This window comes from Typopeltis vanoorti, chromosome 23 (genome assembly GCF_054136105.1).
Source record: "Typopeltis vanoorti isolate ZY-2024b chromosome 23, IOZ_Tvanoo_1.0, whole genome shotgun sequence".
In the NCBI taxonomy this organism is placed as follows: Eukaryota; Metazoa; Arthropoda; class Arachnida; order Uropygi; family Thelyphonidae; genus Typopeltis; species Typopeltis vanoorti.
This window is the reverse complement of record NC_143571.1, coordinates 88,674,459-89,251,174: the sequence shown is the minus strand read 5'-3', so window position 1 is coordinate 89,251,174 and position 576,716 is coordinate 88,674,459. Positions and strand designations below refer to the sequence as shown.

The 576,716-nt window shown below is 35.8% G+C and overlaps 1 protein-coding gene and 1 pseudogene across 1 annotated transcript; both read right to left on the bottom strand.

The window, feature by feature from the left end:
* Positions 1–122,253: 122,253 nt before the first annotated feature.
* LOC150094046 (uncharacterized) lies at positions 122,254–552,956 on the bottom strand. The gene is made up of 5 exons (XM_090412574.1): positions 552,568–552,956; positions 360,347–360,715; positions 277,662–277,973; positions 124,217–124,321; positions 122,254–122,925 (listed from the first exon to the last, which is right to left on the bottom strand). The coding sequence occupies exons 1-5, from the start codon at positions 552,629–552,631 to the stop codon at positions 122,840–122,842; spliced, it is 936 nt and encodes a 311-aa protein (XP_090268700.1). The 5' UTR covers positions 552,632–552,956; the 3' UTR covers positions 122,254–122,839.
* LOC150094047 (large ribosomal subunit protein eL21 pseudogene) lies at positions 322,773–323,253 on the bottom strand (annotated as a pseudogene).
* Positions 552,957–576,716: the final 23,760 nt, after the last annotated feature.

The window sequence follows — 576,716 nt, the reverse complement described above, 5'->3', positions numbered from 1 at the left end:
CCGACTTCACTAGACGTCACAATGTGAAGTTCCTCTTTTCATCTTCACTAACACAGAAGCGCCTCTCGATTTGTTTCATTGTTTACGTTATTTCTCGTATAAGAAACGACCAACTGACCAATATTCCTATGCTAGTTATGCTGATGAAACTTTCTCAATTTCTTCTACTCATGTGAAACTGCGCAGCATACTAACATGTCCATCCTCAACTCTTTTACAACCAGTGCCCTAAACACAGATTTCCAAAACTGTTTTGTGAAGCTTATTCTTCAATGGTTTAGAATACAACTAATTACCTTCAATGTTGCCAAAACATAATCCTGCGTTCGTTCTTGCGAAAATAAATTTAATTTTTCTTCCATTACTTTTGATAATAATCTGATCACTAAACATAATAAAATCGTACTTCTTGGACTGACAGTTGTCACACACACACACACACACACACACACACACACACACACACACACACACACACACACACACACACACACACACACACACACACACACACACACACACACACACACACACACACACACACACACACACTTCCCCGATACTTCCCCAACCTCTAAAATGGTCATATTTGGAATCGGTACTAATGTCAACCCTACACGCATTCTTCAAATAGACCCACCTTTAGAATGCTGCCCTCTTGATCGCGATGGTGCACCAAAAGATTCCTGAAATACTTGATGGTGTACAGAAGAGCACAGTTCAGTTAATAGCTGATCCCTGTCTCTTATAGATGTACTTCGACCGATATCTTATAGATGGTCTGTTGTTACCATATATCTTTTCTGAAGGTACTTTCATTGTCGTTGTGATAGTAAAATAGTATTCCTCATTTCTTCACTCGCTTTCCGTTTTATGCTATAACAAGAGAATCGATTGCCAAATTTCGTAACTCCATATCCTCTTCCTCTTTCTTTCCATCTGCCTTTATTCCCAGAATTTGTTCATGTTCTTCCATCAGCAACACTTTCCAGCTATTGAAAAAAAAAATATACAGAACATCTTTCTCTCAAATCCATTTCCACATGATGCAGGTTTTGTAACTTCTCATCTATAGGATTAATATAAAAGAGATCCATATTCTTACAACATCTTTCTTACAGAAATCAGACTGATGGGACGATAACTTTGAGGTAGCTGTGGATCTTTGCCAGGTTTATGAATAGGGACCACGTCTTCCAACTTCCATGCTGTGGGAAAGTATTTAAATCTGAGCATAGTATTTATTATTGTGGTAAGATGAACGATGGCCTTTCTGGGCAACAGTTTAATAACTTTATTAAATGCCGTCTGGGCCAGGAGCTTTTTTCTTCCTTAAATTCTGTATGATAACATAAATTTCAGCTGGGGAAGTAGGTGTAAGCTGGCTGGTGCAGGTATCAGACAGTTTTAATGCGTACCTGATATGGTGGTGAATTTTGTAAACATGACTGACGCTATAGTTTATGTAGCGATTTTATACAATAAAAAATATCTGGATGAGAGAAAGGTGTTCAAGTTTTTTATCTTGGTTCTATTATAATAAGGTATACAGCATCTTTCAGCTACTTGTTTTGTCTTAAGCTTTTAACGAACTATTGAGGTTCTTTTACTGTGGACTTCACAACAGCGACCTTCTTGAGGATAAGGTGGTTGGCCCTATGCCTCCCGGTGTGTCTTATGTCTGTAGATGCGTGTGTTCATGGGACTAGTTTGCCTGTTCTGGGGGACGAAAAACCCGAGTTTCCGGTGAAACCCTACCTACTTCCGTATAAGACCGGCTAATTCACCTTTCGTCGAAAGAGACCAGATAAAGGTTCCTTACACGTCGACGGGAATCGAGCCCAGGTCTTTCCGACCAAGGGACTTTGTCTATATCGACTGAGCTACGGAGGCTCTTTAGCTACTTGTATATGAGATACATATAACTTCTTCATTATTTCAACTTTGGTATCTCTCCCTGGTCTGGTTACCACTCATCAGTGGTAGCCAGACCCGGGTAGGCCTTTCCAATTATGCATAGCATTATACACGTCCGAAAGGGTATGGGATACTTATGGGATATCATATATATATATAAAAAAAATCAGCTAAAGCCTTTTTATTCCCGTATACGCGGAGTAGGCGAGGCCATTTAGCCCTATCTAACTTTTGAAGACTGAGTGGGCAGTTCACTCTCCACTGATACCACTCAGAGATAGATGGCCCAAGGCTATCACTAATTAAGAGGTACACAGTGAAGAGACACGGCTCAAATGTGCCGCCATCTCGTGGTCCCTAACCCTAACACAATATATTTAATGTCTGAAATAATGTGGGTTCTACGATCGATTTTCTTGAGTTTACGGGACGAAAAACCCGAGTTTCCGGGAGGAAAAACCCGCTTGCCTATTCCAGAGATCGACTAACTCGGGAACCGGTCGAAAAAAGGCTTAGAAAAATTTCCTCTAGTCGCCGACTAGATTCGAAACCAAGTCTTCCTTCGTGCGGCCAAGCGCCGTGGAATGCAAACGCCACATTCACTGAGCTACACTGGCTCTATCATATATATATTTCGTTTTTAAAAAAAAAAAATTGAAAATTGTCCCTTTTTCTATTGGAGCTATTTCTGTGGATTTGCAGGTGGATTTCATCCATATTCAGTGAAGTAAGTTTACTTCTTCAAATAATCTCCGCTCTGGAAGATATGCACACTCCTCTTCTTTCCTCGCTGTAGAATTAAAGGTAGATTTAAAGGGAATTCGTATATCATATATCACTATTTAAAATGGTGTATTGATTAATAAAATTTCAAACCATGTAAGTGTTTTGGAAATAAATGTTTTGTTTGATAACCGACTTCGTTCGGATATGGTACGAATCTTCATTTGGAATTTTGTTTTGTTTCTCACAAAACAAACAAGCAGGCAGACAATATATGCAAGATCATGTAGGTGGGATATACCGCACTAAAATGAGATTAGGAAAGTTACTTTTCTTATTAATAACATTGACTTAAGAACCAGAATAATTTAATATTCATCATTTCATCACAGAATTGCAGAAAATCAGTAAATATGCAGTTCAGTTCATCATTTATACGATGACGAACTAAACATTTGATTTTTCCGAATGCTGCAAGTTTTAAATAAAGACAACGGTATTCCACGAAAGGTAATGATTTTCTATTTGTGGATTCCACACTTTTCTGCGTTTGAAGAAGTGTTAACAGTAATTTAGCCGAATCAAAATCCCTTGAAAGTTTCTAGGTTTGGAAACAAAAGTTTCAGCCTTCGATGAAAGGAATCGATTGAGCATTTTATTCTTCGTACTCAGGAGAGTGTAATAACTGAATATTTTCAACACGGTGAAGAATTAAAAGGTATTGACAACTTTCCAGACTTTTGATGAACTTTGACAACCTATTAGCTTCCGAAACTTATTCGATTATCCCATTAATTGAGTTTTAACGTTGCGTAACTGTTCTGATGAGTCGAGTGTCACTGTTTTCAGCGAAAGCCGGAAGGCAGTTAACCTAGCGAAACGGTAAGAAATGATAGGGAACGATGACTGTTTGCTAACTCTGTTTCTCTTTTACTAATTCTTCAGTTTCCCCCAGTAAGTAGAAATGATCATTGGTGTGGATTCAACACAAAGTTTTATTCTTTTCAAATGAAAAATATATGGCATATTCCTATCTAATTTTGTCGTCTTGTACCTCTTGTTATATTTGTCCCTATTTAGTGGCATCTGCTCACCTGAAAATATCTGAAAATCCTGGACATAAAATTTTGTTTCCATACTTTACTGATCATCATAATTCATTTAAGCAGTTTTATATATCATATGACTGACCTGCAAATGAGTGCGTTTACTTGCTATGCAAGACATATGATGATTTGCAACTTTATTAGTAAACTGAGTCTGGAATTTACTCGGGAGCGACGATCATTATTATATATTCATCCATCCATTTTTCGTGATCCAGCACCGGTCTAGTCCCCTGATTAGGAATTTTAGGCATTTAATGCAGTAGGCATGCCACGTTTTTGCTGCATCTCCTCGGCAAGTATTTATGCCTGTATATCTATGTGTTCACCTGCCGGTTTGCCTGATTGCTGGAAGAAAACCCCGAGATATGAGAGATTATGAGCCGGATAACTCATCTTTAGAAGAAAAAGCCGTGATAGAGGTTCTTCACGTCCTAGAATGGAATCGAACTCAGTAATCTAACTGATCTACAGAGGCTCGATCATATTATAAAACAAGAAAAGTGCCGTTGAAGATGTTATCGTTTCTGAATATTCTGTGTCGGTGTACCAGAGTGTAGGTTTTATTCGGTTGCAGTAATATAAAGATATTTGTCAGCAAGCCTATCATCAGAGAATTATCAATAACGTGTCTCCAGATATACAGGGTGTTCGGGATAAATTTGACAGTTTCGTAAGGAAAAAGAAAATCTTCTTTGTATCTATTAAATTTAATGAATTGACAAAAAAACATTACAGGCAGAGTTAATTACAATACTATCAACAAGATTTACTCAAAATAACCACCATTAGTATCGATCACAGCTTCAATTCTGCTTCGGAACCTCGAACAAGCTGATGCTACAGTCTCCCTGGGAAGGGCCGCAAAAACTGTTTTAATTTTATCCATTAACTGGGCTTTTGTATTACTGGAAGTGCGATTGGTGTCTTTTTCAACTGCGCCCCATACAAAATAATCCATGGGGTTAAGGTCTGGGGAGTTTGGAGGCCAAACATTTGGACTGGTGAAGTCGTAGAAATTTTCAGACAACCATTTTTGACTTTTCCCAGAGGTGTGGCAAGGGGCCGAATCCTGCTGCCATACATACGGCCTACCATTGGCTACCCTTGTTATCCAGGGCTTGACTACAGTTAGCAACTCCACGAACAAAGCCCGAATTCCAATGCCAGGGTTCTTCAACACCTATTCCTGCAGATTTGCGAGGAATTCTGCTGTACGAACGCAATCCGATCGTCTGCTAGGGATCTTTCTTCTTGCTACATCCTCGTAGTCACCATTGCAAGTCTCTAGTTCATGCCTGATTGTTTTTACTGTATTCAGGGAGCATTGGGCAGCAGTCATAATATCCTTATTTTGATGGCGGGCACGAATCATCATGATACAAGTTATTCTCTTCCATGATTCAGGTGGGTTCCAGCTATCCATCCTTTCTGACATCTTGTATATGAATGAAGAAGGGTCCAACCTTTTAAATGAAGAGAAGTGTGTGTTAATACATGTAACTTACGGAAAAATATAATTAATTATAAATATGTCAAATTTATCCCGAACACCCTGTATATGTTCGGTAGAATATCTTGAGACCCTGTGGAAACTTTCTGGTGACTCCAATGGCCCGCCAAATTTTTCAGGGCTACAATGAATGGAGCTTCTTAAAAGAACACTTGATGGTCTCTTGATCACGTCGCAACCGACATCTTCAACGGGGTTTTGTGCATTTCTTGCATAGGTATGAGTTATGTGGGTCATTTTAGAAGTTTGAAATTTTTATTACTTTATCCCGTGGGAAAAAGTTTCAGCGCAAGGAGATAGTTTGCTAACGTAAAAATCCTTTGAATTTTAAATACGAAACTGTGATTACTGGGAGAACGTTTAGCGAACTCTTTCTTAACAAGATTGAGATGCATGAAAAACATCAAAACATTCGATTGCAGTAAAAACCGCTCGGCAAATAAGAGGAACAAAAAAAACGCATCTGGATATTTGGAATTACGACGGCAGAGATTTTATTGAAATTTCACACCCCGATATTTGTGACGATAAAAGATCAACGCTTTTATCTCGTGCTTTTTACGGTTTTCATAGACGTGCTTCTAGTAAGTTTCCTATGTTTAGAGAACACGTGCCCAGTGCCTGATTTCTCGTGTAAAGACAATGGGGGGAATGGGTGGGCGGTAGGGATCGCATGAAACGGACTCTTGCCAAGCCTCCATCATTGCTTTCGTCTTGTGTTTTTGGTATGGGGGGGGGGGGGGTTCAGTGTACCGTTGAAGGTTTCTTGTGCTGTTTACCGCTGTCGAAAAGTTTAATGGCATCGTGTACCTTTCGCTCGGTCAGGTTTAGAGCGGGCTGCGTTGTAAAAAAAGTTTTGTTGTGTTTCGGAAGCTGTCATATATTTAAATGTCCAAACATAAAACCGTCCACGTGACCTGAGGCTTTGAAAGCTTGCAGTGGGGGATTTTATGGTGGTTAGAGTTACACAAATAAAACTCCATGTACCATTCCTTGTTTCTGAGATGGCATGGAGGCTGACCACACTTTTTGACAGATATTTGACTTCAAAAATATGCACGTCCTGATAAATTTTTATCCCGATAATGGTACAAAAAAAGTATGTTTCTTACGCTGTTTTCCAGTATTTATTTACTATCAAGGAAAAGAAGAAAGGGCATTGAAACCAGTTCTTTAAATACAACGTTATTATGGCAAATAGTAGTTTTATTTTATTTCACTTTTTTTCATTTTCTTTAATTAAGTTTCGCTCGCTGGCAAATTTCTTTGCCAATCCTCCGCAGACTGCCCATTTTTGAATTCTAACACGAAATATGAAAGAAAAAAAATAACCTTCTCTCTTTTTTCCACGGCATCCTTCATTCTTTCGGCTTGATACTTCTCTATCTGATAAAAAGATAAGTTGAAAAGAAAATAGGGTACAGAGTCTATTTATCCACAAAGCCGAAAGCTCAATAGAAGTAGGTCGCTCCATTTCAGGCTATTACAAAGAGCAGCCCTTTCTTTATAGACACACAGCGCTTCTTAGCTCTGTTAGAGACTCTCCCATTCATTCTAAACTTGAACAAATTTTCCATATTTATACATTCCTTCAATGGAGAATCCTCCCTTTATTCATATTTCCGTTCAATAATCGACCATAATAGAGACAAAAAAAATTCCGGATGCCTTTATCCTCCGTAAGGCTAAGGCAGATACGGCGAAAGAGTAAGCACTGAGAACAGCCTAGCATTTGGGAGAGAGGTAAGGGGGGGGGGATGGTATCTATTTAAAACTGTGTAAGAAGACGCTGCAAAATTACGATGGCTTAATTTAAATGGCCGGAAAAATACAGAAGAACAACAGGAAAAGTTTCATTATCATTCAGTATCGATGAAATTTTTCATCAAAAATTTTAAGGGAGCTTAATGAAGGCGATGAACGTTTAGAACAAAATGTAGAATACGTGATTGTCAGGTTATTTAAAACATTAAGCTTCGGTAGAGCAATGCACGTAGGTCCAAAGGCATTCTGCAGCGGTTTCCTCTCTCTTTATCCAAGCCCTATGAAGTTTGTATTTCATAATTCTCTCATATCTACATGAAAACGAACAGGACCTCCATTCTACCTGAAAAAGGAGTCGCGTGGAAATTTTCCATTAATAATAGCTGCAGCCATTCTTCCAGCAGTTTATATATGTATGTTAAAATTTTGTGAAGGACGGTTGTTTGACAAAGAAGGGAGATTGTAGTTTGTATCTTCCAAAGGACATTCATTTTTAGCGAGTTTCTTATAGCTTTCACTGCTACAGGTGAGGGCTCATCTCTCTCTCTCTCTCTCTCTCTCTCTCTCTCTCTCTCTCGATGCAAATATATTTTGCATGTTCACGTTTACAGCGAGATGAAAAGTGGTTTAATCCCTGGAAACAAAGTTACCGAGTGCTTCATCACGTTCAAATCCACTGATTATGTCTGAACAGAAGACTCCCAGTTTCCTTTCACTTGCTGGCAGCTGACAGATGCTGTCATATCATATATGACAGGAAAATTCAGTTCAAAACACTAAGTCTGTGTGGTGTAAAGGAAACAGAGAACAATGCATTGGTCGTACCAAGTTATAAGTCAGCAGTTATTAACGAATGCACGATAGGATAGTTTGACATTGAATAGAGTGCACGTTATTTCCTCTGATATTCACTATTTGTGTGGATTATATTAAGACGGAATGTGGCATATATTTAATAATAAAATTGGATATATTAAACTTTTCTTAAATTTATGTAGATGGTATATCCTTTTAAATGAATTGGCTACAAGTCTGCAAGAGCTACAATGAATTCTTTATGAGTACTTTCTTTAACAAATTACTATGAAACTCAGCCATAAAAAGATAAAAAGTATGAAAATAGAAATCTTACGCGCACTCTCAACAACAGAAGTTGCAATTTTTAACGCAGATAGAAAATTTATTACAGAAATGAAAACAGAAGGAGTTAAGGCAAGAGTGGTGGTTGGAAATCAGATGAATAAATGCATATACTGTATATTAAGAGAGAAATCACCCAAAGCACAAACCTAGAAGTGCACAAGACGATGTTCAAACCATAACTCATCAAAAGACTGGAGAACACGAATACCACAGATGAAATAGAGATAATGGACTTCATCAATAATTGACGCATACTAAAATGAAGATATCAGAAATATAACTGGATATCATTAATATTCAAGTGCATAAGAAGAACTAAGCTGATATGATATGATATGACTAAATAGGTGATGACAGATCAGTAAAACAGCTGTTTGAGACAAAAGCGATTTGAAGATAATTCAGAGGACGACCAATATATAGATAAGCTGATTAATGTGAGCGTCCACCAATTTGAAAAAAAAAATGTTAATCAGAATACAATCATGTAATCGTACTTGTATTAAACCGTCAGAATGTAGTTTGGCCAAACATGCATATCAGACATGATGAAATTCCTCACTGATGATGTAAAAATCATTGCAAATATTACAAGAGATTTCCTTTTTAGCTCAGCTAGCAGTTTAAATATATATAAATCGCTACAACTGCTTGCAAAAGTTGTATAACTCATTTGAAAAATGAATTTTAAAATAATATAAGATTCGAATTCTTTTTCTTATATACACCCTCTGTCCAAAAAAGAAACCGAACTTTTCGAAAATAGAAGAAACTAGTAGTACCAATTGTTGCAAACCTTCATTAGTGTTGTGTCAACTGTTTATGACATTTGCTTCATTAGAAGCCGAGTTATAATGCCAAGAGTGGCAGTGTGTTTTGACGAATGGTCGGAAAAATGAGTTTCAAACTCATTTTCCGACTTCAGAATCGACAACCGATTTTGCGATTAAGTTTGTATTAAACTTGGTAAACATTTTACCAAAACGCATTAAATGATTCAAAAAGCTTTCAAAAAATGATTCAAAAGGTGATGAATGCTTCTCCCGTGCACAAGTTTACGAGTGGTTTAAGCGATTTCAAAGTGGTCATGAGACGCTTGAGGACGACGAAAAACCTGGCAGTCCAAAACGTGGACTGAGCGAAGTTAATATCCAAAAAGTGCGTGATTTCATCAAAGAAAACCCAAAAGATGAATTGGGAATTCCAAAATCAACTGTGCACAACATTTTAACCTAGAATTTGGGCCTTCGTAAATTGAAATCGCGATTTGTGCCCCACAAGTGGATTGACGACCAAAAAAAAAAATGTATCGAATTGAACACTGCAAAGACCTCATTAAATCCGCTCGTGAGGACTAAAACTTCCTTGAAACGATCATTACTGGTGACGAAACGTGGTGGTTTGAGTATGATCCCGAAACAAAGCTCCAGAATGCTGAGTGGAGACCACCAGAAGAGGGGCATCCGATAAAAAGTCTCTTAGAGAAGTCAAAAGTAAAGACAATGCTGGTGTGTTTCTACGATTCAAAGGGAATTATCCACAAAGAATTCGTTCTGCCTGGCCAAACGGTGAATGGTGAGTTTTGTCTTGAAGTTTTGAATCGATTGATAGCGAGAATTCGTCACGTACGGCATGAATATCGTGACGACCGACTGTTCGTCAAAACAACTGTTACTCTTGGCACTATAACTCGGCTTCTAATGAAACAAAATAATTAATGTCATAAACAGTTGACACAACACTAATGAAGGTTTACGCTTTCCATAATAAAAAGATACAACAGGTGTCGCCATTAGTTTCTTCTATTTTCGAAACGTTCGGTTTCTTTTTGGACAGAGGGTGTAGTTACAGGATATTTCAGAGTCAGCCAAAAATTATAATATGCAAGCATAATATTATTATTGGATGAATTAATATGCTTTAAAAACATTCCTTTGCCTCTTTTATACATCTTTTAATGATTTTATTACGAAATTTTTTATTATAATAATAAAGAACTGTCAAACAACCAAGACCATCAATAATATATTACATTTGTTACACAAAACGCAGTGCTATATTTTCAGTAATATAATCCATTTGCAGTTTAAGCATTTAAATACTACTATAAAATTATTATACGTTTTGGAACTAATAAATACGTTAAAGAAAAATATCCGCTTAAAGAACTTGATTCCAGAATATACAGATAGATTTGGGTGTTGGTACAGAGTTTCAGAACAATATTTTAATTCTTATCACGTCAGCTTATAAGCAGGATATATATACACGGTTTTGTTTATAGACGTATACAGTAAAGTAAGTAATGCATGCATTCATTGGATTGGCTCTGTTCGAGAAATGCTCTCAACAGTTTCCTTGATGTGGAAATACTATCAATGTATAAAACATACGACATTATTCAAAATCGCATACATGCTGTAGTGGCCTGACAGTCGTAGCCAAGGCAAAATAAAGATATCGCAATTTAAGCGAAATCTAAACATTAGAATAAAAAGATAGCCAAATCTCCTTCCATTCTTTTGATGGTTGCTTGCGTATTAAGAAGCATATGCATGACGTAACCATTAGTCACCAGATTCAGCTACAAAGGAAGAGCAAGAGTACATCTCATTAATGTGAGATTAACTGCAATATGTTTAGCCGTATTACGTTGCACGAACGGCAGGAAATGAACCGTAGTCAGACCCGTAGGATTATAAAGGGATGATGAATATTTATTAACAAAGATATCTTTGAAATGAAAATGTTTGGAAGCAGATGGTTGGATCGAACGAAGCAAGAACAGATGGAAGAAAAGAAGCACAATAACAAAAGAAGCATTATACAAGTTAAAATTTACATGCAAACGCAAATTTCTCTAGAACACTAAGCTTTTAAGATATTTCTCCATTTTGAGTTCCGCAGTTAAAAAAGTAAAAATAAAAAAGCCTTTATAACGGTGAATGCTGAAACTCTCTTCTCATTTAGAAGGGAAACACAATCTTTTAATCTGATGATTCTTTATGAATGATTGTGGCCAAACAAGAAAATTTTAAGTAAAAATATTTCTATAATATTCAGAAACTTTTACGTTAAGTTGGTTGTTCAACGTGGCCAATTCAATTCACTTCATTTCGATTCTTTATAACACATCAAATATACCAATTTGATGTAATTTAGAAGTAACTCGTGAGGCAGTTGGAAACTAATTTCATGATTGTTATTAAATCAACCGATGAAGTAACCATACGCTTATCAAACGTTACGATAAAATGTATGCCCTCGGTTCAAAGAAGGCTCACTCTAAATTTAATATGCGAGATTAAATTATGGATCAAGAATTTGGACTGCCTAATTAAAAACATACTTCGCCTCGGTAGCTCAATGTTCCGTGAACAAATGTTTCGCATCATTCTGTATAGACACACATGCGCAGAGACTATCACTGTACCGTAATAAGCAAGAAACGTGCCGGCGATATTACCAGGTTAGCACATCTCTAAGGGTAACAGCCACTTATGCAGAGAGCCAAAACTGTCAAGAATAATTCATAGAATAATTTGACACTGAATTCCAACATATTCAATGGCTGGCACAATACTCTAACCTGGATCTTATCGAACCCTATATCATACGATTAAAGTTTTCGATATGATATTTTCAACAATATGAATATCTTTCGATACTGCCGGCAACCACTTCCTTATACTGCAGTGGTCTCCAAACTTTTTTGGTCGGGTACCCCCAAGACAGAAAAAATAAATAGCGCGTACCCCCCCAATTGATTGAGCAAAAATATTGTAATAAGTATTATAAAGAGGAAATACGCCTTGTATCATCAAATAATAATTAAAAACGTTAGATATTTTTACACATCATTTTTATTATTAACAGCTTACAAACATATTTATTACAATATTTAATGTGAACAATGGCCTTGCATTTCTTTCATAATTTCTTGAAATTCTGGTTTGATGGCTTCTGATACTGCGATACAAAGGTCTGGTTCCAAGTTTAATTTATTTCGATATTTGGTTTTAATACCTGTCATTGCAGAAAATGATACCTCACATAAATACGTAGAACCAAACGGTAGGAGTGCATCATTTTCTCATGACACAATACACATGTAGGACGAGGTTCATTGTTGACTATAGTTGATGTAAATCTCCATTTCAAGTAGTCTTCTTGATAATTTCGAACTTTCTTGGGCAAGGTTTTGTTAAGTTTCGGATTAATGTTTTTATCACTTAATTTGACTGATAACAAACTTGTTTGAATAGAAGAATCAATCCTATCTTTTCCTTGTTGTTCGTCTGATGTAGAAGTACTATCATAATTATCTTCAATTCGCTATTTCTTTGGAGGAAATGTTCTTAACCATTTATCCATTTTGTGAGGGTTAATTTGTATAATTTAAATATAATTCATTTACTATTGATAATATCAAACACTTATAAAAATATAAGCAATTTTTATAATATTAATTCACTATTTCTAGTGTAAACGTAAAAGTAAGCACAAAAAGGCGTTGGAATTGCACAGAAACAATATATACTAAAAATCGTTAAACTCACTACTAATAGTCAAATAATTAATACAACTGTGGGGTCATCTGTAGATAGTAGGATAACTAAGAAATTTTCTTTCTCTAGTTGGGCTTGTCAACACTAGGATGCTCTACAAACAATGGCAATGATAAGACGTAAGAGATTTACTCCCTAGTTTTAAAAAACATGACAGCTTTGCTATGGCCGATTATGTGTGCAAAGTCGCCCAATGTGCGCTGCTCGCAAATTTAAGTTTACAGGATCTTTATAACGTCTTTGTCTATATTAGATATATGTTTAATTGATGAAAGAAAGTAATATTCTTTATCTTTAATTAATTACTTAATTTTTTTCCTATCAATATAAAACTTTTTTTGACGTACCCCCACGTATCGACTCGCGTACCCCCTGGGGTACGCGTACCACACTTTGGAGACCACTGCATAGAATCAGAGATCATCAAGAGATGGCGCTACTTATTACCAACAATTATTCTGCTGGTCACGCATCACAATCTTTATTTTTGAGACAGTGTCCAGTTGATCAACATTTTACTTTAACGTTGTCTTGAGTCTGTTTCCCTCCCCCAGTACAGTAGTGTATAATGACAATAATTATGAATTTTAAACATACAAATATTATTTATTTCATATTCTATTCTACACGTTTCATGTGTTCAATTTCGATAGTTTCAACATTTTATTATGAATACTATTGTAGACTTACTAGCTCAGTTTTTGGCAAAAAACCCAACTTGGCTGATGGATGATGTCTCATTCTCAGTAATCTGTTTCCATCTTATCATCTTCTTATCCACGTAGGTGGCGCAATCATCGCTTTCTCATTCGGAACGAGTAGCCCATCGCGCTCTTGTCGTTGCTTTATTGTACCGAGGGATATCAAGTCATTTCAACTGCACGCACCATTACGCAATATCCAGCAGCAGAACTGACTTGTGAATGATTGCCTCGATTTCGTCTGGAGTTGTTTCTGGCTCAAGTAGGGATTAAGACTGTAAACAATGAAAGTGCCTATCTGTTTATAGCAACCCATTACTGCTTAATTGCATCGCTAATTGAACTTTTAATAAGTTAATTAAACTTTTACATAATGTACAATTATTTACTGGAATGTGATGTTGTTAGTAATGGAATTCCCTTATTTCACAGAATGGCTGAAAGGCATATTTGTTTCGGCTTCATTAAAAATTATTTTAATGTCAAGAACGGCATCTGCTTTGGGGATGCTGCATCTACTATAGTACTCTGCTGCTCTACGATAACATGAAAAGATTGAATTCTAGATTTAAATGAAAAATTAAGAAATGAACGTGAGTGGCTGCACTTGTGCATTTCAGACACTTACAAGGGTATAAACTAACCAAGTCCATCACTGGAATGAAGCTGTCTGAAAAGATAAGTTCAGGCAGCTTCATTTTCATACAAATTCATAGCTCCACCAGAATGGAAAAAACATCGTCACTTGAAGAATATTTATTTTAATAAACAAGAGATGTCCTCCATGAGCGATTTATTATACTGTAGGTCTCACCAAACTGATCTAATTTATTCACCTGTAGATTCTCTTTTCTCCACTCACTTTCTTAATAAATTTTCTCTCTTCATAAGCTTTCAATATATTTTTCTCTGATCTCATCTCTCTCTTTCTCTTCATTCTCTGCTACCTTTAACAGATCCGTGAATTATTGTCTCGCTCCTACTCTGATTACCTCTTTTAATGCTCCCACTTCGATTCAGTTTTATCTTCCCTGGTCTGTGTGACATTCTAATCTCGAGTCCCATCTCTATTATTTGTTGTCCGTGAAACATTCTGTTGCCGTCCTCAGTTAATCTACTGCAATTTCTTATTTTGCTTTCCGCTTTTTTCGTATAACTCGCGCTACCCACTCGCCTCTTGTCCGTTTCAATCGTGTTTTCCACCAGTTGATTATTCTGTCAATTAAGTGTAAGACCTTCGTTCCATTCCGAACATGAATCGAAGCAGGATTTACCTATTAGCTTGCCTTTTGTGTTGTCGATACAGAACGACACCAAGCGATCTTAAGGCAGCTTAACATTGGCTTTGGTGTCAAACTAACGCTAATCATTGTCTAGAAACGAGACTTTGCTACATCCTTTAATCTTTCCAAGGTGTCAGCAAATTTCATATGTGCGCTAAAGAATGCTCAAGGGAGAAGATTGCTTTGATGAATGTGACAAACGCGAGTGGTGCCTATCAGGATGATCGGGATAAAACACAGAGATTGATGGGAAACTGTTCTAATGAAAGAAATAGCGTGTGCATATGTGTGTGTGTGGTGCGCGTGTTGAGAGGTTCGTATGCGAGAGAGAGTTTTGAATTTTGGGTATCTATTTCGATAAGGTTTGTTTTTATCGAGGAAAATATTGTAAAAGAAGCAAAGGATAGATAGGAACCTAATTATTTATTCATACACACACACACACACACACACACACACATCTCACTGCCTTTCTAAACATATATTGTATAATATCAGTTTAGTTACATAATTAATATAATTATATCTTCTTCTTCTTCTTCAACCTTCTGTTCTGTCGACTGCTTGACAAAGGTCTCCCCCATGATTTTCCAGATCAGTCGGTTTTCTGCTTCTCCCATCCATCTCACTCCTGCAATTTGTTCCAGTTCATCTCTCCACCTTCTTCTCGGTCTTCCTCTTTGTCTTGCTCCATCCATTGGTCTCCACTCTGTTGTTTTTCTAGTCCATCTCCCGTCATTGCATCTGGCAATATGGCCAGCCCATCTCCACTTAGCCTGTTTAATGTATTTTACAATATCCATGACACCTGTTTGAGATCTTATCCAGATATTTCTCTTCCTATCTCTTAATGTTATTTTTAGCATACTTCTTTCCATGCGATGGTGTGTTGTTCTCAGCTTTTTGTTTAGGGCTTCTGTTAAAGTCCATGTTTCTCCTCCATATGTAGGACAGGAAGTATGCACTGGTCGAAAGGTTTCCTTTTTAGAGCCATAGGGATGTCACTTCTGAATATGTCTCTCATTTTCTCATAAGCCATCCATCCAAGGTGAATTCTTCTTTCATTCTCTTTTCTTTGGAGCTCCTGAAAGGATAACAATTGGCCCAAATATACATATGAAATAACTTGTTCTATTTCATGGTTTTCAACTTTGATAGTTTTTTGGTTTATGTATTTATTCGTCATTATTTTTGTTTTTTCTCTATTTATTTTTAATCCAATTTCTCTGAAGGCTTCATTTAGCTGATTTAGTCTTTCTTCCAGATCTTTAAGATTATCTGCTATCAGGACAATATCATCTGCAAATGTCAGATGATGCAGCCTTTCTCCATTTAAGTTTATTCCTTTTGTTTCCCAATCAAGGCTTCCAAAGACTTCCTCTAGTGCAGTTGTAAATAATTTGGGAGATATGGTGTTGCCTTGCCGGATGCCTTTTTGTATTGGGAACTTTTCACTGTTTTTATATAATTTAATTGCAGAAGTTGCATTATTGTAAATATGTTTTAGAGTTTCAATATATGGTTTCTCAGTTCCCTGGGTTTCGAGTGATTTTAGTGTTGCAGATGTTTTAACTGAATCAAATGCTTTTTCATAGTCTATATAGGCCAGTCATAAGGGTTTATTGTATTCAAGTGATTTTTCAATGAGCTATCTTAATGTGTGAAGATGGTCCAAAATATTGTAATTCTTCCTAAATCCAATTTGTTCACAGGATTGCATTCCCTCTAGTTTAGATTTTATTCTATTAGTTATAATTTTTGTGAAAACTTTATATATGGTGGGGAGTAGGCTCATAGGTCTGTAGTTTTTAATTTCTTCCTTATTGCCCTTTTTAAAAATTAATATTAGAAGTGAATTGTTCCAATTTTTCGGAATTTTTCTCTGTTTTAGGCATTTATTGAAGAGTTTACTCAACAGTTTGATGACAAGGCTTCCTCCGAGTTTTAAGAAGTCTACCATAATTCCATCTTCTCCTGGGACCTTTCTATTCTTCATTTCCCGCAGTGCCATTTCTACTTCACCTTATAAGATTTCAGGGGAATCATGTTCTTCCTCACTCGAGTAATCCATAGGTGATTATTGGATATCCCGGTCTTTGTCTTCATAGAGTTCAGTATAAAATTCCTGAATTCTTTTGATTATTGCATCTCTATTTTTTATCAGTTCACCATTTTTCCTCTTACAGCAGTTATTTCCTTTGTTCCAACTGATAATGTTCGTCTTAGGATCTTCATATTACTATTGTTTTCTATTGTTTCTTTAATTTTCCTAGTATTATACGATCTAAGTTCATGCTTCATCCTTTTACGTATAGTTTTACAAAATTCCGTATATTCTATTTTATTGGTATCATTCAAATCTCTTTTCATATATCTTCTTTTCTTCATCAGATCTAAGATTTCCTGTCTTAGTTTTTCCTCTCCTTGGTGCCTTTTTACACCTCCTGTTTCTAGTGCACAATTCAAGATAGGTTTTGTTAATATTTCATTAGCATCATCGATGATAGTAGCAATGTTTAACTTTTTTTAGTTCATTTTTGAGTGATCTCTATAACATCTTTTATTGTGGTTGAGGTTTTGTAGATTCTTTAAATTGGAATTTTTCTTATGAGCTTATTCCGTTCCCATTTTTTGTTGATCCATCCTTTTTCCCTTACTAGTCTGTGGTCACTTCCTGTGTTAATTATATTAAGCACTTCGGTATTATTTATTATATATCTTCTGTTGGAGAGGATGAAGTCTATTTCACAGTAGCTTTGTCCATTTGGGCTTCTCCAAGTCCATTTTAGGTTGATTTTCTTCTTGAAAAAGCTGTTCATTATAAAGAGGTTATTTTTTTCTGCAAATTCAATAAGTCTTTCTCCTCTTTCATTCCTCTGTGCAAATCCAAATTTACCGATGGAGTTCAGATGGTCATCTCTGCTTCCAATTTTGGCATTACAATCACTCCTTATATTATGTAGAATTCTTTAGAATTATTGAATGTGGATTCTAATGTTTCATATAAATCTTCTATCTCTTCATCTGGATGGTCCATAGTTGGGGAATATACTTGTATAATTTTCAGTTGGTATCTTTTATTTATGAAGAGACTTAGTTCAGCTATTCTTGATGTTATTTTATTTACAAACAGGCCGTTGTCCTTGATTGTTTTCTTTATTAGGAATCCTACACCACCATTTGAGTTTCTGTCACATTCACAGTAGTATAGTTGATGTCCATCTTTTAATCGCATGAGAGTTTCTTCTTTCCTTCTTATCTCTGAAAAGCCTACAACATCCCATTTTATATGTTCCAATTCCTTCATCAGTTCTTCCAGTCTATCATCATCCCGTAGAGATCTGCAGTTATATGTTCCTACTAATATCCTTCTATCATTGTGCACTGTAGGTGGACTCATTGTAGCTAGTGGAGACAGTAGCATATTTTTCGACCTAGACCCTCTGCCTAAGTCCAGAACGACGCGTCTCTTTTTATGATGGGCGATGGACGAGCCAGTATGTAATTTTCCTATTTTATTCATTCATTCATGGAGAGATATTTGACCTTATAGCACCACGCTGGCCAGACGGGTTGGTGCCTCACAATAGCGCATAAGATGAAATGACACAGCAAAATAGGAAAGATTCACCCCTAGCCCTCGAATACGCTAATAGCATTAGGGATAAGGAGCAAGAAGAGAAAAAAGAAGCAAGGAAGGAAGGAAGAGGAGGGACCAGTCTACAGATAATATAACAGATGTATATTACATGAAGTAAGGCATGGTCCAGCATCAGGTACCTCGGGTTTGCCATGCTCGTACTCTCTAAAGTGAGCCCTCGAGAAAATTATATAGTTTAGTGTAATTATACAAATTTAAAAAGCAATCAGTACTAGCCTTGGACAGCTGTCTGACTCCTTTTTAGCAAACATCTATATGAAAATCTTTGAGAAAATAAGCCATGAAAGAATACCTATTCAAGCCTAAATTATGGAAAACGTATATTAAAGGTATATTAATGATTTCTTAGATTGGCGCTTTCGATTTTTAGACCACAACAACAACAACTAGTATTCCAATGTTCATGCGAACTAGAGTCAAATGATTCGCTTCTTTTCATTCATTTATCCATGCCACTGGTGACTATTACAAATACCGTAAATTTTTACCTATTACCGTAAATTATGTGAATACTGAAAAAGTGACTTTACCCTCACGGCCTATGGCGAGGTCAAGTTATCCATACAATTCCAGTCCCTGACAAAAACCTTTCTTCAAAATGAAACGTTTTGTGGACTACTTTTCAGCTATTTTACTCAACTTACCTCTGACAATGGGAAGGTCAAATGGTTTTATCTCCTCCATATATTGTCTTTATTACAGTTCAGTTCGCCAGACCTCTTCATTTATACAAAACAAAAACAATCTTCATCCCCCTTTAATTCTTTTTTATGTTTGATTCTCTCATCCCCTCCAACACAGACACGAAAGATCTCAAGGCGTGTAAAACAACAGTGCTGTGTATTGGCAAAAGGATAAAAAGAAAATCAGAATCTGTTCCCGTGTTTTTTCGTTTTTGAATAGTGGAAGGTTTCTGGGGAAGGCAGTGAAGGAGTCTGTTTCAGGGAATAGAGGTAGATGGAGTGAAAGAGGAGGAAGTCAATTTGGGTCAATAAGTTTGAAAGTGGTGATGGGAAATGGATGTTGACTAGCAGATTCTCCTGTTCTTACATTTTAGGAGAAAGTAGAGGAAGGTAGGAATAGTTGGCCCGTTTATCACGGCATTATCCATGAAAGTATTTGTAAAATGCTATCAGGCAGAATGGATTAATCATTAATCGGATTGTCTTCTTTTCAATAGAATCAAGCAGTCCTAAAGATAATTGAGAGCTTTACCGTAAATATGTGAGCAATATTCGATCGGTGGGTGAATTTGGAATTTATGCAGCGTTAGCAGGGAAGATCAGAAGTAGATACTGTAGATAATTTCATTGCAGAAAATGTAACTTTAGATAAATTATCAGAATTTGGATAGCGATTGAGACAGCAAATGAATAAGACATGGTTTGATAAAGAAACTTTTAGACTGGTTTCTCTACCATGGATTACCAATTTGATTAATGCAGGAAGTCCCACCATTACAGCAGAAAGAACTGACGTTCAAAGTGTAGTTTGGAGACCTAAGTGGAAGATAGGTATAAACCTCGCTAGAAGAATTTAAGTTAAGAATAATTAGCCTGGTATAGATGACACCATGTGGCTTCTCACATCATTTATATTGCTGTTTAGGCTGAGGATGTTGGTAAAGTGGGCATGCATAGTTATTGGTTGTAATATTTATTAATAAGTTCGTGTTTTTGTATTTCGTTTCTTTTTAATTATTGGTTAGATTTTTTAATGTTTTTGGAACAATTTTTATAAGAAAATGATCTGCAGTAAAACTGTGTTTCATTAAGCTTTAGATCTGGAATATCACATATCATAAGAAGATAGATCATAAGAGTGATATTTTCTCTCACCGACCAGTGAGTGGAATAGTTTGCCTGTTTTGGTTTTGAGTGCATTTAGTGTAAATGAGTTTAAGAGAAGTTATCGGAACTGGTTTGTTATGTATAGCCTTCCTCGATGAGCCCCTTGACTATCTGAAGATCTTTAATAATAATAATAATTATTATTATTTTTTTAAAATAATTTTTTATTACATTGCATACATTTGTTACAGTTATTACAGTTATTACATACATTTGATTACATATCATACAACATTACTTACATTTGTTTACATATGATACTTACATTGCATACATTTGTTTAAGTGCGATATCTACATTGCATGCATTTCATTACATGTGATACTTACTTTTTTTCTTTTTTTTATCTTGGATTGAGATATAATTTCTCAGCTTTCATCCTCGAAGCTTATTTGTAAGTTTATCTGAGGATGACACCAGTTGGTTATTCTTTATTGGTTTGTTTGCTGTGTTGGGAAGCTACGAAACCTATGATTGAGATATTGTGTTTCATTAAGTTTTGGGTGCGTGTTTCTTGTTCATAGTATGTCCTTAGAGCTCTTTTCAGGCTATTGTAGTTTGTAAGGTTTCTTTATTCAAAAGGTAATCTGTTTATCATGTCTGGGATGTAGAAGTATTGTGTGGCCTTTCCGAAGTGATTATTGTATTTATATGTGATATAACTAGTCGTCTGTGGTCTTGTTATACGGCAGGCATTTCTGACTGTCCTGTAGTTGTCATCGAAATAATGTTTTAGCAAAGCTGCATAGTGACAAATGTTTTGCTGTCAGTATTTTGTGTTCTGACATTGCAGTGTATATAAAGTCATTATTATCTCTTTGTTCTCAAAATAATAATAATAATAATAATAATAGTAATAATAATAAGAAGAAGAAGAAGAATTTTTTTGATATGATAATATTTTTATTTACAATAAAATATTTACATATACAATAAACATCTTGAGTGACATTGCAAATTATAATTTTACAGAATTCAGCACAAAGTGCTACATTTTCTACATTGGATTTCAATTAAAATTTCTAAAAATACTTTTTGCCTCTATATTATGTATTTACAACACATATTCTTCTAATATTAACAATAAAGATTATACAGAATTTTTGAATATAGAATATACATAATAATAATAATAATAATAATAATAATAATAATAATAATAATAATAATAATAATAATAATAATAATAATAATAATAATAATAATAATAATAATAATAAAATGTATTTATTTATTTATTTATTTTATTTATTTTTTTTATGTCTCAGATAAATTGCATACATAGGTGCTGTAATAATTATATATATATATATATATATATATATATATATATATATATATATATATATATATATATATATACAGGGTGTTCGGGATAAATTTGACATATTTATAATTAATTATATTTTTCCGTAAGTTACATGTATTAACACACACTTCTCTTCATTTAAAAGTTTGGACCCTTCTTCATTCATATACAAGATGTCAGAAAGGATGGATAGCTGGAACCCACCTGAATCATGGAAGAGAATAACTTGTATCATGATGATTCGTGCCCGCCATCAAAATAAGGATATTACGACTGCTGCCCAATGCTCCCTGAATACAGTAAAAACAATCAGGCATGAACTAGAGACTTGCAATGGTGACTACGAGGATGTAGCAAGAAGAAAGATCCCTAGCAGACGATCTGATTGCGTTCGTACAGCAGAATTCCTCGCAAATCTGCAGGAACAGGTGTTGAAGAACCCTGGCATTAGAATTCGGGCTTTGTTCGTGGAGTTGCTAACTGTAGTCAAGCCCTGGATAACAAGGGTAGCCAATGGTAGGCCGTATGTATGGCAGCAGGATTCGGCCCCTTGCCACACCTCTGGGAAAAGTCAAAAATGGTTGTCTGAAAATTTCTACGACTTCACCAGTCCAAATGTTTGGCCTCCAAACTCCCCAGACCTTAACCCCATGGATTATTTTGTATGGGGCGCAGTTGAAAAAGACACCAATCGCACTTTCAGTAATGCAAAAGCCCAGTTAATGGATAAAATTAAAACAGTTTTTGCGGCCCTTCCCAGGGAGACTGTAGCATCAGCTTGTTCGAGGTTCCGAAGCAGAATTGAAGCTGTGATCGATGCTAATGGTGGTTATTTTGAGTAAATCTTGTTGATAGTATTGTAATTAACTCTGCCTGTAATGTTTTTTTGTCAATTCATTAAATTTAATAGATACAAAGAAGATTTTCTTTTTCCTTACGAAACTGTCAAATTTATCCCGAACACCCTGTATATATATATAATATTTATAACACATTACAATTGTGAATAACAGATACTTGCAAGTTAATAATTTTCTTCCTCGAAGCTTAGCAGAGCTTATCTGAGGAAGTTAATAGAACTGATGGTGGTGGTTTCATGGTTATGTTCCTATACTGGTCACAGGCCAGGTGTTGATTTTACTGTTTGTTGATACGTGCTTGGAAGACTTCGACTGCTATTATAGTTTAACTTCTTTTTTTGTGTGTGCAAATAGGGTTGGATTTAGACGTGGTGTGTTTGTTCTTTGTGTTGTCGTAGTGATGGTTTTTGAGAGGGGGTTTGGGTGTGTGTGCATGTGTATGAGAGAGAGAAACAGGAATTGCTCTAATTTTCATTCTCGCTATAATATTTATATAGCGCCTGTTTCAGCTCTCTGTATGTTCCTAGGTTTCTGTTGTCGAACGGCAATTTGTTTATCATGTCAGGTACGTAGAAGTTTCGGGTGGCTTTGCCGTGTTGATTGTTGTATTTATATGTTATGTAGTTTGTTGACTGTGGTCTTGTTATTTGATATATTGTTCTGGTTACTCTGTAGGTTGGACTGAAGTAGTGTTTTAAGATGACTGTGTAGTGGTATGTGTTTCACCTTAAATATTTTGTGTTGTATCCATGCTGCCAGCATAAGTGTGGGTTGTTCGCAGAATATCAGTTTTACCATTTTATCTTGCAACCATTGTAGCCTGCTAAGTTTGTAGTCTGTGCAGAACGCGTATGATGTGATTGCATATCTTAAAATGTTTTCACATAATTCTTTATAGATTAGTATTTTTATGTGGGTTGAAGCAATGTATTTTAATCTGTATAGTTTTCTTGCTATTATCCTAAGCTTGGTATGTAGGTAGTTTGTATGGCTATTCCAACTTTGATCAGCATCGAAGTGAAGTCCGAGATAGCGTGTTATTTTCATCTGTGTGATGGTTGTGATTTTAGGTTCTGCGCTTTCTGTATAGGAGGATGAATGTTGGATAGTGAGATTTTTAGTTTCTATGGGCAAGGTTTGGGGTTTTTTGAATACCATTAGCTTTGTTTTTCAAGGGTTTATATATATATGCCGTTTTCGGTAAACCAGTTAGTGATTTGATTGATGTGGTGTTGCATATTTGTGTAAGCGAGATTTGCATTGTTGTGAATGGATACTATGGCCGTGTCGTCTGCGTACTGGAAGATTTTACTTTTTAGGGGGAGTTGGCTTATGTCGTGTGTGTATATGTTAAATAGAATGGGAGATAGGACAGCTCCTTGCGGTACTCCACAGGTTACATGTACCTCTTTGCTGTATGCTGATCCTATACGTGTGATGTGCTTTCTGTTTTTCGTGTATGCTTTAAACCACTGGAGTAGATGACCTCCAATTCGGATATGGGTTAGTGTCATTAACACTAACCCGGTCCTTTGTTAGGGTTAATTTGTTGAATTGCCAGTGATAGTTCTTCTTTTGTTACTGTGGGGAACCACATCGACTTGGTTGCTCGTGGACCTAGTGGAAAATGTTCGTTTGTGTGAGGAAAGGTTGTTTCTTGTAGTTTTTGGATAGAGTTCACGAAGTGCTGATTAAAATTCTTCGCCAACTGTTTGAGGGATTCGGGGTCGCAGGCAAAGCTGTGTTTTATTGTTTCTGAGGCAGTGGTTCTGTGTATATTGTCCAGCATTGCATTAATCAGGTGCCCAGTTTCCTTTATGTCATTCTGAGCTGTCGTTAATTTGTTGCTGTAATAGTTTCTTTTTGCTGTTCTAATCTATGTTGTTAGGAGATTCCGTTTTCTTTTGTATTCAGCTTTCAAAGCGATATTGTTTGGCGAATTCTTAAGTTGTTTCCATAGGGCATCTTTTCTTTGTATGCCTGTTAGTATGTTGTCTGTTATCCATGGATTTTGTTTCGTTTGGGGGCGTATTTTTATTTTTGTTAATGCTTTGTTATATATTTTGTTAAATGCAAGTTTAAGATTATTATATACAGCTTCAACAGAGTCTAAAGATGCTATCTGCATCCAGTCTGTTTTTCTGATTTCATCGTTTACTATTGTTTCGTTTAGAATGCTATAATACTGTTTTGTAGTCTCAGTGATTTTTATTGGTTCTGGTTCAGTGTGTAACTGTAATGCTATGAAATAATGATCTGCCAGTTTGCATGTTATGACGGCTGCTGTGTAGCTGTTTGGAGGGGCCCCCTTATATTTATATGATCAATGCAGGATGAGGTTGTTGTGTTTCCGACTATCTCTTCTCGTGTATACGACTGTATGGATGGGGTTATGTTATATGCCGATAATAATAATAATAATTTTTTTGTTTTTACATTTTTTTTTTATATTTTATTATTTCTCAAACAATTACATGAATATACTAATATTTAGGCAACAATGCATCTTTTTCTTGCAAAATGGTTCAGTAAGAATTATAATTACTCTTAATATCATTATTATTTGCAGAATTTCTCATTGACACAAGAGTAAAAAGTGTGTATTATTACCATTAATAATAATCATAGTAATCGTGTTTATTATTAATGACTCACAAGTTAAACAATATTACTTATGTTGCAGTTTACCTAATAATAATTTTTAAATTTAAATTGTAAATTAAATATATAATTTTAAACTTAAATATATAACTGAAGTATTACTATCACATTTTCTGTTTACTACTAGAATTCATTACAGAATGTTAAGTGAATAATGTTAGATAAATACTACTACTGGGATGTCACTTAACTGCACCCTCGAAGCTTTGTAATTAGTTTATCTGAGGGTGATACTGATTATATATACATATATTTGTTATTGATTTGGTTGCTGTGTTGAAAGTAGGCAGATCTTTGGGAGGTCAAATGAATGATCTGAAAGGTCGGATCAAAGTAAAATTGCCGATATATTCTGTCTTATTGCATCTGTCTTGATGGTTCACGTTCTTTTTTTTATTGTGGGCTTCTTTTTGAACTATTTAGGAGGCTTTTTTCTTCACAGTGGCAGCCTTTCTATGTCTTCTGTGCTTTTAATTTGTATCGGCTTTGAAGTTTGTGACTTCTTTATGAATATCTTGGCATCTCTGGTCCACAAAAATTGGTAATTTTTTTCCATTTTTGCTTTTCTTGTTTGGTACAACAGATTCTGGTTGAATGGTGTTAAATATTCGGATAGGAAGATTGGTGTATTGTCTTGCTGTGCGTTCAAGTCCTTGGCAACTGGTTTTTTCTGCCTGCTGGCTTTTATGAGATTGTCTCTTGTGGACTTGCTCTTAAGACGAATTATGACTGGTGCAGGTCGTGGGAAGCCTTGGTTTTTGCTCTTCCTAGGAATCCGATTTACGGTCTGAATGTCGTTAAGCTGTAGGGGGATATCAATTACATGGCCTAATTTTAAAACCACGTCTCTGAGGTTTTCTGTAGGTGCAGTTTCAGGAAGACTGTTTACGACAAGATCTTTTTTATGTTGTTGCTGATTTAAACGTTCGTATTGTAGTTTTAGAGAATAAAGTTCTTGACGGAGTTCGGATGTCTCTTTCATCAAATTGTGTTGCCTGTCTTTTAGTGCGTTAATGCTCATTTTAATGTCTTTTACCGTTTGCAACACTTCTATAACTGCTAAATTATTATGTTTTACTAAATCTTCATATTCGCTAGATTTTTTTGTTATTTGTTCGTTCTGTTTCTTAAAGAGTTCTTGCACAAGATCTACTAAGCTGGCCTTTATAGTCACTAGACCGTTTTCTATTAGTATACTTAAAGAATTTAAATTATAGAACTCACCTGCGTTTTTTTGTCTGTTCAATTCGTCATCTGATTTTGCCTCCGGTATAATCGGCTGCATCGTAGGTGGCTGCCTTACGTGCGTTTCTTTGTTCCTCATGCAGATTACACACTTCCATTCCTCACGTGTTACATCGGGTTCATACTTATGTTGCCCGGTTGTTTCTGAAAAGCCGGCACATTTTAAGTGTAGAATCCTACTGCATTTCGTACAAGTTATATTATTTCCGTTGGACGATAACTCCTCCAGGCATTTGATACACTTCATGACTCACCTTTCTTCCCTTAGGCAGTTATAGCGTGATTATAAAGATGGCGACGTCCTTTGTTCTTTGGTGGTTGTTGACCACGGTCCTCTCTGTTCCCTTTTCAACACTTCAAAATTTGGTTTATTCTTAGCCGATCTCGTTGAATTTTATATCACTGTCTTCGGCGTGATAAGTAGGGTTACTTGGGAGAACTTTCAACTTAAAACAGGAGTTGGAACCACTTTAAAACTATAAAAAACTGGAGCAGCGATATCACCGTGCGACCGTTCGTATTCCTACACAGCGCCCTCTTAATAATAATAATAATAATAATCCATCCCCCATCTTAATGGTGAAAAGGAAGAAGAGATCCACACCGGATCAGTGGACGCCCGGGTGATCAAAAACTGCGTCAGATGTTGGGGATCCTGCGCATCAGGCGACAAGTGGGCTACAGGACCCAGCTTTCCTTGCTGGGCAATCAGGGCAGGAAGATGAAAAGCGACTGGAAGAAACTAAACGTAAAAAATGGACTGTAGAAGAAAACAGGGGAAATTATGAAATGTTTTTACACATCAACACCAGAAAAACGAGGTTTAAGAAAGCGTATGCATTTAATTTGGAAACAAAAATTCTCAGAATCTGCAATAAGAGAACAAAGACTTATGGACCAAAAGAATTTTATTTTCCGTAACAAAATATTTACTGAACTTGAGCTGCAAGAGTTATGTAATAAACCAACAACTTCAGTAACAGAAAATCATCAGGAGGTAGCTACATCAAACTTTGGAATCAACTCAGCAAACATCATGCTAACGACGTACCTCAGAATGTTTTGACAGAAGGGCAGTGTAAAATGAAGTCAGGAATATTGGAACATATGAACTCAATAAATGACCGTGTAAGACTACTACCATTAAAAGTTTTACAGCAATCTAAGCTAAAACAGCTCCTCTTAGAAGCATTTGAGTCTAAGAGGAACTGTTTTAGCTTAGATTGTTATCTTGGACGTAATTGAAACCATCACAACCACAGTATAAAGGAAACAAATCAGCTCCTATATACAGCACAGCCTATATCATTTAAGTGAAGTTTGGTTGCAAACCGAAAGTGCAAAAGCCGAGGATGAAACAATCTGCACCATGGAAGATCCGGTCAGAACGAAATGTCAACAGGCTTCGAGCTGATCTAAGCAACTTAAAGAGATTTAAAGAAGCACGGTTGAAAAATAATAACATCAAAAACAAACTGATTAACACATATAATTTGGCTAACAAAACAATTGCTGAAGTTACTGAAGAGCTAAAACAAAGAATTACAGCGACTGCACAGAAAATGATATGAAGCAAGAATAAACCAATATGTACAAAATATGCAATTTCGACAGAACCAACGTCAGTTCTTTCAGTCTCTCCAGAGAAATACAAATGCAAACCATCGTTCACCCGGAAAAGATTCTGGAAGTCAATCTGGGATAATCCTATTGAACGCAATAAAGATACTTCATGGATTAAGGAAATAGAATCAAAAACGAAACAAAACAAATGCAAAATGTCATTATTACTAAAGAAATAGTCAGTGCTCAAGCTAGAAAATTAAAAACCTGGAGAGTACACCTGGCAAAGACGAACTACATGGATTTTGGTTAAAACATCTAACCAGTCTACATGATCGAATGGAAGAACAATTTAATTATTTGTTGCAGTCAGGCACAGTGGAAGACTGGATGATATCTGGGCGCACTTTTCTCTTCATGAAAGATAAATAAGGGTGCAGACCCAAGTAACTATCGTCCAATAACATGCCTACCAACTATGCTTTAGCTGTTCACTCCAATCATAGAAAATTCCATAAGCCACTACTTATCAGATAATCAGATTTATCCGATTGAACAAAAAGGCAGTTTTCAAAAATCTAGAGGAACAAAAGACCAGATCCTTATTAATAAAATGATTCTCAGAAACTCAAAAAGAAGAAAAACTAATTTACACATGGCATGGATAGACTACAAGAAAAATTCGATTCCCACCCACACTCCTGGATCCTAAAATCACTAAACATATTAGGAATTAGCACAAACATGTGTTTGTTTCTGGCTACTGCTAAGAAATCATGGAAAACAACATTAATATTGAATAATGAACGATTTGGAGATATCTGCATTAAACGTGGAATTTTTCAAGGTGATTCCTTGTCACCTTGCTCTTCAAAATTTCTTTGATACCTTTGTCTATGATTCTGAAGAAAACAAAACTTGGATATGAAATTCCTAAATGTAATATTAAAATTTCCCATCTGTTGTATATGGATGACTTGAAGCTATATGGAAAATCGGCCCATCAAATAGATTCTTTATTGAACACAGTTCATATTTTAAGTCTGGACATCAAAATGGAATTTTGGTTAGATAAATGCGCAATTTTATCTATTAAACGAGGAAAAATTAATGACACTAGCGATTTTAATTTTGATCAAGAGAAATATATAAAAGCAATTTCAGCTGATGAACACTATAAATACCTTGGAATATTAGAAGCCAATGATATTTCCACTCGAAAGTTAAACAACAGGCACCATCAGAATACATTAAAAGAGTTAGAAATAATCTGAAAACAAAACTAAATGGATTAAACGCAATTAGAGCAATGAATTCTTGGTCTATACCAGTGATCCGGTACACAGCTGGCATAACAAATTGGAAAAAAGAAGACCTGGACAAACTGGACCGCAAAACTAGAAAACTAATGACTATGAATCATGCATTACATCCACGAAGTGATGTTAACCGGTTGTACCTACCGAGGAGAATAGGTGGACAGGGTCTGCTGCAAGTGAGACAGACTGTGGAAGAAGAAGAAATTAGTTTAACAAGTTACATCGACAATAGCTCTGAGCCAATGATTCAAGCAATCACACAAGAGGACCATCTAAAAGCAAATCCGATTACAAAAAGGAACAATAAAATAACCGATATGTACGCTGGAAAAATAAACCCTTGCATGGGCAATTTCTTCGAGATGCTGAAGACAAAATTGACGTGATCAAGATGTGGCAATGACTACAATACGGATACATTAAAAAAGAAACAGAAGGATTTATTCTAACAGCTGAAGAACAGGCATTATAAACTAATTCAATCAAAGCAAAAATTTTGAACATCCATAATAACAGCAAATGCAGATTATGAGATCAGAAAGATGAGACTGTAGAACATCTAACCCGTGCCTGCAGCAAAATAGCTCAAACTGACTACAAATACTGCAATGATCAAGTGGGCAAAATAATTCATTGGCATGTTGCAAAAAATATGGCTTTCCTACTTCTGATAACTGGTGGCAGCATAAAATAGAGACTGTAATGGAAAACGAAACAGCAAAAATTCTCTGGGACTTTCGAATACAAACTGATCGGCATTTGGAACACAACAGACCTGACTTCACAATTATCCAACATCCACAGGTTTGGATTATTAATATCGCAGTACTCAGTGAAAACAACATTAACAACAAAGAACTGGAAAAAATTACTAAATATAGAGTATTGGCAATCGAAGTTGGCCGACTGTGGCTTAAACTCAACAAAGTCATCCCAATAGTTTTCGGTGCACTTGGTGCAACTTCATAGAAGCTGTCAAACTATTTACAGCAATTAAACATAAGCGAATTGACCCCATATGACTTACAAAAAACAGCATTACGTGAAACAGTTCATATTTTACGACGCTACCTGGCAAACTATTCTTTGATTCTTGGGTAGAATCTGAATTGTTCTGAATCACCAGTCAAATTTTTGTTTATATGATATCTGGTTTTAACTGTGTATCAATTATGCGAATAATAATAATAATAATAATAATAATAATAATAATAATAATAATAATAATAATAATAATAATAATAAATTATTTATGTTGGTTATTAATTTTAAATTGTCATTTTGATCTATTAATGTAACTCCCGTACCTCATTTGTTCTTAGTTGCGAATCCTTCTGCTAGATGAAGTGGTATTGGTCGCAAATGCCCTTTACACATAGAGTTAGCAGGATAATTACAAACATCCATCCCCCTCTCGAGATTCGAAGCCTCTTGCCTGGAAAGCTGATACGCTAACCACTCAGCCATCCAGGATGGCTATGTATTATGGATAAACTTTATCCATGGTACTGTTGATGACAGCACATTCGATTCTTCTATCACTAATTCAGGATGCTTGAACACTGTAAGGCTCAAATGACCATCTTTCAATAGGAAGATGACAGCATAGTTAACACTGATGCTTCGAATCCAACAAACACAGTCTTCTGTTCTTCCTCGCAAAAACAACTTGGTTAATTTCTTTTTACCTTTGGTAATACTCAACTGTAATGTGACGATAAATTTGTAAAGTCAGGAAGAACATTTCCTTTAGGGTTGGAATTTCCCTCTTTCCTGACAGAAATATATCACATCATTTTGCACCCTCATTGTCCATAAAGGGAAAATGAAATACGGTATCCTCTTTCGCTCACTATATAACTCTAACTATATATATATATAACTACATACAAATCCTTCAAAACTTTGAATTCTGCTTTCACATTTGAATGGTTCCCTCTAATAAAATAAGGTGCTTAGATTAATACCTCTCTCTCTCTCTCTCTCTCTCTCTCTCTCCCTCTCTCTCTCTCTCTCTCTCTCTCTCTCTCACACACACACACATACACACACACACACAACAACAATAACAACAACTTTCTCACAAATGGTCTCTGTGTGTGTGTGTGTGAGTGTGTGTGTGTCTCCATTGAGCTAAGAATATAAAGTTATAAAATATCATAATCGTCATCGGTTTCCTGATAAGAACAGCGAAGGGTGTTCAAGCTATTATAAAAACTTTACATGATTAAGTTTACATTATTATTAATCTCCTATTAAAAACTTTCTCCAAATCAGTCTATTACTTGTGAGAACTTCAATACTGTCGTATTTAACATTTCGTGCTTCTAATGCACTTTTAACTGAATCAATCGACCTAAATCTTGGTCTTCCTCTGGATCTCCTTCTTGCCATTTCGGCATCATACACCTGTTTTGCTAACCTTACTTTACCCACTCTATTTAAGTGGCCATACCACCTTAGATTAACTCTGCCGGCACATTTTTGACTGCTAATATCAAGTTCCTTCCTAATGTCTTTATTTTTAAAGACATTAAGATGGAATTCTGCCATTGATGCCATTTGTTCACTTCCCATAATTTTTCTCAGAATCCCCACATCTGTGATCTCTATTGTTTGATCAAGTTCTTTACTTCTAACCCAACTCTCAGAACCATAACTTAAAACTGGTTTCAACACTGTTTTCTATACCTACAGTTTAGTGTTTTGCGTAAAATCTCTTTTATTTCGCCATGTGCATTTATTCAGTTGCTCCCAGTCATATCAGCTTTGCTTATTCTGTGGTTCTATTTGCATATTTAATTTGCATCTTTAGTAAAATTGTGCCTAAATAACTTTTTTCTCCATTACATCAAAATTAAAACCTTATTCAATATGTGGTTTCTTATTATCTATAGTTTTTTATGCAAGTAACTCCAAATTTAATTTCTATTGTGATCTGTTTATCCAACTAGAGACAGAACTATGTACCATGCTGAGCAGTTTTAATCTCAGGAATTTATTTCATTTATTAATTTAATTGTAGTGTTATTCAGGCCTTTCATGATACTGACACTCTCTCTCTCTCTCTCTCTCTCTCTCTGTATTGCTTTTTATGCCATATTTATGAAATTTAGAATTCACTTATTCATTTAAAAAATGCTACATTGTCTAAATTTTCAAGGGTTCTTTCTTTTACCCTGCTCTTCTGATAAATTTAACTAGATAAATAATTTTTCTCAGAATATCTCCACACTCGACTTAGAATATTTTAAAATCTTTTTATATAACTAATTTATTTTGAGAAACGAAATGCGCGATAATCATTTATGCCGTAATAACTAGTTCAGCACCTTCAATTAAATATTCATTATTACGTTATTTTATGTAAAAAAAAAAAAAACGAGTAGGAATGAAGTCCTAAAAATGACTGGCTAGATGGGCGAAGCAAGACTGCTTTTTCATATTCCCCGTTATCTGAAGAGGACAGTGTAATGATAGGGTGTTATTCAGCTATGAGCTCTGATCATGGCAGGAGGGTAACAGCAATAGCCTAGCCTCAGTTAAAACTTCATTGGCTACAGCATTGCCATCCATTACCCTCCCTGGATACCCATTTAGTGGATACCAATTTTGCATGAGCTACATAGGGGATGATAGGTAAGTAAAGCCCTGTATAGAAATAAGAACGATCCATAGACCACTCAATAGTGGCCGAAAGATCGTCCAACTCAGCGTTGGTTTCACTCGGTGATGCCCCCACCCCCTCCACCGAGCGGAACCGCTCATATTCCGGGGTAAAGCATCCACAGACAGGACACCTCACGGGCCACGCCGGATAACACTCTCCAGAAACTCAAAATGCTCTCTCAGGGAACACCCACCTCCCGAAATCTAAGCCCCCCCCCCTCTCACTGGAGCAAAATTCCGGAAGAAACCTGAGATAGCGAAACTCTGCATCCATTTAGGATGCAGAGTTTCGCTCTTACGACACGCATGGATTTGCGGTGGCGATGTTTAAGTAAAGCCAACTCTAAAAATTAGGACGATCCCTAGACCACTCCATAGTGGCCGAAAGACCGCTCAACTCAGCGTTGGCTCCACTCAGTGACGGGCTCCCCCATCGCCGAGCAGAACCGCTCGTATTCCATGGAAAGGCAACCACCGACAAAGCCCCTCACCGGGCCGTGCCGGAGAACACCCTCCCCAGAGACTCAAATTGCTCCTTCAAGGCAAAAACCTTAAGGAAGCGAAACTCAAACTCTCGAAACTCAGAGTCCATTTAGTCGCCTCTTACGACATACTTGGATTTGCATTGGTGCTATTCTTATCCCGGCCACCCACGCGGGAAAATTAGGAATGAACGAATAGCAACGAAAAACATTTCTGGCTAGATGGGTGAAGCAAAATTGCTTTTCATATTTCCCTTTGTCTGTAATGAAAGAACTTTGAATGGAGTGTTTGTGAGCTATATGCTCGCCCATTGAGGGCAGTGAAATTAGCTTTGTTCAGCTGAACTTAAGATAGACTTTGTTCTTTTATATTTGTAACTTTCCGCTTCATTATATTCCGATGTTTCCTTGATTAACGTTAGAATGAATGCTTGTCTTGGTAAAGAACTTCTCAGCTAGATTTAGGAGAAAGGAAGAGACATAAGGGATATTAACTTCTCTATGGATCTGGATGTTTCTTATAAACCAAGGGGCATTCAGAATCATCCTCAGGCACGTATTCTGTAAATCTCTAAAGTTCCAGAATGTTTATATTCGCGGTGTGGCTCCATGCGGGGGGGGATGCGTGAATGAGGACCGGTCGAATTACCATCTTGTAAATTGTTAATTTTGTTTGCATGTCCAGTTTACTTTGTCTGTTGATCATAGGGTAGAGCTGTGCTAAGACTTTGGATGTCTTCGAGGTAATGTAACTTATATGCTTGCTGAATAAGAGTTTACTATCAATAATCACTCCAAGATATTTAACTTCAGTCTCCATTGGAATCTTTACTCCCAATGGAGTAAATATTCCAATGGTATGGATCCTCCTAGTAAACAGTATGGCTGAGCTTTTCTGGGGATTAACTTGGATCCTCCAGTCTGTCATCCACTTTTGTAAAATGTGTATGTTGGTTTGAAGTCTTCTAGTTGCTAGTTTTAGGCTGAGAGATCTTGCCATCAGTGCAGTATCATCTGCATATAATGCAGTGAATGTTGTTCTTGGGTTCAGTGGGGTCTCCGCTATGTGGATTGAGAACAGGAGAGGGGCCAGAAGAGATCCCTGAGGCACGCCTACCGAGATCCTGCGTCTGGTCGAAACCGCTTCGCGTACCCTGACCTGCATATATCTGTCTTTCAGGTAAGAGTGTATTATTTTTATTAACTTTTTTAAATAACGAAACCTGTGGTGCGTTCATAATTAGAAGAAACACACGTATAAACCGCAGTGAAAATTATTTTATTGTAAATATTTCATCCTAAGTATCTTAGGATATCATCAGTACAGTATTTAAACAAAATTAGGAATAACATACAGTTAGGGCGCATGAGTACAATAGAATCTCATGAAAACGTGCATAACGTGTTAAAGTAGTACAAAAAAAAAACATTAATTATTTAACACAATTTTGTATGATAATTTCCCATACTTTAGGAATAGTAAGAACGTCGTTGCGGTTTAGGTTTGGTCTGTGTAGTAGGGCTTCAGAACTTTCTTTGTATAAACGTTCATGTTTAAATAAAGATCTATGTAAAAGTTTAGCCTTTTCCCAATGGATCCTATGGTTTGGATTTTCAATTCCGTGTTGAGAGAGGCCAGATTTCTGCGGTTTAAGAAGACGAATGTGGTCTTGATGTTCCGAGATGCGTTTCTGAACAGACCTACCTGTCTGTCCAAAGTAAGATAATTTGCATGAGCATGGAATATCATAAACACCAGGTAACATCAAGGGTGAGAGCTTGTCCTTAGGAGAAGGTAACAAGTTGTAAATTTGGTTGATAGGTTTGTAAGTAGTGGCAAAATTGTATTTCTTCATAATTTTAGAAAGACGTTCTGAGATGCCTTTAACGTAAGGTATGGGAATCCTATGCACTTCTTCCTGTCTGGTTTGATGTATGCAGAAGTGACTAATGATTTTTTGAGTTGTTTTGGGATTATATGCATTTAGGATGGCTGTATTTTTGATAACTTCTAATTCCTGGTTTAAAGATTCTTCAGAGGAGCAGAAATTGTGTGCTCTGGAAACTAGCGATTTAATAATGCCAGATTTCTGAGATGGATGATGAGCAGAAGAATTGTGAATGTAGCGACCTGAGAATGTAGACTTGCGAAAGACGGAAGTGGCGATGGAACCGTCTTCTTTTCTTTTGATGTGTAAATCCAAAAAAGAGATACCCTGTGGAGATTCTTTTTCTAACGTAAAATTGATGCGATGATGAAGAAGGTTAATTTTATCTAGAAAAAGTTGTAATTCAGGTTCGGGATGATTCCAGACTGCAAATACGTCATCGAAATATCTTAGCCAAATTTTTGGTTTGGGTTCAAAAGTGAATATTTTTTGCTCAAGGTGTTCTAGAAACAAATTTGCTAGGTTTGGTGATAAAGGAGATCCCATTGCTGTTCCTTCCTCTTCCTTGTAAATTTGACCTTTCCAGGTGAAGTAACCTGATGCAATAACAAACTTGAACAATTCAACTATATCAGACGGAAATTTTTCCCGAACCTGAATTACAACTGTTTCTAGATAAAATTAACCTTCATCATCGCATCAACTTTACGTTAGAAAAAGAATCTCCATAGGATATCTCTTTTTTGGATTTACACATCCAAAGAAAAGAAGACGGTTCCATCGCCACGTCCATCTTTCGTAAGCCTACATTCTCAGGTCGCTGCATTCACAATTCTTCTGCTCATCATCCATCTCAGAAATCTGGCATTATTAAATCACTAGTTTCCAGAGCACACAAATTCTGCTCCTCTGAAGAATCTTTAAACCAGGAATTAGAAGTTATCAAAAATACAGCCATCCTAAATGGATATAATCCCAAAACAACTCAAAAAATCATCAGTCACTTCTGCATACATCAAACCAGACCGGAAGAAGTGCATAGGATTCCCATACCTTACGTTAAAGGCATCTCAGAATGTCTTTCTAAAATTATGAAGAAATACAATTTTGCCACTACTTACAAACCTATCAACCAAATTTACAACTTATTACCTTCTCCTAAGGACAAATTCTCACCCTTGATGTTACCTGGTGTTTATGAGATTCCATGCTCATGCAAATTATCTTACTTTGGACAGACAGGTAGGTCTGTTCAGAAACGCATCTCGGAACATCAAGACCACATTCGTCTTCTTAAACCGCAGAAATCTGGCCTCTCTCAACACGGAATTGAAAATCCAAACCATAGGATCTATTGGGAAAAGGCTAAACTTTTACATAGATCTTTATTTAAACATGAACGTTTATACAAAGAAAGTTCTGAAGCCCTACTACACAGACCAAACCTAAACCGCAACGACGTTCTTACTATTCTTAAAGTATGGGAAATTATCATACAAAATTGTGTTAAATAATTAACGTGTTTTTTTTTTGTACTACTTTAGCACGTCATGCACGTTTTCATGAGATTCTATTGTAATCATGCGCCCTAACTGTATGTTATTCCTAATTTTGTTTAAATACTGTACTGATGATATCCTAAGATACTTAGGATGAAATATTTACAATTAAATAATTTTCACTGTGGTTTATACGTGTGTTTCTTCTAATTTTATTAACTTGATTGGCAAGTTAAATTTTAGGAGTTTGTAGAGAAGGCCTTGATGCCATACTTTGTCAAACGCCTTCTCTGCGTCGATGAAGATGGCAGCTGTATTGAGTTTCCAGTAATGATTTCTACCAGCCGGTGCACTTGTTCAGCTGTACTATGGGCCTTACGGAAGCCGCACTGTTCATTAGGCCAAATTCCTAACTAATCTGTTTCTGCTTGGAATCATGAGAGGATCACTTTCTCTGTCACCTTTCCGAGGCTGGACAACAGGCTTATGGGTCTGTAGCGTTATGGAAGGCGAAGAATTTTTCCTGGCTTCTTCAATGGCATGATGGTGGCTGTTTTCCTTGTGGTGGAATCTAAAGATGGCATTTGTAATGTTGACGAGATGGACTATGGCCTTTCTTGCGAGTAGTTTTACTATTCTGTTAGTTATGCCATCCGGTCCTGGAGCTTTTTTACTGTTTAGATGGAAGATGATGTTTATCATTTCTGCGATTTGTAGGAGTGATATGTTCGGAGTTAACAGTGTTTTGTCTTAATGTTGTCCTTTGACGATGAATCTTGTACATAAGGTTGCTATTTAGATTTGTATAAGATGGATTGCATTGAGGTTCAAGATTATCTACTGGTGCTTCAGCTTTCTCTTCATCTTTGTGAACTGTTCCTTTTTTGGTTTGTATAGGGGGCATGAGTTGCTTTTTGGTGCGGATCGCTCTTAAAAATTTCCATACAGAATGATCTTCAGTATTGATGTTATCCAATTTGGTTTCCCATTGATGGGTTCTGTGTTTTTAAAGAGCTTCCCGGAGCTGCGTGTTTAGATTGTTCAATACTGTTTAGGCTTGTGGGGCTCTAGTATTGTTGTATCTCTTTCAGTAGGAATGACGCAAGATGCAAGACGTTGCTGACTATACGGGTGAAGCGAAATGCTTTTATAATCCCTGCTATCTGATAAGTTTGCTGTGTGAGGAAACGTTTATTAGCTAAGTGCTCTGCCTGAGTGGGTGCAATTTAAAGATCTTCATTTGGAAGTAAGATGGCCGTGGGTCTCCTATATTTGGAGAAGTCTCTTTCATCATAATTTTCTGCTTGTTGCACTAATTCATTTGGATGTGAAGAGGATGCTGAGAAGAACTTTACTGCTGAAGACTGCAGGAAAGAGTAGATGTAGAGGATATTTGTATCCCAGTGAGTTGGACATTTTTGATATTCCATGGAACGTTTACGATCATGCGGATGCATTTTTTTTTGCACTCTATATAGGTTGAGGATATTTGTACTTGAGGTGTGGCTCCAGGCTGGGGACGCATAAGTAATAATGGGTCAAATCATCAACTGATAAAGGAGCAGTTTTATTTTGGTATCCAGCTTGCTATTCCTATTGATGAGAGGGTAAAGCTGTGCAATGACTCTTGATGCTTTTGTACATGAGGCTTTTATATGTGGACTGAAGGTTAGTTTTCTGTCCAGCAGTACACCCAGATATTTGGCTTCTGCTTTCCAGGAAATCTTGATATTAAATAGGAAGATGTCATCTTTGGGAGATATTGAGTTGTTAGTGAAGAGCATGGCGATACTCTTCTGAGGATTTACTTGTAATCTCCATTCCTAGAACCAGTGCTCTAATCTCTGCAGGTTTTCTTGCAGTTTGTTGGTGACAAGGTGCCGTTTAATAGATCTGGTTAGTATAGCTGTGTCGTCTGCGTATAGGGAAATGATGGATGACATTGGATTGTGCGAAATGTCCGCCATGTAAATCGTGAAAAATTATCGGTGCCAGTAGGGACCCTTGAGGCACTCCTGCCAAGATGCGTCGCTGGGTAGGTAATATATCATTTAGTTTGACTTGCATTCGTCTGTCACTAAGAAATGACTTTATAATTTGGACTAGATCTAATGGAATGCCAGCTAAAATCAACTTGTATAGTAGTCCAAAGTGCCATAATTTGTCGAACGCCTTTTCTAAGTCAAGAAAAACTGCTCCGGTGTATTGGTGCAAATTGTAACTTGTGGTAATGAATTCGATTAGTCTATGAATTTGTTGGGTGGTACTGTGAAACTGGCGAAAACCAAACTGTTCTGAAGGAAGGATGTTTAATTTTTTTACTGAAAGTTGAATTCTGGAAAGAATAGCTTTTTCTGCTATTTTGCCAAAATTAGAAATCAGACTTATGGGACGATAACTTTGAGGCTGCTGAGGATCCTTGCCAGGTTTGTATATAGGAACCACGTCTGCCAACTTCCGTGCAGAGAGAACGTACTTAAACCTGACATAACATTTATTATTGGTGTAAGATATACGATGGCCTTTCGGGGTAGCAGTTTAATAATTTTGTTGGATATGCCGTCAGGCCCTGGAGCTTTTTTATTCTTTAAGTTCTTTATAATGTCATAAATGTCAGTTATAATGTTATATGTCAGCTGGGGAAGTAGGTGTGAGTTGGCTGGTACAGGTATCAGGCCTTTTTAACACGTGTCTGACGTGGCGGTGGACTTTGTAAATATGATTGAAATTTAGATTATTGTATGAAGGGCTACACTGTTTTTCTAAATTTTAGCTATAGTTTCGGTTTTTTCTGCATCTGTATAAACAATGTTCAGGTCAGATTTGAGAGGGGGGAAGAGATTTGTTTTTGTTTTTGATGTTTCTCAGGAACTTCCAGACGATTTGATCACCAGGTGATATGAAGGCTAATTTGTCTTCCCATAGTTTGTTTCTGTGGACTTTAAGTGCATCTCTCACTGCACTGTTCATTTTGTTGAGATATTTTTTGTCTTGGGGTGCTTTGGTGTTGTGGTATCTTTTTCGTGCTTTATGTTTTCCCTGATTAAGTTCATTATGTCATCTAGTAGTCGTTTAGGCTTGAAAGCAATTGAATTTGAGGTGATAGATGCTATGGCTGTGTTGATTTGATCAGTAAGTTTATTGACTGCAGAATCACTTTCTTCCGTGAAATTAATGTAGTTTGGAAGCATTTTGGATAGTTTTTCCCAGGGAATGAAGGTATGAGGCGAAGGGGGAAGTCCCCTCTGATAACCCAGTTGGAGCAGAATAGGATTGTGGTCTGATGATAATTCATTCAATGATCCCAGGATGTACTGCAGATTGACATTCTGAAGGACAGCTATATCCAAGACGTCGGATGAGCCAGTGGGACTGTGGTGAGTTGACACTGAGGGGCCAGCCACAGCTGCGCAATTTGAGCTTGTGTAGTTAAAGAGGATGCGGCCATTCCTATTTATAGACCTACTGCTCCAGGCGTGATGTTTTGCGTTTAAATCTCCGGCGATAATAACCGGTAGTTTAACGCCGAGGATAGCATCCATATCTGTAGTCAGTAATGTTTTTGATGGTGGGTTATAAGCAGCACAGATTTTTATGTTTCCGACAGAATTTGTGATGACATTGATACCTGTGACTTCGAGATTAGTGGTTGTAGGAATGGCTACAGCATGATGGTTGATGTGATTTTTGATGAAGATGGCTGTACCACCACCTCTGTAATCCAGCCTATCATTCCTGTAAAGTTGATATCCTTTGAATTTAGGATTGTCAGCAGGTCTCAGGTGAGTTTCATTAATTCATAATATATCCGGATTATATCTGTCATTGAATTCCTGCCCTTCTAGTATTTTATTTTTACGGCTGTTGGCATTCCATGCAATAATCATTATAGAATCTGGGGTAAATGTTTTCCTATGCATTGGAGAGTGCAGATAAAATGGACTGTGTTTACTGCAAGAGGCTTTTTTGTAGTGCTTAGTGATGGATTTGCGTTACTGAAATCCTGAAACATATTTACAAGAGAAGAAGTGATGATGGCTGTTATATTTGAATGTCGATTTGGCATATTCTGGTCATGGAACATGTTTGAGTAGGAATGAAGCTTGTTATATTCCCTATTGTATGTGATATATTTAAAAAACAAAAGGTGTATTAATATTTATAAAAATTTAACAAAGTTCTATTTTCTCATTTAATTAAATATTCGCTTATTGCAAACATTTTTACTTAAACATATTTCTGTTTGCGTTGATTTAATATTGAAGAATATTGTAAATGTTTTAATATCTGTGTTTAGCAGCATACTTCAAGTTAGATATTATAATTTTTTGAATCGATATAAACATCAATGATGGAATTAACTGGAAAACGTCAAGCAAGTGGGTATGGAGCGTAAATCATTACAACATTTTATAACGTTATCCCAACTAAATAAAACTTGACTGAATTTAACTTCAGCGCTGCTCCTGCTGAAAATAATTAAAATAACCTGGATAGAATTGAATTTATTTTTCTAGGAAATTTGAAAAAAAACGAAGAATTTTTCTCGATGGATCTCTTGTATAAAACTAAGTACGATTTTGAAACGTAAAAACAGTCATTACTTAGTAATGTTAGTTCAATGGTTTTGTCCTCAGTTTATAACTAAAATAAAAATCAGGCGCATTGGTGATGAAAAATATGCTTTGCAAAACAAAGACAGAGAATTATATAAAATACGGCCATTAATCAGGAAATAGTAATACTTGTTAATACTTGAAGTAATTTAGAGAAAGAAATCACTTCTACACCAGAAAAAATGGTATAACATTATAACACTAATCAAAGTTTAATAATGAATAACTTCATGACATATCAGATTGAAATAATCTAAGAAGTTCTTAAATGAACTGGGAGATGGACTGAGTCCTTGACTCTTTATCCCGTCATCTGAATGAAGAAAATCTCTGTGGATGGGGTGTTATTGAGCTAAAAGCTCTAGTCATGGCTAGGTAACGGCAATAGCCGAGCCTCAGTTAAAACTTCATTGGCTGCAGCATTGCCATTTGTTACCCTGGAAGTCCTAAAAAGGACCAAATCCTCGCCTAATCTAAGACTCCTTATAGTCCTTATAAGGACTGGCTTAAAGGGGCGAAGCAAGAATGATTTTCATCTTCCGCGTTATATCTGTAGAGGACAGTGTAGGGATAAGGTGTTATTGAGCTGTATAAAGCTCTGATCATGGCAGGAGAGTAACAGCAATAGCCGAGCCTCAGTTAGAACTTCATTGGCTACAGCAAGGGTTCCCAACCGTTTTGTTTCCTAGAGCACATTCTAAAATACCGATAGGGCGACGGGCACCATCTATTTTTTAAAGCAATTTTTTGAATTCGTTTGTTAATAATACATACAAAGTTTACATTATATATATATATATATATATATATATATATATATATATATATATATATATATATATATATATATATATATATATATATATATATATATATATATATATATATATATATATATATATATATATATATAAGTTAGTGTGATCTTTGGCATTGCATTTCATTGGCCAGTGCTTCATAATTAGGAGAAATGATGATATTCCAGTTCTTAAACTGGAATGAACAACTTCGAATGCGCGTCTACTTTACATTGTATGCGTTTAATACTCGTCATTAACGCATGCGTCATATAGCATGGCATGAATTGTTGCGTGATTATTTCAAACTATACGGCACTCGGTTGAACAGCGGCGAACACACACAAATTGGTCAACGGGCGCCATGATGCCCGCGGGCATACAGTTGGGAACCCCTGGGCTACAGCATTGCCATCCATTACCCTCCCACGGTTTCTGCTTCATTCCTCCAACGTTACGTTAATTTAAGACGTCCTTATATCTTTATAAGGACTGGCTTAAAGGGGTGAAGCAAGAATGCTTTTCATCTTTACCCATTATCTGTAGAGGACAGTGTAAGGATAAGGTGTTATTGAGCGATTAAAGCTCTGATCATGGCAGGAGGGTAATAACAGCAATATCCGAGTCTCAGTTAGAACTTCATTGGCTACAGCATTGCCATCCATTACCCTCCCAGGGTAATTCCTTAAAAATCCAGAACAGTGATCTTATCCTTATAAGGACTGGCTTAAAGGGGCGAAGCAAGAATGCTTTTCATCTTCCCCGTTATCTGTAGAGGACAGTGTAGGGATAAGGTGTTATTGAGCTATTAAGGCTCTGATCATGGCAGGAGGGTAACAGCAATAGCCGAGCCAAGACGCAAATAGCAATTATATTTAATACTTATGTAATATATAATACGGTGTTTATTTTAGTAAACTTTTTACCCGTATTTTAAGTTTTTAATTTGATTTTTATTTTTATTAGCCTCTAGATTTTATAACTTTCTTCTTTCTTTTTGAACATCTAAGTTTCTTTTATGCAAATGCCACCTTCTTCCACTCTTATATGTTATGAACTCTTCTAGCCCAATCCAGGATTTTCATCTCGTCTCTTTCAATCAGTTGCCCTCTTGAACTCCGGTTAAATTATTCCTTCCACGTCTTGTTCAAACGATTTCAGTCCGTGAATATTGTAACTTCGTCAGTTAGATCTTTGCAGTTAATATACTTCCTGACTATGTCTTCTTGGTATGTTATGTTATATCCTATAGGATTAAATGTTTTACTCGGAATTGATTTTATTTTCAAAGATTTGCAACATTTATTCATCATGACTACTATGCTATGAGTTTCTGCTCCGTATCAAACAATAAATCATCTAATGATGGTGTTGTATATTTCTATTTTAATTATGTTTGAGAAAATTTTGAGTTAAATAAATAAATGATGTAGTGAATGAAGCTCTCTTTGATGCTCGTACTTTGGTACTCATTTTGTTAACTGTAGCAATTAATGTTCCAAAATATTTAAGTAAGTATCACTTTTAAATTTCTGACGCTTCAGAGTTTGATATTCTTATTCAGGGTTTCTCTTGTAGTAACCTATCACCTTATAGTAGACATGAACCTAATTTTATCCCCCCCCACACACACACTTTGGGCGATGGAATTCTCTTTAATAGAAACTGATAGGACTATTTCTGTGCGATTCAACATTTTTATTGAGTTGTACTTTGATGTTATAGACATTCTGAAGCCGATATCTGACTAAACGGGCTTATGGAATACAAAGGATTATACCACTGCAGATGTTCGGGTAGGATCTTTTCCTGAAACCTTAAATATTATAATGATTTATTTAAGTAAGCAAGGATTGTTGGAATTATGAGAATTTCTTCACTCACTGTTCCAAGTAATCTTCTTTTAATCTCTGCGTTTAGGCAAGATTTTGCAAATAAGAGATAGCAATTAATTACTTCAAAAATATTTTTTATTTGAGGTCTGTAGGTTAATAAACGGGAACTTCTGCTATTAAACATTGGTTATAGTAATATATTCCATTAATATGCATACCATCATAACGTTTATATTATGATGTTACGCATTATTGTGGAGTGGGACTCATTTGTGGTTTTGAAAACTGCAGTTATACGTTGCATTGCTATTAAGTAAACAATAAAAAAAAGGTAAAAAAGGTACTCAGAAATTATTCTCATTTTTCATTCTAATACAGTAGTAAAATAAATTTCTTTAAAATATTCCCTCAGATTTCGAACTGCGTTTAAATTCCTAATCAGATAAATGATCTTTTACATTAATAAAACGAGAATTACCTGTGCATATAGGAAATCCTAATAGTTTCGATATCTGGGGAGAACAGTTCTTTGATTTCATATTAGTTGAAACCTTTTAATTTCTTAAGTAGTCTGGGTTTCCTGACCACGGTCGATTTTCGTATTAAAATATTATCAATATCTCGTGGGAGGGATTTCCACAACAATTACGATGATAAAGGGTACTCCATAAATAAAAGTACATGGACCTTTCAGAAATTTTATTCCTTATATAGTTTGTGCAGCAAACCATTAGCAAACTAGTACTGTTACTATAATTACCATTTCGTTAATTTTAGAAAATTATTGAAAAAGTAATGTGCTGTCAGATTCTACATAATGTTTGTCATCGATAAAAGCAGATCTGTTTCGTATATACTCTATTAGCTGTATACTTTCAACGAGAAGTAACATCACGGCTGTCATGGCTAGAGAAACAAACAGGAGAAAATTATTAGAACTCCACTCCTCTTTTGAAACAGTGCATTACAAAATATTATAAGTATTTCATAATCTTCTCAATTTCCGGGAAGCTGGCTAAATTCTTCAAAGACGTAAGCTACATGATAAAAGAGTCGGTTCATTTTTGATAGACAAGTCTAAATTCGTATGACTAATAATAATATGAATGAAGAATACGAATAAACAGACACTGACCACGGTTTCCAAGCCGTTTATTATATTTACGATCCTTCGCATATCTGTAATTAGTTCCGTTTATTGATATTTCATTACCTGGAATTAAAAAAAAAATGTTTTGAAAGTAAATCTAAGAACGTGTGTCAGATATTCATCCCAGGAAAAAGTTTCTTCTTAACACTGGCCAACCGTTTGAAGGCACATCAATCTATATTCCAAAGCAATGCCCTTGAAATGGCTGTGCTTCTAAATTGAAAAATTATGCACTTTTATGTCTAAACGTTCGATATATTAAGCCATTAAGGACAGTCCGACTGAGACAATCATCGATAATATAATTCTCATTACATTGGTGAATGCCACACCTATCGGCTTATTTGTACAATGTAGGAAAGTCAAAATGTCACACACACACACACACTTTTGACTTTATTACGATATTTTTATCCGTGAAAAATCTAAATTATTCACTTTAATGGTTTATTTCGTTTTAATTCTTAACCTTATGTTGGCCATTTAATTTTGTATTCAATGGAAAAAATAGTGGAAAGGGATGATACAGAATCTCATATAGGAAGGAAACTGGATTTTCTAGCATTTTTGTTTTGAAATGCAAAACTGAAAGGCTTTATCTTGGCAAAGGTAAGTAGAATTTTAGTGAAGAAAGATTAAAAAAAATGATACATGGAATAAATGCAAAAGTGGCGTCCAAAATCCAAACTTTTTAAATGTTGTCTGTGGGTATTAACAGACGTATTTTGCCTAAAAGTTTCGCAGCGCTGCTTAAGGACAGGGTATTTGTCTTAATTCTGATGAGAGGAAATAAACTCCGTAGACCTGTGACATCAGTAGAATCATTTTGAAACTTCCAAGGGACAGCATTCGCCTCACGTGGAAGCGAATGCTGTCCCTTGGAAGATATAATGCAGCAATAATGTACATATTCTTCCTGAACATTTAAATATTGGCTTCAATTAAACTTTTTTTTTCCTAAATTTTCGAAGAAATTACAAGTCTCCGATTGCATATTTCTTTAATTAAGTCATCAAGAATGCCCGCATAAAATCTAATTAAAGAGATTTATTATGCAAATTTGTTTTGTTGGTCACAAGAGCAAACTCATTTCACCTCAGTCCGGTGTGTGAATTGCTTGAAGTTCCCATCTGGCCAAACCTGTTCGTACTTACCGAACAACAACAAGGGGGGTAGGGGGGAAATTATGGGGGAGAAAGATAAAACGTATAAAACTGAGTTGTTCTCGGAGTGCATCGCCTTTGCAGTTCTCATTTGTTGGCCTAAATTACCCCGGTTGGGCTCCATGCCAAAATGAACAACACATTGTCCTCATCGAAATGCAAATTACTTTTTACACTTGATTATATTTAGTCGCTCATTCACGTGCATCTGGAGCGAACTAAAGGGCACGACGATGCCGCCTGAAAGACTGTAGAAAAGAAAGTACACGAAGAGGACAGTGGGGAGAGCGTTAAAGACAATTTTCACTTCCCCCACCTTCCTTTTTTTTTTTTTAAGTTTTAAAAATGGACCTAATGGCAGTCTTAATGAGCGCACGTGCGACGGGACAACACAATGACATTGACGTTGCCAGTGTGCAAGGAGTAAACATTTGCCTTCGCAAGCGTGGCCGACAGAGCCTGCCTTAACCGCACAGTCGTTAATAACGTCGTGTTCTAGTTAGACCTCCGTGACCCCACCCATTCACTTAATGCGAACGGGGGGTAGGAGAAGGGGAGAAGAGCAGTCTCCTCCGATTAGAAAGGTGGTATTGAAGAAAAGAAAACACAAATCGTCTCTAGCCTCCTCATTATTTTATGCAACTTTGATGCAATGGAGAGTAATTGATTGCCTGCCACAAGGGCTGTTATTTATCTCGAGCTCTTGGCAACGAGAATAGGCACGTGGGACCTGCCACCAGTCAGCAACGGTTTCTTTAAGTGATAAACAGAGCGAAAAAGTCAAACTAACTTTCTATCTTCTTTGTTGAATATTTTAAAGTTGGCTTTTCACGACAGGGACAATTTTCTTTTTGTGGTGTTCTTTCTTTTCCCTTTCCCACCCTTCTTCGTCTGCCCCAAATTGTAAACAACCAAAGTCGATTCGTTGTCACGCTTTGCTGGGCCTTTGACAGCATCACTGAATTCACCAGAGAGTGAACTTTATTTTAAGCAGTGCGACGTTACCTAGAACTTGTCTCTCCAGATAATTCCCTTCCTGTAACAGTCCGCATTTTCGACTTAATTCTTTCTGGCTGCTATATAAAACCAAAGTAGGTTTTTTAAGTCCCCCCCCCCTTCTCCATTGGCGTGTCTTAACTGATTCCCCTCACCTGTTTGTTTACTGACTCTTTAGACAGCAGTAATCGCATTAGTCCAGTGGACAGAAGACAACCCTTTTTTTCCTTAAGTAAACTAAGAAAATACCCTGAAAAATACTTTGAGTGCATGATTCTCAAAGCTAAAGAAACCGATGTTTGGACAAGTTAAAATATCTTTTTTAAGATCCCTAAACCCAAAGGAAGTGAGCGAAAAATTTTAATCAGGTCTGAATTACATTGTGTTTGCCCTGACGACAGAGCATTTCTAAGAATACTCGTATCCGTAAGAAATACGGAAGAAAATGGTCAGTTTCAGCGATCCGTTCTCTCTATGTACCGAACAACTTCTCTCTAACTCTTCTATGTTCATTAACAAAACTGTTTACTCTTCATAACAGTTAATTGATTAATGAATTAATGAATTAATGATGCATAATAATATGCATCAGAAACAACAAAAACTTCAGTTTACCGAAAATTTTGTGAAGTTCTTGTTTCAAGACCTTGTTTCTGCTGTCTGGAAAAAAAAAAACACTCTTCGTCTGTTCTTGGTGTTCCAAGAATGCTCCATCTTTTCAATAGATACTGTTCTGAATTGCCCATACTCATAATGTTCGAAAATTACTTCGCTTTAACTTTGATTGTATTCGAATATCGATGAATTGTTTTACAATTTTCTTCGAAGTATTTCAATTCTAATCCCAGTACTACTCAAATTCTCAGCGGCAGAAAAAATCTTTAAGATTTTACCATCTATAAATATTCCATAAAGAAGTTACTATAGCATATTTTTATTTTAATAAAAAAAATAAATTCCTTTATAACCAATATAGTCGTACACTTCTTACTAACTTCTGTATATTTTTACATAAATATATATATATATATATATATATATATATATATATATATATATATATATATATATATATATATATATATATATATATATATATATATATATATATATATATATATATATATATATATATATATATATATATATATAATTTATTCAAAATTTACAACTGCAACATCAGAAACGAACATTGTAGGTGTGCTGTTATATTTTATGGCCCAGTGTGAGATGACGGTGTTTATTGGAGGCACGATGTAACCTGAGTGAACGACGTTATTTTGTCTCCATAAGACCATTTTCGGAATATCATTAACGTTGACTACATAGCACAAGTATTTGGCATCGAAATTTGAAAACGAGCTTTCAGATTAAGCTGACTTTCAGCGATTTTGATCATTTATTACTTAGAAAAAAAGTGAAATGCAGAGATGGATTTGAATTTCATGACTCTTTTGACAGAGTGTAAGAATGTGTAAAATAATAATCACTAAACGGTACAACGTACCGTTTAGAAATTTGTGACAGATGTTACGTTTCAGATCAATTCAAAGGGAAATAGCAATGAACAATTAAATAATTTTATGGCGAAAAAAATCACCTTACAAATTCAGGTAAATATCAGAGAGAGAAACTTTAATTTTTAGGATTCAATGCTTAAAAATACGAAAAATCATAAAAAAGACTTGAAAAATACTCTCCTCTTTTGTGCACTGATAATGTCAGAGAGAGAGAGAGAGAGAAAGAAAGAAAGAAATATTAGTTACTAGATGTTTGATTTCCACGCATTCATTTGAAAAACGGACGCATTCCTTACAACAAAACTAAACTCGTTCATCGAAGTACAACAATGCCACTAAAACGTGCAAACAGTCCACCCCTTTCGCTAGTTTCGTCTTATAAAAGTGCGTTTTCCATTAGACAGACGCGATCGAAAAGAAGAAATGAGTACATTGCCATCCTTCTGCTGTGATTGATAGAAGGGATGAGGAAGTGAGCGTATGAATGAAACATTATCCCAATAGTGCGATCCCGTGTTATTTGCCATGCCATCCACGCTAAGAAAGCAACAATGAAAGGACGCTATTGGCTAAAAGGAACACGGATGTCATAAATGGGTATCCTCATCTTGATTAGCTACCCTTTTAGTGTCACACCAATGGCAACCATTAAGTGCCGCGCGCGCTTCGGATGTCTCCGAAAGTTGGAGGTATTTCCGCGAATTTTTCGTTTACTCCGTCTAGCGATTCGCGATTACGAATACACACGTCAACGATAATGCCGTTACCGTGGCAACCATTTATTTTATCAAATCCTAATTATTAATGTAAGCTTCTAAGTGGGTTGGAAGATTATTGACGTTTTTATTTTTTTGTTTTGAGTAACTACCGCTGTCTTCCCTAATTGTGTAATGTCGCCAATTGCCTAAAGATATTCTTATCTACCTCTTATTTATAAAAGAATGCCGAAAATCTCAACCGCCGAAAGAACTAGAGTAGGAAAAATAGGAAAAGAATAGGAAGTGCATTTTTTGATGATAACTAAATAACACAGAGTGCACTTATGTTGATTTATTGATCTACATTTTATAAAATAAATAAAAGTATACCGTACATATAATTGAGAATAGAAATTTCTTAAAAATTTTATTTCATAATGTTATTATTCAGTAAAATATACAGAAATATCAACACACCAACAGCTATGTAATATATGTTCATGATATTAATCTAATAGGAATGGGAAGATTCTTGGAGGATAAGTGGTAGAATTGATCCAATACCCTTGGAGGGTAATGGATGGCAATGCCGTAGCTAATGAAGTTCTAACTGATGCTCTCCTATTGCTGTTACCCTCCTGCCATGATCAGAGTTTTAATAGCTCAATAACACCTTATCCCATACACTGTCCTCTACAGATAACGAGGAAGATGAAAAGCATTCTTGCTTCGCCCCTTTAAGCCAGTCCTTATTATAAGGATAAGGAAGATCTAGATTTCTTCTTGGAGGAAGGTCTAGATTTGGTTACGACGGTGATTTTATTTAGATCCCGAAAAAGTACTTCTTAGGACTTTCAGTGTAACAAATGGCAATGCTGTAGCCAATGAAGTTTTAACTGAGGCTCGGCTATTGCCGTTACCCAGCCATGACTAGTGCTTTTTAGCTCAATAACATCTCAACCACACAGATTTTCTTCATTCAGATGACGGGATAAAGATTCAAGGACTCAGTCCATCGCCCAGTTCTTTTAAGAACTAAGATTCTTGGAGGGTAACGGATGGCAATGCTGAACCAATGAAGTTTAACTGAGGTTCGGCCGTTGCTGTTACCCCCTTGGATAATGAGTTTCGAGAGTTTGCTCTCTTGAGGTTTTTGCCTCAAGGGAGCAATTTGAGTCTCCGGGGAGAGTGTTCTCCGGCACGGTCCGGTGAGGGGCTTTGTCGGTGAATTATTTTCTTCGGAATTTGAGCGGTTCTGCCCGGTGGTGGGTTTCACTGAGTAGAACCAACGCGGAGATTTGGACGGTCTTTCGCCCACTATGGAGTGGCCTAGAGATCGTCCGATTTTTTGAGATTTTAACCCTTTAAACAGAGGGTCGGCTATTGCATTTACCCTCCTGCCATGATCGGAGCTTTAATAGCTCAATAACACCTTATCCCTACACTGTCCTCTACAGATAACGGGGAATATGAAAAGCATTCTTGCTTCACCCCTTTAAGCCAGTCCTTATAAGGACTAAGGAAGATTATAAAATAAAAACAATCAATCGACCGTGAGATGCGGTGATTGATTAATACCCTTGTAGGGTAATGGATGGCAATGCTGTACCAATGAAGTTTAACTGAGGTTCGGCTGTTGCTGTTACCCCCTTGGGCGATGAGATTCGAGAGTTTTTGAGTTCGCTCTCTTAGGGTTTTTGCCTTAAGGGAGCAATTTGAGTCTCCGGGGTCAGTGTTCTCCGGCACGGCCCGCTGAGGGGCTTTGTCGGTGAATGCTTTTCTTCAGAATATGAGCAGTTCTGCTCGGTGGTGGTCTGACCAACGCTGAGATGGATCTTTCGACCACTATTAAGTGGTCTAGGGATTGTCCGAATTTTTAGAGATTGACTTTACTTACGTATCACCAATGAAGTTCTAATTGAGGCTCGGCTATTGCTGTTACCCTCCTGTCATGATCAGAGCTTTAATAGCTCAATAACACCTTATCCCTACACCGTCCTCTACAGATAACGGGGAAGATGAAAAGCATTCTTGCTTCGCCCCTTTAAGCCAGTCCTTATAAGGATGAAAATCGAGCCAATGGCATATGCCATTGCCCAGTGATGCAAAGTAAAAGTGTACGTTTTGTCATTTGTTTAGAGTGAACAAGTCCTTATAAGTCCTTATAAGGACTGGCTTAAAGAGGCGAAGCAATATTGCTTTTCATATTCCCCGTTGTCTGTAGAAGACAGTGTAAGGAAAATGTGTTATTTTGAGCTATTAAAGCTCTGATCATGGCAGGAGGGTAACAGCAATAGCCGAGCCTCAGTTAGAACTTCACTGGCTACAGCATTGCCATGCGTTACCCTCCAAGGATACCAATTTTAGTCGCCTCGTACGACATGCATTAGCTACATTGGTGCTATTCTTATCCCGGCAACCACACGGGGTGAGTGGTTTTCCTTTACTGTATTTATTATTATTATTACATTTCTGTGTATCATGTAAAGTAGTTTTCTTGTATGTTTATGTTGCATATGAAAGAAAAGTAAGTGGTTTTTCGAATTTTGTTTTATGATTTGTAATTTAATTATAATGATTTAGTAATTTTTAATAATTTAAAAATGATTTCCAGAAACGACTCAGGCGCACGTCGCTGACTACAGACGCAGATTGAACATCAAACTTCAAACCAGAATGAGTAGTTTTCACTGTGGTTCTCCTCCACTCACTGCAGTTTTTTGAATTTCTAAAACTTCGGACTGTTTGCAGTGTTTCAATCTGCGTTTTTTTCCCGATGCTTTTAACTTCGATATTTTTTTTTTTTTCTGGCTTATCTTTTCTATGAAATATTTCTATCATTACAATGAAATAAAATATTTATTAAACCTTCTTTTTTCACAGGAATCGTTACACGTAGCTTCACAGAAACTTAGTTAATGCTCTGATATGGAGATTAATCCTATTTGCATATTCTGCACTGTCTGTCACTTATGTGGGTACTCTGGCTGGTTTCTCTGCCTTAAGAGATAAAATATCTGAGTTTTTGGGAGAAAAATTCTTGCCTCATGACTTCCTTAACTGAACTTCATTTGAAGTTTCTTAGAAAGGTTCTTTGCATACTAGAAGGAGTTAAATCAAGTTGTTACCGACCTCTTTAACTAAGTGTTATGTTTAATTAATGTATAATATAAGCGTCAAACGACATTCTGAAATTCGTTTGCGCTTTGACTACACCGTATCAGCTTTGCACAGCATTTAGTGCTAATTATTATTAGGTAAAAAAAAGAAAAAAAAAACAGAACACAGAACAATTTAGCCACCTCTCTTAATAATAATGAGATGATTTTCCGTAGCGAAATAATACATCTTAAACTTTTATTCATTATTTTTCTCCAGTATAATGTTTCTCCTAGCATCTGTTACTGCAAACGATTTCGGACTAGATAAAGAAAAAAAAAAGAAATAAAAGAAAGAAAGCGAATGAAAGTTTGAAAAATGGCGTTTGATATGCAGAAAACCACTTTATCGTATCCAACTTCATTCACTCATTTTTTTTTTAACTTCGATCGGAAGAATGTAAAAAACTTCGGCATTACTCCTCCACATATCAATGCTCATCTCAAAGGCGATTGTCTTTAAAATACAAAATCCGTGTTGGTAGATTTACAGAAATATAAATTTGCAGTTCATCAGAATTCTAATGATTTTCTGACTCATTCAATCCTCCATCTCATTACGCCATACAAATTCAGCCTTTTGTTTTGTTTTTTACTTTGGCAAATGGATAATGATTTTCTTGCTTTGGGCTTCCTATCTAAGCATTTTCTTTCCTTCGTGTAGATTTTTTTTTCATATATGAAAAGAGAGTGAGAGGTGTTTAAAGTAGAAGTAGCGAGAACAAATCGAATGATGGATCAATATTGGTCTGATGTTTCCGTGTGCAGACAGAAGCAGACTTAGAAAAGTGAAAATCTGTATATAAATACTAACCCGAAGAAACTGCACTTTAACAGACACTTCGCACTGAAATTGTTCCTAAAGGAAAATCGATCTTTTCAGATGCTGTCTTCATTCTTTGTTTACGCCGCTCCCCTTGCGTTTGAATCGCAGTTGTTGACAGAGAAAAACGTACAGCCAGTCAGACAGACAACATTCACTTGTTAAGTCTTAGGTACTAGAAATAGCTCTTGGGCGAGAGAAGATAAATGCTGCCTGAAGAAAAATAATTATTTTTCAGATAGACAAAAACGTTGTTTGTTGGCAAATGTAAAAGCTAGTCAAAAACATTCATTGACTTCCCCCCCCCCTTGGGGGACATCAATGAATGCTTTTTTTCGGTGCCTTTTTTTGTATGTTTCAGTGGGCATAACGTTCTGCATAATTCGGATCTTTAAATCAAAGCCGGTAACAACCGACTTTACGCAGCTAGTGAAAAAGAATATTAGGATAACCAAATAAAAACTTGTTTTTCGTTGACTGTTCACTTCGATGGCAGTGTTGTCTGTTTATTGTTAAAGCTGAACGACAAAACATGCCGAAGTTTGTATTTTTGTGGCGCTTATTAACTGGTTGCTAGGCAACGTTATCCAGGGTCGGATCTCGAATGCATATTTTCATTGAGTGCATGCTTATATTAATAATGTTGATATTAATAATGTCTAAGGAAAACGTGTCAAAATTAAAACAATGCAGAGACCGATATAGTTTTCTTTAATTTATCCTTTCTTACCGTAATATAGATTACAGTAAAACCATAACACTTCCATACATTAAAGGGTTATCAGAAAAAAATAATAGATCCTATATCATTATATCTTAATACTACTTTTAAACCACTTTTAAAATTAAAAAACTCAATTCCTCTAAGGATCCTCTTTTTCCCCCATTGGCACACCCTGGAGCTTATTGCATCTATTGCAGCTGTAACGTACCTTATAGTGCGGAAACTGGACGTACAATCCTTATCCGTAAAAAAGAACACAAACGACACATTAAATATAATAATTTTGGTGAAGCAGGCCTCTCAGATCACGCTCTTAACACCTTACATTGAATTAATTGGAAAAGTACTTGTTCTTTGCATCATACAAAAAACTTGGTATGAACGGAGTTTAAAGAAGCCTGTGAAATTTTGATTAACCACCCTAATCATAATAATAATGGGTGCTTAAAAATCCCAAGAATTTGGATGGCTGAATGTGTGCCACTTAGTTTGCAGCAATGCCTGATTTTAATTTTTTATTGGCTACTATCCATACCAGTTGCAATTTATATGTATACTTATATAAGTAATTTTATTCTCTGTTTATTTATTTATCTATTTCTATTATTTTCTCTATGAACCTGTTACTCTCCAGCTTAATTTAACTTTGTAATCTAACATATAATAATAACAGGACTCTAGCTTTGATGTAGCAAAGGTTTTTTTTTTTTTTTTTTTTTTTTTTTTTTTAAGCACCAGAGGTCAAGCAAATAGTTTTAACGGTTGATCAGAGCATGCCTTGTAGATTGTAGTGCAGCTTGTTTCTTTGTATATATGTTACCGCTAAAGCTCGAAAGCCGTTAATGTGCACATTACCTAGCTAATCTGCAGATTAACTGATTTGCTCCGTTAACGTGCGGAATCAAGAGTTTTCCGCATTTTACCTAGGTAATGTGCACATTAACGGCTTCCGTATCATTCAAGTTCAAAAGTTTGTTTCTCTCATTTCCTTTTCCTACTCCCCCCCCCCTCCCTCCACTTTTAGTTTGGTTTCGCCAGTGTCATATGTTTAGCAAATTCATTTCCTTAATTGTAATAATATTTTAAACCGTTTGATTCTTTGTATTATAGTTTTTTAATTGATTGATGATTGATTCTATCAACTAATTTGTTGATTGTTTGATTGTATTAACTTGATTCTTTAGATATCGAAAAATAAATAGATAACATTATGTTAATTTAAGCGTACAGAAACGTTGCTGTTGTTCCAGCAGAGATCTTATTTTCACTTTAACGAGTGCCTAGTAGGTAATGTGCAGATTACCTAGGTAATTTGAGAAAAGAAACAAGTTACGCATTAACGGATCACCCTAGTTAATCTGCACAATACCTAGATAATCTGTAGAATAACTGATTTCTGCACTTTAGCGGTAACATATATACGTATTCTTCAGAATACGCCCTTAATGTGAAGGTCGAAAAGTAAAATATTTTGGTTTTTGGTTTATATTAAACTAAAGTTTTACTCTAACACGGTAGTTGTTTCCATAATTTTCGTAACGTATTCTTTAATTTATGTTATACTTTATATTCTGTAATTAAAGGGTTCCCGGTGATTTTTTTTCTCTTTTTTTTTTTTATTTTTCTTTCCATTTTAATTTTACATTTTTTAAAGCTTGTCTTGTCGCATATGCAACTCATCTCCCATCTTATTTAGTCAGTTCGATTTGTCGTGTTAAGACTGATTTTTTATACATTTCTTAAGATTTTTATCCTCAGGCATCTTAGCAATTGAACTAAGAATTAGTCTTTCGCTTATTTGATATTAAACAAAATCGAAAGTGGGGATATTCGCTTAATTTCGCTCAGATTTTTTTCTTTTAAATATATCATGATAGTCTTTATTAAGACGAAATATCAAACAAACAAAAAAAACTTTCCGAAAGAATGGATGCTCTTCTTTTATTTATTTATTATTTTTTGGACATTTTCTGACAGCGGGAGGAGTTACACATCCAGAACGATGCCACATGACATTACGAAGCCATCAAAGTGCTCGCTTTCTTAAAAAAAAAAATCTCAGTTTTTCCGATTTAAAAAAAAGCAACGCCTTAGGGAAGATTTTAAATAATGTCACACTTTGAGACCTTTGTAAATTCTCCCCTCGATAAAGACTCTTGCTGTTTTTCTCAATAAATAAATAAATAAAAATACGGAAACACAAGAAGGTTTCCAGATAAAATTATTTCCACTTCTATACATTTCATATTTACAATATTATAATCTGAAGTTTAATTAAATTAAGGGGATATTAGATCCCACATTGTTTTAAAACCGAATAAGAAACTTAAAGATTGGAATCAGAGAGTTTCATGCCGAATATAGTATAAAAACCTATAAAAGTATCGGCGAATACTAGCGTGAGCTGAATGCAAGTAGTCCTAGAACGTAGTACAAACACGGGCAACTCGTTGCAAAGGTGGGGAAAGTTCTGATCGGATTCTTTGGTATTTACCATAATGTAAAAACACATTTCCTAGGAAATGTATGCTGTTATTATATTATGGAAGGGAGGTCACTACTCAGACCGGTTTCAGCCTTTATTGAGGCTTCATCAGTGAGTAGCTAGACCAAATTATTGTGATCAGAACTTTCCCCACCTTTGCAACGAGTTGCCCGTGTTTGTACTACGTTCTAGGACTACTTGCATTCAGCTCATGCTAGTATTCGCCGATACTTTTATAGTTTTTTATACTATATTCGGCATGAAACTCTCTGATTCCAATCTTTTAGTTTCTTATTCGGTTTTAAAACAATGTGGGATCTAATATCCCCTTAATTTAATTAATGTTTATAACGCCGAAATGAAGCCTGTTGGCTCTTTATATTTAAATAATCTGAAGTGACAAAGCAAATGAGTAACTGGATTAGTACATTCAGAAGCAGTTTTTACTTCATCATACATAAAAATATTAAAACATTTTTGAATCCTTTTAAGAGACTTTTAGGATCTTTGAAATATTTAAAGTGCGTGTTTCGAATATAAGATTTTATGTGATATTTTAAAAAAGTTCTGATCTCTTTGGAAAGAAGTCGCTGTTCTAATCATAACCTCATCGTATAAAGGGAATGTATAATAGTTTCTCGAATCCCCCCACAAGAGTGATGCTATTTAAGGATTGTGTTTATGTTTGTAAAAGATAACAAAACATCTCAAAAACATTAAAAAAAAGGTCTAAAAATCACCGCGCAAACATTTGTTTTGCCTGCCATTTTACCCAATTTTAAGTTAGTGTTTAGTACCCACCCTGACTGATCAAGTAATTCATATATCAACTCTCTAACATGCTGTAGATTGGCTTGAATTTCATGGTGTTTGGTCTTTCAAGTAGGCTTTCCATATTATATCAAAATTAATTAACGAATAAAAAAAGACGTAGAAATAGAAAATTCTTAGTCCTCCCATAATATAGATTTGAGGCCACTTGTGGGATAAAAACTAACCAATATTAATTATTTTTCATATATATGCACTTCCCCCCCCTCTCTCTCTCTCTCTCTCTCTCTCACACACACACACACGCACACACACACAAATAATTATCACAATAATCCATTAACATTTTAGTCTTCCTTATACGCTTTCTAAACCGCTGTATTTGTCGGTGTTTCCGATTAAGGAATTAACAGTAATAACAGCAGAAAAGAATGTACTTTTAGGGTTTGCTTTAAAACTGAAGCCGTTTTGTTACAACTGCCCGGAATTTTGTATTATGTTTAAAATGAATGAATGTTTCGTGGTCAGATTGAAAGAGAGATAGAAAAAGAGATTCAAATATAGAGATGTTGGGTTTTATGTAAAAAAAAGCGTGACAGGTCGAGGAAAGGAACCGAAATGAAGAAATTCTTTAAAAAATCATCATAGTTTATTCAGAAGGATTTCCCCGAGCAACCAGAGAAATTATTTTTGGTATGCCGAGCCTCGTTTGAGTCATCTTATAAATAACTATTACCGTTTTGTTAATATAGATTGTTACACGATGTGAGAGTTTCCTTGGATATTTTAGTAATTCACTCTTTTTCTCTCACGCGTTGTCTTAGCCATAAAATATTATTGTTTGTATTGTAGAGGACCTTAATTGGTACCCCTAACTAGAGGACATCAACATCTATAACTTTTAATGAAGATAGATGGACATAAGAAACTGACAAAAGCATAGAAAAATTGCATGAGTACCAATTATGAAAATAGACGGGTAATTATATCAGTTTGATAACAAATGAACTCATCATGAATTCATTAAAATGCATTTTTAAAGATCATAGAAAACTATTACCAATTGAATTATAGGTTTGAATTAAAGTTTATAATTTAGGATCCATGAAAGTGTCAATTCCTACGCTATCTCTACTATTTCCATAATTGCAAAAATCTCTTACCTGACATCTGAATTGTGCATTAAAGAAAATCAGTACTCCGTAAAGTACTGATTCTCTTTAATGCAATTCTACTGCGGCTTGTTTTTAAATCAATTTAAAAGCATTATTTTCTTTTAGGAATTATTGAGATCGCCTTTGATACGGAAATCAAAACTCATTAAGAAATAAATTGACTGTTTGTTCAATTACATATTAGCAATTAACTCTCATTTACTGCGGAATAAAAGCAGAAATAGAAAAAGAAAACAATACATTTTACGCAGAGCAACATAAAAGAGAAGGCAGTTCACTTTAGTACCGCTCTCGAGATCTAAAATTTCATTATTTCAGACGTCTTAGTTTTCTCTCTTGCCCATAACAATAACATAATTTTATTATCTTCTGCAATGTATAATGTCTCAAAGTTCTTTTTTTCTTTATCTGCACCGTTCGCGTAGATTATCTGCCGCTAGGTGGCGTTGAACACTTAATTATTTCTATTTCATTAAATCAACTGCGCAGATTACAGTACTACTCCAGCTAGACTTTGAAAAGAAAAAAGAGAGAGAGAGAAAGGAAAGAAATAAAATAACAGGAGACATTCATTAACAGAAAAACTGAGTTATGCAATTTAAACATTCGTTTGCTGAAAGAAAATAAGAGAAATAAAACAGATGCGAATTTAAGGGAAAAAAAAACGTAATTATAATTATCCCTAATATACTTCTGTCCATAGAGTTCGTTAGTTCGGTTCAATTATTAGGAATTCGCCGTCAAATAACAAATATGGGGAGTCATAATGAACTGCTAACATTTCCTCACAGATCACTGATTCTTAGCGAAACCTCGGGTCCCTGCACCATTAAAACAGAACAGCTCGTTCCCGGGCATTCTTATCCCCCCCCCCCACCTCTCCCGAGTCTTTCTTTCAGTGCGCAGAACACTCCTCATTAAGGAACAAAATAGCTGTTTCCTTTTTCAGACTCGGGCACAAGTTAAAAGATCAGGTGGGCTTTTGATGTATATTGGAGCTCATTAAAGAGCCACTCTTCCATAACAATGGCCTCAATCGTAAGGATTTTGGTGGGCTACGTATAATAGGCAGACTTTTCTTTTCTAACTAGATTTCTTTCCCTAAAGAGGATGATGGGTGTTTCAAAAGGCTCTTGAAAAAAGCTGAAACTCTGTTATCTTTCTCTTCACATAATTTAGCTATCGGGGAACGTTAAGACAATCTCCAATAGCATCCCTCTCATATGCTGATATGTAATTACGATCGGAACTCAAATAGAATTTTCGGAAACAGAAAACATACACAGAAATGCTCCATAAAAAAACTTTTGATGTCGTAAAAAGTTGATTAAAATGCGGCAAGACAAATAGCTGCTCTGTTCGCTTCCCAAATAAATAAACAATTAATTATAATAAATAAAATAAGAGAAATGAAAGGATTCTTTTCCAACATGCTTCCTGAAATGGAGATTAATGTAATTTGTTAAAAATGAGCTCATGAAATTTTGACGGGTTTTTATATAATAGGAATTTCTATATATTTATTTCTGTTCGATGAGAAATAACAAAAAACAATGGACATACAGGATTTGTACCAGAATTTATACATACTATGTATAAATTCTGAGAAAACTCCCATGTTACTCCTCTTAAAAATCATTATTTTGCCTGCTTTCGTTTAGGAGTGCCCTTTTTTAATATCATTGGCTTTTTACTCAGGAATTCTTAGGGCATTGCAGATGTGTTTTAGAGACAAATATATGTAGCATAATAGAAGAAAATTCGCACATACCTTATCTTGGATGTTGTCGTCTGTCTTCTTTCTGCGGTGTGCATACTTCCGTTGTTATGGTGTTGAAAGGGGAATGGGAGGGGGCTTAGGCAATGTGGGAGAATTAATTTGAAAAAACCTGTTTTTTTTTTAAGGGTGGGCGGAGCGCTTTTTTTGTAGGGTGAAAAAAAGATGAAAAAGGGGGCTGAAGATAGAAACTGTTTTTTTAGAGGAAGGGGGCGAGTTTATCGGAAAAGGGGACCGGGGAGAAGTTTGACGGGGTGCGAGCCGTTTCGACCGTGTGGATCGTCGTCTGAACTCATGGAGGAAGTGGATGCTATGTCATGCCGTCTTGGTGTTTCTGCCTTTGAAGTGTTTGTGTTATCGCCTATTGGTCTGAGTTGTGACCTAATTTTTATGTTGTGGAGCTTCCGACACTCAGAGATTATGTAGGGTTGATGGACGTTGATTGAGTTCTCGTCACATTTTGTGGCTATCGTACGATAGCCATAATCTCCTACGATAAATAATTGTAGATAAGTAAAATAATCTACGATATCCGCTAAATAATCTACGATACCTTACATAATCTCCGAGTGTTGGAAGCTCCACAACATAAAAATTAGGTCACAAGTCAGACATAGGCGATAACACAAACACTTCAAAGGCAGAAGCACCAAGCCGACACAACATAGCATCCACTTCCTCCATGAGTTTAGACGACGACCCACACGGTTGAAACGGCTCGCACCCCATCAACTCTAAAAAACAGTTTCTATTTTTAGACCCCTTTTTCATCTTTTTCCCACCCTACAAAAAAGCGCTGCCCACCCTTAAAAATAATATGTGTATATATTATATAAAAAAATTGTTTTTCAAATTAATTCTCCCACATTGCCTAAGCCCCCACCACTCCCCTTTCACCACCATAATAGCAGAAGTATGCACACCGCAGTAAGAAGACAGGCAACAACATCGAAGAAAAAGGTATGTGCGAATTTTCTTCTATTATGCTACATATATTTGTCTCTAAAACACATCTGCAATGCCCTAAGAATTCCTGAGTAAAAAGTCAATGACATTAAAAAAAGGGCACTCCTAAACAAAAGCAGGCAAAATAGGCTTAAAGATAATAGTTCTTTATATATTTTTACGAATAAAATGAGAAACTGTTAATATAACCCAGGTCGGATGTATGGAAAACAGCTCGTTCTGCACTTAATACTGATTCCTCTGTAGAACTATTCTGTCTGTGTGTCTTGAAGGAATGTGTCAGTACCGCTTGTACATAGCCAAGGTGTAGTTGTCACCTATTTTGACAGAAGGAAGTAGAAATGTTATTCTTATAAAAATACAGCATCACTTTTGGTAGTTTTCTGAGGACGTACGCAGCTGATTGTGTTGGTTTTTGTCTGTATATTATTGAGATATTACAAGTGACCTTAAAAATACTCGATACAGTAACAAAAAATAAGTTTTAAAAGAGGTTAGTTATTTAGTAACAAAAAATGACAAAACTTATTTAGTTGCGAACATTTTTATGTTATTGAGCGAGACAGTTTTGTACATTTGATATTAAAGTTATCGAAACATATCCGGGTATTTGTTCTGTTTTTGTTATAAATTATGAATTGCATTAACTTATTATTGTTTTAGGCACATACAAAAGGGAAGCCAAAAGTGTTGGTGATTTTCGTTGCAGTAGATAACTTTGACAGAAGCAACTAACTTTATGAGGTCAGTAGAATATGCCTGTTAGTGGAATGTTTTTCCTGGCCAATCTTCTTGTTTTGCATTGGAAACTCCCCTCCCCCCAAGTTTGATAAAGGAAAGACCAAGGCGGAGAGAATACTTGCCATCTTCGTATGTTCCTGTTAAAATCAAATATTGTGTAGGCCATCATGCAGTATTATAGCATTTTATAATATATACATAGAAGGAATATTAATATACTCTTCTGGGCAGACAAGAACAAGATACAGGCAATACACAGCCAAGAACAAACGCAGTCTGCTAGTAAGCGATACGACATTCGCTGTTACGTCATACAAGGGATGGAATCTCTTCTAAGACTACTGCAAAAGATTGCGCTGAAATCACCGCAAGGCTTCGTTGTTCTCTTTCAAAAACGAAGTCTTGCGGTGATTTCAGCGATCTCAGTATCTTACACAGCGTGACGGCTAATAACTCCTGTGTATGGGACAAAATATCCGAAAGAATTTTATGAGAGAAGGAAAACAAAAATTTTCCAAATGGCACCCTAAGCTCAGCATATCACTGCTTCTAAGACATAGCTTTATCTTCATTAATAACCTTTCAAGTTTGACAAATCCACTTGACAGGTGCTCCTTGATTTCTGTGGTGAAATGTGTGTATAATTTTTGCGTGTTTCTCTTAATTTCAGCAACTAGTTTTTTTGTCCTTCTCTGCGTGAGTTGGTGCTTTTGATTTTGTATCAGAATAGAGGATAAGCTAGTTGGTCAACTATCCAAAGAGTTATTCCTGTTTTTGGTACAAATTTAATTTTAAATATTACTAGCAAATTTTTATTTCCTTCGTCAAAGAGAAGAAGAACCTTAATTTTATTTTAAACTAGGGAAATCTGAAGAAAACGCAGCAGCATCTGATATGTGCGGCTTTACTTGTTTAAGACTTTTGACAGGCTGTCTGCATTCATTTTTCGTCAAGTGTCGGTTACTGTTTCGATGATGCTGACAGAGCAAAAATGACCAACGAAAAGATTGGCAAATATATTAGACAACACTTAGAACACTAAACATAAAGCAAAGCACGAAAATCTGGAAAAATCCTGAAACACTATTCCAGAAAAAAATGCACCATTAATCTTGGTTCGCTGTTCAAATTATGGATCAGAATGGAAGTTGATTTCTTTATTTTGTGCAGAAATATCCGAACAAGACGGAAGCCAAATTCAATGAAAAATTATTTGTGGGTTGGCAAGTTAGGGGAAATAAGGGAGGTGAGGAGTTTGGGAAACAAGTTGAAAACAAGTCGGGTATTTAAAAGTGATTACAAGTTTCCTCTGAATCTTGGATGTAGGAAATTAAGAACAACTTACTTATTTAGGAAGTCTCAATACTGTCTGAGAGTGTAGAAATGCAAAATAATTAAATTTAATTAATTGAAGTCAAAAATTAATTTTAGAACTCATTAAGGATGTTGTTCGTAATAGCATGAAAACGTTTTCATAAAGAAATTTCTAGATTTGAAAAGGAAGAACAGAACAAGTGGATCTCCATCACATTGGCTGGAGATCCACTTGTCAAGTTCGATATGCAGTTTTACTATGATATTATTATTGATATCATAGTAATAACATAATATGATATATTATGATATTATTGGTAGGCTCACCTAAAGCAGATGGAGAGCCTGTGTAGCTCAGTATAAGTGGCGAGTACCATCCACGATGCGAGGCCGCCCGAAGAATGAGCTTCGTAAGTTCAATTCTAGTCGCCGACTTCAGGAACTTTGAATAAGCCTTTTTTCGACCGTTTCCTGTGTTAGTCGATCTCTGGCATGGGAAAGTGGGTGTTTTCTCCCGGAAACTAAGGTTTTTCGTTCCGCAGATTCGAGAAAATAGGCAGTAGAACCTATTTTCATACAATAAACGTAGTGTTGTGATTAGGGACTACGAGATGGCGGCACTTGGAAGCTGTCTCTCTCTCCACTGGATGCCAGGTATAATTAGTGATAGTCTTGGGCCAGCCATCTCTGATTGGCTACCGGTGGAGACTGAACTGCTCCCCCCTCCAGTCTTCAAAAGTTTAGATGGGGTTAAAAGAGTCTCACTTACTCCCTATAATGGAATAAAAGATGTTAGCTAAATCTGTTTTTCTGAAACAGATAATAAAAAAGGGGATACCAATAGCTGTATTTTATTATTATTATATATATTATTATTATATTATTATATAAATTATATAATATATAAATATATAAATATTATATTATATAAATAATTATATAAATTAAAATAAATTATAATAAAAATTATAAAAATAATATTATATTATTATATGTTATTATTATATACCGGTGATTTAAAAATAACGTCAAGTGTTCAGAGTCCTCTAGCGAGTAATCTATTGGACCAAACACGCCAATATTCGGTAGACGTACAGAGTGGAACATGGGGATTCGATTTAATGAAAAACAAATAGTACCAAAAGTCGCCAACAGGGGAAATTTTGGCGCTGTTTACCAAGTAAAATGCATTAATTTGCATTATCGCGTTTCTTGTGAGCGATCATGCAATAAAAGGAAGGTCTGTGAGATTTCTTATCATTCGTAGACGAACTGCTTTCCGATTCCTCTTAACTTACGTGAGCGTGCTTTGTTACTCAAACTCTATTATCAGCGGAACAACAATGCCAGCGCTTGTCTTCTTGATTTTCGGCATATGAAAAATTTACGAAAAGGATCGATTAGCGTAACAAACTTACGAAAACTGATTCGGCGTTTTGAAACTACTGGAAGTCTAGCAGTGCAGGTAGGCAGGGAACGCAAACCAATCAATCACCAACAAGTTTAACAAGTGGCAACTGTTATTGTGGAACAGGAGATGACGAATGTGCAGGGTACCAGCAGTGAACGAACAATATCCCAGCAAACGCATATCGCATACACAGTGGTGTGGAAAATCCTACATCAGATGTTGAAGTTTTACCCCTATAAAATCTGACATGTTCAAGAATTGCGCCCTGGTGATGCGACCACACGAATTGACTAATCTTTGAGATTCGTAATGCGCATGGAAGTGGATGATGCATGGCCATGGCAGATTTTATGGAGTGACGAAGCGCACTTTTATTTGAACGGCGATAGTAACACACACAACTGTCGCATTTGGGCTGCAACTAATCCTCACGTGTGTCTGCAGATGCCTATCCACTCGCCCGAAGTCACAGTGTGGTGTGGATTTACGGCATCTTTTATCATCGGTCCATACTTTTACGAGGAAAATCGCCAAAATGGTCCAGTGACATGTTCCGTCAATGCTAACAGGTATGCCAGTATGCTACAGAACTTTGTGATTCCACAACTGCAGCAAAGAGGATGTCTCGATTCGACCACCTTCATGCAAGATGGTGCACCACCCCACATCGGACTTCAGGTACAGCGTGTTTTGCGACAACATTTCTCTGACAGAAGAGTCATTAATCGTGCATTTTCCACACCATGGCCACCAATATCGTCTGATCTCAATCCTTGTGAGTTTTGGCTGTGGGGATTTCTTAAAAGCATTGTGTATCAAGGACATGCACCCAATATTCCAACTTTGAAAGATCGAATAACGTTACACCTGAGACAAATCAATTCCGATATGTTGCGAGCCACAGTGGAAAATGTCGTGCATTGTATGCAGTTCCTGGAAAATCAGAATGGTGGTCATATTGAACCTCATTTGCAATTAACAATAAACGTCAAAATTGATGTGTGGTGTCTCTCATTTGCCATTTAGTCATTCATTAGTCGCACCTACTAAAATTAATTTGGCAGCGCCAAAATTTCCCCTGTTGGTGACTTTTGGTACTGTTTTTTTTTTCGTTAAATCGAATCCCCATGTTCCACCGTGTACGTCTACCGAATATTGGTGTGTTTCGTCCAACACATTACTCGCTAGAGGGCTCTGAACACTTGACGTTATTTTATAATCAGCCGGTATATTATTATATCTTCATTATTTACAACCATATGCTCTTCATTCTTTCTTTTGTTTTCTCTCAACTAAAATAATGTTCATTTAACATAGTTTGCAACATTCTTCAGAAATAAAAAGACAAGCGCCTACATAGCTGAGTGGAAGTGGTGTTTACACTCCTCAGCGATAAAATGCCCCAAGAAAGAGAGTTCGATTCTAGTCGAAGATTCTAGCCATTTTTTCAACCGGTTCCCAAGTTGGTCGATCTTTGGCACGGGCAAGAGGGTTTTTTCGTCCCGGAAACTCAAGAAAATCCGCTGTTGAACCCACACTATTTTCAGATATTAAAAATATTGTGTTAGGGTTAGATATCAAGAGATGGCGGTGCTTGTTAGCCATCTCTTCAATGGGTGCCGCTTAATTAGTGATAGCCTTGGACCAGCTATCTCTGATTGGCTACCAATGAAGATTGAACTACCCACTCAGTCTCCAAAAGTTAGATAGGGAAAAGACGGCCTCGCCTGCTCGCTATACCGGAATAAGATGGTGTTAGCTGATTTTGATTTAAGAAATAAAAAAGGCTAATGAATGCATTCAATTTGGTTTGCTGTTTGCTAATTATTCTCTTAAAAAGAGATGTGGAGTTGTCATTGGTCGCTACCCTTCTAGCCAGTTATTCGAATTTCATCATCAGTATCATAATCAGTGGTTGTAACAAGTACTTAAGCGTCAATAACCTTCCAAGTATCTATGGATTTCGTTACCATAACTCCAGGATGAGGTGGTTATCTCTGTTTCTAAAGGCATCCTTTTGTCCGTAAATGCTTGTGTTCTACTGACAAGTTTGTCTGGTTGCGGAAGAAAAGTCCGAGAATCCGGGAAGAAAATCCGTTTTCAGTCCACATCTGAGAATGGCTAACTCACCTTTAGCCGAAAACTTCAGATATAGGTTCTTTGTCTCCTACACGGGATTCGAACCCATCAAACAGCTCTATACGAATTGAGACAACATTTAATAGCCAGCTAGTAAATGTTGTCTTATACTTCATGACTTCTAAGATGATATTTGTTTATCCCTGTTTGCTTTGAGGTCTTTTTTGTGTGTCGTCATTTCTACATTTTTTCAGATGGATTGGAAAAAAATGATTTGTAAAAGAACTGTAGACCATATTTTCGAAAATTATGAGACAACTATTGTATTAGAGTAAAAAACTTTAGTTTAATATAAACCAAAATACACACTCGACGTTTCGACCTTCGTATCAATCCACGGTAGTTGTCTCCATAATTTTCCAAAATGTTTCTAATCACCATGTAAGCATGAAAGAAAGGAACTGTAGACCACATAAAAATGAATAACAGCATGGGTTCATTAATTGATAATGTCTTTATTCCCATTTCATATTAGGACAAAATTTGAGAAGGAAGTAGAAGGAAGAAGGTTATAAAGGCATTTCCCCAAAAAAAGTTTGACAAAAAAAGTGAACGTAGCAACTCATGTTTTTGCAGATCTATGCTGTGTTCCTTTGTGCATTTCTTAAAGCAGAAATGTGGATAAAATGAGAGAGAGAGAGAGAGAGAGAGAATTAAGTCTGAAGGAAAAATCAAATTGGAACGCAGTGCTTCCTCTGGAATTTCATCGCATACTTGGAGGTTGGCGCTGGCAATTAATTATCCCTCTTTCAAATAACGGACTACACAAGCGTTCCTAATTAACATTCCTGTTCAACGTTCATGGATTCTTCTCCGGAAAGAAGGCGCAGATGACATACTGGACTTGGCTGCAATAAGAGTCGGAAATTATCTGCAATTATTGCCAGGGACTTGCCGAGACCTTCGACACCAAAATGCACAGTAACGATTCATTCATGGAGCACAAAAATTTTAATTTGCTATTCACTTGAATCTGAATTTACGGCAGTGGTTTGGTTGGAATTGATTTCGTTTACGCTCACTTAAGGTAAAGAATAGCTGAAACTTGTAGTGGGAAAACAGCTCTGTTATATGCGCAGAGAAAAACGAAAAGCAAGAGTTCGATTTCTTACTGCAAAGTTTAGGTTATCCTGAATCTGTAACCCGAAACTTTATTTAACTGTTTAATTTGTGGTTTGTATTCTCATATTGTTAATTTTCATATTACGCCAATAGTAAAAAAGTAGAACAGAATTGGTCAGAGGCAACTAAGTTCACTTCAATATGTCTTACCTATTCTGCATCCAGTTTGCTGGTTTGCGAGGTGCATTCGAGTGTCTAATATAAAATGTGAGAATGGTCAATACACTTAAAAACATAAGGATTACTCTGGGACTTCAGACTGATTTTGAATCCCACTCAGTTTATGCAAGTAATATTTGTAAAAACGGTTAATTTATTAGAAAGTCATTGATCATATTCGTCTGCACCACTATCATCGCGACCAGTGGCAATCAACGAATGGAAACATGAAGTTTTAAAGCTTGAGTTTTAAAGATAGATGAAGATATATTCTCGAAGAGTTTTCTTTATTCTCGGTCTCAGTGTTTTAAGAGTCCATGCAGATCTCGTTTGTAATCTTTTTCACATTTAGTTCTTAAATCGTAGGTCCGGTACGTACTCCGTACTCATGATTTGATTCTTTATGTGGTTCCCACCCACGAAAGGTTATTACTAGACCGTTGGTGGGTTGAGAATTATTTTCCCATTTTTTATCAGTTTTATATATATTTTTATCATTTTATTTTTCATTTTTACATAGTCCGGAGACCCTGTTCTAGAGATCAACGTGGAATCTCTTCAAGCCACTTCAGGATTCCAATAAGCGGGGAGGTAGTCTCACACCGGGCGATGAAATTCATCTTCACCTAAAACATTCCTGCCATGTTCTTTTTATGTGAATCCTACCCACTATTATTATTATTATTATTATTATTATTATTATTATTATTATTATTATTATTATTATTATTATTGAACTGAAAAAGCAGATTGAAAAAAACAGTAGTCAAGGATTTAAATACATCGCAAGACAATACGCCAATCTTTCTATCTGAGTATTTAACACCTTTCAATCAGAATCTTTTGTACCAAGCAAGAAAAGAAAAAAACAGAAAAAAGTATACATTTTTATGGATCAAAGACGGCAAAATATTCTTGAGAAAGTCACAGACTTCAAAGTCTATACAAATAAAAAGCTCGGAAGATATAGACAGATTGCCAGAGTGAAACAAAAGACTCCAACTTAGTTCAATAAGAAGATCTCAACACAACAAAAATGAATGTGAACCATCAGATTACTGATGTATTCTGGTGTAATTACACCAGAATACATCAGTAACTGTACTTTCGAATCGCTTGATGCATGGAAACAAAACACAGTACAAGCGAGAGGTCTCTCAATCTTGCATATTAACATCAGAAGCATCCGAAAACATTGGCTTATTGTTACAGGCTTATCTGAGGAATTACACTGATATTATTGATATATTAATTCGAACAGAAGTATCCATAACTAATGACGAAGCGACTGCTTTCCAAATTCCAGGCTTCCAACAACATAGATCATGCCGCCAAACAAAAAGAGGGGGTGGAATATTAATATTTATCAACCAAAAATTAATAGCAAAAGAAAAGGCCTATCAGTTTGAGCATGCTGAAACCCTCTGCCTCGAAATCATTAATACCACGAATACACAGCATCCCATAATACTAAATGCTATTTATAGGCCACCAAACCTAAACATGATAAAATTCTTGCACGAACTCAATTGCTGGCTTTGAAGCCAAGAAATATGTTCAACCGAACACCTAATGATAATTGGCGACATAAACATAAATATTGCAAATGAAAACCAGAACAACACTGTACAATACCTAGACACGCTATCCATGTATAATCTAATACGACAATAACATCATGTACTAGAGAAGAAATATTCGGAAATACTATCACTGCCTCCTGTCTAGATCATATAAACGTCCGAGCACCACCAAATAGTTACACTGCATCAGTCATAAAGTGCAAAGTAACATTACTAACTTCCAAATTTTTCCACGTTGTCTTTGTTTAGAGTACTAGAAAGCCACTCCAATTCTATACTTCACTGTTTTCTGTTAGTGATTTCCTAAATTTAGAAACATTTCACATTCTTACACAGTTAGCGACTGAAATTAAGATGCTGCAACAGAAACTTAACAGAAAGTTACAATAAAGAAATATGGGATTCGTAAGTGTAGAAAATAGTAAGATGATCTTTTAGAAATGGATTTATGGGATTTGGTAACTTGATATATATTTCATAGATCGAAAAGTTTTCATTTTCTCTTATTTGTTTTTATCTATTGCTTCCAGTGAACTCACTACAATAAATTTATAATTCAGTTATACTGACTGGTCAATCGATCACAACATCATCCCGCATCCTGTATCGACGATGACCTGTTTGGTTTGAAGGACGAATTCCTCTGTAGAACGCGAATAATCTTTTTTTTTTTTCTTTTTTTTTTCATCTAGAGGTAAGGTAGCCGGTCTCGTCCTGACGTAGCACTATTTAGCATCTCGCGACACAAGCAAACCGGGCAGAAAACCAGAACAATTTATAAGACATTTCACACTATCTAACATAAACTTTGCTTTCGCCGTAATTCCAAAACAACCACAACCCAGCAACAGCAACATTATCATTACCTTAACCCCTTTTCCATTTAAAATACATTTTGTTTCTCTGATTTTTAACTATTCTTTGTTCCTTCCTTCCATGTATGAATTTTCAGCTAAATTCATAATTTCTGGGTGCCACCGAACAACATTTGTTTACAAACTCGGAGAATTTTTTTTTATCTCTTTCTTAATTCATCTAAATATTTTCTTTAGGTATTATCATTTTTCTTTTGTTTTAGGAACCTTTGAATTAACGGCGATTAACTGAATGAAGATGTTTCAGTCAGAACTGAATAAAACCAAAGAGAGACAGAAATAAATGATGACAGCGGAAGTATTTTGCTAAAAGTTGGTCGTTGTACCTCCAGCCCTTATAACAATTCTTCCTCATATGAATCGGAATACCATACCATAGCAAAGTACATTTGTTGTGTCATGATACTCTGGGTCATATGAGGTGATAAACAACCGTACTAATCACAGGTTTAATTTGCAAACTATACGACTACAGGATCATTATTAGCATAATTATTTCATCATCCTTTAATGCTTATAAACATAACATCATCAACGCACTTCTCAGTTATGATTATAACGTCAGTCCCTTGTTTCTCGCGTAGTATTCACATTACATTTATATGCTCACAGCAACAACAAATTATTTATTATTATTATTATTATTATTATTATTATTATTATTATTATTATTATTATTATTATTATGAAATTATGAAATTATTATGAAATTCATTGTTAAAAAAACTAGAATAACATGTTTTAAAATTGGGCCATGCAATTGATATCCCCCCTACAGCTTAACGACATTCAGACAGCAATTGGATTCCTAGGAAGAGCAAAAAACAAGTCTTGCCACGACCGGCACCAGTCTTAGTTCGTCTTACAAGCAGGTCCACAAGAGACAATCTCATAAAAGCCAGCAGACAGAAAAAACCAGTTGCCAAGGGCATGAATGCATTGAAAGACAATACATCAATTTTCCTATCCGAATATTTAACACCATTCAACCAGAATCTGTTGCACCAAACAAGAAAAGCAAAAACAGAAACAAATTACCAATTTTTGTGGATCAGAGATGCCAAGATATTCCAGAGGAAGTCAAAAACTTCAAAGCCGATACAAATCAAAAGCTCAGAAGACATAGAAAGGCTGCTACAATAAAACAAAAGTCTCCCAATTAGTTCAAAAAGAAGACTACAACAAAAATGAATGTGAACCATTAAGACAGATGCAATTACACCAGAATATATCGGAAATTTCATTTTGATCAGACCTTTCAGATCATTCATTTGACCTCTCAAACATCTTGCTTCCAACACAGCAATCAATCAAAAAAAATATCTCACTGGTGTCATCCTCAGATAAGCTTATTAAAGAGCTTCCAGGATGCAAGCGGAACCCCGTGTGGTGACCAGGGTTAAAGAATAGTCCCAATGTAGCCCATGCATGTCGTAAAAGGCGACTAAAATGGGTACCCAGTACCCGGGGGTATAGCCGGGTTCCTTCTTGTAAGGTTGGGCGCAGGGCTAACAACCCTGTCCTGTAAAAACTCATTTGTTAAGAAAGTCAAAAGGAAAATTAGCCAGACGTACTTCGCGGAACAACTTGGACAACAGAAAAAGGATTATGAATATTGGTTTGGAAGCTGGAATGTCTTGAGCCTGAACAGACCAGGAACATTGAAGAGAGTGTGTGAGGAACTACAGAGATATAGAGTGCAGATAACAGCATTGCAGGAGGTGAGATGGAAAGGAAGTGGCATATTTGATACCAGAACACATACTATTTTTTACAGTGGAGGAGATCAAAAAGCCTTTGGCACCGCATTTTTGGTTAATAAAAAATGGAAACACTTGGTTCTTGATTTTAGACCAGTTAATGAACGACTTTGTGTACTGAGAATAAAGTTTAAGATATTCAATATTTCACTTATATGTGCACACGCACCAACTGAGGACTCTTGTGAAGAAGACAAGATGAATTTCTATGAATTATTGGAGAAGATACATGATCAGGCACCGAAACATGATGTAAAAATGGTTCTAGGAGACATGAATGCCAAAATAGGAAAGGAAGAGACCTTCCGACCAACAATTGGAAGAGATAGCGCACACGAAGAAAGTAATGAAAATGGCATGAGACTAATTGATTTTGCAAGTAGCAAAAATATGATCATATGTACAACCTGTTTTCCACATAAAAAAGTACATAAAGTTACCTGGAGATCGGCAGATGGAAAAACGGAAAATCAGATAGATCATGTGATAATTGATAGACGACATGCGACAGATATCATTGATGTAAGAAGTTTTAGAGGAGCGGATTGTGATACGGATCATTACTTGTTAAGAATTAAATATAAACAACGGATAAAAATTAATAAAGTAGGTAGAGGAAAGAGAACACCAAGATATGACATCCAAAAATTAAAAGATGGAAAAATCAGACAAAAATATATTGACAGATTGGGAGAAGAAATAAATGAGGATGAACATATAAATAATATGACTATAGATAAAAAATGGGAATGGACCAAGAATAAAATTTCTAAAGTGGCTGAAGAAGTCCTGGGATTCAGAAACAAAGATAAAAGAAATGAATGGTATGATTTGGAATGTAGAAAATGTGTTGAAGACAGAAATACAGCTCGTCTAAAGATGCTTGGACGAAAAACTCGAGCAAATGAGAATGAATATAGAGAAAAACGAAAACAAGCCAAAAAGATTTGTAGAAGAAAGAAACGTGAGTGGGAAAAGTCAAGGCTAAATGAAATTGAGATTTTGAAGAATACAGGACAAATTAAGAAAATGTATAATAAGATAAAGGAAATTAAAGGCGGATTTCAACCCAGAACAACTTTCTGCAGAGACCATGAGGGAAACTTGCTCAGTGGAAAGGAGGACATTTTGAGAAGGTGGGCAGAATATTTTGAAGATCTCCTTCAGGACAAAACAAGCTTGGAAAATGACGTTCCAGAAGAAGACGAGTTTAACGAACCCCTGGCAAGTATGGGAAAAGCTGAGACAGAGGAAGCACCAGAATTAAACGAGGTGGAATTAGCCCTAAAGAGAATGAAAAATAATAAAGCACCTGGTGAAGATGGAATACCAGTTGAGCTATTAAAATATGGTGGGCAGTCACTATTAATCAAAATACATAAGTGCTTGTCAGAGGTATGGGAAACTGAATCTATGCCTACTGAATGGTACACTGCTATTATCGTTCCTATACATAAGAAAAATGACAAGTCTATGTGCCAAAATTATAGAGGAATATCACTGTTAGCAGTAATTTACAAAATATTTGCAAGGGTACTGGCAACTAGATTGGAACCCTTTATAGAAAAAACGCTGGGCGACTACCAATGTGGTTTTAGGTATGATAGATCAACAACAGACCAGATTTTTACAGTACGAACTATAATGGAGAAATGCTACGAGTTCAATATCAATCTGCACCATTTGTTTGTGGACTTTAAACAAGCCTATGATAACATCAATAGAGATAAGCTATTTAAAGTCATGAAGGAATTCCAAATTCCACCTAAACTGATAAGATTAGTTAAAATGACACTCAGAAATACCATGGGTAGAGTGCAAATACAGGGCGAACTCACACCTGAGTTCAGGATTACCAAAGGATTATGACAAGGAGATCAACTATCAACAATGCTTTTCAACCTATGTCTTGAAAGGGTAATACGAAATGTAATTATAAACAGAGGTGGAACTATTATGAATAGAAGTCTACAGCTTTTGGCTTTTGCGGATGATGTAGACTGTATTGCAAGGACTGAGAGAAGCCTTAGAGAAGGTTATAGACAAATGAGAGAGGAGGCAAGGAAAATGGGACTACAAACAAACGAAACTAAAACAAAATACTTAATTGTTGCCAGAGATAAACAAAAATTGGGAAACAGCCAAAGTTTCACAGTAGATGAAGAAACCTTTGAACGAGTCCAGCATTTCAAATATTTGGGTTCAGTAATAACAGAAAGTAATGATATGTCAGTTGAAATTACCTATAGAATAGCTGCTGCAAATAGAACTTATTATAGTATTCAACCACTATTAAAATCGAATTTGATTTCGATAAAAAGTAAAATCCAGCTATATAAAGTAATCCTCAAACCTGTGCTTTTGTACGGCTGCGAAACATGGACAATGATCCAGAGAGATCAAAACCAATTACAAATATGGGAACGAAAAGTATTAAGAAAGATCTTTGGCCCAATTAATGAGAATGGACTTTGGAGAGTGAGGAATAACAAAGAAATAATGGAGAAATTCAATGAAGTGGATATTATTACTGAAATAAAGGTGAGAAGACTGAGATGGCTAGGACATGTTCAGCGAATGGGAGATAATAGAGCCGTAAAAAAGGTCTTCATGTCTGGACCAGGTGGATCTAGGTCCAGAGGACGACCAAAAAGGAGATGGCTTGATGATGTGGAGGATGATTTAAAGAAAATGAGAGTAAAGAACTGGAGGAGCAAGACGCAGAATCGTGAAGAATGGAAAGCTATCCTGAGACAGGCCCAGGTCCTAAATGGACTGTAATGCCAAGGAGTAGTAGTAGATGCAAGCGGAGACATCTCAACCGAGATCAACAGAAAGAAAAAAAACATTTATTACATTAAAGTGCTGTAGTTACAGCGCTAAAATTATTAAAAGCAAAAATTGTAAAATATAACATATTGCTATACTATAAATGCTGTTAAAAATGTAATCTTATTCAATTGCAAACCATAAATTATCATCTGTAGTAACTGTTATTAACACATTATACAAAAAAAAGGAAAATTTGCATGAAATTCATTGTTAATAAAACAAAAACTAGAACAACATGTTTTGTAAATGCATAATATGGAATCATAATTTTAATAATAAAAATCATTGAATTAAAAAATATGTTATTATTATTATGCTCATTAGTTTACTGCCGTTCTTATTATGATAGGTTTGTGGATCAGCGACTTTTTAATTAAGTAGAAAAAATTACACTCTACATATTCGTATCAAAGTCGTGTACAGAGTATAGTCGAAAAGCTGTTTTAACATGCAACTACTATAATCTATGGCTACAGATCCCCAGGGCTGTCTGTGAAGTGATGACCTAAAATAATGAGCGACTAATAATGTCTAGTCATCATCTTCTTCTTTCTTTTCGTAACAGGACAAATTCTTGGGCGTAACAGGCTCAATATGAACCTAATACTGCTCATTCTAGAGCGGATATCCTGTCTGCCTAGTCTGCTATGGTTGTAAATTGCGTACTTCTGATGCGTTTGACTATTTTGCAGGATGAAAAACTCGAGTTTCGGGAGAAAAACCCTTCCAGCTCCATATGAGAATGGATAAAAGTTCTTTACATCCTAATGTTGGATTCGAGCCCAGGGCCTTCTAACCAGATGTAACTATTGATGTAACCAGAGCATCGTGTATAACGAATAAGTTACGGAGGCAGTTTAATAATCTCTAAAAGTTGTCGATGTACCTTCATCGTGTATAACAATTCTCCCTCAGAAGGCTAGAGTACCATACCATAATAATGTCAAATTCTGGTTGCCATTGCTGTAGCACAGTACGTACTCTGGTTCATATGAGGGAACAAACAACTTTACTATTTACAGCTTTAATTTGCACTCTATAGAGTTACAGAATCATGAAAAGTCAACAAGAAAACTTATGTTCCCAATAAGGTGTAAAGAATACTGTTCTTACTCAAACAGAACTAAGCAAATTATAAAAAAAAATAAGAAGAGTTCAGATGAATTAGAACAGCAACCCCCTCCAAAAAAACCAATAACCCAAACGCACGATGGCTCTTCAGACAATAGCGAATAACAAGGCAATAAGACTTTAGGATATATAAAACAAATTTCAGCACTAAGCTTGAGTCTTGACTAAGACCCAAGTAATTATATAAGATTTTTCGCCACTACAAGGTGTCAGGCTACGTAGGTCACGGGATTTCTAGACATGTAGTGCTGCGCTATGGTAAAAGGGCTTTTGCAAATTATGTATATGTAATATATTCCCGATGAGGACCTTCATATGAAAAGTCGAAACTTAGAACGTAGAGGGTGATTTATTTGATTTGATTTATTTAAATCAAAACGATATTTTATCCAGAAAGGAGAAAGCGAGAAGTCACTTTTATCACATTGAGAGAGAGAGAGAGAGAGAGAGGACTGCTATCTTCATTGCCATAATTCTATTATCATTTTTATCGCATTTATCTATTAGTCTTATAATTCTGTGGATAAATTTGTTTTTATTGACTGTTTCAAAATTCTCGCGTTACTTATACGTCGTTGCATTACTCGTCAGGGTGAATGGTACTTGAGATAAGCAATGCTTGTCGTTTGTACAAATTTTCAGAATTTTTGTTTTTATAGTTTCCATTGTGCCAAACGAAGCAGCTGTTTCATTAAGGCCTTGTTGCTGCTTCACGACAGCCACGAACCCATCTTATATTATCTGAAAAGCTTTTTAGCGTTAACCAGAAATTTTTATAGAGAAAGAATCGCGATCATTAATATGTAATTCAACTCTTCCGAAAGTAAGAAAACTCGAGTTCTAAACCACGAAAAGTTGTTATTAAGATGTCTGCGTATTGTAAGTTTTAAAATCTCGGTGCGCGTTTCTATCGACATTTTTATTAGCGTTTTCAGTCCCTCCTTCTGCTGCGTTAAACTTCGATGTCGTTAATCTTAATTTTCCACAAATGTAATGCGCTAATGAACAGACATGACTTGCAAGAGATTCACTGTTAATAGAATGGACACTGCAGTCACAAACACACAGAGAGAGAGAGAGAGAAAGAGGGAGAGGCGGAAAACGCAACCGGATATTAAAGGTCGTTCTTTGTAAATGAATTAATGGCCGTTAAGGACATTAATTAAAATATTAAAGAAGTCATTTTACAACTATGAATGAGTTTGTGTAATTAAGAAATTAATCTATTCAGACGACTTTGAATAGCAATACCCTAATTAGTTCCATCATGAATTCATCAGTCTTGCAGCGTGTTTGCAACCTTTGTACACAGAAAATATCACGACTGTCTTAAACCATTCTGAACAATTAAAAAGGGCTCGAACTTCCAAGAATGCAAACTAATTAATTAGTTCCAAATAAATTGCTTACCAAAAGATTTTCCACTCAAACATCAAACGTCGTTGAGGAATTAATAACAGATTTGTTTTTTGTTTTTTTCAGTTTTCTTGAAGAGGGCGCTGAGGTAGCTTTGAAATATCACGTGAATAACGCATTTCCACTTTGTTATTACTCTAAATAAATTGATTTGGAAAGATTTTTTTTTTCTTTTATGAGATTTGTTTGATTATTATTTTTAATTTTTAATTTTAGATCTGGTAGTAAAATCACGTATCGAGCTTGTATGAGACGTCAAGAATCATATTATTATACTGTTTGAATGCCTTATTAAATGAACTCCCTGAGGGGAGTTGTTTTTTAAAGCGATGAATTCACCCATCGATGTAATTAAGACTGTTTTTTTTTCTGTTTGTTCTTAAAACTCTTCTGTCTTGTAACAGGATCTGTCGATAAAAATACACGAATGCTGACTTGGAATATATTTGGATTTTAAGGGGGTGTTTTTGTCTTGGAGAAATTTCGAGAGAAACTTCTGCGTGGTGTTTGCATATCAAATGTAATCAAGTGTCACATTCAGGAAAGCTTGAGATTATTTATTCAAACCAAGAAGGTCAAATTTAAATTTTAGAAGTACAGTAGTTCCCACTTATCCGTGGGTTCGCTATCTGCGGTCAACCCCGGTCCGAAAATATTAATTGGAAAATTCCAGAAATAAACTATTTAAAATTATATCCCAAAGAGAATATTAGATCCAACATTATTTCAAAGCCAGATGTTTGTAGAAACTATGAAAATTTCGTAAGTTGACCTGAGAGCTTGCGAGAATACAGTCCTCGGAATCCCCTAGTTGCCTTAGCTTACACTACTTACTGGACTTAAGTAGTTAAGGCAACTCGGAGTTTCTGAGGACTGTATTCTCGATTCAACTTTAAAATAATTTTGGATCCAAAATCCACTTTGCCAATGTAGTTTTACGTCGCCGAAAGGAAGCCGTATGACTCTTTCTTTTAGTAATAGACAGTAATAAGTAGTCCAACACTAGGCTCGTTGCAAAGGTGGAGAATCCTACACACGCTTTGCAGCCTCTCATAAATCAGGAATTGCGCGCCGATCTGTGTGGTTCTCGGTTATTAGATCAGCATTGTGGTTCCGCAGTGCTTGTGTTCAAGTAGCCTTATTTTACTTAATAATGGCCCCAAAGCGAGTGAATAGTAAAGCTGGCAATTCGGGCATACCAAAGAGAAGCTGTAAAGTGCTTCCTTTTAAGTGAAAAAGGCGAAAATTCTCGACTTCATACACTAAGAAATAAATAAATAATAAAAAAAGTATGATGAGGTTGCTAAGATTCTATCCACATTCAGATAACTTTTATTACAGTACTGTATGTCGTTATAATTATTCTATTTTATTATTAGTTATTGTTGTTAATATCTTACTGTGTCTAATTTATAAATTAAACTTTATCATAGGTATAAAAAAAATATGTATGTATAAAAAAAAACAGAGTATATATAAGGCTCAGATATCCGCGGGATGTCTTGGAATGTATCCCCCGCGGGGAAAAAAAGGGGGGGGGGACTATTGGGTGCATAATTGTATTGTTTTTAACCACAGTTCTTAATTACATTAGAATTCATTAATAACATTTATTAGTATTAAAATTGGTATTAAAATTACGAAAACGAAATTAATTTTTAGATATTAGCTTTAATTCCCAAAATAACGGTAATACTAAAAGTCATATAAAAATACAAAATAACGGTAATACTTTATATATATATATATATATATATATATATATATATATATATATGACATTTTAATTAGTAAAAAAGAGAAAGATAAATCCTTCCAGAAAGATTTTGAAAGACACGAGACGTGCTATGCTAAGATAATTTCGTGTTTTTTTTTTTTTTTAATTTTGATTTTAAAGTGCATAGAATGCCATTTGAATAATTTGTATGGATGAAAAGTATGAATACTTGACCTTTACTTGCCTTGTTACAAAAATGATATCTCTATTATTTGTAGCGATAGAAGCCCAACGAGGATTTCAGGCGGCTTCCATATGCCAGTTGCTGAAACAAAAGGATCTCGCCATGCAGCGCTGTGGAAGATTTTCTTGTTTTTCTACCTCGGAGTGAGGATCTATTTAATGCTTACCTCCTTGATTACAAATGAGCACCAACAGCTCGGATTCTGGTCGTCCCCCCCCCTTTCTCCCACCTACCTTGACTTCCGGTTAGTGGTGAAAGCTGTTACATCAGAAAGTGAAAAGCGTTGTAAGACACAACCTCAAGGAACAGTCGGGGTGCACAGATGAATCGAAAGCAGCATTGCTGATCGCAGAAACACTCCCATTTCTATGGCAACCGCGTTCGTAGAGTTACGGAATCAATGCGTGTGTGTCAGTGCAAATTGTGACGGCGGCCTGGGTGATGACTTCTTGGAATCACTTAGTGTTGCTGACCTCCTTCAAGATCGATGAAAGACCAGACGACCTCCGTCTCTCGCATCCCCCATGAGCATCCTAATGAAGCGGAAAATTCCTTTTCAAGAGTGCGTGATTAGAAAAACGACACTTTTAGAGGAGTAACAAGTCGACATGGGTGCCGTCCGTGTGCACGCACCCCAAGAAAGTAAATGTCTCCAGTACTGCAATGATCTGCAGGTAGTGCGATCGCTAACTAACATAAACTTCGGGAATACATGAATAACTATTCTTCTTTGCCAAATAACTGCTCACTAGTTTCTTTTTCGGACAATTCTTCATAATTTGAATAAAGAAGACATAATAAAGTGGTTTTGCAATGTTTTAGACGGTATAAACTAATAACGTCTCTTGGGGAACCTCCATCCATCACAACTAATTCTATTCAACATGTTAGTGTTTTTATCTAGTAAATTTGCGATGTATTTAAATTTTTCCATAACTTTTTTCATTTATTACATTTATTTAACACAGCATGCATCAATGCTTCCATCCCTCCCTCTCTTCCTCCACACACATTCAGATGAATTAAAAATTGCAAGTTCTTAATAATTTATTGTTCGTTAATAGCACCCGGCAGTTCAGATATCCCCATTTCTAGAAGTTAATGTACACGAGGTTGTTATTTTATATTACAATAGTATGATATATTTAATATATTATATCAATTATATTAATATTATATCATAATGTTAATTACATATATTATATTTATTAATATAATTAATGTTTTATTATAATAAAATTATACTTTTATTATACACCTCTTTTGTATGAAGAAATGATTATTCATTTTTTATAAAATATTTATAATACCTTTTTACAAAGAAAACCACGATCACTCATCTACATTCTAGACATAATAATCAAGCTAATTAAAGTACTATTTGTTACAACATTATTCATATGATACACAATTTGATTTTTATTACAATTAAAAAACTTGTTTTATTATACAAAAGTGGAAGATGTATTTTTCAGCTGTTATCAAATCTCATAGTTTTATTTCGACTAAACTGCGACCTCACAGACCGTGCACCCCACGTGACGACGTTCAGTGATGATCGCCGATGATGCAATAATGTGACCATGCGGTCGTGACATTGTAGTGAGATTGTGAAACACGAGGAATATTCTGTCAAGAAGGTGTGTGTATGTGGAACTAGAACACAGGTGATTATGACAAGCTTAGGAAGAAGCTTAAATCTGTGCCATGGCATAAAACACTGCAGGGTGAGGATGTTAGTAGTGCATCGGAGATAGTTAAGAGTCATCTAGACGAAGCAGTATTAAATCGTATACAATACCTAAGGTAAGGAAGGTTAATCAGCTATGAGATATATGGATGAGTAATATCATTAAGCATGAGCTGCAGAAGAATAAAATGCTGTGGAGGATATATAAAGAGAAATGTGACTAGTATGGAAAGGAAGGCAAAATCAGATTATGAGAAGAATCTAGCTGAGCAGGCCAAAGGAAATCACAAAGAATTCTTTCATTATGTGGCAAGTAAGAGGAAGAATGACCATGGAAGGGTAACCTTAATGAGTGATGATGGTCACGAGGATAATATAGTTGTAACTCAACTATTTTATCAGTAACTCAACTGATAAAATAGTTGAATTACTGAGTGACCACTTTGCAATGGTATATTATCCTAGCAAAGTTACTACTTTAACCTATGTGACAGACACTGACGTGGGAACAGAGGTGGATGAATTGGAGGTTTTTAGGCTATTGCAGAATCTTAATGTAAATACAGTTGTGGGATTAGATAGGATATCATCTCGGCTTTTGTGACAATGTGCAAGGTAATTGACAATGCCTCTGACTAGGCTCTTTAATTTAAATCTCAGCTCTGTAGAGTTCCAAGGGAGTGGAAAGAGGGCAATGCAATTCCCTTGTATAAGGGAGGTTCTAAGACTGCAATAGAAAATTATAGACCAATCGGTATCTCAGGCGTGATGGTGAAAGTACTAGTAAATTGGTCAAGAAAAGAATTGAAGAATGGATAGATAAAAAATATGATACTATATGAGGGTTAACATGGCTTTGTGAAGGATCGGTCATGCCTCAATAATTTACTAACTTATTATAATAGAGTAACAGCTGAGTTGGATAAAGGAAATGGTTACACGACGATTTTGCAAAGGCATTTGACAGAATACTACATGCAACTCTGTTACGCAAATTAGAACAAATGGGGACACTGATTAAGTGGATAAGAGTGTGGGTGCTGGATAGATATCAAAGAGTGGTATATGGCGGGGCGGAATCGAAGCGAAAACAGGTGACTAGTGATTTTCCATAACATTCAGTGCTGGGACCATTGCTGTTTAATTTGTACATAAATGATATAGGGAATAACCTGAAAGGAAATATTCAGCTGTTTGCTGATGATGCGAAATTAAGAGTAATAGTTAATCAAGGCGATGTGGAGAGCTTGCAGGATGATTTAAATAGGCTGTCTGTATGGGCAAAAGATAATAGGTGTCGGTTTAATGTCAAGAAATTTAAAGTTATGCATTTTGGAATAAATACATTACAAGCCGTTTATCACATTGATGGCACTGTACTTCAGGAAATAGATGAAACTAGAGATTTAGGGGTAGACAGAGAGGAGGCATAGGGCTAACCACCTTATCTTTGAGCTATGGTTGCGGTTGTGAAGTCCAAGAATACTTGGGAAGTTTGTGGGCGCTTAAGTGCATGTTAGGAGCACTGATATGATAGGATAGGTAGAAGAGAGTTAAAGTTTAGAGGACATATTGATAAGGTAGCCCATAAGATTACTTGGATATTGAAGAACACATTAACAAGTAGAGATAAGGAAGTTGTTCATCATCATCATCATCATCATCATTCTTTCAAGGATTTAGGCCTAGAGTGGCCTGTTCCGGCCTTAGAAGTCATCGTTGAATCTCTTTAGAGGATGTCCTAGTTTTCTTTTTTCTAATGGTTCTTAATTTAAAACCTGTTTTGCTAATCTTTCTGTTTTCATTCTTTCAATGTGCTCCGTTCATTTATGTTTATGTGTTTTTATTTTTTTCTGTTACTGAATCCTGGTTTAATTCTTTCATAATTTCTTCATTTCTTTTGTGATCGAACAGAGTATACTTTGCAGTTTTTCTCATAAAATTTATTTCAGTTGTTATTAATCTTTGTATTTTTTGTTTTATTGTACACGTTCAGTCTACTTTGCTTTTTTTTTTGTTTTCTTTTTTCTAATGGTTCTTAATTTAAAACCTGTTTTGCTAATCTTTCTGTTTTCATTCTTTCAATGTGCTCTGTTCATTTATGTTTATGTGTTTTTATTTTTTTCTGTTACTGAATCCTGGTTTAATTCTTTCATAATTTCTTCATTTCTTTTGTGATCGAACAGAGTATACTTTGCAGTTTTTCTCATAAAATTTATTTCAGTTGTTATTAATCTTTGTATTTTTTGTTTTATTGTACACGTTCAGTCTACTTTGCTTTTAACTAGGTCATGTTTAAATATAGAGTTAATTACACCTGTTATTTTTACATATTTCATAATTTTTTTGGTTTATATCTTTTTCATTTTCATATGTAATCATACATCTTAGGTAGGTAAATAAATTCAGCTGTTCTAAAATCTTGTTATCTATTAATATTTTAGTTCTTACTGGATATTCTCCTTTAAAGGCCATCGTTTTTGATTTTTCTATTGATATTGTCATTCCATAATCTTTGGCTATCTCGTTTAAATTTAAACTGTCTTTCTGTAAGTTATCTTCAGAATTTGTAATTATTATTTGTAATTATTATTCATCAGCAAAACGGAGAGTGTTTAAGTTCACAGTAGGAGACAATTTAATACCTTGATGGAAATATTTATTCTATTTTATTATTATTTAATTTAAATAAATAATAATAAAATGGACATCCTTGTCGGACTCTTTGGTTTATTTCTCTCGGATATGATATTTCTTAATTTAATCTATTTGTATGTGATTATTTTCATATATACTTATGAAAGCTTTTAGAATATTATTTGATATTTGTCTTTCTTTTAATATGTTAAATAAAATCTTTATTTTAACTTTATGAAATGCTTTTTCAAATTCAATAAATTTAATATGTGCTTCTAAATTGTATTCTTTTCTTTTCTCTATTATTAATTTTCAGGGTTATCTCTACTACCTTTTTTTAAAGATAGGGATCACAATTGCTTTTTTCCATTCTATTGGTGGGTTACTTGTTGACTAGATTTTATTTTAAAAAAAAGTTTTTCTTTAAACCTTATTCCTGCAAAATTATATAGTTCTGAACCTAGCTTATCTTCTCCAGGTGATTTTCTGTTTCTTGTTTCTTTCAGGCTAATTTCTAATTCTTCATTAGTTATTTCCTTTTTATTTTTAATAAATTTTTGCCAGTTAAATTTTTTTTAAATATAAAACTATTTTATATTTTAGAATATTTAAAATATTTTTCTTTTCACAATTATGTATAGAAATTTAGAAATTCCACTAATTTCAATTCGGCGCCTAATTTTACTCCTTCTTTAGTAACTATACTGAAATGTTTCAAAATTGTATGCACAGTGGATCTTATTTTATAAAAATCAAGAAAGTTGTTATTCATTTTTATAAGGCCTTGATATGCCCACATCTGGATTACTGTGCTGAAATCTGGTCCCTGGGTTTCTTAGGAATGAGGAAGGAGTGGAGAGTATTCAGAGGCGAGTGTTCAGACACCAAAACAAGGGGTAATCCCTGGAACTTGAATAAAGGTGTGGTTAGTAGACGTGGGAGGTTTTTTCTTGGAGAGTGGAATGGGTTGCCAGAGTCAGTTGTGGGTGCTTTGTCTTTTAATGGGTTCAAGAAGAGGTATGATAGATTGTGTGGATAGATTGAGTCTCCCGCGATGAATCTTCTGACTCCATGGAGGTGCCTATATTATAATAATAAAATGTGGTTTATCCACTTTCCAATTAAACTTTAAAATCTTTCTTTCAGTGAGATCTCTTGCAGGAAAACGAAAGAATAAACTGTGTTTATATACTCGTAACTCTTACTCTAACGGAATGAAACACAAGCTAAAAATTGGTACGGTGGTTAATATAACTGCTCTCTACCTAACCACCTGCGGATTCGAGTCCCCCCCCCCCTCCTGGTTACTGAAAGACCAGTGCTCTGCTTTTTGGATACATGAAGTAGCTTGAAAAATTTATATTTTTGGTTTCTCGCGCAGGGCTTACGGATTCTGTAAAATATGGAAATATATAATTATGCGCAATTAATAGAAACTAGAAAAACACTGAACCCACCCATGATGCATATATTCGCTTCCTATTGGTCTATTTTGATAAAGTATCGCTGGCCTGACAGCTGTTTCGAACTGGTTGGTTCTCCTCAAAAACCAGGCAGAAATCTTAAGAGAGTATCGCTTGCCCACGCGTCCATATGGACGCTTGAGCAAGCGATTATGTCTTCTATAAAGTCCGACTAGGGCAACTCGTAAATGCCGGCGAGTGTATTCCCGTAAGCTCTCTGGTCAAATTTTGTACGAAACTTCCATAGTTTCTGCATTCGGCTTTGAAATAATGCTGAATTTAATATCCACTTAATTTATATAATTACATATTTCATGTTTGTCTTTATCAATTTCTACCAGAACTAGCGGCACCGGATGCTTGTTTCCCCTGTGCATTCTTGATACTTTTATGGGTTCAAAGCATTGTTTTATAAAATCTGCTGTCGTTTCTTAGGTAGTTATGGGTTCCACAGTTCCTCTTATTACGACCTTTAAACTTTTGTTACTTTTAAGGGCAAATGTATGATAAGGAATTAATAAATCGTCTAATAGTTATGTTAATACTCGGTAGTCACTGATTCCAGTTGAATGCGGACAATCTCCCGTCATTTATTATTATTTTTTCATTAGTACAGGCCAATCCTGGCCATTTCTCCTTAGATCTGAGGACAACTGGAGGAATACGCTCTGTGCTTGTGTTAACAGATGCGTCCATTGATGCAACAGATTCATTGGTATCAATGACTTTACTTCTTTTTTTTCTATTCACTACTTGAAAATTTTCAGAATTCGAATGTGGTCCTGTAAGGTGGACCGTGGCTGATCGAAATCAATGTCATAAAAGAAGCTGTGGAAAGGATGGAAAGAAGAGTTACAAAAATTACATACGGATTATGAGATTTAGATGATGAGGACAGATTGAGAGTATGTGGATTGCGGACTCTGCTTAATAGGAGAAAGAGGGATGATATGATAGAGGTCTATAAACTTTCGCATGGATGTCATAGGATATCGTTTGATGAAATATTTCGTTATATGGAGGGTGGGGAGAGAAGACGGGAAGTTAAGTTTGTTCGCAGTCAAGGTAAGATCTGGGTTTTTCTCTCACAGAGCAGTGAGTGAAATAGTTTGCGTCTAGTGGAAGTGAGTGCATCTAGTGTAAATGAATTTAAGGGAGGTTATGACAACGTATTTGGGTGATTTATAGCCTTCTTCGATGAGTCTTTGACTCATAGAGGGAAGCTATAAATAATAATAATTAATGGCGACTTAATGAATTTAATTCTGCCTGGGAATCTTGTTTCGAACTCCAATCCCATCTTTCTGAACAGTGTCAGGATAATAAACAACATATAAACAAAATGATAAGATCTTCCATTGTTTCCCGCATTTGAATTTAGATAAAATAAAAGAAGATGAATGACAGGAAAGGAATACTTACAGCAATAGACTTTCCTTCCATTCTTCGACATCATTATATCAGAACCCAAGTTCAATCGACAATTATCACGAACCAGAAACCCTGAAATCGCGGCTTCCAAATACTTCAATTTATGGAGAAAAGCCGGATTGCAAATCAAAATAAAAAATCAGATCTCGACCGAATATGCTTTATATAACATCCCATTTCATTTTCTTTTATTTTTTGGATAGATGGGTGAAGCAAGAATGCTTTTCACATTCCCCGTTATTTGTAGAAGAAAATGTATAGATAGGGTAATATAGTGCTATAAGTTCTGATCATGGCAGGAGGGTAACATCAATAGTCGAGCCTCAGTTAGAACTTCATTGGCTACAGCATTGCCATCCATTACCCTCGCTGGGTACCCATTTTAGTCGCCTTGTACGACATCCATGGGCTACATGGGATTTTTAAATAAAGCCACTTCTAAAAATTAAGACGATCCCCCGGACCACTCCCTACGAGTAGCCGAAAGACTGTCCAACTCAGAATTGGTTCCACTCAGTGACGGGTACCCCCACCACTGAACAGAACCGCTCATATTCCAGGGAAAAGCATCCACCGACAAGGCCACGCCGGAGAACATCCTCCCAGAGACTCAAAATGCTTTCTCAGGGCAAACCCCCGAATTCTAAGCCCCCCCCCCCCTCACCGGGAGCAAAATTCCGGAAGAAACCTGAGAGAGTGAAACTCTCGAAACTCTGCGTCCATTTTAGTCGTCTCGTACATGCATGGGCTACAGTGGGACTATTCTAACCCCGGCTACCACATGGGGTTATATATCATTTTAAAGAATTATAGTAAAACTTATACAATATTATAATAAAACGCAGAAAGGTGTATAATTATCACTAGAAATTTAAAGTCGTAGATATTTAATAAAGATTAAAACTAACTCATTTATTTTAATTCTCATTTTATGAAAAAAATAATAAATACAATTAAATAATATCAATCGTAAAATGCAACTAAATATCTAACATTTAATTTATAAAACAAAATCTCTACCATGCTGTAATGTTTCCAACAATAATATGTTCGTTTGCTGAAATTATTAACTGATTATGAGATCGCAAGCTTGAATACTGCCTCATGAGTCAATGACGCAATGGTAGTTATATACCCCCCCCCCCGCCTTCTACCTGTAACATGTCTTGCTTTAATCCATATAAACTCTGAGACACGCTCGTTTCCTTTCATGGTTTACGGTTCACTGAGATATACAAGCGACGGGCAGCGACAGACGTATGTAAATACGAGGGTTTAACAGGAGGGTAAATATTTATAGGGCACGCGAGGAATTTATTTCCTGTTTACTCAAAACAACACGAAGCGGATGCTAATAGGAAGTTGACTTTCCGCTTCGTTTGTGACTACACATCCCATGTGTGTGTTTAGATATTTAGTCAGGTCCGGCTGCAATAATCTCTTCAAACACATCACTCAGAAACAGATTTACCTCCGTACGGCATGAACTGCGATCAGAATAATAACACGGAAAATAACAAAAAAATGGAAGTGTGCAACGAAAAAGAGGCAGATCGTTTCGGAGTTTTATTTCGTTTTATTTTTTCGGCTTTAGTGTGCATTGAAAATTTTATGAAATTAGCAACAGTTGCGAATGCAGTTCTGTCAAATTTATAAACAGTGTGTTAGATGCTGTTTGATTTTCTGAGAAAGTGGGAGTTTGGGAAATATTTTGATCCGTTTGCTACCTTCTTTAGGGTACAATTTAGTCTGTAAGTGTGGAGAAAGACTGTCGGAACGTAAATTTTGGAGCTTCGTACCACCAACGACTGAGTCTACAAGTAGAATTCATTTGTAGGAAAGGAACCGAACTAAACTGAAAAATCCACAGATTAAGTTTGTATTATTTGAATTGTGAGATGCATGGTACGATAAATAATATTTCAATGCAAAGCTCTTTATAAATACATAACGACTTATAAAGCACCGCTATATTTTCTCTAGGGCTTCTGTCACTCTTTCTACCATTGTAAGTGATACTTATTGATATTCGGATTAGACAGAGATGAAAGCCTCGAAAAACAGAATTAGCCTTGGAAGAAATTCCTGTTTCAGTATTTAGCAGTTTTGTTTTTTTTTTTGGCTAAATGGGTGAAGCAAGAATTCTTTTCCTATTCCCCGTATCTGTAGAATAAAATTAATATAGTGCTATAAGCTCTGATCATGGCAGGAGAGTAACAGCAATAGTCGAGCCTCAGTTAAAACTTCATTGGCTACAGCATTGCCATTCATTACCCTCCCTGGGTACCATTTTAGTCGCCTGGTACGATATGCATGGGCTACAGTGAGGCTATTCTTATCCCGGTCATCACACGGTGTCGAATTTGGCAGGTTTTTTTTTTTTTTTTTGGTAGATGGCAGAAGCAAGAATGCTTTTCATATTCCCCGTTATCTGTAGAATAAAATTAATATACAGCTATAAGCTCTGATCATGGCAGGAGGATAACAGAAATTTCCGAGCCTCAGTTAAAACTTTATTGGCTACAGCATTGCCATCCATTACCCTTCCTGGGTACCCATTTTAGTCTCCTCGTACGACATGCATCGGCTGCAGTGGGGAGCTAATCCGAGCCACCACGCGGGGTATTCAGCAATGTGGACATATTTAAGAATAAAATCTGAAAACATTAAAATAGATGAATGGAAGATTGCATAATAGTTTAATATTACAAATTAACTAAAAACGGAAACGAAACTTTTAGTGTATATATATATATATATTTGACTTGTTTGTCTGTTTGCTTACTTGGGAAATGGAGTAAAACCAGGTTTAAAATTACTTGGTATTTTTAACATATATATATATATATATATACTAAAAGTTTCGTTTTATGTTATATATTTATGTTATATATAATTATGTTATATATATATATATATATATACTAAAAGTTTCGTTTTAGTATATATATATATATATATATATATATATATATAACATAATTTAATTAGATTATATTATATATAAACATAAGGGAAATACCGGGATGATATTTCGATATAGTTTTAAAAGAAAAGCCTAATATATCGAACCGAGAACAGAACATTATTGGAGGCAGTTTCAAGGAGGGTGTATTGAATGCGAGTTATCACTAATCACTGGCATTGTTTTTATAAACTTGAAGGTTACTTAAACGATTTTTCGTTTTATTAGAAGAATGCGATTAGTCTTGCAGCTAGTTTTCTGTCCACATTGCTAGCGAGTGATGAAATGTATCAGTAGTCACTTGAAGAGAAAGTCCAGTGTTTCTCAAACTTCAGATATCCGCGTACCCCTTCTTAAATTTTCATTATTACCAAGTGTCCACTAATTAATTAATTAAAAAATAAATTCATTCTTTAATTTAAATTAATTAATTAATTTAAATATTAATTAAAATTAAATATCTATTTTATTTGAATTTATATGTTCATGTAAACAGAAAATATGATTTATTTTTAAATTTTGGTTCTCTAGAGATGTCAGACGACACACTCATCGATTTAATTTGATCCAGATGCAATATCAACGTTTTGTTGTTGCTTACAGCTACTTGTATTTACTATATTGCTCTCTTTTGGGGGTTTTATAAATCCAATCTTTAATCAATGATCCATACGTAAGAATTTGAAAGCTAAAAAAATACTGTATTTATTCGAATATAACTGTAACTTTTTTCCCAAAATTAAAGCTTAAAATCGTGTTGCGAAATACGTGCGAGAATTTTCGGAAACTAAAATTTTCAGAAAGAACTGAAAATGGTGCGACTTACCAAGAAGCTCCTACTCGCTATCACTACTTTTGGCATCGAGAACAGTTTCTTTGTGTGCATCGTCAAACTCATCTACCCAAATAGCGTCATCTTCTTTCCCATTATTTCAAGCAAAAATTACCAGTAATTTACAAGACTTGAGATACGTAGAGCAGCGAACTACATATGATTGGTGCGGTATTAACAAAAGATTGCGCGAACCAAAGACAAATTAGCATTTCAACAGTTGAGTTGAAATACTAATTCCCTTCAACCGAATTCCATAATATCTGAAACACATTCACTAAGAAATATATAGTGTAGCCCAGGCAAAACCAACATATGGTTTTGCTTGGTCTACACAGCAGTTTCTGTTGGAGAGAGAGAGGATGTGATTCATTAGTTAGTGCCGTTTTATCCCGGTTGTCTCTAATTGCACTGTTTGTTGAAAAATATAATGACTCCTTTAATTATGCATAGCCGAAAATTGCCACGTACCCCCTAACGACTTTTCGCGTACCCCTGGGGGTACGCGTGCCATACTTTGAGAAACACTGTTCTAGTCTAAGGGGTGCTTCTGTGTCGTTCTTGGAAATGAAACGAAGAAAGCAACATTATATTCCATTCTTCCTTGGCTTACTGCTTGAATTAAGTATTTCTGGTATTCACTGTTACGATTAGAAAGCTTTGTTTTTGTGTGTATTTTGATATTGGGAATGAAGATGATGAAACCAAGAAGTTTGTTTTGGGAAACTCAAAAATGTTAAAACGACTTGTTAGAAGAACAGTAAATATTTTAGATCAATCAATTTTCGTGCACTTACCGCATTACATGAATTTCGAGCGACTATTGGAACTTACACCGGTCTTGAAAGGCGTCAAGATCTTTGAGCTTTCTGATAAGTTCAAGATCTTTGAACTTATCAGAAATGTAATAAATTCAGAGATAGATTATTTCACTGTCATTTAGTCACTTCAAGAGCTCACCTTCTTCTGCTTAGGAATAGTTTACGCATATAAAAAAGAAAGCTGTGTTACTTCGATTTATCTCCATAAAAGTTTACATCTTCCGCTTGATACCAGCCTTGAAAAAAAAACCGAAATGCTTCCGATCTAAATGACATTAAAAAGTCCCGCTGAAGAATTCATCATGCAAGGAGAGGATCATTAGATATTTAAACTGTACTAATTTCGTATAAACCTTCGTAAACCGTTCCGTAGCGAATTCGGCATTGAACTTAGGGCGACTTCCGCCGTTTCCGTATGGAAATCATTAAAAGTGCAGCATTTTTCATTCGGAAGAAAAAATTGAAGAATTAGAGTCGAATATTATTCTACTTTTCGTATCCGCTCCACTTTCCGCTGATCGTCCCGACCGCGTGCGAGAGGTGTAAATCGTCTTCAGCCACTGCTTCTAAAGAGCTCCTTCACGCTGCATTGGCAAGTAAGTGATGCAGAACTCCCAGTTTATCATATTGCTATTCGCCTCACACACAGACACATCGGTCGATGGTAGACTCATTATCAGAGTCCGTTTTCTTGCGAGCTAAATTTCTTATGTCCTTGTCGCTGGAGAAATCTCTGGGTTGGAGGAGTTTGGTGAGGTATTTGGACGCGAGTTGGTGAAGTAGACGCCGCTATAATGGCATCGGTGTAAGAGCTAAGGATGCGTATTCAGGTATGAAACTTGAAGAACATATTTCGGCGATGGTTAAGAGCACGATAAATGCTCCAGTACCGATTAAGGAGAGGCAAAATTACTCTCTCATGTGCGAACATGCCATCGCACATTCAAACGAGAATACTGCACTGCCATCTAGCGGGTTCCTTCAAATTTAATACAACACGGTTAACGTCAATGTGGTTTCAACTGTTATGATAATGAAAAATTGTGTAGAGTTCAGAATGCTGATAGCCGTTAGGTTGACATTTGCTTATCGATCGCTATCGTGTCGCTAGCAGGGAAATATTCACTGAGTTGTGGAGAGTAATTCAATGGCATTTGTTGCCCCTCTGCATTACATGGATTCGTCACGTTGTAGCATATTCAATGAATCGTATGGCATCATCCTACACAGGCGTTAAAAATGCGATGAATAAATATTAGTTATTTGTCCAAGAGCGCGATTAAACTTTACTTAGCAGGGCAAATATTTACAGTTAAAATATATGCATATCTGGTACGAAATGGGTATACCAGGGAAAGCAATAAAATTACGAGATACTTTTATTTCGGTTCACTCAGTTGGTAGTTGGAATAAGCCTATATCTGTTGATTGGTTGAGTTCAAATTGATTTCGCGTCACAGATGTTTTGCACGGTTTATAAATGCATAAAAGTTTATTTTGTGTTATAAAATAATAATATAAATTATTTTTTAAATTTAATTTATTATTTAATATTTTAACTGACTTAAACTATCATTTGATTTTTGAAACCATGTATTACACCCTTTAAAATTTTATTATAATGAAAAATAAATTTGAGAAGGAGGAACGTAGTAGTTTCTATATTGAATGGTAGTTTCTGCATTGAAGTTCTTGACTTAAGGGGAGTCTTAAGACTTGGAATTTTCCCATGTTAACAGATTAATTATTACCAATACCTGCTTCTAGAAACATACTGAAAAGACCTATACGTGTACATCAAACATTGATAGGTGAACGCACCCGATTGATTACAACCTGGCTCTTCAAAGGTGTAAGACAAACATCTCTGATGCGCCCACTTGTCCTGGACAAGATTGTGGTACAGATCATCAGCTAGTAAGAGCCAAAGTAAGACTGATACCTTCCAAGACAGGCACATCCAACTAGACTGGATGTTATAATAATTCCTAGTGGGTTCACAAAAGAAGCTTCAACTAGGTTTGATGATCTTTTGAAGACTCGTGTGAACTCACCTGAAATGCTCTGAGTAGGAGTCAAAGTCATAATGGAGGATACAGCTAAGTACTATCTAGGCCCAATTAGAAGTCCCAGAAACCAATGGATGTCGATTTCATTATGGGATCTAATCGAAAGAAGAGACACAGGGGCTGAAGACTGAAGAATATAAGACATTACATAGAAAAGTCAGAAGACTCATCAGGGAGGACAACCAGGAACATTTTTATGCTAATAAATGTGAAGGGATAAAGTTATAGATGAGGAGGCACAATTATAAAAGGACGACAATTATAGTGAGGCTCCTGGTGCAGATGGAATTCCAGCAGAGCTAACTAAGGGCACAGGGGATGGAAGGATAGGAATGTTTTATAGATTGATTACAAGGATATGGATGACAGGATCATCGCCTAGAGCCTGGAAGAAGTCGGTTTAAATATCAATTCATATTAATATTTCTGTTGTACTCTAAATAAATCTTCTACAAACAAGAAACCGTATTAAACTCAATTTCGACTTACAGGTCTGAATATAGGCTTGTATGTAAAACTGTTAATCTATAATATATATCTTCCACGTGAAATATATCTTTCACATAATATATATATCTTTCAGTAAAAAATCATATTAAAATTATGATATCAGAAAGATTGGCTTCATTACTGGATACTGTGTAGAGATAATATAATGTGGAAAGGATACAAACAGAATGGGAATGGAAAGAGATGAGCAATACAGGTGTGAGATTCCAGGAAGGCAGATTATGATTACGACCAAGATTCAGGGGAGTAATGTAGTTAGTAACGCCTTAAAAATCCGAAATCTGCAATTGCATATTATTAAAGACTGCACAAAAAACATATTAAGACATTATTTTTGAAAATAATAGTATTTTTTGGAAAAATGTAAACATCAATAACCTTCGGAGTTTTAGTTAAATTGACAAATACCAAATTCCCAGGAAGTGGAGCAATAAATGCTATAAAACCTGCTGCAATTTCAAGAAGAAACTACTGCGAAGACAATCACAGAGAAAAAAAAATCTCTTATTGAAAATAATTATCATATCTCGTTACTTTTATTGACGGATCGCACGTATTAGAGCTGCATATTGTATTTATGCTAATTAATCTTAATTATGATTACTTTTAATTCAGTATTTTAATAAGAGAAAACAAAACTAGATGAAAGAGAGGAAAAAACTACAAACAAATTCAACAGAAATACTCAGGCTCTGATGAGATGCACGTGAAAAAAATCAACGTTTAATTCCTGGATAATTTGCTGCAGAAGTTCTATAGAAGTCGTATATTTAAAAATTCTGTTCTCCTTTAAGAGATCATTCGTTCGTGAATGTCTACAGATAATCAATGAATTCCAGTTTTTTAGTTTTTACTTCTGTTCATCTTTTAGAATACTTGAAAAGTTTCCCTTTAAGATGGAATACAGGATGGAAGTTTACTTAATGAAGCGTTAGACCACCCTTTTCCTGCTCATCCTTGTTCTTATCTTAAAAATACTAAAGCTTGGCGATTTTTATAAACCGAGAATAAAGATTGGAGCTGTTTCATGGCACGTTTATTATTTGCACTACTCAGGTAGAGAGAGAGAGAGTACACAAATTACAGCTAGAGATAGAGTAGAGCTTAAGAATGAGAACGGTGATCACCACAGTAAGAAAAAAATAAATGAATACCAGCCAAGATTAAAAAGATGAAAAGAAAAAAAGGAAGTAATAAGGACTTGTAAAAACAGCAGACACAAATGATGTCAACATGCTGATTGTGCTCAGAGAAATTCCTGAGTAAACATTTTTTCCTTTGGTTGCTGTTTGGATAAAAGGTGTCTTCCAAAAAATAAAAGCGTTCGACTGTTTGTTGCAGATACTCAAGGCGGGGAATATCTGCGTTCCACAGATGCAATGGGAATACAAAGCCAAGGTTCTAATTTATGTGGTAATGAAATGAAGTTTAAATGATTGCATTTCTCAAAAATTTAAGAAATCTTCTTTTTAACGAAAAAATTAGAATGTTATAAAATATCACGCAAAACTTGCAATTAATATTAGCTAGGGATGTTCATTAGCACTTTTATTGTAGCAAAAATATCCACCACAGTCTGTGCTTTAAGAAGCGCTTGCAATTTCGTAAAAAAATAGGTGCATCTAGGTTTGCGGGTATTTTTTGTGTAGTTTTGTGTATTTGTATTTACCGTGTGTTACGCCTGAATATCAAGATTTTAAGTAAACATTTGTGTGAAATTTTAAGTAATGTGAAATAAGTTATTCTTTAAATTCAAAAATTTGTTAATTAGTTTTCAGTCCTGAGTAGATGACAGCTCGTAACTTTACTATTTTTTAATTAAATACAGACCGAAAGAATTCTATTGTTATGTTTCAAGAAAGAAACATAACAATGTGAAAGAAAGATGCAGAAGAGATTGTTTAGTTAATGAATGTCCACTTTAATAAAAGCTATCAAACCTAGTCTATGCAACATTGCGCTCTCTGCTTCCTCTTCAGGTGTATAACGAGAAGGCCTTAGAGCTGTTGCGCAAACTGAATAAGAAAAAAAATTAGCTTCCTAATGGCATTGGGAAGCTTTTACCAGGTTACTTATACAACTTGTATACAACATACAACAAATAGTATACAACATACAACTATTTGCTGATGATTCAAAGATAAACAGGATAATCAGGAGTGCAAACGGCATGAAGTACTTAGGACTTGAGCATTTGAAAATGTCTAAGTTCAATATCAGTAAATGGAAATTCATTCACTTTGGTGCAGTGAGATATCCAATATCTCACTGCACCAAATCCATCAATAATATCACTTCATCAATGATATTATTGATGGAATTATGCCAGAAGTAAGTGATCAGGCCCACGATCTTGGAATGTTGGTGATAGGAAGTCGAAGTTCAATGACTATGTAATAAATATTGCAAATAATACTCAGAGGATAACTGCGGTGTTGAATCAAACATTGACATGAGGCTAGGGAAATCATTTTTCCTCTTTACAAGGCCTTAATAAGACCTCACTTGGACTATTGTGCGCAGGTCTGATCTACACATTTTCGTATTGATACTGATACAGTGGAGAGACTGTTAAAATGATATCAAGATTGTGGAATACAGATTATGAAGATAGACTGAGACTTCATTACATTCAGACACTAGCAAACAGGTGAAAGAGGAATGATATGACACCACTGAACATTTGATGCAGGATACTAGAAGGCGGAATTTTTCATTTTATGGAGGATGGAGAAAGGCCTTGAGGGCATCCGTGGAAGTTGAGAATGAATCCTGTGAAGAAGGGAGGAGAGGATTTCTCTCATAGAGTGGTCTGTGATTGGAATAGACTGTCATTGGATGTTACGTGTGCAATTATGAATTAATTCAAGAAAAGTATGACAGTTAGTGCGGGTAGTACATGGCCTCTCTCTCTCTCTCTCTCTTAATGAGTCCCTGACTCCCTGGAGGTCTCTATTAATAAAAGAGACCTCCAGGTCTCTCTTAAGACTCTCCAAAAAAGCTGCGGGTTCAAATCCCGCCGTGGGCATGGATGTTTGTGATTGTCTGCGGAAATACCAATGGTGATCGGCGGTAGATGGCGTTGGTGTAGTTGCAGTTCGTTGTAGTTGGTGGATTGAGTGATTGGTGGAATCAGAGAGTTGTAGAGTAGATGCCCTCCCTAGATGAGTCTTTGGACTCCGTGCAGGTGTCACATAATAATAATAATAATAAGAAGAAGAAGAAGAAGAAGAAGAAGAAGAAGAAGAATAGTTAATAGAAGACCTCCGATAAAAATTTAATAATAATATTATTAATATATGAATGATCTCTGTGCACTTTAATTAAAAACACTAAACAATCTGCTATGCGAACGATCCTGATTAATTTCAATCAATCATTAACAAGACAACGAATTCGCTTTTTATTTTTGTTCAGTACCAAGAGTTCTGTTTTGTTTTGACTGTACCCCAAGTGATTACAGATAACAAGTCGAATGTGGTCACTGAAGCTGAACAAATACAATTTCACATATAAGAGAAGGCCAGCATCCTAAAAGAAGTGATGATTGCAGTTTATCAGCCAGACAATTCAACTTCCAAATGCTGGAAGCGTCGCTTATGAGATCAGAGCACATACATTATTCGAAGGATCTCGCATATGAGCTCTTGCCGAAAAATGTTTAACAGGACAGTTCCAGTGTCTTGTCGAGAAGATTCAAGTTATGTTTTCCCAGGCTTTATTTGGAAACCAGAATACAAATAGCCTATCATTGTATCATCTGTTAAATGTTTGATTACATTTTATGGACATTGACATCGATATGAAGCCCCCTCACTTATTGTAGAACAAAATACCTATTATGGTTGAACTAAGATAATATTAGTTTGTTTAAAAACCAAACTGCCATACATCGTCATGGAATGGTAAGTTTAATGTTAGATGGTTTCGTTTTTGACCCGTTTGTTGTGGCTCAAGGGAGGGTTACTTATTTGTAGGGTCATTTTTAAAGCGCGTTTACATTCTGTGATGACAGTGAAGAGCAATGTAATGTTAGTTAGGTCAGTAATGTTAAGTCATTTGAGGGTGTTTTAGGTTTGGAATCCCCCCTCCCCCAAGCACCTTTCTTCTAAGAAGTGGCAGCTTAAAAATTCCTTCACAGTAAAAACTACTAACCGATCAAAGGAAGTTCTCTTCCATTTTCGTGAACAACATTCCTCCTCTAATGTGTTCCAAGATCTATAGCCTAAAGAAACTCAAAAAGGATGTCTACGTAATATTTTTCAACTTCCACTTCACACAATGCACAAATGTCTCCCAGAAAATGTGTGCACCGTCTCCTCAGTGTGTGTATGTGCGTGCGCGTTCAATATATCAATAATATATGAGTGCAGCGTCTCGTGTGTGCGTACGATTAATGATATATGCATAAGTAATAATCATAAGCAAGACACTCCAGCCACACCAGAGGATGAGCATCATGTAGTGTTTCATTAAATGCCAGCATAGCTGGTGGAAGTTGCCAAAGCTACAGACGTAGAAGAACAGGACAGGACAGCAGTCTATCATAGTCAGTTGTGGAACTCTGGCAATGGTTTCAGTGGTGCACTGCGCACTGTAGTCCGTAGATATCTTCAGCGAGGAAGGTGCTTACAAATACGTGCATACTGACTCATTCTTCACAGCACTTGGAAGGTTTTTTGTATGTGTAACTTTTCTCAATCTAGCAAGTAGTTCTTTGAGAAACCAGTTCGAAAATTGTTCATGACGATTTGATTGACCTCAAAGACCTGTCAGAAACGTCATTATTAAATGTCAGACGTCACTTCCTTTCGTAGTTGAATAGTTTGAATTTCCGACGCTCTGTCTTCCTCTTTCCTTTTCACGTTCTGCAGTTGGAGACCGAATTTCGTGTGAAAAATCCTATCAAAAGTTTCTGCTGACTAATCAGATCGTCATGGAGAAATAATATTTGCCGCATACAGCGGCGGAGTATTCTTATCTTCCAACTGAAGGAATGAGGTCATTCGCTGCCTAGTGAACCTCTGAAATCGGCAGCAATTTATGTTGTTATTGCCTGCGATTATGTTCCACGTGTGTTTCCGATGATCGCTGAAAGAACGCTGGCCTGTTACCAAGTACATAATTTCCTGGTCTGCGTGGGGGTTGCGAGGGGGTTGACAAAGCGTGTGGTCCGTCGGCAGTAAATTACGCTAACTGCCGGATGTCTTTGCGCTTTTTGGTTGTTAGCATACGGACGACAATCCTCGCGTGGCGTACTGTCACTAGCGGCGTTTGTCTACGGTAGTCGGAAGCTTCGCTTGCTGACTTACATTGCCGGTGGGACCACGAGCAAGGAGGTGATTACACACGCAAGAAGCAGCCGTTTTGGAAACGAACCTGAAATTGTTTTCAGTAGAAAAGTATAGAGGAGGAGCCGGTCTATGAGAATGCCTAAGGGTGCACTGAATACTAGGTTAGCGATGACCTCCGTTCCCTCCCCATTACACACGCCTCCTAGACAGGTTAGAAACAACTGTGCATACCAAAGCCATCTTCGGCATGCATTTCAATTGATACGAAATAATTTGCATTAAAAATGCTTTTATAGTTATTTTGTATATGTTCTCATCCCTTCTTTAAACGCCAAGATATGTTAATCCTCGCTCCTCTCAGCTTTAGACCATCATTGGCGAACAAATTTAACGACAGATGAACTTTGATGCATTACTTTATACAACTATTTCTTATAAAATTCTGCACCTAATCTTAATTCTGAGTCATCCTTGGCGGAGGCGAAGATCGGGAAAGTACATTTTTACAATTTTTTTAACATATTTGTGTTATTAATGTATTTTACTTATTTTTCAATAGCAGAACTTATTACAAATTGTAATCTATACATATTGTCGTGAAGATTCAAGTTTTCATGTTTTCTCAGGCGTTTCGGCTTTATTTCATTTTCATGGTTTATCTGAATGACCTTGGATAATCAATCACGCATTGAAATTAATTTCCTTAAGCTGAATTCAAATTTATTCTAAAATAATTCATGATTTCTGTTGCAGCTTGCAGCTATGGTGACGTATGACAAGCGGACTGTCCGTGCATCTTTCATTCTGAAGAGGATGGAATAGAGAGGTCAGCGATCCAAAACATTCCCTGAATTAGTTAGCAATAAAGTATTCGTTTCTACACCTTCTATTTGTTTATAGACGTAATTGCCTCAGCTAAAATAATATCGTTTATGATATTAATCATAAATTATAAATTTATAATCATAGCCATCACGGAGAAGGTGCTTACTGGACAGGAGTTTGAGTGTGTAATCAACAGATGCACCATAAAAAGCGATGACATGCAAGTCTGACTAATTGCTCAATTATAATCTAACTGAAGGTTTTGTGTCGAAGTTTTAAAATCCAGAGTACGCCTTTTTTTATTAAAGCAAAGTCTTTGCTTAGATGTTTGAGTTCACATGTCAAGTATTTAACTAGTTTATATATTTAGTATCCGGCAATGCAACAAGCATTGCATTGGAGGCAGTATTTAAGCTTAACTGTGCATGTGGTTATTAATTTTATTTTTTTATTTATTTGTTTTTGTTTTTACCATAAATCAAGCTACATCTGGATCTACGTTAATAGCATTATAATGCGCTTCTGTTCGAAAAATTAAAAACCTGGGTGAAACATAATTTAAATTTCGGACTTTGGTTTTATAACTAAAGACAAATGCCTTCGCATCCAAGGTGGGACTTTTCAATTGACAACGAGTTTGTCACTCTCACCCCGCTTTTCTTTACTTCCATGCAAGAAAAACTCACCTCAGAAGATGAAAAATAGCTGATTGTTAAATAGCATAAAGAAGACAAGCTTGTTATCCCTCTCAAGTCTTTGAACCTAAAATTAAATGAAAGATAAGAAAAATAAGCCTCAACTTTTGGCTTTATTAAATAGATGTAAAGTTTTATATTAGGTTTTTTCTTATGGTTTTATTTTCGTATTTATACATTTACGTTTATAGAAACTGATAGTGGTCGTATTTATCAATAATGGTTAAATTTTACTTTTCAAGTCGACTCTCTTTAATATTCCAACAGCTTTTCCTTAGCTGCTTTAATTAATACTATGCTATGATTAAAAAAAATTAAAGTTTTTTTTTTCTGCATTGATAATATTGGTTTTTAGAGGAATGGCATGCGTAAGTAGCACAGGAGCGCCTCTCCAACTAATATCTGCCTCCTCTTATGGCAGTCTTTTGGTTGTCTTATCGATGCTCGTCACGATGTGAGCAAAGGGGATTTTGAAGGCTCAATGAAGAAATCAAAACCTGTATTAAGATTTGAGTTTCATTCCTGGAAAGTTCCCTTGTCTTATGGGTTCTATATAACCTCGTCTTCTATCAGATGTTTAGACTGATATTTTACTATGTGGTTAGATTATCTGATCAAATTTTTATTGTTTGCACAAGATATGTTTTTCGATTTCTCTGTTGGCAAGTTATCTACGATAGCCCACATATTAGGCTCGAATTACTTGTAAAGATTGCCTTGCAGAGAACACGCAGAAAAGCAAATATTTCGCATAAAGACAGAAACTAACAACCTATTGTTCAACAAAAGCCAAAGAAACTTCCAGGAGACATCGAATGTTTACTCTCTCCCTCTCAGACTTTACTTACATTATCGCGAACACTCATAATTCAATCAGAAGCTACCACAAGAAGAAGAAGAAGACAATATTAGGCCAGGAGCTTCGAATAATGAAAAACGCAAACTCTACAAAAGGCAATATCGCTAAAGGAAAAAAAAAATCCTTAAAAGCTGAAATATAATCGAGACGTAGCAATATTTCAGGCAGATAACAGAAATGCCTCTAAAGATATTATGACCACTTTCCTATTAGTTCTTAGCCCTTCGTTCTTGCTGCCTGAACTGTCGCCGCCGTGTATTGCTAGGCCTTTGAAAGTTGAAGGAAGTATGCTGTGCATCAGGATTGGTTCCTGTAAGTTCACGAGAGGTCGAGTGGAAGATTCAGACTCTAAATATCTCTTGTTCCACTTAATCCCACATATGATATATAGAATTAAAATCTACAGTAACGCCTGGCGGTCTTGTTCAAATAACTTCCATTAATATTGACAAAATTGGCGCTCCGTTGCCTTGTTAGAACACACTTGTGCGATCAGGGAAGACATTCACTACACAGGGATGTACCTGATCACCACTATGGATAAGTAACTGTAGCATTCCTAGTACTTCTTGTGAATATCAAGACTGCAAGATATTCAACGAAGACATCTTCTGTATAATAATGCTGCTGTTTCCGGCCTGTTTTGTTGGACTGATACCTAGGTGATTTCAAACTCCAGTCGCCTAATCCTCCACCTACCCCACATGGCATAACTGGAAAAGAGCTTCATCACAAAAAAATTGTAACTTTTTTACCAGTTATCATAAGTCCGATGACGTCATTTTTCGTCTATCGACTTGCAGAAGGCAAAACAAAGTGTTTATCATGAGCAACAATTAGGAATAGGCTACCACCATTGGATCGGAGACTGCTGTTCTGTCCAGCATACATCCATCAATGCTCAGTTTTCTACTTTCTACCACCCTTCATTCTATAAGCCAAAATCGTGATCTTTTTCGATGTGCTACAGATCACTTCCTCTACTCATGTAGATCAGCAAATGAACTTTATGCTAGCGACCTCCAGTGTCCTGTATGCTGGCTTTCATCGTGATATCAGTGCCACCAAAAGAGGTAAAATTGCTATTGTAAAATAAAATGTAGCATAATTGCCAGACTTTATGGCGGAGTGGTTAACGTTTTAACTGACAAGCCATCGGATCGAATCCCGCCGTGGACATGGATGTTTGTGATTGTCTTTAGGTAATGGATGAATTTCATTTTTGGTTGAGAGCCCACCATCCTGATTCTTGGATGCTTGAAGTGGCTTGAATGAAGATTCATGTGTAATCACTAGAGCAAGGTTGAATGGATTATGTAAAAATAAATATTACAAAAAATAAATAAAATAATTTATATATATATATATATATATATATATATATATATATATATATATATATATATATATATATATATATATATATATATATATATATATATATATATATATATATATATATATATATATATATACCAAGAAATTTTATAACCTTGGTTTTTAATCCTATTTCCCAAGTAAGTCAAGTTTGCGCCTGAACATAGTTTACGTCTGAGGCAACTCGTGGTAAAGGTGGAGTGAGCTCTGATCACTTTCCTTAGTATTTCCCCTAATGCAGAGCACATCCCCTTGCGGAGATGTATGATGCTATGCATTAAAGGCAAGGGCCACTATTCAGACCGGTTTCGACCTTTATTAAGGTCTCGTTGGTGAGAGACAGACCCAAAAATGCCGAGGTTGAAGTAATGCAGAGCTTATAAATTTTGGCTAAATAAGTTGCCAAAAGGTGCTTTGACCTTATTAAATAAAAGTCTCAGGATTACCACGAGTTACCTCAGACCTGAACTATGTTCAGGCGCAAACTTGACTTACTTGTCTGTTTGCTTACATGGAAAAAAGGATTAAAAACTAAGTTTATAAAATTGTTTGGCATCTTTAACATATAGTTTATCCAAGATAAAAAACTTTACACATCTTTCTTTCATCTTGAGACTTTTATTTAATAAGGTCAAAGTACCTTGTAGCAACTTGTTTAGGTAAAATTTATAAGCTTTCATCATCATCACGAACCATGGGCTCATTGCCCGTTGATGTCTGATGCCTGTTTCACTATCTACTTCCACCTTTCTTTGTCCAGTGCACAGCTTCGCAGTTTTTGCACACCCCTTCCACACCAGTCTTTCATATCGTCTATCCATTCTCTGTATGGTCTACCTCTTCTGTTTAAACCATCCAAAATACCGAACATAAATGTCTTTATCTTCCGGTCCTCACTCATTCTACAGATGTGTCCAAATAATATAATCTTCTGCATTAGATTCTGTTTTGGTTGTATCTTCTGATAGGGCTCTTCATTGGTGATTTTCTGTACCCATCCTATTCTTAGAATCTTCCTGTAACAAGTTCTTTCAAATGCCAAAATTATTTTTCTTGATTTCTTATTTATTACCCATGTTTCAGATCCATACAGTACACCGCTAAATATGCATGTTTCCAGTATTCTTAGTTTTGTTTGCAGACTGATCATTTTACTTTTCCAGATGTTATCCATGGCCTTCAGATTTGTTCTTCTCTTTGCAATTCTGATCTTTATTTCTTTTTTATAGTCCAAGTCATATGTCAGTTTACTTCCCAAATATGTGAATTGTTCTACATTTTCTATATCAGTTCCATCCACTTGTATCTTTTGTTTCATGTTCTTCTCACCAAATACCATTGTCTTTGTTTTTTCCAAGTTCATAACAAGTCCAAATTTCTTCTCTTCTTCATTTAACAGTTTCAGTGTTTTTGTAGTTCTCTTTCATCTTCTTCAATAATAACAATGTCATCTGCAAATCTCAGATTGTTAATTCTCATTCCGTGTACAGATATTCCTTTGGCATCTTCCTTCAATTTGTTCATTGCTCTTTCTAAATGTGCGATGAAAATGCTTGGTGATATTGGGTCCCCCTGTCTAGTAACTCTGCTTGTTTTAAACCATTTCCCCAAATCATCACCTATTCTAACTGCTGCAACTGCATTCTGTTAAACATCTTTTAATATAGCTATTGGTTTTTTTATCAACTCCATAGGATTCCAGAACTGTTAATGCCACTTTCTGGTCAATACTGTCAAATGCTTTCTGAAAATCAACAAAGCAAGTATACATGTTTTTGTTTTTTCTCGTAGCTTTCTCTCCTATTAACCTCATTGTCAAAATCTGTTGAATTGTAGTTCTATCCTTCCTAAATCCTGCGCTCGTCTGCAAGGTATGCTTCCAATAGTGTTCTCAATCTTTCTGTCAATATGATCATCATCACTTTACCAAGATGACCTATCAAGACAATTGTTCTATAATGTTTACATTCTAGCTTATTTCCTTTCTTGTATAATGTTACTAATATTGATTTCATCCACTCCTCTTGATCCATACATTTCCCTTCTTTCCATATTACATAGTTGGTGCGTTTCTGTAACCATCCTTTCACCACCATATTTAATCATTTCTCCAGTAATGTTATCGTTTCCAGGACTCTTATTGTGTTTTAGTCGTCCTATTGCTTTTTCTACCTCTCCTCGTAAATGTCCATATCATACTCATTACCTGGTGATGATATCTGCTTCAATTCTTCAGTCAGTTTCCCAACGCTATCTGAATCTAGTTTTTCTTCATATAACTCACCACAGTATCTTGTCCACCGCTGTACAATTTTTTCTTTATTCATCAATACTTTGCCTTCTTCATCTTTAATTGTGGTCTGTTTTGGTTGCCACTTTCTATTAATGGTTCTAATAGTTTTGTATGGTACTGCTCTATATTGTTGCACTGGGCTTCTAACCATTTCATCTTATCCATTCTGATTGCATTTTTCACCTCATTACACTTTCTTCTATTTGTTCTGATGTATCCCTTCTTATCTTTAACATTCTTTTCTCCTGTACTAACTTCAGTGTTTCTTATGTAATCCATTTCTTCTTGATCTTGGCAACTTGCTTAGGTAAAATTTATAAACTCTGCATTACTTCAAACTTGGCATTTTTGTGTCTGGCTGCCACTGACGAGACCACAATAAAGATCGAAACCGGTCTGGGTAGTGGCCCTTGGCTTTAATGCATAGCATCATACATCTCCGCAAGGGGATCTGCTCTTCATTAGGGGAAATACTAAGGAAAGTGATCAGAGTTCACTCCACCTTTATCACGAGTTGCCTCAGACCTGAACTATGTTCAGTCACAAACTTGACTTACTTGTCTGTTTGCTTACTTGGGAAAAAGGATTAAAAACCAAGTTTATAAAACTTTGCTTGGTATATTTAACATATGTTATACCCAAGGTAAAAAACTTTCTACATATATATATATATATATATATATATATATAAATCGAAAGCTAATATATGATATATTGTATACGATACAAATGATATATAAATATTCTAGACCATATTCTATATTTACAATAGTAATTGTGACGTTTATATTGAAAGTTCGGGGAAGGTCGAAAAAGTGCCGGAATATTTCCACCCATCAATGAAAATTATTTAAAGGATAATTCTTCCTTTACGACAATTTTTAAAGTCGAAAAGAATAACACTTTTGCTTACATCGTATCTTTCTTTATTACATCAGCTCTATCTACACACTACAAGCTGACAAACTTCTACCACGTCAGTGTGTGTGCGTGTGTGTGTGTGTGTGTGTGTGTGTGTGTGTGTGTGTGTGTGTGTGTGTGTGTGTGTGTGTGTGTGTGTGTGTGTGTGTGTGTGTGTGTGTGTGTGTGTGTGTGTGTGTGTGTGTGTGTGTGTGTGTGTGTGTGTGTGTGTGTGGAAATTGGGAAAAGAAGAATGAATAAACTACTGATATGTTTTAGGAACAACTGTAAGTTGTTGTGTTTAGGATATGATGGGAAATCATGATGGATGATTATTATCGTTTATTTTAATAATTTGACTGTCAAGGTTTAAACTTTTCGTTTCTTCAGTGATAGTGGAACCAAGCATTTTAGACAGATATAGACAATTACTCCTTAGATCGAACGGATAAAATAAATGTATAGGACATCAGCAACCTAAAAGTAGACAACCTCTTCATGGCCTGGAAAATGATCGCTAAGTTCAAAGAAAGAGAACGAAATAATACTGCAAAAATCAATCTCGATTCAAATATGAAAAATGTTTTTGGAAGCGGTCCAAATGCGACAGATCCCTCCTGATGTTCTGTGGACATCACGAAGAATGATGAATTACTTTTGAATGGATTTCTGTGTGTGATTTAATTTCATTTTAGTACAAAGTGACTAATTAACTTAAGAAACTAAGAAATCCGGATTCAGACGTATGCTAATTGTGGTTTATCTTCTTTCAGTTCCTTCAGAGAAGCGAAAAGCAATAATATCAGCTTGAATTATCAAAATGTTCACTTCTGAAGATATGGATTCAGCAATTAAAATGTATGTTGCCGTACTAGATCCATGGAGCGCATTTTTCATAAATATTTTTCTCTATTACTTAGTTTTTCGTACACAAGATTCCAGTTAATTGGCCACTTCGGGAATAGCATAATTTAGCCCAGTTAAGCGGCAGTTCCAATTAAACGAAGTTGCACATCAAGAGTTAAAAATGTGTATGTGCATAAGAAAAAATTCAAGTTTTTCATTTACTGGGCGTGAAAATTACTAACTTATAGATAAACAATTGGCTTTATTTAAAGTAAAATATTTTCCATAAAATACTTTCATTAACAGTTAATGATGTTGGAATTGATAGAGCGTGGCCGTTTTTTTTTTTTTCATTTTTCAGTTGACTACAGATAAAATCACACAGATATTTAGTGCGTATACAGCATTGCATTTCTGCATGAAATAGCCGTAATCCGGTAATAAATTTTCTAGCGTCCTGGGCACGCACCCTTTCAAGTTCAGGAATGTCATCCTCATCACTTTTGTGTTCTTCTAATGTTTCCAGACGTTTTGCCGCAATTTCATCTTAAAACTCTTCTTTTGTATTATAGTGTTTAAGATTATCGTCGATGGATGCAAACTCTGCATAGTTTCTGATGTGGTTCATGTCTAATGCGATGTCATTTTCACTTCTGATAGCATATCCATTATTGAATGTTTAACACCAGAACGAGCAAAACAGTTTTGAATGGTTTTGTTGTTTGTTCCTCACCAACTATCGGCCATAAACGTCTGTGAACGATTACTTTTTGCACTGACCTCCTAACCAACTCTCAAGAGCCAGTAAAATAAATTTCGTTGTGATTCTATGTCCCAACTCATTAGTCAATCCTTAAAAAAATTCAGATGTCATCGAAGAATTTTTGTTCGCCTGACAGCGAACTAGTAAACTCGTCGCTATTCTGATTCCTTTAAAGCAGTGTTTCTCAACGTTTGTTTGGATCATGCCTCACCTCAACGCCTCAGAGAATTTGATGCCCCCCTCTAGCATAATAGTCAGCCAAGTTGTGAAAAAGTATAATATAAATATGTACTATAAATACAAAGGGAACATAAGTAAAACTGTTTTTAATTTGACTTTCTTCAATGAATATAAATTTTATGTTGCACTTTTTATATTATAAAACATAAATCGAATTGAATTCGGGAAAATAAAATCCAAGTTAATGCGATCCTTGAGCTTGATGTCTGCTACAAAGAGTTTTTATTTGAGGTACTAATTTAGTCATTTTCAATCTCAAATCCCCATGGTTTGCGATATCCAGGTGATTTGTTTTTCAGTAGCAAGTCGTTTACAGCACTAAACCCACATTCAACTAAATATGACGATGTGGAAGGCAACAGTATTTTTTTTTTTTTTTTTTTTTGCAAAACAACTTGAATTTCGATATTTCGTTTCTCTCTCGTCAGAAAGCCATGCATTGTTCCTTTTATGTTAAATAAATTTCCAATAGACTCATCATTTTACTTTTCTGAGAGTTCGTCTTGATACTGTATTTATGTTGACTGCTGTACTAGTGATGTCAGGTTTTTTTCTCGGAAAGTCAGGGTTGCAACATCGACAATTTATCGCCGACAGTGGTGAGTTCTTTGAGTATATCGGCGATGAGGTGACGAATGCAACATCATTTTATAATTGTTCCCCAAAATATTCAAATTACCCCCCTGTGAGGCGTACACACCACGTTGGGAAACACTGCTTTAAAGCGCTGATGCCTTCCTTGGCCTTATTTAAAATAACTAACTGTTTTGTTTACTAGATCCGGAATTATCTGTTACGATCTAATGCTGTCATTGATCCAGTGTAGTGTTTATAACACAGGAAACCATCCAATGTGGCACGATAAAATAGATCTGTTTCGTTAGCATTGCACATGCCATCGGTACTAAATTCTTGAAGCAAGATTACGAAATTTTCCTACTCTCCATGTGGTAGAGGTTACCATTTGATCCAATTAAAAGGCATTGTATTCCAAATAAACGAAACAAATTCTTGTTATATTCTCATTTCGTTTTTGTTCTTCCGGACTTGCCCTAATAAAATGGCTGCCCCAATTAACCGGGGGACCAATTAATCAGAATCTACTGTATTCTGAATAATAAAGATTTCATTAAACGCACATGCATTTTCGTTTAAAAATTAAAAAAAATGAAGGACACGAGAGTTTCTGTAATTTTGCTAATATAATAATAACAAATGGTGTTATCCATTCGTTGCGGGAAATGAGAAGGCAGTCGCTCATTACACTTCCATGTTCTTGAGTCAGTTGAAATCAAGACACTGTTTTAACTATATGTTCAGTGGGAATCGATGGTTGTATCCTCCAAATGCAGTTCCAGCACTGGTTTTGAAATTCGAAGGACCCACAAACTGAATTCTATGCATCATTATCATTGAAGAAGATAACGTTGAGCAGTTCGTATCTTAAGATCTTCGAATTGTACCTCATAATTAAAAAAAGAGCCGCTCTTACAGAGAATACCTTTCTAACTTTTCTTTCTGCATTTGTGAAGATAGCATTCGAATCATACTAATTTAAGAATGCATCCACTTGATCATTCTAAATGTTGAACTAAGAAACTGTTAGTGATAAACTAACATCTGATTTCCTGTATCTGAAGGTTGAATTAGCGAAATCAGAAAGAACAGCAAACTTCAGTAAAAAAATTCGTGTAGCCAGTTATCATTTGTTGAGTGAAGAGTGAGGGCTGATTTGAATTGTCAGACCAAATTTACATTATATTGATTGAAAGGAGAACTTGACATATCAAGTCAGATGCTATTTGTGTACTGATTTGAAAAGATAATAATAGAAATGGAACAAGCTTTACATATTCAGGAGAGCGGATCAGTACAACAAGAAACTCCTTCTTGTCAACTGAAGCTCACTGTCCAATCTGGAAAGTAGATATAGTATGATGAAAGAAGTTCTTAAAGTTATCTCGTTAAAACCATGGAACACTGTTTACAAAGGCTGTTATTTCATTTCAGTCTTCTTTTATATTTTTCTCTATCACTTCATTACAGAAATTCCATCAGAAATATAAATGAATTAAAATGTAAATGCATTTTCTGTTTTTATAATGTTGTTTGAGAAATTTGGTTTTGTTCATCGGTGTTTCGGAAACTGTCTATTTCGGTACATGATAATACGAACGATTAACATGACGTCATATAATTTTTAAATGTGCTTAGCTTGACTTTTACATTAGGGAAAATAAACGGTTAACAGCAACATGAGAGAAGCGATTATATTTATTAATCACTGAAGGGCTGCTTTAGAAATTCAACAACTTATTTGCATCCATTAACCAAAATGATTGAAAAATGTTTCAATAACGGTATTTTATCGTGCAAGTCTTTCAGAAAGGTGACAATTTTCCAAGTGTGGGGGGGGGGGAGTAGGAGTCACATTTTTATCGTAGCAAAGATTGACTGTTATAAGTGGAACTGTTACGATAGGCAGTTGCTGATTTTTCGTTCTTTTAATACAACTAAACACTCTCAGAATCGTGTCATATACTCGTAGTGTATGCATTACCATCTTGGTACATGCACGTGCCATAGTAAACTACAGTATACTTAGTGTATTGAGAATATGTTAAATGAAGTTTACTAAAAGTCACACTGTGGAAAAGCATTCCAATGGTTTGGGAACCAAATATCTTTAATGGGATGTCCATTGGCAATGGACATCCCATTAAAGAAGGCTTTCAAGGAGAAAACTCAATTTGCTCTAGAGTTATACTTGACGAGAACTTTTATCTTCTTCCTAGAGCAAGAACATTTTTGGTCTTATAAGAAATTTACTAACTGAGACATCCAAATTAAATCATCGACACTGAATCCAAATGAATTTACACCATGCCAGCAGCAATCTCTCTGTTTTTAGGATGACCCTCTTCCCAGCATGAACAAATGCGCTTCCTAATTATATATAGAGTTCATGTGCTTCCAATGGTGTTAAATGCTCCCTGTCCTTCTAATAAAAAATGCAATTGTCAGTTTTTTTTTGCCCAAGTATAGAAGAAATGATCGTCTATCTGATAAAACAAACAGTGTATTCTGATAGCTTAGAAATTCCTGGCATTGGTATGTTAACTTTTCGCAGCTTCTCATGCATATCTGATTGTTTAGCAACGTATAATTCCTAAATTCAAACTTTTTTTTCAGCACATAATATGTTCTTAGTGCACTTTTACAACTGACAATGATCTTACATCTGTGCAATACCCATGACATGTAGATATTGTCTCACACTACTCCCCAATGTGTATGACAATATTTTCACTTATGTATCATCATGAAACTAATGCTGTAGATTTGCCATCTCGTGGTTGTTTAAAGTAAATATTTGTTTAAAGAAACACTGTAGCAAACTCTCGCTTTATCAAACGACTTCTCGAAATGATGAATTATTCGTGAGATGTGATGTTACCATACTTGTTTTGAAATTCCTTCGAACATATATTTTCAAGGAGATAACAACTAAACCAATGTCCGCGAAGTTAACCGAGTGGCTATAAGCTTAGTAGTCATATGCTTGGAAAAGGTGTGTCCTGGGTTCGATTCCTGTCGTTCACGTGAGGAGCTTAGGATCTTTCTCAGACATAACCAAGTTAGCCGGTCTTGAACATGGATTGCAGAGTTTTTCTCTCCAGATTATCTGAGGTTTTTTCATTCCTCAAGCAGGCAAACCGGCCTCGAGAACTCAACTCTTCTACAGACATAGGATACACCGGAAGGCATAGGGCTAACTACCTTATCCTTGTGTACAGTTGCGGTTAAATGAATAGAAAACCATCGATATCGCAAGTTAAAAGAGGGAAAAAGGAAGAAGAAGAACAACTAAACCAGTCCGTCCAACGTTATTTTTATTATCTTTGTCCTAGATCAAATTATATGCAACTCTTATAATTAATTTGTTCATCTTAATATTTTTAAACGATTTAGAAATACGAATACTCACTACAGCCACGTATTAGATGTATCTGCCTACTTCGATTGCTTTAGTGTTTAATTATGGCTATTATCTAGCTGTTTCTTTAATATTTGTATAACTTGCAGTGCCTCTTATTTCAATATATTACAAATATGCAGAGAAACACTTAAAAAAGAAATGCCTGTATCAAATCTCTCCAGGTCTGCTCGCCAAAAGAACATGACGCACATTAGGGTAAATATTTGTGTCCCTTCACATCACTACACCTGCAGGAAAATATAATGAGAAAAGCACAGAAACTTTAAGACCGTAGGAACAGCGATAAATGAGGCTTGTGATACAGCCAGGCAGCTACAATTCCCAGACCACTCAAGCAATGTTTTGCAAACTGACTTTCGCAACAAGATTAAACACAAAAACTTCTGAGAATTTCTCTTAAGAATAATGACCACGTAATCTCGCAAACTGGACGTAAAAATTTAATTTGCGCGCGCGTTCCTTCCGTTGAATCAAAGAAATGCAAAAATCAGAAACACAATGTAAACAGTTCTGCCGAAATAGAAAACACATCAGCAAATAACATAGAAGCTATTTCATAAATAATGCATTAAGTTATGAATAAATATTGTGGCGTGGCTAACTACTAAACTGCAGTGAGAAAGAAATAAAGAAAGAAAGAATGAATGAATATTTCTGTGTGAATCTCACTGTTCGTATTATCTTCACTGAAGCCTTCGTACCGCCTCCAGCCTCACAGCTTAGAAAAGCTTACTGAAGATTTTTACTCTATTTTTAGAAGAGAGCCTTAAGTGAATGTTCTAGAATAAACATTTGAAATATTTGAATAATAGCTGTTAAAAATAGTTATTTTGAATGCTTTATATAAACTGCACATCTATAAATGCAATCAGCACTGTTGTCACTTGTAAACCTTAGAAAGTTTAGCCTTTAGATATAAACAAACAGTCCGCAGAATTTCATCGGATCATCTACTCAGAATTTACTTTGTTCATTATCCGTAAAGATGTTTATAATTGAGGCATATTACAGGAGCTGAAAAATGTTGATTACCAGCATTGAATGAGCTTTTAAATATCTGAAATGGAAAAGAGACATCTATTTCGGTATAAACTGACAACAAAGTTTCAATATTTACGCTATCAGCACCTAAAACTAATTTAATTTAGGAAGGGGTGTTCTTCAGGAGTTAGCTTCATTTAACATGTGGAATCTCGGAATAATGTAATTTTCTAATATGATACACTGTCTTCATAATATTATCATCAAGGTGAAGAAGGTTGTCTCGAGTCAATCTTTATCTGGAGGGGCAGACTCAGCTTTCCATGATATCATGAACTACGAAGATGGGTTTCCCTAATGTCATCTCCTTTGAGGATAAATCACTCCTTAGCATGTACTTTCCTTGTATCATCTTCATCTCGGTGACAACCTGAAACGTTCACCTCCATTTCAGAATTATGCATCATCATAATAAGAGTGTTTAACGCAAGTTATAATTTTTGGTGCTGATATCTGGATTCTGTGAAGACTAGTCTAGTTGTCGGATATCTGTTTCTTAAAACCATGTCGCAAACTGTGCTAGAACTCTCATGTTAATAAAAAAGTGCGATTGTTCTGTAAACTGACCACTATTCATTGTTCCAGTTAATAAAAAGTGGGATATTCCGAAACGTTTCATAATAGTCGAATTATGGAAACCAATTCCTTATTCTTAGCAGATTCATTACAAGATATGTACTTCGCGGCTTCTCATTACCGCTTACAGAATAGTAACGTTTCCATTCTATATACTTACATTTTTTATGTATTTACATATTTTTATATATTGTGTATGTTTATTTTAGGATTAAAGATCTTTATTTATTATTTTACTGCATAATCTGAACTTCTGTAACCTGTTTGAACTTCCCTTTGTCTTTTCCATATGGTACTTCTGTGTCTTTCTTCGGAACAACTTTTATTCCCTTGTGGTTAACGTTCAAGAATCTTTCTTTCGCTAATTTGTTAGCTGTAAGCCCATACATGTTTTCGAGTGATAATGGTATATACAGTTGATTTTGGGTAAGACTATATTTTATCAAAGTCGCAAACGGATTGGTGTCTATTAAGATATCCTAATAATATCTTCTCCGGTGTCATTAACAGTATACTGATATCCATTCGAATCTACGGACAAGTCTCTTTGCCTTATATAGCAGTGTGAAGAGAGAGAGAGAGAGAGAGAGAGAGAGAGAGAGAGAGAGAGAGAGAGAGAGAGAAACACATATTTCCTGCAAAAACAGGGGACATATTGTTCCATTAATTGTTTATCATAATATATATACTTCAAAACGGTAAGTTGGTAAATTATTGTTATGTATAGTAACCTGAGAAAAAAAAAGACAAATGAGGCTCAGGAAAAACGTATGACTTGAAAATGTAACTGCAAGGAGAGAAACAGTCATTTAATATTGTTTTCTAAAATATCAAATAAACTTCAAAGTGATGTGTGTAGTTAATAGTTAAAAAGGTAAGTTTTATTCTTCGCATTTCGTCAATTTATTTATTAAGAATTATATCCGCAGATATTCAGAAACATTGCGTACCCATCTCAAAACACAAGTTTTGAAAGTTCATGTGTTGTTTTATATAACCACATAACCACACCGCCAAGAATTTCCTGATGAATATTATGAAGTTAAAAGTTTATTTTTCACTTGGTTAGAGTATAATAAATTTAGTTTATAGTTTAATCCTTTATCCAAGTGTGAGCAAACAAAGTTTGCGCCTGAGAGTATCTTCAGGACTGGGGTAAGGTGGTACAATCCAGGGCACTCGTTGCAAAGGTGGAGCAAGATACCAACACTTCTATCTCAGTATCTCCCATAATGCAAAACGCATCTCCTTGCGGATATGTCTAATATTATGCATTAAGGGAAGGGCCACAACCCAGACTAGTTTCGACCTTTATTGAGGTCTCTTCAATGGGAGCCAGGCCCAAGTGGAGATACCAGGCAGAAGCATTATCAGGTCATCTCTACCTATAGGAGTTGCCAAATGGTGTGCCACCCTTTTTTAATAAATTACTCTGGATTTAGAGAAAGATGTTGAAAGTTTATTTTTCACTTGGTTAGAGTATAATAAATTTAGTTTAATCCTTTATCCAAGTGTGAGCAAACAAAGTTGATGACAAAGAGATGACCTGCTAATGCTTCTGCCTGGTATCTCCACTTGGGCCTGGCTGCCACTGAAGAGACCTCAATAAAGGTCGAAACTAGTCTGGGTTGTGGCCCTTCCCTTAATGCATAATATTAGACATATCCGCAAGGAGATGCGTTTTGCATTATGGGAGATACTGAAATAGAAGTGTTGGTAGCTTTCTCCACCTTTGCAACGAGTGCCCTGATGTTGTACCACCTTACCCCAGTCCTGAAGATACTTTCAGGCGCAAACTTTGCTTGCTCACACTTGGATAAAGGATTAAACTAAATTTATTATGAAGTTAATTGCATTCAGCTATATTTCAAGATATGATAATCAATGGAATGGATGTTACTTCCTTTTTTAATCCTCACTATTTCAAAAATATTTTTTATTTCGTTACTTTCAAAATAGCACTGTGCATTCTTCGTTCTTGGTCACGTGAATTTAAGGGTTGTGCATCAAAACTAGATTTGAAATCTTGGTGGACTAAAATTTAGATAATGTGTAAACTTTGCTCTGGAGACTAAGCATGGTATTTTTTAATACACTTCGGGCCTCCAGTAAGCATGGTTTCAGAAGACGAAACCTTATACCATTCAAATAGCATGCAAACATTGAAATCCACAGTAACATTTGAATGCACATCCTTTTAAGGTGGAAAAACCAGAAAAGCTATCCCTTCAGCCAACTTCGGTTTATGTAAAACGAAAAAAAAAGTATAAAAAAATTATTTCTAAGTAAAAATAAAAACAAAACTCGCGAAATTTAGCACTCTCTCGACTCTATGGTGATGAATGCTATAATATTTGACGATAAATGTCTTAAGAGTTTGAGCTGCTGTCAATTACATTTTCAGGTCCGTATGTCATTTAGGCAGTGCACATCTGATCCAGTCAAAGAGCTTTATTGTTTGAAAAATAATTCTCCAGTTATTCCATTCTGAAATTATCTTGAGTATTTTACTTTTTCCTGCTTTATTATTGTTTCGGTTCGTTTGCTATATTTATCGTCTTTGTCATCCAGATCAGTTTACCAAAATTAACGTCGGCGTCATCATTCTTCAGAAACTTCCCATTTTCCCCAGATCGTTTAAAAAATTTCTGAATGCTACAGTTTATTTCTTAATTATTCGTTTTTCTCACTTCTACTTCGAATAAAGTGAGAAAAACGAATTTTGCTGACTCTCTCTTTATCCCCCCCCCCTCTCTCTCTCTCTTATTAATCCAAAAGAAAGATACCTCAATCAGTCAAATGATTAATTATTTAACAAGTTACTGTAACCTTACATACTAACAAACCTCCTTAATTCTCATAATCAATGTTTTTCTAATATTGTCACGATCTACCAGAGCAATGACGCGAGAAAAAAAAAGTTAAACACAGCCACATTTTCCAAGTTAAATTATTTTATTGCAAAACAATTACGTAGTGAAATGATATATGCAAGATCTGCTACTTTTTCCTCTTATAAGAGAAACAATCATACCCCTGGTGTGACTCGAACCCGCAGCTTCGTTGGCAGAAGACGCAGATTGGCTAACCACTCGGCTGACCATGCCGTCGGAATAAAATTATTTGACGAATTATAATTAATACCACAGAATTCGGTTATTAATTTTTAAGAGAAATTTAGAACTGCCAAAATAACTGGTTCAAGGACGAACACGATAATTATTATCATTGAAGCCCGGCTCTTAATTGCACAAAACATTACCCTGCTTTCAGGATGCATTCCACTACAACATACTGTATATCCTCTCTTTATTCTGTAGAAGTGCTTAATTTTAATCCCGCACAGGTACTTTTCGCATCGTACTCACTTTATTAATGATTATAGTGAATGAAAATTATCATTTTAATGCAAATGAAAGACTTTCTGCTGTTTTTGTATATTTCCTTATCCGTATAATTTATTAATCCTTAAATTATAATCCTCTAATAAGTTTAGTTATTTATAATAACTGAATTGTAAAACACCAACTCTAGTAAAATATGATAATATTTCACTGAAATGTAAAATTAAAATGTAAATTTACTAATTCATAGTATACGCCTCGATCTCGATGTCTACATAACTTTATTTAAAGTATCAACCATAATTCTTGTTCTTTTGTAGTTTCAGAGAATAATTTAACTAACAGAATTGCAAGAGCCATTAAATACAACCGAGCTCTAACAATAATTTGTGCAAGAAAAAATAAACTTGTGCGTATAATTGAATAAACGATTTAATCTCCAATGAATTCTTTGAGTAACTCCTTTAGTTGAAGTGGATTACGTTATCATTTTCTATCTGCATTTTTACTAACTTACAAAACGAGATGTTTTTTCAAAAATATCTCAGACTGGATCGTTTCACATATTACATAACATTTTGTAATAAAGTAACGATGAGAATTGAAATGTTGATATGTTCGTAGGTATACACCCTCTGTCCAAAAAGAAACCGAACTTTTCGAAAATAGAAGAAACTAGTGGCGCCACCTGTTGTATCTTTCTGTTGTCGAAAGCGGCAACCTTCGTTAGTGTTGTCAACTGTTTTTACATTTGTTTCATTAGAAGCCGAGTTATAATTCCAGCAGTGACAGTGTGTTTTGACGAACGGTCGGAAAATGAGTTTCAAACAAAGAGCTGCGATGGACTTTTGTGTTAAACTTAGTAAACGTTTTACCGAAACGCATCAAATGTTTCAAAATGCATACGGTGATAAATGCTTATCCCATACTCAAGTTTACGAGTGGTTTAAGCGATTTTAAAGTGGTCATGAGACACTTGAGGACGACAAAAAAGCCAGGCCGTCCCAAAACTGGACTGAGCGAAGTTAACATTAAAAAAAACGTGCATGATTTCATCAAAGAAAACCCGAAATTGTCCGTGATATTGATTGAATATGAATTGGGGATTACAAAATCAACTGTGCACAACATTTTGACCAAGAGTTTCGGCCTTCCTAAATTGAATTCGCGATTTGTTCCCCACAAGTTGACCGACGTTAAAAAAAATTATCGAATTGAACACTGCAAGGACCTCATTAAAACCTCTCGTAAGGAGACTTACTTGGAACGATCGTTACTGGTGACGAAACGTGGTGGTTTGAGTATGAGCCCGAAAGAAAGCGCCAGAGTGCTGAGTGGAGACCACCAGAAGAGGGGCATCGGAAAAAAAGTCGCTTGGAGAAGTCAGAAGTAAAGACAATGCTGGTGTATTTCTACGATTTAAAGGGAATTATCCACAAAGAATTCGTTCCGCCTGGCGAAACGGTCAATGGTGAGTTTTATCTCGAAGTTTTGAAGCGATTGATAGCGAGAATTCGTCGCGTACGGCATGAATATCGTGACGACCGATCGTTCATCAAAACACTGCCACTCTTGGCACTATAGCTCGGCTTCTAATGAAAAGAATGTCATAAACAGTTGACAAAACAGTAATGAAGGTTGCCGCTTTCACAACAAAACGATCAACAGGTGGCGCCATTAGTTTCTTCTATTTTCGAAACGTTCGGTTTCTTTCTTGATAGTGGGTGTATAAAAATCCATAATTCATATCTTTGTTAGCAATGTTATTTTCCATTGGTTTCTTAATACTGTCGACAACGACGTTTATTTTTCTACTTTTTGCATTCCTAGTTTCCCAATTTAAATAGTAATTATAAATTCGTAGCAAAATATAAAGATCAAGTATTAGATTGAATATGAGAACACCCTCGGAGGAATCTAATAATATAGAGCGGGAGAAATGTTTATTTTCGCCTATCTACCTTCTTAGATCTCTCTCTCACTCTCTGTCTCTCTTTTTTCTTTCTCGTTCTTTCCTCTCTCTCTCTCTCTCTCTCTCTCTTTCTCTCTTTTCTTTCTCGTTCTTTCCTTTCTCTCTCTCTCTCTCTCTTTCTCATTTTCTCTTTCTGTGTCACCGTCTTTGCGTGTCTCTCTCTCTCTTCCCCCATCTCTCTTTCTTCTTCTTCTTTCTCGCTATTTTATCTCTCCCATTGTCTCTCTGTATGTCTGTCTCTTCCCTTCTCTATTCTCTCTGTCTCTTCCCTTCTCTATTCTCTCTGTCTCTCCCCATCTCCTTCTCACAGACATTTTCCTTTCTCTCTCTCTCTCTCTCTCTCTCTCTCTCACACACACACATTCTCTCTATAAAATTGCTCTCCGAAATTGTCAGAATCTATTTAAAATAAAGAGCCAATAGGCTTCATTTCGGCGATGTAAACATTATTTAAATTAAGGGGATATTAAATCCCACATTGTTTCAAAACCGAATAGAAACTCAAAGATCGGAATCAAAGAGTTTCATGCCGAATATAGTATAAAAAACTATAAAAGCATCGGCGACTACTAGCGTAAGCTAAAACACGTAGTCCAAAGTACGTAGTACAAACTGGGGCAACTCGTAGCAAAGGTGGGGAAAGTTCTGATCGCTATTCTTAGAATTTCCTATAATGTAAAACCCATCTCCTAAGAGATGTATGATGTTATACATTATAGTTGGTGGTCACTACCCAGACCGGTTTCGATCTTATGAGTAAGTAAAGCTGTCTCTAAAAATTCGGACGATCCCTAGGCCACTCAATCGTGGGCGAAAGACCGTCCATCTCAGCGTTGGCTCCACTCAGTGATGGCCTTCCACCCACACGCCACCACCGAGCAGAACCGCTCAAATTCCGAAGAAAATCATTCACCGACAAAGCCCCTCAGCGGGCCGTGCCAGACAACACTTTCCCCGGAGACTCAAATTGCTCCCTTAAGGCAAAAACCCTAAGGGAGCGAACTCATAATAGCCCCCACCGGTTTCGATCTTTATTGAGATCTCATCAGTGAGTAGCTACACCAAAATAATACTAAGGGTATAGCGAAAAGAACTTGTATGCTCTGCTATACGAGTTGTCAAAAAGGTGCACCCATAAATTATTTAATACTTTGGACTATATAAATTATTTTATATACTAATACTAATAAATTATTATATATACTAATAAATTATTCTATATACTAATAAATTATTCTATACTACATGCTAGTATATAGAATAGTTCATTAGTAAGCTAAAGCACGTATATAGAATAGTTTATTAGTATGCTAAAGCACGTAGTCCAAATTACTTTGGACTACGTGCTATAGCCTACGCTAGTAGTCGCCGATGCTTTTATAGTTACTATATTCGGCATGAAACTCTTTGATTCCGATCTTTGAATTTCTTATTCGGTTTTGAAACAATGTGGGATTTAATATCCCCTTAATTTAAATAATGTTACATCGCCGAAATGAAGCCTATTGGCTCTTCATTTTAAATAATTTATGGGTGAACCTTTTTGACAACTCGTATAGCAGAGTATATAAGTTCTTTTCGCTATACCCTTAGTATTATTTTGGTCTAGCTACTCACTGATGAGATCTCAATAAAGATCGAAACCGGCGTGGGGGGCTGGCTCTGAGAGGCTCTGCTTGGGGATAGGTTTTTGCCTGTCTCTGAGTGGGCCACCGCTGAGATTATGGCTCTGCTTGGTGGTGGGGTGAGTCTGCCAATGGGTAGAGCCAATGCTGAGAAGTTCTCGGTGGAGGGGTGAGCCTGTCATTGACTGGAACAACGCGGAGTTGGGCGATCTTTCGGGATCGTCTTATTTTTAGAGCCCGTTTTACTTTTACAAAGATCGAAACCGGTCTGGGTAGTGACCTCCCACCATGATGTATAACATCATATATCTCCTAGGAGATGGGTTTTACATTATGGGAAGTACTAAGAATAGCGATCAAAACTTTCCCCACCTTTGCTACGAGTTGCCATAGTTTGTACTACGTGCTTTAGCTTACGCTAGTAGTCGCCGATGCTTTTATAGTTTACCATATTCGGCATGAAACTCTTTGCTTCCGATCTTTGAGTTTCTTATTCAGTTTTGAAACAATGTGGGATTTAATATCCCCTTAATTTAAATAATGTCAGAATCTATTTTCTCTAAATAAAGCAGAGGCATTTTTTCAAGTAGGTTTTATTAATTCAATTTTGCAAGCAACATTTGATTCAATACACCACACTGTTGCTTTTACAATCACTCACCTCCTACCGCGTGAACTTCGTTTTAATCAATGATACAGAAATAAACCCGTCGATCGAAGAAATGTCTATGATATTACAGAGATGGCAGTTTGAATGGTTCGCTGTCTACCCTTCACAATACTCTACTTTAGCTACCGTTCGTTTAGCTAAAACAATCAAAAGTTGTTCAGAGAAAAGGTTAATTGGGGAAACAAAACTAAATGATATCTAAACGGGGTTTAAAAAATATCAGAGAAATCATAGTCAAACTCCATTAGGATGATTACATAAAAAATTCAAATAATCCACAACAAATAAGACAGCAATAAAAATGTCACTAAATATAACATTTCCTCAATTTTATCTTTGGTATTCGAAATAACCACAATTTATTGTTCAAAACACAATACGATTAACTTCTTTCAGGCTAGAAATATATTTTACTGCTGTGTGTGTGTGTATATATATATATATATATATATATATATAACTCGTGTTCTTAGACTAAAAACAAATATACAAAGTAGGAGTAAGAATATCACAAACTTACAAAAATGCTATAACTGTAGATGATAAAAATAATCGATAAGTACTCAAAATGGAACTTTTTAAAATAAAATATTAATTGCCATGGTCGAAAATTGGGTGATTGTCAAGACTAGATTTAGCTAACAAAAAAAAATATAAAGCATTCTACATTGAGAAGTAAATACTAAACAATACAAAACCGAAAACAGTTTAATATCATCGCTTACAACTGCAGTTTATGTCGAAGACCTATTCACATGGCTAGGACAAACGTTACATACTAAACATATCTGCATGTTTTTATACAACTGTACAATAAAACTGGCCACATTGGCTGTTATTTCCTAGTTGGTATTTTTTAATTTTTTTTATACAAAAGCATAAGTTTTTAAGTTTATTTCTCAATATTTGAAGCGCTGGTGAACAGGAATTGACAATTGACAGCAAATTCAGCCACTAAAAAGCAGTCAGCGTGTGTCAAGATAAAACTGCAAACACAGAGACACACACACGCAAACATAGCTAGAAGTCTTGGCAGTGTCTTTGTTCACCGAAAATAAGTGTAGCTCTCTGAATAATTTTTGGTGGGAAAAGTTGACTAGAAAGAGAGAGGGGGGGAGGGAAGGAGGAAGAAAGAGAAAGAGAGAGATGGCTGAAGTCTATAGTCGATATGTTAGTGATGAAAATCTACTTCGCCAATCAGAATATTGTTCCTTCTGTCCATTTTTGCACTCTTACTGTTCGACATAGTTTATATGTCGAACATAGTCTATTATTCCTTTATTCCTTCGCTCTCTCTTCAGTACTTTCCACTTGATTCCTCTTGAAGTGAAAATACACTGAAGGGCCAAAAGTCTTCATCATAACTGGAAGAAATATTTAAACAAAATTCAAGTGAAGTTCTGAAATTTAAAATAAAATGCATAAGAAAAAATATCACACACACACACACACACACACACACACACATGGGTATATTATCAGTATTTAAATGAGTACAGTTTTCAAGTTTAAATTTCAACTAAAATACATAAGAAAAGGTGGCGCTTCTGATTCCTTAATAACGCGATCCGTTTTAAAAATAATTTTTATTATTTCCGGAGTTATATTTTAACATTTTTTTAAACATAAAAATGTCATAATTATTGTCATACCGAATACTGCATACAGTAAACAATTCACCTTTATACCTGATTTAAATCAATCTCCCTATATATTTTGGTACTTTCAGATTGCATCTTTTCGCAGCGTTCAAGATATGCAAAACCTCCTTAGAAATGCTCTTATATTTCTGTGACCTTATTTTCTTTCTTGAAGTTAAATCTGATTCTGGAAATCTGTACGAGTCGTAAACACCGAATTACTTTCGCCCTTAAGTTTATCGTCTATCGAGAATTTGAATCTGGCATCAAATACAAGCATAATTTATGCAAATATAATTAAAAATAGGCAGACAAATCCCCATCCATACGTGAAAGATGTGAAGTAATGAATTGTGACATTCCCCTTTTTTTGTAGATTGAGCAATGTAGGATTTATTCCACCCATTACGATTATGATCTCTTGCCCAAATTTAACTGTAAAATGTTTATAATTTTCATACATCTATTGCATTTTCGTGAAACTAACAAGTTGAGTTTATTTTACTTTGTTTGCTTCGTTTACCAATCGCTCCGTTTTGATAACAAGATAGGAATTTCAGAGACGCATTATCCATCTTTTTTGCTTATTTTATATGATAAACTCACTAAATAAAGATTACCTTCAAGTTGAATGAAAGTTCGACCTAATTGTATTAAAGCAAAGAACAGTATATACTTCAACTGTATTATAAAAGTGGATAAAGTGGGAGAAATGTGGGATCCATTTAATGGATCGATCTGCAAACCCATTTCCCATGGGGCACTGTTTGTGTGTGTGTTGCTGTAACATCGGAATTGATGGTTTTCGGAAACGTAGCCGAGTTAGATTGGCATTTGAAACCGGGAATCGAAACATGCATAAGAAGCAGCAACGAAGATTAAATGGGTATTTAAGAAAAGATGTTATTGACCTCCTCTGGCGAATAGCTTAGAATTTAATCCCAGAAAACCGTACCTAAAGAATGCTTTAGTCTTTTGGCATCTATAATAAAGTGGAAAAATATGAACATCTTACCGTAATACAGTACACAGGGAGAAGTCATCAGTATCAGGGCCATCAGTGAGGCTTCTTGAGATATCTTCGGGCAGCCAGACAAGTAAGAAGGATGCCGACCGATGTCTACATGAAAAAAAAAATAAAGCAAAATGTCAGTAACGAATTTTACTTTACACCACTGCTATCGATCGTAGGAGAATCTTCGCCATAAATATTTATCAGAGCAGAGACTAGGGTGTAATGATTGGGAAGCATGCATGATTCATGAGACGAATAATATCTGCTATTCATAAGGGGCCTTAAGAAAATGATCAATTATAGGCCGCAAGTCAGGACCGCCGTTAATGTAATGGCTCGAGGCTGTAATCAAGCTGTCGGTCGGACCGACAACAGAATGACTTTTCATTGCGAGATGCAAATACCTGTTCCACTGGTTACTTTTTGCTGCACAGGACAACCGACATCATAGGACGGAAGGAAACGTCTTTCATGTAAGACTGATGGAAGAGTTCTTAACCGATCAACTTTCCCCTTTTTCTACTTCTCTCCCATCAAGTCGATAGAAAGTCGCTGCTTTTCATTGGATAAAGGGTGGTCATGAATCTTCCATCTCGACCCGATTGAAGTACGACACAACTGCTCACTGTTAGAACCTCCGATATGAATAGTACAACATGTACGGGCGCGGGCTAAGTGTAGAAATTTAAATTCTTTCCAATCAGCAAAAGATCTCTATTATTAGCAATGAAGTGGAGATTGGTTTCTATCGATTCTTCGTTACTTTCAAAATGGTGAAGGGCATTCATCATTCTGGGAGCCATTTTCAACAATTAGCTCTTTGCTGATTTTTAAAACGTAAGTTTCTTATATTTAGCTATAAAATATGAACGGATCCATTAGTAACCTCCATTTTAGTATCTAAATCATGTCAAATTGAATCCTTTAGGCTGCTATACTGTTATATTATTTAATTTTAAATTACAAAACACCATATTTTCCTTATATTTACATATATTAATGCACGGGCAGCATGCCGTAACTCAGCCCCCATTCACTACATACAAATTCATACAAGCGTAAAAAATATACTCTGGGAAAATGCAGCGAATTAATCTGACTTTAACAAATGCATGTCCATAAAAAATGCAAATACATTTTAGATTTAGGATTATGCATTTTACACCTTCTTTCCTCGCTATTTTCCGGAGCAGCTTTGTATTGTTTTCACCCCTAGTTGAGGAATGTGTTCCTTCGATTTCTTAAAGAGATGTTCGGTTACAACGTAGCCCCAATTAGGGCAAGCGAACGAGTCCTACCATTCCCCCGCAGGTATCTGTATTGCAAAAAACCATCGATAGATTTTTGAAGGTACTTCTTTAAATTATCTTACACTAGTGCAGAGGTGGTTAAACATTAAGAACCACGATCTATCTTAAGGGAAGGGTGGATAAAGTTAGAATAATTTCCTTTGACCGATTGATTTAGCTCTCGCCCGCACCTAATCACATTATCAGATCCCACTGTGGGGCGGTGGCATAAATCAGCATTAAAAGGGAAGAACGAATCAGGCAAAATGAAGGCGATGCAATGCTCTCGATATAATTAACTTTGCAATTCCCGCAAAAGATGACAAAAATCACGCATGTGCTGTTAATACCAAACTCAAATACAGATAGCAAAAACTCCAAGAATACTCAAGTCAGCAATTTAAAAAAAAAGGAACAGTTCAAAACAAGGTGTTAATTTTACTTACAAAATCAAGCATATTTGACTGGTGCCACTTCACTAACCACTCCAAACTTGTCTGAATATTTATGATCCAAGTTGAACAGAAAGAATTCAACTCAATCTCATCAAGAATGATAATGAAGTAGATAAGTCTTTGAAAGTTCTGCTGACTTCAATAGAAATAAAACGATAATTTTTAAAGCTCTTATAGACACCCATAATCGATCGTGCTAAAACGATCACAAGCTAAATCTATGGCCACTTATAAAGTCTTATGAACAAAATAATGGCAAACTATAGAAACAGAATACACAGTTAAGATCTTTCTACAAAGAAGAATAACGGATAGACAACGAAATGCATGAAGAATATCACATTGATAAACTAAATGTGGGTTTATTTCTTTTCAATCTCTATAGTTGGTCAGATTCTTTACGTTTAGAAGGAATCTCATAAGTAAATTTGTCGCACAGAATACTGGTGGTGTTCTACCGTATCTCGATTAACATATTGGCGTTAAATATGCATGTCTCTTTGGCTTCACATTGTAGAATAATTTTGGCTATATTCTGGTGTTTCTGAACTATTTACTGAGGGTTGTGTGCAATGTTGAAAACTGATGCCTCATTTACCATGCTAAGTAAATGTTTTGTAACTGCGGTGATCGATTTCTCCTGCTCGTTATCATTTTTATTATTATGGTTTGCAGCATTCCATTTTGTACAGTGTGCTGGGAGAAATTGGAGCAATGTCTTTAATTGGTAGAATTTCTACCAAATAAGTATCGATGTCTTGTCGTGTTCAAAGTATGTAACAAGTTTATTCAGCGGTTCACTTTTAAAAGATGTACAAAAAATATTGCTGAGGGAAAGACTTCAAACTTATGCCTGACCATTGAATGACTGATAGTAATATAATATGGTTTCCCACTATCCCTTTGAATTGGGGAGTTTCTGTAATTATTCAGCTTTCTTCTTCTTCATGTAGCGTCCTCGGTGAGAGGGTGCAGCACCATGTCCTTCCACGTCTCTCTGTTGGTGGCTTTCCTTTTTGTGTCTGCATAGCCATGTGATCCTGTCCATGATCTTATATCTTCAAGCCATGTCCTTCGTTTTTTGCCTCTTGATCCTTTTCCCATAATTTTTCTTTCTAAAACTGTTAGTATCCTCTGTCCAGCTGAACCTCTCAGTACATGTCCTGCCAATCTCATATCTCTCTGGATCATTTCCTGTAATAAAGATCTCCGTGTTCTCATTCTCTGTAGGACATCTTCCATATGTGAAAACTGGCCACACTAATGTTCTTGTCTCAACACTCACAGAACTTCTGAACAGATCTTTATTTTTTCAGAAGGCATCTTTAGCTATGGCTGTTCTTATTTTTATTTCTCCATCTTGCTTTTCATCTGCAGTAAAGTAGGTGCCTAAATATTTGTATTCTGTCGTATGTTCAATTTTCTTATATTTATGAATATTTCTGTTCGGAATATGCTGCTTATGGCCACTTCTTAGTAATTATGAGCTGTGAATTCCAAACTCCATTGATCAAAATTACTTTATGATGATAATAATAATAATACTGCAAGTTTTGAAATAATTCTGAGGAGGGATGCTTTCTTGCATTACTCAGGAGTATTGGGGGAATGCATTGTGTAATCGAAATAAATTCTTATTTACTATTGGTAAGAACCAGCTAATCGGAGTTCCGTTCCATTTCCAATAGGACTAGCTACAAATCTTCATTTCATAGGAAACGGATAAAACTTCTTTCTGAAAACAATGACCAGCTACTTCAATTTTCTCGTGATATGCCATGGACACATCATGGAGCCTTTATAGTGCTTCGTGTTGGCCTAGTTCGGAGCACGACGAAATGCCAATATTTATTTTACGATCGTTAGACGCGAGGCTTATGAAAAATGTATAACCCCTAGTTACTTATTTATTTATCGGTTCTCCTCGCAGCTGATCCGTGACATTGCACACCCAGAAAAGAAATCGAAGGGGATCTTAAAGAATGATGGAGATCCACTGGAGGAACCTTTCCGATAAATTCTTTTAATATTTAAAGCTTGCTGTAGCGTTCTATTAGCATTTAGAACTTCTAAACGTATCGAGAGAATTATTGCACTGACGTCTGTCTGTGTGGAGTGCAGACACGCAACAGAAAAATTTAGTTAAATCTAAACTTGTGAGGCAGACAGGATATATATTCAGTCTTATATACACACACTAAGCTATATTTATAATTTTTTAAATTACTTGTTCTCTAAGCACCAGAATGTTTTTCTTCTAATGGCGCTTTCAACAGTACTTTCATTGATTTCCAAAAACAAAAAAGTTTAAAAGGATACGTATCATTGAAGAAACGAGGGAAATTGCTTAAAAATGCATAAAATATCCATTTATGTCTTTATATATATATATAAAATCAGGGCTAAATTTAAGATGTATTTAGTATCTCCATGAAATATACCAGTCGTAGTTGATATATACAAGTAAACATGAAATAAACAAATAAACTTAAGACACTCCCATACTTGAACAGAGTTTATGATCGTGACATAGTGTTGCTGGCCATTCAGAAACTATGAAAACATGGAGACACGTTTCGTATTCTAGATCAATTGACTGGCACGAAAATATTATAATCAAGGGTCGCACAACGACCAAGTCAAATGATGCGTACAACGTGTAAAATATCCATTTTGTTTAACAGGCATCTGATATGTAAATATGAAGCACACTATGTTCAAGTAAGTTTAATCCTAAAAAGCACCAGTGGCGCACTCAGGATTTAATCGTGGGGGTGCGAGCACTCAAGATTTGATATTGGGGAAGGCCTAGCACTCAAGATTTAATCTTAGGAGGGGCCGAGTTGAGTAGACGATTTGAGAATACACCCTACGCATTGCATGCGACCTATGACTGAGCATCTGCAGTGATCGCCAATACATGATACCCGTGATCTCCTCTGACCCGCTCGGGCAACCGAAGTAGAGCTCGGTCCTCCCGAGCACTACTTCGTTCGTCTTGCGTTCACAGCAGCCGTGATTCCCGAGAGCTGTAGGGTATTCCCACCTTATGTGACCGCTAATTCATAAGTAGTATATAAATAGAAGACATTACACGACATAAGTAAAGAAATGAATTTTAATTAGGAAAAGAGTTTTGGAAAGTTTTCTATTTTTTTTCCTTTTTCTTTTTGGGAAGCCAGGGCCCCCTTCACCCTCCTCCCTGGGTGCGCCACTGAAAAGGACTAATTACTAAAAGCCGAAAATGCGAGTCAGTTCCTCGTCAACAGTATATTTTAACGTTATCGTAAACAGGTTGCTCATATTCATTACGTAAACTTTCAAGATGCAGTCCATCTGAGAAATCTCAATTTATTATTACAAATATAAGTTGACTAACATGTTGTAATTGATGTTTCACCTTTCTTTTAAATGGTTTGCTTAGTGAAGATGTTACCATCTTCTCTACATAATGATACTGCAATTTGCAGCCAATTTCTCCTTGGCTGCTATCAGCAGTTGAAAGGCGAATTGTTTTATGTTGCCAGTAATCGCATGGGAGAATAGCCACAACGATTGTAATGCATTTCAGATAAAGTGTGGACTGCTGATTGTTTTGTCAATTCGAAAACACGCTCTTAGATCAATACGCATTGGGTGTGTAACAGGATTGTGAGAAAGAAACACGACAAACTCCCCCAAAATGTAAGAAGACTAAACTGTTTCAACGCCATTGTGTTTTGAATTGGTTCTTCAAATCCTAGACTTAAATCCCATTCGACTAAATAACGCCATCCTGTGGTGAAACATGAGTCGGGACAAATGTGCCCTGAGTGAAATTGGAGCACTTCTCCGATTGAAATAGCCATTGTGGGAATTAGAATGACTACATTCTGGTTGAAAAGGCAATCTTGTTTAGCGCATACGGATTCCTGTCTGATTAGCAGTAAGTGAAATGTAAATTTGCAGAGACTTACCAAATTTACGCTGGTGATATGGATATTTAAATAAAAAGACGGTGGACTGTGGATGCAGAGGATCGTATTGAAAATATCACAGACAACTTGAGGGTTAGAAAACAATCAAATGTACACAGAATGCATTAACTGGTTTTGTTTGTTTTGTCTTATAGCTGTGTATTTCGTTTGTCAACTGTCTGGCAAGCGAACAATTACTTTCAATTCCAATAATTCAGTATTCTAGGATACCAAACCCATTTCATTTCTTCTTCTTCTTCTTGTAACCTTGTGAGTTTGCCAATCGCAATTTAGTTTCCATGCGAATAAAAATATTCACGTTATTTATGCATGATCAGACAATTATCCGAAAAATAAGATAATAAAAAAGCAGATTTATCTCCGGATAGTTTCTAGAATTTAACAATGCCCAGCAAAATATGTTTATCATAAACACAAGGCCTCTTCTTCTGAAATTTGTGTTTTCTAAAACACACACACACACGCACACACACACGCCCAGCAAAATATGTTTATCATAAACATATTTTGCTGGGCGTATATATTTTGCAATCACTAACCTTAGTACACACACGCGCACACACACACAGTGTGTGTGTGTGTGTGTGTGTGTGTGTGTGCGCGCGCGCGCGCGCGCGCGTGCGTGCGTGCGTTCAGTGAAAAACTTTCATGTAAAACAAATAATAGTTTCGAAAATATTCTGGGACTAATTTCTTTGTATTTATCAAATGCTCGTCAGCAATATTATTAGAGAATTGCAATATTTTCTTTTACGCTAATATTAGCATTTTTACTTTATTTATTTTTCTGATCCCCATATTTTACATTTAATCAGTTCATTAATCACTAACCTTATTACGTGCAGATAACAAAATTCTTTGGTTTCTGTGGAGTTCTAATTTTTCCCCCTCTGCTTCATTAGGGGCACAGTTTTGTCATCTCTTCAGAGACGAAGCTCTCTGCAATGACCATCACAAGTAAGCAAGCAGACGTACTGGAAATATATGGCTAGTTCTGATATTATTATGAGCTTTGTCTGTTCTTCTGGACAGCGCGTGCTTTTAAGTAATGGTGAGTAATGCAATGAATGGGGGGATGGGCAGCAAATGGAACTACGGAAAACAAAATGATCCTTCACAAATGTAGGCATTTTGAGAAGCTAAGTGATATTTGCCATTTGTCACAGATAATGGCCGCCTGCTATCCATCAAAAGTGTTTCTGGGGGAAACGGAAAATTCTGAAACGAAGAGGCAGGAAATCTCGTATTAAAGATGTTGACGAAGATCTTAGATTACTTTTGTGGGAGACAGTAAACGATTCTGATGGACCTGAATATGTGAGACAAACTCTGGAGAAAATGAGCCATAACTGTGTGTTATTTTTTTTCTATAAACAGATATTTTGTCTAATTCTGTAAGAAGCAGTCTGTAAATTATCGTCAGTTATGAAAGAATTTATGTGATTTTGTAGAAACTTTTTAAACGTTTCAAAACTGCTCTAACTTTTTAGGGGTGGGGTAGAATTTCGCAAAGTTTACTCTCCGTGCAGTTCTCCAAACAGATCCATAAAACCAAAACAGTAAATTCGACGGATTACCTTCTTTAGATACGGAACAACACATTTGAATTTTTTTTTATTTCTTTGTAATAATAAACAGTGTCCTCTAACTGAAATAAAGATCCTATGACTTCTCTTCCGTTAAAGTTTCTCACCTAGATGAAACAGAATGTACTTACCAGACACAACATGAAAAAGAAAACAAGTTTAACCACACGACGCACAGTTAAAAGTGCACACAATATCCATACCATATAAATATTTCATTGAAAACAAATCACATTTTGAATACACTGCTAACTTATAGATATACAGAAAGTTTCTTAAACTATAATTTTTCAGCTTTTGATGTTTGATCCGCTCTAATTGCGTTTTGGTTTGCGTAAGAAAATTAAAAGTATTTCGCAGGGTTAATTTAAATAACCGTTTAGAGGCAGTGAGAAATTTGGTATGCGAACAATAGTTAGAAATAATACCTTTGTGTGTGTGCGTGTGTGTCAAGTATACATTAGTTTGTACCGAAAATAGTCTGAGATTTTCTACTGAAAATTTTCTAACTCTGTAAACATTGATAGAGTTAGAAATTTCTCCGAAATAAAGCCTTCCTCTTAAAGTTTCAGAGTGAATATGACCACGAGTTTTTTAGTCTAAATAAAATTACATTCCCCTATTTCTTTGCTTACTTGATTGCACTTCTGCATGTGAGCTACTTAATAACAGTAGTCTTAGCAAAATGTTCAAATGTCCAAGTCCTTGATTCTGTGTAGTTAATTAGTTACAGGTTCCCTCCTTTCTCAGTTATTTCAAATGTCTAAGAGATCACTGATCTGAGGAAGTTGAGAGAAAGAGAGCCGCAGATAGAGGAAAAAAAAAAAAAAACATGGCACTCCCAATTGAGACATTACAATATTAATATTGAAAACAGTTGACTGAAGGACTTGTAAGAAGCAACGCAATTCACCCGACAAACGATCCATTTGCAAGCTGAAAAATAGTAGGTCTTCCCTGCTTGAGCCTTAAGCACGCAGACGCCAGGGCACATTAAATATTTTCAAGTTGATTCTCGGGAACCACACCCCAGAGAGCATTTGCAGGGAAGACGTGTGGCGTGGTAGTCTTCCTTGGAACGGCATTAATGGGGTCCATGCGAAAAAGAAAATGGTAGCGTATTGAATTAAGAGGCTGCAATACTCCGTGTATATCGCAGCTCCAGGGGAGCAAAGTAGCCACTTTGTTTTGGAGAGGCGGGCAGAAGCTCCTTCTATGAGGATACTCCTAGAAACAGCAGACGGCGAAATGATAAAATATAAACCATTGCTTTGTCGTACCAACGAAGTACATTTGGAGAAAATATTTTCAAGCAAGTCTTACAGAGTTGAGAAGCTAGCTACACCTACAATAGTTTTCCCCCTCTTTTCGCCTTCCCCCACAATATCCAGACACGACGGCGTGTTATGATCAAATAGCGAAATTGAAAAAAAAAAAGTTTCTCGCACTGGAGAAGTGCTTTCATTTTTCAGACTTTATTTTATGAGGCGTTTCGATAGGGGGAAATGAGCACACGGGTGTGTGCATCTTAGAAGATCAAAACACGTGGAAACAGAAGGAAAAAGAGAATATCCTTAGCAGCTGAGCAGTCCCTGAAAATGAAACTGCAGAAATGTTCCAAAATGTGCACCCACCTTCTTCTCCTCTTATGGAGTTGTGCTCGTCGATTGGAGATGTGAAAAGTTGTATGGGAGTTTATTTGGCAGGAAAATCCCGTAAGTGGGAATGCCTGAAAAGTTTGTTTTATTTTAAAATGATACGGTGGAGATTATGATGTAGCGAAACTTCGATCTTTTCAAGGATAAACTGACAGGATTCTTGTTTGGCTAAGGTAACTTGAAAATCGGGAAAATGGTGTATTTGTAACCATTAGTGTTGACACGCAAAATTCCAGTTTACCATTCATCGGTTAGATGAATGCAGTCAGAAGTCTGCAATTTAAGATTTCTCTCTTGTAGCAAAAAAATAACATGTTCACAAAACGAATACTACTATGAATAATATAAATACAATCGTAATGTAATAAAACCTTAAAATAATAAAAGTGCCTTAAATTTTTAAAATTATTAAAGATATTTAAAAAATAAAAAAGTATCTAAAATGAGATATCTTAAATTAAACTTAAGTCTTAAAATAACCTCGAATCTCGGACGTAACATGTCGCTTAAAATAATCTTCAGTTTATAAAAATTCAGTGATTATGTTAGCTTAAAAACCAAACATTTTCCATTAAACTAACCACGTGTTACATTCATTAGATAAGAAATATTGGAGAAAAAATATAATCTTGGAAATAAAGGTAACTCCTCTCCCGTCCTCATCTTCTTCCTCTAAACTTTCAAGTTTGACGTTGTCTACATGTAATATTCAAGATCATTCTCATCATCTCTTCAAGTATTAACTCAAATCTTCTTCAAAATTCTATACATCTACACATTCTTTCTTGGTATTTCTATTTTCGTTGGCTATCTCTTTTAGCGAAAATATCTCACATTTTTACATCTTTCAAATCTGTTTATTCTACATTTCAACTTATATCTTCAGTTCATCGTATTTCATTCTGCTTTGATCTGTCTCGCCGATACAACTTATAGAAAATCTTTCTGTTCTTCCCATATAGTGACATCTTCAGTATTGTTGATTTATTTTTTTCAATATACACTACTGTTAATATGGAGCCTCCGTACCTAAATTGCTTTCGACGGAGCCTTTTGGTTTGGAAGACCTGGGTTCGAATCATCCACTCTATGACGTGATATACTCTGTCAGGACTTTTCGGTCACTAGTTGGTCAGCAGGTCTCATAAGAATGTTTTTTATCCCCGGAAACTCGGGTTTTCCATCCCAAAAAACAGGCAAACCGATCCCCGTGAACATACATACCCGCAGAATATTCACTGCGAGATTGATGACATGAGAGCCTCACCGTCTTAATTTTCTATTGCACATTATTAAAACAGGAAAAAATTCATAATAGTATATTTCCTAGGTGTAGTTGACACTTGACAGGACAGGACATGACTGTCAATATATATAAGTTGATCGGAATTTTTTATGTTACATCACCTCATTGTGTATGGTGCGTATCATAGCATTTCATCTGGAAATAATTTTGTAGAATGTTTAGTAGTGATTTGCTATTTATAATCTTTAGTAGTTGTAAGCATTTACGTTGATGTAAAGTTCTCATATTGTTGCTGTGAGAACACCACACAATGAGATTCATCCCTCACTTCTTCTCTCATTATTATTGTTTGATGTTATTTTGGGATCTTCTTGGATAGGAAATGCGTCAGATTATTTGAAAAACGTGTACTGAGAGCCGGTATGTTGTGTTAATTGCGTGTTTTCTCCACTCAGTTTATTCTTTTGCAGTGGAAGACCATTTAAGTCATTGTCAGTTAAAAACTCTATAAATTTCCTAAGGTCTTCCTAATCAAAGTCGTGCTTACTGTTGCATGTACTTTGGAGGTTTAATTCCCTTTAAACTTGATTTACGTTCATCAACTTGGTGTTTTATCTTAATATCTACGAAGTTTGTGAGCACATATGGCATAAAAGTCTTAGAGGTGCTCCAGTCATAATGTGTAGTCGTTGTTTTGCAACTGACGTGAATTTTCTCTGTAGTTACACACTCTATAGGATATTGGATATTAGGCTGATAAACTAGGATCCTAAACTTTTACCTTTTCGTCCTTACCGTACAATAGTGACTCTCTCTTACGGACTTCGAATTCGATAAACAATTTGTGGCTTCTTGGTGCTTCTCTTTCTCATTTATCATACCTTGTCTAATACGATTGAACAAACCTTCTAAAAGATATCGAACGTTACCGTTTTAAATACTTATCTTTAACCATTCTTCGACATTATAATATATTAACTCCCATGCTAGTAAAACTCACGCGCGTGATATTATTTCTAGCAAGAAACTTGTCTTTTTTCTACTCTAAGTTTCGAGATAGCCCAACTCTCTAGATGAGATGAAAATTTTCTCATGGGAATAAGCTTGACTACCAATCTTTATCAACATATCACTAGTGCTGCCTTTACAGCATCCAAGTCATTTTGTTTTTTACTTTACTTGCAAATAACCATAAACCTACACAAATCACAACATCGTTGGGCCAAATGATGATGTTAGCATAGTGTAATGGTTCCTTAAGAACTTCTGAAAGATCTTGTTTCTATAGGAGAGCAATTTTGTTTCTACAAAATCTATCAATGTACAAAATCACATTAAACTGAATAAATACACTTGAGGATTAATTTTTAAATTTGGAGGCTTAAATGAATGGGAATAATTTAAAATCATTCACAATACTAAATTTGTAATAAATTTAATTATAATTAAATTTTGAGTACAATTAAAGTAGGTCACTCTCTAGTATAAAAAAGGAACAGGTTTTTAACATCGAAGAACAGATTACTATGCATCAATCACAGCATCTTTGACTTAGTTTTATCTCATAATTATAACTGAGAATTGAGTTTAAAATGAAATCTACCAAAACGAAATTATATAAGTCATAATAAAAAGGATATTACAAACTTCTCATACTCTGAATGGCATAATGATATTAAATAGTATCTGTCAAAAATATGACCAAAAAGTTGCACCAGTAAGATGGCATTCTCTGACACTGCGAGGAAAGTTTTATGCACGTAATTTATACCAGCAAAGTGTTTTACGTCAGTAACGCCATCTTTTGACAAGGTTTTATCATCAGCAGCGTAAACGACTTGTTTCTTGATCAGCCTAATAGCCAGCATGGCGTATTTTTATTGTGTTCACAGAGCAAAGTTGCCGATTCTCTTTAAAACGGAAAGCGAGAATGTCTCTTTAGGAAATGGAGCGCCTAAAACATCCCATCTACTGTAGAGTGTTTCGATGTTCCCTGACAGAAGCGAAATGAAGGAAGGCTCGCATGAAAACCAACACAGATTACATCTCCAAACTTTCTGTCCACATTTCCTGAAAGCTCTCTTCGCAAAAGATGACATCCAGAGGATGAAACACGTTAGATAAGTATGCAAATGACCTACGCACAAAGAGGATCTAAATGGATACTATTTCGCACTGCCATGGGGTATATATATATTCGGTTTCCAAATGTAGTTTCCAAATGTGGCGAATTTATTTCACAAAATTAGTAGAACTGACTCGGCACAAAACGACAAGAGAAATGAAGTTGAAATGCACTTTATTAAATTCTTTATCCTCTAAATGCCTCTAGTGGTTCCATCTCAACGGCCATCAAAAGAATCGATGATAGCAAAGGAAGTCGGAAAGAATACACAAGAGAGGAGCATTTGAAGTTTGAAATTCCTTTGATTTAAATAATATTTTATTATTTATAAATCTGTATAAGACTGAAGAGCTGAAAAATATCATTCAGGATATAAAGAAAGGTAGATAAATAAATCAAGAAAGGAAAGAACGAGATCAACAGTACACACAGTGGTTTTTTTTTATGTTTTCCTCAGTCTCCATAAAAGGAAACCAAAAATCACAGATAACACAATTACGCGACTTTGCGGATTAACGTACAGAAAGAATGAAGATGCAAAAATAGGAAAGGTGTGTATTTTGTCTCTGGAAGAGAGAGAGAGAGAGAGAGAGAAAGAGAGAGAGAGAGAGAGAGAGAGAGAGAGATATCATTCTTAGGAAACGTTTTCAGTATAAAAATGCTGATTTCGACAAACTGCAACTCTTTCACCTCCAAATAAGAAGGAAAAACTCGTGGTTGAAAAACCCTTATAACGAATACTTGAGAATTTCCAACCAAAGGGCACTGTTGGTTCTGTTCTATATGCATGACATTGGTTTTGGCGCTCGTCGTTCATCATTTTCATATAAATTTTTCTGCAGGGAAAAAGTGGAGAGGGGGGGGGTTCAATCTCAGCTAGCCACGTTTAGAATTCGCTTTCCAGCAAATGCATTTATTGTATTTCCCCCCAAATTCAAACATAGCCATAGGTATGCATTTAAGTTAACGAATACCTGTAGCGCACAAGATGGTCAAAATTTCAATATATGCAATTATAATTAACAACGTTGGAAAGAAACAAATGCAGTTGACATTTTTTGGGGCTTTTAGGAGAATTTTAGTACTTTATCACATGTAGGCAAATGATGAACGTCAGTAAGAATGCGTGGCTGCAATGAGAGAATTAATTTAATTTATTTGTTCCCTCCTAACTAAATCATGAGGGAACAAAACCAGTTTCTGAGTATATATTCATCACTTGCATTTGAGGATAATTTATCCAATGATTTGCTTTTTTCATCAAAACCAAAGTTAATATTTTAATATAGTCTTTATTTATTTATTCCGACAAATGGTGCTTTAATTTTATAGAAGGGTGTTGCTGAACCAATTTTGTCTACAGCTGCCGTAATCAAAGATTGGAAGATTGATGCAATAATATCTCTTCCATCGTTTCATTATCTTACAGCTAAATTTAATAACTTTAATTAGTTTTCGTAGATTTTCTCACATGCAGACAGACGAGAAGGTAAATCAGGATTCAGATAATCTTGTGATACACATTGATTTAATTCCTGTATAGTGTTTTACATTACATTTTTCAATTTTAAACTGAGAAAGAGAGAGGGGAGGCAAAAAAGGAAGAACGTAGCAGAGTATGAATGAGAGATGGGGAGAGAAATAGAGGGAGAAAGAGAACAGAGAAACTTATGAGACATAAGGAAGATGGAAAGAGAGGGAGGAAGGAAGAAAAGAAAAAAAACACATGAAACAGATACCGAGAAATAGAAAAGTTTAAAATAAGAAGCACTGAAGAAAGTAAGAAAAGAAGAGGGAAATACAGAAGACAAAAACAGTTAGACGGATAGAGAGAGGGAAGACAGAAAACGACAGATGAGAGGAAACGACAAAGAAAGATGTAGAAAAGAGGGAAAGAGAGAAAGAGGAGGAACACAGCTACTGAGAGACAGAAAGAGTGAAAAGAAGAGAGAGAGAGATAAAACTAAAACAGTCGAATTGTAGTAACACAATTTTCTAATAATTTAAAAGCATTCTCTTAAATGTGTGGAAGTTTGGGACCTTCCGTATCCATTTCTTCACGTTCTACTCGCTTGCTGTCATTCGTTGGTGTCGTCTTGCAATTCCTTGCCACTCTATTTAATTTCGTTCTCTCCATTCATCCGTCCATCCATCTACGTCATCTGCTAGGCCTAACATGTTACGTTGCAAAAATTCAATTGTGCCGCATGTGGGCACACGCACACACACACACACACTTCCCCATCGCTGGACCGACTCTTAATGTGTGCCTCAGTGCTCGTGCTTATTAGTGATGCTACTAGAAGGGGGGAGGGGGGGGAGAACAGTGGGTTCCCTTCCTTAGTGTGCATGACTGCTTGTATCAGAGATGTTCCAAATTCAATTTGCAGCGCGCCCGCCTTGTGTTTGTCCTGAAGTTAAAATGGCAGACATCGGTCGGGAAGTAGTATTGATCCGCGATTGTTGAAGGAGTAACCCCCTAATGATAGATAACAAGGGGTCACTCAGGAGAGGCGGACATCTTCTGTATGGTGAGTGAGGATTTATAAGAAAGAACCGATATTTATTTCGCTGTAATCAAAATGACATTTTTGTTGCGATCAAAGAAAAACTTTTAAAAATAAGACAAGAGGTGTAATTGGGTTCTTCTTCAAGTATAATAGGATGCTGAAAAAGCATAATCACGCGGAAAAAAGTTAAAATGGGATGTTACTAAAGACATCCTAGATGCTCATGATGATATAAATAGATTTCTGATAAAAGTACAATGGGATGTTGATAAGCGTCCGCACACCGCTCAAAAATGCAACCGGATGCCATTAAGATGTAACTGGATTATGAACACATGCTGATCATAGAGTATCGTGATTATATTACAGGACGGCGTAATGGGATGAAATGCGCATACTTTTAAAGCAAACCGAAGCATGATTTGCGATGTAAATTTCGATCTTTGTCATCTACGTGCGTGCTTCTTATGATGACAGAACCGAACATGCATGTGCAAGTTCACACAAGTTCAGCTAGCTGAGGGGTAATGGGAAATGGTAAGCCAATAAAAATAAGCATGTTTTGTTTTGTGCAATAATCAAACGTATGACTTGCTGAAAAAAAGCATATGGAGATCGATGCTCTTTAGAGAAGTACGCAAACGTGAAAGATGAAAGACACCCATTCGCATTCCGACCAACAATTGGAGCCGAGATTTTTTATCAGCATTCGCTTCAAGATTTAGGCCTATTATGATGTAAATCCTCAAATCCCCGATCAGTCTCTTTAAAGTCCTGCTCTCCTTCTGCGAATGTTTCCGTAAAATACTTGGAGCATTCTTTGTGTTTGCACTCTTTTAACACGTTCATCGAATTGTATGGTTTTTTTATTTTTTGTATTTCTGATTCTTGGCTTAATTATTTTATGTTAATTATTTCTTTATTTCGTTTGGATTTAAATAACATATGTTTTTCAGTTTTCCTCATCGATCTTATTTCAGCTGCTATTAATCTATTTCATTTAATTTCCTAGATTTCGTTTCAACAAAATTGTTTTGGTTTGGGATAAATATCATAAAAGTTTAGTTTGATCTATCTTCGCATCATCTTATTACTGCCATTATTTTTCAGTGATTTGTAATTTTCACATTTAAGATCTTTTCATCTTCACATGAATCCTAAATTACCAAAATGAATTAACTCGTGGCAAATCTTAGCTGTTTTTGATTTCTGTTTGCGATCATTCCGAAATCTTGTAATTTAATAATTTTTTTACCATAATAAATGTTCCCCCCCATATTCTATAAATGCAATATACGTTTATTGACTGCACTCTCATTTTGCTGTTATTGATACAGAAAGCTAGTTATTTGAAAGTCCTTTTGGGAAATTGTTCTGTGATTCTGGATGTGATTCAAATTGGATTTGCTAAAGTAATACTGAATAGTACCTGATACGGAAAGGCCAAATGGATTACGGATAATCATGAACTGCTGTTGAACGTAGCATAATGGTATAGCAACTACAATATTTATAATGGTATGCTGATCATGGTGTGGCATTATGTTATGGTCGTGTAATTATTCAATGGTGTAATGGTATAAAGTATAGAATCGTGTAATACTATAATGCGTATAATTACGTAATGGTATATTTTCTATTATGTTTATGATAATAATAACAACATACCATAATAATGCTTATAATAGTATTTTGATAATGATATCGTAATGATGGTATGCTGATTAGCATCTGCATTATTTGATATCAAGATATCTCAAGCACCGGTCTAAAAATATCCTGAGTACTGCGAAGATACAGTGCAATGTTAAAAGGTGCGGTGAGATATGCTTAACCTAATAAGATGAATACCAAACGGCATCAGCATGAAATTGCCTAGTATCATTTAATAAAATAAAGGTACTTCAATCAGACGTTCATCGTATCGTTAAAAGATGATACAATGAAAAGTATTTCTGCATAATAAAATCCGTTAAAATATAATAATTTAAATAGAAATAGTGCATTTATTCTGCTCATTATTATATGAATTGGATTATTATTGAGAGGTAATTCATTAGTTTGATTACACGATCAACGAAGCAACTCTATCAGATAAAATATACAATGATCCCTGCATCAGGCGATAGAAATAACATTAATATTAAAATTGGTAGCACTATTTTGAATACTGTTGAAAAAGAAACAATAAAAAGATCCATTGGTACTGGCAATGTTCATATAACATTCATTTACCTCCCTGAAGAAACCTACTCGAAAGATGAATGTCGGATTGCCAATCACGGTATTGGATTTGTGTGGTAATTTTTATTTACTTGTGTTGACCAATGTACTTAATTTAGGAAGTACGTTAATCTACAATCAATATATTTCCTAAAGAATTAACCAGGAAAAGCCTAACAACCAAAATTAATAGAAATAGAACCGCAGCAGTTCATGGCTCTGATATTCTGTTTAAAGAATAAAGAATAATAGAAAGATAAAGATGAAGAAAAATATAGTAAGATACGTTTATATTGATATTTAATATATTTCATTTTGTATGAAATTTAGAAGTACGACTATACCCAGCTGACTGGGTAGTTGTACTTATCGACTTCTTTCGCTTCCACATTTCTACTACAGTGTCTTCTAAGACCTGAGTTCGACTCCTAACTAAGCTGTCAGCTTGTTTCGTCAGTGATGGCAAGGTCTCAAATCCGCAAAATAGACCAAAAAACATACGCATTATGGTACATAGCAGAACTATGGAGGTGGAAGTTACTGTCCTGTTGTTGTTGTATAATTCAGTTAATAAGAAGCGAAATTGTTTCATTCAAACAAACCATTGGATTTTATAATGTAAAAAACAGGACTTTTTTTTTTCTTTTTTTTTTTGCGTGTTCATCCAAACTCTTTCCTGCAGGTGATGCCTAACCGCTCTGATCAATAAATCGTCCCCCATTCCCACCACTATACACACACACGCACATTACAACGCCGTCGTCTAACGCTGCGTGTTTCGGCTAAGACCAACGGTCTTGAGGTATTCTTCATTTTCGGGCTACAGTTTGTGCCTTGCCTCACGGCAACCTTCTCGATCCCGCTCCTCCCCACCCCATATCTAATCCCTCTTCCCACCTCCTTCGTTTCCAGAAAGATCGCTCGGTGAGAAAAACCGCAACGCTCGGTGAGCTAATGTGACTAGAAATTCCCCGAGATGTGAATGATACGCGGAATGTAAGGAGAGCCCTGGAGGTGATGGAAGAAAGCGCGAAGAAGCTGCACAGAGAGAGAGAGAGAGAGAGAGAGAGATCAACGTGTGAGAGGCAGGGTCTTTCGGGCGAATCTCTCAAGGCGGTTATGTTGAGGGAAAAGTTCTAATGGCTCCGAAGTTTTCCAACACACACACACGCAGAGGAAGTGTTCCCAATCCTGAGTTTATTATCCTCCCCTACAGACGACTACCCCGGTGGTAGACTTAACAATTCCTCAAGAAGTGGTAAATGAATTCTATTTTTTTTTTTTTTTCTGAATTCGAAAGTGAACATCTTTAGTTTGATTCGTACACGAGCTTGAATGATGCAAAACTTTCTAACTTTGTGCTCCAAACATTTGCGGATTACTGGAAGCTTCATAAGAAGAATTAAATAGGAGCAGTGGTAGTAGTGTGTATGTTTTTGTGTGTGAGAGAGAGAGAGAGGGGGGGGCAGAATAGGATACTTCTTCTGTGTCGAAAGAATTGGAAATCATAAATTCTTACAGCACAACATTCGATGCTAAACTTTCGTATTCTTAATAGAAAGTGGAGAATGTTCGAGTAGGACTTTTCTCATAAATATTTACAAATGTTAATGTTTGTGGTTTGCTGATTTAACAGCCACACACGTGAAACGCTACAAAATATCAACTGGAAAGTTTCGGTGATATTCACAGGGTAGTGTGTATCGTATGCACGAGAAACAAGAAGACTCATCCAAGGAAATAATCACGGAAACTGCCGATACCCCTAAAACAAAGAATTCTCATACGACAACAGCGCATATAATAAGTAGAGAGAGAAATAAATCCACCGCTAAAAAGCTTGCTGTAGTATGAAGATGCTTTGGGGGATGCTTTAAATCATTGCATTGAATTATAAGACAGTCGAAAGAGAATTCCATTTGCTCGTATTTATTTAAGAGTTTTTATAAATAGTATTTATTTATTGAGTATGGTCTCATTTAATTCATAATAGTTAAATATGTCTTACTATATTAATTAACATATTAAAAATCTGTAAATATTGCTTAATATTTAAATAGTTTAAAATAGTCAAAAAAGTTTAAAATTTAAGCTAGTTTTAATTAACGTTTTGTAAAAATTATTGTACTTAACATTTTAAACATTTCTTTTATAATTTATATTATACGGAGACGATCACTGAATTCCAGCATTTAATTAAAACGTGAAAAAAATATTTATATGTACGTATTTATTTTTATTCACAAATAGAAAGGATGATGTAATTTTTATAATTTTACATACACTGATTGAATCATTATTTTTGCCGATACTTACAATGCAAATATTATCACTCAGAATTATTTTCAATTTATATACACAGAAAAGAATGATATTTTTATACAGCAAGAGAATTCTTTACAACAATAATATTACACTTATAGTCCTTATAAGGACTGACTTAAAGGGGCGAAGCAAGTATGCTTTTCATCTTCCCCGTTATCTGTAGAGGACAGTGTAGGGATAAGGTGTTATTAAGCTATTAAAGCTCTGATCATGGCAGGAGGGTAACAGCAATAGCCGAGCGTCAGTTAGAACTTCATTAGCTACAGCATTGCCATCCATTACCTTCCAAGGGTATTTTGGATTGAATGAATCAATCACCGCATCTCACGGTCGAGTGATTCCCGGATTTTTCAAACCCCGTCTTTTTCATAATATTACACATTGGAATATTAGATTTTATCAATACTTGTTTGATAAAAAATAAAGAGGTGTATTTTATATTCTCATTACCTTCTGTATTTATAAAAGAGAATAAAGATATCTTCCGATATTCAGATATTATAGTGTATTAAATATTATAATAATAAAAAGTATTATTAATAATAAAATAATAATAATAAATATTTACTATTGCATCTACTTTCTTTATGTAATCAAATAAAATGGAAAAGAATGCATTTATGGAATAAAATTTAGTGCTGAAAAAAAAAATCTTGTGCTATTTTATCATTATTGCGAGTCTCGTGGTTGACCTTTTATTTTTATATGAACATTTTCTTAACAAATATTGTTAATAAAATTTATTTATGAATAAATTATCGCAATGGAAAAGTGCTCGTCGTGAGCGTGTATTCGAACGAAATTATCATGAAAAATGGCTCGTCATATAAAAGCAAAAGTGAAATTTGCAGATGGCTAAGTTCATGAAATGCGGATTATTGCACTGAATAAAAATGGTGAGCAAGTGAAATTATTTATTAATAATTTATGTTGCTGTAAAAGATGAAATGTATTGAATAATTAAATATACATTAAGTTGAAGATTGTTAGCATAGTAATGATAAAATTGTGTGTGTGTGTGTGTGTGTGTGTGTGTGTGTGTGTGTGTGTGTGTGTGTGTGTGTGTGTGTGTGTGTGTGTGTGTGTGTGCGTGCGCGCGCTATGAAATAACAGAATTAGTGTAACATTTAATTCTCAAAATGCCGAAACTTTTCAGGGGGCCAATTTTATAACACAACACAAAAGGCAAACAAACAAATCCAATGATGACAAATGGGAATCTCTCATGTGCTGTCTCGAAAGGCTAATTTCCATCATGCAACCATTATGACACTCCTTTCGCCGCGATTGCTCTCATGAAAATGAATGGAAGCCGAAGTTTTCAGATGAAGAACGAGAAATTCTTATTTGTGCCGAGAAGAGAGTAATCTCGAAGCCGAACAGGTTCAAGAACCTCTAACTTCTTTTTCGTTTTAATGTTCTATTATCTTTATGATGTACGGGCTTCCGTTTTCAAAATCAGATCAGCGAAGTATCAAAAACGCATTTATTCTCATTAAAATCAGTTTGTTTCTGGCCCACTAATATCCATGGTCACTATTAATGCCTCGATAGCTACCTTCAAACTATCGTTTTGCTCAAAGACCATTACTTTTCGTTTCGCCTTATCTAGATGGAAGCCTCATTTAGAACGGCAGTCCATTAATCCTCATTTTCTATATCCGGCTGAGTCTCATTTCAAGGGTGAAGATAAGACTTGTGTTGCAGTACTTTCCTTATCAACACCAGGTTGTATTCGATCTTCGAACGAGGCAATTGCGTCGATGGCCATGTGCTGCCATCTATCTTCAGGAATGGACACTATACGATTTTTAATACGAAAAAGTAGATGTGATAACAATACACTTATTCTGACCAACAACCACCTGCAATTATTTTTAAACAACAATTACTGGTCATTTCATTACATACATTTATTCCCACGGTTGTATTCTTAACCATCAAAGCCTATCTAAAACTACGTAGTAATTTTTTTTTCCTTTTTTTTAATTTACGGAATATTTGAGTCAGTGCGCAACGATTATGAATAACCTAAAGTTTGGCCCTGATGTGATTAACAATTTACGGAACATTAGCCCCGTCATCTTGGCTTCTCGAGAAGTGTAAGCCAACGCTTGTAGCGTGTTTACTATGAGGTTTTTATTTTTATTTTTAAATATTTCATTGGAAATTAAAATTTCTAGAGAGCATTGGCGACGATCTAACAAAAAAGAGATAAATGGTGTTCAGTCAGACACTCTCTTCGATTTCCTGAGCTCGGAGCTTATCAATTAAAATTATAACTAGCACGAATCTTAACTACTATGAATGATTAACATGATTTATTTATGGAATCTTTCAACCTCATATTCGGAAGACACGTGTCACTACATGGGAATTTGTAGCATTTGCATGTGTTCTACAAGAGCGTCGTGTGTTTCTCCAACTTTATTGTGTTTGTGTTTTGGTAATTGAAACATGGGTTTCCCACTGGCTCCTTTAGCGTGCGTACACCGCAGACACGCAAGAAAAAGTAATAAAAAAAGGCACAAACAAATCGGATTCATAACTTGCGTGCGGACAAGATTTAGGTGGCATGCGATGCTTATAACAATGAGAGTGTGGGATGGCAGACAGCGCGAGGATCTGTATACTTTGCAATTAAATGGTGGTAATGGACGGAAACATATCGTGCCAGAAACTCTATCAAAAACTTTACAAAACCTGCCCGGCTTTTAATTCCAGGTTATGGCAGTGTTAATAGCGCCACCTAAGAAACGCCGACTGTCTTATGCGGGATGAAAGGACTCGAATGTTTTTTTCTGTTCTTGTGTTGGATGCTTTCTTAGGAACAGTCACGCATCAATGAACGTAGAAAACAAGCTCGAGTGTATCCTGAGAGAAGAAATTAGCGAGAGCACAGTTTCTTTGATTTGTGTACTGCCTAAGACGTTCGGCACTTTCTCACATAAAAGACCCTTTTGAGATAAAAACAAACATCGTTTCTGTTTATGCGAAAAGCTTCTAGCAGCCGAAGACATTTCGTCGGAAACAATTTGGAGTTTTAATGTTTTTTTTTGTTTTTGTTTTTGTTTTTTTTTTTATTACGACATACTTAGCAACACGTTGCATCAAAATAATTTTTTTTTTTTTAGAATAAGGAAAAGTGTGATCGGATTAACTGATGAATCAACGAGGGCGCATTTTAGATGTGAAAGCGAGCGAGTTATAACCGTGAGCACCCATCTGGATCTGACAACTGGAGAGTGTCCTTTGTGTTCTTCTTCTTATTCTGATGTTTGCTTCCAAATTAAGAAAATCTAAGCATAAAATGTTTTTGAAGGAAATCCAGAACTCTTTAAGAATTAATCGTTGAGATCTAAAAAAAGGAAATGGGCAAAAAATAGAAAGAGAAAACAAAGATTTGTAACAAAAATAAGAAGAATACGGTGATAAATCTCTATTCGGAAATAACGTAGAATTCATCTTCTTATGAAAGAAAATACTAAGTCTTCTTCTTACTGTTTTTACGTATTAGGCCTAGTGGCCTATTACGGAACTGTCCTTAGCCCTTCCAAACCATACCCGTCACGAGGATAAGGTGGTTAGCCCGATGCCGCCCGGTGTGTCCTATGCCTGTAGATGCGTGTGTTCACGGGACCGGTTTGCCTGTTCTGAGGGACGAAAAATCCGAGTTTCTGGGTGAAAAACCCTCTACGACCGGCTAACTCACCTTTCGTCAAAAGAGACCAAATAAAGGTTCCTAACGTCATTGGCGGGAATTGACCCCAGATCTTTCCGACCAAAGTGCTTTGTCTATACTGACTGAGCTACGGAGGTTCGAAAATACTAAGTAAAAACAAAAATAGGTTGTTTGATATATAGGCGTACTCGAAAGAATCGAAAAGCTTACCTTATTTGTAAAAAATAAAAACAAAAAATAAAATTTCATGTTTTATATATATAAACTTTATCAATGTGTATATGTGATGATGTAAGCTTGTATGGCGTGTGCGTGATGTTAGTTTGAAGCTTACGACATTTGCAACATATACAAATGTCTGTATGCGGTGGGGCTGCATTTTTTCACACATTTTGTGACCTCTCTGTGAATTATGCATCGTCCACACCGACAGCGACGAAATACGTTGGATTTCATCGCGATAATAAAAAAATGCGGTACGATAACAGCAAGAAAGAAGGAAAGTAGAATAACGGGAGATTTTAGGTAGGAGAAAAATGTAAACGCCCTGTGTGAGGCCATCATTCCCGCTTTACTGGAGGCCTGAAGTGGCTTGAAAAAGCTCCGTGTTTGGTCTCTTGACCAAAATTTCTGGTCTGAAGGTAAAAATTAAAAATAAACACAAAACGAAATTAAAAAATCAGTACAAAGAAATAAAAATGTTAATCCACCCACGGTACGAATGCCCTGTGGGTTCACAAATCAACCTTTCGTGAGTGTGGGAGCAACATAAATATAAAGGAAAGAAAGACGTTTGCATTGCAGACACAGTAACACATATAAAGAAAGATGAAAGTAAACAAGAAAACGAAAAATGATTAATAAAAAATAAATATATTTATTGCGCGTGCATTCCCTCAATTTCGCCGCTGCCAGCTCCTATTTTCGTTTTTGAAAAGTTCATCAAAACTGCGTTGTTACATTACTAACGCACTTTCCTCTGAACATAAGGGCTGGATGGGGACTCCAAGATACTTCATACGACTGGACGTTCCTTGCCGAGAATGCGCATCATTCTGCGAAAGCATCCGAACAACTGCGCGCCGCTACCTTGCCAGCACTTCTGCTTTATCTTCGCCGGAAGGGCACCGAGCTCTGTTTGCAGCCACTCATATCTGTAGAACGACGTCATGTTAAACGTTTTTTACAGATGTTCCGCATTCCAAGGATGCCGAACGTTGGTTGTAGTTGAAGGGAATGCGAGCAAGCTCGAGAATGGCCGTTACTTTAGAACAATGAAAAACAGTTATCGTCCGCTCCAAAGAAGAATGAGACAGGCGATCTTTTTTGGTGTGTGCTTGTGGCGCCATCTCTTATCGCTAATGGAACCTATTTTCGGAACAGCGTCTCAATTTTCATGTTCATTCTATGTCTACATCAGTAAAAATGAGTAGTGTTTAAAATTTAAAAGTAACATTAATGACCACTTTTGTTTAAATTTTAACATATAAAATATCCAAGTTTTCTTTAAAAAAATTAAAAAATTAATTTCTCCTCTAATTTATTATTACTATGCTTTTTTTGTAACGATATTTGGTCAATCTTTCTTGCAATATATAAATTCACGCCAACGCATTAAGATAATAAGGATCGCCGTTTCTCTTTTTAATATATACTTTTTTTGACTGGTACCTATTCAATCTATAAATTTCAAATTATATAATTGATAGTCTTTGTAAAACAACTATAAAAATGTACCCTTGCTTATTATTATTTTTTTTTTATTAATTCATGACGCATAATTATAATCGGTCTTAATAATAAGGTCAAAATACAATAAATGTTATTTCATATTCAGTTGTATTTTATAACTATAAAGTGGATTTTATTCAGCATTTATTACTTCATTTTTTATTTTTATTTTTATTTTTTTTTAATTTTGTAGAACACTTTCTCTTTATCCTGACTAGCGAGCCCTTAGAATAAGAGAATATTTCTAAAAGGCAAATAGTTTAAAACTATTTTGGGCCGCATTAAAAATAGCAAAACTTTTGGGATAAAATTATGAAAACAAACATATTTTGTAACCGTTGCATGATATCAATTATCCATTATCATACATCCGGTATGAACTATGAAGAGAAAAAGCAATAAAAACTGTTTATTCGAGGTTTCCTATGCTTTGTGTGGGTTCACTATCAGGAATAAGTTATTGATTAAAGAAAATTTTAAAAAATAATTAAAAAAACTTGTATTAACGGATAGATTTCTAACACTCCAAACATACATACAACAGCCTTAAAACCGAAGGTGGCGATCGCATTGAGATATCAAACACTGGCTCATTGAGGTCTTTTACGTAACGTCTATACTGTCTGTCATAGCTAGTTTTTTTAAGTCGAATAAATTTAAGCTCTTTTTCAACAGTTTATAATTAAAATCATGTTTACGGAAGATAGACTGAACTGGAAACGAGATTAAAAAAATGACCGCAGGTAGTACCACCTAGTTCACATACCCAATCTACTCTTTGCAGCTATATTAAGATAAATGACTCGTCACACGCACAAGCCGACATTTCGGGATGACGAGTAGGGGGGGGGGGGGGAGAGAGAGAAGAAAATGGATGTTCTCCGAAGCAGAAAAAAAGTGGCCAATAACGTTGATTTGAGCGCTATGTCACGTCCAAGTTCCTTCTATATATCAGAAGCGCTATGCCAGGTGAGATGTCGTGCAAGATATTCTGCTTCTGTAGCGAGCACGCGACTTATGAGAAGAGAATTTTTCAAGACACACTTCAATTGAGAGCGTAATGGGGCGTTCCGAGATAGGGGCCAGAAGGAAGATTGGGTGTGGGGAAGAAGAGGGTGGGTGGGTGGGTCCTGAAAATTTTATTACATTTCAGATGCGAATGACAAATCAAGAAGGCGCTACGCTGTGAGGGCTCTTATATAATTAAGTCGTCTTGTGAGACGGAGCACGCTCGTCTCGGTGACAGTGAGAAACAGGACAATCGCACACAGACGGGGACTTCCCTCGGACGTCTTCATCATTCCGTCATGCGGAAAACACTAAGCAGGAAATATCTTCCGGAGCGCGAGCCTTCAAAAGTGCCATTCGAACGAGACATATCGAATTCTTCGCACACCTTCTTTGACTCTCCGGGGGTGCTCATGAGCGCATGAATTTCACGTGTTCCTTCATCGATGCGTCTTCCCGCTACGGGGGTCTTCGTCCAATCATAAATTACATTTCTCGGTGATGAAGAGAGACAACGAAGTTTCGTGTATTAGGCAGACGGCTTGTTTGTCTCGATAACTGTCCAATCTATCTGTTCTGTTGCGATGCGCCTTTATTCGCTTTATTTTGTCTCTGATAATGTCAGCTATTTACTCTCTCAGTAAACACACACACATTATATATATATATATATATATATATATATATATATATATATATATATATATATATATATATATATATATATATATATATATATATATATATATATATATATATATATACAGGGTGTTCGGGATAAATTTGACAGTTTCGTAAGGAAAAAGAAAATCTTCTTTGTATCTATTAAATTTAATGAATTGACAAAAAAACATTACAGGCAGAGTTAATTACAATACTATCAACAAGATTTACTCAAAATAACCACCATTAGCATCGATCACAGCTTCAATTCTGCTTCGGAACCTCGAACAAGCTGATGCTACAGTCTCCCTGGGAAGGGCCGCAAAAACTGTTTTAATTTTATCCATTAACTGGGCTTTTGTATTACTGGAAGTGCGATTGGTGTCTTTTTCAACTGCGCCCCATACAAAATAATCCATGGGGTTAAGGTCTGGGGAGTTTGGAGGCCAAACATTTGGACTGGTGAAGTCGTAGAAATTTTCAGACAACCATTTTTGACTTTTCCCAGAGGTGTGGCAAGCGGCCGAATCCTGCTGCCATACATACGGCCTACTATTGGCTACCCTTGTTATCCAGGGCTTGACTACAGTTAGCAACTCCACGAACAAAGCCCGAATTCCAATGCCAGGGTTCTTCAACACCTGTTCCTGCAGATTTGCGAGGAATTCTGCTGTACGAACGCAATCAGATCGTCTGCTAGGGATCTTTCTTCTTGCTACATCCTCGTAGTCACCATTGCAAGTCTCTAGTTCATGCCTGATTGTTTTTACTGTATTCAGGGAGCATTGGGCAGCAGTCGTAATATCCTTATTTTGATGGCGGGCACGAATCATCATGATACAAGTTATTCTCTTCCATGATTCAGGTGGGTTCCAGCTATCCATCCTTTCTGACATCTTGTATATGAATGAAGAAGGGTCCAAACTTTTAAATGAAGAGAAGTGTGTGTTAATACATGTAACTTACGGAAAAATATAATTAATTATAAATATGTCAAATTTATCCCGAACACCCTGTATGTATATATATATATATATATATATATATATATAATGTTTATATATATAAATAATATATATATATATATATTATATAAATATATATAATATATATATAAAGAGAGAGAAAGAGAGAGAGAGAGAGAGAGAGAGAGATTCTGTTTTGCAGTTGAATATATTATGTTTACGTACACCTCAGGAATATCTGAATTCAACTGCTTATAAAAAAATAAAAAGTATTCGAATGAGTCCGACATATTTTTGTTTTTTCTTCAGCACAAAAATAAATACCCCGAGAAAACTCTTTTCAAGTCAATAAAACAACTTTTCAGTCATTTACAATATTTAGAACAAAATCTGCCAAACAAGTTTTAACTGCAGACATGCTGTATTTAGTTGGTTTTCCAAGTTCAAAACTGCATGTGTGGATAATATAGAACATTAAGGACGTTCACTGGCATGCCAAATAGATGGAAATATTGCTAGTAGATCGAAGAACTGCCCCATGAAAACAATCATGTCTCTATCCACAAACAAACTTTTCAGGAATGGTATTTGGATGACCGAATCATTATAGATTCAAGACCTGAGCATGCAACGGATTCCAACAAAACTGTTTTACTGGTGTCATGAGTTTCTGAGCAAATATTCTAGGCTGCTGCACATCATTCCTTTCTTCCATCCGGTTTTTGTAGGTCTTCTGATCATTTTAAACAGCAGTTGACACTGAGGTAACAACTGATGGTGAATGTACTAGGACTCCTACTGAGGTTTTCCTAGATTCGCCTTTCTAAAAACAGGAAAATAACAAAAAAGAACATACGAACTTAACAGAAATAAGACACGACCTTAAGAGCCTCAGCTGCATCGCCTGTAATTACAATCAAATCTCAGCGAAGTCACGATCTGCCATAAATTGGATTTTGACTTAAAAAAATCAAAATTTAATTCGAAGATTAAAACATGATACTCGGTATATAAAACTTGTAAACAGTGTCGCAGACACTGGCCCCCTCCAATCACAAAATATAAATAAATTTCTTTGTTTATGTTTTTTGATTGGATGAGGGACAGCATCTATTTGTTTATTATTTTAAATAAAAACATACAGAAGATTTAGAATTCGGTTTAAGTAGCAACACAAAAACATTAAACTAAATTGTAGCGACACATTACCGCATCACGACACCAAATAATGCAACGTGAAAGAGAGGGGGGGAAATATTACCCTATGAAGCGTCAGATAAACTTCCTCTACGGACCAGCTGCCGTGTGAACTTTAACAGCAGAATAACCTTCGCCCATTCTCGTTTTCTCAAGCTTCTTGATGCATTAGGTGGATCACATCACACTTCCACACAGCTCATCTCTCGGAACAAGCGTCCCAGACAGATAGGAGTGGAACCTTATTCAGGTTGCTGTCATCGGATACTAAGAGCTAGTCTCCGTCGTGTCAATGCCGATGACGTTTTTAGCCCATCCTTTGGGTGGCACGCCTGTGTTAGCTTGCCAGCGAACCTACAACCTATATTTACTTTCGGATGATATCTATTATCGAGGGATAGCTGCCACGAGCTCTCCCTGTCACTGGGTTTCATATCAGTATTAGAAAGAGGAGGGGTAAACAACCAACCAACCAGTGAAGATTTCATCTACAATGAAAGAGAGGGAGAAAGAGAGAGAGAGAGAGAGAGAGAAGGTTTACATGAATGATTCCTTTAGATAAAATATTTCATCCATAAAAATCAGACACCACTACCTTCTAAACCCTTTCTAAGCCCATTTCCCCCTAAATTTCAATTTTTTGGAAACCCTATAAAACACATCGTACTGATTCTAACCAACAATGAATGACATGTTGAATTGGATCGAGTTCGAATTATAGCCGCTTAACCGTACGTATTTTCTTTATTTCAAATTACTTATTTTAAATTATATATTTCACATAAATTTATATTAACTTTTATATAACTGTTATGTGCAAATGTTCAAGAAACCAACCGAAAAAAAAACAGAATAATTTTAATAATATAATAATTATTTACATAACTGTACAAATATTTCTCCTTCCAACTGATATCTATTGTTATAATAACAATTTGAAAAAATTGCAATTAAGAAGTGCATTTCTCACTTATTATTATTATTATTATTAATGGCTTTTCACAAGTAGATATAAGTTAACTTGTTTTATTTGCACAAACTTTTCATTCCGTATGTTTTCTAGCTTTACTGTCTCAATATGCTATAATTCTTTGTAATTCGAAACATTCATATTATCTCATTGTAATAAAGTTACTTTACTTTTATTTCCTATCTTTTATTCATATAAAAAGGAAATAAAATACTTCGATAAGTATTAAATCATTTATGTTTAGACATTTATTTATTTCTAGAATTAATTTAAATTTAAATATACACCATTTAATTTTTTATAAAAATTGATTATAATAAACATTTATTTAAAACAAAAGTTGTTTGAGGTATGTTAAAGGTCAAATTCAATCCCTTGGTGGATAATGAAGTTCTAACTGAGGCTCGGCTATTGCTGTTACCCTCCTGCCATGATCAGAGCTTTAATTGCTCAATAACACCTTATCCCTACACTGTCCTCTACAGATAACGGGGAAGATGAAAAGCATTCTTGCTTCTCCCCTTTAAGCCAGTCCTTATAAGGAAAGTTGTTTGATTGGTATATGCATTTTGATATTGCATTTGAGCAATATTATAATAATAGAAATCTCCATAAATCTTCGAATTCGGATTTTGCAACCACAATATTTGGTTTCCGAAAAGGCCGATCCTGCGTAGATCCAATTTTTACTTTAAAATTATTAATAGAAAAAAGAAGAGAATTTCAAAAAGAAACAACACACGTGGCCTTTATTGATTATGAAAAAGCCTTTGACAAAATTAGTAGACAAAAATTGTTTAAAATATTAACTGATTTAAACATACCAAACCAACTTTTACAATCCATGCAAGAAATATATACAGGAAATAAAATAGCAATTAAATTAGAACACATCTCAGAATGGAAAGATATATCAAGAGGAGTACGACAAGGATGTACCCTCTCACCTCTGCTTTTCAATATATATATAAATGAAATTATAGCAATCTGGAAACAGTATAACCCATTTGGTATAAAAATGACCCGCAAATAAAGATAGATACACTACTATTTGCAGATGATCAAATAGTATTAGCTACATCAGAAGATGGTTTACAAAGATCATTAAATGATATCTCAAAACAATATAATATGACAATATCTAAAGAAAAAACAAAAATAATTGTATTCAAAGGAGAAAACCCAATAAGAAGTAAAAATAGTGATATATAATAAAATACTAGAACAAGCAAACACTTTCAGATACTTGGGATTTCATTTATCTTACGAAGACGAAAAAGACGTACACACTAAAATATCAAACTGTATCAAAGTAAATGACATAATGAATAATATATTTAACATAAATAAGAATATATATAATAAATATAACAAGTATAATATATTTAAGCAATCCCTGGTACAAAACACACACTAGAATAAGACTACATAATGTCTTGTCAAAACCAACCCTACTATACGGAAGCGAAACATGAAAAGGAAAGATGAAAAACGAATTCAAACAGCAGAAATGAAGTTCCTCAGAAAAACAGCTGGATATACCAAGTGGGACCACAAAACAAATGAAGAAATCTTACAATCCCTGAAAATAAAACCAATTAATTACTACATAAGACAGTATAAACAAAAATGGAGATAAAACATATAAATCGAATGGACAACAGCAGACTACCAAAAATGTTATACAGATACAAAATAAGTGGGAAAAGAAGAATCGGAAGACCAAGAAAGAGATGGCATGAGACCGGAACAGGCCACTTGGCTTAAATTCCATGTTAGGAAGAAGAAGGAGCAACCACATTTTCTTGGCTTTTTCCAACCGTTACATTTCCTCGGTGGTTATATTGTGCACGTATCATTTCCCGTCTTTAGTTTCTTATTCAAGACTTGGTCTTTAATAACAAAAAATATAATTCGAAAGATGAATGATATTTTTGAAGTATCTGGTGGGTCAATCAACAGATAAAACTGGTTAATTGAAGCCTCTTCTACTAACTTACTCTTTTATCTTATTCCTTCACGCTCGCGTGTGTGTCTACACGAAATACACACAGTTGTAGCTGTTACTGCGATGTTTTCTCACAGTGTATCTAAACTAGTCATGTAATGCATGAGTGTAAACCTCTGAACATAGCTCAGCATTTAGTATCATTTTTACAGGAAGCAACTTGTAATAATTGTTTCCCACAACTTAAGTATTTAATTAATTGTTTCTTTAATAAAACCATATTCATTTAATTTTGCTCTATACAAGAAACATTTCGCGCATATCACTTTGCTAGCATTTTATTATAATAAAACAAACGAAAAACTACTTCATCCGCTTATCGATAGATGGCGCCACGAACATCAAGACCATTCCCGCTGCTGTTCGTGCAAAATGCCTCGGCACTGCCTTCACCAACATCAAACATTCATTTTTTCCCTTTATCTTTTTATTGTAGATAGTTTCTATATTTGTCTTAGAATTGTTTAACGATAATTACAGATATATGAATGGCTCCGAAATAGGCTCTTCCTTTCAACGCTTCTGCGCAATATTTCTCCGCACAGGAGTGATTTTATTACTTTCACGCTTTAATATTTTTTATCTGCAGTGCCAGCTGGCACATTACGGCACCAAGAAGAAGATCAAAACGAACGTGACTTGAATATATGATAGCAGCGTCCCTGCCTCGGTGGGAAAAGTTATTTGAATGTTAAACTCTCTGGCTCGCGATAACTTTTCTTTCCACGCTTCTTGTAAAACCTCTGGCTTGCCTACGATCGTAAATCTTAATCCGTTCCCTCTCAGCTATGAGTTTTATTTATGCGATTAAACGCTGTTTCAGGTGGTACACATTTGCATTTTTATTGTACACTTAGATGTATGATTCCCTTTCATATTGCCTTGTCAATTCCTAAAAAAAAAACAAAAAAAAAACGAAATTAGTGGCTGATGGCTTTGCTAGAAACAATAAAATAGAAAGATAAATGGAACGTAGCTTACAGAGAGACAATAGTTGGGGATGAATCACACTGGAAGACAATATTTCTTCCTTATTTGCATGTAAAATGCCTCTGAATGAAGCGCTACCAGCATCTTGCGAAATTTGAAAAGGTGATTAACTGTCTTGGACCTCAAATTCTCCGTGCATGAGGGAGCTCCAGAAATTTTCTTTTTTTTCTCTCTTCATTGGATTTTTATACTGCAATCAACTCAGAGGACAGATGATTGCATTTTATTTATTTAATAGCGAATTTATGTTATTTGAAAATAGATTAATATTAGTTTGAAGTGAAAAAAAATTCTCACCTGATACTTTTTTGTTTTGTGAAGGAAGTTATTTTTGGTAGAATGTTAACTTTTATGAAAGTGGAAACCCCGTTTATCATACTTGCATGAATAACAGGCAAGTCTCTATTCGCATATAACTGTAATTACTTCCTAGCTGTGAAATAAATTCATTTTTGTACCCCTTTTAATGCATATTTTACACAGTTTTGTGCAGTATTAATATCATGCTTCAACCAATAACATTCAGTTTGTTTCTGGCACAACTGTTATTCTTTCCCTAAACTCTTCACTTTTTCTCTCTACATTTATTTGGCCATTTGGCCAACGAACCGGAAGGTTCCAACTGCTTATTTCTTATTGGTTATGTTCATTCCGTGAGGATACAACGCATTTGTCCTACAATTATAATTTGCGTAAAAGCAACAAATACTATTCAGGACATATGAAATATATAAAGGTGTATTCATAAAACTTCATATATACTTAACATATTTCAAACTTTTTATTTACAAAAAATAATATAAAGGTTTCTTTACAATTACACATACTTATATAAAATTTAGTATATAATATTTTGAGAAATATTGATATATAATATGCATATTGTTGTATATGAGATATATGCCTGTACTGCATAAGATCACTCTGTTCGTTATTTGTTTATCTCTTCTTTATCTGTTATAATATCATGTTATTGCGTTAGAATAAGCAGCGCCCTCTAACAGCTTGACAACAATTGAAGCCTTATTGGGAATACAAAACATATCTGGAAAGCCTGGCGCAATGCAAACAAAACATGTCCGATGGTTTTTGCCTAATCTTGGAACTAAATTTGACCATTCTAAACCAGAATGAAATACAGTCGACAACTTTTAGTTTATGTCCTAAATACTATTTTGCACGGTAAATGGTTCGAGCCTGAGACAACTGAAGAAGATTTTGTGCGGATTCCAAATATCCAGAAAATATCGAAATCTATATCATAGGTACTGACGCATTTTTCGAAAAAAATAATGGACGGACAGCGTCTGATTTAAATCACTCACAAATCCCTTCTTAACGAAAATTCTTAAATGTCAATCGCGTTTTAATTTCGTACATCAGTCACACAATATCTTGACTTGCAAAAGTGGTCGAACTGAACCAGAAGTTCCTAATTTTTATTTTTATTTGTTATTATTATTTTTATTTTTTATTTTATTTTATTATATATATATTTTTTTTGCATAACTGCTGTACATCAAGGGAGTGTTTGTGTCAGAGAGGTTGCCAAGGAAACAGGAAAAGAAAAGATGGACGTTATGATAGGTGTTCAAAGGAGCGGAATATTTGAAGAGATAGGCGGGAATTTCCAATGTCAAAGGAGGATGCCCTAAGGGAGTCGTTTCTAGTGCAGAACAGAAAGAATTGTGAGCGAAAGAATAAAACACGCAGGAAGTTTTCGATCTGTGGAGGATTTCGTTCAAGCAAAAAAATATGAGAAACAACACTCCAAAGATGATTTTGCAAACTGTTGTCTGGATGAACAAGCTCTGGAAACTTACACTGAACGTGGAAAGCAATGTGATTGAATCACACGTTGATATGATAGGAATCCTAGTTAGATATGCATAATACAAACTATATGCCGTATTCCAGATACAGCGTATAGGGTAATCCGAAGAATACGAATACGAATTATAACACTTTCATTGCTATATCGTAAGTGTAACAGACTGAGATCAACTGGACTTAAACTATTTATTACCGTCGCTAATACTGCGCTAGTAATTTGACCGGCATTAGACAACAAGATCGATACAACAATCGTTAGACAAAAATACTAAAATTTACTAATTTGAGTTCACATTGATAACGTGAAGTTCTTTAGCTCAACATCATCAGAGAGATATTCACTTCCCACATCCTCAACATGGGCAATGAATAATTCTTCCTTCGGTTTCTGAGCCCCAGAACGGCCTCCCACGATCCCTAAAAGAAGTTTAAATCTTCTATGAGCTATGATGTAAGAAAGTCATGGGTTCTGTAGCCGAAGCATGTCCCATATGTTCACTTTCGTTTTCTGACGTCATCATGTTACACGGTGAAAAAAAAAAAACAATCCTGAATAACTACAACGATATATGTTATGGAGTAAACGGGTTTATTAACAAATAAATATATGTTTACACGTGATGATAAGTACATCCACAACTATCGGTGGAATCTTGGTCGAATAAAGCATTAACGACGGTAGATGACGTGCTCGAAAGGAGCACCTTGTCTTTCAAGACAGGTTTCGTAGCGCGTGCGAAGGTTCTCTGCCATCTTGGAGAACAAGGGTTGGGACATCTGCTGGAAATGTCGTGTAATTTGATTCCTTAGTTCGTCAAAGTTTGATGGTGGGTCATGGTCTTCAGCATACCCCAAACGAAGGTATCGAGCGATGTGAGATCAGGAGAACGTGAAGGGTATGGGAATTTTCTGAATCTCTAAATGAAATAGAACCACGTGATGTGTGACAGGTTTCTCCATCCTGTTGGAATACTGCGTATTAAATGGAATGATTTTTGCATGACACGTCTTGTGCAAATCCTAGTGAACGGAACCAACACATACTCGATGTAGCGTTCGCTATTCGTCGCGCCATCCTCTTCACTAAAGTAGCGCCCAATTATGCATGGCCGAAACCGCATATAATGCTTTGACCTCGCTGTGACTGGGAAGATTCAGGTCTCTAGAACCCAAGAAACCCGTAGATTAGTGCTTTTACATGACCGCTTAGATGGAAATGCGCTTCGTCCGAGAACCAGATATTATGGAGGAAGGATGGATCGTCATAGATATTGGCCGGAACGCGTGCAGTAATCCCGTCATGGCGTACTCCGTTGCTGTTAAACACTGGCCCATCTGAATGACGTACGAAAATGCACTTAGTTTCTTATGGATTACCTGTAGTGACCTTCCCGTTATCCCAAGTTTTGCCTATGTTCGGCGGTGACTGCGTTTTGGAGACGGTAACACTTGCTCCAACACACACCGCGATTCTCATTTGTGTTACCAGTTCATGGCCTCCCCGAATGCCCTTGGCATTGCAGCAGAACAATCCTGGTACGTCGGAACCTCTCGATTAAAGCAAAGATGACACTATAGCTTGGGGCACGCTTAAGGAAATGACGAAAAAACTGCTCACAAACGTGTCGTTGGCTTGGACCATTTGCTCTGCCAACTCCGTATGAACGAAAATAATGCTCAACAATAAACGTCTTTTCTTCCAACGGCAACACCCTTGCTACAGCTAAATGTAATGGCGTAGACTACACGTGTTCTCCTATTAATATACATGCAGTCGAAAACGACATATCTCATAGCGTATGTACTGAAGGGGGGGGGGGGGAGTCGAAGTTCAGTAGTGTTTTTTTCCGCCATACCGCAGTGTGCCTGCTGGAATCTCCTCTGCCGATTTATCTTAACTTGTGCTATTATTACTGTAATAATGCTTATTTAAAGGATAGCGAAATATTATCCCTAGTCAAGAAAGTTGGTTAGTTTTTATATGCATGTGTAGCAATTTTTATGCAACGTTTGTGCCATCCTGTTAAACTGTCCGAAGGAAAAAAAAACACGCTATAGACTTGATTCTAATCGCCAACTAAAGGGGTCACTTTCTGGGCCTTTGCTTTTCATTCAGATGCCGAGTTATTCAAATTTGGCAAAATCAAGTATACTTATTTTTCCCCTCCTGGAAACGCAGTTTATAAACATGCAGTTCATAAAAACTCGTTGCAGAACTCACGCTATTCCAGACAACAATACAAGTGTTAGAGTTTAGGTTCACGAGATGGCAGCAGTTGTCTGCCATACTTTCTCCTCAGTGCCTCTGAAATCATTTAGGCAAAGCTTTTGCCTAAGTGTAGAGACTGCTGCTTCCTCCCTGCTCCAGAGGACTAAAGAGATCTGCCTAATTACCTAAAGGAATTAGGAAGATCTTTTAGATCGATTCGTCAAATAAGCATCAATTGCATTTATTGTGTTTCGGAGATGAGTAAGCATTGAAACTACTTATGGTTGCGTAATTTTGAATGTTTTTGCAGATTCACATTAAAGCATTGGCTAAAAATGAAAGAAATGAAAATAAAAAAGTGCAGATTTCAAGTATCGAATGTGTTATTAAATATATGGCTTAATAAATATATTAATGAGCCTTTCGTAATTATATTAGGAAAGAAACTTTTGATTTCCAGATTATCTTTAAGATGATTGCTGTAAAACTGTAAACCTTTGATATAATCCGCAAAAGAATTAATCTTATAATAACCATAATAATCTCTTAATCTGTTATAGCAGTCATTTTACACACTTCACAGATTACTTTACATTTCAATTTAGTAGCCGGATTTTAAAAGTAAGCAGGATATCGAATGCTTCGAGGAATAATTCTCCTTATCAAAAAAAAAAAAATATATATATATATATATATTGAAATATTGAAATACAACAGCAAAATCAAATACTTTCGTTTTCGCAAAACTTTAACACTGTAGAAGGAACTTAATTCTTGTGATTAAGTGAAAGAATATCCATCAGCTAAACTTCGATTCCTGATGGAGTCAAAGATGCACGGACGTGGGGTATCCCAAATGCCTGAATATCTATTTGGCAGTAAATCATTCAAGGTTTGCTCAAAGTGTGTGAATAAGAATTTAAATCCGTGCATACTGTGCATTGAAATTTCGACATGTGGATCACATCCTGTCAACAAACGGACCAGCTAGCCTTCAGTTGCCGCCGTAATTTCATCCTTCTGTCAGAAATCGGCGCTTCCTAAAACTTGCACTACGCTAATTGACTTAACACTTTCATCGCTCGCGCAATTCCACTCTCCCCCCCCCCCCGCCCTTGTGCACGCGTGAGAAGTAGCGGTGCTTGATCAACTAAAGCATCCAATAAAACCCAAACGAGTTGCAACCACTAATGTGGTTAGCGTTCACTTTTCCGTATGCAGAACTGTTTGACACCCTTTACGGTCAATACAGCATCGTTTATCGAAGGAATCCCGCTAAGAGTGAGGGAGAGAGAGAGAAAGATGACATAAGGAGAGAAATGCATTTCCGGAAAAGAGAATAAGAAAAGAAGGAGCCACCGCCGGAGGTGTCCTCTTGAAATAACGCACACTCACTTATTTCTGAATACACAAAAATCCGTTTGTTTTCTGATTGCATCTCCTAATTGGAGAAAACCTTAATCAAGCCAGTCCGTCTATAGAATGATACAGAAAGAGAAAGAGAGAGAGAGAGAGAGAGAGAGAGAGAGAGAGAGAGAGAGAGAGAGCTCGTGGTAATAACTCGGAGCTCGGTGTGACACTATTAGTCTAATAATGCTCAAGGACAAACTAGAATGATAACTCCAGAAATTTGTACAGTCCCACATCCGACTATAAGGAGTCAGAACAGCAGAATTATTTTAACTACAACTGACTCTTATTAAAAGTATCATCCATAAATGTTTCCATGGTAACAAAAGATGCTACATTCATCTTCGATTTTGGATTAAAATGCCTTTTTTGGAAACTAAATTGAAATTAATTAAAATTCAATACTTTACATATAATTTTTTTTCCATATTTATGGACAAATCAGGAATAATGCATAGTAGAAGCACTCTAGAAAACAAATAGAAATAAATCCAAAACAGATGGAATAGTGAATTCATAAAAATATGTAAGCCAAATCAATACACATTGACGTATATTTTTATGTTTATATGATGAACGATTGTTCATAAACATGAAAATCTTTGTCACAGGGAGAAACACAGGTATACAAGCCAGTAGGAATAAGAATTAGCCACCCTATTTCGTCAGATATGGTTTCGAAAGCCTGCATGATACGACGTGGATCTACGCGTAAGGTAAAACAGAATTTAAATTTAACTTGTACTCCCCCCCTTCCACTTCTCTTCACCACACCCTACTTCAGAGCAAAACAAAAGCAGAAATGTTATTGAAGTTCTAGGATATAAACATCCCAATAATATTTTTTAAAATAATGGAAATATATTCTAAAAATGTTGGAAGATTATTCTTCTATTCGAAGTTTTACTTTTCGAAGTTCATTTCCAATAAAAGACTTCAGTACTGTCGACAGGTGTAGCATAGAAGCAGTCTGCGGCTTAATAAGGACGCTCATTCGGCCATATTGCGGTAGGCACCGTCGCTACGCTAACAGGAATTGTTAGCATAGCAAATGCGAAAAGAAGTTTTTCCGAGCTTAAACTGATTAAAAATAATTTGCGAACAGCAATGAACGAAGAAGGATTGGTTGGTTCAACAACTCTATCGATAGAGGCGGACATGGCTTATCATTTAAATTAAGAAGAGCTTATCTTAGAACAGTTTTATTGTGCGATATCCTCCCCGTAGAGCAATCATTTAATTAATATTATGATGTAATCGTTTTGCATTAATGTTTCTCTTGTAATAAAAACAAAATAGCAATTGGGGATTTTCTTATATTCTTGTCCTATAATCCATAGGGGCGATATTTAATTGCTTGCCTCAGGGCACGATGTAATCTGGCGATGGCCCTGAAAGACTTACAAATCCTTTAATCTTTTTTTTTTCTTCACCTGAGGTTAGAAGGCGGAAATATGAAATTGTGAGCCATTTCCAAATTGGTTGATATGGCGGTGACTATATTCGATACGGAATTTATGTGATGTGTCACTATACCAGACTTTTCATTCCTAAATGAAATTAAAGAAAGCACGCTGTTTCATAAAATAAAAATAGCTGCGGTGTGTGTGTGTGTGGGTTTTAGAATTTGGTTGTAGTATTCTCAGTGAATTGAGGAAAGATAAGAATGGAAATTTCATCACGCACTAACTTTTGAAAGTCTCCTCTATTTATACATTTATCATCTGTATAAATGAAATCATTGCCAACTCAATGAACTGGTTGATGATTAGAACACAAGCAATTTTTCTTTCCGTACGGTTCGAATCCCAACTCTCCCTTTGTTCGAACAACAGTTAAAAATATTTTCAGTGTCAGAAAATATAAGTGATCGCAGGGTTCATAATTATGTGCAGTGCTATTTCGATAATGCTGGAGTTGTTAGCGGTTTGGAAATTAAAAGGAAAACTGCTGATGGAAATGGTTGCGATGCAACCTGAAAGAATGCAATACAGATAGGCCTTCAAATCTATATATGGGAAGACGCTCAAGCCAAATCATTTGAAGTAATGCACAATATTTTGTGCATTAATTCTTTGTGCTAAAAAGGGGGAAATGAAATGCATGCCTTCATATTCTCATTTTCAGCATTTCAACTTAGTCAAGACGAGATCAGTTATCATACATTTTCAACTTAATGCACTAGTATGAAAAAAAAATGCGAATTAGTAGAAATCCGCGTCACTTTGGTGTCCACCTCTGAACAATATCAAGTTCCTGTTTGAGTAAGTGCAAGGAAGTTTGTTCCACGAATAAATAATCATCAAATAAAAAAAAAAAATGAAGCGCATGAATACTAATATTTTTTCTGCTTTTCGATTTAAGGCATCGCTCTTATCTGTTCTTGTTGGCTTGATTCAGCATCAGAAATCCCGAGCATCGATAGGATGCGTCCTGTTAGTCACATTGCATTAACATTATCCCATTTGTATGAAACCACTCAACGTAGTCTCCTGCGTATCTTCTCAATTTCCTCATAATATCTCGATGAATCTACAAGACAACTTTCATGCAACAAATGGAACTATTTTCTGGAGGATTTGTACGAAATTTCCGAATTCCACCCCGTTTACTTCTTGCTTTCAGTTGTCTAAATACAGTTTTTAATTTATTGGACAGCTACACAGAAACCGTGCCAGAAGGAACTGCTGCATGTTCTTTAACGCCCTTAACGACATGCATGCAATCTGTTGGAATAATAAATACATAATACGATAAAGTTAAAAATCACGCACGAATACCAGAAAACAAACATACTGGAGATCTGTCTTAATTAGACTTTAATTCCTTTTCTTTCTGCTCTGCAATATTTTTTTCCAACGAGGATACTTAGCGAAGAATTATATACAATCAGTTGGTATTCTAATTTCAAAGAAATAAAATATAAAAGAGCTTTATTTAATAATCTGCAAGCATTTCCGAAAACGAAATGCCTCCAACTTCGGTTGGTTTCGTTTATGTGTTCAGAAAATTGAAACTGCGGTGCTAATTATCTGGAAGAGCTCTGCCACGCACACCGTCTTTATTTAGTTGGCGAGGTTGCACCAACGCAATGATCACGAAGCTGAAGAGAAACCGAATCACTTGATCACAAAATGCGTACTTAAATCTTTATCAGTGTCACGCTTTGTTTGCTTCGGTGACAAATGGTACTTCTCATTTTTCTTCGTGTGCTGATTCGGTGTGGGCTTCTATCAACTGCTTGATCTAATACGAGGGGAGCGTTGCACGATCAGCAGATATGCATGCCGGGAAGTGTTTGCTCTCAATATTGTGTAACTCGATTAGATTCGCATTTGTAGATTAAGCGACGGATTAGTCACTTCTGGTCGCTCCTTCGAAGTTCTCTGAGAGCCTTATTGCTCATTGAACATTAATCTTGGAAATGGACGAGCTCTGTCTCTCTGTGAAGCATTTAGGAAGCGTTTTCTCTCGAGTTATTATAAAGCGAAAGACAAATGTAATTAATTCTACATTGAATCAGAGAAAGTTTGTAATTTTCTTTTGAACTCAGTGCGAGATGGAAAAGTCGTCTAATATGAAAGGTTACGAAGAGTCATTTGCGCAATTTTATGTGGTAATTTACAGTTCAATCAGAATGACAATCCGCCATCCATGTTGAAATCTTTCCAAGCTTTACGATGATAGTTTCTAAGACTTCGCAGTCAAAATAACGTTATACAAAACTGGTGAACAAATCTGCTGGTCAGAAGAATCAGTGGAAAACTCAATGAGATGTGGTTTTTGTTTTCAGTTTTGTGACAATTCTGATGGAGTCTCCTGACAATTGCCTAAACATTTCATGACAAATTATTAATTCACGGTTATCAGAATCAAACCTGATGACTAACTACTTCCGCACATTTCTACAAATTCAGTAATCATCGTGATTATCCTTGATTGGTCTAATATTTATCATACTTATTGAAGAGACAAATACTGCAAAAATCTGATCTTTGGGGCAGAATAACTATACCCATTTAAACCTTGACCTTCTATTGGTATCCCAGATATACAATCTCGCTTACATTACGATTGACATTAACAAAAACAGTGCCACAAACGATAAATTTAATAAAAATCAAGGCAATCTTAGTTAGGAAAACAGAAGCTCAGGTATTTTGATAACTGTGATCTTCTGAATTGAAAGGGATTCAAAGCAATAAGCAAATCTATTTCGTGATCCATTGCATGATTTATGAAGTCAAATCAGACGGTTTCGAGAGTAACGTTGCTTATCTACTAAAACACAAGACACGGCTTTTAGTGAATGATCAGGACAAAATATTTCGTCTATAAACAAGGTGTTCACCATTAGAATGTTTCGGTTTGCAGCTCTACATATTTGTTCGTTTGCGCGTTTGGACTATAAATGATCACAAATGTATATCCTCTGAGCTGGCGAAGAATTCTTTACTTTGGTATGCGCTTTCACCTGATGACACAAAAAGCACAAAGTTGTCAGGCTATTAACTCTATTTTACCTCGAAGCCGTGGTTCTTCCTCCCCCCCCCCCCCCCATTCCCTTAATCCTCTCCAGCGCCATTTGCCCGAACCCAAATTACCAAGCGTACATAATTTGTGGTGCATTGTAAAATCCGCTGGTCTGATAAGCCCGCTGATTTGGAGAAGTGCGAACCGCTGACAAAAGCACTTCCTTCATCGCACGTCTGCTTCTTATTAATAAATAATAAAAGAGTCAGGCTCGTGCATACACACACCCGAGATTCCGAACGAGGTTTGGTTAATTTTAACTTTAATAGCGAAGTGGGGCTGGAAAAAGGACGAGATAAGATCTGTTTATTTGCCCTAACAAAAGAGTGCGGCACATAAATTCGATCCCTGTTCTGCTCCTCCTCCTACCTTGTGCACAATGCACACATCGACTGGGAAAAACTGCAAACTAGAAAGAATGGAGACTGTTGCGAGTCTCCTTGTTCCGGTATTGTTGCAAGTGCGATTGGGACGTGTGAAAGGAGAAAGTTAATTAAACACGATAGAAACAACCATATTACATTCATGCAACTTTTAATTCACACCTTTTTGAGGTATCAAAGGAACTAGTGTGTATAGAATTACAAATTAGGCCTGGCTTAAAACAAGGTTTCAATATTTTGCTTAGATTTCAGTTATCTGCTTCCTGTCTAAACGCATTAAGCATAAACCAAACGCATTAGTTTAATGATGTCTTCAAAGAAGGTTAGATCTTAGGATGACGAATTGCTTTCCAGAGCCACGAAGACACTTGGTAATAATTCTGTGTGCAGCGAGACTCCAGTCTATTTCTATATCCATCGATGATCGTTCTTTGGCAAAATGGCTATTCCGCGTTTACTGTGGTAATGTCTTCTCCGATAATTGCTACAACAGAGCCAATTAGGACCCAACAGTTTCAGTATATCGACCAGAAGATGAGACCATTTGGAGGTTTATAAACAATACCACACCACTTTTGTAGTGCTAAAGTTTGGCTTTTTGTTAGCATCCCTTACTTTACAAATTTATGACGTTAATCTGCTATAAGTAAAATTATAACATTATTATAAGGTATAACAAATATTCTCGAACTGTGAAGAAAATTCAATTTGTTTCAGCGAAACTGAACACTATCGTTAAGTGATCTTTGTGAAGAGAGTGGAAGTGATAGCTGTCTGCTTATTTTAATTCTGACAAATAAAAAGATGACATTTCCTTAAAATCTAACTTAAGGAAATTGAAATACAGAAACTCAAACTCATCGAATCTAATAGCATCGGAATGTAATCATGAGAAACATTTTCCTTTCTTTCAAATAAAGTTAGAAGCAGAAGCTCGCTCTCTCTCTCTCTCTCTCTCTCAGAAGTGATGTCATTTTGTTTGTTCTGTAAATAAGCCTTTGTGTTTTATGTTTGATTTGTAGATTAAGTGAGTGTCTTTTCTTCGGTATGCGCTGAAAATATCGTTCAAATTGAAAGGTTAAAGCAGCATTTTGGGATATAAATAAATAATAATCTTGTTGAAGAGCTTTATTAAACAGAAAATGAAATTTATATTGAATTCAGAATAAGAAAACGAAAGCTAATGGGTATTAAATTCCACCTGGAGAAATGTACTCTTGTAAAATTGAAGTTATTTTGGAAATATCAAGAAAATAAGCTTAAAGGTGTCAAATGAAAACTGCTTCTTCGTTGAAATGAGATTAACATTTCACTTGGTGGTAGTGGAATTTTCCGTTACCTCCCCTCAAATATCACGCCTGCAAGAGTAGGAAGGGAACGCAAAGAGTGCCCTTTAAATGACCTTTGAAATAATGAGTGCAATTTTCACGCCACACGGGCATTCATTTTGTGTCTGTAATTGTCTCCAGTGTCTAATTAGATTACTAAATCTGTAATAAACCTGCTACTTCATAATAAAACATCGTTTTATTATTGTAATTTCGTTGCATTTTACAACCTTGCAAAGACATCGGCGAAAGAGCGCCTTGTCCGAATCGAGTTCTTAAATTAAAAGCGCGTGCTCCCGAAAACACGACAGTGGTCCACTTCTGATATTTGCAATTAACTCGCAGGCCACAATAAACGTCCCCAAAATATTTCCCTGCATTCGGTTAGCTCCCTCAAACACAACGTTGACCAATGCACCATCTATCCTCGTTCCCACTGCTTTTCGAAATATCGCACTGAAAATTTAATATGCTATAAATTAGAAGTAAGGGCCCACACAGGAACATTAAAGTTCCATAAGAGGTGCGATGTTCAAGGTAGCAGATGGTGGATGTGATTACAAGTGCGAGATTCAGCAATTCGGCAGAACACACCAAAGCGAGCATTTTAATTCCGTCAGAGATTTTTCATGAAAGATTGATTAAAACGATCACACTAAAGCTGTGTTCGCTTATATTTTGTAAACTTCGTACAAGCAGCATTCGTTTTCCACTTTCCGAATGTTTCTTTATGACATTTTGATAATTCACAGAAGTCCTACTGGGAACAACTCTTTGAAGTGCGCTGATTGGAGAAAAAAGCTTTCTCGAATACATGCGAAGACCTAATTGCTTCCTTACTATTTCTATTTCTTATTTCTATTCCGAAATAAGAAAGCTTCACGTAGAAGCATGTTCAGTGGGAACACCTCCAGAAATCAAAACCGTCAACTTTTGTTTACAATGAGATTCCCTCTATTAAAGAAAAGGTTGTCTCGAAAGCAGAGGATGCATTATTGTCTTCCTTTATTTCGGAATTAAGTTGTTTGTGAATTTCTGCGAAATGAAAGAAGGAAATGACGTAATTTCCTTCTTTCACTTCCCTTTTAATATTTGACAGACAGAATGAATTTGTCAAAATAAAGAACACATAAAATGAAGAAACATAAAATAGTAGAAGGTGAAATTTTATTTGAAGAAAGCATCAATATTGTTCGTCTTTTCTTAGAAGCATAAACAGGATTTATTTTAAAACATTGTCGCCCTCATCATCCGAGACTGTCTAAACAAGTTTCACCTAAAGAGACTAAGCAAACGTTTTGGCTTCTTTGTAATAAGAAAACAAAGCGAATGAACAGAGGAAAAAGGAGAGAGATAGAGAGAAAGATTAAGAAAACAATGATAGGATTACAGTTGAAAGATAAAGCGAGACCGAAAGAGATTTTTTTTTATCAAGAAATGTAACCATAACAAATAAAGAAATAGAATGATAAGCAAAACACGAATAGAAGGCAGGGCAGAAAGAAAATAGAAGAATAGACATTGGGGCGGGGGGGAGATAAAGGAATCAAAAAACAGAGAAGAGTCAGAATGCGTAAGAAAGATATTCATGGAGAGGATCCCAACGATATAGAAATAGAAGCAGAACAAAAGAAAGTAGAATAAAGATAAGAGGAAGCGACTCAGCTTATGATCGGAGACAGGCAGAAAACTGGAATGAGAAACAGAAACTAAAAATACGGAAACAAGTACAATGATGAGAAAGAAAGATAGAAATACGAAGAGAACGAGAAACAAAGAGAGAGAGAGGGGGGGATAGAAATGAAAAACACATGATAAACGAAAGCCTACAGAGAGGAAGAAAGAATTAAAAATGCACGGTAATAGGGAATGGGGCAGAGAGAAAGATCGGATGAAAAAAATACGCCACAGAGATGGAGAGAAAAAGAAAGGAGCAAGGAAAAAAAATCAAAGAAGTGAAACTATTAAAGAAACATACAAAAAGAGAGATTGATTGAAAGAAACAGATGAGAAGAGAGTATTAAAAACGTGAACAGAGAGAGAGAGAGAGAGCAAGTCGGTAAATATTCAAGAAAAAGAGAGAGTTGAAAAGTGGAAAAAAAGAAGAGAAATAAAAGTAGAATAAAAGAGAACGAAGGTGAGTCTTCGATCCCTATGATGATCCTTTTTAGGAGTTAAATGAATGCAGAAAAATCAAATGATTTATCCCCCCCCCTCAGTTAGAAGGTAGTTGAGCAAGGTTTCGAATCAAGCAACCCTTGTTAGAATGAGATCGAATCCGCTCGAAGCATTAAGGAAATCTTTTCCCCGATGGATTTCGTTTGTGCTTTCAGTATTACCAGTAAGAACGATTACCTTTACTCCACTGAATTAGATCGTTAAGGATTGCGAAAACGAAAAAGATCAGATTGCGCTACACAACCGAATCACAGTTGTAGTTTGTATGTGTATGGAGGGTTTCGCTAGCAACACAGATGGAAAGATGATCCTCCAGCGTATTTAGTATTTGCTTTGCTGAAGGCTAGATGTAATGCTTAATGATAATTTCGGTTATGAAACTGAAAAAATTCGGGAAAACAAAATGCTTCATTTTTAAAAACGAAGTGGGCGCCCGTTTTTGCTCCTTCAATTTTCTATTTTCCGTTCAGTAAACGGAGCTTATTAAAAATCATCAATGTTGACAGCTTTTCATCCACACCACCATTCATAAACTTCGATCATCACCCACGTTTAATTAAAATTGTCATTTGGACTGCAGGAGACGCTCTTCGCGGCACACACACATTCCTTTTATAGCGGTCTCGTCTATTGAAGAAATTTTAATGAAAGAACGATCGAGGAAGTTTTTCTCCAAGATTATCTCCTTCAACAATATTCTTCAGAGCATATGAACCCTCACGCGTCTGCCCACTTTCGGTTTTAGCAAACCAAGGGGTGCTGCATGCCTACAAGAGAGCTAAGTAAAGCGCTCTGTCTTCTTTGAAGAATTAAAGCAAGAAAATAGAACTGCCTTTTTAACTAATTACCCATGAAAACGCCCCATTCATCTGCCACTTACGTAGGCAGAGAGAGAGAGTAGCAGTTGGATGCATTTGTTCCATTCAAACAAGCCGAGGAAATAATGAATTCCTTCTTTTTGTTCAGGTGGTTTTTACTACTATTATTTAAGGATACACATCACTTATCGCGATACTTTATTTCCATTAAATTGGGTTTAGGGCAAATGCCACATTGGAAAAATAGCGTTGCAATACTTCTTCTTTTTTTTTTTTTAAGTAAAAGACGTTCACATTAGTTTTCGCCAGGCACACCTAGCCAACAATGTTTTTTCGACAAAACAAAAACCGATGACTCACCGGCAATATTGATCGTAATATTTCGTGTATTTACATAAATAATATCAGCATTAATGTCTCACACAGATAATTAGCACTTCTAGTGTTACATAAATGAAGTAAAAGGAGAAGAAAACAACAAATATCAAAATCAGATTTTGTTAATCAACACTTTAGAAAATGCGTCTTATATTTCGAAGAATAAATTTCCAAATAATATTAGTATAATAATTAGACTCTTTGGTGCATTTAAAATGTACTTAATTTATCTTCAGGTTTACCGTTTCTCATCTTACTGTAGCATTCCCTTTCATAATGACAGGAGTTACTTATAGATTCTAACGACGGATATTTGTAATGTTTTAGAGTTACAAATAAACTGCCATGTTATTTGAAGAAAAAATATTGCTTCAATACTAACTTCTGACGTCTTTCGTAGCGAGTTCATAAAATATACCCTGAAAAGCAGATATTGACAGTGGCTATTGTTAACACCTGTCCTACTTTAATGTTAATAGCGTGGAGCCCAAGATAAATTAGGTTAGCTGAAAATATAGAGTTGCGACTCTAATTCTAACGTACACCTTTAATATTCATGTGAACAGAGATTATGAGACACCATAAAGTGAAAAGTAAATTATCTCACCGAACAATACACGTATAGCAGGAGACGCAATTAATTAAAAGTGAACACACAGCTCAACTCCCACACATGGTTGCATTCTCAGCGATCACTAGCATCGGAACAGGCTGCTGTAATTGAACTTAACTGGATAAGTCCAATTACACGATGGACTTCTGCTAGCTTGATGAGATAATGCATTTCTCCGATATTTGTAAATTCATTACTAGTTTTTCATTTTCATTAAATTAAATGGTGTCTGTAGTTTTTGTCATTTAAATCAATTATTTTCTTAAATTTTTAAATAATCATAAAGAAACTTCTCAGTTTCTTTTACTTTCACGTTATTTCTATGGAATTTATTTCTTAATAATGAATTTTTTTCATAAAATAATACGTATTTACGAGCTGAAACTACCAGCAATCTATACATGCCTAATTCATGCCAAAAAGGATGTTTTAATAAACTTTAAAACAGTATAAAATCTATACTAACCTCGTCTTTTTTTTAAAAAAAAAGTGGTTTTAAATAGCTCCACACTCTAGCAAAAGCAGTCCAAACGGACCGTTTCAAAGCATTTTACATGAAATCATATTTATTTTACCCATTTTAGCGTCCATTTAGTTGGCTCGCATCTTCCCGTATACGTAACAGCCGAAGGAAATGATAATAAATCAAAGGTTCGTGTATACGGAGAGTTTGGCAGCTAACTTCTGAATAAAAGACGCGCACGTTCATCCTCGTGTCATTACAGCATGTAAGAATAACCGCAGAAAAGCAGTCATATCTCTTAAGGGTCATAGAGCCTTGCTAAGATTGTAGGACACTTTGTCTGAATAGACCACTGTCTGAGAGTAAAGAGCAGTGGCTGCCGCTTGTTCAAATTTACCTAAGATGCCTTCTCGCCGTTGTATGGGCCCCTTGATAGACGCTTTCCTTTATGAACTCTATTTACAGCTCCAACGTTGCCGGTTTTATGGTTAAAGGTTTGTATAGGTGGCAGCACTCTGTACGCTCTATTAATAAGTCAGGAGGAGTTTCGCACATCTTTGCAACACATGGAACAGGAAGGTAGTCAGTAGTATGAAATATTCTGGAATAAGAAGGCCAAACAAGTCTGTGAAATGCGAGCTGGTGTCAACCTACTAAGAACGCTACTTTGTGAGATGTGTAAACATTGTTTACGCAGCTCATTGCTTGAGTGCCGGAAAGAGATCTGGCATATCTTCTTTCGGTGATGACCGAATAAAAGACATTCTAACAAGCAAACAACTAAAATATTGCAATTGAAAATGTTATGTTATTGAGCTATTAAAGCTCTGGTCATGGCAGGAGGGTAACAGCAATAGCCGAGCCTCTGTTAGAACTTCACTGGCTACTGCATTGCCATCCATTACCCTCCAAGGGTATTAATCAGCGCATCTCACGGTCGATTCTCCCCTGAAATCGAAAATAGTGTTTATAAGGACTGGCTTAAAGGGGCGAAGCAATAATGCTTTTTATCTTCCCCGTTATCTGTAGAGGACAGTGTAGGGATAAGGATAGGGATAATTATTGAGCTATTAAAGCTCTGATCATGGCAGGAGGGTAACAGCAATAGCCGAGCCTCTGTTAGAACTTCATTGGCTACAGCATTGCCATCCATTAGCCTCCAAGGGTATTGGATTGAATGAATCAATCACCGCATCTCACGGTCGATTGATTCCCCGTCCTACGTCTGAAATTGAAAATATTTATAACTTATAAAGACTGGTTTAAAGGGGAAAAGCAAAAATGCTTTTCATCTTCCTCGTTATCTGTAGAGGACAGTGTAAGGATAAGGTGTTATTGAGCTATTAAAGCTCTGATCATGGCAGGAGGGTAACAGCAATAGCCGAGCCTCAGTTAGAACTTCATTGGCTACAACATTGCCATCCATTACCCTCCAAGGGTATTGGATTGAATGAATCGGCATCCGCCTCACCTAATTGAAAATGAAAATAACATATTTATTTATATATTTCATATTTATTTTCTTTTTCGGTGTAGGAAAGAGATTTATGATTACATATATCAACAGTAAGAAACTTCGCAAAAAGTTGTATATTCTGCATTTATTTTATTTTTTGGTATGATTAACTAATAATTATTCTCTTTTATTTAGTATCAGATGAATATTTTAACAGCGGCACCTTTTCAACGAAAGGCTGCATGTCGCAGCGTTCTTCTGGCAAAGGCGAACAGTGAATTAATAATAAAGCATTTTCCTATTCGTTTATATCCTCTTTCATGTTAAGAACTAATTTTACCCTGGAAATGTGCTTGCGGAATGTTACATTTTTAAACATGTTTATAAAAGTATTGTGAAAAAAACGTATCCGCCTAAGTAGAAGGCAAAAATATGTATAAGGTATTTATTATCAACTATTTATGATAATATTGATTTTCCCCCCAACAGATGGCGCACCAAATTAGAATTAACAAAAAACGATGCCTCGCTGTCTTTTGCGTGCGACACTAATACTCCCAAAGAGCAACCTAATGGACTGGCGTATTTTTATTAAATAATTTTAAGCAGTCCTTCGTTGCAATAAAAGCAACCCAAAACCAAAAAAGAAAAAAAAAATGAGCCCTCAAATGACTCAACAATAACTTGTATTGTTTCTACTTTAGTATATATTACAGTGTAAAGATAGCTATTTCTCGGTTTAATGTTTTCGCTCAATATTCGAAGATCTATTGATGACAGAAGTGTCTCTCCTGTTTGTATTTGTTGCAGATCAAACAAGGAGGCCGAAAGAACGTTGTTTACAATCAAACATAACTTAGACAGTCTCTTATAACTGTCACAAAACGTCACTTAGGCAGATTTATGTTCGTGTTTTAGTTCTCTTTCCCCCCTGCTCTTCTGTTTTTCCTAATTCTGGGCCTACGCGAAGCAGGAAGCAGTTACAGGCTTCTGAAATAGATATCGGCTTGAGCTTTGGATACAAATATCGGCTGCGGAAGCTCGAATCGATTACTTCAACTTCTATATCTTGTGCAGCTACCAAACAATCGATGACGAAGATAGTTAAAAGATGATCGCCAGATGGAGCCACATGTATATCTTGTTAATATTTCACTGTATTTTTTAAAATATATATTTTTTAGACACTTCTAAAAGCTCTGATATTAATTACATCAATGGCCTATTTACAAAACAAGTTTTTCGAAAACAAAATTATTGATTTTTACTTAATAACTGTTAAGTATATTGTAAGCCATGGGGATTGTAATTAAGGACTATTTTGTTCTAATTCCATTGCCTTTTATAATTAACTTGACCAAATGAAAATAAAATGTGAAACATAATTTTAACTTTAATATAACATTAATGGTTCTTAATGCTTGTTTATTTAATTCAATTTTTTTTCACTGACTAACAATTCAATGCGGTGATTGTGTTGAAGAAAATAATCATTATATACTGATTTAAAATATCGTATATCTGTCTTTTTCTATATATGTATCAATCGCGTTAAACGAAAATTATAAACTTATAATACAATAATACCATATTGTGGGTGAGCTAAAGATTAAGTAATCTTATAGATATCAATTTCGACGTCGCTTTAGGCCTGCAATAAGTAAGATGGTAGTCTCATCCTAGACAATGGATCTTCGTAAAAACATCATTCCACAGAGGAGTTCAAACCAGTGTCGGCCCGTAGAATGGAGAGCTGAGATGCAATCACTTAGCCCACCACTCATTGTGGTTAGTATCATTAATTAGCCTTAAACATCACTAATATCACGTGATAATGCGCTAGTGTTTTAAAGGAATGCACGGATGTACTAAACATAGATTCTCATGCAACGGTGCGTATCTTTTCTAATACCAAACTACCGGAGCGATCTTTAAGTATTAAATCTCCTTTCTTTGTGAAGTTAATCCGACTATTTTCCGTGAGCAATCCTTTCTTCTAGGAAATAATTGCCGATGTAAACTGCAGTCTGACATTAAACCCCATCTCGCAATATCCGTTGTCTCCTTTTGTTGTTAGGGCTTTGTATTAAATCAGAAACCGTCAACAGAATTATCTCTTCTTATAAAACTTGTTTTTTCTTTCTTTCTCTCTTCAGCATACTTTATCAACGATCTGAAAAAGTTACTTAATGATTATCACAAAGCCAACTGTTTTCAAATAATTACTCCCGGCTTACTATATTCACTTTAAGCAGATAGACGGGACTTTATAAATGTTGATCGGTCACACTTTTATCCTTTAGAGCAGGGGTTCCCAACCTTTTTGTTTTCTAGAGCACATTCTAAAATACCGATAGGGCTGCGGGCGCCATCTATTTTTTAAAGCAAATTTTTTTAATTCGTTTGTTAAATGAATACAAAGTTTACATTATAATCAATTGTTTTATTACTTAAAAGTTTACATCATATAAAAATTTAAATATTTATATATAAATATATATTTATATATATATATATATATATATATATATATATATATATATATATATATATATATATATATATATATATATATATATATAAGTTAGTGTGATCTTTGGCATTGTATTTCATTGGCCAGTGCTTCATAATTAGAAGAATATGATGATATTCCAGTTCTTAAACTGGAATGAACAACTTCGAATGCGCGTCTACTTTACATTGTATGCGTTTAATACTCGTCACGTGTCATTAATGCATGCGTCATATAGCATGCCATGGATTGATGCGTGATTATTTCAAACTATACGGCACACGGTTGAACAGCGGCGGGCACACACAAATTGGTCGACGGGCGCCATGGTGCCCGCGGGCATACGGTCAGGAACCCCTGCTTTAGAGCAATCTATAGGTGTTTACAGTTTAATATTTTAATTAATTTCATTATAATTTAATATGATAAAATAACTAAACCAGTTCGAATCAGTGGATATCGCATATCTTCTTTGTTTCGGAAGCTCTTCTTAATTAAGAAGGAAAAATAAAAAAATAACATCGAAAAGAAGAAAAGATCGATTTGAAATAACTTTGATTATACAACATTCTTCCTTTCTATCGCTATTTCTGACTGTAATTTCTTTCAAATTGACAAAAAACGGGTGTGTTAACAGACGTTTGAATTTTTGTTTTTCTTAATTATTGCTAACAAGAAAGCGTCGACTGTTGTTAGCACTTAGAGAAAAAAAAATCTTATCTAAGACTATTTAACTTGTCATGAATCCAAACTGAGTTACTCGTTAGGTTTATTCTTTTTTTCTTTTCTTTTTGTTCGCTTGGAATAATCGGCTTCCTCCAATTCGAACAGATCGTCACTGTAATGAGATACACTTAGTGACATCTCACCAACACCGAGTAGAATTGGATGCAAGTTCTTGCGATGATGATCCGCTAAAAACATCTACAGTTGGAGCACTTTTTTTTTTATCTTAAATGCCTTTTTTTTTTTAAATCTGCAAGCGCTGGTTGAAGTTTTTTTTTTTTTTTTAAACTGCGAACCAGCTGATCTCCAGACCCGAACCGCTCAAGCGGCAGTGTTTGTAATTTGCAATTAAAACGCAGCATTTCCCTAACAAATTAATCGTCCGCTGCAAAAGAATTATTTTTAAACGAATTTAAAATGATGTGAATAGTCATTTCTCCGCAAAAGACAGTTCGGAGCTTAAGTCGTTAACTAATTAGATTAATCGCTTATCTTACAAGTAAACATACGAAATTTGCTCGGTTATCAACGACGCATGCGTGTTAAGTTCTTTTCTTCGTGTCAGCTTTTAATCGATTTAAAAACAGCTGAGTAAAGCCATTTCTAAATTAACCTTCGAAAAATGTAAGATAGAATGACGTTATTTCTTTTTCTTTTCTTTCTTTTTTAATTCTCACGTTGGAATCAAATTCAGCATCATTTTCTGTCCATTTATAGTCAGCATAAACTGAGAAATGTTCACCTTAAAATACCGTGCTTGATCTGTTTCGGGCAGAGGGGGTAAAAGGGGTACATCTGCTTAGAAAAACCATTCGTCTAGCCAAGAAAGCCATAACTTTCCTCCACTAAACCTGGCATTTCTACACAAGTCGGAGGTGCTGCGGCCTCTTGGAGGTGCATTTCGTGATTTGGCTGCAAAGTTTACAAAACAGTCTCCGTAAGCCATCTGGCACCTAGCGGAGATACAGCAGTGAGGGGTTCGCGTGTCAGGACGGAGAATGTGACGGAGCTAACTTCAGCCTTCCCGTGACAGCTGAAATTTGTCACCTGAGTACCCACACCAGTGCATGCATCACGCGTTCTCTCGACCTTAGCCGCTCGCACAGAAAACCCCCTCAAAACTTTCGGTAAAGTTGAAGAAAACAATTTTGAGAATTTCTCGGAGCTTCTTAAAAAACAAACTCTAATTCGGCTTTTCCAGGTCTGGTTGTAACAGTCGTACGTGGTTAGCATGAATCCGTATTCTTGGCGGTGCATACAGAGTGGTACATCTGCATTTACTTCTCCGTCGCCACGATTTGCCTGCGGGATTTAGCCCGGTGCGAAGTACGGAATACCTCTTCTAGGCCGTAGATCCCGTCCACACTCCTGGAGAGAATGAGGTTGTTTCAGGTATTCGTCTTTCGATTAGGTTTCACGAGTTAAAACTATTAGAGAGGGGATTCTCCCCCTCGATAATGCGCTCACGAAATCTCGCGAACTACGCTCCCATTTCTCTGAATGTGCAAATGAATGTAATCACGTGTTTCTTTGCATTGAATTCTACAATAACGCACCCCTGAACTTCGAGGAATCCATAATGATAGTTCACCCATTGGTTTAGGATAATTTAATTTTACTTTTTATTTATAAAGTAGATGAAAAGGATTAGACGAAGAAGAAGATGATGAACTAAATTTCTTTCTTTTGTTTCTTTTCTTTTTCTTTTGTTGAAGTACTTGCTCATAAATCAAGTTATTCTTCCACACTAAGATATACAAATGATTATGTTGAAAGAGAAATGCTAGCATTGAAACAAAGAACCAAATATTTTAAATTTTTACATAAAATTTAAATACTTAAAGTATTTTTAACACATCGAAATTAAAAATATCCCGTTTTTTAATTCCTCCACCTTAAAAAATTGGAATTCTTACATGAAGCACGATATCTGCACAAGATTTTCGACACTTAGTTTAAGCAAGCAAAAAAATAAAAACGATATTCGTTCGTTCAACTCAGACATGAATAATAAATTACAAAAAATATTTCAAGCCGCATATTACATACCAGGGAATTTACATACTTTGTAAGTCTGCGATTATAATTTATTTATGACATTATGATTCACATTGTCTGCATTTCAAATCCATCAACAGAAAACGAAATTTAAATAGTCGATAATACGTATATGAGAAAGAAACATTTTGCCGATAGATGTCGCGACGATGCCATTCCTTTTAAGCAGCAACACGAGAGCCGAGTTCGTTGATATTATTGAAAAACAAAGAGCGATATCGAGGAAGGATGTGGTGCAAGAAATGAAGTGCTTTGATATCTCGTGTTTACATCGTTTTTTTTTTTATTTTCTTGCAGTTATATATGTCGTTAAAATGATAAAATGTATGTAGTTGCAAGAAGCAAATAAAACTGATACATTCGTGTTTTTACATAAAATATTCCTATAAAATCAATTGCATTTTATGATTGGTATGAAGACAAATTCGCGGATCAGGTGGAGCGACCATTTTAGAAATTACCTCTCTACAATACTGTAAACAGAAATACTCGTAATCATAGCATGTAAATTCCTCCTGAACAATTATATTATTTTATTTATTTAGAATAAATAAAAGAAATAGAGTACTGTTGCACTATTTTTATATGCATACTTTAGTATAAAAGTTATATATTTGTTATTTTAGAGAAATATTTCTTTAAAATTTTAAATTCTAAACTTTCTCTAGGACGGGTCGAGTCCTCTCCTAATGAGGGTTCCTGGCGTATTAATACACCCTGTTCGCAACTCCTCTGCTGCATCTCCTAAGGGCGATATTCATGACTGTATGTGTGTGTATTCACGGTCCGGTTTGCCTGCTTGCGGGATGTAAAACCCCAGATAAACTGGGGAAAACACCCTGCTGTCCACGCCCAAGACCGGCTAACTTGGCTATGGCTGAGGAAGATCCTTGAGCTCCTCAAGTCGTCGACGGGAATCGAACCCAGGACACGAACCGCTTAACCTTAACACGAACTTCTTAACCATATGCCTGGGGTAGAATTCTACCCCAGGCATATGGTTAAGAAGCGCAAAGCCACTAGGATAACCGATTTCAAGTTATATAAAATTTATTTATTTATTCATATGGAGTTTCCTCCCTTTTCTCCCTCGTCCCTATTGGGGCGAGTTGAGCCCCTTCATGGGGGGGTTAAGTATTTATGGCTGTAGATCCGTGTGTTCACTGGGCCGGTTTGCCTGCTTTCGGGATGAAAAACCCCAGATAAATTGGGGGAAAAACCCTGCTGTCTACGCCCGGCTAACTTGGCTATGACTCAGGAAGATCCTTAAGCTCCTCACGTCGGTGACGAGATTGAAACCAGAACACTCCTTTCCCAGGCATACGGTTGCGAAGCGCATTGCCACTAGGGTGACCGCACGGACTATATAAAATAAATAGACATATATTAGAAATAAATAAAAATTTTAAATGATATAAACAATACCTAAGTCCATCCATCCACGTTATTAATGTACTTCAAGTGTATAACATTTCGTGGGTGGGAGTAACAAAAAAAAAAAAGATTCACCGAGTTCAGAATCGGCAGACTTTGTCAGCATAGCAGCTGCGAACTTGCTCCAAAAGGCATCGACTTCAGCAAGTTTATTCAAACTTAATCTGAACTTGTTAAACTCGCTGAGATTTTCTTTCTTCCGAAGAAAACAATTCCATTACATGATGCACTTTGTGTTTCTTGCATTTTTGTTATGCTCAATATATTTTGCACATAAAATAAAAGTGTTACGTTCATCACTCTGCGTGCGATGCAGGGAACAGGGCATTGAAGGTCCTGCTAATGCTAGGAATTGTTGCTCTAACAATAAATAACTGATGAGCCGAACATGACGTAACGTTCATTTGGGCGCGTGGGCCTTCAAATCTCCTCTGAAGTTACTTCAATTCACAACCAAATTTCATTATTTTTATTTTACGTTTCTTTCAACAGCGAATGATGGATAAGACGATGAGCTGAAAATGAAATAAAGTAACAAGCGTCGTCACGTTGTGCTGCGCAGCAAAAAAGAACAGCATTGCTCATCCGTGTCGAATGCTGCTTGCATGCGGAATGCGTCTTAACTATGACATTATTAGAACCAAACAAATAAAAACAACAAGGAAATCGAAATCCATAAATGTAAATGGATGTCACCCCGGAGTGAACACTTGGAAAAATTTTGTATTTGAATAAATTATCGAGAGCAAAAAACATATCATTGCGTAAAACTTTCAAACATCCTCGGCTTCGATCAGATTTAATTTAAAAAAAAAACAGACTGCCATAAGATTTATTTTGACTACGTGTCAAAACGTCTAATAATTAGCGAGAAATAATTAAGATTTTATGAAGAACGTAAAAATCCCAGTTTTATTTTTCTTTACAAACGCATCATATTTTAAGTTGCCACTGCCAACCACCTTTCGCGTTTTTTCTTTTTGAAAAAATGCTACCTGTAATAGAATTTTTATAAGACTGTTTGCTGTGTTCGTATATAAACTATATAACTATATTTGAGCAAAAGGCAAACTCTCAAAAAAAAAATATATATATTATGCATTTTTATAAGAAATATATTGAATTTAATATTTGTCGTGTAAATTATAATTTTATTTACTCAGTAACCAATACGATACTGCTATTTCCTTTATTATTGAAATACACCATAAAATATTGTTCATCTTGGTATATGTTAAGTGTTATTGGATTCAACAGACACCCTTGAGAACATCCGGTTGATTCATTCAATCCCTTGGAGCCATCAGTTACCCTCCCTTGGAGGGTAACTGATGGCACTGCTGTAGCTAATGAAGTTCTAACTGAGGCTTGGCTATTGCTGTTACCCTCCTGCCATGATCAGAGCTTTAATAGCTCAATAACACCTTATCCCTACACTGTCCTATACATACAGATAACGGGGAAGATGAAAAGCATTCTTGCTTCGCCCCTTTAAGCCAGTCCTTATAAGGATAAGGAACAGACACCCTTCCGGCCTGGAGCCACACCTCTAATATTAACATTATCAAAAAACAGCGAGTGCAGAACACGTGCTTGAGAATGATTCTGAACGGCCCGTGGTATGTTAGAAACAACCAACTCCACAGAGACACAAATATTCCCTATATTCTCTCTTTTCTACAATCCTTACCATCCAAGTTTTTCCTAAAGACGTCCACACATCCCAACGATTTGGTTCAGCAAGCTGCGGCATACGAGGCAACGGACATATTCAAATATAGAAGACCAAAAGTTATATTAGCCTCCTATAACGATGCATAATCTCTATGCCCATTCAGGGCGAGCAAACTGCTCGTAAATTTTACCCTCACTGTAACCACAAGAGATAGCGGGGAATATAAAAAGCATTTTGCTTCACCCTTAAAGACATAAATGTCAATTGCCAGACACCCTTGAAATGAAAACATTCAACAGAACTTACCAAAGCTTTAAAAATTTAAAGAATTCTAATTGACGACATGATTTTGTTTTTTAAAAAAATAAATCTTCCTGAGATTTAAATTGTAAGAAATTGGTACGACTTTCTATTGGGAAATTTAATTTCTTCTCTCGTGCATCTTCGAGGTAACATCAGATTATTTTTTTTAACGATAAGAACTAGAGGAAATATTACACCCGCGATGCACTTGCGAGATATGAACTCTTGAAAATAGACAGCATCTGTTTCAATTGATCACCGCAAGCTCCATCCTCTCATCCGGTGATAGGGAGTTTGCCGGAATACATTTTGGCACCACCACCACCACCCCTGCTACCGCCGTGGTGCACTGGATTTGAGGCTATTCGCGAGAAAGTGTGGCTTTAATTTGAAGAGTGTCCTCGATGTTAAGGTTTGACGTTTGCCGAAGATATCCAGCCACTTTCATTTTTGCCTTCTCGATGCTCAGCTCACGTACGTGGCCACGCTGAGCGCATTTAGCAGATGTATTTTATCAAATGGTGCCCGCTGTGCGATTGGCTGCATCGCCCCATGCACGTTACGGCTAATCAGAGGTGGGAGATGAAGATAGCAAGATCCCTAGGTTTGATCTCCGATGACGTGACTGAAAATCTTAAATTACTCTCGCCCTTAAAGGCATCCCGACACAACTCCAAAGTGCTAGTAATTAAAGTTTTACTAGAAATTCCTCTTTTTTGGGTTTCTTAGCAACTCCTCGCTACTTTCTGTGTGTTGCGGATGAAATAAACTTTTGCCTCTTTTCATATAAGAAAGGAGAGTCGTCTGTTGCTACCAATTAAGAGTCAGCTGTCAAATGAGCTTTAATGAATGTCTTCTAGTTCTGTACTTTTCATACTAAAGCAACTCAGCTGAATCTAAATCCAGAAGACAGTTATTATGCATTAAACCTGAACATGGAAGCGATTGGATTGTCAAATGTACCCCCCACACACACACACCCCACTTTTCTTGGTTTTTCTTAAGATTGTCGCATATCGTAATCACCGATTGTTCAACCTACCGACATTTTAGGAGAAATTCTTTAAACAATTAAGGGGTGTCTGAAGATATTTGAATTCTTTTCAAAAATAGTTAAAAATAAAGATTACTTTCATTTTGTTTTACTATTGGAGTAATTATTTAGGGTCAAATTAAATATCTTTTAATAAAGTATAGACGAGTTCGCAATCGCGAGCAGACACTACTAAGAGATATTGCATTACCATTTATGTGTGTATGCGAAAAGCTCTTTATGTTCAACATATTTTGTACTTGTTATTGATTCTTTTTTTTGTTTCTTTACTTGTTTAATACAGCAGGAACATCTAGTTTCTTATCCTACCATCTTTTGTCTCTGGGCGTGCCCAGACCATAATGCAATAGGCTCCTCGTGGTCGTATTCTACGTTTCCAAAAGTATGCAATGTGGCTTTGCAGTGTAGGCTTAGCGGGCTCTGCGCCATGTAGTCTTGCCACAGCATAATTTTGGGGGTGATATTGTCCTAGTTTACATACACCGAGACTTCAGTACATAGTTCTGGACATATCTGTATATGTCCTGAAGTGGTGGATGATTCATGGCGGGAGGAATGCGCAAATATTCGCATTAACTGCTTCACAGTAAGGTCATGGAGTCTGTCTGACTCACCACTGGATTATTCCAACCATCACGTTTTCGTTATTCAGTTTAAAACTGTAAACACTAGCAAACAGGAGAAAGAGGGGTGATATGATTGAGACTTACAAATTTCTGAAAGGATCATAGAGGATTTCAATTGATGGAATTTTTCAATTTATGGAGGGTGTGGAAAGGACAAGAGGACATCCTTGGAAGCTGAGAATGAAGGCCGCTAAGAAGGGGGGTGAGGGCTAGATTTTTCTCTCAGAGGGTGATGTGTGATTGGAATGGATTTCCATTGGATGTTGTGAGTCAAGCGGTGTGAATGAATTTAAGAATAAGTATAGTAGCTAGTGTGTGTGTAGTATGTGGTCTCCCTCGATGAGTCTCTGACTCCCTGGTGGTCTCTCTTAATAATAATAATAATAATAATAATAAAACATTATCAATAAATAAGAAGCCTAACTCAGGGGGTACGCAGGACTCTGTGTGAGTTAGCAACACAGATGTACGGGATATATTTGTAAGATATACAATACTAATATTGACAGACATACGACAAAGTGGCTACAAGTGATGAAAATAATAATAATAATAATAATAATAATAATAATAATAATAATAATAATTTAAATGGTTAATAGTTTTGTAATCATGCTACTGTATCAAATAACTCTTGGATACACAGACAATGAAGTTGGAAAGATCTTTCCTGCTTTTCATTGCACTCTAACATAATGTTGTTGGTGAAGCTGAAGGTCGCAATTATCCTGGAAGGAGCAACGAGCGAGAGGAAAATATCTTTAGGGGCGTCTGAGAATGTGTATTTGGTGCGTTTTTCATGATTGATTCCGTTCATCAACTGCATAGCATGCTTGACAAGAGTAGTGCTGAATGATCCATTAACTGACACATTTTCAAGTGACAATTCTTCCGAATACACATCCAGAATCTCGTGGAAATCATCGGCAAACATTGTGGTAGTGGTGATCCTTAATTAGATCTGCAGGGTAGCTGCTAAGTTCAGAGATTTATGGATACTTCTACAGTTTACTAATCTGATGTTTTTGCGAAGGTTGTGGTAGAACGAAGGAAAAGGCTGATTCAAAATGGATTCATACAAGATATGCATTTGAGCTGATCACAGAAATTTCTAAAGTGCTTAAAGAGAAACAGAAAAAAAAACCAAATGATAGACAACTGGCAATGGCAGGCGACGAAGAGAACGATGAACACAGGACCCGAAGTAATAATGAGAGATTTCAAACAGATCCTGCCCCACTGTTATCGCGGCAAACATACAGAATTTTTACACGGAAGATCTCTTTAAAATTCATATTTTCATTCCAAATATTGAATGATGCCAGCATGAGATACATTTCCTTCGTTTATTTATATTTCCTTCGTGTACTAATAATGTTTATTTATTAAAAACATTAACAAACCTTTATAGTTTTTCTCACAAAAGGCAGAGACAACGCTGCCTTTCTCTTCCTAAACAGGCAAATGCGCTCACTCCAAAAAATCACAACGATGATGCATTGCAAAGTGTGGGTAGTGTTTGTCTTTATAGTTGCGGACACTGACTTAGCAGTTTTATATACCCAGTTTTATATACTTTTTTGTTATGACGACTACGGCTATTATCCATGTTTCAAATCGTTATAATTTTTCTTTTTGTTATGAATTTTTCAATTATAGCGTGAGCCAACCTTTCGTTCTAGTACGGATGTGATTCTGGTACTTTGAGCATCTCTTCTAAGCCTGTTCGAAATTTATTGTAACTCGGATTACATCTGACATGGAGTGATCTGAAAATACAGCCACAGATGCTCTGTACATGCGCTATGTTACTTAATACTCACTTATTTGTGAGTTTTAAGAAATAATAAATTTGTATTTGAATGGAAAATAAAATCAAAGTGATGAATCAAAAATTTCCACTAGTGTACCTAATGAACTTGCATTTTTTTTTATTATTAATACTTTTTTGTTTTTGTAATTATTAGACTTGGATCATTCGAGGTCGAATGACCTTGGATGATCCAAGAATGTTGATTCAAGGTCCTAATTATGACTCCGAAGGATGTCTGACTTTGGCGCACCCAAATCAGGTATTTCAGCCCTTTAGCGATTTAATCCTATCAAAGCTTCCTTAGAGATATTGTCTTCTTGAATAATCTTAATTTACAGTTGGAAATCCTGGAGAATAAAACGTTCATCGATTTGGTAGGATTTTGAAAGACAGCGATCAATTGCCAGGAATCGCGCACTCACATATTTAAAGCAGGATGACGTCATCGTCGAAGGAGGGCACAAAAGTTTCGAATCCCGTGGACTGAAAAGTTCTCTTGGACTTTCCTCTGGATGGGACTTCCTGTAATTAGGGGGATTTGCAAATGATCTTTCTTCATGCGCAGGAAACTTGCTAACGAACGTCGTATTAATTAATATTTAATTAGCGAAATGGCAGAGATAGCCACAGACTGAGGGGATAATTTGTCCGTCCTTTTGAAATTCATTATCTGCTCGTGCAAGCCATTTGCAGGGGTGAGTCTACGGCGCGTGAGAGTACAAGAATACAATAAGAGGTCGCCAGTTATCACTGAGAGTTTGTCAAATTAATTTGCCCATTGCGGAGACTCTAGAAAATGTAGAGGAAGTGCCACCGAGATTAATGATGGGGTTTGAGTGAATGTCCTGTGACGTAGTTGCATGTAGTGGCTTGCACCAAGTAATTAATTACCCGATAGTTGAGTAATCTGAACCCATATTTAATTATAACAAAAACAAACACTGTTCACCTGCTATTAATCACGTGGCAATGCACATAACTACCCTGTTAATTAGCCTAACTCCATTAGTTTTCCAATAGCCAAGCGGCAAAGACTTTCCTAACTTAACTTCTGCAGTTATTTATTCGTCATTTACGGCATCCTATCCATTACGCTATATCAGAGTTACGTACAAGACGATTACGTGCACCAAGTTAAAGTAACCCCTGCAGTTTAAATTATGCAAGCCATAAACGAAATATCTAAGACTTGTAATTCATTATCTTAAAGATGGCAATTAACTGCATTAGCGGAAACTGGGAAGCGTTGTTAATTATGCACAGCATGAGCCTTGAACTTAATTAGATTGCACACTATAGGCTAGATGACATACTAGATATCTATGTCTTTCTCGCTTTCTTTCCACTTCTGACTTCAAATTTTCTGAGTCGTTTCTTGTGTCTCCATATCTTATGAGTCAAATCTCTCTCTCTCTCTCTCTCTCTCTCTCTCTCTCTTCTATCTATTCGCTCATACTATTTGATGCCATCCTTGGCGTGCAATATGCTGAAGCCATTCTGTGCATATTCATTTTTTTATGTTGTTCTCACCTACCAAATATTTGTTTGTAAACCTATAATAAGGCATTTTTTCTAATTTTTTTTAATGAATATATTTTTTTAATTTATGTTTCCATCTTGTTCGGAAACCGGATGAAACTTCAGGCACCAATAAAGATAACATTCTTTATGCAAAAATCAGGACGAACCTCAAAAAAAAGTTACAGGGTGATATGATTACCCTGCTAAAATGATCCGTTATTTATTCGGTTTCAGAAAGCATGCATGAATAAAACTAAGGAACTTGGAAATAAAGCACAAAATCATAAAACTGTTTCGACTGTGGCCATCGAGGTAATTAATTTTTTTTCGAACTGTAAACTCTCTGATTAAAAAATAACCTGAAAGGACCGAGGGAAGACATTCATTTTTTATCTACATAATAGGAACAAGTCCTTGATCAAAACCAATATTTGCACAATATTTAACCACAGATTTTGCTAATGAATGTCTGTTGGTAAAGATCGTTTAGGCATTATAATTAATTAATCACATTATTTTATTTTTATATAGTAAGTCATCCATTTATATTTATAATAATGGAAAGTTTGAAAATTTTTACTAAAATTGCGAGTTAATTGAACGATAAATTTTCTAATTATTATAACATGTCTAACTCAAGATTTGCAAATAAGCTAATGATTCAATTATCTTACAAACTCATAAATGCACAAAAGTAGCATTTTAATTACTGAAAACTTCTAGATATCTTGTCTTTGCTTACCTTCGCTATTTCAACGAGGACGTTTAAATAGTTGTGAAGCGGAAACGCCACAGAATGTTGTATAAAATTAAGCTAAAAAGAAGAAGTCCTACCATGCATTCCGTTTCGAGCAGTACGAAGTCATATCTACAAAAACTGGAAACTTCCCAGAGTTCAGTGGCTCAACCCACGCGCCAAAAAAAGAACACCAACCGCTCGAATCGGCACTTTCATATTTTTCGATTGCACCTGAACGATGTAGGAAGAAAGTGACTTCCCATGTCTCGAGACAGCCTCATATGGAGTATGAAGCGTTGCCGAGTTATGGCGGCCAACAAAATTGGCGATAACTTCATAAGAATTACCCAACTGTAAAAGACATGCACGATGGGTTTCCTACACATGGGATAACATTATTTTCTTCTGTAGCGTATTAAACAATGAAGATACTCTCGAACACAAAAGAAACTCAAATAACATTCATCCTCCGAAAGTGGCGCACTTTAGATATTGAGCTGTTGTTAACATGTTGTTACTTGGTTGACGGGATTTAAAATTTGTACAAAAGACGCAATAGACACGAATTAGCCTAGAAATACAATACCATTTGTTCAGTTTCCAACAAACATCAACGATAGCTAAGACCAAGGCTATCGATGATTTTGAAGGTTATTGGGAGGGGGGGAATAATACTGAAAAGCTGCTATTATCTCGTGATTCCAAATCCTAAAAGTTATGTGATTTTCTGAATTTTGATAGCTGGTTAACTTTTGGGCTGCCGAAGACCTTGCATCACCACTGATAAAGGTTTAGTAATACGATCAAATCCATTAAGAAATTATTTGAACGATAATAATAAACAGATGAAGTCTGTCCAGAGAACAAAATGTACCTTATAAGCGAGTGGGGAGGCGGTGGAATGCTGATGTCACTCGCCAGACAAGTGAGAAACGGTTATATGCTATCAAAATCCGGTTCAAAATGGAAAGGGTCATTAATTTTGTTTTATTTGGAAGCATGTGCGTTGATCTTCTCCTTATCCTTCTTCTTCTTTGAAAATAATAAATTTCTATTACGATTCTTAATCTCATTAACTTATTTTCGATGGTTTAACTTTTAACCCCAATGTCGAACACTTTGTTCGACATTGAGGTTAAAAGTTAAAATCTCCTTATGGCAGGAACAAAAAACCTTCAGTGTTTGTAATAGAAAGAGCTTAGTTGGTCTTGTAATTTTATTTTTATTATGTTTTAGTTCTCAAACTTTAGATGGCTTTATTCTTCTAAAATTTCTAAATCAGTAGTTAAATTTTACCCCTGGTTTAACTGGCTGAAGCTGGTTAAATTGTTCTGTAAAAAAATGATTGGCAGATGATACTAATATGTGGGACGTGAATCATCTTGTTTTAACGACAACTTTAAAACGCTATTTCAAAATATAAATGTTTGACTTCCAAATCAAGGTTCACATACTAAAGTAATAACAAATAGAATTTTAGAGCTTATGGGGAAGCAGCTCACACTAAACATGTTTAGAAAACACTTTAGTCGTACGCGATTTATTCAGTTATGCTCCTTAAAGAAATACAGATGTTTTTAAAGAGTGTTTGCATCCTAAATGGCCTAGAGACCGTTCTGTAAAAATATATGTGTACATGTCGCTCAAAAATAATATTGTACTTCTTCATGGTGAGGATGTTCAACACACGACACGCTTTTCGACACTAGCGTTCAATTCATATGAACTTTTTTTTTCTTTTGCAGGCGGAGCTCAATTATGTATTCTCCGCGTGTCATCCGTTGTCCCTAACTGGAAACTAATAAATGTTTTTGCAGTGAGAATTAGCCGCCAGTCCCGTAGTTCACACCACCCTCCTCACGGTCCATTCCCGACGCGGCGATTAATCATCGTGACCCACCGCTCCGAGATGCAATTATGTAATTTGGATCTGAATTGCTTCCTCTTTAAAAGCCCATCCTTATTGCTGTTATGCGATAGGCTGACGTCTGTTTGTCGCATGCATGCTTGCGAAATTCGCAGTACGTGCGACGGGATACAACACTGACCACGACCCGCCTCTTCCCCCCCCCCCCAAAATCTGAATGTGAACTCACTCTTTCTCTTTCCTTTTCCTATATTTGGGATATCTTGAAAAAATGAAACATTTTAGCGCTTGCATATCTATTAAAGCGCTAGAAGAGAACTCTCTTATTAGATGCAATAAAATCGTCCGAAAGTGAATACTCATTGCATTTTTAATAAAAACGTAATATCTCTCTTTAGCAAGATCGCTTTGAAACATACCACCCAGCTGAACACATGACATTGTTCAGTGGTTGCTACGATACTAATATGTCTTGTTGCCTAGGTTACGGATGCTATTTTGTTGTATTGTTATGAATACTCTCAAGGATGCCGTCTAAAATTGTGGCTAAAGGCTGAAAATTTGGTTTCGCAACATTCCTGTTTCACCCACGAGAAAATGCCCGTCTATTGATGACAGACTGCCCTGAGAAAATGGGATTTTTTAGGAATTCTGCTGGATTTAACTGTACGTTGCATTTCTGAATCGTCTTATATCATTTTTAGACAGCAAATATCTTTCTTTTTTTTTTTTTTGTCAATTTTAAGTGTAACTGATATACTGTGAAATAAAATTAATTTAACCTAATCAACCTATATCCATGTTTAATCGTAATATAAACTAGTTAATTGAATCACCTAATCAAATACCAGCTAACTTAGTATGTACTCATCTGCAATTAAGCAATCATATAAGATATCATGGAATGGCTGCGACCTTCAGAGATAGTGTTGATTAATGATTACTCTAATCCAGTGGCGACGCGTGGCTTGAAATCGTCGGGGAGCTGCAACTTTCGAAATATACCTACACACTGTGAGTACAGTGTATACGTGTTTGGATAAAATATGAAAATTATGGTAAAATTTAAAAAAAAAATTAAACATGAAAAAATATTGTTTATTATCGATAAAATTATACAGTTTGGTATAATTCAAAATTACTTAAAAATAAAATCCATTCCTTTAATTGTAATTAAAGGAATGGATTTACAATTTTTGGACATGGTTCCATGTCCAACAATAAGTAACACGAAAAAGTTCCATGGCTAAACATGGAACTTTTTTCGTGTTACTTCAGGATTCCAGTGGTCAAACACCTGGCGATGAAATTCATCTCCTACTTAAACACAATCACAACTATGCTCACATTTGGACTCAAATCTGCATTCTGTTGGTTGGAAAGTGGGTCCATTAACCACTGTGCCAACCAGCTGGCATAAATGCGTGATGAAATAACTGACATATATTTATAACCTTTCGACTTTGGTTGACTTTTTATGCATTACTGGTTCGGCGAAAATTCTGGCTTTGATACGAGGAATATTTTAGGACTTTAAACGATGATAAAGTAACAGGTTTCAAGAAGAACACCGATTTCTTCTTCTTCAGGAACTCAGATTTTTTTTTTTTTTTTCACGGAAAGAAGTGGATTCTGTGATATTCGCACTTTGACCACACTTGAAATGGAGACTGTCAGACTAACATTTTCTTTGCAGGTCTTAATAGGAGACCCATTAAAACTTAGGAGTTCTCAGCCCACTTCATTAGTTACACACTGGTAACCAATGCACTAACTAATGAGAGTCATCTCTTGTCCTAAACGATCCTAATTTTCTTCCGCCCTTCTGTAGAATAATAGTTACTGTTAAATAAGATCGTTAATATAATCCTAAGATATTCTAACGTCTCGGCTAAGTCTTACAGTTCTCCGCAAGCGTGTTTGTTTGTAACGACAACGGCACCATTTGTCGTCGTTTTGTTAAATGAAAAAAATTCGAAGTCATTCAGCTCTTCCGAGAAGGAGTTCTACACGCTTATGGTTGTTTCACACGGAGCGTTCCCTTCTCGAAACACGTTGCTGACAAGTAGTGTGGCCTGCGTGCGCGTGGCTAGTGTTTCGTTCTGTTACAGAATGTTTAACTACCTGTGTTTGCAACAAGTCGGTTGCACGCTTCGTCGGTAACGAAATTGTAGCGCAATCCCCCCCCCTCCTTCGTTCTCCGTCGGCGATAATATAACTTGTAAGTTAAGATTAATTTCAATATACGAAGGTGCTCACTAACTCGTGAGAGGGCTGCGAAAAGTGCACGAGGAACGAGAGAAAGTTCAATGCCCTTGTAAGGAGGTTGAGATCTGGATCCCTCATCCATCACACGATATGCTCTATTAAGCCGAAAAAGAGCTTTTCCCTCTCCCTTTTAAGGGAAAAGTCTTATTTTTAATCCTACACATAAAATGGAATATATATATAAAAAAAATACTTTTTTTCCATCGTTCTTTTCACTCAGATTCCAAAACTAAAACTTAGAGGAACAGAAGCAAATGAATAAAAATGCCTTTTAATATTCCGATTCATGAATCCCTCCCACACGGTCTTCCTCTAGACGTAAGTAACAAATGTTGGTCTCTCTCTCTCTCTCTCTCTCTCTCTCTCTCTCTATCTTTCATTGGTTTAAGGGAGGAGTCTACTAAAATTCCCGATTTAAGTCAATGCCAACATTTCTTACCCTATGAAAGGGGCTAAATCCAAATTTCGTATGCTACTGAAATCGTGTCACCTTCAGATAACATTTTTTAAAGTAAATCTCTGTGTCAAACGTAAATCAGAAATGGAGACAAGAAAATAAAGACGATAACATTTCATTGAGGTACAGATGTGGTTTCCTGTACAATTCAAATAATGCAAGTATTCCCATTGAAAGGTATTAGCAATTATAAATTCTTTTTATGAAACGGAAGTCTCATAAGTTTTCTTCATTCGATTTTTAATATGCTGATAGATTGGTACAGAATTTAATGCGTCATCCGGGTATAAGGCAATGGCATTACGTCATACCAGTGGACTGATATGTTCAAAAACTACGGAACAAGCATCACTGACGAATTCAGGACACCCAACAGCACGTTAATCATGGTTCTGGCTTTGAAATCCTCCAAAACAGATTTAACTTCGGTAATGTTCAAGAGCGGTCCTTCCAACACAGAGACGAACCTTGGCTGTATTCTTCAGACATCGTTACTCTTTTGAACAGGAAATGGGCGATAAACCACACATGATAAACTGACGCTAGACTAAATGCCCAAAGTAGCTCTCACAAAATTTTATGTTGTAATGTCACTACTCCGGGCATCACATGGAGTAACAAACTGGAACAAGCCGTAGTGTGACATTCAACAACATCTTTCAGATATGGGCCTTGTTCAGTGGGACTGTCAGTTAGTTGTGATGATCCAAAAGATGATCCTGATAACTCATCGAATGATCAGTTATCATGGAGAAAACATATACGTGCCCTTCTTCCTAACCATTTTTTCTTTTTGCATAAAAAAAAGCTTTTGCAACACTCGACTCAGTATATTCAAAACTTAGGAGAATACACCAAGAAAGGATACGTTAAGATAAATGTTGCGCATACACATTTCTGTATGCTAATTTTAATAAATACTTTGGGGATTCTTTTTGAATTTCTCATGTAGATGTTGTATGAGAACTAATTGTTAAGATAGAAATTAACGATCCGCCATTAAAATGTGGTTAGATTAAAATGCATAATTTAACCATTTGTATACATTTAAGACAAAGTGTGGAATTTTATTAAACATACACTGAAGTGTTTTCTATAATTGGGTTGTTCTGCTCTGTTATACCCCTAAGGACAGAATGATTTTCTTTATTCAGAAAGAAAATGGAATATTCGCTCGTAGATGACATTGCAGGTGACGCACTCATCATTTCACATTCTCACAAAACTAAATAAAGAAATGCTTTACGTCAAACGTGCCATAAGAGGAGGCGCGTGTCATTTTTGAAATTTTCTACTCAATCACTGGGGTTAATCACTTGAGTAGATAATTTGAACAGACTGGTTGTGAACCATCCTGTCATGTATAAGCAATGAGGAATCTATATTTTAAGATTTTTTACGGATCCCTTCCCCATTTCTCCCTTCCACCCTAACTACACTCTACTGTACTGATTAAGCTTTACTTGGATTAAGCTCCTAACATAAAACGGGAACGAGAATCGGGTTTGTGTGCGGTGATTGGCATATCTGACAGACCCGATGTGAGGTGCATGTCAAAGGGAAGACAAGTAGATGTAACACGTGGCGTGCCCGAACTGCAGTAAATTGAAGGTGGAGAAGAGGCGAGTGTCACTGAGCTCCTTTAGCAAAACCTAGCAATAAATGATCTCATCGATTGCGATGTGAGATGGATCGATGCGTTCCCAATTATCTCCGTGTTTGCAGGGAAGGGCAAAAGGATAACCAGGCTTAAACAAGAATGTGATTGGTCGGAGATGAAACCAATTATTTGAGCTCGGATGACAAAAGCAAAAAACTTTTCGAGCAAGCCGGACTGTCCGAAAAGCTTTTGTTTAATCAGTTACTTGTTGTTGCTTTTTCCCCTTGCTTTTTCGTGTTACATTTTTTACCCTGACTATGCTTCACGTGATTTTTCCTAAAAAAGACACCAATTGCAAGCTTCTTATTTTTTACACCAAATTCAAGCAGTCACAATATATTGATTTGCTTTTTATGAAAGCCTTTATGTGAATATCACCCAGAAAAATTTATAACTTTCTTGTATTTATATTTTCCTTCCGTAGTGCTAAAATCAAGGTTACGTGTGTACTCACATGTAAGAACAAAAGAGGTCAGTAGTACATAAGCTTTGTTATCGTGGGTGAAGAGCCTTAGCTGTCAGTATACACGAAGCTCTTTGGTCGGAAAGACCTGGGTTCGGTTCCCGCCAGTGACATGAGGAACCTCTATCTGGTCTCTTTCGACTAAAGGTGAGTAAGCCGGTCTCATAAGGATGTAGAGGGATTTTCTTCACCCAGAAACTCGGATTTTTCGTCCCCCAGAACAGGTAAACCGGCCCCGTGAACACACATTGATTACAGTCATGAATACGTCCCAGCCGTATGCCGGTCCCGAGCCCGGATAAAATTGGGGGGTTGGGGAAATCAATGGTGAACTACCCTGTAAAAAATCTCACCAGGAATACTTTGTAGGCAATGCGTACAAAGTCACCTACGGTCGGAAACTGAAAGGGAAAATCAGATCAGATCTTGGGTGAATGAATGCTCAAAAACCAAGCATGGAATCTTTTCCAAGCCAATTCAAGCCTCCAGTTAAGATGATAGCTAGCGATGATCTGCTATATAACAGACTGAAGTCAGTCGCTATACACCATCCGCCCTTCTGTGTGTATATTATATTATTACTTATTCGTGAATATTATTTTGTTACTTATATTTCCAATTTGCGAAAATTCATCAGTCATACACATGTTTTACTGTATTTTGTATACTAAATAAATAGTTGTTCAGGACTGCATAATTCTACAGCTTAATAATTAATGTGGTCTTTCGTTACTATTACTCTAGAGTGCTAGTAATGGAATTTTATTTTCATCACTGTGAAACGCATAATGAACGCGCGTCCACTTAATTTCGTTGCAAATTAGGTTCTTCACGCCCACTGGAGAGAGAGAGAGAGAGAGAGGGATGCCCAAGCCGCACGTTTTACATATTCATGGAGTGAACGCCTCACTCAATGATGCAACGGATTCTACTCACTAGACGCAAATATTTCAGCGAATCAAGCATCGTTGTGTTTCCAATTGGAGTAGCTGTTTGTCCGTGAATTATTTCTCCTGTCTTTTTGACTTAAAGCAATTTATCTACAACAGTTCGCTACAGGGGGTCTCTGTCCTAGGATATCATTACACTAACTTGAATGACCGAGTCTGTCATGTATCGTGAAACATTTATGGCGTCTCCCTATTTATTGTTCATATGAAAATTAAAGGTCTCCGCCCATTTACTATCACGTTGAGTTGGCTCTGTGTTTAAGGTAATTTCTGTTACCATCCCCTCTATTTATCATTTGATCAATCAGACCATTACTTATGTATAAGCCTTTTTTTTTCATGAAGCAACACAAAAATTTCCCATTAGTCATCTGTTAATAGAGCAACATAGCGTAGCACCTGGCAATAGAAGAGTGAGCAGTATATTTTGCTAAAATAGAAAATGGAAACCGCCTATAGCTGTATAAATATGGCTTATGTAAAAGAAAATGTATTTCATAATAATTATAAAATAACCTTAATTAATACTAATATTAAATACAGAAAATTCCCGCATATTTTAAAGAAAAAAAATTCTGCAAAAGATGTTACGCTTTAACACTTTCATTGCCAAGCTGAAAATTGGAATTTCGTGTGGTAGCCAAATTTTTTTATTTTTACATTTAGTTAGCGACGTCCACGCGATAACGCGTGATCGGCCGGTTGATGAGAACTCGCATCGCGCGATATCGCGTGATTGCAATGAGCCTGTTAAACATGATGGACAGCATCAGCACACTGGTGCAAAGTAGTCTCCTATCACTTCACTATTTTCATGATGGCGGAGCAATGTCATATCCTGTCTCTTTCTGAATGGGTACATAACAAAGCAACACTCAATCACGATTATTTTTTACACAATAAATTCTCTTTTTCCGATTAAATGTATCGAACAGAGAAAATTAATGTAGAATATTTCGAGAAAGAGAACGAATGCTAATCGGCATACTCTGTACGAAGTGACTGACGTACACTACGCAGTCAGTTACATTGAAAGAATGGAAAAGGAGTCATCGTTAATTAAAACCGTTGATTTGAAAGTGAAATACACCAGGATGTATGGATAGCATGTCGGTTGGGAAGACAAAAAAGTAAATTAAATGCACATCCCTTTCAAAACAAAGTGGCTCTCCTGTCCAGCGAAGAATGCACTTATCTATCCTGATCTTGATATTAAATAACTTGTTTCACTTGTGGATTATTTATAAAAACAAACCAAAATTATTTTTTTAAGGTTATAAGCGTGTTCAGAAGGAGTTTAACGAGCCTTCACATAATAATAGGATTCGAACTCATAACCTGTTAGTGAGGAAGTGGGTTCCCCACCCCCTTTCCCCACTGCCAAACTAACTAAATCAGCCTTGATGAAGTAATAGAAGCAAAAGGCAAACGTTAGTAGCCTTCCTACCCTCGCCTCTTAAACAGTAGTATGTATACAAGTGCACACTACCTTTGAACAATCAAAACGGTAGGTCACACTGCTCATTTTAATTTAAAAAAAACATTTTTGGATGAACTTTTTAGATACAGATAGTGTACCGAATCGAAACATTACTACACACTGTATTAATCATGAGAAAAAAATAAATACATAAATTATTATGCATTATTAATATTATATTTTTGCTTTCCCTTCAAGGTACTTCTTAAAGAACTCGCCACTACTTACACTGTTTATAATTGGATCCAAAGCATCTATTTCATGAATATTAAAAGATTTTGCATACACAAACCACGAACTGTTCTTCCTAATTTTCTTTCTGATTGACAGAACAAAATATCTGCCTTAATGAGAGCTGCCAAGCATTTAGCAATTAGGTACAAAAAAGAAAACGAAAAATTAAATTGGACAAACTGGCGTGCCACGCGATACGTTTTAAAGCATATTTTGCAGAAAGCTATCAACTTCTCTTTGTGTAGATCAAACTACAGCAAAGTCCTTGATTATCTTGCTCCCCAATCGTTCGCTTCACTCTCGTTGCGTGCATTCCATCCTCCCTTGAATCAATAATTATAGCATCGCTCCAAGAAATAAAAACAAAAAAACGGCCACCTTCTAATTCTCCCTCACAATCAAGTGCTTAGTGTGTAATTTACAGGGGACTCCCATTAAGGTATCTTAATTAACATTATGCTTCACCGAATTAAGTCGGTCGGCACGTACGTGTTTCGTTACCTGCCTTTTCTTTGAAACGTTGGTCCCTGCAGGTACGGACCGATCTAAACAGTCCCGATGATTAGTGTGTGCTCTTAAGCTGCCATTGACTACGTTTTCCGAGTAAAAAGCCAATTAAGAAATCGGCGAAGATTCCAATGATTTAATAGACCTTTTAGCTCCTTGAAACAGAGGAATTCAGTTGGAGACGGGCAGCAGGCGAAAAAAATAATAAAAGTAAATTAGCCGTTATCACAAAATAGAAGTTATCCCTACTACCTATCAAGGTACACTGCTGTTTCGAAAGGTACAGAGATATTGAGTTCAATAAGCGCCATAGTTTTTGTAGTCTACCACTTTACACAAACGCCTTATATAATTATAAAATTCCTATTAAAATTCAGTGTGTTATAAATCAGATTAGAATAATGAATGATTTATCTCTTTTTTATAGATTTAGTTGATATTTAAAGTCTTTTAAGCTCTTTATGGTATATTATAATCCTACACCCTTTAACAAATTGCATAACGTAACATAACCTCCTCATATGCTTTGATCTAAAATTCTTTGGAAAACTGAAGCAAAATACCTTGGAATACTTCTCGATAAGCGATTATGCTTCAACAGCCACATCAAGAGCACATACACCAAAGCTTCAAAAGTTATTGCCCAGCTATACCCCTTGATCAACAGACACAGCAAACTAAGCTCAAGAAATAAAATACTACTGTACAAGACAATGATCCATCCCACAGTCATATACGCCTCCCCAGCCTGGAGCCATACCTCCAAGACAAACATCCTCAAGCTACAAAGACTAGAGAACAAATGCCTGCGAATGATTCTGGACGCCCCGTGGTTCATCAGGAACGCCCAGATCCACCGGGACATAAATATCCCCTACATCTCTCCACTATTACGCTCCCTAGCAGAGCAATTCTTTATGAAGACATCTCCGCATCCAAACCAACTAATACAGCAAGCCGGAAACTATGACGGTAATGACCACTGGAAACATAAAAGACCGAAAGCCATCCTAACACCCAACGACGAATAACCACTTATGCCCACTCAGTGCGAGCTAAAATAGCTCACAAATCTCTCCCATCACTGCTCCCGAAACAGACAACAGGGAATATGAAAAGCGTCAAGCTTCACCCATTCCCAAAAGCATTCTTGCTTCACCCCTTTAAGCCAGCCCTTATAAGGATAAGGACTGAGTTAATGTTAGCTCCATTTCATCCTTGAAACATGAAACGAATTATTTGTAGGTTATGTTATTGTTTCACCTCTTTTCATGAAAGAGGTTGTCAGTCAGTTTATCCAAAACGTAACTAGAATCCTGTATACCACGTTGTCCAAACAAAGCTTATCGCTTTAATCTCAATAACAGATAAGCCAATTTAATAACCATAACTATCATTATTTCAGATTATTTCGATAGGCAGTTTCGATGGAACGTTCAGCAGTTGTTTAGTGTAGCATCACACAATAGCAAAGGCGAAGTGTCTCCCAGTCAGACAATTTTATTTGAAATGTTGTAATTGCATCTATCGATCGTAACTCAAATGTAAAACTTATTGATTACCTGTACAGTTAAGCCTACTTAAGATGAGGAGGTGATTCTTTTCGAGGAATATTCAAACATCTCATTTGACCTCAGCTGCAACTAATGTTGTGGGATTAGTGTCAGGTTCAGGACTCAAAATAAATCAGTTGCTCAAATCACGAGTCCTTTTGTTCGGTTATTCCAGATGAAACTCGAGAAAGATTAAACTGGTGAGCATGCAGGTGATGAAGATATGGTGCAACGATTACTTGATACAAAAGGGGGATTTGTTTCTGTGAGAAAGACCACATAGTCTGAAGAAAACAAATCTTGAATATTTTCAATTGAGATGAGGCAGGTGTGTGAAATCCTTTCACAAATGTAAAAATCTGACAAATTTTAAAACGTTTCAATTTTTAGTTTTTTTTTTTAATAACCGATGTGTTAAACCGAACGCTTCGGTCCATTTTATCTACATCATCAGCAGTGTTATTTTATTCCATTTACAATCGAAGCACCATTTTGTTTATGTATACACAAGTTCGATGAAACCAACTGAGCATTCTGCCAATACTATGACATCATACATAAGCTGTTGAAGGTAATTCTCCAACAAGTGTGACATATCTGAAGCAAAAAAATATCCGAAAATAATCGTGATTTACGTTCCTGCCCCCCAAAATCTCATTCCAATATATTTGATATTCATTTGTAGCCTGGCATGGATATTATTTTAATAACCGAAACCCTTCTGTGGTTTAAATCAAAACTGAAAGTACCAATAAAGATTCGAGAAAGAGTGGTTATCGAATATAAGGAGAGCCTATGAGCACGTGCGGCATTCGCCGTTTTCCACTGAAACGTAGGAACTTCGGCATCCATCCATAAACATTGAAAGCAACATATGGGTGGACGTTTATAGACGGGAAACACGGAAATAAATGATGCTGCATTCAGATATCTTTCTTCCCCATTGGTGGCGCCATCTGTCGTGTCAATACTCGTAAACGATCGCTCTCCGAAATAGCAAGCACTGACACTGAGTGGAAACCATTTCCATCTTTTGCATCGAACAAAAGTGCCTTCATCTGGATGATTCTTCTAGTGCTGGCGCACGTCTCGAGCGTGTGATGTATCTCCCCTCTTTTCCCCCCAGATCCTTCAGCGTAGAAATTTTTAGAGTGGGGGTAGAAGTTACTTTATTTATGAATTTATCATGAAAAGGGTCAAGGAAACCATAAAAGCAGCTGAACCCGTCTTTTTCTGCCTGCTTGAGATATTTCTGTCTCGTTATTGCTTCCCTATGCTATCGCGAATTATTTACATTCGTTGTTATTCCGATTACAGCCGAGTATTAATAACCACTTACGCTCAAAAGCAACAGCATCTCCCATACATGCTATGGAGGCTTCTATTTAATGTAATTTAGCGAATGTTCATGGAAAAATGCAACACGTAAGAGAGACTAGAGAAGGTCAGTGCGTCAAAAGGTCAATAGGTTATTTATTTTTTCTCGTCTATACGTTTCTAAAAATAGATCTTCCGTTCTAGTTTCTTGATGAATGAAGCGAACCTCCCCTAGGAATAGCAAGAGACGTTTATTGCATCCCCGAACAGCAAAGGAGTAAGCCGCGAGATTTCTGAAGAGTTAAACATACAAAGCAGATTTTTATAGCAATAGCAACCTATATTTATCAAAGCTGGTGTTTCATATCAAAAGATATCTATTTAGCGCTACACTCAATGCGATGGTAGCCGAGTCGCTTAGCATGCCGTGCACGCACAGTTTCACAAGTGAAATAACGAGTGTGATTAGAAACGTGGAGAATTTTGAACATCTCACTTTGATTGAAGGACATTGGGAAGCATTATAATTCAAGATCATAAGAATGTCTAGGGACTTCAAACAGGGACTTCTTGAAGGAAAAATCAAACAAACAACTGAATTCTGTGCATATGTTCCACTGAAGAATCGGAAGACAAGAATAGTAGCAGGTCAACCTAAGAGTAATAATTTCAGTTGGAGATCGTTTTCTGGATACAACAGAAGAATGTTCAGCTTAGTTAGATTACAAAATTCGCCTCCAAATAAATAAATATATTGGTGGATAGAAAGAAGTTCAGAAATATAAAAAACTTTCCATAAAAATTCGATATATTCATATAAATTTCATCTTGCAAACGAAAGTTCTAGGAGGAAACAAAATCCCTTCTATCTAAAAATGGAAAGTTGTTTACTTGGAAAGACCTCAATTTAGGATTTAAACTCAGTTTCTTCCAAAGAAAGTGCTTGATTAGAAATACTCGGATTAACATTGCTGCTGGGATGCAGCAAACTGATGTCTGAAACCGAGGCGACAGGTGATTTTACTCCTATAATTTCGGGGATTGCTACAGCGAAATAGACAAGCTTGCAGAAGGACATACGCAGTAGATAGACAATATATAGACGGTGGCTCATAATGATGTCTTGATAATACACTATAAACAACCACCCATTATCATGGAATGCGTGAAAAATGTAAAGACGGGGTGGATGATAAGTCATGATCCAAACCACGGGCATTATGATGTTATTGGAAAACGTTATTACGATGTTATTGCAACAATGGAACGTGAATTGGTATGAATTTCTCCACACCATTCATCTCGGGAAAAAAAAAGTAAAACTGTCGGATCAATGTTATGTGTTTAGCTTCACGAGTTCTCAAGGACACTGGATGCACCATACAACACTGAAAGATTTGCGCTCTCTTTGTTTCGAGATGAGGACGGCCACAATAATCCGACGTCATCTTGAGAGTCTGCCCGCTGCTTAATAAAAATATTAAATCAGTTGAAAAATGGTAGCACTGGAAAAGGTACTTCGACTTGTCCTTCACAAACAAACTAAAGCATCTGTTTACGGAAAGAGGTAATAAGAACAAAACACAGTGCCTCATATCACCTAACTTTCTGGCAAATATTCAGTTTACACAGAATCAAAGAATATGCTTCCTTGAAGAAACGCTTGATAGGTATTCCGAGATGTACGTTGCTTTTTCTATTCAGAAATAGCCGAGAAATCCAGAGGTTCCAAGTGAGGTGCAGAAAAAACATCTCTCCCAAGAGGAACGATGTCCAGATATTTTGTTTACTTTATTTTATTTTAAGGTATGTATCATCAAACTAACCCAGGAATTCCTTTATAGGTTGACGATCAACGAAACCTGAATCAGATTCAGAAGGCAGCCGAGAAGAGGGAGGCGTAGATCCCTCCTCTCCCTCTGCCGAAAGCGATTTCCCTGTCATCACTTCTTTAGCTACATTAAAGACATTCTGAGGCAAAGCAAAAACCCTATAAATCAGTCAAACTGCTCAACAGTTCGTTAGAAATCTCGTTAAGTGCGTATAATATTAAATTTTCTTAGGCCAAGCAAGACGTAACGTACACGGTTGTTAGTCATTAAAGTGTCGTTACCGAGTGTAAGATACGAGTAAAGACGGAGATAGCTGGTAATTATATTTTGATGTTGTCTTAGACATTTTGCAGAAGATAATTTGCAGCGCTATGGAAGAAATTGCCAAATGTTATCAGCCGGGAGAGTTGCATTATCTATATTTACCTTTTCTCGGGAGATAAATCATTAAGGGCTGTCCAGTCACCATTATTCAAAACTTCCTAGAAATTTAAACTAACCACGTGCATTTCAGTTGCCCTAAGATATTTATCCACCCAACCAACCATTCTAAAGATGAAGAAAAACGCAATCTGACTCTAGTCAGTATTTCCCTCATCTCTAACAACTAGAAATTTGTAAGCAGGCTCACTTGGTAATTATTTTATGTGATCATCTCCACCAGGTGAATATTTCAAACCTTTCTATACGTAGTTTGTGATCATATGACACGATTTTGTTCAAACATCCACCTGCACGAACCGAGTCATTCTAGCTGGATAGCAGAGCCGGGACAAGGTGAGGCAAACGAGGCACTTGCCTCAGGTGAACAATGGGAAAGGGCGGCAAATTGGTGAAAAATGAAAATTAATAACTTGCAAAATAAAATAAAAAAAATAAAATGCCAAATGTATCTTGCAATGTTCGTCAAATACTTTAAGCAAACTAACGATTTGCGTCGGACGCTCTAGCTCGATACACTCGTTTCCTCGTATGATATCGCCCTAGTAAGCGGTATGGTACGCGAGTTTGGGCATGTTCGTTGTACATTAATGTGCCTTATTTGTGCAGTGTGCTAGTATGACAGCGAGCAGAAGATATTATTTTAAATACGTTAAACTTAAGGTAAGTTTTCTAATATATAAATTTGTAAAAATGTTTCATTGTATGTTACGTTATATTACGACTGCAATATTATTTTCCATTTTTATTTGTAATGTAATCAAAAGTGATTACATTAAAAATATATAATTTTTCTTTTTCAGATGAACTAATGACATCAAAAAAACTCAGTTGAGCTGAATATAGGAAAAGAAGAAAATTGAGAAATGAAACAAATCAACATAGTGTAATACAGTTGCAAAATTGGCTAGAAAAACCGAGTACTTCAAATACAAGTAGTTCACTCGAGACAATACCGGTCGAGGCTCAAGAACAGACGATTGAATTTGAAGAAAACACTACCATTGAAGATCAAGAGAAAGGAAGGGAAGTTGAAGAAGAAGAAATTGAAATACGAGAAAATTCGACAGAACAAGAAAAAGGGGTATTTAATTCTATTAATTTCAACGATCCTCCTTCATGGCCGCCTATTACGGATAAAATTAGATGTGTTCTAATTGAACATGGACCAGAACAAGGAGAAGACGCAGATTTTAGGGAATCTGCTTCAGAGGATGGCAGGATATTTTCAAAGGAATGGTCTTTTAAAAAATATTCCAATGGAGAGCGAGTCCATCGTAACTGGCTCATTTTTTTAAAATATCTATGACGATATTTTGTTTTCCATGTATCCTTTTTGGTAAAGGAGGTAAAACGGATTCTGCCATCTGCAATCACAGCCGAGGATTTAGATTGGAAAAACCTAAATCGAATTTCGGATGATGAAAATTCTGTATTTTATCGCTTATCTCCATTGGAAATGCTTTGAAAAGAAACTTACAACTGGTGGTTTTATAGACGATTTTTTGTAAAAAGCAATACAGACAGAAAAGGAAAGATGGAGAAATATTTCACATGTTATGTTGGATGTAATTTATTTTGTGCAAAGAATAATTTACCTCTTAGAGGTAAACAAGAAATTATTGGTAATCCGAATGCAGGAAGTTTTCTAAACTTGATTGAATTAATAAGTCGATACAATATGACCATCGCAGAATATGTTGCTAATCATAAGAAGGGGTCTGTTTCATACTTATCTAGTAAGATTCGAGACGAATTTCTTTTACTCTTAGGGAACCATGTTCGAACTGAAATTCTTTCTAGAATTAAAGAATCGAAATACTTTTCATTGATGTTTGACTGTACACCTGATGTATCGCATCACAAACAAATGTGCCAAATTATTCGATATGTAGTTATTAGGAACGATTCTATTACGATTGAAGAAAGCTTTATAGATTTTATAGCGATAAAAGAAAAAACTGGTAGCGATTTAGCTTATGAAATTGTCAATAAATTAGAAAAAGATGGACTCGGTATTCTAAACATTAGAGATCAAGGATATGGTAATGGGGTAAACATGGCGGGTGCTTATACTGGGGTACAAGCCATAATTTCTCAAAAAAAAATGAAGCTATGTACATTCCTTGTGCGGCTCATAGCCTTAATTTGGTTTGTAAAAATGCTGCTTCTTCAAATGCTAACATGATCACATTTTTCGGAATCGTTCAGAGATGTTATACGTTTTTTGTGAATTCGACCACTAGATGGGATAAACTAATGTCTGTATTAAAAACAACTTTGAAAGGTCATACAGACACACGATGGGCCTCAAGAGCAAATTCTATCAAGGAATTGCACCAACAAATACCCCAAGTGTATAAGATATTAATTGATTTGAAAAATGAGTAATCATTGCAATGCGCTGAAATTAAAAGCATATTGAAACAAATAAATTTTAAATTCTTATGTACGTTATCTACATGGAATTTAATATTGCAAGAAGTTGATAAAATAAACAAAGCTTTGCAATCAAAAACGATAACTATAATTAAAGCTTCACGTTTAATAGAAGGATTATCTAATTCCTTGCAGCAAATGAGAGACATCATATGGGAAAATATTTTTTCTAGGAGTGAAAAGTTGGCTTCAGAAATGGAATTATCTACAGGTTTTGAAACCAAACGAAGCCAAATTATTAAATTAAATGATCAATCTCAGCAGTCAGTTCTTTATAATAATAAATATTTATTTTCAGTAGAAATAAAAGGAGTAATAGATATTTTAATAACGCAAATTAGATGGAGATATGAAAAACTACATGGGATTTCGTCTGATTTCGAAGTTTTAACAGGTGAAAAATTAAGTCGATGGATACAGAAAATTAAAAAAAAGCAGCTTGTGATTTCTCCCTTAAATATGCAACCGATATAAATTCTGTAGAATTATTATCAGAAATAATCAGTTTTCCAAAAATCAAGCAATGACGTTAATTCCAGACCTTAAAGCAGCTACAAGTTTAGATCTTTTAAAAACGATTCATGAATAATATAGTTTAGTTTAATCCTATCCAAATTTAGAAGTTGCATTGAGAATAGTCCTAACCCTAACACTACCTGTTACTGTAGATTCTGATGAAAGAGGATGCAGTAAACTAAAAATTATCAAAACATATTTAAGATCGTCACTTGCTCAGGAAAAACTGTCAAATATGGCAATTTTATTAATCGAACAGGAATTTACAAAACAAATTAATTTTGATAAAATAATTGATGAACTGGCTTCGCTAAAAGCAAGAAAAGTAAAACTTAAAAAAAAAAAAAAAAAAAAATATATATATATATATGTGGCGATTAGTTTTTACTCGGTTGTTATACATTTCAAAAAATAGATTTAATGACTCCAAGACCGAGATAACATATAAAGATTTTAATGATAAATACTACTAGTTTCGGCATATAGCAGCCTTCTTCAGGTATTTATAAAGGAAAGGAATACTAATAAACATTGAATTATTTAAATAAACAAACTGGAAATTACAGGTACAAATTGCCTCACATAAAAATGCCGAAACTAGTAGTATTTATCATTAAAATCTTTATATGTTATCTCGGTCTTGGAGTCATTAAATCTATTTTTTGAAATATATATATATATATATATATATATTGGGCATTTCTTTATATAAGTATAATTAATATTATTTTGTCTCTATTATTAAATTAAATTACTGAAAAATTTGTAATATTCTAATTCATCTCATGTGTAATACTTATTTTGTTTTTCTTTTGTTAAGGTTGGTGTGATTTTATTTTTAATATGTGCAATTTTATGTTCCTATTACTATTATACTATTACTGCGTTCTGCGACTTTTTTTATTTCATAATTAATAAATTTATTTTGTTCCCAAAATCATTTATTTATTTATTTTTATTTAATACTTATTAGAAACAAAAAAACTATACACGTAGGAGGGGCGAAAACTTATCCTCCTGCCTCAGGTGAAAATACTCTAGGCCCGGCTCTCTGGATAGATATTGATTTGAAGCAGCCATTAGGGCTCTTTACTAAATTTGCCTAATTTAAAACACAAATAGCACAATTTTTAACCTACAAACATGAAACTCTGTTACACGATATTATACAAAACCTTCCCTTTTTTCGTTTTAGTCTTTGCTTAAACCTTCTCTTCTTCAAAGTGTTTCCCTTAAATCTTCTCTTTATTTAGTTTTAAATTTTTGAGTAAGTCTTTGCTCCTTGTCTTTTTGTTTTAAACCTTTCTTTAAACTTTTTCACTTTTAGTCTTCGCTTAAACAACACTAGCAACAAAGAACAAGATTGATGCCGGCATATACAAAGCAAGCATAAAAACTTGCATGGCTGATGACGAATTTAAGGCAGTTTTATTTTATGCTATTCGAGAAACTGCTTAAAGTTTCTTTGCTTTCTTCTTCGTTGACCGAAGAAGAAAACAAAGAAACGAAGAGTAGCAAAACCAGCCTCTTATTATCCGACTTGACTAAGTAACGTACTACAAAAAATAGTGAAGTCGTGTTTGCATTATAAATATTCTGTAAGAATATTGTTCTTTACATTTTCACTTAATACACCTTTAGCCTCAAAACCCGTATAAAGTCATGAAAGTTCTCAATGTCTTGCTCGAAATTTTTCCATCCGAAGTCGTTCCAACCGATGCACAAATATGACGATGTTCTTGGGAATGCGCAACATCAGTGCGGTTGGCTTGAAAGAGAATCCGATAAGATTGTAGATGTATCTACCTAACTAAAATCGACTGAAACAAATTATGTGAGACGCAGCTATTGCTATTAATATTCGTATCGATTTATCGGATATTTGTTGTGTTTCACGAAGGTGTCTTTGTTTGCAATGCACGAAATCATGTGCCCAATCACCAGTGATGAGATTTCATCCAATGATGCTAGAATTTCATACAACAACAAGAAGATTTCATTCGTTTTTGGACCAATAAGTCTTGCTACTGTTTTTACCAACGACAGGAGATTTCATGCTACTTTTGTGAGACATAGCAATGGCATCAGACGATCCAATCATTGATAATAGTATTATGTTGAAGCTCACATTATGATATTCTTATTAATCCTACAATGGCGCAGATCAACTGAAAAAAGCTTCCCACATGACATAACGATGTTGCTCCCACTCGTTCTTTCACATGGGCGTGGTATGAAAACAAAATATGATAGTTGGCTTGTAAACCCCATTCTTAACAATTTGTTTGAAGAGCAGTTATCGCATGTTTTCTATGAATATTTATTTTTCCAAGAAGCGAAACATTCTTTGAAAATATTTCCGTCAACCACAGCTTCTTCCGTTCCATTGTTCGGCAGTCAAATGTTTACACCGGCATTTTCTCTTCATCCTACATCTGTCTAAGTTTTCAAAGTTTCTTAGCTTCCTTTGTGGAACAATGCCGCCATGGAAAACATTCAACATCCTCCCCCTTGTCCTCCCCCTAAGTGAGCCACACTGGTTGATATTTCCATGCAAGCCTGTCTAAGTCAAAATGACATCTGAGTGAACAAATCGCTATCTTTTCTTCCCGTTCAATGGACTGATTTTCCTTTGTCGGTAGCTACTTATTGAAGTAATAAATAGTGTCTGTTAAGTCAGAGCGCGATGGCCCACAAGAACAGAAGACATTCAGTGCTATGCAAAGGTCGAGAGTGTCATTAATATCCCAATAATTAATCACCAATTGAAGCGCGCAGAAACTCACATTACGCCTTGCTGCCTCTCAGATAGAAGCTTTTGTGTCTCATCGATGATTCAGTAGGAAACGATAAAAAGACTGCCGCTGTATCTTAGCTCCTCCTCAGCTTTTTTGTCTATTAAGAGACGTGACATGCTGCCCTATAGGACAAGACAAATGGCAGATGGCCAGATATTAACGTATGTTATCCTGATAGCTCACTCAGTGACATTCGTGAGGAGATAGTGAGAGAAAAATTGAACCTTATCGTTGGTAGTGATAGTGAGAAACTTTGTCCTTATTTCCCAAATATTTCAGATTTCTTTAAGCTAATGAATCATTCTTTCTTTATAAGAAATATCAACACTGTCAACGAACAAAGTGTCTAACTTTTAAAAGTTGTGCACATTTCCAATACACTTTGTCATTCAAAATCTGTGTTACATAGAAAATCTCCACACACACACACACACACACACACACACACACACACACACACACACACACACACACACACACACACACACACACACACACACACACACACACACACACACACACACACACACACACACACACACACACACACACACACACACACACACACACAGGCGCGTGAGATATCTCAATAGTCCAAGAAGAACTAATTTGTTTAATATCCTTTAGCTGGCACTTAAATATTATATTTGCGATTATTGGTAAATTGTACTTCCAATACTAGCAAAGTCCTACATGAATAGCAAATGTTTCAGGCGCGCTTTTTTAGAGAAATTAAATTCCTGGTTTCTTAAAAATATCAAACAAATTTTTAAGTGAATATCTGGCAGCTGAACCACCCTAAATTAATAACTTTGCAAAGCGGAGGAAAATTTCTAACACCTTCTCATGGGAATTTTATCGAACTCACTCCAGAATATTCCAAGTTAAGTCGGTGACAGTGAAATTCATTATAATATAATGCAAATTTATGTTCTGGGCGAATATGAAATTTTGGCTCCTTCACCAAAAACAGAAGACATCTATTCGCCTGGAGTGATGTTGGAAAGTCTACTTTCTTTATCGACGCGATCAATGTGTTTGCATATTCCTATTTGACTTCTACAATATTTATAAACTTCTTAGAGTTAGTTTTCTTATATATTTTGCATCCGAAATATTTCTTTTCACATTTTATCAATGAAAAAAATAAAGAGGTAGTACTTACAGAGTCAAAAATTCTCTGATGCATTTACTCCTAAATAATTATTGATTATCAGCTGTTTCTCGCGAGGAAAGTATTCTGTTTCTAGAGCTATTCCTCGATCTATTTCTCTATGATAAAGTCGTATATATTAGGAAAGGATTTTTCTTTAGAGCACATTATCTGCGATTAATGTTTCAAACTCGAGTACATTTTTCTACTCACTCACTGGAAATGTGGTTCGTACAAAAGAAATAATAATAATCAATGATGGGATTTTCACTAGAGTTAGCAGGAATATGGGAAGTTATATGAAAAAATACATCTCTCCACTCATCAAACTATATGGACCCTTTTATCTATTTATCAGAAATATGAGTTTTATATTCAGATATTCCACTCGGATCGAAACTAGCCACAAACTTCGATTTTTTAATATTGGTACTATATTTCAATTGAAATATGGGGAGAATATGAAGAGAGAGAGAGTGAGAGAGAGAGAGAGGTCAGGCAGTACAAAGGATTCATCCACAACGTTAGCTGAACTGAAGGTTTCATTTTGCCTATCAACTTGTATTTAACTTACGCTAAAAATAGATCGTAGAAGTAAGTAAACAGGCATTTTATAATAAAAATATCAAGCTTCCAATATTTCAAACTGCAAATGATATTTGACAAACAACTTAGCATTAAAAAGACAGATATCCATTTTGGAAAAAGTGATTTTCTTATATGCTAAAAAATAAACATTTCACTGTAAAGAAGATAGAAAACGCAGCTCTTGAGAAATATAAAACTGTAGACATTAGCTAGAACAAAACAAAATCAAAATCTTGCAATAGTAGTAGAAAATAGATCATATTCTCTAGGTTAATTTGGAAACGAAAACAAACAAGGGTCTACATATATTTAAAGGAAGTAAGTAAAATAAAACGCATACTAACAAATATATTTTAGAAATATATATATATATATATATATATATATATATATATACATATATATATATATATATATATATATATATATATATATATACACATACATAGTTCCGTTATAGATAAATCATTCTAAAAGGCTGAACAAAGTTTGTCTAAACTTATAAGCCATATTTGTCTTTTACGAAGAAATCATTCGAAAGAACATTCCTTTTAGATTAAATAAAACATTCAAAAATGAATGCATTCGACTAAACGAACAAGACATGGGAGGACAAAAACAAAGATATGAGTTAAAAGCACTTACAGAATTCATGAGTGTCATCCTGTTGCCAGGGAAGAAGTCATGCATACTTAACGGGCTGTCATGCAGCCCATCTTTAGCTGGATGATTGATAAATTCCTCTTCAAGATGAGTCTACCACCCTTTCTTGATGTTTATAATAACTTGGGATCCCTTGAATGCTGAATGTCGAGTTTAAGTCTGTGTATAACATAGATTTACGGATAAAAAAATTCTCCATTACATTTCGGTTCCAATATTCCACATATAGACCATTTGTAATTGATAAACGTAACCTGTATTATATAACAACACACAATATCTTATGTGCTTTAGCCTGTTTTGAGTCTCGCTAAATTAATTTATTTCGAAGGAACCCTTTGTTTGAAAAGATCTGGGTTCAAATCCTGTTTATGAATCTTATCAGGCTTTTCAAACATATGGCCTTATTCGGTAGAGGGTTTTCGCTCTGGAAACTCGGGTTTACCATCTCTCAACACAGACAGATCTACCCTATGAATACACATCTATAGACATACATACTATTGGACAAAGACAGCAAGGGGAAACCATCTTGTTCTATCATAATTTTCTCCACACAATATATGTACCTGTTTTAGCACGTTCCATTGCCATGACCGCAGTGTTACTTAGTAGACGGCATTTTTACAATACACAGACTGTAAAATATCACTTCACACTAGAGATACTGACGTTGATGAGGATCTGAGCAAAGTTGCGCTTTGAGATGTTAATGTTTCAGATATTTATATTGTGTATTAATTTTATAAAACCGAAATGAAAACCCAGTTTTCTTTCCATTGTTTAGAAATGTTTTTTTTTTTTTGCTACTTTCCCATAATGATTAACGATTGCGTTAATATCTTAGATATTTTCTTGTTAAAGAAACCCGATCTGATTTAAAAACAGGTCTACGACGACAAATATTTTCACAGACGGTTTCCCCTTCCGAACGAGCTTTAAAAGACCTCATTGAAATTACCACTCATATGTGGCGGTAACATCGTACATATTTCCAGCAGCTAATTATCGGAAAATTCTCCCCATAAAATTCAATTGCCCGGACTTTAAACTAATTATTTCTCTATTGTTGTATGTAATTACTACAGCTAGTAGCATTTTTTGATAGTCTTGTTTCTTTCTCTCCTTTTTTTAAAAATAAAATTAGAATCTGGTTGTCATAGCAACAAGGAAAAATGTGTTTACAATTAAAATGCAATTTTCTTGGAACTTTTCAACTTAAAATTGCTACGAAGGAATTCTTAAAGCGCGTGCACACACACACACACACACACACACACACACACACACACACACACACACACACACACACACACACACACACACACACACATGACGCAGTGCGATGGAAGAACTGAAAAGGAAGATACGACAGGGATGGGCCGATGGGGGGGGGGGGGTTGAAGGTACCCAGCAATGAACATGTTATCTACAAAACTAGACAAGGCAATAATTAATTCCACTATAAAGACGAGCCGGGAAAAAAAGCTAATTTGAAGTTTTTTCGGTCCTTTTTTTAGGACGTTCTTGTAGGAAGGAATAATTAGTGTGTATACTTTCTGTTCTTCTTACAAAAACTTCATCCCCTTTCACAAGGAGACTTTTCTTTAGCGAAAGCATTCTTCCCACAATCTAAGACAACTCGCCTTAATTTCATGCCGGATAATAACAACACTTTCTTGAGGAACAGAGAGTGAGAGAGAGAGATCGGCCGCTATACTACAATACAGATCAGTAATTAGGTTTTTCTGTGGAGATCTCTTTAAAAGAATGCTTCACTGGGACGGCTTGCAATTAGGCTAATTGTAATTAATTTCTGTCAGCTACATTGGTACTGGGATCGGCAAAAAGATCAAGAAATTCTCTCCCTCTGGCACAAATATGGCGCACGAGAGTGCAAAAAATAAGAGCGAGAGATCAGGAGAACTTTTGTTCTAATTTATCTTGCGCAAGAATAAAAAACGCTAATTTTCTTGTTCCTGCAAGCACAAATCTTCAGTTTAAGAATCGTGCCTCTAAGACACGAAGCAGTTCTCAAAAATCACTTATTGGATGTTAATCAACTAACTGGTCTGTTTTTACTGCGCTCTAAAATTATTATTTTGCGATTCTTTATCGAAAGTTAATTGGATGCATTGCGCAGACATCAGAACACTTTCTTTGTTATTGACAAGTTTATTTCGTTTCACAACTTCCGGATATTGTTGTACAAATATAAGATTATTTATTATTATTATTATTATTATTATGTAACTTTCTCCTCACATATATATATATATATATATATATATATATATATATATAGCGCAAGATGTAACTCAGATTCTATAAAGTGACATCTATTTAATATTTTATTATTGTGTATATATGACTTCCCCTTATAGTCGTTGTCTTTGAATTCTTATTAGAGACCAAGTTTAGAAAAGAAAAAAAGAAAAGAAAAAGGGAAATATCTAAAAAAATCTTATGAGAAAACATATTTATATCTTTTACTACCTGCAAGAGTATAACAAATTTAAGAGTACGAGACACAATTTCGTGCTTAGTACATATTATTGCATTTGGTATAAATAAGACCATCTTAAGATGAACTCGCGTATTTCCAAGTTACAAAAGACTAGAAGAATTTGTGGTAAAGGAAAATAGCTTAAAGATATCTCTCTCTCAAAATATGAGCTGTATCTTGCACAGCAAACGCTAAACAGATAAAATAGGAAATGATCGTACAGGTAGAGAAATGACAATGAGAAAATAAGGTATAGGAAACATAAATGAAAACGTTACTGGATTTCTACATGGCGAATGAATTAGTAATAGGCGGATCTATCTTTAAATACAAATATATACATAAAGTAACATGAAAAGCACCAAATTTACCATATAACGACACAAAGAAATGGAGAGGTGTCCCTTTTGAATGTGAGATCAATGAGAGGGGCAGATGCTTATACAGACCATTTTTAGTAATAAATGAAATAAAATAAGATTAATGAACACAGATAAAACCCTCGACACCGCAAGGAAAAAGGAAGAAGAAAGGAGAACAGAAAGAAAGTAATAGAAAAAATATAATGTATAACATAAACTGAATAAAAATGTGTAAACTAAAAGAAAATATTCAGTAAAGATTAAAAATAGATATGAAGTTCTTATCCAGACTCGACAAAACTGAATGAAGAATTTAGAAACATAGAAGAAATATGGGCAGGTTTTAAAAACATACCATGAAGCAGAAGAAAAAATACTAGGCGTGCACAGAAGAAAAGACAAAGAATGGATATCTTCACACACAAAACTCAAAATCGATGAAAGAAAAGAAATTAAGAAAATAAAAATAATACAAGATAAGAATAACATCAGTTACAAGAGAAATATAAAGAAATACACAAAGAAATTAAGAAAAATGCAAGAAAAGATACGAGAAAGTTTATGGAAAACGTGCTAAATGAGGCCGGAAGTGCAGCTAATAGAGGTGATGCTAAACCAACATAGAACAAACATAGAATAAGAACAAAGAAAAGAAGAGATGTTATTAAAGACAAACAAGAAGAAACAAAAAGAATATAGAAAGGTAGGTGTAATACTTCAAAAAGATAATGAACAGAGAAAAACTGAAAAATAAATTCAAATACCAGAAAGAAAAGTAAAAAATATTAAAAATAGACACCAAAGAAATAAAAAAGTGAAATACAAAATGCACTAAAATAATGGAAAGAAAAGCAGCTGGTATAAGACAATATGCCAAATGAGCTATACGCAATCCATATTTTGACCAAATATAGATGCAAGAAGAATGGCCATATAGCAACCTAATATTCCATATAGACGGAATATTAGGTTGCTCATCAAAATACCAAAAAGCGGATTTTTAACTGATTGCAATAATTGGACGAGAATATTATTAAAACATAACAAGTAAAATCCTATCCTATCCTACAGTGTTTCTAACATGCACTTAAGTGCCAACGACCTTTCCAAGTATTCTTGGACTTTGCAACACTAACTCGAGAATGAGGTGGTTAGCCCTAATGTTTGTGGACACGTGTGTTCACCTGATTATTTTACCTGTTCTTGGGGACGAAAAACTCGAGTTTTCGGGTGAAAAAGAAAAAAAAAAACAACTCCTCATGAGACTCCATAAAGGATTTTCATGTCATGGACGTGAATCGAACACAGGTCTTTCCGACCTAAAGACTTCATCTATACCGACTGAGCTACGGAATTTCTTAACAAGGAAAATACTAACAAGAATAATATGAGAAAGAATGGAAAAGAAATAGCGAAAAAGCTAAGAGAAACACAAGCAGGCTTTAGAGCCAACAGTTCATGTATAGATCAAATAGCAATACTAAGAATAATAATAGAACAGTCAATAGAACGGCAATCAAATCTTTATAACAACTTTGCTGACTTCGAAAAAGCTTTTGTCAGCATTGAAAGAAAAGCAGTATGGAAATTAATGTCATATTATGGTATACTATGTAAAATTATCAACACAGTTTAAAAATTTAGGAAAAATATAAAATACGAACCATACACAACGGAGGACTTTCAGAAAAGTTTGAAATCAAAACAGGAGTTAGACCAGGCTGCATTCTCTTCCCAACAATATTTCTTATTGTTGTCGTTTGGTTATGAGAAATGCCATGAAAAATACAGTGGGATTTACTAGAACAGCTAAATGACCTCGGCTTTGCAGATGATATATGTTTATTAGCACGTACACAACAACATATGAAGACAAAAATAATAAAACTCATCGAAGAAGCCCTGACAGTTGAATTAAAATAAATAAAATGAAAACAAAAATAATGAAAATAAATAATAAATAAAAATAGACATAATAGTGGATGATCAAATTTTAGAAACAGTGCAGAACTTTAATTACCTAGGATCAATAATAAATAAACAGGGAATAGCAGAGGAAGATATAAAATCTAAGGTACAGAGAGCACAGATAATTTTTAACATATTAAGGAAAATATAGAGATCAAAGAAAATAGGCTTCAAAAACAAAGTCAGGTTATTTAATGCAAATATCAGATTGGTTCTACTCATGCATCAGAAACATGGACAACAACTAAAGCAATTAGGAAAAACCTGCAAAGTTCTGCAGATAAATCTTTAAGAAAAACTCTTCAAATGAAATGGCCAGAAAAGATATCCAATAAAGATTTATGGAAAAAAAACTGAACAAAAATCAATAATGTATGACATCAACGAGAATAAATGGAGATGGATAGGACATGTACTAAGAAAATCAGAAAAGGACAAAGTCAAACAAGGATTAGAATGGAATCCTGAGGGAAAGAGGAAGAGAGGTAAACCAAGGATGAGATGGAGGAGAGGAGTGGAAGAAGAAGACCCCAGAAAGATTGGAAAGATCTGGACACAGATAAAGAGAGGAGCACAAAACAGAGTCTGATGTTGCTCCCAATGGAGTGAAAAGGAATAAGCAAGTAAGTAATGGATCTTATTAACCGACTGTTTTTCTTTAATCAGCGTGAGTGCAATGACTGAGCTGCGGTTTTTAATGGCTGTTTACATCAGTGATACAGACGACAACAAGAAGATTATTTCATTTCTATCAATAAAAATTATAATTACTTTAAGAGACTTGTTTTAAACAAATACTTGGAAAAGTAGCCAAACCTGCCGTCTCACGTTTCGAAAACTGATTTTTTGGTGCCAAACATCTGCTAGTAATGGTAGATTCAACTCTGACTTGAACTCTGGCAGGTCCACTCTGAAAAGCCTACAATTCAAGTATAATTTAATTTGAACTGAACATTGCTTGAACTGGATGCCATACTGCATGCTCCTTGCTCCTCCTTGTGACGTTTTTCGAAATTTCATTTCTAATGACGCTATAGAAACAAAAAGGATCTCTTTGAACTTTAGTATCGACTTCATTTGGATCGATTCACGGGACTCCTAAATTGACTTTTGCTATTGCTCGGATCTGAAAGCTTTATAAAAGTAGACTGCAAGACTAGTGTATGTGTGTAGGGGGGGGGAGGGGATCTCCGTTTAGATTAAATTAAGATTAGAATTCCTGATTAGGGATACTCAAAATATGGTCATTCACCTTATGTCTAAACTTAAAAGAAAAAAAAAGTTTTCGAAGTTCTGTTTAGGAGAAAGCAATTCTAAAGCAAATGTTATTAAATTATTATCCGGGCACTTGTGACCTCTTCCGTACTCTTTCCCTGTAGGCATGCAACCACACAGTCGTGAGCAGAAGTTATAGAATGCTTCTAAATAAATAATAACAAAACTGTTTTTCTTTCATAAAGCGTTACTGGGATGGATGCGGTGAAATGTCAAGCGGTAGCAAGTCCCAACTCAAACAAACAAAACAAGTTTCCCTTCTCCAATAAAATTAAAGTTGCTCGGAAGAAATTTTATTTTCTACCACTTTTCCCTGGTGTACGAGTTAAACGAGATACAATTAGTGACGGAAAAACTTTGTGTTGCTCATTTAACGAGGTCAACAAGCAGACACCCTCTCGACGTCCATTACAGAAGGTCCCGAGGTGTGAGAAAAAGCATTAAAAAAAAAAAAAGAAGACGAAGAGAACCTCCCAGTATTTTACAATGTTACCAGAGGATAGATCAATAGCACGCGCGCACAAGATGTGCGCGTGTGTGCGCGCGACTCTCATTCTCTGCAATGGATCTCTTAAGAGGCTAAGACGCTGCACATGACTGTCATAATACTTAATCATTTCCGGTCCTCGCTGCATGTCTTTGCATAAATTCCAAAACAATGACTAGACGAGGAGACTTGCTTTTCCCCGGGCGAGGATTAGCGCACTTCCCGGCTGAAAGTTTCTTCTGTTGGGCACGCCATAAATTGTGGCTAGCTTTGGGAATGCAGAGAAGAAAATGGTAAAAACAGTAAATAAAAAATATAAAAAAAAATATCTATATAATATAAAATAAAATAAAGAAAAGTGCTTGCGTTATGGAAGGGTGTTGATGTAAAGACTGCACACACACACACACACACACACACACACACAAAGTATCAATTCTCCGTGCCAAATGTTATGTGGTGCGAACTACACCGAGCGTTACAAGAAACTCTCATTTCAGCGAATGGCTTAGAAATAATACAGATCTATGATTCCTACGGACAGAGAAGAAATAACCTCTCTATGAATATGTAATAGCTTTGCTCGCCTGTTTAGATGTGCCTGCAGAAGATTAAACAACGCAGCTCCTGCTCCGCCGGTTCTTTTTGTCCCCTCTGTTGCCCCAGCAACGCGTAAACATTTGTGTTGTTTTATTCGGCGCACGAAAAAGTTAAGAAATAATTGCATCAATATTTTTTATCAAACTCTCATCGCAAGCACGATAGGGCTGACACGACTCGCATCACATGGACCGACAGATTACCGCTCAAATAAAGTACTCCGAACACAAAGTCTGTGAAGTGGCAATAAAAGATAAGGGTTGCAATAACTCCGAGATTGTCTGCACCGTGATTATCCTGCTGCCACCTAACCTCGCTCTCCCCCCCCCTCCCTCGGGCCTCACAGAACTCTATATATCATCAATAAGTCAGAGGCTTCAATAGTCAGCTTGCACCTGCTTGCAAATGTATTGACTGATCAGAACCTATCTGTCGTCAATTCCTGCTCTCTCTTCCACTTCCATAATTCATATTTTGCTAAAATGTAACTATAGAGAAACATGCTTCGTATCTTTATAGACATGCGGGAACACATTGGATGGTAGAAACGTTTCTTTGTCGTCCTTAATCTTATAAAACAAACAGTTCACAAGAAAGTTAATTTCTGATTTTATTGTCGTCAACCAGTTTTCTGAGTTTAATATTTCGTAATATTTTCCACCGTTTTGTGAATTTGTAATGCAATATAAACCTCAGAATATTAATATTTAAATATAATGTTTTGTTTTTTTAAAAATTCACAATTTGGTATTTAACTAACAATTTAAATAATGGCATTTCATTCCCTATTTATAAATTGCAGTCCCTCTGTTAAAATATATACAATGTTTATATTTTATGAACCTTAAAATTATAATCTGAAATATAAATAACATTAAAATATGTCATATAAAATGCATGTTTAAATATTAATAAATTGAAAATTTGTTTCATGTTTGAATATTATGAAACTTTTAATATTATTTTTGAAACATAACAACAAAACCTTTCTGAAGTCTATATAATAAAACAATAATAAAAAAATCTTTTTAGTTAACTATAAGTTGCTCTAGGATGATTCTGGATGCCCCTTGATTTATAAGAAACACCCAGATCCATAGAGAAGTTAATATCCCTTATGTCTCTTCCCTTCTCCTAAATCTAGCTGAGAAGTTCTTTACCAAGACAAGTAACCATCCAAACCCGTTAATCAAGGAAGCCTCGGAATATAATGAAGCAAAAATCAACAAATATAAAATACCAAAGTCTATCTTAAGTTCAGCTCAACACAACTAACTTCACTGCCCTCAATGGGCGAGCATATAGCTCACAAACACTCCATTCAAAGTTCTTTCATTACAAGACAAAGGGGAATATGAAAAGCAATTTTGCTTCACCCATCTAGCTAGAAATGTTAATTTTAACTAAAAGTTGTCTAGACGCATAATATGTGTCATGGTAGACGGCTTCCTATCCTCTACCATCCAACTAATGCTGGGGGTCCCACAAAGTTCAGTTCTCTCACCGACCCTCTTCTTTCTGTATATCAACGACCTACTTCAGTTGACCTCCAACCCAACACAGTTTTGCGGACGACAGCACACATTGCACTCCTCCCTTTCTTTTGAAAAACCTTACTCTACACAACTCACTTCAACCCACAGAACATCGACCACCACTGCCGTTAATTCTGACTTCCAAGCCAGCCTCCAATAGGTCTCAGATAACCTTGTCAACTTCAACGATAGTAAAACCCAGTTCTGTCTTATTTCTCGCAAAAAAGAACCATTTTCTCTCAGCGTTGTTTTCGATAACATTCAAATTCCCAGACATGAGATATCTCTTCTCGGAATTACCTTGACATCAGGTTTCTCCTGGCACAAAGAAATCACAAGCATTACATCCTCAGCTTTCTAAAATCTAGGATTTCTCTTTCTCTCAAGACGTTACTTCATCTTTAAACAGCTGTTAACCATATACAAATCACAAATCCGCCCAGCTATCGAATACTATTCTAACATTTGGAGTGGAGATCCTAAAAGCTCCCTCAAAATGCTTGACTCAATACAGAGGAGAGCAATTAGACTGATAAATGACTCATCTCTTGCCGACTCACTCCCCCACTTTCCAGAGACGTTTAGTCTCAATAATCTACATATTCTATAAATATTTCCATGGAAAATGTTCATCTGAAAAGCATCAATAATTCCCCTACTCTGTACTAAGCCCATTGGAACACGTACAGCTGCCGCCCAACATCCTTTCACAGTACACCTTGAAACCCACAGAACAAGTTTCGTTTCTTCCTCCTTCATCCCTGCTACTGTGGTACTGTGGAACAGTCTCCCCCCCCTCCTCAAGGAATACAACATACAATCTTTAAAATCAAATGTAAACAAGTTTCTCCTTGTCCAACCCACTGCCCATATATGGTATTAAAGTACTATAGGTTGATCAGCCAACCTCTCATGTACATGAGCCCAACATAAAAAAGGTAAGCATTATCTTTTCAAATTAACGATTCTTGCTTCGAATTTTGATTAAAATCACAACGGAAGCACTAATACCTTGACATCAGCGTATATATACCTGTTTCGTCGAATGTCACCTCCGTATGAGGTCGCATTCAACTGAACAATTCTTGTGTAAAAGTCGTTTGAAAAGATTCGAACCCAGATTCTTTCAACCAAAGGATTGGAATAATCTGGATCACGTTGTGCTCGCTTTCAATCTCAGGGCGGTCTCCCTCCTTCTCTCCTAATTGAGTGCATTGGGGGGGGGGGGGAAGCCCTAGAACAAAGCAGCGAGTATCGCCATTTTGTTTTGTTTTGCATAGTAATAAATCCGTTCTACAGTTGCCACATTTACCGAATGCATTATCCACATAACCGGTTCGAAGTATTTAAACAGAAAGCATAGGAAAACTTGCCTTTAAAGCTATCTGTGTCAGGGCATACTCCGTTCCTGGTGCATCTAGCTTTTGTTGTGCCTATTAGGAAAGATGGTAATTCCTTCGACCGTAATATCTTGTATGAGGGAATTTTAGATTTAACATGCTAAATAGAAGTTTAGAGTAAGTAAGCTTGAAAGCCGATGCCTATAAGCAGCCATTTTATTTATTTATTTATTTTTATTTGTTTGTGAATACCACTAAAGAAGCCTATATTTCAACCTATAGTACATTAATACTTTGGATGAGCTAAGAGTTAGAACTGTTATTTATAATCGAGGAAACCCTATTCTAGAGAGCATCCTTGGTACTGTTTCAAAGTGGTAGTCTGTCAGAGCAGTGGGCTCACACTAAATCATGAAACCAGAACATAGCTTTGCAGTTTCAAATTTAAAATCAAATTTTGATTTTTGCGAAAAATCAGAGTCTCGAATTTCCAAGACAAAATTAAAATGAAACAAATTCAACTACTGTCTCAAGACGTGATGAGTTGTACCATAAATTTATTGAAATATTAAACAGTAAAATACAAAATTGGCGAAATTATAAAATTATACAAAATTAAAAGTGTTTTGTCTTGGATTACACAAAATATATGGCAACGTATAAAAATTATAGAGAAGGTGTATTAAAAGTTTAAAAAATATCCACACGATTTTAAGAACACGGTTTCAAGTATTATATAGAAATCTAACACACTATAAAGAATTAAAAAAAAATGAATTCCTAAAATGCTAAGGAATTCACTTCAAAAATAATAGAATTTTGTGCGTAAATTATTCGGCAATGATATGCGTCAATAAATGCTTCGTACATTTAATGATATCGATTAGAATGGAGAAAACGAAGAGGGGAAGATTAACTTATGGATTCAATTATCATTTTGTTACAGCTAGGGGAAAACCGTCTAAGGAATGTTATAATCACCCGTGTAAACACTGCTAAAAGAATTGACAAATCCACTCATTTTTAACTCATCTGTGAAAATGAAACCAAAAGCATTGTAGGTGGCCAGCCTAAAATAGCTAAACTTTACCATATGATGGCATGAATATCAATATTATCAAAAAAAATGACAGATGCAACGGAGCCCTTAATGCATATTTTAGTTTATCACTGATTAGTACCTTTTTATCGGATAAAAAATTTGTAGAAGTACCGATTTGTAAAAAAAAAAAAAAAGGAAAGAATAGAAAAGTTATTTTAAAAATTATAGGCTATCAGTCCAACTCGTTTTTTTTTTCTTTCGCTCTTTGAAAATAGAGAAATTGATAGAAATTAGGCTAATGAAAATTTTGGATAAAATTTTCATTAAATTTTGCTTTCAAAGAATCGATTTGGTTTCAGACAAAAATTTAGCACAGACTATGCTTTGTGAACATTAAAAACACAGTTTATTTCCTTAGGTGACCGTAAACAAACTTTAGCATCTTTATATTTTATTTTATTTTACATAAATTCGACAAGTATCCACAAAACTTTGACGAGAAAACTGAAAGGCATAGAAATACAGATTGCTGCCCCTAAATTGGTTTCAAAATTATTTAAATACGAGATCTCAAGCTGTGTATGCAATGTGACAACTTGATGACATCCTAATTTTCGGATGACAATGAATGAAAGAAGAAATGCTGATAGTTTAAAGGTATCAAATCGGTTTCACTTAAATAAACTTGGTATAAATGTCTTAAAAACAAGATATGTAATTTTTACTTGACGAAATCCAATATAATTAAAAGATCCCTCTCTACAATTATATTTTTCTCATTCTTACTTTATTTAGGATTACAAATTAATTGTAATAACTACTCATTGTAAAATAGAGGATTGTGTTACTATTTACACTTTCGTATTTGAATTTTTAAGCCTAAAAGTGTTAAAGATATTATCTTCTGCATGAGGAAAAAAACATTTACGAAATTCTAAGGTGGGGAAGAATTCTGTTACTACACTGAAACTTCTAATTTTCACCCAAAGTAATTTGTATCTTAACTAGAAACAAATATAAGGATATTGCAAAGTGCAATAAGTATGCCGTAATAATCATATTATCTGTTGGATATGTATATTTATAAGCCACTGTTATTCCTGAAAACAAGAATGAATAAAATATTAAACATGATATTATCTTCAGTAGACTGCAGGGCAGAATATATGCAGTTCCCCCTTACACATAAAGGAACAATGCATAAACACTATTATCATTATTATTATTATTATTATTATCACGTGACACCTCCATGGACTCCAAAGACTCATCTAGGGAGGACACCTACTCTACATCCCACTCAATCCGAAAATTACACCAACTCCATCTACCACCCGCCTCCACCACACTGTATTTCCACAGACAATCACAAACATTCATGCCCACGACGGAATTCGAACCCGCAGCCTTTTGACCAGGCCGGTATTATATTACATTTAGTTAACATCCAAAAATAGATATCATCTATCCCTTATCACTAAGAGATGAAACAGAGCGATATATATATCAATATATAGCTTTGGTATCTTTAACATATATATATATATATATATATATATATATATATATATATATATATATATATATATATATATATATATATATATATATATATATATATATATATATATAAATCAAGGCAATAAAATTCTGATGAAAAAGAAAATGAAACAATTACAAAGTATCGCGATTTGCAAGTCGAAGTTCAACGAATCTGGCAAAAGAAAACGAAAGGTGTTCCCATAATAACAGGTGCTTTAGGCGCCATCCCTAAAACATTGAAAAAACATCATCTAGAAGCATTCGAGTTGGATGGATTAAAAATCGGCCGATGCAAAAAGGCCGCTTTGTTCGGCACAATATTCATATTCAGAAAGTATTTCCACAACTCATAGGCCTTGGGTAGGGCTCGAATTAGTGGAATATAACTTGCCTTTTACTTAAGACTGAGGAAGCAAATCAAGCTTGGATGAATATTATATATATATATATATATATATATATATATATATATAATATATATATATATATATATATATATATATATATATAATATATAATATATATAATATATATAATATATATATATAATATATAATATATATATATATATAATATATATATATATATATAATATATATATATATATAATATATATATATAAAGGATACCAAGTAATTTTATAAACTTGGTTTTTTACTCCTCCTCCCAAGTAAGCAAAATAGTTAAGTTTGCGCCTGAAGTAGTTCAAGTCTAAAGATAGTGCAACTCGTTGTAAATGTGGGTAAAGTTCTGATCACTATTCTTAGTATTTCCCATAATGTAAAACACATCTCACTAAGATTTGTATACTGTTATACACTATGGGTGTGTGTGTGTGTGTGAGGGGGTCACTACCAAGACCGGTTTCAACATTTTTTGAGGTCTGCTCAGTGAGTATCTAGACCCTGAAATACCAAGGTTTTAGTAATACAGAGCCTTATCAACTTTACCTATACAAGTTGCTTTTACTTTGAATAAGAAATTCTGGATGAGATAAAGATGTGAAAGGTTTTTTCCTTTTACCGTATATATACACATGTTGAGGAACATTGACTCGGTTGTTTTGAATCATTTGTATAAAGAGAATTTAATGACTGAAACCGAGAATAATTGTAAGGTTTTAATGGTATAACACACTACCAGTTTCGGCTTTTGACAGCCTTCTTCAGATGTCTTTTAAAAATAGGAACAGCAATAAAAACACTGAGGATTAAAAAAACTGAGAAACACAGGAAAAATTGCAGTACATAATTAACATGAAAAACGTTGTAGTTACATTAAAGTTCTTCTTTCAATAGTGGCATTGTTTGGTGAGTGCGTGCTTGCAGTCTCTCGTGAACGCCAGTACTGAACAACAGCAGAATAGCTATCTGGGAGGTTGTAGCTCAAATTGTTATTTAAATGTTCATGATTAAGGATGATTTCTCTGGACTCCACAATTTTTCTTTCAAACTCATCATGACAACGAAAGATGTTTTTGGATCTATCCCAGCAGACTGAATGACCTTGGTGTTCATCATCAGGATTGTTCGAGAAAAGAACATGACTAGACAAGGCACTGGCGCGTGTTCTTTTGTAAGAGATGTCTCTCTTATGCTCCTCTATACGTAATTCAATAGATTTATCTGTTTGACCAAAATAAGGGATATTACAGTCACACCATATCTTGTACACGCCAGGATATTTCAGATTATGATGATGAGGCTTCGGATGGCTTACTAGAGAGCGGATTTTTGGAAGTGTAGTAAATACTGTCCTGATGTTGTATTTCTCAAGAACGAACTCTAGCTAATTTTTGAGAAACTGAACTGATGTATGGGATAGAGATATTACCCTTAATATTGGTTATTTCTTCAGTACGGTGGCTAGGAGGATCTAGTAGGAATTTTTTAATGGTTCTATAAGAATATCCATTTTGTCTAAAGACATAAGAGAGGTAATTAATTTCTTTTTGTAGTTCATCGGGGTCATTTAGAAGAGAGCATGCTCTATTTCCTAAGGTAGCAATAGTTCCACTTTTTGTGGAGAAAAATGATGGGACTGACTATGAAGATATCTATTCGCGTGTGTAGGTTTTCTATGCATTGAAATACATTGTTAAAGATACCGAGCTATAGCTTGGTATCTATAACATTTATTATACCCAAGGTAAAATACTTTCTACATATATATAATGATGGTGATGTACGATTTGTAACTTGGATGAGCTTTTGTTCTTAGTTAATTAAACTTTTGCACTATAAAATAAAATTTAGAATCAGTCGGATTAATTTTTTATTTATTTTTATTTTATTTTATTTTTTATAAAACTTTTTTTGCTTAAGAATAATGTTTTTGGAGTGAAGAATAATGTTTATAAAAATAATTATAAATAGAATTTAGATTTTTTTTAAAATAAAGTTTCATATAGTTCCTAATATCAGACAGTACAAAAACAGCAGAGCATAGTTGATAACGGAGTTGGTTTCAGTAGCTCCAGTACCTACTAAGCTCTGTTATTTTTGTATTATGAATATAATTATTTTTGACGGAGTCAGCAGACTGCCAAAAAATATTTGCTCTGTTCGCGAGACAGCGAAAACTGTGGACAGTTTTTTTTTTCCTTCTTCCAGAATTTGAAAGATTTTTTATAAAAAGTAGCAGAATTCGCGATATTAAGATATGTGATCGGGCAACTGCTCTTACATATGCTGTTATATTAATAAAAAAAGCTACAAAATATGCACGAGATTACCTTCGCGGACTCAATGTTTCGAGAGAGCAAATAAAATAATCGGAATCGAAGGATAATTTCTTTTGCGAGCATTACTCACTCGCCGAAGTTGTTATAAAGTGATATTCGCTGTTGTTGACCAGTTTTAACAACAGTTGAATTGCTCATCACCTTTCTCTCCAATTATTACACATCACGTTTCCTAAAAATCTTGTTAATCCTCCCTCGAATTCCATTTTAAGGACGCACGAAGTTAATAATGCAATTCTTGAGCTTGCGAACGTGCTTAAAATGTTTTTGAGAAAGTCCCCAGATGAAGTTATCTGAAGTATAATTAACCCGATTACAGTAACCTGTTCATTGGTATTACGCAATGTGATGGAAACTGCCTTTAAAATTTTTAGCTACACGACAATCAAGCGAGGAAAGTTTACTAATGTTAAATCGAAAACAGTCTTGGAAAGAAAGAAAAAACCATGGCATTATTTGCGCTAGTTGTAGCTGAGGATAATTATTCATCCACTCTCGGATGTACATTGAGAGGCTACAAACGAAATGCAGCCCACTGACCAACCGCGAATGATAGAAACGTTTTGGGGTTAGAAGATCTTTAGGGTAAACAAACGTCTTTGGGGGAAAAATTATCTTTACTTTTTCTTTACACCATTCATTACGTAGCTCCAAATATTGCTGACATGAATAAGAAATTTCTCTCCAACTGACACAGCAGTAGATTAACATACTTAGGTTAAACATTTAAATATAAATAAATATTTAAACTACTTAAATATAGAATATAGAATATTTAAAAATAGAAAGGCTGGCTATAAGACAAATAGATGGTATTGGACGGTAATAATTTTTGTACATTTTAAGTATTGAAGATATGAATTACGTAGAAAATACTACACTATCAATATAGGAATTCTCTAAGAAGATGAAGAAGAAAGGATCATAAATCTGCATCAGTTCCATAAATTCTGTTTTCAAACTTTGTTTTCTTCTGATTACTTTTCTTTGCAAATCAAAGGAGGTATTGAGTACAATGCAGCTATGGGGTAGACAGCGATTAATACGGATAAGAGCTGAAAGAGATTATAATCAAAGGAGAAGATGAAAGAAATTATCTCCTTCAGCTTCCCCTTTGACGTTTTTCATTGCTTTTGAAGCTCTTTAGCAGTTTTTTAGAAATTTGTTAGTACAGCCATTCTTAACCTCAGTATTTCCAAGGCTTTCTAGATGATCGGCAGTGTTCCTAATACTAAGTACACTGCTGTCCAAAAGCTAAGACGAACTACATTTTCATGTAGTTCCTGTATATGAAACTATTTTCATGACTACAGCCAAATGTGGACAAAAATGTATTGCTAGCATACTAATAAATTGTATTACATAAAACCAATGTGTTATAAATTTCGTATAAATTAAATTGTAATACGTTTTTGGAAAAAGTTACACATTTCCTAAGAATGCAATTAAGGAATTAACATACAATGATTACAGAATGGAATATGTCCACCCCGAAGTGCGATGCAGCTTTCACAATGCTTAGCACCAATGATTCGGGAGCTTTTTGAGACAAACTGCCCCACTCCTTCAGAGCAAGGATAAGGCTTTGATTGTATTCTGGAGGATAATTTCGAACAGCAATGCGTCTCCTTATTGTGTGCCAAACGCGTTCTATGGGTTGAGATTTGGGGAACATGTTCGCCACTCTTATTATCCTTAGTCTCCAGAAGTATCTGCAATGTGTGTGTACGCTATGGTGTGGTATTATCTTCCATAAAAATGAATCCTTCGCATACAGCACCAAGGAAATCGAACATGACGTTGAAGAATTTCATTGCAATTTCGTTCACCAGTCTTGGTCCCTTTTTTCAACACTTGTTGCTCGGTGCTTCCATTAAGCATAATACCTCTTCACACCATCACCTCAGAACCGCCGGATCCATCCCTTTCAAGAATATTCTCATGATGGCAAGCAGTACCACTTTCACAGCCAGATTAAGTGTCGTGTAGAATCGGAGGAAAGATTAAAACGATTCTCATCTGTAAAGAGTACATAGCCCATTGGTGTGTCTTATCCAATTTTTATGGATGAAAGTCCACTAAAACGTGCTCTACGATGAGCTGTGGATAAAAGGACGCAGATTTCAGTTACTTGTCGCACAGTTCTTGCAACAGTTTGTCGAACCGTTGCGTTTATAATTTTTTTAATGAAAATTCATCGGATTAAAGGCTCGCCTGCATTGATAAAAAAAGCAGAATTTTTCGTATATAAAAATATCCCTTAGACGTTTTTAATATTGTAGAAGTTTTTTAACTTGGGTATACTATGCTAAAGATACCAAGCAATTTTATAAGCTAGAATTTAATCATTTTTCCCAAGTAAGCAAACAGACAAGTAAGTGAAGTTTGCTCCTGAACGTAGTTCAAGTCTGAGGCAACTCGTAAAGGTGGAGTAAGCTCTGATCACTTTCCTTAGAATTTCCAACTAATGCAAAGCGCAAACTTGACTTACTTGTCTGTTTGCTTACTTGGGAAAAATGATTAAATCCTAGCTTATAAAATTGTTGGTATTTTTAACATAGTATACCCAAGGTAATAAACTTCCTACATCTTACTCTCATCCTGAGATTTTTATTTAATAAGGTCAAAGCACCTTATGGCAACTTGTTTAGGGTAAAATTTATAAGCTCTCCATTACTTCAACCTTGACATTTTTGGGTCTGGCTCCCACTGACGGGAACTCAATAAAGGAAACTGATCTGGGTAGTAGCCATGCCTTTAGCGCATAGCATCATACATCTCTGTAAGGGGATGTGTTTTGCATTAGAGGGGAAATACTAAAGAAAGTGATCAGAGCTTACTCTACCTTTACCAGGAGTTGCCTCAGACTTGAACTACGTTCAGGCGCAAACTTGAATTACTTGTCTGTTTGCTTATTTGTGAAAAAGGATTAAAACCTAGTTTATAAAAAATGGTTTTTAATATTGTTATGCCATTCCCGCACCACTAAAAAAAAAACATAATATATATATATATATATATATATATATATATATATATATATATGGCACCTTAGTAGTATGAAGAAGCAGTGAGTTTGCTAATCAGACTCTTAGATATTTGGGCAACAGAGAAAACGACTTCAGGCCAATGAAGGTCTTATGCTGTCCGAATGCTAATGAGGGAGCCTTCGATGATGTGCAGCCAAGAAATTAAGGAGTTAACAACAAAGTTAAAAAGCATTTGTATAAAAAAAACAAATTCTATGCCAATTTATCAATATAATTAACAATAACAAAGAATAAATTTGGAAATCTTTGGAATTCAGCGATAAAGCACTGAAACAATACTGTTGTTAGTTGAGGAAAATCAAATTCTAATATGTTCTCTAAGGTAATGTGATTGTAGTTATTGCAAACAACGGTCTCGCGAGAAAAGGAAATTAGGGATCTTGTTGCAACTCATTTCTCTTTATCCGTTTTTTTTTTTTTTTAATTATTTTATTTACTTTTTCGGAAAGTTTTTGTTTGTTGAATGCCACCTTCACCACTTTCAAGAAATTTGGGAATCAAAGACGAAATTATTATAATTCGAACTTTATAAGTATTTTGAAGTATGGTCATTAAAGCAAGACGAAACTAATATAAAAATAGTAAGCGTACGCGGATATAGTTTGAGATTTTAGTTCTTTTTTCTTCTTTTCTAAGATCTATTCAATACGGCCCAGAAAATGACTTGTTAAAAGAAAGTAGTGAAAAGCCAAGAAACTATTTCAAAGAAGAAGTGCTCGTTAATGTAGCTAATATAAGAAGAAAGCTAGGAGGGATTTTAACAAGATAATTGGAGCGATTTAAAGAACGAACAACGAGGGTATTTGAAAGCACAAAGGTCGTGTATTGCAACTGAGATTGGATGATGATATATGGATGCAGCGATGATTATCATGAAGCTAATAACCAACAGCGAAAGAGAAGGGAATTAAAAATGATAAAAAAAATAGAAATTGAACAACGCGTCGGAAATTACTTCAATTGTTATTTGAGGTTGGGATTAGATTACAGAATTTTTACATTGGGGTTTTTCTTCATAGATATAACACATTTGAAAAGAAGCGGGCGAGTTGGGATTTCAATATTGTTCACTTCTATTGGTTAAAAACACCCTATTAGTTAAGTCACACGTATAATTTTAATAATTGGGAATATTAATTTAGGAGTAAACCGTCTACTTCGACAATCTTGAATTTGCAACATATTATCAGATGAATCATAGAGTGGCACTGAGTGGCAGAACCATCTTCAGCCACGATTAGCTTCAGCTATACTTTTCGCCATCTTCATGCATTTTGTTTTCTTTTTGTCTTGATAATCCTGTTCTGGAAAGAGAGATTTTAATGAAATTTGGTATTTGAAATTTCTAAAATTTCATTTAAATTTTTGTGTAAATCGGGACATTTTAGTGGAGTAATTAGGCAAAACTATGACAAATTATAAACAAAACCCTATTAAAAAAAAAAACAGAAAGCTGTCTGGAGCTAAATAAGCCAAATTTAAGAGTCTATTTTCGATTTCTTCTTCAAAAATATTATTTGAAAATGAATGAGGTTTTAGTCGCGAAAAAGTATTTTACCTTACTCTGGCTAAACACACAAACCATCCTCAAAACACTCAGTTAACGTAATATACTGATTTTGATTATAACTGTGATGATGATGATGAAGAACAGCCTCTTTTTCTATCCACTGCAGCGTGAAGACCTCTCCCTTTGAGGGAGGTTTGGGTTTACTACTTCCATGGTGATCCAGTCCATATTGGGGGAGTGTCTATACTTGGGTGAATGAATGTATGAAGGTGAAAGACAATGACAAATATCCATACCTATGCGGGATTCGAATCCGCAGCCTCTTGGCTGGAGAGCGGATACGCTAACCACTCGGCCAACCAGGCCAGCGGTTATAACTATAAGCACTCGCAATCCTCCTCTTACACATTATAAAAAAAAAAAACCTTCTGATTCTTATATTGAAGATGATGTTTACAGTATCTTTATGATGTACAATAAAATAACAATGTCCTCAAACTGCATTATCCATTAAATTGATCGCTGTTGTCTGGATAAGTGGTGGAACGCTTTCAGGTTTCCATAGAAATAATAGGATCTGTTACTAGTAATAGTTCTGCATACTTTGTCTATAATGATATTGACAAGCCTCTTCTGGCGGGAATAGGATGAGGGTCACTGTTTCCAAATCGAGAACAACTCAACTCTCACAACAAAATACTAATGCGCTCTCAACTGGCAGATGCATTGTAAAAGGTAGAATAATAAAAAATAATAATAAAATAAAATAAAATAAATACATGAGGCGATTTAAGTCACAGGTAAATTTTATACATGGCATGATAAAAAAAAAATTAAAAAGAAGACTGTCGTATTTCTGTTTCATTCGCATTCAAAAATTATTAAAGCGCTCAGTGGTTTGGCAGATTTATTAATATTTTTCAGAAATTACCACGTTCAAAAATTATGTGCGTATTTAATGTACATGCGTTTCAACTTGGGAGATTTGTTAATATTTGTCGGAAACCACGTTTCCGCCAGTGCAGATGTGTTTTGTTCCAACTTGAAAATGTCCGCTTACCGCTGCAGCAATTATTTATGGCTTATTTTTACCTAGGGAGGACTATTTCGCTTCGATTACGTCCATCTTTTTCGGAAGTTGTTTGTTTTAGGGCTTTTACGTGTGATTCTGTACATTCTTTCAGTTTTCGAACAAACCTCCTTCCCCACGTGTTTTCACAGTCAATACGAAAAAAAAGGAGAAACAAATTCTCTGAGGGGACTTCAATATGGTTCCATCGAGAGCCCATACGTGTTCTTCTCGGCCAGAATCAGCTTAAAAATTTAAACGGTGTGCACCGGTGTTTATTACGAACATCCGTTGCGCTGCCACGGACTGGTTTGACGAAATCTCTGGAGTTTCCTTTCGGCTGCATCACCGCAGCTATCATGTGGACTGAGAGTGTAGCCTTGTTACTGTTATGTACATTACCCATAATGCACTTGACTCTGCAGAAGCCGACACAAATGGATACTTCTTGTGAGAAGCTATCATTACCAGAACTACTGTCCCTCTCTTCTCATCCCCCGTGGGCTATTAACCTTTAGTCTACTGCCTAAAAATACCCGGAATAAGTTTTCCGGTGTGCGTTTGCGCAATATGCTTGGTCAGCCGGAGCCGACCGTTATGCCCTTCTCTAAGGGGTAATGACCGACTGATAACAGGCAAAATGCTTGAAACCGATTTTCCACTTTTAGGCTAAAATGACAAGTGTGTCGACCTCGTATCAACGCTGTTAAGCGCTCTTCACACCGTTTGATTTTAACTTCTGCCCCTAAGAAATTCGACGAAGAAAAATAAGCAAGACCTTTCTCTAATGTATGGGCTGGGTTTTTCCAGTTCTCGGTTTTCCTATTTTGAGTAAAATCGAACTTTTCCGGAGCTCTGGGCTTTCCTGCAGATATCGCAGGGACTCGATATATTTTTATTAATCTTGATTTGATTTTGCTGAATAAATCTGTAGATTTCCTGTCATTTATGAAATGCCGGATAATTCTAAACACCTAGAAAGTTTGCATTTAGGGTTAGAAAGGATACGGCCACCAAGCACGAAATGTTAATTGCAAAAGTTCTGCATAGAATTGCCTGATATCAAATGAATCATGCTTTTTGCGCAATTTTAAACGCACTACTGAATGAAGAGACCTGATATAAAACAAGAAAGAAATGCATACTCTCTAAATGAAATATATTAACTGATCTCATAAATAAATCTTAAAACTACTACATCGGAAGTCAATCTAAGGCCTTCTATGCGTGGAATATTTGGTAGTATTTATCACCATCTGTATTTATCACCATAAATACAGATGACAGATCCAAGCGGCTCTGTCATCTGTATTTATTCAAGCGCATTTATCTTGTATTTCAGATACAAGATAAATGCGCTTCTTCAGTGCTCCTAGTTCCAAATTTCTCCTACATTAGTCGAGTGGTTTCTAAGAGAGGAAAATCCCCTGAAAGACAATCATAAGATGACCGACTATTCTCTAGAAAAGAAAAGGATGATGATTGAATATGTTTCACCTTTTGTATTTTTTATCTCTATTCGGCGTACAATTAATTTTGATTAATATCTCCTCAACAGCCACTTTCAAAATGATTTTAGAGTTTTGGTATTGCACGTAACTCCCCATCACTCATTCATACTATCTTCTTGCTGTAACGGAATCCAACCCTAATATGACATCCAGCATAAGCACACAAGTGCACTTATTTAATAAAGGGGGACTTGCTGATGCCCTTCACCACTAATTTCAAACTCGATTCTTCACTTTACCTTTTATGCACAGCTAATGAAATAAAAAATATAATCCAGAAAACGTCTTTTCTTCTGTAGCTATCCACAAGTTAATTGACAACGACACGGAAACGGGTATCTTCACTTGAGCCTTGAGAGTTTTTTAACTTTCAAAAAAACTAAATTTAGCAAATAGACTCTTATTTAGAATTTTTCTTTTGTTCTAATTATTCGTAGCGATTTTAGCTTTAATGTTCAAGGAAGCGTAATGGAGTAAAATAGTCCTGCACTTTTTGTTATTTTTTTTTAATCAAAGAAAGCCATAGGTTATCTCAAGAAAAAAATTGTAAAGTCCCACGGAAAACGTGGATTACCTCAATTGATTTTTTCTCCTTCGTGTATGCCTTAAGAAATAAATTCGTCACATACATTCTAAAAAATGCAATAGAAATTAGTTTTCTTTACAAACTTCATAAGTATTTTATCCCACACAAAGCCTTTGATGTATTTCTTTCAGAGAAAATGCTGTGAACATTTTGTGCTATTCGAAATTAATGCAACCTTTAATTACTGATTAAAATAAAATTTAAATTACAGAAATATGATGTATAAACTTTGTGTCTCTTAAATTTTAATTTACCTACTCAAGAACATAAAAATCACTTTATTAAGTATTACTTTGGTTAGATATAAAAAGCAAATAAGCAGATACAGGTTTTTTATCAGCGTGCATGATAAAAAAGAATCATTCGCTTTTGAGATATTGATTGTTTGCAAATTTAATGATAAAGCTGCAGTTACTCTCTGAAATCAAGAATGTCATTTCTCTAATGAAAAGAATTTTTTTTCTTTTTTAAGATGATTTTTTTTTCTTTTTTAAGATGATTTTTTTTTCATTTTCAATATTAGTTTTGCAGCTAAATAATTCATCTATAATAAAAATATTATTATTTTTGATGAAATGTTTCAATAGGATATACTGAAGAAAGTAAATATCTTAGAAAGGTGGGGAAAGGGTTACTGGATATATCGCACGTAGCTCAACAATATATGATAAAAAATTTAAGTTTGAGTAAATATAAAGAAAAAATAGTATGTTATCTCAAAATTACTTTTCAGCTTACATATTGAATTTTAAATGATTTAATTTTACATTTGCAATATATCTCCTCTCATCTAGTATAGAATCATAGGTTGGATCCATTATAAACAATTTACGTGCTCCCTGGGCTTCATTTAAACTCTTGCATTTGTTATTCTGGATCTGCATCTCGAAGTCAAGATTCCTTCTTTTCTTTGTATTAAATATGCAGGTCTTATGAATATTAATATTTTTCTTTGTCTTAATAGTATTATTTTATTTACTGGGAAGAAAAAAGGAACAGTTAAAATTTGATTAATAAAATATAAATTTAATTTTCGCCAATTAGCTCGCGATTATCGAGTTGGGTATGGGACGTTTTTAATTAGCTCGCTTACAAAGCTATTTTTTTAGTGTCATTACCTACGACTCATATAAAGTCTATCAGTTTTGAATCCGTTTAACATTGAAGGAAACAATGTAACTATAGCAACAACTTCCGATTTTTTAAACGTATGTAGTATCGATCCTTATGAGCATCTGAAGTGTTTTGTGTTATAGAGCCTTCTTAACTTTATTACCAGCTAACTCTCTGTAATCTCCTTAAGACGGATACGAAACATAAAAACGATCTCTGTACAAAATATGATTATTTATCCCTCAAAGGAAGATCGCAACGGCAAACATTACAGTAGCGACTATGCATAGCAGTGCGCTTAGGAAACATATTTGCGTAGGTGAAAGTGGGGGAAGGTGTTAAACACTGGTTGAAGATATAATTAAAATAAACTTTGAGCTAGACTACTGCGTCGTATGTCGCCTTCTTGCTTAAGAATGCAACGAAGTGTAAGTCCTGTGCAAGCAAAGAAAAGCTTCAAACAAAAAAAGAAATGCCGTAATCTGTCTTGCGTCTCACGTTTTCTGCCATCTTTAGAAGTACGCATGTGGAACTGTGACAAAAAAAATGAAAGCACAGCAGAACACGAAACCCATCAAAAGATGGCGTACTGCTGTAGGCGTCTACAATTCTTTTGTTTGCATTTTATTTATAATTCTTAAATGTTTGTTCCGAATTCTCTTGGCGTCCAAATAGCGAACTGGATTCTCAGGCATGCCGACTGACTATTTGGAAATAGCGTGAGAGCAATAAAAACAGCCGTCGACGGGAGAAACTGGTCAACCAGTGCAAAAGTCAACGCAAATGTGAAGTTTTTCCCTCTTAATTTAAACTACTTTTTGAAGTGCAAATTATATGCCAAATATCAATATAAGAGAATAAGCGTTAGATCATAAAGCTATATGTTTTATTATCTTCCAAAGCTAAAGTATTTGCTTTGCTTACAGGTAATGTTCTTTAGCATACCAGAAAGTTTCCTAAAATTAGTGTTTATCATTTTTTTTATTTTTTAATATGAGAATCCTACCCTTCTACGAAATGTCGTAATTTTATTGTACAGTATTATCAACAACTGCACATTATAGAAACGAAACAATTTCACAAACAGAATGAAATATTTTTTGAAAAGGATAATAAGACACATATTAGGAATGAACCTTACATAGACTTTGTTACCATGGAAAAGTAAGGCAGATCTTTATTTTGCTGATAAACTAACAGCTGCAAAACCTTTACTGAGATGATAATACAAATGCAAATTCCGAAATGGATTCTGAAGTTTCAAGTCGATTAAAAGTACTTCGACTCGAAGTAGTGTGTTCGCTTCCTATTTTGTCGTCTGGTTACATTCGAAAGGGCTCTCTGAACAAAGTTAAATCGAGGAAGTTTTCGTACTGAAAAAGTGAGTTTGCGGGTGCTTAATACGAATAAATACTTCTGTCAAATAAGACGACGAGTCTCTAACATCCTAAGTTAAGAATACACAACTTAACATCTGCCATGTCTTTTGTGATGGGCATCGAGCTGCAACTGACTGTGTTTTATTTGTTCTTAGGTAGATTTGTGTAATTTAAAGGAGCCGAAATGGGCCCAGTGGAGCGTAGACATCCTTTTGTGCTGTGAGCGGCAACAATGCCACGAGGAAAGTCACTTCCATAATAAACACGACCAATAAAACCTTTTTCCTCCAACTCCTCCCTAGATGCATAGCAGCGTGTCGGAGAATAGTATTTTCTTGAACGCCTCATCTCGTGACACTTACATCCCTTTGAAGAGGACACCAACGGCACAAGAAATAAAATCAATCGATTCTTCTTCTTCTTGCCTTTCGTCTTGGTAGAATATTTCGATAACGAGATGTTCGCTTTTCTCCAAAAGCAAATCACCGTCTTCTTGATGCTTTTATGGAAAATTAACTCCACTCTGATAAGGGAGAAGCGGAAATAAAATAGGGGATTGATTGTCGGTGCTAGGCAACACACTCACACATAGAAGGTAGGTTGACGTTGGTTCTCAAATTAGGCGCCCAAAGGAGAAACGTTTGCCCACCCAAACCGGTCTTGTCTAACTCACTAACCGAAAAAAAATCTTATTCACAGTTCCTTGAAGTTCCCCTTTTACGATGATGTAAACGAAAGCCTTCCTCCCTCTCAGTTCCAACGCCGTCACTAATCACCGTCGTGATAAGAACCGTTTGGTCGATTTCTTGTAAGATATTTTTTACAGAGATGTTGCTGTTCTGTCGTTAGGTAGAGACAACTACCAATTCTTCCTTAAACTTTCATAGGCAAAAAAAAATATTTTGGTATCTGTGTCGGGTAGAACTCGTTAGTGTCTTTAAGTCAGTCAGTACGAGATGAGTGATCTTGTGACCGAAAATAATTGACCACAATGGTTCATAATATACATAAAAAAGAGTACGTGTCAGAGATATCTACACGACTTTCAGCAAAAACAGTCACTTACTATTATAACAGGATGTTTAACAGTTGTCATAAAACGAGATATTATAGTTAAATTATAATAAATTAAATTAAATTAAATTACGATAGTAACAGCAAGTAACAATGCTTGTAACATACGATAGTGCGTGTGACGTGTAGATGGTATCAGTAAATAATATTTACATGATTATTTGCATCAGCTATATGATGCAGTCACATTTATGGCTGTATAGATTTAGGAAGGGATAGATAGCGAATAGCTGTTGAGCAAATTTGAACTACACAAGTACGGAACTGTTTCTTTATGGGTGACGTACTGTCACAGCGGTTGTGATAGCGGACCTCCCTAATTAGTAATCGTAGGCTGGAGAATCATTAAAGCTATGATGTGAGAGACAGCAGGTGAGCTGTGAAGTTGAATCTTAAATCACGAAATACGAAAGCTGTACACTGCGTTCAGAGAAAGTAACTGCTTTGAACTATCATCCAAATCGTCCCGCAATTTTGATGATAACTCACAAAACTGTAGAAGGGACATTTCAAATGATTCCAGACCTTGTGGAACTGGAAAATTTGGGAACATCTGCCTTTCTCCTCCTTTATCATTTCATAAGAATAAAAGAATCATTTGCGTTGAACCATTTTCCTTATAAGCAGAGCATCTTGTGTGGTGGAATAATTGTTAGTCATCGGAAATCTTCTGTACGAGATTGCATTTCACAGAATGTGGAATGTGGAAAATAAAAAACAAAAATCAAAATAACTCCAAAATTGTATAATTAACTTGTATGTCATTCGATGAAGGGCAGTATGATATGAGATGTGAAAAAAAAACACCTACAACAACTGTAAATGAGCAGTTTAATTCTATTTTTGACTATTTTCTTCATACAAGAGACCAAAATGAGATTGTCAATGTGCCTCAGTAAGGAATGTGGGCATCCCTCGAGCAATACAGTTAGTAATAAGAACCATTGCTCCTGCAAAACTCCCCTAAATCCCTCCAGGTTTAGGATGGAGGAGTTGAGAGTAACAACACGTCTACCGAGAGCGATCCGGACATGCTCAGTAGGATTAAGATCAGGAGACCTAGCTGTCTGGGTCATACGTGCGATAGTTTATTCATGAAGATATTGGTCCACGGGATTTGTTCGATGAGGATAATTATCATCATCTTGTAGGATAAATTTCTCACCTATCATAGCAACATACGGACAAACACAGGGGTAGAAGATATCGTCTCCATAATTGCACCATTCATGGTTCAGCTAAGAAGCACATACGGATTGTGCATTCACCAAACGAGATGCCTCCCGCAACCATCACGCTTCTTTCACAATTAACCCCATTTACGGATATAAAAAGGATAATGACGTGCGCGTAGTTCTCTCGAGATCAGAGTACACGTGGTATCACTTTGTATAGATAACCAGGGACACGCTATTGTCCCTGTAATATCCGGGAAAGGGACATTTATGGTGGAAATAGTGGAGAGTTGGGAAGACATCACGATGTGTGTGTGTGTGTGTGTGTGTAGACCTACCGACCTGTATGTGCTTCATAGCGGAACCATGAATGCTGCAACATACAGAAACATATAGAAGTCCTGGACCACTATGTTCGTGGTAAGTCCTGCAAATCCTGGACCCCTGCAACATATAGAAATCCTGGACCTCTAATGTTCGTTCGCGTGCAAGCACGATAAGGGAAACATATATCCTACAAAAATATAATGCTTGCCTCTTTGAGCAAAGCTCATGGAACATCTTCATGAAGAGACGACCTTAAACCTATCGAGCATGTATGCGATGCTCTAGGTAAATGTTCTGCTGCTCTGAAACACCCTCTCCAGAACCTTGATGGAATTAGGAGTGCTTTGTAAGAGCCATGATTTTTATTACTAGTTGAGCTCCTGGACACAATTATAAACAGTATTAAACATCGTCCTTGCCCCTGCATTGCTATGAGGAAGACCACATTCCTTATTGAGGCGCTTTGCAAAGATTTTTGGTTGGAAAGACCTGAGTTCTGTTCCCGTCAGTGACGTGAGGAACCTGTATCTGGTCTCTTTCGACGAAAGGCGAGTTAACCGGTCTCATACGGAGGTAGGAGTTTTTTCACACGGAAAGATAGATTTTTCGGGTGAAAAAATCTAACTTTCCGGGTGGTATTTCCCTTCAGTCGTTTCCTCCCACAGAACAGGCAAATTGGCCCTGTGAACTACACACACATGGATTACAGTCATGGATACGTACCAGCCATATCCGGTCCCGAGCCGGGATAAAATTGGGGAAGAAGAGTAGCGGAAAGCAACGGTGACTACTCTGGACAAATCTCACCAAGAAAACTTTGTGGGCAATGCCTACAAAGTCACCTGAGGTCGGAAACGACTGAAGGGAAAAACCACCACCACCCATTTGTCACCGAATCAAACTATTCATTTACAATCTTTTTGATTGTCTCTTCTCAATCTGTTATCATATTGCTTTTCAACGAATTGCATAAAAATTTATCGTATAGGTTTTGAGTTATATATATATATATATATATATATATATATATATATATATATACAGTATATATATATATATATATATTGTTGTACCATCTTTAGACTTGAACTACGTTTCAGGCGCAAACTTAACTGTTTGCTTACTCGGGATTAGGAGTAAATAAAAATAACTTAGCTTATAAAATTACTTGGTTATCCTAATATCCTAATATACAATATCCCCAAGTTAAAAATTCGTTTTCATATATATAAAATGATAAGCCTTTTTATGTAACGTTTTTAGAAACGTTTTGAAACTCAGGGACTACCCTGAGTGTCGAGTTTTCAAAATTCGAGTCATCAGAAGTCAAGGAGAACCAGCCTATCAGTCCGAAACACGGGGAGTTGGGCGCCGTAGGCGCCAGAGGGGAGTAGCCCTGGTATATATATATATATATGTAGGTTCTGCAAGAGAGAGAAAGAGAAAGCTAACCTATGGTTCTAATACACTATAGGTTTGCAAATTTTCGTGGACAGATTCATATAAAAAAGTGCACTATAAATATATTTAAAAACAATTCTTGTTTTTTTTAATTCCAGGAAGAGTGCAGTGCCATCTATACCCAATGAAAGAAATAAATACCCGAGTTACGAGTACTTTGATCGTTGTTTTTAATTTGCATCCACGGAATGCATGCAGTTTGAATCTAGCTCATTCGTTTATCGAGAAAGCATACGTAAGCATAACTTGCAAAGAACGATAATGAAGTTTAAACATAGACAAACACTAATAACACATTTGCATGTTATTACTGCCTCTCTTTCTCTCAAGTTGTTGATAGATTCAGTGTAAAGAATGGGGTAAGTGTGTGTGTGTTTTCCACTAGAAATATAGCAGAAGCTAATTTAATTATGGCAACTCTTTTGAAGCCAATTCTTGCTAAGTCTTTTCCTTATCTAAAATGACATCGGTGAAAAGTGACGTCATCACCGGTTATCTGACCGTGTTGCGCGAGGGATAAGGTGTTCTATTATCTTTATGAAGCCGTTAAATTGGCTGGGCTTAACGAGATCATATTAGACGTCCCTGCCTTACTTCGACTGCCTGAAAGCATTACGATGTTTCAAAGTGAACTGAGATGAATAAAAAAGGAATGATTTTAAACGCATAAATTTTTCCCCCAGTTGGTTATTAAATTTTCATTTCCATAGTGCAGTCATAACGGAATTAGACTTTTCCAAGGCGCAGAAAACGCCAACTTTATTGAAGTATTGGAAAGTGGATGGATCTGATGCAGTCCCTCCGTTAAAAGCAGCCTTATTTTAGCAATCAACCAAACTTGTACTTTTGTGCGCAGTGTCAAACTCGATACTGATGCTGAGAAACCAAATGAAATTATTTTACATTTCATTATTTATTTATTTGGAACAATTCTGAATATGAATACAGAATTAAATTAAAGTTAAAAATTAAATTAAGTGAAATCTTAGAAGAAAGGTATAAAAACAACTGTTTTAAATGTTTATTATCTTAAAATTCTGACTCGCGGAAATTTCATTTTCATTGAATTTATGATAACGTAATTTATTTATCATTAATAGAAATGAATCATCATTCGACGACACAAGTTGGATAATTAAATAATAAATTGTCACCTGCTCATGTAGCTCAATTATGCAAACTATGATTAAATTCTGACTGGATTCACGCTTCTACTAATATTACCACTGCTACTATATGTATTTGTGATGGCTGATACTGTGTAACACTACGTAGTTTTCTAATAAAAATTTTAAAAAATCTCTGGTATTTAGAGGTCTGTGAGTCCCACAGCCAGAGTGGCTTTTGGTATGCGTAATATTAATTGATCATCTCTAAATATGTGTATTGCTCTCCTAATACATTGCCTGTGTTTTCCTGGCCGTCGGCTGAAAAACCGGATTCCGGGAGGAATATCCTACAACCTCCTTATATTACTAATAAAATATCATGGAATGGATATAATAATATTTAATCTACTAAATACATAAAGGACAATCAGCCCTGTTTCCGATGTTTTGCAAGAGCCTTTGAAGTGATTGGGCGGTAAATAAGGTCTTTTATTCGACTTAATAAATAGAATCCATATGCCAAGCTGTTGACCATCGGATCCTATATGCCCCTTTTACACTAGGATACTTCGGAGAATGTCATTCGATTATAGTTAAGACATTTGTGTATACTGTACATGTGCATAGCAGTAGGATTGAGGGGGTTGGTTATAACTGCAACAATAGTGGCGCCATGTTTTGTTTTTGTTTTTGTGATGTGTCACTGTCAGGAGTTCGTTATGTTTTGAGTTGAGTACACTGATTTTCAGTTAATGATGAAAATTGTTAACAATGCGTTTTATGGTAAGAAAAGCATCTCTTTCGTTGTTTCCAATGGCATTTCCAGTCCTATCTAGGACATGCTAATACCTTGTTCCTTCATGTCAGCTAATTCAAAACTAATGTACTGTTTAAAATATAAAAATGTTACGTTTTTCAAGTAAACAAAAACAAAAAAAAATAAGAAAGGAGTAAAACAGGATTTTATTAATGGTTGTCTTTACAATATATTCATTATTTATTCTTCTTTTCTTTTGTTAATTTTTCGAATTAATCTTTTCACATAATTTATATTTTTTATAAATAGGGCTTTATAAGTAAAGAGAAATTTACATAAATTGTCCTAAATATATTTTATTACGTTTTTTTTTTTTATTTAAAAAAGAAAGGTGTGCATATGTGAAAATACAAGCTTTGAGAAATGCTTCTCATAAAACAAGATTGTTAACTTCATAAAGGTTGTAATAATGAAATCAAAGAATCTAAATTCATACTAGGAAAGAAATAATTATAAGTGACTAACGTTTCTTGATTTAATATTGTCTTGACAACTACAACCCTCGTTGCTTGGCAAATAAATTCTAGTTATACAGGAATACGCATAATTAATTATGATCCAATTTATCCAAGATTTTAATGAACTTTTAATATCGCTGCGAGGCTTGCATTATTGTTGTCACTTAGTGCAGGATCCCCTTAGAAATGGTGCGAATATTCCAGAGTTGGCACCACATACTGTGATTTTTAATGCTACCTGGAAGTCGGCGTTATACCTAAATTGAATCTACCCAATTAACTTAATGAGGTGACGAATGAAGATAATTACTTATAACTCAACGAAAGCCCTTCCTAAAGGCTCTTAATTCGGTAGAGGAGTTTGCAGAAAGATGGCGAAATGCAAATGGACCATTTCTCTTGCTGATAAGTACATTAGTAAAGCAGTTGTTTTGTAATCGCTTTTATGTGTGCACCTTTTTAAATGCTATCAGTGAATCGGGCAGCATAATGTCTTTCAACGTTTCCTGCTCCCATAGAAGTATCTTTAATAAAGTCTTTGGTTTGTGACCTACAAGGAGAGTCGGAATCGGCTGTGGGGAAGATGGGAGAGATAATTGCTATGTAATTACCTTTGTGAATCTGCTACCTCAGCCACGCCTATCTGCCAAGTGATAAATTTGTTTCGTGCGAATGAAAGTTGTCTCCCAAGAGATGCAGATAATAACAGGGATGGTGGATTGTTTCAGAATGGACGTGGGGGTAGGCGATCTGTTGGATCTAATTGAGTACACAGCAACTCCCAACTTTCGAAGGGAAGCACAGGGCAATTACAAGCATTCTCTGGTAGGCGAAAGAACTTAATGTCTCTAATTTATCTCAACTTAATGCCAAACACGAGAACTTCATTTATTTTTCGTTTGTATTTGTGAATGTGCTCGCGCTGTTTCGAATTAAAATGCCGCTCCTCTGCCATCCATCGAAAAGAAAAAAAAAAAAAGGTGCAGATATGTATCGGGGGTCGCCTAGATAACTCGTAATTCCCGATCTTGTGGAAGTTGATTCTTTTCACTTCCATTTAAGAAAAAAGAAACGACTAAACTTTTTAAATTAACAAATATTAAGAAAAAAATATAATTAGTTCTGCAAAATGTTTGCCGACGCTCTGTGTGTGTGTGTGTGTGTATATATATATATATATATATATGTGTGTGTGTGTGTGTGTGCGTGGCCAAATCTACAGAACTCATTACTGCCGCATAATAATAATTATAATATTTTTTTTTTATCACCAGATGATATATATTGAGGAATAATACAAAATATTTAGGTTTGCCGAAGCAATTATTTTTATCATGTAATTTCTGTAACTCATCAGCGAAACTGTAAAAATATGCAAGGGTCAAAACGTTAGCAGAGTGAGTTTAATTAATTTTTTTTTTGTTTTAATATACATAACGACAAAAGTTCTGTAGTTTAGCTAAACCCTTGACACCACTTAAGAAACCTGCTGATTATCATACACGAAAACATGTTACTTGCTTTTTGTGTTTAGGACTGTCGTCGTATGCACTGGCTTTCTGCTTCGCTCCATTGAACGCATCGAGTTCAAATGGAAATTTGAACTCGATGCGAGAGAGCAAATGGAAATTTGCGATAACTTTGAGAAATAATCATTATTGTTATAAAATTATGAAAGAAAAACAACGAATTTCCGAAAAACATTTGCCTACCCAAGGTAATAATGTATGTACTATAGGTTTCAACCATTTTATGGTTTTAACTCACATAAAAACAAGTAAAATCCTTAAAACCTTTCTAAAGGGTCATAGGAGTGTTGATAATGATATTGTTTATGATGAAATAATACTATTATTATTAGTAGTATTATGATTATTATTACGACACGATTAATATAGCATTCACACCAATATATACACTTCACAAACCACCAGCATCCAACGCCTACATCCCATCCATAAAAAATACAGAACAAACATAAATAGTGTATGCTAATCCCGCTCTCTTCATGAAAGCTAACCCTAGCTTCGAAGTAGGTGGAATCAGCACGGCTTAATCAACTAATCCTCATTATCCTCGTTATCCAGTCACTACAATTAACTTCCAGATCATTATACCTTAACCGATAATAATAATTATTATAAATAATATTTTGTATTAAACCGAAAATATAACATGTGAATAGCCTAAATGCAAATAGCCTGTATGATAACAATAAGAGTTCGTGAAATTAAAAAAAAAAAAAAAAAGGAAATACATATGTAATAAAAAGTAAAATTCAGAATGTATACCTTGTGTAACTGTGAACTATATTGCAAACTATTACTGTGATTGTTATTATTCTGTTACATGAATTCCGTATTGTGATAATTATAAAGATATTAAGAGCGAAATGAATAACGTAAGAAATTATAGTACTGTTACTTAAAATATTATAAAATATATGCCATTCTCTGAGTAGTAATGAAAAGTTAAAATAAAGTGATGTACAGAATTGTAAACTTGTAAAATTGTAAAAAAGTGATTGTTGTTGTTGCTGATATTTTTTTAAAAATTTTTATTGTAAAAAGTGAATGTTAACAAAAGAGTAATTGTTAATGTGAAATGCGAATAAAAATGAAGTGTAAAATTAAAATGTAAATGAAAATATGCAAAAATAGCTGTTTATCTGTTTTTTTTATGTAATACTGTAAATTGTTTTTGTTAGCATTACTATTAATTTTAACACTAATTCTAATATTACATTGTCCTAATCATAATAATTTTAATAACATGTAACAAAATTTGCCAGCAAAAAAATAGTCCTCACATCCATACTAAACCCACTCTTACTCAATTTCCAGGGATGACCTCTTGTTTTTCCTCTTCCCCCTTTAGCCAAGTGATAAAACATATCCCCTGTAGTAATCGTATAAAAACGTTTAGTGATTTAAATATTACTATCATATCCTCTCTTTTTTCGTCTTTCACATTCCCCAATCCACAGATCACTCACCATTGTGCTACCTTGACAAACTTAGCAACAGCACTCTAAACCACCATCGTTAAATCCCTGGCTTCATCAATTTAATGGAGTGCAAATCCCCCAATTTTTACACAGCTTATAATCTCTTTATCCTGAAATACGTTGACCCATTATATTTTACCCATACTGTCTGCCTATTTAAATCATCCTGCCAGCTATCTACATTCCCTTGATAAACTACACATACCGTCCACTGACGGTATGCGTAGTTAATCAATTAGAAATTAATTAATTTATAGTTAAGTAATTAGAAACTTTTATTTACGTATAGGCATATCACTGTCAATACCGATCCTCTTCAATTCCCTGCGCATAGTTCGTTGGGATGTGGGTCGGTTGCGGCACACACTGGAAGTTCTGTTTGTCCATAAATACCTTCTCAGACGACGGAGATCTCGTTCATGATAGACTATCTTAGGACCATACTTACGCCTTTTAGACTATCAATGTGGGTTATTTTTCCACTGATTAAACACCCGCAATATCTAGCCTTTTGAGAAACCAGTCAGCTCGGTTGTTTTCAAAATCTGCAAAAAGCTCCAGCAATAAGCTCGCTATCGAACTCCGAAAAGATCCTTTGTTTTTCCCATTGTGATCAAAACTATTGACAATTACTGACCAACAGTATTCTTAAATATTTGTCTATAACACGTGGTGACACTTTTGACCAAGTATTTTGCATATAAGCTGCGTACAATAAGTAACGGTTTCTAAATCAATGGCCAGTATGTGTATTACGCTACTCAATTTTCATAATCAGCAAGCAACTGAATATCACCTCTCATATTATTTCGTATGTCATTTATGTACAAGTAAACAGCGGTGGTCCAAGCATCGAGCTTTGCGGTGCACCGCTAGTCACTCTCTTTCTCAGGGATGCTGGTTCCCCATAGACTACATTTTGGTAGTCCACCAAGATCAACCACCTTCTTATCCATATCATCAATTTCATATCCATACCCCAATTTTTCCAATTTGCGTAACACAGTTCCAACTGGATTCCTGTCAAACGCCTTTGCCAAATCCAGTAGTGTCATTGTTCAACTATTTACTTATCCAATTCAGCTATAACTCTGTTATAAAAAGTAATAATTTATTAAGACATAACTGATCCTTCACAGAATCATGGTGCCACCAACAGTGTATCATATTGTTATACGTCTATTCCTGAATTCTGCAATTCTGGTAATTTGACACAGTAGCTTTCTTAATGTAGAAGAATTATTTTTGACCTCCTTCAACAGTATCGGGACATTAACAGAGCTGAGATTATGTTAAACAGCCTACTGAGAGGCCTTGCGAATTTCTATGTGCATTCGTGTCAGCCGATACGAAATGTAGTTTCACTGATATTTGCATTGAGATTCACCAATATCCTAATAACGTCCAATTCATCAACCTCTATTCTTACACTTCCTGTCGCATCTGTCTCAGAAATATCCTTACTTTAATGATAGACCTTTGCCAACTGGTCTTCCAGTAACTCAACTATTTTGTCTGCTTCCATCACATCACATTGTTACCATCACCACTTGTTAAAGTTATTCTGCAAATTTATAGTCATTTTTCCTTTTGCTTTCCACATAGTGATTTTGCCTTCGTTACCATATTGGTCTCCTTTCTTCCCTTAGCCTTGTATTGTTTGTGAGCTTTTTAATCACCTCTTGGTTTATATATCCTCCACAAGATTTTCTTTTACCACTTTAACCACTTTTACACCTTGTGTTGACTATCATATTCAATATTTTTGCTTGAGAGACCAAACTCTACATTTGCTCAAAGCTGAGACTCGAAGTTTCATTGCTTCTATTATTTCCAAACATGAAGTGTTATTTAATAGGTTGACATCTCATGGATCAAGGACATGAAAAGGATAAGTATGATCTTCCTAAATTTGCGAAGAATGCGATAATTATTTCAAGTAGCTTAGGGATGAAGGTACAAATAAGAAAGAAAATATTTCAAATATGAAAACAGAAGGACGAAATCGAAGAATTTTCAATTGTCCTTGTATATAAACATTGAATATCGGTACACACATGTAAATATTATGAAATGTTACAATGACATCACTGCTAATGCTGACCGGCTGCTTCTAGACTTGTTTCTGGCTTGGATTTCACTACTTAAAGTGTTTTGCCCAACGTCTGAATGTTCTCACGTCAACAGTACCGTACTAGTATATATTTTCCAAAGTGGAATGAATTTCCATTGGACTCACATCTGCATTAAGGAATCCAATCGACACTCCCAGCTTTGTACGTGTATCTATAACAACCACCATTTTTGTTCGAACGATATGCTGCATTATATACATATATGCATATATAAGTATATGTACACATACGTATTCTTACGTATTATTTTTGTATCTTTGTTTGGATCTCATTTCTTTCTAGAACTATATATAATAAGGTTAATTTACATTTAGTATTGTGAATTCTGACAGAGCGTTTCACTGAAAACAGATTCCATTAATTTTGTTTCGTCTGTTCTTGTCCAAAACAACCAAATTTTTCTTTGAAAGAAATTCTTAGATTCGATTCAGTTTCTCCCAATGTTTGCCTTTAAATAAAACCGTGCAAAGCAAAATGATATGCTGAAACTTGTACTGTTAAATATTTATAAAGAAAAACCAAACAAAATTGTCGAGCTGCGTGAAATGTTTCATCTTGGCTAAGGACTTCGCCGAGTCATCCAATTCACAATGATGACAACAATTGCAAGCTGTAATCGAAATCCGAAAAGAATGCTACAATTTCTAGTCAATATAAGAGCAAGAAGGTAGATGTCAGGATTGTTGGAATCTACGAAGAACAGCTTCCATTTCCGAGAATATGTTTATCACTATAAAGTATGCAATAAGAAACAAAAAGATGAAGTCTCGGCTCATCCCATTCCAAGTGGAGACGGCTGTCGTTTACCCTTTCGGATACGACAGAGAAAATCCTTGAAGAAATCCTTCAAGAGATGAAGGACGGTGGAAGAATTTCAAATGAAAAAAGTTTCATTAAGTTTAATGTGTACTTCTGCTGTGAAAGAATAGCAAACTCAGGCTAAGCTATCACGTGTTGTAAGAATATGCTACTGGACTGATGTCTTGACTTCAATAAGGAAGGGAATAGCTCGGTACTAACAGTGTTATGATTCAGGAGTATAAAAATAATAGAAACTAATTTAGAAAGAGAGCATATAAGTAATTATGTGATCTAAACAAACATACATTTGGAACTAATACAAATAAATATCCGAACCTTTTTACTTTTATATATTTTGAAATCATACCCTTCATAAAAGACTTTTATAAACTTCGTTCGCAAAATATAGTTTAAAATAGATGTTCTTAGTAGATGAATAAATCAGAAGTGACAAACTGCCTTAAGGTCCAATATCTCGTATTGAACCTTTCTCATTCTATAGCAAACAAAGAATAAAATACGCGTTTAAAATCACGCACTAAATTGATGGCCTCGAGGTAAACCAAATAGATGGTCCACCACAAAAACCATGTTTATTGAACGCCGAGAAATAATCCTGTCTTCACTAGTATCTTCTCTTCAGTAAGAAACTCAGAGATCAAGAAATAAAACTTACCTCGGAACGCAAGCACAGGAATAAACCAGGTTTCGTATAAGATTTTCGCTTTAAAAACGTACAAAAACACAATATAAAAGTTCTTTTGCTACTTCCATACATGAAGCAATACCTACAGCAGCTAATGAGGCGAATTTCTCTTTAACATAAGCTCCATGGCACCAACTAACTGTTAGATTCTCAATTATTTATAGCGCAGATATGCAATTGCGTCCGCGCACACCAGTGTTATTGACTGTTTAATAAAAAATAAACCAAATATTCTCTTCACCGCTTTTCATTACGCATTGCAAACAAGTCGAGTTTGATTATTATTGTTCGTTGCGATTTTCTTCTTTCTTTTCTAGTCGCGTGAACCATTAGTCTCTCAACATGTGATTATCTACACTTTACCTCTCCACAGTGGAGCTACTTTTGTAGAGAAAATGCCTTGGTAAGCCATTTCCCAACACCAGAAAATGAGATTGTCGAAGCGGTTCGATATTGTTGTTCCAAATTAGGCACTTAGTATTCTCTGGATAATTACGTCCTATTACACCATAGTGCCAGACCTCTTTCACGCCTAATTTGAATGCATATAGTTCGCTCGATCGCTAGATGCTGTTTTTGGAAAGTAAGGTCTTTAAGTATGGCTAACATACAAAACGTGCTTTGGCTAACAAATTTACTTCTTCGTTTCCGCTCAGCTAGCTTCGTTACTAGCTTTATAACGAATTCAATAGATTTATTCTCTCCTAAAAGTTATTTAAATAAATATTCTAATAAATTATAAACTGTATTAACCTGTGTTTTCAAATGCATTTATTTTTAATCCGTTATTTAATGACTGCTGTTAACAGAGGGCGAGTCGTTTAAATGTAAGTCGCGAGAGCTATCGTCATGTTTTAGTCAGCACGCGCGCCTCTCGTTGTAATAAATATAAAAGTGTGTTTCTTTTGGCACGAACAAATCCCACTGGGTTATTATAATGTCATTCATGCAAAGAGTTTTCCTCCAGTGTAATTTCTAGAAACCACAAATATAATTTGGACTAAAATTACGCGTTTTTCTATGTTCGTACGATTGTGTTCGTGCCGATGGCGACCAGATAATATGCATATTGCATGAACTGCTCAGAACACAGGACTCGAAAGCCATTTATAAGCTTATTCATGAATTTTCTAGTTACGAAATCAAATTGAATAATAAAGTAGGTTTTAGGACTTCTTTTAAAGCTTTTAAATGTCAAAAAATGTTTTGATTTAGAGCTCGATCTTCAAATAAATCAAAGCCGTCAATTTGAATGCAGAACTACGAGTAGCTTAATCATGAGTTTCAGCAAAAATGTTTATGTTTTTCGTAGGATTAAATCTTAAATTCAGACGGTAAATGTGTACTCTTTCAATAGGAAAATCTTCAATAAGCGAGAATATATCTTCCACGCAAATATCCTAAATTTCTTTAGTTGAAAAGACCAAATTCTTAATAAAATTATATCAGGCTGCTGATAGAAATGCCATGCAAACCAAGAAATCTCCCACTTCTTGCGTAAATGACTTTCTTCTCCGTATCCCAGAAATCAACTCCACTCCCACCCACTGATTCGATGCGGCCTGTTTATATATAAAAAGTGAATCACTCTAGACTTCATTCGTTGCGTTTCAAGACTTTCCATCAGATATCCACCGAGGATAGATTAAGCACCGAAGGAGATGGCTGACATGAATGCCCACACATATAACCAACTTTCTTTTTTTTTCCCCAATAATCTCCCCATCAGCGGTTCTGCTGTCCTTCCCCATTCACCGCAGACGAAAATCAATGTTGCCCAAGTGGGGAATAAAATTTCTCGTATTGCAATCCAAATAAATGTCTTATCGATGCTCTGTAAGCCTTAGTTCAAGTAGAAGTTTTAAAACCTATTAACGATTTCCTAGACTCCCAGAGGAGCTCCATTGGCAAGCGAGGGGGAAAGTAATCTTTTCCCATCTCTCGCGCAGTTATCTTATCCCCCCATCATTTCTGAAGCATAATGTTCGGAGCCGGACATATGGCTTCATTTCTTGTGCAGCAGATTGGCCGGCGAGAGCGGAATTCAACATTCATTTAACTCATCGAGAAGCCTATTTCTGGGACAAGGTAAAGTTATTTCTATTACCATTGCAGACAGGCAGCCATGAAAAATTCCACTTCTCATACGTAAGCGGCCGCATGCCTCTCATAGCTTGATCAGAGATAACACATCTGGAATATTTGGGCTTACAGAATGACCCATCATCCGGCCACTTTCATTAAATAACCTTTTTATGGAGCACTGAAAGCGAACAAAAATTAAAGAGACCACAAATACCAATAAAGGCACGAAATATTTACGGAGCATGGCAAGAAAGCCATCTATTTGATCTGGGGATGGGTGGTCCACTTTTATTTTACTTTCATGAGCTTCTTTTATTTATTTCATAATCCATCTGAGGGAATTACATCGATGAGAAGATTAAAAAATTGATATCGGAAATTGCTGATTGTTTTAAGGAATGTTTTAAATATAAATAACCATACGTCAATTTAAATATATATCAGAGCAAAATAGTTTTTATATATTAATCTAATTAATACTGTACATTCGGTTTAATGAATGCCACTATTCTACATTATAATTAAAAACATAATGAGCTGTTATTATACCTCTAGTGGACTAATAAACAAAAATGGCATTTGTGAAGGTTTCATCAACTATAATGTAAACATAATGACATGGTTATATCATATTATAGTTGATACAACTACTGCATCATCGATAATAAATATAATGTTATGATTTTGATCGATTCCAGACGTGATACGGATGTTCGTCTAGCTTACTAAACCTCCAAAGTTCTTTCTTCCAAGTATCAACTTCTTGTACTCTTTACTGTGTTGGGTTCTTTCGGTTTAGTCCAGAATTACAGCCGGCTAAGTCTTCTTGGATGTTTATCCTCCCAACGTTGCTATGGTCTAAGCCGCTTTCCATCAGGCATCATCTTGAACTTATTTTGCCATTCTTTCTCTCCTCACCCATTCTTTCCAATCTGAAAGCTCTGATTTCATTAGTTAGTAATGGAGATCGTTAGAGCTCGTATAGTTTCTTTCATTTTATGTTCTTCCTCTTTATTCATCTTAGTGTGTTATCTCTCGCAAGCTGAATGACTTTTCTAAGGATTTCGTTTTCTAAGATCAGCAAGGCGCTTACATCTTAATGTATTCTGCTCTATGTAAAACAGTGGATGTCTTGTATATTTTTATTTTAAAACTGCATGCGAGAATTTTGGAAAACAATATATGATATGAGTAATAAGATCAATTGGTGACGTGCATTCTACCTTCTATTATCTCGAGTGATCATTGTCAATATCAATTGTCATTGTCAAAAAACGCTCATCGATAACTTGAAATTTAAAAGTGCTATACCCTCAAATATCTTGACAAAAAAATAAAATTTCAGTTTGTCGATGATAAGTTGGCTATTTTGTTCTTGATTTTTCTTTATACATACTTTTGAATATTCATTTGTATCCTGGTTGATTTGTAATCCTAGTTTTCCAGCAGACGTTTGAAGTATTATAATTTTTTAAGCATTGGAATAACATTCGTATTTCCGATTTATTCTAATGTCTTCCGAATTTTCTCCAAGTAGATAGCATTTGCGTTCCAGATATTTTTGCACATGGACACAACTAACAGTGAAATTATTTATTAAGACACGAAACTAGTTTCGTGAAATTCCTGTGCTCCACGTCATCAGTTTTATCTCCTGATGAGGTGAAACACAGGAATTTCACCAAACTACCGTGGTGAAATTCCTGTGTTGTTGCTACATGGAACAACTGGTAGCAAAATTCTTTGTTAAAACACTTTTGCTACGAGTTGTTTCATGTAGCAAATATACAGGCAACACGATTGCTTATGTCCTCCTACCACAGAATCCTGCATAACGAAATATCATCTGCATATTCTAACAGCACTGTTCTACTTGTGTTAGCTTTTAGTGTTTCTAGACATTTGTTGTTAATAACGGAGAACAAAATATTTAACAACAGTTGCTAACATGCTAACAACAGTTGCTCATGTGTTTATTAAATGGCTGAAAAACTGAAAAAAATTTATTTGAAAAGTTGAGAAAAGATATTTTCAACTGAAAAAATACTTCAGTTGTATTGAAAATCTCATCTCATCTTCATCATACTCTCCTTTACCATGCGGTGTCAAGGGTTTATTAATCATCGAACCTCAAACCGCCCACAGAATAAGATGGTCAGCCTATGTCCTGTACTGTTGAGTTCTCAAGGCCGATTTGTCTGCTTTGCGAGATGAAAAATCTCAGGATAAACTGGGAGAAAAACTCTGCTGTCCATGTCCAAGACCGGCTAACTTGGCTATGGTGGAGGAAAATCCTTCAGCTCTTCACATCACCGACGGGAATCGAACCTAGGACACTCTTTCCCCATGCATATGGTTGTGTGAAGCGCACAGCCACAAAGCTAACCGCGCGAACTATATTAAAAATATTGGTGAAAAAATGGAATATAAGGCATATTTTAAATTGAAAGGAAAGGAAAAAATATTTTTTTTTCAATCCTCCTTCGCGTTTGAAAAATTTATGTAATGAAAATAATAGTATAATTAAAATAAATACGATGAAAAATAAAACGAATTAAAACAAATTATGAATTATTTTTGAAAATTTCCATCACATTTGAAAAACTAGCATAATGAGAAAGGAAAAATTAAAATGAAATATAATTAAAATGGAAATGAAAAAATAATTAAAAATCTAGTGAAATAATTAAAATGAATTCATTAAAATCTTAAATTAATTAATGAAACATTAAGAATAATTTTTGGAAACCATCCACTTGAAAAATTAATACAACGAAAATTATACCAATGTAGTCATTAATTCGTTTTTATCGATCTTAGCTCACCTGTAATAACTGCTTCAACTTAACTCGGCAGTTTACTGCGAACATACACTGCCGTAGTGTCAGGAACAAACAGCATGGCGACTACCTTAATAAGATGTAGGGCGTCCTTTCACTGCAAAATATTTTCCACAAAAGTACATTTGTGGAAAATATATCCCATAAGATACTTTCCATAAGCGCACGATAGCCATCAATGGGGGATTTGGGAACATTAGGACTGTATACTAGGAAGGTAATTACATTTTCTTATAAACGATATGATTTTACTAATAAAATGATTAAATTCTTGGGAATATAATTGCGAACTCACTAAGTGTAGTGATAATATCATTGTACATACATTACATGAACCAAAACTGATAAGTGACGACAGTACAACATTCTTCTTCTTCTTCTTCTTCCTTTACACATTAGACCTAGTCTGTTACGGATGTATTAGGCCTAATGGCCTGTTACGATTCGAAACCGGAAATCCTACAGAATAGGTCGGTCAGTCCTTATTCTTGGAGTGTGGTATGTCTGTAGATGGGTGTGTTCACGGGGCCTGTGTTCACGGGAACGAAAAACCTGAGTTTCCAGTGGGGCGGGAAAAACTACTACCATATGAGACCGGCTAACTCACCTTTAGTAGAGACCAGATAAAGGTTCCTCACGTCACTGACAAGAATCGAACCCAGGTTTTTCCGACCAAAGGACTTCGTCTATACCGACCGAGCTACGGAGGATCGAGAATACAACGTCATATTATGTTATTACATCTGTTGGATTTCAACGTAGCACCTACACTAAAGTCCTCCATACACTAAAGGCTTTAAATGCAGTGGACTAGCATCATGGATGAGCTGCAATCTCAGTTATCGAAAGATTTTAGACCACGGAAATTTGTTTTTCTAAATCTGTCTATGCTTCTGCACTTGAATGTTAGGAAAATTAACGAATAATACAGATAACTGGGATTCAATCAAGCTTCACTTGTTCTTACTAAACAGAAGGTGTTTTTATTAATAAATTTCTTGGCTGACTGACAGAGTGGATATGATCTGAGTTTTTTTACTGGTCGGAAACTCGGACCCACTAAAAAGCAAGATTTTAACGTACCAAATGATTTTCATCGCTCGGTGGATCACACCATTCTGCTTATTGCAGATCTAAAAATGTTCTTTTTGGTCTCTTCAACAAGGATTCTTGATTAACCCATTCTTAATCTACCATAATCAGTACTATATCAGTGCTATAAAGTGTTTGCAGTTTGTCACTTCCCTTGGGTGTCATTTACACACAAAACTAATCATTCCTGAAGAGTGTCCAGAGAGAGGGAGAGGGGGAGACGTGCTTAATCGTATTATTTTCAAAAGTTACATTAATGCAGCTGAATGCCGTTGATCTACTGGCGTTACGTCATGAAATATCGGTTATGTTATTCGATTTAATCCGAAGGCATAGATTTTTGTCTTCCAAATATAGCGATAGAGTTCAAAGGCAATTTATAAGTGAAATAAATGAGTAACTAAATAACACGGAAGCGGTGCCAAAGATTTGACATTCCATTCTCCGTTAGCGCAGTTTGAAAGAACGACACTTTCCCTTTGGTTGCAAATACATGGTTTGAATTCCAGTCTAGGACATGTGGATAGATAAAGACGTATTTCCTCCAGGATATGCGGTATTTTATTCCTAAAAAAAGACAAACAGACATCGTAACATATGCAGTTGACAAACATGATACTCTTTTCTCAGAGTTTTAGTTACCTCGACCAGAGACTTCATCTTTGGGAAGAAGTAGATGTTACATGAAAATCTGGATGACAAAGTGGGGTATTGTAACATACTTAAATCGTCTGCGATTACACCCTTGTAATTTCAATAGTGATGAGAGTCGTACAGCTATCTATGTAAAACAGTACAGAAAACATAACAGCTCGTAAACATGACAAAAATATAGGAAAATTCATGCTGATATTTCATGCCATTTTAATTGTTTAATGATCACTTAACTAGAATTAAGGATAAAAAAAAAACAGCTATCAGCTTAATATTTATTGAAATAGTTAAAAAGCTTATTAATACTATATGCAAATATGTCGTCTCTAACGCTGTGATGAGTATCAGCAGAATAGTAGATAAAGGCATGGAAACAACAATAAGATTTCTATACAGAACTAGAACTCAGAGTATTTTTCCTTGAGATCGGCATCTCAAGGATCTTGCTGTTGTTTTCGTACTTTCCCACAGCTACTAATGGTCCTGCATGTCACCAGAGCTCCGTTAATTCAGCCATTTCGCTTGAACGATGATAACGAACAAATGAAACGGTATGAGGCACTTCTGCTTACACACTCGGAGCACAACTCGCTGTCTCTCAAGACAGGGCAGATGTCAGACAGTTCATTTCGCCGCAAACCGGAGGCCTGAACCCCTTCCGAATGCAACCTTCTATAGCGTAACAGGTAATGCTTCAGATTGTTGCACCGAGGCTGAATTACACTCTGCTAATGACCGCACAGAGAGGAGACAACGTCGATGCAAGCAACAGCACATCTATTAAGGTCCATTTGAGCCTAATCACGAAATGTACTTCCGCGCGGCCTCCTCCTCCTCCTATGGATTGATAATAAGATCCGAACTTTCCATTACCAGCCAGAAATTAATGCTTTGTTTCCGCGTAGACATTAGCAGACACGTTGGACGGAAGTGTTTCCTCAAATGACACGTGTCCTTTATCCTCCGTTGTTTATTCTTTCTGCAGCAAACTGTGGCTTGCACGAGGTTTAATATCGCATGTACTTAATGACCTTGGTTCCAGCTGCGATCGATTTCGCAATGAGGTAGAAGGGATGATGCTTGAAGAATATTCTCCTCGTTGTGTGTGTGTGAGAGAGAGAGAGAGAGAGAGAGAGAGAGAGAGAGAGAGAGATGCAACAACATTTATGCACTTCACACACATGTCACGATTGTTTAGTTAAGCTCACCTTTGCCCCAAGACCTCATACGCTTGACATGCAATGCCCAAGGAAGTACATCTTCCTTGCATGCAATGCCCAAGGAAGTCTAAGAGAAAGACATCACATTCTGTATTTGTTCTAGTTGCATGCAATTATTGTATGAAACGTAATTTTAATAGAAAAAAGAATGAAAGAATTGTGCATAATATTCTGATTACCAATGGCGCAAGACCGGAGGAAGAATTAAAGAATTCACCAAAGTGTTCAGTTCACCTCAGGATTATTTCTTCGGTTTTCTTTTGCAAAGATTAACAAAGTATTCGCTATAAAATACACATAGCTAGAGGTAGTACTGGCTATAGGTTGCTCTTCTGGAAAATCTAATTTCTTTATCGCCACTGTAGTGAAAAGAGATTTTTTTTCTTTTCAGCCCACTTGTAACCATTAAACAAGATCCGGCAGGGAAGTAACGACGCCGTCCTAATATATCTGTAAGTGAAAAATTACCCTTAATTGGTGATTACTTTAAGTACTCCACTTCAGATGGATCCAAGTCATCTGGGAAAATCGTGGGTGTTCTAGAAGTGAAATCCTCTTTATCTTTCGGTCGGATGTTTTTTTTTTTTTTTTTTTTTTTCGAGCAAGCTTTCTTCATACTGAAATGAAACGTGTCTCCTTGTGTTTCTCTCTCTCTCTCTCTGCTGTTCTCGGCTTATCGAAGCAGAGATCATTAAGCATATTGATCGAGCATATTGTAAATGCCAATTTTCAATGCTATGTAAACCACTGATAAACCCGTGAGGAGGGCTTAGTAAATGGTTTTTATTTTCTATGATTAAAATACCATTTTATCTCCGTCTAAGACCGGAGATAAAATGGTATTTTAAGTAGAATGATAACTGATCTTTATTTGAAAAGAATAAGTAGAATGCTTATCCATTTGTTTTTTCTTTTTATTCTATGAACTCCACCCAAGAGACATTCTATTGCACATTTAGTACAGCGAATGGACTGAAGGTTAAATAATTCGGACTCTATTCTAGAGAGCAAATATCGAATCTTTACAATCAGACCTCCAGTAAACGAGACTGCGGTATCACTGCACCTAAACAGACATTCACAAAGCATCCATACTCATTCGAACCAACCGCCTATGGACTGAACAGTGAAAACGCTATCAACGCCGCCAATGGTCAGCAATTTCTTCAATACGTATCAAACAGTTCATTTCTTCCAAGGTAATGATCTCACGAAGTGTCCACAACTCTTAAGACTAACGGATTGGTTTTGTACAATTAATTCGGGCAAAACTGAAGAAGTTGATATGTTGCAAGAGAGAGATAATGCAATTCATGGTAATTTCTATTAATTCTTAAAAAAAAAAGAAGTTGACATGAGCTTCGCAGTTGTTTATCCCGTGTAGATTTTCCTTGACTACTTAGTGGCTCTTGCAGATAGGATGACGTTCAAGTGGAATTGTTCAATTAGAAGGGGGGGGGGGGGATGGTGGTTGATTACGTGGCAGAGATCTTCACACTTCGTTTAGAGCAGAGAAAAATTCAGAAGCATTGAATAACACATTAATAATAGTTAGAGTATTAGATAAAACGAAAAATACCAAAAATTTAGGACCATTACTTAATTATCGGCATTAGACAAAACATAAAAGTATAAATAATAGAATATGCATTAGCTTAAGTATACTTTCACAGGAGAGGCAGGGTTTAGACGTAATTAAATTACTGTGGATCACATCCATACTCTTAGGTAAATTATAGGCAAATGAATATAATTAACCTTTCCGTTTGCCATCGCCGATCTTGAAAAAAAAAAAAAAACTTTAACTCCATATATACAGGATGGCCATAAAACAACTTTCCCTCTTTGGAGGCATCTGTAGCTAAAAACAATAACCGGAATGAGAGCAAATTTTATATTCAGCCTTTTGAAGGCATGGGGAGATGATTTCCGCGAAAAAAAGATTTAGTACTAAATTCGCCGATAGGGGAAATTCTGGCGCTGGAAGAGCCGAAAACAAGCGGATAATTACATTAAAGGCAGATAAAATGGAAGAATAATAACATTTCGACGGTGTAAGCAACAGCCGCGTCACTCATTCCAGCTGGATATGTGGCGCGTTACAATGATAATAAGAATAATAATAATTAAACTAAAACAACAACTTGCGAGAGACACAGAAATTAATGTAGTGATTAAACTCACAGGAAATAATGTTTTATTCATCAGAATCGGGGTCCCCTGGACCACATACACGGTTTTCAATGTGCTGACCTTTCTTGTGTACAACAAATTGCATCCGGTGTGCGACATGCTCTACAACTGAGCGTGAGGAGTCAGATTGGATGTTCCTAACAGCCCGTATTATGTTATCTTTCAAGACATGCAAGTTGGGAACGCCACCAACACAGATAACGGATTTCAAATAGTCCCACAGCCAAAAGTCACATGGAGTGATGTCCGGGGATCGAGGCGGCCATGCCGTCGGAAAGAACTGACTGATAACCCGACAGTCATTCGAATAACTGTCTGAACGTTCCCAATTCTTTTTTAAGTGGAATTGGTGGCGCTGCTGTCACCTACGCACAGTAAAATTTGTATAATCCTTTTTACCTGCGTTTACTGCAAATATCTGACTGCTTTCGGCTCCACCAGCACCAAAATTTCCCCTATTGGAGACTTTTGGTACTAAATTTATTTTCGCGGAAATCATCTCCCCATGCCTTCAAAAGTCTCAGTATAAAATTTGGTCTCATTCCGTTTAATGGTTTTAGCTACAGATACCTCCAAAGAGGGAAAGTTATTTTATGGCCACCTTGTATATTCTTTGGGAGTATTCTTTTCCAGTGTGAGGAGGAAAAAGATCTTTAAAACTTTAAAAAGATTCCGTAAAGAAAAAAGAATATGAATCTACAAAATATTGAGTGTAAATAAAAAAAGGGATTAAGGGGAAAAAAACTGAACTAACCCCAAAGTAAAATAAATTGATAGCCTCGTTGATTCTTCATATAGATTAATTAAAAGTATCTACAGTACTCTCACCCACTGGAGAAACCGCGGACTTTTTTTTTTTTTAAAGAACTATCTAAAACTTCGGAAGCAATTAATTTTTGATAATTTAGTCAATCTTCCACCAAGATTAATTACGGATACTATTAGCCACACTATAGTCAAGTTACGGAAATAAAGCGAATCTTTCAATTAAAAAAAATAATGAACTCGTGTATAAATTAATTTAATACGTTCAAGTTTACTTTCCTAAAAGGTTAATTAATTATGCAGTTATCACCCTAAGCTATCAAATTATCGAATGAGCGATAAAAAGGACCGCCACAAAAAATAAAAAAATAAAAAATAAAAATAAAAAATAAATAATCGCCCAAAATGATGTAATATCGTATACAGTAATTTATTTGATAACAAAAATAAAGCCCATTTAGTTCTTATTTGTTTCTTTAAAATTTTCTCTTTGTTTTTGCGCATTTCATAATTGGCTAAAAACGCAATCTCCAAAAGATCCCCATTCACGTGAAACGCACATATTACACACACACACACACACACACACACACACACACACACACACACACAGCATGGCAGACGTCAATCTTTCATTAGAAGCGCTTTGGAAAGCTCCGCTATCGGATTTTACGTTTCACACACACGTGAGCGTTCAAAGATCCAGCAACTTCCGGTATGCGAGACGCCTTCGTTTCGGCTTCGCTTTTAGATAAGGCTTCGTACGCTTTTTGTTGGCTCTGTCATATCAGACGTGTTCGCTAAAGAACACAATGGAACTCAACCATTGCTGGAGAATATGTGTCGCCTATACACAATACTGACTGCGACCTTATCTAGCGTTTATGAGCCTATCGAATCTCCCTACCAGGAAATCAGACACCTTAGCAATAACAGAAGTAACGCCATTTTTTATTTTTTTCTCACAAATATGGGATTTCAGTTTATTTCTTTTTTTTTCTTTTTGCCTTTTTTGGTATCTTTCTTTAAAGTGCAGGAGGCGCTTCATGCAATAGCTATTATGTTTGTTACGTAATACACGTGGAGCGTGCCTTATCAGGTATTCGATAACGGGGATTGTCAGCCATCATTTCTATTAGGAAATGCGAGCTCAAAAGCAAATTGCCACAGATTTCCTCTGGTTTCACAGTGACAGTGTCAGGTTATCGTAAAATTAAGCTGATAATTGAGTGATAATTTCAAATTACATTTAATTTTGGACGTTCGATATTGTCGTCTTTCAATTTATGCAGTGCCGTTGTTAGGCAGAGGTGACAGTGACAGGCAATTATTGGAATTCCACGGAATAAACATCCAAGCAGTAATGGATACGAAAAATTAAAGCACTTTTTATTTTTTTAATTACGGTTCGCTTTTCTGCCATCTAGAGCGTCTGGTTTAGTGCAACTAGTTGGAATTAAAATAAGTATTTGTTAACGGCTTTATTTGTTAAAGGATTATCCACATCAATCAATGAAATGAGTAGCCGAGCTTTAAAGTTGGGCGGTTGAAGTTCGAATCCCAGTGGAATATGGAAGCAAGTTTAACTTAATAAATTATAAAGTTCTCCTTCTTTAGTTATTTTAATAAAAACAAGGCGCAAGTGGACTTGAGAGCACATTAATATTTGAACGCAATTTGATCATTGTTCTCATAATATATTAAGGAGTACATTCCTCGCGGCGTACAAGAACCTAAATTATCCTTAAATTGACTTGAATATTTTCTCCCGAATGTGTTGCACCAAACTTCGGTGTCTACAAAGTTTTGTCAGGATACCAACGCTGTCTGACAAGAGACAAATTTACGCCATGACAAAGCTGGGTGTATCTGCATGTGACACCCACTACGACTTGAAACTTCAACCATTTACAGACCCTAATGAACTTCTGGTGACATCACAGAACCAACTGGTCTGCGTGAGCCCATTTTGTACCAGACCACCGTGGCTTTTGTGAGGCAATTTGACCTCTAGTCAATCCATCATGTTTGGGAACACAGATGAATGTAGGGTTGCAGTGGTGGTTGTCACGACAGCCACAAACAAACGCACACGCACACACAACTGTAGACCATATGGATTAGAGAGTTTCATCGATTGTACTGCATTGCAGTTATGGTTAAAGCTCTCAATATTTATACTCGAATGGTTTTTCTACTGACGAGTGGGCTGTGAACTCCGGTAATCAAATGGCAAAATATTAGCGAAAAGAAAACATCACCTTGGAATTGTTTGTGATCTATTAGATGTACAAACAGTATTTCTAACTTGAAGCAGTGACAAACAAGGAGAATCCAGTCTGTTTGCTGCTGTGCTGGGAGTAGTAATCCTTTGCCATGTTGTATAATCGAACGCTAAATTTCGATAACCGTTGAATTTGCTTTGTGTTTTGTTTCGTCGTTCCAATTTTTACTTCGATCGATACATCCTATCTTTTCTCCGCTTTATATCTACGGTGTTATCTGATCAATGTGAATAGCTACAAATAAGAAAGATGGCGCTTCAAAGCACGAGCAAGCAAGCTCTTCTAACACAGAAAATAGCTCCTTGTAAATCCAAAATGGCTGAAGTACTACGGACGTTTTTATTTATTTTGTCTATCATCGATTTCTCTATTGCATAGGAGTAGTTATTCGCATCTTACAAATATCGAACTGTCCTTAAGTATTTTAATGTAATAAATGTTTTTAACCTCTTTGCAGATAGTATTTATTACTAAAACAGCTTAATTTTGCTCACCCAATGAGTTGATTCGAAACAACTATTTCAATCGTATTGTAACAGTTATATATTTCATCGCCCAGTTTTGTTACATATCATGTTGATGAAGCTCTAAAATGTAATGTGATGTTGCGTATTAAAAGGATGTCAGTCCAAAGACGTTGGACCATCAATGGGTTACCACAAGCACAAGAAAAATAATTATATCACCATAACTGTCAAGAAAGAAGAATTTTTGTAGCAAAATCAGCATTATCCGCACTCCTGCAATATCTCAAGGGCCTCTTTCAGTGACAATATCGTAAAGACAAGACATATTTCAACAGCTTTGGACACGCTCCAAGTGCGTTTATCAGGATAATAAATATTTTATTGCTTGTTTCTCAAGATGCATCTCAGTCACTGCTTTAAATATGAGAAAAGTCTGTCGTGTCACAAAGCCATCACGCTGTATAACGCAATGGTCCCAAAGAGCAGAATTTAGATGCTGTATAAACAGTAAAGCGATATTTATTTTATAAGCTGCACTATACTACAAAAGTCACTGAATACAACAACACTGTATAGGGAAATGTTACAGCGTTCATTTACAGTACTGCATTTCCGCATTTAGGAAAATTTTCAGTATTTAGGAATTATGGCTTTTTATTTTGCAGGAACCAAAGTTTAAAATACTTCTGTTGGAATTTCCGTTTAATTTTATGATCTGCTTGATTTCAATCTGCTTAGCAGTGTAGGTTGTTCTTCATATTAGAGGGGTTTTTGATTGATATCTTTCGATTTATATTTTCAGATTCATGTCTTTCTATATACACATACCATCCACTGAATTAGAAACTTTTATTTTACTATAGACATGTGATTGCCAATAGCGATCCTCTTCAATTCCCTGTGCGTAGTTCGATGAGATGAGGATTTGGACCAGCCTTCATTGCATGCTTCGGTGAATTGCTGCACGCAGGAAGTTCTATTTGTCCGTACAAGCCTTCTCAAAATTGACAGATTCTCTTAGGACCATAGTTACACCTCTTAGACAAGCAGTGGGATTATTTTTCTACTGAAGAAACATATGGGATATCTCAACTTTTGGGATATCAGTCAGTTCAGCTGTTTTGAAAATCGTGGCTCCAGCCAGACGGGCACCCACAATAAGCCATTATCGAACTCCCATTGTGATCAACTCTATTTGACGATTACTGGTCAATGGCATGCTTAATTAGTTACCTAGAACACGTGGTGACGCACGCAACCAAATATTTTGCATATACGCTGCGTAAATCACGTTTACGTATATTTACATACAACGTGCCTAATTCCGTGGCCGGTATGTGTATGATCAACGTCAATCTATTAATTTACGTAAAAACTGCGTACTGTACGTAGCATGAAAATATTTTTTTTATTTTGTGGTAAGTTTATTTTAGCATCGATCCTTCTATATGAGTGACTAAAATAATTTTGGCTATTTTATTTATTTATTTAATTTTTTTAATTATTATTTTGCGAAACTGGTCTTTTTTGTCTTTTCTTTTTTGAAGCACGGTGTTGATCTTACACCGGGTGTGAAAATCATTGCCAGTTAAATAGTTTCGCGAACGTCAATATAACAGCTGGATTCAAATTCACCACCTGTTGGATGCAAAACCGATTAACTAAACTTATTACTGTACATGTTTTAATCGAATTGAATCATTTTTCAAATATTATTTATTTAGTTATTAATGCAAATCTCTCTAGAGTATTTAAGATGAAACCGTTATTCTTTGTTTACAGAAAATGTCCATTCGACAGTTGAATCTCTCTCTCTCTCTCTCTCTCTCTCTTGTTAGGTAACTCTCATGCAAAAAAATTTGTTATCAACAAAAATCAGAATTTGTTTGAAATCTTAATTGCATAAAACTCCATCATCTCCGGAAATCCGTGATTAAAATGCTGATATCACTCAAAGGAACACGCATAATACCTAATTAGTCCTGCTGCAAAAATTGCTTCGTATATGAAGTGTCTGAGATGTGACTAAGGGTCCTGGGAAAGTGCAGCTTGCAAAATTATGGCAGGGATAATTTCACTAATAACACATTCTACATCTTTACGCCTAAATTTGTCGTTTCCTTTACTTTACAGGTAAGTAGCAGTTGGTTTTTTTTTATTATTAAATCAACGCTTTTTTTTCATAAACGAACGGAATGCGGGGCTCATGTTCACGAATGCAAAGTTTATCTCATTAGGAATAAACAATTTTGAATGGAGTTGTGTTACAGTTGGAAGGAATTTCATTTTAATTTTGGCATACGGTATAATTTTCGAGTTAAACTCTCAGTATAATTTGATTACGAGGAATGTTGTTTGTACACAAGCACGTTGAATAATAACCATAAAGAATAAAAGCATCCAATGATAATGACGACGGTTGCTATCTCTCTTATACACTGCTCGACAAAATTAACGAACTACTTAGAAAAGATGGTGGAATTCGTGCAGTTTGAGACGAAGCAGGACGAAAGGCGGTCTGGGCAGTGTGCAATAGAATAACAAGGAAATTTGGAGACAGCGAGAAATGTCGGTATAAGAGACATCACATGGGAGAGTGTAAAAATTATCCAAAAAAAAGATCACATTGCAGAAGTCCACATAATGTGCTGGAAATATGATCACATAACATCAGCACGGAGAACGACCTCCCCATCCCCCACTAACGGCTAAACATGGCCTACCGCTGAGGTAACAGTGGTGGGCCATGCTTGATATAAGGACATCGCGACGGCCAAGAAAGTCCCACGTATTCCTTAGGATTTAAGTCTGGTGATCGTTCTGCCCCGGCAGTCGTTGCTTATCTAACCACGCCCCCTACAAAATCACACTAGGATTCAAGGACCTGTTTGTGACATCTATGAGCAATTTACCTATCAAAAACATGAAGAGGAGTTCGGACATTGATCATTGTCCCTCTCACACAAGAAGACTGTCTCCGCTGTAAGTGTTCATTGGTCTGCTGTTGGAGGTCCTGCCTTCCTTGTTCTTTTAAAATCAAAGTTGAATTGATTGCAGTCCGTTTAAGATCTAAACTACGACTCATCAGAGAACAAAACTGCATCCCATTTGTCAGGACTCCAAGTCACTTCTTCATGATATTAGTTTTGACGGGTTTCGTGGCGGCTTGTGAATCTGAACAACCATTTTATTTGCGTGTGGGAGAATCTGATTTGAAGATGACAATGAGGTATCAGTGGATTTCTCTAGTAGGAACCAGGATCGTAAATGAAGTAGTATTTGATAAATGAGGTGAAAGTGTGAAAGGAACTACAGATGGCTGTATTTGTAATAGCGGATTATCTACAATAGCGGAATATCTATCACTGATGATGAAAGAAAGAAAGATCAGAAAACTAAATTTCTCTTTTTTGGGCTAAATTCTCATTCTGTTTAGTCACCGGCAGTATTTTGATATATCGTATATTCCGGTAATTTGCTGATGGCCTAGCGTTCAGCAAATTACCGGAATATATATATATATTCCGGTATTCAGGGGGGGGCGTATCTCCCCTAATATATATATTCCGGTATTCAGGGCGGGCGTATCTCCCCTAATATATATATATATATATATATATATATATATATATAAATAAGCTATTTTAAACCTGGTTTTACCCCATTTCCCAAGTAAGCAAACAGACAAACAAGTCAAGTATAATTTAACATGGTCGTAGTATGGATCGAATAAGGTTGTAAACTGCAGCGGCCTCGCTCAGCAAGAAATATTGAATATCAATTGCATCCAACATGGAATGCACTTGTTGAAATCAACTTCATTACATTATTTAAATTCTAACCGTGAGCGATTTATTAAAATAGTGTGTTTGTCTCATGAAATTCATAACCAAAAAAGCACGTATTTTGAATTCCTAGAAAATTTATTAATTGATTAATATTTATCACGCGGAAGATGTCATCATTACTTCACAAAGTAAACATACATGTTAATAAAAAAAATCTTCTTATGCAAAGTAATTTGTGGGCGTGTAATAATCAGTCAGACTGATAGAAGGAGAGGTGAAAACAAAATGAATAACAAAACCAGAAGGAATCTGACGTGTACAAAAATCAGTACCATAAAAGAGTTCTAAACGTAACGAAAAATCGAAAGAAACTAAAATTAATACAAATATTGAAAACTAACACTCGAATAATAATTAAAAATGAAGAGATCGGTAATTAAATTACAACAGTGTTGAATTTGAAGTTTTTCTATTTCAATCAAAGTTTAGAAAATTGCTTCTTTTTTTTTGTTAATTTAATCCCCAAACCGAGAAAAGGTTTCGATGCATAGGAGGAAAAGAAGAAATGATTACGTGTCCGAAACTTCCATACATTGTACGTTGTTAATTCGGATTTAACCCGGCGCTGGTAAGGTGGGAAATTGTAACAAAAGTGGTAAGGTGGGGTCTCACAGACCCACCCAAATAATGTAGTGTATTATAGAAATCCATATCTTTTTAATCAATATTACATTACGTATTGTTTAAGCAACCTGTAATTTTACAGAATAAAAACGCAGATCCAAAAATTAAATTTTTATTACCCCAAAATACTTAACTAATTATTAAACATCTTTATTTTTACTTTTAACTTCATCTATAAGTTGACGTAACCTCTATTCTTCCTGCTCATAAGTCATCTGGTAAAAAAAAAAAGATATTATTCTCAAAATACCCTTTAAATATTCACGAAAACATATTTGCTTATGGTTGGTGTGTAAAAATATAGAAAACACATCAGTAACGATAATATTTTAGTAGAATATACATGAAAACAACTTCTGTTTCGGAAGTACAGTAGGTGATCATATTATTAGAGCCACCTCCATAAATTACAGTAACAATTTTACACTTCAACCAGTTATAATAAACAAAAACCTGGTTACACTGAGTTCTTTATATTTTTTATGAAATAATTATGTTTACTGATTTTAAATATACAGTTGACAATACTGTATTGTTGATTTCATAATCTGTCATATGGACGCCATTTTGTGTTTAGATTCTCAGCCACCGCTTGACAGCTATCTTATTCAATTGCGTTACTTCATAAGTTATTGGGATTATTCAAGCGTTTTAATTACGTTTGGAGCGTTCTCATAATATTTTGACGGTAAGTAGTTTATTTCAAGATTTGTACATGGTTTATAAGGTTAAAATGTATTGTGTTATTTTATGATTTTTTTTTATTCTTTTCTTGACAGAGTGTATTTTTTACCATGGGCAAGGCCAAAGATCTTTCTGTAATGAACATTTCAGAAATAAAAATGCTCTTCATGAATACTCAACATTCTCAAAGGAAGATAGCATCACTTGCTAATGTTTTTCACCAGCATCAGTGGGCAAAATAAAATTAAAAAATTGATGCCAATATTGAATTGGCACCGAAGCGTTTGAAGAAATGTGGTCGAAAAAAAAATTACCGCCCCACGGGACGAAAGAAAAATTAGAGATATTTGCGTGGAAAACAGGAAGACACCTCGGAGGGTCCTTACAAAAATGATGCAGGATGCTGGCATTAAGATATCTTCAATGACAGCTCGTCGATTCATCAAGGGCTTGAACAATGAAGCAGGATCAATACATCAAGGTACTGGAGACCAAGATGCTACCCAGGTACAGAAGTGGTTCCTGAATAACGATTTCACATTCATACATGATTCTGCTCCTTGCCATAAGGCAAAAAATAAGTAACAAAATTCCTGAATGACAAAAATGTCAAGGTTCTTGACTGACCTGGAAATTCACTGGATCTAAATCCCATAGAGAACCTTTAGGAACTGATGAAGCGGGAAATTTCCAAGGAACTTTTCACCAACAAACGCCAATTAATAGAGGGTTTGCTTAATGTGTGGCACAGGAATGAATCAATAAAATGAAACTGCACCAAATGCATAGAAAATATGCCCAAACGAATCGAAGCAGTAATTGCAGCAAAAAGGGGCATTATCAAATATTGACCTCATAATTATTTCTATTTACATTATTCTTTAATTATATAAGCATAATTTACTTTTTAAAGTATCATTAGAGGACTACGTACATACATTACATTAGCCAGGCGCTATCAGCCCGTGGGGACTTTTGGCCTCAAGCACGACATGTCGCCACTAGGCACGGTCCTCTGCGACTGTCCGCCACGTTCTGGTCTCCAGCCCGACAGCCTGCAGGTCTTCCTTCTCCTGATCCGCCCATCTCTTTCTCGGTCTCCCTGGCGGCCTCCGTGATCGGGGTCGGGCCTCCCACGCTTGTCTCACAGTCCTTTCGGGACCTATACGGTACAGGTGCCCCAGCCACTGAAGACACCGGGCTCGCAGTTCCATCAAGACGTCTGCCGAGTTGTATAAAGCGTGTATGGCAGCATTGGACCGCCTCCTCCAGACTCCGTCTGCCATGACCCCTCCATAGATACGTCGTAGCATCTTGTTCTCGAATACTCTCAGGTGATCGGTTTGTGTCGCCGTGAGAGTCCACGCTTCAGCACCGTATGTGAGAACAGGCCTGATCAAAGTCTTGTTTAGTCTCACCCAAGGACAGCAAGGCGACGCGAAAAGGGGACGCACCTGATAATAGGCCACATTCGCAGCATTTACCCGACTCTTGACATCAGCCTCAACTTTGTTGTCTTCAGTCACGAAAGAACCCAACTACCTAAATACCTTCACCCTCTCAAGCTGTGCAGCTCCCTCTGGATCTTGAGCAGCATGGCGATTCATAAAAAGGTATTTTGTCTTCTCGGCATTTATTTTCAGGACAACTTCTTCTGCAGCTTCTTCAATAGCAGTAAGCAATGCCACCGCGTCGTCCCGTTGATACGCCATAACGTTCAGGTCGTCAGCGTAGCCAAGAATTCTAACTTGTACCCCCATGTCGACTTCACCTGCCACTTGCTGTGTGTTTCTAATTACTTTTTCCAACACTAGATTGAAGAGAATCAGAGAAAGCCCATCATCCTGCTTCACACCGGACTGTACTTGAAACGGGTCCGAAAGGTCACCTTCTGCTTTCACTCTTGCTCTCGAACCAGCTACGCACACCTGCGCCATTTTTCGGAGTTTTGGAGGAATTCCCAGCTCTTCTAACACCTGCCATATTTTTGGGCGTATCATTGAGTCATAGGCTTTAGAAAAGTCTATGAAAATATTATGAACTTCCCGGTTATATTCCCAGCACTTTTTAAAAACTTGGCGCGGCGTGAAGAGTTGGTCTATTGTAGAACGGTTCCTCCTGAAGCCCGTCTGGTAGTCACCAAGGCACTCTTCTGCATATGGTGTGAGGCGCATTTGCATGATGTTAGACAGCACCTTGTAGCTAGTCGACAGCAGTGCCCATATAGTTGCCGCATTGAGCCTTATCGCCTTTCTTATATACTGGGGTGATCAGCGACTCCTTCCACTCGTCCGGCAGCCGTTCTTCTTGCCAGATCATCAAGATGAGCCGGTGAAGCTGCTCCAGCAGGACGTCCCCACCATTCTTCAGGAGCTCCGCCGGTATGCAGTCCACTCCTGGAGTCATATTATTTTTCAGCACGCAGATAGCACGAGTAATCTCACTAAATGTCGGCTCTTCAATAAATGGTTCAGCAGTTTGATAAGGAGTATAATTCTCCGCTATTGACGTTCCAGTATGGAGATTCAGCAAGTTCGCAAAATATCTACACCACTGAGCGAGAGCATATTTTGAGTTTGTTAATAGATTTCTACTCTCATCTCTTATGGTTGCCGCTTGTGTCTGGGAACCTCGCATGGCTTTGATCGTCCGGTACATATCCGGACGGCCAATTATTCTTCACCCTATTTCTCTCTATACTAGCCACTTTCTCATTAAGATACTTCCGCTTTTCCCTGCGTAGACATGTATTCACCACTCTTCTCACCCTCTCATATGCAGCTTTCTTCCTGCTATCCGCTAGGTAGTTCAATAGTGCTTCCCTTTGTTTCGCTACAGCTTCTTCACACTGTCTATTAAACCATGCTTTTCTCCTCCTCCTTCTCTTTCCCACAGTTTTTATGGTGTCCCACATCCCATCCGGATCATCCTCTTCCTCCTGTAACTCCCCCAAACGATTCTGCAACTCTAATTGGAAAGCCCGCTTGCCTTCCGCTGTTTTCAACTTGTCCAGGTCCCATGCCGATCGTATGGTAGGACACGCGGGCTTCTGAACTGCAAATCTATGCCTGAAATCGTAGGCTACCAGATAGTGGTCGCTATCTCCATCTGCTCCTCTGAAACTTCTCCCATCCGAGATGGAGCTGTGGTGACGTCGATACACTAGTACATGGTCTATTTGGTTCTCCAAGTCTGTTTGTGGACGTCTTTATGCGCAAACATAGTGCCCTTTACAAAGCATCCCGTAGCGGCGGCAAAACTCGCAAGTCGAATCCCGTTATCATTGCACTCCTCATGTAGGCTCTCACTACCCACGAAAGGGCGCCACACACGTTCTCTCCCCAGCTTCGCGTTGAAATCTCCCACCACTAGCTTGATGTCACAGGAAGGTAGATTATTACAAGTACGCTCAAGCACTTCGTAGAAACAATCTTTAGCTTCCTCCGAGCTCTCTTCAGTAGGCGCATAACAGTTTACGATATACACATTTTGAAAATGTCCCTTAACTCTAATAGTATACAGCCGATTGTTCACAGGTTTAAAATTTAAAATATTACACAAAAATTATCACTAACTAAAAACGTAGTTCCGAGGACTCTTCGTTCTCTGTCGTCACTACTATAGTATAGCGTGTACCCCTGATTGCTGGTCGAGCTCCCAAAACGATTAATAATCATAGTCGCAAAGGCGTCCGAAATTCCAAGGCTTCTGTGGTGCTTGTTTCGTAACCAATATGGTTTTTACAGGAAGGGTGCTTGGCCCCTCGCTAAAGAGGGGCCAATTAGAGCACTAATTTTAATAAAAACAATTTGATGTAAAAACATTGACAATGTGGTTTTATTTCTACCCGAAATTCACAAAATACCTTTTTCGCACTGCGGCTCTAATATTTTGATCACCCACTATAAATATAGTCACACTTTTGGTAAAGTGTGGTCTGGTGGACCCAGCACAATTTACACCTCTGCACACTGAACTTGCTTGCGAGTATCGGGTTACGGGAAGGAAAGTTATAGTGAGGCATGACTCATTATCACGCATTGTTAAAAAGTTATAGTCAATTTAAAATCTTTGGGGATTTGTGACACCCCACCTTACTAACGCCTTATTAGTCATTTTTAGCACTCAAAATCCAAATTTTCCAGCACGATCACTACGTGTGTGTGTGGGGGGGAAGGGTATGAGCGCGCACGTGCTAATCGTTCAATCCTTTAGTCCGCTAGACTCTTTTGGTGGTCTCATTCTGTTTGTGATTTAACCTGGTCGTGTGCTGAACTTGCTAATAATTCCAAAGGAGTGATGAAAAGTTCTGCAAGATTGTAAGGAATTTGGTCCCATTTAAAATTTTAGCAACAGGCTGCTAAATATTCAACAAAGAGAAGTCACGTGACAAGATTTTAAGGCAAGCTGGAAGTTGCAATCTAGATTTCAAAGTCGGTGCAGCAAATTTATGCTAAATTGTGAGCGCCTCGTCAAATCAAATTATTTGAGAGCCTGCAAGGCAGGATCCATTGGAGTGAAATTATCAAGGCGATAATTGAGTTTATTCGCTGGCAAGTAGATGAAAACTTAATCTGAGTGTTAACAACTACTCTCTCGTCCCAATCTTCGTGAAAAATTCACGCTCTCTCTCGTATACTAATTGCAAATCCTAATTTAGATTAGCGTGCGTCAGAAATATAGGATAACTGCAATCAGCGGCCGAAGGAACATGTTCTGGGAGAAGTTGGTCCCTGTAAGCCGATATCAGATAGATCGGCTGCATTCAAAACACATCTTTGACGATTAAATTTAAGTGGGAAGGAGTTACGCACAAAAGTTTGTCTTAAAACTGCGCTTATTCTATTTTACAAGTAATTGCGTTTGCCATCAGACTGAAACAAAGCGAAATCCGAGGTCTAAATTGGAAATCTCCAACTTTCCATTTGAAATTCCGCACAATCAATTTCAGTCCTCTATTAAGGTTTCCCCTTTAATATGTGTTTCAAAATAAACTATTTGAATCCTATTTGTTTGTTTATTTTTATTAATTACATTACCTTTTTTTTTGTATGATCGTTTCTGAGTTGTGAAAAAAAAATATCCTCATTAAATGAGTGTCCCCTAGCGTATTCAGAGTCTAACCGGTATAATACAAATGGAAATACAGAACCGCTTTCTAACTGAGGGTGAGTTAGCGGGTGTCATACGACACCGATAGTTTTAGTTCCGGCAGAAAAAAAGACAAACTACACAGTCAGTGAAAACACCCATTTTCAGTTAACAGACATAATTTACTGACCTCAGAATCTTAACTGTTTGTACCTTAATCTGGATTAAACAAAACATTGCGAATTTCCTCAGTAATATGAAATACCCTTTACTATTTCAAGAAGTATTTTTACCCCTGGAAAGAAAACCAGAAGATCATCCAAAGCAAATTCTGGAAAATAACGTAAATGAGAACTTTTTTGTCTCCAAAACATTCCTCGTGCTAACATTTTCTACCAAAATAAGTTTTTTTAAATTATTTAAAATCTAAATTAAACTCAGCGACTATTAATCGTATAGTTAAGCATCTATTTGAACGAACGGAATTCCTTAACCTTTCATCATATTATCGATCGGTTCAAAGGGTTGTCAGATGAGTGCTTCGTGCCAGGTCATTAATGTCTTTCCGACCTTCTTTAAACTGTTTTTATACCGGTCGTAAACTCGCTTGCTCGTTACATTACTTGATCTTCATAGGTTTGCTACAACGTTCCAAGTTTCTCGCTTGCAAACGGATGTCTTTTTGGAACAGTCTCCAGTTTTGGACAGAATTTAATGTTAACTCTTTATTCTTAATAAATATCATAGATTCCAGCAGCTGACGAACTTAAATTAATTGCGAAACACATCAATACCCCTTCCTACATAGGTGGCAGCATTCAAATGTGAACTGAGGTTCATACCACACCGCATACGTGTTGATTTAACCATTGCAAAACGAATAATGGTATATGACGTTATTAAGTCATGCATTTCCTGTAATAGAATTTTTTCAGTCAAGATGGATATAATGAAAAATTCTGGATCTTTTTTTTTTTTTTCTTGAAATCAATATGTAACGGATTAGGCAATCCTGATTTACCACAGTTCTAAAATGGAACCTGTGATAAGCAGCTCATCATTGTACGAGAGACGTCCAGAAAGTAATCCGTTTAGAAATATTTTCACGGCAGCGCTGCGATCGCAATGGTGCGCATGCGTGCTGAGTTTGTTGATTCCTTAGCAAGGCGTTGGTGCCATTTTCAGACATTCTCGCAGTGCGAACGCTTCTTGGTGTGTGTTTATAATATCTAAGAAAATCGAATCGCACGCCGCATGTGAAATTAGGTCAGTTATCCGTTTCTTGAATGTGATCCAGAATAAACGACGTGGCATGCTTACCAGGGGCGTTGTTTTGAATCATGATAACTCCCGCCCACACACGGCCCTCGTAACACAACTTCTCGCCACCTTCGGCTAGGAACAATTCCATAATCCCCCATATAGTCCTGACCTTGCGCCAAGGGACTTTCACCTGTTCAAACATCTGAAATTTTTCCTTGGTAGCCGGCGATTTCAAGACTCGACGAGGTCAAAGAAGCAGTCAATACGTGGTTTGAATCATAGGCGGCAACCTTCTTCGACGAAGGTATACAACTCTTGGTGCCCAGTTATGATAAGTACCTGAACAAATGGCGGAAATTATGTAGAAAAATAATAAAAGATGTATACTTTAATTTCCAATAAATTTTTTTTTTGTAAGTATATTTTTGTTTCTCTTACAGCCCATCGGAACTTACTTTCTGGACGTCCCTCGTACCTTCGAGAGCTGAATCCTTTGTAACTTTGTTGGTTTCGACAGTACCTTTAGTTGGGAGGACTTATTTGCATCTTGGACAAGAAGAACCTTCATCAGGACTTTTCAGCTGATGATGAGTTACTGGCTCTCATACGAATGTGACCGGGTTTTTCATCCCCCAATTGTTAGCCATAATACAAAATGCAGATAGAATTAACACCCTGTGAGAACATTTAAACAGACTTCAAAGAAGTCCAGGTAACATTTCTATGACAGGCTTTCAGACTAACAAAAGGAAATTAGATTGGGAAATGAGGTGCTGTTATTATGATATTTTCTTCCTATTGTAGTATAAACGTTTATTATAATTTATTACGATATTAAGTGTGGAGTTCGAAACATGAGTGGTTACATTGCAAATGCAATACGTATATAAACAGTTATTTATTTTGGACTGCGTATCTCTTCATTTCTTTTGGCAAAGCAATTTTACCCTGACATCAGCTTCGTGCTGTCATAACAGTTCGTTGGTTGGAATTACGTAAACGCAACTGGGGATGTGAGACCAGAAAATTATGACAGATGTGTGTGTGTGTGTGTGTGTGTGTGTGTGTGTGTGTGTGTGTGTGTGTGTGTGTGTGTGTGTGTGTGTGTGTGTGTGTGTGTGTGTGTGTGTGTGTGTGTGTTCCTGGATATAAAATAAGTGATTCATTATGGATTTAAAATCTCCAATTGGTATCCAGTGCATTTTTATATAATACCAGTGGAATTTCTGTACTTGCATCAATGGAATTAACATATTGAGCGGCCGTTTACTTTTTTTTACCATTTAAGTTAACTGTTAAAGAGATTTTAGTCCAATTTATTTTCATCTTGGGAGTAAATCATTTAAAGAAGTCCTGTAGATAAATAAAAGCAAGATGGATTGACAGATATCCTCGTCAAAACACCCTGTATTTCTTTTATATATTACACGTTTAATTATTATTAAAAAGGTACGAATTTGCAAAAGCAACTTGGGGAAAGCCTCTTTTGTTTTCTTCAATAAAATGCGGCATTTGAATTTATATCTTTGGCACCAAATGATAAGTGAACGTAACAACGTCAAGAGCAGCTTAGAAATAGAGAAACGTTAGCGACTGCGATTCTTAAAATCATAAGAAATACGGCACAAGCCCACTTAACTGAAGGGCACTCCATCACTTTCACATCGAAATCAGGGTAGGATGACTGCATAACACTTGGAGACAGTTCACGGGGCTCCTTGAAAGACAAACGGTGTTGTTTGTTTAGTGAAAAGGAGATCTAACAAGTGCGCAATGAGAAAGTGTCTTACCTGAATAATAATCTATCCTCTGCTGCTGTCTGTAGCCGGTGCCAGGGATTTCCAAGAGACACTGAAATATCGTGACTCCGCTAGAGGACAACTCAGACCTTCGGAATGTTCTCTTCAGGTGAATGTCGTACGTGGAGTTGATCTTGCAAGTTTCTGTATTAGCATCTTTCTGGGCGACGGGATTTGATGACAAATTCGGCACGACAAATAAGGTTAGGTTCGGCTTCGGAAACATTCCGCTTGCCGAACACATCACTCGCACTCCTATCGGGGGCATTTCCGTATAATTTATGTGGAAGTATTTCGCAGGAACTGAAAAGAAACAAAAAAAAACATATTTTTTATTAAATTCGGCAACCAAGACCGCCTGATAAATCATCGATGTATTTACTGTAGTTGTAGAAGTTTCAATTTTAAATCACTTTTGTTTGCAGATGGGCGAAATTATCACAACTGACTTCGAATGTGTAACGGAGAGGACGAACGTCGCCCCGAGAAGAGAGTTGTCGTGTACCTTGATTCCTTCCGAAACAAATAGATCCGAAAGTAAACAAAGTCACGGATCGCGACAGCGAAGACCTCAGGAATTTAATTATATATCCGGGCGAGTGGAGAAAGAGGATGAAGAAAGAAATTGTCACAGTTTATCAAAGCAGTTAGAGATCGCAGAATTCCACGCCTTCGCCGTACATCCGAATCGTACGTAGATGCGAGATTATTTCTACGTTGAAGTCTGTGTATTGAGAAAGACAGTCTTCGGTTTAATTGAAGAAGGAGGCATGAGAGAGAGAGAGAGAGAGAGAGAGAGAGAGAGAGCGGAAACGAAAAAGAAGGGAGAAATGCGAAGAAGAATGTAACAATAAATCTGGTTACGTCATCCAGTGGAATATCGTTTTTCCTTGGTGCTCCAAATCGTCTTCGTGCAGTTGAACTTATTTAAATGACTTAAAGTCAGAGTTTCCCGTTCGTACTATTATATTTCATACATAAAATAGGAAAATAAGAAAGTTCAATTAATTTCTCTCAGTGTGCATGAATCCGACTATTAATAAACTAAATTTTAAGTAATTAAGAAAGTTTTGTAGACTACGGCTGAAGTATAACAATAGAAAAAATACCCTGAGTACAAATGAGCCAATAATTGGCTCAGGAAGACCTTAGAGTTATTTAAATTGTTCCGTTGTGAGCAGATTACGTATTTTTAGCGATTCAGTAACCATCAAAAAAGAAGGAATTCTTGGAGGGGAAAGCTGTTCTATCGTAAAGGTGATATCCCTCAGGATGATATATCGCTACGGAGCTACACAAAAGCAAGAAGTAACACGTGCCTTTGAAGTTATACATCATCGGCATTTGCAAGTCACTCAGGTTTTTTTTTTCGAAACTGGAGCACTCCCAGGCTCCAGTTTCGAAATCATTCCGAACCCCTGCCAATAAAAACATAATTCTTACCCATCCGAAATAATAAATACGAGTTTGAATTCCCCACAGTGCGTCAGACGTTGATGAAACATTACGCGTTTCATTCCAATATTTACGAAGCCTCTTAAAGTGTAACAAAGAAGAGGGAATGGGAGGGATGTTAGCGTATATTGTAAACTTGTAAATATTTCACAGCACATCCAACACCGAATTTGGCTGTTCTTGCCACCGTTGAATTTGAGATAAGAAAAGTTGAAGCATCCTCCCATGATTAATTTTTAGTTAGAGCCTTTAGAGACATCGCTAGTTTCGCCCAGTGTAACTTATGTGCTGTATTTTTTATATTATACACTCTGTTACAATTCCTCTTTCTCCACGTGATATACGAGAGAATAAGACAGCAACGGAAGCCTTCTGTACACATCACCTGGGAGAAATTTGTTTCCCGTCTGCAAACGTACACGAGCAGGTAGTTCAGTGATGCAACCGTAGTCTGAGATGAATGGAAAATTGTTTCTTTATGCCATGCATATCTCTTGAGTTTCTCTGTAAAATGTGGATATAAACCTGACTGGACGCATTCTTTGTCTTCTCTACTCTTTACTTAAAATTCATTAGCGCCTACAGTTTTAGATTAACAGAATTAGAATCTACACGCACGCAAGTCATATTTTATCCATTGTTTTTTTTTTTTACGCTACTTCACCCTAAGTAGATTTCAATGTCTTTAATGCCCACAAAGAATTCATTACGTTAGTTGCAGATAGCAGAATATCTTTCATTACTCACAAACCAGCCACAGCACATTTCATTATCATATTTGAATCACCGCAGTCTATTTCATTATGCTGACCGTAATCCAATATGATTACATTTCAAAGATAAGAAAATTAGGGGAAGGATTATATTTCACTATTACGTTAATCACGAGTCGAGCAAATTTCATTGTTACGTTAGTCATGTCTCACAATTTCATTGTTATGTTTGTCAGGAGTCTGGTAAATTTCATTCTTAGCTTATTTGCGAGTCACAGTACATTTCGTTGTTAGCCTGGAGTCGCGTATTATTTTATTGTTGTTATTCAGCACTCGTGGTATTTTACATTCTTAGTCGGCAGTCGCTGTATATTTCGTTGTGACGTTAGCCAGGATTTGTGGAATGTTTCGTTGTTACTTAGGATTAGCGGTGTATTTCATTGTTACGTTAGTCAGAATTCAGCGTATATTTCATTTTTGCGTTGTCAGGAGTCGCGGAATGTTTCATTGTTATTTAGTGAGGACTGACGGTATATTTCATTGTTAGCCTATTATTATTATTATTATTATTATTATTATTATTATTATTATTATTATTACGTGACACCTCCAAAGAGTCAAAGGAGTCATCACCGGAGGACACTCTGCTCCAATCCGCTACACACATTTCATTAAGTTATTCGCGCGAGCTGCTGTAGATTTCATCGTTAAGACATTCGCACAGCGAGAATTAGTTCACCGATTAGCTCACCGAGTATATAATGCTTATCCCGTACTCAAGTTTATGAGTGGTTTAAGTGATTCCAAAGTGGTTGTGAGATGCTTGTGGACGACGAAAAGCCGGGTCGTCCAAAAACTGGACCTAGCGAAGTTATCTAAAAAAGTGCGTGCTTTCATGAAAGAAAACCGGAAATCGTTCGTGAGATTGATTGAAGATGAATTGGGGATTCCAAAATCAACTGTGCACAACATTTTGACCGAGAGTTTGGGCCTTCGTAAATTGAATTCGCGATTTGCGAAGTGGCGGCAGCTGGTCACTTTTGCACGATAATGCATCATCGTTCGAACATTGTGAGACAGCTTTTGAGCAAAAACCAAGTTTGTGTGTGTGTGTTAGATCACTCGCCGTATTCACCTAATTTAACACGCTGTGACTTCTTTCTCTTCCCCTGACCTCATTTGCCGATGAAAGGGAAGCGATACGACACCGTTGAAAACGTTCAAGCGGCAGTAACCACGACTCTCAACAGTATCCCACAAACCGATATAAAAATCTCATTTAATGAATTAATTGACCGCGCCAAACGCTGCATTGAAGCTGAGAGGGAGAGTGTATTGATTGAAATAAATGATTTGAATAATTATAATTGGCCTGTGTTTTGTTTTCTATCAAAAGTTCGGTTTATTTTTGGACAGAGGGTGTATATATAGAATGAAAGACGCTCTTAATTTCGAGTGTCGCTTATATTTCACCCTTGTTAAAACGTTTCCGTTACTGATTAGGGAAACAATCGGGAAAAATTGCCTGTCGTCCCCAAATTATTTCAATTTTCCCCTTCTTTCCGTGTAAGCGTAAAAGTTCGAAAAATTCAACGCTGCGTTCAACTGACCTATTTGTTTAACCTCGTTGAATGGATGCCAAGTCCATATTTCCCCAATAAGTAAAAGAAAACCAAAGTATCTCTGAAACATCTCGGGTTCGACTGGAACATTGGAATTTCGTAAATCATATTATCGCTAGGAAGACTTCTTAAATGCGGTCCATCTGCCGCTTTCCCATCAGTCCCATATACGGGCGAAAACCGCAGATGTAGGATCGGAAAATTTATTTCCTATAAATTTCCTTGCTCGTGCAAAACGAACGCACAGGCACAACACATACATCGCGAGTATTCAGAAGCGGGAGAAAATTGATGACATTTTTATTCACAAAGACAGCTAAACTCTAACACCTAAGCGGGCTTGTGCGAAAGGGTCGTTTTTATTGCGGTGTGTGTGTGTGTGAGGTGCAGATATTCAAATAAGAAGTGTACCTCCGCAGTCAAACATCCAGTAACAAATTACAGCCACAACTTGCCTGGCTAATGATCCTGAAATTCTCGTAGAGCAGAGATGCGGAAATAAAAGGCAAATTCTTAGAATGTTTGTGGACAGAACATGAGGCGAAAGTCTTCCGGTCATGTTTTATGACTTGGAAAATGAACTTTTTGTCCCAGTTTAGAAAGATGTCAGTTCTAAATGAAAATTCACCTAATTATTGATCTATTTACACATTTATTTCGTTTACGTATATATATAGCAGATTTCGTGAGTTTGTACCACTTTTACAGCTGGGCTTAATCTTTTGGTGAAGGTCAGTAATAATAATAATAATAATAATAATAATAATAATAATAATAATAATAATAATAACATACATACATTTTTCAACATCGATTGAGCTTCTTAAAATCAAATATGTTATATATGTAGAAAGTTTTTTACCTTGGGTATATATTATGTTAAAGATATCAAGCAAATTTATAAGCTAGGTTTTTTAATCCTTTTTTCCCAAGTACGCAAACAGACAAGTAAGTCAAGTTTGTGGCTGCACGTAGTGCAACACTAGGCAACTCGTGGTAAAGGTGGAGTAAGCTCTGATCACTTTTCTTAGAATTTTCCCCTAATGCAAAGCACATTTCCTTGCGGAAATATATGGTGCTAATCTTGACTTACTTGTCTGTTTGCTTACTTGGGAAAAAATGATTAAAAAACCAGCTTATAAAATTGATTGGTATCTTTAACATAATATATACCCAAGGTAAAAAACTTTCTATATCTTAATCTCGTCCTGAGATTTTTATTTAGGTCAAAGCACCTTGTGGCAACTTCTTTACTTAAAATATTTATAAGCTCTGTATTACTTCACCCTTGGCATTTTTTAGGTCTGGCTCCCACTGACGAGACCTCAATAAAGGTCGAAACCGGTCTGGGTAGTGACCATTACCTTAATGCATAGCAGCATACTTCTCCGCAAAGAAATGTGCTTTGCATTCGGGGAAAATTCTAAGGAAAGTGATCCGAGCTTGCACCACCTTTACCACGAGTTGCACTTCGTGCAGCCGCAAACTTGACTTACTTGTCTGTTTGCTTACTTGGGAAAAAGGATTAAAAACCTAGCTTATAAAATTGCTTGGTATATATATCTATATATATGTTACACACATACACATATATATATATACATATATACACACACATATATATATATATTCTCTACACACACACACACACACACACACATGTGTGTGTGTGTGTGTGTGTGTGTGTGTGTGTGTGTGTGTGTGTGTGTAGAGCCTCCATAGCTTAGTTGTGTTGTGACGTCTTTCTTCTTCGTTGTGTATTCTATTTTTGCCTGAATGCAGTATTCTGTCACGAGACAGTCAAGGCCTAATCTCTATATGGGTAATACGTATAAGAGTTAAAACAATAGGGGAGGTTATCGACTAGGTCGGTAATTCCCTAGTTCTTTCTGCTGATTGATTCCATTTTCGAACATAAAGAACATCTATATTGAACTGCGTCACTCCGTGTCCAAGGTTGTAAGAATAATGTTAAGGAAACAATCATCAGCATGTACAATGCTACAGTAACCTAAATAAGACAGAACGTTCCTTAGAGAAATTATCTTTAAGTTATATAGCAGTAGTGGTTCTCTAATTCTTCCTTACTTTCACATTAAATAGAGTTTCCGCTTAGGTCCGAACTGTTAGAATGAGCTGTGCAATGAAATGAACTCAGACAAGCACAAGATTCAAATTAAATAAAAACATTTAATACACTAACACATGAATTTACATTAATCAAAGAAGATCTAAACATAACTAAAATGATCATCAAATAAAGACGTTCTTATTAAGATAAAGCAACTTCACAGTAGAGTATACTCAGCACGGTGTTAAATTCTTAACGTATAGATTTCTACCCTTCTTAGAGTTATAAGTTTCTAAGCACAACCTTTAGACAAAGGTTATCTATTTAATATACTTCAATTGTCGACTCTGCTTAGCCGTTCAGGATATTCAAAGCGCATATCGCTAAATACACACCAAGGAATTCTAAAGTTCAATCAATCTCTTACAGTAATTCTTATTAAGTCAGTTTCTAACTTATATCACGTTCTCTTGGAACAAGCTTCAAGATATCACACGTTCAAACATGAACTGTCATTAAGGCAATACACTTCTTCTTTATTATAATTACATTCACAAAAGACATAGAAAGGATTTCCGTACAGGGACGGTTGATATACTTTGCCTATTATCACGTGTTCTGGAAAACATTTTCTTGTTTCTCAATAGCTTTCTCTCTTAGGTCACTTTAGTTCAATAGGATCCAGATTCACCATAACGATCTTGTTGGCTCGGGAATATATGCCTACTTCGCTCAAAAATGAATATCCTTCAGGTTTCCTTGGCAATCCCTGTCATGCCTCTCATCTTTCACATTTATAAGACGAGGGAAGAAGAAGAAGAATCAGGATACGAATAAGAGCCTGCGAAAGAGTAAGAGAAAAACAGAGAGCTCCCTTGTCTTTTCAATCCAGTTCTATCCTTCGCACCTTCTTTCTCCCCTTATTCAACAGCGCATGTCTCCTCCTCCTTTTTCGCGCTAAAATCTGCCTCGTGGAAGTTCGTTAGCTCGGCATAGTAACTAGCGCCAAAATGTGCTCTGGCGGATAACTTTAATTTCATAAAGCACTTCATTTCTGTTATACCGGCTATGTCGATGGCAATGGTTTACATAAATGGATTAAATTCCTAATTTCCATGCACAGTTCACATAGGATTTATACACTCTACAAAGAATTAGTACAGGATAAATAATTAACAACTATTAGAACTTACAATTATTTTACAATTATGGAATATACATTAGTAAGTGATTAATTTACTATTTGTCTGATGAGCAAATTTGGCTAAGGGAATGGTAGACTATGTTAAATCCTGAATGAAAGGAATTATAATTCCTTTCATTCAGAATTTAACAGTTGGTATAGACGAAGCCCTGGGTTTGATTCCCGTCAGTGACGTGAGGAACCTTTGTTTGTCTCTTTCGACTAAAGGCGAGTTAGCTGATCTCACACGGAGGTAGGGTTTTTCACCTGGAAACTCGGGTTTTTCGTCCCCCAGAACAGGCAAACCGGCCCCGTAAACACGACATAAGACACACCCGGAGGTATAGGGCTAACCACCTCATTCTCGAGGACGTCGTGGTTTCGAATCATAATAGGCCATGCCTAATACGTCCACTATATATATATATATATATATGAGGTTAACTTGGCGACATGATATTATCTGTGATTATCGGCTGTACTTTAAGAAAACGGAAATATTTCTCCTTACTAATTATTATTCTTATTAAAAGTCTGACGGAGTAATTTAAGTGATAATCTCGCATCACGCTTTGTCTTAATTCATTTAACCATGTTATTATTATTATTATTATTATTATTATTATTATTATTATTATTATTATTTTATTTACGTCCCTACCAACATCGATTATTAGTAAACCATCGTGTGTGTTAAGATATGAATTTTTTTTTTAAATTTTAAAATTATTATAATTTTAAATTTTGTGAAATTTGTAAAATTTCATCATTACAACAGTCGCATACCGAGAATTAGTTCACGGATTAGGTGACAATATACCAGTATGTATATATATATATATATATATATATATGGGAATAAATTTTTAACTTGGGTATATTGTATATTAGGATAACCAAGCAATTTTATATGATTGGTTATTTTAACTCCTAATCCCAAGTATGTTTGCATACTTGGGATTATAACCAATAATATAAAATAACCAATCATATAAAATTTTATATGATTGGTTATCCTAATATACAATATACCCAAGTTAAAAATTTATTCCCACATATATATATATATATATATATATATATATATATATATATATATATATATATATATATATATATATATATATACATACTGGTATATTGTCACCTAATCCGTGAACTAATTCTCGGTTTGCGACTGTTGTAATGATGAAATTTTATATATATATATATATATAAAATATATATATATATATTTATATATATATATATATATATATATATATATATATATATATATATATATATATATATATATATATATATATATATATATATATATATATGACAGAATGATCATTGACTCGGTTAACATACATATTTTTTAAAAGATTTTGAATGACTAGAACCGAGATTTAAGTAAAAAGATTTTAATATAAAAACACTACTAGTTTCGGCCTGTAATACAGCCTTCTTCAGGTAACATTATAAAAGAAAGAAAAAACACTAAACATTGAGGATTAAAAGACTATGAACAACATAGTCTCTATACATAACTAGCACGAAAACGTGTAGTTGTATTTGAAGCTGTTCTTTCGTTTGCAGCATTGTTGGGAGAGTGCGTGCCTGCTGCATCACATGAACGCCAGTACATGATTACAGCTAAATGACTATCTGAGAGGTTGTAGCTCAAGTTGTTATTTAGATGAACAGGGTTGAAGATGATTTCTCTAGATTCCACGATTTTTCTCTCTAGTTCGTCACTGCAACGGAAGATGTTAGTAGATTTTTCCCAGCAGACTTTGTGACTTTGATTATCATCATTAGGATTAGCCGAGAAAAGGATATGACTTGATAATGCACTGGCTCGCTGTCTCTTGTAAGTAATGTCCCTCATGTGTTCTTCCATACGCAATTCGACAGATATGTCTGTCTGCCCAAAGTAAGGAATACCACAATCACACAATATTTTATATACACCAGGGTATTTGAGTTGATGATGAAAATGTTTTAGGTGGCTAATTAAGGAACGGATCTCTGGAAGTGGAGTGAACAAGGTTCTGATATTGTATTTTCTTAGAACTTTTGCTAATTTATGTGAAACAGTACTTATGTAAGGAATAGATATATTGAATCTATTTGTTTCTTCTGAGTGATGTCTAGGAGGATTAAGAAGGAATTTGTCAATGATTTTCTTGGAATATCCATTAACTTCGAAAGAAGTTTTCAGATGGTTTATTTCTGTAAGTAGTTCATTTGGGTCATCAAGAAGAGAAAGGGCTCTATGTCCCAATGTGGAAATTATTCCTTATGAGGAGGGAAATGATGGGACTGACTGTGCAGATATCTGTTGGTATGTGTCGGCTTTCTATATATCGATATTTTGAGTTTACCAGAAGAGCGAGTGTTTGACATCGATGCTGCAAACGAAAGAACAGCTTTAAATACAACTACAACGTTTTCGTGCTATTTATGTATAGAGACTATGTTGTTCATAGTCTTTTATCCCTCAATATTTAGTGTTTTTTCTTTCTTTTATAATGTCACCTGAAGAAGGCTGTTACAGGCCGAAACTAGTAGTGTTTTTATATTAAAATCTTTTTACTTAAAGCTCGGTTCTAGTCATTCAAATCTTTAAAAAAAAAAATAAAAATAAAAAAAAAAAATATATATATATATATATATATATATATATATATATATTGACACGTGCCTATTTGTTTATTCATGCATGCTTTTCTTTAATCACGTCTCTCTTTCACTAATTCTTATTCACCTGTCAAAACTTCTTTTCCCTAAGGTGATAATTCAGTGTTGCCAGTTTTTTTTTTTTTTTACATCGTTTCCTTGCTGTATGCACAATTTTAATTCCGGTTGTATCGCAGGTAAGCTGCTTGTTTTGGGTTCGTTAATCACGTTGTTTATTATCAGACCATTTCTCCTGAAGTAATGAATCATGTCCCACTAAATGAGCAGCAATTGTAAAGAATATCACGCGACCTTATCATGCCCTGCAGAACGCAGCGGATCATTGCTGAAGTGGAAGCCAAACAAAAGAAACAAATGATGCTTTAAGATCAAATGCTAACGAAACATCCCACGGCATTCACAGAAGTAGAAACAAACATCTTTCCTCTAAGGACAAAAGAACTAACAACTGTTACATAAGAAGTGCCCTGGGGAAGCTTCTTTGCGAATACGTTTTAAATAAAACAATGGACTGTAGCTATTACCAGAGAAGAGCCAGTTCCTGCTAGAGAGAGAGAGAGAGAGAGAGAGAGAGAGAGAGGATGCTGCAAATTGCGCTTCCGACAGATAGCAACAAAGAAATGCTGTCATCTGGAAGAAGGTATTGTTTACTAGCAAAGAGATTATCCTTAAGAAGGAAAAAGGCAAAATATGCCAATCTGAGAATTCACAGCCACACTTTTAATGCATGCAACGTTCATTTTTCGATGAATTAACCAACAACATACAATTGACTTCGAGGAAATTAAACAAAATCAAGACATTCGTGACTAGATTGACCTTGACGTCTGTCAACGGTACCATTGCTCGTGCTAGGTGCGCTAAATTCAGAAGAGGTTGTGAAGAGAAACAAACTAGAAAATCAAATGTTGAGTATCGATAATGCAGGATTTAATTGCATTATTGCCTGACGATTGTGAAAGCTGCTAAGCAAGGAGTGCCACCGAAGCGGATCAAACACAACCAATCGTTTCCTTCTTCTTAGAAAATTATTACCTTACTAATTATTTTTTTTAAATAAAAACGAATTCATTTTAATGAAGCCCCTGTGTAGCCTTGTACAACATTTCTCATTCTGAAATACTCGACTGCCAAAAGAAAGGCCATTTTGGTTTGATTTTTGTCGCAGATCACGTTTAAGGGGTTTAAACTTGAGTTTAAACCCCTCAAATCAGAAACGAATATGTAACTTACACTATGTCATACAATACATATCAGTTACGGTTCAGGTCGCAAGATGGCAGAAGTTGCCTCTCTCAGACTTCTCAAAACCATCGACAGCCATTTATGACGACAAAGAGTGAAAATAGTTGGTTTTTGATTTCCGTGAAGTCAGTAAGAGATTAAACAGTTCTGCCTTAGGGAAATAAAATGCGTATAGGATTAATTTATTTATCTTCTTTTAAATTCAAAGAAATCTGGTATTATTATCAATAATTACATCAAAAATCTTATCTTCATTCTTTCAACCATACCGGAACATAAAAATGGGATTGCTATACCCATTTGTACTTGCATGTATTTCTCTACAATAATAATAATAATAATAATAATAATAATAATAATAATAATAATAATAATAATAATAATTGATATCGCAGTATCCAGTGATCACCACATTAACAACAAAGAACTGGGGAAAAATTACTAAATATCGAGATCTGGCAATCGAAGTTGGCCGGTTGTGGCTTAAACACAGCAAAGTCATCAGAATAGTTATCGGTGCACTTGGTGCAACTTCAAAGAAGCTATTCAACTATTTACACCAAATAAACATCGATGAAGTGATCCCATACGATCTACAAAAAACAGCATTACTTGGAACAGTCCATATTTTATTCTACGACACTACTTGACAGATTATTCTTAGATTCCTGGGTAGAATCTGAATTGTTCAGTATCACCAGTCAAATTGTTGTTTAAATATTTTATTTTGACTGTGTATTTGTCAAGGGAAAAACGTCATCATTTTCCGCCGTCTGTAATGTTATAATCATTGCATGTTTTCGTATTCGACGAGGTGAAGGTCGGTCGGTAATAAATGCGATCTATCGAATTATTTGGGAGCAGAGAAAAAAATCCCATACTATTAACCATTACATTGCCAAGTTTGGCTTTTTGCGTTTAATTCTGGAAATGGGACCATGTTATAATTAAACGGGAAGAGGCCTAAATGTGAACGCATTCATCGTAATTGATTAATATTGCAAGTTTGTGATTTCGGTCATTCGTGTTTTAATGCTGCATATTCAGCCAAATAATGGGTTGAATTGGCATTGCAATCAAGAGTGGTTACAGAGAGAATTCGGAACAATTCATAGGTAAAGGAAGTGATTGGTAAAAAAAAATGGACATGGATATATATTTACTTTTAGCTTAAGATCTGGTTGACTGAGTGGAAGATATTCAAAAACTTCAAAAATTTAGTGTTTTGCATATCCAGTAAAAGCTGACTTCGGTTACGATTTTAATTGGATATTTATAGTGGAAAAATTAGGTCAAAAGTCCACAGTTTCTAAACCGAAAACAGGTCAAGGTTCAATTATCGTAGTAATAAAAACACCTATCAGAATGATTTTATAAGAAAACGCCAGATAAGAATGCTCTTATGAAACTCGCATTTTTATTATTGCCTCGGATCATCTCCATTCGTTTTATTCAATGCTAATGATTCACTGTTTCTATAGATGCAACAAATATTATGTCGATTAGGTGTCCTGTAAACATTTTGGACAGAATCATGGACATTTACAATTTGTGATTTCGTTCAACCAAGCGTTTTCCCAATCTTTCGGGAGTTGTTGGGATCTCTCGCATCGAGATTTAATTATTAGTTCTATTCACATGGAAATAAATTGATATTCGAAGTTCACAATATCTGGCTTTTCCCTTTCATTACAAAAGTTTGCATCATCATCATCATCACATTGGAGACCTAATTTAAGCTGAATTCCAACACAAGGCTTTCGGTATGTTCCTAGCGGGGGTCTTCGTGGTCCGGTATGTGAGGGGATGGCGTTCAGACGGATAATTTGCTCCCAAGTGTAATTAACGCAGTCTGTTAGACGTGGTAGCATCAATCGCTTGACACTCATTATTTGACCGTGTCAGTGTTTGAGGCCCTGCGCAGGATTGGCAAACGAGTTTAGGAACTATGTGGAAGTCCATAGATAGTTCGTCAGTTGGGATTGAAGAAAATATCGAATAAGCAACGCCCGATGTTCAGGATGCTAACCAAACTGGCAGCGGCCTGCGCCAATGAAAAAACCAACTCGACTGTTATTGTTTGCCTTTCGAACAAACAGCTGAATAGAAATAATCTTTTCAGACGATGAAAGTTACAAATGATACGAACACATATGATTCAGGTTACCTGATATAAATCAAAACTTCTTCAATAATAATAATAATAATAATAATAATAATAATAATAATAATAATAATAATAATAATAATAACGTACGTTTTAGTCGTATTTTAAGTATTTATTTATGTTTTATAATTGAATAAGTTCTATTATTTTTGCTATTTTCGAAAATTATAATGGAAACAAGATTTCTCAACTCCCTGTTTGATCAAGGCCAAAGAGGACAATGGGGGTGCTGCAACTTTCGAAATATACATACATGCTGTAAGTACAGTATGTATGTATACGTGCTTGGATAAAATATCAAAATTATGGTAAAAATTTTAAAAAAAATTAAACATGAAAAAATATTGTTTATTATCGATAAAATTATATAGTTTAGTATAATTCAAAATTACTTAAAAATAAAATCCATTCCTTTAATTGTAATTAAAGGAATGGTTTTACAATATTTGGACATTACAATTAAAGGATTTAATTGTAATGTACAAATATTTAAAGAGACGGAGTAAACACGATAAGCACTACGAACACTCTACTACTGGCGCAAACTGCATATAAACAACAGTGGAACTGCGCGATAGACAGTGCCGCATTATGCTAATAGCTAGTATCTCACTGTGATGTGCATATGCTTGAGTGCGTAGCAATATGACACAGTGCTGCTAGCGTCCTTCGCCCTCCTAAGTGCTACAAGATGGATTTTTTTATTGTTTTTATGCAAACTAAGAGAATTGTATAGGATTGTTGATGATAAAATTGAATATTACAAGCAAATATAAATAAATTAATAAATATATTTTTATATCGAGAAAATTTGGGGGTGCTGCAATTCCGCAGTGCCTATGCACGAGCTACCCCTGACAGATAAAACTAAAACAATGGCATAACTCCAGTTAGAAGCAAAATAGTTATTAATAATAAAATAATAGAACAGATAAATACTTTCAGTTATCTTGGATGTGAAGTATCATATGAAGGAGAAAAAGACATAAAATTAAAAACTTCAAAATTTTTACATATTATAGGCCTGATAAATAGAACACTCAACTCAAATATAGCACAAAAAGAAACACCCTTGAAAATATACAATACTTTAGCAGTGCCCACATTATTATATGGCAATGAAATTTGGGCAATCAATAGAAGAAAAACTAAACAATTGTAAATAAAAATGGATAGAACAGGTAAACTGAATAGCCAACATCCGACGTCCTAAACAATTAATAAAATATAAACCAATTGAAAAGAAAGGCCGGGTAGACCTCAAAAAAAGGATATTAGATGGATAATGAGACTGGTACAGATCAATATGGTCTATCTAAGTAATTAGCGTTATGATGATGATCCCAGTTCCTCTAAACTGATTCCTCACGTGTTCCTGATAATTAAGAAGCGATATACACATCACGTGGTAATATAGATATTCTTCAATCTTGTGTAAAAATAATCCTGACTAACCTAGCGATTACAGACTCGTCAATGGCGATAGTTAATGCAGTTAGGTAGTAGTGCATATAAGCAACTTTGCTGTTGTTGGAGAAGGGAATGAAATAAATTAAGAAACGTAATTAGCGCTCAGTGTGCCATTCAATCGCAACGCCCTCTGGAGTCGTCAGAGCTTTCTGTTGTGATTTATTCCTTTATACTATTCTTAATTAATGAGTTTCATTTTATGTATAAATCCATTTTATGTACGGTCCATTGTTACAAGAACTAAAAGAAGAATAAGAAGGGAAATAGATTAATTCTCTAACAAATGTTTAAAGGGAATTAGCAGTATAATCGTGAGAATGTGTTGAAATACTCTTTTGAATTTGTATTTCCTCCAATACCATTTTTGCTTCTTTCTCTTTTAATAATTAATCAAGCTTTACGACGAACTCAAATATTAATTCGTTATGGAAATATTTGCGACAAATATCCCCAGCGGAAGTGTTTAAAAGGGAAAGGCTCCACAGTTGGTAATTGCTTTATTGAAACAGATCAATTAATAGCAGGAGAACGGTGATGGAGAACAAAAACTGAACTCACAAACACTCGCAAGAAATATCTAATAATAAAAGGGAAAGAGAAATCGCTAGATTTCCTCCTTCATAAACTGACTTAATTACGAAATGCTGAGATATTAATGAGTTTGTAATTGTGGATATCATAAAGAATTTTCACTTGGATAGACAGAAAGAATCATGCATTAAAGCAAGATAAAAGATGTTTCGAAAGAAAGACAAATTACATCTGTAATCGCTGTCGATACAAATATTTAGCAAAGTGAAGTTAATTGGTTAAGGCGACTCAGGGAAAGAGCTCCAGTACACTGCCGTAAAATAATGTCGGGACGTCCAAACTTGTTTTAGCCATAAATATTTTTATTCTTTGTATTCGGGCTTGGTATACAGTGGTTCGTTTGCTGTTCTATGAGGTGCAAATAAATTATCCGAAAAAAAATACGCTTCATTATGTGTTGTTTGGTCATGATGTTGGTCTTGATAATGCTATAAAATCTAACAAAAGACAGTTGTGTTGTTTCAGTTTCATGGTTATTAAATTTATTTATAATCTCATTTTGTTTACAAATGTCTTACATTTTGAATATTCTGCACAAACAAATATTCTGAATAATAGGAAACAACATGAATGCTTCTAAAATCAAGGCGGACTGCTTTTATTTATGAGAGTCGACACTGCTGCAACTCACAAATGTGACATGTGAGTTACAAATGTTGCATGATTATTAATATGGTGGTGATGATGGCACATCAGCGAGCATCGGAGTGACCATACGACATCTGTGGATGCCCAGCAAACATATGGAAGAGTTTATTTATTCGGTAGTATTCCAGTTCGCTGGTCTGGTTGACTGAATGGTTAGCGTATCCGCTCTCTAATCAACAGGTTGAGGGTTTGAATTCCGCAATACGCGTGGATGTTTGTGCTCGCCTTTAAAGGTGGGAGATGAATATCACTCAGCGGTATGAACCACCTCCACAACTGAAGGCCTGAAGTGGATTGAAAAAGTTCCGTGTTTGGTCTAGATCTAGAGCAAAGTTTATGGAAAATAAAAAAAAATAATAAACAAAGATACAAAATATATATATAAAATTGAAAAAAAAAAAAAAAAAAAAAACTCTTTAGCCCATCCATTGTACAAATGTACTATAAGTTTGCAAATAGCCTTTCGTTGGTGGAAGTCCCATAAAAAATTAGTTAAACAGGTGCGAATATGAATGAGATGCTCTTCAAAACGCAATGTATACAGTTGTACTAGAGTACACTTTTCGCTTTAAAATTAACGAAAAAAACTGTTCAAAGATATTGTCCAGGTTACATACATTTGGAAGATTTTCGTAATGCACCTTTCATTTTCATAAATTGCATCAGTTTAAAACTGGGGAAAATAAGCTTTTTCGAAGAATGAATCCCTTGCAATCTACAATACTGAGAGATGTGTAATCATCATGAAACATAACATGCATAATTGCAAAACATTTTATTCCTACAGGATGCATAATCTACTCTACAAGAAGTATTGAATGGACTTGCGAAAACAAACATAGGTTTTTTTTTTTATTGTGCAAACAAAAATCTTTATTACAAGTTACCATTAGTTGCATTTATATTTCTATAAACAGGAAAATCTCCTTCATATTTATTTCATACCATTTTTAGACTCAGACAGATGATTTTTTTCCCTTTTTTTTTGCTTTACAGATATTGCAGAAACATTCAATCATTGTAATCGCATCATAAACTTAAAAAAAATAAGGCATGCGATTACTATCAAAGAAAACAGTTGTAACAAAATCTCCCTTTGCCCTTCTCAAATCCTTAAATATTCGCTACTAGAAATCTTTGCGTCAATGAAAAATTTCCCGTATAAATTAGAAACGGCAGGAGGACGATGTGAGTCTTTGAGGCGTTCTTTTTTTTCCACTTAGGATTCTCATTCATTTACGCGATAATTATACCTGTATCGAAATTGACTGTCTTAAGAGCGTTACTTGGAGATGGGAGAGAAAGCGTGGATGGTCCCCTATTTCGATGCAACATGCCTTGTTGTTAAATAAATTCATGACTACACTTTCATTTCGTTGAAAGGCTCAATAATTCCAGCTCTTTCATGGAGGCTTAAGAAAGCGATTTGTGCTGATCATTTCCTATAATCGTTATCACGCTCCGAGCGGCAAATGATGCCCTGGGCTTCCAAAGTCCCGGAACGGTCGAAGTTAAAGAGCCGGCATCATTCGTCTACAGAATGCTACAGTTTATGTGTCTCTCTCTAAAACAGCATCTTCAAAGTTAATTGTGTACCTTCGAAAAGAGCTCAAAAGATTAAAACAATGTCGTATTTCACTCATAATTAGTTTCTTTGAAAGTTCTTGTGGCAAAGGAAAAGAAGTTTGTACGAAAAGCTGATAATTTGTTCGGCAGGAAAGGATGAGACGCCAAATCTGCGTTTGCTCTCATAATTTATTGTTTTCTCCGGCGTTAATGTATTTTCACACGATCTGACTTCTAATCAGCAAGGTTTTAAAATGCATCGTTTAATTGTTCTGTTAAAATACTCAAACGCAGCTGTAACTCACCAGGAAAACAACCCAACAGAGAATAGCACGCACGCACGCACGAACACACACACACAGCAATCCAGCCAATACTTTTTATTGTTGTCACGCAAACTACGAAGAATCTCAAAAATCAGCAAGTCAGCTAATAAAAACCATTTGCCCGTGGCGAGTGAGATCAGTTGATTTATCAACGCTGCAAGGTGTGAGGTGTTTATTGCTTATGTTATCCAGTAAATAACACTAGAATTCATTGGAATGGTTGTATTCTGAGTAGGCCGATTGTTTTGTTTTAAATATTAGCGTGGAAGTTTAATCAATTTTAATATTATAGCAGTTACTATTAAACTCTGAATGTTTGTCTTCTGGATTAAAGTAATGTATGACTATCTATCTTTTTCGAATCTTAGCTTCAGGGATTATCATAAAATCTTGTGTACTAAAATGTAATGTTCAAATTTTGATAGCTAACTAAAGCAAGAATAGTCCTGTCTTTCTATGAACATATAAGACTAAGCATCATTATTACGTATCTCTCCTAGCGTCGGTTTGATACGTAATTATATTATACAAATTAAAAGGAATGTATGACATTTATTTTTATCTGTAAATATCATCATATACAAATATTATCAGGTAAGGACTTGATTTCTATGAATATTAATTAAACAGGATATGAATAGGAATTAATTAAGTAGAATGTTAATTAAACAGGACATTGATAAAAAATCCTTCGTGCAGAATCTGAAATTGCGTCAATGCTGGATCCGGTTTAGTGCTGTAGGGATATAAAACAGAAAAAAATAGTTGTTAGCAGTTTTGACTCGCAAAATACTGACTTGTTTTCAGCTGTCTTTATTCCTTACTATTTTTGTATTAATCCTATTCATTGAAAGCTAAATTTTAATATGTGAATACAGCTTTGATTAGCAACTGCTTCTCTCTTGAAGGAATAAACCATCTCCACTTGATCCCAAATGAAATCAGTGATAAAATTGCCCTTTTGTGGCAGTTTATAAATCTAAAGTCTAAATCTAGTTATCCAGATGCACCAATTAAGTTCAAATTATGAAATGGTTCGTATGAAATAAATCTCCGGTCAGTATTAAATCACGCCAACATCAGCGATGATTTCCCTGAAGTGTTACGCATGAGATTTACTGCTGGCCTAGAAGCTGCACATTAAACCTGCTTCCAGCACCTCTTCACTTAATCAGATACAGCTGCATTCTCTTTCCATCATGAGTAATAGTAGTCGACGAAATATCTTTCATATTAACAGTGCACGACACGAAAGAATGGAATGTATGGTCGAAATATTCTTCAGCAAGTTCAAGCGTTCTTAAGATTTGTTTCTGTGTGACAAAAAATTCACTTTTTATTCACTAACACTTAAATATCACGATATTGAATGTGGTTTGTTTTTCAATCTGTTGTTTCATGTGACATAATTATTCATCTCCTTAAAAATATATAAATTTTATACCCGATGCTGCTTTCCATCCAGGTTTGAGTTGACAGTGGCACACTTTGCATACTTCGCTATATATTTATACAGTGAAGATCTCCGTTCAAATACATCGCGGATCAAATATTTAGTTCATTATGAGCCTTTGAAGACGAGAGAGGTTGTCTTTAAAATATTTCCTTTCAAGAAATTTCTCAAGTTAAAATATATTAAAATATCTGCAGAATGGGTTAATAAGAGACAGAAATTACGTTATCACTGTTCGGAAAAGTCATTTCAGATATCGAAAGAAGTATGAGGTCATCAGATAAGGTTCGAAGTTAAGATCGAACGAAGTATTCAGATTTGATTTAATTTGTTTGAAGTTAATTTGCTAATGATAATTCTGTAATGAAAATTATTTTGATTACAGAATAAGGTTTGATGACTGCAACGAGTGCTTTCATAAAGACTAGAAGTCGAACATTAAGAAATATGTGGTAATACGACTCATTTTAATTAAATAATTTTAATTCTAATTAATTCCGCGTAATAAATCAGATTCGGTTATTTTGAGAGTGAGCTGAATGAAGTCATCGTTACAAAATGTAACTTAGTTTTGAAGTGGCAACTGAGATGAGATTTAATATTTTTTGTTCGTTGTTAATATCGAAACAGGATATTTAGTGGGATATCTTCACGAAATGGAAAAATTGCGAATTGTAGGGTTACTCAGATATCGCACAAGTTTATTGAAGACGTTAACTTAGAGATCATAATTGTATTTGATCTCCAGTTTCTGCCTTGAACACCATAAAAAGATAATTTAGGCAATTAGCGATCGGATGTCAGCGGCAGAAGTTAAAATCAGAAAGTATGCAGACTTGATCTAATTTGTCGTTAAAAATGTCTTTTCCAAAATTATTAAATGCTGCTTATGACACCCACAATTTGACAAAGTAACTTCTGCTTTAATGACAGACAAACAAGCAAACAAAAAAGAACATTACTACGAAACTGTGTAATCGCCTTCGTAGGGATTGGAATCTGTCAATGGAAGGGTGGTTCTAATTCATTCATCAGCAACTCAATCCCATAATCTGCATGCAGTAGAGTGTACACTACTTACAGTCTCAACAATGCTATTTAAATTAAGTATTGTTAAATTATTATTATTATTATTATTAATATACTACATGAAGACTCATCGTGGGTGGTCCCACTCTCACATGCGCAGCTCATCGTGCCTCAGCTTAAAGGCATTCACTGGCCTGCACTCACCACACTTTCAAGCAATGCATTACAATCCCCCACATCTCTATATGCAAAACAAAATCTACTCTTCTCCCTATGTCTCCAGATATTCTGTGAAAACCCTCATCCACGTTAATCTGGCAATTACCCCTTACCAAAATATGCGTCTCGATCATGTCTACCCTCTTCCTTCTATCCACTAGGCTCTATAATTTGCATTCTCTCAATCGGTCCTCATATTTCAAATTCCAGAGATCAGAAATCAACTTAGATAATCGTCTTTGGACCCTCTCCAACATCTCATTATTCTTTTGAAAACCTGATGAATACATCTACGTACACTAATCCTTATGCGATCTGATCAAAGTCTTACAGAATGAAATCAAAACATCCTTTCTTCTACATGTCGGTGTTCTCCGCATCATTCCCATAATCTATTGTGTGTTGCTCACAGTTCTAGTAAAATGTCCACTACAACCTCAAATCCTTCATCTTCTCCACCTCCTCCAAAATCCCCCCCCCCCAATTCTATACACTGTATCCCATTTTTGCATCCCATATTTTAAAACCTTACACTTTGCAACATTAAACTGAAATCCTCACCCACTCGCCCATTCAGACAGTCTATTTAGGTCCTCTTGCAAAGCTATAACATCTGCTCTACTTCTCATAACTCTCCCCAACTTTGCGTCATCTGTAAACAACTGTATTTCACCATGTAAGCCCTTTCTGTCATTTATATATACATTATGCAACAATGGCCCCAAAACAGACCCCTGAGGCATGCCACCAGTGACTTTCATCTTCTGCGATATCACTCCCCCACACCCAAGCTGATGATACCTAGCGATGGGCGGAATAAAGAATGACGATTAGAAGTTGGTAGAAGTGACCTGCGGCTACGCGTATCTTCGTACGGTAGGGTTATATTGCAAAACGTACAGGCTAGGAGCCTACAGCAGGGGTGATGGACATGTAGCGAACTGCTACACAGGAGACATCCAGATCTCAGTCCAGCGTGGCCTAGACAGATTCCTCTGGAAGCTGCTATATTCAGGAACAATGTAGGAAGTGTCACTTCCCAATCAGGAGATTCAGTTCGTATACTATGCAGCGGTTGGTCTACGGAAACTGCTTTACTTCTGTACTTTAGAACCAGGATGATGGGATGACATAAACCTCAGATTCCACTCTGGAAAAGAAATATAACAAAAACCACTTGTTGCTTCTAATAAACAGGACGACGATGTATTTCGAAAAGCAATGACAGTCATCTTCCACCTAGCGGACTATGAGTTGGCATTTCTTTCACTAGGGAATCTATAAGGTGGCTTCGCCAAAATTCCGTTTGTGGGGGAGAGGTCATCCCAAAGGAAGATAGGGCTGAATTAGCTGCAAAAGAATAGTGTACATCACGTATTAACATATAAATTTGTGGACGTTTTTATGATGCCTTCCCAGTTCAGTCATCGGTACGAGGATGCCCTTTAGGCCACATAGACACTCAGGTCATAAAACAGACAAACTGACCGGAAGAGCGTGTGCGCATGCAATGCCCACATTCAATAGATATAACACACTAGCCTCAGCTTTATCTACTTCGTCCATTGTTATAACCCAACTCATGATGTGTTTAAATTTTATCACTCTTTCTCCATTAGAACGGCGCTGACAGCACTGAATGGGGGGATCGAAATTTATGCTCCACCTGGAAATGGGTGGGGTTTATTTGGGTGATTCTGATCAGACTAAACAACGAAATGAATCGACTGCGATGTTAGAAAGTGTGTAGTGAGGAGGAAGGGAGTGATGTACTGCATAACAGGTGAACGCGAGCTTCATCTAAGGGGATAGGGAAGGGGGGGGAAGAGCACCACCTTCATCATTTCCGTAATTCTCAGGAACCGTTCTCATATCAGCTCGTGGATTTCGCGCGTTTCCTTTAATGCCGATTGCGTCCAATTAGCGTCATTAGAGTGCGACGAAACGCATTAATGATTTTCGGGGATAATTGCTGCGGAGATGCTCCTCAGCTGCTGGGAAGGACAAAAACAGCAACTGCTAATTGGCGACGAATTACCAAAGAAACATTTCCATCTATTTGTTAAGTGGGGGGTCGTTACAACAATTAGTGCAAGACTCAATTCCCTGCCTCCTTTACGGCCATTACGAAGAATTTAAAATCGCTCTCGACCAACAGAGCATTATCCACCTTCTAAGGCAGAGCGCTTTCTTTTTCTTTCTCTCTCTCTCTCTCTCTCTCTCTCTCTCTCTCTCTTTCTGTTTTAATGGCATGCTTAGAGGCTGGTCACCCGTCCCTCGTGCTGATCTAATTATGGTCGCATCAAGTCCATTGCTATTTATTTATGACTGTTAATCTGCGCCATTTGTTCCAAGTGAGCCGCCTCGCTGTTCCTTTATTTCGGGCCTTAATGGGAATTATTTAGATCGCAAGTTTGAAGGTGTCGTCTGCAAATGTTTTCTGAAAGCGTGTGTGTGTGTGTGGGGGGGGTGAACTTAGGTTTTGATTGGGAAAGTATCATCGGATTCCGTTTACTTCTGTCCCATCTAACTAAAGGAGAAAGGGGAGAGTAGATATCATACAGATAGAGATCACCTCCTCGCATAATTTTTCTGCAGTGCACTGTAAAAAATGTTATGCGAATAACGTGGTCTCTGAGATGTTTAGTGCACAAAAACAACAGCAAAATGATCTTCTCAGCATCCAATAAGATCTAATAGGATCATGTGCACCTCATTCCAAGCAGCGGAACACACGTCTTGAGTTGTGGCGATATCTGACTACTGTATTATTATTATTATTATTATTATTATTATTATTATTATTATTATTATTATTATTATTATATTGAACATATGTATGGATGATATCATTCATGGATAATTTGCTGTCCAAATTTTGGAACTCACAGAATTCCTTATTTTGTAGAATAAGAGTAAAAACTGAAACTATATATGTCCATAAAGATTAACATGAAATATTATCAAAATTTTATTTATTTTTATTTGGAGTCCAATTAGCGTTGTTGATGAAACTAATTATATCTTTACGAAATAACTACTATCCACTTCTTTCAATTAATTTAAAATATCGAAACTCTTTTTTGAAAAGTTTATTGTTCTCATCACATGTACAGAATATTTATAAATATACATTTCAAGTATTGCTATCATATTTTCTATTCGTTTTACATTTATTTTGGGCTGATTATTTTGTTATAGACAAATAAAAACATTTTCCTTATATATATATATATATAGAGTAAGGTACATTATTAGATAGTTTTTAGTTTATAAAAATGTTTAAAATAAGTTAGTGAGTTTTTTACAATTTTTTTATACGTGTAACCAAGGACAGTAGCCATATTGGTTATTAGAAAACTAAATGTTTGTTAATTTACACAACTCATTAACATATATTAAAAATATGACTGGTCCTAGCGCTCAACCTTGCAGGGACAACGTATTTTATTAATTTTGTTGCGCTATTGAATGTGTCGTAGCTGGTATATATTGTTTTCTATTATTCAGATGGGATTTGAACCAGTCTTTAATAACTCTTCTAAAGCCTTATCTAGGCATTTTCACTAGTAGTTGGTCATGATGAACACAGGCGAACGCCTTAGATATATCGAGAAAAACGACTGCTGTGTACATTCCTTTAGTTATTCCACTATAAACTGCTTTATGGAACTCTAATAATGCTTTTTCGGTATTGAATCCGGATCTAAACCCGAATTGATTAGATGCGTAAAAGGATATGGTATAAGATAGCTATTTAATCGTGTTTTTTTTTTTTTTTAGAATTTCAATAACCTTTGAGACTGTCGATAGTATAGATTGGTCTGTAATTTCTGATTTCCTTTTTGTACTTCCTTTAACTAGTGGAATAATTGAAGCAATCTTTAAGTGTTCTATAAATTTTCCATGTTCAAAAAATTTATTAATAATATATGTAAAGAGCTTTAACTTATGTTTGATTATAATATTTCGTTTTTTCACATGTATGTGGTCACATCCCATTTTTGTCCCCCTTTTTTTTACTCTGATTACTACACTCTTTACCTTATCTTGATTTACTGCATATAGATACAGGGAATTCTTAATCCACGGAAGGTGACTCACGTACTTTATCCTCTGTGTAGGATCAAACCCACAACTACCATAATTTGTTAAGTGGTTTTTATTTCGTTATGTAGAACGGTTACGTCATTGCCCTCTGTGAAACTATTGATGTTTACATCCCTTTATTTATCCCACTATAAACTGTTTTATGGAGCTCCAATGAACTCCAATAGGGCTTTTTCATTTAAATTAAAAAAAAATCAAACATAAAAATTCATTAAAAGTTTTAAATATCAATAGACCTGTATTTTGATTTATATATATATTTACATATATTATTAATAAATCTTTTGGACACGGAACATTTATAGAACACTTAAAGATTGCTGCAGCTATTCCACTAGTTAAAGAAGGTAAAAAAATGAAATCAGAAATTACAGACCAATCTATACTATCGACAGTCTCAAAGGTTCTTGAAATCCTAAAAAATAATAAATAAAAAAAAACAATTATACAGCTATCTAAATACCATATCCTTTTACGCAACTAACCAATGCGCGTTTATATCCAGATTCAATACCGAAAAAACGCTATTAGAGTTCCATAAAGCAGTTTATAGTGGAATAAATAAAGGAATGTACACAACAGTCGTTTTTCTTGATATATCTGAGGCGTTCGACTGTGTTCATCATGACCAACTATAAATGAAATGTCTAGATACGGCATTAGAAGAGTTATTAATGACTGTTCAAATCCTATATGAATAATAGAAAACAATATACAGCTACGGTATATATATATATATATAATTAAATTTAAAAAAAAAATAAATATATATATATATATATATATATATATATCAAAATATAGGTCTATTGATATTTTAAATTTTTAATGAATTTTTATGTTTAATTTTTGTTTTTAATTTAAATGAAACAGCGCAATTGGAGTTCCATAGCACAGCTTATAGTGGAATAAATAAAGGGATGTAGATATCAGTAGGTTCATAGAGGTCAATGAGGTCACCGTTGTACATAACGAAATAAACAACCACTTGACAAATACACACACACACACACACATATGTCTGTGAAGATACTAGTGGTGGTTGTTCGCTGTAGTTGTTGGTGACCGAGAGTTGTCAATCTCCGTCATATATATACATATATATATATGAGCCTCCGTAGCTCAGTCGGTATAAATGAATCCCTTTGGTCCGAAAGACAGAGGTTCGATTCCCGTCCATGACGTCAGGAACCTTTATCTGGTTTATTAAGGTGAGTTAACCACCTTATCTGGTGGTTAGCCTCCCGATGTTATGTATATATAACATCGCCCAGAATGTTCCTTTTCTTGTTAATTTAAATATCATTACGCAGGGTTTGAACACCATCCTCAGATTTTCTGAACTCACATAAGAGCATTAACAACAGTTAAAAAAAAAAAAAAACAGCAGCTATTTTTATGGACTATCAGAATGCATTTGACTCAACAGTTCGAAAAAAACGGCACCTTGAGCGAATAACAACTCAGTAACAACGAATAACAAATCTGGAGTTCCTCAAGGCTCAGTTCTAGGACTTATTTTATTTCTGATCTATATAACTGACTTCTGTTCGATGAAATTGAAAGGGAACCTAATCAGTAATGATGATGATGATGATGATGATGATGATGCGGCAATAGTTTTCTCATCAAGCATGCCAACTTCAAAGCGCAACATAGAATCTGATTTATTAAGCCTGTACACATGGCTCAGTGAAAACAAAATCAAAATTAACATCCAGAAAACTAAATCTATACTATTTGAACTGAAGAGAGCAGAAACAATCCCGCCAATTAAATATGATACCACTTCCTGTGATCCCCAGAAGTGACTGCAGTTGCGAAACCATCCAGATGGGCTTTACCTACCAATATCTGGGCATGCACATGAAACATAATCTAAAATGATGATCCGTTTCCAAGCAGTTTCGAGCAAAGTAAGCCGCACATTGAATAGAATTCATAACATTAAACGCATAATATCAGTTAAATGTTTATTCACTGGTTTGGTATGCCATTTGAAGCTGGGGGGGGGGGAGGAGAGCCTATAAAAATATCCTTGTCAAATATTACACAATAGATGCAACAGAATATTAAAGCAAATTTTCAGTCCTAAACACAATGCACTTAACAACCATAACTGAATCCTTCTCAAGGTCAGGCATATATTCCTTTACAGCATACTTATCTTCTTACATATAAATAAACATTGGATTAGCCAGCACCGTACGCAGGATGGTCTACTTTTCACCACAGGTGGAAAAAAGTATTCTGCAGAGCCATTTCACATTCCTGGCACCGAGAATCTTTAACTCTCTTAATGCAGAGCTCGGAAATGAGAAAGCAGAAGCAACCGTTAATAGAGGATTAAGACTCTTTCTTAGAGCCATAAATGACGCTAAAGCTTTGATCTAGATAAGTTCTAATGAATTTCTCCAAGTGCAAGCAAACAAAGTTTGCTTCTGAAGTATTTTCATGACTGGGGCAACTCGTGGTAAAGGTCCGATCACTTGCCTTAGTATCCCATAATGCAAAGCACATCTCCATGCGGACATGTATAATGCTATGCAGTAAGGGAAGGGCCACTACCCAGACCGGTTTCGACATTTATTGAGGTCTCATCAGTGGGAGCCAGACCCAGAGGTGATGATATGACTTCTCCATTACTTCCACCTTGGTATCACCACTTCTGGGTCTGGCTCCCACTGATGAAACCTCAATAAATGTCGAAACCGGTCTGAGTAGTGACTCTTCCCTTAATGCATAGCATTATACATGTCCGCAAGGAGATGTGCTTTGCATTATGGGAGATACTAAGACAAGTGATGAGAACTTATACCACCTTTATCACAAGTTGTCCCAGTCCTGAAATTACTTCAAGTGCAAATTTTGTTTGCTTACACTTGGATAAAGGATAAAACCAAACATATAATTGGTAGCATAACCAAGTGAAAAAACTTCCAACAAAGTACTAATGAAGTTAAGTCTCGCTTGCCTAATGTAAATGTATATAGTTATTATTAATAACTAACTATTCTCATTTACAATACGATAGATCATTATTAAAGAGCATTAAAATTATTCGTTTTTTTTATCATTAAATTATTATTATTAAATTAAATTAAATAATACTCAAGAAATTTACTCAATGTGAATATATACAATATATATATATATATATATATATATATATATATATATATATATATATATATATATATATATATATATATACCTAAAAAAATCTTGGACGGATCATTTGATCCATTAGATTCACACTGTAGCAGAGTAGAAGTATACACAACAAGATATAACGCAATAATCAACATAAACTTTTGTGGGAAAAGCAAATGTACATGTAAATAAATGTACGTAAATGTTTATGTAAAATGTAAATATAAATATAAACACAATAAAATGCAGTTTATTGAGATGATCAGCTCCGCAACAAACTAAGACGTGGTCACTTTATAATTCATGGAATACACGTACAGTTAAAATCTAAATAAAATTAAGAGAAAAGAAAAGTTTTTAAATATTTAAATATAAAGTTCCATCACAGTGCGTCTTTTATTAAAGCGTGCATTCAGTTCACGAAATAAACCAAAACGCAGTCGCATCATTAACTGTGGGTCAAGAGGCGATTACTTGAAATATTTTTTGGGTTTTCTTTTAGGATAGATAGCAGGAAATTCAGCCGCATGTTCATCTATTTAAAGTAATGTTTGAGTGAAATCATTATATCTGAAAACGATACCCCAAAATGTACTATAATATGTTTCCGATTTGCTTTCTTTTTCTTTTATTTTTCCGAATTACCAAACAAATAACTAATTAAAGTTAAAAAACAGAATTTAGCTCTTTTAGATGATGTTTTGAAAATAGCCAGAAGAGCTCTCTTGTGTTAGAAAAATCAATCAACACATTTTAAAGTTATGTTTAGAATTTTGTCTTTTGTAAATCCGACCCCTCCATTTAATCCGATTAAGGCTGCTGCAGCTCTATTCACGGAATCGCGCTGCAATTTCAGCTTCCCTGCTGACCGCACTTTGCAGATGTTTACTAAAAGCTTCTCCTTAATACCAACTAAAATGATACGGATAATCTCTGAGATTACAGATTAGAAATACGTTAGAACCGTGCATAATATCCGAAGAGAATCGTTTGCTAGATTGCATATTAGAAACGAATTAACTGTAGTAGAAGATGCAGATGCAATGAAGCCTTATTCTCCATTCACGATGACCGAAATCCCTTGAAATAAACGAAGAGTTAAGAAGATTATAGTTATGCAATATGACAAATTTACATTTTAATAAATTTGGCACGTCAGTAATACATTATGTGTTTGAACATTATGACGAAAATAGCAAAAGCCTCGAAGGAAGATTCAGATAAAAGTGCGTTGATAGGAATACTGTTACACCCTGATACCTTCACTATGTGGAATTTTCAGTTATCAAGGTGTAACATGAAGAGAAAATAAAATAAAACCCCTGTATAAGAGCTAATACATAAATTATTTAAAGAAAGAAAAGTATTCTTGCATCCAAGTAAAATATATAACAAAAAGTGTTTGTTGAACTAAATAATAAAAGAAGGAATATATTACAGTTGTGATAAAAAATTAGCCAAGTAAGACAGAAAAGATTAATCATAAGAAATTATATTGTATGTGAGAGGGTTTTTAATTAAAAATTGTAATTTCTTATTGATTCATAAAGTATACAGTATAGGGTTATGCATGGAATAGCATATCGGGTAAATGGCCTCCACGGTTCTGCTGGCACATACGCACTCTTTTGTCGATATTTTCCATGACCGTTTTGCATAAATGTGGCTGAATTTCGTTGATACAGCGCTCAATTTCCTCCTTCAAGGCGTGGGTGGTCGTGGGTTGTTGGCATAAACCTTAGACTTCAAAAAACCCCAAAGAAAAACGTCCAACGGCGTTAAGTCACATGATCTGGGCGGCCAATTCTGATCACCAAAACGGGAAATTACACGACCAGGAAATGACTCATGCAGTAATTGAATTGTTTCTCGGGCTGTATGGCATGTGGCACCGTCTTGTTGAAACCACATGCCGTCCACATCCATATCTTGCAATTTAAGCACAAAAAACTGGATTATCATGTCGCGATAGCGAGCACCATTAACTGCTATTGCCTTACCAGCCGCATTTTCGAAGAAGAATGGACCGATGATGCCTCCTGCCCAAAATCCGCACCAAACAGTGACACGTTGTGGATGCATTTGTTTCTCAACAATCACTCGTGGATTTTCTGAACGCCAAATGGGACAATTTTGTCGATTAACGAAACCATCAAGATGAAAATGAGACTCATTGCTGAAGATGATTTTGTTCGAAAAATAAGCATCCACGTTGTTGTTCCATAATCCATTCAACGAACTCTCTTCGCTGTGTGTGGTCAGTAGGCTTCAGTTCTTGAGTCAATTGAACTCTGCAAGCATAAAGATGCAAATCTTTCGTGAGAATACGCTCTGGAGAGCTTCTCGAAATGCCCAATTCAAGACCACGGTGCCGAATTGATGTTCCAGGACTCTCAGCAACACTCTCACGAACTGCTTCGATGTTTTCTGTTGAACGACTTGTTGAAGGACGGCCAGAGTGTATAAGATCCCTAATTGCTCCAGTTTCGTTGAATTTTTTAATTAATTTTTTCTTAGTTGCTGAAGTTAAATCTCTATTCCGACCATATTTTGTACGAAAATTGCGAACTGTAGCTGCCAAACCTTCATTATTTTTAAAATATTGCTCAACAATGAAAATGCGTTGTTCTTTCGTGTAGCACTCCATTTTTAATAACCCTGAATTGTCAGCTGTCATGCAGTCTTTTTTTCTCGTTGGCAGCACTTTACCGCACAAATGGCGCTAAATTTAAATCTTACGTGAATTTTGGGACACCCTGTATTAAGTTAATTCTTAGAAAATGTTTGGAATGGGGATTAATTTAGAGGTTAGCAACAGAAAAACAACCGACTATCGCTCAGGGTCAATTCCCAAATTGAGATATCGTCACGTGTGAGTCACAAGCTCGCCGACCGAAGGATGTTTTGCAGAAAAACGCCACCCTAATTGGTCGGTGAAGTCGAATCAAGTAAGGGGCGGAGAAAAGAAATTAAAGAAGGTGCCGTTAGGAGGTCAAGGTATAAAAGGGTTAGAATCCCCCCCCCCAACAAGGGATTTTTCCCTGATAGTTTCTTCACGAGCTCCTTCGTATAGGTTTCACGTGGTTTTCCTGAGTGGCGGGATTGGAGTTCATCTCCGTCCGACAGAACAAGGGAACAAGTAGTGAGCGGGATTTCGATTCCGTATTTCCTATGGTAACAAACGACGAATGCCATCATTTAGTTAAAGGAAAGAAGCTATTATCTATGTGTTTCATCATCCAGTGATAACTACGAAAAAAGGAAATCTGTAAAGAAGTCAGTGTCCACGTGGTGAGTTTCACAGCCATGGTATAGATGATTCTAAAGTGTGTTCTTAATTCAAGTACGAAAAGTAAAGATCACCTAAGCACAGTTTAATGCCAAAAGAAAGAACTTAGCAGTGACCGATTATAGGAGAGATCATACCAGGATATTTCAATCGGAAAAAGGTAGAGGCCAATATAGAAAACTCAATAGAAAAAGGTACTGTAAAAATCTCGTGTTAACTGAAAATCGTCTGTAATTGTAATCATTATTCTATTACTGAACTGTTGAAGAGACTAAGAAAATTATACTAGGAGTTTAGTACATGACTGATTATACTGAGAGTATAATGCCAAAAGAAAGAACTTAGCAGTGACCGATTATAGGAGAGATCATACCAGGATATTTCAATCGGAAAAAGGTAGAGGCCAATATAGAAAACTCAATAGAAAAAGGTACTGTAAAAATCTCGTGTTAACTGAAAATCGTCTGTAATTGTAATCATTATTCTATTACTGAACTGTTGAAGAGACTAAGAAAATTATACTAGGAGTTTAGTACATGACTGATTATACTGAGAGTATGCTTGTTTAATATTAATATTAATTATATAAGAATTCATGTGTCCTGAGAATTATGCATGTGTATTGTAACGTATAGGAAAGTTTTAAATGACAAAGTTATGTGTTAGTACAGTTAAAGGATAATTTAATCTACATAGTTTTAGATAGTTAAGTAGAGTGAGTTGATCACATATGTCCAGGTGCTGCAGCATATATATATGCAGTATTCAGACTAATATAGGGTTAACTAATGTGTTAATTAGATCTGGAATTATACATATGATTGTATGAGTTGAATTGGTTATGGCGGCATGATCGCAATACCCATATAGGATCATAGCCAAATTACTTGTGATAAGCTAATGTTATTTTGTAAATGTTTTCTTAGTATTGAATTGAATTATATTACAAATAGAATTGTACCATACCAATGAGTTTAATAAACCTTTGTTCATTGATAAAACAGTTCTCTGAAATTGCTGCCTTATGCACCACTTGAAAACGTACGAACCTAATCACGCGGGAGGGGAGAATATTTAGATGAGTAACGAGATAAAGTGTCACGACTGCAATATTGTTTCACATTCAGACATATTTTAGTAATTGCTCCTTGTTTTTGTATTTAATATCTCAAACTAAATGTCCCAAAAGGTGCAGTACAATATAAATATTAGGGACACTAAGGGGAGAAATAGCTTATATATTTGTATTTTGGGTGATATCTCGTACATAGATAACAGTTGAATATAGATAAGCAGAATTTCCCTAGACAGAATAATAATCATAATTTGTGACACAACATAAATGGTGCAGTTGGCAGGATGTAGTTTAGCTAATGAAATATTAATTACAAGCTATTCACAAATTGGTTTTGGGTGCAGATCAGACAGCTGAGAGGTAGAAGTTAGTTAGGTTTTCTTGAGAATTTTAGAGAGTAAATTAGTGTAAATTGGATGCAAGTATAACTGAACCCTCTAGTAGTTTAGGCATGGATAACAGCGAATTCTTCACCACATTAACCCACAGCAGGTGTTCCCACACTTTTCGGGCAAGGAGACTGATGACGTCCTAAATATTTGTAGTTATATAGAAGAACTTAGAAGAGTCAGAGGGTGGACTGATTTTCAGTTGCTAGTCTTGCTCCGAAGCAAACTGGTGGGAAAGGCCAAATTTACGGTCATAGATCACTCTCCTTTGCTAAGGGAAGCCTTGGATTTTCAAAAATTCAAACAAATATTGGTCTCAGAATTTGCTAAGAAAAAAGGGAGTTCCCAGGTATTGAAGGAGCTGTATAATTGCATACAAGAGGAGGGAGAGAGTGTGTCTAATTTTCGGAACAGAATTATGTGTGTATCACAATCCATGAGGTTCTCGTTCCCAGAGGAAGAGGCCCACATGAAGTGGTTAACCTTCCAACAGTTCAGATTCGGATTATGTGATCGATTAAGAGAAGTAATATTTAAGAAAGGAGCCTGGAACCTAGACTCGTGTTTTAGCCTGGCCAGAAAAAAGAGAGAGAATTTTGGATGAAATGGAGCAAGCCTCTTCTCTGAGGGACCAACCAACGAAAGGAGTTAAAAGGTGAATTAAAAAGCTTAGGGCATTCTGGGTCAACTAAGAATGAGAGAAGTATAGTTGCGATTGTCGGTAGTTCAATTGAGAGAAATTATTCAGTGAAGGGAAAAGAAATAAGAATGCAAACTGTGTCTTTAGCAGAGGTGAAAGGGAAATTTCACCTGCCTTTGATAGAAGGCAGGGGAAATTTCCTGAGAAGATAGAAGGTTTGATTGAGAGTATACGCTGCAAACTCTTGTTTGATACTGGGGCTCACATATCGGTAATCCCAGAAAATTGGATTGAGGCATTTCAGGATGTAACATCTAATAGTTTTACTAAACTAAGTCAACCCATTAAGATCATGGGAATTGCGAAAGTTGAGCTTTCCTCAGTCTTGAATGTGAAGGCCAGGATTTCCATACCTTGCTTCCCTATCACTGTCACTCCTGAGATGCTAGTCTTACCCGAGTTTGCAGACACTAGCAACCAAGTCATACTGGGTATTGATTTTTTAGAAAATTATAACTCTATGTGTGATTTTGCAAATGGAACACTGTCCCTGTGTGGAAAAGAGTGCAAGCCACAGTGCAGAATGCAAGATCGTGTAGGGAAGAGCAAAGCATTGAAGGTCGAATTGGAGGATTGGGAAAGGGAGTCTAGCATGTGGAGGAATAAACTGATCCAAGATAGCATTAAGAACTTAAGTTCTGAGCAAGAATGGATACACACGATGGAGTTCTTTAAGTCTGTATTCCATAAGAATCCAAAAGTGTTCACAGAGGAGATCAGCTCGCTTTCTTGTACTAACCTGGCTCAACATGCTGTTAAAATCAATTCTGATGTGCCCATATATGTGAGACAATATCAGACCCCACTAAAGAGCACATGGACACACTCAAGAAATTACTCTTAGAATATGAGAAAGCTGGAATTATTGAAAAGTCAAATTCTAGATGGAATAGTCCATTTATTTTAGTAGAAAAGCCTAATGGTGGGTTAAGGTTTGTACGGGACCTGAGAGAAATCAATAAGATCACTATACCGATAGATTTTCCCGTGTGCAAGATTGAGGACTTGTTGTTTGGCCTGGGGGGAGCTAAGTACTTCTCCAAACTAGATCTGAACTCTTGCTATTTCCAGATTCCTTTGAGGGAGGAGGACAAAAAATACTTTGCCTTCACCACAAGATGGCAGAAGTATCAGCTGTGTCGACTACCTCAGGAAGCCAGGAACTCAGCCATGAGTTTTCAGAGCCTGATGAATCCTGTGCAATCTGATATGTTGGGAGAAGGGGTTATCTGTTTCCAAGATGATCTTCTGGTTTACTCATCTTGCGTCGAGGAGCATAAGAGACTATTAATAGAGGTCATGGAAAGACTTAACAGAGCTCAGTTATCCCTCAAGTGTTCTAAATGCCAATTTTTTCTCAAGGAGGTAGCGTATTTAGGTCACATGGTAAATGAACACGGTATAACATCCACAGAGGAAAATGCGACTGCCATATTAAAGGCAAGAACTCCCTCAACTGTAAGGCAGGTTAGGAGGTATTTGGGAATGATCAACTTCTACAGGAAGTTCATTCCCGAATGCTCCAAACTGATGGAACCTATAATTAAACTCACAAAGAAGGGAAAAGATTCGAGTGGGGAAACGAACAGCAGATTGCACATCAACGCTTAAATCTGGCTCTAACTAAGATGCCTGTCCTGACCTATCCCAAACTGGGTAGGGAGTTTTATCTCTCCGCTGATTTTTCCAACGATACAATCGCCTCCGTCGTAGAGCAGAAAGAGGAAAAGGGGTTTAGACCGATCGCCTTTATCAGGAGGAAACTTTCATCTTCCGAGATAAATTACTCGGTTAATAGAAACGGAAGTCCTTGCTATTGTTTATGCATTAAGAAAGTTCAGGTATATGTTATTAGGACAACATCTCATCTTGCGCTCTGATCACAAACCATTGTCATTTATATCCTCAATGAAGGACAAAAATCAGAGAATCATTAGATGGGCTCTGGAGATGCAAGAATTTGTCTTGGAAATAAAATACATCCCTGGCTCAGTGAACGTGATCGCTTACTATCTATCCAGATCTCTGGATGTCGTACATGATAGTGATGTCAGTCCTAGTGAAGAGGTAATTTTCCCTATATACAAAGAAAAGGGAGGAGGCAAAAAGGGAATCAATTCTTTTGGACAACAAATATGGTATAAGTCTCGCATAATCGAAGAGCAAAGGAGGGATCCAGTATGGGGGGAGAATTATGAGAAAGTTTTGAGAGGAGAGAAGTTCCATATTAAAGATTCCTTCAATCACACACTATATATTTATCTGAATGGTCTCTTATTGTCCAAACAAAGCGTTACTGGGAGATGGAAGGACAAAATCGTAGTTCCAGAGAAAATGATCCCATGGGTACTCTTCACCTTTCATGACTCTGATCTGGCAGGTCACCAAGGAATACATAGAACGTGGAACAGAGTTTGTGATCGTTATATATGGAAGGGGATGAAGGGAGATGTAGAATCGTATGTGATTTCTTGTCATTCGTGTCAACAAAAGTCCAGCATTGTAGGTAAGGCCCTCTCCAGTCTTTCCCTGACCGCATGCGTCCTTTTGAGGCTGTAGCCATGGATATCGTGGGCCCCCTACCTATCGTCAAGAAGAGAAATAGGTACATTTTAGTGGTCATAGACATGTTTTCACGATATCCAGAGGCTGTAGCAATTAAGAATCAATCTGCCCAAACAGTAGCTTATAAATTTTTCAAGCTGATTATTTCTAGATATGGGACACCCCAGACACTTCTTTCTGACAAAGGCTCCAGCTTCACAGCTGAAGTTATGTTACAGTTGTGTAAGTTGATAAGAGTAAAGAAATTGTTCACTACTCCTTATCATCCTCAAGGCAATGGAATGGTGGATTGATTGAACAGGACTTTAAAGCTTACCTTGTCAAAGATATCCGATCTCGAGATCTCGAATTGGGATACCTTTCTGCCTCACACGTTATTCGCGTGTAGAACCGCCCTACATACCGCCATCAGAGAAGCCCCTGCAGTTATCCTCTAAGGTTTTGAGCCAACATTCCTAGCTGATTTCAGGAAATCCCATGTGAATTCGGGCTTTCCAGACATCGATGATTATCGCAATAGCCTGATCACTGACAATAGAATTGCGTATGAGATGGTGTACGAATCCAGTGAAGCTTGCTCATAAAAGGCAAGAAATTATGCCAACAAATTGAGGAGATAATACAAGGATCTGAATCCCGGCGATCTGGTCTTGTTAGAACAGAATTCCGTTAATAAAAAAGGGGGAAGTTTGAAAGAAGCGCGGACGGACCATATGAAATTCAAGAAGAATCGTCAACAGTGACATTTAAAATAAGAAAGGAAAAAGAACAAGGGAAATCTTGGGTAGTACACTCTGATAGATTAAAACTTTATAAGACGAGGTCAAAAAGGTTGGTATGCCTAGGAGATTCAATGGAGAGTGTATGTAGAAAGAGAAGAACTACAAGAGGGGATAACAGTCCTTGTCAAGGAGGAAGCCGCGATGTGAATGCTCCCTCAAGAAGAGGAAAGGGTACTTATTGTCAAGGAGAAAGGGAAATTCCAGGCTCAGATCGGCAGTTCTCCAGGTTCAATCAGTTTGAGCAATGCATGGGGGAAAGCATAGCAAACAAGCAAATGCTGACAAAAACGGAAAATGGGGTCTATAGGGATCAGAGTGAAGACAGAATACTAGAACAAACCCGATATAACCTTAGGCCCCGACAAAATGGTAAAGTAGATCACAGGAAAGGAGTTTATCCTTTAAAGATGCATGCCTCTGATAAATGGACGTTCTGACGAAAAGATCTCAACAAAGGGGGTAAGTATGAGAAGGAGATCAAAAGGAAAGGGATACAGTCAGGATAAAGCATGTAGCAGAGCTCGGTGCATACAATTCACAAGGTATTTTTTTAACAAGCAGCAAGTTCCTGTAGGGATGAGAGAAGAAGGAGTCTTGTTAGAACAGAATTCCGTTAATAAAAAAGGGGGAAGTTTGAAAGAAGCGCGGCCGGACCATATGAAATTCAAGAAGAATCGTCAACAGTGACATTTAAAATAAGAAAGGAAAAAGAACAAGGGAAATCTTGGGTAGTACGCTCTGATAGATTATCAGATAAAAAAGGGGGGGGGAACCCAATATATGAGAGGAGGAACAGTTCATAAGAAAAATTTCTTTAAAAAATTTTTTTTGTTTAAAGGGGGACCTTTCTTCCACCCGGATACCTTCACTATGGGGATTTTTCAGTTATCAAGGTATAACATGAAGAGAAAATAAAATAAAACCCCTGTATAAGAGCTAATACATAAATTATTTAAAGAAAGAAAAGTATTCTTGCATCCAAGTAAAATATATAACAAAAAGTGTTTGTTGAACTAAATAATAAAAGAAGGAATATATTACAGTTGTGATAAAAAAAATTAGCTGAGTAAGACAGGAAGGATTAGTCATAAGAAATTGTATGTGAGAGGCTAGAGATATTAAGTAAATTCTTAGAAAATTTTTGGAAGAGGGATTAATTTAGAGGCCAGGGTCAATTCCCAAATTGAGATATCGTCACGTGTGAGTCACAGGCTCGCCGACCGAAGGATATTTGGCTGAAAAACGCCACCCTAATTGGTCGGTGAAGTCGAATCAAGTAAGGGGCGGAGAAAAGAAATTAAAGAAGGTGCCGTTAGGAGATCAAGGTATAAAAGGGTTAGAACCCCCCCACAAGGGCTTTTTCCCAGATAGTTTCTTCACGAGCTCCTTTGTATAGGTTTCACGTGGTTTTCCTGAGTGGCAGGATTGGAGTTCATCTCCGTCCGACACAACAAGGGAACAATTAGTGAGCGGGATTTCGATTCCGTATTTCCTATGGTAACAAACGACGAATGCCATCATTTAGTTAAAGGAAAGAAGGTATTATCTATGTGTTTCATCATCCAGTGACAACTACGAAAAAAGGAAATCTGTAAAGAAGTCAGTGTCCACGTGGTGAGTTTCACAGCCATGGTATAGATGATTCTAAAGTGTGTTCTTAATTCAAGTACGAAAAGTAAAGATCACCTAAGCACAGTTTAATACCAAAAGAACTTAGGAGTGACCGATTATAGGAGAGATCATACCAGGATATTTCAATCGGAAAAAGGTAGGGGCCAATATAGAAAACTCAAGAGAAAAAGGTACTGTAAAAATCTCGTGTTAACTGAAAATCGTCTGTAATTGTAATCATTATTCTATTACTGAACTGTTGAAGAGACTAAGGAAAATTATACTAGGACTTTAGTACATGACTGATTATACTGAGAGTATGCTTGTTTAATATTAATATTAATTATATATGAATTCATGTGTCCTGAGAATTATGCATGTGTATTGTAACGTATAGGAAAGTTTTAAATGACAAAGTTATGTGTTAGTACAGTTAAAGGATAATTTAATCTACATAGTTTTAGATAGTTAAGTAGAGTGAGTTGATCACATATGTCCAGGTGCTGCAGCATATATATATATGCAGTATTCAGACTAATATAGGGTTAACTAATGTGTTAATTAGATCTGGAATTATACATATGTTTGTATGAGTTGAATTGGTTACGGCGGCATGATCGCAATACCCATATAGGATCATAGCCAAATTACTTGTGATAAGCTAATGTTATTTTGTAAATGTTTTCTTAGTATTGAATTGAATTATATTACAAATAGAATTGTACCATACTAATGAGTTTAATAAACCTTTGTTCATTGATAAAACAGTTGTCTGAAATTGCTGCCCAATGCACCACTTGAAAACGTACGAACCTAATCACGCGGGAGGGGAGAATATTTAGATGAGTAACGAGATAAAGTGTCATGATTGCAATATTGTTTCACATTCAGACATATTTTAGTAATTGCTCCTTGTTTTTGTATTTAATATATCAAACTAAATGTCCCAAAAGGCGCAGTATAATATAAATATTAGGGACAATAAGGGGAGAAATAAGTTAAATATTTGTATTTTGGGGTGATATCTCGTACATAGATATCTGTTGAATATAGATAAGCAGAATTTCACTAGATAGAATAATAATCATAATTTGCGACACAACAATACTTTAGTAGGTTGAGATGTAAAGAGTGTACATCAGAGAGTTGACCAATAAAAACCTATTTCATTCCACAGAATAAGGAAACCAATTTCCGATCAGTAACTTTTTGAACCTACAGAACAGCATGAAAGATCAGAATTTCCGGAAATAAAATTCTGACACCACCCTCTGAATCTTTTTTTAAAGTAACCGGATATAATATTCAATAACATTTCTTGATTTCACCTGCTATTTGTTTAGTTTTGAGCAGATTGTTTTTTTCTCATTAGGCTGTGATGAAATTGAAATCAATTAAAAAACAAAACAGCAAACGTACATTATAGTTCTAAACAACAAACGAAAATGTAAAGCAGGATCGTCAACATAAATGAAAAAAACTATTAAAACAATGTTATATAATTCCTTTACAGATATTTTGCCAACTACGAAACGTATAATGGATATAACATCTGCTTTTCTTAATAATAACTTTAAATTACAACATTACACAAATTAACTATACATTTAAGTTACATTAGCATCCAAATGTGATTATGCCTTTTAAGTCATTAAGCATTTCCTACTGAGAGGAAACGTTGAATGAGTGCTCTAAAATTTAACAATTATTACGATTGTAGTTCTAATGCTGTCTACAAAATCGGAATGGCCAACTTTATTAAGAACCATTCATTTTACCGTTAGGCTAATTAGCTCCAAACTGCCCTGTGATTATTGCGATTTTGCAGATGAGGTTCAGAAAGAAAATAGCAGAGCAAGCTGGTGTGTGGAAGAGGCTTGCTCTGTAATCTAGAACAGCAACATTAGTCCACATTAATTAAGGTGAATTACAAAGTGATGATCCGTTTGGTTCTGTAAGAAAAGTTTGTTGATGATTAATAGTGGTTGTTTGAATTAATTACATCGAAAAATAGGAATTAATGATGAAATATTTAAAAAAATGAAAAAATATATAAAAAAGTATCGAATAATTTCTATTATTATTATTATTATTCTCTGTAGCTCAGTCGATATAGACGAAGCTCTTTGGTCGGAAAAACCTAGGTTCGATTCCGGTCCACGATATGAGGAACCTTTACCTGGTCTTTTTCGATTAAAGGTGAGTTAGCCGGTCTCATACGGGGGTAGGGATTTTTTTAACCCGAAATTCGGGATTTTCGTCCCCCAGAATAGGCAAACCGGCCCCGTGAACACACACGGATTACAGTCATTAACATTGCCCTTAGGGGATGCAGCAGGGGATGACGAACCAGCTGCATTAATTCGTCGTAAACCCGTTCATTAGGGAGGGAGGGAGGGAGGGAGGGGGGGACTCAACCCGTCCTAGGACGGATAGGAGAGGATTATTATTATTATTATATCTGAGATCTTCCCTCCTCAAACTCATTCACACCAGATACGCTCACTACTTCAATGGGCAAACTGTTCTATTCATTAATTGCTCCGTGAAAAAAATCTAGCTCTTCCCCCTTTTTTTAACAACCAACAAACTTAACTTCCATGGATGTCCTCGAGTTCTGTCTCTCTTCCCCCTACCTTCATATAATGAAAAACCTTCATCAGATGATACTCTATAACACCAATAAGACGTTTATAGTCCTCTATCATATCACCTCTTTTTCTCCTGTTAAACAGTCTGTGTTCCACATACTCTTAACCTTTCCTCATAATCTCCATTTCATAATCCACAGCTTCTTTATCTTCTTGGAACTCAGGAGACTAAATATTTATACGGCAGTCCATGCGTGGTCTTATCTTGCAAAGAGACAAAACGACCCCTTTATCCTTACGTATTAACAGGTTGTTTCCGCATTGCAATTATTCTGAATTGTATTTGCAATGTTTGCTACGTGACCTTTGAACTTCAAATTCCTATCCGATATTAGGCTAAGATCCCCAACATTATTTATCAATTTTTTAGCATAACCCCGCTGTACGCTTACTTCCACCAAGTGGTAGTAAAATAGTCACATTCTTAATTGAGACCCCTTCCGATACTATGATCAAATCTAACACTGACGTCAAGTTCCTTCTTAGACATGCTGCTTGAGAAAGTTGTCTCGCAGCAACTTAATAAATTTTCATTCACTGATATCATCTGATTTCTCTTCTATCCAGTAAAATGGCTTGGGCTCAATCCCGTATCGAAGGTGAAGAACCTTTATAAGTGACTGAGGTGAACGCAGTTTATCCAGTTTTAAACGGAGGTGGAAAGTTCTTCTTCTGGATTTCAATCCTGCAAAACAGGCTGCACAATACACGCGTTTACAGACATATCACACTATGCTTAGCATTTGCTTCGTAAATCGCAATAACTATTGCATAATTCTCTCCTCTGGTAGGCAGATCCCTTTGAAACTTATTAAGAAATGAATATTTTAAGAGATGGAACTTATTTGAATTAGGCACATTCCATTCGGCTTGCTGTGTTGGACACCATTGTTGCAAGAGCCTTCTCTTGGAGATTCAGTACACTAAAGGATTAAAAAAATCATCTGTGAAACTTGATGTTTATTTGAGTGGTCCTTGTTTTCATTAAGATTATGAAGATTTTTGGGACAGTGAGGTGATTCACTTCAATAAAGTTCCGAAAGTATATAATTAATAAAATACATAAAACATTTGCTAATTGATTTATAATTAATTATTAACTACATTTTATCTGTTCGTTTTTTTTTTATTATTTGCGTGGGATTTCCCGTTGCTTTCACCGTCCCTTAAGAGTGGTTGAGCCCTCCTAATGAGGGATTAAGTATGTGTTTTGTGACTGTAGATCCATGTATGTTCATCCATGTAACAAAAAACCGGAGTTTCCTGGTGAAAAAACCATCAAATTCAGCATGAGTCCGGACCAACTAACTCACCTTTAATCGAAAGAGACCGGATAAAGGTTCCTTTGGCCACTAATGGGAATCGAACTCAGGTCTTTCCGATCAAAGGGATTCGTCTATACCGACTGAGCGACGGAGATTCTTATGTATTCACTGCAAACACCGATGTTGCTTATTGGTTTTATATCACAAACACTATAGCAGAGTCGCACTTTGAATTGGGAAGTCATTGCTTACAGCGTCAACCAACTTTGGACCATTCGTCCTACCAATAACAACTGCTAGGCAGACGATTACAAAACCTGTCATTTATCAATATAGGCTTTACAATAATGAAAACCTGTTCATAGAAGGATGTGATACAATAATACCTAGAATGTTTCAAACATGAGACACAATTATATATCGGATGTTTATCATAATATATCAGTTAGCTGAAACGATACGTTGATTACAGTGTGGGCCGGAGAATACAAGTAAAGTGGACGATTGTATAGATCGCCCAATTATATTCCTTTTTTGTTTTGGAGTATTCACCTCTCATCTAAAGATATTCCAAACGTCCATACAAGCAGCGACATTCACCGACACCTTGCTGGTTGGAGAGCAGATACCTTCTCCTCTCCGCCAAACTCCCCGGAATTGCACAGAACAGCTTTTCTAATTGGAAAACCCTATTAAATTATTTATATCGCCCTTTTTCTTAATATCAATTCAGCACATTAAAAAAGCTGCAGAACCTATAGGAATTATAGTGATTTTGGATTTGTATGCATGATTGTAAAAAAGAAAATTACTTATAAAACATTAAATTTAGCAGAATTTTCGATGGGATGCTCTCTCTCTCTCTCTCTCTCTCTCTCTCTCTCTCCTTATGGTTTTCTCTGTCTCCAGTAATTACTTTCCTAATTAAACAAATAAGGCAGAGACTTTGCATTTCTTTGTATCATTTACCTTTCTGCATTCCATTTATATTATTCATGGATGGCAGTGCTTTCATCGTCACTAATGTTCAGTCTTTGAAATTAATTTTAAAAATGATCCAACAAGCACGTGAGCAGCCTTTTCTGATAGTAATTTAAAACCCCTGGAAAGCAAAGCAGCTTCTTTGGTGTTTTGATTCTGAATTTTTTTATATATAATTTAATCTTGTAATTTATTCTGTAAATGTACTGCGCACGTAGCTTAATATTTGCACTTTGATTAAACTCTATTTAGAAAAACAAACGAAAATGATTTGTAAAGAGCCAACATTATTTTTCAGTTAATTGCGTTATATTTAAAGGTCCATGCATTTTTCATGTTGCCCGCGGCTGCTACGAGCTGGTTAAAATGATAATTAATTAATAAAAAGGAGCGTTGAAGTTACTTAAGCAAAACAAGCACCATCATCATCATCATGTCTCTCAAATATGAGCTATGTAAATAGATTTCGCATGATTTCTCCAAGGCCTCGGTTAATCCACGATGAATTGCAAATAGCGGCTCCTTTCATTACTGTAAAAAAGGTAGCTAACACACAAATCCGAATATAATGATTTACATACCGTAATATTCATTCCATAGGATGTAGGCAACGAACAGAATGTATATATATTCAAAATTAAAAATTCATTGGATATATCTGATTAATATGACCGCAGCACAACTCATGAATTTCTTAGCATATAAAATAGTGAGTAAATATGATAATATAAAGAATGATATAACAGCATTATAGGTTAGTTTATAATAAATTAGAGCCGGAACATAATAAGATACACTATATTAATTTTCTACTTTAAAAATATCGTCCGTTTCTTTTTTAAAATATTGTTGAATTTCGCCTTACATTTTTCACAGATTTACACCTAGTTGTCACTACAGTGTAACAGCCTCGTGTAAGAGTATCTTTAACTTTTAAAAACTAAAGAAACGCTACTCTATGAATATATAATGTTCTATTTCAATCAATCTGGAGTGAAAACCCGTTTTTGATTCCCTCGTGTTTTTCGATGATTTTACTTTTGCGTAGGAATGAGTGAGTAGGATTTCTGTCAAAACCTGATTGGTTCGTATGAAGAAACAAAGTCTGTACGTTAGCTCATTATGTCTGTTAACTAGGTACGTTATTCTGACCAGTTTTCCTATTTTGGGTGATTATAAGTCCGCATTTATATGAGAAAAATTCTTCCACCTTCTTATTTATGTTATCCGATAACAACTTCAATGGAAAATACCTTAGAATGAATCTTCCCATCCTAAATAATCTCTGGTTGGGAAAACCTGGACATTCGAAGAATTTAGGTCTTTCGAATGGCATTTTTGTCGTTGAGGGAGTTCAAGACGCTTCCCCAAAGATGGGAAGAAGGTCAGCGAAATTCTTATTCAATACCTAATCAGCTAATAAATGATTATTATCCTGGATTTTCTCATTTCACCAATGAATACATTCTCGAATGAGTCATTTGTCATACTGAACGATCTCAGAGAGCAAAAAACAAAGTGGACTCTTCCGCGTTTCCATCGTCATTCTGAAGAATAAGAGCACTAGACAACCGATTCTGAACAAAGGGACGAATGAAGTCGTTGAGGAATATTCATCTCCTTGTTTTCGTTGCCTTCTTTACCTTCTATACTCGCGTTGGCAAGCAATTTATCAGTTACTTGCCAACACGATGATTCCTTCAGGTAGTCTCAGTATATGTTCTAAAGTTTGTTTAGGGTGGAATCACAGTTCAACTGATCTTTATATGGAAGCATAATTTAAAATCGCATATAAGAATAGATTTTGCATTCTTACAAAGTCATTATTCAATCATATTTCTCAATATTAATAAATTCTTGTAACTCATTGTATTCTCCAAAGGGGTAGGAGGAGCTCTTTTAGTCGAACTTTTTTTTTCATAAATGGAAGAGGAGGAATGATCATACTCCAGCCTTAGCTGTCACCAAAAGCTTATTAATGATTTTAAAAGCATCGGGGAAAGAGTATGGCAGACAGTTGCTGCCATCTCATGAGTCTAAACCAAACTCTAATACTCCTTTATTTATACAGCATTTAAATATAGCTTAGGAAATAAATTCATATGGAATTGGTTCCAGCACTTGAGGTTCATTTTTCTTGGTTCTAACAAAGTGGACACCCCTAGGTTGGGCTGGCTCTCTTTTACAACTGATTTTGATTGAATTTTCTTTTGCCTCGTTCTTCAGCTTTTCATTCTCTTTAAGCCTTTCCAAAAAATCCTGCCGAAGTTTGGAGTGTTTGATATGCTCTACCTTTATATTAATCCGTTTAGGAATAATACGATTCCTGACACGCTTGTTTACAATCACGTCAACTGCATGAGGTGTGATATTAAAGACACATCTCCTGTTTTTCCATGGTAAAATTTTATGTGGCATTCACTTTTGAAAGGCACCATTTCCTTTTATATCAACAATATCTCATCTCTTGTAAACTTTAAGAAAAGTGGAAAGGGGTTCTGGGCCATGTCTACGAAACTGTCTTGAAAACAAATAAAAAAAATCCATATCCCTCTGTGTTAACCATTTTCAGTTATCTGGATAACTCTAATATGGCGAAGAATAAACTATCGTGGAACCACTTATTTTAATTCCCTCGCCAGGGGGATCCTCAAAAACGCGACAAATCGGGTTTCAGGTTAAATTATTACATTAATTCTTCTGGAGTCGAGGGCTTCTTAGCATTCACAATTCACAATACATTCGGGAAAAAAGATTACTCATATACGTTACTAACATTGTATACGTTTATCAGCCAACCTCTCGTATACGGGCACAACATTAAAAAAAAAAGACCTCTAATACTCGTACTCGTACTCGTATTTAATGATACGACTCTTCTACTGATTAAATTTTTTATTTTTGTGGTAAAAGTTTTACTTCATCGTTCTAAAGATTTCGAAAACTGCCTGAAAAATCGGTTAGAAAAATATCCCTATTTGATGACTATAGTAAAACTTATAAACCTATTTAGCATTAGTCTAGCTCTTAGGACACGTGGAACGTTGCGCTAAAAACCTAGATCCTAGTATTGTGTATATCAATGTTTATGTTACTGTGTAATGGTTGTTTAGTCACACACACACTTTAGTTTTTTGCTTGTACAAGCTCCCTATGAAAAATAAAATGTTGATATTAAATTGACCAACAGACAAAATAATGACGTCAGGAAACCCAACTTAGTCGTGTAATAATAGCTAATATAATTTTTTGTTTTCGTAGGTTGTAATTGTGTTTAGAATTTTCTCAATGGTACACGATTTGTTCAATTCTTCGGACACTTATTTGTCATATTATGATAAGATCGCAAAAAACAGAGATGTTCCCTATATATATACAGGGTGTTCGGGATAAATTTGACAGTTTCGTAAGGAAAAAGAAAATCTTCTTTGTATCTATTAAATTTAATGAATTGACAAAAAAACATTACAGGCAGAGTTAATTACAATACTATCAACAAGATTTACTCAAAATAACCACCATTAGCATCGATCACAGCTTCAATTCTGCTTCGGAACCTCGAACAAGCTGATGCTACAGTCTCCCTGGGAAGGGCCGCAAAAACTGTTTTAATTTTATCCATTAACTGGGCTTTTGTATTACTGGAAGTGCGATTGGTGTCTTTTTCAACTGCGCCCCATACAAAATAATCCATGGGGTTAAGGTCTGGGGAGTTTGGAGGCCAAACTGGACTGGTGAAGTCGTAGAAATTTTCAGACAACCATTTTTGACTTTTCCCAGAGGTGTGGCAAGGGGCCGAATCCTGCTGCCATACATACGGCCTACCATTGGCTACCCTTGTTATCCAGGGCTTGACTACAGTTAGCAACTCCACGAACAAAGCCCGAATTCCAATGCCAGGGTTCTTCAACACCTGTTCCTGCAGATTTGCGAGGAATTCTGCTGTACGAACGCAATCAGATCGTCTGCTAGGGATCTTTCTTCTTGCTACATCCTCGTAGTCACCATTGCAAGTCTCTAGTTCATGCCTGATTGTTTTTACTGTATTCAGGGAGCATTGGGCAGCAGTCGTAATATCCTTATTTTGATGGCGGGCACGAATCATCATGATACAAGTTATTCTCTTCCATGATTCAGGTGGGTTCCAGCTATCCATCCTTTCTGACATCTTGTATATGAATGAAGAAGGGTCCAAACTTTTAAATGAAGAGAAGTGTGTGTTAATACATGTAACTTACGGAAAAATATAATTAATTATAAATATGTCAAATTTATCCCGAACACCCTGTATATTGTCGGTAATCTATTTAAAACTGAAAACTGAATTCTCAATGCGAACTCTTTCTCTTCCCACTGACTATCACCAAGCAAATATCAGAGCTCAGAAAATTCTTACTGTATTTCATTACCGTGGACGTCGCAATGCTGCACTGCCTTCTCTTGGCCTTTCATCGCTCTATCCCTAAGAGAGAGACTTTCTCTTTTCCCCTTTCTCCAAACATCCTTATATGGCTTAGAATAACGACTTAATTACAGGACCCAATTTACATTATTGACGTCGGTCAATGCGATACCAGAGGTGTCCTGTGTTTATTTACCATATTCGCAGCTAGTTCGATTCCATTTCCCTCCCTGCCCGACACGTGCGCATCTATTTCATTCGATTTCCATTAATATAAATTGCTTTCAAAACCTAATTAGACAGGACAATTTGTTCAACATGGGGAGGTTAGCGGACCACTAACTACACAGCGAACTTTATTCATTAATCACTTCCAGTGAGGATTACTATTTGAACGAAGATAAAAATCTCTAATTAGAAGCAAAAAATACAAGCGGGTGATGGCTGAAGAAATGTTAAACATCACCTATGAGGTCAAAGAGACTTTATTTTTATGACGAACCATATCTTTTGATTACAGATAATGGGTCTCTTTATTAATTTTTTTTGGATCCGTGTGTCATCAATTTTGTTCTGATTACGTCCATGCTGCATGCTAATTAATTTGTAACTTGAAGTTTGGTTATTTTTTTTTAATTGATTGATTTCAGAAACCATATTTTCCTAGTACGTCTGTTGTCTCTTCTAAAAGCAGCTTTATGGTTGTATGGCGGTGCATAATATATTGTTTTATATTTTCAAACACAAAAGAAGCTTATCTCTTTAATTATTTTATATAAAGTACAATTTAGACATGTTCAGTTTTGCAGTTTTCCAAATTGCAACACAACATAGAAATATAGTTTGTTCTTATACCGCTAGGTGTCTAAACAATACTTGCAATGTTTATCAGGAGGGGAAAAAGTTGGCAATAAAGAAATTTGATGAAATTAGTACGTGTTTTTTGTTTTTCCTTCGCATTTTTTGCACGAGTTAAGTCAATGGCGTTGGTGTGTCTAACTGATCCCGTCCCAGAGGGCTACGATGCACGTAACAAGAGAAGGAAAAGAGAAACCTAGAAGTAGATGATCAAGAGAATTCCCATTTCAAACACGGATCGCTGAAGCTTCCCTATTGAGACTTTTCTAAACTAAGAAAAACACTAGAAATATTTTAAGATTAAAAGAGAGGAAAAAAAGTTAATCTTCTTGGTGGCCGAGTATCGGCAAAGTCAGGTGCGTTCTAATTTCCTGAGAGAAGCATATTGGAAGGAAAAAACATACTGAGGCTTTTCGGAACAGCTTGAGGTGAAAATGAACAGAAAAAAAACAGCGCGAGTAGAATGAAGATTAGGGAAAAAAATAATAATTTGTTTGGGTAAACAGTGTAATTCACCTCGAGCGAGCCCACTTAATTACGTTAGAAACCACCCCGGAATTAACATGTGGATCACACTTTTGCTCATTTCCGTCTCCCCTCAGTCGTAGTACAGCAGCAACTGAAAATTTCTCCTGGCATTCGCCTGATGGTGTCGAATACAGCACGAAACCGTGCTATTTGAAAATTGTAACAGCTGTCATTTTATAGAATATTGCAACACACGTATGGAGTTCAGAAAACAATCGATTGCTTATACTGCTGCCCAGCAATATTTCTGAGCACGTGGATATGTAGACGATGTGACGAAATATATTGGTTTGGTGTTTTAACATATTTATGAATTTTATAACTTTCACTTTTAAGTACTTTTATATGTTCTTACAACTGAACTTATTCTATTTTAAGAAGTTACATTTTCGTTTCATATTTCCAGTAATTCTGTAGATCACGGATACTTTTCTGCAGAGTAATTAATCCCATTTTAAAATTTCAGTTTACCTATAGTGCACTATAGCAGTGGATTGATCAAGAGTCATACAAAGCGAGGTGGTGAATTCTTTTGAACAATCTGGTTTTCTTTTCAGTCGTTTCCGACCGTAGGTGACTTTTCAGGCATTACCCACAAAGTATTCTTGGTGAGATTTTTACAGAGAGTTCACCATTCCCCAATTTTATCCGGTCTCGGGACTCGGCATATGGCTGGGAGGCATTCACGACTGTAATCAATGTGAGTTCACAGGGCAGTTTGCCTGCTCTGGAGAACAAAAACCCGAGTTTCCAGGTGGGAAAAAAACCCCTACCTCCGTATGAGACCAGCTAACTCACCTGTTGTCGAAAGTGACAGATAAAGGTTCCTCACGTCACTGACGGGGATCGAACCCAGATCTTTCCGACCAAAGGGCTTCGTCGATACCGACTGAGCTATGCAGGCTCTTTTTGGAGAACTTTAGGCGTTAATGTTTGATTCTGGAGGAAAAAGTTCGTTCCATAGCACAAATGTAGCAACAATGAATGAAAAAAATTTAAGAAAAATAAAATTTTACTGTCATTACAGTCATTAGAGATAAATCATCAGTCGCTCTGGCTGTCCAGTAACCAACAGGATTCAGAATTTGAATGAAGCTTGGGGAAAGTTCTCATAAGCAGGAACAATTTTCCATATCTGAGTTGATCCGAAATTTGTGGCTGGGAATTAGCGCTCACAACAGAAACAAGTATTTGGATGCAGGGTCCATTTACAGAAGCAGCTGAAAATTAGCATTAGTCATAAATAAATATTACTCTTGCATCGTTTGTTATCCAAATGAGAGTATACACTATTAGGCCGAACTCAGATTTTGGCGGTGTAGGAGAACTCAGTAGGGAGCTGTCACATAGCTGAGTTCATGATATACCAGTGATGACTTCAAAAGTACGGTAGGCAGATGCTTCCCTCTTGTTTTTTCGAACCTCAACTGGTATTATGGTTTGAGATATTGGCGTCTTCTGAGATGTGGGATTAAAAATCTAATTTCGATTGGAAGAAAGGAGGAAACGTATTGCTTGTCAAAGACCTTCTAACTCCGGAATAAGTTGGAAAAGGCAGAAAAAACTTTTTTCTAGTCAGTGTGGGCTACTGTAACTAAAAGGCTTTTTTTTGTTTTACACCATTTTAAAATATATTTGAGCGGATTCTTTTTGGATAAATGAAGTAGGATTGATCTGGATTCTTTCTAATTATTTAAATAATTATACAACTTAATTCGTTTAAGTGATGATTTTTAATTGAGTGCGAATGAAAAACTGAATGAATAAACTTTCAAAGGGAATATATTAGAGAAGGATGAGAAAGGCATAAAGGAATGACACTCTATATAGCTTTGGAGTTTTAAATTGTTTGAATGCTAAAGAAAGACCAGAGGACGTAAAAGTATCATACCTGAATTGGCTTATAATTCAGGAGACAAATCAAGGAAGCATTAGAGTATGTATGTATGTAAAGTCGTGTGTTTATCGGCTGGTTTGTGTACTTGGAAATGCTTGCAAAACAGCTATTTTTGTGGAAAAAGATATTTCCAAATTAAAAAAGAATAAACATTAAAATCTTTGCCAGAACGAGTTCATTCGCATATTCTGGTTACAACCAGGAGGGAATCAAATGATTTGACCTAAAAGCTCCTCTTATTTTACTAGTAAAATTATGAGAACAGATAAAAAAGGGTAAAATGAACATACAGGTTCTATTTGTTAAAATAGAAACATATATGGCTTGTTATCGAATTTTCTCATGACCCTCATCCAACATACGAAATTTTTAGCGATTTCTTCACAGTGTATTTAACTTTTTAAAAACCATTCAGTCTTCCCACACTACTATCACGTATTTTAAATATTCCTGGGAGTCAATAATGCTGTTTACTTGTTTTCCTGTTTTTCCCCACTCAGATATATTAAAAAGCAACGTGGAAGTTAGGTCATGAAATGGTCATTCATTTGGCGGCCATGTTTTTCAGAAGTCTTCTTAAGAACACTCATGCGGCACAGAAAACAACACTTGGATTTATATAAGTTAGGGCGTATTTGTACGTAATTAAAAATAAATGAAAAGAGAAATTAGCCATTTCTTTCGATAACAACTATATTAATAACATAAATTGCAGTACAGTCGCTTAAGAAGCAACCAGTTGTCATTTGCCATGCATGGATAAGCAGAATGTTATGTGGAGATAGGCGTAGAATACCATTGTTATCTTAGTGAGCATTACCATAGTCAGAGACTGTTCCATTGAAATGAACTATTTGGTGGTAATGGAAATCGAGGGAGCAAAGGCCACGAAGATAGCATATTATTTATTGTTTTCTTATGTTGTTGTTCTGTTGGACGACTTCCACTTACCTTCTTTAAATCACATCTCTCATCTTCAACGACTGCGCCAAGAAGAATCCGTTTATTAGTGTCACGTACTGGCTGGCTGCATCACTAATGTGTAGCATTTATATAAAAGATGGACGGCGATGCTGTTTTAATACTTTGGTAAAGTATTAATGAGTAAGAACCCGCTAAGAAAGCAAAACATTTTCTGTTGTTTAATACGAAAAGTTATTTCTTGTTTCCTGCAGCATTTGCCTGCAGCAAATAAATTAAAACAACTTCGATAGGAAAGTATTACTCCGGAAAGAGTAAAGGATTAGCAGAAGACATCAAAGCGAATCACCTACCTGCTCCTTCAGACGTCTCTGTATTTTGCCATCCAGAAATTGTGTCACTTTTACGGAGCCCTGTGAAAAAAGCAAGCGGAGTTATAATTCCGCTACTGTCCAGACGTCATTAAACGTAGCATGCCTCAGGATCAACCAATAATTGGTGTACGCGTCTTCGGAAATAGAGGTGCGGGACGCTGGCAGTTTGATGAGCGCTCTCAAAGTCCTTGTTAACAATAAAGGAAGAAATATGGCGACAAACGGGAAAGAGGGATCAGGGAAGGTATTTACTGGCACCGGATCACTGACGCCTTCCACTCGCAACGACCGCACTAGTCTTCATCCACATTGGCTATTTGCGCAAGAAATGTATCGGGAAGACTTCCATACGAGTTTAAGTTGGTTATTTAAAGCATTTTTGGCGTTGTACTTGTTTCTATTTTATGCCTGTCTCGACCATTTCTTCGTCTTCTTCAGCTGTCTGCTGACGTCAAAGTGTGAAAATCCACTTTGTGGATTATATCACATTCAGTATGATGCTGCAACTGTATATTCAATATATATGCATTATGGTATATATATATATATATATATATATATATATATATATATATATATATATATATATATATATATATATATATATATATATATATATATATATATATATATATATATATATATATATATAGTTCTCATTAAATTCTCTTATATATATATATATATATATAAGAGAATTTAATGACTGAAACCGAGAATAATTGAATAATTGTAAGGTTTTAATGGTATAACACACTACTAGTATATATATGTATGTGTTAAAGATACCAAGTAATTTTATAACCTTGGTTTTAATCCTTTTTCTCAAGTAAACAAGCAAGTAAGTGAAGTTTGCGCCTGAACGTGGTTCAAGACTTGTGGTGGTGTGCAACACCAAGGCAACTCGTGTTAAACATGGATTAAGTTCTGATCACTTTCTTTAGTAAGAAAGTGATCAGAACTTAATCCATATTTACCACGAGTTGCCTTGGTGTTGCACACGTGGTTCAAGACTTTAGTAAGTCTTGAACCACGTTCAGGCGCAAACTTGACTTACTTGTTTGCTTACTTGGGAAAAAGGATTGAAACCAAGGTTATAACATTACTTAGTATCTTCAACATATATTATACCCAAGGTAAAACACTTTTCATATATATATATATATATAAGGTGGTTCAAAATTCCACGTACAAACTTTGAGGGGAGGTAGAGAACATCAAAATCAACCATATTCACATAGGAAAGCATGACCGGAAACGAACACCCGAAAGTGATAGGTGGCGCTGTTCGCTAGCTCTCCAGATGATCAATTAGGGCTTTCTCATTCAAGCGTTCGACGTCGTACGAAGAACATGCGTCGTTTTACGAACGCTGAGATGGCAGAGATGCACCTCGTTTACCATATTATGTATAAAGTTGGTTTACACTACTTACTGCCTCGTGTTATTTCTGTATCGTTGTGGCCCTGTTAGTACCTTCCGGTGGCGTTTCCGGTCATGCCTTTTTAAGTGAATATGGTTGATTTTGATGTTGTCTACCTCCCTCCCGTCAAAGTTTGTAAGTGGAATTTTGAACCACCTGTATATATGTATCGCAGAAAAATGTAGTTTTCAATTGGCTATAAATGAGAAAGTCTCATCAGTGCCTTATTCCTTTCACATTTTGTTTCAATACTGATAATGAAAAATTGTTTATTTTAGCTTTATCATGCCTGTGTAATGAGAGTAATAAGGAAAATAATGTGTTTAATGTAATGATGACTTAATGAGAAAACCGGAAGCAAGAAGAATACAGAAATTGTATTATACTCAGATATACAATGCCAATATGGACGCATTGAGACATGAGTCCAGTAAATTCGTATGGGCATTGACCACTTCCAGATCATTAGTTTTATTAGGTACTAAATGATTTTCTCGTTTGATGTACGAACACCAACTTGATTAATGAAAGGTGGCTTGAAAAAATTACTGTATTTAGCTCAAGAGTACAGTTTTTATATTATCTACTCCGCAGCACTGAATGTGCTATAGGTTTTCAACTTTTCGTGCGTAGGAATTCCATTAAAATCGAATTGGAAAATGACCTGTCCCGAAGAACTATTCATCTCCGCTGTAGAGATGAATGGATTTCAAATATGCCTTCTTTTCTAGGTGCTTCTTCTTGGCATTGACATAAACCAAAGGTTCCCTAAAAGACACAAGTACTGGGTAAACACCTGCTTGATAATATAATCTCAAAATTAACTACTCGAGTCCACAGAAGTACGCATCCGTCTGTCCAACTACTCAGGGTCTTCACACTTTCATCAAATCGTTTGGAAATAAATATTTTTGGCAACACAAGGTCTCACCTGTCAAAAATCACCAAAAAAAAAAAAAGATTTACCATCGGATGCTTTTGGTATCCTCTCTGAGCATTCCAAAATTTCCAACGTGCAATTTCCAAATATTCCTAACAGCCGTCGTGTTTAAAGTAGGTAGTAAGTTATTCGTTTAGCCGCCAGCCTAAGAAATTCTTCCGGAAAGACAATCATCGCCTCTCCAATCAATACAATCCATGTCTGAATGTTAACATTAAACCATATTCAAGTGGTTCCAATATTACACTTTAATTCTGATGTTTTTGCCATCGCTGCGGGACTATTGAACCAGCATTATGAATATTGTATAAGTGCGTGCTAGAGAGATCGCCCTTTGTGTATGCGAGAGTTTCTGAAAAAGCAAAAGCAATAGCACTACCCCTGCTGCAGTTGGTGAGTGATTGTTACGAATTTTTAAACGCCGATAACTATCTGAAAACTGCAATATGTTAACTGCACGCGCATCAGAGAATCATTCAGCGGTGCATGAAGAAAATTGTGTGCGGACAATTGGTGGACACAAGAAGTACCATGGAAAACACGATCGATGGTGAAGAACTGGTGTTACAAACATGGCGGAGAGGTAACGGCATTATTTCTCCTTTAAAGGGCATTAAACCTCACCAAATGAAACAAAAAATCTCCTAAACCAATGAACTCCCGATAATAACAGGACGGAAGGATATACATAATTCCGGTCTTGAATACGACCTCTTGATTACTTTGATTACCAAACAACCCGATTTATCGTAATATTGATGAAAGAGCTAAAATAATTACATTAGAAAAAAAAATAAAGGGTATGATGAGACTTGATAAAGAATCGCGGTCAAACACACGATAGTATTATTTAAATAATGTCAACTTGGCGGCCCAGAAGCTTTTCGCTTTACATCCCGTTAATCTCGCTGTAAAATGTTTCCTAAAAGTGAACGATTTTCATCCTCCAATGTAACACAATCCTGTTGTTTATTGTGGAGCCTTAACTGACACAAAAACACGTTGGTTTCCAAAGTAGGATTGCCCTTTATCTATCCCCAGTGGTAATACTTAGAATATTGGATTGGAATTCAAAGAAGTTCATGAAAATTATAATCTTCAATCTACAAGAGTGGTGTCATGGCAATTACAGTTATTTCGCTCACTGGTAATATTGAATTTTCCTCGCTTGGTTCAAGACCAACAGTCTGCATTTAAGAGGCCTGAAGTTGTTTAAAAATTGCACTAGGTTTAGAAAAAAGTGTTTCCAGAACTAACTAAAGGTGTTAGTGTATCTCTCTCTCTCTCTCTCTCTCTCTCACACACACACACACACACACACACACACACACACACACACACACACACACACACACACACACACACACACACACACACACACACACACACACACACACACACACACACACACACATTTTTATGTATACCTCGACTCCGCCCAAAGAAAAAGCGTTGCCTTCTAAATTAAATTCCAGTTACGGACTCAGGAACTTTTTCTAAGCCATTCTTGGACCACTTTCTGACCTGGTCGATCTCTGTCATAAACAAGTAGGGTTTACTTCCGGAAACTCAGTATTTTTAATCCTTCATTGAAGAAAATAAACCGTTGAACCCGTACGATTTCAGATTCGCGTGGGCACCACATGATGGCGGTAGCTATCTGCCGTACTTTCTTCATCGGATACAGTTTAAAATCTTTGATAGTTCAAGCTATGTGTCTCTGAACTGGCTAACAGTGGCGTTAAGCTGCCTCCTACTCCCTTTGGGGAATGAAGAGAGGCGTTAGTGAATTTTCGGCCTTTCGTGGGTGAAATTCCCATAAAAAATGTGCTTCTGCGGCAGCAATGATAAATCGTTTCAAGACGTTCCTTGTTGCTGCAGGTCGCCAATAGAAAAATGTCCTTATATTCTGATAGTGATACAGCGCTCTGTACCTGTTACAAGCAGCTCTTCATACCGGGTGAGCTTCAAGTATCTAGCAAATAAAGATTTTCGAAGTTAAAATTTATCAAAAAACGTTAAAGAAATGTTAAAAGATCTAGACATCTGGAGGTAATGATACTCGAACTTAGATTACGGCACTCTCTGCAGAAAGTATCAGAAGGAGGAGCGACACATAATTCGTTTTTAGTACTTTATATATGACCTTGTATATAAACGTGATATATGAAAGTCACCTTTATACACAAGATAGTGTATACCCCCCCCCCCCTTAGGAATCTATTGCGCTATCAATAATATTCACACCAAATGAACAACTCAGGACTTATTTTAATATTTTAATTTCATAACAGAAATGAATATACATTAGTTAATGTAATAATAAAGCTATAATATATATGTGTATATTGTATATACAGGGTAGTCATAGTTAAAGTATGCCTGATGAATGCCTTGTGGAGCGTCACCCAATGATCCAAATGCTGAGAAACTTTAGAGGAATACATCACGCGCCACAAAGAAGCAATATCTGGGTGACAATTGCAAAATTCACCAGCAGGAGCGCTGTGTGATGTACTGAATATAGATGTAGTAAAATTTGTGTGTGTGTGTGTGTGTGTGTGGTAAGAACAAAAAACGACACAAGCATAAATACCACATTTTTATTCACTTCCATATTATGGGCTGTACTGTTTAATGTACTGTCCATTCCGGTGTTCCTCTGCATCCTTTGCACAGTGTGTTCAACGGCAGAACGCAGCTGGTCTGATATTGGGCACGTTCTGTGTTAATCTGAATTTCAGAGTTATCAGGATGATCCTGATAAACTCTCTCTTTGAGAAATCCCCATAGACAGAAGTTACAAGGGGTCAAATCAGGTGAACTTGGCGGCCATGCAGTGGGAAACGCATGACTTATCACTCTGGCTTCCATAATGAAAATGAATGAATTCATTCACAGGCACTGTTTTAGCTGTGGCACAATAAAATTATTTATCATATCGCGATACCCGTCACTGAGCAGCTCACAGGACCCGACTGGCAAATGTCCTCAATGAAGAATGGTAAACGAAGCTGTAAACCCACACCAGATAGTAACTTTGGGTGACTGAAAGGGAATTTGTTGGATTGTTGCATGCGGATTATGTGTAGATTTTCCAAAGCCCATACCCGGTAATTGTGGGTATTCAGAGCTCCGTTCAGGTGAAAGTGAGCCTCATCTCCCCACGAAATCATCCACATCCCAACAGCGTCCAACTCCACTCGAGCAAGGAATGTTAAAGCGAATGCCAGTCGACTTTCTAAGTCTTTGCAACTCCTATATTAGAGTTATCTTGAATTAGTAGAAATGCAGAATTTTCCGTAGAATTTTCCAGGCAGTTGTGTAAGCCACATTCATGTGCCTTGATACAGCACGTGCACTGCAGGAACCAACTCTGTTATTCATTGACTGCTACACAACGGCAGTAGCAACTTTATTCACTTGTTGTTAACTGATTGGTTTGCGACCTCTGCTAGGTCTAACTTTCAACGATCCGGTTGCTTCAAAATGACTAATTATTCGTCGCAGCGCACATGGAGATAGTGAACCTTGCAACATTTGTTCAGGAGACGAAATTCGCAGAGTGCAAGAACAGCATTGCAATTGTTTGGGTAGGTACAGCTTCACAAGCAAAACACGTTAGAGCAAGGTTAGTGCCGTCACTGTGGACGATATTAACAACAGAATGAAGGGAAAAAAATCCCGTGTCGATCTTTTTAACCCTCCTGGCACCTGCTGAATTGCGTGATATGCATTTGATGTTTAGAACGCCTCCTAGTAGTAACTATTGAAACTTTTTTCTCCTCAGATATCGCTTCCGCATGAGGTATAATGTATTCCTGCAAAGTTTCCAAACATTTGGATCAATGGATGGCGTCCCACAAGGCCTTAAACAGGGATACTTTAATTTTGTTCACCCTGTACAGTGAGAGCATGAAACGATGCTTAATTGGTGTCGGTTGTTCTCAGTAGTAATTTTAAGAGTAGCATTCTCTGTTTTACAGTTTCTCATTGTCTTCTATGTGTTTTCATCTTCCATTTCATTTTAGTTATTTCTAATTTTATCAGCTTTCTGGTATTCTTTTAAATATGTGGAACAGGCATTACGGATTCGGACCTATCTACCTTGATCTTGCTCACAAAAGGTATTTGTCGAAGGTGATCCTTTTTTTTTTTCTTTTTTTCAAGGGAATCTCAGCAATCGACTTGGGAAAGAACTAGTGAACTAGTCAATGACTTTGCAATGGATGCAATTTAACATATGCATTACTTCTTTGCTAGACTTTAACCAATCTCCCTTCCTTATACTGGGAATTTACACAGATAATTATTTTATTCTGATTGCACATCTTCCAATTTTTTTCAACTCCTGTTCCCTATCATGGATGCGAATATACATTTTTAGCCTTTCCTTTTTCATCTTTCTATTTTGCATGCAGAATTAATTTCTTCGTCTGCTTTTTCTGTATTTTTCTAATCCCTCATTTAGTTTTCCCATTACTGTTATTTTCACCTTCTCTCTCTCCCTTACCTCATTTGCTCTCGCTCTCTCTCTCTCTCATCTGTAACCATCTGTCTGTTGCCCTCTTACTCTCTCTCTCTCTCCATTTTTCAGAGTCTTCCCTGTGCGCGTCCCATTTCTTCTTCTTCGTTTTCTCTTCCTCAGGAATTTCTCATTAAGTATTTCGTTTACCGCATCGTCTTCTCTGCTAATGAAAACCTTTTAGCACCTGTTTGGGCACCTTCAGTGAGTGCTTTCCTACTAGATTAATTTACTATTAAATCTTCCATCAAATGCTGCGTCCTCCCACTGAACCCATCTGTCTGTGTGGGGATTAAGCAGCTTAAAGTTGTACTTCGCACCTTTGCAGGCGGCTTCATAAAAAGCGCCTTCCCGCTGGTGCCTCTATTTACGGTGTATTGAACATTTTAATAACAACTTCCCCGTTTCTTAAGAAATGAACTGAAAATGAGAGATGAGGGAGAAAAAATTGCAGGTTCACCTACTGCACCATCTGTCTACCCGTAGTTCTTTCTGAAAGTAGCTTTTAATGCTCTCCAGTAGCGACACGACGTGAAAATGAGAACGTAATCTCGCATTTACTGCAGCCGACAGCACATCATTATTTTAACTAAAGGAAATGCATAATAACAAAATCACGAAGGGCATCCCGGCTACATGACTTGATTGCCTCCATCGGCTACTGAGAAAGGAAGAGAACGTTATCAGTACGCATCCATCTAACTTAAGAACGTGATTCTATTTCGCCAAGCCCTGACACGCTGCTCGTTGTGTAATTTTATTTTGAGTACACCTTGTAATCTGCCACGCATGCGTACTACGCTTCGATAGTAAACTGTTTATTTTTGCTGACAGTTACTCCTCGGCCTGCATGTAAAAGGGCGATTGCTGCCATCCCTGTTGCATTCAGAGAGAAACAGTTTTAATTGTTTCAATTCCCTGGCCTTCAATAATTCGATCCCGAAGCTGAACGCTAAGTTTTCTGGAAAATTCTCCTTTCATCAAACATAAAATTATTCAAGCTCTCCCCTTAGCTTTATGCACATTTTTATGAAAAGCACTCCACACGAAAGTTTTAAGATCTCCATTAATATTTCATATCGCGCGTCTTTCTTCTTCCCTTTTCTATTTTCGCTTCACTATGAGGCCTCCTAAAATCGATCCATTTTTCACTGTCCGAATTTTCATGCAACCAACTACTCCACGCTCGCATTTTTACAGGGCATAGTATGTATGGGACACACTATGACATGCTGCCGCCAAGGGAAATTTAGCTAGAGTGTTGCACTTGTTGAATATAAAAGTCCACAGAGGAGCCCCAGGGAGACTTAATCATGATCGGAAATGACCACAGTCAACCATCTACCATGTTCCAGATACAAAAGAGAGTCATAGGCGTATATTTGAAGGGAAATAGTCCTCTGTACACTGGAGATTTTCCGGGGTGTATATTGGTGTTTTTATGAAGTTCCCGGTATTTTTTACTCCTCAGGAAGAACAGTACTTTAATCCAGGAAAGCATCATCTTATATTTCTTTTCAGATTTTGTCATACATTCTACAGATGATTAGACTACTCATTGACTCGTCTTCCTCTGATTATAGGAATCTGTTAAATTCTGACACACAGTATATGGACATGTTCTCATTATAGTACTCCAAGAGACTCTGTCAGAGAATTAATAAACAAAACATCAAATAATACCTCTAGCCGACATTTGCACAGGCTGCTTTAGCAACGTCATGTACAGATAGCTAAATATGAAGGAAAATCTTACAAATGTGTTCATTGGTTTTGTGAACACAGTTTCTAAGCAACAGTTAATGGTACCCATTCTCTTTTCACTATATGATGCGTTAATTGGAAGATATCATAAATATATTTGTGGGTTTGCTTCACATTATATAGTAGTTCTTAAATCACATGCGAATTTCAGATAACTGATTATTTATCAGTGGATATCAACATGCAGTCATAAAACTGTTGGTTAATCAAGCGGTGTCTTAATACTAATGAAGAGTGAGTGAAATTTAAGAAAGCTGGTAAACAATATTTACCATAAGATTTATTCATGAATATTTTAATTTTCCCGATTAGCTTTGTCGAATGATATTCATTTAAGAAGATCAAACACTCTATAAAATTTTTGTTTGATTATGGCGTGTGTTTCTATGACAGATGACATTAAAATAAATGCTTTGCCTGCATTAAATTTGAATTATAAGTCTGTTTACTAGCTTAATATCAATATAATAAATGCCACACCTATAACTGCTCTGGTGCGTTTGCTATAAGCCTCGTCTAATATGTATTGCCTGGTGATTTAATAAATTAACAAACCTAAAGGTTAAGTTGATAATAACATTTTTATCTTCTCGTTATAGTTTTTTTTTTCATCGCCTATGTTGCGGCTGTATATTTCTGGGTCAACAGTCTGCTTTTAGCATCCACGGATATAGCTAGTTGAGTCAGCAATCACACTCAAGTTAAATTCGACGTGTCTGTAAGTAAATTGATTTCATATAACGCTTAATAAGACTGTTAATTTCTTTCTTTCCCTCTACACACACACACACACACACACACACACACACACACACACACACACACACACACACACACACACACACACACACACACACACACACACACACACACACACACACACACACACACACACACACAAAGTCTATTGTGTATGGCTGCTTTAGCCACATACATCAACTGCAAGTTTCAGATGAAAAAACGATTTTACAGAACTTGGCTACCATCATAATGAAACTGGCTTACTTGGTGTCAGCCAAGTGAGCCAGTTGGTACTAGGTAAGATACGCAGGTAGCCTTCCATTATTTCTACTTCAAATAATTTTCAAAGGTTACAGGTCTGCATATTAATCGATGCATAAAGCAGTGCTATCTTTCATAATCTACTGTCACCTCCTTGGATGTAAGAACAAACATTGGAATGCTATAAATAGACTAGATACACAGTACCATCCTAGATATATCGATTTATTTTCTTAGCATCAATAAAAATAATACAGAAGTTTAAAGAAAATAAAAAATAAAATAAATGAAATCTCTCTCTCTCTTTACACACACACACACACACACACAATACATTTTCTGTTTACTTACTACAAAGAAACATAAAACCAGCCACATTATATTAAACCTCCCATGTCACCCAATCTCAGATATTAGAGTTTTTTTTCTTTCTGATATTTCATAATACTTGAATGAAATGAAAGAATAAGAAACAACAAATTAAAGGCTTGTCCTCGGGCAAGAACTCAAGAACTTTTCGATATAACAACGAAATCACGAACTATGATGTTACACACAACAAAGCCACAGTTGATTCCTTCTAACGCGGAATTATTTCGAAATGAAAGACTCTATAATTTAATTTACAAACCAATCTGAATAAATTCAATAAAGTCGGTATTGGGTTATTTATAGTCGTAATTGGTAAATAGAAATTACCTTATTTTCAAACAATTAACTGGAATGCAAGATAAATACAAATAAAAGAAAAGAAGAAACACAATAAAAAGGTTTACAGACACTGTTTGTTATATTGGGTAATACAGGGAAAAAGTAATTTACTTAACAAAAACGATATGAATGTTTTTTAAAAAAACAAATATTCGCATTCGGTAAGCAAGCGTCTATAAAAATTTTGGAAACAAAAATATATGTTACAACGTTTGATACACATATACATAATTCAAAAATTTATATTCCAGGAACAAAATATACATAATTTTAACTTTTTTATCGCATTGTAAAGGTAAGTTATAGACAATGTTTTCACAGTAACACAAATTTAGTTTAAATGCTCATCTTCTGCATGAATACATGGGTGGCAGGCGAAATGATTTCAACCTCCTGTTGTATTATCGTCCCATTTCCTCCAATGTTTGCAGTTTGGGACTGAAAACATGACTTTTCAAGTATCTCCACTCAAAGAAAACTCCAGAGGGATGAAATCTGGTGAGCCTGGAGTATATTCAAAAGCACTCCCTATGTGACTTACCCAATGATAAAGAAACTAATAATCTCGAGCTGCTGTATGATAATGTGCACTATACCACTCTCTTGAAAAGCAGCATAATCTCTCAATATTTCGTAACAATTTTCAACATCAACAGTACCAATGAATGTAAGATGTCATTTCCATCCACATGGTGATCCCAGGTCGATAGAGAAAATTACTTCACTGCGTAAAAAGATGTGTTATCTGTTAGCTCGGAAATGTGATAAATAAAATTTGAATTGTATATCTTGTCCATGAAATATAAATTTCTATATAATGTATACATATGATAATTTGGAAACACCTTGTAGTTACACATGCATGGCAGCCTGGATGGCCGAGTGATTAGCTTATCCTCTTCAACCAAGAGTCTACTGGTTCGAGTCATCCCGTGGGCACGAATGCTTGAGAATGTATTTTAAGTGTCAGAAGAAGTTTGCTCTAGTGTGAGACACCTCACGCTTGCTGTTGGCCTGAAGTGGCCTGAAGTGTCATGTTGGGTTTCTATAGCATAGATTTCGGATTATGTAAAAATAAATACACACATATTCAAGAACAAATATATGAAACTAACAAAAAGATAAAATACGTAAACCCACCCACGGTATGAATGAACTATAGGTTTTACTAGAAATCTTTCGTGGCGAGAACTACATTAAAATGAGAGAGAGAGAGAGAGAGAGAGAGAGAGAGAGAGAGGTTCTGTTCCGGTTTCTTCCTCCTCCGTTACAAGATCCTCCCGAACATTCCCCATTTCGAACGAACAGCAGTACAAGAGTGTAGCAGACCGGATGCCAGATAGCACAGGGGCCCAAACCTGTTGGTAACGAGTCAGGATGCTGTCGCCTCTGCCACTTTCTTTGCCTGATCGAGCCTGTAGTTGGAAGCAGCTCATTGGAAAGGGGATGGGTCGCTCTCTCTATAGAACTCATCTTCAAGAGTCTGTCTTCTCTCTCTCTCTGAATGTCCCTACTCTATCTTTTCATATGTTACACAGTCAAAATGAACCATGCAACAAACAGCAATAGTCACTATGATTAAAAATAAACCCCTTTCATAAACTAAATTCAACAAATTAATAACTTGAACAAAATATACAAATTGTGCCAACATTTCTATTAAAAAAAAACCTTTCATATTCATTGTATCAACAACCCGGTGCATAAAGACTAACATGAATGATGTGCATCATCAAATCTACATATCTAGATCAGACATCTGTGTATTATTGACATAAATCCAAATTACCGGAATAACAAACCACTGTCCAGTTCCAGTGTCGAAATTTATATACAGAAAGCAAATTACATTTCCTTTCTGTATGACTGCTTTCGCCACAAGGGAGAGTGGCATCTGTGCATTTATGAGATCCAAAATTTGCAAGAAAATGCTAAATTTAGAATCCTCTGGTTTTGATCTGTTCTTGCCCCATTCTTCATCTGGTATATTTACCGCTCTCCATATGCCGTAAAATCACTCTAATCCCTTCATTTTCTTAACTCTGCATCTCTACTTTCATCATTCTAGCTGTCCAAATAGCGACGTCATCTTTCTAGGTTATCTTAATATCAAAATCTTCAAGTGACTTCCTTTTTCCAAGACCACACCCCAAACTATACGAAATGTGGAAGTATTTGCAATAGTTTGCAAATCGTCTATTCTCTCAATATCCTTGACATTGTCTTAACCAGCTTTCTTCCCGATATACAATAGCTGTAACTTATTCTCCTGGCAACTGAGATCACACTCTTGTGCAATTTTCTCTTGCAGAACGTCCTTCCTTCAGCTACTTCGAAACTGGTTTCTTTGTTAGCACAAAGATACCAAGTATTCCTGCCCATGTTAAATTACTGCTTCAATTCTTCTGATCTGAACACCTCCTCTATGCGAGTGACGGATGCAAATCACCCATTGACAAATTGACAAATTGAAATTTGGGTTCATAAAGGATAAAGCAGAATGCTTTCCTCCTATCCAAATGGATGTTGTGTCTGATCTCTAACAATGGTCATGGGAGATGGAAATTCTACTCACCTGCACTTCCTCCTCTTTTTCATCCAGGAAGCACCAACGTTACAGTAGTACCTAAAGATAAAGTTGATGTCCTGGCGTCATTCCTTTACTCCGATTATGCATAGATAACCAAAGCAAATTGCTTTAACGTATATACCAGAAACAGATTACATAGCATCAAAATAAATTAAATAACTTAGATACTAAATGGTCTTCCTGTAGGGTCAGTATATTTCTAATTTTAATCAAACGTTGTTCTCAAGAAAGTACCAACTCTTCTATATCGTCTTTGATATAGAAGTTTTTTTTACAAAGAACCGAGATCTAATTTGGTGATCTGGGTAAGGAAAGGTAGATTGAGATCTTCTTTGCGAAAATAGATCCCAGATATTGGAATAAACAAATCACCTCAATAGTTTTTATACTCAACTGGCACTTATCTCAATACATCGAAGCAAATGCAAATCCAACCTGTTCCAAAAAAAGAAGATAAAATTCTGCCGTCAACCCAGTCTCCGTCACCTAGATCCCTCCCAAAATAATGGAGAAAGTCATCAACAGTCAACTTCTCAGTGATCTGTAGACCAGCCGACTAATCACTGACTACTAGTATGGATTCCTCTACAGTAGAGGTAGACTGACTTCTTAGCCTACCAACAACGATCACTGGACACATGCCCTAAAAATTTAAACAAAAGTAGCCAGTCCATCTTGATATTTCCAGAGCATTTTACCATGCATAACATTAAGGTCATTAAGCAAATTGAAATCCTTTGGTTAACCTGCCACCTTCTATAATTGGGTAGCTAGCTTTCTCTCTGCTCATTCGCTACATTTCATGTGTTGGATGGCTTTCTTTCTTCGAACTTCTTTTTCAACCCAGAAGTGCCTCAGAGCTCAATTTTCTAGTATTCTGTTCCTGAAATGCCTGCGCTTAATCATAAAAAATCTCATCCTAAGCTTTCATGACGATAACACAGTGGCGCACCCAGAGGGGGGGCCAAGGGGCCCTGGCACCCCCAAAGAAAAATGGAAAAAAACACCAGAAAATTTTCCAAAACTCTTTTCCTAATTAAAAATATTTTTTTTAATTTATGTAGTGTCGTGTCTTCTATTTCTATACTACTTATGAATTAACGATCACATAAGGTGGGAATACCCTATAGCTCTCGGGAATCACGGCCGCTGTGAACACAAGGCGAACGAAGTAGTGCTCGAGCAGACCGAGCGCTAAAAATATTTTTATCCGTTCAATTTGGCTCCCCTAGATTAAATCCTGAGTGCGCCACTGCGATAACACATTTCATTCGACGCATTAATTCGACAAAGTATGCAGTGCTCTTACATCCTAAGTCTTAACATTTTCCAATCACTAAATTAAACACTGATTTCGATAAATCCTCCATATGGGATCTCTTTTCGCAAAGGAGATCTCAATATACCTTTCCTTACCTTACCCAAATCACTAAATTAAATCTCGGTCCTTAGACTGACTTTTACATCCAGGCTCTCTTGGAATAAACAAATCACATCAATAGCCTCCTCCCTTTCTGAAAAGAAAATAGGCATTCTTTTCGCTCAAGACCCTACTTTTCACACATATCCAGCTACTAACTCTCAACTAATCCTAGATCCGCCCATTCTTAGAATATTCTTCACATGTTTTGGGTGGGGAACCTAAAACCTCCCTAAAATTCTGAATGCTGTCCAGAGTAGCGTCACTGGGCTTATAAAATGATCACCCCCCTCAGTGACTCACTTCTCCTTGCTGTTTCGGCTATATGTGTCTTCTAAAGGTACTCCCATGGTTCACTGCTCCATCATGAACTAGCAACTATAATTTTAATCTCTATATTTAACTTGTTAAAGCAAGAACAGCACCTGCTCAATATCCATTTTCTGTACAACTGCAAACACATCGAATCTTCTGCTCTCTAAATCAGCTGGTTCATATATACAGTGGGGAAACGCTTCTATAAGCATTTTCCAACAAGAACAACCTTTAACTCTTTAAGAAAAAATATTAATGGATTTCTTCTTTCTCAACATTCACCACCACTTCCACACGCGGTTTTGATGTCTTATCGTGTCCTCAACCTCTCGCATGAAAAAGTTGTCCTTAGTTATAGCGAGAACACAAAAGCCAACAGGTACCTTCTTATAGATGATTATAACGTCTACCTCGGTATAAAAGAAGTTAGTCTTGCGTGTGCGCGATGTATAGCATAGTAAGAGCGCTTAGTTTAAATTCAGATCTACTGAATAGTACTCCAGATACTCTTATGAACCAGCTATCTACCTATAAAAATATTGAGTCTTAGAGCTGTATAATCATCATTATTATTCTCATCTGCCTAAGGTGGATTGAGGCTACCGCGAACAACAACTTTCCGGTGCATTTATTTATATCCATGTTAAATTTATACAAGAGTTCACGTATTTTACGGGTGTTTTCTACCCATTTCTTTCTTGGCCAGAAAGTATTTTTCCTTATACCCTTCGGTTCTTGAGAATTTACTGACTTCGTTCCGGAGGCGGCGTTCTGTACCATTGCCAATTCCAGTGCCACTTTTCCCCAAAAATCTTGATGTTATTGAGTATGCTAGTTTAATTATTTTCTGATCTGCTTATTTGTGCTTATTTCATTACAGACGTTGATAATTTTGGTTTTTCCTTCTGTTTGGTCTCTGTACCATAAAAAACTGTGTCGAGTACCATTGAGCAATATACTTGATTTTTAAGTTATTTGGAAAGATGTGTATTTTTCTAAATATTTGTAAATTTGGCCATAGTGTATTAGAATTATTCTGTTTGATAGTTTAATATACAAATAAAATATTAAGTAAAAAAACACATTTAAGAAATAAACAGAAGAAACTTTGCGTGCTTGTGTACACTAATTGTACCAAATATTAATGCACGTTATAGTTGAAATTAATATCATGCAGGTATTGTTATGAGATGCTGGCTGAAAGAGTAGCAGCGTCTTTACTCTCTTCAGCCTACCGCCCCCCCCCTTCGACTCCCATCCACTGTAGCAGGGATGTTTGTCAGCAGCCAGCATCTCATAGAAATACCTGCATGATATTAATTTCAACTATAACGTGCATTAATATTTGGTACAATTAGTGTATACAAGCACGCAAAGTTTCTTCTATTTATTTCTTAAATGTTTTTTTTTTACTTAATATTTTATTCGTATATTAAACTATCAAACAGAATAATTCTAATACACTATGGCCAAATTTACAAATATTTGGAAAAATACACATCTTTCCAAATAACTTAAAAATCAAGTATATTGCTCAATGGTACTCGACACAGTTCTTTAGGTGGAACATGATTTTCATCGTACGGTGTGAGACAACCGCATCACTTATTACAGGAATTACAGGATTAGAAAGCTCTATGTTAACTTCTCTATATTAGGGTTTCTAGCTTACCTATCCCTTAGCCCACTCACCGCGAATATGTTATAGGGTTCCAACAAGATGGGGTTCCTTAAAAATATGAACAGTTGTTGACGGATTGTTGGCAATTGTTACAAGAAGAGGAAAGAACAGGGACTTTCCAACATAAGGTTGTAAAGAAATCAGTGGTATGTGTTACGATATTATAACACCTTCTTATTGGAGAAATATCTCGAAGCAGATTTTTACATTTTTTCTTTTACTTTCTTCCTTTTTATTTGTAAATTTATAGTTCAATAATACCGTTGGTTGTAAGTGTTATTTATTATTTTATATCCCTAGAAAAAATAGGATTTCTATTTTACTTATAAAGTATAATTCAGCATTTCAATTAGTTTAAACCTTTTTTTAAAAAAAATTAAAACATACATTTATATCACAAACTTTACAATTATATTGAGATTGTGCTAACGATAGGCACCTCAGCAATAGAGGCGTCTTGAAATAGAACATTAACGATTTTTTTTTTTTTTTTTTTTTTCAAAACAAAACGATCAAAACACGTCCAGGCTGAAGGCATTGATAAACTTCCGAGTAAGGTGTGAACACAATTTCTCTGGAAATATATCGCGCGCTTAAAGCAGATGAAAAGTAAAAAGGGAAGCAATGTATTTTTTTGCACTTATCCAATTCTCCGTGTTGGGAAGAAAGGTAACGCGAAACGCTTCTGTGCTGATAAACAAACACGAGAAATTCATTCCGTTTATTTGAATTATTGCAGCTAAAATGTCAGGAAAAACATAACTCACCACCAGAACAATTGAACAGAAACCAACGCAATCTGAAGAGCAGTGTCAATAATACAAGTGTTTCGTTGCTAGTGAATACAGGCCAGATAAGATATGGAGTGTGCCCACAAGCACCCCTCGCCACTCCATTTATAAAGTCAAAACGATGTGCAGAAAACAATCGGAAAAGATCTCATGAGAAATGGCCTCACTGTGTAAATACGAAAACAAATGTGCTCCCAGAAAACGGATACTAATTATGAGTTTCAAACAACAAAATTCGTTTTATTTAATTATTTTCCGGATAAAGAATGAATAGAACAGATGGATGCAAACAGTTTTAATCAATTTCAAGAATAAAAGAGTAATTTGAATGTATAGCTAGTTCATCATTGTGACACTTGCTGGCGCTGATGTCATACCCAGGTTTCCGATTTTTTACTTGCATAGTTAACAGCAGCGAAGATTCATTTTGGAACTTTAGTGGTTCCAATTAAATTCTCTCGCTTTTTTTACGGAATAACTTTTAGGTAAACTACACCCCCCCCCGTCCAAAAAGAAACCAAACTTTTCGAAAATAGAAGAAACTATTGGCGCCACCTGTTGCATCGTTTTGTTGTCGAAAGCGGCAACCTTCATTAGTGTTGTGCCAACTGTTTGTGACATTTGTTTCATTAGAAGCCAAGTTAAAGTGCCAAGAGTGACAGCCTGTTTTGACGAACGGTCGGTCGTCACGATATTCATGCCGTACGCGATGAATTCTCGCTATCAATCTTTAAAACTTCGAGATAAAACTCGCCGTTGACCGTTTGTCCAGGAGGAACGAATTCTTTGTGGATAATTCCCTTGGAATCGTAGAAACAAATTAACATTGTCTTTACTTTTGACTTCTCCAAGCGACTTTTTTTTCGGATGCCCCTCTTCTGATGGTCCCCACTCAGCACTCTGGTGCTTTGTTTCGGGCTCATACTCAAAACAGCACGTTTCGTCACCTTCGACACAGAATTTCAGATGTCTTTTGGAAATTCTTAGTGAAATTTCTGTAAAACGGAAGACTAGGGGGCTCTTAATGAGGTAAAATTAACATACCATAACCGATGGGAGAAGAAAAATCTAAGTGACGCCATATTCCCACCAGTTGGGGATTTTTTTTTTTTCGAGGAGAAAAAATAGAACATAATATACGTTAAGCTGTTTTTCGATATTTGTGAAATACAGTAATGAGACGAAAAGGTGATAGTCACAGGGAGTTAAACAGTTCAAGGAAGCCAAAATTAAACGAGAAAACACTCATTGACATATAATACGCTCATGTAATACAATAATTGATCGGATTTATTTATTAGAAGTGTTATTTGTTATGGTATACGATTTGTATTTTATGTTATTTGAGCTGCTATCTAATATGACTGTCGTATATCACCGTTTGATTTTGTATTGACTGTGTTGCCTTCGTTTATATTTCTATAATAAACGATTAGGGTTAGAATCTTTGATTACACATATGACTGATTACACCTATCAGTCTTTATATCACCAGTTGTGTAGTATTAGTGGTATCACCGTGCATTACCTATACCAGTTGGATTTTTATTATTACTTTATCGTAACACTAAAAACGGACAGACCTTATGATCTGTTCCTGACTGGTCTTCTATTCTTCTCTCCTCTACTTTCTTCTGCGGATTACTTCTCCAACCCCCTCAGTGCTATTAGAATGATTTAGAAGCCATGGGTGACTCTTTCCTATCAAACTGTGATCCTGTCCTTGACAGGACAGGATCACAGTTTGATAGAAAATCCAAGAGGTTGGCTATTAAGATCTCTACCTGAAATCCATAATATATAGTAGACAGGTAAGATGGTGAAGATCTAATTTCTTCCATCTACAATTAGTATCCTGAATCTGTAGATATGTACACAAAGGATGAGTTTGCCTGTTTTGAGGGACAAAAATCCCTAGTTTCCGGAAGGGAAAAAACTCCACCTGCATATACGGCAGCTAACTCATGTTTGACTGAAAAGCCTAGATTAAGGGTATTTTTCAAGCCTCAAAGAAATATATTATTACTTGTATTGCTATAATGCTTTATTGCATTACTGTTGTATTATATTTACACTACCACGTTTACTTTTCTAGTCTTAAAAATCTTAAATAATCCTGAGAGCGGTTCGTGGCGATTTATTTATTTATTATTATTATTATTATTATTATTATTATTATTATTATTATTATTATTATTAAGAGACACCTCCAGGGAATCAGAGAATGATCGAGGGAGCCCACATATTACACACATCAGCTATCATACTTATTCTTGAATTCATTCACACTGCTTGCATTTACAACATCCAATGGCAATCCATTCCAATCACGCACCACCCTCTGAAAAAAAAGCTAGCCCTCACACCCTTCTTGGTGACCTTCATTCTCAGCTTCCAAGGATGCCCTCTCGTCCTTTCTCCACCCTCCATAAATTGAAAAATTCCATCAATTGAAATCCTGTATGACCTTTCAGAAGTTTGTAAGTCTCAGTCATATCACCCCCTCTTTCTCCTGTTAGCTATCTGCAGTCTACAAATTCTCAATAATATTCCTTCATAATCAGTATTCCACAATTCTGGTATCATTTTAACATTCTCCTTTGTATTCTATCCAGTATATCAGAATCGCAACGCAAACCAGGAGACCAGACCTGTGCACCATAGTCCAAGTGAGGTCTTATCAAGGCCTTGTCAAGAGGCAAAATGACATCCTTATCTTTACATGTGAACGTTTGTTTCATCATTGCAATTATCTATTGAGTTGTATTTGCAATATTTGCCACATGGCCGCCCCTAAACTTCAACTTCCTATCTATTAACACTCCAAGATCCCTAGCCTGATCAGTTTCTTCTAGCCTAATCCCACCAATATAATACGACATTGCATAGCTAATTTATTAGGAGAAAAATGCACAGAGAGGTGATAGATGACGGACATGGTGATCAGTTTAGTTTATTTATATAAACTTTTTTATTTATATAATTATAAGAAAGAAAAGTATTTTTTCTTCATTATTCGGTATAGACGATTCGGGTGACTCCAGAGAGGGATGACTAATATCCTTTTAATAACTGACTTTAGAAAGAGCATTATAAGAGTCTTCAAACAGGGAGTAATAACTACTATAAGCCATATAACAATTTAAAGAATTTCATTCTCGGAGAATAATCGACGGACTTGTTCATATTGAGTTGCCTGAAACATAAAGAGAGAGAACTGAGGAAAAAGTACGACTTTAATGACTCGAAGCGGTCCGTTGTAAGCCTTGAATAAAAGTGCCAAAGAGCCTACTTTTATGTTTTCTTGTTCGAAGCTAATATTTCATACGAAGCGATGTGGAAAGAGCTTGCACGAACACAGAACGGCAAGACAAGGAAACGCAAGCCTAGCTTTACGGTAAAATCCATTAGCATTCTACGAGTTGCGTTGTATTTCTAATGTTGTGTAAAGTTGGACGAACCCTCTTCCATTTGGCGGACTGAAAAAACGCGGTGTTCGGAGCATGCAAGAAGCATTTCCCCGCGGAATGCTCCATATTTCTTGTACGCAAGACAAATAACGCTTCTCTCTTGTAAGGCTTCTAATGCCACTAAAACCACGACATTCTTTCTATATCTACTATGTGTCACCGAAAACATAGTAAATGTCACGTGCGAGTTGTATATCCACTCTACCAGCAACGCTACACCCTCTTACATGCACACGTCACTTTAAGATTGTTACTGCTTTTTTTTGGCGTGTGTGTCTCATTCTTTCCTTAGATATAACCTTAAGAAGTCGAGACGACATATCACACTCGGTGACGGACTGCAAGGCCCTTCTGTTGGCGTCTTATTTGTCTCGACGCATTCCCTTCAACCCCCGCATCCCCATAAGTCTTTCTATAGTCCGGGAGATCTGTTTTCAAGAAACATGAAAACACTACGGAAGAGAAGGAACATTTAGTTGATGACTCCACAAAAGATTTTAAACAAAGAATCCAACATTGGTTTATGCGATGGCAGACTGAATTTTTTATTTTTTATTTTTTTGACTTTCATTGAAAAACAAAAAAGGAGATTAGTTGACCTGATGATTATCAGGGAGCGCTTATACCTTTTTTTATATTTTATTTTCTAGAAATTCTCCGAAACGAGAATGGTAAAAATATCTGACATTTCAGTGACTTTAGAAATGCGTTGTAATTCTTTTATGCTTCCCTCGGATCTCGTAGAAAGGTCTCATAGTTTACTCCCTGACCTACAGATGGCGCTGCATTTTAATGTGGAGCGAGGTTTGGTACATATATCTCAAGCACACATAAGAACGGTCATAAACATTGAGATCCTCCTTGGATAAAAACTTCATGCTGGGGAACACTTCATAGGGCTTCGTTCGCCAGTTCCCATCAACAGTCTCAGTACTTCGTAGCTCAGAACCTCCGTAGCAGAGTCGGTTTCGATAATGCCTTTTGGATGGAACACCTGGATTCGAATTCCGTCTAGGACACAAAGTACCTTTATTTGGACTTTTCAACTGAAGGTGGGTTAGCCGATCTCAATACGGGGGGGAACTCCCAGAAACTCGGATATTTCATCCAATAAAACAGATACACTGCCATACGAACACACTCAATTAACAAACATACTACACTGGCTTCATAGCCTTAGTTGCTTCGGCCTTAAATCCAAAATAACCTAACCTAACTTCCCGGCTCTTCAGATTAATTCATCCTTGGGTCTGAATGACTCGGCGTGCTAAAAAATATGTAACTGATGACAATAGATTTCACTTTAACCAATTTATGGAAATAAAAATTAATAATGAGAAATATCCGTCATCATCTAATACAACATGCAAAAAGTTTGCCATAAAAAGTTTCAAAAGATGGTAGAGAGAGTCCAAAACGTTCAGCATGCGTTTTTCTTGTATTGAGCTAATTAAAATTCGTGCTATAGTTCGCCCACCGATTTGAGGTCCCTCGAAACTACTGCGCATGTCAGAAAAAGGAGAATCCATTCCGATAATAGGGTAATCAGTCTGTCTTCTGGGATGTAATAATAAACAAACTGAGTTTGTTTATTATTACAGGGAGTTTGTTTATTATTACAGGTCGGAAAATTTAGCTTTTCTTTTACGAACATTGCTGTTTTTAAAGTGTAACTATTTTGCTTGTATAACAGTTGGAAAAATGTACGTAGAGTGTTAATACGTGCAAATACTGCGTTCTACATAAAACAATGTCACTTCGCTCCATGATAAGTTTCCTTTTATTCCGGGACTTTTTAAAACAAAATCCGATTTCGTGAAGTATTTTCCTTAACGTTTCTCTTTTCCAAGGAAAATTAATTTTTTCTTTAAGCACAGGAATCAATTTTGGAACAGTTGGCACTCTTTTCTCGAATACGTAAAATTCGTGAATAGCTCTTCTTATAACGTCTACATCAAAATCATTCAAAGCTACGGTTTCGATGGTTTTCTTTCTCTGGCGCTTTTTTTTTTTTTTTTTAGGAGATTTAAATTTTGGCTTACCTTCACCTTTTGATTCCCTACGAATTCTTTTAACAGTCGACCCCGATACCCGCAATTGCACTTGCACGTTTTATGACTTGAGAAAGGGGAACAAGAAGACGGCCTTCTGACGATTCTTTTTCGCAGAATGTCAGCACATTATTCAATATTCTTTTGCAAGAGCTACTGAAACGTTTAACAACAGAACTTGTTGACTGTACTAGATCCATCATACAAATTAATAATAAAAAAGATAATGCAAAAAGAGAACAACAAAAATCAAGCTAGTACTAGTACAGCGACAGACAAGAAAGCACGTGATTTCGCATGTTGGCGACCAATTCGTACATCCTTCATTTCTTTCTCCCCTTCAGCATGAATCGACTATTCTTGGCACAAAGCCAAGAAGGGACCTAGAAGTGGTGGGCGAATTATATCATGCTACACACTTCTGATCGTATTCTTTAAGTTCTGTTGTATTGTTTACTGCTTTTGATTAAGGGCTTTTCAGACGTGGACTGAACTGTTGGTTCTTATCAGAAGTCAGACAGAATGCTACAATAACAATATATTTACATTTTATATGTATTTTACGAGAAAGAGTTCACTTGTGAAAAATATATGCGTTGAAGCATATTTGCTATTCTAGGTTTTTATATGCACACATTCTGTTTGTTTTCAGAAGGAGGAGGAAAGTAAAAAATATGTCAAAATTTACACATTGGGATAAACTCCACTCTGGTTAGGTGAATCTTTGAATAACGTAAATCTGCTACAGACGTCATGTTAGTTCTCGAGAAAATTAACGAAAACATTGCGAGTATATTTGATCAAATGCAATGCATGGAATTTTAAGTTGAGACTCAGAAGATGAAGATTTTTTTTTTCAATTTCTGAATAACGCGACAGTGTCATGTGTAGGAAAGTGGTCAGAAACAGAATCTGTTAGCATTTTTCTTGAAGAGATGGAGGTTGTATGCATTGGAGAAAAACAGTGTGGAAAAGGCTGTTCCCAAAGGACATGGGTATGTGGACAGAGGAGGCTGAGACTGACTAGGGAAATAAGACTATCTGTAGAAAAGAATCGTGGATGTGGTCATGGCTGAGATGCTGAGAGGAAGCTAACGTTATGGGTGATTTAGAGGGAAAAATACTTAAAGGTCTAGCTTGCTGAATGATTCTAGAGGACAGGCTGGAATTCTGGTAGGTAAATTAACATTTGTGTTAGACAAAATCTTAACATACCTTCACTTCCAGGTTATTTCCCTCGTTATCTGACGGCAAACACATTACTTAATCGATAGTAAACATTAAAGCTTCTCTTCCAGCTTGATATGTGAAGTTGTAGAATGAGAATATATTATATATATATATATATATGATCCCTTTTCAGGGAGAGATAATCACAGAACATTAGTATAGTCACAAGAAATAGGAGAGGGTGAGGCAGCAAATGAAAGCAAAAAAATGAAGTCAGGAAAGCTTAAGGCAAAGCAAAAAAGTGAACGCCACTTGAGTTTTGGAGATGAATAACAGACGTGTTCATTTGGGTGTGTACCATTGGTTAGTAATAATCCCCGAATTTTGGTAAGGTCTACGTAGAAGCGTTTTTTTTTACGTGGATCTCTGTTCTGGGAGTATATTTTGGGTGTATTTTTTTTTATTACATTTTACCATTTTGTTGGAGCCTCCGTAGCTCAGTCACTATAGACGATGCCCTTTAGTCGGAAAAACCTGGGTTTGATTCCTGTCCGTGACGTGAGGAACCTTTATCTGGTCTCTTTCGACTAAAGGGGAGTTAACCGGTCTCGTACGGAGGTGAAGGTCCACCTCCCCGGTAAAGCGGGTTTTTCATCTCTCTAAACAGAAAAATCGGTCCCGTGAACACACGACTACAGTCATAAAATATTCTACAGCAAGGAAGGCAACGGGAAACCACCTTGCTCATAATCATCTCCATAGTATGGTAGCATATAGTTCCCTCCACCAGCCGTATGGCTGAGGGAATATAGGATAGGACCTTTTGTTGTATTTTTGACATTTTTGTTGTTTTTGTTTGAGGGAGAAAGAAATCTCAGTAACACTATAATTTTATGCAGGCTCTCGTGCTGGTGGGATATTTGAGAAACTTATAAGGTACAGGCGGAGGATTTGTAAACACAACTTTCCCGACCCCACTTCAAGCCTGGCGTCAGCAGCACCCTCTGAAAGTTGTTACACAAGAACTCTCCAAGCACAACTTAGTTATGTAATTTAGAAGATGGGGCATTCGTCAACTGATCGGAAAGGCTCTCGAGTGTTACCAATAGGTTCAGTCTCCTAAACCATCTGGCGACCAGCTTGAGAAACACGTTCATTGCTATATCAGTGATTGGAGGAGGGACTTGTTCCCTAGTTGAAAAATTGTGGCCAGCCACGCCATCACCAGCATCACATATAAGAAGAAAGAGAAAAAGACAGAAACTACAGATCTCATTATAGAGAAGAAACATGACAAAAGCCACTTCACTCATCCAGTAAGCAAGGCGGTCGACGATAGAATTCGTCTGCCAAGTAGAGGGCTAGTTGGATTTTCCTTCAGTGTTGCTCATGGAATTTTTTCTGTTATAAATGCTCTGTTATTAGTGGTAAAGGATATGAAACCATAACAATAATTCTTCTTCCTCTGTATAGAATGTAATAAAATTTCCTATTCAGGATGTGTAAGGGATTTAAAATTAAAAGCAATCTTTAAGAAGAACCGGTAACGAAATACCCTCAGACTTGATGGGTGCCCTAACCAGATCATCAAGAAGAGATTTTAATAATATTAAAAAATAGTTCAAAAATGACCGATATGGGAAATATGGTGCAGCGAGCGATAAAAGACAGTGAATTTGGCATACCGCGTGATCATAAGGCGGTGTCAACAAAAAAAAAGCGAGACTGAATCTACAGTCATTCGCCTTACGGAACGGATCTCGCTATACCTGAAAGTTTCTTGCTTAGGAAATGTTTCTGTAACATGAGGAAAATACTACAGCAGCAGCACTTAGCGAGTACAAACTCCTAAAGATTTTACGTAAACGCTTAATAACATCAAATGCAGTGCGACGTATGATTCATCGATTTGAAGAGCAGGCATTTTGACAGTCCAACCTAGCAATTCAGCAAATGACTAAAGATGTTGCAAATGCCCTTGTTAAGCAGTCAAATGAGAATGCTGAAGGTTTATGTAGTACACCTGCTCTAGCAAGTTAATTAGATTCGCCATGCACAACATACTGTTTTGTGTGTGGCATGGAGAACTTGGCGTAAAGGTTGTACTGCTACCCATATAAATCAGCCACAGAAAATAGTCGCAAACAGGAAATGCTAGCGTCTGAGAAACATTTGCGTTGATATTTCCGGCACGCATGGAGCTGGAGGAGGAGGATTGCCTTGAAACATGATAAAGCACATTTCCATGTTTGTGGAACAGTAAACACTCAAACCTGCCGCATCTGGGTTACACAGAATCCCTGCGCATTTCAACAAGTTCACTTATATTCACTAAAGGTTACAGTCTGGATCGGATGTACGTCCAAGTTCATTATTGTTCTGTCTCTCTTCGAAGAAATACATCAAAGCTGACCTGTGAACCTGTGATATACACGGTAACAGCTGCGCGTTATAGGACATGTGATCAGTTTTGTCATCACGCAACTGAAGCAACGAAGGTGCCTGAACACAGCAGCGTTGTTATGGGATGGAGCACCTCCCCACACAGGACGTTAAGATCAACAATTACTTTGTAAACATTTCACAGAGCATAGAGTAATCAGTGACTCATTTCTTATGAAATAGCCAGACCTTAACTCTTGACTTAACACCAGACCTTAACTCTTGTGACTTTTGGCTTTGGAATTATCTCAAATTCATGGTGTATCGGGGCAAAGTTCTTCAACTGGCAGATTTAAAAGACAAAATCGCACATAATGTGCGAAACCTAACTTTCAAAGATCAGGTGCGTTCAGTTGTAGACAATGCTGTATGGCGTTATCAGCTATTCGATTTCCACAGGAGTCAACACATCGAACTTTACCTCCATGTGTTGGCTTCTATCAGCATATCACATATAGCTGACATGTTGCTAGGAGACCCAAATATCAGCTATATGTGATATGTTTTATATCGCATTATTTTATTAAATAAGCGAAATAAACATCATGGAATGACTTCATTCGTCATTGACTATGAATCGTTTCCCAATCACACATCATCCAGTTCACGTTAATGTATTTTTCTCCGCTCACAGCTCCATATTTACTTTATCCGTTCATTTTTGCATTTCAATATATGCATACATATTTAAATATTATATATATATATATATATATATATATATATATATATATATATATATATATATTTCTTTATATTTTATTGTCAAAATCTTTTCCCCTTTCCTGATTAACATAACCACCAAATCTAAGAATATTTTGTGCACTGGTTCTCTCTCCACAGATTGCTCTGAATGAGGGTGCTTTAATTTGAAGCACCATCTATATTAAGGTTTATGCACTCATTGGAATTTTAATTTTAACTGAACTGTATCTATGCAAAATTAATCAAAAAATAATTATGTCTTCAAGTACCGTACAATTACTGTTGGTCTGAAAGAGTTTAAAAAGTTCCACATTTGCATTCTAGAACAGGGTTCAAATTATTAGCTAACTCTTAATTCTCCCAAGGAATTACTGTATTATAGGATTTAAACTTTCATAGTTGAATTCACATCCGACTTGGTTCGCCGATTGGTTAGCGTTTCCTCTTTTCAAACAACGGGCTGCTTGGATTTTTTTGATTGTCTTTAGGTATGTGTGCGTGTGTGTGTGGGAGGGGCGGATTTCATTGCCCAGAGTAAGACTACAACGCAGTCTATTGTTGACTTCAAGGAGTTCCATGTTTGAGCTCTAGAGGGAGGCTTCTGCGCCAAGTAAAAATATATATAAAAATGACAAATATATAAAATTAATAAAATAGGACAAAATCCTTAGCCCTTGGCGTGTGTGGGTATTATTTAATTTAAATGAATTAAAAAAGATACACATAGTTCTGTAAATGTTTATGTAACAATGAATCAGAACCACCCTTCAAATTCATATTTCAGTTACTAACGCAGTTCATAATTAATGTGAAGCAAAAAGCTATTTTATTATAATTTTGTATTTCTCTTAGTTTTTGCTGAACACATTGTTTTTCAGAATAAGTTTGAGCTACTTTTTTCATATGATGGGGATTTCTCATTAAGTATATACAAAGGCAACTCGTGGGAAAGGTGGATGAAGCTCTACGATCATTTCAGTGTTTAACTAAAAATATTGATTTACTGATCTATGCATATGTCCGCGCGGTTAGCCTAGTGGCTATGCGCTTCGCAACCATATGCTTGGGGAAGGAGTGTCCTAGGTTCGATTACCGTCGACGACGTGAGGGACTTAGTATAGCAGGGTTCCCCCACCCCAGTTTATCTGGGATTTTTCATCCCGCAAGCAGGCAAACGGGCTCTTGAACACACACGGATTACAGTCATGAATATCGCCCTTAGGGGATGCAGCAGAGGAGTGGCGAACCGACTGTATTAATACGCCAGTAACCCCTCATTAGGAGAGGACTCAACCTTCCTAATGAGGATAGCGGATGTAATGTATAATACATAAAACTGTATAAATTTTAATGGGAAATAACAAATTAGTAATTCGTAATTCGATTGAAATCACAATGCATCTTCATTAATATGACTCTTCTATTGACTCAGTGTAACACATCAATTTTTTCTTCTTATTATTAATTTTCGTATTATCAAAATAAAAATGCATGATAAATTGCAAAATGCCGCATACATGACACTGGGCTCAATAAATAAATGACTTCGAGTAGTCATCCATTTAATGAGTCAATTATTTATTGCACTACTTTAATAGAAGAAATCCTTACCTCAAGGACAATTCAATCATCCTGGAGAAATCTGATTAATTAGTACAAAGAATGTTATAAATATACGATACGTATTTGCTTCGGTTTGGTGTGCAGTAAGAAGCGGTTTTCTGTGGGAAAAGTTATGTTCAGACCCAACAGATGTTCAGCATGAACATCTCTTTAGTCTCACGATCCGCTGAGATCTAATTGTCTTCCTCGGCTCTAAAAAGAGCCAAGAAAAGCAATCCTATCGGGATATTATCTTTACTTCTTTCCCAGCCTTCTTTTTAAGTCCTCGGATCACTTGAATATATTTCTCCGAGTTGAACAACTATCTCAGTCCATCTCTTCTCTCAATTTAAACTCACTCTTGAGTATTTTTTCCAATTTTAACACAAATGTTTATCTTGACAAACCTTTGTATTTGAGAGAAAACGAAAAACTGTTGTCTTTCAATCGCTTTTACTCAGCCTTTCCATTGCATTAATGAATACAAGAAAGAAGAGTGCAAATGATAATTCAAGAAACTTACTTGAACATCTTGCAAAGTCCGAACACACACCTAAAAGGACTTAGAGTTCACTAGTAGAAAGTGCTTTTAAGAAAAATCTTACTTGAACTAGAAGGAAAATAAACGTTGCCATCAATCGAACCTTTACAGGATTGATAAAGGTGGATTTTGCTGCATCTCCAGAGAGTGTCTCCATTGATTCATTACGTTTGGCAAGTGACGGTCCGTTTGTCGAAGAACAGATTTTTCATCCCTTTGTCGTCAACATCTTTCTAGCTATCCGACTTTTCAGAAATGAAGTGTATTCGATAGCAGTGCACTCTGCCAATAACATTTCCCCGTAATCTCCCAAAGGAGGATGTTTTCAACAAAAGAAAGAAATGTCAACAGCTCACACACCGACAGAGATGCAAATTCTTACAATGCACTTTTCTCCGTTTATTTATTTGGTTGGTATAATCCTACCGGTTGTCAGCGGAATTCCTGCTATTGACTCAGATTTCTCATTGAGTCTGTTTTGCTTCTCCAGTTGAAATCCACACTGCGAACTCTCATTGGGAAACTCTGTGGCCTGCTGAGGGAACAAAGTCGAAGCAGAGAAAGTTATGGCTGAACTTTGTTTGTTTGTCGGCATTTTCCTTTCAGGCTGAGCAAGAAAGAAAAGCCCTAAAAATCAGATAAAGCGATCTTTAGATCTCACATATATATATATGAGATATAACTCGCTTTACGCATACCCATTTTTTTTGTTACTTTAGTTTTTTAGATGTTTCTATGGGAGGAGGGTTCATTCACTTCAAGCATCACAGTCGTTATTTCGTATTGTTTTGTTCTGAAATACTGATGTATTACGTAAGTTTATTATTCACAAAGGATAATAGAATTCAAAATAAAATGAACAAATAAATATTTTCTTATTTTTAGTCCATTTTTATTCACATTCTTTATTGCATCAGCGGCATAAATTCGCTACAATTTAACCGATCTTAGTCTCAAACGACAATGACTGCTTTGAGCTTTTATATAAAGATGAATTTGTCAAAACATCATGTTAGTTAGCAAAAAACCATGCTGTAATTTATTTGCTAGATTTTTGTTTATTGTTATTTATTAGTATTGTATGTGTTTTCGATATGTCTATTTTTATCCAATAATAATTTCGCATTTTAAATATGATATACGCCATGAATAAAGTAAATAAACTTAGGAATAGCAGCATGCATTGGAGTAACTTTTACAGATTTCTTTGCGAAGTCACTTACGGATTTTTATTTTTATATTTTATAACCTACAGCTCATCACTGCCGAGCATGGGATGGGGATAAGGATTGAGAAAGAAGAAATCCATCGTTTTTTTTTTTTTTTATTAACAATATATAAATATTAGTAGAGTATTTATCGTTAAAAGGGGATCGTTGAAAGCGGTTTTATTTATTTATTTTCAAAACATTAATTTATAATACGAATATTGGGTTAAACAGTTATTCACACTGTTCAGAAAAAGATAAGACGGTAAGTTGATAAAATATGATTGTAAAATACCCCCCCCCCTAAAAAAAAATCCTCTCTACTTACCGTACACAGTCATTTCTTGTTCCCGGGAATCCTGTCCAGCCAACGACGACACGACGCACCTATATTTCCCACTCAACTCTGTAGTCGGATTCTGGATGCGCAGTGCCCGGTATCGAGAGTACGTGTCAAGAGTATTGGCAGAAAACTTTAGATCCAGACGACCGTGCAGGATGCCGGCCGAGTGCCGAGAATCGAGTTCGGGAATCCACTGATACACTGGCTCTCGACTGTCGTTAAAGTACCACTTGACTACAAGGCGGAGGTCGTTCTCGGTGTAAATGTATTCACAGTCCAGCACAATTGCATCTTCGGTGCCATTCTGGACCCAGCGGGGAACCGACAATCGGCGGATATCCACGGACACCAACGCTATGAAGAAATAAGTCAAACTGTAATTTTCGTAACAATCACAAAAATGAATAAAAATTACAACATAAATAAATATATTTAATTTATTTAAAATAAGAAACAAACAAATTTATAAAATACATTTGTTTATTACGAGGGATGGAGGCTGAAAAGTTCTGATAAACACCTAGAACAAAAATGATAGTAAAAAAACTGATATGAAAAACCGGAAAGAACATATCTTAAAACCCTTTGATCCTCATGCTTCATGAAATTGTAATAATTTGTTCTTTTCCTTTTAGGATATAATAGAAGATATGTCAGAGGTTTTGAAGACACAAAGATGCGAGCCGTCATCAAGTTTTTCGTGCTGCAAGAAAAGTCTGCAACTGAGATTCGCCAAACGTTATGTGAGACTTTAGGGTACTGTTCCCCAGCATATCCAACAAGCTTCCAGATTGGTGGCCAACTTTAAAAACCGGGCATCCGGAGACCCCCATATCAGGAAGACCTTCCACAGAGAACATACCTGAAAACATTGATGCCGTGCATGCCATGATTCTTGATGATAGAATAGACAAATACTATCTGAAACATTCAAAAGACTCTGGAGATATCCGGGTAACGAGTTAGGGGTCATTATCCACCAACATATGGACATGCAGAAGCTCTCAGCGAAGTGGACAACCAAATCTTTGAATGCCGACCAAAAAAGAGAACGCGTGCTGTCATCTCAGGGGATTTTGGGTCATTTGGAGAAATAAGGTGTAAATATTTGGATCGTATTACTGTAGACACTCAAACATAGCTTAATTACTACGACTCAGAGAACAAACAACAGTCAATGGAATGGAGGCCCAGAGGTTCTCCACGACCAAGAAAGTTCTGAACACAAAAGTCAGCAGGGTAGGTTCTTGTCATTGTCTTTTGAGATATGGATGGTGTAAGAGTTCCTTTCAGGAACTCTTACCAAGTTCCTCAAAAAAGGTGAAACTGTTACAGCAGCAGTTTATTCAACAGCGCTGAAGGAATTGAAGGAAGTCCTGAAGGAAAAACGTTGCGGGAATCTGAGCAGAGGCGTGTTGCTTTTACAAGCCAACGCCCCTGCTCACACTGCTCATAAAACCCAACAGACAATACGCATCTTGGGCTTTCGTTGACTGTCTCACCACTTTGAAAGGAACAAATTTTACCATAGATGATGAAGCTATATGATATGCAGCTGAAGACTGGTTTGTGCAAAAAAGGAAAGAGTTTATATATATATATATATATATATATATATATATATATATATATATATATATATATATATATATATATATATATATATATATATATATATATATATATATATATATATATATATGAGATAAAAAAATGAGGAGATTAAGAAATTTATCAATTCCGGCAATTCTAACCCAGCACGGGGTCTCTCAGTGGAAAAACGTTGCTTCAAAGAATCTCAGAATTTTCCTCTAACAAAGCAGATGAACAAAAATTATAAATTTTCAGACGTAATACAATCGACTTGGGAGATTTTTAAAAGCTCAATGAGTTCTTAAAGGCAGAGAAATTCAGTTCACCCACTTAGACAAACCAGCCTGAAAGCACTCTCTGTTAACAGGCAAAAACACACCCCTGGCCTTAATTCTCTATAATCAATGTTTACATCATTCATAGTTAATTAATTTTTGCAATTGTAAGGTAAAAACTGAATATGAACTAGAAGACAATCTTTATAAAATGAAAGAATGGGCAATCAAAAGAAAAGAAGCACTGAAAAAGTAGTGAACAATAGATATCCTGTACGAACGATAAAAGAAATCAATAAACAAATAATTATACAGTATTTTTAAAGAGTAAATTTGTTTTAAAAATCTCTTCCGAAAGCTGATTCATGAATATTCCCTGGAGACCCGAATCAATAGCAAATTGAATAATCGCTTGCAGTCGTGGTCATTGCATTAGTGGGTCTTCCAGGAACAAAGAATATTTGCATTGTTTTTTTGCAAGCAAAAATTAGAATATTTAACAAGTTTATCACAAAATCACTTACAAAGTTAAGAAAAAAAGCGATTTTGTTAAAGTGTACAATATACGAATTGAAAATAAAGAGATTAGCGGATAAAAAATGTGCATTAAAAATTACATGAATCGAAAATATAGCGTTGAAAAGAAACGGAAAAAGAAATCTAAAAAGTTAAAGGTGACGAGTAAGGATTTAACGATGGAAAGTGCTTAATTAAAATAGAAACACAAAAATTCTATGCAAAGAATACGGAAGTTAAAAGAAGAGAGTGGAGTACAACAGGATGCTCACGTCTGATAAATTTATCCCGAAGAAAAAAGAAATCATTAAATTTTTAAAATGTAAATTATATTAGGCGGAGTTCTAATTATGATTTTAGTGGATTATTTCGCGACTTCCTTATTAATAATAGGGACATATTTCCCCCATATATTAAAGAAAGTGAACAGCTAATTAAATTAGAAATATAATTGTAATATATAATTCACATAATTACTAACGGTATTAAAAAAGAAGATCAGTGAGTATAATCAAAGAATTTTTCTGTCGGAAACGACTATCAGCATATAACATTATTATTATTATTATTATTATTATTATTATTAAAAGTCTAGTTTCTAAATTCTTCTTAATCTGCATCCTAACAAATGGAAAGGAGAAATTTCTGCTCTCTGTAGCGCTAACCCTCTCCTAGTTATGCCGAAAAACATCTGGTGACCATGTTTTGGGTCATGTCAGAAATGAGGAGTGTCTTAGATCCCTTTAAGGAAGTCCACTTCTAAATGAAACCAAGATTCCTAATCTATCTATACCAAGCGTTTTCAGAGGAAAGATTCTGGGGATTTTCACGATCAAAAATTTAAATATGCATATAGTTCACATACAAAGACTTTTAAGACTTATTCAAATGCAAGAAATATTCGTTTGCTTTATTACACATCTTCACAAAAGGGAATCTTTTCCATAACCAGCAAACCCCCCCCCTTCCCACAAAAATGAAACATACGCGTACATCAAATGTTCTCCACTCTCGTTGAATCCTAATCAAGGAGGTGCTTTCGGATACCTTGATAAAAGAGAGCGCATGACGTATTTAAAATAAAGATAATTTTCCCAACTGTAATATTCGCATTTCGTTAACTAGAGTACTACGTCCTCACCGCAAAACATCCCTGTTAACTTTGTGGTCTGCTTTTATTTTCCGAAGGAAGCGATTTCCTTCAGCAATTTTCAGAACACTAATTGCTTGGATTGTATTGGCATTTGTGTATCTGTGAAAGCAGAAATCAAAAAATCTTCAACATCGAGAAACAAGCTACATTTTCGTTGTCTGTCTGTCTTGTTTGCCTAAGGCACAGGAAACTTAGTTAAAGTAGTAAAGGTGTAGGTTTCTCCTGTCTTCTAATGGCAAACAGCCGAACCACACAACAGTCAAGGCGCTAATTCCATCGAAGTTATAAAGTGAAAATTGAAGATCTTTCGAAACAATTTCCGATTGAATACTAGAAATTAGTCCGCACGTATTGCAATGCAGCATCCCGAATATCTTATACGAGAACCTCCACTGACACAATCAAAATATTTTACTGATTTTTGATGGGCTAAACCTTAATCAAACCGTGAAATATGACTCTAGGAACAGATGTCCAAGCACAGTTAAATGAGTAAGCACGAACGCCTTGTCATTTCTTGTCAGAAATCCTCTCAAAATTCAAATTTTATCGATATTAACTGCGGTATTTCCTTTCTGTAATATTTGCATAAAATTTCCCTTTTCCCATGCCAGTTGCATTCGGACTGCATACAGCTGTTTCGCTTTTAACCGAGAGGCTTGCATTTTGAATGCACTCGAAAGTATAGACATTAAATTACGTCAAGGATGTGTACCAAGCTCAGGTAGACGCTAACAAGCATCTGTTAGAGGGTTGTCGAAATATTGTTCAATCAATACTTGCTCTCTTTCAATTTGTGCTTCGCTGTGAACACAACGTCGATCCACAGGTCCTCGACTAAAAGATAACTCATGCGTCTGTTTGTGTGGGTGTGCGTGCGACCTCGAGATTTCATTCTTTAAGTAACTGAGGAAAAAGCGCCAGTGTATTATAGATTTTTCGTTATTCCTGCAATGGAAAGTAGGTTCGGATCTAATTACAGATGTAAGATACATTTTCTGAACTTTTTCAGCTGAAGCCAGGTTAACTGGTCTTAAGATGGTTGTTATAGCGCCAGGGAAGAATTGTTTCAGTCCAGAGAGTGGTTTTTTTTCCCTACTCAATAGTTAGATCAGTAGGCGAATATATGGTACTTTCAGCAGTTATGCTAAATACTCCAACTCAATTCAGCAGTGTGTGAGTAGAAGACATTAATACATCGACAATGAACAGAACAGGCAACAGCACATATTCTGCTGCATATACAGTTTCTTAACGAATTTGTCCTTGGTTATGGGAGAAGAAATATGTGACTGGAACCGTGGGACGATAATGTCTGCAGATTCCTTGAAAGCAGACAGCAACAGAAACATAAAACATTATTACAACATAAATGATATTACATCAGAAATTCCAGATGTCATTATTTTTATCTGTTTATATATTTTGCAAATGTATTATAGTAGTAATAAATATAATTCATGACTACATGTTTTACAGTAAGTATTATTAAAATCTTGCAATATGTTTAAGAAAATGTCAGAAGGAAGAAACTAATTAAAATCTCTATTTAAAAAGACCGTGGCAACCCCGCGCCCCTCAGAACCTGCATTATAAGCAGCGTAACTGCAAATGTGATGTAATTTCGAGTTACGTGTATTAAATTATACGTGCCACAGAAGAAAGATTACATGACAAATGACTTGCATGAGGTCCCCTACTTAACAGTCCAGGATAGATGCAACACATTAACCTATTTACAGATCTTATCCATGTCAGCCATATCGTGCACTTCGGATCTATGTTTTGGTCGACAGATGCACACATCAGGATCGGCAGGCGGGAAGTAAACAAGAACTTTAATATTCGTAAATCATATCATTAGGTCGCACAAGATTGCTTCAATGTTATAAGCCCTGGAAAAATAACGTAATCACCTACTAATTTTTTAAATATCAGTGAAACTCTTTGCAACTGTGGTATTAATAATCTTCCATTTTTCAGTATTTCAAAAATTAAGCATCATTAGCATTCTACAATCTCTGGTCAAAATAACAGATACATTACCATGATACATTTCGGTGGTAGATCTTAACTTTACTATCCGGCTTGAAGACGACAATCATCTTATTGGAGGCTAGAAGTAACTTGAAATAGAGTAGAAATCATTGATAAGCTAACCCTTAGTCCACGCCACTTTGCTATTTTCTATATCACTTCCACCCACAGAGATCATAACCTATTGCGAATTTTAGAACTGTCGATGGATTGAGGGTTAAATAGTACGACAAATGTGCTATAGATATGGGCTACTTCAAAGACCGTGTTCTTTCAAGTCACGTCAGGTCTCCATTGTACGAACAGGTGGTCTCACACCGCTGCATAAGTGTTTCCCGTCATGCTTCTAGATGCTAGTGCACATATGACGCCCATGCGATGCCACCTCGTGATCCTATGAAAAATTAACAATGCGAACGCTCTCTTCATTTGTTCAGTCCTTTACAAATGACGACTTTTCTTCTACTGTGTTCTGTTTGTTATTTATTAATACACGCTCCTATTAAGTATAGAAAACTATAATATGTAATTAATACCGTGTTTCCATATAGGCATGCGACTGCCAACACCGACTCTCTTGAATTCTCTGCGTATATTCGGTGACATCTGTCAATAACACCGATCGTATTCTTGATAGATGTCTTAGGACCACAGTTACCCCCTCTTAGACAAGCAATGTTGGTTATTTTTCCACTGATTAAACACTCGGGGTAACTAACCTTTGGAGAAACCAGTCAACTCTGTTCTTTTCAAAATCGTGGTTTCTCCAACCTAACGGGTACATACAATAAAACGTTTATTAAACTCGAAAAGATCTTTTGTTTTTCTGATTGTGATCGACACTGTTGACAATTAATGACAGTTGCCTAGAATACTTGGTAAAGCACATGACCAAGTATTTTTGCATATACTTTGCGCAAGTGACATTTATGTATATCTGCATAAAAGGTTCTAATGTAAATATTAAATACTGCATATTTACGAGTACCATAATTTAATATTGTGGTTTAAGCCAATAAGAATACAATTTGTTTGGCCAAATCCCAAATTGCCAGTCCATTCTCGTCTGTTCAGTATCCAAGTAGATACATAACAGTGTGCATCTCGAGAAGGTGAGGATTGGACATTAGGTCAGAAGCCCTGATCGGTTCCCCGCATTCCTTTAAAGGCTATGTGGAGGTCTCTTCTCAGTTATACAACTTTGACCCTTAAGCACCCCTGTACGCCCCTTTAGGGTAAATGTCAGGAATATGATGATATTGACGAGTAACTATAGAAGTAGCCTCCGTTGTACAATCTTTATAGGGCTGTCCTTAGTCGGCGAACACTTGGGATGCGAAGAACATTGATAAGACCGCTAACTGAAGATGAGTTTACCAGCCTCCTGGTGAGCAATATGTAAGTGCAGATAAGTGAGTTATACAGAAAGTTAAATATTGAATACAGTAACTGAATATCATACTATATTTGCTGCCCTAGTTGGCCGAGTGGTTAAACTTTTCTCAAGGCTGCTGTTAAATCCCAGACGTGGGCATCGATGTTTGTGATTATCTTTAGGTGGGAGATTAATTTCATCCCCTAATGTGTGCGACCTGAGCCTCCGTAGCTCAGTCGGTATAGACGAAGTCCTTTGGTCGGAAAGACCTAGGTTCGATTCACGTCAGTGACGTGAGGAACCTTTATCTGGTCTCTTTCGACCAAAAGTGAGTTAGCCAGTCTCATACGGTGGTAGGGTTTTTTCCCACCTGGAAACTCGGGTTTTTCATTCCCCAGAACAAGAAAATCTACCCCTGTGAACACAGTCACCTACAGACATAGGAAACACCCGGAGGTATAGGGCAAACCACCTTATCCTGTTACGGCTGCGAAGTCCAAGAATACTTGGAAAGGTCGTGGGCCCTTAGTGCTCGTTAGGACCACTAATAGGAATAGGTGTGTGAGACCCCGTTTATTTGAAGCCTGAAGTGGTTTGAGAAATGTTTCATGTTTGATCTCTAAAGAAAGTTTTCCTGACAATGTGAAAAATAAATAAAAAATACCGAAAACATAAAATTAATGATTTGGCCCATACATTCGTTGGGCCAAAATCCTTGGCCCATACATTCGTTGGGCCAAAATCCTTGGCCCAGCGAATGTACTATAGGCTTACAGAAATCAAATTTCTTAAAAAATTAAGCAGTGGAATATGATGTGACATGAACGAAGCGCTTGCTCGTGTCAAATTCTTCTATGAAAATAGTCTTTATCACAGGAAAGCTTTCTGTTTTACATTTCCCCAAATGAATTATTCATAATGGTTTCAGATTTCCGATCCTATGCTGCATTAATAATACATTACGTGTTCGTTTCGTCATTACAAACAATGATATTAATTTAATAGTACATAATTCAGCTCTTAATTTAATAAGAAATAGAATTATAAAATTTAATCTAAATTTTACAGGCCGTATTTCACAGCCATTATTATAAATCAATATGATGAAATGTTTCATTTTCACCATCATTTAAAATAAGTAAATACATTATATTAGATGATTTTCTCTTTAAATTTTAACAGGAAGTTGAATGAAATATTTCAAAATGATAAATTATTGTACAGAATTTCTAAATAATTTTCTTAAACCTTTTTGTAATATTCATAATTGTCTATGAAATAATGTTCAGTCGGTAACAATATCACCCTTTGGTTGGACCTGAGGATAACTCCATTTAAATTATCAGGGATGCACAGACCGCGGACCTCCGTTGATTTGCTGGCGGCTCGCCTCACCGTGTATTATTATAACTTTAACAAGTTACACAATAGGTAATTTTTAAAAATGGTACATGCGCAAAGCAAAGTAGCTGTGACGTCACGATTGCCTGTCTACTTACGATAATCAGTTAGTAATAATGTTAATAAATTTTATAATTTGTCATACGAGTATTTTGTTTTTGTAGGTGCGGTTGCTACAATTAATTATCACCCTTAGGAAATGGTAAAAAATAAATTCTGCAATGGATAAAGCAGGGCCAAGTAGGAAACGCAAACTACAGGATGACAAACGGAAGTTTCAGGATAGCTGGACCGAAAAATATGATTTTGTGCAGTCGTTTAATAATATCGTGTGCTTGATTTGCAAAAGTGCTGTAGCCATACCAAAAGAATACAATATTAGGAGACACTATGAAAGTCTGCATTCTACATTTTAAAATCTACCCGAAAAACTACGTTAACAAAAGATTTCATTTTAGAAACAAGAATTGACAGGTCAGCAAGTGATGTTTACAAAACTTATTCAAGATTCGGAAATCGCAACAGAAATAAGTTTTGAAATGTCTCGCCTTATAATAAAAAGGTTCCGACCATTTACAGACGGAGATTTCGTTAAAGATTGCCTTGAGATAGCTGCTAAAAAATTTGTCCTGAATGAGCCGAAAATGTTGAGAAAATTCAGTTAAACAGGATGACTATGCAAAGAGGAATTACTGCAATGTCGGAAAATGTAAAGGACCAATTAACATCTTATTCAAAGAAATTTGCCCATTTTTGATTAGCTATTGATGAATTAACTGACATTACTGCACAGCCAAGTTGTTAATATTTGCACGTGGAATAACGAAAGAGTTTGAGGTAAGTGAGTAGTTCATTGGAATGAGTTCATTGTCAGATCAAACGAAAGGTGCTTTTCACTGGGCTTTTGGAGCATTGTTCCAAAATTGATTTAGATCTGACAAAATTATCAGGTGTCACGACTGACGGAGCTCCTTCCATGATAAGAGCTAATTCTGGATTGGTAACATTATTGAAACAGCATTTGGGACTGCACGACGATGAGTTGATACAATTCCACTGTATAATCCACCAGGAGAACTTGTGCCCTAAGAAACTTGGATTTTAACATGTCATGAAAGTTGTGGTTTCAACGATTAATTTTATAAAATCCCGTGGCCTTAATCACCGACAATTTAAAAAGTTTCTTGAAGACATTGAGAGTGAATTTGGTGATTTAATTTTTTACACAGAGGTGAGGTGGCTAAGTCGTGGACAAACATTGCAGCGTTTCCTAAATTTAATTGATGAAATTGAAATCTTCATGATTCAAAAAAACAAAAACGTCCCTGACATAAAAAAATCCGGATTGGTTATGTGACTTAGCCTTTCTGGTTGGCATTACTAATCATTTAAATACGTTAAATACGCGATTTCAAGGCAAAGATCAATTGATTGCTTAACTTTACGGCCACATTTTGTCTTTTCAGTGCAAGTTAAATATATTTCAAATCCAACTGAAGTCAGGGAATTACATCCATTTTCCTAATTATAAGAAAGTTTCTGAAAAGTTCAATGTCAACTTCAAAACTGTGTATGTTGAAAAGATTGATAACTTGATATCAGCCTTCAAGGATCGGTTTTTTGATTTTAAAAAAGTGAAACCGTTGCTAGATTTATTTAGCAATCCTTTTGCCATTTTGCCCAAAAATGCACCCGAATCAGCACACCTTGAACTCATCGACATTCAAAACGATGAGAGCCTGAGAAATAAATTTAACGACTGCAATTTATTAAACTTCTATCGTTGTGTCGATAAAATCCATTATAAATGGTTGCTAGATAATGCATTAAAATGTGCAAGATTCTTTGGCTCAACATATATAATTGTGAACAAACGTTTTCAGTCATGAATATTAACAAATCGAAAAATAGGAACCGCTTGACTGATTTATTTATTTATTCGTATGGAGTTCCCTCCCTTTTCTCCCCCCTTCCCTATTGGGGCGTATTGAGCCCCCTCATGGAAGGTTAAGTATTTATGGCTGTAGATCCGTGTGTGTTCAAGGGGCCGGTGTGCCTGCTTGAGGGATGAAAAATCCCAGATAAACTTGGGGAAAAACCTTGCTGTCCACGCCCAAGATCGGCTAACTTGGCTATGGTTAAGGAAAATCCTTAAGCTCCTCACGTCGGCTACGGGAATCGAGCCTAGGCATATGGTTGCAGAGCGCAAAGCCACTAGGCTAACCGCGCGGACGCTTGACTGATGAAAATTTAGAATCAATTTTGCGGTTGGCTACTACAAAACTCGAACCAGATATCAAAACAATTGTCAAACCAATGCAATGTCACGCATCAAACTAATTTACTTACTTTTTATTACCTTTTTTGTAACAATTATCATAGGTATAAATAAAATAAACAATATATGGTAGATAACTTTCAAGTTTTTTTTTTTTTTGGCGGCCCTCCCATAGGTAACAGTGGAACTATGCGGCCCTCGGCCTTAACAAGTTTGTGCATCCCTGATTTAAATGATGTAAATCATTCGATGTATTGTGGCTAAAGGTCGATTATTTAAATTGTTGTGCGGAAATATAGTGGCTTTCTTTCAGTAGATCATTCATGTAAGAGCGTAGTTGCATTAGTAAGCATAACACCATTTCGTCGACCATAGTTATTTTGGTAGTAATTCCAAACGTCCCAACTTTAGAAGTAAATGTGCAGTTTTCTCATGAAATCGGTAGATACGAAAAATACCATCTAAAATCGTTACAAGAATTTTACGCGGATCTCTTTTTCCCTTTTAATTCGACAGTTGACCACGCTGTCGATTTTTTTTCTCTAATACAAACATGAGAAAAAAAATACACACATGTGTGTGTGTGTGTGTCAGTATCAGTCATTTAAACTAATATATATATATTTTTATGAAAAATATTGAATGACTAGAACCGAGATTTAATTAAAAAGGTTTTAATATAAACACACTACTACTATATATATATATATATATATATATATATAAATTTTGGTATATTTTGAAATGCTATCAAAGGATTTGTTAAGTATTTTTCTGATTGAAGAGATTTATTGGTTTCAATAAAAAATAAAAAACACCAAGAAAAAATCAATTTCGGGCATAAATAATAAAAAGCAACTCTTTCAATAAAATAAGTGAAATAAAATCCGACCTACTGTTGTTATTCCTCCATCAACCAACCAGGAAAAGTAAGTCGGGTGCAGTCCATAGTTGTAGGGGAAAGACATAAATGCTATTTTGAACGATGCTTTGGAACTACCTATTGAATGGCTGTGTGTGTGTGTGTGTGTGTACACTGACATTCAAAGTACGCTGGCAAAGTGCCAAGAGGAAAATAGGGCAAAAATAATCCACCATTTCCTTGTGTGGGTTTGTTAAGAAACGGAAGGAGAATAAAAATAGATGACAGAAATTAATTATTTTCGATCAGCCGGACACGCAATTTTGGTTGACTGTAACGGTGCAGACACGTACGTGAAGGTATGGTCACTAAGCGATTCCTTTCTCCCCGACACACACACACACACACACACACACGTGTTATGTTTTATACGTCGCGATCTGTAGCAGCAGTAAGCGGGCGTTATAGATTTCCACCGATCACAGCCAAGGAGAAGAATTAATCTTCCATGAATACGAGGATTTATGGAGCTACATCTCTCGTCATCAACCGATTGGCGTAGAGAGAGAAAGTCCGAGTGATGATGGATAGCAGGAGTAATACCCAAAAATCTGTATTTGCATCTATGATGACGATACCGCGCATGGAAACAGCAAAAAAGGAAACGCATTTGAGCGAATAGGAAATGTGCGTATACGTGTTTGTTGAAAACATCAACGTTTTAGAATGGAATCCCTAGAAAATAATGGGATTCCTGTCAAACCCAGCATCTCTAGTTCTATTGAGTATTTCATATGGGACGTAATCAGCGGTGGATAATTATTGAGTATACAGGAAATTAATAAATAGCTCACCGGGATTTTTGTATGAATTCTGCATATTAAAGCGCAACACGCCAATACTACGTGTGAATTTGAAATAGGGATCAAAGAGGAAATTATTCATTAATTTAACTTTTGATGTCCGCCGCACCCAAACTATTGGTTACTTACAGCCAGTTTGGTACAGTTGGTGAGATCCCAGGATAACCTAAGAATTCAGTTCGAAGACTAACGTAGTATATTTTTTTCAATCCAATTTAGTCCTCAAGAAGCAAAGCAGTGGTCTCGTAGAAGGCGGTTTAAATTATCTAACTCCCACAAACATCCATTCTAAGATGATATTCCAACATATTTTAGGTTGGAATACCATCTTAGAATGGATGTTTGGAGCACGTAGGCGCTATCCATTGTACTTAGCAGGCCAGGGACGATACTACTGATACTTGTGTTGGCTAAATTGGAGAAGAAAAGATATTCGAAACAACAGAAGTAGAGACGATGAAAGCAAAAAGAATGGCCCGGTGGATTTAAGGTTAAACTCTATGAGGGCGTTCACTAGTTACTGAAGACACTTTATTGATTTTTAGGATATTACAGGGATTATGAATGGGACACTTTATTGATTTTTAGGATATTACAGGGATTATGAATGGGACACTTTATTGATTTTTAGGATATTACAGGGATCATGAATGGCGATAGTTCAGAACAGCTGTCATGAAGATACTTGTAGGGGAAACAACAAATACAAAACATAGGTCAAACCTACCACCTGTGTGATAAAGAAGGAAGGAAGTCGCTCGGCTTTGCAATTATATGGATTGTATAGAGTCAAGAATTTTTAGAGAGACCTCTGCTGCCTAACAACCTTAACGTATTCTAAATTTGGAGGAGGTGACAATCAGTTAGAACCAGCGCGAAAGAATATGCCGTGTTTTGGAGCCAAAGGAAGCGATAGTATTGGTTTTGCCAAGAAATTTAGGCTGAGAAGTAATATGGCATCTGTCTGAGCACACGAATGGATCAAAGGTAGGAGAAAGACAGGAAGGATATTTTTGCAAGAAACATTCCTGGACAGTATTTTGTTTGCAGTGAAACTTTTAAAACACTAGGTGTAGATTTAGAAAATTTAATTATGTTAGAAATCTAATTTTTTTTTTTAATGAGAATGAAATAAAAGTGCTATCATGGGAAAGCTAGACAACAGAACACTTTTGCACTTATAGCGAAATCTGAAGAAGGGAATCTGTTCGGTAAAGAAGCTGTCGAACCAAAGTAGAAAAAGAGACCAGATAGCTCTTAAGACGAGAAATTCCTGGGATGGCCATTTTTCCCTAACGTTTCCATATCTTATGTTCAAAGTGGGTGCAATGTATACAAGATTACCAATCAAAAGGAACCATTGAGGATCATTAATTAGTTGGTAAGTACCCTCAGTTTGAACATTCTCCATTACTTCCGAGAGGATCGAGATGAGAGCAGTTATGTAATTTAAGAGCATAATTTTATTTACCTTTACGGAAGGTAGCGCACGGGAAGAACTTCCATACTCTGAATGTAGTCCGGTGGAGTAATGAAAAAGAAGCAACAGAATATAAGTGTTGTTTCTGTGAAGTAGGACTTTAGGAACTTTAGACATAGAAATGAGATAATTTTTAAAAAAAAATCAAGTCCAGTTAAGATGATTTTTATCACCTGATGTGAGATTGTCTTTTGCTAATTAGTGCTCTGAGGTTACTTGCAATATCTCATTTAGTCTCTGTAAAACATTCCTAGACTATCTACGACCTTAGGGAACGTGTATGTAGGAGCCGATTTATCAGAAAGATAGAGAATTGTGCAGGGGAATGTGTGGAGAATGAATAATTCTCCACAATATCCTCAAAAGCATTTTGACTATCCAAAGAAAAACAAACGTTTAATTGAGGGAAACAGATTTGGTACTGATATCAACAAAAGATATTTAATTAACTTGCTTAACAGACATCGTTCATTTCGTAAATCATTATTTTCAAACTATGGAATAAGTTTGCCTCTTTGTTGGTCCACATTCAGTCTAACGATTGTCTCTTGAATACCTTCTCAACAAATTCCAACCGTGCTTGCTTTCTTACAGAGTTATTTGCCATCAACCCACATAACGAATAACTAGTTCCCTTTGCAATCAGAACTGAAGAATTTATTCGTTTTTTTTTTTTATCACATTTTACCCTGCGATCTTTCCCAGAAACGAGAGAACAGATTCATTCCGAAGAATAAACCAAATATCCCAACAGCCTTTCGGAGTCTCTTTCTCGATAATGCTTTTTATCTGCCGCTCGAGTACACCTGCGGAACTGAAAGAGATCGTCAATTATCGATCGATCCGTTTCAGGATGTAATTCGCAGACGCATTTTTCAAAAGCTTAACACATGCGAGTAACTCGAAACAGCCACAGACGTTGCCTTTTAGTGGGTTGAACGAATTTTGTACATCGAGAAAAATGCATCTTTATCCCAGTCAAAGTAAATTGTTCTCAACAAGGAGGTTTTAGCATTCTTCCTGCAGAGAATGCAAATCCGAAGTTTCCTCGGATGTGGAACATTCCAATAGCTGTTTGCGAGAATGGTATAGTTTGTCAGAATGCCTCAAGGGACGGAACAAGATCTGAAAGCACCGCTTCCACCAATAGTTGTTTGCAACAATTAATTCTGGATGTCATTCTGAATCCTTTTTTTATTTAAAGGATATTAATTCGGAGGAGACATTATCGATAAGAAATAAACGAATGTCTAAATTATAAATTTATTCCTTTGTTATAGACAATATATTCTCTGATTTAATATGCTCTCTTATAGAAGAATGTCGTTTGTAATATTCTGGTCTAACTATTTATCTGTCGCTGAATTCCAATGCACGTTTTTGATTGTATAATTAAATATTCAGATTTTGATAAGTTTTATGGTGCTTATTGTTTACTAAATTTTAATCTATGGAGGAATTTTATATAACATATTCCATATTAATGTGCAAGCTTCAATTTATGAATATTAAATGAAAACGAATCTCAAATATTAACATAATGGATTTTTTTATCATTTCAGTATTTATTCGGAACTTTGTTGAACCTGTAATAATTTGAGTGCATTTCAGACTGAGAAATAAGAACAACTCATTACCACTCTGTTTGAATACCGATTATAAATTTTCCAAAACAAAACGAAGTTAATCTAAAACCGTATTTGATTATGCTCTTCTCTGAGAAGAAAGAAATTATTAGAAATATTTTATATTACTCTCTCTCTCTCTCATGTCTATATATACTCCTGACAAAAATCTCTGTCAGGCAAGATTCTTTTGAAGCTCAGGAGTAGAACATCTTTCCATCAGGAAACTCGATGATTTTCATCTGTACAACAGAAAAACATGGCTAGAGAATCTTGCAATTAAGAAGCATAAACAGTTCCACACAGTTGCATGAGCTTTATCCTAGGTAGCTACAATATCCATAAATCTGGAAATCATTGTATAGTAGAATGATTGTAGACACCTTTTATTCAATCTATAAACTGATACAGATGAATGGAATTTTGAGACACTTCTGATTTTAATCATTATGATGTTAGCAGTAGAACCCAAATAAATTCCATTCATCTTCAATCCTCGTAATGTGTGAGTCTCAATGGCCTGTCCCATGCAAATAATTAATGCAGACCTAATTAATGCTGCGATGATAGCGCACGTTATCCTATCTAACCTATTCTGCTATATTTTTCGAATCGTATAATTAACTGCTGGCTTGTCTGTTTTGAGGGACGAGAAACCCGACTCTTCCGCAGGGGAAGACATCTTTGCATGAGATCGGTCTAAATCACACTTACATGAAACTCTCTTATAAAAATTCAAGTCTTAAACTGAATTCGAACCCATATGTCGCTAACCTACAAATGTCTTAAACTCTGATCTTGGCAAGGATAAAGTTGTGAACTTCAATGCTAATCAAGCAGAGTCTGTCACATGTCGCTGAAGAAAAATCCAATTTCAATTTCCCTAGTTCATCATCATGTCCAGATATCTCTAAACAGGATCAGATTTCTCTTCTTGAACTTACACTTCTAGCCTCACCTGACACAAACAAATCTCAGTCATAACGTATTCACCCTCCAAATCGACGCTTCCACTAAAGACACTTCTTGTCACCTGTGAAGCTTCTAACACGGCACAAATTCCAAATAATCTACTTTGCTTTGGAATTCTGCATACGCATTCGGAATGGCTCCATTGAAATCGCCCAAAAGCGAGCAATCAGATTAATTGAGGATCCCGCTCTCAATTTACTCTTTCACAGAGAGTTACTTTCTTATGGAAGTTCGGGTTCTTCTGAAGTCTCTTCTATACGCATTTGCATGCAGAATGTACTCCTTTAGAATTGCTCAACTGGATATGAACCTTGTTCTTCTTCTTTCTAAAACTGTAAGAAACAAGCAATGCGCACATTCGGGTTAATGCCCATTCTGCCCAGCTTCAAATTCACCCACCCAATTTCTCTTCCACCTATTTTATTCCATCTCCTTCTGTTCTTTGGAATAGTTTTTTCAATTCTGTCTACCCCAAAGGCTACAATCTGCAGCTGTTAAGAAGCACGGCAACATATTCATGCTCTTCTCTCTCTCTCTCTCTCTCTCTCTCTCTCTCTCTCTCTCTCACACACACACACACACACACACACAAACCTAAACTACCCTTCCAGGTTATGTTTCAATGTAACCATTTATATGGGAAAAGAGGGTGAAAACGTTTCAAGTACTGCAATAACTCGAATTCTAGCTGAATATGCAATTCAATGAAATGTCGGATTTAGAACACTCATTTTTCGACCTGAATTTTTCTAATTCCATCAATTTGAAAAATTAGAACTGATAAATTCAGATATATTCTATCCTAGGATTAATAATTAATGAATAGAATGAAGGAAATTTGGTATTTAAGACCTCCACTTGAAATGGTTCCATGTTTCTATTTTAGTTGCGATCGAACCACCAATCAAAATAGTCAAAAACAAAATATTTCGATGCTTCAGATTTTTTAAAAGTATTACCACTCGAGTGAGTCTTTTTTTTTTTGTTTGAAAAAAAAAAAAAAAAAAAAAACTTTGTCATCGATATCCCGAGAGTTCTTCTGAAAACATCGAAAATATCGATAATCGATAATCGAAAAAAATTTAATTCTGAATTGCCGATCGGGTTTGTGCTCTATCGTGCAGAAAATTTTGTTTCTCAACCAGCTCTACGTAATTAGTTAAAAAAATATTTTAGTAAAATGTCTTTTCATTACCATAGTATTTCAAATGATCAACGACAATATTTTCCCCTTTTATGCTATGGAACTATGACACCTTTATTGGTAAAATGATTCAAAGCGACTTAAATAATTCTTTATTTGGTCTGATAGAGTTTAAAGAAATGTGTGTGCGTGCGTGCGTGTGCGTTCCTGTGTGTGTGCGTGCGTGTGCGTTCCTGTGTGTGTGTTGACGCTATTTTTCTTAATCGGCTGGAAATCGTATTCCTTGGAGAAAACAGTATGAAGATGGAATAAAAAACAAAATAAATAAATAAGATTATTTATTGACATGTATCGTTTCGTTGGGTTTCAAACCAGCATCTTCAGAACAAGAAAATTATCTTATTATAAACGAATACTAACAATCAAGCTCAAAATTTTAACTGACGGGAAAAGAACTGACGTCTTACCTTGGTGCCCCCTTACGTTGAATAAAATTTGCATATAAATTACAAAATCAAAGTATATAAAGTTAATGTCAGAAATATCATTTACAGGAGAACTTCAAATAAACAACACTAACTTAATATTGATTCTCAAAATGGAAAAATAGGAAATCTTTTTGAATTCATGGAATTTATAATGAAATCTTAAAATATAGAGCTAAATGAACGACTGATTGAGATGAGAAAGTAAACTAATTCGTAAAGACAGAGCCCCATCGAAAAAAGGATGGACATCGCGACATTTCGTATATAAAGAAATTAAGTCTTTAAGATGTGAAGTAAAGAAATCTTTGTCTTAAGAGGAAAAAAATCTTCAGGCATAAAATCCTTGAGAAAGAGGGAGACCGTATATTTACGCTTTTTATACCGACTGATTAAAATACCAATATTGAAAAAGTTGAATGAGCAAGTTATATATCGACGAGGAATATACCGCAAGAGAAAATCACGTGTACTGAATGTTATATTAGTTTGAAAACAAGTAACAGAAAAAACAATCAATAGAATATAACAAACCGATAAAGTGTTTCGTTAACTTAGAACAGGATATTGAGAGAACCAGATTATATGTTATTTTTTAAATTTCAATTCTATACTATCATCCAGAATGCACGTCTGCAGATTACGTAAATGATTAAAGATATGCATACATAAAAAAGTGAATGCATATACCATAATAAAATACATAGAAACTTCCTATAAAGAACAACATTAGATGAAGCGATTGTTATAATGAATCTTTAAACACAATTATGGGTGAAATAATAAGAAAATTTAATGAACAGAAATTAAAAAGAATAAACATTAAAAAAAGGAAATAATTTATATTTAATTGTATTATGCAGACTATTCAACGAGATGGTCATCCGAAGCTATGTGTTTAAATTACAACAGATATGCAGTAATTTCAACATGAAAATTTCAAGCGAGGAAACAAAAATAATAAAAATTGTAGTAGAGTGAATGGAATTTAATTACCTAGAAATAATGTTAATAATAAAAAGAGACCAGAGACTGAAGTAAAGAAAAAGACTGAAGTAAAGAAAAAGACTGAAGTTCAGAAAAGACCAGTTGTTAGAAAAAAAAATGCAACAAGTTTAAAGCAAGAGGAAATGAAGAGGAATAATTATAAGAAGAAATGAAGAACATCAAGAAGAGAAAGGGACCGACATTTCATTTAAAATATTTATTGTTCGCGCAGAAGGAATTAAAGTGAGTGACTCTGTCTAAAAGGAACAGTGTTGGGGAAGTTACTGCACTATTTGAGAAATACTCCATTGTGTAGCAACGGTTACAAAACTCTTGTCTGCTAAATTCGTAATGGATTTCCACTGATGATCCATTGCCGTTTCCTTATGAATAACTTTCACTTGATGCAGGACAAGATTCACGCATTCTTCGCAACACAACAAAACTGCGTGTCAGGCAAAAATATAAATGGAGTTAAGTTGCTAACAAAGAAGGGCGTATGATGCGATGACATGCTTATGTAACTGACAGATGAGTCTATTCCGCGCGGATTTCCACTCTGAAGGACGCATGAGGATACAGAAGTAGACGGAGAGTTTCTTGTTCACAACTGCCTTTTATTATAAATACAACTCTTCCTAAGAACAATAAATAATAAAAGCGAAAAAACCTAAAAATCGTTTGGACCACAGCATCTATATGAGTGTTTGATATACGAGGTGCGAATTTAAACTTTGTTATACTGTATTTTAGCCGGATGACTTATAGTACCAGTGATGTGTACGGAATACAATTTGATTCACATTTTGGAATTTATGGTTTATTAATTCATGATAATGTGTCATGACAGTAGTACCCAACAGATAAATGAACAATCTTGGGAATTCTTACTTACGAAAAAAAAAAAAACATTTCGAAATGTATAAAAGATCATCTCTCTTTCTATCTCTCTTGGTATTTTTCTTTTCTCTGACTTTTACTGGTATCGTTTCTTTCTGGGGTTGTGAGACAAACTTTTTTTGTGTTGATCAGAAGGGTATTGGGTTTATGAGCACCTCCGTCCTACTCTTACTCCGAGAGAGGACAGTGATGTCAGAAAATTTGTTTCTCAGTATTTTTAAAACTACAATTGTGCAGCTGATAAATAAGAAAGTTAGCTGGTGTATTCTACAAGAAAAGCGATTTTCCTGGTTAATTTCTTAAAAGCATGTGCCCGAATTTTCCAAACTGGTCCTTCGAGAATGGTGAAACTTTTTTTTTATTTTGAATATGCGCACATGACTTAGGTTATTTTTCTTTTAAGATGCTAAATTGGCTTGCATGAATTTTCAATCAAAGATCCGAAAACACTGCTGTTGCTTGCTCCACAGCCAATCACGTAAGACAGAGTGATGATGAAGCTGATGAATTTGTGGCTGTTGCAGTCAACACGCAACTTTGGGCAAAAGTTTCAAAACTTGCCTTAATTAAAACTTTTCTAAAGGAACTGAGCAGGTCCATTAGAATTTGCACGCTTTGAGGTGTTTTTCAACAAATCTTCATAAATCTGTATTGCTTTTACGTGCAACGCATACTGTAAAAAAAATAAAAAAAAGGGGAAAAATATAATTCATATAAGTAAATTAAGCACCATAAAACGTGTAGCTTGCAAACTGCTAAGAACGTATTAATGAGATTTTGTTTTATCACTAGTTTATAAATAAGGACAGACGATGGCAGCGCCCTCTTGGTTAATTGTCGTTTTCTATGCCATCTAACACAATCGCATTAAAATGAAATCGCCTAACAATATTTACATCCCACGTAATTTTGGCTGCAATGATCATTTCACTTGCTTAATGACCAGCCATGGTGATCCCAGCACCTCGTATATAAAGAAATTTAGTCTTTAAGACGCGAAGTAAAGAAATCTTTGTAAAAATCTTAAGAGGAAAAAAATCTTCAGGCATAAAATCCTTGAAAAAGAGGGAGAGCGTATATTTATACTTTTTTATGCCGCCTGATTTATTGATGTGATCTCACAGTCTCCGATATTATTACAGCCTTCTAGAGAGCAGCACATAATCTTTCATCTCTATCAGCAAGAATCGCGAACAAAAAAGGTCACTAAGGAAAAAAAATGGTTCCGAACTCCGAATGAGGTCAACCCCCTCATCAGGTAAAACTGTTCACTCTCTTTCTTTTCGCATTCAATGGCAACGGTAGAGGACTGAGCGGGGAGGGGAGGAGGAGGGGGGTAGAGAAGAGTCGAAGTTCGCCAAATATCGGTAGAATTTCTGCCCAGTCACTACAAGCTTGGCACGTGGAGCGGAAGCGATACAGTGGTAGAACAGGAGAGAATTCGCCTGCTTAGCGTGTACAGGAGGCTGCAGGTAATTTGGAGTTTATCATTTCAATCTTCCATTAAGATTGTTTCTGAATGTACGCATGCGTCAGAAAATTAATTAAAGTTTCATCCTAATGAAGCTAATGGAAGATGAGAGAAAACGTCCATCTTCCAAAAGCTGGCATATTTGAAGTCTTGATTTTTATGTTGAAAGACGTGCAGGCATTTAAAATTCGATTTGGAAACTAATTAAATTGGGCCACTATTAAAAGTTCGGTTAAAAACAATCATTTCTCGGTTCATTCAATTATCTTGCTGTTTCGGTCCGGTTCCCCATTAGCTTTAACCAAATGCCTGCGAGGTGTGTTTACTGGTGTATGAAAGCCGCGTGTTTGTACACACAAAAACTCGTTTTTGAGTCCTGAATTTAAGATTACGCCCTTTAAAGAATGCTTCCTTCCTAATTGTAAGACGACTCTAAGGGAAATTTAAAATCAGATTTATTAATTAAATATGCGTTAATGTTGAGTTTCTCTTGAGATATTGACGCTTAACTTCCCATTTTGAAGCGTCGTGGTGATTGCAAGTGTCTGATCTAATTAAACTCAGAAATGTTCAGGAAAGTCATGCTCTTCATTCTTGAGTTGTTCGTCTTGATGCAATGTTATTTGTTAGAAACAGTCTGCGCATTGATTACTACATTCTCTCTCTCTTTCTCTCTGCAAAGGAAGAATAAATCTGATGAAACATCAGAGAAACGGACAAACTTTACTTTCGCAATAAATTAGTAAGTAATTGCTTTATGCATATAAGAACAGAAAGAATAATATTTAGCACAGTCATTACTTTCAATTATAAATCTCATATAATACGAACTTTGATAAGAGTGAAATAAGAAATTTGACTACAATCATCTAGCGTACAGACGCATCAAGTTCGAAAATACCATTTTAAGAACAAAATAAAGCATGTATTTATGATTATTAACCATGTTAGGCACAAATCCACCGATTGGAAAAAAGTGGTTTAATATCTCATCTATAGTATAAGGAGCATTTGTAAGATTCAACATAAGGCAAGTCAGTTGAGTATAGGTATTTTATCTCTCTCTCTTTGGAAACTCAAACGTTCTTTCACAACAAACCAGCCGAAGGGCATACGTATTTCATAGATCTAACATACTCGCTTCATGGCCTTAGTATGATTTATGAGCCAATGAGATAATTCTATTGAAGCTAACAAAAATTAATACAAAATAAAATCTACTATTCAAAAATGCCATCTATAAACTAAGAAAGATAAATGATTTCGCGTCGAAGTTGAACAGATATCACACTTCGCTTTCAGCTTAAACTTCCAATAAGAACTTACAACGTGAAGTCCCAATTCAATCTCATTATACATAAATATGATTTAATGCGGTTTCCTCTTTTCATATATGGTAGCATATGGCATGTTATTTATACTTTCGTGGAAAATTGGATTGTAAGGGAAAAACCTTTCTGTGGATTATCATTAGGATAATTGCATGTTTTTAAAGAGGGTTGTCTTAAAAGTCGACGAAATTTGAAACTCACATTTAAAATATTCAAATAAAAGCTTTTGTGGAAATAGATGCGAGTATCTTCAGTTACGTACCACAAAAGAATTTTGAGAACAACTGCATTTTTGTGCACATCGTATACCGAATCAAGTGCGGCTCTTGTATCGAGCCTTCCAACAGCAAAATAAAATAAAAGGGTGGCATTGTGTGTTTGCAGCGAACACAATTGTAGAAAACTGAGCAAGTAATGAGATCTTTTCGCTGTTTTTCGTAAGTGATACACTCTTCAACTAAACAGTTAGCAATTCGGGAAAAATGTTGAAAAAAGGAAATGAATTCTCATGTGTTTCGGTGCACGGGAAGAAAGAGAAAGTGCGTGATGATATCTCCGGTGATAGCTTGGTATGCGCAGTGAGAGACTCGCCACCTGGTCTGAGGTAATATGGCTCCGGCTTGATCTATGGCAATAATTACCAGAAGTGTTGCTTAATCCAAATGTCGAAGTTTCCTACTGGACCAATTAGTTAGGCTTAAGATAGCACTATTGTTAGCTACGTTAATGAAATATAAAGGCAGTATAAGCCTATTAAATCGTATCGGGTGTGTTGGTGTTGCATTTTTTATTATGGCTTTTGTAGATATTTATTGTGTGCCTGAAGAGAACTAAGCTGTTCTATTGTTGGTTGTTTCCCACTGTTTGGGAGGAAAACGGACAAATAAATGAGGTGAGTTTGCCAGAGAAATATCATGGGATGCACTCAATAAAACACACAAAGGAAATAGAAAACAACAAAATGATCGCAAAGGAGAGCAGAAGGAATATGTTTTAAGAACAGGTTGGATTGCTAGCTCACGTTTCTATAAGCTTTACGCTAATTTCTTTAGTAGTGAATGATTAGGCAATTCTAAACATCATTTGTTTTTTAGTAATTGCTAATTATTCTATAATTAGGAATTAAGCATTTTAGTTTCATTCCTAATTGGTTAAATAAATACGGGTATTTATGAAACACCTAGTGGGAGACTGCAGAATCGATAGGTTCCTAGTATTTTAAGATAAATAAATAAACTATAATTCAAGAGGTGACTGTTGGTTGATGCTACGAAGCATAGGCCGGATTATTAAGTGAGTTTTCAAAAACGCTGAGCTGATATAATATTTAAATAAACACACAAACTTATTTAATTATTTCAAAGATTACAATACCATAACATAGTAAGAGTTACAGCATTCTTAAAGTGGTAAATAAAATCGCCGCTGTAATGTTTCCAATTTTTGTTTTAAATATGTTTATATTTAGATGATATTCATGTTACTGCTCTTCAAAATATCTTTCGCATATCAAGGAATAAATATGGTAATATTGCTCATCACTCTCAGTCTGATGAATGGAAATGTATGCAGCTTAGGGACAAACAAAGACAGCTCAGGACTTGCATATTTACATAGCGAGGGACATTATGTTATGATTACAATACACTAACGGCAAGGACAAAAAAGTCGCGTAATAATTAATATGAATGGAATTAAATGAGACATAAATATTTATTAATTTTAGCACATGCTTCGTACTTAATTAAATATAAGATGAATCATTTTGAAAAAGAAATGTTACTGTTAAACGAAATAATTTTTTCTGTGTTAAGTAAATTGCAACATAAAGTAATATTTTATGATAAGTTTAAACAAGGTAAATTGTTTGGGCATAAATTGAAGGCTGGCAAGAAAGAAGATATTTTTAAATTTTTGTATTTATTTTTAACAAAGAAATATTTAGAATGTCTTAGGGGGGATAATACAAGCATCCTATAAAAATTCTGCTCAACAATACTAATATAATTTCTTTGTAGATATTATAGATTTAATTTATCTTTGTAGATAAAGCCAGCAGCAAAAATTGAATTTATATGATAAGTACTGATTTATCACAAAGAGTGGGACGAATCAGTCAGAGAGATAGAAAGAGAGAGAGAGAGAGAGAGAGAGAGAGAGAGAAAATTGATTAATACGGGTCAAAGTAACAGGACCCACATCGGTGATCGTTAATTAGATAGACGCTTCGAGATAGCGTATAATCGACTGTCAATAGATTTAACCAAGGATCGACATGAGAGTAGGATGGATAGTGAGGGTTTTTCTCCAATTTAAATGGAGTCTAAACACATGCCAAGCTATAACCTCATTTCCAACCGAACAGAAGGGTATATAATGGCGAAACAGCATATGACTAGTATATTTAATCTTTTAACTGTTTGAGCAAAATTAACTCAGTTGAACACATGTCAACAACAAACTAGTAGAGTTATGTTATAAATTTATTCGACAATCTTCTGAAGAAGGAATATTCGAGAAAGGTCTTCACGAGTACACAACATATGATTAAGGTCTTGAATAGCAAGAATAATACAAAAGATGTTTAACGAATAATCAGAAAGGAATTTTTGATTATTCATGAAAATGAAAATGAAAATGCAATGAAAATGAATGGGTCAGATTTTGAATTCACCTATTGCCATTGATTGATAACGATTAGCTTCTAACTGGGCGTAGCGATTTTTAAAAAAAGTGTATTCGGAAGCTGTCCTTAAATCTATTTGGATGTATGAATGATTTGATATATACGTAAATTACCCTTTACCGCACTATGGCTATGGTGTAGACAGATTCAAATTTACAATATACTGTACAGGAAATCAATGTACACAGGTATTTCCCCTGTCAGTTCCATCCTTATAAACGTTAATTACAGGCATGATATTAACATTTGAGAAATTCGAGTTCGCAGTCTCTTTAAGGACGAAGGAGAAATAGGCATAAGATCTCCTTTTCATTGCTACCACGTTCTATCATAAATGAACTGCAAACAGACTTCAATTCTATCCAAGCACATCGCGAAACAGAAAATTATGAAATAAAAGACTGTCCGTACATCATCTCCATTAAAATAACGTTAGCAAACGTTCTTAGAAACTTCAAAATCACAACCACGATTCATGTTAAATCTGTGTGGCACAACTCCATGATATACCAGGTGTTTGTTGTGATTATATTCTCTTCTTCTTCTACGGAGAAAATACAAAGACTTCTTCGGATTTTTTCATGAGATGAAAATAAAATGGAATCCGCAGAAATTAGGTTAACTGCTAAACATCTGAACATAAGTTATGGCGTGTTAAATGTTATTCAATTAAGACACGCAATGGTCGGCCTCAAATAGGGATGAAAGTCAGCTATTACCTAAAGATATGATGCGTATACATGCTGTATAATGCTCCCACATGTTTAAACGGATTACAGTCTAATAACGGCTGGCTCTGCATCTCGCACTTTGAACCTGGGCAATTTATTGAGTGATGGTCATCTTGTATGCAGCAGTTCTCCCATGGAGCGTGAAGCAATGAAGTTCAGTATGTAATATTCTGGAACAGACCTATACAGCTAAGGATGTGTGAAATCCTTTTGAAATGAATTATAGCATTGTACTGAATATTAAATGCTCAAAATTTATACTACTTTTTTCTAGTTAGGTACTGTTGGATGATAACCATGCCTGTAAACTAATGCCTGATTAACATAAAAGTAATTCCTGATTTCTCCTCACTGTAGAAATGTTCGACATAAGGTTTATGGGCTATGAAGTAGATATAATATTCTAAACTGTCGCCTCACTTTTCTGCCAATAGCCGATATGACAATTAAAACTCGATATTTCAAATTCAATGTGTTTGCTAGAAGTAAACGAACATTCTTTGCTTCGATTAGGCAGAAACTAGATCCACATCCAACCTATTTCACAATAGGGATAGAGTATGCCATGGTCTACTCGGTGAAGCGATTACTGATGGTGATAAGATGATTAGAGAGAGAGATGCGAGGTTTGTTTGTATGCAATAGATACGTATAATTATGCATAACAGTGCAATGAATCATTTTATTTGCTGAATAATTATTGTTAGTAAAGAACTCCTGCAACAAGAATGTTATGAAATCAAATGGCGGCCTGGTTGGCCGAGTGGTTAGCGTATCCACTCTCCAGCCAAAAGGCTGCGGGTTCGAATCTCGCCGTGGGCATGGAGGTTTGTGATTGTCTGTGAAAATACTAGTGGTGGTGATGGACAGTAGATGGCGTTGATGTAGATGATGAGGTTTCGCTATAGTTGGTGGAGAGGAGAATTGTAGTGTAGGTGCCCTCCCTCGATGAGTCTTTGGACTCCCCGGATGTGTCACGTAATAATAATAATAAATCCAGTGGAAGAGAAAAGCAGTCTAGTCTGTTTGGTCAACTATTCAAGATATCATTTGGTGTCAACAAACTATAAAGCAGCAATGAAGTCAGTCGATTCGAAAATGAGAAAAGACCAACTTTACACAGAAACTTCTGTTCAGCATCACATTCAGCCTTTGTCAATACAAACATTCGAAAGCTCAGTCTGTGTTGACGAAGGTATTGACAAAGAATCAATCGAAAAAAATAATAAATAATTTATAGTGCGCCGAATTAGCCATTTTCAAATTTATGATTAAGATGGGATTGAGTTTTAAGCCGAAATGAGATGCTTCTTAAATATAAATTTTCTACTTTTCTATGTGCGTTGCGTAAATTAACACGAAACAGTGAAGTAGTTGATGAAATGATTTTATTTGATATGTCTGAGAAACACATTAAAATAATGAAATTATTTCATGCTAGTAAATAAATTCATAAATTGAGTTGTATTATTTGCATTTAATGATAATGTATCACGTTTGTTAGCCAGATGAATGATTTATTGGTTAAGCAAGGGAAATCATCAACTACTTGCATTGACGTCAGAAGCGAGGCGACCAGAGGAACTCTAATATAGAAAACACATTGCTAGCTAATAAAGGAAGGACTTAATTGATTTGACTATGTTTGTATATAATTATAATAAATTATATTACTTCTGTTTACTTCACACTGGTACTTATGCCTTCGGGTACTAAAATACACTTCAGTTCACAAATTAATTAGAGTTCTCGTGGGTCTTGAATTAAATGCACCAGTATCGTTTTATAAGAGAAACAAGTCGGCTAATGCGATTTCGTTCAGTGAAGTTCGAACTTAATTTTGATTTTGTGGGCGTAATCGTAAATATGCTCACAAAAATCCAAGTATATTGCAATTGCATCGTAATAATACCAATCCGAACTGACACGAGTTTCTAACTGTACGCTCGAGATAGTTAAGCAACCTATCTGTAGAGGAGACAACCTCTTAATACGTTGAGATAGAGGATGTCTGTTTAAGGAAGCTGAGTGTCTTATCAGCAGAACTCTAAGAGCAGTAACATGTTTGAGCGCAAGAGCAGTTAAGGGCACGGCTTACACATATCACCAACTCCAAACCAGAACATTTCCAGGAAATCGAAGCAACATGTACTGCCTATCTTACCCAGCAAATCACGGCAGTCGGCTCACTTGTGTCAACTGTCACTAGATTAACAAGTGAGATTATTTTTACCAATGGCTACAGTGACATCAATGGATTTATATAACAAAGACTGAAGACTGTTTAGTTTCAGATATCCCGTTTAAAACGATTTTTTATAATGTAAAAGAAACACAGAGAAGATGAAGAAAAGTAATGGCAACGAGGGATTTCTTTCAACTTCCTCATTCTTATAACTTTAGGTTCCTTCGATGGAAATACCTATATATGAATGAACTTACTCTGGAAATTGATTTACAGAGAGGAGAGTGGTGTGTCTGTATATACAAAAATGGTTAATCTGTGGCCGAAAAACATGTGCCGTTTAAATGGAAAACGCAAATTTCAGCACATTTATTTAATTTTATTCAAGATAAATAGAAAGAGAATTTAAATATAGATCAGTATTTAAATACTGTGCATTGCGAGATATCTGAAAGAAACAAATAAAAAAAAATCATTTTTAACAGTGAGCGATGCCATCGTCAGAGTTATGTGTACGCAATGTACATTACGAGAAGAAGATCAGTAATGAAATATGAAGGCGAGTAAGCAAAATCGCAGTCCTTTCGTGTACAAGAGAAGCATTTGTACAGATATATGAATGAAAAAAAAAATCTGTTCACTGTCCGATTAAGGCAGCGAGTAGAGGAAGAAACTGGACACACGTTTAAAAATAGAATTAGACTTGATGAAAACATTTTATTTTCACAGAAATCTTGAAGATATTAGAAAAGTCATCAGTTTAAATTTCAGTAAGCATCTCTCTCTCTCTCTCTCTCTCTCTCTCTATGACGAAAGATCAAAGGAAACAAGACAGCGAAGAAAACCTTCCGATACAAAATAAAGATCTTATTTCTGTAAAATTCGGTGCCGGACGATAAAATGACATTAAAGATAAATGGTAGAAGTAAAATATAATAATAAATACGAAGACGAAGAGGAAATATATTACAAAAATAACAAGAAATGATTTACGGATTGTTCAAAAAAATCGCCAATTAGAGAGATGGAGGAGGGCAAATTATTTCTCCACAAGATGAGCACCACTTGCTTAACTAGTTAATTTAGGTGCTTGCTGTGTCTATGGACATTTTACGAGAATATAATTTTCGTTTCCGACCACGGTACTACCCAGTTGCAAAACTCTCTTTACTACTAATCTTTCCTCTGCAACTTCTTTCTTCTTTTTCTTTTGCTTTGTCAAACGTAGTCTTAATTATATAAAGGGGGAACTTCATCTTTACGAGGGTCAACAAGTTTTTTATACGAAAGTAGAAAAGTGGATAAAATGAATTTCACATGAGAACTCGAAATTGAAATTGGTTCATTAAAAAAATGTATATGGGTAGAATAGAAGTTTCAGTTGTTCTCTACTTGCTGACCCCCCCCCCCCCTCTGTATTCTGTTGTGGAAAGTTTTGCGATTACAGCAAACAACATATTTCGTCAATTTTGTTTTACGAGAAACTAAACTGCGCAATCGCAAACGTGTTTACTCAAAAAAGAAACAAACTTTTATAGCAATTGAAACGAACATCAGAAATGATGAAGTACTTTGAAGTTATCCAAAAGTAAACTTCGTTCGGTTGCACATTCTTCCCAACCACGTGCCGATATTATACACTGTCACTAATTACCGCGTACGATAAGTGCTCCAAGTGGAAGTCGGTCCTGATTAAATTTTCAGCTGCACCTCTTGAAGAGATCACATTTGAACTCTATAAATCGAGAAGTCGTTTTAAAATTTTATGTTTGTCTCAGTAAAATTCAGCGTGTAATTCGCCATCGAATGCAGCTTTGATAACGAGATAAAAACTACTTTTACCTTTTGTGAGATTGCAAATGAATGCGCTAAGGAGGATTGCTGCTGAGTTTTGATGACGCCACATTTTTCTTTCCATCTCTCTCCATGCTAGTGGGAGCTCACAAAGGTTGTTGCATCCACTTCACTCAATCTAATTTGACTTATTAACTTTCATTTTTATGGCCAAGCGCATTTCCAAATTACTTTGAAGTATCCCGTGGATAATTTCTGCTCGATGACCCGCAAAAAAGATTTTCCCATTGCGAAATAAGTCTGTTAAAACGCTCCTGACATCTCTTAAGAGCATTTAGATGGAAGCGCATTTACATTACTGTTTATTCGAGGTCAGGAATGAAAAATGCTTTAAAAGATGCAAAATCGAACTCCGTCGTTGTATGCTTTTAGAATGAATTTTGCCGACAAATGAACGAACTATGCAATGAAAGGCTTTGCAAAAATCTTGAAAAATGCATTAATGAGCTAAAGTAAAATGAAGAATAGCTGTTGTGCTTAGAATTTTATTATAAATTTCAAAAGCTAGGTATATATTTGTCAACATGAATGCTTTTAAAATGTGGAATTGCTTTTGTGTTATATGCATTAAAAGAAGAGGAAATTTGCATGCTGATTTTAGTGTGCTATGCAATGACTTTCTCATATGTCCTCGAACCCTTCATATAAACATACTTGCTGCATTCATGCTTTTTTTCCAAGTTCCTGCTTTTAGAAATGCTCATGCTTATTGCTAACAAATATTTCTAAATACATAAATTAAGTGGATATTAAATCCAACATCATTTTAAAACCGAATACAGAAACTATAAAAGTTTCTGTATTCAGCTTTGAAATGACGTTCGATTTAATATCTAATTAATTTATATAATTTTGCATCACAGAAATGAAGCCTTTGTCTCTTCACTTTAGTAAATTTCTAAATATGTTGCAAAAGAAGAAGGGCAGAATTTCTGGTTCCATGAAAATTCATCGAAAAACAGTTAATCGAAAGAAAATTCATCGAAAAGGCAATTCATTGAATGAACAATTCATCGAAAGAGAATTCGTCGAAAAGGCAATTCATCGAAGATACAATTCGCCGAAAATTTTAACTAAAGTTTCATTAAATTGATCCAGCTAAATCGGAATTGCTAATATCATTTCGAAACTTTTTTTTCGAAAATGTTATGATAAAAGTGATCCATTTAGAACAAAAACTGAACCGTGCAGACAGCTTCTTGTACCGACAACTTCTACTAATTTCGCTAAGTCAGAGAGTTATTGAAATGCATAATTCGGACACGCTATTTCTTTGTTGCTCCGAATATAGCCGAACAAAAAAAAAAAAAAAACTGGACTGGTTCGACATTTTCTTGTAAAAGTTTCAAATAGTGAACTTGAGTAAAATTCATCCCATAATAATTGAAGTCGCATATTTACTACTAGAAACAATAATAATAATGGAGCATGCGTAGGCTGGGCTTTTCCTCCCGGAAACAGACAAGCAAATCAGTCCCATGAATAAACATGAAACAGTTATCGGACAAGAAAGATAATAAGAACCCATATTTTTTCTATAATTTTTCCCTATGAAAGTAGCATTGCTTTCTTACTCCGCACGGTTCAGTTTTTGTTCTAAATGGATCACTTTTATCATAAAATTTTCGAAAAGTTAAAATTTTCGGTGAATTGTTTTTTTCTATGAATTGTCGTTCAATGTATTGTTCATTCGATTAATTGCCTTTTCGATGAATTGCCTTTCGATTAACTGTTTTTCGATGAACTCTCCGGATACCGAATTTCTAAGAACTGGACATCGGTTCTAAGAAATACTTGGCAAGTAAATTAGATTCTCTAAAATTTTATTCTTAATACGTATAATAAGATCAGTAAAGTAGAAGGTTTTCTAAGTGAATGATTGGAATCACATGTTAAATTTTGCTGATTTTAAAAATGACAAGACAAGGTAAAGCATATTTATGTAAACTGTTTCCACACCATCCAGGTGTACAATCCTACCAGACATTCTTTAGTGTTTTTAGAAGACACCTTCCTCCTACTTAAAGAATAACATCAACTGTTATCACATCCGTTTGAAAAACAAAATGTTATTATTGTAGAAAGTTATACATCCAAAGTCTAGTTATATATGCTTCCATTCAATTAAGTCGCGGAAATACCCAACAGAATGAGAGAGAGAGAGAGAGAGAGAGAGAGAGAGAGAGAGAGAGAGAGAGAGAGAGAGAGAGAACAAGCATTCTATTGCTAGCAGAACTAAATGCCTTTCGGATTTTTGTTTTACATTGCTTAACACTTCAGGGCTCTAGGGGGATATGGCATTCCAATTGTAAAAGCGACGAATTCGAACTAAAATAAAAAAGAGTGTGAAAGAGAATATCAAAATGCATTCCTCATACGCAATGAAAAATTGCAATCCAGGGAATAAATCCCCAGGAACGACGCGTTGCGGTTGTGATCATAAAAATTGGAAACGCGGATTAAGCGAAGAGAGACGTCAGTTGAAAGAAGATGAAATCTAAGCCCCCTTGACAACAATCAAGAAACAGCGAACTCACGCGTGAATTGTGCCTTAGGGAGATTCTTGACGCCAGAACACAATAAAACAGCACTTTGATTAACGCTGCAACGTCTGGCGGTTTCAGCAATGAATGAATCATGAATCTGATTTGCTGGATTACCTTGCTGGAACAGAAGGATGTTTAATGAGGAAAGTGTGTCAAGAGCAGTCGTCATTTTGGGAGACAATCTCAAGTTTAATTCGAGGAATCTTAGTTAATTTAACTAATGAATATTATCCTAAAGCCTTCGAAGGATGGAAACATTTTTAAAATTTTAAGTTTATGGAAGTTAGTTTTGTAGAAAAAGTTCAAAGAATCAAGGTTACATCCATTGCCAACTGTAACAATCCACCGAATCGGATCTCGAAAGAGGGCAAAAAGCGTTTTCTATTATAATTTCTTGACTAGCAAGTCCAACATTACACGATATTATCGCAAGACATGCATGAAATGCTCTTTGCGAACAAGTTCTTAGAGTATAAGTAAATGAACAAAGATTTAAGAGGACCCCAGGCACATTTCTAAATCGTTTCCTCAACTGCCCATATATCGCATAAGAACAAAATCCAGACTGTTCTTAAATGAGCGCTGCCACTTCCAGCCATGATAAAAAATGAATAAAGCCAGCCGCAATGAGAGTCAGTTTCTCCCTGTGAAAACAACTTCCCGCAAAGTTCCTCAGTTATCTTGCAGCAGTGCACGGCGCTGTTATCCTTTAAAGAGCATCGCTGCTTAGTTTCCAGCTGCTTTTTTTGCTATCGCTATTGATGCTATTCAGAATTTAATCTTTTCACTATCTGATTACTAAAGTGAATTAGTGAAGACCCTTGGAATAAATTATTTGCGTTCTCTCGAATACACCGCATTGCTAGTTTAATATACTAAATTTAATTACTGAAAATCGCCTTATGACGAATAATCGCTTTTCCTAATTCTGTAATTCCACAAATTTTATTAATAAGTGTAGCTACGGTAAGACTATCTTCTTATTGTTCATTTTACTCGTCTAGACCGTTTTGGAAGCCGAAGGATAAGTTACACAAAACCCAGAAATAAAATTATTTTATGTTCATTAATACTTGCTGGTATTTACGAGAATAACTTGGTATAAATCTTTGGCAGACTGCAGGCTAATTATCTGTGAAGCATTTACCTGCAACTTTTAAGGAACATCAGCTGATGTATGTCACGTGTTCTGTTTCAACCAGCTACCATTTACGTTTCATTTTTTTTAAATTTTTTTCGCACAAAAATTTGCAATCTCAGCAATCTCTATTTTAAAGAACAAAATTCCCAAAATCTAATTCGCACACCAACTCTCCATATTGTTAAGACAAATGTTTCAAACTTAATTTAATTTAGACTACACGTTCAATTTAAATGCTCAACCTGTTTGATAATATTGTCAGGATAGGAATTAAGATAATATCAAGATGTATTTAACCTCCCTTCCTAAAAAGAAAAAAAAAGGAAATAAATGAAATGTGTCCTTATGAATGCCCTTAAAGCTATTTCAATCTTTGTAAACAAAGAAGCATTGACTGAGAATTTTTGTCTTTTTTTTTCCCGATCTGGTTGGCTTAATGGGGAGTGTGTCCGTTTTAATATCATCCTTTTGTGAGTTTCATTTCCGTGTGGCAGGGAATGTTCTGAATGTCGTTTAGTGGAAGATGGGAAGATTACGCTTCCAATTCAGTATGTTAAAGTGTGCCTCACAATAGACATAGTTGAATGGCACCAATCCTTCTTTAACACAAAGTTCCTTTTTTACTGAGCTCAGCGTATCAGCAAAACTGACAAAATTCTATATCTCACTATGCCGTTTTATGTTTAATATATGAGATGCTATTCAAAGTAGAATATCTTTGGCGAGAAACAGATGATACGCTTTCTTGTAAATGATCATTTATTTCAGATATTTTTTTCTGAATTTCTTGATTCTTTTACTTTTAGTCGGTTTCTAGTAGAGTAACAGAAAAAATATCCGTGAAACGTTCTTATTTTTTCATTTCAACTTTTTCATCGCTTTCAAACCGGTGGAAGTTCAGCAAAGTGCGAACACAGCCATAAAATAAGATGCAGTAGATGACACAGTCCCTGCACTTTCTCCTACATCCTCACAATTAGCACGAAAGGGCAGTCGGTGTCACGTTTTATGAGCTCCGTAAATGTACGTAGCGGGTTGAAACGTGTCTGTCAGCGCCCGCTTGAGACTTGCTTTTTTATCTCCACGCGGAGACTCTGAAAGGGTCCAGAAGCCCGACGACACTCCAGAAGTCCATCACGGCTGCGAAAGTTGGCGATAACAAATTAGAGTAGCAGAAAGTTTCTTGTAATGGAGTTATCTGTAAATACTTGAGGGATCAAAATTAAAATAGGAGAACAAACGCTTTCAAGCAAAATGATTCCAAATAGAGGGTCAAATACACACTTCAAAATATTTCAAATCAAAATTAAATGATATTTCCCTCATTTTTACTTAAAGATGAAATAGTAGTGCATTAAAGAGGATATTACCAGTAGCCAGAAAAAAGAAAGAGCGTTTTCATAGTGAATAAAATAGTTGTGGTATTCTACAGTCTTTTACTACTTCACCTGAAATAAATAAATAAGCTTAGTTCACTAAATTGCCTCTTAGTGAACTAAGCTCCGTATAAGTATCCATACGAATACAACTAATTCTGCATTTTGTAGAGACTTTGCATATATTGGCTACAATCGAATTTCATAAAAAAAGGGACGCCTAAATCTGTGTTTTCGAAGCTCTTTGGGCAAAATTAAATTAGCTCTTTAAGTCCTTTGAAGAACAAGCACAATGTAACTCTGCTCACACTCACAAATATCCATCTCCGCATTAAGAGCGTTACTGCAGTTAGATACTAGAGAATGCTAAATACAGGAGCTCACTGTAACCAGATTTATGAATTAATGCTAAATTATATATTTTCCTGTTGCTCTTCGGCATAGAAAAGTGGCGTTCTGTGACGTCATTGTTACGCATTATTGCACGTATGGATTGTTGCCAAGATCTTGAGCACTTATTTTTCGCAGCAGTGAAAACCACACTTGCTTTTCACAAAACAAACATCGAAACAGAGGAATTTATATAAATGCATGCAATTATTATAATGTTTTATTATTTACTGAAAGTCTGTAAATATTGTCGTGTCTTCTACCTCACATGAGTAGCGAAATTTATGCCATAATCTCGCTCAGAATGAATAGAATGGGTTTGTTTTTCACTAGAAAGGCGTGAAATGCTCTGCAGGCTGCGTTAACTCAGAGAAAGGGCAGACGATGTTTGACTGCATTATTTTATTGATATTAATTAGCCTCATTCTGTTGGCATGGAGATGTTTAGATTTAGTCCTTAATTAGCACTGGCAATAATGACCCTAAATTACTGTTATTGAGCTGCAAGTTACGTCCAATGTCTTCCTGCAGCAGATAATGATACCGAACCGGTTTTCCCCAACCATTTCATAGCAGTTCTGTGAATAAACAATGCATCCATTAGATCAGCGCTTTGAATTGTGCTCGCGAAGTCCACAGTTTCAGTGTGAAGGCGTGGATGGTATAATAATATATTAGCTAAACCTTTAGACTGAATAAATAGCATAGATATAGATCTACATACATTTAATAGAGCAAAATAGTGTATCAATACCATTTTGTCAAAGCTTCGGCTAAGTAGTGATGGAGGAAATGGAAAATGGAGTACGGTACCACCTGAACCGAATTATATTTACTTAGTGGAAGCTAAGCAAAAAGAATGTAAAAGCTGCTTAAACTGTAAAAGAGGCATTTTCAAGCCAAGATTTGGAGCCAATGTGAAAACTCCACTAAACAAACTCTACACAGGACAAAACTTATGAAATATCTGATAAGAATTGTTCCGTGAAATGGGAAAAGCAGGTTTGTTACTTCGACGACCGCTTATGCTAGGTTTAGGAATAAGCTCCCCACACTAAATACTCAGTGTGGGGAGTATTTAGTATGGGGAGTAAATTGGTGCATATCAGTAAAAACAAGACTAAGATGTTACGCTATTCAGTAAAAAATTCTGAACTTAAATGTACCGGAGTATTCCAGCAGTACTGATGTCATCTCCAGAATACGATGCGGTAGACAGAGCACGCATTTATGATTCAACAGTTTGATATCTTAAGTTGCAGTCCTGCTCTTAATAATCACAGTAAAATATTTGCTTCAGTTCTCCTTTCAAATAATTTTCTGTGAAGGCAGTTCAAATACTGGAATTCAGCAAAACCCCATCTCATCTCGGTTTTTATTTTCTCCCAATGAAAGGAGTCAAATCCCCCCCCCCCCCCATTTTTACACACGGATCGACGTGTTTGTCCGTTCCATTTGCACTGTGCAAAACACCTTCCGTCATTTCCTAACTATAATAAACAGAAATGCATTTCTGCAAGAGCAACCGTCTCTCTCCTCTTGTAGAAGTCGTTGGTAAAACTAGAAGCCAAACGGAAGGCAATAATTCAAATGTGTCGCAACAGTTATTTACTGGCGAGCGCCAACGCCGGACCGAGTGACTCACAGAAATCCCAGGAACACGTCGTGATCGCTGCCGTACGCAAGTTTCTCCAAATGTTATCCTCTTGCTTCATCTCTAGTAAAATCCACCGGAAAGATAGATTGCCGAAGATATTTTGTTCGCTCACTGTTTACTAAGGCACTCGTCGTTGCCATGACAACTGGCCAATTAAGCTGCATTCCACTCCGAGGAATATCGCCGAAGGAACGTTGCAGTGCTCGGACCACCCTGTAGAGAAATTACTTGCACTTGTAGAGAAGCAAAATTCTGTCTCTTCAAGACATCAGTAATGTTCCCTCGCACGCCGTTCACAAACCCCAATTTATCTACTAATTGACATGAAATTACACGAAAAGTGGATTAAGTGCCGAGATGGAAACTGCAAATGCGACTCTCTAATTAATGGAGTGGCTACAGTTGTACCAAATTCAATAGTTTAGACTGCTTCAGGCGACCTATACACAACGGGCTTATACAGACGAGCAGCGCACCATTTTCCTTTATCGCTTCTTTACTCGAACTGATTAGTTTAGAATCATTGATGGGGCTCCAAATAACTCTTACCGAACTCAAGAGGAGATAATAATTCACCGTTCTCGCAAAAGATAACTATCTTGCTGAGTTCAGCACCTTGCAAGATTATACCATAGTGATGGAATGGGATTCATTTGATGCTTCTCTCGAAGCAGTGAAGTCCCGATGGTATTCGTCTGTACAATAACATTTTCGTATCTCAAATTTTCTCTGGAAAAATGTCTGATAAACATTTCAATCACTATAAAATTAACTAAATTCTTGAAACTTTTTTTTTGGCTAGATGGGCGAAGCAAAAATGCTTTTCATATTCCCCGCTATCTGTAGAGGACAATGTAAGGATAGGGTGTTATTGAGCTATGATCATGTCAGGTGGGTAACAGCAATAGCTAAGCCTCAGTTAGAACTTCATTGGCTATAGTATTGCCATCGATTACCCTCCCTGTGTACCCATTTAGTCGCCTCGTACGACATGCATGGATTACAGTGAGACTATTCTTCACGAATTTCCCAGGACACCACACGGGAAAATTCGTGAAGCAATAGAAAGCTCAATTCTATTAATCATATTTTATGAACATTTTTAAAGATGTATTAATAATTTTAAAGATAATTTTAAAAATTCATAATTACAATTTTAAAGAATTTTTTTCTTTATTAATTTATTTTAACATTATTTTATATAATTTTTTTATAATTATTTTAAACTTACGATGTCTGTAAAAGCGCTTTTTTATATTTATAAATTATCCAATGTTCTCTGTTAATGATATGCTTAAGTAAGCACCATATGAGCAATTGCCGGACTTAAGATTAAGACTGAAACCTAAGAGTTTTTTACACTTAAATCCAGGATGAACATTAAATTGCTTTTGTGAAAGACGGAAAAAAATTGAACATTAAATTTAAACAAAATTGGATCATTCGACACACATGGATGCATGTGTGTCGAAACCCATTCGCGAATGAAACTATTCTCAGCATTTCTCTGTTTATTTTTATTCTTAAATAATATTCCAAAAATATATTAAGATTGGTCTTTTCGTGACTTCTGCAACTGAGTTACTTCCTTTCTGACTGGAAGCACATCACTCGAGACAGCAGAGCGTTCTGATGCAACTAAAGCCGGAGTCACACAAAGTTCTGTTGTCTCAACCACCCTTTTCATTTTCTAAACGACCTAATTCAGAAAATCCAATCCAATGAAATGCTTTGCTGATGTCAGCACCTTAAACTCCTTTGACAAATCTTAGATGACACAAATTACCACACTCTACAGAGCATAAACTTATATTGTCCCAAACCCTGGTACTCGAACACAAATACGTGACATTTTCATGTTCTCAATTTACCCACTCTTACTTTCAACAATATCAAATATTTGGAAAAAATTAAGGCTTCTCTTTTTTTAGAGATTATTTAACAATGAAGCATCTCTTAGCATAAACACGTTATAACAATGGCCTCATCAGTATCAAAAAATATTATTTCATTTTGGCTCCAGGCAGTCCTTTACCTGCCAAGAACTATTAGCCATATACAAATTACAAATCCATCCAATCCTAGAATGCTCAGAAGAATGCAGTTAAGTGAAGTAATGACCCATCTCTTCCCAAATCACTCCACTCACTTTCATACAGACGTTCAGTTTCTCTTTCATGCATTTTCTATAAATACGTCCATGGTAACTTTTCATCTGAACTAACATCAATAATTCACTCACCCTCTATTAAATCCATAGAAACATGTACGGCAGTCATTCAGCACTTCACATTTCAGTGTGTGTCCCAATACTTTTACATATATAATATATGTGTCTCTATTCAGTAGAAATAACTGAAAATAATTGCATCAACTAAGAACTCCATTAGCATATATGATTTGATATACAGTATCGCAGTGGCAACTATGTTGGATATTATATTATCGATCTCCCCTGACTATAAGAAAGAAAAAAGATGTTAACTTGATTCAGTAATGGACGAACTGTTATGCAATGCACCCATGTATTATTCCATCGCATTCTTATTCGTCATGTTCTAAAAACTTGAGTCATAGAATGGAGACATAAAATGGTCTGAAAGGGTTCATATTTAAAAATAAATAAAGATACAACAAATTATAAAATTAATTTAAAAACTAGAAAAATAGAAGTTTAGCTCACTCTGATGTACCATAAGGTTACAGCCTTTCGTGATTGTGAATCCCACACACATGAATGAGTTCTCCAAGATAACGTCCTTCCTCACACCAGTTTGTGAGGAAGGGTGCTATCTTGGAGAAGAAGGGTTGCAACATTTGGCTGGATACTGATCTTCCTCATCCCTTTCGCATCTCGGATCTGCCACTGCCTGTTGGGATTCAGAAGGATGCACTCTAAGCACTCCGTTTTGTGGACCACAAGGGGTTGAATAAGCTGTTCATAAAGCGCTCCGATGTAAGAGTTTAGTAAGGTCTTCTCCGTGTGGGTATAAAAACTTCTTACTCAGCGATGGCAAAAGTGTATTGAGAATGATGGGGACTTTTTTTTTAAAAAAATAGCATGTTTGGGATATAGGATTAACCTTGTAAAAGCATTCTTAAATCAATTGTTTTCTGAGAAAAAAATAATAAATAGAATTTTTTTTCTACTCAAAATATTTCAATTCTCCTACAGAAAAAAATGCATTGAAAATTATGAGCAGCTGTTGTATTAACTAATTCATAAAATATTAATAATTATATTTATTAATTAATGGATTGTGTGTTCATTACAGTCATATTAATATATCCTACATTGAACAGGTCATGTAGTAGGAATTAAATATCAAATCGAGAGTTTTGTAGAGGGGATCTTCATATGTTAGAATCTTTAATTAATTCTGGAGATAAAAATATTTCCATTTTACATATTAATGATGTTTTGCTTGAAAAACTGATATGCAAAATTAATATCAGTTTCGAAATTGGGTATTTTCGGATTGATAAATAAAATAGTCGACAAATTGCATATATTTAAACTGATTTTGAGTTTGCATTATTAAAATTTGTGTTTGCCTCCCCTACAGTTTTACTTTACATTTAATGGAAGAAGTATCACTTTTTTCCATATAAATAGCCACAGAGCATCAAATATCAATACAGCAGTCTTACGAAGCTCTGAAGATGTCGTCCAATAATCCCTTTCGTAAACAATTTCCTTTTATATGTTTGCGAAATGTCGTATTAAAATCGAAGGGAGGCAATATTCTCAATGAAGCTTAAGGAAGATGCTGTACAAAAACTCGAGAGATCCTTGATTAAATCCAACGGTGATTGCAATATTATTTCCAGGGGGCTCTATCACTTCTAAAATACTTTTGGATGAAATAAATATTGCATATCCAATGCACTTTCCATTATAGCTATTGAGGGAATTCGGTTCAAAGAACTGAACGACGCAGTTGCAATAATGGTAACATCTTAGTTGACTTTTACCGCTTTTTATTTGCTCTTCAGTATATCAAAGAGGGATAGAATAAGTGATTGATGAAATATGAAGCAATAGCAGCACGATCTGCGTGCTTATTACCTGTTAGTACTTAGACGCTCTTTCTAATGCAACACTCACGATAATTTCTGAGTTACTATTGAGCTTCCTTACTTTATGCAAACTACCTCAATCATCTTGAATATCGGATATCTAATGTTCGCATTCGGCAGGATGTGTGCTATACAAAAGCTTTAAACATACGTGAGACGACTAGCTATACTGTAAGCCGGAGATCAATGAGGTAACCGCGCAGTTGGCAAACTGAGCGAAACTGCAAACAATCGTTTAGAATGAACACCATCTCTTTTGTGATCGTTCTTGGCTCGTGAGGCTGATGGACACGTCCGGAATTAATATACTAGCATAATCGGCGCAAGTGAATGTTGATGCGTGCATTGACCAACTCGGTTTCATCTCAGTCTCACAGATTCTCACACATTAATAAGGAATGTCGCATCCCTAAGCACTTCGTGTCTTGTTACGTAAACATGTTCGGTTCGTTTCACTACCGGATGCAGAGAACGTGCAAGTAAACAATACTTTCCCAATTTATTTATTCGCTTTCTTAGTGTATCTATGCTGGAACAACATGGATCAATAAAGGGGGGTTCTTTTCTAAGATTAATATTCCATTCCTATCAAGGATGAGAGGAACTTTTTTAACCTATTTGATAATGGCAGTATAAAACTATCGTCATCTTAGCACACTCCACTTTAACAGAAATAAACATAAGCAGTAATCCCCTCTCTTTCTCTCTCTCTCTCTCTCTCTCTCTCTCTCTCTCTCTCTCTCTCTCTCTCTCTCTCTCTTTCTTTCAGGTGGTTGAGTAAATTCAATAAATTTACTCAACTGTTGAATATGCATCGTTTTGTTCTTGTTGCATGCTTTCTCCCTGCATTTTATGCGTTTATCCGTAAGTTAAAAACCGAGGTTTTATACAGTTTCGATTATTTAGTTACCAAATCATAATACGTGTAGATTAAGAGAAGTATTACATTCAAAACAGATTTTTAAATTTCTGTTGCAAAAAAATTCAAGATTGCTTTAAGCTTTAATATCTTAGCTTTTTGTTATGTTATTTCTTATAGATAACGGGACTGCTCTTTGTTCCCACCCCAACACACAACTTCGAAGGAATCAAAATATGTTAATGGATTTCATCGCTTAGGCTAATATCGAAGCTAAAGGAAAGAATGTTATACTTTTGCCAAAATACTGCTTTCGCACACAATCACTATAATATTAAATGCCAGCCTAAATGATTCCTCATTAACCAACGTCACTTTCCATAAAAATAAAACTGTTATTTTCACTATCAAACGAAACCCTATATTGGAAGTGTAGTTGACCGCAATCTCCAAGTTTCACCAACAAAAAATATCACCGACGCCTTCATTTTTGCAGCAACCGTGTAGGTGTATTTCAGCCACACCTTATGGGCACAGAAATCGGTCACTATCACCTCGAAACAGCACCAACAGCACTCCCTCCGATTAAAGTAACAGTAGCACACGAGCCTACCGAAATTCCTCATCAATTTCTGAGAAGAATTTTAACAAGATAGAGCTCACTTACCGGAAAAATACGCACACTGTCAGCAGCTAGCAAAATGCCGCAATAGGCTCATAGGTAAAGCTTCCAAAGATACACTAGCACACACTTTTCAACTTATTAAAGATTATCATTACGGACTTAAACGAAATTATATGCACTTTCGACTTATGATGTAATATGAGTATTGCAATGATTTTGCTCTGCAGAGACAGTCAACTGTCTATACAATTTCAAAGACATGCGTCGTCTCAACCCCATGTTCCTCCGTCAAGAATAGACTAATGCTGAATAACAGCGTTGTAATAAAAGAAAAAAATGAAAGTAAAAAAAAAATATTAGCCGAAAATGATCATGAAAATTAACCTGATAATAAATAATTCAAGACTTCACAAAGCAATGTCTGCTTCTCTTATCAGAGCCTCATATCCGAGAAATAAAAGCGGCTATTATGGTGATGGTGGTGTTTCATCGATATAGCACCTACCACAAAGATGTTCTTTATAATTTTTTTTTGGGATGGTAACTCTTCGAACAAAGATGGTTGAGAACAAAAGACAAAAACTTCCCAACTTCCTAGGCACCAATCAAAATTACCAGACCAAATTTTTAAAAACTTAAATCCACAGTTATGCCAGAATAAACATTCTGATATTTGGTAGTACTTCGCTTGTATACTTACTAGCGAAAGAATTATAATTGACAACGAGGAGGAGAATATGCTTCGGTAGAGTGACAAGAAAACGGAGAAATCAAGAGCTTCCTCACTCCTCTTGCTGAAGTCTTTAACCAGCAAAGAACTATCATCCTTCATAAAGACGATGGGAAGTTCTTATCAGTGCTACTCGCCAAATACACCAAAAGAATCCCAGATTTCATATCTTTTCAAGGTCTTAAAACTATCACAGTTCCAAGATCCGCGATCAAATTAAAAACCCAGAGGGGGGCTAAAACAGAGGTTAACGGGCTTTAGTATTTTGTTTCCCTAAACTTATCGGTTAGAAACACAAAACAGGACCAACATTGGAGAATATCAACTCGTAATCTCTACAATTTTTAAAATTCTTAAAATAGCTGCCATTTTATTCATAAACGGAAGATACTCTTGTATCTCTGCCTCATATATAGGCTAGTCCTTGAGCAGGAGCAGGTGTAGGTAATGCTGGTTTCACAAAAATATTCCTACAAGTAACTAACATCAATTCAGAATCCTGATTGTCAACAAAATGGACAGAATTTCTATCGCTCAGCAGCTGAAAAATATTACGGAGAAGAAACCAGCTCAGGTGTCGATCACTAATCTCCTCAATCCCCTACAAACTGAAGTTATGGAAGAATCCGAGGAGTCCAATCTGAAACGGACCCATCTTTAAATCCCAAACTAGAACCACTTACATGTATTTGATACTTACTAACCACAGTAGAACGTTTTGCTCACATAGCCCCCAAATCATGGGCAGACTACGGTCTCTTTACACCTCATAATGACCACATTGTCAACCTTTTTTGACAACGAAACATATAAAGATGCGATTCTGTGTTTGTTTGGAATCAGGAATCCAAGAAGCTAAGGCTACGAGGCCCTTGTTATGTCTGTAAACTTCGTATGTTTTTCTGACCAATTTATCTATTTTACAGATGAACACCCGATTTTACAGAAAAAATAACCTTCAGATGAAAAAACATCATAAAGTTACTTCTCGTCTTAGATCGGATTCGAACCCCAGTCTTTCCAACCAAAGGGCATCTTCGATGCCGACTGAACTGGTAGAGAGACCAAACACACTGCTCCTCTGATCAGAAAGATCTCACATAATCCTTCCTACGTCTCATACTACTCCATCATTAAACATCAAACAAAATCATTAAACTATAACTTTCACTGTCCTCGAAACTATCCAAGTCAAAAAGAGAAAACACAATCCATGAAATTTTGGTTTCTCTGCCTGAAATATCAACCGAAACGTTTCATACAACTCGATAATCGCCAGGGTACATCACTGTTCAAATAATCTGAAAAGTGTTCCTGAATCTCAGTGAAGAAAGTCCGAAAGAAACACATCGGCCAGGGCATTACACGCGGTCAAGGGAATTTTTCCTGAGGACACTAAAATCTCGAGAGGAAAGAATAATATAATACGCAGTTTAAAACAGCCTAGTAAACCTATCAACATGTAAGAAATGAAAACAGAATTGCAGTCCTCTTCCAATAGTAAACTTTCCGGACTCACGGGTATATTCAGCCATAAGTAATTTAAAAATAGATCTTAAGACTTATCTCCCTTAAGACTAATACATTTATTCCAGCGATGATCCATCGCCATTATCCCGACCCTGTAGTGGTTCTCAGTAAGATCTGCAAAATACCCCTCTACAGCTGCAATCATCTCTTGATTCGAAGAAAAAAGCTGACCAGCGAGGAAGAGTTTTAGTTTTGGGAAGAGATAGACGTCAGAGGGAGCTAAATCTGGGGAATGGGGTGGATGTTCCAACAATTCATAGTGCAGATTCCTTAAATTTCCTATTTCCCAAACACCTTTGTGGTCAGGCGCATTGTCCTGATGAAAGATGATTTTTTCTTCTGCAAACCGGGTCTTTTCTCACGATTTTTTTCATCTAGTCTGGTTAAAAGATCGGAATAATATTCCCGGTTATTTTATTTTATATATTATTATATTATATATTTTACCCTTTTCAAGACAATTAATAAACAAAATGCTTTTAGCATCCCAAAACACCAATGCCATGACCTTTCCATAAAATTACCTTTCCATGATCCTGCAGATGGAACCGACTTTGTCTTTATTGGCTATGAACAACGGGCTTCTGTCCATTGTTTTGACTGTTTTTGGATTTTGGTGGGTAATGGTGAATCCAAGTCTCATCCATAGTAATAAATCGACGCACAAAATCAGTTTTATTCTTGTTAACACGTTCCAAGCACTGTTCAGATATTTTCATGCGAATGCGTTTTTGATCTGCTGTGAGCAAGCGAGGCACCCATCTTGCGCAAAGCTTTTTCAGTTCCAAATTCTTCATGCAAAATATATCCTACACGTTCTTTTAAAATGCCTATAATCTTAGCAATTTCACGCACTTTGACTCGCCTGTCATCCAATACCATGTCGTGCACTTGATCAATGATTTCTGGTGTTGTTACTCTTTTTGGACATCCTTCACGTGGATCATCTTCAAGGCTGGTAGGGCCACGTACCAGCTCGTAACTGGGCAGCCCATTTCTTAATTGTCGAATATGAAGGAGAAGAGTACCCATAAACGTTTATGAACTTCGAATGAATTTCTTTTGGCGTTAAACCTTCTTTTACAAAGAATTTTATAACCGCACGATACTCTATTTAATTCATTTCAAGGGATACAGACAACACTTTTGCTTCTGACAGCTATCTAAAACAAACTGCTTGATAGAATGACTTGCAATTTCACATAGATGCTTATGACAGATGTTCCAACGTAGAAAAAAAATCTTGCCGATAGTGTTGTCATCTATGGTCGAGGCAGAGAACCTTTCAAATCAGTCTCGTATATTACTCAAACAGATTCAGAACGAACACATCATTTCTTCATAGTTTTTTTTCATGATATCCTGAAATATCTTGATATCTTTGATATTTTTTCTTGATATTCATTTTTACATTTCTTTTGCGTGAATAAAAATATAAAAGAATTTCGTTGTACTTATTCTAATATATGTTCTAACCAAATAGTATAATAGTGCATCTTTCTTCTCTTTTCTCCTCCACTTTGCTTTGGAAAGGCGTCATTTTGAATACGGTGTTTTTAACCGTGAAGGTTTGTTCGCCTCACACGGTTTTTCCATCCAAAATTTTCTTTCTGCAAACGAGAAGCGATTTAAATTTTTTTTTAAGTTTAATTTTTTATTTTTTCATATTTTTTATTGGTATTACCGCAGAAGAAATAATAATAAATCCAAGCATTTAGTGCATCATGACTATGAAGAAATGCAGGGCACCTGTTTTAAAGGTTAAAATCCCTGTCATCTCGTATAATTTTCAGTTGAAAAACGTTTATATAATTCCGAAGAGATTTGAACCCAGTTCTTTCCTATATGGAAATGTCGGGGCATCCTTAAGAATGCGCTTTCGCATATCAACGAAAAGAGTTAATGAGTAGAAAGTCCAAGCAGTAAACAGGTTTTGAAGCTTCCTTCCTTCAGAAGAAAAATTAAATTTTCTCTTTTCTTACCTTCTTTGCTAAACCTTAGCTATCTTCGTTTCCATTTCTTTACTCTCTGTCCCCCCCTCTCTCTCTCTCTCCCTCCCTGCCTCATTCACTCACCTTCTCTCTCTATCTTTTTGCTTTTCTCATATTAATATGCTGTTTTCATCTCTCTCTCTCTCTCTCCCTCTCTGCCTCATTCACTCACTTTCTCTCTCTATCTTTTTGCTTTTCTCATATTAACCAGTTTCTTCATCTTCTTTTTTATTTAGCTTTTCCATATTCTGTTTTCATCTTTCTCTCTCTCTCTCTCTCTCTCTCTCTCTTATTATTTTGTTGTTCTTCTTTCTTTCCATTCGATTTCCATCTCACACTTTCTCTCTCTCTCTCTCTCTTATTATTTTGTTGTTCTTCTTTCTTTCCATTCGATTTCCATCTCACACTTTCTCTCTCTCTCTCTCTCTGATTTACCTTCTCTTCCCCCCCACCTTCGCGACCTTTCCCGCTCTCTCTTTTCTATTGTCTTTTCATACCATTACCTGTTGTTTTCTCACATTTTTCGCCTGCCGAATTTTCTGTTTAGCGACATCATTACCTTTGAAAAACAAACGAAAATCCCATGTGTTATGTTCGGTTTCTTCGCATAGCTGGTTCTACAGAAGATTTGTGATTGATGACCTATTAACCTACGTTAGCCATTTCTCTCAAAGTAATTTGCGGTACCCTTATGACCTTCGAAGTCTGTTTATTTTTTGTTGAAGTTTTGTCCTTGTTTTCTTTGTAATTAAAGCAATTTTAATATTTATTCTAAACGAACCCTTGATAATGCATGAATAATTTGAAACCACATATGATGCAATCATATTCAGAATGAGAAAGCGAATTGCAACATAGCAGAATGATTAATAATAAATGTAATGATCTCGTGGATGATTTAATTAGTAAGAAATCAATTAAGAATAAATAAAATCTGGACTTTTTAAAAATAAGGGAAGAAAACTAATTTACCACCAGAACGATTGGCGCAGGTTTCGTAAATTTCATTACCGTGGGTTACACGTTGTAACAACCAACCCACACCAATAAAATTACTCGCTCATCTAAATAAGCAGTTTTATCTGAGTTAAATAGCAAATGCAGTTACTGTTGAACAAGGTATTATTTACTGAAATAAAACTGCAGTGAAACAATCAGTATATTCAGATACAAACACATACATTCTTAGGATTGTTAAAATAATTATTACCAACGATTATCAGATACCACACATGTAACACGAATTCAAAGCTTGTAATTGGAAAAGATTCTCAGTCACCTAAGACTTTATTTTTGACACAATATTAACGATGGCAGCTGATATTCTCTTCACTGTCCATGCTGTGAAAGCATATCCTGCCCGAATTTAGTTTCCAATTACAGTTCTAACATGTCTTCATTGAATGGAACTTGAATATGGTAAGTGAATTTCTCTCTCTCTCTCTCTCTCTCTCTCTCTCTCTCTCTCTCTCTCTCTCTCTCACACACACACACACACACACACACACACACACACACACACACACACACACACACACACACACACACACACACACACACACACACACACACACACACACACACACACACACACGTGCATGTGTGAATATAAATAAATATTATATTCAGGTTCTGGCTGTTTTCCTCTCATTCTCCATTTGTCTCTTCATTCGACTGCTAATTTCATAATTAAATAAATGCTAGTCACACATGAGCGGTTTATCTGCTTAGCAGATAGTGTAAATCGTTTCTACTCTGTTTACTATGTCGTTAGCCTAAATTCTGCTACATTTATACTTGGTGTACCATTACGTAATAAAATAAAATAAAAAGCAATCTGAATGCAAAGATGTAATTCTCTAAACAGACCATCGAATTTCAACATGCGCAATGTCTATCACTTTCTATAAACTAACACTCGCGAAATTTAGATTTTTCTTTGCTGGCTGAAATACGCGAGCGATGCATTCTTTATGAGATAAAATCAGTGGAATACAAAACATTCGCTCAAGCCATTTCTGCAACATAATGGAAGGCATTTGTTCTATTTGGTATTGCGAGTCAAAGACGGGATGTGTTTTATTATTTCCATCGCAATCAAATCGATGAGTGACTGCAGACAGCTTGTTCTGTTCAGCTATGCCGGATATCTTCGGGCTATCTCCTTAATGATCAAACGACGTTAAAGGCGCAATAAGGCTGCCGATACAATAAACAGAGATGGCCAGGTCTGATCCCTTTAATAGGTAATTGCTCGAATCTGAGATTATTTCCTCATTTTCCTGATGCAGACTAATCACGATGAAAGTGTTCCTAAATTAGCAGAAAATGGCATTTAAAAGTTTTGTAACACAGGACTATGAAACGGGTCTCAACTCTTTAATTGCACAACAGCTGGGTATCTACATTACTTCATTAACGCCATCTATCAAAGAACAGAGGGGTGATAAGCGTTTCTATCAAGTTTGTTGGACTACAGCCTTCTTAATGTCCATATAATGTGTCGATAGACGCTTGCCAAACCGTGTAGATAAGGAACATCAATAAGGATAGTGTTAGTGTTTTTTTCTGGGGAGCAGTACATTACACAAGAGGTTTACTTTATCGTCTAGGTCCGTAAGCGTAATAAAAACAAATATTGCACAACTTAGTGGACCTTTGGGATTACTTTAATAAATAAATGATAAATACAACCAAAGATTGTTCTGATAAATAGTTACTGCGCTATCATTCAATAAATCAATGCACGAATTTTGGATATTAAAGATACCCTGCCAAAAAATGAATTTCTGCAAAATTAAAATATATATTTCTAAAATCTAAATTTAATGGAAATTAAAATATAAATAAAATTTAATAACTTCTAATAATAAAAAAAGAAAATCGATACAAATATAATTGGAATTTTAAAAAAATAACTTGGTAGCTTGCCCTCTTTTTTAAGATCTTTTCAAAAGATATTTCCAGTGTAAAATGATCAGCCAATGAAAATCCAAAAAAAAAAAAGAAACTATAAGAAATAAAATTTAAAATGATAAAATTATAAACAAAGGAAACACAGAATAACTAACAACTCATGTGTGAAAAAAAAGACTCTAAATGTAATGAAGAAAATATTAAAATTAAAAAAATTAAAGAAAGTGTATACAAATCATGAAATAAAAAGAAATTTAAAAAATCATTGATATTTGTTTCAATATACTTTCATTATTCGAAGTTAGTTAAATTTAAAAAAAATCAATTCGAATAAAACGTATTAATAATTTGTATGGAAACCGGAATTAAACCCGAGTTTCGGCAGAGGGAGGAATCCTACATACATGCGACCAAGATACACCTTCGTAAAAGTTCCTTCTTCGTTGACTAAAATGGAACCCGCAGTGGTCTTTCTTTCTGGGGGTTTAGCATTTTGAAGCATACAAAGTTGCCGCAGGCTGCTACGTTTACAGTTAAGCCAAGAGATAGGCATATCCGAGAAATATATAAACATAGTGCCGGCCTGTTTGGCCGAGTGGTTAGCGTATCCGCTCTCCAGCCCAAAGACTGCGGGTCCGAATCCCACCGTGGGCAAGGATGTTTTTGATTATCTGTGAAAATAGTGGTCGTGGTCGGCGGTAGATGGCGCTGGTATAGATGAAGGTAGTTGCGGTTAGTGGAGATGGAGAATTGTAGAGCAGGTGCCCTCCCTCGATGAGTCTTTGGACTCCCTGGAGGTGTTATGTAATAATAATAATAGTCGAGAAATATGGAAAACGCAAATCTCCCGAATTTCAGCTCCTTGAAGGACTTTTCCTGTACTCATCTCAGTTTTCAATTAGATACCCCTTTTAATCTTTACGTCTCAAAACAAAACAAAACAATTGAATTTATTAGATTTGATGTACCTATAAAAGAGTTGTCAACTTTAGATTCTCTCTCTCTCTCTCTGTTTTGATATTCTTTGTTTAAAAATCTTTCTCTCGTGCTATCTAATTAACTGTAGTCATTCTCTAACTGCTCATCATTAACCATGCGGACTTTTTTATATTCCCTTGCTTTACGTGCGTGTTGATTTTATCCAGTTCAACTTCCCTAACAGTGAAGTAATCCAAATTGAAGATTTTAATGTTCACATCGATTTTTTTCTTTGAACAAATCCAAGAGTAGGAGATGATACGCAATTTCTAATAACCAATGAACTCACAAACCTTGTTCACACGCCTAACCAGAATACCAGAGATAGTGGCTCTCCAAACATTCCCTATCATCGTTTCATAACTTTACACATCCCATGTCATATGTATACGTGTATGTCTCTAGGTTGCAATAATAAGTAAATCTGATATTTTGTTGTATATCATATCAGTTGGTCAGTATGTATTCATTACTATACAGAATATGTAGGCGCATCTTATTAATTTTGAATAAACAAAAATTACACATTGTGCCCTTCATTTTATTTTTTATAGCATAAAATATGCCTCATGTGCTATATTTCAATTTTTTTATTTTCTGAGGGACATAAATTATTATTTTATTTTCTAACGACCGATATTGGAGGGAGACCACACTTTGGGTAACGCTGCCATCTATAGGTGACAATTCCGAGTATAGTGCGAATGTTATTTACTGGATATTTTAAATTACAGCTGAAGTAACGAAGACTATGAAGCAGGTACATTGCGATCCTCTAAACAATCCAGACCACAATCTGGTTTATTTCTTCTTCTTCTTCCACCACCTACTCTAATCCATTTTTAGTCTGGAATTATAAAGAATGCCAAGGAGGACAACTTTGTGAGTTTTCCGCTTAATCTCATTAGCTTATTATTGATTTCTATTTTCTGATCCACACTGATTGCATCATTGGAACAGTTCTTATTGGTATGGAAACATGCATTCTTCATTCCTTTTAAATTATCGTCTCTTATATAAATCTCGGTTATCCATGAAATATATGCCGTGCTGTGCAATAACAGAACAAATATTTTGCAATTAATGCTCGCCTTCTCTTTCTACTGATTCTGCAGCCTGACGTAACAAGCAAATTATCAACACTTCAATTCTAATTGATGTGTTGATAGGTCGTAACTTATGATCAACTCTGCTTCCACTTTTACTGCTCTTGAATAGTTCCGCCCAATCTTTAACCATAAAAATACCATATCCTGAATTCTTCCTTTTCCTGCAATTCTCGCAGTGATGATCCAGGAAAATCTCCTGCTGCTATGAACACGTAATATTCAATGATCCCTTTGAATTTTTTTCCAGAAATATATCAAAAACATCTCGTGATTCTAATGTATTTCTCCAACTATTCAGAAAGTTTGTTCTCCATAACTGATTCCTGTTCAATGTAGCTTTCCTGTTTTATTTCTGATATCTATCCAGCATCTTGGAAATTAGCCCATACTCAACCCACTTTTAAGAAGGGCGACAAGTCTTTACCATTAGTATTCTGGCCATTTCTGTCATTGACTTTTTTCTAAAGTAACGGAGAAAACCTCATTCATACTCAACTTCTGTGCTACTCTGAAGCCTTTCGACTAATGAACAATTGCCACTATGAAAAACTCGGGTGCCAATCATCAATGGATTGTTTAAGAACAAGTGGCGTGGAAAAGTGTACGCTCTTCAACTTCAAGTAGTTGTTCTTAATATTACTAAGCTAGTTTGGAGTAGAGAAAGCTCTCACTTCATTGTATGTCTTCTAATGTCTGCAATTCGGTTGTCAGCACTTTGTCTCCCTGCGCAATATTACACAGTGTGCTAGTTAAGTAATGAGACAACAATTATTATATCAAAACAAAGAACTGTATTTGGAATTGTCGATTACACAGATTCAAAATAATCTCCGTCCTTCAATGTCTGGGTCACACTATGTATGGTGTCCACAATGTCGCTGAAGCGCTCCCCATTCAAGGCAGACGTGATCTTTGCGAAGATAAAAAAATCTGCAGGAGAGAAATATGGAGAATGGGGGGGGGGATGTTCGATCATACAGATTGACTTCGAAGCCAGAAACTGCCTCACAGGCAGCACGCAGTGCGTGCGCAGGCGCGTTGTCGTGCAACAGAAACCAATTGTTGTTGTCGAACAGTTCCTGACACGTCGCATGCGGGCGTACACACGTTGCATTACTCCTAAATAATTCAGACCGTTCAGTGTGGTATCCTCAGGAACAAATTCGCCGCGGATAATTCCAGCAGCGTCGAAAACAATAACCATTATCTTGACACGTGATTTTATTCTGACTTTATTCTGCCGGGTTCCACGCCATTCCATGCTCTGATGTTTCGTTCCGGATCAAACTGAAAACACCACCTTTCATCAGCGGTGACAATTAATTGCAACATATCACGATCTTCATCAATTGCATGGATGAATTCCATGCAACCAGGTTCTCTCTCTGTTCGTGTGTCAACGTGTGCGACACAAACCTCGAACAAATCTTCTTCTTGTGCAAATCTCTTTCTAAGATTAACCTGGCCATTTCCTTACCGACACCAAGATGTACAGCGAGTAGCTTAGTGGTTATTTGCCTGTCATGGAGAACAGTTTTCCTAGCTTTGACCACAGTTTCATTTGTCCGTGCAGAAACTGACTGACACCTATGCGCTGCTCAGGTAGTCATCGCCGTAAACTTCTTTTAGGGCTGGAAAACACTTCTGTAGCAGTTTTTCCTCATTCACTGTAACATTTTATGACAGCTCTTTGCTCCATGGCGCAACTTCCATGACACACGCGTCACTCATACACTCTTATTTCTACGGTTGCCATACGAAAACTGTTGCGTCACCCGACTCAAAAGTTGTACCAGTGATTACCACACACTCTTGTGGTCAAAAGAGATATCCTATACAAAATCAATCATCTCATTACTTAACGGACACATTGTGTATATGACATTGGCAGAACACGTGAAAGTGGAAAGCCTTCTCTAATGGACGACAAATCCAATGCTTCCCTGACAAATTCTGATCTCCGTTTTTTTACCAATACTACCTCGGAATAAACATTAGAAATATTGTCTAGTCAAATTCCAAAGTATGAGGTTTACTTCTTCACTCAAGATATTACTTTACCTCTGAACAGCTTTTTAACTTGACATTAATGATAAATCCCTCCAACCATTGAATACTGTTCCCACATTTGGGATGATGTCCCTACGATTCTCTACGAGCTGGCTAAAATATTTGATCCGTAACAGAGGCAAGCAATTTGGCTAATTAATGATCCATATCTAATCAGATCATTTGACTCTCGTTGAGAAAACAGCTACTGTGTGTGTGTGTGTGTGTGTGTGTGTGTGTGTGTGTGTGTGTGTGTGTGTGTGTGTGTGTGTGTGTGTGTGTGTGTGTGTGTGTGTGTGTGTGTGTGTGTGAGAGAGAGAGAGAGAGAGAGAGAGATGCATTTAACAAAGTACTTATAATATACTTGGTCTTTTCAAAAACAAAATTAAAAACGAGCGAGTTACTTGATGTTTTTTCATTTCTTTTTTTCAATTAAGTAGACGAGGCTTTGAACTTGCAACTATGAATTAAACATCAACACATTATTTGCTTTTACAGTTGTGCAGTCATTAAGCAAATGTTATGATAAAAGCCATATTTTTTGTCCCCCCAGTCAAACAACTTCCTTTGCAGCCAGGGGAGAATGCCTCGTTTAACCGATAAAAATTAACGACAAATCAGAGAAAGATTAAAAGCAAACATTCCTTCATCTTTAATGTCATCTCCGCTCAATTTTCTTAATAGTCACTTGACATAACGCCTCTTTGCTGTCTCTGTGTCGGGCGCGCATTAAACTTAACTGCCATTTCGGTGAGATCAGATTACAGACACGAAGATAAATAACGTTAACGAACTATTACAATTATAAAGAATCCCTTTCTGTTTACACGAAATCAATCTCATCTCGGCTGTGCCGTTGTCGGCTTCCTATTATGCCAATACCAGAGTACACGTCTTGTGCGGAAGAAAGCCACGTTTCCAAGATAAATAAAAAAGGCCCGGATGGTTTAAATATTCCTTTCGTTTTCATGTTCTTTCTTCTAACTGTATATTTCACACATTCTGTCCATTCTTCTCTCTTTCCTTCAAGCGTCCCATTTTCTAGTCATTTTGCATTAAATTTCCCGTCTAATTTTTCTATTTTTTCCCTCCTTTCTTTCATTCATATTTTTATTCCCCTTTTCGTTTTATATTTTATTTTCTGTTATTTCATTTTTTTTTGCTTTCAGATTTCACTGGAGAGAAAAATATAGAAAACCGAAATGATATTCTTAGTTTTTATTCCGTTGATGTTGCTTAACTTTTATTTCCTCGTTTTGAATTTTGATATCAAGATGAGATTGGTAAATATGGAAGTAGAACTAACACGAACGATAATAGAAAAAAAAATAAACACTCACTTAAAAATAAAATTAAAAATAAAATAACATTTAACTTGACAGAAACTCTTCATCATTTGATGCAAATTAGCATTTCAGCCCAACACTTTTAACACTTTCCATTAATTACAAGCATCTTCGCATTGCTGTAGCATTTCAGGGTGTGTTAAGAGCAATGCGCTAAGAAAGAAAGTCAGCATCCAGAGGTTAGTTTTCTTTTTCGTCCTAATTTTCTCACTTTCAACAGAAAAACTGTGTCTGAATCATAATGAATGAGATGTTGCGAAATGACAGGATAATTCGAGATGCTTACGAGATACGATGCTGTCATGGACTAGGAAGGATGCCGCCAAATGAGGCACAAGAAATTTTATAATTTTTTGTGCCATCTAATTCCAGACATGTAAGAAAGAAGAACTGATTGCTTGGAAATCGTGTACCAAAAGAAATTTATTTCTTCAGAGTTGCAGCTGTCAATATTTCTACGTTCGAATTTTGACTCGGAAGAATATCTGTCCGTGTGGTTCAATAGTTTTGATGGATGGGAAGATGTTTTACTATCGAAATAGTCTAAACCTTACAGCATACTTTCAAGCATGTGCTCATTAAGAAAGAAAAACTGGTTTGATGGAAATCTTGGATTAAGTGGAAAATGTTAATTTGAAAAAACAACAAAAAACTTAGCTGCATTAACTAGAAAATGGAAATTATTCCCGCATAGATGATATCATTTACGTTTAGTTCGGGCAGCTAAACGTGATGTACGGTTTTCTACGCGCTGATGTGATTTAAATTTCTTTTAACACTTTCCTAGGAAAAACGACCTTTCCCAATTCCGATTTGCCGAAGAAAAGATGTTGAAGTTCAAGTAATCTTCTCACTATCTTCTTTGCTGCCACTGATAGCTTCTCTACCTCCCTGGGAAACTCTCGGGGATCGATTGTTACTTTCTTATCCTTTCCGAGCAAACGGGTTTTGTCTGTGGTTTGCATGTGTATCGAAAGTGTCGGCTCTCTCTCTCTCTCTCTCTCCGCACAATGCTATGCAATTGAATAAAATGCTCGTTCATCGGCGAGGCCCGTGTTCGCTTGCTAATTTCCGTACGCCAAGGCCATCCAATGCTTTTCCATTTTCTACTTTGTCACAAAGGTTGATGTTATTGGATTTTCGTTCAGTGTGCCTCCGTATGTTCTTAGTCTCCGCTCGCAGTTTGTCGACACTTACCCAGTGAGACTTGTCCCTGGATGCCCCAGTAATGTATACCGTGTCCCACGCGCTGCTGCTGAGAAACGTAAAAAGAAATACTTTCTCAGCATTCTGCATAATGCTATCTCTTCTCGGAGACCCCATGCCGGTCATAAATCATGCTTAATACGCCCTTTGACTTTCGTGTTCATTGTGTTTCGTCAAAAGGTTCCGCATCTACATTTCGGAGAACATTTTCTTCAATTCTCATGTCACCCGTTGGAAAAATAGTTAACCAGTTACTGCCGATAATAAATTGGACCGTTTTTTTAAACAAACAAGTTTCCTATCAAGTGAATTGTTGTCCAAATCAGTTTACTTCATGCTTCGTTTATATGTGAAATCGATTTAGGATGCTAAAGTTAGCATTTCTCTCTCTCTCTCTATCTCTCTCTCATTGAACTTGACATTTTTATCGCCCTCCTTTTCTTTCTCTTATATTGCACTTGTTAGTTTTAACTCCTCTCTCTCTCTCTCTCTCTCTCTCTCTCTCCATTTATGAAACACCTTTATCTTTTTTCTGTTTTACCTTTGAGTTTATCCTTCAGCTGTTCATTTTCTTTTTCTTCTGATTCCCATTTTATTCTCCATCTCCCGCATATTTCCTTTGCTCGTAATGATTTTTGTCCCGTCGAATGATGAGTGAAAAAAAAAAAAAGAAAAGAAAAATCATGTATTCGAGCACTTTACGTCATCACGCATGAAACAGGGATCCTCTAATGCGGTTCAACGAAAAGCAGTTAGAGTGCTCGGTTACTCGGGTTGACGCTCGTCTGGAAGACATTTTCACATTCAGTGAACTTCGTCGCATTTCTAACAAAAGACACTTTCAAAGAGTCTCAAGTAAGACGACGGAAATGACGTTTCTGATAAGACACAATGAACTGTCGCATAAATCAACGGGGTGGGCACGAGTAGCTCGCGCCATGAAAGAAGCAGAAATAGTCTCGCTAGGTAGTTCTTCTGGGGTAAATGTTGGTCTGTTTAACGAGAACTAATAACCCTAATGGTATATCAGCACCGCCACGCTTTACACGCTAACTACAGTATTTGGTATCTATCTGCTGATCACGTGATCATTTTTCCTGACAGCAGACCTCTGCACAGGCTCTTCCATTTTCGCTACACGCCGTGCATTGAACTGTAAGGATGATGACAGCGTGCGCTTTGTAATTGCAACTTCATATATACTCCGAAGAAAGTCCCGAATCACCCGTCTCTACTGGGGATTAATATGCTCCAAAATGTGTCGTTAAAGGAAATTTACTGCTAATGAAGGGTAGAAAAGTTACGTTTTATAAATGAATTATTGTGTGTTTTAAAATATAGTTTAAATATTTGAAACGTTATTGTTATAGGTGTATTTGTGAATGATTATAAATCAAATCTAACTGATTGAATCCTGGATCAACCATAATTCGTACGTCTGCATATTTATCAGCAAACGTCAGTCTATGTTTGTTTCCTGAAACAGATATTTCAGAATTCTAGCTCTACATTTCCAGTTTGTTAAACCAGTTACCTTTTCTGCCTCCTAGTTTGAACATATTTCCGAATAGGAAAGAACGTTTCTTCCCCACAAGACTAAATAAACATCATCATCTGTTCAATGGAGATCCACAGATGCCGTATGGGCATTCTGATGGTCGGTGATGTGCCACACTAAATAAACAACTTAGCACAAATGGAATTTCTGGTCTGACAGTGAAACTATAAAAGCAAGAACACTAATCGACAGTCTAGAACAAAAATATTTCGGTTTATTTAATGTTCTACAACCTTCTACAAATGCTTAGATAACGAAATGAAGTGATAATTGGCAGTCCCACATAATCTTACCACAGTCCTCTTAATAAAACAACACACAGGTTAAAAGTATTGAGTTAGTAAGATTCATTCGAACTATAATAATGTAAATAATTCAACACATAATACGTGCATGCTTTCCCTAGGAGAAAATAGAGACATGAATTACATCTTATTAATGAAACTGTGCTGAATGAAAACAAAAATAGATTTATTAAGAACAGATTGATCTCCAGTCTCACTGCAATTATCATCAATGAGTGACAAATTCAAACTTGAAAAAATAATACATACACATCCTACCATCATGTGTTATAATGGTAGAAGTGGGGATTGAGGTGGTGCCGTACCTCCTCGTAAAAGGGGCTCACGGCCGTTCAATTACCATAAGAAATGAATGGTAAAAGTAAGGCCCATTTATAGCCCGTTATGTGTTATGTTTAATTTAAAGTGCTAAGGTGTAAGAATTTATCAAAAGTTTTGCATCAGGTACAAAGCACACTTAAAGGATGGATATACTCATAGACGTTGCCTTAATCTCTCACATGGTTCATATTACAGTTATTCATTCCAGAACACGAGTTTTTTGCCTAATAGAAATATTATTTATTTGCCTGAATGCTTTTTTTCTCTTCCTAGATCACATGTAATTTTAAACAGGCAATAGTATTAGTGTTAAATCCATTCCAGTTAGAGAGACAATCAGTTTGTAACCTAGTATTAACATATTTCCAGTTCCCTAGTGAGAAGTTAGAAATGTGACAGAAGGTTGATATATCATCTTTTTGGAGTTCGTGCGTTTTAGTAGTATGATAATATAATAATATATGACGAAGATCTGAAATTTTTAATCGGAAGGATGCTGAGCTTCCATCAATGTCTTATTTCATATTTTGAATAGAAAAATAAAATATAAATAAATTCATAGAATATTTCTGGATTTCACAAAAAAAAACTACTGTATCTATTTATTTAAATACAGAGAATACTTGCTATAATATGAATAAAATTATCAATCTAAGCTCAAATATCAAGTAAAAGTCCACAACCTTCTAAGAACTAAACAAAAATAGATTTCCTATCAATACTAAGAAGAAACATTAATTATAAAAGGACTAAGTCGATATGAAATGTTTTTATCGATCTATGCTGGAAATCCCTACGAGAACTAGTTTCGTTGTGATTCCGATTAATAGCTTGTAGATGAGCGAAGACTTCTGCTTCACTAACAAAAAAATGAAGAAAAAAAGGGGAAAAAAAAGAAAACGATTCCAGAGAGAGAAAAAACATAACATCAACTTGCATGGCTGAAAATTGCATAAATATTTTAAAGCTAACAATACATAGTGAACGAATATGTAGGTCATGCTTTCTTTACCCCAAGTCTCCTGACGTTAAAAAATAATACACAGTATCAGTCTGGCTCTATTCCAATATCCTTTTCCATGCAACACGTTGCAAGAGATTTTTCGTAAGAGAAGAAGAAAGATGAGAAACTTAACAGTTGGGTGATACGATACAGAATTTATTGAGTACCTCCTCTAGAATTAGTTTTTTTGCAGTCATTAGAAGTTGGATATTAAAGAAATTCAGTAATTCAATTTAAGAGGCTTCTTGTTAAAGAAAGGAACATGAAAACACCAAAAGCGAATCTCTTTGAAGATTAAGAGTGACGTCTCATTCGGAAGAAACTTGAATAGCAAAGATCCTCTTTGTCTCTGTGTTACTATAGTGAGCATTTGTTGAGAAGATGGATTTCTAGAGTGGTTCTTCACCTCCTTCTCCAGTCTAAGATAAAGATAGTGATACAACAAAGAACAGAAAACTATATTTTTTTATCAAATCACATACCAGAGTTTAACAGAATTTTGTTTTGAAAAACAAAATACAATTCACACACTTTTTTAATTCTTCGTTTTATCCCATACATAATTAATCTTTCTAACAAATATTATTTGTTCATCTGCCTTACCCCTGTAGGTATACAACAATTGCATGGTAGCTCGTAGGATTTTCATGAAACTGAATCTCTTCTACTTTGGATCTGTACTACATTTTATCAATACATTTTGCATTTTAGTTAACTTCAGCAAATTTACATCGCCTTGGTAATACCGTTTCATATAAAGTTACTTTCCTTCTCGTTTAAGTCATCCAGTGCTTATAAACCTTAAAAAAGGATACAGTGATTTGTGTTCACCTTTAAAACTCAAGAATATTAAAAACTATAAAATAAAATTAATTTCAAGATGTTCCTGTAATATTCTATTCTTTAATATTCCTGTCATTCTCAAGACAACACTTTGTATTCCCTTATCTCCTTAACAATACATATCTCTTACCACGAGCTGTAACCAAAAATGTTATAAATAAATTATTGTGTACATACGGTTGATAGTCTTGTTGCTAAGGAGATTATTATTTGCACTCTGTAATCAGTAGAACTGTTTTTATGCATTACTACAACAGAAGTAAGCATACTGTGGGCAATGGTATTTTGCTAATAGTCGCAGTGTTTATCATCGTACTTATTGGTGACTTAAAGTAGCTTGGAATAATGCCATTTTGAGAACTAGAACAGTTTCTGTGTTATTTACTCATTATCCAACCGAATAATAAAAATGTAGCATAGGTTATCAACCCTTTGTGGGTTTGATTCCAAAAACAAAAAAAAAGTAAAATGGTTAGAAGAATCTACTCCATAACACAAAAACATAGTTCGGAGTGGCAAAACTGAAGTTCTCTCTATGGTATTCTGTATTTATGTACACTGCTTGGAAAGAAGTCAACGCACCCCCCCCCATGGACAAGGTGCATCGTGTCATATAACGAGTCACGGGTTTGTTGCCGATAAATTGGAGGAATATGAGTGATGCCCCCCAACTCAGCGCAACTGTTTCCGCGTGAAATGGTCAAGAGAAGGTAACTGGCGGAGTTTGAAAGAGGCGTTGTGAGAGGATGCCATGTTTCAGGCCTATCTATTCGCCAAAATATTGAGAAATCTGAAACATTCAGTGATACGAAACTAAGATGTAAGCGCACGGATTGAACTTCAAGTGCCTCCCGCCTTGGACCAACCACTAGATCCATCTAACTTGACCGTAGGATGCTACGAAGGATAATTTGTAAAATCGCCATTCGTCAGCTGACACGTTGAATGGCGAGTTCCGCACATCGACTGGAATCTGCACAAAAACATTCAGAACCAAGACTCACAACACGGGTATTCCACGTAGAACCGCAATATGCAAGTCCCAAATTACCCAAAGGTAATGTGGGGCTTGCAGCATTGACTTCATTGGTGCAAAGAGTGTATGTGTACAGTGGCACGTGGAAGCTTGAAAAGCTGTGCTATGGAGCGTCGAATCACGCTACGCCTTCTGCTAAGCAGGCATGGGTGTGACAGATGCCCGGTGAACTTATCTTACCACAGTGCATAACCCCAACTACGACATTTAGAGGTAGTGATGGTGATGGTATGATGGTGTGGTCCTATTTTTCCGTTTTCCATTTGGTTTGGCTTAGGACCTCTATTTGTGGTGCCAAAAACATTGAACGACAGGTATCTGAACATTCTGGGGAATGCAGTACTTTGTGGCGTTTTTTTGTACAGAACTGACGATTGTCTCTTTCAGCAAGACAATGCAACGTGTCATAACGCCATCACACTTGACTAGCTTCTACAGAGCTCTGATCTCAATGTTATTGAACATTTATGGGATAAACTGGAGCGTCGGGTAAGGTCAAGGGATGTCTGACCTCCAGTGGTCTAAATTGTTCATTGATCGCTATCGTACGCTTGTAGAAAGTATGTCCAGTAGGACATACTTTCTACAAGTATGGCAGTAATCGCAGGGAAGGAGGTTCTATATCTTATTAAGGCGTGGGCGCTATGGCTGTTTCTTCCTCACACTATGATGTCCGTTGATTTATTTCCAAGCAGCGTATATAAACAAATAGTATTCAATTGGTGAATTCATAACAGACATAAAATGCAACTGACACCCATCTATAAAAAGGCGACATCGAAAATTTAAAAAATTACAGATCAATTTCTATTTTTTCTCTCAAAAATCCTAGAACTCGTAAAAAGAGGCATTATTTTCTAAATTCAACGAAAACATAAATAAATTTTCTTATTCAATAAAATTTGTACGAATTCCTGGATAACGGAACCATGAATAAGCTTGTTTAAAATTTCCTGAACTGAATTATAAGAGCATTAATAATGGTAATAAATAATCAGCAGATATTTTCATAGACGTACAGAAGGCATTTGACTCTGTCGATCACACCATATTATTATTTAAAAAAAAAAAAAACTCTCCACTGTAGGCATTAGAGAATAGTGACCTTTGGTTTCAATCTTATTTATAAAACAAGCAGTTCAATTAAACGACACCTATTTCGGATCTACAAAATTATCTTATTTTGGATCTACATAAACCACTTCTGTTCAACGAAACTGAACCTAACCAGATATGTCGATGATACGGCAACAGTTTTCTCCGCAAGCAACATTCCAACCTCAAAGCTTAACATGATAACTGTAGATAATTCAGTAAAATCAAAATCAAAATTAACATTAAGAAAACTAAACTTATCCAATTTGAACTGAAGGATAGAGAAACAGTCTCGCACCAGTTAAATGCCATGCCACTTTCTGCAACTCCAGAAGTGAATGCAGATGCGATACTGATGAGAGGGTCTACACCGTGAGTAAATGAGTGTACATCAAAGTACATATGGATCATAATCGAAATGGAAAACTTCTATCCAAGCTTTTGTAGGCAAACTGAGGTACACATTATATACAATGCATAACATCAAGCGCGCAGTATCTCAATTTTTTACAGATTCTATATTATGCAATGGTATCCTCAAGAATATGGTATGGAATTTGTAATATCCTTGGCTAATTACACAATCTACACAACAGGATAATGCAGAAAGTTGCTTTTAATATCTCCTGAAAAAGTATGACGTATATATAAATAATACCTACATCTTGGAGAGATGATATTCATCCCTTAGATTCATTTTGTAGCATTCTAGAGCACACCACTTGCAATTCACATCATAATTATAGTGATATGTGAATATTATTTCATGCTGCACTTGTAGAGAATTTTGTATTAAAAACTTTGCTCCAGAGTTCAAAAATGGCATTATTCCAATGGCATTTGCACTAGTCCGGCTGCATAAAATCAGTTCTGCTGATTGCAGAGTGGAAATGGCAACACGACAGCACATCGATGTTTTAAGAGTGCATAGCACATCAGTGCTCATCTTAATTCGTCCATTAATCGTATTTTGTTGGTATATTTGAATTACTCAAAGGTGTAAAATTTGGAAGAGGGGGATGAGGCTTACCTTCTTCGACTATAATACTGTTTCCCATTGTAAATATGGGCAAAAAAGTATAAATTTATCGAACATTATATATTAAAAACTTGTCTATGTTATATATAAAAACTTGACTACCACGCCAGTTCACACTTCACGCACGCAAAACAGATGAAACTCAGAAAACGAAAACAGCAACTGATGACAAATGACAATGTTCAATTTGATTAGTTGACACGATGATCAATCACAGCCTCTAGGTAGTGTTGTCTCAGAGCTCACCCTGCCTCTCCTTCTGAGGGTTTAAAACTACTAGAACGTTAAGAATTTGTCCCGCTGCGCCATCTGTACATCTATTGAAAGGAATTAAAGGTGTATGGAACGCACACCTGGGCTATTAACGCGAATGTGATGCAATCTTTAAGCGTCGAAAAGTGTCCTCTTCATGAAGCATTATACATGTGCTTAAGTTTAGGAATCACGCGAAGTTTGGAAACAATTAGGGGAGTTTTTAACGGGAATAAGTGCAAAAATATAATATCGGAGATATTTCGATTCGGTGGATGAGCACATTACACCTAGCGCACCTTGAATATTCGACCCGATATATATATATGTATATATATTCGAATACGATAGTAAATAGGTGGGAGCGGGGAAAATTTAAATAATAAAATATTACGAAAGCTTAAAATAATACGTAGTACCTTAGAAATGTTGAGAGGAATCGTTAATTTTGCAATATTTAGTGTAAAGAAGTGTATATTGGACGTTCTACATAATTATACAAAACTCAGACCTGATACCCAACTGGTAACAATTAGTAAAACTAAAAGTGTCGTTTGAAATAATCAGTTAACTATTTTCTATTGTTTCAGCTCAAGTTAGAAATTGTTCATTTGACCAGCGATTGTAGAATTAAATATTTCTGCAAGTGCCTAGTGTAACCCGAGGTTGAGAATATTGACTTTATGAAATGAATGAATAAATAAATAAATAACTTTGATTATTGAGTTTAATATGTTAAGAACTGTAATCTGCATTAGCGCTATTTATGCAAAGAAGATGACATTGGTTCTTGGCATACATCTTCGATAATAATAAAAAAAAATATTTTTCAGTTTTTAAATGTTTACACCGAGTGTTAAGAATGTATGATTAGTTCTTTAACTCAATCAGTGTGGAATGTTCGTATAATTTGATTGGAAAAGTTTGCATTAAAACCAATTTACTGTTCCCGTTTAGGTATTCCAGCTTAATTTCATAAACAACTGCCACAACCGGCCACCTGATCCTACATAGGCGTTTCCCTTAGAAATTATCGAACTGTTCAACACTTGCAAGGTTTACCAAAGTTCAGAGATTACATTCTCAGGAAACCTGCAAACGGTATTTCCCTTTTCCATTCGTAGCCACAGGTCATGCTGACAACTCTATCAATTATGTTTTGTACTGATTCCAATCCCTGTGTACGCGGAACTAGTACGGCCGCTAATTTTATTTTTTTTAATGCCGTTTTGTTTCTCAGAACAAGGGCACGTCTGCTAAGAAATCCATCAATTTACAGCTCAACGTGCGTGCGCCCATTTTACAGGCGAACGGAATCCAGAGCGTAATGAGAACAAAGGAGGAGAAAGAAAAAATCATTAGCACACAACACGGCGTTCTCACAACACAACTGCCACGTTCTGTGACAATAATCTCCAGATTTCTGCATCAACCCCACCTGGCATTAAGTCCTAGATAGTCGGCACGCGATGTGCGGTATGCCCAGCCAAGATAATCAGCGGTCCTTGGTCTCGGATTCTTACGGCAAATACAGAAAGGAAAAGACCGGCATATCCACGCTAATGTGCGCCTTCAATTGGAAGAACACCGAGTTTATTTTTAGTATCATCTTAAAGACAAGAGAAAGACGAGATGTCTTTTCTTTATTGACGTATGCACGCTCATCAAAAGATACCAGAAAGTCCGTTGACAGTTTTTGATTTCGGACGATACATGAGCCAGACATTGCAGTCTCCAATCAACAGACAAATGAAAGTGAATAAAAGACTGAAGATTATTGTTTGGCATTTATAAGAGCAGATTTTGCCATTTAGGTATTCAAACGGCATCGTTGTTATCTCAAAGTAACGGATTTAATTTTCGATGCTGGTAGAAACAAATGCACAGTAGATGCGCGCGCCCACTCCTCGGCTTGGACTTTTCACATCATGGAAAACGGTTTTTATCGATGCCGTGAGCAGGGTACAGTCACGTCAGAGGCGCACATGCTAAGTGCACGCGGGTAAGCATGCCATATATCTCTCCAGGTGGGTCGATACATCATTTCATCCCCACCTGGCTCTACAATACACCACATGCATGTTTTCTGGCAGTTGCAACTTCTACTTCCTGTTCCCAGCTATCCCTCTCTAATAACAGAACCGTTTCGCCAATTTCAACTTCTCTTTAGTTTGAAAGTAGACATCTTTTTTCCCTTTCTCGTAGCCGTAAAATATGCCAAATGCGCTGTAAAAGTATTTAGTTTCTGAATTAAGGTGATACTGAAAATATCAGAATATAATTTGCATTCTATCTGGCGAGTTCTTTACGTCTAGTATATATTAAGAGCATTCACAACAAGTATTAAATAGTAGAGAAAGTATTTCAAAATATTTTTAATTTTTAGAAAGAGTTTCCCTTCACAATATTACACATAATGTTTTCAAAAGCTTGCTTAAATGACCACATATTAAATGTTTATTAGAACCACGATAAAACAGAAGACCTGGAGCAGAGCTGACATGAAATGGGCGGATCTTTATAAGATAAGTTTAATGGAATATGTTTCCTAATGATAGAAAAGTTAGTTCGCTATTCCTAATCAGAAAAAAAGGTCACTTCTCTGTAGAAAATGTTAAAAGTTAAACCATTAACATGTGTATCAATTTTTCATTCGATAGCGCTCATGCTCCTCGGCTAATGAGAATAATATTAAACATATGAAAACTCAAACTAGTTTGTTGCATAATAAGCTTTATTATTTAGATTCCATGAATAACAAGTGTCCATGTCTATCAGGAACTACACGTATTTGTGGTGGAATAATATATTTTTTTGTCTTGGGGATGTAAGATTAATATTTTTCTAGAACCCCCCCTCTCTCTCTCTCTCTCTCTCTCTCACACACACACAGTTAATTTTAAGTTCAGTTAAGAAATAATTAAAGGAATAAAAGTATAAGAAAATTCTTCAGTATGAACCGACTGAAATTATAAACCTTAGTATATTCACCATTTTTTTTCTGAAGATCCTTCTGTAACAGGACAAATAACTTTATTATAATAATGAGGACTTTCATCCCTTCAATTATTACTTCCTAATTAAGAATTAAGTTCAATTATTCATGAGAATAAGAAACATTTACATAGATTTACACGACATTTACACGACACCACAATTTAAATGAGATATAATTCTTAAAGGCAAAAATAATTATTTTAACTTCGTAGTGCTTCATTTGGTTCATAGCATTTCAAATAAACTTCTAGTAAAATCTATGTAAATGTTTCTTGAGCACAGAGGTTCATGCACATTTATCTGGTGACACTTTAGTGGACAATAAATAATTTAATTCCCCTGTTTTCAGCGTGGGCATCGCACTACAACAAACAACTGAATACCAGTACGCACATTTATTTGAAAGTGACAATAGCCAATTGAAGTGTTTTATGGAAATTCCTTTGCTGCTGCCTGTTTTTGTTATTTTAATTTCAGTTTAATAACATGAGATGAGACTTGCTGAATTGTTTTTATAAATATCTAAATTTCTTTTAAATATTTTTGATACAATTTATCGAGCTATGATTTATTTTTGCAGCATTTATTCGAGGTAACAATAAATAATTTTGTAGAAACCCTCTCTCTCTCTCTCTCACACACACACACACACACACAAACACACACACACACATACAGTTAATTTTATAAACCTTAGTATATTCACTACTTTTTCCTTCCTAATATTTTCACTGTTCGACGAATTAAACCTTAAATGAAGTCATTCATGCGATTCTAATGTATTTCGGAGAGATGCACCCAAATCTGAAATGCAAAACTTCTGTTTCCCAAGAATCTTTACAGATATCGATTTGAAACAAGTAATTAATGACACAGCATCCATCTCTCTCGCGCAATCACATCTCCATACTGAAAACACTTTAAGAGTGAATAGAGACAAAGATAAAACCGAGATACTATTCTTTATTGTTCACATCTCATATCACATCAAGAAAAAAGTCAGTCTGTGGCTTTAGGTTTACAATAAGACAACAACCGATCGTGCAACACAGGGTTACTTCTCTTTAATTAGTGCGTTTAAATTTATCATGAGGGCTGAAATATAAATGATGAACCTTCTGCTATAAATAGAAATATCATCAGATTACTTACAGAAGTTTACAAATTATTCATTCACAGATGTTGATGAAGAGTTTTAAGAAATAATGAGGATAAAAATTATAAGAATCAGCTGTCAATAAAGTACAACAAAATGAAGAGCAGAATAACGCAAAAGGTCCCTTCTTTCCTTCATTCTTACTTGGACTTCTTTTCTGAATATTCTCCACTCGGATATTATAGTAATGGAGCATTCGATGCCAGAGAAAATGGAATGCAAATATGATGGAAGAGGCGACTACTTTCGGTTTCTTCAAAGACTGGACAGGCGCGTGTACTTTCAAGAGAGAACGAAATTCTTATATGTATTTCAAATGTGTGCATTTTCAACATGTTTTTTTTTACTTATATTTATCTATTTCAATATAGTAAATCTTCTTCTTCTTCTTCTTCTTAGGTAGCATCTTCGCATTGAAGGTTAGCAATTATGGGTTTCCACATCGCTCTATTTTCTGCCATTCTTTTGATGTCACCATGTATGATTTAGATTTCGTCCATTCCAGAGCATCGTCTATCCATGTCCTACTTCTCCTTCCCCTTGTTCCCTCTATCTTTTCTTCTAAAATTACTTTACTCAATTCTTCGGCCGACCCCTCTCATTATATATCCGGCCATTCTCATCTTCCTATTCATGATATCTCTGACTAGTTTGTTCTTTGTGTTCATCATTCGTGGCTCATCTGCATTTATTATTTTATCTCTTCATTAAATTTTGAGGACTCTTCGATAGCACCACAACTCGAATGCTTGGATTCTTCTGATTGTCCATTTATCCAATATCCAGTTTTCACATCCGTAATTTAAGACTGACCACAGGTATGCTTTGATTATTCTTAGTTTTGTTTTGCTGTCAATATCGTTTCTGAGAATGTATCCATTATTTTAAAAGACTTCTTTTGCTTATTGGATTCTGGTTTGTATTTCTTCTTTCCTTTTTCCCAGTCTCTGTGAATATACAGCCGTGGTAATTGTATGCTTCCACTTGTTGTATATTATGACTTAACAGTTCTAGTTTGCTTTTTATCGTACTTCCTTTATTTATTATCATGTATTTGGTCTTTTTAAGATTTAATTCTATTCCATATTCCTTTCCATTTTGAATTATCTTGGTTAACATTTTTCCAATCCTGTACTTGAATCAGCAATGAACACAGTATCATCAGCATATTTTATATTATTTATGTATTTTCCATTGATAGTTCCATTTCCTCTATATTCTGCATTAGATGTTCACTAAAGATGTTAAATAGTATTTGGAAAATTGCGTATCCCTGTCTTACTCTTCTTTTAATATTCAAGTTCTTCTCACTTCTTTGCAAGCCAGCTTTCTCTCCCCAATACAGTTCTGAAATTATTTTCAGGCCTTTTTACTCAATATCATACTCCTTAAGGATTTCAAATAATTTGTCTTGTTTGACTCTATCAATTGCCTTCTTGTATTAACTAAATACTATATTAACTATAGTATTTATTATTCAGTTCGGCTTGTAAGCGGATATTCATTTCCAATATTAAGCTACTTTGTTTAATGACAAGGGTTTGTGTTTATTTTTATCATTCAGCAATAGTTTCCAAGTTTCTGTCTTCATCCGCTACAGGATAAATTCTGTTGTAATAATTGTAATCCCTAATAACATAGAGAATCTTCTCTTTTGATATAAATTACAAAACCCTCCTTCAATAGTGTAAGTCGTGTGCTTGTTTTGTGTGTTTATATGTTTTATTTTTTATTTATTTAGTGAAGCTTTTGCAGGTACAGTTTAGTCATCCAGTTGAATAACTATAGGGAGTATTACAGTATCTAAAAAGCAGATTTTTCTAAACAAATCAGACGTAACAATGAATTTCCTGTACAAGACACGCACAAAAAAGTGAGTGAAGACAGAAATGCAAATATGCAGAATACCGTGTGATTTTTCCGATTTACAAAATAGCAGAAATCATAAAACTGCGTCTATTTCCATGGAAGAAAAATATATATAAGAGCGAGAGAGAGAGAGAGAGAGAAAGAGAGTTAGATTCTTAGTCGTAATCTTCCGGTGAGATGAGCCAAACCAATCGCCTCTTCTGGCTAAAGTCTTGCAGGTGTGGGTACTCGCAAGCGGTAATGGACCGAACAGTAGTTTAATCATGCTTTAAACTTGTTCTCTGGAGAGCCAGGTGCGGAGGTGCACATATCAATATCGTCCACTACATTCTGATGAGCGCCACCCTACTCAGCTTAATCTTTTCAGCGACTGGCAGCGCTTTCGTTGGATATTTTGAACCTTTTTCGAGTACGTCTTTTGAATACCGAATGAAGTAGAAATTAGGCATGTGGTGACTTAATTGATGCATCTCCAGAGCGAGTTTCTGTTTGTGACAGAAGAACAAGCGCGTGAGAAGGAAGTCGTCCAAGGGATGATAACCTCTTCCCCCCCCACTCCCAAAGCATCATCATATACATTTAAATAACAATGGGCTCAAATTTTCCTGCCAAAAAGGGCGTCTGTAGAATAAAGACGATGGTGCATTATCGCAAACTCGCACAGAATTCTAAACAGCTCTGGGCTGACACAGCAAGTTTCAGTTGCATAACGAAGGGTTACAAAGTGGTTTCCCAAAGGCTTTCGGCTAACTTATCAGTAATGAGCTCCAGTTTAACTCTTTTTGCGCAGAGAAAACTTAATCGGGGCTGTAAATCCAATGTGAGCTGCTCAGCAACATATGTTGTGGGTCCCTAAACGGTTTATTAATTTTCATTACGAGTTAGAGGTTCGACCATACCAAGAACCTTTTAATCAACGACTATTTAATCCATTTAGTTATTATTACACTTACAGATTTAACAATGAACAATACTTATTTAGTTTAATATTATATAAAGGTTGAATCATTCCGAAACTGCTTATTATGTCTGGCACAATAAAGAGAAATTTATTTAACTCTCTCTACTCACGTATCCTAAAAATCGGATAACGGATAATGACCTTACTAGCCTACAGAATAATAAATTAACAGGAATATCTTCTAATTAAACAAATAGGATTGCTATCAGAAATATTAATCTGGACAAGATGATTTGCACTTGACCAGGTTGTTTTATTACTTAGTTCTTTTATTTTGTAAGATAACCGAGGTTGTTTTACATCAGCACACAACTTATTTTCTTATTTATCTTCTCATTTGTTCCGAAAATATCCTATTAGCTGATTAACAGGATTAACTGAAAGTCTTAATTTTCCGACGGATTTGCAATTTGGGCGAATATATAGCTCTTTCAAATTGACTGATAAATGTTTTCGCTGAGATAATTTTAATTAATTATATTAATTTTGTAATATGAGCAACTTTAAAGCCCTTATACCTTCTGCAGTTGGTATAATGCTCAATATTAGTTATCATATGAGTATTATTTTCCTTTTGCGCCTCATTCTGGCATTCTTTCGCTAATTTATTAAATATACGATGAATGACAAGAATGTTAGTTTTAAACTTCACTCTAGACCAAGATGTTCACGAAACAATGAGAAAAAAGACATTACTTGAATTCCAATCTACTGTATTAACTTTTATAATATGTTAAATAATTAATTATAATGAAGAGCCAAAGGCTTCAATTCGGCGACATGAACTTATTCAAGTTAAGGGATATTATATCCCATATTGTTTCTTAGCCGAATAAAAAACTCAAAGAGTTTCATGCCGAATATAGAAACTATATAAAGTTCGGCGATTCCAAGCGTAAGCAAATACCTGGATAGTGCAGCAACTGACCCTTGAAGGTAGTGCAAGCTGAGGCAACTCATGTAAAAGGTGGAGCAAGCTCCGATCACTATTCTTGATATTTACCCATAATGTGAACTTAACTCCTAGGAGCTGTATTATTGTTCAACATTATGAGAGAAGGTATTGTTCAACATTATGAGAGAAACCCAGACCGGTTTAGACCTTTTTTGAGGCCTCATCAGTGTTTTGAGGTCTCATCTACCTACTCACTGATGAGAGCTCACAAAATGTCGAAACCGGTCTGGGTAGTGACCTTCTCTCATAATGTTGAACAATAATACAGCTCCTAGGAGTTAAGTTCACATTATGGGTAAATATCAAGAATAGTAATCGGAGCTTGCTCCACCTTTTACATGAGTTGCCTCAGCTTGCACTACCTTCAAGGGTCAGTTGCTGCACTATCCAGGTATTTGCTTACGCTTGGAATCGCCGAACTTTATGTAGTTCGGCGATATGAAACTATTTGAGTTTCTTATTCGGCTAAGAAACAATATGGGATGTAATATCCCTTAACTTAAATATGTTAAATAATATTTCATATAGTAATGAGAGTGCAGAATAATTTTTGAAATATTTGAGAATTGTTATGAATATTTCATTTGTTTGAGAATTTTAAATATATTAATGAAATTGATTACTTAAATTAAGGGGATATTAAATCCCACATAGTTTTAAAACCGAATAAGAAACTCAAAGATTGGAATCAGAGAGTTTCTTGCCGAATATAGTAAACTATAAAGTATCGGCGATCACTTAACGTGAGCTAATGCAAGTGACCCTAGTACGTAGTACAATACCGGACGACTCGTTGCAAAGGTGGGGAACTCGTATCGCAGAGTATATAAGTTCTTTTCGCTATACACTTTGGTATTAATTTGATCTAGCTACTCACTGATGAAGCCTCAAAAAAGGCTGAAACCGGTCTGGGTAGTAACCTCCCTCCATAATGTAATAACAGCATACATTTCCTAGGAAATGTGTTTTTACATTATGGAAAATACCTAAGAGTAGCGATCTGAACTTTCCCCACCTTTGCAACGAGTCGTCCGGTATTGTACTATGTATTAGGATGACTTGCCTTAGCTCACGCTAGTAATCGCCGATACTTTTATAGTTTACTGTATTCGGCAAGAAACTCTCTGATTCCAATCTTTGAGTTTCTTATTCGGTTTTAAAACTATGTGGGATTTAATATCCCCTAAATTTAAGTAATGTTTTCATTGCCGAAATGAAGCTTATTAGCTCTTTATACTTAAATGAAATTGATGTTTGAAATTTTTGAAAGATGGCAATGAAATCGAAACATGTCAGCGTATATTTGAGAATATTTGTCATAACTGAATTGTAATATTATCATAAGAATTTCTATAAAAGGCATATGGAACGTTTCAATTTTACTAATTATTCTCGCTCTCTCTCTGTATATATATAATTTTATAAGCTAGGTTTTTTAATCCTTTTTTCCATGTAAGCAAACAGACAAGTAAGTCAAGTTTGCGGCTGCAAGTAGTGCAACAATAGGCAATTTGTGGTAAAGGTGGAGCAAGTCTGATCACTTTCCTTAGAGGTTTCCCGTAATGTAAAGCACATTTCCTTGCCGAAATGTGCTTTGCATTATTATTACCTTGCAGTGATTCTAAATATACGATTCAGTTCAAATCAGTACACTGTTCGATTGTCTACATTAGAGGCGCCACCTAGTGCTTATTGTTCAAAACCTGCCTATGAATTACTTACTTGGAATGTATATAGTTATATCGATAATAGAATAATATATAATATGGCTGTAATAGAGAAAGCATACTGAGAATTCATTATTGGATGGGAATAAGAGCACTGTATAATACCACTCCCGTCAACATACACTACGCAACCCTCTTCGGATTACTGCCATGGTGGAGATTGGATTGTGTTAACTCCCGAAAGTGGACCTACTCAAAATAAAGGGATGAGACCTGAAAGTGCTCTTCAGGAAGCAGTTAAGGATTCATGCAACGCGAACACATCTCAGCATATATACCACCAGAAAAGCGTTAACGGTGGAATACGGGCGCCTTAATTGGACTCAGTTATATATTATATGCATATGTGCACAGCAACCGCAGTCTTGAAGAGCCTAAAGTGATTAAGACACCGGTCCAGAGAATTTCAAGTTCGTGTGACTGACTATTACGTGGAGAAGTAAATTAATTGTAGCTAGCTACCTAGAATTTCGCAAATAGTTTAAGAGAAAGGACTGTCTTTAGCTATTATGACATTGTTTTACAAGTTATTGTAACAAACGATTCGTGTTATGTTGTAGAATTCATAAATATATTAACGACCATTCTTTAGGCTCCTTTATTACACAAATGCAAATACAAGAAAACGCAAATAAAGCAAAGAAAACCAAGCAGATTTTGTTTACCAAGCCAACGGAGCGTGATGATAGAAAGACTACGAATTAGACTTTATTCTGGCTCTGTTTCTGTCTCTGCGACATATATTCCATTGAGCAGCATAGTGAGCCACTTTCTATGCCCTCACCTGTTATTAATTCATTTCCACCTTGTTCAACCCAATTTATTTTAAAGCACAAACGCTGTTTTGAGCGAGAGCATATAGATAGTTGAAACATTTATAAATAAGGAATATATTTCGAACTAAGAAAAACCTATTTTTCTTTAGATATTTTCCCTCGTATCCAATCAGTCAGTTGTAGGACCACAAATCCGAGCCGCAACAGTCAACGAGAAATCAAAACCACCTTCATAAAATTCCAAGTTCAGTAAGAAACGTAAAAGAAACAATAAATCAACGGTTGCAACACTTTTTGAAGAATCATTCGTCTTCAGGTCTTTCTGTTCGTTTTATGTAAGTTGTTGGCGTCTAGGAAAGATTTCTAGCACTCAGCGCATAATCGAAGCAACACTGAAACACCATCCGTGTTTGCCGTACGCGACCAAAATTCATGTTAATACACCGACATCAATTAAAAAGAGAGCGTTCCAGAGAAGCTTCATTTACAGGGTAACCAGAATAATGAAAGAAATACCGCTTTTGGTGGCTTTTAATTTAGAATTCATCCAAAAATACGGATATGTTAGATATATTATATATAAGTAATATATGGTATGGGTCTGTATGTGTATTTTTCATCTTTTGAAGTAAACTATATATTATTTATTTATTTATACACTATTCAGATGAGAATATTGATATTCAATTGATATCATTTTTCTTTTCATTTCTGTATTTAATTCTGCCATTTCTGATTCAACAGATTTTAAGCACATCGTATTAAAGACAAAAATAAATCGAGTAAATAACGAACGATCTTTAATTAGAAAGTTTGACCTTAGAGGTCACGAAAGAACACGTTAATTGTAATGGGGTTTCATTTCAGTTGTCAATGTGCACCCGTTCTCTTTGAAATATGGCAGCAAAATCCGGAACTGGACCGGAAATCGAGCTTATACACTGGCGTGTTCGAATGTCGGGCTTCGTCGAACTCCTACTAATGGATCTTTGTTTCTGCCTTACGCACATCTGACAGGATAATACTCCGCTGGAAGAAGTTTTTTTTTTTTTTTTCGCAGATAAATATGTTGTGAGGAAAGGCAAAACTGGAATGCGAAACACTCCGGATAACAAGATCTCAAAGACTTTTACGAGCAAAAACACATCCCCAGCGGGGATCAATAAACATCATAATATTTATTAGGCTGTTTTCGGTTCGGCTTGTGATTAAGCGTCGGCCGTCACGTGCATCGGAAAGCAAGTATAGATGGCAATAAATCGTCGTTGAGAAGACAGAGAGATTTTGGGAAGTTTTTTTATTTTTATTTTTATCTTTTGAAGATTATCTTCAGGAAAAACTTCATTCTAAAACTCGGGAATTCTTAAGTGGATTTGGTGAAGTTTCGCTGCGGAACTTGGCGGAACTGAGACGCAGTCCAATTCGAAATAATATGAAGGATGTCGCTTTTCGTTGATATTTCCATGAATGCAAAAGAAAGAACATAATTTCGAACTGCACAGCGTAGAAGGAATCATCCATAATTTTTAAGTCTGATAAATATAGCTCTTACCCTGTGTGTGTGTGTGTGTGTGTGTGTGTGTGTGTGTGTGTGTGTGTGTGTGTGTGTGTGTGTGTGATTATCTTTTTCTTTCATATTAAGAGCACTTTTTATTTCCACTCACTTTTTCTGTCAAGATCTATTTAGAACTAGAAAAGCATCATCGATCATTAAAGGGAAAGAGCCCTTAACCTCTTCTGTAACTGCTGTTTTAGCCTTCTAGAGTTTCATTCAAAGTTTAAGGAATAGTTATTCTTTGTCTAAACACGCAATTGTTAAATTCACGAGTATTTCAAGTTTATTGCGTGTGTGCACATCTCATTTGAATATATATATATATATATATATACTTAAACAGTGCCTCTCTCTTTCTTTCGATTATTTAACGAAAGAAGAAAAAGCAAGTGAATTTATTTATTAAGAAGTTTTTTGAATATTTATAAAACAATATTAAAATACTAGTACAAGATACTTTATTATTCGTGTGTGAAGGATGGAGGAAACTGAATCTAGACTACAAACTTTCGTACGTTGTTGAAACAACTAATGGCCTACTGAATGAAGTGACCGTCCTAAGCAAGGATTAGATGCAGAAGGCTTTATGAAAAGGGCGGCAAAATACCAAATAATCTATTAGTCGCTTCACAATTTGAAGAATTCGTAGTGGTAAAAACTCCTGATAGTTATTGTTTTAATTTCAGTCAGACCAACAGCAGATATTTATTTCGCAAAGGAGAATTTATACCCTCTTTATTAACATTCGCATCTTTTTATAAGAAACAACATACTAGTATAGCAACAACTCAAATGGTTATTCATAATCAAAACTGCATTTTGAATGCGATAGCATTCAAAATGCAGTTTTGAATGCTGTCGCATTCAAAGTTTCAATTTCAATATTCTAGATTTCACCAATGCAAAAAGCAGGTATAAGTTACAGTGCGGTTTTCCATTTCCTACGAATTATTTCAAAAATGGATAACATTCTTCTCAACTGTAAATATTCAAAAAAGGGTACACGCGTTGCAATGTTTGGCAGATGTTCTTTCAATATATTCCATATATCTATTTTTATATAAATGTACGTTACCAAATGCTTGAGAGAACGCACGAAAAAGGGCACGGCGACTGCTTTAATATAATAAATGCTTGAGTCATACGTCATCCAAGCAGAACAAAAAGCACTTTTTGCGAAGCCTACCTGATTCGAGAATGTAAAGCCATTTGCTATAGTGGAAACATTATTATGTTCATCATCGACACTGCTGCCACCTGGTAGACCTCTTCGTTGGACTGACGTGGTCTGTAAATGTCTACCAGAGAAGGAAATGACCAACAAAACCACGACATCAAGATTCGTCTTTGTGACGTTTACATTTTGAGTTAGGGATAGCATCACCGTAGATGGGCATTTCTGAAAGAAACACTACGTCTCGTATATTCCGCTTGCTTGTCCATATTTTTTGACAATAGAGAACAAATACACTACCTTAAGTGCAGCATCTTCTCACGGCACGTTACCAAGCGTCACTTTCTTTAAATCATCTCCAACGGCCTGTCTTATAAAGGAGAAACTTTCCGTTTTCTAACTCTGCCACCCCATTAACCTTCCTGCTAAAGGGGGTTCCCCTCTTCCATCATGTTAACCAAGTTAGGGTGTTCCTTCGGCGATCTCGACAACGGATATGCTCACGAACTTCGTGTCTTGTTCCTGTAACGCCTCACTGCTCTGTTCTAGAAATGTCCTCTTTTTATTTTCCCCCCATGCATGCTGAGTTACGACACCAGTGCTCGCTGCTTCACGCCGACAGCGTTTATATATAGATCATCTCTTGCAAGGAAAGCGATTCTCACAAAAGACGCCATTCCTTGTAGCACTCTCGAAATATCTTGAAAATGTGACCGAACACTTCACTCTGACCTTTAGCATTCACTTTTGATCCCTGCACTAGGATTTGGATCGTAACTAATTTTATTTCCCACAAAAAGAAAAATTAGCTCCGAATTCTGACTTCTTTAACAAAAACTTAATGTACACAATTGTTGTCATTCCTCAAGTTTCTTGATGACCTGAGTTTTTCGATAGTACACTTATTGCAATGTTGATCGATGAATTTTTTTTGTTTTTATTTTTTCTGTGAATACTTCATAAAGTAACTACCAGTTTTCACTACTTGTCAGAAAATACTTCGAAAAAGTTTTCTAAAATAACTGTCATTATTTTTTTTTTTTGTTTCTATCTTGTATTTATTGTTAGTAAATTGATTTACATTTTCATTTGCATTATATTAATTATCTGTCAACAACTCGTTTTTTAGTTTCGCATCTCCTCTAGTGTCGAATTTTGCTAACTTTCTTTGGATTCTCTTCAGAAGACCATCAACAAAAATAAACGTCGGATTACGAATTAAAAAAGGTGGGGGTGAGGAAAAATAAAAACTTGTTCATCATAAACAAACCCCGTTTCTCTTAATTGTGTTTATCTCTGGTTTTATAAAGACTGTTTCTCTGCATAACTTAAGTGTACCGAGGGAATGCGACCTGTACAGGAACAAATACGTCATTAATTTTAATAAATGCTATTTTTACTTAGGTACTTATGAATGGCAGTTTAAGAACTCATAAGAGAATAAAATAAAACCAGAATGCAAATGAGATTCTTCTGTTTTCTACAGTTATTTCTTTACGGATAAATATGCATCAATTTCCATTAATGGATTCCATAATGAAGAGACGGTCTTTTTTATTTATATTTTTTTATCATTCCATCTCTGTAAGTTTTATTAATCAATAAGAAGCGAAAATAGAGACGGAATTAAAAAGATGATTTTGGAGAAAATTTACCTTCGTTATCTTTCAACTTTTCGAGTAAATATGAAAGGTCGAACGACATAGTTGATTCTCGTTGCACGGTTATTTATTCCTTGCATAAAAACGAATCTTGGTAAGGTGAGTGTTTAAAGTTTCATGTGCTAAAAACGTTTTCCTTTATTTCACTCCCAAAGGATATCTTTTAGCCCTTTACAAAGTAAGTCGTTAAAGTTCTGGCATTGAGTTTCAGCTAGAAAACGTAACAATCCTTGAAACGGAGAAAAAGTTTTACAATCATCAAAAGAAAAGCTTCAAATATTGATATTCTCTGAAATGAAGGTTAGAAAAAGCAATTCATGTCTAGTGAAATAACTTTTCGCATCCAACAAGCACACAGGTAGATTTCGAGTTGCATCTCAAACACTTTTTTACTATTTCTATGTGAAATGAGACTTTAGTTTTGTGCAAAAGACTTCAAATGAAAAGTTTGAAATGTGTGAAGTTTTCGATATTTTTTCTATCAAATCCTGTCTTTCTTGTTTCTTTTTAAGTATCTTTTTAATGGCTCACACAAGACGGAAACTAAAAGTGCCAATATAGTTTTCTATGTAAACTCCTACAGATGTTCGAGAATCTCAGAATGAGATTCAAGTTCTAGCTGCGTTGAAATATGGATAGAATTTGAATGTCTTCGAAATATTATTTTATAATTTTTTGTATAAAAGAAATATTAATTATATATGTTTGTGCTTACAAAAGTCCATAATATGTCTTTTAAACAAGAAGAGTGATGGTCTCATATCAGATGATAATGTCTACTTTTTTTCTCACCCACAAAATGTTGTAAACCTATAGTATGTCGGTACCGTGCTGTACAGAGAATCACATATCGAACTTTTAAAGCCACTTCGCGGCAATCTCACACAGGCCAATGAATTTAATCTGACACTAATGGCAATCACAAACATCTATATCAAAAATAGCTATTGGTTTGCCATAGATAATGGCAAGTTTGAAATATTATTGAATGCTACTTGAGAAGTCCAACAGAAATATGTTTATAAATTTTAAATATGGTGTTCACTACGGCTTCAAAGAAATTTGTTCTGAGCAAATAAATTTTTCCGTGGTTGTGCTGATGATATTTTGCGAGTTTGTATTTTTATAGTAACTTTGCTATTACAGCTTATAATCTGAATTTTATAGAAAAAGATGTTTACTTTTTGTCAACAGAATTACTTGATGCGTATGTTTCCATTCTGTTCTGTCATACTCAATAGAACACTTGTAGAATACATTTGTAACCTGCACACAGTCACTATGTTGCTTTCAACTCTCTCCATATGGGTTAACTCTCTACCTACTCTGGTAACGAGTCGCTTCACTCAACTCAACCAAAGAATTCATCTCTTAATCTACACCGAGGAACACCTCTCCATTTAGGAAAATGGGGAGGTGTTCCTAATAAAGTGGCGACTCGGTGTATTGCTTAAAACATCCTTATGTAGTTTCAAGCATTAGCACCTTGTGTTGTCATGACACTGTGTCCTGAACCAAATCGTCTATATCTAGCTAGAGGACACGAGACATTAAACTGACATACAAAATAATCTTTAAACCTTTCTACTATCATCTTTTATTGCAATCAACTTACCACTATCTCCATCGACCCGAATCATTCTTATGCGTTTATTGACTACATAACTAAAAAAATTACGTAGGACTGCTGTTGTCTGTTCCGTCAACTTATTTTCGTATTCCACATTTTTCGTTTTTACAATACCTATTTATTTTCCGTGCAGTTGATAATACTTTTCTGTGTATATCTCCATCAAGTACTTATTCTCTTCCTTTGCTCCTTATTATCGCTTATTATCGGTATTCATCCACTTCACAATTTCTCTGTTGTGAAATTGACATCCCAACCTTCTACCTTAAGATAACGTAAGCTGAAATTGCCAATAGCTTTATTTGGTCCATAATGATTCATAGTCGAGATATGCAACTATTCAACTCCCATTTCGTCTCACACTTTCTGTCCTTTTCCATACCTAAGTCCCTTAATGCTAGTTCTTTCCAAGTCATGCATCTAAAAACCCACCGACTTCCTTTTTCCTGACTGAGCGAATTCTACAGTAGTACTTACATTACATCTAAATGTTAGGTAGATACAGAGTATTCCTTGCTTTTCTGCTTGTTTTTTTCTCAGAAGCTATTGGATGATCCCGACAAAGAGGTTTTTAGAAAATTTCACTTTTAGACATCTGATTTTTAGTACCTAAAACCTCCACATCGGATACGCCACGCACGACTAAACATAAATAATAAAAGAAGAGAGATGATAACATTAAACGTGCTCAACATTTTTAAAATCCATAATTAATGAAATGAAAACTTACTTATATTTGAATCGCTAATAACATTATTTACAGTTCGAAAAATTTAATAGCTCTCCTTTGACTATGCAATTTTATGCGTCCATCATACTTAAAATATGTCTTCCCATTCCAGTAGCGAGTTAGCTTCATGTTTATTTTATTTTTGAAAACTTTGCGCTCTCATTCGACACGCTTTGCCGAAGCTAAATTTGTTCTTTTCAGAACTCCCAGATTTCCCCGGAAGTATACGTCTGCACTCACTTTAACGAATAACTTTCCTCTCCCGGAGTGTGTCATTTAACCGCTACCTACGATATGATTAGCACCTGGCTGTACAATAACCCATCTTCGACTCGCTGCTCAAGGAACATTCCATTACCATGGACTTATGGAACAGCGAGTGCCTTAACAAGGCAGAATATTCCCTCCCACCCTTCTTCCCTCCCCTTTCTCCCAATATCCAGCACGCGGCTGTCGAAGAGAAGAAGGTAATCTATCCGTTTCCCATCACGCCCGTTTCCTCTGGTTATTATGCGACCACTCAATAAGAATGAAGGCCGAGGTGCTGCATTTCCATCTACAAGAAACTCCGGTCCATTGCCGTATGAATACTACACTTTCCCGCCGATGCGAAATGTGCTGTAGTGTACGTTATTATCTACTAAACCCTCCCACAGCACAGCGGTCTGCGATCAGCCGTTACTATTATTTTGTAAGTGAAGTTGCAGCTGGTTTCTCACCACGTACTATTATATTTCGGAAATATCACCGCAGTTATACACGTCACGTCCAAACTGACTCGTTACACGTTTCGCATTCCAAAAACAAACTGAATTTCCTTGAGATTTACTACCAACAATTCTTAATCGCGCTTCTACTATGCGGTCTGTTAAAATGATTAGACCCCCGAAGCAGCAGAATAGAATGATGCTCTCGACTACTGTGAAATCGGAGTAATTCTTGCTGATTTGCACGTCCTAGGTTTTCGAAGACGTCATGTAAATCCTTTAATAAATGATAAGAATAAATAGTATCTCCTAAGGATCTCCTTTTCGCATCAGACTCACTTAAGTAATCGTTCCGCTTTTAAAACTGGTGGCCATCAAATTTAATGAGCAAACGAAATACATATGCTTAGCAAAATAACAAGGCAAAGATCTCATGAACGAATAAAGAAGAAACGACAGAAAACAAAACAGTAAAACTATTGAAAGAGTTGGAAAGAATAGAAGATCAGTGGCAATGAAAAAGAGAAGAAATAGCAAATTAAAAAAATCGGGAAGATAGATTGAAATCTCTTCGGAGGTATGTGAATTTATGACTTCATCCTTACAGCAACTGTCTGCTCGGTTAGCCTAGTGCGCTTCGCAACTGTATGCCGGAAGGAGTGTCCAAGGTTCGATTCTCGTCGACGACGTGAGGAGCTTAAGGATTTTTCTCAGCCATAGCCAAGTTAGCCGGTCTCGGGCGTGAACAGCAGGGTTTTTTCCTCAGTTTATAGGGGAGTTTTCATCCCGCAAGCAGGCAAACCGGCTCCCTGAACACACAGGCTACCCCTAATTAGGAGGGCTCAACCAGTGCTAAGAGACGGTCTAGCAAGGGAGGGGAATCCCACACGAATAAATATATTACAAAATGCACTATTGAAAAAAAAGGTGTTTTTCAATAGTGCATCGAATCTCCTGGGAATGATACCATACTAAGGTATATAATAACCAGCTATTTTTTTTATAATTCTCCTATTAAAAATGGCCTCTTTACACCAAACAATCAACGGTCGACACCCATTTTAGTAAACATCCTAAATATAAAAGTTGAGCAAAATCCATTTAAATCGAGCGAGGGTGTTATCCGCTGAACAAAGCAACCTCTGCAGGCTTTCTTACTGTTACAAAACATTTGAAAGCGAAAGAGAGAGATGAGTAAAAAAATGAGACGAATGTAAGAGAGTGGGAAACAGTTACTGACAAATAAACCGAAGGATCGCTAAAGAGAAAAAGAAATGAGAGAAACACTCGGAGAAATGAGAAAATAATAAAGAGACAGCCAACGCTATTTCTTTCTCTACATGACGAAGCAGGATTTTTTCTGAAAGGTTCCTTTATTTCAAGATGACCTCAGAGCGAGCTTAATGTCAGTACTTGTGAAGTATTATTTCCTCTCTCTCTGGTCGGCCGCTCTTTTCAGCTAATATGAAACGCAGCGAGGACGGAAGAAATCAATCAACCCAATCCATCTCAGAGTTTTGGTTTGAGCACCGTTTCATTTTCTTTCACTAACTTTTATGCTTCAATACCCCCTACGCCCTTGTGTGATTAGGTTACGGCTGCACGGACCGATGTTTTATACTTCATGGGTGGAAGTTATTATTCCAGTGATGCAGCCGTTCTTGGAGCTTATTACATGACCCAGATAGCCACGTAGGCTTTGGTCCGTAATAAAGGCATTTTGGTGGTTTGTGTGTTCAGCAATTCTCATTTTGTCTTTTTCTTTCTTTCTTTCTGTGTCTTTCATTTGGTCAAATTTTGTAGGCCTCATAGGAATGTCTTCGAAATTTTCCAAAGTTCACAATTTTTAAAAATTTCTCTTTCTTTAGTATGTTCTTAAATACTTTCGTGCAATGTCTTCTTTGATTGTAATAAAGCTTAGTTATGAGGGCGAAGTTCCGGAAGAGACTGAATAAGAAATAGAACCGTATTTATCGTTCAGGTCTACAGCATCGTTTTAAGGCGATGTTGTTTGTACAACGACAAACAACCGAGACCTGAAGAGTTTGCAGTTTTTGAGCTCGAGTCATTCGTTCCTGTCAGGCTCATTTATCTACTCTCGCACCCACGCTTCATTAAGGACAAATAGCTTAATCTTTAACCCTTATCGAGTAAGTACCAACGCGCTACGTTTATTTTATGTTTTTAATTAACAACACGTTTTTTCTGCTACACAGAAATTCGCGAAAAACCGATGCGAAGCCAGATGAAGATTTCGTGAAGCAGTTTTGATAGCACTGCCGAAATGCAATATTTTTACGGAGATGAATCACATCTTCCGTAATTTTTACTCATTCGGGTTTAATTTAGGGGTGTCTTATATGGATTAATGTGGATAATGAGGCGGTAAGTACTTTATTTTTGCGAAAAGCACGTTTAATTTTAGTCTGTGTCAATATTAATCGGGGCTAGTCATTGCCTTAATGCTAAATATATGAGTATTGATTACCTATAAAAATGGCTTTGGCTCATAAATTACCAGTTGTTATTTATCGCCACCAAACTCATCCTCTCAATTTTATTCCCTAATCGTCTTAGGAAATCGGAGTAATATTCACTTTGAAAAGCATTTTGAAACAGAGTTTATATATATATATTATACATTTTAAGATAATTGTCCATATGGCAGCACATCTTTGGCATCGCAGACTGACTCAGAAATTCAGCAATTGCTATTGTTACATGTTGTGAAGTTTAATTTTTGGTTTAAAAGAATGACATTCATGTTTTGTTATTGTGATATTATATCACTTATATATAAGGATGCTTCTGTAGTTTAATTGAGCTGAGGACATTTTATGGAATGTAAATTAGTCTCATATGGAAATAGCAAGAGTATCATCGATGAAAGTTTTTTTCTTTCCCAAATATTCTTTCTCATAATTGCCTATCAGACATAATACACTGGCTTTATTCCATTGTCCCCACCATTATTTCATCGAATCCATTCATTTCGTACAACGACGTAAGCAGACTGTTATGATTCGTTGGTTGGACTAGAAAACTATGAGGCATCTATTACATTTGTCATCTATGTTTCTAGTCCTGTTTGCAAAAAATATCGGATAATGCCAGACTCCTCTGTCTGAGTCCAGCTAACTCTTGAAAAGGAAACAAAATCTACGAAACAACTTAATCTTGTTGAAATGGCACGCAACCACACACAATATACACACGTACATTGACACAACCTTTCAGACACAGCACCATCATTACCCGAACTTGTCTCAAAGAAGCTCTTTCTCTATCCCGGTGAACTAACGTATTTTATAGGCGGGTCATGCCGCTATTAGTGGCTGAATATCCTCTATGTACTATTATTGTTTTTATTATCCAATGATAATGCTTTATGAATTCTAATTTGTTTTCTTTTCTTTTCTCTGATGAAGTTCTTGAATAAATATACTTTTCAGAAAATTGCATCTCCCTTCGAGAATGTCGTCATTGTGTGTATATGCTTTTTTTTCTTTCTTTCCATTATTATTGTTGAATGTACAATTTTACAAAATGAATACATAACTGCGTTTTGTTGCTGCAGCTGAAAGAGCGCATTTTCAAATTTGCACGCGAATATAAGCACACGAACAAGTTGAAAGCGCCTATTTAGGGCTAATACGATTGTCATGTGTCCTGTGTGCAGAATTATCCAAACATACTTTGCATATTGTTAATAACAACGTGCTTTTGAAATTTTATTCTTTTGTTTGCACGTATGCGTGCAATTGTCCACCAAGTGTTACACTACGTGTCGCTTTCATGGAAATAAAAATAAAAAAGAAGGAAAATAACAATTGTTAGTTTACAGTAAAACGGATGAAAACACTCTCTTCTGGCAACATAAATAGGAAAAAAAAACTTAAAATATAAAAATATGTTAACCAGATTATCGAATGTCAATTCGAAGAAAAAAACACATTTCGGATTAAACTCCAAACCATCGTTACAACTTGTGGTAAAGTTTATCTTTGTTTCAATCTTCAGTGAATACCATGGATGCAGTTATGGAAGCTGATTTTATCGTCATCTTTTTCTGAAAAAAAAGAAGCCTCTTTATATATAAATACGCACATCCTGTGAGGCGTATTTAAATATGATATCTTTTTTCTACTGATAATAACTTTAAAGCTATTGAACATTTCTTGAGCTACACGTAAATGACAGTTTATAACTTGGCGCAAAATCTAGGCAGTAATTTCTTTTTTATCCATCTCTTCTCCATAATAAACTCAGCATCGGGATTCTTGATAGCTTATAATCTAATCAAGAGATGTCTTTCTTCGTAAGATATTAAATTAAAATGGCATTTTGAAGTTATTATTGGAGGAAAGGTTTCGTGTAATGATGACGCAAAATTTCGGGGGGGGGGGAGTAGAAAAAAATGCAAAAAAAGAGAATATTAAGAAATCTGCTCCTGTTGTAATGCAAATGTAGAGAACAGATATTAGATGAGATGCTTTTTTTTATTTCGGGTCGTTTAGCGGTTCGTTTTCTTTATTACCTGTTCCTCTATTGGATGAGTAGCATCGCGGAAAAATTTTACAAGAGCTTCGACAATGATCCATTATTTGCTCAGCGATCGATCAATGCATTATAATGTAAGATTATGATTTTAGTCGAAAATCAAACCGTCTGAAACGGAGTGAGAACCAAAGTTTGTTTTTGATGTATTAAATATTTCGATTGAAGCAATGCATGCTTTTATTTCTTTAGGTTTCTTTCCCCAGAGTTGGTGAATAACTTTCACTGCAGTATTAGAACTGAACAGTGTTTGTTTTTTATGCCAGTCGGTGCTCACAAGTCGTGATCCATGTAATCTTCTGTGGCCGTGTCTTCAACTATCTGCGACCACTTTTCATTATGACACTTCCGCTTCGCTAGAATCGACCCGAATGCTAAGAAACCGCACGCAGTTATTCCATCACAAAGTAATACAATTCCGGTCTGTATGTTTATTAGTCGTGTTGCCTAAGAGCGCGAGCTCAATATGTTTCGGCGTCGTTGATTACCACTGTGTAATATCGTCGGTGATTTTTGCTTGTCCCGTCACGAGACAGATGTGAAGCGCTGTTGGTCAGCATTCTTTCCTTCTGGAGAAACAGACAGGAAATCGAAGAACTAATAGAATTTTGCGACCTCTGGTGGAATTAGTGATTAGTGTTAAGATCCGGATCACTGCCACATCGACTCGACTGGACGCTCTGTGATCACGATTTCCTAGTAGACATCATAAGCAGCATTGCATTCCGTTTGCGACTGCCAATCAATTCCTTTGATTCTTAGGCCACCAACTAATTCTGAGTGCAATACATTGCAACAAAGTAAACTTTCACATCTAAATATTCTGTTTTCTATGATTAGTATTCTACACTAACAATGTCCAATATGCATACAAAGATTATCCATCGTCAAAGTAGAAATGAAAGTCAAAACCCAGACTTTAAAATAATTACCACACTCGATCTTTTATTCATCTAATTGCCAATTTATGGAGAAGCAATACTAGAGAAATTTAAGAATTCGTTTCATATCCTTCTAGGTTTGCTATGCTGACAACTGTCTGTCATCTCAAACCTAATCTAAAGCTAGATCATGCAGTTCTTTGATTCTGAAATTTATCAATGCCGTGAAAGGCTTCATCGAGAGTTTAACGTTCTTTTTTTTGATAAAAATAAAATAAATTATTTTTTCTTATTCAATTCAAAATATTGACAATATTTATAAACAGGAAACTGTATTTGTGTAAGTGATCCCGAGTATATCTTTTTATATTTATAAAATCGGTACTTTAAAGCTCATATAAAGCGATGGCTAGAATTAAAGAGGCTACAGCTAAAGTAATGAGACTAACATGTTATGTGTGTTAATCTAGTGTTCTCTCTGCTGTCCTGTGAGAGTATAAATTCGAGTTTACGTAAGGAGAAAATCAGTCTCCTTAATATAGGCAGGCTCATTCAGCTTCAATGGAAATTTACGTTTTATAACGATTTCTAGCGTGATAGCGTGTTTGAACTCCATCTGTCCAAGTGAATGAAAATGCTGTCTCATCTTTTTAGTTTTGCAGTATGCAACATCGTGCAGGCTACTTTTGTATGCTCTATCAGGGCAGTTTATTTTATATCTCTCTGAAATAATTCAACAGTTTGAACAGTTCAATTTTTCTAAAATTTTAAAACCACAACATTTACTTCTCAAAGCTCTATATATCATCGTATTACAATTGAATTATGTTAACTCTTAGAAATTATTAAACTATTATTTCTTTAATTATCAGAAAGCACTTCGGAGTAGCTTGGATTAGAAAGCATGCTATTCTATTTCTAAAGAGGAGAATGTGTAAATATACATAAGCTAATCATATGGAGGGAGGGAAAGGATTGTCGTGTCAGGTATGGTATGGCTAGGGCGATTATTAGCCATTACATGACCCACCTCATGATGAATTTTTGGTCAATGCTAACTTGACGATACAACCATATTTGGAGATATTTTTTTAACATAAAAGCGGCTTTAAACATATTTAAGTGATGATCATATGATTTTATATGAAATTGATTTAGAAGTGAGAAAACCTTTTATAACTAATGAAGTTTATGTAAAATTAAACTGATGCAAAAATAATAACTTATTTTAGATTTTTTCCTCATCATAAATTATTAATGGTAATAAAATCCTAAAATCTTTCATAGTTCAGGAATGTTTTTTATCTCGAATTGTGTACCACCTCTTCGAATTTGTCGTGTTTGTCTTACATGATGTGGAACACTTTCTGATCAAAAAATTAGGTTTACGACTATCTCAGTTTTTTTAACATACTTAATGTATGTAAACGCAATTGCACCAGCTGAAGAGATACGTCAATATGTATAGTGTGTTCGTTTAACTTGAGCATTTTAATTTGTCTCAAGGTGTTGCTTCACCACAACACTACAAAGTATACTGAATAATGCATCAAATGATCAGACGCCATTTTGTACCTTGGTACAAAATGTAGTGTCTGATCATTTAACATGTTTTCCTTAAATGTTACTATATCTGCAATAAATCATGTAGATGACGTTATCTGTCGATTTTATGCCAATAAATGAATTTCCGTAAAACTATTGCCAATGTTTTTATTAAACTATTATTTGTTTATTACTTCCCCCACACACACAAACACACGCATATAGCATATTCTCTGTAAACTTTTCTTTTCATTAACAGTTAGAATTGATTAACCTCATTAATTAATGTATTGGTAAACATCATGCATACCGTGAGAGCAAAATGAGGGCTATTAATCAAAATGATAAACAAAACTTAAAAGATGTTGACGTTGTCTTGTCTTTTGGCTGGGTGAGTCCACCAGATTAGATAAACACAAAAGTGTATAATTAATGGTCCATCATCACATGAACTTTTTCTCTCCTATTAAATTGCCACATAATATTCAGCATTCCAGTTAGAGAAGAAAAAAATCCAACATTCTGGGTAATTAGCTCCTAGAAAAGTTAGGGAAATTTTAGTCTGCAGTGTTTAAAATACTCAAGTTATTCTTAATCATTTGAATGATCTCATATTTTGCACATACCACGTTGTTTCATTAGTGATGTTCTTTTTCTTTCCAGTGATCGAAGTAAAATCTTTTATTATGATATCTTTGTGTTGCCCTCCGCTCTCTTTGTAGAAGGGACAATGCGTTGTAGATAAAGCTTCTCTCTTATCTCAGTCGAGCAAAATCATATTGGCGGTTCGCACTGTCTTGAAGCTATTTTTCAACACATAAGTTTGATATTTCCCACCATGCTATATTTCGGTTACTTTATTACATAAAAATAAAACATTTAATGATTTTAATTAGCAGAAGATCATAGACGTTCTGGCGTAAGTATTATTGTCTCTCTTTATATCTTATACAGTCATATGATATATGTTTACATTCGTTTCATATTTACATGTCTACAGTTTGTCTCTTTTTGTTGCTACAAAACATTGGATGTGCAGAGTTATTCTGATCCTAGACTTTTTTAAAATACACGTGAATGTTAAGATCTCTATTTAAACTACAAAGCTCATGCATTTTCTCCTTTCAAAAATATTTGATAAAAACATAACTTTCTATTCGAAGGGAATTATTGAGTGCCACAATTTAACTAAGAAAAACAAAAATTTGATAGCCAGAATTGAATGCAATCACATTTGAAATTTGAATTTAAAATTCTTTTCTATAATATTTTCTTTTGATTATTCTTTAAATAAAATAAACCCATCAAGCATGGTTTTGTTTTCTCTGAGCATAATGAGAATCAAAAAGCACCATTAAAATAAATACGTTGAGTTGAAGTTGAAACAATCGGCATAAATAAATTTCGAACACGAGACAGATTGAAAATCTTTCGGCTGTTTTGGATGCACAGTTAAAACATCTCTATAATCCATTTTCCCCAATCAAATAAGAGATTATATAGGAGTCACCGTATAAGTGTGTGTGTGTGTGTGTGTGTGTGTGTGTGTGTGTGTGTGTGTGTGTGTGTGTGTGTGTGTGTGTGTGTGTGTGTGTGTGTGTGTGTGTGTGTGTGTGTGTGTGTGTGTGTGTGTGTGTGTGTGTGTGTGTGATTGAAAACAAAAACTGAAATTTAAAACATAATTCGATTGAAAGAGTATTCACTATGCAATAATGATCGCATTTTCTCCGAATAAAGAAACGAAATTGGATTTATAATGTAGAAGAACTAAACATAAGTACTGATTAAGAAAAATGAGTTTCCTAGTGATTAGAAACTGGAAATCGGTAGAAAAAAAATTTAACCTGCAGTATGATATAATGTGAACCACCCTCAAAATTGTAAATAAATACTTTAATTTAGTAACAAATGGGTACATGAAGATAATTACGATGATGTGTCGTACTGCTTATAATGGTATTCAAGACTTCAGTTGGTAATAAGAGCCATTGCTCCTACAAAGTTCTTCGGTCTCCTGAGATTTTCTTTGGGAGGAGGGAGCAGCAAGACATATAATAAGAGCATACTCACCCATTCCTCCACACATACCCATTCCTCACCAATGACCCCTATAAATACACAATGAAAGTAGTGAGCCCCCGGCAATTCTGACCACAAATTACTGCTCATCTCCTCCCCCATGCAACAACGTTTACATAGACACTCCCATACAATAGTAGTTTGGCACTATAACAGTGCCAAGTGGGACAGCCTCCGAAACTTCTATGCCGCATTCCCATAGTTGGACTATTGCTTCCGGCTTTCCAACCCAAACATATGCACCGACCTTGTTACTAAAGTAATCCTCACCGGCATGAATACATACATACCGCACAGCACTCTGAACTGCCATTCCCTAACGAAACCCTGTGTGCTCCAAAAGATGTGCAAAGGCTGTAGAAATGAAACACCAGACATACCAGAAATGACTGAAATCAAGAACCTCATCCTCCTTCAAAGCTTACATCGAAGCCCGTAATAGATGCAAAAAAACAACAATCAACGCTTCCAAAACAGAAAGAAAGTTCGAAAGAGCAAAAAGCAGGAAAGTAGCAGCCTGTCCAAACGGCAGTTTGGACAGGCAAAAGTCAATTACTTTTGGCCTCTCGCCAAAGTAATTGACTAACTTCTGTCCAACACTATTCCCACCCCTATCATACCCAGATGGCTCTACTGCAGCATCACCCATAGAAAAAGCCAATCTTCTGGCTTCATACGTTGCTTCAAATGCATGCATAACTGACGATGGTAAATATCCCCCAACCATTCCAGACACCCAAAATACAATGCCCCTATATCCTTTTGCCAGGATGAAATCAGAAAAATACTGTCCCAATTAGACACAAGAAAGGTCTCCTGGCCCTGATGGCATTCTCCCAAATGTTCTGAACGTTTGTACTCCAGAACTGACCCCCATCCTATGTTACCTATACATACTCCCTTACTCCATTGGAATCTATCCCACAAACTGGAAATTGGCCTATATTCAGCCCATTCCCAAGAAGGGTGACAAGTTACTGCCATCCAATTACCGCCCTATCTCGCTTATCTCAGTCAAAATAATGGAAAAAATCATCGATTCCCAACTCCTACACTATCTTGAAGACCCTCACCAAATAAATGACCGCCAGTATGGATTCCGCCACTGCCGATCAACAGGAGATCTACTCAAATACGTCACCCATCTCTGGACAAATGCTATGGAGAGGTTTGGCGAATATCAAGTGGTTGCACTAGATATCTCCAAAGCCTTTGACCGGGTCTAGCCCAACGGCCTACCAGGCAAACTACCATCATTCGGTCCGACCCAGGACTTCTGTAGTTGGATTGCCAGCTTTCTGTCTGGATGCACAGTGCGTGTGATGGTGGACGGCTCCCTATCCTCTCACCATTCAGTTAATTCTGGGGTCCCACAAGGTTACAAGGTTCTGTTCTCTCACCAATCCTCTTCCTGCTATACATCAATGACCTACTGCAATTGACCTCCAACCCAATACACAGTTTTTCAGACGACAGCACACTACACTGTGCGTTTGATAAGCCTTAGCCTACACAATTCACCTCAACCTACAGAACACCAACCACCACTACACTCAATTCCGATTCGCCAAGCCATCCTACAATGGGCTTCGGATAACCTCATAAATTTCAACGCCAATAAAACCCAGTTCTGTACTATTTCCCATAAAAAGAACCATTTTTATCCCAGTATCCTTTTTGATGATACCCAAATTTCCAGACAGTTTGAGAGCACGCTTGGAATCACCCTTGCATCAAACCTCTCCTGACCATAAACACATCACAACCATTGCATCGTCAGCCTAAAAAAAAAACTAGGATTTCGCTTTCGATCAAGACGTTACTTCACCCACTAACAGCTATTAACATTATACAAATCACATATCCACCCAGCTTTTGAATACTGCTCCCACATATGAGGTGGGGCCCGTAAAAGCTCTCTCAAAATGCTCTACTCAATATAGAGGAGAGCAATGATACATCCCTTACCAACTCTCTCTCCCCACTTTCACACAGACATACAGTCGCTGCAGTATGTATATTCTACAAATATTTCCATGGAAATGCTCATCTAAAATAACATCAATAATTCCTCCGCTCAGTACTAAGCTCAAACAAACAGAACAAATTTCTTTTTCTCTTCCTTCATCCCTGCACTGTGGAATAGTTTCCCATCTGCTGTGTTTCCCAAGGAATACAACTTAAAGTCATTCAAATCAAATGTAAACAAATTCCTCCTTTCTCAACCCACTACCTATACACGGTTCTATTATACTATAGGTTGACCAACCAACATCCTATGTATGGGCTCAACATAAAAAAAACACTAAACATTCCCAATAAGATTAAGTTGAAGATACCTGGCTGGTCAATTCATACTTAGGATAGATCTTCTCAGAGATACTTAGCACCCGCACACGAAAGAACATATTGGATCCAGGACCGGGGTCTCTATATCTTGGATTCATGGTTTCGTTACGAAGCACATATATGTTGGTGCATCCACCCAACGAGATGCCTCCCCAAATATCACACTATCTCCACCATAAGTGTCCCTTTGACTGGTATTAGAGGATGATACTATGATCCTGGTTCTCTCCAAATCAGAGCACGCCTGGTATCGCTTTGTACAGGAAATCGGGATTAGTTTGTAAACAATACCGACCCCCCATTGATTACGGTAGATTACAGGTTACTTGGCATACAGACCACCTTAATGAAGCCTCTGTGCACAGTGGAAGTAGATATCAATGTTCCTGCAGTCGATGCGAGCTCAGATCGATTCGAGGTTTCACCCCTGTTGCTGATAGCAGATAATCGGAGATATCAGTCACTTATTGCGTTTGTAGCCAGTATTTCTTCACTACATCTCCCGGATACTGTGTGTGACTGTTGGAATCATATCATTCCAACAGTCACAAACAATTGAAAGAGGGATGATATGATTGAGACTTACAAACTTCTGAAAGGGTGATACAGGATTTCAGCTGATTCATTTTATGTTAGCTAGTGTCTGCAGTCTACAAATTCTCAATCTGTCTTCATAATCAATATTCCACAATCTTGATATAATTTAACACTCTCTTTTCCACTCTCTCCACTGTATCAGAATCATAACCAAAACCAGGAGACCAGACCTGCGCACAGTAGTCCAAGCGTGGTCTTATCAATGCCTTGTAAAGAAGCAAAATGACATCCATATCTTTACATGTGAACGTTCGTTTTAGCATTGCAATTATCTTTTGAGTTGGACTTCAACTTGAACTTCAACTTGCTATCTAGTAACACTCCAAGATCGCTAGCCTGGTCAGTTTATTCTAGTATAATCCCAATATAATACGACATTGGATATCGAATCACGCCAAAATGCATGGGGTTATATTTACTAACGTTGAACTGATATCCATTTTCCCATGGATATCAGTTCGCAATCCCAACCTATTGAGAGTTTTCTGCAAATACTGCATCAACAGCATTCCTGATTACCTTACCTATCTTTCCATCATCAGCAAAATAGCTGTATCTCTCCTGTCAATTCCTACCCAATGTCATTAGTGTAGAGATTGAATAACACTGGACCAAGTACTGATCCTTCTCGTACAACACTGGTTACCTTAAATCTTGGACACAGACTCACATCCTCCTTATACCACTTTTTAGGATCTATCGGTCAACCATCCTCTTATCCACGTTAATGTGTTATAATCCAAACCCATATTCACCAATTTATGCAACAGTCTACCATGCAATATTCTGTCAAAAGCCTTAGCAATATCCAAAAGTATCATGGTGTATCCATTCCCTTGTCTAACTCATTGGTAATATTATTATAAAATGGGACAAAAAAACATGACCTTACCTTAGTAAACTCACGCTGTTCATTGCAAAATAGAGATTCACTGTCAATCCATTTCTGAATATGAGCCAGTTTACGAAAATCTTCACCACCACCACTCCTGAGATATTGATTGGTCGAAAGTTGGGTACATTGGTCTTTGCATCACCCTTGTGTAATGGGATTACCTTCCATTCCTGAGGAAGAATCGTCCCTGTGCTGAGACTCAAATTATATAGCCTGGTCAAAGGAATAACCAGTTCAGTTGAGAACTCTTTTAGTTCCGGTACTGATATTCCCTATTGCTGAATTGTTTTTCAATTTGTGCAACAGCTCTAATGTACATATACTGTACTTCATAATTCATGAAAAAAAGAAGAAAACAATTTTCTTAATTTTTTTTAAATTTCTGATGGCTTTACGTTTCACCCTTCGTTTTGTGTTTTCTATATTTATAAAACAACTAAACATTAAAGTGAATAACATCCGTAATCAGCACTTTTATTTTCAGATTTACGCTTATTTAAACTTATTATCCAACCATTTAGATGCTATCACAATTTCCTCTCATCGGTCTCCAACTAATTGGGGGGTATGTCCATTACGTCAAAAAATGGGTCACCACAGAAAGGGCAATACGTTTTATTATTTACTGAACAAGATTTAACGTCGTTTTCTCGATCTGTATTCCGACTGATATCAAGAAATATAATCAGCAGTCGGTATTAATTAATGTCTGAAAACCTCTCATCATTTCCAATTCTTAAGTATTTAACAGGTAAAGAAGAGATTGCAAGGCCGACGAGAGACTTCATCAATAATGTACCGCCGGAATAAAGAGATGGGAGAGCCGCCAACGCCTACGGTGGAACTGAAAGTCACGCACCTAGTGAAGAGTTGAAAAGCTCTCTAAACAGAAATAGAAGCGTGAAAAACGCAACCTCAAGTAGAAAGGTCTGGCGAGAATGTGTGTGTGTGTGTGTGTGTGTGTGTGTGTGTGTGTGTGTGTGTGTGTGTGTGTGTGTGTGTGTGTGTGTGTGTGTGTGTGTGTGTGTGTGTGTGTGTGTGTGTGTGTGTGTGTGTGTGTGTCCTACCTAGTGATTCTCTCTCTCTTCCCAAAACACACCCAGATGGGCTTTTTATTCTAATAGACATTTTAGCAACCTTCACTTTCTTTTCTTCTCTGATATTTCGGAGAGCAACTTGTTCTTTTTTGACGAATAGGGGGGTTGACGAAATTCAAATTTTATACTTCTGATTTTCTTTACAAAGATAAAATTTAACGATATAAATATGCGGGTAGAGTTGAGCATGTGTGTGGTAATGTAAACACACACACACACATACACACACACACACACACACACACACACACACATATATATATATATTTATATATATATATACATACATACATTTATATTTTGATTATTAATTCTTAATTCCAAATTCTTAATTCCAAATTCTTAATGTTTTAGAAAAATTAAGAATTTGGGTGGTTTTCAGCTATCAACGAATTTTCAAAGCTTCTTCATTATTCTGGAATATCGATTACTATAACAGGTTTGAGCTGATGATCCTTTATGTGAAAAACATAAATAACTAAAGATAGCACGCAGAGTCATTTAGAAGCGTGTAAATGATGGCCTACTGTAAAGTTTGTATTTTCATATTTCGAGATTTCATGTCGTGCATTCTCAGTTTCCTTTAAAATTTGAGCGTAAATCATATTAAAAGAAAATCTAGAGAAACACATAACCGTAAACAGTTTACACATCATTCTATAACCACTTTCCTTTTTTGCCATTGCCGTGTAATTTATAAAGAACACGTGGTATCTGAACAGAGAGACTAAAAAATAAAGTTTTTCACTGTTATCCTTAAGAATATAATTTATGGTAGCAATATTAATAGAGAGTTGTGCTTTGTTGTGAGAGTTATGAGATCAAATTTGGCACCACTCTGATTTAGCACGAAGCAGTAGATTTATCACTGAGATCATAATGGAATTATGAAAACATTCCATTAAACAGGATTAAAATCAGGGAGTAGTTCATACCTTTTGTTGTGATTCTCTATCCATTTCCATGCTTTTCAGAATTAAAAAAAAATGATCTTTTAAAAAACACATTTTCTTCTTTCCTTGAAATTGAATGTTTCACTCATTTGTCTGTGTTCTATAGAGGGCTGTGTTGTTCGAATTCCACTTCCTTTGAAAATTAAATTTTAACCAACAGAACAAGAACAAAGTGATTGCTATTTTTAATCTTTAATTATCACACACAGTATTAAGAACCATCGTCAACTTCATTGTTCTTTTAATGTTTAAGGCTCGCATCCACATAATTTGGCTTCATAGAAGTGAAATTAACGACATAATAGAAAATGTGATTCTGTCTACATGGTCTTCGAAACCTGTAAGTAAATTGGGAATGTTTTCCTGTACGATTTTCGTATCTTGCAGCATCAAATGCTACCCGACCAGAAGGTAAAATATTCTTACTACATGATACCGTATAACTTTTCTTCAGTCAAAAAAGACCTTATATTTTTATCGTTTCAGACGGAGTTCAACAGACTTATTCCCACACGAAGGGAAGGACATTATCAATTCCTAATTACGAGCATGTATTATGTATCTCAAAATCTAAAATATATGTTTGTTTGTTTGTTTTTTTAAATCGAAATTCAGCATCTTCACAGTGAATTCAGGATCATATGGATTCTTTGGGTAGCTTAAAAAATCAAATAACCTTTGGGATGAAGGAATATTTAGGTTCTGTTTTAAATGTCAATGAATTAACCTAATTCGGGATTATTAATTTCTCTCTTTATGTAAATGAATAAATCGCAGACATCGAATCAAGGAAACCTCAGGGGAGAAATCATACTGTTTTTTATTTTATTTCATTTTATAAATAATATTTATGAAAGGAAACGTATCTAGACAGAGACATTCGTATAATAAAGTTTATTTATTCGAATGGGGTTCCCCTTCGTTCCTCATCCGTCCCGTAAGACTGTTTGCGCCCTCCTAATAAGGGACTAAGTATGTATTTATGACTGTAAGTCTGTGTGTGTGTGTTCACGGGCTGGTTTGCCTATTCTCAGGGACGAAAAACTCAAGTTTCCAGGTGAAAAACCCTCTATCTCCGTATGAGACCGGCTAATTCACTTTTACTCGAAGGAGACCAGTAAAGGTTCCTCGCATCATAGACCGGAATCGAACCCAGGTCTTTCCTACCAAAGGGCTTCGTCTATACCCACTGAACTGCGTAGGCTCCTTGTAATAAATAAATATAGCAGATGCTTATTTTTCACTAAACTGATTAAAATATAGGTTTTATTTGATTAACTACTCTTATCGTAATAATCTTATCGATCGCCAATCTTTCCCAGCTGTAGATACTTTAAATTCCTTAAATAGTGACAATAAATTCAAATAAATATCTATAGATTTTTATTCAATTTTAAAAGATATACTTTTGCATACTAATTCATCACTACTGAAATATTGTCCCGAAATTTGTGTCCAAATAACTACTCAATATACGATTCGTAACTTCTAATTTATACATTTGCTTTCACGCGACATTGCAAGATATATAATCTCCGGATATATAAGACCACATTTTCGAAAGTTCAAACTTCAGATTAAGTCAGCATCGCGAGAGAAATACAGAAAGTAACCGAAATAGAGAACTTCATTGAAAGCGTTAGAATTCGTCTATTTCCTTCCACTCAACTTGTTCTCCATGTACATGAAAGAGATCGAAGGCCCCGAGACGATGCAACCCCCTCAGGGATACTTTCGCCTCAATGCTCGGGGAAGTCCTAATGTGCAGGGAAACAGAGTTACAGAAAGGACAGATAGTTACTAGGTGATCGGCCGAACCCTTGGGGGTACTATTCGTGCTCTCCAGGATACTGTTCTAGAACGACGCACGCCTTCCTCAAAAGCAGTATATGTTATGGGGGGAGGGGAGGGCAGGAAATGAACGGACACTATCTTTCGTCACGCTGGATGACCAGAATAAGAACGCTCTCTGCATTTCTACATTATGTTTACTCGTGTGCTTTCATGGTTCCCTTTTGGTAGGCCATTTGCCAGAATCATCAATGGAGAACTGCAATCTCCACGAAATAAAAGAATTGAACCACTATAAATACTCGTAGAACATTTTCCGAGTTTTCTTCTTTATTTTTCTAAAGAAATGGCTGCAACTTGTGGGATTAAGCGTTCGAAAAACAATTTTGAAAGAGGGCTTATTGCGAGTTTAATTTGATATAAATAAGACTACGAAATTCAGATACTTTCCTGAAAGTGAAGTCAAACTAAAGTGAAATAAACGCTGCACTAATATTTTTCCTGGCTAGTATTTGCAAATCATTATTATCCTTTTTAATCTAGGGCCTCCGTAGGATACTAAAATCCAATTAACAGAACTCATGACGGTTGAGTGATTACACACTTCGTATCAAATTTGTATTTCCAGACAAAATTGAAACGATTGAGAGCGCTCACACCCATCGTTTTAATAAAAGTTTAATGAGAACGAGGGATCAGTGTCCCGTTAATGTTCCGTCCTGTGGTGATACCGATCGTTTGGAAGAGAATAATCCGCTTATTTAATATATATTATGGACACCAGGTGGCACTTAGTCCATTCATTGAAGGAGAATATGATGGTTTTTAATCGATAATTGTACTTCAAACACACGTTCTCTGTGTAAGTAATGGAAGAATCTGAAATCCCATCTATATGATATGCATTGATGAAAGAGGCTTCTTCTTATAACTGAGCGGTTATGCAGGAAAGATATCCCATCAGGGATACAAAATTCATCAAGTTTATTTCACGTAGAATAAATGATTTTTGTAGCTTCCTCTAATGATCTGTAAGGTGCAATAAGTTTGTGATTCCAATAAGTAAAAGACTCTAAAGGGAATTCATTCTGTTATTAAACTATTTCTTTATATGTACTAAAACAATACTTATTTCATTAACTTTATAATCTGATATGATATAATTATATATTAAATTTAAATGAAAATCAATAATGAACTGAAGTTGTTGTTGTAGAATGACATCAGCTTAGATGTTGTTAACAAGCACCAGCATTTGCGGAAACAGAATTTTGTACCTGTTCATTATCCCTTCAAATCTAATTATCTTTCCGAAACCAAGTAATAAAATATTCATTACTAAATGGCTACGAAGAAAAACCAGTGTGGGTAGGAAAGTTATTTACTTTTTTTTCTCCTGAAAGTGTTAAAACTCAGGGGAAGTCCATAGCGTGATGTAGTTTAATGACTTGGACGATGACAATTGTTGTATGCATTAGTTATACACGAGTGCTTTCATGCATCATCGCATGCCAGCAGACTTTGTTAATAGACGCACTTTCATCTCCTACCAAACGTTGCATATACAGTGGTTTTTAGCAGGACTTTTGACAGATGCAGTTCATCTTAAAGCTGTGAACTTTTGCCATTAAAGCAACGCACTATAAGACTATGTTAAACCTTCTGTGAATATGTGAGCGGAAACAGTTGTTCTCAAAAGCGACACCTAGTCCGTGTAATAATTGCATCTATCGAACTGCATGTTTTAAGCATTTGGTTTCTATATCAATTAAACTAACTTATTCTGATAAACCCAGTTCTCTGGTAACACTGAGCCTAATCGAAGTACTAGATGAGTGGTCAAATGTAACTTTTGAAAGAAACACACTGATATCTAGTGATAAACGAGAGTGGACCAATTTTAAAAATGATACAATTGATAAAGAAAAGAACAGAAAATAAATAGCATTGCATCTGTTTTCTTTCTCGTATCCTATGTGATATTTTTCATTTGTCTACAGGAAAGTTACTCCATTCATTACACCGCTAATCTTACAGTTAAGTAGGCATAATTTCTGCGCAATCCGCTTTATATAATCCTCTTATGGTGAAGCAGAAAGGACTAATTGATCATCGTCCACTCAGCAGAATTCAATAGCAGCTCATTTCCGATAGATAGTGCAGCTGGAGATTTATTAGACAACAGGTAGATCAACCAGTTCTTCAGAGCGGATTTGAATATATCTGGTGTCATCATATTAAAATAATAATTAGTACTTTCGGAAAAATGACGTCATAAACATAATTAGATACTCATTTCTTTCTGAATTTGATTTTCGTTATTTGCCCCAGTTTTAATAGGACTTTTGTTTTACATTAAAATAAATTTATTTATATTAGTAATTTATATCTATATAAATAAAATATAAAATAATTAAATTCAAATAGTTCACATTAAATGTTATTCATATATTAAATATAAATAATATTTAATATCAGTTGTTTAAAATTATTTTGAAGAATTTGGAAAAAAAAATCTACGAGTTCTAGAAACTTTAGCCATTTAATTTTATTAGATATCTTTTTACGTCGACTGCGCTAACTTCGTAATTTTTGCTAGCCAAGAAGCAATATTCTGAAAAGCGTCTCTCACGCTCTCCTTTGGCCACACTTTAAACCCTCCCACTTTCCCATCCACGTATGAGTCACACGCACGCACACGCACACACGCACACACCTGTATTGATCACCTGCACCAAGTTGCTCACACATTCATCAACGAAGAGTAAGTCTGATTACTGCAGGCGACAACAAACGAAAACTCAATTTATGTCTTGGTTTTTCCTCTCGTCCTCCTCATAATCTCATTTCTTAGTCTCTTATTATGAGTAAGTGTTGATTTGAGCAACGCCTCCGCAGACTAGGAGTTATTGGGAACTGCATTGACCTCATACGAAACGAGAAAAAAACCGAGGCTTGTTTGATCGAACAAAAACAACTTGTTGAACTTGATATCTTGATTTTTTTTATTTTTGCTTTAATTAAAATATTCTGCAATAACAATTTCTCCACTTGCTTATATTTCTGGGTCAGACGAGATCACAGGACGTTGAACATCAGAGAGAGAGAGAGAGAGAGAGAGAAAGAGAGAGAGAGAGCGGTGATATTTCATTTAAAATATTCTAATTCTAATATAATTTCAAATATTTCAAAACGTATTATCTTATCATTTCTTTCACAGAGATATATTTGCAAATTTTATAATTCAAGATAATTAGTGAACGTAGGTTTGACATTCTCAAACTGACAGTAAACAGTAAACTTTGACATATTAGCAGGTGGGTTTCGTAAAACATGTTAAGTCTTTCCGTTCGTATTCTGTTCTGCTTCAAATGATTTTAATATACGTTGGTATTCAGGACTTTCGCTAAACTTGATTTTGATTCATAATGGACCATAATAGGGAATATATCAATATTATGTATCCCAAATGACATAAAATAATGTTGCAAATGATACTGAAAAAAATGACCTACGCTGCATAAGCCAAAAGTGTGCAGATTCAGTCCTGATAGTGAACTATAGTACTACATGTTAATCCTGTTTCTAAATGCATCTTTTCATTTTAATTACTTATATTCACTTACCAAAACGAATACAACAAAAACATTATTAAACTACATCATGTACACTGGTGTCTAAAAGCTAAGAACTAACTATATTTTTATCTGTCTCCATAGCTCAGTCCTTATAGAAGAATCCCTTTAGTCGGAAAGACCTGGATTCGATTCCTGTCAGTGACGTGAGGAACCCTTTTCTTATCTCTTTCGACTAAAAGTGAATTCCTGTCTCATATGGAGGTAGAGGTTTTTACACCCGGAAACTCGGGTTTTTCGTCCTCCAGAACAGGCAAACTGGCCCCGTGAACACACACACTTCTACAGACGCAGGACACCTCCAAGAATAAGGAATAACAAACCTATTCCGTAGGATTTCGGTTCCGAATACCTACACGGTAAAATGTGAAGGTCTACGCGTGAGCGTAAATTATTCATATCCTATCCATAGGATAGGATAGGATGAAAACATTTACAAGACTACAGTCAAATGTGAACATAAATTTATTACCAGTATACTAATAAATTATATTACGCAAAAATATATTATAAATTTCATACAAATTAAATTGCAGTGCATTTTTGGCAACATTTGCAAATTTCCTAAGCACGTAGTTAAGGAATTAATGGACAGTGCTTACAGAAAACTATGCGGAGAGACATTTCAGTCTCTCCGCATAGGGAGAGACTGAAACCACCACGAAATGTCCACCACGAAACTGCGATCTATTACGCATAATGCGTACTCACGCCATGACCCAAGCACCGCCGTATCTATCCCTTTCAACAAAATCCTCGCGATGATAAGCTGGACCACTTTAACGCCAGATCAAGTGTCGTCTGCAATCGGAGGAAAGAATAAAACGACTCGAATCTCTGAAGAATACATTAGCCCAATGGGGTCTTATCCAATTTTTATGGATATAATACCACTGGAAACGTGGATGCAAACTAAAGGCCTTTGAGCGTATATGCCAATTTGTCGCAGACGTTTGTTTGTCGAGATATCCGCGTGCCTGTGCTTGAATGGAGCCAACTAGCAAGCTGACATGCCGTGGTGTGTCGATTACGTTTTCCGATTATAACCAAACATCTGTATTAATATTCTGTAGTAGAGCGAGAACGACCTTCTAGCAAATGTCTGGAACACATTCCATTGGTTTGAAACGATATCCATAGCCTAGATATAACGCCATGTGAGATTACAAACTCTCTGGCAATATCAGTAAATCTGCGGCCTTCAAGCGTTCCAATAATTTTTCCTTGCGTGAAATCACTTAGACTATGTCTTGGAGGCATTACAAGACATCTAAGTTTGCAACGTTATTCTTTCACAAAAAAGGGTTCCTTCAAACACAATTTTCTTAGCGCAGCTTTTGCCTTTTATCCTGTTGAGTGATACCATGTGACCCCTTTTACGCGATTCGAAATTTTGAATTTTGAATACCCGCCTTCTACTCGAAATTGTCAGTTATACAAATTGCCACAAGTTGATTCGTCTGCATTTGCGGTTGTCTTCAGAAATAGTGTTCGTCCTTAGGCTTTGGATGACAGTGTAGTTGAAGTGTCATCGACTATTCAGAGGTTAATTCTAGTATGTGTAGATGATTATCATTCGTCTGTTCTGTAGACTGTACCATAAATGCTATAAACTGCTTATCCATTGTGGTATTCTTGATATTCACCCAGCACAATAGCGACTTTTAGGTGTTATCATGGCAGCTAAGTTCACTACATATGAATCCCCCAAAGCCTCATGAATTGCATGGATTGAGAGAATTCAGTGTTTGTGTATTCCACTCTGAACACTCTCAGATCTATAAGGAGCAATCCTGATGAGGCAACATGGCATTCCTCTTGCAAGTTTTAAGGTCTTATAGAATTCATGCCATTGCTCGTAGCAACAGTTCTGATAACAAAAGGGGGGATTAAACTATTAAAACAGCTGCATAAACAATTTTTGCAGAAATTAATCATTCAAAAATGCATAAACTCCGAAAGTTATTTATACACGTATAATTTAAAAAGATCTTAAAATGTAACACTTTTTGAGTTTTAAAAAATAAAACAGTAACCTAACTCTGAAAATTAAGTCGCATCCCTTTGTTTATAATGAAAATATAAAAAGAAAGATACATAACAAAGTCGAAACATATTCATTTGAATAATGACAAAAATAGAAATATTTTATTTTCTGATTGAATATTTGGGTAATTCTAAACATATCTGAAACTGAGTTCTAAGCTTCTCACCAGAATAACTGCACTCGAAACATGTATCACATTCTATTCCTGCGATTCGCAATGAAAGAACGATGAAACAATAAAGTACTTCCCTCTTTAAAACTCGATATTTTCGTTATCTTTACGACCTATATGAGGAGCAACAAAATATCCACTCAGCGGTGGCTTCTAACATTTTTATTGCTGTTCCTCTGCCACATGGTTACATCATGCCAGTTTAAGTAGTATAGAGTGACTGTCTGTTCCCAAAATGGAAACAAAAAAAAATCCGCTCTTGTCTATCTACAGAACATTCTCTCTACTGCTTTATATCTTGATCATCATCTCATTGGACCATTAAATACCATGGTTTTTATTTTTCTTTCTATTTATTAGAAAATCTGTAGCCATAGGGAATGATCACTACCAATAGCAAGATCAGGCTCATAAAATGAGGGTTCCGATTTCGAATCAAAATCTGTGAACGTGTGAAATGAAAATGGAGAAAAGGAAATTATGTTTATATTTCCAAAATGAATGGGAATCTGATTCAGAATAATCCAATACTATTTTCTTTACCTTCTCTTCAGTGATGAGGAGATATTAAGCATTCAGAACTTAAAAGTTCCAGTTTCAATTCACATTCTTTAGTGATATGATTTCCCACTGTGGATCGATATATTTAAGAGAACTTGACATGCGAGATCGGTCATCTAAGTAACGTTTGGTTCATTCTTATTTAATTCTTCTCAAGTGTCCTTAGAAATGTTCTCCATTTCATTGGGAACAAGTAAATACTACAGAGAATGCTTCTCAATGTACGGAAAAACCCAATGAAATCCGTACAAAGACAGTTACAAAATTTAGAGAAAATGTTGCCTTTAAACAATTCTGGACATTAAAAAATCAATTAAGAAAATTGGATGGCACACCTTTTATTCTAAATCACTAAATTCCAGAATATATACGAGTTCCCTGACAGATAAATTAATTCACAGAGTATCGTGGGCCTTATACTGCCATATCGATTATTTTCATGCTTTCTTTTAATTATTTTCAGTTTACTGGTAAACAAAGACCGACAGAAAGAATTCACTTGCAAAATAATTAAAAATCTTTGTCACGACAAAAAAAAATCGTTGAAGTGTTGTAAGAGTCTGAAAGTATGATCAAACACATGGAGGAACAATGCAATAGACTGTTCTGTGTGCTGATACCTTTTGTTCTTAACTGTGCGAAGAGAGAAAAGTGTTTTTGTAAATCTTTTTATGTAAATCCACATACTGACTATTTGGCTGAAACTTGAATAAAAGATTACAATAAAGAAGCGAGGTCCATACGAAAAACAATGGCGTACAAAGACATTATTTCTGCTGTTATTAATTTTATTATGAACACATCACATAATAAACACTCTACATTTTGTTAGAATCTTTGGGCGTTTAAGTAAATGTTGAATTTTACAAATATTTTGACGTAGTTTATTTATTTTCTTGCTATTATATCAGCTGATTAGTTTACTTTCTCATATTCTGCGTAAAATGTGTTTTTCTTTGTTTACATTAGTTGTAGTAATTCAGCATGTCTGTTTTTTATTACACTGTTAATGTCCTATTACAATGTGCCAGTAGAAATTCTAATACCAGTATTGAAACCAAGATTAGTATTAAAAGCTACTAATTTTTTCAGGTGCTTATTTTAAACTGTTATAAGTGGTTCCCAACCGTTTTCCACTTGCGTACCGCTTTTAAAATTAAAATTGGTGGAAGAAATATTAATAATTTGAGGTATGCAGATGATACCACCTTGCTAGCAGAATGCAAAAAGATTTGGAGGAACTTATTATGAAAGTTAAAGAAGAAAGTGCTAAATGAGTACTTAAATAACCTCAAAAAGACAAGAGTTGTGGCAACATGTGAAATAAATGATTTTGAAGGAGATGGGGAGAAAATGGAAGCAGTTAACAATTTTGTGCTCCTTGGATCCCGAATTGATAAAGATGGTTTTTGTACTGAAGAAGATTATTACTCACAAAGAAAGCAATGACAAATTTAAGCAAGATCTTTATGGAAGCAGGAGAAGAGGAAGACAAGAATTAGATGGGTGGATGGAGTAACTGGAATGCGCTTGGAAATTCTGAAAGATATGGCCAGGTACAGATCTGAGTGGAAAGTGTATGTTCATGGAGTCACCAGGAGTCGAAAACGACTCGATGGAACATAACAGCAACAATAATCCTCTTTTAAACCCATTTCTACAAATTGTATCCCTTTTTTTAAAATAGCTGCTTTTTAAATACTGACACTTCTGTTCAGTGCCTATCTTAATGTAAAATGGTTTACTTGTTTTTCCGCCATTACTGATTATTTTCGTGTATCCCTGAATGTACCACCAGTTGAGAACCGATGGATTAGATAATCAGATATCCCTGCACCAAGGATGAAGAGACTTCGCGATTTATGTTCAAATTGTTGTTTAAATCTGAGTCACATGAGTCTGTGGAAGTTCCAACCTCTTCTTCTATTCCTTAGCAGGTGGTCATTTCGAAGTAAACTCTGAACATTTGACCATAGGTTTTTTTCCCACATTTCTTGAGACTCTACGAAGCTCGACTTCTCTTGAGATTCCTTCTTCTGTAAATCGACAGAATCACTATCTATCCATTTCCCTACTTGCGTATCTTTATGCAATTTTCAATAAACCACTAGCCACAAATATCCAGCTTTAAATCAAAAGCAAATGTATGCTATACAGCAACTAGTGGATGAGGATATAGGACTTAAATCATACACGTATCGCGCACACAGTGTTATAATAAAGACTTGCGACTGACATCGAAATCTGCATTATGGTTTTTAAACAAAATTCGTGCAGAGTTAGAGGAAAGGCGAAACATGACTTACTTTTTGAAAAATACAGAATTAAAGCAACCTAATTATAAATCTACCGATAACTGTGTAACGCAAACAAAGAACATTCGTTTTCACTCTTGATCTCCTCAATCCTGATATTATGGAGTATAAAAAGATAAAACCTAAAGCTGTGTTCGAAACTGTATAAAGTATTTCTATCTATAAATTTAAATATGGGAGACAATGGAAAGAAAAAAAAAATTACTTTAAAAATAAATTAACTTTTCAATAAGAAAGCAACTAAGACCTTACGGACCTGAGATGATTTTATGATATTGAAGAAGGATTAAGAGGTTACAGAAGATTGTGAATATATGTGTACACAACTTCATGTTATAGTAATAAACTGTAGCTTTTTATTTATAAATAGAAAGCTAATGCTTGCTACTATAACTGATAAATAAAGGGAGTTTCGGAATGAGTTTAGAGCGATCGAAATTGTTGGGAAGCAAGAGTGTCCAATTTGCTACTGCAAATTGAATACCCTCATTAAACGAAGAAGTAAATCAGTTTTGTTTACTCGTAAAACATCTTTCCAAATATGTTTCAGTTGGATTTGCTAGGATGACAAGAAGACCCTTATTAAATTCAGACCCTTATTAAATTGGGTTAGCGTATGAATAAACTGATAAATATAAAATAACTAAATAAATTTAAAGACTTAAAACTCAAAAAAAGAAAGAAAGAATTAAAAAAAGACATAAAACTTATGAATTAACATTCATAAATTTTATGTCTTTTTTCATTACTGTTTTTATAGATTTATAATTGCCTATAATTGCCTTTTTTAGAGATTCCCCAGTCATGTGTTTCCTCGTGCCATTGATTCTCTACATTTCCAACTATTTCTGATGAGAAACTTGGTAGTTCTCTAAATTATTTCCGTCTAGTTTCTGATTATTTATACATTCCACACTTTTACAGCTTCTGAATGAGTCGTGTCCAGTTTTGGCGATTTCCTCTTTCGTTTCCACAGCACACGGAAATTGCCGTTTCCTCTGACGTGTTAATGTGTAATTACTTTTAGCAACGTCACCCCTCCCTGCATGTTGTTTCGACTATTGGCGACCCGATAAGAATCGTAAGTCTACACTCAGAAAATCAGGGCAGCACTTCAGAATAGAGACTGCACTCAGGTGAGAACAAGTGGTGTTGAATTGACTGATGTGTTCACTTCAGTCTGCTACTAAAGCCGCAAATCTTAACGTGGTATTGCAGTTTATATTCGAGGAAAATATAATTGAGTTAACCCGAATTCCTGTCATCTCTGATTGTTATATGGAGTATCTCCCAACAATCCGATTTAAGTGAAGCCCATTATATCAAAAGTATTGTATGTACTATTTTCTATACCAATTTGCACATTAATTTTGATCATATGATCCGTGAACTACAATGCACTTTACTGGTGTATGAAATAACGAATACCCTCATGGGTATTTCTCCATTTGGAGACAGCTCGTTGATAATTACTTTATTGAGTTTAAATCTCTACTAGTCGTTATAACCAACACCAGTATATAACCAAGTTATTTAACCATGTTATAATGCAGAACAATAGGTGTTAATAAGACAAATCAGTATAAAACCAAGGTTCTTTAATGTCTGCGTATGGTGTTATTAATATTAATAATATAACCAACGATTTTAACCATCTGCATAATACACTGAGCACAAGTCTTTTTTATGATATAATTAAATTAAAATAAACTCATTTTAATCAAAGTCTAATTTGCTGATCTTTAAAATACCCAAACCTGCAACTGTAGCACATTTTGAGAAAGAAAGAATATATATTACCGAATCAATGCAAATAGATCAATTCAGCTCGTGATGAAAACGTGCATGTAAAAATATTTTCGATTGAGTTAGTGTCTGTCTTTCTTAAAAAGTACAATGCCAAGACAACTCATGCTGAAAATTTTGTAAGCTCATTAGGCTTTCAAATTTCTTAGCACAAATGCCAGGTTTCATACTTGTTGAAAAAATTAAATTTTTTCAATAAGTATGAAAAACTTGCTCAGAATAACGCCATTGCTCTACATCGACAGTAGAAACATTTTTTGATCATATTCATTTTTTGATCATAAGTTTGATCATATTCATCTGTTTCAATCATCTTTTCCTAGCCTTTTATTGTCAGTCGCTGAATTGGTTTAGGTTGGAAAGTGTTTCTTTTTTCCTCAGGAAATTCGTGTTTTTACCCAAAAGCTCAGAAGAATCATCAGTATAATTCACATAATTCCATATAATAATACTAGTCAGCATTAGGAACACCAGAAAACAGCATTCGTGTGTCACATCTTCTTCTTCTCAATAAAAGCACGCTTTAATGTACCCCAGCTAGTACTAGCTACCAGATAATTTCAAAAATGTTTCGGAATAAATTGTTATCTTTTACTCTCTGCGGGCGATTAAAATCTTACAAAACTGATTTGTTTTTTATTTTTAAATAATTTGCATCGACGTATGAATTAATAATTGCGCATAAAATATCCTTACCTTTATCGTTGTTGTCGTCATTCTAAACACAGTTTAAATCTTTGAGAGCAAATGAACAGGTGTGTTCGTGCGTATGTGTGTGTGTTGTGTGCGCGCTTCATGAAGTGGTGAGATTAAATGCACCGGATTATCTCTTTCATTATCGTAAACAGTACTAAAAGTAAAGATGCAGAAAAGAAAACCCCGAGGACATTACGAACCGAAAGAATAACTCTCGCTTACAAGAATGGTCGAAATTAAAGAAGTTAATAGGAAGGCAATATTCGGATTAATTAACTTTTCTGGCTGGTTAAGTGCGGTAAATAGAGAAAACCACAAACTCCGAATTCGACGGCGCTCTAAGACAAAATAAACATAAAGATTTGCTGCGCCTTGTAGCCAGAAGTGCAACAGAGATGGTGAACCGAAGGGAAATGGAAATCAAAGCTTTCAAAGCAAGCAGTAGAAGTTGTTACCTTTGAGAAATTTGGCTGATTTAGATGAGTTTAAAAATATTATTTGGCATAATTAATTAGAAGTGTTTATTATTTTCTGATCTAGAAAATTCAAAATTAAGAAGAACAAAAAAGAAAAGAATAACCGATGCAACGTCTAGTAGTTCTTATATCCACGTATTAGATATTGTTCTTTTAATGTGGCGTGCTTTTATTGGTTTACTGGTAACTATGGCAACGTCGACACCTTTATATTACGACAATTAATCATATGAAAAGGTCATGTCTTTAAACATGTATCTCTATAACAGCTTTAATTTCTATTTTTCATTCCTTCAAGCAAATCGAGAAAAAATGACTTCATTGCAAGTTTCGTTCTCTAAATAAAAAAGAAAATATGAAAAACGTTTGCAAAATAAATCAATAGCTTAATCAATCAGCACTGTTTATTTCGTTAGGTTTTTCGAATGCGAATAGCCGTTGTATCGTATAGTAAGAGAATTAGTTTCTAGATGAGGAGATGCGGCTGTAGAAATAAATAATTCAGCACTCAACTAATAGGTAGAATTGGTACTTTTCTTGAGGTATCACAGTTCTAGTATATTTTCCAAGATAGTATCTGGTGAGCAAGGATGTGGTTTTATTATTTCTTGCTGTAGCCTGATAAAGTCAAAGCATCACAGAAGCACTCACCTTGTAGAGTATTGATTTTATGCGGGAGTTGAGAACATGGTGCACTTCGAGGACGTTGAATGTTTTTTTTTTCTTTTTCGTTTTTATTCGCATAAAATCGAATGTTTTATAATCTAAAATGTTTTGTGAGAAGAAACAGTTCGATGGAAACGCTACACTGGGAAGCAATTTCTATTAAAGTTGTAATGCAACTGTACATGGAAGTTATTTAATACGTGTTTTATAATGTTGATGTTGCATTTGCGACCGTTATTGAAACTGTAGCGGTAAGCATAAACTTCTGTAGGAAAAAAAGTTCAAGTTCTAAACTGCATAACCCATTTATTCTTGTTCATATAAACAAAATGCTATAACAACAGAATGAAGGAAGTTTAAAATTATAGCCAAATATGAACGAAGACAAATTATTGTCTCTAAATTATTTTAAAAGTTTGAAATTTTATAATTTTGCAGGACATTTAAATTGTATTTCTCATAACATAATTTAGTGGGTGTGAATAAGAAGTAAGTAATAAATAAGATCTTTTATTTTTAAGATCAGATCTTCAAAATAAATAAGAAAACAAATAAGAATAAAAAAATGCTGCTCTCTTTTGTATTCCTAAGGTTGTAATTTAAGCACTGTTAATATTATTAAACTTTTTTCCTCGACAAGAGCTGGAAGATATTCTCAGTGGAGTACATAAAGCGCCCATTGATATTCTGTGCTAATTAATGTCTGCATGGTCGCTGACAAAGAAGTCCACCGTAGCTTCCCGGCATGCAACTGTTTTATGTGTATGCTGTAGTCATGGTATAGGGGATTATTCTTTTAAGTTATTCTTGACTGTCTTAGAAAATGAATTCGTCAACCATGGAATAGTTATCCTCCCCTTTCACAAGGTTACATACGCGTACCTCACTCTCTACGATGCGTACTTCATTATTTTTATAGAATGCCTAAAATAATACAGTCAGTTACTCCAGTCTATAGGATTTTTTCCTTTGTTGTTGTTGTATGGACCTAGATAACAAAACCGTACTCAGGCATCTACCAATTCTTCAATAGTTATTCAGGTTCTGGAGAATATGAAATATTTTCTTCTTTTCCTTAACCTTTAGATATTATTTCAATTTTCTTATGATTTAGATTCTGTTACGTTACCTCCTTTCTTTTTTATATCTTCATGATTTCATCACATTTCCTGGCCGTCTAAAATCATTTTGCGTTTCCTATTTATATCCGTATAAACAAAGTTGAAGGTTAGAGCAATTTTAGAAATGGAAAACGACACTGAACCTTATCATCTACTATAGAAATAATTTTGAAGAGGAAAGAGAGCTATATAAAAACTGATCAAATACTTGTTAGTAATAATAATAATAATAATAATAAATTTTATCGCAACGATTGAATTTCAAATTTCGTGTATACACAATTGTATATTTAAAGAAAGGAAGATTTCCAAAAATAAAATTTCGCACTCTTTAATATTTCAATTACTGACTATTCCTTTGACCAGGCTGTTTAATTTGAGTCTCAGAAGAGGGAAGATTCCGCAGGAATGGAAAGAATGTATGGTAATTCCATTGCACAAGGTTGGATCAAAGACCGAGGTACACAACGTTCGATCAATCAATATCTCAGGAGTGGTGGTGAAGATTTTTGTAAAACTGGCTCGCATTCAGAAATTGGTTGACAAAAAATCTCTACTTTGCAATGAGCAACATGGGTTTACTAAGGGAAGGTCATGTTTTAGCAACTTGCTCACATTCTATAACATAACGACGTTACCATTGAACTAATGGTAAATTAGTTCAATGGTAACCATGATACTTTTGGATTTTTCTAAGGTTTTTGCGACTAGAGAATATAGGTGTGGATTATGAAATATTAGCTTATAGAAGAGGATGGCATACTGACAAATTTTAAAAATTGGTATACGGGAACAGGAGTTTGCAAGATTTAAGATAACTTGTGGTGTACCATAAGGATCAGTCCTTGGTCCACTGTTATTCAATCTATACATTAATGATATTGGAAGCATTTCACAAGCGGCATATAGCTATTTTCTAATGATGCAAAGATAGGGTAATCAGGAATGCTGCTAATATGAAGTACTTGTAGAATGATGTAAAATTATTTGTAGAGTAGGCTGGGATTGTGGGAATGGGAAAATGGAGGTCAGTTCAATGTCAGTAAATGCAAAGTCATTCACTTCGACGTGATTAGATATCCAATGTCGTATTATATTGATTGGATTATGCTTGAAGAAACTGATCAGGCTAGAGATCTTGGAGTGTTAGTAGATAGGTTCCTATCTACTAACACTCCAAGATCTCTAGCCTGATGTTGAAATTCAGAGACCATGTAGCAAGACTGCAAATATAAATCAAAAGATAATTGCAATGTTGAAATGAGCGTTCACACTTAAAGATAAGGTTGTTATTTTGCCTCTTTACAAGGCCTTGTAAAGAGGCAAGATGACATAGTCCAAGTGAGATCTTTATAAGATCTCACTTGGACTATGTGCGAAGGTCTGGTCTCCTGATTTCCGTTGCGATTCTGATATATTGGAGACAGTGCAAAGGAGAGTGTTAAAAATTATATCAGGATTATGGAATACTGATTAGGAAGACAGATTGAGAATTGTAGACTGTAGACACTAGCAAACAGGAGAGAGAGAGAGAGGGGATGATATGATTGAGACTTTCAAACTTCTGATGGGGTCACACAGGATTTCAATTCATGGAATTTTTCAACTTATGGAGGCTGGTCAAAGGACAAGAGGGCATCCTTGGAGGTAGAAAATGAATGTCGTTAAGAAGTGGGTGAGGATTTCATTTTTCTCTCAGAGGGTGGTGCGTGATTGGAATGGATTTCCATTGGATGTTGTGAGTGCAAGCAGCGTGAATGAATTCAGGAATAAGTACGATAGCTAGTGCTTGTAGTGTGTGGCCTCCTTCGAAGAGTCCCTGACTCTCTGGAGGTGTTCTCTTAATAATAATAATAATAATAATAATAATAATAATAATAATAATAATAATAATAATAATATATTATTATTATTATTATTATTATTATTATTATTATTATTATTATTATTATTATTATTATTATTATTATTATTATTATTATTATTATTATTATTATTATATGGCTTGTGACCACTATAGGAACACAACCATGAAACCACCACCCTCTGTCATCTATTATCTTCCTCAGATAAGCTTTGCTAAGCTTCGAGGAAGAAAATTACTAACTTGCAAGTATCTGTTATACACACTTGTAATGCGTTATAAATATTATATACATATAATAACTACAGCAACTATGTATGCAATTCATCTGAGACATAAAAAAAAAAAAATTCTGTATAATCCTTATTGTAAATACAGTAAATATTATTATTGTATGTAACTTATACTGAGACATAATAAAATGTAAAAAAAAAAAATTATTATTATTATTATTGAATTGTGTGTGTATTCTGCATTACTGCATTGTATCGTGAATTGTGTGCACATTGGGGTCAATCCATATTTAGCTAGTTTAAAAAAATGTACATTCATATTTATAAAATGTACTCTGCATTTTGTATATCGAATTTTCGTACTGTACAGAAAAGATAATATGTTTTTCATTGTGTGTGTGCAGATACTCTGTGTGATAGTAAACCTTATCATTTTCATTGTAAAAGCAAAAACAAATAAGTCGTTTATAAAAAAAAAAAAAAAAAAAAAAAAAAAAAAAATTATTATTATTATTATTATATTCTAAATTCAAAAATTCTGTATAAACCTTATTGTAAATATTGTAAATATTATTATTGTATGTAATTTATACTGAGGCATAATAAAATGTTTAACAAAAAATTATTATTATTATTATTATTATTATTATTATTATTATTATTATTATTATTCTAGAGAGAGAGATGCTAGATAGTGCTCCAACACCATCGCCTCAGAAACCATAAAACGCAGCTTCATTAATGACACAAAACCTATCCAACAACTAGCAAATGACTTTAACCAATACTTTGCAGACTCCATACAAGAACTACAGAGAAATATTCCCCCAATCACAAAACGCAATCCTCCACTTGCACCACAATCAAAACAGACATTATGGTTCCCAACCATAAAAGAAGCAGAACTTCTCTTTGTAATACATCAAATCAAACCAAACAAAGGCCCAGGAATTTATGTTATAAGGCCTAAGGATATCAAGCAACATGTAACTTGCTTAGGTCCTATCCTACTAAAATTAATAAATAAAATATTTAAAACAGGACAGATACCAAGTATGCTAAAGACTGCCATAATCACACCCATATACAAACATGGAAAAAGAAATTTAATCAGCAATTACAGACCCATAGCAACATTACCAATCATCAATCAAATTATGGAGCTGATCGTACTGAAGAAACTCACAGCATATACAGAGACCTTTTCATATTATCCCCAAAACACAATATGGTTTTCAGAAAAATAAGGGAAGAACATCTCTCTTGGAAGACTTTACAGACGTAATTAATACCGCCATAGACAAAAACAAAATTGCCATGGTAGTCTTTATTGATCAAACTAAAGCGTTTGATACACTCACGCATCACATCTAGTTAGAAAATCTGAGACATGTTGGAACAGAGGGGCTTCTGCACAGGTGGTTTACAAAATACCTCCAAAATAGAAAGCATATCACACGTATCGCGTCAAACCGATGTAGAGAGCTACCAGTAACCTGTGAAGTGCCCAGGGAGCTGTACTCTCCCCAACTCTATACAACATTTACACAAATGATAATAATCAACTACCCCTCAAAGGTAAAATACTCCAATAAGCAGACGATACAGCTATAATATCCATCCATAATAGCACAAACATAGCCCAAACAAATATGCAACATGACATAAATCTGATCACGGATTGGCTCACGAAAAGCTCCATTCACTTAAACTCATATAAGACAAAATTAATGATATTCAGAAATCCATTGACTCAACCAGTTGATAACAAATATATAACCATCCAACATCCACTCCCCAACATAAAAAAACACACAGAAAACGATTACAATCAGGCAGATTGAAACAATACGATACCTTGGAATTTACTCCGATACTGATATGAACTTGGAATAGCCACATAAACCATCCACACAACAAAGTCCGAATAATAACTGGTAAACTCTACAGGTTAACGACATATTTCCCACATGCCTAAGAATACTAATATACAAAGCGCTATGCCAAAACATACTAAGATACGCTATAACAACGTATGCTTTCTGCGCACCCTACAAACTAAATAGATTAATGTCGTTACAGTATAAAATGATAAAACTGATCTTTTGGGAACAAAGAGACAATAACGACTTTATATACACTGCAATGTCAGAACACAAATTACTGACAGCTAAACATTCATGTCACTATTCAGCCTTGCTAAAACGTTATTTCGATGGCAACTACAGGACAGTGAGAAATATATACCCTATAACAAGACCTCAGACAACTAATTATATCATATATAAATACAATAATCACTACGGCAAGGCCACCCGAAACTTCTACATCCCAGACATGATAAAAAAATTTCCTTTTAAATACAGAAACCTTACAAACTGCAATAGCCTGAAAAGAGCTCTAAGGACATATTATGAACAAGAATAACGCACCCAAAATACCATACAAACTTAATGAAACACAATATATTCTTTCAGGCTTCCAGTTCAGAGATGCATCAATACATTCCAAGTTATCGCGTGCGTGCGTGCGTGCGCGCGTGTGTGTGTGTGTGTGTGTGTGTGTGTGTGTGTGTGTGTGTGTGTGTGTGTGTGTGTGTGTGTGTGTGTGTGTGTGTGTGTGTGTGTGTGTGTGTGTGTGTGTGTGTGTGTGTGTGTGTGTGTGTGTGTGTGTGTGTGTGTGTGTGTGTGTGTGCTCGTGAATTTCTTAATCATAGATTTCGTAGCTGCCCAACACAGCAAACAAACCAATAAATAATAACCAACTGGTGTCATCCTCAGATAAGCTTACAAATAAGCATCGAGGATGAAAGATGAGAAATTACATCTCATCAAAAAAAATTATTATTATTATTATTATTACTATTAAAAGCACAAGATTATCTTTGGATCAGGTAATCTTGTGCTTTTTACTTTTTTTTTTAATTTTGTAATCTTTGTAATTTTACTTTTTTTGCAATTACCTTTTGGAAGCTACTTTCATTCATCTATTTTATGGCAGGTGGTAGTTTGTTTTTTCGATTTGCAAAATGGAATTTCTAGTGAGCCGAAGATTTTGTTCCACGTAAAAAAAATCAAGGATTTCATATGTAACCGAAGAGTTACATATGAAATGTTTCCATACATTGCTCATGTATGGAAACATGTTTTAACATGAAAAATACTCAATTCTTCAGTGAAATGATCAGATGACCTAAATTTGAAAACTATGAGAATTTTGTTTTGTATTTACTGGATACATTAAGGATAGTAACTACTACAGGAGTCCTTCTCTAGAGACAATTATGGAACTTTCTCAACCACTTCAAGCCGCTGATATGTGTAGCGGTATTCTCACACGTACGGTGAAAATTATCTCAACCTAAAGATTTCTTGACCATCCAATATCCTTAGTGGAATTCGAATCTTGTTGTTCTTCAGTGTATATCAATATACCCAACCCCCATTTCCTAATAATGACGAATTTGATCTGATCCTGCTATTTACTCTAAGGCACTGACGGAATTCTTAAAAAAAGAAAGGAAATATAGTCACTCGAAAGGAGTTGTTTCTTGCGCTGGAGGGACATCTCCTCAACAGTCTTTTACATCGTAATCGTTGTGCAAATGGAAACATTTTCTTAACTGTTGTCATTATGCTAACTCAAAAAATAAAGTTATTAGTTTACTGTTCTATGGAAAGGATTTCGTTCAACGAATTTTCTGACAACAGTTTTTCAATGAGTAGCTGAATTCTTCGTATTTTTGCCACGCTTTAAGGCCAAACAGAGGAAAATCTTGCTCACTTTGAACATACTAACATAACCATTAAAGGAGAGATTACTTTTATTTATTGCATTTAGGTTTTCAACGCAGTCAGATATATTTAACTTCCTCGAGAATTTTTCTTCCTAAAAATTCCAACAGTCAGACATTCCATTTCCTAAGGGTTTCGCTTACATGAGTATGGCAACACGTTCATGGTTCTATGTTCGAGCTATTAAGAGAATGTTCGAGGGAGGGGAGGGATGTGTTACCCGGGTAGGATCATTTCTTTAGACTCTTTCAGCTGTACACTCTCGATCTTGTATTTACTTCATAGAAATTGTGAACTGTCTTTTTCCGCTTGTGCGATTGTTAGCGGGGCCCCTCTGTAGTTTACTCAAAGTTGCCAAAAGTTCGCTAACTTGGTGACAAACGACTCAAACGAACAGTCGAAGCGCGTGCAAGTGACACCATCCTCTGTTTTCCCGCTGACAAGCTCTTCGCTGTGTAGCAGTCACCAACATATCAAACCTACAATTATACATGGCCGTCGGCAGAAATCTTGCGAAATGCCCCATTACTTCCGCTTCAATAGCGTGCGTAAAGGTGCCAGTGACAGGCGCGAGGAGCTCTCTGATGCTTGGTAGGGTAACCATTTGTTGCTGTTCTCATATAACGACCATTAGTAGCAGTTCTAGAAATCTCAACGTGTGTGTGTGTGTGTGTGTGCGTGTGTGTGTGTGTGTTGTAAGACTTTATGGGGTCGCACGTTTGGCGCGGGAGTGATTCGGAAGTTCCGTATCGTTCCGGCTGACCCTCCGCATCACCTGGTGGCGGCGTGGATGGGAAATGAGTTGTTTGTTTTTTTCTGGCTCACCTGCTGGTAGGGTTGCCGCATCGAAGATACGGGAGATGAGTAAAGAGAGGCAGCGCCTCTCGTCAAGGCACGTCCGTTGGCTTGGCAACAACAGTTTCTTAATTACGACGCCGTGGAGAGTTGGGGAGGGACGGAGATATATCGTCATCGCCGGCCAGAAAAGCAATTTACGAATGAAGGAGTTTTTAACGGCCTAGATTTTTATGTTGCAGTTGTTCTCTGCCCATTAACAGGGACGCAGCGTGTGCAGCCTCAACACGTGGACGCGGAACGCTACGTTGAGCACAGGTACAAATGTGTAACGTCTTCAGAAGGAAAGAGGGGGGGGGGATAATAAAACAGCCTTTTTTCTATTAAGAAACAGAATCGGTTTTCTCTTATGGTGGTTCTGGTCTCGTGAAAAGAACGAATGTGATGGGATGTTTGCATACCGCACTAAGATCCCATTACAAAACTAAACACTACTTCATATCTTTAAACCTCCCCCTAAACGACAGCGTAGCAATTTATGGGGATGTTCCGTGCTTCAAATGATTATCGATCCATCTTTCACGAAGACCGAGATAATGAAGGCTTCAAATATTTCATTCTGCAACTAAATTACTACCACACACACACACACACACACACAGCCTTCTTGATACACATCTATAAGGATAAATACATCGTTATGCAGTGTACTATATTATTTGCATTAACCAAAAGTCCAAACTTAGAACTTTTACAGCAAATTACAAAGGAAACAAAAATAATTTTTTTTATTTCATATCTAAAAGAATTTCATTAATTTAAAAGTTTTAATTAAAGTATTATCCATTCTATCAAATTAAAGTCACATCAAACTCGGAACCGTAATTGAAATATATTCGAATTATTGACGAAAATGAATTAGAAATTAAATTCGTTCAGCATTGCGTACAAGAAAGATGATTATACTACTTTCTTTGCATTATTCGTCGACTTTCATACAAATATATGCAAATTATGAATTCAAAAAAAATATTGTAACCTCCAATATTCTACTCTCTTTGGAATATGCATTCCTGGATAGAAAAATAATTGCAAATTTAGATTTATATCTAACACCAGTGTATTATTTTAGGAAATCCTTCTTCTACTTAATTCTAACCTTCGTTTTTCAATAAAAATAAAAAGAAAGAAAATATTCGATAATTGTGAATAATCATTTACATAACGAAGTGCTTAGTTATTATTATAGCAAAAATTTTGAATAAAAATTAATAAGTGCTAGACACTTTATATTTTATTTCCCATATTTGCGATTACTTCTTCACTCTCTCCTTAATGAATGTTGTGATAACATCCGTATGTTTAAAAGATTTTCCTCGTCACTAAAATGTGATTCTAGTAATAAAAAATAATGCAGCAAATGTTTCGAAAAATGAATGTTGTTCATCTTGTTCTTATTATTTATTGACTTCTTCTTTTTCTTCTTGGGATTGTTCTCTCACAAAGGTATTATTCGCTTTTGTGTGAGATACCACCACTGATCACTGCATCGAACTAATGTTGACTGACTTACTGGGGCATATCATCAAAATAGGGGGTGGGGGGGGGGGTTCTTGGGAGAATATTTTTTTCTTGGCGAGTAGGATTTTGCAGAACGAAGGGTTCTGCGTAATTCCTCGAGCCCTGTAGATAAGGACAGATAAGTGATACTGTTGTTTAAAATGTTGCCCTTCAGGGACGAAATTCTGAAGCACAGACTCAATCAGTACAAAGTTCGACAGAAAGCCGCATAAGAACGCATGGATTCGGTAAGTCGTGCTTACAGTCATTATGAACCCTTTGTGGCCATTTCTAAAGTCAGGAGAGATAGCAAGCCAGTCGCATTTGGATGCTTCAGATTTCATACACTCACTACAGTCAAAATATTATGACCATTTCTCAATCGACCATTTCACTTCTGCAGGTGGCACTCGTACCACGTTGACAGGTATCAAGTGCATGACGTTATACTCATACGAAGGTACTGATCGACGTGGACAAGGGAAGTGATCTGACAGACTTCATAAACGGCATGATCATATCGGTTGATTGGTAGCAGCATCGAAGAAACGGCAAATATTGTTGACTATTCGCGAAGTGTTTTACTTAAGATTTTACTCCATGAATGTAACGACACTGGGAAGAACAGCAAAGATCGCACCAGTGATGAGCGTCTACATATCATCGATTCTCACAGATTTTCCTGTCTTGTGCAATCCTGAAAATAATAAATGGGGATGTATGCTGACCACAGAATTTGGCGTAACCTAATGTTACGCGAAACTCTGTGGTCAGTGTAACCTACTGTAACCTAATGTATACCTCCTCCTCCCCCCTATGGCTTTTCAGAAGTAGGCGCGCAGTCGATATATCCATGCCTGTGCCCTTTCTTCGACTACATCTACAGTTGGCAGCTGAGAGACGGCATTGGACCATTGAAAAATAGGAGAAAAATATTTCCTTTTCAGATCAATCTTTTTTCCATCTTTGTCATGTTGATAAGTAGAGATTTAGGTAAACACCTAGAGCGAAACCACCCCGATGTAATAGCCTAGCAGTGACAAGTTATAGTATGGCGAATGTATTCTTAGGAATCTCAGAGTGCCTTGATATCTGTACTACGAATGCTCAAAAGTATACTTGTACATGGCTGATGATCGGGTACACCCCGTCATGATGACTCTCTTCCCAAAAGGCACAGGTGTGTTTCAGGCAGAATAATACTCATAGCTCTGTTGCCAGCATCGCTTTTGAGAGGGATTTGCCGAACACGACATGCGGGTATGTCACTATGGCCACCACATTTTCTGGATTTAAATCGTATATAATATCTCTGGGATAACGTGAATCGAGAGATCAGGCATTTGAATTCTCCACCCTGAACACGCACATTTACGGGAACTAATTCTGATGATGTGGTACAGCATACCTCCTGCAAAGGTCAAAGGTTTTATAGAGTCCATGCTACGTCACTTACGACGGTTCCTGTGAGAATGGAGGTGCTACACATTCTTAGGACGGTGGTTATAATATTTTGGTCGGATAGTATGAGAGTTTCATATAAACCTACATAGTGCTTTGAAGCAGCTAATCCAATCTGTATGGTATGTTGACTGGTTTGTATGATCTACTCTCAGAGATGAAAACTCCTCGTTTCCAACAGAACATAACGTTGCTACCTACGTAAGAGATTAGCGAACTCATGTCTGTAAATAAATTCCTATTTTATATGATATTTTATTACGGAATATATTTTAAAATTAAAATTGAATTCCTTTAGTAACATTATCATGTGAAGATTGCTCAAAGTAGAAGGAGATGGATTCTTTGAAGCACGTTTCGATGATCGATTGTCTGGAAGAGTAGCATTGCGACATCTTTGACAGATGAATATTTACAAGTTTTTAAAGACACACAGAGAAAGAAAAGCGTTTGTTTACCTCTACACGTACAGCGTGGAGAGAGAAAGAGAAAAAAATTCAGATCAAGGGAACAGAAATCCAATAAAAGTTCACTCTTTTTATTTCTCATAGAAAAGCTTGACTCGGGAACAAACGGTTACTTGAACGCCAAAGGCTTTAGCTCTTCGTTTCTTCTAAATGTAGACAGAAACGTGAGGAGAACAAATAGCCAGAAGGCGACTGCATTGTTCAGAGATTCCTTATGATCATATGTGTATAAGCAGCTGGGGAACAAGCACAATGTAGAAGTTTGAAAAAAAGAGAGAGAGAGGGAGAGAGGAATCGCTAGACGGGGATCGGGGCTGAGCGTGTTTGCAGACGTATGCACATATTTACACATACATTTGCGTAGGGATGTGATTTATCGCAGTACTAGCTGAACAAGTTGCACGCAAAAACCTGGTTTAATTACACACATCGACATATTTTATGCATGAAATATTCCGTGCTACGAAACTCGAACGAAATGAAATCACACTGTCCAGAATATACTGCAGTCTTCCGAATAAAGAAAATAATAATAACTTTGAGCGCTCTAAAAATGTATTTGAAGTGCGTGAAAAGAAAAATAAAAAATAAAAAACGAAGCAGACGAAATCTGTGATAATCATCCCAAAACTGGATCTTCGAAGAAAAATTATTCTGTAAAAATGTGCAGTTATCCTTACCGTTTTGGTAGCTTATATTAAATAATTATACCTTCAGTATATATATTGTAAGAATATTATATTCTGCCTGAAATATTGTATAGCATCTTCTTGACATTGAAAATCTTCCAAATTCCATGACAATAAGCTCTATTAAAGTGAAAGAGTGCCACAATGCACAACAACCTCACTCGTCGTTCTGTTATCTCATACAATATTCCATAAAACTTTGTTTTACGTAGTTTTCCAGGGAAGTAGACAGAAGACTGTCATATTTCTGGAAGCAAATCTGCACAATCCCAGCAGGAGTGGCCCACGTGTCCTTAAAGTAAGTATCACATGACAAGTTAGCAGACAATGTGAAGCGATTCGAATGATCTCAAGCAACGTTTCGTAGATATGACTAATAAAAGGAATTAGATTTGTTTCCGATTTCTGATTTCCTATTTCTATTTCCTAAAGGAAATAGGAACTGATTTTTAAAAATTAAATTAAAAATAAATTAAAAATACATTGCTGGCCAGCATGTTACTGGTATACACAATTAGTTCAAATAAGTTATGTTTTGGACTCTTTTTTGTAGTGTCCACCCATACAAATATTAAAGTTTATTACAAATGAAAAAAAAACTTCCTTAAATGTGTAACTAAACAGTCAATTAAAACAAAAACCAGCTAAATTCAGATTTCTCCTTCTTTTCTTCTGAAACTTGAACACATCATACGAACAGAACAAAAAATTAGCCTAATCTTTCTCTTAATGAGTTAGACTCACAGATTATCAGAACCAAGTTAGTTGGCTTCATAGAAACTTAATAATGCTCTGATAAGGAAGAAAATGCCATCTTTTCATGTGATTCTGAACCACGAAAATTTGCAAACCTATAGCATATTTTCGTGGTTCAGCGAGGGCGGAAAGGGATATTTTAATATTTTCTGTGTTTTTATTAATTTTTACTTGTCAGGAAATCCTGCTCTAGAGATCAAACATGGAAATTTTTCAAGTCAATTCAGGTGTCAAATAATCGGGGGGGGGGCTGCTCTCAAAGAGAGGCTAGGAAATTCATCCATCACCTACAGACACTAATAGCAGGATTGCAACTGCATGAAAGGTTGATTGGAGAGTAGATGCTCTAACCAACTTGATTAGAGCATCAACCAGACCATAAATGTGTGCGTAGACTTCGGGTATAAAAGATCGAATGTTTCGGGAAAAATATTTCTGTCATCTCCGTATGAGATCCACTATCTCACTTTGGGTTAAATTGCCGTTATAATAGTTTTTTGTCCTAGATCAAACGATAGTGCTTAGTTGGCAACCCATTTGAGCAATGAAATCTCTATAAATATAGTTAAATTTGATACTATACCCGAAAGTAGAGTGCGCACAATCTTTTTCCATAAGTACCCTCCCTTAGAGTTCCACTTAAGTGAAGATGTCTGTGAAAGAATGATCAATAGCAAAGAAATAATTTTTAGCAATTCTTATTTTTGTGGTCAGTGTCTAGGTTGTCTTAAAGTTTAAGATGGCCCTTTCATATTTGCTGCTTACGTTGTGTCGTTGTTTATAATTTATCTCTTATTATTTCACGTCAGTCAAGTATTTTAGTTATGCTGAAGCACGTCTACTGTTCAGAAAACAGTAGCCAAGGAAATATCATTTCCTGTAAAGCTGCTACTTATGAATGCTTCAATAAACAATTCTTTAAACGGCGAATAGAAACATGATAAATGGAGATGCAAAGTTTTGCATGCTTTGTTAGTGAACGTCACCGCTTTGATTAATAGCATTTCCAGAATGGAAAATTTAGGGAGGTTCTTAAGAAAATACAGCAACAAAAAGCTGTCATCTGATGGAATATTAAGCCATCTATCAGCCTACCAAAGATTACACCAGATAATGGTTTCTTATTTGGGAAAATGCTATCTTTCTCTTCTTCTGTCTTCGAGCAGGGACACTGAATAGGCTGCTTATCTCCATCTATCCCATTCATCTGGCCAGCTCTCCTCTTTTGTGTCCCTTGGGTTCTTTTCATACGTTGACCTGATGCCCAGAGATCTGCGCAATGCAGCCAACTTTATAGCTGTTCTCCCCCTGACGAGTATGACACCTATTGTCAAATTTTAGTTAGATATTGGCCATCACACATGCCACAATTGTGAATAGACGAAGACGACGAATATGAAGGATCTATTTGTATTATTAGTTATGTATTACTCACTTAATACCACACATTATCTAATAATCTATCATTCTCAAAGGCTTACAAAGGTGTCATGAAACACTAAATGTAGCATAGCTTATTGACAGATCTTTGAATTAAAATTCGAAAACACGTATATCAAATGCAAGGCATGAACACCGGAGTTAATCCAATTAGATTAGGCGATATACTCTAATCCCTTTTACCAATAGGCTTCTTCGTACGTCAATATTTCACATTATTTTCGGTGTGAGAGCTTTTTTATATATCTAACCATAGATTTCGATGTTATGCAATAAGCAATCGAAAGATTTCAATAGTTTAGAAACTAACAGCACATATATAATACAAACATTTAAATGCATTACTATTTTTGTTATGTTATTATACCTTCTCTAAAATAGATAAATAGATAATAAAACAAAATTTCACGTTATAAAAACTAGGGCATTTTCTGTGCGCGTGTGTGTTCTGTGCAAGAGATTGAAAGAGCTAATTGATATTTTTATAGAATAATGGGATACATTAATAGTCGTTTGGGAAAATACAACTGGAGCAATTCTGTTCTCAAAGAACAAAAGAACGCAAAATTAGAGGATGATGAGAAGGAAGTTCAGCGGGTTTAAAGTTAAATCAGAATGGATGTTAATAATCTGTTTCCTCTATGTCTGTGTTTACATTTTCAGAGGAAAGTGTAGGTAAAAGTGATAGCCATATCAGTAAAAATCATCCATCAAAAACTTTATAGAAAATTCACTTCAAAATGTGAGCTGGAAAACGATACGACGACCTTAGAGGTTAATTGTTTTCGGAATGTACTATGCATTTGTATTTGATAAATGGCTGACTTAATTTTAGTTGATGGAAATCCTAATAAAGGTTTCCTGCTTCCTAGAGCAGATTTGAATCTTCCTCTAGTCTGCCCAACTGGTAGACAAATATTTTGTGGTCCTAGTTATTATGGAGACGCTTGAAAAAAAAAAAAACACAGAACCAATTTTCAGCACCGACCAGATTGTCCTCTCCTTCCCATGAAGGTAGTCACAAACGTTGATGCGACAATTTTTTCCTTCCATTTGAAAGAATAAATTCGAATCCCTTCAAGGGATTAAGGTAACTGCAAAAAGACTTAAGATAAAGATATGTTACCCTATCAGACAGAAATTATTATTATTATTATTATTTGACACCTCTAGGGAGTTCAAAGACTCATAGAGGGGAGGGCCTACTCTGTCTCCACCACTCAATCAACCAACTGACAGCAACTACACCAACGCCATCTACCGCCGACTACCACCACTAGTATTTCCACAGACAATCACAAACATCCATGCCCACAGCGGGATTCGAACCCGCAGCATTTTGGCTGTAGAGGGGGGGATACACTAACGAGCCAAAATGGCAAGAAACGCTACAAATTGCAGAAAAACTCAGGTTTTCATTCCTTGAAACAGTAAAATCAGCCAGAGAACACACATATGCACGCACGCACGCGTGCGCACGCACACACAAACAAATAAATACTCAACTAATAGACATAATGCACTGGCTTCATAGTCAGTAGTTATTACCTATTTCAATCAAATCCCTTTTGATGGGGTTTGTATCTATGTCTGTGTATGGGAAATCTGTATTTAAAGCGGTAGTTATGAAATACCTCGAGACCTGGAATATGAAAATGAAGATGAGGAATGGCATATCATCAAAAACGAAAATGCTCAAAGCCAATTCCACCACTTTAATTGATCAGTAATTTCAGTAAAACCTAAAAATCAGGAACTGTTTTATTAATCGCTGTGTTATGAAATATGTACTGGTTTAATGCGACAAGTAATGAATTATCCTTATTAAGCATCCATCGTTATTGTTTGCTAAAGACTGTTTTAGCACTTCATTTAACGTAACATATTGTATTCGTATGTCTTTTCCCCTTCTCTATAAGTGCGCTTTTGTGATTATTTGTAACTCGATAAGTAACTCACTACACTCATAAATCCGCACTCAATATTTGCTTTTTATTGTCTTTTTACTGCCCCGATTTTCAATAATGAAATTACGCACGTGGAGTCTGCAAGCGTGAGATTCGTAGGCAAATAATAACAACTAGTCCCATGTGTCCTCCCCCTTACCCCACACCGTGGGCCCTGGAGTTAAAAGTGTTATACCACTGAAGAGAATTTCATCAGCTTTCCTCTTCGTTCAATATTTTCTCATTTAAAATCCACAGCTGTGCGAAAAGTGGCTAAAAAGCTGCATTCACGTAAGTAATAAACAACTCGGAGAAAGCAGAATATCTGATAAAGCTGGCTCCTTGTTTACATTTGAATTCGTATTTGAATTTTCATATTACTCGAGACAAACTTCCTGAGTTTTTCTTCAAACCGAGTCTCCCTAAATTACATCATGGATGTTAAATTGAGCAAATACACACATTCGAAATGAAATATTAAAGTAAAAAAAAAAAAGAAGCTTTTTTGTGCAGAAAACTTTAAAAATGCGTTTAAACTCATCTTCGAAGACATTCGGCGCAAAAGAAAACGCTTTCAAAACAATTTTAAAGCCATACTAAGACGAGCTCATTATGTATTCAGTAATTTACAGCAAAAATGTGTGGCTGTAACTCATTTTCCTTTGTTCTATCTTTCTTTCTTTCATAGATCTTCCTTAACAAAGTAGTGGTGGTGGAGGAAATTGATCTTTTTAGCGCAGTAATCTTGAGCACGCTGGCAAAAGATAAATCTCGAGCGAGCTTAACTTGGATTGAAGCCATTGTGAATTTAATCTCTGTCTTCAATAAGTTTTCCCTTAGAATTTAGACTGTTTTTCTTCCACCTAAGGTAACGTTTCTTGTTTTTATCAATAATTTTCTCGCAGGTCACGTCTCAGATACTTTTACGCTGAGACCATTAAAAGCTGTGCGGCCATTTCAGACATGCTAATGAAATTGTCGCTTAGACGATATCGAGTAACTGACTTGGAGTAATAGATATCCTTTCCAAAGAACATAGAGCACATCACGCTAGGGAAATACTCTGAAATTCAGTCAGAGGATTTGAGTAACCGATTTGATTTTAATCCAGTAAAATCAACAGCGTAGCTGTTGGCTGACCCAATTACGCCAAAACTTACATCTGCGAACTAAACCTGTTGATTAATGTGCTGCTAGTAAACTTGGCTCGAGAGAACTGATTCTAATCTGTTCGTATGTGCTTAGTCTCTCTATCTTGCCAACGTTCCGGATAGCAATATATTTCTGCCAATTATCTCCATCTAGATGCCACGAACTACTTGTTTCGTAAGTTTGATACAATTGAAGCAAACTGTGACCTTCGCTACACTTTTATTTCCTCTTAATTATTTTTTTTAATTTGCTTATTAAAGCCTCTTTTAAAAGACATTGGTTTAATTCTGTTTTAAATAATGCTTAGAAAGGACATTTGTTTTAGAATTTTAACCGAGATGAAATATAACAACATTACAAATGAAATCTCATTTTACTAATACAGCAGTGCGTGTCTGTCAATGTTGAAAGGGATGGATCCCTACTAGACTTCTTCCTTTTAATTAATTTTACCTTTCTGTGCCTAGGGAGATGATTTTCAAAATACGAATTAATTCAATATTCGGAAAGCCTCGCAGTGAGAGATGAAATTCAGATATTCCGCATCACAGATGTCTTTCAGTTTTCTTTTTTCTGTTCCTCCGTACAGTTCGTGTGTTCAAGCTAACGTCAGAGAGAGATTGCCGTCATATATATAAAAGCAGTCTACTTCAGAGTTCCTATGCAGGGTGCATTGTACCCTGACGCCATAGTGCATACCATAAATACAACTTTATTTATGCATTGATTCCATTGAATAAGATGCGCGCTATTTTCATAATAAGCGATGAAGAGATCCCCGGGTTTTTGTAATAGTTGAACTGATCTGTCGCATCATCATGCATCGGTCCTAACAGGCACCACGAGCAAACCCCAAAGCTAATATCTTCATATACATATATATTGATAGAAGAGAGCGAGTTCTGACGATGTCCTGAAGGGATCTGGCAATGTGGTGGATACGATGAGAATCATAGAACGGGGTCATTGTTTACAAATTGCAGATTTACTCAAACACTGCACCAGGTTGGAAGGTAATACAAGGCCCTTAAATTAAACAGAAGGAAATGTCGGAATAGGTACTACAACGAAAATTAAATCTACAGAAAACTATTGCGCTCTTCGCTCCGGGTGAAAGTATAAGCCTTGATTAGAGTTACTGCGGATGTCCATCACAGAGTTCCTAAGATGCTTTTTAAAATATAATTAACTCTATCTAATGACAATGTTCTAATGCTAGGAACGCCATTGTTCGCATCATTGTCCCACATGGATTAAAGAGAAACAATTTTGGAGTCCATGTAAACAATTTCTGTAATGAAACACTAAGACCTTGACCTCTTATATTGATGAAAAATAAATCCTTAGTGGTCGAAGCGTTTTTGTTTTCTTTTGATAAAAATACTGTAGTCTCCAATTAAGGGGTTTGATCCTTCTAGAGAGCTTTGTTCAAAGCCATGAGTACCTTCGTTTCATTTCCTGCATTTCATTAAGGTTTTTGATATAAAAGGAGCTCAAATTTCAAAGTAGGCTGAAAGGGGACTTGACAATGTCACGATCTTCATCGGTAATGATAGTTTACAGAGAACTCGTTTTAGGCTCGACAGACAATCCATAAACTACGGCACTGACCAACTTCTGATTCTCCCCTGTACGTTTGGCAGGAAACCCAATTTTGAGCTGCGTCCAACAGTGAATTTAAGCGGTAGTTTCTAACGGTGATGAAAGTAATTTTTTTCTCTAAGTTTTGGATTTTTCAATTCGGAAAACAGAATTAACTAACCGATTAATACGCCACACAGTTGTCAAGATATGACACAAGGCACGATACTTGATTCGTGGACTCAGCTGTCTTCACATTCTCTTCAAATAGGTCGAACTGAAGTTTCTTTATGTGTAATATTGGTGGACCTTCCTCTCTCCTAATATCACTGCTTGTTTTCCTCTCTTTAAAATGCCCAAGACTCCATACGTTTGATGAATGGGAACACCTACGTGAAATCAACGGCTTGACTCTGATGGTAATTGAACTTTTAACTACCCCTTATTAACCTGCTTCTGCATTGACGGAACACGGATTTTTCTACCACGTTATTATCATTAGAATATGATCTTTATACACCCCGTCTATTAGCAAAAAAAAAAAAAAATCCTACTCTTCTTTGCATTCCATTTCTCCTGTTACTAATCCCTTCATGAATTGAGGTCACATCATTTGCCCAGCTATCATTTTCTTACGGTGCACTTCAACTTTCGTCTTTTATGGGATTGTGCTCGTTAAAAGTACACATCTCCTATGTCATTCATGAAAATTTTTCCATTTCCCAGAACACAATATGCATAGAATAAGCGACTTCCTTTGACAAGAAAAGGATTGGAGGAGGTAGAAATAATTAATGCTTTTTGTTAAGGAAATTCAAATGTGAATGTTTTCGGTAGAAAATGATTCGAAATCATTTAACGTCTTCTCCCAGTCTTTTGCGTTTTACTGCTGCTTCGCATTCAGCTCTTTTAAATACACGCAAAGACGTATAATATGGACTGGAGTATTTATTTAATTTCTATTTTCTTCGATGGGAAACCAATAAATCTCTCCAGCGAACATATTCGTGAACGATGAACTAAAAACGTAATTCTTCAAAAGGAGCTACTTTCCGTCCGTTTGCAATGAGTACGAAGACAATCTATTGATTCATTTATCTTAATCTTTTGAGCTTTCGCATTTAATTTAATCGCTAAAGTTGATTAAAGCAAGGGAGGGAGAAGAGATGTTGAGTAATAAGCAATTAAATAGAATTACTGTTGGATATAAAAGAGAAATCAGCTCATCAGAGAGCCTGTCTCCCAAATACTGTTATTTTTTGCTTCGAAAAAAGAAATGTCTTCAACATTTTCGGTTCAAATATTTATTTTTTACTTCATGGAGAATACCAATTTTTAGTTTTTTCCCTTCATAATAAAGTGCAAATAACATTTTTTCGATTGCATGTGACTAGCTTTCATAGATTTCTAAATCTCAAATGGGATGTTGCAGAGTAAGATTTTTTTTTCATACAGAAATGTATGCATAACGAGAGAAGAAAGCAAATGAAGTCAGAAGTGACATCTTAACTTAAAGAGTGTTCATTTCATGTGCTTAAAATATTTCGAGAATAAAAAAAACATAAAGTAGAAGTGGCTTAAACACAGGAAACATCAAAGGAACAAAAATTCTTATTGGAGTATTCTTGATTTATAATTATATATTTTTTAATGAATATTTTTGTTTTTAAAATTCTATTTTAAAAATTTTAAAACAAAAATTAAAATCAATGATTTGAAATATTTAAAGTTTTGAAAACAAAATTTATAAAATATAGCTGAATCCATGATATCCTTTATTCTAATTCTTAATTTCACCAGATTGAAAATTTTTGGATCTATATTTTATACCTTTGTTTATGCACCTATCGATATTTCACTTATAATGAATTTAAGATTGCTGCAGCACTGACTGAGTTTTGGCTTTGTCCCTGATGAGAACCATTCAATTCTAAACAGTGGCAGATCAGTAAACTCTATTTTAAGCACAATCAGAAAAGACGAACATACGTCCTAGGCAGATCTCGTGTCTTTTAAGTAGTGCGTATCAAGACAACTCCTAGGCTATTCTCATAAGCTCTGGTAAAATATCGAAAATTTCTGAAGCTTATTTTATATTTGGATATAAAATATGACTGGATCTATAATATCCTCCATTTTAATCTCTAATTTTTTTATCTTAAAAATTTTTCATAAACAAAAAAAATCTTCTCATTAACAGTGTGGTATTAATGATATTGGTAAATATAATGTGAAATCTACTTCCGGTTACTATAGGGAGCATACCCGTGTGGTTGCCAGGATAAGAATAGCAACAATGTAGCTCATGCATGTCGTACGAGGCGAATAAAATGGGTACCCAGGGAGGGTAATGGATGGCAGTGCTGTAGCCAATGAAGTTCTAACTGAGGCTCGGCTATTGCTGTTACCCTCCTGCTATGATCAGAGCTTTATATAGCTCAATAACCCCTTATCCTTACACTGTCCTCTACAGATAACGGGGAATATGAAAGCATTCTCGCTTCCCCTTTTAAGCCAGTCCTTTTAAGGACTTAAGGTTACTATAGGGAATCAGAAATGTGATTATGCTCTTGCTAAGGGCACATCACAATATACAAGTGAAAGAGGAATCCTCAAATTATTATAACCGTAGCTACTTTCAAACTTGCTGAAATATTTTCAGATCTATTCCAAGAAAGTCAACACATTTTAAGGATATTCGAATTTTGAACAAAGTGCCCTTCTTAAGTTATATGAATATAGCCATTGCCATTACTATTCCATACACTGCTGCTGCTGTATTCTTTTTTAATTTCACAGTTGCGGATGATATGCTAAACGATTTTATACGAAATGAAAACCCATCAACAATGATCTCCATTTTCATTTGATTTAAACCACCAATATCTAAGGAATTGCTATTCTGATCGGTTTCCATCCTCCTAAAGACCCTTCCACAAAGCACATTGGTATCATTTCTTCCGTCTTTGAATATTTCTCATCATTGAAATATTCTCTGAAATGCTTCCTTATGCAAGAATGATCTTTCCACAAGTATTACTTGTGGTGTTGAAAAACGTTTGTCTGAAAATAATACGAATTAACAACACTTCAAATAAATGTTGATTTACAGAGCTGAGAGAGACTCAACAAATTATTCAGTAAAATGGCATGGTTGGCCGGTTACCGTATCCGCTTTCCAGCCAAAAGGCTGCGGGTTCGAATCCCGCCATGGGCATGGATGTTTGACATTGTCTATGAAAATACTAGTGGTGGTGGTAGATGGCGTTGGTGGATTGAGTGGTGGAGACGGAGAACTGTGGAGTAGGAGCTCTCCCTCGATGAGTTCTTGGACTCCCTGGAGATGTCACGTAATAATATTAATAAAATACCTCTCGGAAAAGCACCAATTTAAATTGGAACCCATGTGAATATATTCTCCTTAAATAAAAAAATGCCATCCTCTTTCTTTTGGATATACTTTTTCAAATTACTTCATCATGAACCACCTTAGGTTACTGTTTTCATCTATTGAAATGGAAAATTGACTATCCGCTTTTATATATATCCTAGATGAAATTAAATATATTTTAAAATCCAAATCTTACTTGAACAGAAACAGAAACCATTTAATTTTTCAACAACGATTCTTCTGTCTCTGGTAAATAGTACCAGTAATGCTACGATTAGTATGGCAGTTACTTCGTATTTTTTTCTGCTTCCAAGATCTCCACCCATTTGTATTTCGAAGATGCGCTGAGCGTTTCTTTAACAGCATTGTGAAGGTACCTGAAAAATCAACTGGAAAACTTCATTACTACGACAAGGTACCAATCATCTCACGACCATGGATGAAAGGAAGACAACGAAAAAAAAGGCCACAGAAGAGAGTATTGATGAACCAATAACAGAGAACAAGCGAGGGAAATCGATCACACATCAGCACATACGATTATTATCTCTGATTTGGTATTACAACAAAAACTAAAATAACAAAATCCGTTATTTTACTCTACAACTCTTCTTGTGTTCGTTGGAAGAATTACAATTCTCGGGAATTAACCTGAGAATTTCAAATTTCATAAGTTTAGATGTAATAGCAATAATTTCTTTCTTTTTCAAACCCATTGTCCATCCAGGGACAAAATTGTTACTGTTTTATTTTTTGTTTCTTTGCGATTATTATTTTTTTTTTAAATAAAAAACTAATTTTTGGCTGGTATGTTTTGTGAAATACGTTGTAGTTTCGTATTTCACGAGTTTAATTCCCAGCTGCGTAAAGTGTCAAGTGATTTTTGTAGTTTCTTCTACGCATGAGTAATCTGATTAGCGCTTGTCCCTTTTCGCGAGATAATTGCATTAAAGCCGTTTTTAAGTAAACGATTTCGTGAAAAACAAAAACCTCAAGTTTAAATAACCTCATTACGAGTAATTGGCTACCAAATCTAGCTCCTTGGTTCATTAATGCGTCGCCCTTCCCCCTAGAGAATGTGTTGTTCTTATTTCTTGAAGTGGTTCTTAACAGGGGTCAGAAAGATGCTCTTAATTAATCCTGGAATGACATTCTTTAATACCTAGCTAATTATTTTCGAATAATATCGTATTACAAATGATAAATAAACGAATAAAACAGTATTAACGCTGCTTTTTTCGCATCAAACTTTTCGAAAATAAATCCCTACAAGCAGGGGACGTCCCATGGCTTGCATAACAAATAAGAACGAATATGATTTGAATACGAAAAATCAACTCCAGATTTGAGGAGGAGGAGAGAGCAAAGCGTGAGACCATTAAAGAGAATTTGTCGGTCTAGTCGCAGTTTTACTGTCCAGTAATTTGGATGAAAAATTTCACCTGAGTTGAATATTATCCCGTATGGACCATAGAATGATGGACGGAGTTCTATGCAAAGTTACTTTGGCAGTGATGACTCAGTTCGTAACTCAGACGTGAACTGAAATAACATAATGCGTGACCGGACTGAAAAGGCCGGCCTGGGGCGCAGGGACAAAACATAAAGCGATAAAATCTTTCATAATTGAAGTTTATTGCTTTTTTTTTTAAGTTAAGGGATATTATATCCCATGCTGTTTCTTAGCCGAATAAGAAACTCAAAGAGTTTCATGCCGAATATAGAAACTATATAAAGTTCGGCGATTCCAAGCGTAAGCAAATACCTGGATAGAGCAGCAACTGACCCTTGAAGGTAGTGCAAGCAACTCATAGAAAGGGTGGAGCAAGCTGCGATCACTATTCTTGATATTTACCCATAATGTGAACTTAGCTCCTAGGAGTTGTATTATTGTTCAACATTATGAGAGAAGGTCACTACCCAGACCGGTTTCGACCTTTTTTGAGGTTTCATCAGTGAGTAGGTAGACCAAGTTAATACCAAGTTTGTAGCGTACAGAACTTACATCCCTTCTATGAGAATTGCCAGGTGTCCTATTAAAATACTAATTATAATAAAGAGCCAAAGGCTTTAATTCTCATTTAAGGATTCTACACATAATGCTAGTATCACACCACATAGCGAAAATCATGAACTAACTACAGTCTTCCGTATACAGTCTTTCATAGAGGAAATAATGGCATTCGGAATATACTGATGGAATAACAGAATAATAATGTCATTTTATTAATATTAATATTTATGCCTATTTTTCTTAACGCGTAACCCTTGTATCACGTCATTGGCTTTTACTCCAATTTACTTGAAACATTAATGATATTTTAAAGATATATTATACGAGAAAAATTAAACATGGAAAATTTCAGAAATAATATCAAAAATATTATTTGTTTAAACAGTGCTGATAAATGACGTATATCCTACAATGATAATTTATTTAGTGTAATGGTAATAGTTAACAGGTTACGATAACAATGGAACTATCCACTACACCATTTCGATGAATGTCTCTTGAAGAACATTTTTTGAGATTTTCAACAGAAATTTCTTCAACCTATATCTACACCATTATTGAAAGAAGAATGAAAATTACAAAAAAGAACTTTCTTAACAATATTCGAGTATATAGAAGTTTGTAGATTAGGCTTTCTTCTGGAAATTGAGTTCCCAGACAACTGAACTAATGAATGAAGAAAGCTGAAATTCTCCACGAATTTGAACTTCAATTGGGATGGGAACCAATCATTTGTTTTCTCTTTTTTTGCTAACCGCTAATCCCATCAAAGAGCTTTCAGATCCATAATTCAATAGAACCATGGTTGGGCTAAAAGGTTAAGCTAGATAAAGTGTAAATTCATGGTATAATCAATTAAATCATCATGAAAATTAACCACGATACATTTATAGAAAACGTACAGTGATGCCGGAATGAGTTATAAGAACGAATACATATTTGCTTTTCAACTCAAAGGTTCAGGGATGCTTCTGAATGGCTTGAAATGTTAGATGATTTTTATCGCCTTGTGTGAGGTAATCATCCTGTTTACAGACGCTCTGAAGTGGCTTAAAAATTAAAATTTCATTTTGGATATTGAGAGTTCTCGGAATATCTTTCGTCCAGATAAGATATCAAAGTTCTATACATTGCCGATTTCAGTCGGTGGGACTCACATTCTGCTGGAATCTGTAGGCTCCAATACCATCAATGTTTGTAAAGGATTTAGCAAATATGTTATTTTCATCATCCGTTGCAAGATCACTACTTTCCCAACAGAAAGCGTCAAGTGGAATAAAAATCTGATTTAACCATGGTTGGAATTACACCAGAAGAAAATTAGGCTACGAGGCAGGCTCGATTGATTTCAATCAGAATCCACTCAAAGAACCAATATTATGCATGCATATAACTTTTTGTGGATTTGGTTTGCGTTCTCATCCGCAAGATGTTCAACGGGACTCTTTAAGATGCTACTCTCAGACGTAAGAATAATATTTCATGATTCTTTGAAGAGGATTAATATTTATTTGAAACTTATCGCTATTGCTTACGAAATTATGTCGACTCTGAAAGAATATAAGGGGAGGATGCTCGTTCACCGTGTTATTCTTCCGGTGTTCTTTGTTCTATTTAGCAAGCGTTTTTGGAGGAATACGTAAATCGGAGGTATACCTCTTGAGTGATGAAAACGTGGTACAACTGTTAGAGGTTTATATCAGTAAAATCTCAACGGAGAGATTTGGGTATTTTCAAAGATAATAAATAAAGTAGAACTTTCTGAAAACAAGACACAGAAATAAGACAGAATTCAACAAAGTTATCAGAATGTTAGAATGGTTTGGAGATCTAAATTTAAAATGCGGAAGGATATTCTAAAAGTATGAGATTTTTCAAACGATGGCGCACTCACAATTATCTTGGCTCGTCATCCCAGCTTTCAGGTGTTCTCATCACTAATTTAGAAACATGTACAGACGAGCCCAGTTTAATCAATTTAATTTATGTTACTAAGATGTTTGAAGACTGAACTGTGAGAATAAAAACACGCAGAAACCACGTGCAAACTAAATTTTTACTTCTGAATTTCTTTTTTTGAAAAATGTTAAAGCATAGGATATAAAATGAAAAACAGAATCACAGACTGATATAATGGTATGTAAATTCAGATATTTGAATGATGCTGATTATGCAGCAAATCTTTTATGGGGGAATAACAACCTCTTTGCAAAGTAGCAAAAATTACTTTATTATTTCTGCATAACATCTGAAAATATCCAGATAAATTGTCGCGATTCCTATTTTATTCATCATTTTTATATGAGTTGCACCTAAGAAAAGTATTAATCGAATATAATATATATTGATATAGTGAACGGGCTATCTATATCAAAATTTTGATTATACAGTTAAATTATCAGAATCAGAATTATCAATTTCTGATTCTCATAGTTTAACTGAATATTCTGATAATTTATGATTATCATAGTTTAACTCAATATTCAGTTAAATGTTGTGTATATTTCAGTGACACAATATATAATACACATTGCGTATATTTGTAAGTAGGTTGCCTGTTCAACGGTATGTAAAATCTGGGTTTCCTGGAAGATAACTCTTCCACTCAGTGTGATTTAAGCGAAGTTACCACGAGTCTTCCCTACTAAACAGAGTTAAAATCTAGAACTTTCTAACCAATAGATATTGTTGTTCACAACTATAGTCTGCCTCATTCTTATGTTTGCTTCTTGAAAATCATTAGAATTCGTGAAGTGGAATACAGATATACAGATGACGACCTAGGGTGATAAAAGGATAATAGGTATTTTTTTACTGTTTATAAACACCGATACACAAAACCTTACGTTTTAATTATTAATTTCATTGATTAGTATTTTTCGAGGCCTGTGTAGCTCAGTGGAAATGGCGTTTACACACCACAGCGCTTGGCTGTCCGAAGAAAGATCTAGGGTCTATTCTAGCCACGGACTAGAGTAACATTTTCTAAGCCTTTCTTCGACCGGTTCTAGAGTTAATCAACCTCTAGCACGAGCAACCGGGGGTTTTAGTTCCATAAACTCAAGAAAATTCACTGTAGAATCCACATGGCTTCAGACAATAACATATCGTGTTAGGGTTAGGGACCACGAGATAGCGACACACGTCAGTACTCTCGTCGTCAAATGCCCAAATATAAGGGAATAAAATGCATTAGCTAAGTGTTTTTCCTTTGAATTTACTCAAAATTATTGCACTTTTCTACGAGACTTCATTTCAATCCGAGTCCATTACAATTCGACTAGAAGACGCCGTGGTATATGATATTCATAGACATTCTTTAAAAATGTTGAAAAATGCTTCGTTAAAAGCGGACAATAATTCATTTCCCCCCATTTTATCTTAAATGGAAATAACGGGGTTTTCCTCCAAAAAACAAATCAGCCTGTGATCGCATTCATTGAAGACAACTTAATAACCACATCACACTCTATTGCTTTTTTATATAAAAAATAGCGTACTTATCATCAACAACATTCCTTGTTCTTGCTATTTGCTACTTCTTTTTTCTTTAAATGACATGTTAAAGTAAATCGAGTTTGTAAATACCCTGACAGTTTGGCAGTAATTTATTTGAACACAAAATTCTCCTTCTAAAGAGCTTAGTAAAATCGGTTTGCGTTTTTAATCTTTACATTATTTTTTTTATTCCATAGAGAAATTTCCTTAAAGCGTTTCTCTGCACTTATTCTTATCAATATATGTATTTATTCATTATTGAAATAATATTATTAGGACATCAGTTTTAACCCAACGAAGATGTTGGATGAAACTATGGCTTCTTTACAGGATCTGCAAAAGAGAAGTAGTTAAAGATAGAGTAAGTTATATCAACAGAAACAAACAGCTAAGTGCATCGTGTATAATAATTTTTTCATCGTGTATAATAATTATTGCAGTAAAATAACTGCTATAATCATATCAGATTATAAAAATGTTCCCTTTAGTAGCATCCGCATCAATCGAAGGAACTGTACTGTTTTAAAATGTAACTGTTGCAATCTCTCCCTCAGATGCGCTGTTCTTTTTTTTTGGGGGGGGGGGGGAGGGATGATTTTGAATTATGACAAAAGCAAATGAGGTTGTGAGGACAACACACACAAAGGTTTTTAAAAGCTTGTATTACAGAATTCGTACTGAAGGGCTATACATTTGTTTTATTTTTTTTAATTTATTATTATTTTAATTTTTTTTTATTTTAGGTAGTCCGGAAGCTCGGTTCTAGAGAGAAAATATGGAAGTATTTTCAGGCCATTTAGGCCTCCAGTAAGCTGGGAGGTGTTCTCACACTGGAAGATGAGATTCTTCTCCCACCTAAAGACCCTCACAAACATTCATGCCTGAGTAACTCATCGTCAATAGAAAAATCCACATAAAGTTTCTTTTAATCGCCCTCAGTTATTCAAGCAGTGTTTTGAGTATTAACATTGATAATAGAGTGAATCTAATAAAAAAGTGAATTTTCGTGTTCTTTTAATAGATAAACATTTTTCATGTACCCTTCCCCGTCCTTTTCTACAGTGCAGATAAGCAGATCCACATTTATGTCTTATGAGATGTTTTGAATTTGAGTTTTTTAGTTAAATAAATATTGCCTGCAGTTAAATCACCATCGCATGTTTATTCAATGTTATTTGATACAAATGTTTTTGAAAAATAATAACAATAATAAAACCTCTACCATCCTTTATAATAACGAATTAGCGAAACATTTTACACGACTCATATCTTTCTGCAGCAAATATTTCATCGATTACATATTTCGATATTGTACAAATAAGCTATAGAAACAATAGTTCGGTTTACATTTTGCAGTCTTAATCATAATAAAAAAGAAACCGAATAACATATTATCGAACCATTAGTATGAGTAAGTGCGCAGTATTTAAATGAAATTCTTCATCATATTTGGATTTTAAAAAGTTGCTCATTCGTGGAATACACTGGCTTTAACACGTCATAATGCAAGGGAAAGGAAGTCTGAAGATAAGCCGGAACTTGAACTTACAGTAGTATGTTGTGGTTCAAGTTGACTAGTGAAGAAATATTAGCAGAGTGCAGCAGATGACTAACAGATTACGAATAAAGTGGTCAAGTTGTAAATGCCAATACCAATTACCTGCAGAATTATGGGAATAATAATTCAGTTTTAATTATTTTTGATGAAAAACAAATCCTAAAATGCGTCATATTCACATTACGTTGGCAAGTAATATGGCAAATACTGTTGAGTAGTACCAAGGTTTGAAATACGGTAATCATTTTCACTAAGAAGATTAGTTGGAGTATCTCTGCTGGATAGACTAAGAAACGAAGACATAAGGGAACGACTAATACGATAAATAACAATAATAGACAAAATCCAAGAAAGAAGACTGCGATGGTATGGCCATGTGACCAGAATGGGAACAGAAAGACTACCATCTAAAGCCCTGAATACAACGATGGAAGGTAAAAGATCCAAAGGACTGCCCAGAATTAGATGGATAGGCAAAATAAAAGAGGACTTGAAAAACAAATCACAACAAGCGACACCAAACTGGACAGAATTGTTCGGACTCTCCCGGGACAGACAGAAGTGGAAAGAGTTCATTCAGCCTCATCATCATCCACATAGATGATGGAAGAGAGAAGAAGAATCATTTTGACTTTAAAAAAATGAATAAAAATATAGCACATCCCAATAAGAACATTTTTTTATGATGGAAATTAAAGTATAAAATACCAATGGTGGTTTTCAATTCTACTAAAACCTAATCAATCAAAATTTATTGCAAGTTTTTGATTTTGAAAGAAATTCAAAAATAAAAATAATGTTTATTTTTATAGTGGCTTTTTTTTAAACTTAGCAATAATTTAAAAGTAAGGCATTCTATCTCTTCTTATTAAAACGCCATTTGGCCAAATAAAAATCGCTTTTTTCCCTATTCATGACCAATTGTGCAATTTCGCTTTAGAATCCGGGCAGCTGTCAGAGGGTTTGATAGGTTTACTCCTTACTAAAACGGTCATTATTGTTAAATTTATCGTTCCCGGCAAATATGCCAATGTACTTCTCGACGCTCCAACAAGATAAATTGCAACTCTGGCAACCATATTATAGTTTCCTATGATGTATTTGTTTGGCGAAGCCATTTCACCAGCTAGGCGCTCCGTTCCTTTCTGATTTTTGTCGTATTTTCCAAGATAACAATTGTAATTTCACTTTTCGTGTTTCGTGATTTACTTTCGGGAAACTTTCCGGGTTTTATTTGTAGAGAAATAACAACCCTCTCGCATCCCTACCTACTATCATCTGCCATCGTCAATATTCCTTATCTTTACTATCATTATCGCTGTATGCACCATCAAAATAGATCACTGTTATTCAGTCTCTTTTTTTTCGCCTCAAGCTGGTTGCTGTTATCAACCTTATTTCGATTTTTAACAAGTAGCTGCATTATTAAGTTTTTGCGACATATTTCTCCTTCTCAATTCTTGCCTAAAGTACGCAAGGTTAACTTGTGCGCTTGTGAGAAAATATTCTTAAAGCAAATGTCAAGTTTTGCCAACAGTGATTTAGTACTTCCTCTCTCTTCCACATGTTTGTTAATACTTTCGAATAAAAACATGTGAACTTTGGGATATGAAACTTATGCTGAATGTCCCAAACTGCAGCTAAATTCGTATTTCTCCCTCTGTATTTCTCCTCCACCAGTGCCCTCAGAGAATAAATTTCTTCGTGTCGTGGAAAGGAGAAGGAAGAGAAAAGAGAGAGAAGCAAAGAGGCTAAAAGATGCATTAAAGTCATCGACAAGCCATAATGGCTGAAATTTTACATTAAGAGTTGCTGTTGCACACAGCGTTATAGCAACATATAAATTTGAACAGTATCTAGATCATCTAACTTCGCATGCAAAGCGAGATGATCTAGAATTACAGGAACGAAATAAGCATATAAAATACCAGTGCACACTTATATAACTCATTTGCATTACAAAAATAAAATAAAAATAAAATGGTCAGATATACAAATACGATATCCTACTTTATTAAATTAAGAATTCTGTAGAATGTGGAATATTTTATTCATGAGATAACGCTTTCATTTATATGATAATATTAGTAAATTCCCTATCTGATCTGATTTTATAAAATTGCATCTGTCGTATGAATTGAAAATTTTCAGCTGTTACAGATATAATCAGAATGATTCATAATTTCACCTGTCTGCATTCTAAATTCTCAGTAAAAAGTGTATACATTCTTCATTACGAAAGGTTATATACTTAGCTTCTGATCTGATTTTCCCTTTCAGTCGTTTCCAATCGTAGGCGACTTTGTAGGCATTGCCCACAAAGTACTCCTGGTGAGATTTTTACAGGGTAGTTCAGCATTGCTTTCCCCAGCCCCTCTATTTTATCCGCGGAGCTGGGGAAAGGGCTGGGGCTAAACTGACTGAGCTACGGAGGCTCTAAACTTAGCTTAAGAATGTTTTATATTGTAATGCTTCTTGCTACTGTTCTTGGGTTAGTATTTTATCGTTCCACGTTTACTTCACGATGAGAAGTTTCGAGTTTTGTCCGTTGTTAAAGAATGCTCCCAGTTATATTACCCACAACACTTACAAGATTTCCCCATCATACGATCAAGCAAATCTTATGAAGATATGCATCTATATGATTGCCTGTGCGCCATTATATATGTTAAAATATTCCAAGTGTGATTTTTCTTTTCTTTTTTTGGAGTTATTAACTTCATTCCTGAGATGAGGTTGCATTTAAACGGTCGATTATATTCATCAACTGAAGAAATCAAATGGACCATATGATTGCGAAACTTGTCCTCTAAATTGTTATGGAGATCCTTTACTTCAAGCGGATTTGTTGGTTTAAACATTCCTCAATGAAAACTAATATTAAGATCTAAAAATTTTACATGCATTCATTACTGAAATGCTTGCTTCAAACAAACTGTGATAAAGAAGGGTTATATGTGGCTGAAAACGAACCTACATTTGTGTACGTGATGCACAAATATTTGGAGTTACAGAACCAGCCTACGATCCTTTTGAAAGGGACTGACTTGTTCTTCAGCTCTCTCTCTCTCTCTCTCTCTGAAACAGCTATGTTCCTGAATGCCTGTTAATTTCAATTTGTTTATTCCCTGACTGTTTGGTATTTATTTATTTATTTTTGCATATGTATTTGATGAAATTTTCCTATAGTTTTACGATATAGAACTATATATCCGGCATTTCTGTATTCTTTCGAATAGTAGTACTAAAATTATATTACGACTTTTGCAAATTTGTCAATAAATTGTCATTAACTATTGTTTATGCTTACGAGTGTCAGACCACACAGTACCAGACTTGCATTCAAAGACAAATCACCACTCTTTAACTCTATAATTTGCTATGTGTGTTAATTATATGTATTCTCTAGACGGCTTGCATTTCATAAGACACAAAGAACCATAAATTCTTGTAGTAAAAGTCTTACAACCTCCGATGCATGAGACAACTCACTCTCAATCCAACTTAATGTTTCCTGGTATCATCGACTGGATTCTAACTGTGGTCTTTCCAATAGAATGGAAAACGTCTCGCCATCTCCGTGATTGCGTCATGGAAGCCTGCAATCAGTAAAATATTTTAAAACCACATTCCTACCCTATTACATGTGAAAAATAGAATTCCTCTGGATACACGGATTGCATATTGACTCTCTTCTCATAGCGCCCTCTTACGGAGATATAATTTATCGCGAGAGTTTGTATTATAAGATCATCTTCACAACATACACCTGTAAAATACTTTATAATAATCTCAACCACGAAAGTTTGAAAACCTATTGCACATCAGCATGGTGGCAGGCGTTCTGGGTTAGATAAACCCAATAGTTGCTTCAGAGACAGTCTTTTTAATGATTAAACACCATCCGTTTTGAGCACTTTCTTAAATTCCATCGTCTTAAATGAAACAAATCACAGAAATCGAAACAAGCCACTAGGAGTGAATCTGTTCAAATTGTCTTGCAGTATCCAGACGTAAATCTGTTAAGTACTACTTCAAGCATGTCTCTGCTAAAGTGCGTGCTAACCTGATTTGAAAAATATATCCCAAATACAACTTCATCTAGGCTGATTGATGACAAATAGTTTATTCAGTAACTACAGTGCGCATTTTATATTCCTATTTCCTTTTAGCTAATCCCAGAACTCATGAATCATACCAAGAAGTCTGTCTACCGAATCTCTTGGTGTTCGGTTCTTTTGGCAGAAATTGCTGTTCCAAGGAGCTCTAAAATAGTCTTAAACTTCCAGTCCTCCTTCAAGTCAAAACATTAAACAGCGCAGATGTGTTTATGCTCGCTTCATGAGGGGGGGGGTGAGGAAGCTTTACTGTTATGATCTGTTTACGATCCTCTTTCAAATCCAGGAGAGCAGACTCCATGCTTTGTGTACTAAATACCATCCGAATCATTACTGGACGGTGCATCTTTCTAAGAAGGGATACACATGAATAATAAAACAGAAATAAGCGGTGCAAATTGCTTTCCTATTCAGTAGGATGTCGGTTCTATTGCCATCGCATCACCATCATGATAATCGCAAATGTTCCGAGAAACTCACCTTCTTTATACCAGTATAAAACAACTGGCCCGCTAAACTGATCACAGTGGGAGAATTTACAGCCGGTTCTTGGAATAAAGGAAGAATCGTTATGGTGGGAAAACGAGCACTAAAATCTTAATAATAAATAGAAACATTGTTGGGGTGTGAGTCACGAAGCCTTTCTCTAATGGAGCAACAACAAGAGGCTTAGCGTGATGATGACATACAACCTATTGACACGACGGCAGAATGATAGCAGAAACCGAACATGCATTTAGCAGGCCTTTCAAATGTACTCAACAGCTAAGAAGTGCGATCGTACTGAAATACGCTGTGACGAAACAAGTGTGTTTAACTGTAAAGGGACAGACGACACAATTAATGGCTCCCATAATTAAGGTCATTAATGGACAGAACGTATTTGGCTACTTTACATTATGTTGGTCTGATTGTTAAAGGATGTTTGGCATTTTCATTAGTCCATGAAGGTTGGAATGTTACTAGTTACACAACGTGCACCAGTACAAGTGATTTATAAACCCAGATTAGCGTGGTTGAGATCACATGAATTGAAATCGATAATAAACTTTGTTTACGTGGAAATTTTACACACGGTTACGACTGAAATTCACTGCAAATGCTTTTTTGTTGCAGAGCAAGACAAGCAATAGAACTGGAACTACAATATTTTATTAAATTTTAATTGAAATTAATAGTTTATTTTATTAAATAAATTGAAATAATATTTGATTGAAATTAATAAATTTCAATAAAATCTATTTTTTTTTTATTTTGCTTTAAATGGTGACAATTATTAGCTTGAGACAACGGTAATTTTCCTGGTAACTGATGATGGTATCTTGTTAACAATGTGCCCATTGCTAACAAGTTACCATTGCTATTGGTAAGCATCGTCTTGTGGAGCTTCGTGTGTGTTTGTTCAAAGAGCAGCCGTATTAATCGTAATCGAATCTGAGCCGATGTGAAAATTTCGAATGCCAACTTTGATGAAATTCTTCTAGGAAGAATAAAAATATCCCAGATGGACGACTAAAACCTATAGATGTTGGTCATTGGTGAAAGACTTCTGAAAAGGCAAATAAATTTAAAGACAATGATTTGGTTAAAAATTTAAATAAATTCTGAAAATATTTCAAATTTCATAGCTTTTCCAGATTGTGAAATATCCAGTATCTTTAGCAATAAAACATGGGGTGTAAGTGCAGACTGTTTGCCTTACACGAGCGCTTTTTAACATCTTTTGTTGTTTCCAATACCCGGTTTGTCTCTTAACAGGTAAGACTTCGGAAACTTTCCTAATGGGAAAACAAAATTCTATTTTAATGTTGCACAAGATTTTTCTGAATGAGTGTTCATTGCCATGCCTCGTTGGTAATTGGGTTGTGTGCTTTTCTATCCGATACTCACAGTGATTACTCCCGGAATATACCTACGGAAGTGCATGGCCTCCACTCAACAAAATTCCTCAAACAGAAAAAAAAAAAAAAAAACGATTTTTATTCCCAAAATGTGTCTTCAATCGGATAAAATTGAGGTTAGAATCCCAACAGTGCTATTGCTTCTACTTGGTTGCGATCTCGCAGTCCTATGAGTGAGATTTAATTCATGCCAGCGCTGACCTGCTTGGAATAAGCTTACTGTATCACGCAAAACGTCTAAGGCCTACCGGCCGTGGCAAAACTGGGTCTGGATAATTTCACTTGCCGATGTATATTCTAATCTTCCATCTTGCACCCTCCCCCCCCAATACACACACACTACAGCGGAATAAGAAATAAAACAGTGTTTTCAGAAACGGTGGAAGTAACAATAAGGCTGAATTCTAAAATGGATTTTGGTTTCAGTTATCAACAGGATTTCCAATATTCTCTTGAAATAACCAGAACAGTGAGCAGATAGAGCCGTGTTATGTTACTTGATTCTAAAAAACAAAACTGCTGCAGCAAGTGCACCGCATTTAGAGTGTATCTGGCAATCATATTTTGATCCTTTTTTGAAGACAATTCAAGTGGGATTCTGTACAAAGCATAGCAATCTGGAATATTGCACACTTGGAAGGAAATTCCAGATCCTCAAAGCTGCAAAAATTACGTTATTTGTTTTGAAGAAGATAATATGGAAATATTTGCCATTACTTCATGAGCAACATGCTTGAGATTTCTTTCCTTATCTAAATATAATGCATACTATTTGAAGGTGCACAATGTCCTATAATAATATATGAACCTATTAACCTATCACAATAGGTTAATATAAATAAAACATCAAATATTAAAATCCTGTAGAAATTATGAGTTTAAACTGCAAAAAACAGGAAGATGCCGAGAAATTCTAGAACCTTACGTAATTAAATATGGAAACGTAGAAGATGGCATGGAAAGTATACTTCGTATTAGATTTTATGTCAATCTTGCGTACGAAATGTAAACTTTTGCAATATTTAGTATCATCAGTTGGTTAAGAATTAGTCAATCTGAAAACAGTCCTCTAGAGAACAAACAGGAAGATTTTTCAAGCCACTTTTCTCCAACAAACAGGGTAGTTTTCTACACTAAATAAATTTGTCTACTACTTCAAAATATTATTTGTTGAAAGCCGCTTTTTGTATGGATATTTACAGGCTATTTTTCAAAGAAATGCAAGTATCTAATTGCATTGATTTTGTTATTTCGTCTGTCAACATATAACAGACCTACTCTGGCTGGGTGAATGTTGATGAAAGTTCGAATCTTTACTAAAACATTCGATATATTTTTATTTTAGGTAAATTTGACTACTTTCATTATAAAACATTTGATGTCTGGAAATTAAAAATACAAGCTGTAGTTCTTGATTCTTTATACTAATGCAAGGAGTATCTGGAATAAAGGAGATGAATTGGTGGCACTGATAGCATCAGCCTGTCCAAGGATTATTGGGATCTCTGAGACATGGTTGACAGAAGATAATATGCTAACAGGAATAGAAGTAGCAGGATATAGCATTTTTCAATGGGATAGGAAGGGAAGATGTGGTGGTGACATTCACACTGTTTTCGAAAGCATATAGTGTGAGGTAGAGGGTGGGCAGGACAGGATATTTAGTGGGGTGTTGCTATTAGCCAAGGAGCATAGAGGATGAAGAGCAGGAGATGTTTAGGCATTTAAGGAGAATGTTGCTCCTCTAAAATGCAAATTAACACAAGATAGATATAGGAACATTTGCTATATTGTGTTAATTTAATTTGCAGGGCTGTCCCCTTAAGAATATAGGCAAATTTGCTTTATTGTATTGAAATTGTAGTTGTTTAGAATTAAGGCCGAAACAGGGATCTGATCTCTTGAAGCAAGGGGGTCTCTTATTTTGCGGACAAATGCATTGATTTTCCGAATAACGTGTTTAAAGGATTTTATTAGACTACCAGGCATTTAGAATTTTGTTAAAGTTTCGTTTTAGGGCAGATAAATAGACACGGGACTACATGAACCGTCTTAATGTAAAAACTGAACTAATTAAGCTTCTTGTATGATTGGTTTGAATTTCTGCTGAATTACCGTAGAACCCAAAAAGTCATTCATTTTCGTCAAAGGATTTTATTCTGTTCACAATTTTAAACCAGAATTTATGAAAAAAAAGGCCTGTCTGAAAGCAACTAAATGTACTTCTGTTTTATAAAGACCGAGAGGGGTACACCTACTACAGATGTAATAGATGCGCTAAGAAAATTGAGAATTGTAGGTGTTGATAAATAAATGGGAAGATTAAGAAAGCGAAGTAAAATACAAACAAAAGTTAGAATGGGATTTGGTTTTTATGAAGATGGACTTGCGTTAAGGGAATGCATATCCAAGCTTCTGAACTAGCTCTTCCTTGTATCGCTGGTTCCTCTATGAATAACTGTGAAATATTAACGTGTTTGTTTCATTCTTGCGTCATCATTATTCTACATTTAGCCTAAAACAGAACAGGGACTCCATGCACACTTTACTCTTCTTTGTGTCAATAATTCATCCATATGGTTAGGGCTTTCACTGCTTAGTAAACAATAATCAATCACTTGCTTCCAGTGTCTTTCTCTATTTATCTCTCACATGCACTTTCCATAATTAAACATCTTTTTTGCTGTTGACTTTAGAGTACTTCAATATTGCCCAAAGCTTGTTCGAAGTGGCTGAGTGGGAGTCAACATAGAAAACGGGTATAACGTTTTTTTTTTCTTTTGTAATAGCGATGTCGCCAAGACATGAGAAAAATCAACAAATGGTGTGAAGATAAATAAATGTGAAGATTAAGCATGAAAGGCAGATTAGGTGCACAGAACAGTGAAGAAAGGGAAATGCGCTTCCTTCAGGATGTAACTTTGTGAGGACACATCGGAGCTCATCAGATGGCTTCATTGATGGCGCCAAGTCTGACTTACAGAAAACGCTGTAGGTAAAAACTTCCTTCTTTCTTACTCTGCTAATTCAGAAGGACAGTTTCTTCATTCTTGTTTTTAATATCGTCTTCAACAAGTCAAAGTTAATATTTAAAATCAGGTTGACACATTTTTTTTATTTAAAGATACAATACAAAATGATGTGCAAGTATATAATGTAAGACAGAATATTAAAAGTAAGGTTTCAACGAAATAAAAAATATATTTCGAAACTTCTAATGATAATTACTATTATTATAATAGCCATGTAATTTTTTACACGGTGCTTTGGTAGTAATGGCGAATTAGATTTCGAAACAAATGCCTAATTTGATCGCACACGAGCAGACATAATAAACATTGTGTAATCTAAGCGTATTTAATATTAATAAAAATAAAGGTACTTTATTTTCTGTAGGAATTAGTAACTATGAATATGAATGAGTTTAATTTTCAGGTTATTACAGGTGCCATAAGATTCTCGAGCTAAAAGAAAAAAAAAATCCAGGAAGTCGATTAGTGTCCAGATTTTCTTTTTCACTGGATTTGCGGGCGTGATTGGCCGATTGGTTATTTTTTAATTTTTTTAAAGTAACGTAGGTTTTTAAAGACATACACTCAATAGTAACTGGGACATTTATCACACTTTCCCCTTCCCATCCATAAAAGGTTGTAAAACTAGAGTATGTCAGTATCGCTTGTGGGGTAAGGATGTGTTCCATATTTTTATTAATTTTATATAATTTTTGTAATTTTATTTGTTTTTTTACATAAGCTGGAGACATTGCACTGGAGACCAAACATAGAACTTTCTCAAGTAACTTCAAGACGGTAGTCTCACATCGGGCGATGACATTCATTTCTCACCAAAAGGCAATCACAAGTATCCGTGCCTATGGCAAAATTCGAAGCCACAACCTGTTGGTCGGAGAGGAGGACATGCAAACCCTTCGACTAACAAGGCCGGCAAATTGTATGATATGTTTCATGGCTACGAAACGTTAAAATCATTCTGATTATAATTTTAAATAATAAATCATAATTTTAAAATATTTTAAATTATAACTGGAAAAAAATTAAATAATTTTATATCATATTTTAAATATTATTTAAAAAATCGTCATAACTGATATTCATGGAAACCTTAAAATATCATTGTATTAATTCAGGATATGAACTTCTGACATTGTATGTCAGAAGTTCATATCCTGAATTATTATTATCACGTGACACCTCCTGGGAGGTCAAAGACTCACCGAGGGAGGGCATCTATTCTACAGCTCTTTGTGTCCACCACTCAATCACAACAAACTGTAAAGTCATCTACTGCCCACCACCACCGCCACTAGTATTTTCACAGACAATCACAAACATCCATGTCCACGATGAGATTCGAACCAACAGCCTTTTCGCTAGAGAGCGAATACGCTAACAACTCGGCCAGACAGGCGAGCAGAAATGTTCCCTCGTCAGCTACTAGATTTGAATCCAAGTCTTCCTTCGTGCAGTTAAGTACCATGCAGTGCAAGCACCACTTTCACTGAGCTACATAGGTTCTTCTATTATAAGAATTATAGGAAAACCATTTTCAGAAAAAAAATTCTACTTCTGTGCTGTGCAAAATACATTATGATATTTTAAACTAAGTTTAAAATTTATTTTTAAACGCCAAATAATTTTAAAGTATTTTACAGCATATTTATAGAAATAAACTCTAAAATAAGAATTATAAACACGTTAACACAAGAATATTTTAATGCTGCCGAATATTTCAGTCTGAAAATAACAGACCATCCTCAGTGACTTGATAGGAACAGTTTGTACAAGGTGGAATACAAACAATTGGTCATTCAAAAGTAGAATGAACCGCGTGATGTTACATTGCTAAGCATTAAAGAGAGGTAAATTTCATCAGTGATGAATAAATTATAGGTATTAATTCACAATTCATATAACAATCTTAATTTATAAATTCAATTAAAGATAACATTATACTAATGTAAGAATTAAAGAGAGTGCTGAGGCCCTACTTCAATGCCCTAACTTGAATCGAAATGATTGTATATCCTTGTCAAAAAATAACGGGAAAGTTTAATCCGGATAACACAGTATTTTGTTTGTTAAATTGAGATCTTTAATTCGTCTAAAACATTCGTCTAATGTTGTTAAACTTTAATTGAATTTATAAATTAAGATTGTTATATGAAAGTGCGAATCGAAAAACGTTCTACTTTTGAATGATCAATTGTTTGTATTCCACCTTGTAAAAACTGTTCCTATCAAGCCACTGAAGATAGCCTGTTAGTTTCAGACTGAAATATTTGGAAAGCATTAAAATATTCTTATGTTAACGTGTTTGTAATTCTTAATTTAATGTTCCAAGTGTCTCTCAAGAATAAAACTCTAAAATAGTCTTTTATATGATTTTAAATATACATTAAAAACTAAAATTAATAAAATCATTTGGCTATTTCATAACAGCAATTTCACTCTATAAAACACTTTTGAAAAACCACAGTAAATGTTCACTTACGTTAGTATGTTTATTTAAAATCTGAGAAAAAACGTATTGGGATCCTTTTATGATAGGAGCTAACTGCTCTACCGAAACTATATCTTCCTCTATACACCGCATCTAATGCGTCATATCTGATAGTCACATCCTTTGATTTTCTGATCTCACTTCAAACAGGTCTACTGTTCAGCGGAATATGAAGCAAAACATTATATTTTACTGCAGTCGAATACTTAGGTTAGACAGCACATACAAGATGTATAAGGAAGCATACAATAATGTGCTTAAACTTAAAGGTGCCTTCGCTAAGTTAGTGATTAGTTAAAATCGAATACTTGATTCTACATGTCAAAAAGCATTCATGTCTTTCGTTGAGAAATAATACAAATCTCTATTATTGGTACATATAAATTCACAGAATAGCAGTGCTGTTATAGAGAATGACCGGGTTTCTGCATAGAGATGTCCATTATTCTAGTCAGATGCAAGATTTTCGGTCTCTATACCAGTGAAACAATAAATTAGGCTCCCACGAGCCTAATATATCGTTTCTGATAGCTTGCATCTATCAGAAAAAGTTCATGGCTCAAAGTTGGTTAAGAATCAGGTCTAAATAACTCAGAAATAAGTATATACTTCCGTTTATTATGAGTATTTGCCAGAAGTATGTTTCGCTGGGTAAAGAACGTTAATTTCTTGGAGGATGAGCTTCCTACCTCTGATTCAACACCTGACACCTGACCTTCAGATTAAAAGCAATATTGTATGAATTCTAATCAAGGTAAAGACCATGCAATTTTTCCATTTTCTGTTCAACTTCCTAGTTGAACAGAAAATGGAATCTTTGCTATATACCGTGTTATAGTTCGCAAACAGGAGCATATCATAGATTTTTTTCCGTGGGCAGAAATTTTAAAACTTCTACAGACCATTTATGTTTCGAAGCGGTTGAATTTTAAGTTGTACTTTTGATTGTAGATAAATTTCATCGGCTTACTTATTGGAAACTGTAGGTGGCTTGTAAAAGGTTCATTGTTGGGTCTCTGAATTACCGGATTATATGGTGTTTAGCTCCACTCAACGGCAGTAACATGAAGTTACTAAACGCAAACAGTTTCTACATGAAAATAACAAAAAAAAAAAGTTCGAACTTTAAATAATTGTGATCAATAAAAACGTTTCTAATGGGATTCTGATTCTGAAGTGTATGAAAAATATGCGTAAGAAAAATGCGATAAACTGTTAACTTTGTTGCATAATCGAATAAGATGATTAGAGTGCTGGATTAAATTTTGAGAAAATTTCATTATCTTATCTTAAATATGCTTGGAGATATGACGCTGGGAAATATGCATCATGTTCTGACTGTATATAAACTGTTCAGTCATGTGCCGAACACTTGTGCTGAGACATTGCCCTTATTGTTGATGCAATCTCAGATGATTTATTGATTGCGTCTGTCTGCTTCATTATATTTTCGGTCTGATCATGTTTCGTTGCCGTTTCTTTCATTTAAAGCATCAGCAAACAGAGCGATGTTATTCCACAATGATGCAACCATTTTTAGTCTTAAACACTTTTTACTTATTAACTGATTTCTCTTTTCGTTTCTTGCTAACCAACAGGTAACATTTCTCGATATTCTAGTGTGTGTGTGTGTGTGTACGTTTACTACATCTAAATAAAATAGTAAACCTATTTCTGTCAAAGTACGTTTCTTGTGCTTGTTTTCAACTACCTGGATTACGTTCTGCATGAAAAGGAAATTGATACGACTTCCTTTCTAGGAACATTAGCAAACATTTGAATAAAATATCCATTGATTGCAATGCAATGATTACATTATCATAAAAATACAGGGAGACAATGTATGTAACAGTTAAAATATTTATCCGTACGGAGAAACCATTCTGAATGCAAATGGTACCACTGAAGATTTTATGGGTTAAAAAAAAAAAAAAGAGAAAACTTGACTTTTACATGTAATTCTTGCTCTGAGAATAAAGTAAAATGTTTTATGACTGAATTACGTACAATATTTAAAGGAAAGGCAATACAGAAGTTGCATCTTGGAAAATATGCTTCTGCGCATGACCAGACATCACCCGCTCACACACATATGCTTTTAATTCTAGGAAATTTGATTACTATACGTTTTTTCTAATGACATTGATATGAAGTATATATGTTAATATATTATATTTTTTAAATATTATTAACAAAAGAGTGTAAAATTTTACTTTTAATTTTAAATGTTTACATTTTTTTTTAAATTGGAAACTAATTTTAAACTTCAATAACACATCTTATTATTTCATATCAGTAATAGTAAAACAAAAAATGAACATAATATCTGATTTACAACTGTGTATTCGGTCGTCTTTCTATTGTTAACCAAATATTCCAGGAAGATTATGCATTACTTTTGACTGGAGTGACATCACGAAAGAAAAATAATAAATATTCGGCATGAAAGTCGAATGTTTATTATTCGGCTTTCACGCCACAATTCTAACAACACTTCGCCAACACGTTTGGGCTTCATTTACTGTTGACGTTTGCGTATTTAGTTTATTGAGTATAACGCTAGTTCGGGTTGCTGTTCCCACGGAAGAAAATAGTATTATGCTCGTGTGTGGTATTTGATAGGTAGGTAGTTACTGAATACATTGAATGAAAAACGTCAAGTCAGTCATTGAACAGCAGAGTGGAACAGGTGCCAGCGAATGTATTTTTACCTTTCTTTTTAAGCTGAATTAAAGAAATACAAATAATTGCATAATAAAGAAAATACTAAGACTTTTCCGAAGCGAATTGTTTGTAGCGTCAAAGCTTTCTTGCTTGCTGGAGGTCTTATGACTTGAAAAGTTTTCATATTCTGTCTCGATTATTATGCAAAAAACAGATAAAAATATAACACATAAATAAAATAAAAACCAAACACTGAGCATGTGAGGTAAAAGAAGGATGAAAAGCTGTCCCTTGAGTGCGAATTGCAATGGTTATATGCAGTTAAAATCACAGTTTTGTCCCCACTCCCCTAGCAACATGTTTTTACTGGGCCTACGAAATTTTTTTATCGGACTCCTCAAAAACTTTCGCAATTGAAAGTTGTCGAAAGAGCGTCTAATATCTTCCTGCTTCCCTGCACTGCGGGATTTGGAGGAGGTAGTTCTTCCATATTGCGGTGATTATGTAGCGTGTTTTGAGTAAACATCTAGCAGCACTTTTTGCATTTCTTACGTATTTTCATGTATAATATTTTGTATTATTGTCACAATGGCAGATGTTGAATTTCGCATGGATGAGAAAATTGTACAAAACGTGGGAGATAATATCGATTGATGCAGAATGAAAATTTCCATAAAGAATAGGGATCTCCTGTTATCTTTCTTTTTAAGCTTTAAAACTCATAATTTAAAAGCATTTTTCTTTAAATCCTCAAAAATGCCTTATTTTACAATTTCTTTAGAAATTTGCATAAGTTAATAGAAAAAGTATTGCCATCTGAAATAAACTTATATCTCTTTAATACATAAAGTTCTAATTAATTCAATCAATAAAAAAAAAAAACGTGCAGTGGCCAGGATAAGAATAGCCCACTGTAGCCCATGCATGTCGTTCCAGCCTATTGAAATGGGTATCCAGGGAGGGTAATGGATGGCAATGCTGTGGCCAATAAAGTTTTAACTGACGCTCGGCTATTGCTGTTACCCTCGTGCCATGATCAGAGCTTATAGCTCTATAAGCTCTGATCATTTTGCTTCACCCATTTAGCCAAAAAAAAAAAAATCAATAGAATACCCCGTGTGATGGCCGGGATAAGAATAGCCCATGCATGTCGTAAGAGGCGACTAAAATGGGACGCACAGTTTCGAGAGTTTCGCTCTCTTAGATTTCTTCTGGAATTTTGCTCCCGGTGAGGGGGGGCTTAGATTTCGGGGGGGGGGTTGCCCTGAGAAAGTTGCCCTGAGTCTCTGGGGGGGGGTGTTCTCCGGTGTGGCTAGTGAGGGGCCTTGTCAGTGAATGCTTTTCCCTGGAATATGAACGGTTCTGCTCAGTGGTGGGGGGGGAGGCAGTCACTGAGTGGAACCAACGCTGAGCTGGACGATCTTTCGGCCACTCGTAGGGAGTGGTCCAGGAAATCGTCTTAATTTTTAGAAAGGGCTTTACTCACCAGCCCCACTGTAGCCCACGAATGTCGTACGAGGCGACTAAAATGGGTACCCATGGAGGGCAATGGATTGCAATGCTGTAGCCAATGAAGTTTTAACTGAGGATCGGCTATTGCTGTTACCCTCCTGCCATGATCAGAGTTTATAGCTCTATATTACCCCATCCATAAATGTTCTACAGATAAAGGGGAATATGAAAAGCATTCTTGCTTCACCCATCTAGCAAAAAAAATCAATAGAATGGACGTGAATCTGAGAGGGTAACGGATGGCAATGCTGTAGCCAATAAAAACATCAAATCAATACATTTAGCTAGAATATTCCATTATTGCACTTGGTGATTATTTTCCAGATTCTATGGAAACTGGATGGTTGGAAATGTAGCCAAAGGAAACAGACTTGACGCCCAGTTTCTTAATTGTTGGTATTCTAATGGTAATCTGTTTGTTTGTTTTGTAGTATGAAAAATTCGAATTTTCGACAGTTTAATGCACTGTCATTACCACGTATTACCATTTATTTCAACTTCAGCTGAACTTCTGTTATCAAAGTTCGTGTTCCAGACAGGATTCGATTAGGTCTTTTTAATAGAAGAGAGAATATCGTAAAATCCCCGCAAATTAGCTACGGAGGCAACGAGCAATCAATTTGCTCACTAAATCATAAGGCAAATAGATGAAGATACTATGTATTCCCTATCATTAAAAAAACCTCTTTTTCAATGAGAAAAAAATGATCTTTAAAATTGTTTTCAGTTTACTAAATGTTGGCAGTGTCAATGTAGAAAAGTGAATCAATTTGGCTATCTTCTTATCGAAGAATTATTTATGTTGTTCTAAGAGCAAGAAGGAATTAGAATTCTAAGTGAATATATTGTGCAGGATATCTGCGTGTGATCCTTTGCTGGTTTGCAGAAAAAAAAATAATACCCTGCTAACTGAAACATATTAACCCTATTGATTTGAACTTTTCACCTTAAAACTTCCTCGTCTCCCAAAAGTATTCGAACCAGCAATTATCATATTTATAATGCCATACTTCGTTTTGCCAAATAGAGCCTCTCTGAGTCAAAACGAAAGCTTCATTTAGCCAAAATGAAGCCTTTAGACTTTATATTTCAGCTTTTTCTGCACCTGCCAGAGTCACTTATGATGAATTAACTTTCTCACAGAGGATTGTGATATTGAGAAAGTTTTGACTCTTTGGGCTTCTGCCTGCTCTCTGAAGAGAACCAGTTCAAAACATCTGTCAAGCCAGTGAAACCTGATTTGAGCATTAATAAAAGAAGAACATACGGGCTCCTGGTGGAGATGTATACTAAGGCAACCTACAATGCCTAAGGTTATATTCTCATAAGCTATCTGGTAAATTTTGGAAACTTTCTTAAGCTGTTTCTTATTTATTTATTTAGCCATAAAATATTGCCATAATATCCTCCATCCCCGAAAGGTTTATTTGTAAATCTATAGTACGGTCATACCGTGGCCAGGCCAAAGATTTTTCGCCATTTTTATTGATTATGGATGTTTTTGTACTTTTAATTATTTTTTTACATAGTCTCTAAACCCTGATTTAGAGACCAAACATGTAATTTTATCAAGCCAATTCAGGGCTCCAATAAGCAGAGATGTGGTCTCTCCCCGAGCGAGGAATTGCATCTCCTCCTTAAATACAGTGGTTCGATGGCGCGGACCATTCTTTCCTTTCCTACTAAGTACATGACATAACTCTACAGCACACTTTCTACCTGTTCGCCAAAATTAAATAACGAAAGTCAAAATTTGATTTCTTTTGGAATTATATACCCACTGACCAAAAAGAAACCGAACTTTTCGAAAATAGAATAAACTAATGGCGCCACCTATTGCATCCTTTTGTTGTCGAAAGCGGCAACCTTTATTAGTGTTGTGTCAATTGTTTCATTAGAAACCGAGTTATAGTGCCAAGAGTGACGGTGTCTTTCGACGAACGGTCGGTCTTCAGGATATTCATGCCGTACGTGAAGAATTCTCGCTATCAATCTTCAAAACTTCGAGATAAAACTCACCATTGACCCTTTGTCCAAGCGGAACGAATTCGTTATGGATAATGCCCTTGGAATCGTAGAAACAAATCAGCTTTGTCTTTAATTTGACTTCTCCAAGCGACTTTTTTTTCGGATGCCCTTCTTCTGGTGGTCTCCTCTCAGTACTGTGGTGCTTTGTTTCGGGCTCGTATTCAAAACACCACGTTTCGTCACCAGTGACGATCGTTTTAAAGAAGTTTCAGTCCTTACGAGAGGTTTTAATGAGTCCTTGCTGTGCTCAATTCGATACAATTTTTGGTTGTCGGTCAACTTGTTGGGAACAAATCGCGAATTCAATTTACAAAGGCCTAAGCCCTCGGTCAAAATGTTGTGCACAGCTGATTTTGGAATCCCCAATTCATCTTCAATCAATCTCACGGACGATTTCGGGTTGCTTTGATGAAATAACACAATTTTTGAATGTTAACTTCGCTCAGTCCAGATTTTGGACAGCCCGGCTTTTCGTCGTCCTCAAGCGTCTCACAATCACTTTGAAATCGCTTAAACAACTCGAAAAATTGAGTACAGGATACGCATTCATCACCGTATGCTTTATGAACATTTGGTGTGTTTCGGTAAAACGTTTACCAAGTTTAATACAAAAGTCAATCGCAGCTCTATGTTTGAAATTCATTTTCCTACCGTTCGTCAAAACACTGTCACTCTTGGCATTACAACTCGGTTTGTAATGAAACAAATGTCATAAACAGTTGACACGATACTAATGAAGGTTGCCGCTTTCGATAACAAAAAGATAGAACAGATGGCGCCACTAGTTTCTTCTATTTTCGAAACGTTCGGTTTCTTTTTGGACAGAGGATTTATACTCTCAAAGATCACATCACTCAAGCAGTGGAATATCGAGTCGATTCTCAACATAGGCGTAAAAATTTACCAGCACCATATATGCCATATATTCAGAACATATATTCAGAATACCGTAATTTGCAAAAAAAATTCCTTTGATTTTCTGGTTTAAAATAATTATTTATCCTTCTCTGGAGAATATTATTTCAGCAAGAAAAAAGTGATTTTCTGGTTTCTTTCAATTATGCCATAATACATGACTTGATCCCATTAAGTGCACCCAGAAGGGCATGATTTAAATTCTGCGTGAGTGCGTGTGAGTCGTAATGGATTTTTTTCCAGTACGCTCCACAGTTTATAATTTTGTTTGGTAAAATAAATGTTTGTCTGAGAGAGAAAAGAAACCTGTAAAATTCATTTTATTCTGTGCACTTCAAAGACTAACGAAGTAGCTCTCTAAACGCGCCTGTACCAATCATCTTTTACTGTCTGCAACTCAGTCAGAAAGAAAGAGAAATGCAACTTAAAATAAACTGTATTGGAAACTTTCAAGTAGGAAAAAAATGCATTCCAAAACTGAATGGAACAAGATCGTGGATATTTCTCGCGCTAAGAGAAGACACTGAGGGACATGTTTGTACCAGATAGTTTTAAGTTGATCTTTACAATCGCCAATCGAGCTTTACAGCACTTGATCGATACCGGTGAAACAGCGTTGGGCCAAGGGACCGATTATTTAGAATGCTGTCTCTCGAACACAATCCCATTTCCACCTCCGATACTCAATTCAAGAGAATGGGATCCTAAATTATCACTTCCATCTCGAGCAGCCCGTCTAAGTGTATTTGCTGGTCAAGAACGATGCAAAAGGGAAAAAGGGTCTTGGGGACGGGTGTGTACACTGAAACGGACTGCCGTATTATAAGAGCAATTCTTTTTGTCTATCGATTCGTTCGTTCTGAGAACAATCTTTTAGGCCTTTCACCTATCTGCGTGTATTACCAATCACGAAACTATTTTCCCGCTAGCCCATGCGAATGTTTATTTGGAGACTATGCAAGTAACGCCCCCCTCCCCAACGGTACGTAAATGATTGCTGTCTGCATCTACGAAGAATTATCTTTCAAACATTAAAGTTAACTAACGACGCGAATCCAGACAGATATTTAATACGCGTATTCGTATTTGTATTTAGTTATTAGATAGTTTAACAGTTTGGGTTTATTCGTTTAATTTAATTCCATTTTCTAAAAATAAATGTTTATTTCTAATTTTTAATTTCTTTCCATCTTCCATTTAACGTATTAGGCTAAATGTCTTGCCATAGCTAAGTCATGGGCTTTCAATATTAATCGATGGTATGAGACCATCTCCGGTTTACCGTAGGCCTGAAGTGCCGCCCATTGTACTGTACTAATGTACTATAGGATGGGAGGCAACTTTCGCGGTGAAGTCAAATAAAAAATAAAAAAAAAATCGAAACACATAAACAGAGGAAAATGTTCGTTAACTCTAAAAATTCACCATTTTTGCTTTAATTTGTTAAGTAAGGAACAGTTCTGGTGTGTCGCTTCCTGGATCCTTCACCGATATGCAAAGATGGTAGGGGACGAAGGGGATATGATGATGATGGCAGAAATTTGTTAGGTGTTCCCTTTATGTTTCATTTCTTCTAATTCAGCCAAGATGAGATACTAGAAGCAAAATTTGGGAATATGCAAGACCGTTTCTGTGCGCGTGTGTGTACGGGGATTGCAAAGAGGTATTTGTTGAAAATAATTATATTTCTGACGTCATTAACGGAAATGAAACAGTTCCAACAGATGGGGATAATTATTTACTTTAATAAACGTGATACTTCGCGACCTCCATGCCTTCAGTTGCTAGATGATTTTCATCACCCTATGCGAAACCGCTACCTAACTTAATGGAGGTAAGAAATGGCTTGAAAAGGATTTATGTTTGGTTTCTAGAGCCGGTTTCCATATTACCAAATCCTCATCCCCGTCTAGAAAACTAATGTGCTTTATATTTGCGATCTTTAAAAGCATGTAAATTTTCTGCAAAACTCAAAAGAAAAAGAGAATGGTGATACAACTTGTAACAGTGTAATAACTGAAGCTTATGCTAGGGTTGCTCTGATTAGCATAGCAACGCCACAAGTGGAGACGTAATTGACTGCATCAATCCACTAATTGGTATCTCATTTAAGCAAATTCAGTTAGCGCCAAATATAATCGCGCGACTCCAAACGGGATACGAAAGTATAAACTATTTCGTGTGTTGGTACACTTTTAAGGTATTGAATTTATTTTCCGATAAAGAACTACCCGAACATCGTTTCCTTCTCAATTTTAATGCCCTTCCGAATGCTCACAGTGGTCGTTAGAGACACGTTACGAGTGTATTTGATACAATCGTTATTACCGTAATTTAACTACTTCATTATAGCACGCAGCGCCATATTTTCATCTTGATATCTCGGATATATTAAAATCGCTAATCGTCCACGAGATTGCGCATTAAGTACCTGATGCATATCAGCTATGTTAGTACTTCTACGCCAGTTATTAAATTAACTGATATGATATGTACTTCGTATTCTCTTCTTTCTTAAAATATGCACTCGATATCATGTAGTCATCCGTAAATTATGTCAAATGTTCAGGGCAGCTATTTGGAAAAATGTGACTCCATAAGACTGGAGTGGGGATGTGTGCGGAGGCTGCATCTGTCATACAACATAGCCCAAAGATTCATTTAATTAGAAAAAGAAATCACTTGAACATATTTTTAAAATGTTAATCTTCGAAGAGAACTTGGCGGTATCGAAGAATCAAAAGGGGTTCATGACATCTCAGATAGCAAAAGATTGAAAGAAGAAAAAGAGAAAGAATATTTTTATCTTGTTCCTTTACTGGGGACTTCAGTCATGGAAGTAGAATCATCTTCCATCATTACTGTTCTGATAAAAAAATAGCTAATTTATGAATTAATTAAAATAATGAAATTGTAAAATGTATTTCATTTATATTTTTCTATCTTTTAATAGTACAAATAATCAATAGTATTTTACATGAGTGAACTCAGAAACGTACAGCTAGTCACTACAAGTATCACACTGATTCGATATCGCGCATATCACGTGGTCATATGTTTTATGCATTGTTTCAAGTTTTACTACAACACTTCTTTGCGCGTGAGTTTAAAATGAAAGTCGTTCATACTGTAATTAAGTTCTTGGGGGAGGAGAAAAGTCACTTCTCAAATTCTTCTTCATTGTGTATTATATATTTTTTTTCTTTCATGACTTTATTTTTCCTTTTTTAAAAAATAGAAACAAAGAACCACTTTACTGTATACGGATATAATTTAGCATAAATAGACATAGCAACAGTTGTTAAAAAACACACAAAAACAAGATGTTTAGTACGTTAAAATCTAGCAACAGAGCTGTTGTAAACAGATTGTTTCTAGTGGGCATTATTTATTATTATTAATAGACACCTCCAGGGAGCCCAAGACTCATCGAGAGAGGGTACCTGCTCTAGAACTCTGTCTCAGCCACTTAATCCACCAACTGACCGCAACTACACCGAACCCCATCTAGCGCTAACCACCACCACTGGTATTTCCAAAGACTCACAAACCTCCATGCTCACGACGTGTTTCGAACCCGCAGCCTTGTGGCTAGAGAGCCGATACGCTAAGCACTCGGCCAGCCAGACTGACGCAGATAAGGAAAGTGCTTCAATAACCCTCCATCTGACAACTCCTCGAGCCACTTTGGTCCATTAAGTTCAGGATTTCTTTTTTTTCTTTCTTTTTATTTATTCTTTTTTTTGGTTTTCCACTAGGAATAATTTCATGACCAAATGAGAAGTCTTTAGATGGTAAATCAGTGATATCTTGTAGTGTTTTCTTTAGGCCTAATCTAGTGTTTCAAATGGCATGATAAATAAAGTCAGTATTCTCTTTGCAGGGTTCTCTGTTGACGTAACGTTTAGTTCCGCAAGCGAAGGGTTCGAGTGAACATTTACAGTACATGAATACGGTCATGTGTTAATACACCACAGATTTCTAATGCAAACTTTCTCTGGTCAAATTAGTTGAAACCAACAAATTATCGTATGTTATCGTTAACGTTAACTAAGAATAAAAAGGCTAATATTTCTGGTTATATTAGTCTCAATATGCTTGTGTTTGACAATATTTACAATGCATAGTGACCAGTAACTATAGTGCAGAATAAAAAATAAAGAAACAAAACATTATGCACCAATAATATTCAGACATGACTGCAATAAACGTACTGAAGTAATCAGTAACTGATTCAGGAACTGAAGCAATTCAAAAATAGGTTTATCAAAATTAAATCATATTACAATATTTTGAAATATATATATACAGCACTGAAATAATACAGTTAAATTATTATTATTATTATTATTATTATTATTATTATTATTACAACATTACAACATTATTATAATTACAACATTGATATATAATAACAATGTTGTAATTTAACATTTGTTTTGCTTAAAAATTAAAATTTGTTTTGTATATTATAAATACACCTCTTAATTATTATAATGTAGCTATTATAATTACTTTTAATCATTTTAATATTTATTTGGTCGGTGGTTGAGAAGGTATGTGAGTGAAGGATGAAACCCTGGGAGGGTAATGGATGGCAATGCTGTAGCCAATGAAGTTCTAACTGAGGCTCTGCTATTGCTGTTACCCTCCTGCCATGATCAGAGTTTTAATTGCTCAACAATAACACCTTATCCCTAAACTGTCCTCTACAGATAACGGGTAAGATGAAAAGCATTCTTGCTTCGCCCCTTTAAGCCAGTCCTTATAAAGACTAATATTTACTTCTGCAGTAAATATTAAAATGATTAGAAATTTCCTGCAGGTTCTTGATTGCTAGATGTGGCCAGTATCGCTATCATCTGCATATAAGGCCTTGATAGATGACAGTGGGTTGTGCGGGATATCACACATGTATATGGAAAAAGGAGTTGCTGCCAGTAGAGATCCTTGTGGGACTCCAGCCAGGATGTACTTTTATATTGAGAGTGCGCCATCAACTTGACTCGCATGTGCCTATTGTAGAGGTATGACCTGATCAGTTGAACCATTCCCAATGGTGTACCAAAAGATATCATTTTGTGTAGTAAGCCATAGTGCCAAACCTTGTCAAATACATGTCCAAGAAAACAGTCCCAGTGCATTGACGCCGATTAAATCCTGTGGTGACATATTCTACCAATCTATATATATATATATATATATATATATATATATATATATATATATATATATATATATATATATATATATATATATATATATATATATATATATATATATATATATATATATATAGAATAAAATAACTTTCTCGGCAATTTTGCCCAGGTTTGAGATGAGACTAATTGGTCTATAACTTTGAGGTAATTTCGGGTCTTTTCAAGGTTTATGTATTAGGATTATATCTGCTAACTTCCAGTAGGAAGGGAAATATTTGAAGCGAAAGATGGAGGTTATTATTAGCCAGATGCACAATAGCTGTGCAGGGTAGTAGTTTTATCACCTTGTTGGTGATTCCATAAGGTCCAGGAGCCTTTTTGTTCTTTAACTTCTTGGTTATGTCGTATATTTCTGCAGGTGATGTGGGTGCAATTTGACTAGAGTATATGATTGAAGATTTAAGCGTAGATCTGACATGATGGTTGATCTTGTATATGTGATTGAAGTCGAGGTGGTCATAAGAGGGTTTACATTGACTCTTTAGATTTCTTGCTATTGCCTCGACTTTATCTGCATCGGTATGGATGAGGCCAACATCTGTTTGAAGAGGTTTGTTTTTGTTCTTAATCTTTATGATTAGATTCCATATGGAGTGGAATCCTTCCTCCCAAAGCTGACATCTATGCACTGTGAGGGCATCTCTTACTGCGGAGTTAAATCTATTCAAGATTTGTTTATCTTGAGGTGCTCGGGTGTTATGATATCTCTTTCTTGCCCTGTTCTTCTCTCTGACCAAGTTCATGATGTCTTCTGGCAAGTGATTTGGTCTGCGGGTAGTTGTGGAAGTAGTAACTGCTGCAAAGGCTGTGTTAATTTGTTTAGTTAGATCCTCTACAGTTATTTCAATTTCATCTGTTGATCTTATTATTGGCAGGGGACCAATATATTTTGGAAGTAACTTGGATAGTTTGTCTCAGGGTATGAAAGAATGTGGAGAGGGAAACAAATTGTCTTGGTTTCCCAGCTGTAATAGAATGGGATTGTGATCGGAAGATAATCATTGAGTGTCATTATACTGTACTGTAGTCTTACATTTTGTAGGATAGCAATGTCCAAAACATCAGCCCCGCCGTATGTGTTATGATGGGTAGGCTTGGTGGGGCCTGCCACAGCCACATTGTTGGACTCTGAGTAGTTGGCTAGTATCTGTCTATTTTTATTGACAGAACGGCTGTTCTAGTCAGGATGCGTAGAGTAAAAGTCGCCGGCCATGATGACAGGCTCCCTGTTTTCGAGTACGGCGTTCAGATCTGAGAAGAGTAATGTTTTTTGCGGAGGATTGTAACCTGTGAAGATTTTTAGATTACTTACCCGCCGAACACGTAGGAATTTCAATGCTTGTAATCTCGAAATTAGTGGTGGATGGAATATTTATAGAGTGATGATTAATGTAGTTCTCTACGTAAATAGCAGTGCTACCGCCTCTTCAGGATAATCTGTCTGTTCTGTACAGCTGGTATCCACTAATTTTGGGATTATCTGATGGTCGCAGATTGGTTTGACTTAGCAAGAGTAGATCCGACTGATGTCTTTCGGCAATCTCCTGGAGCTCCAAGACCTTACCCCTTACGCCATTCGCATTCCATGCTATGATCTGCAAAGAATCTGGTTTTAATTGGTTTCTATTCATTGGTGAGCGCTGAGATAATGGCTGGTGTATCCTTTAGAAATTTATTAGTAGAACGTGGTGAAGGGTTGGATCTGTTAAAATCAAACAGCATATTCGCGATAGAAGAGGTAATGGCTGTCAGATTTGTAGGTGGTGTTGGCTGTTCCCGGGATGACTGTTTAGGACGAGTTACATCCGCATATATCCTAGACTGTTGTTGCGGAGTTACTCCTTTCGGAACCTTTGGCTTCAGCAGATGAGCCTTTTATCTTGTTCTTCAGGAGGCTGTAAAGTAATCTCTGACATAGGAGTGCTGAGTGAGGAAGAAAATGTTTCTGCTTCTGTTTTTCTATTTCTTGGAATGTGAGCGCATCCTTTGTAATTGGCAGTGTGAGGACCGCCACAACTGGCACATTTAGCCGGGGTAGATTTTGATTAGTGCATGTATTTATGGGTGGCCGAACCCACATTTTAAACATTTGAATTCAGCCTTGCACATTTTCTGGGCGTGGCCAAACCTTTGACATCTATGGCACTGCCCTGTTGAAGCCCTTTTTCTTAATGGTTCTATGGTAATTTTCAGTCCACAGATGGATGTCTTGCTTTTTTGGTCATTCTGCTGACCATAACGGGTGGTAGGTCTTGCTGGTTTAGATCCGCAGCCACTTCTTCTGTGGATACGTCTTCCGAAACACCTCTAATCACTACCTTGAGGTTTTTCTCTGATCCTAGTGAAAAGGTGTAGTACTGTATACCTTTGGCATTTAATTCACCAGTTAACTTTCGATAATCCATCACTGACCTAGGTTGGATTTTAATACCATCTGTGACATTCTCCACTTGACTGTATGAAATTTGTAAATTAGACATCATAATCCTTAGGAACATCCATTTTTCTTTTCTCGCAGAATAATCCGAAGTATCTTTTCCCTTGAGGAGGTAGGAGAGTCCAGGACGGACAGGACCGTCTTCTTCCATTCGATCCGCTTTGGGTGATTCAGAGGCTGCAGTTTTGCGTTTTTTGCGAGCGCGAATCTCCTGATAATCACTGTGATCTGCGAGGAAATTATCATCAGCTGTTGTTTCTATTTCGCTTTTGCTGTCTTGAGGGATGCTGGGAAGACGTTCTGAGAGTTCAGGGTCATCTCTATCAATCTCTTTTATTTGATGAATCACGACTTTTCCTGGCCATTTAGTGTGCAGTAGATTGCCTACATGCTTGAAGATAGCCAGAAGTTCTTTAAAATTTAGTTCTTCGTATGATGCCTCCATGGTTAGCACCAAACTTTGTTTTGTGGGGCAGGACATGCCTTTCCCTTATCACAATAATAGATAGACAGTTGCTTACAAAGTACGGCATGTGAAACAATGGCGATACTAGCGTATCGCCCTTGTTGTAAATTCGGTTGACTTACCTGGGTTAGTAAGTCAACCCAGGTAACAGAGTGTAGCTGAAGAATCAGCTACACTCTGTGTAGCTGATTCTTCGATGTATAAGAATAAGAAAGACCTCTTTGAAAGATAAACCGTTTATTTATAGTAGCAAAACGATTTAGTAATTGTAAATTAACTAGTCAAAAATTCCTTAAATCACATTTTCTATCAACAATCAAAATCAGAATTCACTTCGTCCGCCATCAAACAGCTAAACTTATTTCATTGCCGAGAAGAAAATCCACAACAGAGTATAAATACGTTCGCTGATATTTTGTAACCATATTTCACCAAATGGCGACTCCAAGTAAATCCTCAAAAGAGCGTAGCAGTGCTATTCGCCAAAAGACCAATGCTTCCTACTGGAGACGTTCTCCTATTTAAGACAAAACTCCCATGGTTTACTGAGATCAAATATCTTGGCATATTGATGGACAAAAAACTGACTCTCAGCTCCCATGTCAAGACTATCTGCCAAGACTACATCAAAAATCATTGCTTAGCTCTATCCTTTAATTAATAGGAACAGTAAATTGAGCACCAGAATCAAGTTACTTATATATAAAATGATGATTCGTCCCATACTCACCTATGCTTCTCCGGCCTGTAGCCGTACTGTCAATACCAATATACTCAAACTACAACGTGTGTAAAATAAATGTCTCAGAATGATCTGCAACGCACCATGGTTCGTACGTACTGTGCAACTTCACCGGGACACAAATGTCCCCTATATCTATACCTTCATGCAGACTACAGCAACTAAGTTCTTCTCAAAAGCATCTGTGCACCCTAATAAACTAATTCAACTAGCGTGAAATTATGACGCAACAGACTACTTTAAGCATAAAAGACCAAAAGCTATCTTAAACTGCAACCCCAGTAATTAATCCTCAGGCCAACTGAGGGCGAGCAACAGGCTCATAAATCTTTTCCCACTCACAGGTCTCCTGATCAGATAGCGGGGAATATGGAAATCATCTGCTTCACCCTTTAGGTCAGTAATGTCAAATGTCAAAAAATATTTACTTGGGGCAGGTGAAGGGAAAAAAAAAGTCCTTTTTAGGACTTCCAGGGTAACGGATAACAATGCTGTGGATGGAGTGTTATTGAGCTAAAAGCTCTAGTTTTAACTGAGGCTCGGCTAATGCCGTTACTCAGTCATGACTAGAGCTTTTAGCTCAATAACACTCCATCCACACAGATTTTCTTCATTCAGATGAAGGGATAAAGAGTCAAGGACTCAGTCCATCTCCCAGTCCTTTTTAGGACTTTTATGGATATTTACTTTATAAAGTTCGCATAATTAATTGTTTGCATATTAAAAATAAACAAAATTGTGTGCTGTTAATGAAAGTAATTATTTGTATGATAAATTAATATTTTCCCCTCAAACCGCATAAGTAGAACTCGTCCATTTATGATGAATATGAGAGACAACTAGTAAAATCAACTGTTCTATGTGAAATGCAAATATATACAAAGTTGTATAAAATTCAGTTTTTAGATGACTTCAATTAAATACCGCCAAATTTAGTACTAAATCATTAGTATTAAATTTAACAAGTCCATGCACGAAATGTGAAAAAAAAAGTACACCGAATTATCTAGAAATGGTTAGCATTGCATCGATCGCTTAAAGCACGAATCTACTGACCACCAGTACAGTACAATCAGCTGACAGTTTATCTCAGGGACATTTTCACAGCGCTCCAATCACAGTCAAGATCCAAATATCTAATAACTGATTCCGCTGCTGAAACCTCTTTTCATATTAGCTCAGAATCATAGCTAGAATACAATCAAATATTTTAAAATGTAATTTCGCTGCAGGCGTAGACCTTAATCTGTTCTTGTTTAGATAAGCTAATCGTTCCTTGCAAAACCATTAACCCACTTTTAGTCCACGTCGTAAGCCGTTTCAGAAACTTTATCTTCCACTGTTTACTTGCATTTATTACTCTCCCAATTTCTAAGAACGAACAACACGAATTCGCTTTTGAAGCCATCAAGCAATTACAGCGGGATCCTTGTAAACCAGAACATAATGCCTTCCCTTATCTCTTTAAGGTTATTATTATGTTGACAAACTTTGTGGCGATTCAGGTCGGCTTCCAAAATCGCACCAGTTAATAAAAGCAGATAGAGTGAGGTTGCCATGGATGCTACCACGAATTTATCTTTATTACAAAACCTTTCGTGACTTGGGGAAAGAATACACAGTTTACATATCCGAAATTGCAACTTCCTTTATATCGTACTGTATAATTGTCTTTGTAAACTTTATAAAGTATACTCTTAGTGTGTAATAGAAGGTGTTTCTTTTGAGGATTCGGGGTGTGGAGAGAGAGAGAGAGAGAGAGAGAGAGAGAGAGATGATTACATAATAAGCGTTCAAGAGAAAACAGAAACGGAATTCAATATCTAGGGTATTCATAAAGCTATATAAAACTAGCAGCGATTGCCGCACGGGAAAAAAAATCCATATTTCATGGTGAAATAAACCTGTCATTACGCATGTGCTGGAAAATTTAGTACAAACAGTGAAATCTCTAAGTATTAATTATAATGAAGAGCTAAAGGCTTCAAATCGGCGACATGAACTTATTTAAGTTAAGGGATATTATATCCCATATTGTTTCTTAGCCGAATAAAAAACTCAAAGAGTTTCATGCCGAATATAGAAACTATATAAAGTTCGGCGATTCCAAGCGTAATCAAATACCTGGATAGTGCAGCAACTGACCCTTGAAGGTAATGCAAGCTGAGGCAACTCATGTAAAAGGTGGAGCAAGCTCCGATCACTATTATATATAAAAAATATACACATACACATATTTTATACACATATAAAAAAGGTCGAAACCGGTCTGGGTAGTGACCTTCTCTCATAATGTTGAACAATTATACAGCTCCTAGGAGTTTAAGTTCACATTATGGGTAAATATCAAGAATAGTGATCGGTACTTGCTCCACCCTTTCTATGAGTAGCCTCGGCTTGCACTACCTTCAAGGGTCAGTTGCTGTACTATATCAAGAAGAGTGATCGGAGCTTGCTCCACCCTTTCTATGAGTTACCTCGGCTTGCACTACCTTCAAGGGTCAGTTGCTGCACTATCCAGGTATTTGCTTACGCTTGTAATCGCCGAACTTTATATAGTTTCTATATTCGGCATGAAACTCTTTGAGTTTCTTATTCGGCTAAGAAACAATATGGGATGTAATATCCCTTAACTTAAATGAAATCTCTGATTTGTAAGAAATGCTTTTCGATAGAATGATAGGCTCTTTTCAATAGAGCTCTCTAGTAGGCATAGTTTTTTTTTTTTTTTTAATCTGGTACGCAGATGTTTGCTGTGGTTCAGCAATGTGGGGTTAATTTAGATGTTCGTTCGTTTTACTAATTATTTCGCCTGAAATATTAGAAGGGGATTCAAAGCCAGCGCCAGTGTACAAAATGCTGATACTGATAATACTGATTCCAAAATACTGATTCCACATTATAAGTTGCCAAAAATCTTCAGTTGTATTTATTCCATAATAGTTGTGAGATCCACTCGTAATTTCCGAAAACATATCGTGAAAATGTAAACAGGAGAAGCGGTTATAAAATTCTTCGTAATTTATTTGCATATAGTCCATGTTAGAAAACTTACGCAGACACCAGAGTGGTGGAACGTTCCATCAAATTGATCTATGCCTACGTTTTTTGTGCGTTCCAGCAACAAAATAATAGTATAATATTGAAGATGGGTATTGATCTCGCCGTCGGCTACTGAGCATCTACATTCTGTTGCATTCAGACTGGGAATCTGCGCGAGTTTGTCAAATCTTCATGTACCTACCTTAGAATTTCACAAAGATTCATAGCACGAAGGAATTCGAACCCACACAGAGCGGATGCACTATCGTCTCAGCCAATCAGGCCATCAAGTTATTATCCCAAAGCAAACACTTGCTTGCCTTCCAGCTATTTTCTTGGGAAATGCTAATATTGATTTTCTGTTTCATCGAATGATGCTGACTTGTAATAATTTAAAAACGTTACTTTTTTGATAGAATTCGTCAGTCGAAACAAAATTATTTCGTTATCATTTCGTATAAACATCGGTATCTTTGTTTGAACCATTCACACGCAATCTGTGCATTTCCTTTTGCCTCCATTATTAAGATAATCGCTTTCGTGTCGATATTAATTGGAAAAGCAGCCTTAATGACTAAGACTATGAGGATAATAATAATTGTTAATATCTTGTGTTCTCCGTCTGCTTTCTCCAGCAAAACCCTGCCACCTTCTGTAAGAGGCCGTTCTCATTTTAAAACAAAAACTAATAATTCGCATCTTTCCACAAGAGGACCCATGAAGGTCACCTACATCGAAGACTCGTAAATTCGCCTTTGCCATTAAACTCAGAACTCGTGTAATTTTGAAAGCATTGCTTAAGGCATTCACTATGATATGCTTACATTTTTCCACCCAATCAAAATATCTTCTGTGAATCGAACTGACTCAAGCATAAACAATCACTACGACACACACGAATGCAAAATTATGCATCAGCACATTACTGAACACTAGGAAGTGTTCGTCAATGATTTACAAAACTTTTATCGAAAATAAAAATTAAAGTGCCTTCTTACAACCCACGCGAGAATCACTAATCTCGCAATAAAAAAAAGTTCAACTCTACTGCACAATCCCTTAGCCGTAGGACCACCATAAATGCTTAAATGTCGCCTTGTGGCCACTGCTCGCGAGCTGCAATCCACTATTACCGGGCAGACGGCAAAGGCTGCAGTCTATGATGTTAATACAGTGTAGTGTTCGCCGCAAATATTGACGGATTGGCGGCGGGCCAGATGGCGTCTGACACGATCGCTCTTTGCTGGAAATGGATGAAAACTTTATGCATTGACCAGATGGCGTTTGAAGATGCAACTCTTTGACAGTTTCGTGACCCTCCTCGTGTGAATGGAGAGGAAGATGTGTTCCGAATTATCATCGCTCCTGCTAGAACAGGTAATTGAAGTGGAAGTTTGCGGTGCGCATGAAACTTCAACATGCACCAAGTAGTTCTGTGCAACTTCTTAATGGCATATCCTCAAAAACAGAAGCAAACTCTCTTTAAGAAGAGTTATTGACACGCACATGACAACTTCGGATTTTTCGTCGATGCTTCAACTTACATCGCGTATATAAAAATCGAATACTGGTTTTAACAAAAATATATAAAAATGGTTCAGCGTTGTTTAAGACAAAATATCACTTGAACAAAATCAAAGGGAATAATTTTGTCCTATGCTTTTTAATATAAATAGACGAATATTATCTAACCGGCAACTTCATGTGGATTTGTATCAGTATCATGAAATTTTAAATCTGCACATTGTTCTTTATTGCTGCTATAGAAAGTTTGTTATTTTCTTGTATAATAACAATAAATCATTAGCCTTCACCATTCGTAAACGGAATTATTTTGTATTTTAACGAAGTCTTGGCTTCTTGTTAGTTGTTTCAATTTATAGAGTATAAGTCAAGATATGAAATCAATTCATAGATTTCTGTGAATTCATTAAAATATAATTAATAGTAATATCTAATGAGGTCTTCTTTAAAACTGAATTAAATTTAATACAACTCTTCAATTTCTGCAAATTTTCTATCCCATCTTTCTTAAATTGCTAGCAGAATCTAGGCTTGCGGTTTTTTATAGAAATAACATTAAAAAACGAAATAATTAAAATATCATCTATATTGGGATTTATAATTAAGGTTTCTTCTCATTAGAGAATAACCTGTAACTAGTTAATGGATGAATATGTGCATAATAAATAAGAACTATTGTTCATTCTATGAAAATGATTTCACCTAAGACATGCCTTCCTATGAGAGAATCAATGCAACATGAAATGACCAATGAATGCGTTATAGAAAAGTCAAACTGCCTTCAGTTAACTATAGAAATACTAAAGAAAGAGAAAATGGAGAGTGGTGGCAATAAAGTGCCGGAGAATATAAGGAACGAAGGAGAAAAGTGTGGAAAGAAATAAAGAGGGAGAGACGCAAAGGAGAAAATTTTTGAAGAAAAGAAAGAAAAAAAGGAGGAAAAAAGAAATAAGAAAACGACAAGTAAAGAAATTTCAAGAAAACTAATGTGAGAAAGCGTAGAAGATAATAAGATGATATGGAGTAGGAAAGAGAAGAAATAAGAAAAGACAGAAAGAGAGATATGGAGAAAGAGGAGTAATAAAGAATGAAAGATAAGTGGAAAAAAGAGAATGCGACAAATGCACAAGAATGAAAAGGAGAAGAGAACAGGATGGGAAATAAATAAGATAGGCGAGAATGGTGAGAGGGAGCGATAATGAAGATAAGGAAAACAACAAAGGAAGCAAGGGGATGGGTAATTCTAAAGAAGGAAGATGCACACAGAGCTACACGAGAAAGATATATAAAAAATAGAAGGTAGTATTAGAGAGAGAGAGAGAGAGAGAGAGAGAGAGAGAGAGAGAGAGAGAGAGAGAGCGAATAAGTGCGTCACTGTTTTGTGATGTTACCTGGTACAGCACAGTAGAGTACAGCGCCATCAAGTGACAAGCTGAAAAAAGTAACGTGTCTAATTCATCTTAATCCTAAACAAGTATGATCTCACTTTATAAATAAATATATCTACGTTTAAGAATAAATTGTGATCCTTCAGACAGTAGTGGAGAAGAACAGCGTTCTCTTTACTTTGCTTGTTTCCCCTATTTTCCATGTGTATTTAGTCTTACCCGATACTCCAAGTAAAATGCTGTATATTTGGAGAGAAAACTTCACGTAAAATGAACTGAGTCGATTAAATTGGAGAAATGTGGCCGAAAGAATTTGTAAATTTAACTACAGAGGCAGTCATATCTACCTCAGACTTTCATCTTCTTGTTGTTGGCATCCGTGTAGCAACTGCAACAACATCCTTAACACAGAGAATTCTTATTTGTGAAGCACGAAACTTCGAGTGCTGTGTGCCTTAGAGGGATAGTACAAATGGATATTCTCCAAATGTCTGCGCTCTCATAGAGTATCGAAAATGTATTTAGTTCCTAGTCCTGCCCCGGATTTCTCCAGTAATCTGTCAGGCGATAACCGAGTACGTTTTATATATTTGGGGATCTCGGAGGAGTGCTGTTTTCAACTACCTTACAGAACTATCCATCCCACTGAAGAAGAAGAAAAAAAAAGAGGCAACTGCAGTTATTTTCTGTATCAATATCTAGTGGTCATTCTCGTATTTCACTTCCCTCAGAGAAAGTCCTCCTTACATTTTCAGAATTCCAAAGCAAAGGAAACATTTCTGAACTCCCCACGCACTCTCACGCAAAATCCACTTTAAAAGTGATTCCGGTATTTTTGCTTCCAGTTGCCATTTATTTTATATCCTTATTGTGTTTATTTCGGAATTTGTGGGAGAAGTTTCAGAAAAACATCTTTTCCCCCCAGAGTATGAGAAAACTGTGCTTCGAAATTGTATCTAGCATCGCAACTTAGCAATAAAAAATATACTTTTCTCTTTGGCTTTATGATGGACTTTACTTAGAGCGGCGACGTCCACTACAAATAAACAAGCACTTCCTTCTTATGTACAGGAAGCACATAATATTAATTATGTGCAGGAAACTTGTAGATTACAAGTGTCCTGTATCCTGTATCCTGTAGCTTTCTACGCATGTTTTATCAAAAAACAAAATTCGAGACTTTCTTTTTCAGAAAAAAAACTGTTAGCGAAATAAAATATAATATAATTCAACTGTGTGAAAAGGTTTTGTGCATAATGAAAGAAACAATCACATCACTTCATCTATTAAGCGAGTTGAAAGATCTGGTACATATTTTCTCGTATATTTTTCTTTTAATTGAGTTCTACCCACAAAAAATTATAAACCTATAGTACACCGGTCAGTACCGTTAGTGTACTAAGGATTTTTGTCTATTTTTATTTTGTAGTTTTATTTTTAAATCCAGAGTCTCTGCTCTGGACATCAAACACTACGGCTGCCGCTAAGCGTGTTCTCACACCAACTAAAGACTCTCAGAAACACTCGGCCAACTAGGTGAGCAGACAAAAGAGATGTAGACAATCCTCTATACCTCTTTTACATTGAGGTGTAGAGGATTGCTATACGCTTAACTGCTACCGTATCGAGGATAAGGCAGTTAGCCTTATACCTCCATGTGTGTGTGTATTATATTGAACCAAAAATCTCTGTGCATATAATGTAGTTTTGCTATGCCTCAAGAGTACTAAAGCAAACGCACTTCTCATAAGATGAAATAAATACCGATCGGATTTCGAGTGGTATTTATTTCCACTTGAATGAACTCTTATATTCTTCTGTTTCTTCTTGAATATGAAAAAGAAGAAGAAAATCGTAACTGTCCATTTCCAAAATCCTTTAAAAACATGTATTTTACGAACTGAGAAACCCTGATTATCATATTGGGTTTTGCAGCCAATTAAGATTTCTGGTGGATGCTTCTGAAGGACTTTTGATGTGGGATTTTATTTCTCGCTATCAAGACAAGGGTCATCACTATTTCGAGATCATTAGGGATAGTAGCAGAGCTATATATATGAAATCATATATATAGACTTGTCGGGTTTTATAATTAATAATTTTCATGCTGTATGCAAAGTGAAGAGCCTATGTAGCTGGGTATAGAAGAACCCTTTGGTCGGAAAGACCTGGATTCGATTCCCGTCATTGACGTGAGGAACCTTTATCTGGTCTCGTTCGAGGAAAGGTGAGTTATCCTCTCTCATATCGAAGTAGGTTTTTTTTTCACCCGAAAACTTGAGTTTTTCGTCCCCTAGATCAGGCAAACCGATCCCGTGCACACACCTCTACAGACATAGGACACCTCCAGGAATAAGGAGTAACCAACCTATTCCTTAGGATTTTCGGTTCCGAATGCCTACACGGTAAAAGTACGGGTCTAAGCGAGCATTAATTAGGATAGGATAGGATAGGATAGGAAAAAAAGTGCATTCAAACTTTCGCACTCTTGAACTGTAGTAAATTGGAAATATACGTATAGTTCTTCCGTCACACTCAACTCTCACCCAGACGATATATATATATATATATATATATATATATATATATATATATATATATATATATATGTAGAAAGTATTTTTACCTTGGGTATAATATGTTAAGGATACCAAGCAATTTTAAACCTGGTTTTACTCCATTACCCAAGTAAGCAAACAGACCAAAAGTCAAGTTTGCGCCTGCAATTGATGCAAGTCTAACTGATCCCACAGGTAGTGCAAGACCAGGGCAACTCGTGGCAAAGGTGGAACAAGCTCCGATCACTAATCTTAATATTTACCCTTAATGCCAAAACACATCTCCCAGAAGGGGATGTATGATGTTTTGTATTAAAGGCAAGGGGCCACTACCCAGACCGGTTTCGATCTTTATTTCGACCTTGCATCAATTGCAGGCGCAAACTTGACTTTTCGTCTGTTTGCTTACTTGGGAAATGGAGTAAAACCAGGTTTAAAATTGCTTGGCATCCTTAACATATTATACCCAAGGTAAAAATACTTTCTACATTTATATCTCCTCCAGAGATTTTTATTTAATAAGGTTAAAACACCTTATGGTAACTTGTTTTGGTGAAATACTTACAAGCTCTGTATTACTAAATCTTGGTATTTCTAGCCTAGCTCCCACTGATGAGACCTCAATAAAGGTCGAAACCGGTCTGGGTAGTGGCCCCTTGCCTTTAATACAAAACATCATACATCCCCTTCTGGGAGATGTGTTTTGGCATTAAGGGTAAATAAGCTTGTTCCACCTTTGCCACGAGTTGCCCTGGTATTGCACTACCTGTGGGATCAGTTAGACTTGCATCAATTGCAGGCGCAAACTTGACTTTTGGTCTGTTTGCTTACTTGGGAAATGGAGTAAAACCAGGCTGGGATGATTTGTTTCAAATTAAGGAGCAACTAAAGCTAAGTATCCGAATCCAGAGTTTTCCATTCAAAGGGAATCGTCGATACAGACTGAGTTACGGAGGCTCTAAGTGAGCAGGCGCAAGGGGCCTAGTGAATTACAATTACTTTTTTTTTTCTTTACTTTTTTTCAGGTCGAAAGAATATTTTCATAATGAGTGGATTCGAATAGAGATATTCTGATGATGATATTTATACTGAGTAATTCGCCACATAAACAGAACTGTTTGTTGCCTCCCACACACGGAATCTTTCACCCACCTCTCTTGCTTGTCAAACAAACGAAATCGATTTATTATCTGGATAATATACATGAAAGGAAAAAAAACATGTAATCAGAAATAAATCATATATGTATCAGGTACGGGTGAAAAATACAATATAAGATTATTATATAATTGCAAGCCTTAATGGTTAGGATATCTATTCTTTAAAGGCAGCTACGGGTTCGAATCCTTTGTTGGTAAGTTGTTATTGAACGTCCTGAAATGGTTTGAAAGAGTTCCACGTTTTTGAGATCCAGGGTAGAATTTTTGGACGATTTAACCATTAAAATATGAATTAAATTAAAAATATAAATCCATGGGAATAACTGTAGGTTGGTATTATGTATGAATGTCTTTAAAAATATTATATTTCAATTTTAGAAAAATATTGAAGCCGTGATGTTGGCTTTAATTCTTCCTTAGAAGCTTGTTTTCCTTTGGTTTAGTCTTCTGCTCGCATTCGTTCAATTCTTTCGCTGAGAAATGTTTTTTACTCGTGAAAACATTACTGCAAGGAAAATATTCATCACCTTCTCGCACATTCTTGCGCTGTTCAACAGAGATGTTTACTAGGAGGTTTGAAGTTTATTTTCCAACTTCAATGCCTGGGGGGTATTCAGCGATCAAAATCTATCTTCCGCATGTCTCTGTCTCTTCTTTATTTTTTCCGTTTTTGCAATAACTCCCATCATTTTTCTGAATACCCCAGCGTCGCTTAAGGAAGAGCCTTCCTTCGATAGTCAAACGATGCAGCGGAAAGGGTAGACATCACAAACCTTCCATCTTTCTATTTACATGTTACTTTGAACAACTGAGGCGAAAAAAATAAATAAAAATAAACTGAACTCTAAAAATATTGATGCTGTAATCTGTGTAGAGTACGATACACTGTGCAAGTTAAAATATATTCTGGCCTTTCCGTACAGGAATCGGCGTTTATTCATCACAGCTATTTAAGAGGAAGACGTCGAGTACAGTACGGACTTCATAAAACACACGATTACCAAATTTTTAATAATTAATTTAAATAATAAAATCTGAAAAATACTCCCGAGAATTTGATGAAAGAGGTGGTCTGATCTTGTTCTTTAGCTTCATATATCGCCTAATTTGGAAAACTGATATTACTCAGTTGTTCGTGGGATTCGTGTGTTTATACTACGTAAAATATGATTGTCCTTTAATAGGGTGGAATAAAATTCGCATAAAAATGCTGTTCAATATTTCCTAACAGAGTATTTAGCAGCATATTTCAAATCATTTATTAATCCTGCCTGAAGTGGCTTGAGAAAGTTCAACGTTTGGTCTCTAGGGTATGGTTTCCAGACCATGTAAAAAATAAATTAAAAATACAAAAAAAAAATAAAATAGATTAAACAAAATAAAATAATCCTTAGCCTATCCATTGTAAAATATGCTACTGGTTATCAACTAACCTTTCGTGGATGAGAGCAACATAATAAAGTCACATAATTCCAAAGTCAGAATGTTCTTAGTGGTCACTAAAACTAACAACTCTTGCAGTGAACAGAACAGTTCACCAACGGCGTCGAGCTTCCACTAAATATCCTATTCGGTATTCAGTGGAAGGACTCTTGTTGGTGTCTTCCCCAACCTCGCTTCGCTTATCCACACTCGCACTGGTGTGCTGTAAGTCTTGCGACCTTTCATTCCTTGATCAAATAAAAAATACATAGCTTATATTATACCAAAGAATCTCTGTATTGCACTGCTTAGAAACAGTTGTTAATGCGATTACAATGTACTTTTGGCTTTCGTTAATTGTATTTAGAATTTTATTCTAAAAAAAAAGATGAGACATGAGTTAATGAGCGAGAGAAAAAGTGATCAATAGGATTCATCCAATCCCCTACTTCAACTATGACAGATAATCAAAGTGTTTTTTTTTCAGGATAAACAATTAACTCTCTCTCTCTCTCTCTCTCTCTCTCTCTCTCTCTTGCTAAAAATAAACTGGCTGATGATTATATCATCCATTTGACAGATAACACATTCCTACAATGATCTCGCCGAATTGGCTAGATCATGGTAGGAAAAGAGACATTTCTTTTTCTTTGAGGTAATACTGAGTAAAACGGCAGTTCTGTAGCGTTTATTGAAACACTTTTTCTTTAGGAACTATGGCGCATGATAGGATTTCGACGTAAATAGCATAAATGGTGTTTTTTTTTTAATTAAGCGGTATCTAGAAAGAAACGTAGTTTGAAAATCCTGAGAAAGATGTGAAATATTAATGCTATCAAAATACATGGTTTAATATTTCATATCTGTAAGATAGTTCACTCTCAATGATTACTCATAAGGTCAACATGGAAGGAATACCTGCACGTAGCCAATTGAGTTTGTTTTCAGTTTAGTTAGTGCACTGCCGGTAAGCAACTATAAAAGGTCTGTTCTCTGCCTAATAGAATAAGAGTATTCGTTTGGGGTTTGGTGCAAGTGCATATAAGATCCTGAGGCTTGTGTGCGCACATTGGCTAAGTTTATCTGTTCCGTGGAGAAAACAAGCAAACTACTTCCATCTGAAACCGCATATAAAGACATAAGGAAACGGAAACAGACCCTTAAGTTGTTTAAACATTGGCTGAGAAGTTTAAAATTTAAAACATTTTAATAACCAGCAAGGAGATAATTTGGACATCCTTTTTTAAAAGCAGAAAACCAGTTGGCAGAATATGAGATACTTTAAAAAAATCTCTGTGCCCACCTGATTCCCTTGAAAACCCGTGAAGATTTTTCGCATTTTCGGAGGACAGCGCAATGAATAATGCGATGAAATAATAAAACATTCATTTTGTTATTTTCATGGCGAACGACGTCAATACCCTTTGAAGCAGGCTTTTCCATACTGATAGTAGCATTTTTCACATTTATATGAAACTTTAAATGCAGGTTTAGGTATGCATGAAACTATTTTTTTTATGGGAATCTCACGAACTGTTTTATCCTGTAATTCATCACAACCGTGCTGGCTAAGGGTTACATAATCCGAAATCAGTGCCCTAAGGACAAACGTGGATTTCTTTTTCAAACCATGAACCCTTTAATAAGCACGATAGTGGGCGATTCTCATGGGACGATTATTTTCACCCCAACTCATTCAAAAACTTCCACACCTACGGTAGAATTTGAACTCTGAATCTCATAGGAGAAGCAGTTTCGCTATCCACTCTCACAAACAGACCGGAAAATTAATTCTTTTGTCCTCAAAGTACTCTTGAGTTGGTTCTCTTGAATTTATGTTCGACCAAAAGTAATGAACTATCTTGGATTAAGATACCAATAGGCTCCTCAGGGCGAAGTACTCATTCTCCGGACCTTGTCACTATTTCAAACATCTGCATCACAGATGTTCCAAATGATAACTTTAACCATTAATTTAGCCTTGTGAAACATTTCACATTTCTATATTTGACGTATGCAGGATGTGCCTTACTTTCGACTAATATTCGTCCATATTGGAATGGAAACAACTCATGCAGGATCATTTTGCCATCATCAAATGTTATTTTCTTTAATTCGAGTTTCAATTGTTCTTCTGCTCTTTTCCATCATCTATGTGGATTATGATGAGGCCGAATGAACTCTTTCCACTTCTGTCTGTCCCGGGAGAGTCCGAACAGTTCTGTCCAGTTTGGTGTTGCTTGTTGTGATTTGGTTTTCAGGTCCTCTTTTATTTTGTGTATCCATCTAATTCTGGGTCGTCCTTTGGATTGTTATCATACTGAATTTTGCATTACACATGTTGTTCCTAATCGTCAAATAATAAATGCGCCAAGATCAAACTGATTATAGAGCTTTCTTGTATCAACAGATACAAGCAACGCACTACAGCAAGATACTCTGTAGACGTTGTCTACAGAGTATCTTGCCCACACATTCAGTGCTTCGCCATCACCACTAAGCACATGGTTAGGCAAAACGCCAATTAGTTGAATATCGAAATAATATTTATACCAAATTCTTATTTCTGCACCATTTCACTTTTTGTCGTAGATATTATGGCTATTTCGTATCTGTTCTAAGTTAACTCGTCCAGCTTCTATATTTCACTTATCAGCTGATCTTTTCTTTGTCTCTCTGCTCTTCCTCTTATCCCATTTCAATTCCTCTGTTCTTGGGGTCGTTTTCATTTTACGGTACATATTTCTCACTCTATCACAGTCTTTCTTTTTTCTTTCCAACCGCCTGTTCATATCACTAAATCCAACAACAAATGGCCAACATTGGCGACTTCACTTTTTATGGGATACAATGGACGAAGTGTGATTCCCGGTTGGATCTGGAAAGCGCACGACAGCTTCCACCTCCATTTCATCTAACAAGAAATAAAATCGTCTCCGTCTATTTCTTTCTTGTAATAACATAAAGTAAGAGAGGACTTTCTACTGTAGACATTGTACAGGTCGCACTCGGAAAAATTGTTTTGTGACTTCAGCGTCTCATTTAAGGAAGAATAAAAAAACAAAGAAAGAAAGAACGAAATTCGAGAGATAAGGGACACTCGACCCTTTTTAGATATTACTGAATAAGTGAGAACATGACAACAGTTGGCCGCAATCTTTCTTCATTTTTTTCTACTTTTTTTATTACTCGTATTTCAGGAGAGAAAAAGCGGGTGTCTTTTTTTGTCACGCATAGATTGTCTTAATCCAACATTGTGCAGACACTGTACAAGATTTATTTGACGCTGTCTGAAAAGAAAAACTGTATATTAGATGAGATCTTCAGTGTTTATTTTTATGTATATTCTTCTTTAAACGAAACAGGTTTGAAAAAATAGGATTAAGTAACCGTTCCCAATATATATTAAAATTAATTACTATAACTTCGCAGTTAAATTATAACCTAATAATATATTGAGATAAAATAAAGGTATTTCTCATAAAGCAATATGAGAGTACATGGAAGCCTAATAATATTAGGTGGGAAAAACAGATAGATAGTAGGGGAGAGAGAGAGAGAATCTCTCTCAGTTCCTTTAAATTATGTAACCAAAGTAGCAATCACGTATTCTACTATCATATCTTGTAAAATTTCTCGTAATCAAATGTTGATTTTTTTTAAATTTACGGGAAAACAAGTAATGTCACTTTATTAACTGCGTGTGTTCCTCTGGCTGAGTTACCTGTATTGGAGAAAATAATATCTTTCTACTAACTTATGAAATTAACAAACCCTCTTCAGTTTAAAAGCCTTATAATAGTTCTCCGCATGCTATACGGGATTCAACTGATAGAAGCTATTACCAAATAAAGGTATCATCATTACCGACTGAGCACAGAGATAGCTGCTTAAAAAACTAACCAATTTTAAGGAAGTAAGAGAAAAGATGGATGAAAAAAAATTACTCTTGTTAGTAGAAACGTTTTAGAGTTCAGAAGAAAGTTGTGTAAGTCTTCATGATCATAAGGGATAAAGTTTTAATATTCCATTGCTATGCGAATATTAAAATAAAATAAAGCTGGATACAGATAAGCCGAAGTGCATTCTTCCCACGTTGAATTCGGGGATTGAAACGAAACTGTGTTTACGTAGACAGTCTTCTCTGAAAATGGTAAGCACTTTTGTTTTGTTTTCATTTACCAATTTTTGCGACGATGAGAGGCATTTGTAGAATATTCCGGAGTTGAACGTTCAATTTAAGTAGTGATGTGAAAACCTCGACTGCTTTACATTTTTCTAGTGTGTTATTTCAACCGAAACTCGTGTGTTTGAAATAAATATAACAACCGTGTTTTTCGGGATATCGGAGCACGTGCGCGTCATAAGATTACGCCGAGTTCTCTAGTTTATAAATATTTAGAGAGAACAGTAACGGCATCATTCTCCTCGGCAGCTTCCTGTATGCGAACCACCACACTATTTCACCTTCTGGCAATGCTAATCGTATTCTCCCGATGAACAAAATAATCTACACGGTAAAACTCTGAAAAGTTGGGAACGAGCGACCTACATACAAACAGATACAACGTAGAGGGTTTTCACTTTCGCTCAGAATTATTTTGTCTTCCTTTTTGCCCCCCCCCCCCCACTCCTGTCCCTCTTTCCCCACGTAAGCAAAACAAATGGAAAACTGAAACATTCATGTTTACTGTGTAACATTAAAAGAGTTGGTTTCTTAGTAAGCAAAATAGTAAACTTTAGAATCGCATATTGGTTGAAGAAAGTCTTTGAACAATATTTTCCGAGAAAGGCGGTGAAGACTGCGGCGTCATTTTGTCTGACTTTATGGCAAAGGAAAAATAGGATGCTATCAAATTACACGAAGTCGGTACCTCAGACAGAATTTGGGAAACGCGTCTCGACTTCCCCCCTACTAGTTCCGAAGACAGCACAGAATGGAGAACACGATTCGTCCGAAAGGTGAACCGACTGGGTACAAACCAAACGAAAATTCACTAATTTATCATCGCCAACGCAATAGGAGGAAAAATAAACCAGTTTTTTTTCCCCAACGTTCTTTCCCATTGGACAGAAAGTGTATTTGGAGGCATTGTTCTTTCCTTTAGATCTGTTACGGGAGACATGCAAATATTTGAAACTGGATGCAAATTATAAGCAAACTCCATCCATACTAATACGCGTCGACTTCGTGTTGTTTATTTTGTCAGTAAGGAACAAAAAATGTTCTGCGAATAAAAAAATATAAAATTAGTTGTTTCTCTTCACATGTGCATTTAAAATTTCATTATGCGTAAAAATGTAGTTCCACTGAAATTCATTAGCGCTTTAGCGAAAAGACATTTAAAATGCTTTATTAACGAAACGCAATTTCGAAAACTACTTGCACTTTTAAATCCAACATGCAGGAAGACTAGTGAGAAAATTTGCTGATTACACAACTGGCTATCAAAAAGTTCGTAGAGTGTTTTTCCTATTTATATATATATATATATATATATAAACTTTAGTTCGCATTCATAGCGATCTCTAATGAAATTACTTCCTTTTTATGCAGCAACATATTTGTTTGAAAGTAAAACAGTACGCATATATATCGAAATAATTTGAATTTCTACTTTTTACAACGTATGCAATTGCATCCAATGCACTCATTCATTTTTGAATTGTTCCAGATGAAAACAGATACGCTGAATGGCTGCAAATCGAATATAACCTCTGGTTGCATTTTAAATTAATTACACTAAGCAAAAACGTTAAAAGGATTTTGAGAAAGATTTCGGAACAATATTGTTCACATTGAACTGTCACACAGAGGAATGAGTTCAAAAACAAATGACAATTTTTCCAGTCGATTCTTCAAATTATGAATTAAAATGCATTCGCTTAGCAAATTTAACTGCTCTATGATCCACAGTACAGTGCCTGAAAAATTCTTCACAAGTAAAAGTTCTTCTGTTTCTCAACTTAATAAGTAATTGCATTCATTATGTAACCACTTACAATGAATATACTAAGGGGATCCTGAAAGTATTCAATTATTTTTAATTGGTCATTTTAGCCGATTTGTTTTTCTTAAATAACACAATAATTATTAAATTTGATTTTTATTTAAATATTAGCATTACTTTTCTATTTAAAAAATCTTTTTTGTTTTAAATTTTAGATTATTATTTTTTTAATATGGCGGACTTTCAAGTTGAAGACCACCATTTACGTCGCTGTATGCTGTTTTTGTTTCACCAAGGAAAGAATGCTACCGAGGCTACCAAAATCATTTACTCAACTTATGGAGACGTATTGAAGGTTAACATATGTCAGCGATGGTTTAGGAGATTTGCAGAAAACAATTTTGATCTCTCTGATCGTCCTGGATCTGGAAGACCTCTTACTCTAGATGAGGATGCGATTAAGACTCTCATTGAATCAGATCCAAAAAAAAAAAACATATAAGAATTAGCAGAGAAACTTAATTCATCATGACCAACTGTCCAAGAGCACTTACATAAGACTGGGGAGGTTCTTAAACAGGGTGTTTGGGTACTGCATGAACTGTCAGAAAACAATAAAGCCCAGAGACAGGCGATTTGCAATTCATTGTTGACCAGACAACAAAATGACCCCTTTTTGGAACGAGTCGTAGCTGGTGATGACGAAAAATGGGTGCTGTATATGAATATTAAACGCGAAAAACAGTGGCTTTCTCCAAATCAAATTCCAATTCCAACACCTAAAGATGGACTTCATACACAAAAGGTTCTGTTGCGTTTGGTGGGATATTCATTACGAACTCATGGAACAAGGTAAGACTATCACAGCAGCCATCTACTGATAACAATTAGAGCGACTACATCAAGCATTGATAATCAAACGTCCTGCGCTTGTCAATCGAAAAGGGGTAATTTTGCAGCAAGATAATACAAAACCACATTCTGCAAGAATGACTGAAGAAAGAATTAGGCAGTTAGGATGGAAACTTCTAACACATCCTTCATATTCACCGGATATTGCCCCTAGTAACTATCACTTATTCTGGTCCTTAGAACACAGCATAAGAAATAAAACCTTCCGTTCGCAAGATGATGTCCAAAGGAGTTTGATATTATTTTTTGCCTCCAAAGAAAAAACTTTTTTCAAAAAAGGAATTTAAACTTAGTAGATCGTTGGAATAAGGTTATAATTAACGATGGCGATTATATAATTGAATAATGTTAATTTGTTCTTTCATAAAATTTATATTAAAAATGTAGTTCAAAAATTTTATTACTTTCCGGTCCCCCTTATTTAAAACGATAGGTAAGAACATTATAATATTATAATGTTCTCACCTTTCGTTTTCTAAATTTTTCATTATACAAGCAAGTAAATAAATGCACTTCTAAATTGCTATGTTTCTTAAGTGCCTTTATCATTATAATAAAAAGGAAAGAATACAAAAATCAAAGTCTATGATGTGATTGTGACATGCAGATTCCCATTGAAACAATATTAAATGAAACTATATTCTCTAGATAACAAATCTGCTAGTAAATCAAAATATTAAATTATTGAAGAAATAAAAATAAAATATTGCTTAAATAAAATATGTTGATTCTTTTATTTCACAAACTAGTGTATCTTTTTGTCATATTTCCTTATTGTGTGGCTTACGTCGAAGATGGTAAGTCATATGCTGTTATTGCTTAAATACACCACCATACAATTGGCCTTCATGCTAATATCCATTTGTACCACGTGCATTTTATACCTGTACCTGTGCCTGTTTTGTTAATGTTATCGAGTGGGAAGGCTTTAGAATGGTTAGTATGTCGAATCGAGACGCGAGTGTATTGTGTCTAGACGGGTGAGTGATGCTGTTTGCTATTTTGAGGAGACTCCGCTACCTGCTTACATGAAATGCATATCTCACAGGTATTCAACAGATAACTAAGAGTAATAGTTTCCTGGTTGCGAATAGGAATATGGAGGTTTATGAATCACAGCACAGTACGGTATGGAGAAGATATGCCTGGTTATATAAATATTTAAATTCGCTCCTTTTATGGATGAAAAAAAAAATCTTATCTAAACATTTTTCAGTCCAGTGACGTTAGATGGCTTCAGACTTAAGTTGGGGGGGGGGGATTTTCCTTCAGATAACTCTGGATTTCTCTTCTCGAAAAGGACGTAGAAATTCAAGCGTGTTTGAGTGGTGAAATAGAGATTGGACAAGGTAAATCAACTTAAGCAACAAAATTAGAGAAGACAATATACACGGATAACAGAGGAGAAGAAGGAATTTGAAAGAGATTTCCTAAAAGAGACTTGTGATCGTGAATTAAAGTAATCGTGATAAATATATTAATTTCCGGAATTCTCTGAGACATTTTTAAATACACAGCTCTAAATAATATCAAAAAAATTAAAAGAAGTAGGACTACAATTGTATTTAGCCCTACTAAAATTTAATCTATAACTATCCTGCGAAATTATATGAAAACTGAAATTCTAACCATCTATGTACGTATATGGAAAGATTGATTAAAAATCTTTTAAGAATAAAAATCAGCTATTGAGAGTAGAAAAAAAAAGCTAAGCGTAATATGAGGTGGGAGAAAAAAATTCGGTGATCGACACGAAAACGAAAGAAAGAAAGAAAGAAAGAAGCTGAATGAATGAATATTTGGCACACTCAAAAAGCAACATATGATGAAAAAAGAACGAACGTTTGTCATGGAAGCTTCTGCGAAATGCGGGTTATCTTTACTTTGATACCGGAGGCTTTGATTTCGGATATAAGAACGGAAGAGGCATTCTCCGAGGATGGAAAAAATTAAGAAAAATTGCACAGATATGGGTTTACCCGTAAGCTATTTTTGGTTTGGCAGTCTTCGCTGTTTTTACTCTGTCCTTATGGATTGTTTCCCTGCTCGATTTTTGTACGAATGCGAACTGCAGCCTTTATGAAATGAACTAATATTTAAAATAGTGTCTATGGAGACTTAGCCATTTTAAATTGTTTGAAAGCAGTTAATAGCAATTATTTGATTGTTGGTATTCATTAAAGAATACAATATCCATTGCATAAAAATAACTCGACGCTAACATTTTTGAAATAATCAAAGAAATGCAACTAAGATTATCGTTCGTTCACATCTTATAGAATAAATATAAAAACATGATGAGCATAAAACCAAAAGAAATAAATATAGAACAGAGAGAGAGACCAATTGTAAGATTCAAAGACAAACGAAGCAATAACAGGTAAACTCCTTGATGAGGAGCACAAGAAAAGAAATATTTCTATTGTAAATATTTTATTCTATTAATCAGATATGAAATTATCTATCCTCATCCCAGATGTAAGAATTTGAAGCAAATAAAATGTTTAGGTGGTGAATGAATTTTTATAGCCTGATGTGATGCCATCACCACAAAGGTTACTGGAGGTGTCGAGTGATATAAAAAAAAACAACAACTTTGGTATCTCAGAGAGGGATTTACGGCTTATCTGATGCTAACCTCGCCCAATAAAGGTTGTCTATGTATGGATCGCCTATACAATGGGTGGCATACATTAATTTTTATTCGACAGTGCACTCTACAGTTCCGGCTTTATTTTAAATGCCAAGTAAAAACTGTTAATGAGTAATCGTTAAGATTATTATTATTTTATGGCTGCCTATAAAACTAGTTGCATTACATTAATCAACTAATTATGAGTTATGTGAACTACTGATAATTATTAGAAAATATTGAAAAATCAGTCTAATAGTTAAGGTAGAGATCAATTTTGCCATATTTTAATAAATCCGTCTAAGGAACGGCAAATTGTGTTGTCTATTTTACTGTTAGTTTTCTTTAACTCTTCTCCACATCCGTATATATCCTTAGCTTTGAATATGGTCATGATTATGATGATTTTCCGATTGAAATCCAGGACCATTCCAGGGTTGCACACAAAATTCTTTAGTAATTTAAATATCCTCTACGCACAATAAATAAAATTAATGATTGTACTCTAATTTTGATTATCATTGTTTTAAAATTTCAAAGCAAGCACAATGATAGTATTTGAAGTAATTTCGTATTGATTAATAAAAAGCAATAAATTGGGCATTTCGATGCAAATATCAATAAGTAGAACACAAATTTAGTATCCCTTTTTTTCAATGGAAAACTTCACCTTTAAAATAAAAGTAAACACCCATCTGCAGACAACAAGGATAACAAATAAATAAGCTTACTACCGTCTTTTATCTCAACAATTTCCACGAATCAGTTTGTATTACATGACACACCTACATATTTTATTATTCTGTTCTAGTCAAGTGGATTCTTCAAATTTTTCCCACACTGATGCTTGCGGTTCATTTAAAATTTTACATAAATATGACTAATGGATTTTCTTATATTACAATAGTTTAATACTCTTCCGTATTGGTTTAACTAAGAATTACTTACCCTTTCTAAAAGGGATAATCTCTCATAATATCAAAGGAACAAACTGCAGACATGACACTAGCCCTCAGAAATTATTCATAATTTTAAACAAAAACGAGACATAAGTAGAAGACTTAAGAATAAAATTATATGTGGGTGAAATTACGCTAAATTATTCATTCTTTGCAGAATTTTCGGCTAGGTTTCATCGCTGTTAACAAATGATTGCCGTTAACTTTCACAATTCTGGGAAGTCATTCACCCTAAATAACACTCTTCATTCACGTATTTCATAAAACTGTGATTAATTATTTAAATTTTATTTCGTTCCTTGAATTCTAATCGTTGTCCTCCTGCAGTTGCTAGCGCATAAGGGTTGTTCTTTTTACCTCTTTTCAACTGTATTGATAATGGTTATGAAATATGCCGAATTTCTGTAAATGAATAATAATTTAACGTACGTGCCATCCGCATTTCATTTTGGCCTTAAGAAATTATTCATGAATGAAGTAACATTGTGCATTATTATTTTTTTTTCATTCTTTCTCTGTTTTTAAATTAGAAGATGATAGAACCGTAGTTATTAATTTCTCCAGATGTAAATCTTACAGTGTAAGATCGAAAGGAAATAGTGGTCTGATTGAAATATATTAATTAGTTACCTGAATTAATCGTTTAGAATACAAAAACTGCATCCATTACGTGAAAGAAAATGAGAAACAAATGTATGCAGTATTGGTCTCGTCAACACCCCCCCCCAAAAAAAAAAACGAGTTGTTATAAGGTAAATCTCTCTGTGTGTCTATCTATCGATCTATCGCTCATTAATAAGCTAATTCGTAGCAGTTTTAAATTTTCTCTGGATGAAAATTATCTTGAAATTAACAAATGAAGAAATAGAGCAAAAGAAATTCTGCCGTACTTAATCCATTGAAGAAACATTAATGCGACAAGCGAAAAACAATCTGTGGTTTTTTGAGAGAAAAAAAATCTCACCTTAAACAGATCACCATTTTCCACTTGAGTATCTTTGTTAAAATGCACATCAAGCACATCTAAATAACTACATAACATGATTTGGCGCAAATTGATCTCTCTCTCTCTCTCTCTCTCTCTCTCTCTCTTTGTTTGCTAGCAATTTTGCGTAGAAAACCCACAAGGTATAAGCCGATTCGCTTAGAACCTGGTTAAGAGAACCATCAATAAACGCGAATCTGGAAAAAAGAAGACTCAAGGTTAAAGAGTGCACAAGTACGAACAAAGTTATCCCGCAAAAGCTGCACTGATATTGCTGCAATCAACTCAACACAGCTAAAGTAGAACCGCTTGGGGAGATATTCCATTACCATACCAACATTCTTGCAGCCTAGATTGAGGTGTTATCTGCCACACAATTAATTTCCCAAATGATCCCCGCAAACCAAGACGTTATGCTATCGATCCTGCACTAAGAAACCAGGTCATTGAGCGGGCAAAAGGCCTCCACATACTTCTGTACACAGAATAGTGTTATTCTATTTTATGTTACTCCGTCCACAGAATCCCAAATTTTACTATTCCGTGAATAAAGCAAGTTCTCGGAGCCATCTACTTTTTATTTCATTGATGAACTATTCGTTATTCGGCCTTCCAAATAGAATCTGCTTGAATTTTTCACATGATCAGTAGTTCGTTTATTAAATTTTATAATTTTCATTTCGATTCGAGTGCATTAAAAGGTAATTTTGCTCCTCGAGATATGCAGCGCTGAATTACAGTAGCTACATCGAAAACCAACTAGTCTCGAGTAGCGTGCAGGGTTCCCAAGGTCACTGCGGTAATCAAATACTGTCTCGCTGTCTGGAAGATGCTATTGCGTACGTTTTTCAAACTAAATCGTAAAGAGATGCTTAAAACATTTCTGTTTTGAGTCGGCATGTGATATTCTTTTACTTCAGAAACAAGAAACTGGAAAGACTTGAAATGTCAACATGTCTTCACCACAAACACGTGCTAGATACGGAACAACCTAAAGGGAAAGACTGAGAGAAAGAGAAAGGGAGAGGTGGGACGACATCACTTATGTTACTTTCCGTTCTACCGATTTAATCAAGTTAGAAACATTGCGAAAAAGAAGCAAATTACTCGTTAACCATTTGTACAGTGAGAGGATTTTGCAGTTGTCAACGATTTATTGCCACCATGCGACCTTTGACCTTTTCTACGCGAATTTACGTTTCGCACGTTTGCTTTTTACTGCCCTTCTCTACGACTATGCGCAGCACAATTTTGAAACTCTTAACTTAATAATCAAGTGAATAAACAGCCTTGCACAGTCGTCCGGCTGATTATAATTAGACGACACGTGAGTTACGGCGGTAATTTTCTACTCTGTAGGGAGCGCAAACGGAATCCTTCTTGGGGAGAGAGAGAGAGAGAGAGAGAGGGGGGGGGGGAAATAGTCCTGTTTCTATCAATGCAATGAAATGGTTTTGATGTTTTGTTTCGGTGCTGTCCTCCATTTTAGGGACTGCGATATTCACACTCAGTTCAAATCCATTAAGCCACCCCCTTCGCCCTTCTGCAATAAACTAGTGATTTCCTGTGTAAGAATAATTATTCTATCAACGCGGGGTGCCGTTTAAGGTCAACGAAATACACTCACCTTTAACCAGCAGCACAATTATCACCGGGACACTTAATCCAGACATCCGAATGGGAGAGCACATCCCGTTCGTCGTGGGCCAACGCTATATCCCGGACTCCCACCGATCTCCGGTCACGGAAAACACCATACAAAAAGGTCAGCGTAAAGGAAAGTTCAGAATGTTTGACGGCAGTAGTGACATTCGACGAGTTCCCTGACGGACACTTCTTCATCAAAGGAGGTTTATTCAAGGAAGGGGCAAATCTCTTCTTGCACGTGAGCAAACGTTCCTCACAGCGATCAAGGAATGGTTCAGCTGTCCGAGAGAGAGCAAACGGCAGAACCGGAGCTGTTGGAAGCTGCGGGCTTCTGGAGGTGCACGCGAACAACGCGAGAGCTTAGACACCACCGGCCTCTGCCTCTCCCTCTCTCTGTGTGTGTGCGTGACTCTCTCGCGGGTGGCGAGTCGACTGCGGCTGTAGGGGAGGACAGGTGACGACGGATGAAGGATTTATCTCTCGTCTCTGGTTAAGCAGTGGACGGACTTCGGCAGCTTTTCCTGTCGGAGATGTTTAGTCCGTGCATGGGAAGATCGGAAGATGCGAGTTTTACGTATCCGGCTCTCTTTTGAGGCGACTTCCTTCTACTTTGAAAGAACACTTCTTTCTTTGTTTGTGCAAGTCAATAGTAACCCAGTGCCTACCTGTACCTCGTTTTTTGTGCTCATCCAGTTTACAAGGAGAAAATGGAAATTTTCGCTACGTTTGTAGTGTAAAACTTGGCGGAGTTTTAATTATTAATCAAAGAGACCTTTAAGCAAACAAAAAAATCCCATTTTTATTTAAGATATTTCAAGAACTTCTTCGAATAATAGATTTCTTGTTTGTGAAAAGTTTTCGTGTAATTTTTATAGGCCATTCTCCACTTAATTCCATTTTTCTTATTATTTATTATGTATATTTCAAGGATCCTATTCATTTGTATTACACACAGTTATATGAATAACCATGTAATAAAAATGTAAAATATATAAAATGTGAAGTAAATTCGTAATCATGACTTTTAATTAAGAAGAGATTTTTAACTGAAAGCCTCAGACCATACATGAGCATGTTTACTAAGAGGAAATCCTCGAGATTTACAGAATTGCGTTTTTCGCTATCGAGATACTCAAACATAGAGAAAGAATAAATGCGAAACACACACACGCACACACACACGCACACACACACACACACGCGCACACACACACACACACACGCACACGCACGCACACACACACACACGCACACGCACACACACGCACACACACACACACAGAGAATGGGATGAGAGGCTTGCATTAAGTATTGCATATCTAGATCATTTTCACAAGCTTGTACTGTACTAATGAATGTTGCTACAAGTTGTAGTGATTTGTTGTTTGCTTCAGGACAATAATTGAATAACATGCACTACATAAGGGTCACGTTCCTTAATAACATTAATTCCATTATGAAAGAGTAAAAATATACGATCAATAGAAGTTTTTGTGTTTGCATTTTCGATTTCAGCTGCAACTAAAAGAGAGACTGGGGATTAATAACATGGATTGCCATAAATGCAACTCTCTCTCTCTCTCTGCGGTTGGTTACTATAGCAACTTGAATTTTTCTGAAATTATCTCAGAATAAATGTATAAACCAGTATTGCATTACGTTATACCTTAGAATATTTAGAAGACGGAAGACAGATGCATGCTTATGCATTTGGCTACAAAATATGCATATATTTAAAAAAATACTGAAAGAAAACTAAAAAGTAACTTTGGAATGGGCGAACAACATAGGAGACGATATATTTTTTGTGATAATGCATAAAACGTTATCAACCTTTTATGCATTATTATTTATTACACGGTTTTGTATATTTTATATTTTTATTACACATGTTGGACTAAGGAATTAAATTATATGGAAACAATGCTCTGGAGATTTTTCAATGTACTTTCCAAGTCACTTCAGAGCCTCAAATAATCTATCGCCCAGTGAGAAAATCCCTTTCATTTCTAACAACATTCACGCCACACGGGGAATCGAACCGGCATCTAATAACTGTTTGAAAGCGGAGAACATACAATTCGTCAACTAGCTCGGTGAGACCTTTAAGCAATTTTGATGGAAATCTCAAAACAGATTTTAATATATGGATAAATGACGAAAATATATAATTTGGGAGAATATTATTCTTTGCCTAAGCGACTCAATCTGCATACTCTTTATTTCAACACAGCCTGTTTAGATCTGCTGTTCTTCCTTTCATTTTCATTTCATTATTCTTTTCATTCTTTTCATTATCAAGATTCGGTGGACCATTACCAGACTCTTGAACTATGCAAAACTTTATGAGCAACACATGAGTATTATTATTTCATTATGAAATTCTTAAAGTGTCATCCCCTAGAAGGTTATTGGCAACCATGTCACGAAACGTTTTTTCTTTCTTTTGGTGCTCTGAAACATTTATAGTAATTGAAGCCAGTCCAGTCCAGTCCTTAATGTCTTCAATCCACATTCTCCTTTATCTACCTCACCCTCTTTTTTCCATCCAGTTTCCCATTCTTTTTCCATCCATTATGAAGTTGGCATACTGTAAATCATTCTATAACAATAATAAAAAAACACCACTGTATATTTAGAGGGGCAGACTACTGAACCTATATCTCATTATAAAAAAAGAGAGATGGAACTTACTTCGGACAAAACAAAACTCGTAAAAGTAACATACCAATCCTGTTTGGCCTCATTTCGATAAAAACTAGATTTTAAAAAATCCATTAGATTGGTTACATATATAACAATCGCGATATCATAAAATATAGTAAACATAATAGTAATGAAAAGAGTAGATGTCTAAAAGTTCGACTTCCTCCTAAGCTGAAATGAGGTTGTCTCTTCTCTTTGTTCAAACAGTTTCTCTCAGACTAGAGAAGAATAATGCATGGGACTTCCGTATCATGCAGGTTGGTGCATATTATAATAACTATTACGGGCAAGAAGTAACGGACGAACTCTTTCTCCAGCGATCATTAATAAATTACTTGCTGTTTGGGCAAGTATATCACGCAACATTTAAGAAATTAAACTGCTGTCTAAGTACAGGCGGAGGATTATAGATCGCCAATGGGAAGGCTTTCCGTTATCGACTCTGTTAGTTTAAGATCGAAGACAATTCCTTTCTCATACTATTTCTCCCATTTAATCCGCCATCAATTATAATAAAACTCTTAAAATCGGGATATTTTAAGTGTTCTCTCGCAATTCGTTCCGATATATATTCTCAGAAATTGTGCGTTTCTGAGATGCTGTGATTATAATAATGTACATTTTATTTATTTTAATTATTGTTCATCCGAAGTGTGTATTTACTTAATCTGAAGTTTAAAATATGCCGTGCGCCAAGTTTCCTTTCGTCATAAATAGCATTTAATGATTATTAAAGTTTTGCATAATCATTTTGCATTCCAAGTGGAAACGACTAACCGGAAATGATCACCAGAGCGGATATAGGATTTTATTTTTTGGAAAATAATGTATTGGAAATACCGTTCATATGCAGACCAAGTATTGTATTTGACATCGTCCTTCATGCCTCAAACAGTGATGAAGTCACACCGGACGGCAAAAATTATCTGTAACCTAAACCTTTCTTTATTCATACCATATTAAATCGACAGCCTGTTAAATATAAACGGAAGATTTGAATTTTAAGGAAATATTTTATCCCACAAATTAAAGATTAGTAACGAAACACACGATCGAAATTTCTATTTATAACTCCGCAGATATTTGGCATTAACTGACACTTTCAGCCATTTTGTGAGGTTCATTGTGTATTCTTTTGAATTATTCTCTATGAATAGTGCTAATTTTAGCATCCTTTACGTATTTAAATTAGTACAAAAACAAAAGTAGGTGTGCTTTGATGAAATTCATGAACTGTAACTTGCGGGAAATATTAGTTGCGCATTTTTCGTAAAGACTACGGAAAAGTTCTCTAAGTAAATATGAGGCAGGTTTTAAGCAGCAACGCAGATCGATGTAAATCAAACCTTGGGCGTAGTTTGTAATGAGATAAATGCAGGTGGCTGAATCTCATAGCAGAGAAGAATATGCGCTGCGCCCTTGACAGCTCTTGTTCCCTGATCTCTGACTGCTCTCTTCAATTAAGGGAACCAAACTGATTCTCGGCAGCAACTAAAGTGATTTCGTTGGTACTCAGGTGGCGAGAAGAGGAAGTAGTTGAGGTTTCTTTCGTTGCATATGTTTGCTGTATTTATTCAGTCAACAGGCTCAAATTGGACAAGCTGGGAATCAAGTAGAGACGATCGCGTTTGCCCGGTTGGATTTCTTAATCTACTGGTAAAGAATTGGAATGAACATCGCACAGAATGCACCTGTATATGAAAAATTGATTATTTATAGTTTTCAAAAGTGCAGTTAGTTATATTGCATACACACAGAGAGAATGAAGTTCCGAGATGTTTACTAGAATTCAATTATGACCACTATAATTAAATAGGAAAAGATAAAATATTCAAAACCTTCCAAGTATGTGTTTAGAATACTGAATGGGAATATGAACTGTCATGAATAACTCATTTTATCTTTAATTTTAATAATCACTCAAAAAATAAATGAAGTTGTGTTGAATAAACGACTCTTCCCTGTTTATTGATCTCAAGTAGAGTATCACTGCTTGTTTAAATTTTACAATTTACTGTATGATCTAAATTAGAACCACGATACCAAAGAGTTTCCTCTTGTTAACTGAAATATATTACATAAGTGTAACAATGGAAAACCAAGTTTCTTTATTATAAATGCAGCCAACTTTATTATATGCAGTACAGTTTGCACTACGCATCAAAAGTGAGTTTCGAGGTTGATAACAAAAAATCACCACGCACTTTAAATAAGCGACTCAATGAATAAACAGGATATATCAGAGTAACACGAGTGCCATGCTGATATTTTATTTACAATTTATGCAATTTTAACCTTTAAAAAATATGCGGAAATGTGTAACCTTGAAAGACGATGTTAGTGGAAAACATAAAATCCCGAAATATTTTATGTTTCATCAATAATATCCCCGGATTTATAAATAATAAACATGCGAAATCTCCTCTGATTTTTCACTTAGGTCATAAATGAAACAAAAGGTTTGTTGATGAGTTGTGCCCTTAAAGGAGAATTAACTAGAAGAAGGAAGTGAACGAAACAAGGCATCAAACAGTCTCTCCAGTTAGCAGCAATGTTAAGATAAAAACATTTTGAGGATTAAGAGTGTAGCAATTTATCATGGATAATTTAATAATTGAATATGAATGTTGTACTTAAAGAGGTCCTCTTTAAGAAACGATATCATAAACTTCACTCCTCTGATCCGGAAGATCTAAATTTCATGGATTATTCGAAGATGTGGAGGATTGGAGAATTACATATTCATTGATTATAAGGGACAGTCCAAACGGTATTATATATATGTATATAATCCCTGGATGCTAGACTTTATTTAAAAAATATAAATGCTGGTCCGAAACAGAAGAATCGTGTTATACGAAGGCAACTCAAACCAGTAGCATTATTTAGCCAAAGATAATAAAATAAATAATAATATACGACTTAAAACCTTAGATCCCTGTCGTATCAACAGAATGCTCTGTCAGATAGAATTTCTTAGATGTTCCATTGAACGTTTGTTGCACGATCCGATTACAATAATCATTAAAAAATTATCTCAGTATTTTTAAGCGATGTGGTGATATTTTTATGTATTATATTGAAAGCTTTGTCTTCTCTCTTTAGCATACTTAAACTATTCAGAAAACAGTTACATAGCTTGGTGTAATATTCCTATCTCATTTAATGATTATTTCGAACGTGTGGCATATTATTATATGGCAAAAAAATAAATGTTGTTTTTATTTTCTCACTGCTTGAATTAATTTAATATAATATAATCATTCTACATTTCATGACCTCAATTCTTTTTTCTGTCATATCGTACTGTGATGGAGACCTTTTGCTTACAAGCATAGTAAAACTGAAGAAAACAGCCCAACTAACTCAGTTCTGTATGGAAAATTACCCGAAAAATAGTCTCTCATCCAGTAGTAAAAGATGAACAAATATGAGCTCTATACAACGAGTTCCACATTCGCGTGCAAATACAGTAGCGTCTAAGAAGTGCAACTGAAATGAGAAAAGAGTGCAAAGTGAGGCAGGAAGATGTTTTCATCGATCATTGTGTCTGGCAGTCCATCGTTTTGATGCTAAACGATAATAACTAGTTACTACTCCCAAGTCGCATTTTACAAAAGATAAATTATTCATAGACCCTTCACAACTTCATCTTAGCTCGACGGATTCGCAGCCAACAGGAAGTGAATAATTCCTCCTACTGCATCAGCACATTGCACCTGTCCACTCCTTTCGTTTTTTCCTTCTTCTTTTTTGAACTCATACACATCAATCCATAAACACGATAGAACTGCTGATAATCGATACTACACACACACACACACACACACACACAGAAAGCAAGCGGTCCTAAATAGAGGTCACTGCTCTTCACGTAGTAGAACTTCGACGCCAAAATATTCATCTATGTACCATTTATTTATGTTATTTATTCAAAGAAAATTGTCTAGGTTATATGGACGGTCTCGAATAATTTCAAAATGTCAATAATGATATAAAAGCCAGCAGAAACCACACACAAACAGCTTCGGAAACAAATAGAACAGCATTGTTCTCCTACTACGACTACTCTATTAGTATAAGTGAAAAAATACACTTATAAGAATAATTTAAACTTGATATAATTGTACAATAATATTTACATTCGATATTTGATCAAAATTAAATTAGATAAACTGCTAAAGAAAAAATTAAATCTGATAATAACATTCAAAATAAAGAAAAATGAAATAAATTTAATTTTAAATTTTTAATAAATTTTACTTATTGGATTAAACACAAACTGATCAAAATACAAACCAATAAAATATTTTGGTTTTTAACTTGTATGAGTACTCATCTGGTTTGTCGCATGGGTAATAAAGTTTTTCTCTTTAAGCAACATGCTGCAGCATTCGATGCCTTCCATACTCTGAATGTTTGTTTGGTCATCTGCAAGTAAAGAATATTTGGATCACCGAATGTGTAAAATACCATCCTGATTACTGGACGCAGGAAATGGTTAAAAACATAGCCTGTGTGATCAATATAGTAAGGTTCCCTGTTAGGTACAATACGGGATGTTTAGTTTAATAAAACGTAGGTAGCTTGGATGGAGAAAAGAGAAGGAAATGTCGTCAAAGAACAACATGGATGGATGCTCTACAAAGATTTGACCAGAGCACACACACAATCTTGAGGTTTGTAATGAAATGTCTTTCTATGGATATGAGGAGGCACTGTATGTAGCTTTGCGAATAGGAAACCTCGAGAAGGAGTTACAAAGAGATTACTGAGTAATGTGATTGCTCTTTTTGTCTCTCTCTGTCCTGAGGGAAGTATATAATTTTTAAAAACGTTTGTTTTGAGGAAAGCTCTATTGACTGTGTCCTAATTGCGTATCCTTGATGCAATCTATCATTATATTCCATCTTCTCCAACACTTGGAACTCAGAATAAAACTTAGTGAAACACCAGAATTTTACGTTTGCATCTGATTAAAGTTATTTATGACAAAGAGAAAGCTTTCCAGTGTTATATTCGGTATAAACTACAATTAAAACTCATTTTTAAAAATAAATAAAAATTATTTTTAAACTAGTTTCTCATTCTCTAGAACAGTGCTTCCCAAACTTATGGATACCAAGTCCCCTTTGGAAAAATTAAAATATTTCACGACTCCATCGAAAACAAAAATCGTAATATAGACATATATTATTATAATATTGTATTTATATTCAAGATTTTGCGTTTGTAATCTTTTTCTGTGTTTCTTATCAATACCTTTGAAATGAAACCAGATGAGCATATATTTACTAATATTCATTAATCGCCGAAATACGCAGAAGCAAAATTTGTGAACCAACACGAATGTCTGATTTTTACCATTAAAATATAAAAAAGAACAAAAAAAAAGAAATAATAAATAATAAAAATTAAATGCGTTTCTTTTAAGATTAAAAAAAATCTACTTAGTCTTAAAACATTTTAATTTGTCACCAATTATCAGTTGTAGAACATTATTTATTGGAAGCATTAGGTTTGAAAGGAACTAATTGTGTCTCCCTCCTCCCACAGTTCTCCAGTAACATTTGGCAATTTTTTTGCCTATATACGCAGGCACAATCATAAAGTAGGCCCATTTGACGGACTGAAGAACAACTACACACGCTTTCTATATATATTCAACGGATGTAGTCTGAACCAGCACTCATTATGGATATTTATGAAAGGTTTTAGGTTGGAGATGATTGCATTGTCTCCCTACTCATGAAGGACGGAAGATGGTCCAAGTTTGGTCTGTAGAGTAGGGTTTTCGAATTATCAACACTTATCACTCTCATGATAATGAACAGTGTTCTAGATTTACATTTTTATGGATTAGATTAGCATAAAGAATAGTTCCTGATTCAACGTTTGACACTTTCTGTTTCAGTACATGGGGAGGGAATAATGACTGATTTGTTCTCAAGTCATATGTGAGATAAAGGGTTAATGCCCGAATTTCTATAACTAAACAAGAGCAAAAGAAAGTTTGGGTTGTGAAGTACGTTGGAATAGGCCACATTATCTGAATAGAGAAGGATGAGGAGATCAGTATTTAATACATTTATTTCTTTTCTCTAGACATTCCTTAGAGCTCTTGCACATTCTTAAGTCTTCTATATATGGAGTACCTCTGTAAGGAAGAGACCTTTTTATGAACTGAATGCGGGTTAGATGTTTCCCTAAGTAAGGCTGGGATTTTTTACCGCTTATAAAATCTCTCCCTCCGCTTTTCCATGAAACAAAATTGACACATCAGCCGAAATAGCGCGTGCGGGTCGTCACTATTAGACGCAATCACATGCCTTAGAAACGCGAGTCACTTTGAAAGCTTCTCATTCTCGCACCGAATTTAATATTCAAGAAAAAGACACGATGTATTTGCGAAACAGGTTAGGAAAACAATAAAAATATTACTTATCGTATGATATCTATAGTAGTGCTGAGTATTGCATAATACCAAGTGAAGTATCTGTTCTTAGCGGCTTATCATCTCTGGGAATCCTTAAATAAATCTAAACTGCAGCATTTTTTTTTATTCTACTGCATTATTTTATTTTAATACTACTTTGGGAAACAATGTGATGAATTATAATCTCATCGAATAAATTATTGTACAAGAAATGATTTATATTGTGTGCAGAGTAATAAAACACGATCTCGTAACCGCATTGTTTAGCAAGCTTCTTTTGTGTAGTTTGAGAAAAGCATTTCTTTGTTGTCCTCTTGATCAATTTATCTTATCTCACAGACGTCTTGAGGTGAACCATATCTATTGATGCGCGCCACTTTAAAATTCCGATATTGCAGTTTTATAACAGTGCTTGCTCCGAATGAATAATGTGGCTTCCGTAACCTCAGATTGTACTTCTCCATCAGAAGTGTCATCCGTGTCATCGATAATGAACACTTCATTATCTCGTTATCAGGAGTAAGGTCTGATGCAAGTCACCCTTCCATATCTTCTTTACTCCAGTTTCTTCACATTCACTTGTTTTATTCAATATAAATAAAATACTGTCGCCTCCCATATTTCCCTGCCATAGTCATCTAAACAACACACAGACAATAAACACAAGCGTCTTTGTAATGTAGTCAGAAAAAGGGAACAAGGGCACATGTCTTTTGTTTGGAATCACTTGGGTTAGAATACTTTTTATGATGACGTGTGGAATACTTATAAGACCCTTTATTAAAGGTGAGGTAAACGATCTAATCTTTATTTAAGGGTGAGATCATTTGATCTATAGATCTCCAAGTTCGTTACTCATCATTAAATGTTGTAGCGTGAACTTAATAACACATTCCTAGGTTCTCTGTCAGTTGTAGATATTAGTGCATTCCTTTAGGGTAAAAATAGAGACTTACTGAAAAAGTAGAATGTCTTATATTAGAATTCGTGCATGTACTCCCTGATCTAGCATCTCGTAGCTCTGCAAGCATTTTTTCAATGTGGTATTCCAAGTTATCAGTCTTTTTTGCAAATAATACGTTGACAAGCCAAGAATTAACAATGGACTTGTGAAAATCCAACCGAGTTCGCTATAGGTCTCTCTTATTCCTGTGTTTCTAACTTTTGGTAAATCTACCTAACACGCAATCATTGCTTCTGTAAAGTCAGACCACACAACTACATTATTACAAACTTCAACATCTAGTTGGCTTGACCAGTTAACGGAAATCTTATATGATACGCTGTAAAGGAACACAATGTGCTCCATCGATCTTTGAGATGAAGTTATCAACAGATAAATGTATAGACAAGTTAGTGTTGTCCAATCTACTGGATGTAGTTATCGATCATACTCAGGTTTCAGTTTGATGATATTGACATCGATTTTAAAGCATGCACATAGATCGACTTCCATATTAGTAGTAGTTTCGATCAACTGGAACCGCACCATGTTCTTAAACATCTGGAACACTATTGAACATAACTCCTCAGAGTCTTCTACCGAGCTAATATTGAAACGCCTCAGGCATAGGCATAACTATCTCTCTCTTCCATCTCATCTCAGAAGTGAATCACGTTCATCACCAGCCGCATCTCTCACTAGACTTATCAAGATAGCGGGAGGTGCCGGATGCTGTTAATCATTGCGAACTTTCATTATCCCCAGAAATATATCAAGGAAAAGATGTATGATATTTCCCGTATAACAAGTATAATTTTAGGCTCTAACTCGCTATTAGGAACCAAAATATTCATTTTTTAAAGATAAAACTTAATTGAGTTAAACTTAGATTAGGTAATCGAAAAGTCAAAGAACGCGGATCGTTTGTTTACATTTGTGGAAGATGCGCTCATCAGCTATGCAAACGCGGAAAAAAAATGAAAGCAAGAAAAAAAAACGAAATTATCTTTCAATAACCGATGCCAATGAACAAAGTGAAGCACTCATTACATCTGATTGTCTAAGCCTGCCTATTTCCTCTTAATGGCTTAAGTTTCTAATGTATTTTGTTTTATAGCCCATTTCGTTATCCTTCCTGTCTGAATAGAGGTTCACAAAGTTACCGGACTGGAATACTGAAATTAATGATCTGTGGGGTCGTAATTTCTACAGTTACCTTCCGACTATTTCCATAACCATTAAACTGGTGGAAAAAAATGGAAAGAGTTTATTTAGTCGAAACTATTGGACTTCAGGGTTCATTGTTAAAAACTGAGTTTCAACCCAATATTTATTAAAATTTGTAATACTTTCTTCATCTATGTTTGTTAAATGCATTCACTAATCCTTTAGGTGAATGTTGTATAAACAGAGATCAGAAAATCTAAGGCTACAAGATTAAAAATAGTTTGAGTTTCAGAACTACACATCGACTAAGGTGTGTATAAAATATTATACACCATGTTTTCGATGATATATTTTTGGACATGGATGTTTTTACAATTCAACACTTTGCGATAACTTAGGGAGAACATATTTTTAAACATTTTCGTAGCCATTTTAATAATAAGTCAGAAACAGTTACATCTAGCAGAGTCTCTTCATTACATAGAGAAGGTGTGAGTGCAAGATGGTTTTATAACCCGTTACGCTTGGGCCCAGTGACGTAATCACTTATCTTTGGGAGTGCTGATTCACCGGATGAGATACTTGAAATCTAGTATGAATTACATCATAGTAGAGTGACATCCTTGTCTTTTTAAGCAGGTATGTCCCATCACCTTTATATATCGTTTTTTTTTGTTTACTAGGTGCTACAAAAAATAAAGTTGTCACAAATTAAATTTTGAAGTTTATTGACTGGCTGTGGGGATCAACTATGCATGCACACATCAACTATGATGCAATGCCGAAGTTCATGTTTCCGAGTTTCCGAAACATATGAAGAGAAACACACACACACACACACACACACACACACACACACACACACACACACACACACACACACACACACACACACACACACACACACACACACACACACACACACACACACACACACATACACAGACGGAATCCAGGTGACCAGATCGGCACCCAAATGGCCGCATTTGCAGGAGTCCAAATGCGGCCTTATTAAAGCTTTATAAAAGGAATGAATAACATCCCTATCCCTGCTCATCATTGTGTTGCCATCTCCATGAAATCCAGCTGACTACATCTACACATAATCCAGATTAAGGAAATGAACGCCTTGTAAAGAGGAACAGTAACTTAGTTATTCTGGTAGTCGTTAGTATTATTTTTAAGAGCAGTTATTCTCGGCGCTGCTATTCCGCCTTTTCTAATATGTTCCTTCATCATCAATGTCTCAAATCACAAATAATGCCCAGTTATTCAGTGCTCTAAACTCCAGATCCACAATCTCGTTATTACACAGCGGACGACATCCTCACTTAAAAATACAAGAAACCACTGTGCTCCGAAACTATTGCACACCGATCTACTTTATTCTCTGTTCATAGATTGCTCTTGTCTTCATTATTATTTATTTCGATGCCATGTTGCAAAGTGCTTGTAGAATGACATGGACATTTCGTGTTGAAAACATGGGTCTGTTACGTAACACTACCACAGTGTTAGGAAGCAATACATTATCCAGAAGGGTTGCATATCCTTCTCCGTTCATCCTTTCCTTCCGCAAACTACGTATTCCCATTATTCAGTAGGAATAAGTATTAGGCACATAAGCAGCTTCCTTGAAAATATCGCAGCACTCTACGTCACTCACTTCAATATCATTTTTGTGTTTGGCTTACATGAAACTGTCCATCTCTGAAAGGCAAAATTGTGACTTGGTTGTGACTTACAGATCTTCCTATGTATTTCTTGGATAAGGTAGCATCATCTCATTGTCATAGTCTTGTAGCAGTATCATATACAAATAGGACACTGGTATAACATTCTATGATAAGACTTCTTTCTAGATCTGCAAATTTTTCGCTTGTTCTTGCACTTATTTTTCATCCTCTATTAGTTTATCATTTATCCACTGATGATTAGCTTTTGAAAGCTGGTTTGTTTTAACGTACATACAAATATACATTCGTCTTCCTATTAATATAGCGAGATTTAATTTTATGTTTTTGTAGCGCCTTATAATAAACAAACTTTCACTAGTCATTCATCTGAGTGCAAATAAAAGTATGTTTCGTGGTTTTCGTGATATGTAAGGCAAGAGCTCCGAGTCCAGTAGTTATCTTTTGGTTTTTCCAAGGATAAATGCATTCATAGAAGTAAACCAAGCTGGTTCGCATTGTTCTATTGCTGTCACGTCTGCACGTGCTGAAATCATGGACCCATCAAAGTATCGATGCTCATTTTACCCTTCACCACCGGCTCCATCGTCGAACTGGTTTTTTACGGTTTTTCCCAAAATCGTTTTTTCAAATCTCTTCTTTTTATGCGTCCTACAGAGCGACTAGAATTTCTACATTTCTGCATTGTATATTTAGTTCGAAAAAAAAGTTCAAGCCGTTTCGGGCAGGTGATGCAACTCTTCAAGGGGCAATTGATCTCGGGAGTCAAATTCATGCAACGACAAGGAATGGTCCTGCAGGCATTGGCCTGTTTGTCGATCATCAGACATGCACCCGAAGACGCAAAAATTCCAGTTACGTGCCAAATGCGTGGACGTCGAAATGGTCCACAGTGCACAATTGCATCTTTATTTAAAGAGGATGGAGATATAGTCGACCAACTGCATCAGTCTTAAGGAAATATAAAAGAAATCTGCAAATGCAAATATTTCACAGAACAAAATAAAGACACATAAAACATCTGTTTATCACATAGCCTCATGTATCGTGTCTTTAGCAATTATTAATATTTCATTGAATTAGATATTAATTAATAGTTTGAACGGAATTAGAACTTTCATTTCATTAACGAAGAATTTATTGAGGTGTCAAATGGAGAAGTCGTTTCTCTGCAATATAGTATTGTAATGCTGAGAAGCACCACTACAGTGATGCTTTCACGCATGCGCTGTAGTATAATAGCAAATAATCAAACATCATTGTTAAAATATTGACAGATCATCGCATTGTCTCCATTTTTCCATTTCAAGTTAATGAACAAGGGAATGAAAATGCTCGTGAACAAAATGCGATACTGGACAAAGAATTTGTGGTTTCACCGATGAAAACATCTACAATCTTTCAAATTAACAAGCCACAATCAAAGTATGTTTATATCGATGTGACTATTATACACTTAGAAAACCAAGCAGCCTAACTTTTGACGATTAAATTCTGTTGCGAGAAATACACAACGAAGAAAAACAAAATACTCAACGTGTAGCTAATGTTAAAGGGAATCAGCTGGTATTATTCATGTTGGACATATTAAATAACGAGTGGTTATTCTGAAAGAGATGGCCGGGAATAAGTTATTTTATAATTACAACTAACATGGAATAGGATTCTTCTTTAGGAACAACATTCGTTACTACCAATGACATCGTGCACTTACATTTGTATCCAATTCTAGGATTAGAAAAACATACAAAATTATACAAATTTCATTAAAGTTCATCCTTACCATTTTGAATCATTTTGCGAATAAAATCGGCCCGATTACAGCAGAAAAAGAAATGTTCGTCAACCAGTCTCGAACTTGAACTTTTTTGTCTTGAACTTAAGACAAAATAAAAATACATCGTCTTGTCTTGCAGCGAAAACTGAAAATCAGTATTGCATACTCATAGATGATGAAATCGCACGGAGCGTCTCTTATAATTTCGATCTACGGTAAAATGTTTAAGTTGTTCAGAGTTTCATTTTCTTCGAGATATTTCCATTGATTTCGCTAGAAGCACTCGGATGTCTGTAATACCTTTGCTGTATACATGTAGTGTTACCAAATGGTGGTGATTTTATTAAAAAAGGAAAATATTTAAAAAAACGATGGTGTGGCTGAGTTAGAATACGATATTTCAACTTTGGATCAGCATTTGGCTCGTGTTCTCTACAAATAATTTTAACTAGCTTAATTTATTCAAAAATTCAATCCCATTGAAAGGAAAGCAGTAACTATTTATATGCTTTCATATCTTCTTCCGAAACAGAGCATAGGATAGTTTGAAAGCGCGTGCAGAATATTTACTCCGTTTGTTTTTGTAATTAACGCAATGGCTTCGCAACAGTACTTGTGTGCGCATTATCTGTATTACAATAACGCAATTGCAAATGTTCCCAAACACATAGTAACAAAAACAATGAAACTGTAGTTTATCGCATCCAGTTGCATGCTAAGCGTAATATATATTTTACTATATCTAATTTATAGGCGATATTTGATATGTTTGTAGGACTTGTTTTTGGAAATGCAGATCCTATCGATCTGTGTTGACTTCGATAACATTTTTCTGAAAGACAACTCTCCAGAATAACTTTTTTTATATATACACACAAGGAAAAAGAACGCAAAAGTTGATTTAAAAACCTGTTATAGATACTTAAGTGCCGTAATTTGGCTAAGGATTCGTAAATAACACAAGACGTTTTTTTTTCAGTCCATTTGATTGCAATGGCTTGTCGGTTGTAGATGGGAAACAACACCCACTGGCCCAACCAGAGCCAGCCAATTATTCCTTGTGCATTCTTAGTGATCTCTATTAATCTTAACGTTTAAAAGCGTCGCGAAGATTAAGAATGCATGCAACGTATTAAAATCAATCATGGAATCATCTTCTGGAAGTTTGTTTTGCTGTCGCGTTCCTAATTAGAGATGCTGAATGACGAGGAACATCAAGGCAGCGAAAACATCTTGCAGATCAACCTCATCAGACAATCCTCGAGAGGATTGTGATAATTTAAATGCAGAAAAATGTGGAAAAATATTTTAAAAGACTTAGAACAGTTCCATAGTAACAATATTATCGAATCTTCTCATTTTATTGCACTGTTCCAAAAGAAGACACTCAATCGTATTCCTTGTTCAGACATACTCCAGGAGTTAAGATTTTTTGTGGACGTGAGGAATAAAATAGATAAAGACACGCATTATAAATATATTTAAATACATCATTACACTTGAAATGATTGAAATATTTATATTCCCTTCAATCAGTCATGGTAATGGTATTGCAGTGGCTAACTTCGTGAAACTCTGAAAAAAAAATCATTGTCCACTTTTTTTCTTTTTGACAATAAAAATTCAAACAACTACAGAATTTCATTTTTATGTTCTTTCTTTCTTTGTATTGTCTTAAATTAAAATCGGTTTTTCTTTTGTTCTTAAAAAAGTGGATATTTCTAGATTTTAAGTATTTTCGCATTTTTTTTTTATCTTCTGGTGACAAAATGGTAAAAGTTGCGTGTAAAAAACTAAAATGAAAGCCAACTAACGTCACTTGACTTGCTTTTGTTTCTTAAATCTCTTTTTAGTTGGGTTTAAAAGGAAGCGGAATGTAACAGATGTGATTAGAAAGACTGCCTTGAGGTTTGCCGAACATTAGTTACTCTGTACCGCCAGAGAAAATTCAATTAAACACGCCACCACCACCATATTACATTTGTAACCATGAAGGTACAATCTCTTTAAGACGAAATGCTGAGCAGTATTTTTACATCAATTCGCTGTTGAAAAAATGTCTGCAAGAGTTAAATAAAAATCAGCGGTATTGGAGTATACCGCATGAACTAGGAATTTTATGCAGAAATCAAATAGCAAGTTCTCCTTGCATATCAAACCAACAATAGTCTAGACAACATTGTTGTTTAAAAAAAAAACTCGTGAAAATGGCAAAGGAAACGTCACAAATGGCCCACGTGTTTCTGGTGTTCTATTTCATAAGCACGAACTTTCACGATTGGAGGACTTCGACTGAAATGAACAAGGCTGCACGAGAATAATGGGCGCCATAACATTTCACGTGCCGAATGCCAGGTGAATGAAAACGACTTCATATCGCATTGCGAATATTTTCAGCAATTGAGAAAAAAACGAAGGGCAATAAAAAGCGAGGAATATATTGAACGGTTGAGGGTATTTAATAGAACTTTATGATTTATTTGGCTGCCGATATAAATCATGTAACAAGGAAAAAATATAACACGATTCGTTGCAGACACTTCCTCTGGTTAAGTGAAAATCTAGGAGCTGCAAATTTATGGTTTAATTTTACACCCCATGTTACATGGCTATTCCGGAACCTATTTCGTCGTTATGGCTCTGTCTACGAAGGCGACCTGCTCGGCTGTAAATGGCAGGGGTGGGTGCTGACATTTCTGGCAGTCGCCAATAAAGCATGGGACCTACAACCAGTTTGTCCGCGAACATCACACTGGCAAAGGGAACTATGTTTCCATTAACACGTCAAGCAAGTGCTCACGAAAACTGACTTACGGACACAAAATCTAGAATTTGATTTGACCTGATTTATTTCCTACTCGTTCGCGCACTGAACTGCCGGATGAACGCTGTAGAATGGCGATTGTCGGCGAAATAGCGAAGGTGAACTAAAATTTGTACGTGCCAGGAGTGCGATTTAAGAAGCTGACCAGCGACACAAAACTGATTCTGCATCCATGCAGCGCCATCTAGTGAATTACGGTTAATAATAAATTACAAGAAGTTTCTCATTGGCGGCTCAGAAATGAAACCAGCATATCATGTGATTAAGAAGTAATATTCGTTCTATCTTAACTGACATGAATGAACGGAACCTGAAGGAATACCACGATAATTACTAAACTCTTTTAATAAATCGAGTATGAATTACAGTCACGAATTTAATTTACTATTTAAATTCGTGACTGTGTCTACAGTTATTATAAGTCAATTATCTATCAATTATAATAAAAAATAAAATAATTTATTCTTCTCTTTCTAAACCTAAACCTTTAAAAAATATATTAATAAACAAATCCGTAGAAAGCATGGATTTCTCTACTTGGAATGACTTAATGTCTAATCTTTATTGATATAAACATATCACATTTGTTACCCCCTCTACCAATCCCCAAAATAGGCTTTCGCTATTGTTTCCCACAATCATAGACCCCGTAATTTTGTAAAAAGCAGTTCATCCGATCACGACATACACTGCTCGATAAAGTTAACAAATACTTCGAAATTAGAAGAGAGCGAAGATAAACTTTTTAAGGGACATTTCAAAGGTGTGTGTAAGAATCGCGAAACAAATCATATTACAGAAGTCACGGAATAAGTTCGAAAATATGATTACATAACATCATTATGACGTACGATCCATTCCCTCTATTGGCTAAACACACTTGACAGTGGTAGTCCATGCTCGACATAAAGGTGTCTATAAGACTCTCTGACATCAAATTCCATTCCAACCAGAGAAGACTTTAGCTTACCAAGAGACCGACCAAGGGGCTGCAGGCGTGCAATGCTAAGCACATCCATGAATAATACGAATATGTTATTTAATCTGATTTGAATCTGGCGACCATACTAGTTGTGGGGCAGTCGTTAGATATCTTCAGTTTCAAGATACTCCTGCACCATTTGAGTTCTACGAGAAAAGGCGTTGCAATGCATGAAAAGAAACTCTGGGCCAACTGCATCCCTACAAATTAGAACAAGAGTTTGAGGATATGCTCTCGGTACCTCAGCGCAGTTAAGATCAAAAATATGAATCTTGTAAGCACCCTTAGGTCGAGTGCGGGTGATCATTATTTCGTTCAAGAAAGAAACACTGACTCCACGTAACTGTCGTTCTATAAGATCAAGCAGCAAGGTCTGGAATCCAGTTGTGGGTTAAACCGGACTGATCGAGAACAGAACTATACCCAATTGCTCAAGGCATGTCACATGTTCACGGTCGACAAACTGTGCAGTGGTTTGTGGTTAACGGGATTAAAAGAAGAACTAGACAAGTTCGCCAGAGGGCTACCTCAACTAGAGCAGACCGCTATCTAGTTCTAACAGCAAGACGGAGCCCTCAGGTGACCCCTTGGCCACCTCTTCTTGCAGTGTACTACCACCTTCCAAACGACTTTAAGCCAACATAACACCTTCACTTGCGACAGATCGCCGCAGATGAAGTGAAATGCCCCGACTGTCTTCTATCTCAAAGAAGACAGTCGATGAGTTGCTGAGCAAGCCAAGATACGATACCGGAATGAAATTATGTGGTCGAAACTCCTATTTTCATAGAATGAGCGATTTGCATTGGGTTGTTGAGTGGTAGATTGATTTCTGTTCGACACTCGGAATTGATCTACCACTCAATAGGTCCACACACAATGCAAATATTATATTATGCCGATTGCATCAAATATTTGCCTTCCGAGACGCTGAAAAATATTCACGATAAATAATTAGTTCTGTTAATATGATGAGCAGTGTGCTATTTGCATGTCTGAATTCAAATTATGATCAACGACCCAGCTCACTGATGTACTTCCTTCTTTTTCATCATCATCATCATCATTACTGGTTCTAACAGGCGCTTAATCTCCCACCGCTTTCCAAGAGTCATTGGGCTTCGTAAACATAATTCTAGAATGAGGTGGTTAGCTCTTTGTCTGTAAGTATTCTTTTGTCTGTAAACTGCGTGGGTTCTAGTAGCCGGTTTTCTTGTTTACGGGACAACAAGACTTTATTCTCATTCACAAACAAAAAAGTAGCTTTTCTCTTGCGTGTATTTCATTTTATTTTTTCAATTTCTCGGGTTATGAGACAGTTATATAAGTTCTGTGAATTGCAGGTGACCCAGGAAAGATTGCTTGTTTTGAAAGATGAAAAACCCAAGTATCCGGGAGGAACATTTACCCGATTTCTAGAAGACCTACTAACTCACCTTCACAGGAAAATCCTTATAAAGATTCCTCGGATCCCAGACAAAATTTGAAGTCATGATTCAAAGGATGTTGTGCATTCCTTCCTTGCGACTGCCCTATGGGGGAACCACAATGTAGTAGGTCTAAGTACTAATATTTAATATTACAAAACGCTTGTTTTTTTTTTTCAACGTTCCTTGCTCCATCATACTAGTATTTACTACAGATTTTTTTCCGGGTTGGGTTATCTCCATATAGAAAGATCTGAGTTTACATTCATATTTTCCCTCAGCCTTTCACAGAAGAGAGTTTTCTACACCCGCATTTCCTGAAAATCAGAATAATAATTTAAAACAAATCAATAATTTTATTAGGGGGTTAAAATTCATTTGAATTACGAACTAGCTTTGAATAAAGCAATGCAACTAACAAACGAAGTCTACACGCATAGATTATATTAAAATATCCAATGTCAACTAATACTTCCCGAAAACTGGGAGAACAGCTGTATACAACGGTGACTGAACCAAACGTCAAGCTTTAACTCAATTACGCAGTAAGCGTACCTTGCAGAGCTGGATCTGTTGTACCTGCTCGCTGACCATCTTATGTAGACAATATTACAATGAATGGTAAAGAAGAAGTCCGTTCTTCTGGCTTCATGATGGTGTTCCAGATATTGCAAGATGAAATACAAGTTTACGATTCGTTATTTGAATTGATGCTATCCGGGGCAGCAGTGACGCAGAATCGAATAATACTGATATATCAAAATTATTGAAAGAAGTCGGCGATTTGAATGTCTAAGATACTATGTCGATTTTCCCTAGTTTCTATCTTTCTTATTGCAATTTCAGCTATAGAAAGACTTCAACACAAAGGATAAAGGGGTACTTCGGCAGAGTTAAACAATAGGTAGAAGGAAGGCAACTGATGAAATTTCTGAATTAGTGTGTTTTTTCTTGTTGAAAATATACTACTGGATGTGTAGAGATCGAGAGAGAGAGAGAGACTTTTTCTCTCCACGAAAGCAAATATACTGTCAGTGAAGAGCTAATCAGTGATACCCACTCCTAATTCTCTAAACCTCTGACTGTAGACTTCATCCTGTTTTTCAACTTTGCAAATAGATTTCTTCTTTAGAAATCTAGAGTTTAGAAGATGATCGTGTGGTAAGATCTCGGGAAGGTATATTGTGTAATAACGAAAGACCCTACAATCTTTTAGACAGCATTCGATCAGCATGCCAATCCAAAACGTACTGAGATAACGCTGGGAATTTTCAGACATTCGGGGAACTTTGATAATGGTTTTCAAATCTAGCCTGCTAATAAGAAACTACAAAAACCTCTTACGGATAACGTAAGAAAAATCCCACCCTCATATTCCTGGTGACTCTTTCCATAAGCATAGGTCTCCCATCGAAGTCCTTTCTCTGCAAGTAGCAGTAGCAAGTAGAGCATCTTCTTTTGACAGTTGATCCACATCCTCTGCAACGATGAAGCTTAATTCCCTCATTCTTCGTGTCACTTTGTCATGATTTAAAGTTACTATTTCACTTATCTGCTCTCTCTCTCTCGGGTAACTTTCAACAACAAGCATAGATAAGTTCATTGCATACATTGTTCTCAACAACAATCATATAAGTTAACAAGAAAAGTTTTAATTCATCTAAAGTGGATCAAAAGGGATCTCACTTATCGATTGAATTGAAATAAATATGTAGTTAAATCTATTTTTTCATAATGATATCGATTTTGACTACAGTAATTTAATAGATAATGATATATATTAATTTAATGTGTTACCACTTTAGTTTATTATTATTATTATTATTATTATTATTATTATTATTATTATGACGACCACAAATGATTGTAAACCAACAGCATAATCAGTACAGCAGGAAAATGTTCCTACATAGAGCAAGAAAAATCATATACTACTTAATGATGTTCATAAATAACAACGCTGCAGTAGGATTCGAACACACATCCTGTTGATATGAGACGACAATTCCGTGATCCATCTGTGAGATCGGTCTATCTTCCTCGCACACATATAACAACACTTCTGCAGCAGAAGGATTTCTTAAAATCTGGAACAATATTTAAAATGCTTTTCTTAGTAACCTTATTTTGTAAAAAAGAGGGTAACTACTTTTTAGTTTAATTAAATTTTAATAAAATATTAATATTAATTTAAAAAGTTCCACCGTAACTCAGTTTGCAGAGACCAAATTCTTTGCTTGGAAAACCTGGATTTCAATTGCGTCTAGGACGTAAAGAACTTTTATTAGAGCTTTCAAGTGAAGGGAGTTGAAGGTCTCATACGGGGGCGGCAGGGTTATTCTTTTGTAGGAAAGTCGGATTTATCATTCCTCAAAACAGGCCCAGAACAACACAAGCAATTTACTCACAAGAAAAGATTAACCTCCCTAATATAAACAGTATCAAATTACCAGGAAGCTACGTTATTTGTTACTGACAGGCCATTGAAACAAACATGAAAGAAAATATGATGATAATGATTTTAATTTGAGTATCATGTTCATTTAAATTTAAAATTTAAATTTTTTTATAACTTTGAGTTCAGTACTTATGTATTAATTCTGATTCAAGCATTTTTTTAATATATCAAATCAACATCATTTTTACAATACGTGAAACAGAAATTGATTTTATTGATTTTTTTCAACTACCGAGTACTCTGCCAACTACTTGGCGTTATTCTCATGGAGTTTATCGTATCTGCTCTCCATCTATAATGCTAATCCCAAATTCGTGCATGTTTAGAATATTGCTCATATGTTTGGGGTTGTGCACCTAAAACTTCTCTTAAAATCTTTGATGGCATTCAGAGGAGAACGATTAGGCTTATAGGCAATCCCTCTCTTACAGATTCACTTCAACCTCTATCTCACTGGCGCAGTGCTTCAGTACTGTATCGGTTCTACAAGTACTTATGTAGAACATAGTAACTGCTCCAGTGAATTGGCAAACATCATTCCTCCACTTTCTACTGCACTTTATGAAAATACAAGAGCTGCAGCTGCCCAACACCCCTTTACCTTGCAACTGCGAACACACCAAACCTACTTCTATTCATTATCTTTCATTACGTCCGCCTCTGTCCTCTGGAAGAGCCTCCCTCATCAAGTATTACTAATCATCTACAACCTGCAATACTTAAAAAAAAATCATTAATAAATTGCTATCTCAGTCCTTAGTCCTCCTCATCTGCACCACACACACACACGACATTGATGTGCCTATATATATATATATATATACTCATATGTGTGTGTGTGCTTTATATATATTTGTATGTGTGTGCTTTGTATATATGTGTGTGTGTGTTTGTATAAACACACACACACACACACACACACACACACACACACACACACACACACACACACACACACACACACACACACATGAGTTATGATAGGAAAAAAGTAGAAAAGTACACTGCTTGGAAAGAAGTCAAATGTCACCCCATGGGCAGGATGCATCGTGCCGTGTAACGAGTCACGTGTTTGTAGCCGGTATAAATTAAAGCAATATAATGCTCCGAAGTCATTGCGATGTGCCTGGGTAAAATGGGTGAGAGAAGGGAACCGACAGATTTTAAAAGAGGCGTTGTACAAGGATGGCATGTTACAGGCCTATCTGTTCGGCAAATTGGGCCATCCCGGGTCAACAGTCAGTGACACCATGCTGAGATGGAAGCGCAGGGAATCAACTGCAAGTGCCAGCAGCAGTGGACGACCCACCATACTCACCGAACGTGATCGTAGGGTGCTAGGAGGGATAATATGTCAAAACCGCCATTCGTCAGCCCACACGTAGAATGCGGAGTTCCCGGCATCAATTGACACACGAATCTGCTCGAAACCATTGGGTTTCCATGGTAGGATCGCAATGTGCAAGCTCTACATTAACCAAACCAACATGCAGCGTCGTATTCAGTGGTGCAAAGAGCGTGTACAGTAGAACGTGGAAAACTGTGTTATAGAGCGATGAATCACGCTTCAGCTTCTTGCGAGCAGAGAGACGGGTGTGGTGGAGGCACGGTAAACGTCTCTTATCAGAGTGCTTACCCCCAACTATGAAATTCGGAAGTTGCGGTGTGATGGTATTGGTGATTTCTAACTCTGACCCCTGTTTGTGGAGCCACGA

Bases quoted from the DNA above. Each gene is read 5' to 3' on its own strand.
- LOC150094046 (XM_090412574.1), bottom strand. From the start codon at position 552,631: ATGTGCTCTCCCATTCGGATGTCTGGATTAAGTGTCCCGGTGATAATT. The intron at 360,716-552,567 runs GTGAGTGTATTT...ATTTCTTCATAG, and splicing joins AATTGTGCTGCTGGTTAAAG to CGTTGGTGTCCGTGGATATC. The intron at 122,926-124,216 runs GTAAGATGTTCA...TATTTCTTCCAG, and splicing joins TCCCTGTGTACTGTATTACG to TTATGATGAAGACTTTTGGC.